Consider the following 576,716-nt stretch of genomic DNA (forward strand, 5'->3'; position numbering starts at 1 on the left):
ACAAGAAACATGAATAAGATAGGTAGACACACACAGATTAAAGAAGAAAGGCTGGAGCAAAATCTATTGGGCTTCAAATGAGAAAAATAAGGCAGGAGTTGCAATCATGATATTTGACAAAGCCAAAGAAAAAATAGATTTGATTAAAAAAGATAGGGAAGGTAATCACATCGTGATAAAAGGGAGTATAGACAATGAGGAAATATCAGTACCCAACATGTATGCATCAAATGGTATTGCATTCAAATTTCTAAAGAAGAAATTAGAGGAGTTAAAGGAGGAAATAGATAGTAAAACTATACTAGTTGGAGACCTGAATCTTCCTCTATCAGATCTAGATAAATCAAACCAAAATGTAAATATGAAAGAGGTAAGAGATGTAAATAAAATCATAGAAAAATTAGAGTTAATAGATATATGGAGAAATAAATAGGGACAAAAAGGAATACGCCTTCTTTTCAGCAGCACATAGTTCATTCACAAAGACTGACCATGTACTAGGGCATAAAAACACGACAAACAAGTACAAAAGAGCAGAACTAATAAATGCAAACTTTTCAGATCATAATGGAATAAAAAATAATTAGTAAGGATACATGGAGAGGCAAATAAAAAATTAATTGGAAATTAAATAATATGATTCTCTAAAATTGGTTAAAGAACAAACCACAGAAAGAATTAGTAATTTCATTGAGGAAAATGACAATAATGAAACATCCTTTCAAAATCTATGGTATGCAGTCATAGGAGTACTGAGGGGGGAATTAATATCCTGGAGTTCATATATTAACAAATTAGGAAGGGCAAAAGTCAAAGAATTGGGCATGCAAATTAAAACATTAGAAAGTGAACAAATTAAAAATTCCCAGATGAAAACTAAATTAGGGATCATAAAAATTAATAAAATTGGAAGCAAAATAACTATTGAATTAATAAGCAAGACTAGAAGTTGGTACTTTAAAAAAATAAAAAATAGACAAAGTACTAATCAACCTAATTAAAAAAGGAAAGAAGTAAACCAAATTGACAGTACCCAAGATGAAAAAGGACACCTCAACTCTAATGAAGTGGAAATTAAGGCAATCATTAAAAACTATTTTGTCCAATTATAGAGCAATAAATATAGCAATTGAGGTGATATGGATGAATATTTACAAAAATATAAATTGCCTAGATTAACAGAGGAAAAAATAAAATACTTACATAACCCCATATCAGAAAAAAGAAATTGAACAAGCCATCAAAGAAATCCCTAAGAAAAAATTCCCAGGGCCTGAAGGATTCACAATTGAATTCTATCAAACATTCAAAGAACAACTAATCCCAATATTATACAAACTATTTGATGGAACAAGCAAAGAAGGAGTTCTACCAAACTCCTTTTATGACACAATTATGTTACTGATTTTAAATTCAGGCAAGTCAAAAATAGAGAAAGAAAACTATAGACCAATCTCCTTAATGAACATAGATGCAAAAATCTTAAGTAGAATACTAGAAAAAAGACTCCAGCAAGTGATCACGAGGGACATTCATTATGATCAGGTAGGATTTATAACAGAGTGCAAGGATGGTTCAATATTAGGAAAACCATTCATATAATTGATCATATCAACAAGCAAACCAATAAAAATCACATGATCATCTCAATAGATGAAAAAAAGCCTTTGACAAAATATAACACTCATTCCTATTGAAAGCACTAGAAAGTATAGTAATAGATGGGCCTTTTCTAAAAATAATAAACAGTATATAATTAAAACCATCAGCAAGCATAATCTGGAATGTGGATAAATTTGAAGCATTTCCAATAATATCAAGAGTGAAACAAGTATACCCATTATCACCTTTATTATTTAATATTGTACTAGAAATACTAGCAGTAGCAATTAGAGAAGAAAAAGAAATTGAAGGTATTAAAATAGGTTATGAGGAGACCAAGCTTTTACTCTCTGAAGACGAGAAGATGATCTACTTAAAGAATCCTAGAGAATTAGCTAAAAAGCTAGTGGAAATAATCAACAACTTTAGCAAAGTTACAGGATACAAAAATAAACCCACATAAATTATCAGCATTTCTATATACTTCCAACTCATGACAACAGCAATAGTTATAAAGAGAAATATCCTTTAAAATCAACCTTGACAATATAAAATACTTAGGAATCTATCTGCCAAGACAAACCCAGGACTATATGAACACAACTACAAAACATGCTCCATACAATTAAAACTAAATCTAAATAATTAGAAAAACATTAATTGTTCATCAGTACGATGAGCTAACATAATAAAAATGACAATCCTACCCAAACTAATTTACTTATTTAGTGCCATACACATCAAACTACCAAAAAAAATTTTTTTTTTGCTGAATTAGAAAAAAAATAACAGAGTTTATTTGGAAAAAAAAGATCAAGAATATCAAGGGATATAATGAAAAAAAATGTGAAGGAAGGTCTAGCAGTACCAGATCTTAAAATGTACTATAAAGCAGTGGTCATCAAAACAGTATGTTACTGGCTAAGAGAATAAAGGGTCGGTCAGTGGAATAGACTTGAGGTAAGTGACCTACGCAAGACAGTCTATGATACAACCAAAGTTTCCAGCTTTTGGGACAAAAATCTACTATTTGACAAAAACTGTTGGGAAAATTGGAAGACAATATGGGAGAGATTAGGTCTAGATCAACACCTCACATCCTGCACCAAGGTAAACTCAGAATGGGTGAATGACTTGAACATAAAGAGGGAAAGTCTAAGCAAATTAGGTGAACCCAGGATAGTATACTTGTCAGATTTTTGGGAAAGATTTTAAGACCAAGCAAGAGTTAGAAAAAATTACAAAAGTTAAGATAAACAATTTTGATTATGTTAAATTAAAAAGGTTTTGTACAAACAAAACCAATGCAATCAAAATTAGAAGGGAAGCAACAAATTGGGAAACAATCTTTATAACAAAAACCTCTGACAAGGGTGTAACCACTCTAATTTATAAGGGACTAAATCAATTGTACAAAAAAATCAAGTCATTCCCCAACTGATAAATGGGCAAGGGACATGAATAGGCAATTTTCAGATAAAGAAATCAAAATTATTAATAAGCACATGAGAAAAATGTTTTAAATAGCTTGTAATCAGAGAAATGCAAATCAAAACAACTCTGAGGTATCACTTCACACCTAGTAGATTAGCTAATATGACAGCAAAGGAAAGTAATAAATGTTGGAGGAGATTTGGCAAATTCGGGACATTAATGCATTGCTGGTAGAGTTGTGAATTGATCCAACCATTCTGGAAGGCAATTTGGAACTATGCCCAAAGGGCGACAAAAGAATATCTACCCTTTGATCCAGCCATAGCACTGCTGGGTTTGTATCCCAAAGAGAAAATAAAGAAAAGTTTTGTACAAGAATATTCATAGCCACACTGTTTGTGATGGCAAAAAAAAATAGAAAATGAGGGGATGCCCTCCAAATGGGGAAAGGTTGAACAAACTGTGGTATATGCTGGTGATGGAAAACTATTGTGCTCAAAGGAATAATAAAGTGGAGGAATTCCATGGAGACTGGAACAACCTCCAGGAAGTGATACAGAGCGAAAGGAGCAGAGCCAGGAGAACATTGTACACAGAGACTGCTACACTGTTGTAAAATTGAATGTAATGGACTTCTCTACTAGTAGCAATACAATGATCCAGAACTTTTTGGAGGGACATATGAGAAAGAATGCTATCCAAATCCAGAGGAAAAACTGTGGGAGTAGAAACACAGAAGAAAAACAATTGCTTGATCCCATGGATCAATGGGAATATGACTGGGGATGTAGACTCTAAAAGATGACCTTAGTGCAAATATTAATAATATGGAAATAGGTTTTGATCAATGACACATGTTAAAACCAGTGGAATTGCATGGCAGATAAGGGAGGGGGTGGGGAAGGGGAGAGAAAGAACATGAAACTTGTAACCATTGAAAAATATCCTAAATCATCTAATTATATAAAATCTTCAAAATAAAAGGAGATGAAGCAAATAAAAATGGCCTTTTCTAAGAGTTTTATATATGAAAGGAAATTTATAGGATGATAGCTAGAGGGGATGATGGGATCTAGACTTTGTACTTTGTTTCTAACATGTCATTGCATCATGGTAGGTCTGAACTTTCAGAATAGCACGATAAACCCAGAAGATAATAGAGATTTATGTGGTGACAGAATCACCAGAATGTCACAGGATGATAGTTTGAGGGGATGATGAGGTTCAATCCTAGATTTTGTTCTTTGCTACTAATATGTCATATCATCATATCAGATTTGAGCCTTCAAAATAGCACCAAAACCCCAGAAGCTTATAGAAATTCTTGGGGTGACAGAATCACCAGAATTTTTCAAGGGATTGCTCTCTGACAGTCTCAAATCCATTCGTCTTTTAGGGGAATTCCAGTCTCTCAGAATAGTAACAAAAACCTTGCTTCCTTGATGAATATATTCAGCAAAAGATAGGATTGAGCAGAGAAAAATTACTTGTCTTAGATGTTTATAAGTTACTTTGAGTTTTTTATGTGTTCCAAATTTTCTATATTTTTGGAAAGAGGGCAAAAAAAAAGCTTCTCCATACCCTATGTGAATTGGTCCTTAAAAGCTTTAGAGGCCATTTTACCAAATCTCTCTCTCTCTCTCTCTCTCTCTCTCTCTCTCTCTCTCTCTCTCTCTCTCTCTCTCTCTCTCTCTCTCTCTCTCCCCCCTCTCTCTGTATATATATATATATATATATACATACATATATATACATACATATATATACATATATATATATAAATTTTATCTGTATTTGGACATTTTAACAAAATAAGTACTAGATTGAGGCAAAATACCCAAAGAGAAATTTATTTAGTTAACTCCCCCCCAATATTTGATTAAATTCATGTAATCCAATTACTTGAGACAGTAGATTATTAATTAACAATAAGCAAAATTTCTATCAATGTATAAAAGTAATTAATAAATAATATGAAATAGGATAATTATATGAACAAAATTCTATAGTATTACAGTAGAGAGGTCCGTTGAGGTTAACATTGATCTTTTAATAAATTTTTGTGAATAAGCACTTAGAAATAAATCAGTGATCAATAGTAATCAGCATGGAATTTTGAAAACAAATCATAAGGAACTAATTCTATTTCTTTCCTTCTTTCCTTCTTTCCTTCTTTCTTTCTTTCTTTCTTTCTTTCTTTCTTTCTTTCTTTCTTTCTTTCTTTCTTTCTTTCTTTCTTTCTTTCTTTCTTTCTTTCTTTCTTTCTTTCTTTCCTTCCTTCCTTCCTTCCTTCCTTCCTTCCTTCCTTCCTTCCTTCCTTCCTTCCTTCCTTCCTTCCTTCCTTCAAATCATGGACATTCAGAGTTGTTTTTGTTGTTCTTCAGTTGTCTCCAACTCTTCCTGATCCCTCAGACTATATATTATGCCAAGTTGTCCATGGGGTTTTCTTGGCAAAGATAACTAGAGTGGTTTGTCATTCCTTCTCCAGTGGAGTAAGGCAAATGGAGGTTAGGTGATTTGTCCCAGGTCACAAATCTCATATGTATCTGAGGCCAGATTTGAACTCAGATTTTCCTGACTCTGGGCAGGATGCTCTATTTCCTGAGCCACCTGACTACCTCATTAACCAAGAACTTTACATTCAGCATACAAATAGCTAAATTAATGTTCATAGATTGCCTAAACCCTATCAGATTCTTAGAACCTTTGTTCTATCACTCTGCAATAGTAGAAAGGATCTGCAAGATCTAAGAACCATTTCTGATTGTTTTTTTTTTGTTTGTTTGTTTCATGGATTGACTTCACCAAGTCACTAGTCTATTGTTGATTTTCCTTTCTCTACACAGATAGGTTGGTCTTAAAAAAAAAAGAAGAAGAAATGAAGCCTAGTAATCACACAATGTCTTTTCAGCAAGATAGAATTTAAATAGCTTATACTCAGTTGGTATAACCTGGAGGACATGGGTTTATCTCCATATATATGCCATTATAAGGTGTGTGTGGATAGTGTGTGTGTGTGTGTGTGTGTGTGTGTGTGTGTAAGTGTAAGACTAAACAAAGACTGACCGTGAGTGATTGTGGCACATCCCTTTATTCTTTGCTACAAGAGATATTGTGGCTGATATGGCTTTTGCCTCAGAGTCCTAAGCTGAAGTAGAGGTGAAAAAAGAGCTGGTTAAATGTATACACTAAATTTAGCATCAATATGGTGCATAACCCCAGATGTGGAGGTCCATCAAGCTACCTAAAGAGGGGTAGACTTCTTTGGGTTAGAAATGGAGGGGATCAAAGATTCCATGACATTCAGCATTGGCGCTAGGTCTATGAATAGAATACATAATTTCAAAATATAATAATGACAATAAATGAAAAATATAATTTGGATAGAAGAACAAGTAAAAGAAAGTCCATGTTTTAGATGGATAAAATATATAGCTATTGGGTGGATAGCAAATCCAAGGGATCTTTTAGTTGTCTGAGTTGATTGACCCTACCAAAGTTAGGGTAGATGATAAGGGCCAGAGGATCTTAGGATGCTGTGATAGGGCTTATGGTAAACTCTGTTGGTCTCTCATCTCACTGGAAGGACTAAAGCAGTTTATTCCCATATGTACAGGTGGCATTCATTAAATTCTGAGGAAAGATATTTATTTGTACATCTCAAAAACTGTAAAATCATGTTAACTAATTATAAATAAACCTAAACATAGATCATCTTTGCATGTCATTATCCATTATATATGTATATATATATATATATTTAATAAGTACAGAATTTTTACCAATTCAGTTATTTATGAGTAGATATAGTTTAAGCCAAGGGCAGCAAAGATAATCACCAAATTGTTATAGAAAAAAAAAGAATGTGATTTAAAGTAAAGGCAGATTCACATTTTTTAATCATGAGCAATATTTGAGAGATAGTATATGATGATCTAATCGTATTTGTCAAGCAACATTTTTAGATGGTAATTTTATGTGATGAGATATGTTTTGTTCAACTGATAAGTTTATTTCTCTGAGTTTCAATTAACTGCAGTGAAAGAGAGATTTTCGAAAGTCTTAGAATCACCACATGTAATTAAAATCATCAGCTTTCTATTAAGAGAATGATAGAGATCATTAATTTTACAATAGCTAAAGAGGTTGGAATTCTTTAAAGCCATCTAACAGTGCTAATGAACCAAACCAAACAAGCCATGGTGAATAGAAAACAGAGATAAATTATCAGCCACATCTGCAATGCATAGTCTGTAATAGTCTATTCTTAATGGTTTAAGTTTAATATGGTTACAGAATGAAATTTTCCTATATTGAATGGAAACCATCTTATATTTGCCTAGGAAACAAATAATCATCAACTGTACGTAATATTGTACAGGTACCCTTACCTTAGAAGTGAATGCCGTGATGTCGTAACAAATAAGCAGACAGTCCCTATCCTTTCAAGAATAAACGCATCAAAGACAGGTACACAAATTTGTAGATGCCTCAGTCATACAAATATTAAAAGATAAATAGTAAACAGATGTTGCTACTGTTTTTGCTGGGTTTTTTATTCTTTTCTGTGACTTGTCATTTACAGTATTTAGTAAACATGATGTGCAAAATGAAGAGTATCTTTTTTAGCCACAAACTTCTCCTAACTCCAAAATCACAAAGTGAATATATACAAAGTCAAAATAGAAAAACCAAAGCTGGTTTTCTAAAAGAGAAGATACAAATACCTCAAACCAATCATTCATTATGTTTGTATCAATTTGTTACTTTAAGGCACAAAGCTAAAAAAAATGAAATAAAAACATAGACCATAATAACTTAGCATCTTCAGCATTGAAAATATATTACAATCCACACATAATTTTATGCTTCCCTATGTACCTACATACATTTAATACAAAGTCTTTAAGAGATATACACACTGAGGGTATCTGACATATAGAATATTGGAGGGAAGATATGGAGTTTTCCAAGTTATTTTTCACAATTAACTGCATCTTTGTCATTGTTCAGTCTTTCAATGATGTCTGATACTGAATGAGCCTGTTTGGAGTTTACTTGGCAAAGATACTGGAAGTGTTTATCATTTCCTTCTCCAGCTCATTTGACAGAAAAAGAAACTGAGGCAAGCAGGGTAAAGTGACTTGCTTGAGGGTCACAACAATTAATGTTTCTGAGGCCAATTAGAACTCAGGATGAGGAGTCTTCCTTACTCTAGATCTGACATCCTATACCCTGTACTGTTTAGCTGCCCTCAGCTGCTTCTTTACCTCTTCCAACTGACTGAAACATGCAGAGCATACAAGATCCCACTATACTTTTTCCTTCATGCAAAAAACATTTCGTCAATATAATAAACTATCTACTTAAAAGTGATCTTCCAACAAGATTTCTCCTGTCCATGTATAAAAATAATTTAATATCCCCTGAATGATATAACAAGAGAAATAATCATGTTCCCTGAGCATCTGGTAAACATAAACATTGGGTGATACATAAAAAAGGGGAGAGCGTGTTTACTTCATTTGTTTGACACTGTTTTAAGAGACAAAATAAAAAGTCAAAATCAAAGGGGATTCTTTGTGGATTGTCCATTTTTCAGAAAGTATTTTACTATTTGTATTAAATTTTTACCACACAGCATGACTTCTTAGGAAAGATCTATTTCCACTCAAGAGTTTAGCCTGACTATCCATACAAAGAAGAAAAAATAAAAAATAAATAAAAATAAAGAGTTATTTTATCCACATTATAACATTGGAGACATTATAACATTGTCCTTAAATGGAGAAATTATAGAGCTTTCCTTGATTGGACATATTTGCAACAAATAGAACAAATATCCAACAAGATAAGTGCAGAATTGAACAGAAGAAAAAGAATGGGCTGGATTTCCATAAAAAAAAAAAACATCTCCCAGAAATAAAGCCTTATCTTTTTGTGAAAAGTGTTACTTTATCTATAGTCTGGATATGGAAGAAAATTGTTCCCAAAGAATTGAAAATGAATGGAGATGCACATAGTTGGTGTGATAGGACTGTAGCACATAACCAGCAAAGAACTTGGAAAAACAGGCATAAAAGGTGTCACTTTGAAAACAAAGAAGACTGGATGGTCACAAGACGAAGATAATGGTATCCTCACTACTCCACTGGTGTTCTTGTATTGTCAAGAAAAAGTGAGGAAGGTCTCCAATCTGTTGAATGACTTCTTCTGGTGCACTTATGTGAGGCTCTAGATACATAAGATGGCCAAGTGTTATTGAGCTGTGACATGAATTATAAGAGAAAATAGCCATTGTTAGATCACAGATCCATGAGTATTTAAGTCTGTAGTGTTTATGGTTTTTGTTGTTCCTGTCAGAAAAGTAAAATACTCTGAATACTAGTCAAGTATGTCTGTTTGTTAATTTGAGAAATTGACTTCATTAGCTAAGGTTAGTTATGATGTGCAGTGGAGAGAGCTCCTGGCCTGCAGACAAGAAGATGCGAGTTCAAATCCAGCCTCAAACACCACTATCTCTAGGCCCCTAAGCAAGTCACTGAACCCTGTTCACATCAGTCTCCTCATTTGTAAAATGAGATGGAGAAGGAAATGGCAAACCACTCCAATATCTTTAATAAGATAACACCAAATAGGATCATGAGGAGTTAGACATGACTAAAATACATGAATAACCAAAACAAAATGATATGGAAATATGACTAGTAAAATATGGTGATTTCAGGAATGTAGCAGGATTTTGATAGTTGGACAGAAGTTCAACAACTCACTATAATATAATAAATTAACACAGAAAACATGTCCCAATCAGTGGGCTGGTAAAAACCCAACTATATAGCTGGTAGTCTGGAATCCTATCATTCTGAGGACAGTGGAGAACTTCACACTTGCTCAGAGCTCCTCAATTAATGGAGCAAAGTGTCATAACCACCTGGGAGAGCATTAGAACTTAAAGCTTTTTCACTTTTCTTTTGAATATTATCAATAGCTAGCAGTAGAAAAAATGGTTAAGTTTGTAAATGGTTAGTCTCTACACAACAAGGGATCTTAAATAACTAGAAAAGTTTGTCCTTCTTTAACAGAGTTATTGATGTATGGTATATAACAATGTTTACCTTGCTCTAAGGCTGTTGATTAATAAAAAACCCCAATTTCCTCTAATGGCTGATGACCAATTGTCAAACAAACCCATTGGAGCCCCTCATCTTTCACAGTAGTTTTCTTTTGCACCATTGTTTCCACCTGCCTATTCAAGTTCCTTAGTACTCATTTTATGCCACACTTTCTTTATTTAACTTTCATTAGTTGAACACAGTTCTCATTTGCAGATTCATGATTTTAATTTTTTTCTTTCTCTCTCAAGAAAATTCTGCTTCTGAAATATGTTTAAGAAGTAAAAGGAGATCAAGAAACTCAGACCTGTGAATTCTAATCCCCAGGTGATTATTTTTCTTGCTTTTACATATCCTCTTGCTTATTTTATTCCCCTGGGATGACCTGGATTCTAGCAAGAATATAGGCTAGAACAAAAGGCTATTTTATTTTTTTTCTAAAACCACGTGAGAAAACCCATAAAGCTAAAATTTGCTGCATTCCTATAACCTGTGAATCAAAACCCAAAGCCAGGTTCCCTATCAGGAACAAAACAGGACATTTTTATCAATGACTGCCAAATACTTGTCACGTCTGCCAGCTCTTCGCCACCTCTCCCTGTTTCACCATCATTTATAAAAGAAAAAAAAAACAGGATATGTGCTATTTCCTTGAATATATATGAAAACACTTTGTTGCTTGAGGGACAGTATTTTTTTACATGCTGACATTTATTTCTTTTTTGCCATTTTGTATTTATAACTTGTCTCCTCTTATTTTTATTGCCTCACTAATCTTCCCCCTTAGCAGATCCTTTACATTTTATTAGAAGTCTTTGAATTTTTTTCCTGAAAGCTACTTTTTTATATCCCTGTTAAACTAAATTGGCCCTCAGTTGTCCTTTTAGCACATCAGCCTTTTTTTGGATGAATTTCATTTGGAGGTCTTCCAATTATTTCTTAAGAAAAGGCTGATGTGTCATAGAAATCTCTCGAAAATGTTCTATTTGGAAACAACAGTATTTAAATATTCACATTCTTCCTTTTTCTTGTCCTTTATTATTGAGGTTTATATCGAAACAGGATTTTTATTTCTTTGTAGCTAATTTGGTCCTGTTGCTTTGTTTTTCATTAAAATCACAATGAAATATTCTGTACATACCAATCAAGGCACAGTGTGGAACATTTAGAAACAATGGGACTTAAGTAATACTGATTAAAAGGTCGAGATTGCTAAGGGTATCTGCTCTCCAATCTCCAGTTTAAATCAAGCAGTTATGGAAAGCCTTTAATTAAGAAGCATTAATGATCAATTCAGTTTAAAACATTTATTGATACCTTGGTAATGCAGAACAGTGCACTGTCAGTGGCATGTGAATTTTGTCTCATCCTACAACTACTGTAGCAGCATTACTCTGAAAGCTCTAGCCAGTCTGCTTCTGCATTGGTAATAACTACTTTAGGTTTTCTTTTCAGCAAAGACTTAGTCTTCTCTAGTTTCAGTAGATTCTCATTACACGATGCCAATGTACACTGGTTAAACTCCATAAATATTGGTTGAAGGCAATGGATTCATTGTAAAATAAAATCTTAAATCCCATTAGAATTTACAATACATGCATGTATTTTTAATATATTCTTTTTAGAGGTTTTATAATTCTTCAGTAATTTAACTTCAGTAAAATAGAATATGTGCCTTAAAACAAGCATCAGAGTACATACTTCTATAGACTAAACCCCATACAAAATTCAAGAATAAAATCAATAAGAAAATGTCACCGTGTGTGTGTGTGTGTGTGTGTGTGTGTGTGTGTGTGTGCATGTCTGCATGACAGGTAATACAAAAATGTCTTGTATTTGAGATCTTTTACAGAAGGGTATTGTTCTTGAATTTGTATCACACATGCAATATCCTCAGATCCATCATCATCATCACCATCATTGCGACTGGTTTCCTATCTGTGACTTTGGGTAAGTTACTTCTCTGTGCCTCAGTTCCCTACTCTGTAAAGTGAGAGTATTGATGACTATTATGGTCTCTACCAGGTTAAAATTCAGTTTCTTACTGTCTTTGAAGGTAAATAGAAGTCTAATTCCTTTGAGTTCTATTTACTCTTCATTCTGTCCCTTTTGCTTTTTTTTTCTATTTCTGACCCAGCTTCTTTTCAATAACCCTGATAAAATATCCATCTATCCAATGGCTTCCTTCTTTTCTCACGGTCTGTGAACAAAATTGTTAAAGCAGGGAATTTCCCTGAAAACATCTTCCTAGAGCTCAGCTGTGTACACTAGGTGAAAACTGCTGCGACGGTATGGTTGTAGACCCCATGATACCAAAATTTAAATGGCCCTCAAAACCAAGCATTATCCCGCTCTCCAGCTATATGTTTGCTGTGGCGAAGTAATAAAGAAGTTTCCTAAATTCCTCACTCATTATTGGGCAATTTTAAAAACGCCATCCTTTTAGTGGGTTCCATAACTAAATTGCCCCACTGGTGATGAAGCAATTTCCAACATCAGCTCTTTATCTAAAGCTCTATCTAAATCTGAGCCCTGGGTGGTTTTTTGGGGGGGTGACATAATCCTTGGGTCAGTGGGGATCTTGATGCTTGTCTAAGTCATATAGAGCCAGAGGTAGTAAAGATCACACATAGGCTCTTCCCCATTGGCATCTCCTCTCCTACCCTAAATGCCATCCCAGCATGGTAATACCAGTCTAGAAACAGTGAGTTCCTCTTTTGCTCTGCAGCTTGATTCTTCTAAAGGGTTTCAATCTAAAGAATGACCCAACTCTTTTCCAAATGAATTATGATTATTGCTCTTGATGGAAATTCTGTTTGAGTTGCCTTAATCTATTCCCCATTTGAATACATCAGTTTCCCCATTTTTAAAATCCCTCCTATGTGGGCCAAACCTCATGGAGCCAAAGCACTGGTCAAAATGTTTCAAAAGGCAAATTTAACTATGGTCATCATAATCTCTACACCCATTCTGTTAGCAGTGCCTCTGAAATATGGTCTAACTGGCTCCTAGGCAGAGCTGATTTCTATAATTCTTGGCTAATTGAAATTGATATATCAAGGTGCCATTGGTGCGAGTGATTCTTTCCTGTGAGAAGCTGAAACAATCAGGTTTGAAACATGTTGCCTCCTGCTGGTCCATAACTGTTCCTGCTGTTTCTGTTGCCTCAGCAACAGATGAATAGGCTGATTTTTCTGAGGCTTCCTCTGGAGGCTCATGGCTATTGGTACTCATAGGCTTCTGCAGTCATGAGAGTTGCTGATGCTTTTCTCCCTCCAATTAGAGGTTTAGATTTTGAATAAGAGGTGCATTCTGATGAGCAACTCTCCCAACTTTCAATTGCTAAAATCGACCAAGTAAGCATTTTTCCCAGATGCTTTATAAGGCATCTTATACTGTATTAGTGTCACAATTAGTGTCACAACTGTATTAGTGTCACAATTCAGAAACCACTGGATGAATGAATCACCCATTAGTTTAGTGTAATGCAAAATACCAAGTGAGGTTAAGAATACTGAAGCAAAGGGTTATCTTTCTGTAGAGCCATTTCAGACCTTTGGAAGATAATTTATAAGTACTAATATTTTAGAGTTGATTTCATAATCATTTTTGCAGTATGATCACACATTGATTAGAACCAAAGGAAAAATTTAATATCAAATTAAAAGTAAAAATAAAGATAGAAAGCCCTGCATATAAAAGCAACAACTCTGATGTCATGTAGTTCAACAATCTGTTGACAATTGAAAGTATAAAATGGATAAAGGAAAAATTAGTAACTCTAAGTATCACCATTTCTTAATTAATGCCCAAAATGGTAACAAGGAATGCATAAGTAATTAATGAACCATATTTCTATTTCTTATCTATATAAATTTTATGAGAATTATATTTGTACAAATCAAAGAAAGGTGTCCTTGATGAAAATCTGAGAAGAAAATGGGTGGATATGATGATTTGTTATAACACATTTCCAGAGTCCACTAAGTGTCCCAAGTGTATAGAGAATGAAAAATCATGTTCTTTTTCTTGATTAAAATTATTTTAAAAAACTAAACACTGGGAAACAGCAGGGTGAAACAAAAAGGTATCTTTCCTTGGAGTCAGGAAGACTTAGTTCAAAGTCCTTCCTCTGACAAACACTGGCTATGTGACCCTAAACTAGTAACTTAATGTCTTAGTGCCCTTAGACAACTATAAATTGCAGAAATGTATCTGCTTCGGTGGATCGGATTACCCCACTGAGAATTCCCTCCAACAAAGAAATCAAAAGATTGGACCTCTGCACATCACCTAAATAGAGCAGACCACAACCTTAGAGGCTCCATTTTAATAAGGTATTTCCCACACGTTAAAACAGAGCATTCCTTCATACCTATGGCAGCAGAATAAATGTTATTTAATAAACCTTTTTCAATATACAATAAGACATAAATTTTAAAACAATATATGCTCAGCAAAGGTTTTCATCTCTATCAGAGATAATGTTCTGTCTGAATCAGAGGGTAAAGTTCTCCAAAATGCTGCTGTTTACTGATGGCTTGTAATAATAGTGTTGAGTCTTCGAAAATTACAGGGCTTCTTGAGTGAAAGGATAATGGATAAAGGTAAAGACATTGACTCTGAATATTTCTCTTTATTAGAGAAATTTAAATAATGTTTCTTATAAAAAAGAATCCATGAACCATCTTAGCCACCATAAAAATATGATGTATGCTTTAAAAAGAGGTACAAAAATATCACCAAAAGTATGAGTTATAAGAAAAGACAGTGGACTTTTCATGTAATGAGATGAAGAATGAAAGGACATCCTACGTATTGATACCACATGAGTAACATATTATAAGTCCTGGGGAGAGTTATGAAGAAATTTTAGTAGATACCATATGAATGATTTATGGAAGGATATGTGCAAGAATTACACAGGGTAAAAAGATTTCTTCATTCTGTTTTTTTCATTTCTTCTCATTCTGTAATTGTAGGTTGTAATGTGTACCAGTGAAATAAGAACAGTGGTAAAATCATACATTTATAGAACTATCAAAGACACAATCTGTGATAATCAAACTACTGGCAAGAAGATTCATTAGTGACTCTAATTCAAGAAGAATATTCAATTTATTTTGAATAACTTCACCTGCCTTCTTATTTTTATTACTCATTGTGGAGACTATAGAGACATTCAATAAAAGTTCAGTGTTAGACACAATTATTATAAATAAGTCTAAGTCAATATTCTTTTCTGAACTCTGTTCTTTTTTTTTTCTCAAACAGGGTAGGTTTTCATTCAGCCCGTTTGAATTTAGAATGAGTCCTCTTCCTATCATCAGAAGATTCATAAAGCTATTTTCTCCTTCAACAAATAACTTAGAAATATTGAAATGGAAACTGCCTTACTCCCCAGTAATGAAAGTTATGTTTTCTCTAAGGGATTTCTTCCTGCATCCTGAATCCCAGATATTTCAAAAGTGCTTCAATTGTTCCTCAAAGTCTTATGGCATGCAATATGTCAAATAAAGTTAAAGTTCAAAAAAGGAAGGTGAGTCAAGGTCAAGTTTGAATTTCCAAACACTAGCTAAGGTTTATTAAGTTTATTTTTGGTTGAGATGAAAAATAGGTAGCTATAATTCAGAAAGATTCTGACTTTTCTTTATTAAATATGTGAAGGTATAAAATACAACCCTCCTTATAAAAATTTTATACTTTCTATATTTAGATAGCCTAGTTATTCAATTTTATATACCAATATCAACTGGCATTTATAGAGTTTTCACAAACACAAACATAAAATGTTTAAAAATTGTTTTGATATCTATTAGTTCAATTCTAGGGGCAAAAAAAGTCTGAAAAAATGGTCAAGTATAATGATCTCCATTTTAAATATGAGTAGGCCAAGTTCTCAAAAGGTTATTTTATGTTTTAGGAAGTGATTTTAAATACATTATTTCACAATAAAACGAAATGATAGGTAATATCAGAGTTTTAATGAGGGAGTGTTAAAAGGGGAAGAAACTAAATTTTTCTGCAGGGTATCAAAGTTTAAATAAGAAGCTGCCAGATGGCCAACTTTGATGAACTCTTCCTTCATTTATCTTTTTCCCCCTTGTATCCTTCCTTTCAGTGACTCTGTGTCATTGTTTTGTTTTATTTTTTTTTAAGAATTTCTGTATCTTTCTCTTCACTCCCATATATACATGCTTAACTAAGGACATACTTTGCACAAATTTTTCTTCCTGCTTTTTGTAGTACAAAAATAGGCACAAAAATAAATAGTCACAATTAATCCATCCCTTCTGGATGCAATTTGGAATGATGCCCAAAGGACTTTAAAAGATGCCCTTTGATCCAGGCACACCACTGCTGAGTTTGTACCCTAAAGAGATCATAAGGAAAAATCCTTGTACAGAAATATTTATATCTGTGCTCTTTGTGGTGGCAAAAAAAATGGAAAATGAAGGGCTATCAATTTATTGGGGAATGGCTGAATACATTCTGGTATCTGATGGTGATGGAATACTATTGTGCTCAAAGGAATAATGAACTGGAGGAATTCTGTGTGAACTGGAATGCCCTCCTGGAATTGATGTAGAGTGAAAGGAGCAGAACCAGGGGAACATTGTACATAGAGACGGATACACTGTGGCTTCTCTACTAGCAGCAATGCATTGATCCAGGACGATTCTGAGGGAGTCATGAGAAAGAACACTATCCACATCCAGAGAACTGTGACAGTAGAAACACAGAAGAAAAGCATATGATCGATCACATGGTTCAATGGGGAAATGGGTTTTGAACAATGATACATGTATAGCTCTGTGGAATTACATGTCGACTATGGGAGGGGAAAGAGAAGTGGGGGAGGATCACAAATCATATAACCATTGTGTAAAGGGATTTCCCATCCCTTCCTAATCCTGGATTGTCTACCTAGATCCCATTTTGCCTGCCTATTGGATATTACTGCACAGGTGATGCATACGGGATGATAATGGGTGTTCAGGGCCATGCCAGCTCTCTCTATTCCCTGGATGGCAGGGGAGCACCATGGCTGAGAGAGACAGCCATGTGGAGAAACATGTGGTCAGGGTTAGTTAGATCTGGCTTAAATCTCTATATATCTGCTTTCTCTATTTCAAGTGATTATTAATAAACTCTATGGAAAATAACCTGGAGTTGTTAATTTAAACCTAACACCATTGAAAAATAGTCTAAATAAATTAAAGTACTTCTGGGGAAAGGGGGAGATTAACCAGGAGATAGAGAACATTGTAAAAGTAAAATAATAATAATAATAATAATAACTAGTCACAACTGTGGGCATGCTCATTATCCCAATTTTACAAATGAGGAACCTGAGGCTCAAAGAGGTTGTGACTTGTCCATGATCACAAAGTCTGTACGTGTTAGACATGATCAAGCCCAGGTATTTCTACATCTCCACTTTACCTCTTCTCTATAAATATAATCATATTCTGTTGGTAAGGAAGGTACCTTAGAAACCATTTTGCCTCTCATTTCATAAGTGAGTAAACCTAGACCCAGAGAGGAAAGGACATACTTTGTCCAAGATCACAAGGTCATTGGTGATTCAGGATGGAGCAAGAACCCAGATATCTTGACTTCCAATCCTGTGTTCTTTCCCTTATATCAAACTACCATAACAAGATGCCTTTTATAATGGCCACATAAACTACATTTTCAAGCTAACTCATACCTGTCTTCTTTAGGAAACACTGACAATTTGTTCATTTTGCTCAAAAGAAAAGGATTGTAGTTTAATGAAAAAAGTGAGAGTTTCACATTTAAAATTAATAAATATATATGTAAAAATTATAAAAATATATATAAACAAAAATATCAATAAAATCTGAGCATTTAAAATGTACCAATTACTAAGGGATAACACTGCTATAATAATTCATATAAGCATATAAAGTTAGCTGGATCATTCTAATTTGAATACTTATTTTGTTCCTCTCTCCCCCTTCCATTTTTTTAACCTTTGAACAGAGGAGGATTACAGAAAATATTAAGAAGCAGGAAAAAAATAGAGTGTAACACTTATTTAGCAAAAATACATTAAAATTGGAAGCTATTGTTTGGCCTACTCTCTTTCCCTCTCCTCTGCCCCAACCTCACCACAAAATTTATTTAATCAGTAATTCCTAGTTGCCAAACTTAAAAAAAGTTGAGTTGGGGGAATATTACTAATCGATTTCTTTAGGCATGTTGATCCTATGTTCAAATAGTGCTAGTTATGGCTCTGGTGACAGCACCACTACATATGTTGGAAGAATGGGGTTGACTATGTTATTAAGAATAACATTATCTTTCAGAGCTTTGTTAATACTCTCAAAATTATAACTGTTTTGGCTCAGTCTAAAGATAAATCAACAGCCAAAAATAAAATGACTCTATACCATTTTTCCACAGGATTATGCCTTTGTAATCATTGTTTGTTCCCACTAAGCCAATAACCAAAGCTAATTCAGCTCTTTGGCTTTCCAAATAATACAAAGATGGGTTCGACTAATTAAGTTCATTTGAAAATGTAATTGTCATTAAAAAAAATGTGCACCTTGGGGCAAACGTCTCTATATTTACTGCCCTACAATTTGTGGTTTTTAGGCCACCTGCAAAGTAACTATAAATCTTCAGCACAATAGGATTTGAGATAATAAAAACATTAGTGTTAAGAAAATGTCATCCAGTGCCTATAGCCCATTTGAGCAAAAATCATGAATTATTCACAATACAATACATGGAATTAGACTTTGCTGCCTTGTTTCCATTAAAATTTTGTAGGCTCATGAGTCATCAATTTTTCCCCTTTATTTGTAAGTGGTATCCTTTTACTTAGTATCTGGAGAACTGAAATTTGGGTTTAGAATGAAATAAGGGATAAAATATTAAGTGTTTAATAATAAATATAAATGATATATGCAAAATGAGAGTCAGTTTGGTATAGTGGGTAGAAAACCAGCTTCAGACTGGAGAATGTAAATTTAAATCCTGCCTCTGACATAACCAGCTATGTAAGGATACATGAATGAGTTACTAAATCTGTTATTGACCCATGAATAATTCTTTAATTAAAGGATAATCACCAATTGCCATCAGTGGAGAGACTTTGCACACTAAGAGTTCCAGACACTGATGCAATCACAGGCTAAGACCTATTGGATAGATAAATAAATATGCAGAGAGATGGATGGATAGCAATAAACATTTATTAAATACCTACTATGTGCCAGGCACTATGCTAAACTCTGGAGATACAAAAAGACAACATGTAAAGAAAGGTATACAAAGTAGGCTATATAGAATATAAAAAGGAAATAATGAACAAAGGAAGGCACTAGAATTAAGAAGGGGTGAGGAAGGCTTCCACAAAAAGAAAAGATTTTATTTGGAACTTAAAGGAAGTCAGGCAGGTCAGTTGGCCAAGGAGAGGAGGGAAAACATTCCAAACATGGAAGCCAGCCAGAGAAAATGCTGAAGACCAAAAGATGAAGTGTCTGCTTCTTGGAACAGCCAGGAGTCCAGTGTCACTGGCTTGAAAAATGAGTATAAGGTACTAGAGTATAAGAAGACAAGAAAAGTAGAAGGGGGTTGGGCCATATATGCATAGGTATAAAAAGAAAAAGAAAGAGAGAGATAGAATGAGATAAAAAACAATTTTGTATAGTCATTTGGAAACTGTATAATCACAAAATATGGATATTTTCTTTGCCACTCACTTCATTTCAGTTTACAGTAATTTTTTTCCTAGAAAACATGTATTAATTTAGAAAGAGAGACAATACGTCTGTTCCTCTATGTTACCTGCAGGCTGGATATCAGCAGCTCTTCTTTCCTCATTTGATCTTCAATTCCTTCATCTCACCCAGGCAGCTCCTAGCAAAAAAAAAAAATGTTTCCATAGAATCTGGAAATGAAGAAGTTGAAAGGAGAAGCAGGGATATGCCCCCAAGAAGCTCATTATGAGACAGATGTCACAATTACTTATTCAGATCAGAAAATAAAGGCAAGGAATCTGCTGCCTTCCCTAGTCAATTGTGTTCTGCTCTGAGCACTGGACTGTGAACCTAGAGACCAAGTCTTAGTCTATGCTGTGACTTAGCCTATATTTAGGATCTTTGGAAAGTCTTGGTCCCTCTCTGTCCCTCAGTTCTCTGCTCTGTAAAATGAAATGGTCAATCTTGTCATTCTCCAAGTTCCCTTCCAATCTGAAATTTCATCATTCTTTCAACCTATTACTCTTGCCTTTTTTTTTTAATTTCCCTGAGAATACTGTCTTACTCCTTTACAGATATGCCATTATCTCTGAAGTTCTGTCCCCAACATGCCCTAGATACTGTCTACATTTTGCATCATCTGGGGATCTAATTTTTCACAAAATTCTTCTACCTCTTTAATAAAAACAGGCTCCTCCAAATACCTCCCAAACGTTACCCTTTCAGCCTTGTTTCATAATATTCCCCTGTATGTAGTCTGTGCTTCAGCTACAATGGAAAAAAACAAAACTCTCTACAGAGATCTCCAGGCTGTTCCCTAGAGCTAGGATCCCCCTCCTCATCACTAATGAAATTTCAACCTATTCTTCAAAACTATATCCCCCCTGATTGCTTCATTGGTATTGGCCTTACACAGCATTCGTAATATTTTTTTTTAGGTCAGCTACGGTTCGTGTTTTATTCTTTCATTATAGTGTAAGCTCCAGGGGAATCATGTCTTATCTAAACTTTGTATTTCTCCAGTGCTAAGTGCTGTGCTTTGCACACATTTTGGTGCTTACTAGACATCATTTTACAATTTGTATTTGTTGCCTCCTCTCTAAAAATAATAAATAATTATGATAGCTATAACAATAATAACTAATATTGATATAGAACATTAGGGTTTCCAAAATCCCATTTGATCCTCACAACAATCCAGTGCTAATACAAGATGTCCCCAAATAAGCCTTAAAACTAAACCAATACTTCTAAGATTCTCTATCTAATCATCATTACTATTTTAGAGATGAGAAAATTAAGGTAGAAAAAAGGTTGGTTGATTAATCAAAGGTACAGTCCTTATTCCTAAACCCAACTTGTTATTGAGGCCAGTTAATGGGTGAATAATTTATTGTTTTATGTCATATGAGAAAAAGCCCGGGGTAAGGGAAAGTAATCACGCTTCAGTGTTAGGAAGCTCTAGGTTCAAGTTCCAACTCTGACACATAATGACTATATGACTGAGCAAATAATTTAGTCTGCTATTGCCTAGAATAGTTACCATGTATTCCACAATCAAAGATGAAATTAAATAATTCCAAGGGAAGTGGCATGTTGACATACATAATAAGGTAAATGATGAAGTAAAGATCCTTTCTTAGAGCATGTTTTGAAAGGGAAAGTACAAGAAACGAGTATGAGAAAAGTAATCAACTTCCAATGGGGGAAGGGTGATCATAAATGGTAAGAAAAAGCCATTGAAATGGGATGAGATTGGTAAAGTAAAAAGACTAATTTCACAACCTAATCTTAAATCTGCCTTAATTCTATGGTTCTAGCTTGAAGCTAATATGAGCTCCTATATATCATATTGTAATATCCAATCATATTCATATTAATTCATTCCCGTACTGATTACATAATGTCATTTAACAGAGATTATAGCTTCCCACCAAGAAGCAACCCAATTGTTGCATCACTGTAAAGAGGTTGACCAAAAAAAAAAATTAAAGTCAAATCTCAGAAATAATTTCAATAAGAGAATCTGAACATTCTTGTTTTTAAAACAAAACTTCCTATGAAAAAACACAATATTAGTGGAGGAGAGGTAGGCTGGTATAGTGGATAAAAAGCAGACCTCATAATGAAGAAAATCTGGATTCAAGTCCTGCCTCTGCCACATGGTAGTTTTTTAATTGAGTAAACCCTTCCAATTTAAGTCCCTGAGGCAATACTTTAAAATTATAAATTGCAAATAATGTGCTAATTTGCCTTTGTAGAGGAAGTTCCTTCCTGAAATTCTTTCTGCTAGTGAAATTAAAGATTTGGTTAATCATCATCATTGCAGAAATTTATACAGCATTTAAGATCTGAAAAAATATTTTACAAACTATCTCATCTGATCTTCAACACCACTGTTTGGTAGGTGCTATTATCCCTGCATTGTATATTTAAAAACAGAAAGAACTTAAGAAGCCGGAAAATACAATTTTATATTTTTAGAGGAAGAAACAAAGGCTCATAACTATGCAATGACATCATTTGGCTCACACATACTGAGCATCTACTACAGAATTAAAACCCTGACTTCAAGACTAACTCTTTCCTGTACATTGCCACTTCTTAGCTATCATAACATTTATAGGTAATATACTTAAACATTTGCCATTTAAGTTGAATTTTCCTTTGTTCCTCAAATTAGAGATTTGTGGCTTTCTTAGGACAGAGGCTATACTATGTATAGTAAATATGATATGTAGAATATGTAAGTAGGACGTAATATCTTCATTGATCTCCCCATAGCATAATCCCTAATGGATAAATTAATTTCATTTGCTGATACGTTGACTCAGTAAGCAAAAGGTCCTACCCATAGAAGGGGTTGATTTAATACTCTGGTAAACACTGGGAGAAAGTCAAGCATGCACTTCTTAGCCAGGTTCATTATCTCCTGGGAGAAAATCAACAATAGCTATACTCTGATGTGCTCCATGATTCAGGTTTACTAAAACTTTCCCAGCATGTGTACTCACAATTATTGTAATTATTACTGTCATGTCCATGAATAGCACCACTAACCTCTATTTTAGAAAATATACAGCATTCAGTAGATTCTCTGACAAAAATGGATGTGATAGAAATTATTCATGGAAATATCCACCTGCTCCCAGGCATTTCATAGCAAAAGACTGGCAAACAATGCCAAAAACTAATGGTGGCTGACTAGTGGTTTCAACTGCCAATTGTAGGCAACTGCAACCATCTGCTCAGAATAATTGCATTTTGTGGGAAAGGGAAATTACCAAGAATATATTCTATAGACCAAGTTATGAAGAACTAGCCCACTTCAACTTGGTGCGAACAAACCTCATGCTAGATTGAAATAAACAATCATATTTTTTCTTGCAGTATTCATGTAGAATGAGTAATATTTTATAGTTAGATTTCTCAGAGCTTCTTAGGAGAATAACTTTCACTTCAGACATAAGCTGGGATGAGAAAGAAAAAAATGAGAAAAAGTCTCTGTGTCTGTGTTAACTGCAAAGGTTTGGGGGACCAAAATATAATGCCACAGCAAGTAAGAAATAATAGAAAGATAAAGCCAAAAATGTACGTGAAAGAGATGTTGACTAGGAAATCGATTACTTAGATTTGAATTTTAAACTTCACAGTTTCATTTAGTCATTCAGTTCATTTTTATTATGCACTTACTAAGTGCAGAGTACTATGTTAGGAGCCAGGTAAAATGTAAGCCTAAATGAGATATGCTCCCTGTTCTTGAAAGGCTTATAGCAAATTTGGGGAGGGGGTTGACAGACAATATTAAGTGATGAAGATATGGCCATTCTCTTTACCAAGACAAAACTCTCTAAAGGCAGTCTTGATCCTATCCTCTCCCATCTATCCAAACAGTTTGTCCACAATTACATACACATGGATCCACTTCTTTCCAAACTTGATTAATCCTCACATGGTCTGCACTTCCTCTTGAGCCACTGTGTGCTATCTCTAGCCTCCATTTCACAACTAAACTACAAGGGGGGGGGGGAGTGAGGACAACTGCATACTTTCATTACCTCTACTTCTTCTCACTCTCCTCTCAAACCTTTAAAACTAGATTTCTGTTTTCATCTCTCAAGTGAAGTTTGATTTCTCCAAAGTCATCAATGATCACTTAATTGCCAAATATTAATTGAATCATGCCTGTTCTCAATCTAATTCTTTTACACTTCCCTAGCATTTGACATCAGGGACCACATGGAGACTGAGTTTTCATGACACACAACTCTCCTGAAATAGCTGTCCACTCCTTAATCTCCTTTGCTGGATAATCATCAATATCCCCTAAGCTAACTATTTGGTGTACCTCAAGGCTCTTTCCTGAGCCCTCTTCTATTAGGTCTCTGTAATCTTCCTTTGCAAACTCATCATCTCCAATAGGTTTAAATGTCAACTCTATGTAGACAATTCCCAGATATATGCAATCGACCCTTGTCTCCTGTGTACTCCAGTCACGCATGACCAACTGCTTGTTACATATTTCAAAATGTATGCCATTTAGTTGTTTTCTCTTCCATTGGATTCTGAGCTCCTTGAAGGCAGAGACTGCCAGTTGCCTGTTTTTGTATCTCCAGCATTTAGCAAAAACACTTGGAAAATAGTAACTAACTTAATAAAAGTCTATTGATTATCTAGTGATTGATATGGGTATCTTAAATTCAATGTGTGATAATAACAGATGCCTTTCTACATTCTTTAAATGTTTGCACAGAGCTAGTGAATTTCTGAGGCTAGATTCTAACTAAGATCTTTCTGACTTCAAATCTGTCACTCTATCCAATCTGCCTCCTAGCTATAGAAAATATAACTCATCATCCTCCCCTCTCCAGCCCAATCTTTTCCTCTCCTGAACTTCCCTGTTTCTATCAAGGTCACCACCATTCTTCAATATATATTCTTCCAGACACGTTTGCAGCTTTGGAGCCTTGCTCATCTCCTCATTCTCTCTCTCCACACTATATCTAAACAGTTTCCAAGGCTTATTGTTTCTACCTCTGCAGTGGCTCTCATATTTATCCTCTTCTCTACCTGTACAGGGACCACTAGCACTCAGACACAATTGTGCTATCACAATACCTTTCTAATTGGCTTCCCAGTCCTTCACCTTACCCATCATCCATATAGATGGCAAAAAGATGTTCCTAAAGGCCACGTCTGACTTTGCCATACTACTCCTTAATCAACTTCAGTAGCTCCCTATAATATCTGGAGTGAAATTCAAGCTCCACTGTTTGACATTTGAATCCCTTCCCACCAGAGCTCTAACCTTATTATACATTCTTCCTACTGATACTCTGCACTACAGGCAAACAAGCTCTCTTGCTATTCCTCACACAATGACACAGCATCTCCTATCTCTGCCTTTCCAAGGCTATCTCCTGGGAATTGATTACACTGTCTCTTCTCCGATGTCTTTTCAAACCTTTACTTTCCTTCAAAACTCAATTGTTACTTTCTACATAAGACCTTTCCTAATCTCCCAGTTGCTAGTGACTTTCAAAATTATCGTGTATTTATTTTATATATTGTATCCATAGCTATAGATGTGCAAGTCACTGCCCTGATACAATGTAAGCTCTTAGAGGGCAGGGACGGTTTGTTGTTGGTTTTTTTTTTGTATGTTTGGTTTTTTGTTGTTTTTTCCTCCTTTTTCCAGCACCTAGCACATTACCTGGCAAGTGATAGGAAAGGGGATCTAAATAGGGACAGGGAGAGAAACTGGACCTATAATTGCATTGATATAGGTAATTTCCACATGAGAAAACTTCCTCTACCTGTGCAGGTTGAGGCAACTTATAGTCTTAAAGAACTGACAAGAACAAGCAGAAGCTAAATGACTTGTCTAACTCTACAAAGCCAGTATGTGTCAGATGTCAATCTTGAGCCTAGATTTTCCTGTTTTCAGGGTCAGCTAGCTGAATATTATGGCTTCTTTGGCAAATTAAAAGGGCTAATAAATATTTGTTCAGTAACTGAATTTCAATTCTTTTGCATTGACATCTTGTAAAAGACTCAATCATCTCAAATGGGTTTTTAATCTATTATTTCTTGAATGACTAAAGTAAATTCATATTAGGTTATCATTGTAATTGTTATGTCACACTATAGATTCATATTGAGATTTTAGTTCATCAAAAAGCTAAAACTTTTTTAAGAATCCAAAACACATAAGATTTATTGAAAACTATGACATATAGACAGACCAGGTTTTCATTAAAAAAAAAAAAAACAGCCAACAACTTCCATTATTTCCATGGTAGTAGATAATTCTTGTTACCAGTTATTAACAAATCCATTAGTTCCAGAACCAAGTGAATAAATGAAGCTTTTGAATTATATGTGTTTATTCATATAAACTTTCTTATCATATCTCTTCTCAGAATTAATCTCCTCTCAACCAGATAATGGCATTTCTTATAGATTTTTATGTGTATACATATATATTCAATTTCATTTCTTCAATCCCTTGTTTCAATTTATTGAGGTCTTTTCAAGACCTTGATTATATCATTTAATTCATTCACTTTGTCTCTCTGGTTGGGGGTCATCTCTGATTTGATATGCATAGTACTTATTCCTTTAGCAATGCTACTGATAAACTCTTAACCATGGGGCAGAAACTAGCAGTCTTCCACTAGAGAGCTTCTTTCTTTTACTTATATCCATTAAGCATGACTTTCCAAAATAATCTCAGTCAACTAATTAAAAACTTACATAATTTTACTATCATTCATTGTAAATCTTTCCATTTGACTCCAAGGTATTTTAAGACATTTATCTGGACCTTGCTTAAATCTATGTATATACTATATTTATAGAATTCCTTTGATCTTCCAGGTTGGTAATCTTATTAGCAAGAGAAATAAAATTTGTCTGATGTCTTATACATATGCACAAAGATCTATATTTAATAATAAATTTCTTCTTTACCTTTTAGAATATAGGACCAGTATTTGCTTAGCACTTCTCTCATTTACCCTAAAGAATTCCTGAATATCATTGAAAGTGATTTAAAATGAATTTTTTTCAGCATTCTAGGCTATAGTTGGTTTCCAAAAGATAACTTGAAACCATCAAGGGAATCTTAATGCTCTTTTCATTCATTTGGATTTTTGAATAATTTCTTCTGATTTTTCATAACTTGAAAATCATTTTTCTTGGTAGAAAATGTAAAAGCAAAATACACGAGTAAATCTACCTTCCCTGTCATCCATTATTATTTCTTTTCACTTCAGATCTATCCCTTCATCAATATTATTTTTGCTTATCACATAAAAAGCCTTATTTTTATTTTAAGCATGCATCACAAGGCTCACTTCACATTAGGTATTTCTGGCTTAATTCTACAAACATTATCTGATGCATCTCAATTGTTAGTTAGCCATTTGGCTGCCAACTTAATTCTGAGAAATCTTAAGAGTACTAAAGAGTTTTCATTACCTCTTTTGTTTCCTTACTGGTTTTGCACTGAGAATCCCTTCTTCATAACTAAAGAACACAGCTTATCTCTGACTGAATTTCTCAATATTTCAGGCTCAGTAACTTTTTATGATGCTATGAGAAGAAATGGCTGATCAGTTGATATGCTCTCTCAAATAAAAGAAATGAATTCTTGCTTTATGTTTAGAAAAAATAAGAATTTTAGTCAGTACCAGTAGGAAATTCTGTTATAGAAAAAAGTATAAAATGCACATTTTAATCAAATATCCTTTTAAAAGTGGATATAGTTGAGCCATGTTATAATTTTAGATAAGACACAAAAATTGTTTTTAAAAAGTTTGTACTCTTGAAATAAATAAGTCATTTTGCATGAATCCAAGGAAAAGGTACAAAATTATTTTAAGGGTTTAAAACAAAGCTAAGGAGGAAAGGTCTTAAGAATAGAGGTTATCCAGTTTGAGGGAAAGAAAGAAGATTTAGGAGTGATTAAAGGAAAATCTCTGCTTTCTCACAGAACAAGAAGAAAAGTTGTTCCCTATCTCCAGAGGGGACTCCAAAAGGAGTCATGCTTAAATAACATCATGAAAGATTTAAGTAGGTAGAAGATTTCCTTTCCTGGAACTAATTATAGTGAACCTCCAAAAAGGTCTTATGAATGCTTCATTGAAGCATCTCTGGATTCTTTAGAGTCTATGCCAGCACAGTTTAAACCCTGGCAGGCCCTACTAAAACAGACAGGTATAGTCTTGGCAACCGACTAATTTAGAGGCAGCACTAATTCTGAAATCCATTACTAGAAGGCTGCCCTTGGGTGATCATAGGAATCCATGGGGACTCTATTAAGTAAACTTATTGTGCCCTGTATCATAGACAGTTAGTAAACTAAGTGCTGAGCCTATAATCTGGAAGACCTCAATTCAAATCTGGCCTCAAACACATACTAGCTGTAGGACTCTGGACAATTCATCTAACATGTCTGCCTCAGTTTCCTCAACTATAAAATGGGAATAATTGTAGCACCTTGCTTGTAGGATTGTTGTAAGGGTCAAATGAGATAGTATTCATTAAAAATGTTTAACATAGCAACCAACACATACTAAGTGCTTTATAAATGTTCATTTTCTTCATTTTCTTCCCCTCTCCACCCCCATCAATGAAGAGAACACTGAAGAAGGCTCTGAGTCTCTTGAAAGATAAGAGAGATTTTTATCTCTCTTGCCTTTCCTTGGTACAAAAAAGAGACCACAGAATGCTTCACATAATTTAAGATGTGATTTCCTTGCCTGAGTCTGCCTGAAAGGGCTTCCTATCCTCCCAAGCATCGGATAATGTTGCAAGTGCCCCAAAACACTAACTACAATTCCATAATAGTCACCTACTTGGTCATGGCTTCTGTCCCTATCTGCCAACTTCCCCACCCCTTTCTCTGCTTCCCAGCTAACACCACTTCACCTCATCAGGACCTTGCCTTCAAGCTAAACCTATGAAGACCATGATAATCTACTTGAACTCAGTCCTCAAACTTTACCATACTCCCACTCAATCATTACTTCTCCATACCAGTGATTCCAAACCTGCCATTCTTCAAAACCCATTCCTTTTCCACACTAACAGTTCCTTTATTCTCATCCCTCTAAGCCTAGCACCTGCTGCCAACTTCCCACTCTGTTCCTTCCATTGAACTCTCTAGAATGTATCCTCTCTAAGGAACACACTAGGTTTCATTGTTTAGCTAAATTATTCTTTCTAAAGTAGTTGCTGAGAAATTGTCAAATCTAATGATTTTTTCCATCCTCATCCTGTTTGATCTCTGCAGCTATCAAATACCTACTTCTTGACTTTTTCTAACCTGACACAGTACACGCAATATAAATATTATTTCCTTTCTTTCTAGGATTTCATGATGTTCTTCTCTCTCAGTTGTCCTGATAGTGATTTTTCAGTTTTCTTTGTAAGACCTAGGGCATTCCCATTAATCATACATATTCCTTAAGGTTCTTTTCTCACCTTCCTTCTTTTCTCCTTGTAACTATTTTGCTTGACTATCTCATTGGCTCCCACAGATTCAGTTATCATCTCTCCATTGATGATGTTTCTTAGATTTATTTGTGCAGTCCTAATCTTTCCCTTGACCTTCAGTCTCCCATCCCCAATAGTCTATTGACCATCCCAAATCAAATGTCCAAAAGAGATCATAAACTCATAATATCCAAAACTAAACCCATTTCCTTTCCCCAAAAATGCTTCCCACTTTTCAACTTCTCTAATACTACAGTTCACTGGACTCAAAACCTCTGCTTATAAAACAGTCAATAGGGGATGTTTTTGATGAGTAATTTAACATTAATGAGAAGTAATGAGTCCCCCAAATCAAGAGGTATACATTTGAGTAGGAAGAGCTATGTGAGGTTTTATGGAAGTTAAATTGATAAGACTTGTAAACTGATTTCAGTATCTGAGGTGAGAGAAAGTGAGAGGTTGAACATGACTCCCAAGAATAAAATCCAAGGTGATTGGAAAAATCTTGACCTTTGACAGAACTTGGGATATTAAGAAAAAACAGTAGATTTGCAAAAAAAAAGAATGAGAATTTTATGATTTACATTTTGAGCTTTAGATGATTCAAATTTTCAGGTTAATATTATTAAAAATGCATTATCAGAGGGTAGCTAAGAGGCTCAGGGAATGAGAAGTAGGCTTAGAATTAGGAGGTCTTGAGTTCAGACACTTCCTACCTATGTGACCATTGTCAAGTCACTTAACCCCCATTTCTAGTCCTTCTTCTGTCTTAGAACCAATACCCAGTATCAATTCTAAGACAGAACATGAGGTTTGGGGTTTTTTTTAAGGCAAAAAGAAGAAAGAAATGCATTATGACATAGTAAACTTTTATGTCTCTCTGGTAGTCATGAAAATAGCACTGAACCATGTACATTGTACAATTTAGAGTGTATTTTTAAAAATCAATGAGTCTAGCAGGAATCAGAGAGTGAACACAGAAAAAACTTAATAGGTTCATTATTCATTTCTGTCCTTTTTTAAAAGAAAAAAATCTCATTGGACATTCTGTCCCTGGAGCTCTTTCATCTTAGTTATTCTCAGATTTTTTTTTTCAGTATTTCACTATCTATCAAACTTTTAGTAAATACTTAGAACACGCAAGGCACTGTCCTAGACTTAGTATATAGGAACAAACAGATATAACCTCCATTTCCAAAAAAATTTACAAGGTAGTAAATATATATAAACAATAACCAAGGAGTATATGGAAACAAGATAATTAATAACAGGTCCTAGTAAAAATATTATGAGATATTTTACAATGTAAAATTTTTACAATTTTGAATTAGTATAGGTTTCAAGAAATAGAACTGGAAAGAGATGTTTAAAGAATAAAGGGATTCTAAAAGATAGAGATGGGGGAGGAAGAATCATCCCTAAACATTAGGATTAGATTTATGGAATTTTGGAAAGACAGCATAAGAATGGGGACTAGAAAGCAGTTCCTTTTGATGCATAACAAGGTCCATATATTATGAACAGATAGATTATATAACAGGAATGCAGAGATGGTACAATATTAGGAAAACTATTAACATGGACTATATAAAAAAGCTTTTGACAAAATACCACACCCATTTCTATTAAAGACACTAGAGAGCATTGGAATAAATGGAGCATTACTTAATATAATAAATAACTTCTATCTATAACCATCAGCAAAGGGGGTTAAACTTGAAGCCTTCCCAATATGATCAGAAGTGAAACAATATGCTAATTATTAACACTACTATTCAATATTATACTAGAAATGCTATTCATAGCAATAAGAGGAGAAGAAGAAATAGAGGGAATGAAGTAGTGAGAAAATAAAAGGTCTTTACAGATGATATGATGGTTTACCTAGGAAAACCTAGAGAATCAGCCAAAAAACTGAAAAACCATTAATAACTTTAGCAAATTTGCAGGATATAAAATAAACCCACAAAAATCATCAGCATTCCTCTATGGTACCAATAAAGCCCACCAGCAAGAGATAGAAATAGAAATCCCACTTAAAATAACTGTAGACAATATAAAATACTTGGAAGTCTACCTGCCAAGAGAAACTCAGGAACTACATGATCAAAACAACAAAATACTTTTCATACAAATAAAGACAGATCTAAACGACTGGAAAAAATTAATTGCTCACGAGTAAGCAGAATCAATATAATAAAAATGACAGTTTTTTCCTGAATTTATTTATTCAGTTACATAAAGAATTACCAAAGAATTATCATATAGAGTGAAAAAAATAACAACATTCACATGAAAGAACAAAATAGCTAGAATATTAAGGGAATTAATGAAAAAAATGAAGGAATTTGGCTTAGCTATAACAGATCTTAAACTATCTTATAAAGTAGCAACCAACAAAACAATCTGATACTGAGTAAGACAGAAAGTGGAATAGATTAGACACTCAACACACCATGGTAAATGACCATAGTAATCCAGATTTTTGTCAAGCCAAATCCAAGTTTTTGGAAAAAACTTAGTTTTTGATAAAATCTTCCTGGAACTCTGAAAAATTGAATGGCATAAATTAGACACAGGCAAACTCTTTATACCATATGCCAAGGCATTGTCAAAATGAACACATGATTTAGAAATAATGGTGATACCAAATACAAATTAGAAAAGCACAAAATAGTCTACTGTTAGGCCAATGGATATGTGAAGACTTTAGGTCAAAACAAGATATAAAGAATATTATGGGATATAAAATTGATAATTTTGACTACATTAAATTTAAAAGTTTCTGCTCACACCAAAACAATTCAACCCAGATTAAAAGGCAAACAACAAACTGGGGAAAATCTTTATAGCCAGTCTCTTTGAAAAAGGCTTCATTTCTCATTTATATTGAGAACTGAGACAAATTTATAAGAATCCAAAATATGTCCCAATTGACAAATGTTCAAAGGATATGAACAAGCAATTCTCAGATGAAGAAATTAAAACTATATTAACACAAAAAAGGGAAATGATAAATGGAGAAGGGAATGTGGAAAAATCAGCACGACACTAATATATTACTAGTAGAGCTGCAATTGATACAACTATATCTGGAACCATGCCCAAAGAGTCATGCTTATCCTTTGACCCAGCAATACCACTCTATATCCCAAAAAAATTAAAGATAGAGGAAAAAGAACCCACCTGTTAAAATACTTTTAGGAGTTCTTTTTGGGGTGGTAAAGAACTGGAAACTGATGGTGTGTCCATCAATTAGGGAATGGCTGTACAAGTTGTGGTCTATGCTTATAATGGAATACTATTTTGCCACAAGATATGACAAACAAGATAATTGCAAAAAAATACTTGGAAAAACTCCTATAATGTGATGCAAAATTAAGTGGAAGGAGAATGTTATACATAATAACAACAATAATGTGTGATGATCAACTATGAATTACTTAACCAGTATCAATTAGGCAAAAATCTAGGCCAATTTTAAAGGATTACAACAACAACAAAAAAAGAATATGTACCACCATAAAAGTAACACAGTCTGAATACTAATTGAAATATACCACTCTTTGCTATATTTCCTCCATGTATTTTCCTCTAGTAAAATTAGGATTTGTCTTTTTTCATGACAAACAGGAAAATGTGTATTATATAATAATATATACATACATATATAATATCATATTACCTACATTCATAAAGAGGAGAAAGAAGTGTGAGGGAGAGAGGGGACATGAATTGCAAAATTTCAAAAAAATAATATTCAAAAATATATTGAAAAACAAAATTTCATTTAGAAGAAAAGAAAGTAAAAATATAATAGGAATTAATGAAAAAAAGTATAAAGGAATGTGCCCTATTGGTACCAGATTTTAAATTGTATTATAGAGCAATAATTATCCAAAACTATCTGGTACTAGCTAAGAAAAACAAATGTAGAACAGTGGAATAGAACAGACATATAGCAAAAGCAGTAAAATATAGCAGTAACTTTGTATTTGACAAAAGGAAAGGTCCAATTTTGAGGGATAAGAATTCACCATGTGGTCAAATTGCTAAGAAGAGTGGAAAGAAGTTTGGCAGAAACTAGGTATAGAACAATGCTTTGTGCCAATTACATAGATAAGATCAAAGTAGATACATGATCTAGGTAAAAGGGAGACAAAATCAAATTAAAAGAAACCAGCTCATTTAATTAGTTGTTAGTATTCAATCATTTTAGTCATATCTGACTCTTCTTGAACCACGTGGGTTTGTTTTTTTTTTTTTTTTGAAAAAATGTTAGAGTAATTTGTCATTTCCTTCTCTAGCTCATTTTACAGTAAAGGCAAGTAAAGGCAAACAGATTGAAGTGATTTTCCCAGGGTCATACAGCTAGGAAGTGTCTGAGAAGATATTTGAAATGACAAAGAGTAATCTTCTTGACTCTGTGTCTCGCACTCTATCTATTGTATCGCCTAGCTACCCTATTTTGGCTAGACTATGTAGTAGATCCATTGAACCACAGCTCTAGAGAATGAAGGATCTTTAGAGTTATCTAATCAAATTACAAAGAAAATGTCAAATTTCTTTGATCAAATTATTTTAGTAACAAATATCAAATACACTTTCAATTTTTGTTTCTAAAGATAAGATCAATAATAAGTAAATATACATTAATTTATGAGGTTTTTAAATGCTATTTCCTCTTTATCTAAGCTAATGAATAATCTCATATGGGCTTCAGTAGATATTTATTTCATAAATTTACATGGATATTATAGCAATATACTGTTGATAATAAAAGATATAAAGCTACATAATATAATAACAGTCATTGAGAGATATTACATTTAGGCCATTTCATGAAAAGATTGACTACATAGTTCTCTTTACTTATAATTAAAATCCCAAACTCAAAATAAAGGATATCAGATTTTAGTCTTTAGAGAGCACAAGAAGCATACTTTCTAAATTAGCCTCACACAACAATTGCCACAATAAAAGCAAAAAGAGTTTTTTTTTTTAATTTTTTGCAGGGTAACATTTTGTTGGTTTTCATGTTCACACAAAGCAAATAAGCATTCTTTAAAATGACCTTTTTGTGAATCTAAGAGACAGGAGAGTATCATTGTTTTTAGAGGCTGTTTTAGAGTAAAGGGAAAAAAGAATACTTCAGCCTTCCACACTATTTTTAATTCTCATAGCTATGGAGAAGTAATTTTGACAATGAGAGAGCAAGCTTTGTATGTTGGGAGCTTTTAAAAATCTCTCTTGAATAAAGAAAAAAAATTCTATATCCATGTATGAATTCCTGTGATAACTGACTAAGGGTATGCCTCAAAATAAGTATGCTGTTAGAGTTTAATAATTCCAAAGACCTAGGATTTTATTGATGTAGGTATCCCTATCACCAACAGAAACCACAACCTCTCTATACTTAAGTAAATGGTCTTCATGATTAACAGCGGTCAAAAAAATTCAGTACTTGATATCCAGTTTGCAGTAATGAGTCTATCAAAATTCAGCTAAACTGGCCTTTCCAAAAGAGTTTCTGAAAGAAGTAGTTGGAAAAGAAATAGGGCTTCTTGATCCTGTGCACACCTAATTAACATCAAATACCCAAGGTGTCTCCTTTCCACTTATTTGGCCCTTTGTATCCCTCCTGATGCATCTAAATACTCTTCTAAATTAAGCCTTCCTGATTACACTAGTCCACTTTGACCTCTTTTTTTGGAATGATCTCCTTTTGTATTTATAGTCTACAACAACCTATAATTTTACAGTTATTTATAATTGTTTTAAAGCATGCATTCATGCCCACATGTTAAAGAATTGGCTTTCTAAACTAGAATGTAAGCTCCTTGGAAGTATGAATTTTTAGCATGTACTTTTGTATTCTTCAATATGCCCAAGAATAGAGCTACATATATATATATATATGTATATATATATATGTGTGTGTGTATGTGTGTGTGTGTGTATGTATGTATGTATAGTAGGCTGAAGAGTACTTAAAAAATATCTGATGGTGTTGTTATTGTTGTCAATGATGATGATGGTGAGGGGGGAAGTGACCTTTCCCAGCTAATTTTCTTAACTTCAATAATTTGAATTCCCTTAAAATGGCATGACAAAGCAAAATGTATCATTACTTCAACAGAGCTCACTCAAGCATTTTTTATTATGTTTCAAAGTTTTTCATTAACATACGTCTATTGTACAAAATGAAAATGCAAGTTAGGTAATCACAGGGATTCTCCTAATCTACCTGAAAGCATTAGTATTCCCATTCCTCCCCTATTTTCCCTTAACATGGGAAAAAAGAACCACTAGCCTGACTGAATTTTTAATAGCAAATATCAAGCAAGATTTCAATTTTTGCTCTCAAAGATAAAATCAATATTAAGCAAATATACATTAATTTATGGGATTTTAATTGCCATTTTCTCTTTGTCTAAGCTAACAGATTATATTATATGGTCTTTCCATAATTTCAATAGTAGAATACAGGGTAGAAGAGGGCTAATCATCTGTTAAATCAAGGGGAAGAAAAAATAGATGGAAAATTCCCTCTGATCTCTACTCCTAAACATTCACCAGCACAGGTCAATGGCACCTGGATCAATAAATTCTCATTGGCTAACTATTGATGAGTAACCATGAAAAAGAAAAAAGGGAAGAAGAGACAAGTGAGAGCAAAGAGAATATAAACTTTGTCTCATGATCATCATTCAATATTTACCAGACCCCTGATCCAATTATCCCACCTCTTGTCCTTCAGAATGATCTCCTTCAATGTATTCCTCTCCTTGCTTCCTCATTGTAGGGAACCTTTCCAGTGTCTTAGCTCTGATGCTACACGTGATCTTAGCCAAAAGGCAGAGAAAGGATCTGGAGGTATATTCATACTAGCTGTCTGGCAGAAAAAGTAACAGAAGGAAGGGAAGCATCTGCTTCCTAGTAACAGAGCTATAATAGTGAATATATGCTTTCTTGGTTTTCCTGGTTGGAATTTGAAATTTATTTTCCTAGAGATATTGTGATACATATTATTCATTATGCTTATTTACTAAGTCATCTGAGGGATAGTTTGAATTAATTAGGCTGCTAATGGCTGGCTTGGACATGTAACCTTATCGCTTTATTTCTTGGCAAATAGACATGTTCTAGATTCCTAGAAAGTAACAGAACAAAATTTTCACAAAAGGCCTTTATGTATGTAACAAGCATAAAATATAGCCATCTGGATCCTGTCACCAATCAGAATCTGGTGGCATGTAGCAGCTAATCAGTGAGCATTCTTTCCCTTGTCCCTCTTCAGCCTTATTACATTGAATATTCCTAACTAAGAATATGCCTTAATCAATTTCTGATTCAGCCGCCAACTACTTGGTCAGCTTCCTTTAATAATTTTTTTCTTTCATGTGGCTTCAATTATCTAGATGCCCTCAAGTTCACAATTTAAATACATAATTTAATTAGCTTTGCAAATGTATAGCATAAGGAGAAATATTAACACATGTAATATAGATTATACATTGCAGCCAATTACTGGACCAGTCCCTCCCTAAGCAGAAACATCCTGTAGGCTGGAGTCTGACTTCACTTTTATCAGTCTTCTAAATATAGGACAGAAAGTATGTTGAAAGTTAATAAGTTCAATGAATTGTCATAGCCCTGCCATCTCCCCCTGAATTGGGAGTTGAGTATAGTCCATTAATTCACAAGAGAATTAGAAAGCACAAATAAAGTTTAAGTGATTCACAAAGCCAGAGAGAGCTACATGGAAAAAAAAAATGTGTTCTTCTCGGGTCCCAGGTTCTCAATTCTGTCATTACCCAAGACCTCCAATCCAAAGTCTCTCTCTCCAATCCCACATTGAAATCCAACACTGAAATTGCCTAAATGCCAAAGAAATTACTACCAATGTGGCATCATTTGACTATCACCAATATATGAAAAAAGGAGAGATGATCCCCAGCTGCTCTTGGGTCCAATTTTTTCAGATCTGAGGTCCATGCACATCCAGGCATTTTACAGTGACTCCCTCTGTCCTCCATGAATAGAGGATATAACATCTCTCTTCCATATCCTGCCATCTGAGAAGTTAAAAAGAATGAATGGGGGTGTCTCAAAAGTCCAAAGTGCTGAGAGGGGCTTACATGTCCCTTGCCGATGGACAAAAAAGATACCAATTTCCTGGGAATTGGGGATTAGATGGGGCAAACAAAAACATCTGCAAACATACATTGTACACATATGTAAACTATCATAAAACACAGGCACAGGTAATTATACAAACTACAAAGTACTGTCCAGTACAAATGCACATCCCCAATACATAGCAGCAAGAGCACCGGCAGCAGATCAACACAAGGGATAAGAAACGGTGATTTCTTTAGTATAAGGAAATTCTAAGGGAGGAAAATCCCTTTAATAATTAAAGTCAGCATCTTCTGGGAAGCTTTAAAAGAGTTTCCTAGAAGACTGAGAAATAAAATAATTTATCCAGAGTCATGCAGCCAGTATGTGTCAGAAGTAAGACTTGAATGCAGATTTCCTTGGCTTTGAAGGTGGCTCCCTCTCTGCTCTCTCTAGAAAGACAACTGGGTAGCTCAGGGGATAAAGTGTTGGGTCTGGAATCAAGAAGACCTGGGTTCAAATTTGACCTGACACTTGTTAACTGTGTCCCTGGGCAAATCTTTTAAATGTTATCTGCTTCTGTTTCCCCAACTGTAAAATGGGGATAATAACACCTATCTCTCAAGGTTGTTGTGAGAGTATTTAATCATTGCTTGTTTCCTTACTTGGCTAAGATTCTCATAATACATAGCATATATGTTAATATTATATTGAGTACACCAAAAAGGACTCCTGAGCAGGTAGGGCATAGAACCTGATTCATCTTTTTCAACAACCTTGAATGGATAAGCCAGAAATGCCACATTTTGAATCCACTGAGCCTTCTTTTCAGGCTTCAGGGTCCTTGGCATGTTCTGTAGTGTGCAGCCTAAGCACTTGGATAAACTTTAAATTTTCCCATACATCAGTCATAGGATAATTTGACTACCATTCATAATGCTGTTAGGTTGGCAAGCTTCATTTAGACAAATATTGCCTAGATTATCCCGAGGCCCAGTGATGGTTTCATACTAAGCTTTCTGACCCCTCCTCATCTATCATTACATGCCTATGATGCCGATTGCCAGACTCCCTAAGGATTTATTCTCCCAGCAGGAAGTTACATCTAATCATTTAGCTTCCTAAAGAGATACTGGCTTCACAAAGAAAGCCCTTGGAATCATAAAACCAATTTATGCTATAATTACTAAATTGGCAGGCCACCCAGACACATTGTCATCCCTGTAGCAAATAATGTCAGTAATTAAAATTACTGGCAAAACTGAAGTCAGGAATCCCTCAGTATCATTGGTTGTTGATTGCAATTTCACTAAATTATGCAGAAAAAACCTCTCTTCTGGTCCTTTTTAGACAGTTCAGGAAATGACGGTGTGTGAAGATTTGCCTGAAAGCCTTATAAAATGCTGTGGAAAACTCCTCCCAGACTTGCTCTGAAGTCAAATCACCTGATGAGGAATTGGAGCTGCTGCTGGCGGGGGCAGGAATAAACTGGCATTTGGGGTTGCAGGCAGCGCTTCCTTAACATGTGAACCGTTTCATCACAATATGACGACCTCATTTTCAGAAGGAAAAAGCTTGAGGGACGGATAAGTTGAAGGTTTTTCTTCCAGCCCTTGTCAATTCTTTTTCAGACAAGACTTCACCTGTTCCAAGAAAAGGGAAGATTCTGAGTGATGAGAACCTAATCTGAAAGGCAAAAGAATAGCTTTGGAGTATTGAAAACCCAGCAAGGCAAGGAGCCTGTAAGGTTTTCAGTCAGGAAATCAGGCACGTCAGGCACACATGTGGTCCCTCAGGCAGCGGCACAAAGCAATAGTGCGCTTGAGGGAACTGCTTGGGTGGCAAAGACGAGGCTGATGTTGATTTCTTCAGTCCACCTCATTACCTGATGGGCAAGCTTGAAGGTCTGTGAAGAAAAGAAAACAAATCTTGCTCCCAATAATACCGTGGCAGCAGAAAAGGCTTCCTTCGGAGGTAATATGGCTTAATTTTGTTGCTGCTTTGCTCCACAGCACTGAACTCAACTGACGTGGGATAGATATAACACATTTTCGCTAACACTCTCCTGCCTGTCAGAATTCAGCAGCTGTATGAATAATGCAGCTTTCATTAGAGGTAAAGCTGGGGAGAGATCCATACACTACAGAAGCACACTGGAAGAAATGTGCTCGGCAAAGAATACGCGAGGGGCTTGAGAATGTGTGCTTTCTGCCTCTGTGACTGCTTTTTTCCCTTCACATTTTGGTTACCTGTGAAATGTGAATATTAAAATACCAGCCCCAAACTTCCAGTAATGGCGTGACAAAATGAACATGAATTACTTTGAGATCCTTGTTTGGATTTCTTCAGCCTTGTGACTCATCTCCAGCTTGGGAGAAGCATACAAAGGAGTTGTCTAAAACAGGGACAGATGAATTGACTTATCCAGGGTCGCACAATAAATGTCAGGGGCTAGATTTCAAGCCAGCTCCTTCTGATTCCAAGCCCAGCACTCTACCCACCAGACCTAATACTGTCTCTCCTTGGAAGAAGGGCATTATATAAATTCAGTGCTTGCTGTGGTGTGGCAGAGGGTAAAGAAGCTTCCCAAACCTTCCTACATTCAAAATCTGCTGGAATCACCAATCCTAGCAGCTTTCTTCACCAGAACTGGGGCAGATCGAAATGATTAAATGAGAGCTGATAATATCAGATTCAATTCATCTGAGGAGGAAGTTTTATTTGCACACATGGTTGCCCTCTCCCAGACGGTACCCCTTTTCTGGGGTTTACAACCCTCAGAAATTCCCAAAGAACCAATGTTCAGAACACTATAAAGAAATAAAGTTTTTTTTTGTTTGTTTGTTTTTTGTGGTTTTGGTGTCTCAAGGTTGAAAGTGACTTACCTATGCAGAACTATTCTGACTTTTGGAGTTTATCCATTGTGATTGTGTTTCCTTATTTTATCACATCTGAGTGAAGAATTTACTTATATAGAGAGATATATTGTACTGTTATTTATTCTATATAAATTATATACATGACATTGTACATGTATGTATCTATGTATGAACTGAACTATATAAATGACAGTAATATATATTGAAATATCAAAAAACATTCAAATAGGAGACATACTGATTGGTTAAAAGAGACCAAGGGCTCTTAGAACAGGGAAAGGACTGATCCGGTGTACCTCAATAAGTGATTCCCAGCATTTCTCATGAGGATGTTTTATCTCTGGTCACACCTCCATGTTCAGTAAATCAGGATGGACCAAACTAAAAGCAAGAAATTTCATTAAATATTAAAACTCACACAATCGGGAATTTTTATGCACTTTTAATTACCTTACACTGAAATAGTTTTCCAGGGCTGGGTTTGTTCTTTGTCTTTTGCTCATTTGGGGCAGCTTTTTAAACAACCTTGCCTATATATTGATGTTCAGCTCCCCTCCTGGGATGGAGAAAATACTGCCTCAAGCTTGTAGGGTGATCTCTTCCAGGCCCTGGGCTCTGCTTGGATTCTTTCTTCCATCTTGGAGTCCATACTCTGCAGAGGTGGCTTAGCTGGGTAGCTATGGGCAGGCATGCTGCTTTTCTGACCTAATACAGCAGATGGTATTGATGCCACAGAAACCAAGGGAAACATCTAAATAAGAAAAAAAAACAACAGGTATATGAGGGGAGTCACCCTTTCCCTACCATGGATCCTATTGGTCTGTGCTCCTCCTACTGTCACTCAAGGCTCTGCTATGGTTGGACTATGCTGGCTCATACTACTCCTGCTGTTGGGTGCTCCATATTGATTCCCATTCATCCCTGCTGAGACTGGACTGAATCCAGTTTTTCTCCTCTCCTTGCCACTTTGCACTGGATCAAAACAAGCTCAGCCATGGACCTGGTATACTGGACTCCCTTCCTGTACCAGTCCTTGCTGTCCCTCCACTGTGTTCTTATGGGTGTTGCTTCACCCTGTCTTCAGTTGGTTCTGCCACTGCAGGATTCATTTTAAAGCATTCTTAGTTGTTTATGATTGTTTAGAGGTAGGTGTAGTGAGCTTGCAGTGTCCCCTCCTCTGCCATCTTGACTCTGTGAAGGAAAAGCTCTAATTATCTTATACTGGTATATTGTTTTGAATTTGTATATTTTCAGTTTCACTTTTCCTGATGTATAGTATAGGCATTACAGTACCAATAAGATATTCATTCTAAACAATGATGCTCTCTGTGCAATTACTAATTGCTGAGTTTAACAACAAAATTGGAGAATAAAAGTTTTCTGTCAGAGGAAAGGGGGAGGAATACACAACAAAGAGGATTTTTTCATCATTAATTGCATTAATAAATTTTTTTTGTTAAAGATTAGAATCTGAAAAAAAAGTCTTCCATTGTATAGCATGTAGGACTGTAATGTGTTTCATCTTCACCTGTTAATGTACTTTATTATGCATCTTTATTTTATTTCTTTGATGTTCCTCTTCTGTAATTCCTAAGCACTTCTCCAAAAACAATTACTTTTCTATCAACTGTGAATGCCAGAGTAGATACATGCTCATTTTAAGTGGAAGGTCTGCATCCTTTTGTTGTTGTTTATTTCAGTACTTTACTTTTCAAACTAAAAAATGAGAAAACCTATCCAAATTTCAAGTCACAAGCTAGGCCTGCACTTCAGCACATAGGACAATACAGTACACATAATGCATACTCACCAAACCTTTGTTAAAAGCAGAACCTCTTAAAGAAAAGAAGTTGAAAGAAATGCCAGGATTTCTGAATTATAACAAAGCGCACACCTAAAGTTAATTGCCACTTCAATGAGTTCAAATCAATTTTTACTTTCTGTTGTAATGCCATCAAAAAAGTGATAAATATATTTTGCTCTCTATTAATGTCCCCTTTTAATCATGTAAAGATATGTATCATGAGAATTGAAATACAATTTTTCTTTTTTGTTTTTTGTTTTCATTTTTTGTTAGAATTATTTCAATGAAATTGTATGCCAAACTTCATATATGTCTTAATTTATTCAACAACAGTTTCAACACACTTTAAAATAATTTGATATTATTAAGCAGTAATTCATATTAACATGTGTCTATATAAATCCTTGAGAAAATAGTGGCAGTTTTGCGTATATACTGTTTCATAATCACAAGACTTTCAAAAACATTATCATATTTAATTTTCACAACAAACCTTAATGCAAGTATTATTGCCCTATTTGAAAAGGAGAAAATTAAGTCTCAAAGAGCCCAAGGTCAAAATGTAAGCATGGGGTTAAACTATATTTTCTGCCTCCAAATAGTGTGTTCTTTCTGACCTCATTCACTCCAATTCAACATTTATGAAGGGCATAATAGGTGCCAAGAAATTTCTTAGCATTTTAACTGCAGTTTATCAGTCTACTCAACTCCTACGATCTACCTCCTCCTCTCTGTCTTAACTATAGAAATGGTCACACACTTCATCTTGCTATAACCAATTTGTTAACTTCAAATATCCTTTATTTGATCATAATGTTGCACCATTCTACCTATTCCCCCTTCCTTGCATCTTATAACCTTGTCCTTTCTCCTCTTCCTCATCTCCAAATTTCATACCCCTCAATTCTTTCCAAAGACAACATCATCACAATGGCTATACTTCCCTTCTTTCCCTATCTCACTCCCAGGATGAACCGGTTCACTTCCATCCTGTCCTCTACTTTTGAGTTTCTTGATCACTTATTCTATTGCTGATCATTCTGTACTGAACCAAACCCTAGATTACACCAAATACACTACTCCACAGAGCTAGAGAAAATCATAAAAACGGGTTTACTGGCGCATTATATTATCTTAACAGAGTTCTCTCTAATGCAACAAAATCCTTTTATAACATTCAAATCTCTCTGCTACCTCACACACCAAAGAAGCTTTTCCAAACTTTTTCATCTTACCTTAAAGTTCCATGGCACCTCTCCTCCCTTCCATCTTATTTGAGAGCTTAGTCTTATATTTCACGTAAAAGTTGAGGCCCTTTGAAAACAACTCTCTCTTATCCCATCTGCTTCATTTCACCATTTGGATATCTTCCTCCACTCTCTGCTTCATCCCTATCTCACATTAAGACCAGGTGATCCTTCTCTTTTTCAAGGTACATAAATCCTTTATTTCATTCTATCATGTCTTCTTCAGGAGATTGGCCCCTCTACCAACCCCATTCTCCTACTATGATAAATTATATCATATATATATATATATGTATATATATATGAACTATATGCATTTTCCCCAATGCCTACAAATATACACATGTCCTCCTCGAAAGAGAGAGAGAAAGAAACAGAGAGAGAAAGGAAGGAAGGAAGGAAGGAAGGAAGGAAGGAAGGAAGGAAGGAAGGAAGGAAGGAAGGAAGGAAGGAAGGAAGGAAGGGACAGAAAGAAGGGGCTTTGCTTGATTCAACCATTCCAACCAGCTATATTTCTTCTTTCTTTATTGCTTAACTCCTAAAGAATGTATCTATAATCAGTGTCTCCACTTCCTCTTCTTTCATTCTCTTCTTAACTTTTTGAAGCATGACTTCCTGTCTCACAATTCAGCTGAAAATGCTCTCTCTAAAGTTAGTAATGCCCTTTTATTACAAAATGTAATGCCTTTTTTTCTCAATCCTCATTCTCTTTGAGCTCAGGGCTTCCCTTAACACTTTAACATCCTGTTATGGATACTCTCTCCTCCCTGGGTTTTTGTGATAGCTCTCCCAGTTTTTATTCTACCTAACCTCTCATTCTCATTCTCCTTTACTGGTTTTTCTTTCTAGCAGTGACAACTAAGTATAGGTGTTTCCCAGAGTCTTTCTAGGGCCCTCTTCTTCTCTTCCTCCAAACTCACTTTATACTATTTTATCCACTGCAGTGAATTCAGTTATGATTTCTGTGAATATGATTCTCAGACATATTATTCTAGCCCTAAAATCTCTCCTAAAATCTAGTCCCATGTCTCCAATTTCCTTTTAGATATATACAATTGGATGACCTACAAGCATTTGAAAGCCGAGTTCAAAAAAAGAACCCATTATTTCCCAATATTTTCTGACCAACTTCTTTATTACTAATAAGGATAACAACCCTACCAATCTCCTAGGATATCACTTTAGGTATTATCATTGTTCTTTACTTGCACTCACCCCAACTATTCAATATGTTGTTGTCTTGTCATTTCCACCTTCACAAAATCTGTCAAATAGATATCCTTCTCTGGTCTCACACAATCAACACCCTATTGTAGATCCTTATCATATCTTGCCTGGATAAGAGATGAATGACAAAAGTCTTCTAATTAGTCTTCCTGACTCAAATCTACCACACTCCTGTTGATCTTCCATTCAGTTATCATAGTGATCTTCCTTAAATGTAGGTCTGAATGTAACCCCCATTATTTCAAAGATTTAATATAAATCTCCCTATTTGTATTTTGAATTCCTTTACAACATTACTTATTCCCACTTTTTCAGTCCTTTCAAAATTCTCTACAACCCAGTGTCACTGGTGTTCTTGCTATTTTTTCCCAAGATATTCCATGATTAGACTCTCTCTTCTTTTACTGTCTACTCTCACTATTTATATTGCTATCCCTCCTCACATCTACCTTCCCTCTTACTTGTTTTCATTCAAGACTGAAATCAAATCCTACCTTCTGCTACAGGCATGTCCTTATCCCTTTCATCAGTCATAACTTCACTCTGAGACTATTTCCCATCTACACCATATATCCTTATATATTATATGTACATAATTCACATACACACGTTGTTTGCATGTTGTCTTCTCCATTAGAATGTGAGTTCTCTGAGGGCAGGGACCTTTTTTTGTCTTTCTTTATATCTATATAATTTAACATAGTTCCTGACACAGAATACTTAATAAATGCTTACTTACTGTCTGATTAGGAATTTGTCAGTGGATAGGATGTTATAAATAATTTTCATAATGCAGCTAACCCTTATTGAACTGATGTACAACATAAGCATTCCTTTTTAATGTTTATTTGCTAAAATTAATTCTGAGTTCCAGCTTCGACCCCAATGCATCTCTGGTACATGAACACACACGCACACACATAACACACACACACACACACACACACACACACACACACCTTTATTCTTGTACTGTGCCAAGCCGTGGTCATGAATTTTTTTATATTCCAGTAGGAATAAAGAGGTCAGTAGACAAGTAAATGTAGAAGCCAATAAACCTCATCAATACAGAGAGGTGACAGGCACCCTGGGTAGTTGCAGAAGCATTACCCTTTGGACATGAATCCTTGGGATATACCAGAATGGCAAGGAAGATGAGAGAGATACTACAGGAAGACTAAACTTTAATATAGATGGTTATGTAAGGGAATTCTTTAGTAAGTCTTTGACTGTAAATTTAGATTGTTTGCCCACTAGTTCTTTCACCTTCCTTTCATTCTTCTCATATTTTTATCCCTTGCCAGCTCACCACATTAGAAACATAAATGTACAACAGAAAACAAGGATGTGGACAGAGGATGATCAAAGCCTAGAAGTCTTGTTGTCAGCCAAAAATACATAATAAAAGCAGAAATGTGGGCCAGGATGCGGTGCAGTCAATTATTATCCTTCTTTCCCTTAGCCTTTATTCCAGATCAGATTCATTTATGTGATAGCCTGGAAAAATACATCAGAAGTAAAGTGAGCTTTGTTCCCTGGGCCTCCACAGAGCTCCCTTGGAGCTTCTTAGTACACAGGATTCTGATCAATTCCAAAGAAATGATGAATTTCTAGTGTTATTAGACAGAAAACTGAGACAAGGGATACAACCTTCTTAGAGGAAGAAGCAGGTCCAAAAGAGATTACGAGCTGATAGGTTCTTCTTAGCTCTTCAAGTAGTGGATTGCCCTCTTTTCAAAAAAAGTTTGGTCCCCAAGAGATGAAAACTCTGATGGAAAGAAAAGGCCATGACTCTTGGAATTGACAAATGTCCCTTTTTATAAGGAAAAAAGAAGGGTCTTTCCATACTTTAATGCTGGGTTTATGACAAACCATCTTCCCTAAAGTAGCTAAAATTTAATCCTCTGGAAATAGGTAGCATATCAGCTGATGAATGCAGCAAGAATGAATATCTGGAGGCAGAGAGATTTCCTCCTCATATGTACCCCATATGTGCCCATTCTCTCTATTTTAAATATGTATATATGTGGCAAAATGTGACCCCCTTAGGAGAAAACTATTCTCTGGCTACTTTTTAGCAGCTGCTAGTGGGTATAAGTGGATAAAAGTACTAGTAATGATATCACAAGACCTCAGTTCAAATCCTGCCTCAGACACTTACACCTCTGTGACTACAGCTAAATCATTTATCCACTCTTGGCTGCAATTGTCTGATCTGTCAAGTGAGAATAATTGTAGCTACTTTGCAAAGTTCTTGTGAAGATCAAATGAGATTAAAAAATATGAAACTTTATTTAAACTTATAAAGTTATATAAACTTGAAACCACCACATAAATGCCATTTTTATTGCAACTACTATGTTATTTCACTAAATGTCTTGACTTCATGTACATATTTGGGGATTTCTTTTGCAAAGGGACTGGAAACAAACATTCTTTCCTTTTTCAGCTCATTTTACATATGAGAGAATGGAGGTAAATAGGGTTAAGTGACTTGCCCAATTTCACACAAATAGTAAGCATCTGAGACCAGATTTGAACTCAGAAATATAAGTATTCTTTACTCCAGACCCAGCACTCTGTCCACTATGCTACTAGCTCCCCCAAATATAAGTTAATTCCTTCTAATTCAATAGATGTGTAAATGCTTATGTTGCTCTAAGGGTTGAGGATACCAAAAGGAAAATAAAAAGATATAATCCTTGCTTTCAAGTAGTTGACAATTGTATGAGCTATGACATGTTTATAAGTAACCGTAAGTAAAGAAAAGTATAATGTAATAAGTTCTGTGGCATGCTATTGGAAATCATTCCAGCTGTGGAGACAGAATGTACAAAGTCATAGAAGAGTAAGAAAGGAGAGATCAAAATTAGGAGGAGCAATAAATAGTGTCTGATGAGCAACAGTGAGTGACTCAGCTGTTATCAACAAGCCAAAGATCCAGGACAACTTCCAGCATCCCATGATGAAAAGGGATATTTATTATGAAAGAAGGAACCAAAGAAGTCCAAATGCAGATTGAAACATAACCATTCTTCACTTTATTTCCTCCATGAATTTTTTTCTGTAGTGTAAGGAATATGGGTCTTGTTTCACAACATGATAACCATGGAAATATGTATTATATGTTAACATATGTACAACAAATGCCATATTCTCTGCCTCCATGGGGATGTGGGAGGCATGAGAGGAAGGGTGAGATCATAACCTGCAAAATATGAGAAAACAATAAAAATTGTATCAACATGTGATCTAGAAAAAAAAGAAATTGTAAGAGAGGGGTCAAATTAGTCAAGTTCACTGGAATGTAGAATGTGTGAAGGAAAAGAACAATTAAAAAATCTGAAATTTAAGAGAGTGACAGATTGATATGTTGAATATTAGGTAAATAATTTGCATTTTGTTTGTGAGCAATAGGGAGCCACTGATTTGGAAGCCAAATTAAAGCCAAGTTAATAGAACCACAGATTTAGATTTCAAAAGAAGATTAGAAATCATTCAAGCACAACTCACCCAATTTCAAAATGTGGAACCTGGGATCCAGAGAAATGTCAAAAATAAAATATAATTTACTTCTCTTCAGTTCAATAGACATTTAAGTGTCCATACTGTCTTCAGTGTGGAGGATAAGATATAGTTCCTGACTTCAAGGAGATTACTGTATAATCATATTCATTAGGAATTATTCTCACAGTGACAGCTCGAATAAAGAGAAGAGAGACTGCTATGCAAGAAAAGCAATTAAAAAGTTATTGAAGCAGTTTAGCAAAGCTTTTGAATGCATGAACTTGGATGGTAGTGGGAGGAATGAAAAGGAGGTGATGACAGAATCTTCAGTGTGAAGGAATTCAGAATTCAAGATGAGTGATAAGGAAGAGTAAAAGCAAAGTAAGTCCAATATTTTAAGACAGCAATTGGAAGCATGGTGAGAGTATCAACAGTTTTGTGGAAGCTTGATGGAAGGACCATTTAGTGGAAAGGGAGGGAAAGTTCAATTTTAGAATCCTTAGATATGTGTCAAGGCTTTATGATATTGTTCATGCGGAAATTCCCTCAACCAATGTAAATAAAAGCATATGTCAAATTTAGAAGGTAACTCTTAAAACTTTATCTGCAATTGAAACGGGTTAAGTGGTTTGTCTGTTGTCACAGTTATTAGCATGGCAGATTTTTCTTATCCAGATTCTTTCCATTAGACCCCACTGCTTCTCTTAAGATCACACTCAGCCATAAGACTGGGTCTACATTTCTCAATTATCTGGACTGTACAAACTTATCTGCATTACAAAAACAACAGGTCCATTCCCCAAATATAGTTAAAGAACACAAAGAGGTGCTAGCAAATGCTTAGGTGAGAACACATGTATTTTCTACCATCACAATACCTCGTCTTGCTAAGGTTTGTAAAAATGATCCATCCTAGATGTCTGTCCCCTTGAAATAACATTTTGTCATAAGAGAATCGGGGTAACTTCCCAGAACAAAGCCGCTGCAATGATTTTATTTATCTCGAGGTGTTTATGAAATCTGTTAAAAGTTAGTTTTGTGTAACTTGGTTCAATATAACTTTGTCATCATTGCCTAAGAAAATGGCATTAGGTAAACAAAGTTTGTTCGCTAAAGAAAATGAGATGCCATAGAAAGCATTGAGACTGCACTCCTTTCTTTCAGGTTAATGTGACCCATTAATATTTCTCAGCATTTCCACTGCATTTAAAAATTGGTTTATTAAAATCTTATACAAAGAAAAACAATTTTCAAGTGTCATAATGTTTTTAAGAGCAAGAAAACTAGAAAATTAAAGCAAGAGAGACCCCTTGTGGTCTGATTCTGATGCCATATACAATAAATTATAAGTTAAAAAATCAATGATTTTACAAATGTCTATGAGAATGTTACATCCCAAAATTGACTGAAATGTCACTGTTTCCCATGTAGAAAAATGCCACAGGGTCTAGAGTACATCTTATCCCACCCACAAACATGCCTTTAATAAAATTTAAATTAATTTGAAATGGCAAAGCTTAGCCATATTTGAATAGGTACTGAACCTGGCGAAACAAGCTCTCCTATCCCTAAGTGCTTTCTTCATCAAAACTGCCACAGAGGGATTGGCTCCAGAATCGATGGCTCATTCATGAACTCCAGAGTACTTGGCTTTGGGAGGAAGGTTTATTCAATAATACATGGTGACTTAATAAAGGTGAGTGAGGGCTCAAGATGTTTTTGCTTTCTATTTCACAGTCAGGGAGATTTTATTTGAAAACATCAATTCTTAATATTCCTATAAGCAAATAACTCTTAAAGGATGGATAGCAAGACTAAGCTCCATTATCGCAGCATTACTATAGCCCCATGTTTGGCAGAAGAACCATTTTTTTTCCTAGTGCTTGAGATGGAATACATCAAGGTTTTTAGACAACTAGGTGAAAGAGTAAGAGTAAGAGTAAGACCTGGAGAGTCAAGAAGGAATTCAAATCCTGCCTCAGACACTTCCTATTTATGAGACCTGGTCAAGTCACTTTGTCTCTGTTTCCTCATCTGTTAAATGAGGATAATTTTAGCACGACTTCACAATCTTATAGGGAGGATCAAATAACATGTACAGCACATGAAAATCCTTAACGTGTCATATAAATGCAAGTTATTATTATTACATATATACTTCTAGATTGATCCTGCTTGATCAAACTTTAAGTTGATGTCCTATATCTTTAATTATTTAGATAAAGATGACTAAGGTTAAGCTTATTTTTCATCTCTTTTTATGTTTTTCTTCTATTCCCTTCTCTTCTCTACCCTTTTCAAAGGACATAATTTATTGCAAAAAAAATGAGCAAAATTCATTACCTGGAGGGAGATTCTTTCTTAGAAACATAGATTATAATAATACCTGATATTTGAATAGCATTTTAAATTTCTTTGCATGCATTACTTTATTTAGGTCTCCCAATATTCCTGTGAGAGAAGTATTTTCCAGGGGAGGAAATTGAGGCTCAGAAAGCTTTAACAATTTGCAAGCAGTTGTACAGCTAGTAACTGTATGATCAGGATCAAGTCACTTAACACTTGTGGATGTCTCATCTGTTCTCATCCGTAAACTGCAGGGATAGGACTCAATGACCTCTAAGGTGAGTTTCAGTTATGAATCTATGATCCTATAAAATGTAGAATTTGAACTGGTCCCTGACTGTAAATCCTTTATTTTACCATACCATGGCACCTATTCTCATCTATCTTCTTCTCTTATAAGTGTATCTATAAAAGTAGGATATGTGCATTCTTTTATTAAGTTGTATGAAAGTCTACATATGTACATTGTTCCATTCATTCAGCATAAATTTACTGACTACCCATTATGCATAACATTCTTTATTAGGCTCTCTGAGAGAGTCAAATTGTAATAAGAGATAGACCCTAGACTCAGGCAATTAATAATAATAAATAGTTAATAATAAACATTTATAGTCTTGAAGTACATGAAAAGATAAAATCTACATTGTTTTCAGAATATTGATACAGAAAATATTGATATGTATAAAATTTTATTGCCTTTATTTTAGACTTTGGTTTCTTATGATAGGATCAAAGATTCAGCAGTGTAAGATGGGAAATTTAAAGGAACATCTATCTAGCCCAATACCCTTATTTTCTAAATGAAAAAACTGCAATCAAAAGAGGTAAAAAAGTTATAGGTTACATAATTTCAACCCAAGCCCTCTGACTCCAAACCTACCAATTTTTCCACCATGTTTATCTTCAACTTTGTTCTTCTAGTAGACAATCATAGCAACACTCAATTTTGGATGAATCTCATTTCATTAAGCATCAGAGTATTATAGTTGATAAAGAGCTAGCCTTGGATCCAGGAAGACTTAAATTCATGTTCTGTCTCTGACAGATTCTGAGATAATCTCAGTCTGGTCACATAGCCTTTGGGTATTCTGGGTAACTCTCAAAGAAAATAATTTGCAGAAAAAGGTATTGATCTATATTGAAAGAAGGAATTTCCTATATTAAAGAAATCTTAGGTCCAGCTCTCATTATCTACTCTTCCACTATTGCTCAGTATATCCTCTTTTCATATTGAAAAAGCCAGGAGAACCCCAAATATATAAACTGAAAGTAATAAAGACTATTTCCATTGTTGTCCAGAATCCTGCTTACTAGATATAAAATGTTTTGCTGTTGTTCGGTCATGTCTGACTCTTCATGACCTCACTTGAGGTTTACTTGGCAGACATACTGGAATAGTTGTCATTTCCTTCTCTAGCTCATTTTATATATGAGGAAACTGAGGAAAATAGGGTTAAGTGACTTGCCCAGGGTCACACAGCTAGTGTCTGAGGTTGGATTTGAACTCAGTTTTTTTGTAATTCCAGAAGAAGTGCTCTATATTCACCACACCACAAGCCAAATTAGGCCTGTTTATATATAATTTAACACTCACTATAAAAGGTATTAAATGATCCAGAAGTCACTCGAGTTTATGCAATATACCTGAATCTTCATACACTGAAACTGAATAGCCATAGTATTGTAAGGGAGAAAGGAGTTGTTTTTAAAAAGGTTGGATTGGATTATTTAAGAGTGCGGTTAATATTAATTCCAAATAGATTTATTTACCATTTACTTACAAAATGTAGAATAAGTGAAGTAAGGAAAATCAGAGAGAGGATAGGGTAAGATATCTAGCCTAAACACTACCTAATTTACTTCTGACCCCTAGCCCAAATGGGGGGCAGAGAGAGTTGGTTCTTAGCTGTCCTCAGCAAAGTCGAAGACCTGGGGGAAAACTCTCTCAAGAGGCTAGTCTCTCCTGAGGCTAGTTTCTTCAGAAAATATCCAGGAAAGGAGTCAGTTCTTTCACTCACCACGTGTGAGTCCAACAGTCTCATCAGGAACAGGGTCTCAGGTCCAGTCAGCAGATTTCTCCTTCAGCCTCTACTCCAAAGAATGAAGAAATCTTTCTCACAGGAAGTGACTGCTCCTTTTAAAGACACTTCTTTTGTGTCACTTCCTGTGTCTTCCTCCATTTCTTACATGGACAATTCATAGTCTAAAATCTTGCTTTAGGACTGCCCAGGAGGCAGTCAGTCAATTCTGATTTGTTACCCACTATTGCACACATGGGTTACAGATCATCTCCCACTAAATGATTAAGTGAGATGTTTACACTTTTGGTGATCTAAAAATGGGCAGACCTTCTCACTCAGCTTTAAGTAGGGTGTTCTAAAACTGAGCAGGGGTTACAATTTCAATCTTCACAATTAGGGGAGAATTAAATTTAATCTTTACAGTATGAACTCCATTCATATAGGAATTCCTTCTAAAACAACCCTATATCCAAAATAAAAACATATGCAGATGTGTATAAACTATAACATATAGGGATTTTCAATTCCATTTATGATGTGCCTACATAAAAAGAAGGTATAATTTTTGGTATCTTTTGCATTGCATACAATTTTATTTGGGAGGTGATAGAATAAAAAGGAAATAAAATATCCTTGAATATATTGATATCTCATATCAGCTATTTGAATGAGAATTTTAATCAATGCTTATCCTTTAAAGAAGAAATATACTCAATATTAATCATATCTTTAAAACATCAATGTTAGCTCAAATCAGAAGATTTTATGTCTCTCCTTTACCTTGAAACAAGTCATAAAATTAGACGTGTAAGAATGATTAGTATCAATGCATAATTCTCCAGACTTCCTCAGTAACTTCCAAGTTTACATTTGGCATTTGTTAACACTTTTACTACACCAAGCTAACTTTTAATAGCTCCTAATATTTATATGCTGTCAGCATTGCTTGTCTACACTGTATGTAGTAAAATGAAACAGGAAAAGAGGGAGAGAACTATCAGTGGCTGTATGAGGTAGATATAGAAAGTTAACTCATATTTTTATTCATCCTGAGCTGGTCTCTCTTACTAGTGTGCATAATAGATATTCTTTTGTCACTGTATATAATTTGGAGAATAGTGGGAAGGACACCAAGTCCTACTTATCTCACCCTGTCCTGGCACTGTTATTAGAAATCCTACCACTAATTTAGGGTTAATGATTCCTCTATTTAAAATCTATTTTGCACATAGGCATTCAAGAGCTTATTCCTTTCTCAAATGTTTGTTTGCCATTATGTAGACATGAGCAGACACAACAAGAGACACTAAGATCAAGAATAAAGGAGATTTCTATAAAATGAGCACAACTTTCAATGTAAGAGAAAGTAATAAGATGCAATAAGAAAGCAACACTTACTGTGAGAGAAAACATATTTGCATAAATTACCATCTTTGCTTTGAAGGGTGACATATAAATACAACAGAGATATTAACACTAACATGAAATGATTCAAAATCCCATCACTATAAGATTTTTCTAAGCATCTTCCTTTCTTTATAATCTCTCTAAAATTTTATCACCTAAGTATTATATCCAGCCTCCTTTGCCAAAAATCATTAAATCGGAAGGAAAGATGAAGACAATTTCAGAATACTAGTAAATAACTGTGTTCATTTTCTTCATTTTAACTAGATACACATTTTTAAAGAATTTAGACATGGATTCAAGTTATCTAAAGAAAACTATATATTTGAAAATGGCTATATACTCAAAAAAAAAGGAGTATCAACAATTCATTTAATCAACAGTTTTAAAAAGTGACCTCCCTAAGGTCCTATAACTTTGTCTTCATTTATTTAAAACCATTGTTTTCTAATTTTATAGTCACCTTTTATCTTGTGTTTCATTTAAGAAAGTTTAATGAAAACATTCACTATCTTTTCCATTTGGAGTCAATTTGTTCTGTGCATTTTATATTGAAAATTCAAAGGCAAAAATTATTGTCTTGGGAAATGAACCATTTAAATAAAATTTAATTTCTAAAGACTATGTATATAAGTATAAATTCAAATATACATAGTTATCTACATGATCAATCCAATATATGTCACTTTTAAGAGTTGCTATGGATCATGGAGAGCATCAGAAAATTTCAGTAACATTTAGCATTGGATAAAAATGCAAATGCTGAATCTCTCCATTTTCATGTCTTTTGAGTTAGTATAAAGCCCTCTTTGGTTCTTTCTATGCCCAACTAATGAATATTATCCTTAAATACACTTTGTTTTATGGAAAACAAATCATTGCAAAGCTAAAACTTACTATTTCTTTTCTTTTAATTGTGCTGCTTTTGAAAGAGATCTAAAGCTTTCTGCTTTGTAGGAAATTCTTAGGGCTGCCTCTGCTTTTTACCTTAACACTCATTCTCAATGGGTCTTTTTAAAGGTTAACATTTCCCTAGATTAATAATGCCAGCTACAACCCCAAAACTCTAGTTTCTATGTAGTAATCAAATATGTATTATGTCAAAGAATACAGATTTCCAACTGTTTATTGGCTCCATAGACTTAACTAATGGAAATGTGGCAAAATTAGGACATATGCAATGGCTGTTGATGGTGGTGCCAGTCAACCTCATCCTCCAACATCTCTCTCAGTGCCTCATTTTCTCTCCCAACTTCATGATAACCTGGTTTGAGATTTCTTCTCTTGCACACATAAATCCTCAGGACAAGCACTGATCAGCTCCTATCTCCACACATCTTCAGATAATGATGTGGGAAAGGAACATGATATCAATAGAAATATAGCTTTCCCATCATCCATAAAACATTATTCAACAGAAAATGTTCACAAAGACATGCTAGTTCCACTTACGGTGAGATTAATCATAACCATATTTGATTAACCCACAGTACTGTCAATAATATATAACATATGGAAACCTCATCTGTTCAATTTACCAAACAGATTCCCCAGAGGATAGTTATTTCAGGTCTACCTAAGGTATTTTGGGGCTCTATACCCCTAAAATTATAGTTTATAAGTCCCTCTGATGTGTTTACCTTTAATTATCAGCCAAAGTATATAATTAGTTCACAACAAAGGCACTTAATTAAATTATAAAGTCAGAAAAGTAGTAACTAACCCCTTAAACCCTTATACATATATAAACCATATCTGTATATATAGATATATACAATATAAATCCCTATAAATAGGTATAATATCAATAAAAAGATTTAAGTCACATGAAAAGGCACATGCTTCAGGACCATTTGTGGCCAAGGCACACATGTTGAGAGGCAACTGTTTGTTGGGCCACTGATGCCTTCTAATGATTCCCATCATGCTCCTCCTAATAGCACTGTTCGTATGCATCCGCTAGCAGACCTACTCACCTGCTCCCCACTGATTTTAAATCTTGGGTAACTGCAGAGCCACCTCAGACACCAGTTAGCTTGTCTACAGAGGATATTCTCCATATGGATGATGGCTTAGCTGTAGTCTTCTCTGCCTCCAGCTTCTAGCTCTGCTGAAATCCTTGGTTATTTCTTCCTTGCAAAAGCACAGATGCTGCCAAGATTTCTTAGCTTAAAGCTAATGCATAGGCATATTCCAGCTCCTTCACAAAAAAAGAAGATAGCAGCCTTGCCTGAGGACCAGCAGGAGCACCCCCACACACACCTTTTTTGCACTACCTAGGCTCCCTTTTCTCTAGCGGATTTTCAAGTCCATATGCCAGACTCTTTAAAATGAACGGAATCGGCCCAAATAACTAATGATTTTAGGTTTAGTCATTTTTTGGCTCCTCTTCCTAATCCATGACTTGGCTCCCTAGTTTGGAGACTTCCACCTATTTTATGGTAAATGTATATATATACTTCACTTGAATATCCAAATTTTCATGTTGGATAGCTCGGCCTCATAACTTCCACACATTTAGGATTCCCAAGGTTTTTCCAACTTGTTCTCTCATGGAGATGAGTAGCAAAGGAAAATCACATAGACAAACTAAGCCCTGGGTGGAAGGGGAGAGCATCTCATTTATTTCATAACCAACTCAGCCTTATTCTTGGCCCATTCACATGCAGATCTTAAGTAAATGAATTTACTATGCCCAGAAAATGCAACTAAACAGACAATTTTGTCCTGGTTCTCCAAGATCTCACATTCTAATAAGGAAAGAAAACATTTACTGGTACAGGTCAATTCTAAAGCCCCTTGGTCCTTAGAATGCAATGGCAAAGAGAAGGCAATACATCTTATTTAATGTTATTTCTACTGATGGAAATAACCTTTCTTAACATCAAACCATCTGACAGTGCCAAGGATTTGTATACAGCCAAGTAGCTGTAGCCCCTGAGAAGCAGAGGTGGAGCACCTGGCAGTTGACAAGTCAGACCTTTGCAAGGACAGAGGCTGTGATGGCGGGCCTAGAAGCACAAGCTGGTGGCCAGTGGAAGAACTGCCATTCCAATGCTCTTGTGCTCAGTCCTAAACTCTCTCTACAAAGGAGGTAGTAGCCAAGTGGGTAGCTGCACTTGAGTTGCCTGGCGGATGCTGTCTCTTGCAGCATCTTTACCTTCCTCAACATAACGCAGGAAAAACATCATTTTGTTGAAGCTAGAAGCTCTTAGTCCTGCCTACCAGAAACCATGACTTTGCACTTCTGCTGTTGTTTCACTCATCAATTATTCAATAAGCATTTATTAAAAACTTGTAGAGACAAACATTGGGCGAGGCATCAGCAAATATAAATCCAAGGAATAGAAAAATCCCTGCTTGCAAGGGACTTACATTCTTAAAGAAGAGATTCCATTGCTATCATTTATCTTTTTTACATTAAGGAACTAGAGGCTGCTAAGCCTGGTTGTCTGATTTATGTGATTATTCATGTCCTGGATACCTGTTTGGGGAATGTGTGGGTCTGCTGGGAGAGACATCAGTGATGATGGAGGTTATAATGGGGAGAAGAGATTTGGTGGAGATAGTGATCTCCTTCCAGTGGATAAAAACATTTTAGAAGTACTTCTCTAGGGCTCCTCTTGAGAGAAGACTCTCAAGCCAGTTCAAGTAAACAAACAAGAGACATTTTAAGCAGATGAAAATGAATAGCATAAAATAAAACAAAAGCCCCTAGATATAGTAAAATGAATTTGACAGTCAACGGGAATTTGTAACAGCAAGTTCCAGGGTCTCCTTTTGATTTCTTTGCTAATGTTTATAGATCCCCTCTCATCACCTCCAGCAATGGTTTCCTCTCTTCTGCCATTCTTTCATGCACTAGTATATGGGAGGATAACTACCATCAGCTATTGTATTAGAGGGTTAGTTTGTGTATAATGGAGAAAGAGTATAAGATCCCAGAAAGTAGAAGGAGGGTGAGATGGATACTGCCTTCAATCTTCTTCCAATATGTCTCTCCACTAGCCCTGCCTTTACTCCCCTCTAATAACTTAGTTAATGGGTGAACCTTTTCCGTTGGGGAAAGAGAGAGAAATCGGCTCTCTCCCCCTTCAGTATGACATGGAACTCAATTTAAGATAACTGACACTTTATTCTAACAAATGGTGGTCAGGGGTAAGATAACAAGATGTCTGCAGGTTGGAGTCTATAGAAAAGAGGGTAAGGAAGTCCCTGTCTGTCTAAAATCTCTTTTTTCCTCCCCCCAAAGTTGAGAGACTCAGGCTTGCCAGCCTGGTCTCTGAGAGGCTCAGGGTCTGGGGACCTCTGGTCTTAGCACAGCAGAGCCAATGTCCAGACCCAGGGTGTCACAGGAGCTGTGTGAGATTTTGTGATGCTGTTCCTTATTCTTCTCAGTTTCTGCCACAACTCTTGGTGTCTTGTGGGGTGGGGGGGGTGGAATGGTGGTTAGGTTCAGTGAGGGATTTTGTATGGCTCAGAAGAGAAATCTCTGATCAGCCCATCACCTTGGCTTTCTCAAGATGGAGAGATCAAGTGCCTCCCACCTGGAATCACTCTTCCCTCAAGATTCCAAGCCTCCTCAACCATCCCCTGCAGTGGATGCAAACCTTTGCATGTCTTCTAGGCTCTGTCATTCCAAGTCTCTGGATCATTCCTCTATTACACTATATATCTTCTAATAAACCTTTATTTTTTACCAGATATGATTTCTTAAGTGCAAGGAGCTCCAGATAGGAAACATCCACTGCCAATGTAGCTGATGAATACCTTTCTCCGCAATTCACAAGTTTAGACAACTGCTTGGAACACTGAGGTTAACCAATTATCCAGGGTCACACAGTCATTATGGGATTTGAACCCAGGTCTCCCTGAGTCAGAGGCCAGCTCTCTAGATCCATTATTCCACATTGTTTCTACAAAATCACCTACTATTCAAGACCCCTTGACCATCTGCCTTCAATTTATATTCCCTTTCTTATCTCATGCTACCCCCTCTCATTTGCTCAGTGCTCCATCTCAAATGAATTCTCTTCCAGATCCACTGTTTCTTCCACAGGGTTTTCTTATTTCCATACCTTTGTTCATTGTCTTTCACATGGTAAGAATGCTTCCCTGCCTATCTTCTGCTGTTGAAATCCTACTGACCCTTTTCCATTTGATCCACATCGAATGCCAGTGCTTCCAAGGCACCTTCCTTATCCCTTCAGACAAAGCAGTATGTCAGCAGGCTTTACTCACGTTTATCTTGCATTTACCACCCTTATGTGTGTGCCTTATCGGCACGTCTTCCTTGTGCATGATTTTCTCTAATATTAACCTATCCTCTTTTTGAGGTCTTAGTCCATGTCTTATTTAGCTTTATATTTCCCCTGATACATACATAGCATTATATGTTTCAAATAGAAGGTTCCTTGATGTGTTGTTATCTGTTGAAGCAGCTTCCAGGATATGCCAGATGGTCAGCATGGACTGAGCCAATTCCCTCTGCTTGGTAACAGAACCAGTGGAAATTATAAGAATAACTGATGTAAAACCACTGTCAGTTTATGAGCTGTTTTACTGCCACATTGACACTGAGCCATGAACAACAACTTTTTGGGGGGGTTGTGAAGAACCGTTGTAGCAAGGAAAGCATCCTGAATTAAAGTCAGAAGACTAGTTTTGATTCTGCCTCAGACTATCAAATGGGTAAGTGTGACACTCCTAGCCTCAGTTTCCTGTTTTGTTTTGTTTTTTATAACCTTACATTCCGTCTTAGAGTCAATACTATGCATTGGTTCCAAAGCAGAAGAGTGGTAAGGGCTAGGCAATGGGGTTCAAGTGACTTGACCAGGGTCACACAGCTGGGAGGTGTCTGAGGCCAGATTTGAACCCAGGCCTTCCCATCTCTAGGCCTGGCTCTCAATCCACTGAGCTACCCAGCTGCCCCCAGTTTCCTGATTTTAAAAATGGGATTAATAAGAATTTTAGACACAGCATAGTACAGTCAGAAAAAGAAATGAATTTAGAATAAGAAGATCTGAATACAAATTCCCAGGATGCTAGTTTTGTGCAGCCCCTATGCATGATGGAAAGCCATGCAACCTCTTCAAGACTCAATTTCCTAAACCATCAAATAAGTTGTATTGAATTATCTCTAACGTACTCTTCTAGCTCTAAATTCTACAGTCTCGATCTTACCTTGTTTCTCATCTATACAAGGTACAATGATGTATATAATCTGAGGGTGTGTGTGCTGTCTGTCTCTCTCAGCTGTTACTTCCTCTTGTACAATACTGAGTTTAGTAATACATAAGAGAAACAGTCAACAGATTTCTCATCTCCCTTAACAAAGACTCTTTACCTATTTTAATTGCTAATGAATCCTTTCCTTTTTTTCCTTGTTTTTCTACCTTATTTTTCTTTGGTGACATTTGAGATTTGTCATTATTTGGTTTCTACTTCAAATTCCTCCTTCCACACTCTGCCCCAGTTCCATTTGATTATGTAATGTCACCAGGAGCTCAGTCACAGCATGTGCAGTTGAATTACTGACATGTGATGTTTAGAACTTAGAAAAGCAGAGTAAAAAATCAAGGAAAATAACAAAATTCTATCTGAACTTTACTCTGTCTCCACTCTAGCTCCTTAATTCTGTTTAAAGAGAAGTGGCATGTTTGTTAAAAGGAAAGGAGGGGAAATAGTGCTAACAATATTGCATAGACAATAAAAATGCATCAGTCCAGAAAGACAGCTCCAATCTAGCTAATATTTAAATGCTTTCATCCACAGTGCAAAGGTATTTCCATTTGTCTATATGCATCTTTGGTCCTCTGTTAGGATGCCAATTACAAATCCAATTCTGCAGCCTGTCAGCTATAAGCACCATGGAGTTCCATTTATGAACCTGAAGTAGAGCTCTGGATTGTCATAAGAATAGTGCATTATGACACTGTTAGACAAGCTGATACCTTTTATGGAGAATGTTTTATATTTATTATTTCAAATAAAAATTAATTATAAGTCCAAGTACAAATCACAAATTGATTAATGGGGGTTTCTGGCCAGTTAAAGAGTTTTTCAAGGGCTCTGGCTATAGTTGGCTGAACACAGAATAGTTTATTCAGTTATGTCTTAGGAATTTTTGAAACAGTCATTACTTTGCATTAAAATTCTGTAGCAACATTTTGGGCGGCCCATAGGGCATAGAATTCAGTTCTCGGGTGGTGATTATATTTAGTTTACTAATTCATCTCCATATAATATTGCAATGGGATATCTCTACCGATAAATATATCCTTTTTTATTGCTGCACTGTACGTTCCCAAGATTATATCTCTGATAATGTCCTGTATTTGGTTATTTAAAAAGGAAATTAGAACAGACTGGATTTCCTACTGTCATCAGCCATTAATGGCTCCTTAAAGCACTGCAAGGCTATGAGAATTGATAAAAGAGCCCAAATGAGCCTGATGTTGGATGCAGAACTATAAACTAGAAAAGGAGAAATTTGTAAAGTCTCTATGGGGAAAGCAATTAACTAAGAGCAGTCTGATGAGTTCTCTTTAGTCATGTTTTGAAGTTATGTCCTTAGGAATTAAAAAAAATATTTGGAAATGTTTTCATGCCCATCTATCTGCCATTGTCTACACCCCTTGACACAGTGCTTCTTAACTGCTATGAAATAACATGTACACAGGAAAGGGAGCTAGACTGAGCCTTAGAAGAACCAAGGTCCAGTGCTGTTACTGCCATGAATTGGTCATGTGTGATCTTGGGAAAATCACTTAACATCTTGGCTTTTTCTTTTTTTTTTCTTTAGTGCCAGCCTCTATCACAGCCCTCAGTTTCTTCATATGTAGAATGGGGGAAATGATGCCTATCCTATCTACTTCCCAGGGTCATTTTCACAATTAAGTAAGATACTATATATAATAACAAAAATAGTTCACATTTATATAGAGTTTTATAATAAAAGTTTACACTGCCCTCTCTTCAAAACAAGCATGGGAAGATGGTAATAGAAATACTATTTTCCTAATTTTATATCTAACATGTAGAGTTAAGTGACTTGACTATGGTCATTCAGCTGATATGGCATTTTAACCCAGTACTAGGGCATTTAACCAGAGTACTAGGATTTTAACCCAGTTTCCCTGCCCACAAATCCAAGGATTTTTTCCATACATATGCAAAGATAAGATCATTTTTAGTACCATAAAGCCCAAAGTCCATACATTTGGGTGTACAGTAGGGGTATAGCAGAAAGAATACTAGCTCTGGAGACAGAAGACCAACCAAGTTTCACATTCCACCACTAATGTTTAATGACATTGTGACCTTGGGTAAGTCACTTCCTGGGGCCCCAATTTGATCATCTGAAAAATGAGGGAGTTAGATTAAATGGCTTCTAAGACTCCCAGATATCCTTGATCCTGTTTAATCAATCAACAAGCACTTATTAAATGCCTGTTTTGTCCCAGGACTTTAGGTACCAATACTCAAAGAGAAAAATGAAATAGTTCCTGACCTAAAGCACCTTATAGTAGTATACAAATGGTTTGGGACAAGTAATAATTTTGATACAGTTTTATTTTGTGACAGCAATATTTGTGTGGGTATGTATTTGATTGACACTAGGCTGACTCAAAATTATTTGTTTGCTAGATTTTGTGTCCTACCCATGTATTTCATTGTTTTAACTGTTGTCTTTAAACACTTGTGGTTTTTAAGAGTGGACATTACTCAAAGGAACATGACAGAAGTTTTATCTTTTATATAACAGGTATTAATAGCTGATAGAGATATGACAGTGGACTTCTGGCCAAGAGAGTTGCCTAAAAGGATAGAGACTGCCTAACTCCCCTATATATACATGGGCAAAAACCTAAAATTCTCACCAGATTGAAGAACAATCAAGAAATCCAATGAGAAACTACATTGACTTCTCGGTAGACCAGAACCATAAGAAAAGGAGCCATCAAATTTGCTCAGGAACAAGAAAACAGAAACCTACTGTGACCAGAGAGGAATAAAACACTTATAGCCTATAGGGTTCTCTGTCAGAAAGTAGCAAGAGTGGAGGGATACAACGAGAAAGTGCATGAGCAACTTCATTATAAGACCCTTGGATGCCCAAGTGAATAGTAAAATCCAATGATGGAGAGGCAGAGATAAAACTCACATTCCAGGGTACTTGATGTCCTGTCCTGAAAGGCCATAAAGGACCTCAGAATAAAGAACTCTGAAACTCAAAGATCTAAGTAATCTATCTTCAAGAAGAGAATGTCAACACAGAAAGTCAGAGGACTAAGAATAAAACCAAGAAAGACCAACCACCACACCCAAGCTTCTACTAAGGAACTAAAGCTGCATAGATGAATAAACAAAAGAAGACACTGGCCAATTTCAAAAAATAAGCTATAGATTATCCCCAAAGAGGAGTAATTTCCTTTTAATTTAAGCAGATTCAAGGGGGAAAATTAATTTCCCACTAGATATCTGTAAATATGTATGAGAAAATGAAGCAAGATATAAAGAAATAAAAGGCCTGGTCAAAAGAATTTAAAGGAGAAAAACATCTTAAAATAAAAAAGTGATGAATGTATAAAGTAGTGAGCCCTCATTCACTACCTGAAGACTAGATAGATGTGTTATATTTCACTCCACCCTAGTGGATCTCTAGTACACTTAGGAGGTTGAGTAATCTCTGGTCCATGTCAATGGCTAAAGCCTTCATTTATTGTGTTCTCTCCCTTTTTAGTAGTCCTAGCACTCCAGTTCTGTTTAACCTCTTAACAAACCTTAGCTTTAGACTTCCTTCATATCCCCCTACAAGACAAAACTTGGGCATAATATTTCCCTTCCCCTTCCTTAGGGGAGGAACATAAGCCGTTCTATTTCAAATAGCTCTCATTGGGGTGGAAAGAATTAGGTTTTCATCTTTGCTTAATTCTCTTATAGTATTAACCCACCAAGGTTGATATCCAAAGCTCTCTGAGCTAACTTCCCTGAACTTGCAAGTTCCCTCCCAAGCACCCTGCCTACTCAGGACTTTCTTTTTCGGTTTCTTTCATTTTCTTTCCTGGAATCATGGGCTCCCGAGGTCCCCAAGATTCAACCTCAGAGTTCAAGGACTCCAGTCTGTTCACTCAAAACTGAAAAGGACTAATGAAATAGATTCCACTGCCATACCTCTTTCTCAGGACCACAAGGTCCAAAGGGAAGAGAAAATAGTTATTTCCCACCCAGCTTACTGCATAGAACTCCAGTGAGTGAATGAGTCCCTCATTCCTGGACACCATCTGATAGATAGTGTCTATGCCTCCAGATAAGGAAATTTAAAAACATAGAGTTCCAACTAAGTAACCAGTGGAAAGAAACTGCTCCCAGCCATGAACTGTCTTCTCTCTGAAACAGGACCCTGATATTGCCCTGTGAGTATTTCTATCTTGGGTGATCTAGGTACACAGTGATATCCTGTTACAATCTTTGGCATGATTTTAGGCAAAATCTTAGACAAGATGCACATTTCTTTATTTTGAAATAGGCAGTATTCTAAAAATATTCCTGCCTTTCAGTTCTTCACTGAACCAAAGACCTATGAACGACAAATGAAAAAAGTCATTGGGCTCTTAATGCTATTATCAGCAACATTCTTATGTCCTATAACTTCAGATCCATCGTCATGTAAGGCATTCTCTGAAAGGTACATGATGTACCATAAAAAGAACAGTAAGGAATTAAGAGCTTAGATTCTGATTCTCTGAAATAATCTCTCTGAATCTTCCTTTATTTATCTGTAAAGCAGAAGCAATGGACCACACTTGCTCTACCTACCTCTCAGAGCTATGGTGGGGAAAATATTTTGTAAGCTATAAAGTAATTTATAAATGTGAAGTTTTAAAAAAATATGTCATGTTCATGTATAACCCAGTGGAATTTTTTATCAGCCCTGGGAGTGGGGGAGGTAAAAGGGAAGGGAAAGAACATAAATCATGTAACCATGGAAAATATTCTAACTAAATAAAATAATTAAAATATGTGTGTATGTATAGTGATAATAAAATTATAGAGTTTAATATTCCAAACAATCTCTACTTATCTCCTAACCTATTTTACATTTTACAGATGAGAAAACTGACCCCAAGAATAAAAATGGCATGCCCAAGTTTACCTTACTAGTAAGAAAGAGAGGTAGAGTCCAAACCCAGGCTTTCTAAATGTAAATCCAAGGTTTTGCCCCTCTATATGGAAGTAAAGAATGAAGGTCGAGTTTATCTGATTTCAAATAATGGACAGTATTCCTTCACAAAGAACAAAAAAGAATGCCTATTCCTAAGCATAAATGAATATATCAATAAATAGAGGCACCCATCCCTTACAAACTCATACATAATCTCTATAAATAACTACACCAACTACTCCTCAGGCTTTTACACTGTACTTTAATCACAGAGAAGGAGGAATAGCACATTCTGACCAGTTAGCAAATGAATCTTTTAAAGAGAATTGCATTTCCTCTGGCCTTGGCATGATTTATTATTCCCAGAATGATTGAACAGAGTTAGCCTTTCTTAGAACCATATTTATGACTGTGATGGGAACTATTCTTTGACAGAATAGTCAGCCAGGGAAGTTGTATAAGATGAGGTGTACAAAAAGGTTCTGCCAACCTCTAAACATCTCCTTTTCCCTCATGTCAAAATCCCTGAATAAAAATGAGTATTAAAAAAGCTTACACATGTATTGTGCTTTGTGAGTACTTTGTCAAACAACTCAGAGATGAAGCTAAATGATATTCCTATTTCTTTTTTGCACAATCCTATAATTTAATATGTTTAGGTTAATGGTGGGGGGGGATGGTAAGTCAGGGAAGTATTCTTTCTGCTGATGCAGATTAGTAACTACTTGGCAATTTATCAGTTTAGAGAGTTACCCAGCTCAGCCATCAAGTCCAAACCATGTATGAAAGGAATCTCTACTGTCTAATATCCAGTGAGTGGTCATCTAGCATCTACTTAAATACCTCCAAATAAGGGAAGATGCAGTCAATGGAAACTGACCTGAAATGTGTATCACATGATGCTCTGGGACTGGAAAGATTCCCTCCCCGAGGCAACATTCTCTGCTGAGTAGAAACTCACCAAAGCTGAAAAGACAAGGAAGCAAATCAAAAGAAGTCCTCTAAAGAGAAAGAGACCAGTAAAATGATTAGATAGCAGAAAATGGAGATTATCTCCTCCAGGACATCTTCCTTCTGCATGTTTCCAACACCAAATTTACAGAGATGGATATATCTACCTATCTGAACCAAATGAATGGGAACAAATGTTCTTGATCGAAGTGCAAAAGGCAGGTGTACTGAAACCAGACTGATCAAGACACAGAGGCAGCTGGGAGGAGCAATAATAGCAACCAAAGTTATAATGATCTGCATGAAAGCCAAAATATCCAAAAAGTGTAATAAGGATCTTTATTAATCTCCATACATCACTAAACTGTAATTTCTTTTTCAGCATTGGGAGGCAGAAAGGCAGTGAAATTCTCTAAGTTCTTTGAGTATACAGACACTACTTATAGCAGAATATGAAATGATTATACTTGAGCATCTAGTTGAAAGAGCTTTGGGCACTGATGGAAGGTGAAGATCATGATCCCTGATATTATCCTTGATATCATATGCTTGATATTATAATGCTTTCTTCTTATTGTAAGAAAATCACTCATTTTTGTAACATTTTGTAATGTGATGTCGGGTAGTTGTCTTCTTTTTATAAGGAGCGAACTCAGAACCCATAAATCCACTTGGACAAGAGATGGAGAACTTGAACCTGGGGAAGTTGTTGGGGAAAGTATAAATGCTGGAGATCCAGCTTTTTAATACAAATTGTCCCCTTCAGTAAAATGAATTTCCCTTTCACCTTCATACTAACATCATTTCACCAAGCATTTGGTCAATTTGCCTTGCAAAAAAAGCAATTGCTCAGAAGGAGCCTGAAAAAAGAGGTAACTTTAAGGAAAGAGTGAGAGCTATTTTCAAAGTGTTTAAATGGTTATCACATGATCAAATGATTAATCATGTTTGTTTAGGCCCTAAATGGCAGAACCAAGAGCAAAGGATAAAAGAATCAGAGACAAATGCAATATCAATGTGAGGAAAATTGAAAGAAAAAATGTTATATTAGGAATGAAGGAAACCAACATCTATTAACCATAACCATTTATGTTCCAGATTCTATGCTATGAATTTTGCAAATATTACCTCATTGAATCTTCACAATAACCCTGGGAAGCAGGTGCTTTTATGATCCCCATTTTACAGTTGAGGAAACTAAAGGAAACAAAGGTTAAATGACCTTCCCCAAGTCATACAGCTAATAAATATTTGACCAGATTTGAGTTCAAATCTTCCTGACCTTAAGGAGAGCACTCTATCCACTGATTCCCTTTGATGCTACTCAGAATAAAAGAGTGAACCTTTCTATGGAGATTACATAGAAAAAGCTACACAAAAATCAAAAGGAATAAGAAGGCATAAATTAGTCATGATAAATCACTGGTATAGGGTTTTGTTTGTTTGTTGTTGTTGTTTTTTCACAGCAACAAGGTCATAAAGTCATTGAAATTCCAAAGTATGGAAGAAAACAGTCTAATTGATTCCAGAACAACCAATATGTTGGGTATATACCATTAGTTCTGACACCATCCCCAACTCTCTAGAAAGTAAAGTTGGATCTTTCACTCTAGAGGTTTTGTTCCTGTCTTTATAGAATTTATATTAAGTAAGTTGAGGCACAAAAGTCTAAGCCATTTTTAGTAAAGAACAAATTTACTAATGAATACCTTTATCTCAGCTCCCTTGGCAAAACTAAGATCCTGAATGAGGACAGCTCTCCTAATAGTTTTGGGAAATACAGAAAATAAGAAGGCTAGCATAATTAATGGAAGGGAATATGGTTGGATGGAAACTGGGAATTAGGGCTAGCAACAACCTCCTTCTGCTCTTCTTTGACTAAGAAATGTTTACTGTTTGAGCCCAGCTGCATCTGAAAAGTCAGAGATAACAAACTAGACTTCTTTGGATGACAAACTGGACATCCTTAAAGGATAGATTGATTGTGTCAAGATACCAGACCAGACAATCTGGAGTACACCAGACTCCTTTATGGGAAACAAATTTCCTAGACACAAGAATAGTGATTAAGAGGAGACCAGGATTTCTAAACTTAATTCATTACAAGACAGCTAATTTCTGAACTACATTTAATGACAAAGAATCATGACCTCGGTGGTTATAGGACAAAACCAATTAATTGTAAATATGATCAATTAAAAATGACATTGAATCAATCTGAATCAATTCTCCCTTTTGATTAAAAAGACATTTATGTGTCATATATCACTCTTCTATAAGCTAATTCTATAAGATTTTTAACAATGTCATTATTAGCAATACATACTATGAGTTTTTCTTATTCAACCTCAGAATAGGCTTTAATAGAGCAACTAATGCAAAATCTAAGAAAGATTATAAGGCAGAGGGAAATAAATGCCCATTTACCAAGGGTGGTTCATATGCCATTTCCCCTTTATCCAAGTGAGCCAGGAGGAGTGATTCCATGAGGGGTCACCTGAAGGAAGTAGTGGCATTTCTTCTAAAACTTGTTGGATCTTATGTAGACATCACAATTTCTACTGATCAGTTTAAGTAAAAACAAGATTGATTAATTATATATAGCACATTAGTACTAAGATATCTAAAATTACAGACTAATATTAGAGGGAAGATTTTCACATTATCAAGGTTACCAAGAAAACTCAGCAGATACGGATACCATGAAACAAAAGGCCAAAGTAGCACAATAATTATAACCAATATTAACTAACATCAAGTTTCCTTGTAGTAACCCAGTCTCAATATACATTTAATCAACATTTCATTTTGGATCCCAGATATTCCATGAAATTATCTGATCCCTGGAAACATCTTCTATTTGACATTCCAGAATAGAACTCATTGTCAGGACATCTCTGAAGAAGGGCTTTGCTTCAATGGATTTTCTTCTTTGGTTCCAAGTCAATTGAAGAGATTTCTAGGTAATTCTGATAAAATCTGCCATTTATCAGACTCAATTTAATTTAATATACCCATTTGAATGTTGCTTTTCTAATAACTAGTTTATGTAATGAAAACCATCTCAAATCTTATGGTTCTAACTCTACTAGTAAAAGAAGCTATAGAAAGATAAACATAAAATTAGTTACTGATCTTCCATTTGAAACTTAATAGAATTACCACTTGCTATTTCCTCAAGTTGGAAATACCTAATGCTGTAGTTTCTGAATTCTTCCTTTCACCCCTGCCAAGTTAAACCCAGTGTGGATGGGACTTTAAACCTCAAAATCTAAGCAACCATTAGGGTATAAGGAGGGCATATTGTGGCTGTTGTGAACTATGGAATTTCTCAAAACATTTTCTCTAACCAATGCCCAATCTCTATTGTGTATGTACATTATAGATAATATATATAACAGATTATTTGACTCTCTACCTTCTTCCTACTCTCAAATGCCAATAATAGGGTAAGTTATTTTAGCATAAGAGTAAATAAATGAAGCCAGAGTTACCAATTTGTAACTTTAAAAGATTTTGTCCAGGGCTTTAGTACAGAACTACTATGAATCCTTGGAAGCCAATTCCTGAAACATAAGGAGATTATTTTTACTAGGAATCATATTCCTATAGCCAAAACAATTGACACACAGAAGAAGCAACATGGATTCAGAAAAATATGATTTACATTTTCTCCTTCACACCTTTTATACAAGAGAGAATCAAGCTTAACAATAATGATTTTTTAAATGGACAAAAACAAATCAATCATACTCCACTAATTTTCAGAGGATTGGTACACAGTACTTTGAAAATACTCATCATTAATCTTTGTAATATCTCTGTTAGATAGAAGACCTACATTATTTTTCTCATTTAAGTATTACAAAGGAAGCAGTAAGTAAAGCACTAAAATTCTTGTTTGATGATGGCACTACACATCTAATTTTACATAATAATTTCAACTTTAACTACCAAAAGAAAAAAGAAAAAATAGATAAATATGAATGATTGACTCACTCTTTTCTCTTTTACAAGGCATATGTCACTGTCATGTCAAAGCTGCCTGTTTATATGAAAGGTCTGGGAATACTTGGAAGTACTTAATACTTAAATCATTGTTGATAAAATAATTAATTGAAATCACAGTAATGACTATGCTATTTAGCAATTGTGCTAAAGAAATTAATAATGAGGTAACATGTCAAATTTTTGAATATGTAGCTAAAGCAATCCCTCATATAAAAATTATATCCTTGAAAACATATATTTATAAAGTAGCATGGGATAGGAATCTAGACTTGTTATTTTGTTATTCTTTCGGAATCTTAGAACTAATGTAAAGGCTAGCTTAGGTACTTTACCCTGAGAGTCTTGGGAATAGTCTCTTCCTCTGACAGAACAGCAAAGGACTTATACTATTTGGTCATGGGTGTTTTGTTATCTGGCAATATTTTATCTTTTGGGAGAAGCACATACAAAGTTTGTTAGACCTTAATAGTTTGAACTATTAGTTTACTGAAAAGATCTTTAGATCATTAATCAATACTCTTTCTTCCTCACATTAAGCCTACTATCATTTGATTCTGTTCTTTTTTGATTATCTGTAAGATTATTAAAAGTTTAAGACAATTCAAACTTTTGGGGAGACTTTTGATATTTACACCCTCTTCCTCTTACTTTATTAAATTCTTCCATTATGGCTATATGCATCAACTAAAGAAACCTTCTTGTATTTAACAGACTATTTATGATTATTTCATCAACCACAGAAGAAGCAATTAATGAACCAAGCATGACATTTTATTATTTTAGTTAATAATTTATAATTTAATAATATTTAATGATATAAGTGTATTTTATTTTTAATTGATAAGGAAAATCCTCACTAATCCAATAATTGTGTAATTTTTTTCAAAAAAAGAAAAATAAACTTTCAATGCATAACTACATATTCCAGCAAAATAAATCTCACATTGTACATGTTCAAAAATGTATCTCCTGATGCATTTTAGGAGTGGCCCTAGGATCAAGTAGAAAATGGGGGGGGCAAAAAAGAAAGGGAAGGGAAAGATTAGGGGAGGAAAATGTCCCCAGAAAGCATATACTTCAGAAAGAAGTCCTATGATCCTGTGAAAGGAAAAGTCACCTAGGTAACTCCAAGAAACAGAGCCTATTATAGTCCTCTGAAGGAGAGGCCCTTTCTGTCCCAGGTTACTCTTGATCAGTCAAACCTTCTCCATAACATTTAAACATGTAAGTACCTCAATAATTAAACTAAGTAAAACACTGAACAACTTAAGGAAATAACTTCCTTTGAGAGATGTCACTTTGACCCAGAAATACCTCTATTAGGCCTGTATCCCAAAGAAATCAAAGAATAAATGACAATGCCTTTTTTCTACAAAATATTATTAGCAGCCTATTTTGTGGTAGCAAAAAAATGGGAAATTGAAGGAATACCACTCAATTGAATAATGGCTGGACAAGTTGTGGTACAAAATTCTGATGTAATACTATTGTGCTATTAGAATGGATGAGAATGATGGTTGCAGAAAAACATGAGAAGACCTATATGAACTGACACAAAGTGAAATGAACAGGACCAGGAGATCATTATACATATAAAGAGCAATTTTGTAATAATGATCACCTGTCAAAAATTTAGCCACTCATTAAAATAATAATGTAAGACAATCTCAAAGGACTCATGATGAAAATTGTGATCTGCCTCCAGAGGGAGAAATAATACATTTTGAATACAACTGAAATATAGAAGTGGAGTCAAGATGGCAGCATAGAGGCAGCAAAAGTTCAGACCTCTGAAAACCCTTCATTACCAATTAAAAACTAAATACTCCTAGGGGACTGAAAATCACACCTAACAAGAAGACAGAGCCAAGGAACCCTCCTGCTAGGCTCAATTCAAAAGGTATGGCCCCCAAAAGCCAGAATTTGAGAACACTCAGGTTTAAGGGGAAGGCAGAAGGAAGGTTCCAGGACCCTCCCCCACCTAGAGCTCTAAGCCTCCAGTGGCAGCAGGAACCACTGGGCAGGGAAAGGCACTGGTCTAAAGGGAGTACCTGGCAGGCAGGGCTGTGCCAGGCTCAGAGGGTCAAACACAGGCATTAGGGAAGGAGCTGGAGAGGGAATGCAGAGCAGGCAGCCTGGTCATAGCGGCAGAGATTCTACATATTGCTCCAGCCTTCCAGGAGGTTTTGGCCTCAGGTCACATCCAGCCCAACCCAGCTGAACTTAATCCCATCAAAAGTCTTCAGAGGTCAGAGAAGCTCAAGCTCCAACACCGCTCTCACACAGACTGCTGGACTTTAATCCAATAAACACCTCCAGAGGACAGGGAAGATCAAGCTCCAACACCCCTCCCCAACAGACTGCACTGAGAGAACTGACAAAGCTCCAAGAGGGTAGACTGACAGAAACCCCCCCCAAAAAAACCAAAAATGACAGGATCAAGAGCACAGACAAATGTAGGGAGCAAAGAAGGGGTAAATATGAGCAAACAATAGAAAAAGAAAAAAGAAATTACAATTTATAGCTGCTTTACAAGCAATGAGCAAAGAGCAAATGAAACAGAGAAGGAGGAGAGAACATCAAGCAATAAAACAGAAATCCCAGCTAATTGGATACAGGCTTTGGAAGAACTCAAAATGCAATTCAAAACACAATTAAGAGAGGCTGAAGACAATTAGGGAAAAAAAAACTTAAAAACTAAGATAAGTCATCTGGAAACAGGAAATAGTGCCTTGAAAGCCAAAATCAACCAGCTTGAAACTGAGGCAAAGGAGATGAAAGATAACGCAAATAAGATAAACATGAGGCAAAGGAGAGGAAAGATAAGGGAAAGAGAATAAAAGATGACTTACAAAGAAAATCAGACCAGAAGGAGGATGACCAAAAAGCCAGGGATGAAATCCAGTCTTTAAGAACCAGAATACAACTAGAATTACATGACCTCACAAGAAAGCAGGACACTATAAAACAAAACCAAAAGAATAAAAAAAAATTGAGGAAAATATGAAGCATCTCATTCACAAAACAGAAGATATAGAAAATCATTCGAGGAGAGACAACTTAAGAATCATTTGTCTACCAGAAGACCATGACAAAAGAAAAAGCTGGGACGTCATAACTCATAAAAATTGTTATTATCACCTGAGCAGCTAGAAGAATCACACTTAGAGGAAACAGCAACAAACTGTATAGGATGAAATAACAAGACATAAATATGTATATAGATATATGTGTGCATAAATACATATACATGTATACACACACACACACACACACACGTATATCTACAATGAGAGCTAAAAAAGGAGGTTAATACTAAATGAAATGGGAAAAGAAACAAAAGGTGGTAAATTTATATTTCACAAAGAAGCTCATGGCAGGAAAGGCAAGAACATCAATACCCTGAAAGGTTAAGAGGTTGGAGATAGGAAATACTCAACTATTACATCAATTGAAATTGACCCAAAGAGGGAAGAATAATAAAATCCATTGGGGTAGAGAAGATAGTTGCTCCCTATAGGGAAGTAGAAGGGTAACAAAGAGACTGGTGGGGAGGAAAGCAGTACAAGGGAGGTAGAGGGTGGGGGTTAGTTTTAAAAAGACTGCAAAGAAAATAAGGGGGGATAAGAAGGGAGAAGGAAGAAAGTGAAGTAAAATAAGGGTGGGAACGAGGAGAACTGATTAAAAACAAACATTGGTATAGAAGGAAATAGTGAAAGAAGAAAAGGCAGAACTAGGACTGGAAATCAAAATGTTGGGAAATATACAACTGGTAATCATAACTCTGAATGTGAATGGAATAAACTCACCCATAAAATGCAAGTGAATAGCAGAGTGGATTAGAATTCAAAATCCTACCATATGCTGTCTACAAGAAACACACATGAGGCAGGTAGAAACTCACAGGGTTAGAATTAAAGGTTGGAGCAAAATCTATTGGGCCCCAACTGAGAAAAAGAAGGCAGGAGTTGTAATCATGATATCTGACAAAGCCAAAGTAAAAATAAATCTAGTTAAAAGAGATAGGGAAGGTAATTACATCCTGATAAAAGGCAGTATAGACAATAAGGAAATATCCATACTCAACATGTATGCACCAAATGGCATAACATCCAGATTTCTAAAGGAGAAACTAGTGGAACTCAAGGATGAAATAGATAGAAAAACTATACTAGTTGGAGACCTGAACCTTCCTCTATCAGAACTAGATAAATCAAACCAAATAATAAATAAGAAAGAGATAAGAGAAGTGAATGAAATCTTAGCAAAATAAGAGTTAGTTGATATGTGGAGAAAAATAAATAGGAGCAAAATGGAATTCACCTTCTTTTCAGTAGCACATGGTACATTCACAAAAACTGAGCATGTATTAGGGCATAAAAACATTGCAAACAAGAGCAAAAGAGCAGAAATAATAAATGCAACCTTCTCAGATCACAATGCAATGAAAATAATAATTAGTAAGGGTACATGGAGAGGTAAATCAAAAATTAATTGGAAATTAAAGAATATAATTCTCTAAAACTAGTTAGTTAAAGAACAAATCATAGAAAGAATTAATAATTTCATGGAAGAAAATGACAATAATGAGACATCTTTTCAAAACCTATGGGATTCAGCCAAACCAGTACTCAGGGGGAAATTTATATCCTTGAGTTTATATATTAACAAACTAGAGATGGCAGAGGTCAATGAATTGGGCATGCAAATTTAAAAAATAGAAAGTGAACAAATTAATAATCCTTAGATGAAGACTAAATTAGAGATCCTAAAAGTCAAAGGAGAAATTAATAAAATTGAAAATCAAAGAACTATTGATTTAATAAATAAGCCTAGAAGTTGGTACTTTGAAAAAACAAATAAAATGGACAAAGTAGTGGTCAATCTAATAAAAAAAAAGGAAATAAAAAAACAAATTGACAGTATCCAAGATGAAAAGGGAGACCTCACCTCTAATGAAGAGAAAATTAAGGCAATCATTAAAAACCATTATGCCCAATTATATGGCAACAATATGGCAATCTAGGTAATATGGATGAATATTTACAAAAATATAAATTGCCTACACTAACAGAGGAAAAAATAAATTACCCAAACAACCCCAAATCAGAAAAATAAATTGAACAAGCCATCAAAGAACTCCCTAAGAAAAAATCACCAACTCCTGATAAATTCACAAATGAATTCTATCAAACATTCAATGAACAACTAATCCCAATATTATACAAACTATTTGACAGAATAAGCAAAAGAGTTCTACCAAATTCATTTTAGGACACAAATATGGTACTGATTCCAAAGCTAGTCAGGTCAAAAACAGAGAAAGAAAACTAAACCAATCTCCTTAATGAATATAGATGCAAAAATATTAATTAGGATACTAGCAAAAAGATGCCAGCATGTCATCACAAGGGTTATTCACTATGACCAGGTAGGATTCATACCACAAATGCAAGTATGGTTCAATATTAGGAAAACCATCCACATAATTGACCACATCAACAAGGGAACCAATAAAAATCACATGATTATCTCAACAGATGTAGAAAAAAGCCTTTGACAAAATACAACACCCATTCCTATTGAAAACACTAGAAAGTATAGGAATAGAAGGGCCTTTCCTAAAAATAATAAACACTATATACCTAAAACCATCATCAAACATCATCTGCAATGGGGATAAACTAGAAGCCTTCCCAATATGATCAGGAGTGAAACAAGGATGCCCATTATCACCTCTATTACTTAATATTAACACAAGCTGTAGTGATTAGAGGAGAAAAATAAATTGAAGCTATTGAAATAGGCAATGAGGAGACCAACCTATCAATATTTGTGGATGGTATGATGTTCTATTCAAAGAATCCTAGAGAATTAACCAAAAAGCTAGTAGAAATAATAAAGAACTTTAGCAAAATTGCAGGATACAAAATAAACCCACATAAGTCATCAACATTTCTATATATTGCCAACACATCTCAGCAGCAAGAATTAGAAAGAGAAATTCCATTTAAAATCACCCAAGACAATTCAAAATACCTAGGAATCTATCTGTGGAGACAAACACAGGAACTATATGAACACAACTACTAAACACTCTCCACACAATTAAAACTACATCTAAACAATGGGGAATAGCTTAATCAAATTTTCTTGAAGTCTGAGTAAATTTTAAGATTCACAGGAAATAATCTTCGAAACAAAAACCTCTGTCAAAGGTCTAATTACTCAAATTTATAAAGAGCTAAACCAGTTGTACCAAAAAATCAAGACATTCCCCAATCAATAAATGGGCAAGGGACATGAATAGGCAATTTTCAGTTAAAGAAATCCAAACTATTAATAAGCACATGAAAAAAGTGTTCTAGATCGTTTATAATCAGAAAGATGCAAATCAAAAGAAATCTGAGGTATCACCTCACACCTAGCAGACTGGCTAACATGACAGCAAAGGAAAGTAATGAATGCTGGAGGGGATGTGGCAAAGTGGGGACATTAATTCATTGCTGGTGGAGTTGTGAACTGATCCAACCATTCTGGAGGGCAATTTGGGACTATGCCCAAAGGGTGATAAAAGACTGTCTGCCATTTGATCCAACCATAGCACTGCAGGGTTTGTACCCCAAAGAGATAATAAGGAAAAAGACTTGAACATTAATATTCATAGGTGAGCTCTTTGTGGTGGCAAAAACCAGGAAAATGAGGGGATGCCCATCAATTGGGGAATGACTGAACAAATTGTGGTATATGTTGGTGATGGATTAGTATTGTGCTCAAAGGAATAATAAAGTGGAGGATTTCCATGAGGACTGGAACAACTTCCAGGAAGTGATTCAGAGCAAAAGGAGCAGAACCAGGAAAACATTGTACACAGAGACTGATAAACTGTGGTACAATCGAAGGTAATGGACTTCCCCATTAGTGTCAATGCAATGTCCCTGAACAACCTGACAACCTGCAGGGATCTATGAGAAAAAACACTATCCACAAGCAGAGGACAAACGGTGGGAAGAAAAACACAAACAGTAGGGAGTGAGGGAAATAATGTGATTATTGTAACCAAGGCATAATGTTCTAAACTGACAAAATTAAAAATTTTTTAAATTAAATTAAATTAAATTGAAAAATAAAAAAAAACATTAAATATAATTTTCTTACTTTATTTTTCGTGCCTCTTTGTAGCATGGCTAATCTGGAAATATATCTGCATGATTTTACATATATAATTGATATCATATTGCTTGACTTCTCATTGATTGGAGTAGAGCCTGGAGGGAAGGAGAGAATTTGGAACATAGAAAAAAAATTTAAGAATTTTAAAAATAAATAAATAATAGATTTTTTAAATGAGTGTGATATTAATGGAAGCTATTTATAGGCTTGTAGTAGAGATTAGGAGATGATTTCTTCATCAATGAATTAAATATGATTTTACATTACTAAACTCGAAACCATAGTATGCCTTTCAAATGTCTATTATGACGGCAGGAAAGAAATAATTCCTAGCACTATGCTGCCATCTTTACAGTAAAGTAGCTGTCATTTCTTTCCTTTAACAGTTCAGTAATTTTTTTTTTACTTTGTGGATGGAATCAGCATTGAAGTTTTCTGCTGTTCACAGGAATCCACCAAAACATGGAAAATATTATCTTGATGTCGAGTTGTTTTTTTTTTCCTGTATCTTGCTATACCAAAGCAAGGCAAATCATTCTAGTGCTGACAAGAAAGTACCCTATAGTGAAAAACACCCTATATCTGGCATCAGAAGATTTGGGTTTAATTCAAGCTCTTTGCTTCTATCATCTCACATTTATGGAGTTCATTTTTTTTATTTATAAAATAACAGTATAATTAGATAACTTCTAAGTTCCCTTCTAGCTCTAAATCTATATTTTTATGTCATAGGAATAGGAGTGCATTAGACTAAGAAGTGAGTTATTGTTTCCATGGGCAAAAATAATACTACGTCGTTGGGTAGTTTGAATGAAAAAGACTAACTAGTTAGAATATTCTTTATAAGCATTTGAAAATACTTTTAGCAATTAATTATATTCCAACAGGCATATACACTTTAAATGCTTCAATGCAATTGTGAGAGTTAAGGTCCAGTGTTCAGAGAACAAAGAGAGCTAGAGAAATGCGTAGCTTTATGTGTGGTGAGGGGGAATTTTATCTTGAGGGGAGTGATACAGTGTTGAGACATGTTATGTATCTTGAAATAATTGAGTCTGTGTTGTGAAAAATTCTTTGTGGATCCAGAGATCAGGAATACAAATAAGTGGAATAAATCAAAGAGAGGAAGATTTTGATACAACCTTTTTCAAAAAATTCTTAACAATAGAGCTGTCTGAAAATGAAATGAGGAACACTGCAAGGCAGTGAGTCACCCTTGATTGGAGGTAATCAAGCAAAAGTTAGATGGCTTCTTTCAGGGAGGATGTAGAGGGAAGCATATTTTAGGTTTGGACAGGAATAGATGACCCCTATGGTCCATACCAACTGGGAAGTTTATTATATAAGTTGGTGTATGGCAAATAGATTATTTTTTATTAAAAGTGTTTATTTCCAGGTATCTCAGACCCTCTCTGCCCTCCTTACAGTATAGAAGGCATCATCCAGCAAATATATACATAGACTGAGAGAGTATATCATTCATGTTTCTACTTGTCTATTCATTCTCTGTAGGTGAATATTCACAAGTTATTCTTCAAATATTAAATCTGTAACAGTATATTATGTTTTCTTGCTTCTATTAATTTCATTCTTCATTCCTATGTAGTTCATTTAATGTTTTTTAAATTATCTGTTCATCATTTCTTATGGTGTATTAGTATTCCATCATATTCATATACCACAATTGGTTTAGCTATTCTTCAGTTGGCAATCATCACCTCAATTTCCAGTCCTTTGGCACCACAAAGAGAAGTGCTATAAATATTTTGGAACATATAGATTTTTTCCCCTTTTTTCCTAATCTCTTTGCTGGGTCTAAAGTTAATTCCAGATTGCTCTCCAAAACTGTTGGATTATTTCAGAGTTCCACTGATAGGGTATTAGGGTACTCACTTTTCAACATCCCCTCCAGCATTTGCCATTTTCCCCTTTTGTCATTTCATCCAATCTGATGGGAGTGAGATGATACCTGAAAATTCTTTTAGTTTGCATGCCCATAATTAATAGTCCTTAAGAGCATTTTTTTCACTTGCCTGTTTTGAGCCTTGATTTCTTAATCTGAAAACCATTTGTTCATATATTTTGGCCATTTATCAAATAGGTAATGGCTTTTATCCCCATAAATTTGCCAAAGTTTTCTATATATTTTATATATGAGACCTCTTTGCTAAAGACAGTCTAGAAAAATGCTTTCCCACTTTCTGCTTTCCTTCTAATGTTGGCAACCATTGTTTTATTTATAGAAAAACTGTTCAGTTAATCCATTTTTCATCTCACAATGCTCTCCATTTCTTTTTTACTCATAAATTCCTCTCCTAAACAAAAAACTTATAGGTAATATATTCCCTGTTCTTATAATTTGTTTATGATAACAACTTTTAAGTCTAAATCATGCATCATTTTTATCTTCTTTTCAACAAATGGTATAAGATATTGTTCTCTGTCCAGTTTCTGCCAAACTACTTTCCAGTGTTCCAGTAATTTTTACCAGTGATATCTTACCTTAAGACCTTGGATCTATACTTTTGTAACATATGAAGTTACCATGTACTTTTACTAATGTTTATAGTATGTTATGTCTATTCTGTTTCCCTGATTTATTTACCATTCTATTTCTTAGCCAGTACCAGATAATTTTAATAATTATGACATTATAGTTTAAAAAGCTAGCACTATTAGATCTCCTTTCTTCATATTTCTTACATTTTTCACAAATTCTTTTCAAATTCTAAATCTTTTGTTCTTCCAAATGAATTGTGTTATTAGTTTTTCTAGCAAAATAAAATAAATTTTAATAATTTTATTGGAATGACATTGAAGAAGTAAATTAGTTTAGGTAGGATTGTCATTTTAATTATATTGGCTCTACCCATTTCTGAACAAGGACTATTTCTCCAGTTATTTACATTTGACTTTATGTAAAAAAAGTTATTTATAATTAAATTCACATAGATTTTGGGTTGTTTAGGCAGGTAAACTCCCAGATAGTTCATCCTATCAGTAGCTATTTTAAATATGACAAAACAAAATTACACTATTTGGGAATTAAAATCATCTTTAATGGATCAAAGAATTTCCAAGCATTCTTACTAAAGTGGAAAAAAATGGTAGATATAACATCTACCAAACTAGAAAACAAACTGAAAATGCAAGCACTAAGAGAAAGGTACATATATCTGTTTAATTGAAATAGATATATATATATGTGAGATGAATTATTTGCATGTTATTAGGGGGATAAGAAACAAATATTTCCTGAGAATGTGAATGCCTTTAAGAAAAACAGAAATTTTAAAAGGGTTGATGGACTTTGAGTGGTTTGGGAATTTAAAAAATTATATAAGGAAAGAAAAGGAATGTGCATTTGCATAACACCTTCTATATCCCAGACATTGTGCTAAACAATTTATAAATATTAGCACATTTGATGCTTACAACAATTCTGTGAGGTAGGTATTATCACCATTTTATAATTTAGGAAACTGAGGCAAGCAGAGTTTAAATGATTTGCCCAGGATCACACAACTACAAATATCTCTGAGGCTGCCTTTGAACACTGGCTTTTTTGAGTACAGTCCTAGGATTCTACTCACTATGCCATCTATTTGTAAAAAACCAAATTCCTGAGACAGGAGATTATTTGGAGAACAAAGGAGGAAAAAGGGGAAGTAAACCTCTATGCAATGGTTCATTCTTGCATAACAGAAATACATAAGATAAAGAGTATGTAGTTGAAGGGTTGAAGAAATATGCATCCCATGAACTTTTTGCTTTCAGAGAATCAAAAGAACATTAAACATAATTACACTTTGTAATTACATATTTCACACTTACATGATTACATTTTAAAATATATTTTAGTATAGAAATGTCTTAAATGTATTAAACTCAATAGGTAAATATGAGGGATGAAATAGAAGATTTAGGAGAGAGGAAAATTATAAGTAAGAAATTCACTAAAAGCAAAACAAACTAGAATTTCGGGGAGAAAATGAAGGAATGAAGGAAAGAATGAAGGAAGGAAAGAAGGAAGGAATGAAGGGAGGAAGGGAGGAAGGAAGGAATGAAGGGAGGAAGGAAGGGAAGGAGGGATGAAGGAAGGGAAGGAGGGAGGGAGGGAGAGAGAGGAAGAGGGAGGGAGAAAGAATAGGATCAGGGCGGGGTAAGGAGAATATGATTTCTACAACAAAAAAGAAACAGACAATTTCACTGAAGTGTCATGTAAGCTCCTTGTCATCTACCAACTTCTTTTTAGTTATAAAGATAAAGGTTGGAGCAAAGAAAGAGACAAGAATGAGAGGATAAAATGAAGAGAAATAAGCAATTAACAATAATGACTGAGAATATGAATGGGATAAAATCACCCATAAAATAAAGGAAGATAAAAGAATGGATTAAAAATCAAAATCAAATCAGGCAAGATGTTATTTATGAGAAACCCATTTGAATGCAAAGATTGATGTAGTTAAAATGAGAAATTGAAGCAAATATATATTATACTCCATCTGAAATAAAAAAGGAAAGTCAGCGATTCTTATTTCCAGTAAGACTACAGTAAATATAGAAAAGATAAATGGGGAAATTATATTATACTTGAAAGCATCATAGGTAATGAATTGCTATTAATACTTAATACACATATCCACCTAATAGCTTAGCATCTAAATACTTAATTTAATTTAAAGGGAAATTCATAGTAAAAGAATAGTGTATAATATAATATTATATAGTAGTAGGATATAATATAATAATAGGAGACTTTCATATGCCCCTTTTAAAAATATAAAAATCAAACCAAAAGATAAATAAGAAAGGAAAAAAAAGGACCTGACTAGAACATTATAAAAATTAGAGATGCTTTAATAAGTTTCAATAAAAGATATGTCAGTCAGTGGCAAAAATTAAGTACAACATCATAGAGAATCAAATAAACCTTCTAATATAGTATTTATTAACCCTCCAAAAAATAGTTTCTGGTGATATGGGTGGGGACGAATGACTCACTATTTGACAAAACCTTCTAGGAAAATTCTATATCATTCTGGAAGAAATTAGTTTTAGACCAGTGGTACCAAAGTCAAAGATAACATTTTTTAGTTTAATAAAACTTAAGAGCACAAAATACTAGAAAGTCTGTATTTGACAAAATCAGGTGGCAAAACAGGAAGTCATTTTGGCAAAATTAGGGGTAGGTCAACATCTTGGGTTTAGTTCTGATATCATATTGTGAGTTCTTAGAGGGCAGACAGTCTCCTTCCTGTGAGGGCAGTCACATCTTAGCACAATGACTCAAATATAGTAGGTAATTAATGTTTATTTTCCTGACATCATATCACCATAAACTTCAAATATTGATATGCTTCCCAAATGATCATACCAATTCTAAAAAAATAAAAAGGAAGAGAAATACATTTTACTACAATGTGAAAGGTGAGAAAGTTTAGTCATTCAAGGAAGAAAGAAAATAAAAGAGAAAGCAAACAATTTTAATTATAAAAATTAAAGTTTTTACACTAATAAAATCATTGCAGTCAGAATAAGAAAAAAGTAGAAAAATATTTGTCTTAAATATTGCATATGTATATACATACATATATATATATCTGATATCCAAAACACGGTAGCCAGGAAACTAACACAAATAGATGGCCAAGAATAATTCTCTGGTAAATACATATTCAAATTATATTAATAGTATAAGAAAAGAAATGAACAAGCAAATTAAAAATTACTCCAAATCAAGTGAAATGACAATAAAAACATCTTTGAAGTCTCACTTCACATCTCTCAGATTGGCAAAAATAATTAAAAATTGAAACAGTCAATATTTGAATGTTGTGGGAAATTAAGCATAGATTAGCAAAAGTTGCTAGAGTTAAAAACAAAGTTGCTAGAGTGTAAATTAATTCACATAGTCTAGAAATAAATGTTAGAAAATTAATTAACTGTACAGATAATTCAGAGAAATCAGTGACAGAAGTAAAGATTTTTTTAAATTATTAACCCATCTATAAAATGTCTCCACATTTATTTGGAGAATTATGGCTGAATAAATTGTGTTTCATGAATGCAATGGAATGTTATTGTTTAGTAAGAAACTGTATGTATGAGGAATCCAGAGAAACATTAGAAAACTGGTAAGAGATCAAAACTGAAGAATGCTACATGAGGGAATATTATACACGACAATAAAAATACAAATGATAACACAATATGGTTATCAAATTAACTATATGTAATAATTGTCTTGGACAATTTAAAACCAAACAAAGCTTCTTCCTTTCTGAGGTGAGGTATGAATTATAATTGGGGAGTGTAGGTTATGTCATCAGATGCATTTTCTCTTTTGATTGACTTTGCTTAAACAGTTATTGCTTTTATTGCTGTTGGTGTTAGGCAGAAGACCTCCAGAGAGAGAATAATTAGCAATAAATTATTGCAGTGTGAAATCAAAAGGCTATTAAATTTCAATAACAAATAAGTAATAATTACCATATCTTAGCAACAGAGATATGTGACACGAAGTTGGATACCTAAAATTGAGATAATATAGTGTAGTAAAAGGTTCCTGAGTCTTCAAGTCAGAAGACTTGGGTTAAATTACAGGGAAAAACATTTAATAATTGTATGATCCCAATATAGCAGCTTGTCTGAAGATGTTTCATCATCTGTAAAATGGTATACGAACAAACATAATAATAAACAATATTGTATAATGTATGTATCAAAATAAAATTGTTACATTATAGGAATGAATTCATAAGCATGAAAGTAGATTTGTTTCTGGAAATAGTTGTTCAAAACAAGCTCATCACTATTTGATTAAGAAAACAAAATTCAGTGAGTATACTAAATAGATCTAATCTGGAGCCAAGCACACACGTGTGCACACAAATTGTGTGCATGTTATATAAAGAGTCATTAGAAAAGCAAGGATAGAAGATTATGTATTTCAAAATATATCAAAAGCTCCTAATTTGTAAAGTTCCTTTACAGATCATCTAATCATACCCCTGTCTGACACATAAATCACCTTTGCAATATGTCCTTAAATATAACCAGTGAGAAAGGACTCAGAAAATAGGAGGTGAATCATTGGAAAATAACATATGAGGAGATATTGCCAAAAATGTATCTTACAGCAGAAACGAGACTACTAAAGAGTGCAAAAATCATTAAGATTCAGTGCTAAGATTATTTTTTAAATAAATCTGAGGAATTCTACTTTTGTCCAGTTCTAGACGAGTAAGAAAGAAAATATATAGCTTACATTTATAGGGAGAAGGCCTGGACATGTGATGTCCACAGTAAAGGAGACTCCCTTGCAGGTAAATCCCTTCTACCTTTCAGGTCTGCATATTCTCTCTAACTTAGTCTTAGATAATTGTCCAGAAAATTGTGAAGTTATTTGACTTTCCCAAAGTCACACACTCAGCATGTGTTAGTCAGGACTTGAACTTGGAATTTCTAACCATTGTGTGGTACTGCCTTTCTACCTCAGATTCACAAGAGGGAAATCCAAAGAACTATTTATAGTTTGGTTGATTCACCTGCAGTAATCAGGATACAACTAACCTTTTTTATACAAGTGTTTTCATATGGTGAAAAAATATTTCATTTTGATCAGATTAGTAGCATATTCCTAATATTTTCCAGAAAGTTCCTCATTTCAATGTAGAAAATGATTCCCATTTGTTTTTAAAATGAAATAAAATATAGAATAATGGTCAACCATTTTATGCAATGGAAGGCTTAATGTGATCTAAAAGAATTAAATATTTGTGTGCTTTGGTGAACACATAGCATTTTTTGTTTGTTTGGGATATAAATACATATTGTATCGCTGGTGGCATTAAATACATCCTGACTGTATGTTTGGCAAAAGTAGGTGGGGAAACAAATGCAACCACTGAAGTCACTCAGGTTAAAAAAAAAAAGTTTGGGAAAAGACCCTACTAAAGAAATGATAAGGGAAAGGGTGCTTTGTCATAATGTATCTATAAGGTTTTAGCATTTAGAATGAAAGCTTTGGAGTGGAATGGAGAAAGGTAACTCATATGAAGTCTAAGGTTTAAGATATTTGAGACCAATGACAAAAAGTAAAGAAAAGCAAAAACTAAACTGATGCGTGTACCTTTTATCTGTGTACAGCTGATTTTGCTGAGTGGACTAAGCCTGAAAACCAGTGATGATGCTTTCCTTCCTGCAAATATCAAACATGCTCCAGATTAAATATTTTCCTGTGAGCTTTTAATGAAAGTCTGATTTTAATTATATTCACTTACTATGCAAATTAGGTTTAAATCAGCTAGTTCATTAATATCATATCAGGGGTTGCAAAATAAATATGCCACCTAAATTTCATTAAACATGCTTACAGTTCTGAGCTATTACAGAATGTGAATTTTTAATTATGTTACAAATTAACAGATTGTCTTATTACTTAATATAGTGTTTCTTGTTAGCTGATGTAAATAGTTGCAAATATGGTGCAGATGCAGGATTCCTTTCTCTTTGTTAATGCTAACAAGAAAAATCTCTTTATAAAAGTTCGTTTTCATTTACAAATGTATATTAGTCGTGACTATTCTCCTCTTTACATATGAATCATTAATCATAAGAATGAATACGCATCACTTTCTATTTTCTGGTGTGATGCGCTTTGTGATGAATACTTATTTTCATAAATCTTTTGAAACAGTTTTAATAGAATTCAAAGACTTTTAACCTTAGAGAACAAAATGTAGGTGCTTTCTTCCTTCTAGACTTTCGCATTGAAAGCCCAGCATCATCAATTTCTGCACTGGAGGATTTAAAATAAAAGCTTATGAATACTAACCATCATATCATTTATAATGCAAAATAAATTGTTCTCCTTCCCCCCCCCTTAGGAGAGGGGGAAATTCCCCACTGTCTCTCATTCCCTCTGCTGACTACTGAACTAACAATTTCTTCAAATATCTTCATACAGCCTCCTGAATAATCAACTCTTTATGCCTTGACAAAACAAAGGTAATTATAAAGAGGGTGTTAAATAGTTTCCAGCAACAAAAATAACAGACTTCAATTTTTTAGTTGGAGGCTTAAAAATAACACTTCTAAAAGTGTTATGTGGAAAAGTTTTATGTTCTAAAAGTGTTATGTAAAATGTATGTAATGTGGAAATGTTAGCAATGACCTGATTAATTTCAGAGAGGGATCACTTTTGTATTCCTAGCAGAAGATTCATCCCTGGGAATGATGGTACATAACTGTGTAGTCCCTTCTTTGGATAAGACTGAGACTGAAAGATCACCTAAATTACAGAACTCTGAGCTCAAGTTAAGGCTAAATATGATCAGGTATCTAATTAGATCAGACATCAATATGGTAAAACTAGGAGCAAAATCACCAGGCTGCCTGTGGAGGGCTAAACTGACCCAGGTCAGAAGAACAATGAATCAAAGCTTCCAATCAACACAAAGCTGCAGGTGCTGTACTACCAGCCTGGACAAGATTGGGAGGCCCAATACCAAAAAAAGAAATCATCATATCAAGTCCTTCAAACTGATTTAAGGGAGGGGAAGAGAATAAACATTCTGTATGGCAAGTACAGTGCCAAATGCTTTACAAATGTCATTTTATTCAAGTGGAAGGGAGAAGGGATATAATTCTTTAATTATCTTCCTAATAGCTAGCTTGTCTATTCAGGGTTTTAGTACTGGAGATCCTGGTCATTTAAAACACATTGAGAGAATCTTTCAGTCAAGATGTAAAGACTGACATGAAAGTTAATTAAATATGGAGTAAAAATATCACTATTTTAAAATAATTTATATCTATATTTTTACAAATATGTACTAAAAGTTTTATAATATTGTTCTATCAATTACATTGTACTCTTCCCACTTCTTTTATGAGACTGAATTTCTCAACTAACATCAGGAATATTGAAAGCAATAAAGAACAGAGATTTTGACATGCTAATTATTTCCCATAATATGTCCCCAGTAAATTTATAGTCACCAAAAAGTAAGAAGTATTAAAATGTCAAATCCTAAAGATTTTCATAATTGGGATCTTTAAGACCAGAATAATGATGACAGTCACCCACTGGAAAAGAATCACTATAATTCTTTAATACATAGAGAAATAATATAAATAAAGTATTAAAGTATTATAATTAATACTGAGGTAAGCCTTAGCTAAGTCTCAAATTAGGCCAAACTTTTAAGTCTTCCAGAAGTTACCAAAAACTCTTTTAACTACTTACCTAAATTCCATGGCATTTTCTAAAAAAAAAAAAATTCCTCTCTTATTTGTTAATTGACAGAAATGAGGGTACTTTGAAGTTTGCACTTTAAAAAATGTTAAATTTTTTAAAATAATTTATTAAAGTTGTTTTTGAATATAGTAGATAGAATAAATGTTCAGTCATTTCAATCCAGTCTGATGCTTTTTGACCCCATTTGGGGTTTACTTTGCAAGAAACCAGAGTAGTTTACCATTTCCTTTCTGGCTCATTCTACAAATAATGAAACTAAGGAAAATAGGGTAAAGAGACTTGTTCAGTGTTACACCCTAAGTGTCTGAGGGAAGATTTGAACTGAGGATGTCCTAAATCCTGGTCCAGTGATCTATACACTGTACCAGCTAGCTGCCCTGGTGAATAGAGTGCTAGACCTTGAATCAGGAAAACTTAGTTTTGAACTCCACATCTGTGGATGCTAGTTATATTTGAACTCCACATCTGTGGATGCTAGTTATATAGACATAGGCAAGCAATTTAAAAATGCCCAGATGTACTACTAATAATAAGTACAAACTGAAGGTCTGTAGCTGGTTACTTCAAAATTTAACCATTGTTAAAATTTTGGTTTTGTTCATATAAAAATGCTCTTTTGTCTCAGATGAGTCAATTTTTTTTCAAATAATACTTCATTATTCTTAATAAGATTTTATTTATCAAATGATTTCTCTTGAAAATGAATAAAACCACAGGCATCTATTATTTTTCTTATTTGACATATTAAGAAAAGTATCTTTCAGATTGCTCACTAGCCTTTTAAAGGACAGTGTAATATGTAATATAATTCATAAGTTCAGCAGAAAAGTTGCAAACAAAATATACTTTTAGCCCAAATCAAAACTGCATTTGATATATGAAATAAAGCATTAGTTCTCAGCATTTTGTGTCTGTGACTTATTATTTGCTTAGTTTCTCATACTTCCTTCTCTTTCTAAAAGTTTTTTATGGAATATATTATTTTCAAATAAAATTGAGTTTAAATGAGTTTTCTTTATAGAAATTTTTGAAGAATGTTCCAACTGTCAGTAGGTAATTGAATACAATAGCCAGAATGGGAAAACAAGAGGTTGAAATCATTAGCAGCAATGGCAAACATTCATTCTAATAAAGGCCCTATTGCAATTGGGACAAAAGAAATAAAAATGGTAACTGAATATTTGTTTCAGAATAATGAAGAAAAGAACACTAATTGGCATTTATACACTGCTTTAAAGATTGAAAAGCTTTATCTCATTTAAGTCTCTCAAACCGTATAAGGAAATTATTACAATTATTGTCTTATATTTTATATTTATTTTATTATATTATTATATTCATTTATATTATATTTTATACATACCATAATATTTAAATAAATTAAAATATTTATTATATTTATATCTGAGGGTCAGAGAGTTTAAGGGAGTTGTCAATGATTCTAGGCACATAGAGAATTCAAACTCAAGTCTTTTGGTTTGAAGGTCAGAATTCTGTTCTCTATATTCTAAAGCAGCCTTAGAAACCTAGTTCTATGATAGTTGAATGATATATAATCCATAGTGCAAACTAAAAGTTACCCTCATTTTCCAACATCAACAAGTAGTGACTGAGAGCTAGTACTATGCATCCAATCCTTGCACAGGGCATTAGGAGTTATTAGAAAAGAAAAAAAGTTGACCCCACCTACAGTCGACATCTCACCCTCCAGGGCTCCCAACTTCTTCCTAACCTTGGTCCAAAATGTTTATGATGTTGTTGCTTTAAGAAGCCATGTGGTTCCGGTCAAGATGGAGGCTTAGAGAGAGCTAAAGTTCAGATCTCTGGAAACCCCTTCCTTACCGATCTCAAACTGTATTCTCCTAGGACACCGAAATTCAAAACAAACAACAGGATAGATCCAGGGAACCCTCCTCCTGGACCTGGAGCAAAAGGTCAAAAATCTTAAATAGGATACTAGCAAAAAGACTCCAGCAAGTGATCAGAAGGGTCATCCATCATGATCAAGTAGGATTTATACCAGGGATGCAGGGCTGGTTCAACATTAGGAAAACCATCCACATAATTGACCACATCAACAAGCAAACTAGCAAGAACCACATGATTATCTCAATAGACACAGAAAAAGCATTTGATAAAATACAACACCCATTCCTATTAAAAACACTAGAAAGCATAGGAATAGAAGGGTCATTCCTAAAAATAATAAACAGTATATATCTAAAACCATCAGCTAATATCATCTGCAATAGGGATAAACTAGATGCATTCCCAATAAGATCAGGAGTGAAACAAGGATGCCCATTATCACCTCTACTATCTGACATTGTACTAGAAACACTAGCAGTAGCAATTAGAGAAGAAAAAGAAATTGAAGGCATCAAAATAGTCAAGGAGGAGATCAAGTTATCGCTCTTTGCAGATGACATGATGGTCTACTTAAAGAATCAGAGATTCAACCAAAAAGCTAATTGAAATAATCAACAACTTTAGCAAAGTTGCAGGATACAAAATAAACCCACATAAATCATCAGCTTTTCTATATATCTCCAACACAGCTCAGCAGCAAAAACTAGAAAGAGAAATCCCATTCAAAATCACTTTAGACAAAATAAAATACCTACGAATCTACCTCCCGAGACAAACACAGGAACTATATGAACACAACTACAAAACACTCTCCACACAACTAAAACTAGACTTGAACAATTGGAAGAACTAATGGAAAAAAAAACACAAATGATGGGGGCCTTGCAGTCCCAGACCTCAAACTATATTACAAAGCAGCAGTCATCAAAACAATTTGGTACTGGCTAAGAGACAGAAAGGAGGATCAGTGGAATAGACTCGGGGAAAGCGACCTCAGCAAGACAGTATACAATAAACCCAAAGATCCCAGCTTTGGGGACAAAAATCCACTATTCGATAAAAACTGCTGGGAAAATCAGAAGACAGTATGGGAGAGATTAGGAATAGATCAACACCTCACACCCTACACCAAGATAAATTCAAAATGGGTGAATGACTTAAACATAAAGAAGGAAACCATAAGTAAATTGGGTAAACACAGAATAGTATACATGTCAGACCTTTGGGAGGGGAAAGACTTTAAAACCAAGCAAGACATAGAAAGAATCACAAAATGTACAAACAAAACCAATGTAACTAAAATCAGAAGGGAAACAACAAATTGGGGGAAAATCTTCATAGAAACCTCTGACAGAGGTTTAATTACTCAAATTTATAAAGAGCTAAATCAATTGTACAAAAAATCAAGCCATTCTCCAATTGATAAATGGGCAAGGGACATGGATAGGCAGTTTTCAGTTAAAGAAATCAAAACTATTAATAAGCACATGAAAAAGTGCTCTAAATCTCTTATAATCAGAGAAATGCAAATCAAAACAACTCTGAAGTATCACCTCACACCTAGCAGATTGGCTAACATGACAGCAAAGGAAAGTAATGAATGCTGGAGGGGATGTGGCAAAGTAGGGACATTAATTCATTGCTGGTGGAGTTGTGAACTGGTCCAACCATTCTGGAGGGCAATTTGGAACTATGCCCAAAGGGCGATAAAAGAAAGTCTACCCTTTGATCCAGCCATAGCACTGCTGGGTCTGTACCCCAAAGATATAATGGGCAAAAAGACTTGTACAAGAATATTCATAGCTGCACTCTTTGTGGTGTCCAAAAATTGGGAAATGAGGGGATGCCCATCAATTGGGGAATGGCTGAACAAATTGTGGTATATGTTGGTGATGGAATACTATTGTGCTAAAAGGAATAATAAACTGGAGGAATTCCATGGAGACTGGAACAACATCCAGGAAGTGATGCAGAGTGAGAGGAGCAGAACCAGGAAAACATTGTATCCAGAGACTGACGCACTGTGGTACAATCGAAGGTAATGAACTTCTCCATTAGTGGCAATGCAATGACCCTGAACAATCTGCAGGGATCTATGAGAAAGAACACTATCCACATTCAGAGGAAAAACTGTGGGAGTAGAAACACCGAGGAAAAGCAACTGCCTGACTACAGTGGCTGAGGGGACATGACAGAGGAGAGACTCTAAACGAACACTCTAATGCAAATACTAACATCATGGCAATGGGTTCGAATCAAGAACACATGTGATACCCAGTGGAATCACGCATTGGCTGGGGGGGTGAGGAGGGAGGAAAAGAAAATGATCTTTAATGAATAATGCTTGGAAATGATCAAATAAAATATTATTTTAAAAAAATACAAAACAAAAACAAAAACAAAGAATAAAAGACTGGATGAAAAGAAAAAAAAAGAAGAAGCCATGCCCCAATCCCTTTCTATTTCTCAGCTTCTTTTTCCTGTATTAGAGACTGACAATGCTAGCAAAAAGGCAGTAGAGCTGTACCACTGGCCAGGAGAGAGCCCAGGGTCATTTAGCACATCCCAATTTTGCCCTGACCCTAATAAGAGGCACTGACAGAAAAAAAAAATTGTATTTGCCTCCTGGTTGGTGTCATTTCATTGCCCTGTGTGCACAATTAGAACTGAAGGCATAGCAAAGGAGCATAAATAGACAGGCAACTAGTGTTAAGCAAATCTCATTGGTGGAGTCAATTTTAACTGGAAGTGAAAAGGAGATAGTAGTCACTGAGTCATTTGTGTTGGCAAATACTGTTTCATTACTCTTCTGATCATTGTTTAGCTTTTTGGGAAAAAAAATTTTTTTTTCTGTACAAAAAAAGTCTACCATTAGGAATAAATTATTCTGCACAACTATGATGCTACAGGGGGGAAATGGGGGCAGTTAGGTGGTCAAGTGGATAGAGGGTCAGGCCTCAAATCAGGAAGACTTGAATAGAAATCCAGCCTGAGACACTGAGCATGTCATTTAACCCTGTTTTTCACTTATCTCCTTATCTGGAGAAGGAAATGGCAAACCACTCCAGGATCTTTGCCAAGAAAACCCAAAATGGGGTCGTTAAGAATGGAACATAATAAGGGTAGGGGTGGGGGCATGGATTCTTAACTAAGGAGAGAACATTTTAACAGTTCTGCTGAGAAAGCCATACCTGGGTAGAATCTTTGAAATGTAAAAATAAGATCCTAGTGAAAACTAGCCTGAGGAAATAGAGAGAGTAATCCCACTTAAAATAACTATATAATATATAAAATGTATAAAATATTAATCTACCAAGAAATCAAAATATATGATGGTTTTAACTAAAAAATAAAAAAGAATAAAGCCAAATCTAAGTATTTAGAGAATATTAATTGTTCAAAGCAAGGATAAACCAATATGAAAATTGCTTAATAAAATTAGAAAAACTGATTCTAATTGATAAAACATCAAGAGTAACAATGATATTTAAGTTCTAATTTGTTAATCAGCAAGTTTTTAAGCAATATTATATTCCAATGGGACACTCCCCCCATTAAGATCTCTGATAATCATATTTCTTTTGTCTCTTATTTTATCTTGGATTAACATAATTTTATTACAAAATGCAAAAAAGAAAACTCCTGCTCCCTAAAAATCAATTTTAAAAATAAAAAGGACAAATTGATTACTTTGCTATAATTTGAGTCTTATTGATATTTTTTTCAAATTCATATAATTCATCAGGATTTCATTGCATAAAACTAGTTTATCATGATATATGTTTTAAATCTGAATAACTTAAGTAAATTATGTTCTTAGTTTCCAATAATTAATTGACAGGTCTTTAATTTTTTTATACCCTTACCTTTTGCCTTAGAGTCAATATTTGTATTAGTTCCCAGAAAGAAGAGTAGTAAGGGTTAAGCAATGGGAGTTAAGTGACTTGCCCAGGGTCACACAGCTAGGAAGTGTTTGAGGCTAGATTTGAACCCAGGACCTTCTGTCTCTAGGCCTGGCTCTCAATCCACTGAGCCACCCAACTGCCCCATGGAAGTTTTCTTAACAAAATATAAAATGAACTTTTACAATTGCCATGTACAAAAGTTTCCGACAAATATGACTAGCATCTGAACTTCAAGTCTAATGCATTTGACTTATCTTTTCTGTTCCACATTATTCATTCATCCCTAAATGAGTTTATAGGACTAGTTGTCACAGGAAGTTAGAGGTTGTAAAAGTTAAATTTAGTCTCTTGTAATAAAAGTATTATATTTTTATGAGATTTATTAAGATTATTAGAAATCAAGGACATAAGAAAATACAAAATAAGAAAAGCACATGCCTAGGGCTGATTAGCCCATTCACAATTCACTTATGTATTGTTGCAATCTCTGAGTAGAGGAAGAGAAGAAGTAGGCATTACAGCCAGTTTAAATACAAATTGTGATCTCACCCAGGTGGGGATATCAGGTGAGATTATAGGGAATTCTGGGAAGTACCAAGGACTTCTGGGGATTGAAGTCTGGGGTAAATCTCCATTTTTACATTGATCAATAATAAGTTTACAACATAGGAATTAATTCAATGTGCTATGTGTTTCAGTTTTATCCTATCATGTCTAAAGCCATAAAAAATTTCATATTTAATCACAGTATATGATTTATGTGAGGTTTCTAAAATTTACTTAGATTGCTTATTTTGCATTTATATAGTAGATTATCCCTACAAAATTAAATTTTCTAAATTTGATAGGAAATAATATTAGAATATGCTATTAATGTTTGCATATAAATTATTTTATCAATTTAAACCATTTTCCAACTTAAATATCTATTTTGTGGCTCTAGTATTATGTTAGATTATATTATGTTAGAAAAGGTCCTTTTCAGAAAATCTGCCCATTTCTGTAGGCTGCTTTAAACTATACTGGTAAAAGGACCTGCTATATACACTACCAGCTACATCTGCTCAAATGAGTTAGGCTGTGGTTTTTATCATGAAGTAAGATTTTAGTATAACAATGTCTTTGATCCAATTTAATGTCTTCCTTTCAGCCTGCAACTTTTGTTCCTAGAGGAAAGTGATGACATTTAAGACTACCAAAACTTTTGAAATGCTAAATACTCTTTGAGAGGCTCTGGCAGCATTCTGAAGTCTCTGTGGGATAATCACTTTTTATGATTGTTTTAGGTGGGAACATGTAACTAAAAGAGATTCTAGATACCATGTAGCCTGACATTAGGCTTACCAATCATAAGCTGATTGATCTAGAACCAAAAAGAGTCTTATAGGTCATCTGTTCAACCTCTTTATTCTGTAGATGAGGAAACCGAGACCTTGAAAAGTTAAGTATTTTGTCCTTTTTAAGACAGGAAGTTAATGGCAGTCAGATTTAAATTTGGGTCCAGTTACTCAATTTTCAACACAAAACCACATAAGCAACAAAAAAACATAATATAATATGCAATTCTCTTCTGGAAAAAATCTCTTTATTGATGATACTTGTGGATTATAATGAAATTTTATTTGTAAATAATAAAAAATAGGTATCCAAATGGATACAGTTCCCTTCACGTGATCATATTGCAAATTTGCATACTCATTCCAGTGATTTAACATTGTTTAAGACTTTTTAGAAAATCAATTTCAAAATCTATGGTTCAGTATTTTAAATAGCCTCAGGGGTAATGAACCATCTTCTTCAGGTAAATGAAAGGGAAATCTCAACATCTCAAGAGTGGGAACAGAAAGAACCAAGTTCTTTTATGTAGAAAAGTACACTATGTTTGGCTACATAATCTCTAATAGAGTCTCAACTCTGCTTCATCACTCTGCCCTAGAGCAATTATAGTCAGTTCAGGTGAGAATCAGTTTTTTTTTTCCTTTGTCCTTCATGCAATATAGACCCAAGGAGTATAAAAGAAATTTTGCTTTCCCAGGTTCACAAATACAAAAGGCAATGCACACAGTATAACAGAGACAGTCTAAAAAACCTACTAGGGAAACACAAAATTCAAATGAATTGGCAAAATTTGGGAATTAGCTTTACTTTATGATGTAATTTTAATATATTTTTAATTGGAAGAAAGTACGGAGAAGAGACAGCTAAGAATAGAGTCAATCTCTACTAATCCCCCCAAAGAAAGAAAAGAACAAAAGGAATCACAAATAGGAAAGTTTGGAAATTTATCTATTGAATTTCAAACCATGCATAATAAAGACTTTCATTTTCAAGTACATTCTTCTGCTTCTGCTATATTCTACCACCACTACCCTGTTTTCCCAACTCTCATAAATCTGTTCCTCAGAACATGCTCATATGACATTGAGTCTGTTGGGATATAACCAAAAGTCATTATAGATTGAAAGTTCCTTGAGTGTAAGGATTGGTTCAATTTGTGTTTGTATCCCTAAGACCTGGCTCATAATAGAAAACTTCAAAATGCCTTTTGATTAATAAACTGGAATCAATTGCTTATAAATTCACTATAAAAGCATTTCCAAAAAAGAAAGCAAAAATTTAAAAAAAAAGATGTTTTCAGCAATAGGTTTCCAAGATGATTTATTTGTCCATATACATAAACACATTCTGTATTTAAGTCACTCTTGCTATATCAGTTTCTTATAACCCTACGTTTAAGACCCATAATTCTATAGTACATAATTCATAATTCAAAATATTTAAAAGTACAAAATAAAAATGACCTGTATTAACAGGCTTTCTTTCTCTTTAAATCTATGGTACTATGATTATAGATAAATTATATATTTCTTTTCTCAAGGCCATCTAAATGCAGAAGATCATCAACAAGCTCAAATAATCTTTAAACACAAACCTTGCACCTGTTACTCAATATATATTTTAGAATATGTCTCCATGGAGACTCAATATCAAGTCCTAGGTAAAAAATATTTTTTAGGTTCCATGAGTACAGCACTAAAGAAAAACTGAACATATATTTTGTTACTATGGCAATGAATTCTGGAACAAATATAATTAATTGTTTAACTATGTCCAGGCCCCCTGCTTTAAAGCTGCTATCTCTTCAAAATAATAATAGCTGATATTTTTATAAATCCTAAAGTGTATAATGCATTTTTTGTTCACCATCTCATTGGAGCCATACAACTCTGTGAGATAGGAATAACAGGTTCATCCCCTTTTTACTCATAAGGAAACAGGGCTCAAGATTTTGAGTTTTGCCCAAGTTCACACTTCCAGGAAGTATCAGAGGCAAGGTTTGAACTTGAATCATTCTGAATCCATATCTAAACACTCTATTTCTTTTATACATTGAAAAGACTCCATTTTGGAGCATACATATACTGCTTAACATCTCTGTTTTCCTTCTTAAGGACATTTCTTAAAAGCAAAAGTGAAAAGGGAGAGAAAATTAATGATCTGCAAAGCAATTGCAGTTGGAATGAATTAGGATGTACTGGTGATCTCAAGATGAAAGGCATGCTACAGTAGCCTAGTTGTGGCAGACTTCTCTTTGTTAGGGCTAGTCATTGACTTCATTTATCTTGTTTCATAAGTGATTTGGGAATTCCTGCTAGCAAAAGAAAAGAAATAAATGCCACTTCTAAAAGTCACATTACGTAGCAAATCCCAAGTCTAAGAAGACAGAACTTATTTTAGTCCCAAGATCCAGATTTTTATCCAGTGACTAACTCTATTGAACATGTGAGTCAAATATCAGCAGTAAATGTTGTTATAGTAGCAATACTCCTTTTTATGTTCTGTAAAAGGAGCAACCAGGGCATCTAAGGAAACTGATTGTGTATTTCTTAGAACTCTGGCTTCAGAGTGCCCTAGACACTGTCTAAAAACTCTCTGGGTTTAGATGAGGCTTTGGGAGCACAATCCCATGGACACTGTTTTATTGTGGATTATTTAAGGCTACTTAGGGCTGAAGCTCTGCACTGAATATTACTGAGTTCTCATGGCATAAGAAAACAAATAGAAGATACTCTTCACTGGCCAGAAGAATTATGCCAACTTGAAGTACCTCAATAGCATTTCCTATTTTTCAAAAATCTATGGAAAAACTGGTTAGAGATGCAAACTACCTAGAAGTGCTGCTTATGTACCCGAATGAGCTCATGACCTTTTGAAAAGACCTTGGATGGAGAATACCTCAATTTCTCAGAAAACAGAGCCTACCTGTAATTAGATAGAAAAAATGAACAAACAATAAAAAAGTTCCTAATTAAAGAATGTTTATAAAGACAAAGAGCAAGGTACAGATACAGGAGGGGAGAATGAAAGCAAAGGACACACACCCAACATCCAAAAGAAAAATATGAATTTGATATAAATTCTCTAAGAGCTCAAAATAGATTTCAAAAACCAATTAATGGAGGCACAGGAAAAGTGGGGAAAAGAAATGAAATTGATGCAAGAAGAAAAGGAAGTGATGCAAGAGGAAATGGGCCAATTGAAAAAGGAGAACCAAAACCTGTTGGAGGAAAATTGAGGCTTAAAAATCAGAACTATCCATCTAGAAACTAATGATTTCATGAGAAATTGAGAAACAATAAAGTAGAATCAAAGAAATGAAAAATTAGAGGAAAATATGAAATACCTTATTAAAAAAAAAACAACTCACCTAAAAAATAGATCTAGGAGAGACAACTTGAGAATTATCAGATGACCTGAAAGCCATAATCAAGAAAACACCTTAGACATCATATTACAAGAAATTATCAAAGATAACTGTCCAGAGACCCTCAAACAAGAAAATAAAATTGAAATTGAAAGAATTCACAGATAACCTCCAGAAAGAAATCCTCAAATGACAACTTCCAGGAATATAATAGCTAAATTCAAGAGCCACCAAGCTAAATAAAAAATTCTCCAAGCAGACAGAAAGAAACATTCAAATATTATGGAGCTACAATCAGGATCACATGGGATCCAGCAGCTTCTACATTAAAGGATTGGAAGGCATTGAAAATGATATTCAGGAAGGCACAAGATTTGGGTTTACAGCATAGAGTCACATACCCAGAAAAACTGAATATGTACTCTCTGGGAGAAAAGTGGATATTAAATAAGATAGATAGGTCTTTATGGAGCTCTTCAAAATGCTCTTTATGGAGTTCTTCATCTCATAGGGAGCTAATCAATAGACAAGAAGCCCTCATCACCGAAGAATGAAAACACCTTCTTTAGATATTTTTTTCTTTTGTTTCTCTTATATACTAACTTCCAACTTGATGGAGATGTTTCTATTTCTTAGGAAATGTTATTTGAGAGTTTTTCTGTAACTTTGTTTATTTACCTTATTTTGGAATTCCTCAAGAGCCTCATGTTCTTATTTACTCAACAAAAAGTATACTTTTGACACTTGTAGAAATCTAGCTTCAAAGTCCAAGAATCAAACAGAATACTAAAGAGAAAAGGAACCCAAATTTGAGTAATAAATTTACAAGATAGTTTATATAAATGCAAACTATCTAAAATTTGGTAACTGATTAGAAATATCTTTTATAATTTCCTCAAATTATTGTAAAAATAAAAGTATACTAAATTCCTATCAATTTCACAAACTTTAAAATAGCTCCCATTGCTTTTAAGGTAATTAGCTTGAAGAAAGGAAAAGAGGGAGATATTTCTCTTTTTTTCTAAAATTCTAGAAAAAAATATATTTTTTTATTTTGGTTTTGTTTTGTCTTGCTTTTAGGAAAAACCATGTTAAATGATTTAGTAGAGTTGTCTTACATTGTCAACTTTATTTCTTTTAAGCCTAGCATGAGGATCCTAGGTTAATCAGTAAGACCTGAGTTCAAATTTCACCCCAGATATTTTACTTGTTCTCTGGGCCAATTTCTTATTTAAATAACTTAACAGTATGTATATATAGTAGGCACTAGGGACCTGTAACCACGAAAAATGTCTCTTCTAGCTTTAGCATTTAGTTGGTTGTTTTTGTTTGTTTGTTTGTTTGTTTTTTGATAAATATATTCAAGGGTCCAATAAAGAGTCAGAGTCAGATGTTTTGCTTAAAAAAAAGAAAAGACCTTTGGATGAGCCTTAGAAATGAAAATATCTGAGTGCCTAGAAGAAGCTGATTTAAAAATGTCCATATATAAGTGCCACAACTTTTCTTAGCTATGTAGATCGCAGGGGTTTTCGATAAAGAATAAGCATTGTTCCAAAGCAGAGTTTTAAAAATAACTCATTATGTTATATTCAAGGAAGTTATGTGAACTGAAGATGTTTCTAGGATTTTGTAGCTATTGTAGAAATATTATAAGAAATTCTGCTATCTATAACTTCATTCATAGATATGTGATTGGAAAGAAATAAAAACAAAAGGACAGGAAAGTTTAATTTTGTTTAATCTTTTCAATGACCTTGGGAAATCATTGGAATAAGGAGTATGAAAGGCATTTGAAGGAAATGGTTGACTTTTTCCATGTATGCATGAAGTAAAATGCAAACCCTTTGTGCTCCACATTGATACTAGTCTGGAAGACTTTGAATAGGTATGCACCTGGAGATTTTTATCAGAATATCATTAGATATTTTAGTGATGAATTTATAAACCAAGTGGTGGATTGTTATCTTACATACAAGTCAGAATTCTTAATTTGGAAATAGCTTGCCACTAAAAAAGAATGAAGATAATGGATATGTAATTCAATTTCAAATATGAACTGAGGATAATCCATTTATTCATATTTTGGCCATCACTAAGCTGGGTTCTGGCTGTCTGAAGTGGGTAATGGCAATATTGGATAATAAGTTTAATGTGATATCCAAAACAGTGTATTTAATTAATTAATTAATATCCAATAACTCCAAGTATTATATTTTATAATATTTATTAATTTATTAATAATCACTTGAAGTAAAAGAAATTAAAGGTCAAAAGTAAAAGCTTTAGTAAAGCCAGCTTTCCCAGCCATGATCAGGTGAAAAGAGTGAGGGGCGAGATCACATAAAAACTATATCTCCAAAATAGACATAACATGAGAACAAAAGTAAGATGCTGGAAGAAAGAGTCCTGGGGTTCAAATTCTAATCATACAACAGGAAAGATTATGACAAACTAAGATTCCCCACCCTGTAGACAATATGAGTTGGAAGTAATGGGGATACTCATAGAAAGAAGATGATCTATGATACTTAGAGAGAAATGAAGATCATCAGATAAAAATTCAGTTGAGAATCTGAGATTTCCAATAAAATGTGTACCACCAGTGATTGTGAATCATTTTTTAATCATTCTTCAATTGTTGCTGGATGGCTGGCAATTGGAATAACAACTTGATGTAAGCCAAGAAGTATACAAGGACCCCGAAAAACCACTACTAGGTCTAAATCCCAAAGAGATTAAAGATGGGGGGGAGGCATACTTGAATAGAAATATTCTAGCAGCCCTTTTTGTGGTGGCAAAGAACTGGAAACTGAATGAATATCCATCAACTGGGGAATGGCTAAACAAGTGGCCTGTGATTGTAAAAGAATCCTATTATGCCATAAGAAATTATGAACAAGATGATCACAAAAAATCCTGGAAAGGGTAATATTAAGTGATCCAAAGTGAAGTGAAAAGAACCAGAAGAGCATTGTTCATATTAACAGCAATAAAATACAATGATTAACTATGAATGACAACTATTATCAACAATGCAAGAATATAAGATAACTAAAAAAAGGTTCATGACAAAGGAACTGATGGAGTCTGGATACAGATTGAAGCATACTGTTCTTCATTTTATTTTCTTTGTGAATTTTTCTTTAGTGTAAGTATATGTGTCTTTTTTCACATTATAAACATAAAATATGTATCCTATAACACATGTAGAACCTATATCATATTACCTACCATTTGGGGGAGGGGATGGAGATGAGAGGGAGGAAGGAAACATGAATAGCAAAATGTCAAAAATGATTATTGAAGATATATAATTTGGAAAAAGATTAAAAATTTAATTTAAAAAAGAACTTGGTAAGTAATCTCTTCATTCCAAAGGGTGTGCTTTACAATTAGGGCAATAGCAAAGGTTTGAGTTATTCACTGGATTGTGCTATTAGACTGATCCAAGTACCAAGAAGCAGCTAACTAAAGCACTTCACACTATTACAATGTTGGCATTAAATGAAGTCTTGGGACATCGTGATCAAGAGAGGACACTTGAGCTGGTAATAAGCAGCTTTGACTGGCAACAACTATCTATAAGACATATGAGATATGTTTAATATGTTGAAAAGGAAACACCATCAACTCCTGACTATACTAGAAAATAGAAATATCAACAGGTTCTGGGAGCTTGTGTGTTTAACTTTTTGTCTCTGGTAGGAGATAGGATTAATAGGAACAATATTTTATAAGTTAACAGACAATTTCACCCATGAATACCCAATGAGGAGCAAAAAGACTCTAAAGTCATTAGAGTTTTGTTGGAGAATTATTTCCCGGTATGTATGTATGTATATATATATATATATATATATATATATATACATATATATATATATATATATATATATTCCCCAGAAACCATTCTGACAAAATATTTGGTCTTGGCAATAACCAAGAAGTCTTTCACATATCACTACCCACAAGGAGATTGATAATCTGAATGCTTTTGTTTTATGCTGCTAGAATTCCTGAAATCTACCCAATGGAATCCTCGTGTGGCACTTCTAATATATGAATACAGTGGTACTAGGAATTACAGCAATGGTTTTACACTTTGGGGGCAATATTTAGGCAACAGTCATATTTGCCCCTCATCTTTTGCTTGAAAGTTACATGAGTTAGAATGGATTTAGTGATTCAGAATATATCTCATTGGAGAGATCAGCTGCAGGAGTCTAACCTCCTAGCAATGACCTAAGCTCACAAACTTTCCACTAGAAGCATGCAGTAGTATTGTCACCAAGTCTTCTAAATTATTCCAGTATTATCAACAATTTTCCAAATAAATGGTGATAGATTTTCCCCAAGGAATCTTCGATTATATAAAATCTATAAGATAGTAGACCATTGGAGGCAGCTGGGTATTTCAATGGATTGAGTGGTAGACTTGGAATCAGGAAGATCTAAGTTCCAATTTGACCACAGATACTTATAAGTTTCATGACCTGCAATAGTCATTTAACCTCTTTTCATACCAGTTTCTGCCTCTGTTAAATGGAGAAAACAATAATCTTCATCTCCTAGCATTGCTGTGAGATTAAATGAGATATTTGTAAAGTGCTCTTTTTAAACAAAGTATTATATAAATACTCTCTATATAAGTAGTCAAAATAATGGGCAACTCTACAGATAATAATCAAGGCCTTTCAAAAAGAATATTTTACAATCATCTGTTGCCCATTGTGAGCTAATCAAAATCTTCTCTGAGCAAAAGGGAAGGATCAATTGGACACCATCAGGAGAACTGCAAGAACTAGATCAACTTCTCAGAGATTGCTAGAGCTTGATAATAACTCAGATGACTCTACCTCATATAATGAGAACTATGGGTTTTTTATAACTTCATGGAAATCAACCAAGTCTTTTTGTATCTCAAGGGGATATCTTTTCAGTTGAAGGCAGAAGATCTGAAAATAGAGACATCACCTTTTGAACCTGATATTACCCCTGTAGAGACATCTCAAGATAAAATAATGCTGCATCAAATGGGTGCTGAAAGTCAGAAGAGATCATCCACAATCATAGGAGTTCATGGGCAAAGTGTCAGATGTGTCAGATCAATGACTGAGCTCCCATTTGAGAAAAAAATGGACAAACTGCCTACCCATTCAGCCAAGAAATGGCCATTGCAGGAGTACATATAAGAGATTCTCTGTATTTGATTCCAGAATATGCCATGATATGTTGTTATACATGACCTACATGCTTGTTATTCAATGTGCTTTTTTGATATTTTTACTATTTATTATATTACATTACGATACACCATGATATATATGTAATTTTGTAATATGTGCACATAGCATTTTTCCTCATATGATATATGTATTTGATCACCATATACATGGGTTACACAGGTGTGATACTGGCTACATACAGTAATGTTACCTGAATTAACCCTAGTATGAAAGCCATGTATTAGGTGCCTATACTTATAATGTGTCTTATAGATGGAATTCTATCCTATTCTATGCTAATTTATACTGCTTATGATGGGTGCCCAAAGATGCTTTCATGCATTTGTAGGAAGCTGCAAATATTCCCTGGGAGAAGGATTCGGTGCCCTGTTAGTTTGTCTATCCCTCCACCTGCTGCTTGGAACCCATGGCTTGGCTATCCAGAGAGCAATGAAAGAAGGAATGTGCAAGTTGTTTAGTCATTTCAATTATGTCTGAATTTCTGTGACCTAGTTTTGGGGTGTTCTTCATAGAGATACTAGAGTGGTTTGTCATTTCCTTTTCCAACTCATTTTACATATGAGAAAATAGGCAATGAGGGTTAAGTGATTTGTACAGTCACACAACTAGTAAGCATCTGAGACCAGATTTGAAATCAGATCTCACATTTTATCCACTGCACCACCCAGCTGCCCAAAAGGAAGTGCTGATGTGGCATTAGGGATAGAAATTTCATGGACTAAAGGTGTGAATCAAAATAAGACACCGAGGCAGCAGGGGCATGGTCATCTTCTCTTCCATGGGACCCAATGTTGGGTTTAGTTCTCCCTCCTCCAAAATGTTTTATTTTTTCATTGGACCTGCTATTTCATCTGTAGAGTGAATCTTAGTGATAAAACTTCCCTACTAAAGCGGATTCATACCTGTTCATTAGATTATATTTTCAAGTTGTCACTTGCTCTACAACCTATAGTATTGGAGAAACTGCTTCACAGGGACAATGAGAAGTCAAATGACTTGCCCGGAGACATTCTAAGTCCACACATGGGTCTTAAATCTAGATCCTCCTGGTGCCTCTTTCCATTTTCTATCCACTACACCAATGGCCTCCAAAGTGGGGCCCATAGCCTACCCCAAAGCAATGGGTAATCAACTACAGTGTAGGCTTATCTTCAACCCAACCACAACTAACCTGGAAACTAATACCTACCCAAAGGGTAGCTGTGCAAACTCCCAAACTCTCTGCTTCTTTCCCAGATATTAGCCCCTCAGAGCAATTGTGATCCATGATCTAAGCTTCCACAGAAGCAGGCTAAAAGTACTATTAGGAAAAACATCCCCAACTTCCACCATCATCCCCCAAAATCAATCTCATTGCCATATTTAATGGTTGGCTCTGTACTCCAGGACAGTGACCATCGAGTAAGAGCCCCAAACTCTTTTCATTTTCAGTGAGACACAATGTGCCCCAAAGGATCAGGAAGCATGGATGGGTTTCAATAGGTCACATATTTCATTACATTTTCTCTCCTCTCCAACTTACTGCTTCTCAAAATTTCCCTCTTACTATAAAGGACAGTCATCATCCTTGCAATTAATTACCCATTGTTATCCTTACCTCCTCACTCTCCTTTACCCCCCATATCCAATTGAGTTGTCAAATCTTGTTACTTCTTTCTTAATGGAACTTGTCAAAAATGGACCGTTTTCTCAATATACAAAGTCATTAGCTTAATTGAGTCAAAATCACCTTTTCTCAGTAATCTTACAATACCCCGCTATTTGTTCTCCATGCCTAAAGATTTTCCAAATGTTTTCCACATCATTGTCAAAGTAATTTTTCCTGAAATTAATATCTGTTCATCTACTTTAAAAACTCCAATGGCTCCCTACTTATTCCAGGTCAACAAGCTATTTCACACTTATCTCATGTTTTTTAAATTTTATTTTAATATTTTTGTTTTATTTTTTACAATGTGCCTAAATATTGGTAAAGTTCTAAATGTTTATAATTTATAAATAAGTAAATATGTACATATTGGAGCATCCTGAAATAATTTTCACTGATGGAGTACATGATCATAAACGTTTAGAAACAGCTGTCTTATACCATTTTATTTCTCATTCACCTATACTACCATAAAAATGTAAGAGTTAACTCCAGCTGTTATAAGCATGAGGATGCAGAACAATATAACTATATCATGTGTCAATCATCCATAACTTACATAATGGGCTATTATTCTTACTAATATTTCTTAATGAATGAGATAAATTGCATATATAGCTTCACCTTCTAAATTCAGAGTTACCTTTTAAATAATTCACCTTCACTAATAGGTTTACTTGTTAGAATAATTCAGAGCCTCACCAGCCCAAAGTAACTGAACAATTGTCATATATTCTTTTTTTCTATGAAAAACAAAGTCCTTTCTACAAAGTAGGAAGGGGTAGATTTAGTTTTTGTGCAGAGGTATTCAATAAATGCTTTAAAGAATAAACCCTTAGCTTTAATATTGGGTATTGGCTCCAAGGCAGAAGGGTGAGTTAGGTGAATTTCCCCAGGTGACAGTGCCAAAGGCCAGATTTAAACCCAGGACTACCTGTCTCTAGGTCTGGCTCTCAATCCACTGAGCCATCCAGCTGCCCTCCTCACCAAATTCTTATTGAATAAATGATGGAAGGAATAGAGCTTCAGTTTCCTGAACAGTAAAATGAGTAGATTTCACTATATAATTGCAAAGTCCCTTCTGGGTCTAAAAGAGATGATCTTATAATTAAATGAATATATAAAGACATGAATTTGGATGTAATATTTAATATTTAAATGCCAAATATACTACCATTCTGTGAACAGAGAAAGGCAAACTGGATAAATCATAGATTAGAATACCTATTTCCCTATCCCCAAAAATGGATTCATTCAGTTCTAAAATAAATTAAAATGTTATCCTCTTAGAAATCACTTCAAACTAATCTACAAACAAAATATTTTAATCATTAATATTCGTAGGGAAGTTATACCAACATGTTTTGTTCTTTTTAAATACTTTATTTTAGTTGTTCATGATATTAATCTCTCCCTGGCTAAGATCTTTAATGAAGGTTGAATAATTAAAATCTGCTAAGTCTAAAAAAGTACTAGAAAATAGTATTTCCTAGATTTTTTAATATTTGAAACTTTAAAAAATATTTCTGAACCTTTTGTTTTTTATTTTGACAACTACTATCCAAATATATAAAACCAGGGGACATCTGAATGGCTTAGTAGATTGAGAGCTAGGCCTAGAGATGGGAGGTCCTGGGTTCAAATTTGACCTCAGACACTTCCTAGCTGTTTGACTCTAGTCAAGTCACTTAACCCCAATTGTCTAGCCCTTACCACTCTTCTATCTTGGAACCAATATACAGTATTTATTCTAAGATAGAAAATAAGGGTTTAAATTATATATATATATATATATATATATATGTGTGTGTGTGTGTGTGTGTGTGTGTATACATATAATTTTATTCCATTCATTATCTTATTTGATCTTTATAGCAACCTTATGAAGTGAGACAATATTTTCATCTCTCATTTTTCAGATAAATAAATTGAGACTCCAGAGATTAAGTGACTTGCGTCACAAAGCTGGTAAGCAGTGTAGATAATGAATGGATTGTCTCATTAACTCCTACAGTCCACACAGGAAAAAACATTTTTTTTTTCAGAATAAGGAGAAAGAGTTCCTGAAAAGGGCACCGAAAGGTGCCTCACATGACTCTCTAAGCCTCACTATCCTGAGGTTTATTTGCCCCTCAAGCACAACTAGAAGCAGCAACCGAGTTTAATTTGTATGTTGCAAAAACATATTTTGTTAGGATTCTGATCCTTCCATAGTAAAGCAGAGAGGTCATTTGACTTTCTGCTTACTCTATTAATATTACTCATTTCCCCATGGCAAAATCATGGCTTAGGAAGCCAGAAAGGGACAAAATGCATTTTATTATGGACTAAATATTTTGTGAGCTGTGTGACTAAACCATACAGTGGTGTATTCTATTTGCAGTAGGAATTCATATTAATTTTCATGTATAACCAAACAAAATACCCCTTAGCAAACAAGCCATTGTCCTTGTAAGAGAATAAGTAGAAGAAAATGAAGGGTGAGGGCTTGGTTTAAGGTATTCAATAGGAAATGGTCATTTTAACAAAGAGTTCAATTTCCCTATTGTGAGCATTATTATTATTATTATTATTATTATTATTATTAACACTTTTATTCTCACACACCCTGTATATAGCCTAAAAGATGATTCTTGCTCCCGGGAGATACATATTTTCACTAAAAATAGTAACAATATTTCATTTCGGGTCAATCTACTTTTAAAAACCTTTAGGGAGGAAGAAGGGAATGATGCAAATTTTCTCTCATATTTAATATAGTATTTTGCTTGGTTGATTGTTTCCAAAAGAAGTGAGAAAAGCATTTTACATTGTTTTGTTTAAATGAGGACAAGTAAAAATGAAATATATCATAAAATAGCATGACAAAATTCTTCATTCTTAAACATAGGCAATGCAGGCCAAAAAGACAACTCTGACAAACAAACCTGTCTTGGTCTCCTTGAATAATTGAAGGAAATTTAAGCAGCTAAAATTATAATGGGTTTGGATTTTATAACACTAAGCTATACTGAAGAGAGCCACTGAGTTATTACTTTGACTAACCTTTCCAGACACATTCATCTGTTTACAGATGCTACTGGAAAGAGAATAAATCAAACCTTTCCTCCACTATGCTGTGCATAATGCATTAGTTTCATGAATCCCACCTCCTAAATTTATTACTCATGTTTTATGGTACAGAAATGTCCACTTACATACCACTTTGTCAGCCGTTAAAGGTTTGAAATGGAAACATTAGTTGTTCAAAATGCAAATAATGTTAACCATAGTGGTAAAAATAATTGACAAGTGTTTACTATGAGCATTATTTTTGAGTCTACAATATCCAGGGAACCTCAGTCACACAGAGAACTTTAGTACTTTGAGGTCTCTGGAGGTCGTTTAATATATTCCAAAGTAGTTCCAAAGAAAATTGACTTAGCCCAAATTTTCCTGGAATTCTTCTTGATCTAAACTCGTAGTGTATTCTCAGGAAAGTTATTAGGGCAAAAATATCATCAAAGTAAACCTTCATAAAAGTATAGACCAATAGACTGGGCTAGGAACTCTACAAATCCATTTTCTTTGGCCAAATGAAATAAGTATTAATAGACCTCAAAGTTCAAAGTGTGTTCCATAGATCCCTGGGGGTCTCTTAGACCATTTCAAGGGTATTTTATGAAGTCAAAACTGTTTTCATAATAATAATAATATATTACATTCTGTATAATGTAAAATTAATCTACAATAATAAAATATTATATTTTAAAGATTTATTAAGAGTCATTAGAAATAAAGGAATAAAGAGGATACAAAATAAAGACCACATGCCCATGACTACTTAGCCATTTCAAAATCCCCACTCAACACCTTCACCATGCTTGCTACAAGCCAAAGAGGCCAAGCAGGACCGCCCACTCAATATTTATCCCCTGTCTACAGGAAGTATGTAGTGACAGGAAGTCAGTGGTCTCCCAGAAAATGTAGTTCTTTTTACATATGAAACAAATGCATTCAATCCCACACAGTTCAAATCACCACATCCCAAAGTCACTCTGGATTTTCTGGTGCAGTGTGTGGTCTGTGGGTTTAATATTAAAATAAATAAGTTATTTAAATTAATTAATAAACAAATATTTTTAAAAACCTTACCTTCCTTTTTAGAATCAATACTGTGGATTCATTACAAGGTATAAAAGTGGTAAAGGCTAGCCAATGACAGTTAAGTGACTTGCCCAGGGTCACGGAGGTAGACAGTGTCTGAGGCCAGACTTAATGCTCTCAAACCACTAAGGAACCTCATTTCCCCCAATAAACAAATATTTTTTCAAATATGGCGCAGATAGATAGATATAGCCCCCTCAAAAAACTTTTGGGGGCCTTCAATAATTTTAAGGGCATAAATAGTTCCTGAATAATTTTCAAGAGTATATCCAAAGGGAAAACAGTTTGAGATTCTCTTTAACAATGACCTCTCCTCTGAGGCTGACACTTTGGGTAACTGAGGAAGGCATAGGTTTATTATGATACAACAAGCTACCCAAGCTCCAAGAAGATCAAATATGCACATAAACTAAAAACTATTCATGTTCAAATAAAATATTTAAATTACTAAGAAAATGTGAAAGCTTAATATAATACATGAACTAAGAAAAATTCAAAGTACTCTGAATCCACTTCCCTAAAAAGTATAACTTTTACTAGTTAGAAGGCATAATTAGTTGAAAACAAAACAAAAACAATTAATGAGGTAGTTTAGGAAGAAGAAGTAGGAGGAGAGAGAAGAGGAAAGGAAGAGGAAGAACAAAAATGAGAAAAAATATTCCCCCCATAAGCCTAGAATACATATTCCCATAAATATATATATACTCAATTACCCATAAATATACTCAATTATTAGTAGGCGGAAAGCAGAAAATAAGTGGCCAGAAGGCATGCATGGACAAAATGTTTACAAAGGGAACATACATCAATAAAATATACATTTGAAGAACTGTTTATGCAAATAATACATATCATTATGGCGCGCGTATGGAAGGGTGTGTAGGAATCTAAGTTAGGGATGGTCTGGTTTTCTAGGGTTAGTGGAAAGAAGGGAATTTTGAGATATGCCCTGGGAAAGGATTCTGGGTAGGAAAGAATTGTGGGAGTTTTAAACTGAAAATAACTGAACTTCACTTCCTTCTTGGATTTTAGCTGAGCTGGGAGTGAGTTTTGTCCCTCTGCCTACAATTTCAAGCTGGAGGAGTTTTGCTCTAAGAGATTCTCCCTGGAAAGTCGGGATTTTCGTGGAGAAATCTTTGGCATCCAGGTAGAGGGTTTACTTGGAGGAAACTAATTTCCCTGAGTCCAGTCTTCATCTGCCAGTGGTCCATCTACCAGAATTCCTATTGGCTAAGGTAATTCAAAGCTTTCCACCTATAACTTTGAGTTAATTAGTACAGCAGCCAAACTAAGAGGGCTTTCCCTTTCTTTCTTTATTAATTACTGGTGGGAAAATTAGGTTAAGTCAGATAGCTTGGGAAAGGGTATTAGATAGTATAAGGAGGTGTAGGTAGGGTCCAAGGAAAAACAGAAGACTCTCCTTAAGCAGGGGGCATAGTCGCTTTGTGGAGGTAGTTTGAAGAGTGTTAGGGTCATATCTACCAGTTCCCCTTATTCCTTTTGTTAAAATAAACATTGTTCCTATGCACAAAGGGCGATAAAAGAATGTCTACCCTTTGATCCAGCCATAGCACTGCTGGGTTTGTACCCCAAAGAGATAATGGACAAAAAGACTTGTACAAAAATATTCATAGCTGCGCTCTTTGTGGTGGCCAAAAATTGGAAAATGAGGGGATGCCCATCAATTGGGGAATGGCTGAACAAATTGTGGTATATGTTGGTGATGGAATACTATTGTGCTCAAAGGAATAATAAAGTGGAGGATTTCCATGTGAACTGGAACAACCTCCAGGAAGTGATGCAGAGCGAGAGGAGCAGAACCAGGAGAACATTGTACACAGAGACAAACACACTGTGGTATCATCGAACGTAATGGACTTCTCCATTAGTGGTGGTGTAATGTCCCTGCACAATCTGCAGGGATCAAAGAGAAAAAAACACTGTCCAAAAGCAGAGGACAAACTGAGGGAATAGAAACACCAAGGAAAAGCAACTGCCTGACTACAATGGCTGAGGGGACATGACAGAGGAAAGACTCGGAGTGAACACTCTGATGCAAATACTAACAACATGGCAATGGGTTCAAGTCAAGAACACATATGATACCAGTGGAATCACACGTCGGCCACGGGGGGGGGGGGGGGGGTGGGAGGGAGGAAAAGAAAATGATCTTTGTCTTTAATGAAAAATGCATGGAAATGATCAAATAAAATACTATAAAATTAAAAAAAAAAAGATAAAGAAATCCCCTTTCACAAAACTAATCCAACCATTCTAGAGGGCATTTTGGAACTATGCCCAAAAGGCTATAAAAGTGCGCCTACACTGATCCTATAATACCACTACTGGATCTATCTCCCAAAGACAGAATAAAAAAGGAGAAAGGACCAACTTTTACAAAAATATTTATAGCAGTTCTTTTTGTGGTGGCAAAGAATTGGAAATTCAGTGGATGTCCATCAATTGAGGAATGACTGGACTAATTGTGGTATATAATGGTGATAAAATACTATTGCACTATAAAAAACAATGAGTAGAATGATTACAGAAAAAGCCAGAAAGATCCACATAAACTGATGCAGAATGAAATAAGCAGGACAAGGAGAACATTGTACATAGTAACAGCAATACTGAATGATGAACTGTGAAAGACATAGCTACTCTCAGCAATAGAATGATTCAGGACAACTCTGAAGGATTTATGACAAAGAATTCTATCCACCTCCTGAAAAATAACTGTTGGAGTCAGAATGCTGATCAAATCATACTACTTTTGCACATTAGTTTATGTTCTTATTTGGGGGTTTTGGTTTTATTTGAGTATTTTCACACAACAATGACCAATATAAAAGCATGTTTTACATAATATATGTATAATGCAGATCAAATTGCTTACCATCTCTGGAAGAGGGGAGAAAAGAGAGAAAGAGGGACAATTTGGATCTTATAATTTCTGAAAACATGTTAAAAATGTTATCACATGTAATTGGGAAAATAAAATATCTTTTTTAACAAAGAAAGAAAAATGGAGTAACCACATAAATGCTTAAACTAGTACCACTTCAGAAAACCAAAATAAAAGGAGGGATTAAAATTCTAAAAAAAAAAAAACAAAAAAACCCCCAAAAAAAAACAAAAAAAAATAAACATTGTTCCCATAATCAAAGGGTTTGGTGCTTAATTGGCCCTGAGGAGTTCCTAAGTGGGTTATAATATCTTACATCCATCTAGGATACTTCCCCATTATAGGTGCAGTATACTAAGATGCAGCAGGATTAATGATCTCTGGTGCAGTCATTGTGTGGTTTGCAATTAGCTTTCTATTTTTTGGTTTCATGTGGCATGCAATATTTCAAGGGCAGTAATTTGATGGTCTCTGATCACCTCTGGAAGTTACTATGTTGGCTACAATGTTGAGGTGCATCTTCTCTCAAAAATCCCAAACCAAAGTGATACCCATTCTCCACAAGAGGAAAAATGGGTACTGTCATATCTTTTCTCTTAGCGTCAAGAGATGTTTTTAAGGGGCAAGTTCTTGATAGACGCAGTGTCAAACTACAGAAAAATCATTTCCTGCTCAACAGCCTATCCCTTTTAACATAACAATAAAAAGGAAAGAAACTCAATAAAACTAACCAGTATCAGTCAAGCAAGGCTGAACATGCAGTGTTCCATAACTATAGTCCTGCAAAGAGAGAAGCTGCATTTCTATTTCACTCTCCTGCTACTCATGTAAGTTTTTCCATGCTTCTCTGAATTTCTGGAATTCATATTCCAGATCACAGGTGGATATGAACATAAGTATTCTGACTTCAGAGCCCTATACCATTCTCCCTTCAACCTTTCTTTTAACACTATAAATTTTTTTTATTCATATGTTACATTGCGGTAAACCATTCTCTAGTTGATAGAAATCTGCTTTTTTCCAAGTCTGTTGCTATGATTTAAAAAAAAGGCATGCTTTGAATATTTTGGTGTATATTGGACTTTTCTTTCTCTGTTGACCTTCTTTGGGTTTATGCCCAGCAGTGATATCTCTCAGTCAAACAGTATGGGACATGCCTTAGCAAAATTACAAATGGCTTTCCTGAATGTGAGGGCTGATTCATAGATCCATAGTTGTTGTTCTTTTGTCTTTTTGTTGTTGTTTTTTGATGTGCTTTACTTTCTGTAGCATCTTCAGTATAGAATAATTTAATATTTTGTCTGCTTTACCAAATTTTTTGGTGTGAAGTGAAATTGCAGAGGATTTTTCTTCTTATTTTTATCTCTCTTATTGGTGATTTATGGCAGTGTTTCATTTGGTCTCTAATTCTATGTAATTTTTTTAGAACTCCATTATATCATGTGACCACTACTTATCCTTATCATATATTGCATTAATTCCTTACATATCTTGCATATCAAACTAACCTTATCAAAGATATATGATTATTTTTTCCATTGTAGTTTCCTTTCTTATGCTGCACATATTTCATTTGCTATAAAGCTTTTCAATTTCATATAACCAAGATTATTTACCAATTTTTTCTTCTGCGATTACTTCTTTTTTTTGTTTTATCTTTATTTTATTTTAATAACAAATTTCCACATGAGTTTTCCAAAGTTATTGGATTGATCTTGACTCCCTCCTTTGTTACCTCCCCCCTCCTGGAGCTGACAACCAATTCAGCTGGATTATGCATGTACTATCATGCAAAACATATTTCCATATTGTTCATTTTTGTAAGTGAATAATCTTATAAAACCAAAACCCCAAATCATACACCCACATAAGTGATAAGATAAAATGTTTTCATCTGCATTTCTTATCAACATTACTTTTTTTAGAGGTGGATAGCATTCTTTTTAATAAGTCCCTCAGAATTGTTCTCGATCAGTATATTGCTGTTAGTAGTGAAGTCTATCACATTTCATCATTCCATGATATTTCAGATAATGTGTAAAACGTTCTCCTGGTTCTGATTATTTCACTCTGCATCAGTTTACATTCTGAAATCATCCTGTTCATCATTCCTTATAGCACAATAGTATTCCATCATCATTATATATCACAATATGTTCAGCCATTCCCAATCAAGGGACATCACCTCAATTTCCAATTTTTTGCCACCAAAAAAAGTGCATCTATAAATATTTTTGTACAAACATCTTTTCCCATTTTTTCTCTCTTTTGGATACGGACCTAGCAATAGTATTGCCAGAACAAAACATACATTCTTTTATAGCTCTTTGAATATAATTCCAAATTATCCTCCAGAATAGCTAGATCAATTTTTATGATTACTTCTACCCCTGATTTGGTTAAGGGCTCTTCACCGAGTAAAGACCATGAAAAGAGCCTGATACATGATTCTATTCTACTGGTGATCTTTAGTATTCAGGTTATCTATCTACTTTGAGCTTAGTGTGACATAATATTATAAACAATTTTTGTCAACTTAAGTTCCAGTATTGCCAGCAGTTCTTGTTAAATATGTACTTGTTCTCCAAGTATTTTATATTCTTGAGTTTATTGAGCACTGCATTATCAAGTTCAGTAGTTTCTAGTTTCTACTTCTGTAGTCTTTTTTACGGGTCAATTTTTCATTGTTAATAAACTTCCCTGCACATTAAATATGAGGTCTCTTCATGAACATTCTTTTTTATATGTTATGTATTTAATTACCCATGTACAGATTCTCCTCCAAAAGACCATTAGCTCCTTGAAAGTAGAGCATATTTCATTTTGGTTTTTGACCCTCAGCATCTAGGAGAGTACTTGGGTCATTGTAGATACTTAATAAATATTTGTGGAATTTATTGTACACCTACGACCCAAGTCTTCTACTGATGATCCCTATAGGCTTTCCACTATGTTCAACTTCTATTATATCAAATTATGTGTAAGTAGAAGCACAGTTTAAATATTAAATGGAAATTTAGTGTATTTTAACCCATGTAGAAATAGTAAAAGATACTGCAAAGTAATATTTTTAAGGAAAAATAATGCACCTAAATATCCACTCACATTACATTTTCCTCTCTACTAATTTAGAGTTCATTGACTAGAAAACTTCCCTAAAGGCTTAGGGAGATTAATGAAAGCACACATTAAACTCTCAAATTTACTTGACTTGTATGTTAAAAGAGATCTTAAAGGCCAATCTACCTTGCAAAAACTTTCAAAAATATAATTCTTTTTTGATGGCTTATAGGACAGAAAAATGTACAATCAAAAATGGCATCACTGTGATTAGTCAAATCATTTCTCCACCTGATTTTTGGAATTAAGCTTCATGACACAAATAAGACTGCAATGTTTTATGAGGAGTTTAGAGTTCACTACAATTACTACTGTAGCAAAAGGTTGCCTTCCTTCTCTGTAAAAGGTCATTGGGCAATTGCTCAATTCCCACATTCTAAGGACAGTTCTATTCACATTCAAATATTTAAAGAGGGCTGAAGCATCCATCCTATATTTAGATGCTCACTCCAAAAAGGTATATCACAAGGTGTACTTTCCTGCCTATGCTATATAACTTCCGTCCATTTCCTTCTAGAGGTTGATCATAGAGGATCCACTTGAGCTGCTAGAGGCTTTCTTCACTTTCTATTAGAACTAAGTAGATTCTGATAGAATGCAAAGGCTGCCTACCTGTAACCATTTGGGTTTGCTATCCAGAGGCATGCTGGTAAGTGTTTAACAACTAGTTCTCTTAAAAAAAAAAAGTACATACAGTACACTTTTCCTTTACTCTCCTTATTATCATTTTTCTTAATCACTTCCTTAAGTCTGGGCAATCGAGAAAATGATAATTCAAGTCATGACTTGTAGCATTTGCCAAATCCCAAAGTGTTAGGAGCTGACCCTGAAAATGTAACAATTGGCTGTTGAGTTGGCGGGAATTATTTACTGCCATACTCTGTTGCTAACCCTTGAACTAGACATATTATTTTTATTTTATATTTCACTGGTGACATCCATTAGTGACACTCTTTTCCATAGTTCTTTATTGTTACATATTAAAATCTGTTCTAATCCATCGGGTGTCTTTCTATTTTTGATGGATACTTATTTTTAATTCTTTAAAGACTGTAGTCTTCTGGGGCTCACTCATACAACTTTGAGGGCATGTTTTCATTTAAGCTTAACACATTATGTGGAACTACTTTTGCGATTCCTATTGACAACAAATTTTCATTTTCTAGATCATGGCTACTTTATCCTCTCAGGGCTCTAGGAGGACCCCTGAGGGTTTGGGAGCTGACTTTTAGTAATGTAGAATATATAAAGTCCTCTGCTTTACTTGTGTCATCATCATATTTGAAAGGGGACAGAGGGAAGCCATCGACTATGTCCAGACAGGGAGGGAAAACCCTTGGAGGGATTAGCTCACCAACACAATCAAACTAACCTTAAATCATCATTCCAGGCGTTCTCATTTCTCTTTGAACATCACAAGCCACCACCCCCCTCCCATATACTTTGAGTTTAAAAATAATTTAGTTAGCTAGACAAAAGTAGCTAAAAAGGGGGATAAAATAAAAAGGGATACAAAATAGTTTTAAAAAACCCAGCAGGATATGATCGGGGTTTGGGCACTAAAATATAACTTTATTGCAAATATGAATAATATGGAAATTGTTTTTGAACAATGACACATGTATAACCTAGTGGAATTTCTTGTCAGTTCCAGGAGAGGGGAGGGAAAGAACATAAATCATGTAACCATGGGAAAATATTCTAAATAAATAGATAAATTTTAAACCCCAGTAATATTTAACACACTCTCCCCAAAATATGTAAAAATTATGGACTCAAGTTTAGAAAGCTTATATGAAAAAAGCTTTCGTAACTCATAGTTTTTTTTTTGTTTTTGTTTTTTAAGTTCTTTTTTCTCCTCTTGGAGATGGTGAAGAAGTTCTGCTTAGGCTTTGCTAGGCTCTCTGGAGAGACATTTCCTAAAATGTATAGTTATACTAAACTCTTTTGAGTGATTATCTCTTACCCATGATACTCGAAATTGTTCCCTGGCTTAAAGCAACCAGCACAAATATCATCTGCAATTAATAACATTTGTAGGACCTCACAACTATGGAATATTCCTCTTCAGTTTTTGCTTTGACAGATCACTTCCTTATCACTGGCCAAAAAGTCTTTGGCAAACACAACTCCCTGTATTTGTTCATGCCTGATATGTATCATCCAAAGATAGAAGTAATATATTTTAATAAAAAGGTTGGAAAAATTGTTTTAGTTGTTATTGTTTTATATTTTTCCACCATAACATAGTCTTATTCTCAAAATAACAACTAGTTCTTAGACCCAAGATGTAAAAGAAAAGAAAATGAGTTTAACAAGTACCAGGCAATGAGCCCAGAATTCTTACTATCTCCTGTCTTTATTTTTATTATTCCATTTATCCAAATATCTAGATATTTCAGTACTTGCTCCTCTAATTGATTTAAGATGTGGCTTTTTTTATCTCAATCATTAATCGTTTGGAGCTTATATTGTTATTTAGTGAAGAATATTGCTCTATACCTAATTTCTGCTAGACTGCTTCCCAGTTTTCTTAGTAGGGTTTTGGGTTTTGTTTTTGTATTTTTAGTGTGTCATTTACTAAGACCTTACTCCAGTAATGGGAGGTTTTGTCTTTATTAAGTAATAGGCTACTGTGTTCATTTGCTTCAGTATATTGTGATTAAGTTATTTGGGAATATGAACTCCTACAGAGCAAAGAAGTCATCTGTACTGGGTCTCTGAAAGTAGACAGAAATGTATTTCCTTTCCATTTTCTGATCAAAGTAGAGATTGAGTTGAATTTGGTGAAGGAGGGGTCATGTTTAAGATAATAGGTGGGTAGTTGTGATGACAACATTTTTGAAGGTAAACACACAGATACCAAAACTGGAAGTTCACCATGAAAGAAGGCACATGCGTTCATGTTTCAAAGGCTTTGATTAATTGAGGGATGACTTTCAAATATGTGCGAAGATTAAAAGAAAACAGAAAGTTGGGAGAAAATTTTGACAGTAAGTATCTGATAAAGGTCTCATTTCTCATTTATGTAGAGAACTAAATCTTGTTTGTGAAAATATGTCTTTCCCCAGTTAATAAATGGTCAAAGGATATGAATAGGGAGTTTTCAGATAAGAAATGAAAGCTAATTATAATAGTCAGATGAAAAAATTTTCCAAATCATTCTTGATTAGAAAAATTCAAACTAAAACAACTCTTAGATAGTACTTCATAGCTATTAGATGGTAAAATATGACATAAAAGGAAAATAATAAATATGGGAGGAGATGTGAGAAAATTAGGACACATACACTGCTGGTACAACTGTAGTCTGATGCATATATTCTAGAAAGCAATTTGGAGCTATACCCAAAGGACCCTAAAACTGTGCATACCCCTTGATTCAGCAATACCACTACTAGGTCAATATTCCAAAGACATGACAACATTCAGGAAAAGACTTACTTATGTAAAAATATTTGTTACAATTCTTTTTTGTGATAGCAGAGAATTGGAAATTGAGGGGTTGTCGATCGACTGGGTAATGCTTGAACAAGTTAATCTATGAAATTGTAATGGAATACTATTGTGCTATAAGAAATGATGAGCAGAATGATTTTAGAAAAATCCAGAAGTCTTACATGAACCGATGCAAAGTGAATCATTGTACATAGTTACAGCAATTTTTTTTTATGAACAACTTGAATGATCTAGTTATTCTCAGTAGTACAGTGATCTAAGACAATTCCAGAGACTCATGATGGAAAATGCTATCTACCTTTGAGGGGAAAAAAAAAACCCGATGGAATCTGAATGCAGACCAAAACATACTATACTTCACTTTCTTTTTCAAAATCTTCTTTTCTTATTTGAGATATTTTCCCCAAAGTGACTAATAAGAAAATAATTTTAGCATGATTTTCACATATAAAACTTATACATATTTGCTTATCGTCTCAGGAAGGGGGCAAAGATGGGAAGGATTCAGGGAGGGAGGATGGGAAGGAAGGAGAAAATCCAGATTTCAATTTTTAATAGATTTTTAAAAACTTTTTATAGGTAATTAGGGGGAAATGAGATATCATTTAAAATATGTGTCAAATGAATATAATAGAATATTACTTAATAAAAATATAAACATAATGAATTCAAATAAATATGATAATATGTATGAAATGAAACACTACAGTCAAGAGAACCAGAAAAACAATATGCACAATGACTATAACAATGTAGCTAGAAAGAACTACAGTAATAGCTGTGTTACCCTGAGCAAGTCACTTGACCCCCATTGCCTAGCCCTTACCACTCTTCTGCCTTAGAGCCAATACACAGTATTGACTCCAAGGCAGAAGGTAAGGGTTTAAAAAAAAAAAAGAACTACAGTAAGAACAACAAAAATGAAATTAAACTATTTAATTATATATAATGCAACTAGAAAATATAATTATTATCACTGAGGTAATCCCTAAGGAAGAGAAGAAAAAAATGCATCTTCCCCTGCTTTTTAGAGGTAGAGAACTAGCAGTAGGAACACTATATACATTTTTAGGGTCATTTTGAAGTTTGGGATAATTTTGCTGAATTTAAGGGGTTTTTTTCCATTTTCTTGTTATAAGAACTAACCAGCTACATAAAGGAAAGAAAAAAGAATATTCAGATAAAAAGTAAAATGAAATAAAATAAAAACAAGATATATCATTTTGGGTTTGAGTATCTGAGCTGGGTAGGAACCATAGGGAGATAAATGTGTACCACTTGGAATTCAGTCTATCTCTTCTAGAATTATTGCCATTCAGTTTGAAACACTTAGTGGTCTTCAACAACTCTAAGTCAGCATCATTCGGTTCATCTCCCAAGGTAATCTTGGGAGCTTACAAAATCACTTGAAGCTTTGCCTCAGTGCCTGGGAAACATTATAACATCTATAACAACCTATAACAAACTATGAGATAACAAGGAAACAGAGGGGTAGAGCAGCTATATTATAATGGTTTTATGAGAAAAATGACCCATGGAAATTTTTTTTATGAAATCATCTTGAATAGAATAGAGTTTTATCTGATATTTGTTGATATTTGCTTATTATTTTCTAAGTTGTGCAGGCAACCTGAAAAATTATCTAGCTAACTCTAATACTTTTCTATATGTCAATTAATTTTATCCTTGTCCGTAATTTTATTTGTATCTCAATTTGGTTTGATAGTTCACTTTGTAGTTTCCTGTATGTGGATCTAATTGAAATATATACATTTGAAGTCTCATTCAGTGTCAAATCTGGTTAGTAATCTCATTTCTCTTTCACAGTAATTGAGACCTTAGAATGCATAAATTCTCAGTACCTTAGTGGATGGTAGGAAATAAGGAAGAGCCTCATCCAATTAAAGAATGTAAAATTTAAGGGATGAACATCACCTAACTAAAAGATCAAAACATAATGTCAGCTTCATTTTTTCATCTTTACTTCATGTATTCATTATGTATGTCAATTATTTGTGAAGCCTGAAAAAATCATGACTATAAGCTCTGTGGAGCAGCATGTCTCCAGTCTAGTATATAAATGCTAGAGACATACAAAATCATTTGAAATTTAAAAGAATAAAGACTACTTTTGTAGCATGACTTGGTTACTGATTTATACATTTTTCCACTTTTCATGTCATGAAATGTAACAATTTATTTAAGAAATTCTCTCTCAAACCTATTTGAAATTGAGATTATTCCTGCTAGATTTCTGGAATGAGTAACCTAATCCAAATGCTTTCTGGCAGGCTCAGTATATGCTTGTATATGTATATTGTGTCTTTTATATGTATATTGGATAGGCAAAATAGAAAAAGAATAAGCATTTCTTCCTGCTCCTCACATAGTTCCCAGATCTGCCTGACAATAAAAAAGATATAGTTAACTTTGTGAGAGATGGAGCTAGATAGCATAGGATGCAGCCTTACAGAATAAATTGTCTTTATATATATATATATATATATATATATATATATATATATATATATATAGTGTGTGTGTGTTACATAAACATATGGAAGAAATCTAGTCTATGTAGTTGTTCAGTGGCTTGTGTAACCAAGGCTAGTAAAATAGAATCAACAGTTAAAGAAGAGGGAGGAGAACAGAATTTGGCTACTCTTCAAAGAATAATATTCATAAAGGAACATTACATGGAATTTGTGACCCAACCAGAAGGAAATAAAGATATCTCCCCCTAAATAGACTTATAAAATATCCTTATTTATGATCATTGATTAAAAGTTAAAATTAATAGCAGAGGATCATATAAGAACATAGATCTACTGTAAATTTCAGAGTGATGCTCAAATAGGGTTAGCGACTGAAAACTTCTCATTTTACAAACTGAGACCCAGAAAGATTATTTGTCAGAGGTAACAGAGAGGTGAGATATGCAAAGTATTTTGAAAACTTTAAAGCACTATATAAATATCAGCTACTAATGGTGGTGAAAGTAGTGTTGGTGGCATTGATGGCAGTAGAGGATGAGGAAGAAAAGTAAGAGGAACAAGGAAAAGGAAGAACAAGAAACAGGTTCTGAACTTGGGGCTTCTAAAACCAAACCCAGGGCTCATTTGGCTGAACTATTTTAAAGGTAATGGATTATTTTAAGGTAAGGTTAAAAAAAAAAGGCTATCAAGTATTGACTCCCATGTGCTCGTATGGAACGAAGCGTTAGCTAGAAAATGAAGGATTTCTTCACTGTGATTAACATAGGACATACAAAGTCTTTGACTTTCAAGAATCATTAGTTGATATTCAAATATTCTGGAAATAATTGTTGAAGACAAGCAGTTTCCCTAATCATTTTTTAACTAAATATTGTTTAAATCCTTCAAGTTAGTCATGATAGGAATTAATAACCAGACATAGAACACAGTATCTAAGCAAAAGCATATTCTCAAGAAAGTATGAATTTGCCCAAGACAGTAAGTAGTCTGCTTTGGCTAGTAATGCTTATGAGGGAAAGAAATATGACATAAGACTGGAAGGTTGAAATCCAAGCAGACTGTAAAAACTTTTAAATGCAGGAGTAAGGAGTTTATGCCTTATTTTTAAAAATCAGTTGTTCAGTGTTTTAGATCTATAAAATGGCTCTATCAGATTAAAGATTCAGAAAGACTAACCTAACACCAATAAAAACTAAAAGTGTGGTTTGTAGTTAGAAAGGTCTTGCAATACTTAATTAAATTAAACAATCATCAAGCAATTATTAAGCATTTATTATATATCAAATATTATCCTAGGCTTTAGGGGTGCAAAGAAAAAAGTGCCTAGAAAAGCAAAGAAAAATAATATCTGTCAACAAAGAAGAGTTTACATTTTATCAGGGAATACAACATGTATATAGATATGAGAATTTGCAAAAGAAATATAAGATAATTTTAGGGAATATCCATTATTTGAGAATAAAGGCTATATATAAAGAGTTGATATAAGTTGAGATTTGGAGGAAATCAGAAGGTCTAAGTGGCAGACAAAAGGACAGTTGGAATCTAGGTATGGGGGATAGATAGCCTGTGCAAAGGTGCAGAGATAGGAGATGGTATATATAGTGTATAAAAATCATAGATAAGGCCAATTTGGCTGAAATATATACATATATATATATATACATATATATATATAATATCCTCTAATATGTCCTTCATGTACTTTGTAATATATAATAAAATATAATAAACATGGAAAATTGGATCAAAACCATGATGTGAAGAACATTAAATTACAAAGAGAGGAGTTTGCTTTTGATCTTAGAGGTAATAAATTGCCACTAACTTTTATTGAACAAGAGTGGTCAAGATTTGAATTTTAGGAGTGTCACAATGGAAAACAAAGTCATGATAAATTGGGCTGGGGAGAGATCTGAGGCAGAATGACCACTGGGGAGGCTCTTGCTATAATCCAATCAAGAGGTAAAGAGATTTGAACTATAATGGTGGTTCTGTGAGTAAAAAAAAGGGGGGTGGGGACAAATTCCAAAGATACTGTGGAGGGAAGGTCTGCCAGACATGATAGCTATTAATATATAGGTAGAAAATATAAGTGTATGTATAGCAAGTAAAAAGTTGAGAAAGACTCAAGGATACAAATCTATATGACTAAAGGTACATTGATTTACTCAACAGGAATGAGGGACAGGTAATAATTTCTGTTTGAGATATATTGAGTTTGATATTCCAATTGGCCATCTTGAAAATGAAAAGTTCAGTAGGTATGTGGGGGTGCAGGATTATAGCTTAAAAGAGAAACTAGAGTTACATATTTAGGCTCTTTAGTCAACTGCAAAAAGATTACAAAGGTCCAGAGATGGAAGGGAATTTTTATATTCCACATGCCTCATTTTATAAATGACAACACTGAAGACCATTAATTAATTTGTCTAAGGTTATGGAAGTTTCAAAAGTGAGATTAGACCCACAGGGCTCTGAATTGGAGCTGGTGTTTTTTCTATTTTATCATACTCACTTTCAAGATAATTGAACCCAGATGAGATCAACAAGTGAAAGAATACAGGGAAAAAAAAGGAACCAGAATAGTGTTGGGACACACCCATGCTTAAGAAGAAGAGTATAAATGATTATTCAGCAAAAGTGACTGAAGAGGAATAATTACATACAGATAAGTAAAGAGCCAAGAAAGTATAGTCAGAAAAAAATATGAATAAAGGGGTATATCCAGGAGATAATAGAGGTTAAAATTTTCAAATGCCACAGAAAGGTCAAAGAAAATAATTTTTAAAAGACTTTGGATGTTGAAATTAATAGATAAAGGATAACCTCAGAGAAATCAATTTCAGTTGAATGATGAGGTCATAATCTATTTCAAATACTAGCCATTGTTATTAAGAAGTAATTGAGAGTGGAGGAATTAGAAGTAAGGAATATATGTGTGTATATCTTTTTTTCTGGAGTTTTATAACATAAGGAAGCAGAGATATGGAAAGATAAGTCAAGAGACTGGTAAGGCCAAGAGAAAGTTGTTCCTTTGTTTGCTTTTTAAGAACTAGGGAGTCCTAGGCATGTTTCTGCTAGGGAGATTCAGGATTAGTGGGGATAAGTAATTAGTGACAGTATGCCAGAGGAGAGAGGAAAGGATGATATCATGGATAAATAAGGTTTGCCCGTGGTGAAGAGACCTACTTCTTCATCAGAATAAAGCAGAAGAGAATAGTGAATGATGATAAGAGATGAAGATCAGTTGAGAAAAGTGAGCTCATGGCTAATATCTTCTATATCTTCTCAGTGAAGGATGAGGTGAAGTCTTCTGCTGAGTAGATGAGGGGGAGAAAATATATAGTTACAATACAAAGAGGTGGCTGTGGGGATCATAAATAGGGGACAAATGAAATGGAAAATTTACCAATAGAGAAATGTGAATTAGGCACTAATTAGAAGTATAGGAAAAAGAAATGGACTAATGGTAAAGTTATGAATATCGGAAAGGAAAAATAGAGCTTTAAAGGGCAGAAAAAATGAATGCAGAAGATTTATTATGTTTAGCAGGAAAGTTCAGTTTTTATACATGTTGAGCCTAAGATGTCAATGAGTCTGGAGTCAAGAGAAAGTAGATGACTAGAGATATGGATTTGAGAATTGTCTATATAAAAAGACACTCAAGGTCAGCTACCTATTAAATATAATTGATAGTTCATGGACTAGAAATAATCATTAAAAAAAACAGTGAATAGAGAGTGATGATGACCAAGAACAGAACCTTGGAGTATAACTCTGAAAAGAGAACATAAGGAAAATATGCTGCAGCAATAAACAGAGAAATAACAATGGAAAGCAGAAACCTAGGGAAACTATCTTCCCTGGAATCCAAGGCAGTAGAGAGGCTTATGGAGAAAAGAGTCGATGATTATGTCAATGTCATTGAGAGGTCATAAGCTGAGGAAAATCTGAGGGAACACCATTGCATCTGGCAAAAAAGAAGTCATAGTTGACATGCAAGAGGGCAATTTCAGTGAAATGATGAACCATAATGAAATGGAAGATATCAAGGAGTGAATATGAGATCTGGAAGTAAATGAAAATCTAGACTTTTTTTTTTTTTTTTAGAAATTTGGCAGTGACAGAAAAATTGGAGATGGGTTAGTAGATTAAGATTTAGACTGAAAGAAAATTCATTTTTGTTGATTTGGGGTTTTTTTGGCTTATTGATTTAAAGTTGGGAGGTGTAGCTAAGTGACTCCGTGGATTGAGAGCCAGGGCTAGAGATAGGAGGTCCTGGGTTCAAATTTGGCCTCAGACACTTATTACTAGCTTTGTGACCCTGGGAAAGCCTAGCTAGTACTTCTTTTCTGCCTTGGAACCAATACACAGCATTGATTCTTAGATAGAAATTAAGGATTTTATAAATAAATAAAGACCTGGAAATGTCAGAAGTTAGAAGGTAAGAGAATGGGGAAAGTGAACATTTGAGATATATGGAAATAGTTTTCCTCTCATTTTTTTTCTATAAGAATCCCTTTAACTTTATCAGGAAGAACTGATAGCAAGATTTCCCAAGAAATGAAGGCTCAGCTGAGCTATAAACACATTAGATGACAAGCACAAAGATGAGAGTTTCGACTGACAGACCATCTTAGTTGCCTTCAGAAGGCACTAATTAACTTTTATTTGTCTAGAAACTTCCCCTCAGTGCCAGAGATTAAGCTGCTTTGAATGAAATGTTAAAGGAAATGTCATATTCTGTCTTTGACTTCTTGAGTTGACTTTGTGTATGATTATTTAACTTTTAATCCAGCTATGTCTTTTCCTACAGTGTCTAGCATAGTATTATACACACAGTATGCTCCCAATGAATAGCTGTTGAATAAATGAATGAAAGAAAAAAAAACGAATAAAGAGGATTTAATAAAATACTGTCACCAATTCCTATATGGAAATTTGCCCCTGGGTAGACAGAGATTAAATGAGATATAGGAAATATTCCTCTTTAACAGAGAAAGGATGAGGGAGAGAGAGAGAGACAGAGAGACACAGACAGATACAGAGACAGAGAGACAGAGACAGACAGAGACAGACAGAGATAGAGAGAGAGAGAGAGAGAGAGAGAGAGAGAGAGAGAGAGAGAGAAACTACCCGACTGAACCTAAATAGCATGATAATGTGACCTTAGCCCTTCAGAGTAGAAGAATAGTGGACCAGATGAACTACCTTCAGGAAAAGCTACAATTAAACCTCAGATGAGACATCAAAGACTAAGGGGACCTGATCATAGGCTTCTCTGGAGCTGTGTTGAGGGAGAGACATATTATAAGCTATTCTGATGCAAGTATATGGGTCTGCAAGGAAAGACTTTAATTCATAGAGACAGAACTCAGAAAGAAAACAAGGAGATATTCGTTACTGATGGCCTTAGGAATTATGACCTATTCCAGTGTCCTGGACTGGTTAAATTGATGTTCCAACCAGTGGAAGAGTGTCACTTAACTTAGTACCCCTCTGGTCATCACCTATGCAATGCTTCCTCCCACATGAGCTCTATTTATCTGTCAGAATGCACCCAAATAGACTTAATACCCCTACATGGTAGTCTTAGGAAGGTACATTAACTCTTCCATGTCATTTGGGTACTTATTAATACATTACTTCCACAAGGACATAAATGCCATCCAATTAGCAAATTTAATCTGTAATTTACATTCTGATTCCCTAAATCTCACCTTCTCGTAGACTATTGTCTCTTCTGCTGAGAGATGTTAAGCCTTTTTCCAGAGTCAGAGTATAAAAAGGAAGCCAACAGATAGAAGCAGTGTACTGTTTGTATATTGTTATGGAATCCTTTGGAATGAAGGTCACAGTATCAACATAAGATATCACTTATTACTGAATTTTGCACTTTAGTAAATTAAGATGTTCACTGCATTATAACCTAAGCCCTAAACCAATTGAACTGATTATAAAGAGGCATTGATAAATGAAGCATTTTAATAAGCATTTGTTTATGCATTTGTTATCACCGTTTCTTCCATTAAAGTAAAATAATTTGGATGCTTAATCAGATCAAGATTGTGGGGCTGCTAAGCAACTCTCTTTCCTTTCAGAAGAGGAAAATAGCATATTTTTGAAAGAGGTGAGATATTATTCATTTCAGAAATAATGAATACAAATTCTTTTAAATAATTTCATTACCCAAAGACAACTGCTTAATAATCCTTAGCTATGAACATCGCTCACATTATCATCCCTATTACTATAAAAGGAACATAGGAACAGAATCATACTGTACATTTTCTATTTTTGTTTTGATTAGCAATTTTCTTCTCAACTACTAGGCTATATTATAGTCAGTTATTCACAGTCACTATGGTACTTTGAAAAGAGGACTGGGCATAATACCCAGAAAGCCTTGGGTTTGAATCCTTGCTATACCAATTCTAAAAATGTGCATGAAATGAGATTATTAAATCTCTCTAATTTTCAATTTCTTCATCATTAAAATGGGGACACTAGAGATTATACCTATAGAATTATCCTCATGGGATTATCATAAGTAAAATGATATCATGTATATAAAGTGGTTTTCAAATCCTCAAGGCTATATAAATAAATGTCAGTTATATTACTTTGGCAGGCACCCAGCTGAAAAGCATGATTTTATGGCTCTTTATTAATGAGTTACTTTAGTAACCAGGTGGGAGGGGTGGGTAAACGCTGAAGAAAGAAAACATCCAACTCCACAAAGTCTTCAGATCATTGAGGTCAACAAGACTCTGCGTGATGCTCAGGGCGGCCTTATTCAAGCACACATGCGAATTTCACTGTCACGCCCAGGTGCCACCATGACAGATGCTCTAGAAACACACAGATGGTGTTTCAAGTTCAGCTTGATCTCCAGTTATCCTTCATCTATTTTCCTCCTCTAATTCATGATCCGGAACTTAGATCAACATGCATTACATCTCATGAATGTTTTCCAAAATGTACAAACAATTTGCCACTTGACTGGTTGGGGGCTCATTGTGAAACTGATCTTTGCCCTGTTTTGGATGTTTATGAAAGAAGCCTAAATATTTCAATACTAAACATGGCAAAGTAGTTTGAGCATTTATTTCAGATAACAATAAACTTCTCTGGTTCCCCTGGATTTGTGAACTTTTCACATGTTGGTAATGGCACATGAGGCACAGTAGACAAAGGCAGCACAGGATGTCAAATTAATCATTTATTTTTAAAGCCCAGAAGACATGGGTACTAGTCTGGCTACTGATGTATATTGACTGTGTTACTTTGGACAAGTCAGGTAACCTCTGAGTGCTCCAGAGAATTCTATTTGACTAGCCGATAAGCTGTAAAAAAAGCATTGACCTACACCAGAAGAAAGAGTTTCTTCTCCTGGGAGTTTATTGTACCAATGAAATAATAAGTTTAGTTCATCTATTTGACTAGACGATAAGCTGTAAAAAAAGCATCGACCTACACCAGAAGAAAGAGTTTCTTCTCCTGGGAATTTATTGTACCAGTGAAATAATAAGTCTAGTTCATGCATCTATCTCTGTCTAAGGTACAACTGTAAATTAAAGATACCACAGAGTCTCATTACTTTGTAACCATAGTTATCAATGCAAAAATAAGTAGAAAAATTCAAGAAGCTGACACCCAATTGATGGGAACTTTTTGTTGCATAGGTAGAAAATGAGGGAGTTAGGACCAAAGACTGCAAGGAAAAGATAAAGCTACCAAGAAGATACAAGGACGTAAGTGTCTGTGTTTAAAAGCTGCCAGTCAGAATAATTCAGAAAAGAAGGGGAAGGAAAACAACCCTTCGATGTCACTGTGAGGGGCAGCTAGCTAGGATAGAGTGCCAGGTCGGGATCAGGAGGACCTGGGCTCAAACCTAGCCTCAGATACTTTCTATTTGTGTGATGCCAAGTCCCTCACCCCTATTGTCTATCTCATGCCACTCTTCTGTCTCAGAACTGATACTAAGAAGGGAAGCTTCTTTTATGTTTGTTTTTTAAAGTCACTGTAGAAGACATCACATGGATTTATTATGGCCATAATAAAGGCTACATCATTATGGAGCTTTATGGTGTGGAAGAAAGAGTACTAGATGAAAATTCAACCCAGCATATACACTGAGGTCCTATTTATAAGTCAATAATATTAGGCACTTACTACTAGATAGTAGAATACATAGAGGGTAGGAATCAGGAAGATGAGTTCGAATCTGCCCATTGACACAGTCTAACTGGGAAATTATTTATAAGCCACGGAAACCTCAGAAAATCTGTGAAACTCCATTTTTCAGGTGAGTTCTCATCCACATTAGTAGGATAGTGTTCCATACTGAGTTCCCCATCCCACATCATTGATTCTGGTCTAAACCAAGCTCCTACATTCCCTCCCCATCCCCCTCCTCAAAAAAGATTGAGGCACTCTACTAGGAGATGGAGATGCAACAATGCAGACGCAAACCAACTTCTTACCTTCACAGACCTGACATTCTGCTAGGAAGGGTGCGTAGCTACAATACCCATGTGGATAAGTATTGATTACACGGATAATTTCTTTAGGTAACTCAGGCGTAGGAACATCTTCTCTATCAATGCCTTCTCCATTCGTAGACAGTTTGACCTGGAGCATCGAGAAGTTAAATGATTCCCCCAAGCTGCGTATCCAGGAGAAGTCAGAATCTAGGCTTGGAAGCCAACTTTCTGTCCACTCCACTGGGCTGCATGGCCCAGGTAGATCTATGGAGAAGGCAGCAAGAACAAGAAAAGGTTTTCCAAAGGAGCCTGTAACTGAAGCGAGCCTTGAATAAAAATACAATTCTGACAGAAATGAGGAAGGAGTACATTACAGGCACGGGAATCCACGCCTAAAGGCACAGATAGAGAAGATTGAGTGCTGAGTTCACATAACAGCCAGTAGTCCAATTAAACTGGAACACAGAGTATATGAAGAGGAGTCATATGAAATAAATCGGGTGTAATGACCCTGCGGGGAAGGGGGAGAAGGAAGAGAATGTCTAACTCCTCTGCAGGTGGGAAGGGTAGCCTAGACTACACAAACTACAGGGATTTTGAGTTTGTAATCATTGCCCCAAAATAGAAATATCCCAAGATTTTTTTTTGAGAAATTTGGCAGTGACAGAAAAATTAGAGATGAGTTAGTAGATTGAGTAGTATTAGACTGAAAGAAAATTCATTTTTGTTGGTTTTGGGGGTTTTTTTTGGCTTGCTGATTTAAAGTTGGGAGGTGTAGCTAAGTGACTCCATGGATTGAGAATCAGGGCTAGAGATAGGAGGTCCTGGGTTCAAATTTGACCTCAGACACTTATTACTAGCTTTGTGACCCTGGGCAAGCCTAGCTAGTACTTCTTGTTGCCCAGAAGTGACATGGAGCTGGAAGAAATCTAGGTGCAATTTTAATGGCGGAAGTTGAGGTCTTGAGAAGAGGTTCCCCTTCCCCTCTCATGGGGAAACGTGTAAAGATGATTTGTGGAATCTTGACAAGTGCCAGGCTCAGCAGGTGCATTATAGTTGTGAAGAATAAGGAACAGAACTGTCTGGACAGAGCCTATGCTGAACAAGCTTCCTTCAGCTCGAGAGCCCATTGTTAAATTTTCAGTTTGAGCTTTTACATCTCCTAAATTAGCAAACACTACAAATGAGGGCTTGGTTTATAGTTTGGTTGGTTGTCAAGATTTGAGAAAGTGACGAGGACAATCTTAATAATGTAGGTTGAACTTTAAACTGTGCTCTGCTGATATTTTTCCCAGAAAACTTTCTTGAATGTTTACCAGCACATTCTGCCCTCACCTCTGTGTCCAGCAGTTGTTAGTTCATTAAGAAGCATTGGTTTGCACTTTGCTTTTGTGTTGTGTGTTCAGTGGTTTCTTTTATACTGATATCCACTGTCTTTCTATAAACATAATATATTTAGGTAAGTGTATTTGGAGTAAGACAGAACCAGGTTGTGGAAGTATTTAAATGTCTTCAACCTGGTAGCAATGGGGAGCTACAGAAGGATTGTGTGCAAGGGTCACAGTCGAATCTGTGGATTAGGATGAAGTTTATTTTGGCTACTGAATTAGAAAATGAATTGAAGATCAAGTGCGATAATACAGTGGAAACCTTTGGAAATTACAGAGTGCTAGATAAATACACAATTCAACATCTTTGCAAGGCACCAACTATGTACAGAACCCTTTGTTGCATTCCAGAGGAAATTAGAGGCACATATAAAATATTGCCCTTAACAAGCTAAAATGTCATAAACGCTAAAATTTTCTGTCTTGTCAGACCTGGCAGGTGTTGAACTACCTACAGTAAAAGGATTGGGGAAATTATTGTACTCAATGTTCAACTAAGAATGAAAATAACTCCTAGATTAAGAGTCGGAGGAGTGGGTGGCTCTGGTGAGATTTGTGGAATCTTGGTTTGCCTCCTAATGGACCCACTTCATGGGGCAATATCTCCACCTAGTGGCCTTTTCGGATAGTGCCACTAAAACCATTCTTGCCAAGTTACACTTTTTTAATGGTAGGCTTAAGTGCTCAGTCATTAGGCAATTAGAAAATCCAATTAACTAAGACCACCTGATTTCCCAACCATCGCAGTTATTGAATACTTTATATTATCTATGAGTTACAACTTAGTCATACAAGTAACATATGTAAAAAATAAAAAAAAGTGGGAAACGTATTCTGTGCTCTATTATTTTGGAGAAAAAGGTCTGATCTCGACTCAAGGGAAGCGATCTGTAATCAACCTTTGCTAGTTATGATGAGTTAACTGCACCAGGCCACATGTTCCACACACATATTCTGAATACAAGTAGCAACAATAATATGATCATCATTGAGTTACATGATGAAATCAGAGACAGTCTTCCATAATGGATAGAATCAGCCAATGGATTCAGAAGACCTGAGTTAAAATCAAGTATTTGATCTGTGCTGATTGTATGGCCGGGGATGAATCACTTAAACTCTTGGTGATTCCTCCATTTCTCTAATTCTCTAAATACACACATTTCCGAAGAGTTGCTTAACTACAAACAAGAATTTGCAGCACAGATGAATCATTAGTATAAGGGTAATAGTTATAAAATGGTCAGTTTCTGGAGGAATATAATCCCCCATGTTTAAATGATATTTTATGTAGAAAACTTACATTCCAAAAGTAAATCATGGAATTTGAACATAATTTCGAGAAAGAGGATCCAAATTTTCCATGTAGGTGATTCTTGCATTATCTTCTTACAAGAAGGCATGATGTCCTTACCAGGTTGCTACCACCACAATCAGGAGGAATCTCGGACCCAGCACTTTGTTGGGGGGCAATAAATTTCTAAATACACTTAGTTGCAAGGACAACAAGAAAATTTTCTCTGACCAAAAGCCCTGTATTACTACTTAGCATCCTGATCTATTTCTAAAAGGCAAATGTAGGATACTATATTTTCTATAACTGTAAATGCAACTAAGATTTCTTTGCCATGCAGGTAAAACCCAGACATCTTTCTCTTTCATGTTGGGTCTTAGAATATCAATCTCTTTGAAGACTGGTTGCCTGAGATTCTCTCTTGCATGGCCACTCAGGCTTAACCATAATCCAGCTAAAGCTGAGTCATTGATTGACACTAGGCACTGGGGCAGACAGATGAATTTTTCTGGTTTAAAGATTAATAGGACAGATCTTTTGATCTCTGATTCTGTAAGGTATCTGAAGTTCATCTTCTCCCCCAGGTTTCTTTGGTTCAAGTATATGGTCACATACAGATTACAGTACCATAGGTAGAACATAATAGAGAAAGCTTAACCAAATCTGGAGATTCATATTCATTCCTCCACTGAACATTAATTTGATTATCATCATTTTCTCTAGGCCTGTATTTTGTCCAGTGCAAATATGGCAAAATTAAATTGTACTCAGTTAACAGATCACATAAAATCTCTTAAACAAATGAATTGTAGATAATAATCAAATCTTGAAGTTTGAATATTGGTGAACTATTTGACCATATTTTTTCAGGCTAAATATCAGAGATTTCCATAAACTAAAATGATAAATATTATTATAGTCTCACGTACTAACTGATCTCTAAATATTATTTTCCATGACCAAGGATCTTTATTAATTATGGAATGGAACTGGAGAGCAACTTTCTATATCTGGTCCAGCCTACCATCAATCCCAATTAATGGAATGTGGGAAGACTAAGAAGTCTCTTCCAAGTCAAGTCCAAAAGTTCAGTTTTAATCAACATGCTGGGGAACAAATGAGCTTAGAAATGGACCAGACTCCAAGGGCAAAAAGGAGATGATCATTACCAGACTTTGGGGAAAACCTTTATGTTGCATTCATCCCTATTTTCTTCAGTGGTGGGAGAAAAATGAAGGTGAGGTTCTTACGATCATGCATGATTAGAATGGTAGATTGATCAGGACTCACATTTAGTAACTTGTTTTTTATCTAGACATTATTTCTTTGAGGGAGAGGACTCTATTCAGCAATGTAGTTGATCAATTTATAGTCATAAACAGTAAACTGCATTACCCTGTAAGTGACTTGTCCAGGGTCACACAGTTTCGATTCAGAACTAGAAACTTGCTTTCCTTGATTTATAGGTTCACTCTCTCTCTGTACATTAACCAGTGGTCTCAAACTCAAATTGAAGTGGTATAAAACTCAAAAAGAAACTGGGCCACATATGGACTTATAAAGCCAGAAATGAACATCATCAATGTTATATTATAATTTGATTATTTTCTTAAACATTTCCTAAAATATTGTAATCTGGTCTGAGCAAACAGTTTGAGTTGGACATCTGGGGTACAGTGACTATTCAGCTAGTGATAAACCTCGAAAAATTTACAAGATCATCAGTTTTCCTCTTTAAAAAGAAAAAAAAAACCCAGAAACTGTTATAACAATGTTTCTTTTACAGAAAAGCATTGGCCAGGGTTGGGGATGGGAGAATAGGGCTGACTCTCCTTACTCCTTATCTACTTTGATTTAATCCCAGAAATATGGAGCAGGTAACCAAGGGTATAAAGCATTGATATGTTAATGAAGTACAAATGTTTCTACAATCTGTCACTTCTTCATAAAATGTGAAGAATTTTGGTTTGGTTTGGTTTTCCAGTTAGAAGGGGAACTGGCTATCAACAAGGTGAAGACTGGACACAGTCCTGAAGGCATTAAGACCAAAGCCTGCCAACCCGTAGAGATGGTCAAGGAGTTCAAGGGAATGGGCAGCTGTGTGGAGTGTGACCTCTACCCTCTATCAAAGGGCATAGATAAGGGTAGGAAGTTTTCTCTCCTTCATTCTTGAAGGTTCATTCAATGTAGGTAATACTCTTTTGACTCTCAGAGTGGCTGTATTAGTGGAAGCATCCCCATTTTGCAAATGAGGAAATTGAGGTTTAGAGAGGCAAGGTAAACTTTCCTAGGCTACACAGTAAGCGGAAGAAGCATGAGGTTTCTGATTATAGGTTCAATATTCTTTTCCCACATTGCCCTGCTGCTCAATAACATTTTTCTCTTATTTCACTTTCTCTTTCTCCCTAAATTCAGTCACTATTGCTATTCCTGAAGGAAAACTATTCTCTCTAAATAAAGAAATGGAAAGGATACCATCAATCCATTTTTAGGGACTGCAAATACCTAAGTGCATAGAAACACTAGGTCATATCTTCAGTGATTATTCTGATGAAAACAATTTTCTTCCAGGAAAAATTACTTAAAATTTATAACATAAGAAAATGGTGGCATAACTTTTTCAATAGAAGCACATTTCCACAGGAGCATTTCACCAAAGTAGCATCCTCCAATACTTCTTCTTAGATAACTTCCCCAGTTTTTAATAATTACTCTAGTACTTATACTAACAAAGTATGTGTGGTGGAATGCAAACTGCTGATAGTGACAATACAGCTGGGCTTTAAACCTTTTTTGCATTTCAATTATATTACCAAAAACTATGATTGCACATCACAGGCTTGGGAAAAATCCTAGGAGCCCACTCAGAAGATGAAAATTCAATTTAAAAGCCTCTCTATTTCATGTAGCATATTAGGTCCCTTCTCTTGCCCTATATGAAAGGATAGGACATAAAACAGGAAACAAGAGGAAATAATATAGCTGGGGGGTGGGGTGGAGGGAAGGCAAAATCCAGTGAGAATAGAAAGAATTTCATACTGAAATAGGACACTGAGCAACTCCAATTAGCTTATTTGCTCTATAAAATGAAAACAAAATCACTTAAAAATATCAAGAGGCAGAATGCCAGCTGGGATAGTGGCATATATTGAGTAACTGAAAATCACTTAGGAAGTTGTGGGTAAAAGTCTTCCATGGACCACATTTTCCATAAATTACCAGCCATCATAAAAGTCATTATCATATTACTTTTCAGGGAAACAACATTTCATTTCAATAGTGGGTTTTTTTTTTCCTTTACAAATGCTGAGTATCCTCCCTCCTCATGTACTAAACATAAGCAGAGGAAATGTTTAATTACATTGTTTGGGGTAGGGGGAAGGAGGATAGCATTAGAATTTCCTGTGCTAGTTTTCTTTTTAATAAAACTAGGACGGTGATAACAGCCAGTGAAAGAAGGACTTTATCTTATTCTTATTCTTCTTGTTCATTTAAAAAAAAAAAAAGCTTAAGTAGCAAGACATTCAGAGCTTCTCTGTTTCTTATATAGAGTGCTGGGTGCTATCTTTCAAAAAAATTAATGCATTTAGATAGTAGATGCCTTATTTCCTTCTGTTCCTTCCAGCTATGCAGTCCACAGTGCCCAGGAAAAGTATTCAGTTCCTATTAAAGTAAGGCTGCAATGTCACAGTGTTTCTTACAAAAGATCTTTTCTCAGTAGTGTTGTGGACTTTCTAGGTGACCAGCAGGCTGAAGCTATGCAAACAAGACATACTCTAAAATCCACACACCCCCTGGCAAGCACCAGAGCTGTGAGACTCTGGGAAACACTCAGTATCTCCAAAAACAGCCTGTAGAGGATCAGCATCAACTAGAAACAAGGAGAATCAACTTCACAATTGCCAGATAGAAACAGCAATACTCCAACAACAACAAAACAAAGTGTGATTGAACAATACTTTTTAAGGACATTTTATTTCCTTGGAAATAGAACTTGGCTATTTGCAAGCACTTTTGCCTCAAGGCTTTTATACTGAAAATATGAAGGTTGTATGATTTCCTTAGGATATGTAACTGCTTTGAATCAGATTGCAATCCTTGATCATTCAGAATACTAGACCTAATCTATGGCATGAGGTACATAAAAATGAAATGACTAGTTCAGAGTCTTCCACTGCAGTCAATTCAATTCAATATGCATCAAATTGTGAGCCAAGTAAATAGCCAAACGTTGAAGGTGCAAAAACAAAACAAGCCATTTCCAGATCTCAAGTGTACTTTCTATTTCTAATGTGGGGAAACAAAAAGTACATAGATAAGTGAATTAAAAATAGACATAATACATAATAAAGTAGAAGGGAGACTGACACCTGAATAGGGGCAGGAACCAGGGCAGATCTGCATTCAGTGCCACTCAAGTTGAGCTCCAAAAGATCAAGATAAGGGGAGTATGCAAAATCTAGGCAGCCACACAGGTGGAGACCAGACTGGTATAGAAAAGGAGCTACAAGAAAGCTCTTCTAGCTGGACTGCAGGGTGTAGGAAGAGGAATAATCTAGAATCATTCAGAAAGTCAAATTAGTTGGAGGTAGATTTATTTTTTTGAAAATTTTATTTAATTAGTCAATTTAGAACATTTTCCTTGGTTATAAGAATCATATTCTTCCCCACCCCTTCCCGTAGCCGACGTGCAATTCCACTGGATTATACATGTGTCCTTGAACAAAATCTATTTTGGAGGTAGATTATGAAGGGCTTTACAAGACAAAAAGGAAGCCTCTGAAGCCCCTTAAAAGTGAATAGCATAGAAAAGAACCTGTATTCTTATTTCATCAGTTAGGTAGTTGTGTAGAAGATGGGGGTTTTAAACAAACAAGTCCAGCCCTGCCTAGTACCACATACAGCTTCTATTTAAGTCCATTAATTGCCCATGTTAGGCAGGCATACCGTGATATGCATTCTATTCTGTTTGCTATGTTCTATGAAATTGGACCTTCCAAGGACAGTCAGTTTATTCTATTTGGTAGCCTTTGTACATGAAAATCTGGCATGAACTTTAAGACCAACCTCCATCTGGGGACAGATTTTACACTAAACCTGTGCAGTGATACTTCTGATCTTATTTTGTCTGTGGCTTTTTCTGTCCCAAGTGAAGTGCTAAACATACTTTAGATCTTCTGTTCTAATTAACTTGGTATTATGTAAGTAAACGGTTTGGGGTAAAATACTAGAATTTTAAATCTCTCATTGTTAACACAAAGGACTTTCTTAAAATTTAGTTGGTATTTTGACAAGGCTGACAAAAAAAATCCAAATTGTAGCTCAACAAATAATTATTTGTAAAAGCAATCATGCAATGTTATTCAGAATTATTTATTTCATTTATTACATCTTGCAATAATTAGTTTTTTATCCCATCTTGATATTTCTCCCCACATGTGGAGTATTATACTGTTAAAATGTCATAATGGAGAGACTGTTAGACTTGGAGTCAAAAAGATTCCAATTCAAATTCTGCCTCTGCCAGTAAATAACTATGTGACTACAGACAACATAGACTTGTACCTATAAATTGTCTGCTAAATCCTGAATTGTATGAACAACCCCCCCCCAGAATTTATCCGCTAAATATAAATTGATTGTGATACAGTTGGCATACAGACTCTACTGAAGAAAACAAAAATCATTTGTTGGGGAGAAGATACAAGAGTCATTGTTTTATTTGGCTTAAGGCTTTTGAAAAAGTAATCAATATAATTTTTTATTAAATCCATTTTTCCTTGACATATCTATATTCAATTTATTAAAGTTATGTTAGGACCAATTTGAACTAGATTTATTGGAGTTTCATATCCTAGAGCTGTGTTGGTGAACCTATGGCATGTGTGTCAGAGGTGGCTCCCCCTTCCCCCTCTCCATGCACATCTGAGTATATTTCTTACATCATCTCTGCCCAGCAGCCCAATGGGAGCACTTCCTCCCTTCCCTGTTTGGGATAAGGTATAGTAAAGGGGGGGGGGGGGAGACACAGGGTTCACATGTGGCCTGAGGATTGCAGTTTGGGCACTCAGTCTCTAAAAGGTTTGCCATCACCATCCTAGAGTGTGACTTTTGAGATACCATGCTCACCACCTAACTTTATGTGAGTTAAGCAATGAGAGGTACGTATAGTTATAGATTTTTATTTTTAACTATTTTTTTAATTTTTTTAAACTATTTTTAACATGTCTTTCCATGGTGGTGGGTACTTCATGACAAGCTTTCTTGTCAGTATAGGAGTAAACTTGTCTACATATTGTAATTTGATTTTTTTAGATCTAACCATCTGAAGTCCCTGGGTAACGGAGAAAGTGGTAAATTCTAACACAGGATGGATGTCATCATCTATCAGTATTACCACCCATAGCTATATGTATTAATAGCAAGTAGGGTTATTAATATACTTACAGAAAGATGCATGAGATGTACAAATAAAATCACTTGAAGTAAATTATTAAACTGAATGTAATTTTATAACTATTATGCTAATAAATATTAAAAATGACTAAAATAGCATTTCATTCAACATTATTAGGAAATGAAATGTTCAGATAACTTTCTAAAAACTTTAAATGTATAAAAATTTGAGGAAAGGGTTTTCAATTTTAAGACACCTTTCTAAAAATGTATCCATATATTTCCTTGTCTTATCAAATACAATTTAACATTTTTGATAATCCCTAATACAAACTTTATTCTTATACTAAAGACAGGGAAGGATAATGTTATAAATACTTACTCCTACTTAAGGTGGCCACAGGCTGTTGTTCATTTTGGGGTTTTGTGATTATTTTTAATAGTGTACCTCTCTTCCCTCCTTATCAGCCTGATAGCTGTCACTTCTGAGATTCCTTCCCTCTACCGATGACTTTATTCATTTTTAGGCTAGATTTTTTTTTTATTGACTTTCTGGTTCTTGGCTAAGTTATGGATCTTCTAGGTCAGAGGTAACTAGGTGTTATATTGAATGGAGCACTTGACTTAAGAGTCAGGAAGCCTGTAAGCCATGAGTTCACTATACTGCCCTGAGATAGACACTTACAAACTGTTTAACCCTGGGGAAATCTATAAACCTCTGCCTGCCTCAAGTTTTCTTATTTAAAAAATGCAGGAAATAAATATTGCCATCTTCACAGGGTTGTTATGAGGATTAAAGGAGATGATATAAGTAAAAAAGCATGTGAAAATGATTAATAATATTATTTTAATAATGATAACATTAATATTATTCAGATACGTGGTACATATGTTACGCAGGAACATATATTCCAACCATGGCCTCCCACAGAAGGTCAGAGCTGCTGGGCAACACAAATAACCAAAACTTAACTATACCTTTGGATCTTCTATAACACTTTACTGCCCACATTGGCCTAAAGAGCTGAAAAAATAGATTACCTAACACTACATAAAATTACTTCCCTAAACAGAAGTATGGAAAGACTTTTTGTAAATGTATGTTAGGCCCCATCTCCCTGTGATGGTTCTTTGAGATTTTCCCACTTCTCCTATTCCCATATAACCAGGAATCCACGATAATGATTTTTGAGCTCTTTTTATCTTTCTGCACACATAAACTATCTTGTGTTACCTAAAGGGACAGTTGTCCCAATTACCCTAAGAAGAAGCTCTGTTGGATCTGTACTCTGCCTTAAGATTCAGGAAGACAGTCAAAAGCTTGAATTTAGAGACTTTAATGGTCAAGCTTGGTAATCATCAAGTCATCATTTTGTTGATGAAGATCACCTCCTCTCTTCCTGCTAGATAACTGACATTGTCACAATAGAAAATGTGTCCTGTCAGTCTCATTCCCTGTAGCAATTCCTTTCAGATAAGAATAAACATCATATGATACACTCCACATTATAAATCTCCCTACTCCAACATTTGGGAGAAGTCAGTTATAATTGTGCTTTTTATAAAAATTTTAAAAGTTCCAATATTTTACCTGAAATGATCAGTTCTACAAAATCTTTTATAAAATCTCTCTGTCTCAAATAAGAATTTCTCCACTAATGTAAAAGGGTCCAAAATTGCCAGTTCTGTTACGGAGTAGCCACTGATCCATAACCCATGACTTTTGAGTCTTAGAAACACACAGAGGACAGTCTTCTGACTCTGATTTATAGCAGGTAATTCCTTCATAATCACTCAGTCACTTCATTTATAGCCCCTAGCTAAATATCAGCCTTACAGGAAAAAAGAAATTCTGTAGAGATTCTAAAAAACTTCACTCAGTCTAGATGCCTGATTCATAGTACAGAAACTATGCTTCATAAAACCGTAACGGCTTATCATTTATGGTTTACAATGGGTCAGAGGTATAACTTCAGATCCACACTCTCCCCCACCTTCCACCCCAAGGCCAGGAATCTTCAAGGTTCACAAGCTTGTAGTCATCCTTGACTCATTAGATTGTAACCTCCTTTATGGCAAGAAATTTCCTCTTGCCTATTTCTGTCTAGCACAATGCCTGGCACACTGTAGGCACTTAATAATTATTGATCAACAATATTATTTACTATTTCTCTAATCCCCCTGAGGTATAATTGACAAGTCCTGGTTCCCTCTCCTGCTCCCCACTCATATAGCCTTCTCCTCACTTCCCCCCACTCATATAGCCTTCTCCCCACTTTCCCCACTCATATAGCCTTCTCCGCACTTTTCCCACTCATATAGCCTTCTCTCCACTTCCCCCCACTCATATAGCATTCTCCTCACTTTCCCCACTCATCTAGCCGCCTCTGCACTTTCCCCACTCATATAGCCTTCTCCCCACTTTCCCCCACTCATATAGCCTTCTCCGCACTTTCCCCACTCATATAGCCTTCTCCCCACTTCTCCCCACTCATATAGCCACTACCCTAATTCAGTGAATTTCAATTCAGAGGTACCAACAACAACTAAACACTATTCCAAATACTAGTGACACAAAGACAAAAATAAAGCTACTCTTACTTTTGAGGTACACATATCTTATTAAAGAAAACAGTATGATGTTTACTACCTACATAACTTTAATGGCATCCCTTAATTTCCATAAGCTCCAGTTTCCTCATCTATAAAAACGAGAATGTTAAATTAGATGGCCCCTGACATCCTTTCTAACTCTAGGTACATGATTTTATATATGTATACATATGTATTACATCTATAAATATATAATACAAAATATGTGTCATTTCTGATGGAAGAAGAAAAATCTGGCTACTTTGTGAATTAGAATAGTCTTCTAGAATATATTCTACAACCTATACTTTGAAAGAAACTTTAGACTATGTCGTGACATGGTAGAAATAAGAAGCCTTTGGGGACCAGCCTGCTCAGGAATGTACTGTATGAGAAACAGAAAAGCAAGTAGTCCAGTTTGACTACAATAGAGAAGGAGGAATAATGTATAAATAGAAATGCTGGCTGGGGGCAGATTATGAAAGATTTAAAGCGAGAGGAACAGCAGAAATTCAGGTCTGGTTCATTAATACGACATAATCAGCCACATAAATAACAAAGCCAACAAAAGGCACATGATTTTATCAATAGAGGAAGAAAAATCTTAAGACAAATTACAATATTCATTAATATCAAAAATACTAGAAAACTTAGGGAGAAGCAGGACTTTCTTTAAAATGATGAATAGTACTTATCTAAACCATCAGCAAATATTAGGTATAATGGAGATAATTTTTCCTTTCCAATAAGATCAGAGGGGGAAAAATGTCCATTATCACCATTCTTATTCAATATTGTACTAAAAATGCACTCTAGCAATAGTATTATAGGTACTATAGCACTGAGAAGAAAAAGACAGGGAAGGAAGTAGAATAGGCTGCTGTTGAATATGATGCTGCAGACTCAACTAAAAAACTAGCTTAAAGTATTAATTTCAGCAGTTACAAGGTATAAAATTTGTTGTTCAATCATTTTAATCATATCTGACTCTTGAAGATACCATTTGTGGTTTTCTTGGCAAAGATAGGTGATTTTCCATTCCCTTCTTCAGCCTCATTTTACAGATGAGGAACTGAGGCACACATGGTTAAGTGATTTATCCAAGGTCACACAGGTAGTAAGTGTCTGAGGCTGGATTTGAATGCACAATGACCAATCTGCCTTACTCCAGGCTTGGCACTCTATCCACTGAATCACATAGATACCCCTAATAATTAATCCCCTTAAATCATCAGCATTCCTATATATCCCTAATATATATATTTTAGAGGAGCATGGAAAATTTTATCCACATAACCTTAATAACATCCTTTAATTTCCATAGGTTTCAGTTTCCTCATCTATAAAAATGAAAGTGTTAAATTAGATGGCCCCTGATATCCATTCTAACTCTAGGTATATGATTTTATATATGTATACATATGTATGTTTTATTATCTATATTCATAAATTAAAATAATATATAAGAATTTATGACCAAACAAGAAATAAAGTCTATTATGGGATATAAAGTGGATAATTTTGATTATATTAAAAAGGGTTTTGAACAAACAAAATCAATGCAGCCAAGATTCAAAGAAAAGCAGAAAACTGAGAGGCAGCAAGGTTATAGTATATTTCCCTGATAAATGCCTCATTTGTTAGATATATAGGGATCTGAGTCAAATTCATAAGAATTCAAATTATTTTCCAGTTCAAAGGATATGAACAAGCAGTTTTGAGATGAAGAAATCAAAGCTCCCTATAGTTACATGAAAAATGCTCTTGATCACCACTGTTTTGGAAAATTTAAATTTGATAAAACATAACCACCTCTTGTGGCTCTCTTATCATCTTACTGAATTCTGTTTTTTTCCCCCAAGCATAAAAAAAAATCAAAAGGTAGTAACTATGCAAAAACATGTCTTTAGAAAAGGGTGGACATGGATGGGATCATAACTATCTCAAGGAATAAAGTTCTTAATGTAACCATTATGAAATATCAAGGAAATGAGGCAAACAACCTAAGAGCCTTTTGGTCATAACTAAATAGAGGAAAACTATATAATATCAGAACTGGATCTAAGAACTCTGATCAACACATGCCTTTCAATGATTCCAGAGAACCAATAATAAAACAAACTATCTACCAGCTGACACAAATTTTCTGGGACATGGGATTTGCTTTGCTTAATTGTGCATTATTGTTTCAGAGATTTCCCCTGCCCCTCCCAATAACCCTTCACTTGAGTGGGGGGAGATGATTTCTATTAACTTATTAACTAATGGATTTATGTCTGTTAATTAAAATTAAAATTAAATTTCAAATGAATCAGAGCTATATCAAAGAAGATTCATACTAAAACTTACAGCATAAGTTGTAGGTTAAGCCATCTCTGCTTTTAAATGTGCCCAGCCACATTAGGAGGCATCACATGGAAACCTTTGTGATGTTTACTAGACATGCTGGATATGTGAGTGGGGAAAGTTTATCTCATATTTGTAGTTGTGGAATATTCTCTGACAAAGAGGAAACAACTTGCCATCAGCAGAATAGTTTAAAATAACTGAGAATTACACTAATAACTCTATTTCCTTCTGAATGCTATTGAAACTCCTCTCTCAAAGACTACTAATGACTTCCTGAATCACCAAACCCAATGACCTTTTCTCAGTTCTCATCCTCCTTAATCACTCTGTCATTCTGCCACTATCTTTCTTACCAACTCTTCTCTGTGTCTTCACAGTCCATATCCTTCTACCTCATAATTCTACCTTCTCACAATTATAATCTGGTGTTAATAGTTTGTTCTTTTTTCATGTTTTACTCAACATCCTTCCTAATCTCATGGTTTCAACTATCAAAAAGGAAAAAATACTCATAAATTTATAACACTTGTTCAATCTCCATTTCATGTGATAATGCTGAATTTTCCTAAACATGTTAGATTTTTTTTTTTTAATTTTTAAGCCTTGGAATCATCTGAGGTTCAAAATATCTAAAACTGAAATTCTCATCTTTAACTAAGAGGATAAGTACCTGAATGATGGGTTCTATAATCAGGAGAAAAACTAAAACTACTTTTATACTTTTTAACCTCTGAACCCAATTGGGTATTATTCCAATAGGGAAAATATTTTCCTCCAGTTGGAGATTTAGAAAAAGCTTCACAGAAAATCTTATTTATGTTCTCTTTTTATATTTTCCAATTGCCTTATACCAATAGCATCATAATGATTAATAAATTGTTTGTGTACATGGGTGCTTTCTTTGATTTCACTTTATTTTTATTTCCCAGGATGGTTTAATGATGCGTGTGACTGTTTTAATAGTGTACTTGGTCAAATTCTTCCTTTATTCAAGTTTCTCTCAAGAAATGAAATAGGACATAGTGTGAACTTATAAGAGAACAGGAAATAAAAATAGTTCCAGGAAGAAATACAAATGATAACCAACTCTATAAAGTATGTTCCAAATCACTAGTAATCAGAGAAATCAAAATGATTTTTGTCTGTCCCACTGGTCCACGGCATGCGCTAGGCATGCTTCACTTCACTACTTGGCCATATTATCTCCAGCCTCCTTGATACTTTAATGCATCACCTCTCATTCATCAGCTAATCAAAAGATTCAGAAATATCCAAAATTGAAAGGACAATAAGGAAAATGACATTAATTACTGCTAAGGGAGATGTGAACCAGTTTCACTCTTCTAGAAAATAACTTAGAAATATCCAAGAAAAATTACTAAAATTTTTATGCACTTTAACTCCAATTATTGTAATTATGCCCACCCTTCAGTTTCCTAAGACAGTTACTGATAGAAGGAAAAGATTCATATACATAAAAGCATTTATCACAACAATATATGGGATCACATACATAAATGCATACATACATAAGCACAAATGAGCCTATTCATTAGGAATTAGTTGAATAGTGTCTTAATGGTATATGAATGTGATGGAATAAAACTAGTTCAGAAAGAATGATGAATATTATTTAACATTGAAGAAACATATGAAATACTGTATAGTGAAGAAAGAGGGGACAAAAGAATATACGAGAAGTACAACTATGACACTAAAAGGGAAAAAACCTAAATAGATTATTTTAACAATCCTTAAAATCCAAATATGGAAATTGACATGTTCAGTTGGAATCCTGATATCATTTAACTCATTTTGATTCACTGCTGGGGTAGAGGGAGATATTGTTGAGGTGTCTTTAGAAGTTTCTATTTCAAGGGAAAAAATTATTAGTAGATTTTTTTTAAAGAGGTTATGGCTCCAGTTTTTACCTTAATCTCAAAGGATCAATTTATATAGTTATAAAGAGTAACATAGACTGCCCCAAAGTTCTAAAATTTCTAACCTACATGACAATATTTTCAATATGTTTTACTGTTCTCGTTTTTCCCCACAATAGCTTTAGAAATCTAACAAGCCTGGTTTCCCAGGCTTGTGAACCAGAGCTTATTAGCTATGTACCTAGATGAAGGAGAGAACACTGAAGTAGTAAATTATTTCCCACCCTGCTCATTCACATCTGTGTGAATTTGAAACGACTGTGGGAAAACCAGGGAAGTCTTTTTACTACAAGACAAGGATCTATAAATAGAATTAGTTGAGGTTTGTAGACATAAGACAGGATCTACCAATATATAATAGATCTATTTGGCCACTTACACAAAGAATTCATCCTGCCTCAAGCTACTAGATTGGCCATTAATATCTATGACCCATATCTCAGAACACTTCCTAGATTTCCCTTCCATCCCCTTGCCATATTTCATCTGCAGCATCTTATCCACAGCATCAGTTATCTTATTACTTAGAAAATCTCTTTCCTGGATTCTGTTACTCCCAAAATGTGCCTCGCCTTTCTTGAACAGTGTTGAAATAACCACAGTGATGAGCCACATGTTTGCTCAATTCATCAACTTGTCTCCCGGGCCATAATAAGCCAAAGTACTAGCATTTTATGCATTACCATATGGTGTCAAAAGGTATTGAGTCCAAAGGGAGAGCTTGTCTACTAACAGAGAAGTAAAATATCACCATATTCAAAGCCAATTAATCAGTTTTATAGGGCAAGCTCTAGGCTTACTGGACCTTTGATTCTTGGGGAAACTATGCAACATCTAAAGAGGTCAGTTAATCTGAAGTGTGGTGAATTTTTAAAGCACACTTAAACCAGAGTACAGTACCCATCAAAAGATACTTTTAATTTATTCTGTAGAATGTTATGGTTAATAAAAAACAAATTATTTTTTAATATTGTTCAGCTTTGAGTTGTGCCCAACTCCTCAGCAGAGATGCTTGTTTGATAATATAAAGTTCATGGTTTATTCAACCACAGCAGCTGTTGCAAACCCTAGGTTGTCATTATTTTGTAGCTCTTGAAAGAGATTTATAATCAGATTTTCAATGCTGCACATATTTAGCCCTCAGATCTGTTCCTAAAGCAGTCATACTGATATTTTATTAGGCATCAACAAGGAGGGCAAGGATGATTTTATATTCATAACAAAACAAAATATAAATAAGAAGATTATATAATATTTAGGCAAAATAGAGTTCCCTAATACTTTTTCTCCCCTACTGATTCTGGTTTGTTTTTTAGTTCTAAGGAGGAAAATCACAGGACCTTATACATTAATCCAAAGAGAATTTGAAATAAATTTAATATACATTTTGAGATAATAATTTTAATAAACTCCTTTATGCCAAATAAACCAAATGAAACATTTCACAATTGTTAATAGTTCAATTTTCAAATTCCTTCTCGCCTCCAATTTCACATTATTGAATCAAATCATTGAAATTCCTAAACCACATTCACTAAAATTAGTCATTTTTCTGAATTTTCTCTAATTCACTGAAATTGTCCAAGCTATGGATTAAAATATTCATTTCACATCATAAAACTTTAGAGATATAAAAAACCTCAGGAATCATCTTGTTAAGTTCCTATCCAAATCATGATTCTCTTCTATAACATGCTGGGCAATTGTTCATTGAGACTCTGCTCAAACACTGCCAGTTATGTAGAAATTCACCACCCTTTCTGTTAGTCCTTTCTACTTTGGCCTAATACCTAATTGTTAGAAAGTTGTTGGTTTTTTTCCTCCTATTGAGTGAAAATCTACTTTCATATAACCTCCACTCCCATTGGTGGTCAATTGTAACAAATATGATATCAATTCCATGTAACAATTCTTTAAATATTTTAACAATGCTTTATCTCAACTGTCTTAACTTCTTCAAGATAAACATTCTGAAACTTTTCATGGGGCATGGTTTCTAGTTACTTTAACATTTCAGATACCCTCTTTTTGATATGTTCTATCTTGTCAATGTCCCTTCTGAAAATATGGTGCCCAGATCTGCACATAATACTCCAGCTGGAAGAGACAGTAGTCATGATCCAAAAAGATTTATACTGGCTATTATATTGAGATGAATATAAAAATTGAGATTTACTAGAAATAATCATGAAGTCTTGCACTTGTGTACAAAAATCAGTCTCCTAAGTATGATGTTGCATAGGATACAGTTAAGATAGAAATTTGAATGAAAAAAAAATGTTTGCTGGCTTTAATAGAAAACAATTTCAATATGAGTAAATAAAGTCATATGACGCTCAGAAAATCTAGTGCTGACTTGAACTGAATTTCAGCCTCCAACAATTAGGAGGGGATAGTCCTACTATTCTAGACAATATCTGAAGTGTCATATGCAGATTTCATAACACATTTAAGGAGGGACAGTGATAAACTGGAAGATGTCTAGAGGAAGGTATGATGAAAGGCTTTATGGGTGGGGAAACATAGGTTGTTTAACCTGGAGAAGAGAAGAGAAGATTTAGGTGGGACATAATAACTAACCACACTTTTTAAGGACTGTCATGTGAAACAAGGATTAGATTTGTTCTATTTAGCCCCAGTGGCCAAAGCCATTAATAACTGTGGAAAATGGAAAACATAAATTTGAGTTTGATGTCAGGAAAAGCTTCTTAATCATTAGAGCTATCCAAGGTGGTATGCACCTCACCATGTAGTAGAGAGTTTCTCCTCAAGGGGAATTTTCAAGAATAAGCTAAATAAACACTCAAAGGGTATAATGTAGCAGTGATTCTTTTTCAGACGTCAGTTTAACTGGAAGGTCTCTGAAGTACTTTCCAGCTCTAAAATATGATGATTCTGTGGCCAGAAAGAGTACAACGAAGCTCTCTAATTCTTGATAGTAAGTACTTAATAAATGCTTGTTGTTGGCACTGCTCTTCCATTAGTATATCCTATGAATTATTCTTTTACCTGTCATATGGCAATGCTGGCTCATGCTGACCACGCATTCTTTTAGGACACCTAAGATTTCTTCACATGAGTTATTTTGAATATCTCTTTCCAAGAATTTCTGAAACTCAAATGTGAGATTCGATATGTATCTCTATTAAATTCTACCTTGTTGGGGTCAACCACTGTCCCACAATCTTTTTACAGCCTGAATCTGTCATGCAACATATTGGTTGTCCTTCTCCTCATCACCTAGGACAATGGTAAAAATGTGGAACAGAACAAGCCATAAGGCAGGAAGCCAAAGTACTCTGTTTTAAACATCATTCATGGTTGACATCAATCCATTAATCAACACTTTTTCTTTGGTCTGTCAAAATTTTCTGAAACTCCCTAATTGTACATTTATTCAGTACACATTGCTCAGGCTTGTCCAGAAATGTGAAATGTTTTTGTCAAAGTCAGTCTCTTCATATATTCATCTAGAAATTCTTTAAAAAAAAAAGAAATGAAGTTAACTATATGATAACAGTGGTGTGTTCTTAATGAAACATGATGATTTATGATGGCCAATTTTTGCCTTTGTAAGAGATCACAAATCATCTCTTTTTTTAAATAATTCACTCTAGAAATTTAGAAAAAATGGAGTTAAGCCTATAATTTCATTTGTCTACCTTCTCAATTGAAAATTAGTGCAATATCTTTCTATTTACAGGTCAGTGTCTATTTAGAGATCAGTGACAATTGGAAAGGTTTTTACACCCCAGTAACAAAGGAAGACAATTGTCTGGGTCGAATAGATCACACTAATTCAGAGCAGTCAAGTTCTATCCTAGTTGTTATTGTCATTTAGTCATTCAGTCATGTCCGACTCTATATGACTCCATAGACTTTTGTCTAAGCAATTTTCTTGGCAAAAAATATTGAAAAGGTTTGCCTTTTCTTTTTCCAGCGTGTCCCCATTTTTCCAGATGACAAACTGAAGCAAATAGGTTTTAAGTGACTTGACCAGGACCACACATCTAATAAGTTTCTGAGACTAAATTTGACCTCACATATTTCTGGCTCAAAGCCTAAAACTGTGTCCACTAGAACACGTAGCTGTTGTTCTAATATAGCATCATTTATTTTGGCTTCAAATTCTTGTTAACTATCTTATCCTACCATTTTTAGCTGAAAATTATTCCTCTTTAAAGCTATTCTTTTCCTTTCCTCATTCCTCCCTTTCTTCCTAATATAGTTTAAAGTACTTTTTTTAAAAAGTATCTAATATTTACTTGAAACCCCTTCTAATCTTTCATATAACTACCATCTACTCTTTCAAGTAAGAAAGCGTTCATAAAACCTAAGCAGAGGGCACATGGAACAAAAGAAGAAATTGACAAGATATTCAAGAAAAAGATCTAAAGCCTGAATGGGGAATACAATAAAATGATGCTGGATAACTTCAGTACTATGGAAATTCTAGAACTCTGGCAAATTCAAAGCAACTAATTATTTCTAGGCTTGCTTTAATGATGATTGTGGAGGAACCATCAAAGGTAAATATAGCTCTGGATATGAATCTGAACAAGATGGAGCAACTAATTAGAAAAGAAACAATGGGCACCTTTTAGATACAGTAATAATCATAAAAGGTCATAAATTAGATGCCATGAGATTATTCAATTAAGAAACCATGATATAATAATACAATATAATTCCCCTTCAACGAAAGAGAAACAGTATCCCTATTTTGACATAATATAAAAATAAATAAAAAAGGGAAGTAGACCAAAAGACAGCGTATAAAAAGCATTGTGTGTCTTTCATTAAAAAAATGGTTCAGTTTTACATAGAAAAGTAACTTATGCAATAAGAAATAGGACATATAAGGGATAAGAAAAAGATAAGGAAATGATAAAAGGGAGAGCAGCTTTAGGGAGACAATGGTGGTTAATAGCTAAATAGACTTGAAAAATATTTTTCAATATTTTTTCCAGATTACATGGAGATTCAATTTTGATAATAATTATCTGACATTCTGCAATCCATGTTCACTCCTTCTTTTCCACCCTTCTTCACTCCACAAGTGGCAGTTAATAAGATACAAGATACACAGGTGAAATCATGCAATACATATTTTATGCCCATCATGTGAAAGAAGACACATGTCTTATATTAGATAAAAATTCATGAGAAAATATAGTAAATAATGATATATTTCAATCTGTATTTAGACTCCATCAGTTCATTCGGTGGTGGATAATAACCTTTTTAATTGTGGGTCTCTTGGAGTGGGATGGAGGGAAATAAACAGTAATCTTAACTCTGAATGTGAATGGGATGAATTAACTCCAAAAATAGAAACATTAGAATAGATTAGAAACTAGAATAAAACAATATGCTGTTTATCAGACACATGCTTAAAACAGAACTGGGAGATTATTGTGTACAGTAATAGTAATGTTGTAATGATGATAAACTATGATAGACTTGACTTTTCTAATCAGCACAAAGATCCAAGATGATTCCAAAGACTCATGAAGGGGGAAAAAACACTATTCACTGCTAGTACTGATGAACTCTGAGTGCAAATTGAAGTATACTTTTCTCACTTTATTTTTCTTGTTTTTTTGGAACTTGGCTATTATGGAAATGTCTTGCATGATTTCATATGTGTAATTTATATATTACTTACCTTCTCAAAATGTTGGGAGGAGTTGAGGAGAGAGAGAATTTGGGACTCAAAAGAAAAAAGAAGAAAATGTTTAAAATAAATATTTTTTTAAGAACTAAATGTTGTGTCAAATGCAGTTCCCCCAGAGTGGAGGTCTTACCAGATATCCATCTCAAACAAAAGCAGGAATTAGAAAAGAAAACTGATATTTTAACATTAAATGTTTTTAGAATTTCATATTATAGGACACAAAACCTTTGAAAGAGTTCTGTAAGTGTAGTGTCGTATACACATTTTTATAATGTCTGTATTAAGTGATTTATGTCAGCCCAAATTTCAGAAGATAAAATTCTAAGCATTTAATTTTCATTTAGGGTTTTTTTTTTCATTTTTTTGTTCAATAACCACTCAAACACAAAATAACATGATATACAAAGTCCTTAAGAATAGGTTATATCCCAATGCTCATTCACTAATTTTTTGTTTAAAATGTTGTATGGGGTACACAGAGTGATTCATATTCCCATACCAGACCCCTCAAAACCTATTTAAGCAATGATTGGTTATCATGATTCAATTCAGTTCAATACAACATTTATTAAGTGACTTATTTGTGAAGCACTGTGCTGAGCATTGAGACCAAAAAGATGAAAAATAACAGTTTCTGCATTTTTATGTCCTAAAGAAGGGAAGAGATAAAACAACATACACAAAAAGACACAATGACTGTGTTCAGGTATTTGAAGAGCTATTACATGGACAATTCAGGTACCTGGGTGGCACAGTGGATAGAGCACCAGGCCTAGAATATGGAAGACTCGTCTTCTTGAGTTCAAATCTGGCCTCAGACACTTAGTATCTGTGTAATTCTGGGCAAGTCACTTAACCCTGTTGGCTGCAGTTTCCTTACTATAAAATAAACCGGAGAAAGAAATGGCAGATCTTTCCAGTGTCTTTGATAAGAAAACCCCAAATGGGATCAAAAAGAGTTGGACTTAACTAAAACAACCAAATAAACAACAATGTAGATGACTGAGTAGATTTGCTCCAAAACAAGAAGGGGAAGATCTAGAGACAATGAAAAGGAGTTACAAAGAGACAAAATTATATTTGATAGAAGGGGGGAAAAATCAAAATAATGAGTGCTACCCCAAACTGGAAGGGGATAGGGGAGAAAAGTTTCTGCTCACTTGCAGCCCTTAAGCAAAAGCTGGCATGAGTCCTGGAATTGCTGCAGATAGATTCTCTTTTCCCATTTGAGTTGAGCTCAGTTTCGTTCTGAGGTCCCTTCCAACTCTAAAATTCTATGATGCTGTAACATTTGACACTAGCTAGATTGTGTTAAGAGAAAAGAAGAAATCTAGACAAAGTACTCAAAGAGAATTTGAGGAGGGAGAGATTACTTTGAGCTGAGGCAAACAAGGAAAAGTTTCATAGAGAACATGATATCCAATGTGGGTCTCAAAGGATGAAAAGAATTTCAACAGCTGGAAATGAGATGGAAGTTCATTCTAAGCATGGGGTCAGCCTGCATTAGCCAATGCCCAGAGGCAGGAATGGACAAAATGATTTCACCATTGTTTGACTATAACGTAGAGTTTGTGAAAGGGAATGGAAGGAAGCAGAACTAGAAAGACAGGTGGGATTTTTAAATTTTTTTTATCTTATAAAGCATAAGAACCCACAGGACCCTTATAAGTAGGAAAGTTTTATGGTTGGACCATTTCCTGAGAAACAGTGTCTGGACAACTAGATGAAGAATTGATTACCAAGTTGATTTCAGAAGCAGTTAAAATGGTTAAGAGTAGCAGAAACGATGAGCACTAGGGATGGTAATGAGAGCAGAGAGAAGGGAATTGATGTTTGATGTACTGTGGATGGAGGACACCAGGTTTTGACAAGTGATTAGATGTTGTGGAATGAGGGGAGGGGAAGAGTCGGTGACATGAAAGGTTTTTCTTAGTTCCCTAGCTGGTAGTGCCTACTCCTACCTCAGCCCCAGGTTAGCTTGTATTATGTTTTATAAATGTATGTGTATGTTTGTGTGAGCCTAGTATTTCCCCAATTAGAATATATGTTCATTGAGAGAAAGGAGTCTTTCACTTTTGCCTTTTTAGCTCCAGAGTCAAGCTCTGTGCCTAGAATATAGCCAACACTTAAATGTTTGTTGATTGATCCATTCCAATTCCTCTCTCATATAAAGTATTTGGGTAACATCTACACAAAATGGCTATTAGAACAAGAGGCTGGCTGCCTACCTCCCACTACCTGCTCCAGTAAAACCCTGAAGTTCACATCAGATTGAATAATGACCCATAAACGCAATGAGAAATAACATTAAATCACTTCTTCCAACCCTAGACACAAAACATCAGCCCGAAACTCATGAGGAATAAAAAATCAAGGACCCTCCAGCAAAGCCATAAATGGGGCACATATATCCTGAGAAACTGTTTTCAGAGGTAGCAAGAGAAGATGATTCTCTGGAGAAAGTCCCTGCATGGTAAGAAAACCCCAGAATGGGGAACTTGAAAGCTTTGAGGCGCCACAGTAGATACTGCCCTACAGTGATGACCAGATTGGTTCTACAGTGCTCAGATCTGTATAGACCAGGCTGAGGGGGCTTGAGATCATGATCATTCTTTACTGAGATACAAAAGAGATCCTGGTGGAATAAGTGCTCTGAGCCTCCAAAGATCCATTGGCAGGGAACCTCAGCAGGTGAAAGTCAACACAGCAACCCAGGTGGTCCAGAGAGGGAGCAAATAGGGCAGACTGTCTACCCCAAGAGCACAACAGTGGATAGAGCTGGGCTCTAGCACAAAGCTCAAATTCAGGAACTAAAGCTGAAGAGAGAAAAAAATGAAGAGACCTTGATTAGTACCAAAACTTATTGCAAATCTAACTCTATAACTCCAAGCAAAGAATCAAAGGCAAAATAAGGTCTGCATGAATACAGAGAAGCATGGAGCAAGAATCTTTTTTTTTTTCAAATGAAATAAAGGCCCTTCAGGAAAGAATTGGAAAGCAAACAAATACATTAGAAAAGAAAGTAGGACACTTTCAAAACTTTGCCTTTGTTTATTTTGTGATACCAAACTATATCTTCCAATGTATTTTATTTATTTTTAATTTATTTAATTTGGAAGTGGAGCTGTGTTCCCCATGACAATCTTTATACTTAAGATACCACCTGCCAAGATATGCTGACTCAATTTAGAGACTCATAAAATCGTTTTAAGAAATTTGCCCTCTTTTTCATCCTTTTTAAATAGATGTCGCCTGATTAATTGCAATTACCTTTATGATGCTCTCCTGCCTTATGTTCATTTTATGTACTTCAGAGTACAATGACCAAGGGTCCTATGAAATGCTGTTTCTTGTTGCCTCTGATTCAAATCCTTGTTCTGCTGCTTACTACCAGTTTGACCTTGGTCAAGGCATTTAATTTCTTGGGCTTCATTTTCCTTCATCTATATAACTGAGGTAGTTGGACCAGATATACACTAAGGTCCATTCTGGACCTGGATCTTGGGATTACCTCCAAGCACACTGCCTCCAAGATAAATGAATGAATGAATGAATGAATGAATGAATGAATGAATGAATGAATGAATGAAATCTGGGTGAATTCTTCACCATGTCCATCAAGAAGCATACACTTATAGATAAACTAAACATAGATTTTTATTATAGTTTATTGGAACAAATATTACATATTTGCTCTCATTACTAGGTGCTTGGAATGGGAAAGAGGGACCATATAATTCAGATAAAATACTTTTCTTGTCTTCAAAGAACTTAATGTCTAATTGGCAAGACATTAGGGTAAGACAAATGTAGATTATAGTGAACACAATGTTACATAATTAGATAATGGAAAATTACAAAAAAAAAAACTATAAAAGACCTTATAGGGAAAGTTGTTAACAAATGGAGGAATTAGAAAAGTCTCCCTAGAAGAGGCATCATTTCATATGATCTATAAAGGAAAGATGAGAATGTAACAGACAGAAATGAAGAAGGGAAACTCTTCTGGTGACATGGACCGTGCTCACGGGACAGAGATCCACCTAATTTGGCTGTTACTTTGTTTGAACTGCCATTCTCCAAACAAAGCAGATGTGGATACTGTCCACATCCCCAAAGCCCAAAGTGCTTTACAGTGTTTACCATTTTTTTTATAGTTTTGACCTCTGAGGAAAGAATTACTGGGTATTAAGAAACCCAGCCACTTAGAACCATTCAAATAGTCAAAATTGGAGGCAGCCAAGTTTTCCCAGTAACAGCCATCCAATAAACATTTTTACCACCTACAATGTACTAAATGACTCAGTGGATAAGTGTTGAGCAGAGTCAAGCAGACATCTTTCTGAGTTCAAATCTGGCCTCGGGCATTTCACAGCTATGTAACCCTGGGAAAGTCACTTAACCCTGATTGTCTAAGGTCTTTAGATCCTGACTGAAATGACTCAAAAATAAAAGGTACTAGGTGCTGTACTGAGTTCTGTGTATACCAAGACAGATAAAGGACAGTCCTTGCTCTCAAGGAATTCACAGTGACTTCCCTAAAGCCAATATTCTATCCCAACTGAACTGCTTGAAAGTCAGATGGAAAAAAGAAGAGTGATTTTCTCTCATTTCCCATTCTGCCTGCCCTCTGTCTTTGTCTATGTATAGTATGGAAATATGATCTCTAGAGTCTGAAGACCATGGGTCTTCTGCAGTCATGGTGACTGTGTTGGGGAATAATAAATTCTCTAAAGCCCCCACAATCCTTCTCACATGAAGCACCACTTTAAAAACGTACAAAGAGACTATCTCATGTTTCCCTTCATTTCAGAAGAGTTCATCCTCGCTGAAACAGCTGGGAGGTCAGGGACTGAGAGACTGAATGTACCAACAAGGATGGAAAGTAAGAGCATAGAGAGCAACTATCACTTCCTTCTTAGCTTTTCCCTAGGGTCACCTCTTCAAAACAAAGCCAACAATTTGCAAACAGTTATAAAGAGACAAATTGGCAGAGAAAAAATTTTAAAAAGACATAGTCTTCTCTTTTGAGCAGCAAGAAAATGACAGACTAGCTGACCTGAACCAACCTTGCAGCACAAAATGAGATGTCCTTCCTGGTTACTGGAGCTGAAAGGAGTACCCAGAATCAGCCTGAGATTTCTCTAAATAGAAGGAAGAAAACCTCCAATTTTAGAAAGATAAGAGCACTAAAGTAACATAGGAAATAATTCCCCATCTTCTAAGAAAAAAAAATCATCACTTCATCTCAGAAATAAAGCTACAGAAGTATATTCAGTTATCACTATGAAAAGGAGAGTCTCTCCTCTTATCCTTCAACTCAAGGCATGGCATTTGAGAGAGACCTTTTTGGTTCACAATAAGTTGCTGAACACAACCTCAGAGTGTATCTCACTCATCACTTGGAGTACAATAACATTCTGCACATTCACAAGTGGAATTGAATGACATTTTTCTTCTCCCTTGTAAATAGGGATGAGTCACAATTCCATATATTAAAGCTATTTATTTCAGAGAGAGAAGGCAAACTCTGATGGAGTAGTGATCTGTTCCAGCTTTTTTCTTTGAAGGTCCCTCTTTCTGACTGACCACAAACATGTGACTTGAATCCTTTCAGCAATAATGAAAATAATAACAGCTCACATTTAGGATTTGAAAAGTGTTTTCCCCAAAAAGCATCTGTATAAAGTGCCAAAAGTATTATTTTCAGTCTTTTTGGATTGAGAAACCTGAGGCTTAGCGAACTTTAAGGTTTAAAGAATTCACAGTGTCTCCTGCCCAGAATTTCAGCTCAAGGAAAAGTTGTATTCCAAAGCAGGTAGGATCAAACCAGGTCCTTTCTGATTCTAAATCCAATGGTCTTTCCATTGTACCATGCCACCTGACCAGTCATCCAAATTGAAACCTAGGTCTTTTAACTCCAGTTCACTAGTAATAAGACTTTGGTATAATTATATAGATTCACAGCAGATAACACTGGAGAGAAGAATATTGTTGATATTGTTTATTCCTGAAAAAATGATTAGAAAATTAACCAGAAAGAATTAGTCAAGGGATATGGAGAAAAGTTCTGAGGGAATGTACAGTCTTTTGAAGAGAAATATGTGAGAAGTTGACTAAAAACATAAATGATCTAAATAGCATCTAATTTGAATGGTAGACAAAGAAAACAATTTCTTTGAGAGATGAACAACTTGGGTAACTTAAAGTTGAACAAAGGGCTTTTTAAAACTGTTGAAATTATTCTTTTTAAGAGCATTATGAACTTTATCATAAAGATTACCATGAGACTTCCAGGTAATCATGGCTGCAATGTAGACACCACACACTTCCTCTCCCCGGCACTGAATGAAATACACTACATCAAAGGAGCATAAAAATCACCTTTGGAGGAACAGAAGGACTCCCCAGTACTCCCCAGTACCCAGCAGAGGCAAAGGTACGTGGGGTTTGAACATTTCCACACTATAATAAGAAGGAGGAAAGCTTGCACAGAAACATGAACTGAGCCTCCCTTTCCCCCCACCCACTTCCCCCACCAAACCAGAGTGAGCTATCAGAGCGCTCACTGGGACAGCGAGTGAGTGGGGAACATCTCTGTATGGGGGGGCACTCCAGGGTCCTTGGGATCTGGGGACTGCCAGGAAAAAACATCTCAGGGCGGTTTCATGGGAGAACACTCCACTGAGCACAGGGGGCCCAAGGAGCCATACTCAGGGAGGTTGCGCTGATTATCTGGGCGGAGCTGAACACCTGGGCAGTTTGGCTGTGATTAAGGGCCCAGTACTCTAAGAAACCTTGGAGGCTGGGAAGAACTAGTCTGAGGCAACCTAAATTCACAGAAAACCCACCCATATCACCCAGACCCCAGACCAAAAAGGAAAGGGGAATAAAACCACCAAAGGGATGGCTCACATGGCCCAAAATCAAGCCTCCAGGAAGAAAGGGAAAAAGGTGACTATTGAAAACTTTTATGGTGGAAGTACCCAAGGAAAAGAAGAGAATGAGGATGAAATCCCAAAAAAAAAAATCAGAACATGCCTCCCAAAATGGAAACTATCAACAAGCTATGGAAGATCTCAAACTGGAACTTACCCAAAAGATGGAAACCTGGAAAGAAAAATGGGAGAAAGAGATCAGAAGTCTGACAGATAAGACTGCTCAATTGGAAAAAGAGCTGGAAGCATCCAATAGAAAGGCAGACAAAGCCAAAAAGCAAAACCAGTCCCTAATGACAAGAATTAAGCAACTCGAAGAAAGTAAGATCATAAAAGAGCACAAATCAATAAAGCAAAGCCAAAAAATTAATGAATTAGAAGAAAACATAAAATATCTCACTGAAAAGGTCACAGACTTGGAAAACAGAGGAAGAAGAGACAACGTGAGAATTATTGGTCTCCTAGAAAAACCAGAGATAAACAATAAACTCGATGTTATTCTACATGAGATTATAAAAGAAAATTGCCCACACGTTCTGGAGCAAGGGGGCAAAATAGAAATAGAAAGGGTTCATAGAACACCCTCTATGCTAAATCCCCAAAAGACAACCCCTAGGAATGTAATTGCCAAATTCAAGAGCTTCCAAGAAAAGGAGAAAATCCTACAAGAAGCCAAGAAGAGGAGCTTCAGATATAGGGGGGCTCCCATAAGGATCACACATGATTTAGCGGCTAACACACTAAGAGACTGCAAAGCATGGAACACAATATTTAGAAAGGCAAGAGACCTGGGTCTCCAACCAAGAATCAACTACCCAGCAAAACTGACTATATATATACATCCAGGGGAAAGTATGGGCATTCAAAAAAATAGATTTACAAGCATCTGCTAAGAAAAGACCAGAACTTAGTGGAAAATTTGATATCTAAGCACAGAAAGCAGGAGAAACATGAAAAGGTAAATATGAAAGAAAGGGAAAAGGAGATAAATCTTATCTTTTTCTTTAAGTCAAACTCTCTTCTATAAGGACTACATTTACATCAAATTATATATATTAATATGTGGGGAAAATGTTTTGTGTAACTCTCAAAAATTGTATGCATCATAAGAGTAGTTAGAAGAAACATTCATAGGGAAAGATTGGGGCATTAAGAAGATTTGGGGAAAGTGGGGGCAAAGAAAGGAAAAGGGAGGGGGGAACCATCGATAACACTAAGATTTACTTCAAGAAATGGGGGGGGACTTAATAGAATAATATTTCCCATATAAAGATACATATGGGAAGGGGAGGGGAAGAACTCTCATATGAGAAGGAGAGGAAGAGAGCGTGAAGTGGAATTACTTAAACCTTACTCTCAGTGAAATCAAATCTGAGAGGAAAGAACATCTAGATCCAGTGGGATCCTGAATTCTATCTTATCTAACAGGGCAAGAAAGAAAGGAAAATTAAGGAGGGGGAGGGGAAAGGGAGAGGGAGGGAGTATAAAAAGGGAGGGAAGGAGAGGGGGAGGGGAAGGGAGCATAAAAAGGGAGGGGCTAAAAAGGGAAGCATATCAAGGGCGGGGACTAGGGGGACTGACCTAAAGTAAATCACTGTTCAAAAGGAGATAGCTAAAGAAGAAAGGTCAGAACTAGGGGAAGATATCAAAATGCCAGCGAATCCACAAATGACAATCATAACTTTAAACGTGAATGGGATGAACTCACCCATAAAATGTGGAAAAATAGCAGATTGGATTAGAACCCAAAACCCTACAATTTGTTGTCTTCAAGAAACACATATGAGACGGGTTGACACTCACAAGGTTAGAATTAAAAGTTGGAGTAAGACCTTTTGGGCCTCAACTGATAGAAAGAAGGCAGGAGTTGCAATCATGATATCTGACAAAGCCAAAGCAAAAATAGACCTGATCAAAAGGGATAGGGAATGTAAATATATTCTGTTAAAAGGGAGTATAGACAATGAGGAAATATCACTAATCAACATGTAGGCACCAAATGGTATAGCATCCAAATTTTTAATAGAGAAACTAGGAGAATTGAAGGAAGAAATAGACAGTAAAACCATATTAGTGGGAGACTTGAACCAACCACTATCAAATTTAGATAAATCAAACCAAAAAATAAACAAGAAAGAGGTAAAAGAGGTGAATGAAATCTTAGAAAAATTAGAATTAATAGACATATGGAGAAAAATAAATAGGGACAAAAAGGAATACACCTTCTTTTCAGCACCACATGGCACATTCACAAAAATAGATCATACACTAGGTCACAGAAACATGGCACTCAAATGCAGAAAAGCAGAAATAACAAATGCAGCCTTTTCAGATCACAAGGCAATAAAAATATTGATCGGTAAGGGTACATGGAGAGCCAAATCAAAGATTAATTGGAAATTAAATAATATGATACTCCAAAATCGGTTAGTTAGAGAAGAAATCATAGAAACAATAATTTCGTTGAGGAAAATGACAATGGCAAGACATCCTTTCAAACCTTATGGGATACAGCCAAGGCAGTACTTAGAGGAAAATTCATATCCCTGAGTGCATATATTAACAAATTAAGGAGGACGGAGATCAAGGAATTGGAAATGCCAATCAAAAAACTTGAGAACGAACAAATTATAAACCCCCAGAAGAAAACCAAACTAGAGATCCTAAAAATTAAGGGAGAAATTAATAAAATCAAAAGTGACAGAACTATTAAGCTAATAAACAAGACTAGAAGCTGGTACTTTGTAAAAACAGACAAAATAGACAAAGTACTGGCCAATCTAATTTAAAAAAAGGAAAGAAGAAAGGCAAATTAACAGCATCAAGGATGAAAAGGGGGACCTCACCTCCAATGAAGAGGAAATTAAGGCAATCATTAAAAACTACTTTGCCCAACTATATGGCAATAAATATACCAACCTAGGTGATATGGATGAATATGTAAAAAAATATAAATTGCCTAGACTAACAGAAGAAGAAACAGATTTCTTAAATAATCCCATATCAGAAAAAGAAATCCAACAGGCCATCAAAGAACTTCCTAAGAAAAATCCCCAGGGCCTGATGGATTCACCTGTGAATTCTATCAGACATTCAAAGAACCACTAACTCCAATACTATACAAACTATTTGACATAATAAGCAAAGTGGGAGTTCTACCAAACTCCTTTTATGACACAAACATGGTACTAATTCCAAAGCCAGGCAGGCCAAAAACAGAGAAAGAAAACTATAGACCAATCTCGCTAATGAATATAGATGCAAAAATCTTAAATAGGATACTAGCAAAAAGACTCCAGCAAGTCATCACAAGGGTCATCCACCATGATCAAGTAGGATTTATACCAGGGATGCAGGGCTGGTTCAATATTAGGAAAACTATCCACATAATTGACCACATCAACAAGCAAACCAACAAGAACCACATGATTATCTCAATAGATGCAGAAAAAGCCTTTGATAAAATACAACACCCATTCCTATTAAAAACACTAGAAAGCATAGGAATAGAAGGGTCATTCCTGAAAATAATAAACAGTATATATCTAAGACCATCTACTAACATCATCTGCAATGGGGATAAACCAGATCCATTCCCATTAAGATCAGGAGTGAAACAAGGATGCCCATTATCACCTCTATTATTTGACATTGTACTAGAAACACTAGCAGTAGCAATTAGAGAAGAAAAAGGAATTGAAGGCATTAAAATAGGCAATGAGGAGACCAAATTATTGCTCTTTGCAGATGACATGATGGTCTACTTAAAGAAAAAGCTAATTTAAATAATCAACAACTTTGCAGGATACAAAATAAACCCACATAAGTCATCAGCATTTCTATATAATTCCAACACAGCTCAGCAGCAAAAACTAGAAAGAGAAATCCCATTCAAAATCACCGTAGACAAAATAAAATACTTAGGAATCTATCTCCTGAGACAAACACAGGAACTATATGAACACAACTACAAAACACTTTCCACACAACTAAAACTAGACTTGAACAATTGGAAGAACATTAACTGCTCATGGGTAGGACGAGCCAATATAATAAAAATGACCATCCTACCCAAACTCATCTATTTAGTTCCAGACCCATGGAACTTCCAAAAAAATTTTTTACTGAATTAGAAAAGACCATAACAAAGTTCATTTGGAAGAACAAAAGATCAAGGATATCCAGGGAAATATTGGAAAAAAATACAAAGGAAGGTGGCCTTGCAGTCCCAGATCTCAGACTATATTATAAAGCAGCGGTCACCAAAACAATCGGGTACTGGCTAAGAGACAGAAAGGAGGATCAGTGGAATAGACTGGGGGCAAGCGACATCAGCAAGACAGTATACGACAAACCCAAAGACCCCAGCTTTTGGGACAAAAATTCACTATTTCATAAAAACTGCTGGGAAAATTGGAGGACCGTGTGGGAAAGATTAGGTTTAGATCAACACCTCACACCCTACACCAAGATAAATTCAAAATGGGTGAATGACTTGAACATAAAGAAGGAAACTATAAGAAAACTAGGCGAACACAGAATAGCATACATGTCAGACCTTTGGGAAGGGAAAGACTTCAAAACCAAGCAAGACTTAGAAAGAGTTACAAAATGCAAAATAAATAATCTGGAATACATCAAATTAAAAAGTTTTTGTACAAACAAAACCAATGTAACCAAAATCAGAAGGGTAGCAACAAATTGGGAAACAATCTTCATAAAAACCGCTGACAAAGGTTTAATTCCTCAAATTTGCAAAGAACTAAATCAATTTTACAAAAAATTGATTTACAAAAAATCAAGCCATTCTCCAATTGACAAATGGGCAAGGGACATGAACAGGCAGTTCGCAGCCAAAGAAATCAAAACTATTAATAAGCACATGAAAAAGTGCTCTACATCTCTTATAATCAGAGAGATGCAAATCAAAACAACTCTGAGGTATCACCTCACACCAAGCAGACTGGCTAGCATGATAGCAAAGGAAAGTAATGAATGCTGGAGGGGATGTGGCAAAGTGGGGACACCAATTCATTGCTGGTGGAGTTGTGAATTGATCCAACCATTCTGGAGGGCAATTTGGAACTATGCCCAAAGGGTGATAAAAGACTGTCTGCCTTTTGATCCAGCCATAGCACTGCTGGATTTGTACCCCAAAGAGATAATAAGGAAATAGACTTGTACAAGAATATTCATAGCTGCACTCTTTGTGGTGGCCAAAAATTGGAAAAAGAGGGGATGCCCATCAAGTGGGGAATGGCTGAGCAAATTGTGGTATATGTTGGTGATGGAGTACTATTGTGCTAAAAGAAATAATAAAGTGGAGGAATTCCATGGAGACTGGAACAACCTCCAGGAAGTGATGCAGAGCGAAAGGAGCAGAACCAGGAAAACATTGTACACAGAGACTGATACACTGTGGTACAATCGAAGGTAATGGACTTCTCCATTAGTGTCAATGCCATGTCCCTGAACAATCGGCAGGGATCTAAAAAACACTATCCACAAGCAAAGGATAAACTGTGGGAGTAAAAACACTGATGAAAAGCAACTGCTTGACTACAGGGGTGAAGGGGATATGACTGAGGAGAGACTCTAAATGAACACTCTAATGCAAATACCAATAACGGGGAAATGGGTTCGAGTCAAGAACACATGTGATAACCAGTGGAATCGTGCATCGGCTATGGGAGAGGGAAAGGTGGTGGGAGGGGGAGAAGGGAGGAAAAGAAAATGATCTTTGTTTCCAGTGAATAATGTTTGGAAATGACCAAATAAAATAATGTTTAAAATTAAAAAAAAAAAGATTACCATGAACCTACATCACAGTGTTGTAGTGAGGATGAAATGAAATTATTTTCACTGAGCTTAGCATAGTACTTGGCACATGGTAGATCCCACATAAATAGTTATTTCCTTATTCTCCCCATTCCAATAATCAAAGAATATATTGTAGATGAAACTTTCATATTGTATAAAAAAGAATATATTATATATGAACTTCTCATATCTAATGTTTGCATCTTAAAATCTATTTTTGTTACTCTTCTACTCCATTTACTCCCACTTACTTCTAGGATCAATAAAAACTCCTTTGTCACTTTAAAATCATTAAGTCTAACTCCAGTCTACCATTTCCACCTTTATTACTTCATGAACTCTACACTCCAACCACACTGTTCTTTTTGCTGTTCCTTAGATGACAACATTCTCCTGTCCATCTGCACAGGCTGTCTTCGGTTCCTTCCTCACCTACATTTCTCCATATTCTTAGAACAGCAGTGTCAAACTCAAATAAAACCAGGGGGAGGGGTACTGACCCATACATAAGGGTGCATGTCGGTACCAGCAATTAAGAGCATTGTGGACCATATGCATGTATAGCACTTCTGCCTTAAAGTCTATAGTTTGCTTCAAGGTTCAGCTGATTATATCCACTACTCTGTGAGGCATTTCCAGCCTCTGATTGCTAGTGACTCCCCTTGAAAAATTACCTTGTAGTTTGTTCCTTAAAGACAGATATTGCTTCATTTTTGTCTTGGTATTCCCAGTATCTAGTACCATAGACTTAGCTTAAAATGGGCATTAATAAATGTTTGCTTGTTTAATTGTTTGATTGAATTAGAAGTGGTTCTTGTAACCAATCAATGGAGCTTATAGAAGCTTTTTCAATGTCAATTATGTAATCCATATGTTATCAAGACTCACAAGAAAAAAACAAATTCTCGCTCTCCATTTTTTAAAAATTCCCTACAAAATGAAAACTCTCACCATATTATATGTGATATATGACATATTTAATGGCCCATGACAATGTTTTAGCTCTCTCAATATGAAGTACAAAAAAACATCGTCAGAAAGACAATTTCCAGGTCCCTCACTGTGTTTCAGTTTATGTATATTTTGTTTTATGAGGGAAAATATGAAAAAAAAAAGTTATAAAGAACATCTAGAAGTTAAGGCTTGTCAAATATTGGCACAATTGTTCAATTAAGTTATTATAATCTTTGATAATATTAAATAAAATAATATGTAGAAATATGTATAAATCAAATACTACTCTACTAAAAGATAGTGAACTAATATAAGATCTTGAGATCTTTAGTGAAACAGCCACATATGTGCAAAGGAATGAGCACAAAGATTCAGATTCTAGCTATATTTTTGGTTACAATTTCACTTATGGGAATCACTTAAATATCTCTACTTTCCATTTCTTTATGTATAAAATGGGAGTGACAATACCTTCGTTGTTATAATATCCACATCACAGTGTTGCTAAGTGAAATGATAAATGAAAAGCCCTTTAAACTATAATCTCTGATCTAAAATGGCTCATTATTATAATTCTATGTTTTGCAAAGTTTATCTTGTTTTGCTAGGTGGGTCCTTTAAAAATGCAAACAAGCTTCCTTTTAAAATACGATTTACACTTTTCTCATTAATTCTTCAGTTATCAACCACTTAAACATTATATAGGATTTTTTTTTAAATCCACTGCTTCAGGAAGAAAATACTTTGTTAAGCAAAATCTTACCTGTCTATCAGCACTTAGTGGAAACACAGAAAGCGCTATTTAGCTTAATGGATGATTCCTGAAGTAAGGCACATAGCAATGAATGAACAGCAGGAAAAGCATGAAGTGGGTGGTTTGGGAAGAGGCAGGGGAATCAGTGTTATATATAAATGCTATCTTCCCTGAAGTCGCAAAATGCATTCATTAAATCTGATTGGTTTGGGATCTTAACACATATAACCACCACTAGGGTTTCCCACCAATAGGCATGAGAATGTTTTCATGAAGATAATGATGCCAATCTGTGTAAACATCAGGATAGCTTCTAACTTTCTTGTAATTATGTATAATGGGTACCCAAGGATGCTAGCTATCTCATTCCATTATAGAGTTCAAGAATCAATTCCTCACTAAAATCCTCCTCTTGTGTTTCTCCCTTATATGTATGGATGTTATCCGATTTCATAAAATTTACACTACAAGCAGAGCTTTTCCAGCTGAAGAAGCTTGTCCAAGGGCCAGCCTACTTAGTTTAAGTGGCATGATTCCCAAGTAATCTTTTTTTTTCCTTGGGGGGGGGAGAGGTCAAACACTCAAGAAGATCATCCATCAAGGTATAAGTGAGTTGCAGTCTGCATCAGTGAAAAGTACTTTGTAAAGAAAAGAATTAAAGAATGACATGCAATTACAAAGGAACAGCCCTTTTGGAAACAATGGTGAAAATGGAAAAAATAACTCTCTGAAAGCTATCAGTTTTCTCTCCTACTATATATGTCATAAAATTCATTCATAGCATAAAAGTGCATAAAGTTACCCTGGTTATTCTCACATATTTCTTTTGAGTGGAGAGGATGTGGAGGGGGAGGAGAAGACCTTTCAAAATTCATGCATGGGTGCAAAGGGATTGTTCTTCCTTGATACATGTCTCAAAGTATAGAGTCATTGGGTAATGTGGGAAAAGCTCATTGGAGGCAGAAGTATCAGTAACAAGACACATCTTATAGATAAGCAGAAGAGTAAATTATTGCATTTATATTGTGATTTGGGAAGCACCTTCCTGCTTCCAAATGACTACTTATCTAACTTACTTCAATACTCTAAAATCCACCATTAGAGAAATATTCCTTTCAATCCCTAAAAATCTTCTTTTATAAAGCATACCCCAAGCTAGTCTCCTTCTGGAAACCCATTTAATCACTAGTGTGAATTATATTTGTTTACCACAAGGGCTTCTCCATTATATTCCTCTGTAACATTTAGCCAAAGAGAGGGCATGAAAATTTTAGCAGATTATGAGAAAAGATAGAAAGCTTTGGATAATAGTTACTACTAAAGAAAACTAGATTAGTTATAATGCTATCCTAGGCAGCATGCAGGCATCAGGCACCAGGAGAGTGTACAACAATCTATGGAAAATCATGGAGAAAGAGGAAGTGGGAGGGCACCAAAGGTGAACTTCACCATTTCACAATTTTGTCAAGGAGAAGCCTTAGCACACAGTATATAAATGACAGTTCTACTAAGTACCATCTTATCTGCAATTTGGCCATACAATAATAGTTACCTTCTTTCTATTCATCCCATTTCGTATAGAAGCTTTTTGATTCATAGTCCTCATTCTTTTCCTATATTGCTATAAGATTACTCAGAGGTAAAACAACAGAGGAGTTCCCTTATTCTCCTTCATAAATTCAAGTTCATATATAGTAGCAGCTAATTTCAAAGGAGAAAAAGTTATAAATTTACTTGAGCTATATGTTATACACACACACACACACACATATATATACACACACACACCAAGTAAATTTACACACACACACACACACACACACACACACACACACACACACACACGACATCAACATGTTCCAGACAGAACTGATCTTTGTCCCATCCCCCAAATCCATCCCTCTTTCTAGCTTCCCTATTTAGGTTGACAGATCAACCATCTGTCGATTCACCCAGATTTGTAACTAAAAATCATTCCTCACTGCATTCTCCCTCCCACTATCTCCATTTAGTTGCAAGTTTTATTGATTCTACCTCCACAATATTTCTAGTGTGCATCACCTCTCGACTCACATCCCAGTTCAGATCCTTGCCCCCTTTCATCTGGACTTCTGTGAAAGCCTTTTAGTTGGTCTTCCTACCTCAAGTCTCGTCTTTCTCTAATCCATTCTCTGCACAGATGCAGCTCCACCCAAATTTCCTGGCTTATTATATTTTCTCTTCTTCACATACACTATCATCTAGTCATTTGTCCTTCTTGCTGTCCCAACATACATAAATCCTTCTCCCCTTTCTATATTTTGTGCAAGCTATCCATCCCCCATGTGTGCCATGCTTTCTTCTCACCTCCAGCTCTTGGAATCTCTCATTGATTTCCAAGCACTCTGTCCTATATAATAACTTTCTTGACCCTCCAAAGGAGTTTTTCCTGCCCACCCAAACCCTTACAATTACTTGGCATATATTTATATTTGCTGCCTATTATATATATATATATATATATATATATATATATATATATATATATATATATATATATATAGTCACTGCCTACAACTAGAATATAAGCACAGTATATAAGTACCAACTAACAGGGCATAAAGTTTTGGGTCTGGAGTTAGGAAGACCTGAGTTCAAGTATGACCTTAGACTCTTAAAAGTTATGTGATTTTTGGTCAATTTACTTAATTTCTGCCTTCATCAGTTTCATCAACTATAAAATGGGGATAATTATACTATCTGGCAGAACTATTATAATATTTGTAACATACCTGGCACATAGTAAACACTCTAAAATTGCTTGTTCTCCTCCCCTCCCCATTAGACTGTGAGCTCCTCAAAGGCAGGGACTTTATTTTGTCTTTCTTTATCTTCCTAAAATTTAGGAGATTGCATGACACATAGGAGACACTTACTGACCCACTTGAGGATTGGGACTGAGTGATTTTGATTTCTGTGTCCCCATCACCTAGCACAATTACCTGGATTTAATCAACGCTTGATTATTCTATTTCTTATAGAGAATATTCTTTGGTTTGAACCCACGTTCCTCAATAAAGATTAGGCTAAGTGAAGGACAGAAGTTAGAATTTGTAATTTCATGGTATCTGATACTTTGCTACACTATTTTCTAGTTACTTTAAATTGAGGCTCATTTTCTCATTTCTGTCCATAGGTCACTTTGCCTCCTGGTGCAGCGATGGTGGCCACATAAAGCTTCCTTTGAAGGTGACTGGAGTCTTGAGCTTGAATCAGTACCACAGGGATACAGGGAAAGGCAAGACTCCACTCCCCTGTCAAACTCTGACAATGTGTGATAGCGCAGGTGTTTATGCTCTGTACTACTGTTTGACAAGGCTAATGTAGAACTGAATTAAATATTAATTTGTCTAATATGTTAGACATATAGAAGTAGACAGGGAACACAGCTGGCAAAATTGCATTTCTGACTGTTAAGACTACTGTTATAGTCTTCTTTGTACCTCATGCTGTTTTCATACCACTAGACTGATGTTTATTTTTACAGGATCACGCCTGCTGTCATCCATATCATTACCACCTCATCTCCTTCTAGGATATAGTAAAAAGTAATCAATAATGTATACTATAAGAAGGTCTTCAGACGTTAAGTTCTCCCTGTTATCTCCTGATAATAAATGACTAAAAAATTCCTTCTAAAATTCAGGAAATTAATCCATTCATTTCCATAGACTGTCTATTCTGTACAAGGCAATTGGCAAGTCCTTGCCAGGGATACAGAGATTTATAAGACACAATTTGAACCCTCTAAAATACTAAGAAATTATCAGAGTTTACACATAAGCTAATGGAATTACAGATCCTTGATATATTGACTTATATACAAATAAGAAAAACTATTTGTTTCAACAGATATGTATTGAGCCCTTACAATATATATATATATTCCGGGCACTCCTAGTTGATGAACAGACAATGACAAACCCTGACTTCAAGGACCTTACATTTTTACAAGGGAAATAAAACATCCGCACAGATCAGAATAATATTAAGCAAGGAGTCAAGGGAAAAGGGAGAGAGCAACAGTCCATAAATATTTAATTTCGCAGTCAATGAATACTTATAAGTGCCCACTATGTGTCATGCACTGGGCCAAAGACTGAGAATAAAATATGAAAAATGGTTAGTTTCTGTCTACAAGGAGCTTATAATCCAATTAGGAGAAACACACCCAAAAAAGAAGCTGTAAAGGATGATGGCAGGAGACAGAGATTGTGGAGAATTCAGAGTACTACAACCAGGTGAGAAATGAAGAAGAATTCCTAAAATGAGCTCTTCCTTAAGAAGGGGTTTTGAATTTCATGTTTCCACCCTTCAATATCAGGGGCAGAGGGTAGTGACGAGGTCGAGGACCATGGCTGATGGAATCTTGCAAGATGATAAAGTTCTCCTTTAGGAACATTCCTTGGGACATTTTCAAGAAGTCAAAAATACCCTACTGTAGTGTACCGGGTTAGAAATAAAATCAGACAAAGTGCTCTAAGGATATTTGAAGGGGAGAACACAAATAGTTGGAAGGACTCAGTTCATTCATAATAATAACAAAAGCAATAATAAATAAATAGCATTTAAATAGTGCTTTACAAATATTATCTCATTTTATACTCACAACAACTTGGAGGTAAGTATTCTATTATCTTCATTTTACAGATAAGGAAATTGTGGTAAACAGAGGTTTAAGAACTTTACTAGGGTCATATATCTAGTAAATATCTAAATGGCTCCAGATCCGGGGCACAACGCAATGCATCACGTAGCTATTTCATGTGGCACTTCAGCTGAACCTCAAGCTATCCACAAGGCCAACCTGAAGAGGAAGTACATTTGGGGTATGAAGTGGAAATATTCGAACAATCCAAGAACTGTTCAAAAGTCTACTTGGAGAGCCAAAAGTAGTAGGTAGCCCACACTGGGTGGAATGTATGAAGGAAATAATAATAAGATTGGAAAGAAATTTGGGGGCCAAACTGCAGGGGATCTTAAATGTCAGGCAAAGGGGGTTTTATTTTATCCTACAGGCAATAGGGAAAGCTTCTAAGCATGGCAAGTACAGGGTCAGACATGTGCCTAAGAAAGGTTATTTTGGCAGCTATGCAGGACAAAGTAGAGAGAAATAAACTAAAAGCAGGCAATAACAGTTCTCTAAGAAAGAGATAAAAATCAATCAATAAACATTTATTAAGCACATCCTATGTGCCAGGCACTGTGCTAATCACTTAGGATGCAAAAGAGACAAAAAAAAAATCCCTTCCCTTAAAGAGCTTACAATTTACTAGGGGGAAGAAGGAGCAAACAAATATATACAAAGCAAGATATATTATGCAGGATAAATACCAAGTAATTAGCAAAGAGAAAGCATTCAAATTAAAAGAGGTTTTGAATGGCTTCCAAAAGAAGAGATTCTGGCTTGGATTAAAAGGATGCTAGGGGAGTTAGTAAGCAGAGCAGAGGAGGGAGAATGTTCCAGGCAGGGGAACCCAGAGCCTGGAGATGGAACATCTAGGCTGTAGAACAGCAAGGAAGCCAGTGTCACTGGATTGAAGAGTAAGTAAAGGCAAGTAAAGTGTAAGAAGATGGAAAGGTAAAAAGGCACTAGATTTTTAAGGGCTTCAAATGCCAAAAAAGAACATTTTGCATTTGATTCTAAACAAAATTGGGAAACACTAGAATTTATTGAGTAAGGGGGAGCCATGGTCCAGACTGTGCTTTGGGAAAAATCATATTAGTAACTGAATGAAGGATGGATTGAAATTGGGAAAGACTTGCAACGAGTGAACTGATTAACAGGATTAGTTGAGTGTCGGCAAGGAAGGTAGATTTGAATGTAATCAGCATCTAGATGGTAATTAAAACCATGGGGATGAGATCACCAGGCAAAATAGTATAGATGGAAAAAAAGAACCCAGGAGAGAACCCTGAGGGAAACTTACAGTTAGAAGTTCCAGAAAAGGAAACAAAGAAGGAGAGAACAGAAAAGAAAGATGGGTAAAAGTAGTGAGTGGTGTTCCAAAAACCTAGAGAGGAAAGAGTATCAAGATAGGTCAATTGTGTCAAAGGCTAAAGAGGAATCTAGAAGAATGAGGATAGAAAAAAAGCCATTACATTTGGCATCCTGAATTAGTGTAGCAGCCATGGGAATGAAGGGAAGGGGATGACTATACACCAAGCCCAGCCTTAATGATCAAAGCTGTAAGAGGTTTAAACAATTAGCTAGCTGAGGTTAGAAAAGGGGGAAATCACATTTGGCTAGAAAACTCAAGGACATTTTCATAAAATACATAGCATTTGAGCTGTCTTGAAAGATGAATAGGATTTTGAAAGGTGGTTCTACAGGAAGAAACATTCCAGATGAAGAAAACAGTATAGATAGGCTTAGGGCCAGCTAGGTGGCTCAACTGATAGAGAACCCAGCCTCAAGATGAAAGATCTTAGGTTCAAATCTGGCCTCAGATACTTCCTACCAATGTCACCCTGGGCAAATCACTTAACCTAATCCTTACTGTTCTTCTGCCTTGACCTTCAGGAAGAAATGAAGGAACTTGTTTGCAAAGGGTTTTGAATGCTAAACTATGAAAATTGGGTTTAACTCAAATGGGAGCCATTATAGTTTTTAACAAGGAAAATGACATGAACAAAAAATTCTGCTCCTAGAAAATGAATCTGGCAGCAGTATATAGAATGGATTGGAATTGGGACAGATTAGATTGTAATTTCCAGGTTAGGACACTGTTTCAATTGCCTAAGTAGAAAGGAGTATAGACTTTAAAGAGGGTTGTGACAGTAGAGATGAAAATGAGATGAATTCAGGACACATTGTGAAAGTAATATTATTGTAGTTTTGTGACTAATTGAAAGTTAAATGGAACCAAAGAACTGATGAAAAATAATACTCCCTCCTGATCACACCCCTTTTTAGTCTTTTTTTTTAATGAGATATTTGTTAGGTAACAGATGGGATAGGGAATAATAGGAAACTAATGTGAAATAAAAAACTCAAAAGACATCCATAAAAAATATTTTAGAAGGAAGTAGAGTGGGGGGAAAGAGGTGAAAAAGTAAAAGATGATTCCACAGTTTTGAGTTTGGGGACCTGAGATGATGTTGATGCTATTGATGAAAAATAGACAAGCCAAAATCAACATCTTGGTTTTGGAGGAAAATTGAAGAATTCAATTTTAAATCTTCTTGAGATGCCTTCAGGGCATCTTGGAAGACATGGCAGCAGGCATATTTGGAAATTTAGAACTGGACTTTGTAAGTTGGAGAGGTTAAAACTCAATACACTCATTTGAAAGCATACACACACACACATACATATGTCATGGGAGTAAAAAAAGATTGCAAAGGGAGAGTGCATATAGATAAAATTGAAAGGAGATGAGTTCCAAATCTTGGAGCATGAATCTTTTTAGAGGGCAGAGCAAGAGAGAAAAGCCAGTGAAGGAACTAGAGAAGGAGTGGCCAGATGTGTCCAAGGAGAATCCAGGGGAATAGAAACAAAAGGGGGAAGTTTGGAAAAGGATATGAGCTTCCTCCTAATGAATTTGTTTTATGTTAAATAACCAATTTCACTATTTAAATATAAAAGTAACCCATTCTATGTAAAGGAATGATTAATGAAGATCACAAATGTAACTACTCATAAATAGATTTTTCTTCTTGCCTTTCCCATCTGCAGTTAATAGAAATCCTCCATCTTTTTCCTGTCAGCATAGGCAAAGGCTTCCCTTTCATGGAGTCTGGGGTTTCTAATGATTTCTACCCAGAAAATTCATTCTGAAGAGCAAAATACACCCACAGGTTACCCCATATTTATTTCTTAGACTACTTGCTCTTCTCCTGATCTCCTTGAGGGCAGCTGTATATCTGAAATTTCTACTGAATCTTTATACAACACCCTAATTCCAAACGTGTCTTTTCAGCCTCATCATCTATTATTCCCCTTCATGAACCCTATGGTTCAATCAGACTGACCCTCTTGTAGTTCCTTACAGATAACACTGCATTTCCTATCTCTGTGCTATTGACATGGGCATTGTACCCCCAGAAACTCAGGCAAACTATTATCAGGGAAATTCCCTTGCTCCCTTACATCCTCATGACTCTGAGCCTAAAACATCCAATAACCCCTCTAGAGTCCTGAGATGATCATCCTCCTTTGACTGTCCTCTAGATTTGAGATGGGCAGAGAGATGCACCTCCAGGCTATACCTCGATCCTATCAGGCTACATCTCAGACATCTGTTTATTCCCTAAAACTAAGGAATCTTTATGTCTCCAGGCAGATGATCACCCCACCTCACCAAATGCCTGGGTGACTAACACTCTGTTGTAAAAAGTATAAAATCCCCAGAACTGATGTCATCTGGGGGAACAGCTTTTCCATGCATGCTGTCCTCCCAAGGAACTGCTCCCCATCTTGCTGTTCCACCTTGCTGTCCTCCTGGCCATTCTCAACATTACTTTCCTAAATTAATAAATTTCTCTTTTTGTTTTTAAGCTAAGTTTTGGAGTCTTGCATTCTTGCAAAAGGTACCTTTCCCAAATCCCAGGGGTACACATCTGCACCCCACAACACTATCCTACCTCCTTGGAGTGTATTTTTCCTCACCACTGCCCCTAGAACCTAATTTCCTTCAAAGTTCATATCTAATGCTAAATCCCACATAAGATCTTTCTTAATTCTTTCAGTTGCTAATCAATATCAAAATAATAATAACTAGAGACTAGAGTCTAAGGGAAGGGGCTGCTTACAATGGATACTAAATAATGGTCCCTGCCCAGGAGTGGATCTTCTTGGAAAAGTGTCTCTGATACAATAGGGAGACTACCAAAAATAAAGAGGTTCTTTAGCATATGCGTAGTCCCATCCTACTAGAATTGTCATTCACCTGAGGGTCCATTATTGTTTGAAACTGCTAGCCTGAGATTCCCTTCCAGGTGGATTCTTATTGTAACAGGGAAGGAGTACAAACTTTGGGTCTTCAACTTAGAAACTAGTCCAAAAACTTGGGGTTCATCAGATTTTACTATGCTACAAGTTTGGGGTTTCTAGATTCCATGTTGATAATACATATAAACAAATATTTGTTGGTTGATTACCTAGATAGTTTTCTCTAGAAAAGTAGTAGGTATTATTACAAGTGTCATTCATTTCAGAATAATCTCTTGACTTTTGACCCTTAACTTTTTATTTCAATTAATTCTCTTCCCTCCCTTGGTATAACCTTCACATATCTTTCCGGGGAATTCATCTTTAAACCATCAGATAAAGAAAGGCATTAAGAACTCATTTTTCCAATACTATTCTTCCCTACTTTTTACTCTTCTCTCAGAAAGTCATCAATACTAATGGCATGGGCCAAACTATTATCAGGGAAATTTCTCTGCTCCCTTAGGCCCTCATGACTCCCAACCCAAAACACCTGACCTTAGATATTACCCTCCTTTGATTGCCCCATTCAATCAAGATGGACAAAGAGGTCCACCTCATACATTCATCCTCCAAACCAGGAGAACCACCCCCATGCCCTCAGGCCTCCCCTCCCCACCCCAGACCCCTTGCTCCACAATCACATCCCAACTGCTGTAGAAGAATATAAAAAACCAGAATGGAGGCATTCTGGGAGCAACCTCCAAGGTTGCTCTACTCATGCTGTCTTGCTCCCTGAAAATTCAACATTACTAATAAATCTCTCTCTTTACTTTTAAGCTAAGTTTTGGAGTCTTGCATTCTTGCGAAAAGTATCCTTCCCAAACCCCAGGAGTACACCCATACACCCCACAACATTTAGCACCCAATGTTTTTTGGCTACCCCCAGATTCTCCATGAGGACACTGCTTCTCAGGTAGGAAAGAGCCTTTCTTGGACTCCTGAAACCCCATCTTTTGGGTGACATCTTTGTGGGACCTCTTTCATGCTCTCTCCCATTGACTCCAGAAGTCAGTCTAGTATGGCTGCTGGATCTGGGGTCTATTCAGCTCCCCTTTTTCATACTAGAAGATGTTCTGGTGAAAGGGAGACTCTCACCTCACTAATGTGAGTGCTATAGGTCAGGCAACCTCTGTGGACTCACATTTGTTGACCCTTGATGTGGAATTGGCCATTCTGCATCAAAATGGGACAGAGACAGAGCATACCCAGAGATTCCCCTTTGGGGTGTATACTTGAAAATTGGGAAAAATTGGACCTACACAACTTGAAAAAAGAGAAACCAATTTCTTTTCGTAATGTTAAATGGGTGAATCTTAAAACTGCTCAAACTCTACCTTAAAACATTTGGTTAAGGCTATTCCCATTTAAACAATGGAGGTACTTGATCAGGAATGTATTGAGAACTTTACATTACTCCACCCATACTTAGGCATACCTTAGGGGAAGATAAATTTATAAAACTCCTTACTGAACAATGAAAAGTACTCAACCCATACTTAAAGTGAAGCAAGAACCCTTAAGCTAGGTCTATTTTTAGATCTAATACAAAGGGGTGCTAAGTACCTATGAAGATCAAATTAATCAGGCAATTTACAAAGGACAAGATTAGTCTACTCAGGTGTGAATTACTCAAAAGTTTTAGTCTACTCAGGTGTGAATTAAGAATGGTCAGTCCTTTGGAAAATGTCTGCTGTGATTGGTAGATGTAAAAACTTAGGGGAGGTGACATAGGAGAAAATTCTCTTTAAAAGGAGGTCAGAAGGCCTCTGAAAGTTAATTCAGCTTTGGTAGCTGAGTTGGAGCTCTGACTAGTTGGAGTAGCTGGATCTCTCTGAACACTAGAACATTGCTTGGGACAAATCTTGTGGTGAGTGGATTAAAGACTGACTGGTCTCTCTCTTAAGGCTCAGGCCTAGGTCATGTTGACCTAGGCCCATCATACTATATTTCTCTTATTCTCTCTCCTTTTCCTTAATTCCTTAATTTGTATTAATTAAAATCTCCATAAAACCCAGCTGACTTGGGTAATTCATATTTGGAAATTTTTCCCATGGCGACCACTTTATTTTTCATATAAAATTCAAGACACTAAAAATTATCTTTACAGCTTTGGAAATCCAAAGTCTTGAAACCCACATTTTCATGGTCACAATTTAAGGCAACCACTCTTTTATCTGTAACAATGGTCATATTACACTCTTGATAAGCAAGAAGCATGGACTATCCATGGCACCCTAAATTATAATACCATCCAACAATTGAACTTGTTTTGCATGAGGAAAGGGAAAAAGACAGCACAACCCTATATTTCAGCATTTATTAAATTTGGTCTGAATCATGAGTTTAGGAGAGCTTGTCTTATGTACCTTACTGCACCCTTGCTGGCCCCTACTGGGAGAAGCCCTAAAGAGGACATTTTGGATGATTCAGCATTCACTGGCAATTTTACCTCCCAGAGGGGAAGGGGGAAAACGGCTCCCCCACCACCTGAGGTTTGACCACAGCCTCCCTCTCCCCCAACCTCCTCAGAAGTAACATTCACTTCAGGACCCCCTCCTCCAGGTTCAACTGTTTCTTCTTCTCAACCCTCTGCTCCAAAACCCCCACCTTACTCTCCAGGCTCAGAGTCTGAGACCATTCCTGTCTCCCAAACCACTCCGAACCATAATATCCTTTTGTACCCTCCAAGGCCTGATAATGTTACCTCAGCCATCCCCCAATCAAGCCCACTCCACACTCGGAATAGACTGAGTTATGGTGACAGGGTCCACCTCCTCCCTATGAGAGAGGTATCCTCCCCAGAGGGGCTGTCTCTGGTACATGTCCCTTTTTCTATGACAGATTTAACCCAAATTAAGGAGAAATTAGGTCACTACTCAGAGAATCACTCTAAATTCATTGACGGGTTTAAATCCCTTACCCTGCAGTTTGTCAGAGAATCACTCCAAATTCATTGACTGGTTTAAATCCCTTACCCTGCAGTTTGACCTGTCCTGGACAGATTTGCACATTATTATCTCCACCTGTTTCACCCCAAATGAGAAAAGGCAGATCTGGGGTTTGGCCATAGAAATAGGAGATAAGAGGACCCTAGGTCACACATGGACAGGAGTCTCTGGTGCTATCTCTGTCCCAGGGCAAGATCCCACATGGGACTATATGAATGAAAGACATAGACAACATAGAGACCACATGATTGACTGTCTCCTTGAGGCCATGCAGAAAGGGATTAATGTATAATTATTTTAAATTGCAAAGTTTAAAATTCTTTTTGAGAGTAATTTTAGGATAAGAAACACGCTACCTCTCTGAATTCAGAAAGTGAACTGTTTGGAGAAGGCACCATTAAGATGCCTGCACAGACCACATGCTGCACCAGAAGATCCAGAGTGAACTTTGGGATGTGGTGACTTGAACTGTGTGGGGTTGAATGCATTTGTTTTGTATATATACTCTTATGCCGAGAGGGACTGCCCCCAACTGACTTTTTGTCAATGTGCCTAGCAATCATTGTTTTTTGTTCTCTTTTCTTTTTATCCCCAAATTATTGTAATTTCAAAGTCGGTTAGGTTTACAAGATCCTTTGGAGCAACCAGTCTTCCATGGATCTCATCGGGGGGATGTATAATTTAAAATCTGTTACCCTAAAAATGAACTACATTTCCCAGAGGCCCACTGACTTCCTGTCATTATGTCCTTCCTGTAGATAGGGGATATTAGACAGGGATGTGGAAGGCCCCACTCCCAAGCTTGGTGGTGGTATGTTATTGGGTCCCAATTATTGTTGGGTTGAGTGTTTGAACTGGCTAATCAGCCATGGACACGTGGTCTTTATTTTGTATCTTCTTTATTCCTTGATTTTGAATGATCATTAATAAAACTCCTAAACTATAATATTTTTATTATTAGAAATTAATTTTTTAAATTTTACATTAAGAAAGTAAGTAAATTATAACAAGATTAAATAGGTTTACTCAAGGAAATGAAGAGAATCCAACTCTCTTCTTGTCCTGATTACTAGAGGCCATGAAACAGTATACAAATGTCCACCCAGAGAGTGATGAGGGGGGCAATTATCTTATGCCTCCATTTTATAGAACATTCAGCTCCAGATATCAGGCAAAAACTGCAAAAGCTGGATCTGGGACCCCAAACTCCAACAAACCAATTAGTAGATGCTACCTTTAAGGTTTTTCACAACAGGGACCAGGGGAAAATGGAAGGATAAACCCCTGAGAAACTGCTCGCAGCAGTTCTCACCTCCCTGACCCATGGGCAGAAGCCAATGGGCTCTTGCTACACCTGTGGAAAGAATGGGCATTGGTTGCAGGAGTGTCCTTCGAAGGGAAGCTTGCCTTTGATTCCACGCCTGGCCTAACAACTTGGAAGAGGTGTGCCCTGGGACTAGTGTGCTACAGGTTCCATCACTATGGCCAAACCCAGGGTTACTCTCAAGGTAGAAGGTAAGATGATTGAATTTCTCACAGATAAGGGGGCAACTCAGTCTGTCCTTACCTCACATGATGGTCCTACAATACCGGCCCAGCACCAGGTAATTGGAGTTGGGGGTATGATACTTAGATGTAGGGAAACAGCACCCCTAGCCTGTGTCCAATTTTCCTTTATCTCAGCTCTAACTTCCCTAGCCACTCTCCTGCAAAAGCTTCCAACAATTTCATCAGAAATCTGGGAGAAAGTACCTCCCATTGCCTGGGATCAAGGCATACTGGGACAAGCCATTTATGCAAATCATGGAATGAAAATCCACAAGCCTGATTCTCCTTATTCTCACAGGAAGCAATATCCCATTTCCCCAGAGGCCAGAAAAGGATTACAACCTCCCATTGATAAATTTCTAGCCCATGGTCTCTCACCTTGCAATTCTCCCCTCCTGCAAGTGAAAAAGCCAAATGGGACTTAGCATGTGGTCCAAGACCTCTGACACATTAACAAATCAATAATTTATTTCCACCCCATTGTCCCTAACCCATATACAATTCTAACTCAGATTCCAGGGAATTCTCAGTGTTTTTTTTGTCATTGCCTTGAAAGATGCTTTCTTTTGCATATTTCTGCACCCAAAATTTAGATTCCTTTTTGCATTTGAATGGGTTTTCCCCTCAGACCCCCACACACACAATTTCACAGGGTGTGTACTCCCACAAGGCCTAAGAGACAGCCCTCACTACTTTGGGGCTGCCCTCAAGAAAGATCTCAGAGCCCTAACCAGAATCAGGATGGCTCCTTGGGCAAATATAGGGCTGACCATTGTATGGGAGACCTTTTCTAACCTCTGATGTTCTTTCCTTGTTAGGTTTTCTAAGCAACTTGGCCTGATTCACCAAGTTCTGAGAGAATAAGCTAATCATATCCTTCCCAAACCCTCAAGAGAAGATCAAAAACAACTGACAGAGCCCCTGGGATGTCCTAAATCAAGCTTAAGCTACCATTGGTACATGTGAGATGTAGGAAGTGATGTAAAGAATGGTCTATATATTTCACACCACTTCCTCTCTCCAGGCTCTCGCTTTCTTTCTCAGAGATGTTGTTGGGGGTTTTTTGTTTGTTTGTTTTTTTGTTTTTTTCTGTGTTGGGAGCTCATGGGAGTGTGCTTGCCATCTTGGCAGTGAGATGACTAATTCCTCCTTTCCTCCTTTCCTTGACCTCAGACTCCTATATGGCTTGCCAGAGTAGTCCAATTCCCTTTTCTCTCTTCTTCTTCTTCTTAATTTCTTCCCTCTATTATAATTAAACCACCATAAAAATCCCAAGCTGACTTGAGTATTTTATTGGGATTTAATTTCAATCCCTGGCAACCACTAGTATAATATATTCAGTCAACAGCTCTAAACTTCTAGATCCTAGTGATCTAAGACTGCCAGACCCAAGGAAAAGACTTCTCTCCTTGGCAGTGGAATAGTCATAAGGTCCTGAAGGGGACAGACAGATGATATCCATTGGGATAACAGAGGCATAAGAGTTCATCTTGCCTCTCAAAGATAGATTGGACCTCAAGGGGGGCATCTTGTCATTTTACTAAGGCTTTCCCCTCTAGTCTCCTGTCCTCCATCTCCCAGAAAACATTCTTTGGGGAGGTATACTTCCTTTTCAAGGAGACAGGACTTGGTTATCTCTCCCCAGAAGGAAGGGAGAGGAAGGACACTCTTCACCCTCTCAACCCCATTCCCTCTTTTTTCTCCATTTATCCTTATCTCTCCCAATCCCCTATATTACAAAGGGCTTGAGAGATGATTACCCTCTCCAACTAATCCCCACCGTTCATCTGAAAATGGTTTTAAATCAACAGTCAGGGGTTGCTCAGCACCAAGAAAGTTAAGAGATAGCTGCAAATTAAAATCTATTCTAGTAATGTTTATGAAGAGTGTATTAGGCACAACCAACAAGTCTCAGACTGAAACTTCCTGATGTAGGGTTTGTGCTTATCCTGGCCTCTAGAGTGAAGCCTGAGTGACTTTAAAATCTAACTAGGAGGTGGCTCAGTGGATTGAGAGTCAGGATATGGGAGGTCCTGGATTCAAGTCTGTCTTCAAACACTTCCTAACTGAACTTCTGGATGAGTCACTTAACTCCAATTGCCTAGCCCTTACTGGACTCCTGTCTTAGAAATTATATGGTATCAATTCTAAGACAGAAGATAATTTTTGTTTGTTGGTTGTCTATTTTAAATAACTGGGAAATACAAAAATACCATACAGCATAAATAATGGTAATTCATGGTTTTCAAAGTCATTATGTGCTCCACAGGGATCCATTTCTACTTGGAGTTGACACCACTGCCTTGTACCAATACTGCAGCATGGCCATATAAGTTCTAAGGATCATGAATCAGTTTTGGAGGGCACAGTAACACAAGCTGAGTGGTTCAGTTCATTTGATTACATTCAACTATTCTTCCAACTCCCCCATATACACATGTGATTCAAGACATAGTGGTCTTGAGGCAGCTAAAACAGGAATCTCCCATTCTCAGACTGTCAGCTCGCTCTCGCTCTCTCTCGCTCTCTCTCTCTCTCTCTCTCTCTCTCTCTCTCTCTCTCTCTCTCTCTCTTCTTCTTCTTCTCCCTCTCTCTCTCTCTTCCTCTCCCTCTCCCTCTCCCCCCCTTTCTCTCATTAACCCCCCTCCACCTGGTAGTTGGAAAGGTGAAATAGTGAAAGCATCTCCAACCGCAGTAATATAGGATAGTATATGGTAGGTATATTATTGGGATCAAATACTGCCCTCTCTCAAAGGCTGTAATAGAATAGAAAGGATTTGGGATTTTGGAGATAGGAGTAGCATCAAAGGTCAATCCAGTCCAGCTTCAGTCTTCAGACCCTGTTACAGAAATCTTGTCCATCTTCCTCTCTTCAGGACCTTTTGAAGATATTTAGTTCATCCCCATGCCTTTAGGCAAGTCTAACAATACCAAAGGGATATAAATCCATCTTATTTTCAATTTTCTTGGAGTCAAAATTCTGTCTTATTTCTAACTGAGCATAAAATTCTTGCCTGGTCCCTGGCATTGATTAAGGTGAGAAGATTCATTATTCTTGGTTAGCCTTTATGCGCAAATTTCTTATCACTACAGAGAAGGGTTTTATTATATGGTAGTTACCTTGTCATCCAGGTCCAGGAATATGAAACTATATTAAAATGTGGCTGCCTTTAATGTTCTTTTTATTGTGTTCTTTACACATTACAAAATGCCAAGTCTGAAATAAAAAGCCTTTTTAAGGTGACCCTCTATTTTTTTTTTTGCTAAATATAACCATCAAAAAGCATTGTGCCTTGAAAATAATAGCATGCTACCAACCCCCTTATCAAGCAAACCATGTTCTTCCTATCCTTATAACAGGAATTTTCTTCTCATCTTAGCCATGAAGCAAGATTTGGCTATGGAGGAGACTAACTGATATGTTACTGACAGCCTTCATGATGATAATCCATAAAATATGTGACTTTGATAATATTAATCCTATGGGTTCCCTCTGATTTAAGTGAGTGCTGATGTTTTAGTCGATTGTGTGCAAGTTCTATATGACTATAGTATATATCTTTCCCTAAATTCTGTCAATGATAAAACCCAATATTCTCAATATTATTTTCCTTTCTTGCCATATAAGTTATACATTTCACATTTTAGTTATCACTGAAATTCTTGCTTCTCCAAATCTTAAGATTCCAGCAGTGGAGAGCCAAGAGGGAAGAGACTACCCAAGAAAAGATGTAAAAAGGATGTAAAAGATGTAAAAGAGGAGTGTAAAAAGATGCAGAGATGTCAAGAGGTATAGAGTGAGAAAAAAATAAATTGTTACAGTTAGCAATTAAGGAACCATTGGCATAGCTTATATGCTAAATAAATAACTTGAATGACTACTATTACAATTGTATGTATAGAAACTAATTAAACAAATAAAATGAAGTGGTTATGTTAAAAGCACCACAAAGAAGAAAGATCAGAGATTTAGAAATAGGTTAAGTAAGTAATAGTAAGACACAAAAGATTAAAAGACAACTTGTTTTAAGAGAAAGAAAAAGCAGTGAAACACAAAAGTAATAGTTAACTCCAAAAGAAAAAGTGTAGGAATCAGAGGAGAAAGAAAAAGTATTCGAAAACTAGTCTTCAAAATTCCCTGAGTAAGGAATTAAAAGTTATGAGTTTTAATTGAAAAAATTGTTAAGACTTAAGAAAAAATTGTAATGAGTATTCACTTCACCAAAGGAAATTATAGAGAATCTTTCATTAAAAAACAAAAAGACTTTAAGGATAGGTTTATTAATCATCAAAAGATAAATAGCTTATTTGAACCTTTCTATGCTACTGTAAGGTATTGAACAAGATGATCTTTATAGTCCTAATATGATTGGCAAAATAGTTTCTGAAACTGACTAAACTAGTAGTGTGTGGGAGGGGAAACAAAAAGAAAATATGTGATATATAGCTTCAAAGAAATAATAAAACTTTTATTTTCACTTCTACTTCACCATAGATTCTTCATTAAGTAGCATTCCAGGGTAGAGTTGGCATTATGGATGACAATATATTTTCTGAGACATCTAATTTAATACTTTTTCCCACAATAAATGAAATGCCAACACTTAGATAATGTCAATCATTCACTCTTCATTGTTCAAATGTATGTTGTCAAGGGAATGGTTTCCATCCACCCTGACACTACCCACAAGAAGAATGAGATATGTCACTACATGTCTAATAAAAAAAAACAAAAAACCAATGCACAAAATCAAACAGAATAGGCAATATATTCCTCAGGAGGTAGAAGTTGAACCCCAAAATGAGTTAAGCCTCCAGACATTATTCACAGAAGAAATGAAATTTCTATCCAAAAGAAAAAGGCATTATTTTAAGAAAATGAAAATCATTTTAAGAACAAGGGTTTTAGCAATTGTCAGCAAACAGAAAAGTAAAGGTCCAAAGTTTGGTAATTACTGATCTTACTAGCAAATAAAAGACAAGGCAGCTTTATTGACCTTTGTTATCATTTTAATTTTATTTCAGATGATTTTGATGGTTTTTATAATTCAGTAAAATTATCAATGAAAAGAAAAAACGCTATTTGAATGAGGATACCGTCTTCTTTAAATGTATTAGTGGTGAACCTTGGAGCTAAATGAAATTGGCTCTATGTGAAAGATATCTCAAAATAGTTATAGCTTCTTGAAAAAAAGAAAGACAAAAAGAAATGGAGGAAGGAAGGAAGGAAAGAAATATTAAATAAATGTGGGTTTGATAGCAGAATAATCAACAAAGTTACTCTTGGATTCCTGGATTTTAGGAAACAGTTGTGTTAAGGAACACCTGCCTATGAAAGTTATAGAGATAGCAATTATTGAAAAGTTGAGTTCATTACAGTAATCTAAGTTTTCAAGGAACTGATCTCAAAATCAGATCTCAAATTCCTCTCATGCCCACTTGTACACCTCAAAATTTTCTGTTATATCTCATTCTCTTATCATATCTTCTTGCCAAGAATATTCCCTTTACATGTGTTCCTCTGTCTCTGTCTCTTTCTGTCTCTCTCTGTCTCTGTCTCTGTCTCTGTCTCTGTCTCTCTCTCTCTCTCTCTCTCTCTCTCTCTCTCTCTCTCTCTCTCTCTCTCTCTCTCTCTCGTCCTCTCTACCTCTTTCTCCCCCCTTCTTCTGTCCCTCTCTCTCTCTCCCCCTCTCCTTCTCCTCCTCTCCCTGACCTATTCTCTGTCTATCTGTCTGTCTCTCCCCCTCCCTCCTTCCCTTTCCCATTCCCTCTCCCTCTCTTCTGTTCTCTCCCTCTTTCCTTCTCTTCCCCTCCCTACTTCCTCTCTCCTATTTTACCCTTATCCACAGGCTCCTTCTCTGGTATCTACAAAAATATCCATGTTTCTGCGTTTAAAATGTTACAATTCTGCCTCTCCTTCAGGTTATCATTTTCTCTCTCCTAGAAAAGTCATCAACAATTTTTGCTTCAACTTTGAAACCTCCAAGTTACTTTTCAACTCCTTACACTTTGGCTTCCAACCCCAGCACTCAGCTGAAACTGCTGATCCTATCAATCCTTTGCTTTCCTCAATCCTGTCTGTAGCTTTTGATACTTTCAACAACTCTTCTGTTCAACTCTCCGTTTTCATGATACTTCTGTCTTTGATAGATACATGATACTTCCTTCTAGCTAACTGACCTTTCCTAAGTCTCTTTTGTTGATTTATATAACTCCTGCTCTCTAACCATGAGTGTCCTGGGGCCTCTTCCTTTTCCTTTCCCTACAAACACTTTCTTGATGATCTCTTCAAGTCCCATGTGTTCCATTATCCTCTTTGTTCCCATGATCTGTTGATTTTACCTGCATAACATCTCTTGCATACACTCCCTTCTCTTCTCTGACACTGCCAGCACACTGGTCACCACAGGGACTGTTTTAGAGCAATCTGCCAGCCTGCCACAAGTCTCTCTCCACTCCAATCTATTCCTCACAGACATCAAAGTGTTTTTCCTAAAGTGCAAATCTGGCCACACAAACTCAATGAACTCCACTGCCTCTCCATCACACCTAGAATCAAACAGAAAAATTCTTTGGTGTTTAAAGCCCGTTATAACCTGCCCCCTATCCTTGCCTTTGCAGACTTCTTACACCATAAACCATCCCTTCCACATATTCTTCAGTCCAGTGACGAGCTACCTTGCTGTACCTTAAAAAAAAGACTTTCCATCTCTCAAATGTAGGGATTTTCACAGTGTCCCATGTCCAGCAAATTCTTTCCTCATCTCTGCCTCTTAGCTTCCCTGGATTGTTTCCTGGCCAGATAAAATTTCACAACCTATAGGAATCCTTCCCCAATCTTCTTTAATTCCAATGCCTTCTCTCAATTGATTTTCCAATTTATCCTTCATAAGGCTTATCTGTACATAGTTATTTTCATTCCTGCCTCCCCCATTAGACTGGGAGCTCCTTGAGAACAGGAACTATTATTGACTTTCCTTGTATGCAAAGCACTTAACACAGAACCTGGAATATAATATGCATGTAATAAATGATTATTGATGAACTGATCTTTATGCAAATAGTTTTCAAATCAATATATCAAGTCCTATTCTCTCTCCTAAACTATATTTTCATATTAACTACTATGTACAGTACATTTATACTTTCATACAATCTGTGTGTCTAAAATTTCAGTCCTTAGTTAACCTCTCAGTCTCTTACTCCTCTAAACTTGCTTATTTTTGTTTTTTAATTAAATTTGTTTGTTACATTAATGTTCCCAAGTATCCCTCCGACTTGTTCCAGTCCTCATTTGACAAAAAGATGTATGTAAAACCATGTCTTGCTAGTTTCTATTTATCAGTTCTTTCTCTGTATGTAGATATAGACAATATGTCTGTTGCTGTATTTAATGTTCTTTTGGTTCTACTCATTTTACTCTTCATAATTTTACATAGGTCTTTCCATTTTTTTAAATTAACCTGCTTGTCATTTCTTATGGTGCAGTGGTATTCCATAATAACCATATGCCATGATTTGTTTTGTCATTCCCCAGTTGGTGGGCATCCCCTTAATTTCCAGTTCTTTGCCACTGCAAACAGAGCTGCTATGTTTTCCCCCGATCATCTTAGGAAACAGACCTAATAGGGGTATTTCTAGGTTAAAGATGATACTATCCTATTCACCCAGGGGTACAACCTCAGAGATGCTCTCCTCAATGAGCCTTCTTACTCCCTGTTCCCCAATCTACCTTCAATGCCTCTCATTTCCATTATTTCTCATTTTATTGATTATTTTGAGAATATTATTAGGAAAAATCATCTCATTTAATCATTATCTCATTTCATCACCTCTCAACACATTAAAGTAGGACCCTCTTTTTGGCTCTAACCATGCTGCCTATGAACTATCTCACTATCTTTCCAACTGGACTTCCGTCTTCAAATCTTCCTTATAATTGTAACCTTATATCAGATTTATCCAAATCATTCTCTTACTATGGAATCTTCATCAATTCCTTATGCTTCCAGGATAAAGCAAAGTTCTCAATCTGGCTTTAAAAGATTTTCATAGTCTAAATACAACCCATCTTTTCAGTTGTGTGTGTGTATGTAATTTCTAGTCATGTCAGACCCCTTTGTGACCCTATGTGACCTCTTGACAAAGATCCTAGAGAGTTTGTCATTTCCTTCTTTAGTTCACTTTATAGATGAGGAAACTGAGGCAGAGTTAAGTGATTTACCCAGAGTCACACAGCTAGTAAGAGTCTGAGGTTGTATTTGAATCCAGGAAGATGAGTCTTCCTGACTCCAGGCTCAGTACTCTATTCACTATACTCTCTTTTCAGTCATACTCCATTTTATTCATCTTCATAAACTTTTATCTTTTAGCCAAAATTAGCTGTTACCTATGTAACATTATATTTTATCTCCTGCCTCTGTTTCTTTGCCTAACCTGGATAGAAATATATATTTCATCCTCATGTCTACATCCTAGAATTTTAGCTTCTTTCAAAGCACAGCTTAGGTACCACCTGCTACATTGGGCCACTCTGATCCACCCAGTTTTTCATGTTCCCCATTTTGAAATTAGGAATTACATGAGCACAGTGAATTGATTTCTGGACTTAAGGAAAATCTGAGTTCAAATTTGGCCTCAGAAACTAGCTACATGACTCTGGGAAAATCATCCCTCAAAAATCCTCAGTTTTCTCAATTATAAAATTGGAAAAATAATAGCATATTCTTAATAGGTGTGAAAAAAGGAATTCTTTGTTCTCTATTCAGACTTTATACTTGTGAAAGGGAATCCTTTATTCCCTTTGTCTATTTTGATTTGATACTTGGTTAGCAATAATTTAAGTACCCCTCCTTAGTACCTCACCAGATTGTGAAGACAGGATTAACTGTCCTTTGTCTGCTTTTGAATTGAATCAACAAAAACTTGCATACCTTACATAGCACTAGGAGGAGGAGCTCACAAGCCACTTAGAGCTCTACCCTTTCAACTCAATCATCCAGGAATCTGTGAATCCTTTTGATAAGAATTTACATCTCCAGAGGGCAAGAAGTGGATCTCACAGACACTACCCCATAGACAGTGCTAGACAATTTGGAAACTGGGATTGGATCCTGTGAAGAAGGGATGGGACAAGAGGTCACCATAAAAGCCATGGAATGCTTTTGCTGGTCTTGTGGAGGCAGTCTAGTGAAGACAGTCTTGGGGAGATTGTCTTCTAGAGAGTATCTTCTGAAGATAGTCTTCTAGGGAACTTCTCTAGAGACTTCAGCTTGAATCTCAACTTCACCTTGGTTCAGGTTCCTGGACTGCTTCATGGGTGATTGAAAAGGGATGACTCCTTTCCTAGTTTCTGGAGAGACTAGTTTCCATCTTGGAGGAGGCCTAGGTGATTACTCACCACTGGCCGTCCTAGCTAAAGACCAGTACAGGTATTTTCTCTAATCTTGTTCACATTTCTCTACTTTAATGTTTCCCCTCTATTTTGGTAAATAAACTTCTGACTTGAGATATAATAATTTTGGCAACCACATTATTTCATATAATTATAAGTCCATTCAATAAATTTAACCTTTACATTTCATTGTCATTAGGATTAAATGAGATATTTATAAAGAATTTAGCACAGTGTTTGGTACACCGTATTTGCTTAATAAATGTTTGGTCCCTTCCCTTCGCTTTTTCTTTTATTTACATGTATTTGTGACATTCCCTCTGTAAAATATTAGCTCCTTGAGGGCAGAATACTGTTTTATTTTTGTCTCTGTAGCCTCAGTGCCTAGCATTTAAAGAGAAATCTCAGACTGATTTGAAAAAGAATGAAAATTGAGAAAATGTCATCAGACTTTTCAGTAAAAAAGATTATTCTCTCTATACGGTTCCCTGTGACCTTCCCTAGTTTATTTCAGCATTCTGAGAACTCTATCAGGACCAGGCCTTCATTTTCTTACAACCTCTCACTTTTAACCACTAGGTGGCAGAAATCTTTCATTTTGCCCATTAGGCCACATTCAGTCAATGTCTTTCCAGATGTTGTTTACTCAACTAGGACTTTAACTATTAACTTTTCAACACAGGCAGATATTCCATCTTTATGTAAAAAATTAAAAATATTAAATGACTTGGATACAACAAATCAACAAACATTATTAAACAATTCCTAGGAGGTCAAAGACATAGTCTAATGTAACCCAAGTTCAACTCCAGGCTTAGTTAGTTATTCCTTGGGTCACTTTGGGCACTTTACCTCAGAAACTTCAATTTCCTTAGCTGTGTAATTAAGTGATATTAGGTGATCTTTTGTGAATCAATCCATCTCCAAACCTGTTAAGGTCCTATGGTAGATAGTAGGGATATAAAATTAAAAACTAGGGTCAATGTTATTGGGTCCCAATTATTGTTGGGTTGATTGTGGAATGAAATTGTCAGGGGATTCATACCCCCCAAATCTCTCTAATGAGCAGGCAGGAGACTTGATGCTGGCCTAGTTCACATGGCTTTATTCAGAGGTTTGGGAGTGGGGGGCATCAGGTGAGGTCAGTTTCTTTAGACACTGGGTTTAAACAGTGTCCTCAGAAGCGGGGCAGGCTAAGGGTAAGAGGAATACTTTACCAGACATAGTCAGTATCCCTCAAAAGGGGTGGGAATTGGACTGAGAGACAGAGAGACAGACAGAGACACAGAGACAGGGGGACAAAAACAGACAGAGAGAGAGGAGAGGAGAGAGAGACAGAGAGAGACAGAGGGACAGAGACAGAGACAGAGAGAGAAAAGAGGGGGGGAGAGAGAGAGAGAAAGAGAGAGAGAGAGAGAGAGAGAGAGAGAGAGAGAGAGAGAGAGAGAGAGAGAGAGAGAGAGAGAGAGAGAGAGAGAGAGAGAGAGGATAGGCTCCACAGTTTGAAGTCTCAGAAACAGAGGGCCTTGATGCCTGGATTTACTCAGATATTAAAGGGATCCAACACAATGCTATCTCTACTTTCCCCCTGAATCTTATTCTATCCTCCTTCTTCCACCCTCCTCAATCTTTTCTCAGTGCTTCTGATATTTCTGAGCATATGGAAATATTCCTTAGGTTTGTCATTTTTAAGTTGTTAGGGTTTTAGGTTTGTCCAAAGCTGAAACACTGAAATATTTCTTCGGGCAATAGTATCGCAATTTTTCTTGGGACATGTATTCAAGATTATAATTTGTAAATTTTGAGATTACTCTCATAGAAATTAGGTCACCCCTAAACTTCTTCCCATGGGAATAGAAGAAAAGGGGAGGCAGTTTCTTAGCCACATTTGAAAAAGAGTATTTGTTTTTCCAATTTGAATTAGTTTATTTAGTCAATTTAGAACATTATGCCTTGGTTACAATAATATATTTCCCTCCCTCCCCTCCCCCCACCCTTCCTTCAGCCTACGCAATTTCATTGGGTATTACATGTGTCCTTGATCAAAACCTATTTCCGTGTTGTTGATGTTTGCATTAGTATGTTCATTTACGGTCTACATCCCCAACCATATCCCTTCGACCCATGTATTCAAGCAGTTGTTTTTCTTCAGTGTTTCTACTCCCACTGTGTTTCCTCTGGATGTGGATAGTGGTTTTTCTCATAGATTCCTCCAGGTTGTTCAGGATCACTGCATTGCCACTACTGGGGAAGTCCATTACATTCGATTGTACCACAGTGTATCAGTCTCTGTGTATAAGGTTCTCCTGATTCTGCTCCTCTCACTCTGCATCACTTCCTGGAGGTTGTTCCAGTCTCCATGGAATTCCTCCACGTTATTATTCCTTTGAGCACAATAATATTCCATCACCAACATGTACCATAATTTGTTCAGTCATTCCTCAATCGCAGGGCATCCCCCCAATTTCCAATTTTTGAAAAAGAGTATGTTAAAGGCCTATATTCATATATATGTATAAAGCTGCTTGGGGAGAGGGTTTCTTCTACTCTTCAAAAGGAGAGATTGATATTTCCTAGTGGAAGGCACCTAACTTGACTATTTTCTATAGGAAGTTGCCAATCTATAAATACTAATATTAATCAATGTATATTGGAGAATAATGAACAAATTTCATCCCATACAGTTGTATTTATAATTATTTATAATTTATAATCTGAAGCGACTCATAATGTTAAAATGGAAAAGAAAAAGTCTATTAAAATGGAATGGAAAGAAAGAATATTTTCAGCTGAAGGCATCAGAATATATTTCAGGAAAAGCATGACACTTGACCTAGGGCTTAAAATATTTCTATGGGGAGGTTATGCTAAAGAAATTGGGATTCACCAACTTGAAAGAATTCATGAAGGTAAGAGAGGACATAAAGGAAATTAGAAAATAGCTAGTAGTTCATTTTGGTTGGAAGGTAGAATGTATGAATCAGAGATAAAGTCAGAAAGTTGGTTGGAGCAAGATTGAGAAGAGCCTTACACTTTATATTAAGGAGTTCATATGTTATTCTATAAGCAAATGGGAACCACTGAAGATGTTTGAGGGGAATGACTTGGTCTTCCTGGTTATTAGGATGATACTAGAGTCAAAGGAAGATACGTTTAAGACAAGGAGATCTGAAGATGTTTGGAAGAGCTAATAAATGGAGATGAGTGAAAGAGGGAATGACCAGCAAATTAAGGGGCCCCTAGCTTTAGGAAAGGGTGGCACTAATGGCATAATCTCAACAGTTAGACTCAGAAAGGAGAAAAATGTCATGTTCTAAGAAGATAAGGAAGAAAGAATGAGTGCATACAAAGAAAAGTCCAAGTTTAGAAAAAGACACATGAAAAGTTCGTGTGCGGTAGTCTTAATACCCTTTAAAAGAAAATTATATCCTAAGAAAAAGAACAATGAAATTGAATCCTTGAGGGAAAAGAGGCTTGGAACAGCCACTTAAATGAATGTGATGGGGAGTTAATAAAGAGATGAATTAAAAGACAGCACTACCTATAAAGGTGAGGAGGAAATTTTGTCAACAGTACTCTTTAACTCAGAAGTAGAAGCAAGGAAAGCTAGTGGTTGTTTTGTTTGTTTGTTTATTTGTTTTGTTTTGTTGTATTTTGTTTCTCCCCCAAGGGTAGAGAAGAACAAAAATAAAACAGTGAGAGAAAAAGATAGATGAGGCATTATTCAAGGGTGAAGGAGGGTATTTTGTTAAAATATCTAATTATAGAGTCAAAGTTGTGTGAGGGATGGGGTGTATGGAAATGGATCCAGAATAGAGAGAATAAATCCAAACAGGGAACAAAGCATCAAACACAACAATAAAGACTAAAACAACCTAAGAATTTAAACAATGAATAAACCAGGTACTTTGGAGATAACTTTTAAATCTTCTAACCACCCTTGTGTTCTATATAAATAAATATATAAATATAAATTGTGTTCTATATAAAAAATATAAATAAATGTTTTTAACATTCAACATAATTTAAATATGATGCTATTTTCACTTGTGCCTTTGGAATCTGCTACACTCAGCTATGCTTTCTAGGGTTTCCTCTTCTACTTGGTTCTGGCCCTGTGTTAATATTGTCTGCTTTAGCACAGGGAGCTAAATGCAGAGAGAGAATTCTCAATTAATTAGCTTCTGTACCTAAGCTAATTTCTTTCTAATCAACTGCTATTCATTTCCCCAGTGCTCTAAAAAGCAGGACTGTTCTCCTTGCTTGCAATCTGCACTCAATCTCCTATGAACTGAGCAAGGAAAGGAAGAACATTTGATGACTGCCAGGCTCCTTCAATTCCTGAGACATTATCTCCTTAGTCATTTGGTCAACAATTATTGATTAAGCCCTAGACCCTGGGCTGAGGGCTAAGCCTGGGAAGAGAGGCAATAGCCCTGATTCCTGCCCTTTGGGAGCTCATGTTCTATTAGGGGAGATGATGGGCAAATAACCTCACACAAACAAGCTACAGAGAGTATCATTGGATGGTGATCTCTGGGGGAAGAGGCTAGAGCTGACCATTGGATGGAGAGAGACTTAAGGCAGAGAACCAATTAGAATGCTAATGCAGTAGCCCAGGTGAGAGATGATGAGATTCTCTGCAAGCATAGTGGTGAGGTGAGTGGAAGGAGAAACAACAAAATTTGACAAGAGATGAATGCTAATGACCCTGAGGTTGCAAAGGGGGTGACTGAGACCAGGGTGGAACCTGCAACAGCAACAAGAAAGTTGGGGTGAAAGGGTTTGAAGAGAAATATGTTCTGTTTTAGGCACATTAAATTGGGGATGCTTATGGGATTTCTGATTCTAGATGCCCCCAAATCAATTGGTGATGAGGAACTGGAGCTCCAGAAAGAGGTAAAGATTGCATAGTTAAGTCTAGGATTCAGCTGCATAGAGATGATAGCCCTTCCATGGGAGAAAGCAAAGAAATGGGCTTCTCACTGAGAGCCAGTAGAATGATGTAATGAAAAACCACTGGTGTTAAAGAATCCAGTCCATTGCATTTGAATCATAGCTCTAATACCTCTTAGCCAAATGATCTTGGCTGAGCATTTCTGAGGCCTCACCTTTAAAATGGGAATAATAATCCTTGACCTTTCCCTCTGACAGTGTGGTTCTCGGGATTCAATCAAGTGAGGGACTATGCCCAAAATGTTTTATAAACTACAAAGCACTCTGCAAACTTTAAAGGTAAATCTAAAACTCGATGCTCAAACTCTAAATTAATGATCCTAAATGCAAAATACTAGACATGATCTTTACACCTACTTGGAGTATATAGCCTAAGACATCAATGATATAAACAGACACAAAGAATTCTAGTTGTCTTTTTTTCATGAGAAATGACCACCTCCTGTCCCCCTCCCCCCCCCCCCCCGTGCCCCAAAAGCATGCCAAGGATAGCAAGTAAACTCCCAACATGTCTCATTTTCTAGACTTCTCTATCCTTCCCCAAAGCCTTCCACCCCTCTGAACAGGATCCTTCCCATTCTGAAAATGAATACCTCTGCTTTAATGCCCAATTTGAAGATTAGTGACTTCAGTGCTTCATGAGAGACTTCAAATTTGATCACTGTTTCACTATCTTTATGGAATTCTTAGTACCCTCTCCTACCACCCTATATTCCTTCTCCCCTTTATATATTTCCTCTCCCACTAGAATATAAACTTCTTGAGAGTAGAGACTGTCTTCCTTGTGTTTGTATCTCCAGGATATAAGATAGAGCCTGGAACATTGTAAGTGCTTAATAAATGCTCTATCTTTCTATCTATCTACTTTGACTGAAGTTCTAATAGGATGTTTCATTGCAGCATTAATTTTATAGAGGCTTGTTTAGGGGAATTCAAGTTTAACAAATTTTACCAACCTAAAAAGATGTAAATCCATTAGATTCTTGAAGGGTTAAAATCAGAATTGGGAGCCACACATTACTAGAAGCTTTGCTACCAAGTAATGGTTTTTTTTTCTTTTTTAGTCATAACCCATGAAAATGGCCTTCAAAAGCATTAGTCTTTTTTCTCTTTCCCTCATTTGTAAAAGGGGAAAGTAACAGCACTTACCAACCAGAGTTTTGTGAGGATAAAATAAAATAATATTTACAAGGTGGAGGAAACAGCAGATCCCTGAAGTAAAAGAAATAATATATTATTTTAATCAGTTGGGCAAAAATGTTCATTTTCATTAATATCATCTTTGATTAAATACAAATAGTACAAAAATAATAGTAATCCATTAAAATATTTATGTCAAATTCTTAAGAATTGTGGCAACAAGAGAACATAATTCATAAAATTCAAATTCTTGCAATTTTTGTTTCATTTAACCTTTTTCCCTCTTCTCAATCATTTGTTTGCTTTGTTGTTTTCTTTTTTTTTCCAATTGAAGATGAGACAACTCTTTGCTATTTGGAAGTTGAAAGGTCGCTAAAGCTTTTGCAACCTATTTTTAAAAGCTAAGTACATGAAAAAATGTGTAAAATTATAATAATTTTCCTAATCTAGTTGTTATTCACAGGGGAAGAGAGCTTGACAAGAATAGAACATTTCCTTGGTAGATGAGCAGAGCATTAAACAACATTTAATTCACATTTCTGCATTAGGAGATAAGAGTTATTAACTTTTATGCCCTCCAGTGCACTTAATACTCTGTAGAAATATCCTTCAGCCTCAGAGGCTATTTACCTTTCTCTGCAATGTACACGTGTCAATCTTTAAAGACCTGGATAAGTTGAACAGTGGATCTTGTGAAGCAAATGGCATAGTAGTCGTAAGTGTATTAGCTTGCTAACATGCATATAATCTGCCTCATTACCATCACTGTTAGTGTACAAACAAAATGTCAATTGGTAAATGAGCTTTTAACATTTTTTTTAATAGGGCAACAGAAAAGCCAACACTGTCAACAGGTTAAATAGCAAATTCTGATAAAATCCAAATACATGAATGAAATCTGAAATCATTTCCCATTCAACTTCTATTCTGAGATCAAATAAAAGGATGTATACAATTTGCCTTAAATTGTTATATAAAGGGGGCAGCTAGGTGGATTGAGAGCCAGGCCTAGAGACTGGAGGTCCTGGGTTCAAATCTGACCTCAGATACTTCCTAGATGTGTGACCCGTAGCATGTCATAATACACACAATACACCGTATTGATTCTAAGATTGGAGGTAAGGTTTTTTGTGTTATATAAATATAAGCAATTCTTAGTGATATTTTGCTATTTTTGTTTTTTTATTATCTTAACCCCCAAGATTTAGCTCATGTTATTATCCCAGACATAGCCATTTGTCAGCAAGTGCCATCCCAATACAAGTATTACAAAATATCAGATTTAGACTTTTATGTTAAATATAGAGACTGAGAGCAAATAAATGAACCTGCCATGCTTATGCATGTATCAGTTTCCTTCCAATGATAAAATGGCACTTCAGACTTCCTTAAAGTAGTTATACAAAAACACACTGAAGATGAAATAAGTCAAGGTTGGGTCCTTAGAACATGAGAATGAAAGTTTTGGTACTCTGAAGCTGGGTAGCTCAGTGGATTGAGAGTCAGACCTAGAGATGGGAGGTCCTAGGTTCAAATCTGGCCTCAGACACTTCCCAGCTGTGTGACCCTGGGCAAGTCACTTGACCCCCATTGCCTAGCCCATACCACTCTTCTGCCTTGGAACCAATACACAGTATTGACTCCAAGTCGGAAGGTGAGGGTTAAAAAAAAATCCCAAAGAACTTGATTTGGATTGCATTAGACCCTCTAGAAATTACAAGAGGTTTGGTAATTCATGAAAAGTTGTGGAGAAAAGTCATTAAATGGCTAGGAAAAATGTTTCCAGACATGTTGGGGGTTTTTTTGTAATATTTTATTCATTTTATTATTAATATTAACAACATTAATCATTTATCAATATATGCAACAATAATAATAGCTAGCATTTGCATAGACCCTTAAAGTTTGCAAAATTCATTACAAATATTATCTCATTCTATCTTCACAAAAGACCTTAGAAGGTAGGTGTTATTACATCCCCCCCCTCCCCCCCCCCCGTTTAGAGAAGAGGAAAATGAGGCAGAGAGGTTAAGTGACTTGCCCAGAATTACACAGGCAGCAAATGCCAGAGGTGATATTTTAAACTGGGTTTTCCTGATTCCAAGTTCAGCACTCCATCCATTCACTGGTCCACCTAGTTGCCATTTTTAACACAATTAGAACTAATAATAATAACTTTAAAAATTTTAGCCTTGTTCCATTTTCTTGTGGTATATTCAGGATAAATAGAACCACACCTAAGAAAAATATTTAAATACTAACATAAAATATAGACATTACAACAACACTAGTGTATAATAGAGACTGATACTTAATTTTAAAAAAAACTCACTCAAAGCATAGGAGGAAAGCAAGAATGAAAAAAGAAAAGAAAAAAGAAGAAATGGTTTTGCCAAATAGGAAGACTATATATATTTTTTTTAGTTTGATTATCAGACCACTAATATAACACTTCAGACTGATATACTGTAAAAATCCCCAAGTTATTAATATACCATATAGCTTATGTATGGATATATATATGTAGAGTTTATATATAAAACATATAAACTATATTTATGTACATGCTAGTTATATCAATTTGGCTTATATAGAATATATAAGCTTATATATATATATATATATTTATATATATATATATATATATCAGTAGCTTGTTCTACACCAATAACAGTTTCATATCAAACCCACTCCATGGGGGAAAAAAAACAGAATTCCTTGAAAATAGAAGCATTTTCAACTATATTACAGAGCCCAATTCAGTTACTTCAACAAGGATTCTGACCTAAGACCCTCATCGAGTGATTCCTTACTTAATTCTCTTGACTTTCTATCCTTTTCTCTCTATAGTTAAACTTGTGAAAAGATAAGGAAAATAAAGCTTTGTAGGTGATGGAAAATATTAAGCAGTTGATCTGCCAAATCTTAAAAATGAAAAGAATACATGAAGAAAATACTGACTGAAAGAAAAAAATATTGTCATGCTTTAAAAAGATTAAAATAATTATTGTGGGAATTTCAACATTAGTTTTTGAAGCTAAAAAAAAGGTTATGTAAACACATAACCTGAAGTTAAGAAATTTACCAAATTCTATCAAAATAATATTTGTTTTCAGAATTTAGTGATTCTTTGCAAATTTTTGCAAAAAAAAATTTGCAAAGAATTGTAATTGGCCTTGGGAACAACAGAGTAATATAAGCATAATAATTCAGTTTTTCAAATTCAGTAAACATAGTTTGGACCTTCTGGGAGCCCTGAAAGAGTAGGCAGTTAAACAAACCAAGCAGAGGCCCAACCTGACTTGTAAATACTTTTCAATGTAAAATCCCTGAACCCATCAATATCTAACAAAGTGCTCATTATTAATCAGATCTTTAGTTTGAATCAATAGCTATTATAAGTTGAAATACTTTCAGGACAATCTATTACAGCACTTTATATAATTTCAAAAGTGTACTTTTTTATAATGTTGCTGCCCCTATACTATTGTTCACGAATAAATGATTCCAAGGGATAAGAATATGCCACATTATTAAATGTCTAGAAACACTGACCCTTTTTTCCATAGGCATTTGTATTCATATCATTAATACTTGCTTTAGAAAAGCCTACCTTCAAGTTGCCTTCAATTTAAAAAAAATTAATTTAATAATCCTTCTACTACAGCAAATTATGCCATGAAAATTTCCTTTAAAGCTTGAAAAAGAAAATAACTCTCTGGATTTTATCTACCAACTTCTTGATCTCCCTTATCTCATAATTCAATTATGGAACCCCTAAATTTTTCGACACAAAACTTTTTTATTCAAACCAATCTCTTTGTGTTAAATCCTGAGATCTGTCAAAGGGAACCCCTGGGTAATTATCAAAGAATTTAAATATGTCAGTAAAGGAGTATGTGCTACCATAGATAGGTATATGCATGTAGATAAATACATAAAATATATGAAAAAATCAAGACTAGTTATTTATTCTAAGGAAAAAGTCACCATTATAGTACCTAACACATGGACCCTCCCCAAAAAAGACTAATCGAGATTCAAGACTTTCTGACTTTGTTATTGTTCTTCAGTCATTTCAGGAATGTCTGACTTTATGCTCTTATTTAGGATTTAGTTGACGAAGATATTGGAGTGGTTTGCATTTCCTTCTCTGGCTCATTTTATGGATGAAGAGTTGAGACAAAGAGGGCTAAGTGATTTGCCCAGGAACACACAGTGAGTAAATATTTGGGGCCAGATTTGAATTTGGGAAGATAAGTCTTCCTGACTCTAAGCCCAGCATTATCCACTGTGCCACCTCCTCAGAACCAAAGCTCGGTAAGCTCCCATTAAAATAGGAGCTTTTATCATCCAGCAGGAGCAGGTACATTATTACAAAGACTATAACAAAGTAACCACAAGCTATCTCACCTTTAATAGAGAAAGACAAGCACACAAGAGACAAAATGCCAGCAAGCATATATAAAGAAGCATGCGTCAAAAATTCTTGTAATCAGAACAAGTGTGGAAAATACATCACACACATGAACAGAAAAACACACAGCCCCTCTATTGGAGAGCTGCTCATATCATCTAAAGATATCATCACAATGCTTTCTGCAACTCTTTGCTAGGAATATCATCTTGGAGTCCTAGAGTCATAGCTCCATTCTATCCCATTGTCTCTTGAGCATTTTCATGAGTCCAAGAGTTGGTGGGCTACTGGATCCTGGACTTTATCTATTCTAGTCATATCTGAGAAAGTCTCTCCTTGAGAGTAATAGTTATTTCATTATTTAACCAAAAGTTATATCATCCAAATGAGCTAGATTGCCAATAGAAACCAAGAGGACAACCCCAGGATAAGAGGAAGTCCATTCCTCTAGTGAAATGTGTCAGAATTACAATAATTTCATTTCTGCTATATTTAACATCTTTTAATCATTTCTCATCCTTCTTTGATATTATTTATTCACTCTCTCATTCTAAAATTTCTCTCTTGCTTGCATAAACTGAGTTGTTCTCCTCCTTAAATTGCTCCCTCCTTGTGTATATCCCCCAAATTCTGTCCTAAACCCTAATTTCTCTTATCACTCTATTATTTCACTTGTTAATCATATTATACTTTATAGTTGTAATATCTCTACAAACAACCCCTAGAGCTATATATCCAGCCTAGTTTCCTTCTTAAGCTCCAGTTCTATAACATGATCTATTGGACATTTTGAGCTGGATTCTCAAGGGGTTTCTTAAATTGAATATATCCTAAATAGACATAATAGCACCACCATCCCCCATAAACCTCCTCTTATTCCAAATGCCCTTGTTATCACAGATACAACAATATGTCCAGGCACTGAGATTCACAACCTCATCCTCCATTCCTTATTCTCATTCACCCCATATACCTCATTTATTACCAGATCCTCTTGTTGCTACCAAGTCATCATCTCTCCATTTATCTCTTCCCTAGTCACTCAGTCATCGCCCTGGTCCAGGCCCTCATCATCTCTTGTCTGAACAATTGAGATACCATCCAAATTGTTCTCCTTGCTTAAGTCCCTCCCCCAAGCTATCCATCATCCACAAAACACCAGGAAGAGTTATAAACCTGGGTCTGGTCATGCCACCCTCCCCTGGCCCCATTCAATAAATTCTGCTAGCTCCCTATTACCTCTAAGATCTAATATTAACTCCTTTGTTTGTCTTTTAAAGCTCTTCACAACTGGGTGTCTTCCTGTGTTTCCACCATTTTTATATATTCTTATTCCTCTTTGAGTACTCTATTGTCTTGCCATAGTGCTCTACTGCTCATCTCCCATGTTTTTGCAATGGCTACATCCCACTGCTGAGGGCACTGCTGATTAAACTGTATATCCTGGAATCTCTTGTTTCCATCACAACTCAGATTAAACACCACCTTCTTCAAGAAATCTCCCCTGAACTGCCCAATCTCAAATGCCCTAAGTCAAAAAACTAGCTTGGGTTTATTTTGAATATTTTATATATGTATTTGGATATGGAAATGTTAATTCTATCATTAGAATGTAACCTTCCTGAAGGCTTGTACTGTTTCACTTAGGTATTTATCCACAGAGCTTAGCAAAGTCCCTGGCACATATGTGAACTTAATAAAAGCTTGTTGATTGATTGATGCTTATCTGAAGTTTATGATACCAAGCAGCTCTCTGTCTGAGGGTTGGGAAGTTCCTTTAAACTGATCGTATAATCCTGATTGAGATCCTGAGTCCCTTAAACGCATTAAGGGGACTCAGACCAAAAAAAATAAATAAATAAGGAAAAGAAACCCAAAGAAGATATAAGAAGCCTGGTGTGATATAGTGTCCAACTCACTTTAAGAGATCCTCTTTTGCATGGTAATGAAATAAAGGAAAGGGGAAAAAGGCAAGATCATCACCCCCAAATCTCCTGGTCCACAGTCCAATCTTTACTATGCATATCTTTTTAGCAATGACAAAACAAAAATTTTGTTTTTTTCATTTTATCCTAACACAAAATCTGTTCTACTTCCCCCAAAACTAGTTGTCTTTTCTTGGGCCTCAGTTTACCTGGAATGCATAGGCTTACTCACCTCCTTCAAAAGACACAAATACAAAGAGATGAAATGAGTATAAAAACTGATTCTGAATTTTCTATTTCTATAATTTGAATCACATTTTTTCTAGAATCTATGTAATGGAAATAACTACATACCCTATTCCATGATTTGCTTATCTTTTTTTCAATGCTCCTGTTTTGTGAACTGGAATATTAACACAATGATGCAGAAAATAAAATCTGAAGCCAGTTAGATGGTTTAAGGGTTTACTTAAATTGATTGCCTTGGAAATTGCTTTTTGATAACTGCAAAAACAATTAATCTTCCATGTCTCCAGAAATTGAAACTAATTGTGAGATTCAATACATAAAATCAAGTTGGTGGAACAAAAATAAAAATAAATAAAACTAACAAAAACAGTAGCCAGATTCTCATCACAGGAAATTCTAGAGTAATTATCCTGAAGAGCTGCATAGAATATTAATGTTCTCAGTGAATTAGAGGTAATATTGAGTATATTTGACCTACATATGTCCATATATTAAGCTCTTTACTAGCTACTTAACACTCACTCCATTTATTCAGTGTGTCTGAATTAGTGCCAGGTGAGATATAACTGAATTTAATTCTCTTTAGCTGGTTTAAAAAGTAAATAATGAATCAGCAGTAAAAGATTGGGCTTTTCTCCTAATATGTTGTTTGATCAGTAAGCATATTTGGAGATGTGGCAGAAAAAGCTAGAGTAGCATTGGAAAACAGAAGAGTTTAACCAACTAACCAGTTTAACAAAGTAGTGATTGCTGTCCATTCATTTCAATCCTGTCAGACTCTTCAAGATCCTCTTTGGGGTTTACTTGGCAATAACACCAGAATTGTTTGCCATTTCCTTCTCCAGCTCATTTTATAGATAAGAAAACTAAGGCAAACAGGGTTAAGTGACTTACCCAGCTAGTAAGTCTCTGAGGCTAGATTTGAATCCAGGATGATGAGTCTTCCTGACTCCAGGCTCTGTATTCTATTCTCTGTACTATCCTCCTGACTCTAGGGCTGACACTCTATCTACTGAGCCACCTAGTTGTCCCCCAACTTATGGTAGTTGGTTATATAAGAAGAAAACACTGAAAAGCCAAGTTAGACTGGTTTCTTTTGTTATTATCCCTCCACAATTATGACATTTTTTTTATTAGAAGAATGAACCAGGTGTGGAGGTGCCCATGTTTAAACCCTCCTACAAGGGAGACTGAGGCTGGTAGATCCCTTGAGTATGGGAATGTTGATCTGCAATGAGTAACTGCACTGTTTCCAACACCAGAGCAAACAGTTTCATTTGGAAATGGAACAGAAGTTCTTGTAGTGATCGGCAACCGGATCACGCCTGATAGAGGCTGATAGAACATGTTAAGTCTTAGAGAAATACAGAGATCCAGTTTTTTAAAAGTTCTAAAATGACACAATAAATGACTCAATCTGGAGTCAGGAAGATCTGAATGCAAATCCAGATTCAGACATGGAGTAGTTGTTTGACCCTGAGAAAGTCATTTAACATCTGTTTGCCTTGATTTCCTCAGTGATAAGCTGAAGATAATAATAGCACCTACCTCAAAGGGTTGCATGGAGTAAATAAAAATATTTGTAAAGCACATAGTACCTGGGACACAGTAAGTACTATAAAAATGTTTATTCCCTTCCCCAGTCTTTCTTCTCTTTCATTTTTCTTTATTTAATTCAACTGCCAGTTCTGTCAATGTCTACTTCAATCTGTAAGGAAATTGGACAGTCAGCAAAGACTCTCATTTTTGGAACTTGTTTTAGGGGATGAGTTGCCAAATTTGATCATGAATTTTCATCAAGCAGGATCCAACTATTCAGCATGTTATATCTCTAGGTGTCACAAACATGAAGTTTCCATGATGTTAGGAGTTGAAATTATTAAATTCTAAGATTTCTTAAAAATGAATCCAAATGGTGGGATGGAAAGAGCATTAACCTAGAACGAGGAGATTTAGGTTCTATCTCTAGGCTCAAAAACTTCCTAACTGCTTGGGCTTGGTATTTTTTCTTGTTATATTAGCCTCCAAAATAAGCCTGCAAAATCTTATTGAGTGGAAAATGTTATTTCCTTATTGGTCAGATAAAATCAAGGCAGCTAGGTGGCACAGTGGATAGAGTATTCGGTTTAAAGTCAGGAAGATTCATCTTTCTGAGTCAAACTGGGGCTCAGATACTAGCTGTGTGACCCTGAACAAGTCACTTAATCCAGTATGCCTCAGTTTCCTCATCTATCTGTAAAATGAGCTGGAAAGGAAATGGCAAACCACTCTAGTACCCTTGCCAATAAAACTCCAAATAGAATCATGAAGAGTCAGACATAAAAAAAATTATTCCAAATCACTTTACTTTTTTGGACTTGAGCTTCCTCATCCATAAAATTGGGAACAGGTCTAAATGATCATTATTATTCCTTCTATTTCTAGCTTCTATGTTCAGAGCTTCTCTGAGCCCTTGGAAGTATCCCACTATAGTAGTTCCCAAATAGATTTATTCAATCATTCAACTAAGATCTCTTAAGGAGTTTTTACATTCCTTGCATTGTGGTTTTTTTTTTTCTGTAGAGCAAGAGATGTCAAACATTCAGCCCATAATTCTCCTGAGTGCTGCCTGAACCAGATTAAAATGAAACTGGAAAATGATTATCAAAATAAATAAAATACAGTTGAACACAGTTAATATTCAGTAGGGATCCTTATGTATAGTTTAGTGACTATATTTCCATTTGAATTTGACACCATTATTGCAGAGGATTCAAAGAAATAGTTGTGATAAATGTTCCCTGCCTTAATAAAAGTCATGTTCTACTTGAGGAGATGGTACATGGGAAGTGAATAACAAGAAAAGAATGTGACTAAGTGATATAGGAAGTTAAGTATTTAAAAGATCTAAAGGACTGGAAATATGTGTCAGAGGAGATGGGGAAGAAATCATAGAAGTAGTACTTCATGATACTTCATTAGAGGAAACACCCCCATACTCCATTAGATCCAAAAAAATTAGAGATAGAAGGGAGCTCAAACATTAGCCTTTTCCTATTCCAAATAAGAAAAATCAAACAAGATGATAAATGATGTGTCTTTGGTCTCAATATAATAAATAAAAGAAGCAGAAATTAAATCCAGGTCATCAAGTGTTCTTCCCATTACTTCACACTACTTTTTTCAACTTTGCACTTAGTATATTACCCCTAGTGACTTTCAGCTCTTTACTCTTCTGAATGTTGCTGTCTATTATTCCGAATATTTCCCACCAATTCTTACCTTTAGTTCTAATAACATTACTAATCTAACAGCTAGCACCTGTCATATATTTTCCCCATTTGGTTTCATTTCTCATGCTTTCATTTTTCCTGTATTTTTCTTACCTTTTCAAATATTAATGGATTACTGCTTTTCCTCTCTCTTTTCTGATCCATCCTGCACTTAAACGTGAAGGTGAATTTTTTAAGACATTTGCTCTTCTGTCATCAGTTGTGTACAGCTCTTTAGGGCTTTAATTGGTGTTTCTGGAACAAAGATACTGGAGGGGTTTGTCATTTCCTTTTATAGCTCATTTTACAAATAAGGAAACTGAGGCAAACAAGTTTGAGTGACATATTGAGGGTCATATAGTTAATAAGTGTCAGAGGCTAGATTTCAGATCAGGAAGATGAGTTTTTCTGACTCCAGGCTGAGGCACTCTCTCCATTGTGTCACCTAGCTATATCACTCTTCCCCTTCCCCCCAATAAAGGACCTCCAGTGGAATCTCATTACCTCCAAGATCAAATCAAACTTCCTCAGCCTTTTAAAACTTAAAAATCTAGGCCCTATATGTCAAGCTTTCTGACATTGCATTCCATACATTTAATGCACTCAGTGATCATATGCTTGCCTATTTGTAGTTCACCAAATACAACATTCCATTGCTCATCTCTGTCTCATTGACTCTTCCTCGATTGCTCTGACCTCTCACCCCTGCCTCTCAATTTCCATGGCTTCTTTAAAAACTCAGTGTAAAGATACCTTCTATCGGAGGCCCTTCAGTTCTCCTTTTCAGAAAGAAGGTTATCCCACACATGGAAAGGCAACCACCTTGGGAGAATAAACTATGAATTTGGCTTGTTTGTTTGAGTGTTTATTTCTGCTTAGTGCTTAACACAATGATTCCATCTTCCACTTTCCTATTACAAAATTGGGTCATGTGAATATATGCAGAGAAAATATTCCTTTTTATAAAACTGGGAAAAGATTTCACTCTCCATGATGTAACATCTAATCAATTTGTTTTGTACATAAAGCAGGACTTGTTCTGTGACCAACATTATGAATAGCTGAGATATATTAAATCTGAAAAGGAGGCAGAGCCTGAGGGGTGGGGGAAGAAAGATTCCATTTGGCACAATCTCAGAAACATCAGTTCAAGAAGAAAAATCTGATGCAATTTTCAGAATGACTACTTAAACCAATCCATGACAGGACTATATAATCAATATCTGCTGCTGCCACTTACCTTGGCTATATTCCTTGAGAAATCTTTTTTTTTTTCAAAATTGTCCTCTCCTTGGGTACTTTCTATAATGCTTTATGTAAATTATTTTGGCTTGCCTACTGCATCCCATCTCATTTCTTCCCACATACTAACCTATCACACATACTGTATTAAGCTTAGGGAAGATATCTTTCTTCTTCGCTGTGAACATTTCTCTCTCTATAGAGTAGTACTGTGTGACACAGTGATTGTATCATTCCAAGGAATAGATGAGGCGTTAAGTTATTTTCCAGTTTTGAAAGTCCCTCTTAGATTTATAATTTTAGCTTACTACTAAAGCCCAATTCTACCTTCCTTTATTATCAACAAATAACATTTTTTCTAAACCTTTACCTTGTATCTTAGAATCAATATCATGTATTGGTTCCAAGGCATTAGAGTGGTAAGGGCTACGCAACTGAAAGAAAGTGACTTATCAGGGTCATACAGCTAGGAAGTATCTGAGGCCAGACTTGAATCTAGGACCTCCTATTTCTAGGCTTGGCTCTCTAATCAACAAGGCACCGAGCGAACCCCCAAATATGTCTATAAATACTTAAGGATTCTCTTAATCTTTGAAAGAACAGAAGCAACTTTGAACAAATCTTGTGGAGAAAATGTAATCTTTTCCAATCAAGAGAGTCCCCTGTAGTATGACTTCTGAATGAGACAATTGCTTCTTTCCCCAAAATTATCCAGAATGGAAGAGCAAGAAGGTAACTTATGAAGCAGAAAGTCAGATCTGGAAAGACTGTGAGAAAATGGAAAAAATTAAAACTGGAAGGAACCTGAGGAAAAATAATGTAAGAATATGGAATGTTTGCTCTAGAAGGCACCTTGGAGAGCATCTATTTCAACCCCTAATTTTAATAAAGAAGAAATTGAATGCTAAGGAATAACACTCCAACGGTTTCTTGACTTCCAATACAAAACTCTCTACTACCCAAAGCATCTAATATTGAATTTAATATCAAAGGATCATATATTTAACCAATCACCAAAGTTTTAAGGACCTACTATTTGCTGGGCATCTCATGGTCAAGCAATGCCCAAGCACGAAGTGATAGTATAACTGCTTGGGTGTCTGGAAAAGAAACCCTAAAGCAAAAATGTGATATGGCCAAATTTACTTTTAGTGATTCCTGAACTCTTAATTCCAGACCTCTCTCTTTGATATCCTAGATAATGAAGTCTTCTTGTCAGCTTTCAAAGCAGTTGCAGGTATAAGTCAAGGATAGATAGAAGACATACAACTATAAGATAGTAATAAGAGTGAATTCAAGTCCTGCCTCTAATTCCTGGAAACTGATGCTGGGCAAACATACTCTACTAAGACTGAAAGTTGCAGAAATAGAACTGGCCTGAATTGATGGGAGTTTCTGTAACCAGGAGTTCTTTATGCTAATGAAAACCTAAGAACCAACATAATAAATTTAGAGTGATACAATTTTAATACTTCTTTCAAAGAGAAGGAAGATACTTGAGGAATTCCTCACCCCTTTCAAATCACACAAGCTAGCAGCTCCCTGTTCTGTTTCCTCAGAAGGTCAGTCTTGGTGAGAGCAGCCAAAGCTTTGATGCCCACACATAGAATAAGAGAAGCTAAAGTTAATTTTAAAAATAAAGATCAAAAGGAGGGGTAAAGTGAAAGATCATTTTTTACTCATAGTATTAACTTTTCTTTTCCTGGACCAAAAAGGTCATATATATTCTCATCTCAAAGCAAGATCTTTCTTCTTTCTTTCCCTTTACATTTTGCTTTAGCTGTACTTTCCATTGCATCACCCTAATCAATAGGTTATAAATCTAGCTGTGCCCAGTAAAATATAAAGGCAACAGAGCAATAACCTTAGAATAAAATTGAGAATGAGCACATCTAACACAGAGACTCTAAGTTTAACCTACCATCATGGAAAAGAGCAATAGGAGACATTTAACTTTATTTTTAAAAAGAGAAAAATATTAACTAAACATATTTGTAATTTAGTTTGAATATGGCAAAAATAAATGAGAGATGAATAGAATTGAACCATCGTCTATCATTTTTCTCAAAAAGCTTTTTATTTACATCAGGAACTCAAAGTAAAGCAAACTAACTCCTTTTTTGCAGTTGTGTTTGTTCAAAGGCTAAATTCAGTGCATTTGACCGAAATCCCATATCATGCACGCATGCACACATGCAAAACATACTTCAGTGCTAATAAAAATGGTTTTCTCTACATGGATACTATGGATTCTCCATGAAGGCAGATTGCAACCCACTTTACACTTTAGTGGACAGCTTCCTGTCTTTCTGTGGTCAAAAGATCATAATTGTGTGATGACAAAACCTCTTATATGGAACTGTGTTCTCTCTCTATATATATACATGTATATATATATATATATATATATATACACACTATGTGTATGTGTGTGAATACATACAAGCACACTTAATTAGGATGATGTTGGAAAACAGGCACAGTGTCCTTCAACAGATCAATGCTGGAGACCTTTCCAGCTTGAGAAGACCTTCCAAAGTTTGCACAATCCTGATATAGCCTTCAAGAACTCAGGGGCACCTCCAAAATCTGTGTGACTATTAAGCAACAGGCCTAATTTGGTAAACAAATATGATAAGGTTTATCTACCCAAATAACATGGTCTTTCAGTTATAATCATTGAGGAATACACAAATATATATATATATATATATATATGTATATATATATATATATATATATATATCTCCAAATGTAGTCTTTGTTCTAAATATTTTGAAATTCTTTTGTAGATTTTTTTTAAAAATTTTTTTAATTTAAATTTTAATTTAAAAACATTTAAAAAATTGATTTGAGAATATTAGCTTCACCCTCTTGCCATTGCTCTTTGTTTTCATTTTTTTTAATTAAAATGCTATTTATTGCCCAGTTTTCTTGCCTTGTTTACCAGGCATAGCACCAAATGCCTTTTGGATAATTTGAAAAATGCAATAAAGGTTTGCCACAGTGGAGAATATACCCATGAAGATGATGTGTTCCTGAAAGCAAATTCCTAAAGAAGAGTTACAAAAATGTTTTTTAATAGTAACAATAGCATGAAAATAAGTACATAGAGACCCCCTGAAATGGCTACTTTGAGACACAACACATTTTTGGATCTCAAAATTTTGTCATGTATGTTCAAGTCAATGAAGCAAACATTTATTAATGACTTTTTATGTGGCAAACACTGTACTAGGGGCTTCAGAGACAAAGAAAGAAACAATTACAAAAGTCTCTGTTCTTAAGGAGCTTAACTTTAAAAAAGTAGTATCATCATCATTATCTCTTTATCTCTCTCTCTTGCAACACAGACACACATACATACACACACACACACACACACACAAAGTGGATATAGCTGGACTGGATATATTTGGTCAGGCTAGGACCCAAATTTATTTTTCTTTTGGCATATATATAATGCATATAATTTTTATTACCAAAAATAAAATTTACCCTCAAAAGATAATTGTATCTTGGATATATGTTGCACATGGATAATGAACAAAATGAACTTGAAAGTGAATAGGAGAATTATTGAGCCAAATTGCATTTGGGGAAATACAAGATGATTTCAGCAATTCCAAAATATCAATTGCTAGAAATATCCAGTTTTTAACACCACAAATCTTCCAGTGATGCTACATGACTGTGAAATTTGGAAGAAATATTATCTCAAAAGGTTTATAATTGCATGTAACTCAAAAAGAAATGACAGTGCCTTAACCAATCAAACTTCCCAAAAATCATCTCATAAAGGTAGAAAAAATAATAACAAAATTAATCTGTGAGAATAAAAGAACTGGAATGTCGAGGAAATTACTGAACAAATATGAAAGAATTTGGCTTAGCTGTATTGAATCTCAAACTATATAATAAAGTTGCAACCATCAAGACAATGTGGTACTAGTTAAAAAGAAAGTGGAGGACCAATGGAGTAGACTAGGCAACCAACTCACAGTGGTAAATGACCATAGTAACCTAGTATTTGATAAGCTCAAAGATCCAAGCTTCTGGAAGAAGAACCACTATTTGGCAAAAACTGGTAGAAAAACTACAAAACAGTATGGCAGAAATTAGTCATCAGCCAATACCTTACCCCACATACTAAGGTAAAGCTTAAAAGGATACATGATTTAGAAATAAAGGATGATACCATAAACAAATTATGGGAGTACAAAATAGTTTTTAGATATAGGAAATACTTAGGTCAAAACAAGATATAGAGAATATGAAATGTAAAATAGATAACTGACTACATTAAATTTAAAAGATTCTGCACAAAAACAGCAATGCAACCAAAGTTAAAAGATAAATGAAAATTGGGTGGAAAAGCCTTATAGCAAGTCTCTCGAACAACAGCTTCATTTCTCAAATATATAGAAAACTGAGTCAAATATATAAGAATTCAAAATATTTTCCAACTGATACATGGTCAAAGGATATGAACGGGCAATTTTCAGAGAAAGAAATTACAAATATATTTACTCATATGAAACAAATACTTCAAATCACTATTGATTAGAGAAATGCAAATTAAAACAACTCTGATGTACCATCTAACACTCATCAGACTGGCTATCATAAAAAGAAAGGAATATGATAAATGCTGAAGGAGATATGGAAAAATAAGATTGTTAATACACTGCTGGAGAGGCTATAAACTACTACAACCATTCTGAAGAGCAATCTGGAAATATACCCAAAGAGCCATAAAACAATAACCTTTGATCCAGCAATACCAGTACAAGGTCTATATCCCAAAGAGATTAAAGGCAGAGGAAAAGAACCTATCTTTACAAAAATATTTATAGTAGCTCTTTTTATGGTGGCAAAGAACTGGAAACTGAAAGGATATCTATCAATTGGGGAATGGTTCAACAAGTTGTGGTATATGCTTGTAATGTAATATTATTGTACCATAAGAAAAACATGATGAAGTGATGCAAAGTGAAGTGAGCAAAACCAGGAGAATATTGTACACAGTAACAACAATAATGTTTTATGATCTACTGTGAATTACTTTAACTATTATCAATAAGACAATAAGTCAACTCCAAGAGCCAGGACAAAAAAGGGGGATATCTACTACCACAGAATAAACAGACAGTCAGAATGGAAATTGAAACATCTCATTCTTTATTTTCTCCATGAATTTTTCTCTAGTGTAAGCAATACGTGTCTTCTTTTACAACATAATAAACATGGAAATAGGCATTATACAATAATATACATACAATCTATATAATTTTACATGGTTTATTAGGGAGGAGGAGAAGAGGGAAAGAGAATTTGTATTGCAAAATATCATAATACAGTTATTAAGAAATTGTATTAACGTAATCTGGAGAAAAAATAAAATATATTTTAAAAAAAGAAATGGAATTGTCCATTGTAGACACATAAATATTATAGGGTATTGAGAATCACAACTTTCATGCAAAAAAAGGTTGCAAAAGAACCTATCAAGGATGTGAATGATTTGTAAAGTAAGTGGATTAGTCAGACGGACAGAGACTAGAGACAGAGACAGAGACAGAGAGACAGAGAAATAGAGGGAGGGAGGGAGAGATAACAGATAATGTTATAATAAAGTGAATAAGTGAGGGATCATTTATTAAGCACTATTTATACATTAGGAACTATATTTAAGCACTATGGGTTCAAATATAAACAAGCAATGCAGTCCTTTTTCTCAAGGAGCTTAAATTTTAATTGGGAAGACAATACATCCCAAAAAACTGGAAGGTAAGGGGAAGGATGATATATACACCTTGTGATGTAATGGACATGGATGGGAAGTGTCAGGGAGGCATTGTTTATTGCAAGATAAGGTAAAGGCTCAACTATCAAAACAGCGGGGGATAAGAGTAGAATTCAAAGTTCATGGGGGAAATGGAAGAGACAATGAGGGTCATGGTCAGAGTGAAGTCACTTTGGTGCTTACAGGTAAGGAGATACAAATTGACTGACACTGTTGTCTATAACTGTCTGAAATTAAACAAAACCAATGCAATCAAGATTAAGGAAAACAAAAAATGAGGGAATAATTTTATAGCAAGTGTCTCTGTGAAGGCTCCCATTTCTGACTGAATTTTATAGAGAATTGAGTCAAATTATGAGAATATAAGTCATTCCCCAATTGACAAATGGTCAAAGAATATGAATAGGTAGTTCTTGGATGAAGAAACTAAAATTATCTTTAGTTTCTAAAGAAATGTTCCAAATCACTATTCATTAGAAAAAATGCCAATTACAACAACTCAGAGGTACCACCTCATATCTATCAGACTAGCTAATTTGACAAAAAAGAAAATTATATTAGAAAATTGAGACACTAATACACTGTTGGTGGGCCTATGAACTAATACAACCATTCTGTAGAGCAATTTGGAACCAGGCTACAAAATGCTCTAAATCTGTACATAGTCTTTGACCCAGAAATACCACCACTAAGTCTGCACCTCCAAAGAATTCATTAATAGGGAGAAGGGACCTATATTTACAACAAATATTTATAGCAGCTCTTTTTGTGGTAGCATAAAATTGGAAACTGAAGGTCTGTTCATCAATTAGGGAATGACTAAATTAGTTGCCATATAAGATTATAATGGAATACTATTTTGGCATAAGAAATGATGAAGATGGCAATCACACACACACACACACACACACACACACACACACACACACACAAAAACTGTCTTATCTACAGTGATGCAAAGTGAAGTGAGTAGAACCAGGAGAACATTGTGTACAATAACAGCAATAATTTACAATGATTAACTATAAATGGCTTAACTATTATCAACAAGGACCCAGAATAACCCCAAGAGATGCATGATGAAAAAGCTACCCACTACCATAGAAGGAACTGATGGAATATGAATGAAGATTGAAGCAAACTATTTTTACCTTTATTTCTGTAAGAAGAAATGATAATTTAAAAAAAATTTAGAGACGTGTTGCACCAAAGAATTACTATTCTGCTTGGATAAAAATTTCTTTCCCTATCAACCCTCCAAATACTCATAACCCTAACAAGACCAAGCCCCAATCTTCTGTTCCTTATTTATTCATCTTACATTCCCACTTTATTGTTAATGAATTCTGCTTCATAAGTTACTAAATTAAACCTAGCATTTTCTGAAGATATCAGTTCCCCCTCCACTCTCTCCTCTTCAGATTGCATCTTCTCTTGTGTTTCTTGACTTTCTTGGCCAAGAATAGGAATTAGCATGTCCCTTCCTACCAATTGCCACTTCCAGAACCTCATTACTCAGACTTCTACATCTCTGAAATCTATTACGCCCAATAAAAAAATAAAAAACAACAAGAAACAGAAACTTTGCCCCAACTATTGTTGTTGCCCTCCCAAGGTCTTCAGTATCTAACAAATGACCTTCCCTTTTTTGTTTTATTTGTTGTTGTTGTTGTAGAGGCATTTTATTTAGACAACTGAAAACAATTAGATGTTCAGAAGCAGTGTACAATGAAAGAGAAATCAAACCAAATACTTTATCATGTACTCCCTTCTTTACAACTAAAGCAAAAGTCTTTCTGCTTTTAGAAAAAAAAGTCAGTAAAATAGGCCATTACATTTTTTTTTCTCCATAATAAAGTAAAATGGCTATAAGAAATCTAATTGAAATAGGAGAAATTGAATGTTGGCTTGCACATATTCTTTCAAAAAGGCAGTAGGATAATGAACTAATTTTTTTTTCATGCTATGTAAATGTTTATTGTCCTCCCTTTATTCCCTCCACCCTTTCCACACTCAGATTTGCCCTCAGGTCTTTCTCATTCTGATGCCAATACTCTATCCATTGGACCACTCAGCCAGTTGGAGGAGTCCTTTATAATACTACAGACAAGAGAAGGAGAGACCTCAAAGTAGTAACATTTCAGTCCAATTTGGGTTGTTCTCAGAAGACTGAGCTCGCAACATGTCCTAGGAAATCTCTCCAAAGGGGCAGCCAGGGTTTTGTCATTCATGAGAACCATTTGGCTTGCCAGCACCTACCAGAGGAGACCTTAGCAAACAAGCCTGGCAAGTGGGCCAGATAGTGAACCCAACCCCAGGCTGGCAGGTGCCTTAATGGTCTTCTCTTTGTGTTCACCATCCATCACCAAGAGTCACTTGAGAGCTCCTTTACAAGGGAGAGTCAGGTTCTTTCTTTGGTAGGACGGTGGGACAAAGGTGTGTCCATCAAACTCTAGCACCCATTACCATTCCTGGGAGATTTATTGTTTCGTACAATTTGAGTGAAGTCCACCAATCACAGGATACGCAGAATCTCACTGTACCAGGGAAGTGACTGAGCTTGGGACGATTTGGAGTAGGTGGCCACATTTATGGCTCTAGGAGAAACCATCTGCCAAAAAGATGCTTGTCCACCTTCCAGAAGTGTAACTAGGGTGATGCAATGGTCCCTCGGTATGCTTTGTCTTCTCTCATTGGCTGCAGAGTATACTTTCTTTCCTAATCCAGGTCTTTCTCCTTTGCCCCACTCCAATCAAACTATAATATTTAGTTACTTTGATTTTCATTACAGATGACCTTCATTATCCCAGCTAAAGGGGTTCCTTAAGTCCCATTAAACTTTGTGTTTGCTCTACCTTAGTCATTCTCTGGGGGTAATTATGCCATATACCTCACTAGCACCCAAAACTGTAGTAAGTCTTCAGGATTTGAGTGGAGATGTTTGTATTTTTCTAGGGTTTTTTTTTAAATTAATTATTTTATTTTATTAATTAATTAATTTATAATGTCTAAAATATAATCTATCCTCTGTTAGGATGTAAAATTCATCCAAAAAATGACAAGGTTGCTTAGCAACTGATCTAGAATTTATGATTGTACAGAGTTGATTGCAGATATTTAGAAATTTAGTGATTTTCCATGTAAAAAAAAAAAAAGCTTAATCCAAAGGGTTTCAGATGCTGATGCAAATCTTCTCATTGTTCCACAATATCTTAAAATGACATTTTGATTTATATTTTGTTCCTGAAAGGATCACTTTTTTTTAAGACCATCACCTTCCATCTTAGAATCAATACTGTGTATTTGTTCAAAGGCAGAAGAGAAGTAAGGGCTGGGCAATGGGGGTTCAGTGACTTGATCAGGGTCACATGTCTAGGATCTGAGGGCATATTTAAGCCAGGACCTCTCATCTCTAGGCCTGGCTCTTGATCCCCTGAGCCACCTAGTTGCTCTCAAAGGAATTAAGTCTTTGAATAGGCCAGAAAGCTGGAATCCTAGCACATTCTGGAACTTCTAATTCAATGTTAGTGCAATTTTAAATTACACTGAGAGACAGACAGACAGAGAGAGACAGAGAGAAAGAGAGAGAGTGAGAGAGAGAAAGACAGGGAGAGAGAGACAGATAGACAGACAGAGAGACAGAGACAGAGAGACAGAGAAACAGAGAGAGAGGGTCCACGCACCTGAACAGGCTCTGTCTGCAGTACCAAATCTAGTAACCCTCTCCCTCTCACCTTATACAAAGCTAATCCTTTACTCAATATCCCTGCTACCTGTGTGACTGAATTCTCCTACTGGTTTCTAGTTGAATTAATTTGGAGATCCAGATCATTCTCTGTCTGACCCCTGATTTCTTCCTCAGTCAAAACTAATATCCAACCTAGTGTCACTGATCTTATCTATAACTAAGCTGTATAAGGTATATTAAAACTGCCAAATCATGTTGCACCCCCATAACCTCTTCATCATTGCTTGAGATCATTACTTTACCAGTACAGTATCTCCCAGACTAAAATGACTCAAAATGCCATTAATACATTCATATTTTTCAACAATGACCTCTCTATTCTGTCCCATGAAATTCTTTTGATCCCAAGAGCAAGGGTATATTATCCCTATTATTCTCCCTTTATCTAAAGATTACCAGGGACTCAGATTTACACCTTAAACAGTTTCCTAGTAGCTTTTCTCCTCCATTAGCAGTGCTGCTTAGCTAGATACAGCCCCCAACAACTTTCCTAAAAATAAATGATAACTGCACCTGATCAGTTGAAAAGGTGCAGAAATAAATCTTAAAGGCCAATTCACACTGGGATAGTCAATGTGTCTTCTTGCCAGAGGCACTAAAAGCTATAATCTAGGTAAATTTGTATCTACATCAGTGCCCTGATCTAATAGTCTATTAACCCTGTCAAAAAAGGAAATGAATTTAGTTTGTCATGACCTATTTCACTCTTCTTAACTAAGAAAGTAAAAGCAAAATAGGAATTATTTCTAATTCTTCTCCATTATATATTAACATTTAAATACGCACGCACAGACACACATACACACACACAAACCATGCCACTTTGTGTGAACTATTACCTCCTGTTATCTAGGTCAGAGTCCTCAATATTTAAGGCAAATTCATGTAGGACAAGTTCATCAGTGTCTACCTAAGCCAATTAGTAACACCAATAAAATATGGTTATCAACTAGCTAACTAAGATTCTACGACATAGACGTATAAATGGAACTCCAAGAGGAATCTTGGGAATAATGATGATATAACCCTGACACAAGTGTATGACCCAAGCTCCTTGGAATGGCAGAAAAACTAGTTCAGTTAAGCAGGATGAAGCACAGGAGCTATGATGACAAAACTAGACAACCAATCAATGCTAATGCTTCAGATATTATATTTGGCTTCTACTTCTATTTCTATTTGGCTTCTGTCCCAACTCTACTGAAATGGCTCTTTCTAAGTTGCTAATGATCTCCAAACCACTAAATCCAATGACCTTGTTTCAGTCTTTAACTTCTTGACTTTTCCACAGCTATTTAGCAATTCTTCATTCCAGTCACTTTTCCTCCGAACATTTTCATTACACTGTTCTTTTCTAGTCATCCTCCTATCTATCTGACCATTCCTTCTTAGTCTCTTGTTGGATCATTATACATGTCCCATCCTTTTTGCCAATGTGCCTTTCTCTAAACTCTTGGTAATCTCATCAGCTACCATGGGTTCAGTTGTGATTTCTTTGTAATTGATTGACAAGTATATATATCCAACTTTCATTTCTCTCCTAATTCCCAATGTTGTATCACCAACTGCCTGCTCAGAAATCTCCATTTGGATATCTCAAACTCAATAAGTCTGAGCAGTATTTTTTTTTCATTTTAGTCCAATCCAACATTTATGCACATTGTGGCACGATGCATTAACTATCTATAGCTCAGTTTATTTTTAATGAAAATGTTTATTTCATTAATTAATTTAGAGTATTTTTCCATGGTTACGTGATTCGTGTTCTTTCCCATCTCTCCTCCCCCCACTCCTGTAGCCAATGACCAATTCCACTGGGTTTTACATATATATCATTGTTTAAATTCTATTTCTGAGCAGTATTTTAAGTAAAATAGGTACCCGCCTGTAATCTTATCTAAGATTACTAATAATAGGATAATTTAGTCATATTTCTAGTCTATATGGTTGTCATGAGATGTATGGCATGTTCATGGGAAACACTTGGATGGGAGCCCTTTACAAGACTTCTTTCCTCCTTTAGTATCTCCCTGTCACCCTCGTCTCACTTGGAGCACCAAGAAGCTGTGGCATGCTAGTGGCCGTATCCTAGTAAACCACCATGGCAGGCAGGCTAAACCAGGCTGAGGATAACCAACAGGATTTAAACCCACCAGTGAGTAAAGAAGATTTCTACTGAAGAAGGGGAAGATGAGAGCAATTTGTTCCAATGGCCATTAAGGTGCCAGAAATGAGCTCTGTGGAGTACTTAGAGCTTTGTTAGGCATCAGAGAAGCCAAGGTCAGACACTGTATCCTGAGCCATCACCAGTCATCTTGAATTTGTCTTGTCACTGGACTTTAATGACTTTGGAAAAGAGCAAAGCTGATGACTTTATGTAACTGCCACACATAAATCCAATTTTTTGAGGGTCATCACCAGGGGCAGCCAGGTAGCACAGTCAAAAAAGCATCAGGATTGGAAATTAGGACCTGGCTTCAAATATGATCTCAGATACTTCCTAGCTGTGTGACCCAGGGCAAGTCACTTAAACAGAGTTGCCTCACCCTTGCCATGCTTCTGTTTTAGAATTCATACTAAGGCAGAAGGTACGAGTTTAACTTCTTTTTTACTTTAATTAAAAAAAAAAGACATCACTAGCAATGTCATTTTGGTCCACTTTTAGTATGAAGGGGAACAACCAATCACAGACAGTTGTCACTTGGTCTTACTTCAGAGTATATTTTGAAGACTGAAATAATATTTGACAATAAGGTTCTAATAACATATAAAGAGCTATGATTTATAATGATTTTTCTTTGGCATTCTGAAGGTCGTCTATTAAATTACAGACAAAGGAATGAATGGTTTTTTCACCTATCAAATAATGGTATTGGATTAGATGATCTCATTCCCTTTCTATCTAATGTTCTATGAATTTACAAATTAATGTGACCCGTGACTGTAGTTAGCCCCATGCCAGTCGATGTCATACACTAAAGAGAACATTTTTTAATTAAAATTGTAGTTAATTCAATTTTTATGTTATCTTCATTGGTACCTTAGGTACCCTCGTATACAAGATATTTTCCAGAGAACATATTTACCTTTCTCTTTATTGAGTGGGTAAAATAAGCAACAGGATACATTTGGAAATGGAGGTGGTCAACATGGCCCCCTTTCTTCCCACCACGGGAGGTGGCCCAGCTAGAGTAATAAGAGTTAGCACTATTGCTGGCCCCAGCTTGTGGACCGCTGCCATGAAAGCCAGCTCCATGAGAATAACAAACATCTTTGAAAATTGTGAAAAATTTTAACAAATCAGAAAATTCCAAATATAAACCACTCTGGGGGAAAAGTCTTTTATTTTGATTTTCCATCTATTGTGGTCTCTGAAGGACTAGAAAAGGGCCTCAAGGAACTGTGAGGGAGAGTTGAAGAATTTCTCAGCAAAAATATGTTACCTCTTTTCAGATAAAAAGGAATTAAAATATGCCCAGACTGAGCTGTCTTTCTCCCATCCCAAGTCTGGAATCAATGTATACGGAAGTAAATATTTCACCTCATTCTAGCTGTAATGGATGTTCATTCAAGACTCCATATCCAGTATCTATAAACAGAGAAAAATTATTATTTGAAAAAGCTACTAAGGAATATGAAATCATCCTTTCAAAGAGTATACTCTCAAATTCTGGGGAATGAAAATTCTTCATATTAATGATATCTAATACTATAAAAAGGAAATGTATCTGATTAAGAAATCAAGCACCCACTCCTTACCTCAAAAAGGAAAGGAAAGGAAAGGAAAGGAAAGGAAAGGAAAGGAAAGGAAAGGAAAGGAAAGGAAAGGAAAGGAAAGGAAAGGAAAGGAAAGGAAAGGAAAGGAAAGGAAAGGAAAGGAAAGGAAAAAGGAAAAAAGGAAAAAGGAAAAAGGAAAAAGGAAAAAGGAAAAAGGAAAAAGGAAAAAGGAAAAAGGAAAAAGGAAAAAGGAAAAAGGAAAAAGGAAAAAGGAAAAAGGAAAAAGGAAAAAGGAAAAAGGAAAAAGGAAAAAGGAAAAGGAAAGGAAAGGAAAGGAAAGGAAAGGAAAGGAAAGGAAAGGAAAGGAAAGGAAAGGAAAGGAAAGGAAAGGAAAGGAAAGGAAAGGAAAGGAAAGGAAAGGAAAGGAAAGGAGTATATGTAGTTTACAATATAGTCTTCAGTGGAATTGTTTCAAACCAGTGGAAAAAATTCTGAGTTTGGGGTTTTATAAGCTATTTTAAAAACCATGTAATGTGTTAGAGGTTTGGGAAGAAGAAAATGGGAATAGTTTGTTGTCCATTTTTTCAACTTCCACATTTAGTAAGAGGAGGTTTTTTGGTTTTGTTTTTAATTTGTATTTTTCACAAATGGTGAGGATTGTATACCTGAAAATATTGTTATATATATAATATGTATTTTTTGTGTCTAGTGTATGTTTTAATAAGCAAATGTAAATATGATTAATATTTTCTTAAGAATTAAATACTTTTTTCAAAGATAAATATAACCAAAGCTGAGGTGTGTCTTCCTGTAGTTTGCATATTGATTTCTCTGCATATTATATGCATATAATTTATAAATAAAACTGTTTCTGAATGAATATGATTATTCATATTAAATATGAGTTCACACTACAAGGAAGATGACTTGCACTGAAAAGGCAGTAATTAGTTCAGTAACATATAGAATTCATAAAAATTTGGTGTTTCAAATTTAGGTGTCACAATTAAACCTATTAAAATATTAGATCTGTGACAATACATGTACCCCTGAATATTATATATCATGATAAAAGGAATATGTTTACAAATTAGAGTGTTCAAATGAGTGAATGCTTCCTTAGGAGCTATGCCTGATACCTATTGAGCAATGTTCTATAGCATGTCATTGATTTAACTTTTCATTTTCTTGAAGAACTGACTATATACCAGTGCAATTAAAAAAAAAAAAAGATACCTTGATAGTTCTCTAACTATCTTGGGTCAACATAGTAGAAGGGTCAAGATAACACAATCATCTCCCTCTGATGCTTTTCTAGAAATAAAAATCACTATGAGACTTTTAACTGATGTAACTCTCTCTCTCTCTCTCTCTCTCTCTCTCTCTCTCTCTCTCCCTCTCTGTCCCTTTCCCTCTCTCTCTCCCCCCTTGCTCTTTTCCTCTCTCTCTTTCTCTCTCTCCCTTCCCCCCTCTCTCTTCTCTCTCTCTCTCTCTCTCTCTCTCTCTCTCTCTCTCTCTCTCTCTCTCTCTCTCTCTCTCTCTCTCTCTCTCTCTCTCTCTCTCTCTCTCTCTCTCTCTCTCTCTCTCTCTCTCTCTCTCTTTCTTTCTTCCCCCTCTCCTAAGAGGGATATTGAGTTATTTCACTTTCTATCCTGTCCCATGTGCTACTATTGTTGCTTTACCTTGTAAACTGAACCATTAATGGCCATGCCTAGGAGGTGATAAATCTCTCTATCTCCTGGGAACTTTCATCCTTATCTTCACCCAATCTTTCACCAAATTTTCATCCCTAAGTATGCTCGGTACTATTTCCACTTCTTACTCTGAGAATAGTTATTAAATCGCCACTATCATTGCCTCTGAAAAAATTGCATTAATGGCATGACCCAATATTCTATTGACAATCTTTGCAATTTTCTAATACATAATTCTCTTCTTTGAGGAACTCATTCTTTTTTAAATATATTTATTCCTCTAGTAGAATGCAAGGTCCTTAAGGACAGGAATTATTTCACTTTTGAATTATCATGCTCAGGCTTAGTCTGGTGCTTGACACATAGTAAACACAAGAAATATTTATTTATTCATTACATTCATTTACTTAGTGACTAATTTATTCAAGAAATATTTTCCAACCTTTGTCTAATATATATAAAGGATTATGTTGCCCCTTAAGTCTTAGAAAAAATATTCAGGGAAAAATGATTTCTCAAATTGAATTACATCGCAAATGCTTTTTTCAAAGTAGATTGATAGAGAGGTAGAAAGGAAAGTGTGCCAGGACTGAGTTCAAATCCTAAATCTGACATTCAGTGGTTGCTTGATTTGAGCAATTTAACTCTTCCAAATACAGTTTCCTCATCTCTAAAATGGGAATAATGATCCTTTCAGTACTTACTTTCAAGAGGTTTTTTTTTTTTTTGCCAAACTTTAAAATGCTACATAGTAAATTACTATTATGAATTATAATGAAGAGGATGTAATTAGAGATGGAAAAATGGCCATGGAGTTGCCTTTCTTGGGTTTTCTTGGACTGCCTACAAAGGATTTTGATTACTTAAAAGCACAGTAACTTGTTTTTATGTCCAATTACATGACCTCCAAGATTCAAGTGCAGCTATATTTTCTTACATTTGAAATTACAAAAGAGATTAGAATTTCCCTCTCAATATATCATTTTTATAAAGGGCTTTAAAACTTAAAAAGTGCTTTCCTGACTATAACATTTTAAGTCAGATAGTGTAAATAATATCTCCATTTAATAAATTGGGGCTACAGTAGGTGGTAAAGTGGATAGAACACTCTACCTGGAGTCAAAAAGATCTGGGTTCAAATTTACCTCTAGAGACTAAATAGCTGTGTGACATTGGTCGAGTCATTGAACCTCTATTTGCTCAGTTTCATCAATAGTAATATGAAGATGATAATAGTGCCTCCCTCCCAGAGTTATTTTGAGTGTCAAATGGCATAATATTTGTAAAGGGCTTAGCACAGTGTCTTTAAATAGTCCGATAGTACGTGCTTATTAATGTTTGTTTCCTTCTTTCTTAAGATACCTGTTGGTCCGAGAAATGAAGTGAATTGTCCATGGTCATAATACAAACTAGATGAGGTCAGAGCTAGAATATCTACCTCCTGACTCCAAATCAGCATCCTCTTCATTATATGGCATTGCCTCATAATTATAGCTCACCCATGGTGTACTTTAAGATGTACAATGTGCTTTCCTGATTAAACAAAATTCCATGAGACAGATCATGTTAAAATGATTCTACCCCTCTTTAAAGATAAGAAAATAGAAACTGAGGAAAAAATAACCTGGTTAACCTCTCCCAGTGGCAGATCCAGATGAGGCAGCCACTACTTAATGCCTCAAATGGTGCTTTATTTTGGGGTGGGAAATGAAAGAAGAGAAAGTTCAACCATTATGATCTAATTTCCACAGCCCAGAAAAGGCTTGCAATTTTTAGATGCCTAGACAACACCAATTGTAGAAATACCAAATTTAAAAGAATGCATCCAATTTCTGGAGAATTATATTCTTCTAGAAGAATAGATGAAGTCACACTCAGCTAGGACAATAGTGTAAGATTAAATAGTTTTCCATTTATGATATATCAGAAATATGATGAGTATAATATTCCTGACCATTTTAAGGTTTACAAAGCACTTTACCTATTATCTCTCATTTGATCCTCAAGAGAGCCTTGTAATCTAGATGCTATCTCATATGGTAGCTAAAGGGTGCAGGGAACAGAACACCAAATGAACACACGAGTTCAATCTGGCCTCTGACACTTACTAGCTATGTGACCCTGGGAAATTACTTAACTTCTGTCTGCCTCAAGTTCTTCATCTGTAAAATGGGGTTAATAAAAGCATCCATCTGTGAGGGTTTTTGTGAGGCTCAAATGAGATAATATTTTTAATGCACTTAAGTACTATATAAATGGAAGCTATTCTTGTCAACCCCATTTCAAAGACAGAGAAATCAAGCTGACAAATACCTTGAAGGATCTAGTAAGTATAAGTATATGCGATTGGATTTAAACACAACTCCCTGCCTGCAAATCCAACTATCAATTCAAACTGTATTACTGTCCTGTCTCAGGAATCCTGAGAATGCCCCATACCATTCTTGGAGATCTTCTAGTTATTAGAGGAAAGGAATTTCATTTCTGGGAAGTACTAAATCCTTTTTCCTCATTCTGTGTATTTGTAATGACTGAAAAAAAAATCTATTGAGCAAACTCCTGGATAGCCTCAGCCAAGCATTGGTTTCTGAGCACCAAATATTATTGGAATTACTATATTCCATCTCTGAGTGCACAGATGGATTCTGGGCCCTTTACCAACACTTGTTATTGAGTTTTAGCAGATTCAGCTGATGCTGCTACTGTGATCAAAGAATCCTAGGGAAGGAGTTTAGTTCCTCAGAGGACCCTGCAATTCCTGTCACCAAGTAAATGGTTAGTGGTGCCATATCAATAGCTTTAACATTTCTGTTTTTCTTTCTTCAGCTATGGAAAAACAAACGTGTCATCCCAAATGCTCACTCACCAGTGTATTTTATAAAGCAATAAAATATGCATTTGTACCATAAAACAAAATTTTCTAAATTCACTTTTAATTACAAGTTATATAAAACCATTTAGAATCAGCAAAGAAAGAAAATTCTAAATATTATGCTAATTGATTATGATAATTTGATAGCCCTGTGAATTGCATTTAAGCCCAATATGTTACATTTACCAAAGCAATTGGCTTGTTTGGCCCATCCTGACCTAGAAATTTCTGTAGTATTAGCATTATTTACCCCAGTTTGTTCTCAGAGGTCCCAGAGTAGTTTAATATGGATTATTTGTCTCTTTAATACTCCCTAGCCACTAAGAGATTTGTGACAACCTTTTATAACTAGCCTTTTAAACGAATTCAGATCATACTACCAACAAACAAATATATGACAAACAAAACTGAATAATCAAATGCCAAAAAATGCTATAAAAACATAGACTATGTTTTTGTATCTACTTCCAAGTAATATATTTATCAGCTAAAAATAAATAAAATTGTAATTAGCATATTGTTACCTATGAACATTAAACACACTGGTGACTAAAACTAGGCTAAAACTACAAGCATGATTAAGTGGAAAAAAAAACATTAACATACTTTTTCATTCATTTCTTTAAAAAATGAACCTCTCTATTAAAATAGCAAAAGTTAATATAATGAGCACCTGGCCTAGCAGTTCCTCTTGAGAAAACTATGTCATTCATTTTTATTTTTATCCTCAGGTCCTAGCACAGTGCCTTGCATTTAGAAGGTACTTAATAAATATATTGCAATTTGGAAAAAGAAATAATCTTATTCCCACAACCCTTTCCAGCTTCTACCTGCTTGGAAGCCAAAGAGATCCCCTAATATTCTTTTCCAAACAAATTTTATTATCAATTGCTTTCTTTAAAAAACAAATTGTAATTTCTGTAGAATATTAAATGTCAAACACTTTTAAGACAGAGTCTTCAATGATTTTTAAACAGAGAATTAAAGTAACTTCTTCATAGCTATGTGGCAGCAGTCACATTCAATGTTCAGGAGGCAGAACCAGCAAATAAAATTGAGGAGAAAGGCCACCTGGAACCAAATTCAATAAATATATGGGTAAACAAAGAAACAAATTTACTACTCTATATTACCTACTATACATCATGACTATATGTGCATTGGTGTGTGTGTGTGTGTGTGTGTGTGTGTGTGTGTGTGTATCTCAATCACCATTATATATCAATCAATCATTGTAAAATAACTCATGAGGGAGACATGGAAACCATGAGAACAGAGAGCAAATGGAAGAGTGTCAAGCAATACTGAGATGATTGGGTATACGATGTTGCTACTCAAAGTCTACAGCAGTGTAACATCATCTAGAGTAAAAACCAAGATGGGAATGCCTTCTTCATAAGGCAACATATAACATCAGGGCTCCTTGTTTGTGCAGTATCATCTTCAACTAATGCAAAGAGGTTTTACCTTAAAAATAGCGCATTGCATTCCATGCTATCCCATTTGGCAAAACTGCTATTAATCCTACAATCAATCAAGCAATAAGAATTTATTGTGCCCCTACCATGTACCAGACACTTTGCTAGGTGTTGGAAATGCAAAGATAAAGAATTATCTAGCCCTTTCCTTCAAGGAGCTTACAATCTAAGAAGGGCGAGATCCTGTGTATATACTTGCAACTCCATTGGTATAGCAGAACCCTGGGTGAAGAAGCTCCTTCTACAAAAGCCTGTTCTTGACATTTTCATTCTTAAAGAAACACTTGGAACACTGAGACCAAGTGACTTTCCCAGGTTCACACAGTACATATATAAACATATATAAATAAATTCAAAACAATTGGTGGGTGGGCTGGGTAGTATCAACAGGATGTTAGGGTAGGGGATGTTGGAATCAGGAAGAGTTTTATGTAGAAAGTGACACCTGAACTGAATTTTGAAGGGAAAAGAGGATTCTAAAAGGCACAGGTGAGAAAAAAATTCATTCTTAGCATGAAAGACCACCAGAACAAAGGAATAGGATCCTCTAAAAGGAACAACAGTGTTGGTTTGGCTGGATGAAAGCATGTGGGAAAGAGAATAAAGTTTAATAAGACTGGAATTTTGGTTGGAGTTAGGATGTGAATGCCAAAAAAAAGTATTCTCATTTCAAATATTCAGCAAGTAATTAAGGTACTTGAAACTTTTCTGTAAGTTGATTTTAGAAGCCAACAGAGCAAACTAAATTAGGAGGCATTATTTTCTAACCAAGGAACCCAAATATCAGACTTGAAACCATAAGTTGTATGTTTTTAACCTCACAGAAGTTAAAGCTACTTTGTATTTTAGCAAGTTTTTAAAAAGCACACTTATTTGTTCTGGAGTATATATAGAAATATAATACAATAATTTATATTTTATTGAAATGAATAGAAATGACATTTCTTTTTTTTCATTTTCTTATCATAGCTTCAGAAAAACATAACTCATTCTTATGGCATTATGATGATTTCTATGGATAGTAGGTTTTTTTCTTAAAGAAATGTGTCAAGAAAATATTGTCTTAACAATTATCATGACATAAAGAGAATTCAGGGAAGAGAAATTAACATGCTAAAAGAATTGAAGAGATTGACTTATAAGGGAAAATTAAAGACTCTCCTAGCTTGACAAAATGATAAGCAGAGAAAATTATGATAAATCTAAAGAAAGTCATATTTCCAAGTACAGGCAATAAAGAGCAGAGGTCCAAGAAATTAAACCAATAAACTAAAAAAAATTTAAAAGCTCTCACTGCATTGAAAAAATATTATTAAATCATTAAATATATTCAGTACCATGTATTTATTTACTATATAGTTGAAATAGGAAGTGATCCAATCCACCTGACCATGGTTCCCCTTTCAAAGAGTCTTCATAATGTTCATAACAAAAATCTTGAATTCATTCTCTTCATTACAGAAGGTATTTACTCATCCTACCTTACTTCTTAAAAAATCATGATGGATAAGATTAGATGAAAAATTATCCTAAAACCCAGCAGTTGCCCATGAAGATAAAAGCCCTTTTTTTACATCTTCAGATAAGTCACAAATAGGAACAAACACCAAGTGATCAATTAGACAATCCTTATGCACCAAGAGGAATATTCTCTGTCTATCCTAGCAGGTAGAGAGAAATGCCATAGTCAGGCCTGAATTTTAAGATGTTCAATTAGATAACTCAGAGGAGGCTGGACTGAAGCAGGAAGATACTTGATTCAAGGGAAACTAACAGGCTATTGTAATAATCTAGGCATGAGGTGATAGAGACATGCACCAGAGTTGAGGCAATGTCAGAAAAGTAAAGAAAGTATACATCAGACTTTATGCAAAGACACAATTGATGAGATTTGGCAAGAGATAGGAGAGGTAAGAGAATGAAGAGTCAAAGATAACACCTATATTGCAAGCTTGAGTAACTCAAAAATAGTAATAACTGCCATAGTAATAAGGAAGATAGGAAGAGGGGAGCCTTTTGGGGAAAAGGTTATGATTTCTGTTTTGGAAATGAATTCAAGATGTCTATAGGATATCCAGTTTGTGACAGGTAATAGGCATTAGATGATCTAAGGCTGGAGATTAGGAGAGAGGTAAGGACTGGATAAGTAGATCTGAAATCACCAACACAGAGTTCTTAATTGAGCTAATGCTGTCAGCAAGTGAAATGGTATACAAAGAGAGAAGAGGATCCACTAAAGAGCCTTTGTGGATCCTCATGGTTAGCAGATATGACCTATATGAAGATTCAATAAAGGAGATTAATATAAAAAGGTCTGATAAGTAAAAGAATTATCATGATATAGTAGCATCACAAAAATCTCTCTAAAGAGAAGAAAGTATCAAGGACAAATGGGTGATGAATAGTGGCAAGTGCTGCAGAAAGGTCAAAAAGGATGAAGATTGAGAAAAGATCATTAGTTTTCACAATTAGGTGAATATTGGTCACTTTGGAAACACTTGTTCCAATCAAACTATGATGTTGGAAGTCAGACTGAAGAGTTATGAAGTGAGTGAGAAGAAAGGAAGTGGGGACATTATCATTGACACCTTTCTCAAGTGCATTAGCCACAAAAGGGAAGATAAGTATAGGAAGATATCTAGCAAGGGATGAATGGATCAAATGAGGGTTGTTTTATTTTGTTTTTTTGTTTGTTTGTTTATGGGAAAGGAGACATGGACACGTTTATAAGCAGTAGGAATATATCTGGTGGATTAAAGATTAAAGAGAAGTGAAAAAGTGGGATGACAGAGGGAGCAGTCTTTTGGAAAAGACAGGATGGTATGGAATCATGTGTATGTGGAGAGGGTTGTATTGGCAAGAAGAAGAGCTACCTCCTTATGCAAGACTAGAGTTGAAGGAGTTAGTGACGCATGTTAGTAATGTGAGATGAGATAGAGGGAAGAAGAGGAAGCTCTTGGTAAATAATCTTAATTTTTCAGCAAAATATGAGGCAAATTTCTCAGTTGAAATAGTGAAGGGAGAGAAATCTAGGGGAGGTATGAGGAGAGATGAAAAAGTTTGAAAAAGCAGCTATAGTGAGTGGGACAGTGAGTCAATTAGGGAGGTATAAAAGAATTGGCTTGTTGCCATGAAAGTACATCTAACATTATGTAACATAAATTTGTGGTAAAACTAGTTGGCATGATTTCTTGATTTGCACAATCTTTATTCAGCACTATCTGAGTAAAAGGGGAGTCAGAGGATTGTGGGAGGACTACAAGGCTGAGGCTTAGCAGACCAAGATCAGTGATCAAATAAGGATGCAAAGGACTTGAGAGAAAAGGAAGTGTGTAGATTTGAACTGATTCATTAAGAAGACAAGCTGGGGAAGGAAGGAGAAGGTACCCAGGACAAAGGTGATGAAATGTTGGGGGGCAGAAACCTGAGGTATCAAGGATGATGGTCATGGTCAGGACAAAAATAGGGCACAAGACAGGGGGAAGAGACTAAATATTCAATAAATCATTAGAAGGAAGAGAGAAGAGTATAGCCAATCAGGATGATGGCCTGGGAAAGAACTGAATGGTAAAGAATTAAGAGATTATAATAAGGATGAACAGATTTGGGGGTGCGGAAAGGGTGGAATGGTAAAGATCATTATCAGGTAAGGGAGTTTCATAGTTCATGAATATGGAAGTAACACATTTGCAAATGAGAGTAAAATCAAGTGTATGACAATTTCTGTATTAGGATGGAGTAGAATGTCATATGTAATTAGTAAACTGAGAAACTTGCTAAAATGTTAAGGGAGTATTATTATGTATTTTGATGATTCTATTATGAAGATTGGAAATGAGGAGGGAGGAAAGACTGAACTCATTGAGAAAAGTAGTGTCCCTGAGGTCTTTAGATAACAGCTACTAGAATTCTCATTTTTTGTGGTAATATGGATTTATGAAAGCCTCAAATAAGAAGTTACTGAGTGATGATGGTAGAGAGAGAAATGAGAAGTAGCCATGAGAAGAGAGGAATATTCCCAACCCCATATTGACCAGTGAGTATGAGTGAATGTACAATGAGTGCTGGATAGGATGGCTGGAGAGTCTGTCATTGGGAAGGGGCCTGAAGGTGGAAGGAATGGGAAAGTAAAAGATTTAAGGAGAAAGACAGTTTGTTATCTATGGATCAGTCATGCCAGAGAGCACAGTGGACGTTGTTGGCAGCTTTAGAATTGGGAGATTGTTAAGAAAAAGTGGGGGAGAGGGAAGTAAATTAATAGGAATTAGACTGTGGGCAGGTAGGACAGAAGCTGGAATTTGAATAATGACATCTGGGGCAAGGGAAGTATGACCAATGGATAGTTTATTATTCATTAAGGAATGAGTTCAGTAATGATTAACTAATTAATAGTTATTAATAATTAAGGAGTGCTTTTTATAGATGTTTGAATTCATGGCAGAATCCTCTCCTTACCTTAGGAAGCAATGTGCAACTAGAAAGGTTAGGAGAAGCAGAGAGGTGAGGTGTTCAATTTCCAAATGGAGGCAAGCTCTAGCAAGGAGAATTAACACTGCAGAGAGAATAATGGAATTCTCCTTTCCCACCAAGCAGGTCAGACCAAGAAACTATTGAGGGTATGTGATGGAATGACATTTCTTAGAAGTAAAGGATTTAATCCCTGTTAAAATGCAAATACTCCTTGGAGAACCATCTCTTAAACTAAAGTATTTAAGACTTTCTCCTTTTTTTTTCATTTTATCCTCAGAACCTAGCATAGTTTCTTACACATGATAAACCTTAATAAATGTTTGCTGAATTGAATTAACAAGTCATTTATACTTTAGCAGATAAGTTTAGCAAATGCTTTCCTGAAAAGTATTAATATTCAGGGAGGGAAGGTCAAGTGTGAGAATATTAGACACTGAGGAGAAGGAGCATGAAGCTGGAAAATGAGCAGAATTGAACACCAGAACATAGATTTCACATTCAGCACAATTTAGAAGATAGCCTAACACTTATAAAAGGAAGATTTTATTTCTTAAAACAAACTCAAGTTTTTAAGGATAAGAGATTATTATTATTTAGTCATTTTCTATCATATCTGATACCATTTGGGGTTTTCTTGGCAAAGATGTGAGAGTGATCAGCCATTCTCCAGTTTACTTTACAGATGAAGAAAATGAGGCAAACAGGGTTAAATGTCTTGCCTGGGGTCACACAGCTGGTATCTGAAGTCACATTTGAACTTGGGTCTTCCTGACTCCCTGTCTGGCACTCTATTGATTTCACTATCAACCTGGGCAGGGCAAGAAACTAGGAGAGCTCATCTAATTCCAATTCTTCCACTAACTAGCTGCTGACTGATCTTGAACAAAGTCACAATCATTTTGTGTCTTATTTTTCTCATCTATAAAATGAATCTTTTGACTAAGGATCCTCTCTACTCTAAAATTCTATGATTCATGGCTCCTTCACACTTTCATAAATAACAATGATTTCAATAGGCTTCATAAATGCCTTCTTCCTGCCCCCCAACCTCAAAAAATACTAACAAAACTAACAGGCAGCTATAAAATTTATTTATAATAAATTAATCATATATCACTTGTGTGCTATTATAAAAATCACATTTATCTTCCATTGAAGAACATGGTTATTAGGTAATAATGAAACTATGCTAAAGAATATAGAAGGTATTTTAAAGTAAGCATTGGAAGAAAAAAGTCAAAATGTTTATTTGAAAATATTAGCAATACTCAAAATGTTATACTGTATCTCTCCCAGAAATAAGGGCAGTATTTGAAGTTCTTCAAACAAAATCTACATTGTCATTTGTGATCAGAAGCACCATTAAGAAGGTCTCTTCAGATTTTGCATTAGACATCTTTCACAGCAGTATCAAATACATTAGTTAAGGAGGTCTTCTTTTATGCCTTGTTTTTTGGTAATGATTGGTCATCTAATGAAACTTACTCTGACATCTGCAGATTACAATGTAATGACTCAGTCTTTGGAACACAACATAGCCTCAAAAATGAGATAAACAATTTCCTAAAAAGAGTTTGGCTTAATCAAACTAAAAAATAATAAGCATAATAATATAATAGGTAGTATGGATATAACACTTTAATCTTTGAGAAACACTTTTCTCATGGTATTTCCTCATTTGCTTTGTTGTCCACACTATAATAAGTAGTTGAATGGATAACCAATAGTTACTTTCTTAGTATATTCATCTTAGATAACAACGAACAGGACCCAGAACTGGACAGAAAGAAAAAAGCAGGCTTGATTTTGGGGAGGATTTTGTTTAATGTGTTTAATAGTCCTAAGTTTCTTCCTGAAACAAAGGTTCATCTTTTTAATAACAATGATTTATAGTGATGGTATATGGTTCTAAGTCCTATAAAAATATAGTCCCCCCAAATTCTAAATTGAGCATCAACCTAAAGGCCACTGGAGAAACATATAGTGGTTGTAAGTAGACTGTAGCACCTTTCCAATCAATAAATACATTAGAGAAGCCACAGAAAGGATATTATCATAGAGATGTATATCCAGAAAAAGGAGGTAGACTGGTCATATGACAAAATATAGCAATAACTAATGGAGAGACAATGTGCTCCACTGGTATCCATGGAATATCAAGTGTCAAAGTCTCCTAGAATATTTATTGGACACCATATGGAAAATGTATGGGGGTATCAAGGTGGCACAATGGCTATAACACCAGTCCTAAAGTCTGGAAGACTCATCTTTCTGGGTTCAAATCCATGTATTCATAGGGGGATGTGGACAAGTATTATTCAGAGAGAGAGGGCATGGATGAATATGATTATCTGAAACATTGGCGGGAATAACTTTATCAATGAGGTCATAGATCCCTGAAAAAATCAAATTATTCTCCCACCAAAACGAAAATTAGAAAAAGAAATTAGGAAAACTAGCAGTCAGTCCAATACAAGGGCTTTTCTAAAGCCAAAATTTTCTTCCCTCAGAGCCAAAGAATGACACTTTTAAATAGGTAAAACAATTTCTGTGGAGTCAATAGATCATTAACTAAGTGACCTAGTGAAATTTGGCTGACATATATGTTCCTCTCTCTCTGTCTCTCTGTCTCTGTCTCTCTTTGTCTCTCTCTTGTCTCTCTGTCTCTCTCTGTCTCTGTCTTTCTCTCTTTCTCTCTCTCTCTCTTTCTCTCTCTCTCTCTCTCTCTCTCTCTCTCTCTCTCTCTCTCTCTCTCTCTCTCTCACACACACACACACACACACACACACACACACACCTATAGAGCCAGATAAGTTTGTGCCCAATTGGACATCCTAACAAAATGTGCCTTTTTCTATGAAAATCATCCTATTATAAGAGAGTCCCTAAGAACTTGTAGCCTCACCAGAACTCCCCATTATTGCTGAAATTGAAACTAAAATATTTCTTTCTCAACCTTCATTTGAGCCTCTACTGCTAATTCCCTTTGGCCAGATGGGACTTTACATACACATGCACACAAGCACACACACACACATGTCTTTTTGCACCTCTGGCTGGAATGTTTTAGATGCTTCCACAGAAAAAGCTTTGATCTGAAACACTATACTCATAAAAGTTAAAGCAGAAGTGAGTGGAGAGCACAGTAGCAGTTACTGGAAAAACTTTTGATCTTTTCTAGTGAACATAACCTTTCTTCATGGCCTAGAGCATTTCAATAATCTCCAGGAAAACTGGCAACCAATGGGGACAAGATGGAAGCACAGAACACCTTCCCCCATCCACAACTCTAAAGGTTCAAAGATTTTATTCCTCAGAGTGCATTTATAATTTAAATCATGAATTACTTAAGTTTAGAATTCTCTTGACCGAGAGGTCAGTAAATCCAAAATATCCAAGAATATAATTTAAATTCACTTTTCATTCTTTCCAGGAACTAATCAGTCATTCATATTGTGTCATTCACTACTGCAGCAGCATAGACAGAAACAGTACTCCAGATAACCTCCTAACCAGACCTGAAAAAGTTGCAAGTGTCAACACTATTACTTATCAAGGAATATAAAAGAAAAAAACGTTGCTTTGGAATTCTCCAACATGATCCTGACCAAGGAAACAAAGCAAAGTGATTGCATTCATCAAATTGATTTTAAGATCTTATTAAGGATGGAAGTTAAATTATTAGACCTAGCAAAGAGGAAGTTTTATCCATTGTCTTATTAGGTCGAGCAGAAGAACACCATCAAAATCCTAATTTTAAAAATTCCAGAGTTTTCCATGACCCAATCTTTATTTGGCTCAATGTGTTGATACAGACTTGTGTCACCTCCCTTAGGAAGCTTTGTCCAATCCCCTTACTTGTGAGCCATCTCTCTCTCTCTTTAAATTATTCTGAATATACCCTTTAACAAGTTGTATCCTGCCAATAGTACATAAACAACTTGAGTGTAGTGCTTTTCTTTGGTTTGTATTTATATCTCTATCACCAAGAACACTGCTATGTGTGTAGTAGGGACTTAATAAGTACATGTTGAATTGGATGAACGTGCAAAAGCACTCGGACATGATCTCCGCCAAAATAAGTGCTCAATCTCTTTGCCAAATGGAAAGGCACAATAGTAAAGGGCAACATCACTCTAACATACAAGTTTACTTACAATACATAACAGAGGAGGATGGACAACATTGCTTCTCCAAATGGGGGAAAAAGCAACTAAAGAAACTACAAAACTTCAGACAGTTTTGCATTAGCTTCAGCTAACTCAGATCATCCCCAGAGCTTTTATGGATTAAACCATAAAAGGAACAACTAACAAACAAAAAATTAAATAACCTTACCAGAATTTTTATAGAGAACTATTCATACTGGTGATGGCCATGGAATCTTCCCATTTTGACTCTATTACCTTAATATTTGATCAATGTGCATAAGGGGCAATGGCAGCTAATAAGGTGAATTGAGAAGAGTGCCTAGATACATGCACAATAGTCCATGATGCAGTAGGAATCTTTTTAATATTAGGAATCAATAGAAATGATATTTCATTGAGGTGAGATCTCAGAATAATGAAAACAGTAATAATGATATATCTTGTTGGAGTGCTAATGTTATTGCTCCAGTGGACATTATCTACACAGCTGTTCCATAGTTAAGAGGATATTTTCTTGAGAGATGGCATGAGAGTAAGTGGGGGAAATGACTAGAACCAAGAAGAAGAAATAACAAACAAAAATAAGAAGTTTTAATAAAAACAGAAATGACAAGTGTTCATGGCCACTTTTTAGCTAAAAATGAGATTTTTTTTGTATACACTTTCAATTCCAGCTCAATTAAAATATTTTTCTGCTCCATATATTAAACTTACAGGAAAATAATCACAGAATACTTGTACATGCTCTTAATCATGGGGAAAGTCCCTCTACTAAATATCATCAAACATTTCTAAAAGCAGGCTAATCAAACCCTCCACAAAGGCTGACAACAGAAGGCAGACTGTGTGCATTCTCTAAGGACTGGACCTCATTAGCTAGTTAGTCATCCACACACACACAAATAAACCTCATAAAATCATGGGAAAGTCATTTAACCTTTCAACTCAATTTTTCTACCAAAAATATCAGTATTTTAGACTTAATTCCTTCTCATCTCCTATCATTCTATTTCTATTGTACTTTGGTCTTAAACACATGTACATGACACTAGAACTGTACAATTTTCCTCTATCTACTCTCACTTTCTTTTTCTGTGAACCATGTCCTTCTATGTCTTTACCACTACTCAGCAACTGAAAGTCAACTTTAGTAATATTCTGCAGCTTACTTTCCACTGCCCTTGAGTCATCTGCCATTTTGTTTTTTTCTAAAATTATGTTATTCTACTATATCTCACTATGTAATATTGCTGGGAAAATGTTGGCCTTAACTACATAGGCTTTGCAAAAAAAAGTAACCTAGGATTTAGGAAAGCATTATTCAATTTCTCAAATGTGACCTGACCCAAATTCTTCTCACTCTTGATTTGAGACTATTAGTAGCACTTGTCATAATTCACACATGTGCATATGTGTATAAGCACGTGTGTATATGTGTTACATATAATATCTCATGTGTATAAAAATAATTTTAGAGGAATAAAAATTACAAGTGACTATGAGCCAAGGGCTATAAGAAGGAATCTATAGAATAATTTTACTAGTGTGGATTTTCACAAGAAAAGTGGCACAAAAGATATCATTAAGGACAAGAATCACTGGAAAAGGAAGTAAGATAGTTAAGTAGAGTGAAAAACAGAAAAAAATGGATAGATCTAGTGCAATGTTAGCATGTTCATGCTCAAAGAATCACACATTTAAAGGTGAAAAATCCAAATTGACACAATGAGGAAATTGAAGGAAGAGAGGCTGAATTATTTTACCCATGATTATAGTTATAGTAGTAGTCTCTCAGTAACCGAGGATGACTATTGTCTTTGTGTGTTTTTGTGCACAAAGACACTTGTGCATGAAGATTTAAGTGGAAAAGTCTATGCACAGAGACAGTCCCACTCTCTTGGCATTGGAAGCCTGGGTCCAGTGGCACGAAAAATCGTTACACCTGGAGACTTCCTCAGCTGCATTGGATGGCTGTGTTGTCTTTTGTGCTCCAACACGCCCTAAGCACTCCACAGTGCCTTGCCATCTCAGCCGTTGAACCTTCTTATTGGGTTCTTCCATCTGTTCAGCCGAAGCAATTCCAGTAGCAAATGCCAAAGCTAAGACATCATCTATGCTATTTCTCCTATGCAATTCGTGAAACCAATTTGTACCTATAAGGCAGGTACTTCTTCTTTGTCCTGTGATAAAACTTTAACTCGACACATATTGGGTGTTCCTTGATTCAAAACTACATAGCATACAGGGAAGAATACCAATGTTAAAAAAAAAAAAGATGGGCCTTTTTTCAAGGAAGAGGAGTTGGGTTAGCTATAATGAGAAATACTTTCACCTGGGGCAAAATCTATTCAGTGGAAATCTGGATTAGACAGCTTGTCCATGAGTCACCTGTGCTAATATCTGGCATCACTGGGGAATCTAGAGATTTACATCCAATTCCTTTGACTCCAAACTCAACAATTTGGCTAGTATTGCACATTGGTTTTTTTAGAGATGTAGAACCCGAAGCTTATGAAGACCCAACTAATAAGTGACAGGACCAGGATGATATCTATCTTTTACTCTCCAGGGAAAAGCAGAACAAGAGATAAGACTTGTTCTTCTTGTCCCCAAAGGGTAGAGCATTTTTTGAAAGACAAATCTACATTGGAGGTAAAGATCTTTCAAACAATCAGTACTACCTCCAGAAAGAATTGGTTGTCTCATAAGGTATTGTGCTCTCCATTCTGAAGCTCTTCAAGCAAAGACAATATGAGCATTTTTCAGCATTGTAGGAGAAGGGAGTCTTGTTTAAGTTTGAGTTGAACCAGATGGCTTTCGAAATCTATTCCAACTCTAATCCTCTGTTAACTTCCACAATATGAAGAGACAGACATCATAGGTAGGGCCATTTCATTGAAATACTTTTAAAGGAATAAACAGGGCTTTTAAAGATGCCTGGGGATTAAGTAACAAGAAAGTAGAGTCAGAGGTACAGAAATAGGGACAAGAAACAATCAGACTGTGGGTAGAACCACATTAGAAGAGAGAGGTTTTCTAATCCTAAATCTGATGGGGTTTGAGTGTCAGACCATTCTTTGAGACACCATAAAGTCCTTGGAGAGATGTAGAAAAGAGAGCAATCACCATGAGGGAAACTCATCTCAGGGAGGAATCATCACCTCCACTAATGAAAGTAGCTGGAAGTTAAGTCCCACTACCACCTTGTATTTTGTGGATTAAGCCTTGGTCATTTAAACGCATAGAACAATTCCCCCAATAAAATGAAATCACAGGAAAAGCTGGCTCACAATGCTCGTTCCAAAATACTTATCAATAGAAAGTGATTTCCTACAAGTGACTGAATACAAAAATCTATTACGTGTCCTGTACTCTGTAATGAATGGGGGAAAAAATTCATGTAGTATCCAATTTATTTCAGGATATAGAGAAATCAAGGTGTAATGAAAAGAATACCCAATGTGGATTCAGAAGACCTGACTCAGTTACTTACTATATGTGTGATTTTGGGGAAGTCACTTAACTTCAGTAGACCTCAGTTTTCTCATCAATAAAATTTTAAAAAATTGAATAATTTTATCTTGGATGTCTACCTTTATGAACTGTGATTTATGATCTACAATTGTCTGATTCTATACGGTAGAAATAATTTGATAACTTGGGAGATCTAAAATTAACAATAATAATAATATAGAAAATATATTAACTCTAAAGTCTAGCAATTCATTGAATATGTTCACATAAGACAAAATTAATGGGATTTTGACTTATTTAATTGTTCATAAATATTAAGGCACTAATAGGATTTATTTTTCCTTTGGGAAAAGGAAAGATATATTTGTTTCAATTAATATATATATATATATATATCAGGCATGTATGTATATATGACACTAGATGACTCATGAGCAAGAAATATTATTCAATAATAATTATGCAAAATGATATTGTAAATTTTAAGGAACACATTATATTAAAGGAATGAATGATTTATAGTCTTTCTCACCATAATGACTAGCCTGGACAAAAACAAGGAGTACATGCTATGTGTATACATATATATTCATTTATATGTATATGTAAATACACATAAATGTGTGTGAATATCTGTATTTATATAAAAGATGTGTGTATGTGAAGATAAGTAACATTCATTTTAACTGGTTTTCTAAATAGTTGAGAAATAAAATCATTATATAAAATTATATAGTATATATAAAATATGAAAATAGTATATATAAAATTATAATACAATTGCAGACCAGAATAAGCATGATCCCTAAATTGCAAAGTACATTTCCTCATGCACTGAATTACTTTGGAAGTCACTAGGACTTTCCTTGGATCTTTGCATTGTTCAGAAAGGTTTCATTTTAAAAAAGAAAAAAAATTAAAAGAGAACCCTGCAGAGTAGCAAGTTGAGCTCTGTTCCCAGGCCAGTCAGGAAACAAAAGTGAGATGGCAAATGAAACTTGAACATCAATATTAACAGTATCACATGTTTCTGCCTTGAGATCACATTATTAACTAGTGATGCCAACCTAATCGCTAGAGAACATAAAACAAGAGTCATCAAAGCTTTTTTTTTTTTTCCTAGTTCCCCAGAATGTGAAACATTTCCTGAAACAGGCCACTCAAAAAGGAAACCTTATCAACTGAAAGTCACCTAAACATACATATGACTGAAAACAATTTTTGGACCTATTTTCAAAGCAGACTGTAACATAATTGAAGTAGTAATTACTTCTGCCTAACTTCAGGATGAACAGTTGGAGGCATTGATTTTTCAGTGGATCCCATAGTTTCTACCTGAAAAAATAAATACTCCCCTTGCTTTTTGACAAGTAGTTTTGATGGATGGAACAAGAGTCCTGTGCACTGTAATTTTTCACTGCATTATAATAAAGTGAATGTTTTCTAAATGTCATAGTTTAAATTTCATGGGGCGTGAAATCTACTTTTGAAATGAAATTTAAAGCCCCTTTTCAAATAAGAAGTCTAATCTTATAGTCAAAAACACTTTATATTCCTAGACATTATTAACCTTGGAGTGCTGCCTGAAAGATGATAACACTATCTGACACATTAAGACTGAATTTGCTTTTATATAATTATGTTAAAGAATATTTAAAAATAGATAAGATTGCACAAGAAATGTTAAGTGTGTGCATTAATAGCATTTCCATTTACTAATAATAAACCTAGTCACTCATCTTTTTTACATGTTAATGTTAACACAGATACTAAGATCACTTCTAAAAGAAAACTATTTTGGGACTAATCATAGTGCTTAATGTCAAAAATGATAACACTTCACAGTAATCTTTTTTTTAAAGCTTGAAATTAAATGTTCTCTTGCCCCTTTTTAAGTCTGAAGAAAGTACAGAATTATTTCCTATTGATTAAATATAGAGTTCAAATGCATTTTTATTATATTGAGGACTATTATGGTGAATCTTGAAGGATTTTGAGAATAGCAGCTAAAAAATATATCAACTATTTTTTAATATTTTATTTTTAATTAGAATAAAATGGGGATAAAGCTCTGCAAGGAGCATGTAAATTGATTTCCTCTTTCAGCTCAGACTTCAGTTGTCAATGTCAAAGACCATTTTCAAAGTAGTAGGTGATGATGCCATTAAATTTGTTATCTCTTTCAAGGCCATCAAATCTTAATGACAATAGAAGCTATTTTTCTAGCTCCCACAATTTTCCTTTTCTTTTTAATTTTCATGTCACTACCATTTCCATCTCCATAATCCTAGTATAAATATAACCCCAAAAAATAAAGATCATTCTTCCTTTTAATATTAAATTCACCTTTACATATTCCTGATCCAAGTTCCTCCCTACAAATACTTGATTACACATTGCCCCTCTACTCAACTCAAGGTCAGACACTCTACCACCACCAAACTTCCCTCCCCTCCCCTAACCTAAGATATACTGGATCAGAAGATATATTGTCTCTTAGTAAACTCAGGAAATTTCTAACCTAAAATGTCTTCAGGGTAGTTTAGCCCTGGTTCCTGAGCTACTAGACCAGAGAATACTGTTATGGCAATTAAAGACTCAGACTAACACCACCTAGAATACACCAGTTGGTGACAGATTTTAAACTCAACTTCATGGGACTGTTTGAGAGAATTATAGGGAGAGAGTTTAGTTAATTCTCCGTCTTACATCATGGATTAGGGCAGAGTGGGGCAGTCTGCCATTCTTCATATGGAGATAGTCCTCCTCCACTTGTCCTCTTCTGAAACTTTGTTGGACTGCTATTGTTACATGGAGCATTCAGAGACATGGCAGGAAAGCTGTCAAGAGCCAAGAGTGATGATTGGTCGCATAATGGAAATTCCTTTCTGGGACATCTGCTCAATGCTTATTAAATGACTGATAACTCCATATCCCTAACAGCATTCAAGGAAACAGGAACTCAACTCATTAACTTCCAAACTCTTGAGTAACATCTTTCCTTCCTGCCCCTGAGGGGAAGGAGATAAACAAAGAAAGTCATTAAAAGAGGCAGTAAAGTGGCTCAGTGGACTGAGAGCCATGCCTAGAGACAGGGGACCCTGGGCTCAAATCTGAGCTCAGATACTTCCTAGCTATGGGACTCTGGGCAAGTCTTTTAACTCCTATAGCCTAGTCTTTACTGCTCTTCTGCCTCAGAACCAATACAAGCATTGGTGGAAGGTAAAAGGGTTTTTTGTTTGTTTTTTAAAGGAAGTGATTTACAGTCTGCATCCAACAGTGTGAGCTAACTGAGTCTTCTGATTCAATCTAATTCCTCCCCAACCTCCATCCTCACTGCCCACTATCACTTGATTGCCACCATTTTGTTCCTCTTTCTATAAAAGAATATCCATTGGCTGGTAAATCTTAGGTATAATTAATGCAGGAAAGATTAGAGATTGGAAGAGAGATTTGAATCTCCATAGAAGTATGAATGGCATTTCTACTTCAGTAAAGTTGAGTATAGGAGAAGAAGGTTTACAAAACACTTTCCATGTGTTATCTCGTTTGATACTCACAAGAACCCAGTTGAAGTAGGTGCTATTTTTATCCTCATTTTATAGATAAGGAAATTAAGGTTGAAAGAAGCCAAGTGGATGGTCCAGGGACATGTAGCTGGGGTCTGATACAGAATTTTAGCTCTAACCTTCCTGATTTCAGGCCCAACACTCTCCACTATCTACTGTATTGACATTGTTCTCATTGACATTGTTCTTGGCAAGGCCACCACCCCCAGTGGAACAGTCATCTGTGCTATGCCATATATGCACTCTATCTACTCCCTTTGAATTCTTTTCAAAGAGTAAAGACTCCTTATTGAGCCTCACATTAACAAACATTTATTGTTAGGGTTCCATTGTCTCTACATGACCCTATGGACTTTGACCAGGGGTTTTCTTGGCAAAGATACTGAACTGGTTTTCCATTTCCCTCTCCAATGTGTCCCTATTTACACATAAGTAATTGAGGCAAATAAGGGTTAAATGACTCAAATAATGGAAGTAGAAAGTAAAAATGACTCAAGCTAGCTAAAGTCTGAGGCTGGGGTTGAACTCAGATCTCCCTGACTCCAGGCCCTGTGGTCTACCCACTGCACTTACTTTCTAACTATGGACAAGGAATTATGTTGGCCAATGGATACACAAAGGCAAATATAAAATAGTCCCTGCCTTCAAGGGACTTAAAGTCTCCTGGGGGCATAGAATATGTACAAAAATAAGTTAATACAAAGAATGAGAAAAGTAAAGTATTTAAGACAAAGTTATTGGCAAGTTAGCGAAGTGGTTCTTTTCCCAAGTAGTTCTTCAACCTCCAAAAATGAAAAGAACATATGAACCAGATCTAGAGAAATTATAGCTAAATGCCCAAAATAAGAAGCCAGAAGTACCAACACAAGATAAAAAGCTCATGAAATAACAACAGAGAACTTACATTAAGGTCTCAGTCTACATAGCCAATATAAACAACCACACAAGCTGTATGCATCACTAAAGGATTAGTAGCCTTTTCCTAGATACCCCCATGACATCAATTATAATCACAGAAAGGAGGGTCAGAATGTGCAAAATAAGGCATGATACAGATCCAGCTGGAGGTGAAATACCTTCCAAGCCAGAGAAAAGCAACTAGTCTCAATCCTCTCCCCATAAAATTCAGTCTGGAGAGGAAACTCACTGGGATCTCATATACCCCTGAACACTTGGGAAGGCTAAAGATGCACACTCTCCATGTGGGCAGAATGGCCACCACAATAGCAAAAGAAGTTAGGTGGGACCAGGAGTGAGATGGAAGTCTCTGGAAAGCTATTGAGAATATAAGAAAAGGGATAAAAACCAAAAGATCAAGAAATAAAAATAGAAAAATTAGCCTATATTACATGAAGAAAAATCAATGATGAGATACATAAAGTGAAAAGGATAAAAAGAATTTTAAAACATTGAAGATTCTAATGTATTAAAAATATCATAAAGAAAATTAAATTTAAAAAGCCACAAGAGAAAATTCTGAATGTTCCCAAGAAATTCTGGAACACCATAAAAAAATTCAAAATGGTTCAAAGAAGAAATGAAATATTTTAAAAGGTCAGACAATAGAAATTAATTTGAAAAATCAAAGCAAAATTTATGAAAATAGCAGAAGAGCTATGTAAAAATACAAGATGGATTATCTCGCCAAAGTAGGAAAGGATCTGGGCAAAATTCTACATAAGTAGAAGAAATTTTTACAGAGGATAAACAAATCAATAACATGGCAAGAACATATGAAGTTTGTACAATTCAAAGTAACTAATATTGAAGACAAAATGTACAGAGATCACGTAAAGAACATCAAAGAATTGAAACTTAAAGAATACATATGTCCCAAAAGAAGATAATAATTTTAAAAATCTGAACACTATTGTTCAGGAAATAATAAATGAGAACCTTCCCAAACCTATGACTACAAACAATAAAGTACTGATGCATCGAATCCATAGAGCATTGCCAGAGAAAACTCCATGTTTAAAACTTGAACATACTTAGTGGTTAAAATATGGGATTTAAACAACAAATTTTACAACTAACAAAAGAAAGATTTTCAGGTATATCAAAACATCAATTTAAATAAATCCAGATTACTAATGAGAAATAAGAGCAAAGAAGGGAATAGAATATGCCAAAAAGCATAGGTGCTCAAGTTGCAGACCAAAAAAAAAAATTTCTCCTGAAAATCTGAGCACTGAAAAATAACTAGCTTTCAACAAAAGAAATAGTTGATGCATTCATGAATCAAAGAAGTAAACAGACTATTCATCTTGGGTATATTTCACACAGTAGAAACACCAAAAAATAATAAGTATAATCATTAAGAAAAGACTAAGCAATTAAATAATTTTATCATGTTAAATGTTTTAAATTTGTTTGTGGGATAAAAGAAGAATAAAGAGAGAGAATCAAGTTTTAAACACAGATTAAGGGGGCAATTAGGTAGCTTAGTGGGTAGAGTTCATCCAGGAGACAAGAGGTCCTGTATTATTATCTGACCTCAGATACTTCCTAACTGTGTGATCCTGAACAAGTCACTTAACCCCATTTGCCTAGCCCTTACTGCTCTTCTACCTTAGGACCAACACTGAGTATTGATTTTAAGACAGAAAGTAAGGGGTTAAAAAAATAAGGGGTTAAAGATTTCAAGAAAACTTAAATAATCAACATAAGGGAAACAGTAGGAGATGAATACTTCATGAATTCAAGCTCCCATTTCCTTATTATCATATCTTTTTCAGAGGGATAGCACAGTGGCATGTTTGTCAATTGGGAAGAGATAAGGCAAGAAACAAAGGAAATTAGGCAATATTCCCCTAACCTCAAGGTAAGAAGAAAAGAGACAATAATAATTTCATTAGCCCCTCTATGGAAGAATAAACTAAAAGCCATAAGTAGGAGAGCTTGAGATAAAGGGTTTGAAAGTTGACTCTTCACTTAGAAGAAGGGGGAAAGGAGGGGTTAATTAAAGAATATTCCCATGAGAAAGGTAGGGGTCTGTTGAGAGAGAGGGGGGGGGGGATATTATAATGAATTTTTGTCTGAAGGGAATAAGCATGATAAGAAGTCACTTTTGATAATTTATATTTTCCAGAACTACATCCCACCTTAGGAAAAAAGGATATTTAGTCTCTAAGAATGTCCAGAACCCAAAGTCATAAAAATGACCTAGATAAAGGAACAGGTAACCTGGCTTAGAAGCAGTGAGCGATCATAAGAGCAAAAGGTAAGATCAGGACTCGGGATTGGAAATAACATGACTCCAGCACACAACACTGAACTGATATTTAATGAATTAGCATCTCTAAGAGTTAGACAATAAAACAACAAGAGAAGGTAAAAAATTTAGACAAAAAATAGACAATAAAAATGTCAATATTGAAGGCATATACATAAAATGCCCTAGAAAGCCAATCCATAAAAGAATAACTCAGCTGCAAACAAAAAGCCTAGTTACACAATTATATTAGGAGACTTTTATGTTTCTCTCTCAAAGCCAGATAAATCTATCAGCATGATAAAAAGGGAAATGGAACACTGGAAAGCAGCATGGTACAGAGAGAAAAGTATTAGATGGGATTCAGAAGAGAAGAGTCCAAATCCTAGTTAATCTATTTACTACCTATGATCAAAATACTTATCTTCTCTGGGTTCCAGTTCCTTATTTGTAAAATGAGCACCTTGTTGTAGATAGTCTCTAAGAATCTTTCCAGATTCAAATATGAAATCTGTATATTTTCTTCTCAATGGGAAAAATCAAGAATATACATGTTTCTTTACATCAAATATTTTCAAAAGTAAGCTTTTCATATAAACACATAAGTAAATAAAAAAAAGAATAACTAGTTGTATTCGCCCTGCTGGGTACAGAGTGCCATCCTTAGTCCTCCTGACTTCTGTCTTGCCACTAGACTCTGGAAGAAAGCAAGGCTGCTAACTTTGTGCCACTCAGCCTCACTTAAATCCAATTCACAGCATGTCAAGACATTATCCCATTATGTCATTGGCTCTCTTTGAATGAAAGACAAACAATACCAAAGTATATAGTTCCCTACTAAGCATATTTCCCTGCGAGGTCAAAGAGAGAAAGAAATATGCCAGGAAATGGAAGTGAGTGAAGAGAATAAGAGCAAGTACAAGCACAAGAAGAAAAAGGAAGAAAAAAAGAAGGAAAATAAGAACCATGTTCAGACAGATATATAAATCCTATCAAACATTTGCAGAACAATTAATACTTCTTCTACAAAAACTAGTCTCAAAAACTGAGAATAAAAATATTGAAGAAGGGATCAGGGGGACAACTAGGTAGCTCAGTGAATTGAGAACCAGATCTGAGATGGGAGGTCCTGGGTTCTGGAGATGGAACCCCAGACACTTTCTAGCTGAATGACCCTGGGCAAATCACTTAACCCCCATTACCTAGCCCTTACCACTCTACTGCATTGGAAATACTACACAGTATTGATCCCAAGATAGTAGGTAAGGGTTAAAAAAAGTGATGGGGAAGAGTTTTTTTTAAAAAAAGGAAGAATAAGTTTTATTCCCAGAAAATAAAATGGTGATGTGTGAGAAAAAAATCAGGCAGAGATGAGTAGCAGGCTCCAGATAAGTGGTATTAAAGTTCAAGAAAGAGATTAGAGCTAGACATATAAATGTGGGAATCATTTATATAGAAATTACAGTTGAACTCTGGGAACCTTGTTAGATCACTGAGAGGAGAAAAGAATCTAGTAGAGAAATCGGGGGCTCAAAATAAAAAGAAAGATGATGAATTCATCAGCAAAAGAAACTGAGATAGAGCAGTCATTCAGGTAGGAAGAGAATAAAAAGGGACCAGTGTCACAGAAATAATGGGTGTATAGAGTTTTGAGGTGGAGGGATGGTTGATAGTATCAAAAACTACAGAGAAGTAAAATAAAGACTGAGAAATGGTCACTGGCTTTTGTAGGTAAAATCATAGATAGCCTTGTCAAGATTGGTTTTCACAGAGTGATGACCTTTGGAAACTATATTGTAAAGGATTGAGAGGTAGTAGGAAAAGACAGAGATAATGAATATAGTTGATGTTCCTAGTCATTTGGTTCTGAAAGGGAGAAAAGATACCAGATTGCAATTTAAGGAGATATCAGGGTCAAATAAAAAATTTTTTTAAAGCAAATTAATTGAAGTGTGTTTTGGGAGACACAGAAGGAGTCAATGGATGAAGCATGATGTAAGAGAAATCATGCTGATTTCTCCTTCACCCTCAGAGGAATTTTATACTTGCTGTCTTTCCCACTTTTCTTCCATCTTCTTGTTAGTTATGGCTCAGCTAATATACTTTAAGTAATCTATTTGACACACACATTTGAATCTTCGTTAATTCCGTTTCTTCTTTCCTGCCCTCTTCAAAGTTTCCTACTTTTTCAACCACACAAATGAACCTCTGTTTTCATTTATATGGATGTCCCTTGTAGTGATATCTATTATTACTCATCTGTGGGTATCCAACTAATATGACTTTTGTTCATGTTCTCATATAAGTGCACCAGATGGTCCAACGAATATGCTGACATTAAGAAGGTATGACTTGAAAAAGAGAGCACAAGACTCTCCACTAGCTTGAAGGGTGGCAGTGTGGGAAGATGGAAAGGTTATTGAATTTGGAGTCAGAAGGCCTGTGTTTATATCCTAATTCTGCTACTTAGAGCTACCATGTGAGCTTGGGCTGTTTCATCTGCAAAATGAGTGGGTTGAATTATATGATCTCTAAGATCTGTTCAGCTCCAAAACTTTTTGTCATGTTTCCTTTTTCTTTCAGAGCATGACCAGTCCATCATTTTTAATCACATATTTCTCTGATAGTCTTTACTTAAGAAGCAGCCTGTGAATTTTTCCATTTGTTCCAAGAAAATCCTCTCTCTCTCTCTCTCTCTCTCTCTCTCTCTCTCTCTCTCTCTCTCTCTCTCTCTCTCTCTCTCTCTGTCTACACATACACACACACACACACTCATTTTCCCTCTATTTCCCTTCACTTCTATTTCCGTCTTCCCTCACCCCTGCACCCTCTTTCCTTTCCTCTTCCATTTGTGAACACAGAAAATAGCTCTAATGACACCTGATAACCATAAGGCTATTTCTAGTAATTCCATTTCAAGGAAAAGGAAAGCTTCCGCTTTGATTTGACATAATAAAAAAACAGAACCATCCACCTTTAGAGACTTTAGACATGCCCAGGAGGTTCCTTAGGATAATTCCACAAATGTCCAGTTTCTTCCTCATACTTTTAATTAAAAAGGCCTTTCCTCATGCTTTAATTCCCAAGACACCATACATAAAACAAATTCTTATTCAATGTTATTAGGGTTTTTTTTCCTATTTGGTGTAACTACTTACAGGGCAACAATGTTTTAGTTCCTTGCTTTTGAAAAGATGGTGATTATTCATTAAATAGCTTGTTGTGGGCTCTGCCTAGGAACCTAACTTTAACTTGCAAAAAAATAGGTCCATGATAAAAAGTTGTGCCATTCAAACAACTAATTTACACACAAACTTCTGAAGCATAATCTATTTTCAAGTAGGGCAAAGCTCGTATTCACAACTTTTATCCCCAAACACAGTTTAATTTCTCTCAAATACTTAAGTATTCTGTTTGATACTCCAAGCTCAAGGACATTGACTCAAGGACACAGAAAATCAAACTATGTTCCATCTTCTTTTCTATCTATCACCACTTCAACATTGTTTAATATTATGAGATGTTTGAAATGTATGTCCTTCCCTAGAAAAATAATATATTTCAGAAGTAAAGATAAGCCAAAATTATGCTATGTAAAACCATAATGCAAAGATATTCTTTATCCTTTAAAAAAACTTGCCATTTGCAACTAAATTCATAGCTGCCATTCCTTCAGCAACATTCGCATTTTAAAGCACTTGAAATAGGAAACTTTCAATCCATCTAAAACGTTTAGATTAAAAATAAAGCTTCCTTCTATAGTCATTGAGGTTTAAAAGATTACCTCCGATTTCTGCTTCTCTGCTGAAGCAGGGTTCACAATGTGACTTGTAAGGAATCCAGATCAGGCTTCTCAGATGATCATTTGAACTCCAAATTATCCTAAGAAGTAAAACAGTCAGAGTGAGGTGCCAGGACAAATCCACTCATCTGTAAAATGCATATGGCCTATAATACAAGCAATTATGTGAATTACAAATATATGCATATATATAAATGGCAAACTTTAGAAGTTCTATTAAGATGAAATGGCATTTGATTCTACAAAGGGAAGAAACTCATTGATTCTGTTGAGTATTACAGAGACTGAATTGTGCTTCACAAACAACCTTTTGGCAACTGGATGGAGGATGGATAAGTGTTGGAAAGGATGAGGCACAGCAGACTTTGGTAAGAGGTCCAAGGGAGAAGGGAGAAGAACCTGAAGTATGATAGTGGCTTTGTGAACAAAGAATGGGAAAATGTGAGAGATATTTTGAAGGTAGAAAAGATAAGATCTGGCAACTAACTGGAGACAGGGGGACTTTGGTGATAATGCCAAGGCTATCAATCTGAATCCCTGAAATGCATCTGAATAGGGATGGACCTGAGGGGAAGCTCCATGATGCACATCACATCCTATTTGTTACCTGCTGGTGCTAGGTCTTATTTACTGTGTCCCACCAAAAACAGCCATGGCAAGGAGCAGAATTGAAGGTGTCACACTGGAGACAAGCACCTAAGGACAGACCAAAAAGAGCAGGATGTGACCCAACTTCCCACCCTCTGATTAGATGATTATCTCTTGGGTTATGCCATGGGAGCCCTACTTCAGAAAACACTTCTAGAGTTCATAATTTGTCCAACTCACCACAGTGGTAACAAAACTTGATTTATAATAGTTTCTACTACCAAAAAAGTTAATGTACATTTATCCATCACCTACTGTGTGCCAGCTACAATATCAGGTGCTGAGAACTAATCCATGGCCCTTTGTGGTGATCCCCTGATACAGTTTTCCACAGAATCATCCCATTTTCAGAACTTTTCCTGATCTAAATTGCTCCCATAAAACTTTGGTTTTCTATGCTCTACTCCCTCAAAGCTTTCTTGAGGAGAAAACTATATCATTTGATAAGCAATGCTATGCTAATATGTTAGTCTTTCGCAGTAACACAGGTATTATAATATGGTCCTTAACAAACGTTATCAATTGTATTCAATTAATATTAGTTGGATTAATCTAGGAATGAAGCCATTTTATGTTCAAGCATCTAGAAGTAAAATCTTGAAAATATCTATATTCCTTAACCCTAAAATGCAATTATGAATCAAGGAAGTAGAGATTTATTTTTAATTTTAAAAATATTCTACTCTACCAACACATGTAACAAGTTCCCACTTCTACTACCTGCTTCTCTTGGCAATGTTAAAAAAGGTGTAGGAATATTGGAAACTAGTATTTTTTTAAAATTATGAATCTTGACAATTGGTTTAAATTTTTGAACAAATATAAAAAAAATACCTGTACAATGCCAATGTAGACAGTTGTCACCACTATCAAATATTATAATACTTGACTATTTATTCCACATATAAGACCTAAGGATTTTGATTCTAAATACTTAATTAGCAATATATGAACAGATCCATTGTTTAGTAAGCTAAATAAGGGTATAAAGTACAAAATTAATAGCTTGCCTAATTTAAATTGCATTGAAAAATTCACATGTGTGCTTTTTAAAAAATAAACACAGGAGACAGGCAAAGTAAAAGCTAACTTTCAAACCTGAAATATTATTGCAAATTCAAAGACAGAATGTTATAGGAGTTATTATAGTCACAAAAATGTTTTAGAAATCAACAGTACTATATTGTATTTGTTAGTTGTTGAATATTTTTTGAGATCATCTACTCTGATATGAATTTCCTATACATATTTGCCACTTACTTCTTTTATAGTCTCTCAGGTAAGTGAAACATGTCAATAGAATATAAAGATTTGGAGTAAGATTTCAAAAGTGTGGGCTTCCACAAGGAGAATATATTTTAGTTTTTTAGTTTATGTTACCTAAGAAATTAAAGAAATTAACACGGATTAGACATCATGCCAACAACTGCCTTTTTAGCTATCACAATGAAAAATGCCCATTATTTCTTTTTTTTTTTTAAACCCTTACCTTCTGTCTTGGAGCCAATACTATGTATTGTCTCCAAGGCAGAAGAGTGGTAAGGGCTAGGCAATGGGGGTCAAGTGACTTGCCCAGGGTCACACAGCTGGGAAGTGTCTGAGGCCAGATTTGAACCTAGGACCTCCCATCTCTAGGCCTGGTTCTCAATCCACTGAGCTACCCAGCTGCCCCCCCCCCATTATTTCTAATGTAGAAAATGAAGTGTTCTATTAAGTCTGATGTCATCTAGGCAAATTGTCAGTACACAAAGGAAATTAGCCAAAGAGAAAAAAAAAGAATCTCAAGGATGAAATTCTGGCAAATGAGCAAAGGTATAGCAGAAGAGGGAAAATCCCTAAAAAGAAAGCTGTTGGTACAACATCAATTCATTAAACAGCTTGGATTTTATAAAGATGGACATCTAGAAAAGATGGAAGCAAAAACATGTAGAACCCCTGTGGATTAATACGAAAGTCTGGCCTGTTTCCATAAGAATATGAGGAGACCCAAAGCTTAGTATGAATAAAGGCTGGTTATGAATTCTAAAGACAATGGAAGATTTCAGCTGTACTGGAGAAAAGGAGAGGCTAAAATCAGGGAGAAGTTCAGCCCTGTATAAATAAGTTGATTCTTTGCTTCTCTTTTCTCTTCCAAAGAGAATGATCATTGGACTGGGAAAGACAATAAAAGTGGTCTGCAGGAACTGGAAGGGAATAGGGAATGGACCTGTAATTTCATTGGTATAGGGAATATTCAGATGAGAAAATTCTCTCCACAAATACAGATCAGCACTTTCTCTGCAATTATAGTCTTGATAGTAAGAGATTAAGTGACTTAATCAAGGTCACAATCTATGTGTAATAGGCAGAATTTGAACCCAAATTTGTCTAACTTCTGGATATCTATCCATCAATATTTAGTATGCTACCCTCTCCAGGGATGGAGGGAAAATCCATGCCAAATTAAGAAAGACAGCTTCTAGGTGCCATCAGTGATCATGTAACTACATTCTAGGGGGCACCTAGCAGATAAGATTGATAAGCCACTGTAAATTCTACATTAATTAAATTAAATTCTACATCTAATTAAAAGTTCTGTAGAATGACAAGTGCCACAGAACTGGACGAGAACAAATGTACTGTTTTTTTTATTATCTGAAATCAGAATTTGAAAATTGTATACTCAAAAGTTTCAGTCCTTTATCTACCAAAATTCTAGAACTTATAAGAATAAATGGTTTGAGAACACATAAAAAGAAAAACATTAATTTAAAAAAGCCAACATATCTTCATCAAGAACAGTTCATTTCAAAATGAAATAATTTCTCTTTTTTATATATTTAATAGCTTAGTATATTAGGGAAATGCTATAGATTTTATACAACCATTGACAAACTCTTTCATGCTATCCTTATGGAAATATTGAAAAACACAGATTAGGTGACTATAAATTTGAATGGATTTGAAAATGAATGGTAAAATCTATGAAATACTGTGGGCAGAGTGTGAGGCCTGAATTGGGAGAACCTGGGTTCAAGTCTTAGACACTTAATAACTGTGTGACCCTAGGAAAGACACTTAATACCAATTGCCTAGTCTTTACAACATTTCTACCTTAGAATCCATACTTAGAATCCATATTGATTCTGAGAGAATATAAGGGTGGTTATTTTTTAATTTTAAAATAAAGTATGCTTTGTCATTTTTGCAAATGATATGTATCTGGAAGAAATAATTAACATGTTGAATGATAATGTCAAAATCTAGAAATATTTTTGAAAGCTAAAGCAATGAAATGAATGATATAAAATGGAATTTAATATAGAAAAAGTATAAAATTTCATATTTCCTTTCAAAAAATCAAATTCCCTAATACAGGATAGAAGAAATATAATTAGTAGTGTGTTGATAGTTTCTATAAAAGATTTAAAGATTCTACAGGACTCAATATGAGTCACTATTATAACATAACAACCAAAAAACTAAAGCCATCCTGCATTGCATTTGAAGACAAGGGAAATCTAGCCAGGCTTCACCTTACTCTGTTCTGGTCAGACCAAATCTGGATTTTTTTCAGCTTGGAATACCACATTCTAAAAAAGTCAGAATTAAATTCATGTAGGACTATAAAAGGAAAACTAGGATAGTGAGAGAACTAAAGATCACGTTATTGGGGATGTATAACCTGGAAACTCCAGGAGGACATAACACCTCTGTTAGAAGATTCAGCATTTCAAGGAAAATAGAAATAACTGCATCCCCCCATTTACAGAGGTGAGCAAATATATGATGTGTGTATCTATACATTGTATGGATAATACATATTATACATCTATACTTTGTTTGATAAACAAAAGTTGTATATGTATTCTAAAAAGGATACATTAAAACTTCAGCTTCATTAACAACTGCTACCTCCCTACTTCCATTTGCTCCAGGGAAAAGAAGATATACACAAATGTAGCCATTCTCAGAAATTTGACTTTGCTTGACTCAGAAATACTAGGAATTTTATAGTACTGTACTAAGGTAGACATGAGAAGCAGGTGTCTTATAAATCACCATTTAGTGAAAGAGTTCTCAACCTAAAACACATGAATTTGGTTTTGTTTATATTTAAAGGACTATATTTTAATATAATTAGATTTCTTCATAATTCTTTGCATTTTATTATATGAATTTAAAAACATTATTCTACAAACAAGTCTATAGGCTTCATCAAACTATCATGGACCAAAGGGGTCCATGACACATAAAAATGGTTAAGAACCCCTGCTCTAGAGTAAGCAGACAAAATTAAACAGAAAGGTTCCTTCCAAGCTGAGGTCTGCACTCATGGATATTCACGATAGCTCTATCTGTATGCTCCCCCTCTCCTTCTGAGAAAGGGGGCTGATCTAACAGTCCTGCATCAAGTATTTGAAGGGCTGTCATCTGGAAAACAGATTAAATTGCTTTTGCTAGGCCCCAAAAGGCAGTACTGGCAGAATAGGATGGAAGTTGCAGACAGGCTGATTTAGGCTGGATAGAAGGAAAAACTTCCTAAGAATCAAAGCTGTCTAAAAGAGGAATGAACTGGCTCAGGAGAGAGTGGATTATCTTTCACTGTAAGTCTTCAAGGGGAGAATGGATAATCACTTGTTAGAGTTGTATAAGGGATTCTTGGTCAGGTATAGATTTTTGTAAATGGCCACTGAGGCCCCTTCCAACTCATAATCTGTAATTCTGTACAACATCAGCCTTGTGAAGAGTTGTAGAATCAAAGAATTCCAGAGCCAAAAAAGGTTATTATATCTATTTCCTTCATTGTGCAAATATGAAAACTGCAATTCAGAGAAATTAATTGTCTTGTCCAAGGTCACAGAACTAGTTAGGGGAATATCTATTTACCAAATTCTAGAACAGAAGGCTTTTTACTCCCTAAACCATCATCCATTACTCCTTCAAAGACATTTTAAATTAATTCAAGAAATGAACTATATTTTTAACTATACACAGTTATGATCTTGATATAATTTTAGACCTTCTATGAATCCCTAATTAATTTCCTTTATCCCATTCAAAATAGGGCCAAATGAACAATTGTCCCTAACAGGTGTCTGCAATTTATATTTCTCATAAGGTAAGTAAAAAAAAAAAATTAATGGTTTGCAAAGTTTGTCCTATTGTGACATAATATCAGGAGTTTTCCTCTCTCACCAGAATAGACAAAGGATAGTGAAAAGTCTGTGCTGTTTTATGGCTTTCTACCAAATGCACAGAGAGCAAACTAAGTAGAATGTCATGTACAGGTCTTGAAATCCCTGAATAAGGTGATGTCTATTTTTGGCTCTTGAAGCTATCCATACTAATTAATGGAACCAGAGAAGCAGGCCTAGGAGATGTTTAAAAGACTATGACAGCCAAAGGTGATTGGGGCTTCATTAAGATGAACATTATGCATTTATGACTGCAAGGAGTGTTCTCAATGGCATTGGCATGCAATTTTAGTCCAAATGGAAGTGGTATACACTCCTCAGGAATTACTTAGGTAAGATCTCTTTCCCAAAAGTAATTATCTCTTTATGTTTTGACATAGGTGACATTTGTTAATAGTCTCCATAATAAAGCACTGGCTATCATCTGAAAATTTTACAAATGAATAAACCACCAAGAAAAAAGTCCCTGCTACATGATACGGGATATTTTTAGGTCAATATCATCAATGTCAAAAAAAAGTGTTTGTAAATACTTAGATCCACTGCACTAAGGTATTTCCATAAATATCATCTCTACATCTTTGGAGTTTACCACTGAAGAAAGCCAACACAGTTCTGAATAAACATTTAAATTAGAGACAGAAAAACAAAAACTGTAAACCAATAGAGTCTGACATCAAACCATATAAATTTCAGAGGTAAGTGCATTTTGATGGCTCACAAGTACATCATTATGGTACTGTGTAGAAAAATGGATGATATAAACAAAAAAGCTATATCCTTTTGCTGGAACAAGCCAACAGATGGTCTTAAACAGCTATAAAGTGTGCTGAACCTTTGGGAACATACTATCATAACTAACTGGCTTGCCTATATGTCACAAATATACATTCAAATGATATACATTAGACCACACCCATACAATCGATAGAATTGTTAAGTCTAATGTAAAGGAACAAAGGTTCATCTAATTTGAAATAAACAGATAATCCAAAAATCATTTAATAGAGTTTGGGAAAGCAATATTTAGGCTGTGGTTACCTCAAAGAACAAAGGGTAGCAACAATTACAGCTTCCCAACTGAAGGAAATTTAGAGGATTATGGAAGCTAGTTGCATATGGCACAAAAACATATATGTATGTACCCACAGAGCATTTGAGTAATTAGATAATTTTTTGTCCAAATCAACACAGTTATTTATTTCAATAGCAAATTACTGCAGCTCATCACAGAGCTAATCTCTCACTAGACCCCTCTCTTTGGTATGATTATTGGTTTTTACTCTGGTTTTTACACTTCAGATATTGCTTCTTGCCTCTGATTCTTCTCCTTTATGACAAGTATTTATAGTTGTTGATTTGAGAACTATGGCACCTAAGAGTGAGGAAGAGATATGGTACAGTGGGAAAATTTTGAAAAGGGGAGCCAGAAGACCTGTATTAATGTCCTACTTATGGTCCAGACTATCTTTGTGATCTAAATCAAGTCACATCACCCTCTCTAGATTCCAATTATTTCATCTTTTAAATATGTCAGGTGATCTAGATGACCTCTGAAGATTCATCTATAATCTCTGATCTAAAAGATCAAAGAAATAACAACCCAAATTTGAATAGAAAAATTTTCTACAGTAGTTTAGTTAGTAGTCATCCAGGATTCACTTAAAGTTTTTCAGTGATGAGAAACACAGCACCATTTCATTTCTGAATAGTTACAATTATTCAGAAGTTGTTGTTGTTGCTTTTTGTCAAATCCAAATGAAGTTGATTGATGGGGCAATTTTTCCAGGGTTTTTTTGTTTTGTTTTACCATCCAGGCTATATTCTCAATATTTACCAGCTTATCAATGCCTTCCTTAAAATGAGGTACCCAGCACTAAACACATTATGTATTGACTTAAGCAATTATATATTACCAACATCATTCTAGACGCCATTTTTCTGTTAACATAGCATAAGATGGCTAGACTTGGTATTGATGAGTTAAAATCTTGACTTTTACAGATATTATAACTTTGTGGCAATGAGCAATCTTCTTAACCATTCAGTAGCCCAAGAACTTATCCAGGAGTTTTCATTTAAGATTGATTAAGAGCTTTGTTAGCTGCCAGATAATTTAATAATACCTCAAAATGGCTAATAAACATTTTCATAGTCTTAACTTCTGAATTTTAAAAATTAACTTTCAGTGAAATTTAGCATATAGTCAAATATGATTGGCACCAGAGTTTTTATAGTTTTTAGAGCTACTATAGCATTTGGTGATTGTGTGTTGTTTGAAGTAGAAAGGAAAATTTCTTTTTAAATTATTCCAGAAAAGTATATAAAATCAATGTACATATCATATATTATCCCGATGATTTCCATTAAAAGCTTCCTACAAGAGAAATCCTAGTAGCAACATTTAAAACATTATACACAATTTTCAATTATTTTTAAATAAACAATATGTTGACACATTAATTTTGTAATTCTCTAAAATTCTGGATCCTTTTTCTTCCAATTGGTGTCTAGACACAAGTACCTCCTCATATGCTATGATTCATTCTTTTAATCTCAAATCAAAGACTGCATTTATCTCTATTCATCTTAATCTTCTTATATTTTGTCCATCACCTCAGATCATCTTCATATTTGGGAATCTTGGCTTTGTCACCTAATGTATTAACTATCTCTCCCAGCTTTATATCATCAATAATGTATTAACTATCTCTCCCAGCTTTATATCATCAAAAAATCTGTTAATAATTTTTTAATAATTTAAATAAAGGCCCACTATGCCTTTATTTAAAGTCAGTAATAAAACGTTCTGAATAAAATAGAGCAAGGACAAATCCCTACAGTGCACCACCTCCTTCAGGCTGATGTAAATCCATTAATCATTACTTTGGTTTATTTAGAAAGTAATTTTGCTCCTCAATCTATGCAAGATTGTCTCTGTTTCAGCCTTTTCTCCTCCCTCTCCCATACCTCCTGACCCTAGGAGGAGCAGTACCATCATTATTGGAAAGATTAGATTTGTTTTCACAATGATACCCCATGCATTATCACTGCACCAAAGGCTAAAGCCTAGAGAAACAGATATTGGTCAGAATGCTTTCCAACAAAATCAGTAGTCATATTGGGGCGCAGTTCTTCCACTCACCTAATAACATATAGCCCGTTTCCCAGCCTAAGCTGCTTCTAAAATAGGACATTTCTGGGTTTTTTTGTTTGTTTGTTTGTTTCGGGTTTTTTTGCAGGTCATCTTGTGTCCTGGGAAAAATTGTCCTCTTTGCCCACAGAAAAACAAAAGATCAAGTTCAAGTTTGATCGGGTAAGTCTGGGTGGGTTAGGTGTAGCCTTCAGCATCAAAAGTAACAGCTAGGATCAAGGGTCAATCAAGGTTATCCAAAGACAAAGGCATGGAGTCAGTGCTACATGCCTGACCTTCATGTACCTTAAACATCATTCAAGGTTTCTCCATGCCCAATCCTGGCCTAAAAATCCAGATTTGTCTTGTATTTAAACCTAACCCTCAGCCTTGGTGACTCATAATTTTTCTCTGTCTGTGAGAGGAGCCTTTTGATTCTAAAATGCACATGGGAGCTCAAGACATCAGCTTTAATCAGACAGCAGTTGCGATGGGTGTTTCTCTCTTGATCTCTTCTGGTCATAGTTTATAATCATCTCTTTGTTGTTCCATGAGCCCTTCAAATCTGGTTTATGCAAAAGAACCCAACAGAAACCTTTTCTCTCCTTTATGGAGGATCTAAATTGGATTTCTGTATGACATAACTAAATGGGTTCTAGACATGGATCCAAAAGAACTAGGTTCAAATTCCATATCTAAGACAGTTGGGGCCTAAGAAACAAACAAAAAAACAGGATAAAAAGAAATAAATGGGGGAAAGCTTTATAAAACAAAATAAAGAGGAAAAGAAATAGAAAGTATATAGTTCAAATATTCTAAATTATTGTTGATAGAATAAAAACCTACATGGGCCCCAAAATAGAGTCAGTGTAATCTAAAAAGGCCTACTGCATGAAATAATTCAACATTTATATTATTCCTTATGAATTAAGGCATAGCTATTTAAGAGGAGAGATACCTCAATCATTGTGCAGTAGCAAGCATTAATTCACATTATAAATCCATTACTACCCATTGGAATATAGGAGTCCTAAGGAAATGGGTCTCAGCATATTCAATTCCACATTAACTACTATTTATAGGGCATTTTACTAGGATCTGGATATATAAAAATGAAAAATAATGATCTCTACCTCCATGGAACTTTGCTAATCCAGAGTTGAAGAGTGTATAAAAATAACTAATAAAAAAATTTAACTGACTAAATGCATAGGAAAACTCAGAGTGATCAGAAGGGATAGCTAGGTGGCTCATGGAATTAATATCCAGGCCTAGAGATGGAAAGAACTGGGTTCAAATCTGATTTTAGTCACTTCCCAGCTGTGGGACCCTGGGAAAGTCACTTAATCCTCATTACCTAGCTCTCACCACTCTTATGCTTTGAAACCAATACACGGTATTGATTCTGAGACTGAAGATAAGTTTTGGTTTTGTTTTTTTATTTGGTTTGGTTTTTGAAGAAGGGGGAAAAATGCTTAAAGAGGTTCAAGGAACAAAGAACCAAATCTAGCTAGCTAAGGTGATCAAAAATGGTATCATGAAAGAGGTAAAAGCTAATCTAGCCTTAAAATAGAGAGAAAGACTTCATAAATATGGGAAGAATGTATTGCAGGTCTGCTAAATACTATGTATAGAAGCAAATGAATGGACAAGAGAAGAATGAGATAAAATTTAATGTAAGTTATTGGTTGATAGCACAGAGAACTATCTGATGACACTGGAAGAACACAGTATATAAGGACAAAAGCATGATGGAAACCATGAAGGCTACAGAATTGAAGGAATAATAAATGGGGTGACAATAAAACCAGGGTCAAAAGAGAGTAGAGAACAAATTTCATTTACTTAGACGAAGAACTGGTGTTGCTTATTTCTTCCATTTTCAACACCAAAGCATTTTCTTTCCCATGGGACATAGATATTTAGGCAGTAAGATAAAGAAAATATAGATTACAGAATAAATATAGAAGGCAAATGTGTTTCATGACCCAGTCAACAATTTGGACAAAGAACTATATTTCTAACTTGAAAATATCAAGGAAAGAGTGGCTCAAGTAGAAAAAAAGACCTCTGGTATACCCCAAACTCAGATATTGCCTTTAAAGATTATAGTACTGAATATGAATGAGAAAGGCTTCCCCTAGAGTAAGAGGCTATGAAAATGTCAAGTAATTTAATTTGTTATTTTTTCTAACATAAATGAGTAAAATTGAGCAATTCAATAAGGATTTAACAAATTTTGTGAATTAGCATTATTTGGTGATCATATACATAATGAAGCATATAAAAAATTAGCCATAGAGCATCCTATATTGTGTCCCCCATTGATTTTCAAAAATTCAGTCAGTTTTAAATATTTAGTACTATCTTTCACAATGTGGTACTTGTAATTGCCTCTGCTTCACTTTGCAGAAGCAATGCCATCCTTAGCAGTATGAGACCTGGTCTCAGCAACATAACAGTAAATCCTTTCTAAAAATAAACTAAAATAGTCTTATTCAAAAGAAAATCATAGGTTTTGCAAATTACTAAAGGAAAGGACAGAGAGGGGTCCAGCAAAAGACACTTTGCTTCACATAAAGACTCCTTATCAGATTAGAAGGAGATTTAATATCTATGAATTGAGGGATAGATTATAGTGTTTCAAATAAAGAATGATACAGGAAGCTGCTGCACCAGCTTCTTTTCCCTCAGCTTTATAAAAAGCCATGTGTGTATACAATCCACTGCCAAGTCAGTTCAATCATTAAACAAATATTTGCTGAAAACCTATTATGTGCACAATCCTGCTCTGGGCACTATGAAGTTACCAGAAAATCAGATGACAGATGGCATCTTTCTGCTGTATACATGGCTTCTACCCTCAAAAAGCCTCCAGTCTCACTAGGGATATTAAATATAATCACAGGTAAAATCAGATGATATAGGGAAAAATGTCAAAAGGACTACTCTAGGCAATAAGCAGAAGTGACGCATAATGACGTACACAGCTAGTGACTAGACACCCAATGAATGTTGAATGATTGAATGAATAAACAAACAAACAGAAATGAATGGATGAAATTTGATGTCAGAATCTGGGTTTGTATCCCAGTTCTGACACTTAGAATCTTTGTGACTGTCTCTGAGCCCCTGTTTCTTCGTCTATAAAATAAAAAGGTTGAATGAGAAGTTTTTTCTGTCCCTTGAAACTCTAAATCTATATGCTGATCTTATGAATTCAGAGGAGAAAATGTCTATGCACTGGAATTATGTAGTAAAGTTAAAGAAGGCAGAAGATTTAAGCTGGGCCATGAGGAATTGGTTAACTTTGGATAAGTGAAGAGGAAAGAAAAACCTAATCTGCCTTTGCAAATTCATTTATTTCTCAAGAATAGATTTTCAAAAGGACAGTTATGTAGTTCAGTGGATGGAGAGTCTAGAGATGGGATGTCCTAGGTTCAAATATGGCCCCAGACACTTCCTAGCTAGGTGACCCTGGGAAAAGTCACTGAACTCCCATTGCCTAGCCCTTATCACTCTTCTGCCTTGGGGCCAATATGCAATATTGATTCCAAAACGGAAGATAAGGATTTAAAAAATAGGTTGCCAATAATACATGATCAAGTAGGTGGCAACTTTTGCTAGGCACAAAGACAAACCTAAGATGATAATCCTATTTCATATAAATGGCTTGGACATTTGACTCTCACTGAGACTGAGAAGTGGCCACAGCAAGCATGTTTAATACCCAGGCTCAAGTTCAAGATCACTTCAGATATCTTTGAATTTTCTAACGCCAATTCTTCAAAGATAAGATAAGAAAGTCCTCCTGTTTATTTCATAGGATGTCGTCCCTTTATACTTTTTCTTCAGAAAATTTCTGAAGGGACTTATTAATGTATTCTAGGAGTGAAGTAAGAAATGGGAATTCTAATCCACCACGAGATACATACTGCAAATCCCACATCTTTCTTTGAACCAAAGGAGAATGCTATAAACTTTCAGAACCCAGAAGATAGTAGAAAAGCCTGTCATTTGTGAAGTTGAAAGGTCACCCTGTAGTATGACATGAGAACATTACCAACCCCAACGTCCACTAAAATATCTGAACAGCCTCAATTTCTATCCTTTCAGTCACTCTTTTTAGCTAAAGCTTAATTTATTAATTTATTGTTAAAATTCATAGGCATCTGTAGGAGAACGATCTCTTTTAGTTCCATTAATAATGTGTTATCTGAGTTTGGGACCTTTCTTATTTTGTTGTGTTGCAGGGAGCTTCACATTATTGCAAAGGCCATTGGGTAGTCATGGTACTGTTTCAGTCCGGAAACTATTGATTAAAAGGTTTTTTTGTTTTGTTTTGTTTTTTTTCATGGAGGAAAACATGCTATTTCCAAGCAAAACAATGGAGAAATCTGGGTCAGCTTGTAGGGCTTGCGATGACCTGCCAAAAATATATCTAACTCCTAACTCTTTATTATATTTGCCCTCTTCCACTTATCTTTCAACTTCTAAATACACTTATAAGATTATACATCGTTGAGGAATGTTCCTTTTTAAAGAACATGATCATGACATTTGTTTGTGTGTCCATGTACAAGGCAGAAGAAAGGGAAAGGCAAGGCAATGGAGGTCAAGTGACTTGCCCAGGGTCACACCACTAGGAAGTGTCTGAGGCCATATTTGAACCCAGGACTTCCCATCTCAAGGCCTGGCTCTCCATCCACTGAGCCACCCAACTGCCCCCATGGACAGACCTGTTTTGATGGAGAAGGTTTGGACTCCAGAAGGATCTAGAGGAGTCATCTGAGCAGGTGGCCATGTATGCATGCAGCAAATAATTGTTCTAGGTTGTAGCTTTGTTAGGTAATGACAGAGAAACACAAAATAGCACTGTGATAGGAGGAATTTCAATATCTTTATCCTCTTTTTTTACATTTTATTTTCGGGTTAGCATTCACAAACTCTTATGTTATTCTATAGAAAGCAAGAACATATCGCCTAAATGTTGTATTCACTACATTGAATTCTAAGTCACTTGGTGATCCAGGATCGAAGAGATGTTATGGGGAGCCAAGAAAGTATAATGGCACCCTGTATTTACATGATACTTTGAAGTTCTCAAGGCATTTTCCTTAAAACTATCCTAAGGAGTAGGTGATAAAAACATTAGGGTATCCCTTTTACAGATTAGAAAACTAAAAGTGTAACTAATCAATAATAAATTGACTAGTACGTTCTAGAGCTAGGACTACCTTTCTGAACTTTGTAGACCAGGACATTTTTAGAATTTAATTATACTCTGTGGTATTTTACATTTTACCTAGGTTGGCTTCTATTTTGGCTCTCCAATTCAACATATGCTCATGAAAGTTCTACTGTATAAAGATCATTGTATTAAGCATGAGAAGTCATACAAAGTTTAGATAAGGCATCCTCTAGCATCATGGGCCTTATAGTCTAGGAGAAATAGAACAATATGCAAAACTCAAAATAGCCTATAGAGTTCAAGGAAATTATCTTATGCAATACTTGTTTGTTTCCAGTGAGGAAATTGATGGTACAAAGATTTTTTTAAATGGTAGCTACTACCTATGGAGTATGCAATAGAGCTCAGCTTTTCACCCAACTTCTCTGTCTGCAAAGCCAATGTTCTTGCCCCTGTATCATGACATACTTCTCCACATGCGAAAATTGATTAAGAGACATATGAACAAATTGTTACCTGGGGTCTGAAAGGGAAAGGGATATTACCAGCTAGAGGAAACAAGGAAATATTTTGCAGAAGAGGTAGCAGTTGATACTTTGAGGATAGTTAAGATATAAACAAGCAAGGAAGATGAGGAGAGTGAGAATATTCCAAACAGAGCTAACAATATAAACAAAGGCAAGGAAGTGGAAAAGTTCTGTATGAGAAACAGTGAAGAATCTAATCTGGCTAGGGCATAAAATAGAGAAAGAGGAGTAACTTGGAATGATGACAGAAAAGTTTGGTAATATTAGAATTTGTTAGGTCTCAAATGTCAAAGATAGGGATTTAAACTTTAGAGTCAAGATAAAACCACTGCATTTTTTTTGAGAAGAAAGAAGCCTAAGGTGCCCAAATCCGAGATAGAAAATAGGAGTTTGAAAGATGGTGATTAGAGAGAGAAAGCCTTTTCAGAGCTTTACTGCAATAGCCCACTTCAGTGAACATAAGAACTTGTTAAGGTGGTATCAGTGGGAATAGAGACAATGGAACAAATCCAAGAAACATCATGGAGTTAGAATTGCCTGGATCTGGTAACTAATGGGATATTAATGATGAAATAATGGAATAGGAAAGATGAAAAAGAGTAAAAGTTAGCACCAGGGTTTTGAACACAGAAGATTAGATGGATTTAATGCTACTAAAAGAAATAGCTAGATTAGGGAGAACATGTTGGAGGGCAAGGGGAGACATGGAAATGTTCCTTTTATGGTTCTGACAGGGCATTCACATAGAAATGGATTGCTTGTACAATTCAGACAGTTGGAGATATGAGTTTTTACATTAGGAGAAGGGACAAATCTTCAGATATAGATTTGGGAGCATCCTGTGTAGAACTAAAGAGTTGAAGCATTGGGAATAAATGAGATTCCCACAGGAGAAGAGAGAAAAGAGAACAGGGCAAAGAATAGAACCGTAGGCAATAAATGTCTGTTGAATTAAATGCTCTCCTTAAGTGGTCATGAAGAGGATGAATAGTTGTTGAAGAAGGCATATAAGGAGTGATTAGGGAGAGAGAAAGAAAACCAGGAGAGTGTAGAGTATAAGAAGCTAAGTAAAAATAGAATGTCCAGAGGGAGATGGTGTTTAACAGTGTTAAGGAATGGTCAAGAAGGTTAGAATGCTAAGGAAAAAAAAGAGTAATTAGTGATTAGAAGGGAACTGATGAGCTTTGATAAAACAATTTCAGCAGTGATAGGGGCAGAAACCAGATTAAAATAATGGTGGACAAGATTTTTTACAAACTTGATTGAGTAGTACTTGAATGGATGATTTAGAAGAGATGAAAAATGCTCTTTTTTTAAACAAATATAAATGTATTCTAGGCAAATGGGAAGAAACTAGAGAGAAACTGAAGATGCCTGAGAGCAAGGTGATAATTACTAGAGCGAACAAATGGATGATGAAATGTATATTAAATAAAACACAAGGGAACTGAAGGTGAAATTTGAAAATAACTAAGAATATTTTTCAAACAACACAAAATTATGGTTAAAAATCCTTTAAAGGTAAATACTACATTTTTTTTTGTTTCTCCTAGAGGCTACTGATCACAAATAATGACAACATTGGTAGGCTAGTATCCTTGATATACTTAGGTAACTGTCACTACTTATTGAAGAATACATATAATATGTAACATTATTTATAAGAACTCAAATTTAAGGTCAAAATACTCAATACTTAAATACAAATAGATCCGTGCCCCCAAAATGGAGCTATTTATCTCCACAGCTCACCTTCCCCAACAATGAAGAATAGTCCATCCATGCCTGCCAATCCCAAGCAACTTGACCATATTGTCCCTTTAATTAATCATTATGGTTCATCCAAGGCAAATTTCTTGATTTCTCTTGATGATGTAAGAATATAAATGGAGTGTGCAGAGGGTTCAGTTCATTCTCATAGTTCCTTTTTTTTTACATCCTTCACTCTGCTTCTCCTTCACAATCTCTTGTTTGTAGATAATGAATCTAACTTGAATCTACTATGTCTCTCTCCATTACCTTTTAGGTGATTTTTAGTATCAATTCTTTGAAGATGTAAGTATTCATGAAAAACTGAAAACAGTGTTATTAAAAAGATGGGCAGTTTTTTAAAAAGAGAAAAAGAAAAGCTTATTTATGTTCATTAAATAATTCAATAATTCCAAAAGATAGATCATCTTTTGGAATCAAAAGATCATAGCCAATTCCTCCTATTCCATTCTAGTCCCAAATCATTTTTCCTTTTCAGTATCTATCCAAGATATATTTTAGTCTGTTTGATACTAAGTAACAAACTGATTTTTTTTTCAGTTTTCTACTGTAATATGTTCTATGAGAAAAAGAGATTACAATTTCAAAGCAGGTTTCAATGTAACTGATTTTTGTCCTATCCTAGATAAATTTTCTGGAAGTCAATCTATCTCTTTCTACCCAAATCTATTCACATAAAATTAGATAATAAGTAGTCATAAGAATATCTCCATTTTTATATCTTTAGGTTTTATGATAATAAATGTTTATTGAATTATCCATATTTCATAAACTACATACTTCTTTGGACTCAAATTGACACTTTGGGAATCCATGTTAACCATTTCAGTTTTCTAAAGACCCTTGACTCCAGAAGAAAAGAAAACATGGATTATGATTTAAGAAAATGAATCTATGCAACTAACTTTCTGTAAGTAGGATAATATACAATACCAGGATGAAAAATGAAATAAATTAAAATAAATTCACAAAGGTAAGACTAAGCCTGCATTTTGGTTTAGTTTTCCAAAAATGTCTTTTTGAAATAATTTTTCTCTACAATTGAGTTACAGACTTGTACTAACTTTATAAAGACACTGACATTTAGCTAAAACCTCTAAATTGTAGTTAATGACCACAGTAACCTAGTATTTGATAAACTCAAAGATCCAGTCTCTAGTCTTTCACTCAGCACTGTGAAATCCTCAAAGAAATATATTTCCCCTCTGAAAATTCAATATTAATGCTTAAAGGATATTCAGATAATCACTTTGTTGTAATAATATCTATATTTTAAAAAAACTTGGAAACTACATAAGCTATTTAGAAAAATAAGGAAGAAGGAATTCTTCCAAAAACCTTTTTTGAGACAAATATAGTATTGATACCTAAACCAGAAAGAACTAAAACAAAGAAAAAACTATAGAACCAATCTCTTTAATAAATATTGATAAAAAAAACCTTAAAATAAAATACTAGCAAGGAAATTACAACATGATATCACAAGACGTATATGTGATTAGGTGGATTTTATACTAGGAATGCAGGGATGGTTGATTAGGAAAAGGATCAGAATAATTGATCATATAAATATAACAAAATCAATACAAATCATATGATTATTTCAATTGATATGAGAAAAGCCTTTGACAAATGACACCATTTGTTCATTAGAAAAAAAATTAGAAAACACTGGAACAAAGGGAGAATTCCTTAAAGTGATAAAGAACATATATCTAAAACAATAAGCAAACTTTATTTGTAATGGAGATGAACTAGAATACTTCTTAATAAGATCAGGGTGAAGCAAGGATGCCCATTATCAACACTGCTATTTAATATTATACTAGAAATACTAGCAAGAGCAATAAGAGTGGAAAAGTTGAAGGAATTAGAATAGGCAATGAGGAAACAGAAGTGTCACTCTTTGCAAATGATTTATTAAAATATGTAGAGAAACCCAGAAAATGAACAAAAAAAAACCCAAAAAATAATAATGATAAGCAACTTTGCCAAGGTTGCAGGATACAAAATAAAACCACATAAGTCATCAGCATTTCTATTTACCATAAAGTTCAACAATGTAAAATTATTCCTAGGCGTATACTTACCAAAAATAAAACTATTGATTAAATTAGCACAATTACAAAACAATTTTCACATGAATAAAGTCAGATCTAAACAACTGGAAAAATGTTAGTTGTTCATGGTGTAATATTTATTGGGAAAGGAAATGGGTTTTGGAGGAGGGAGGAGCTGTTCAGCCAGTCTGGAGTGCCTTGCTCTTTCTTGGTTCAGCCTGAAGATTCAAGCCAAATCTCTTCTGAAGGTTAGACCTGTTCTTGTTTGTTTTCTGTCTACTGCTAAGATTCTAAAAAAGACAAAACTGGACTGCTATAGAGTAGACGGGAGTGGGAGAACCCTCCGTCAGCCTCTAGGGCCTGGCCTCAGATCTGAAGCTGAAAAATAACTCCAATCCCAACTAGTTATTAAACTTTATATTATTTGAATACATTGTCAGATACGTGGACTATCATTTCTGGTCATAGAGGGAGCTGAACTTCAGTTTCAGTCATTCAAAGACAAACAGACCTCATTGGACCCCTGCTGTTTCTCTCAGCAGGGGGCATCTCCCTTCCTTGCCTCACCAAGCTATATTTCCTCTCTTCCCTTAACTCCTCCATACCCCATACAAACCTCCCATTAAATCCTCATTTTTTCCAATCCTATTTCCTTTCCCAATAAATATTACAGTTTTTGGCAGAGCCAGCTAGGTTTTCCAACCTATTTTGTCAAGAATTTGAAAAAATCAGGCCTGCATACATTTCAAAAGCCTGTGTGACTGTGAAAAGTAATCATTTTGAGAGCAGTGCTGAGTGCAACTAATCTGTCTAGTGATACCACACCCAAAAGAAACCACTCCTCCTGAAGGGAGGAGGCAACTCTTAAAGGGCCAGACTTAAAAACATTTTTTTTTCTTTTGCAAAAAGCTTTTCAAGATACAAGACAGCAAAGAAACTATTACTTGCCATGGGTTATCTAGCCTGGATTGGATATTTCTTGTATATGTTTTACAACTTATTTTTGTCACAATTCCAGATTATAATTTATTTTCTGTTTAGCATCTATGAAAGTTTGCAATGGCTGAATTATAAGTATGTATCACCTGATTTCATTCATTCCCACATATGCTGGAGCATTATTCTCCGTAACCAAATTATACTATGCCCTAAAAAAAGGTGTGCATCTAACTTTTGGAAAAAAAGCAAAAGATAATGAAATGGCTGTGACTATTTTAGCCATAAAAGAGATGATGCAACTAAAGGAAATGATGAAGCAACTGAGTGAAGTGATACAATGTGGCAAAGGTATTAACACACAACAAGACATACCTGAAAATAACAATGTAGTTTAGCAAGAAAATACAGATGGGGCTGAAAGTGGAATACCGATATTGCCACTAAGAGATCAAACAAGCCTACAACCAGATAGCGGCATAATTCATATTAAAACACATAAACCATTTACAACAGCTGACCTTGAAAGTCTGAAAAAATGGACGCCTTCCTGGTTTTCAGAACCAATGAGATGTTTAAAAGAATTTAAAAGAGCAATTAGGCTTTATGATCCAGATTTCCAAGACACTAAAATTCTTCTCTCAGAATTATTTTCAAAAAGGGGAAAACAACAATTCCTTGATGAAACTAGAAAAAATCCAAATTTAACATCATGGCCAGAGGAAGGAACAGAGTTAGAGTTATCTAATAATGAAAATCTATGTTACCTAAGAAAGGCCAGAGAAGATCTATTAGAGGCAATGAAAAGTTTTTCAAAGACCAGATACTTGGGGAAAATTTGAGAAATTGAGACAGGAAAGTGGGGAACATACATCAAAGTTCTACAATAGAGTGATTGAAGTAGCAGAGGATGTGCTTGGATTTGAAAATTTAACTGAACAAAATCTCCAACACATAAGAAGACAATTTGTGAGAGGCAGTAACATACCTATTAGATCGTATTTTAAACTTCAATGCCCAGATTGGGAAACACTAAGTCTGGAAGATTTAAGAAAAACTGCAACTTACATATTTTCAGGTCATAAAGAAGTGCTAGAGGAAAAGAATGAAATAATAAAAGAGCTTAAAGCCAAGCTCAAGGAGGCAAATAACTCAAGTAAATATAAAGAAATTGAAGAAATAAAAAATCTAGCCACTCTGCAATCGTACAAACCCACAAGAAATTACACCCCAAGCAATCAAAGGAGAAATTTACCCAGATGTTTCCTCTGTGGGAAAATGGGACACATGGTTCAAGACTGTTATTTAAAGGCACAATTATTCCAAGCTAATAACAAACAAAGGTCTTAGAAGAGCAATGTAAGTATAGCAGCAATAATACACAAACAAATACAAAATGTTGTGATTGTAATTGCAAAAAATCATTGCAAGCACCAAATTTAGAAACCATGGAGAGGTACATCCAACAAGGAGCAAAACCATGTTCTTCGCAAGTTGTCTCAGGTACTGCCAAACAAAGTCAGTTATGAAGCCAGGTGCATGGGGTAACATCAAAAGGGAAAAATGGGAAAGGAAAAAGGAAAAAGGAAATGGAAGGAGACTGCATGCAAATAGAACTTGAGGTTGCAAAAGCACAAAATAAAACTAAAGAACAGATAGAAGAAGAAATCCAATTAGATAATGATGTAACAGAGATTAAAGAGAAAATTTTTGGAACAGTGGAACAAGCTACAAAGAAAGAGGGAGAAACAGAACTGGCAACAGTCTGTAATACACAAACTGTAAATGAATTAATTGAAGCACAGGAGCAAACAAAAAAAGGGTCCAATGGGGAGGAAGATGCAATAACAGAAAACATTCAAATTAGCAGACTTCCTGGAGACAATGACATGGAAAGCAGGGATGATATTACAAAAGAAAATACTAATGACATAATAGAAAAGTCAACTTTAAATCCTTATGCAGAAGAATTCCAACCAATAGTAACTGCCCAAGAAAAAGCAAACACAAACATTGTTATGCCATCCTTAAGTCTCCATAATAATGCAATTCTATTGCAAACTGATGATGAATTGCAAAATGAATGTTCAAAGCAACAAGAAAAGTCTGTAGATGACGAACAAAACTGGGATTTGAACAAAATAGAAATAGAGGCACCTATGGTCCAAGTGTGCCAACAAAATGAGAACACAGAACCAAGGGTCATGATAAATGTGGGTAATGAGATCTACCCAGCTCTAATTGATACAGGAGCAACTAAATCTGTTTTAAAAACATCTCCCGAAGACAGCCAAATCACAAGTTACGTACAAATAATGGGGGCTACAGGGAAAAAACAGAGAGTACCAAAACTGTAATATTTTTTGGGAAAGGAAATGGGATTGAAAAATGGGGGATAATGGGAGGTTTGTATGGGGTAATGAGGAGTTAAGGGAAGAGAGGAAATATAGCTTGGTGAGGCAAGGGAGGGAGATGCCCTCTGCTGAGAGGAAACAGCAGGGGTCCAATGAGGTCTGTTTGTCTTTGAATGACTGAAACTGAAGTTCAGCTCCCTCTATGACCAGAAATGATAGTCCACGTATCTGACAATGTATTCAAATAATATAAAGTTTAATAACTAGTTGGGATTGGAGTTTTTTTTCAGCTTCAGATCTGAGGCCAGGCCCCAGAGGCTGACGGAGGGTTCTCCCACTCCCGTCTACTCTATAGCAGTCCAGTTTTGTCTTTTTTAGAATCTTAGCAGTAGACAGAAAACAAACAAGAACAGGTCTAACCTTCAGAAGAGATTGGACTTGAATCTTCAGGCTGAACCAAGAAAGAGCAAAGCACTCCAGACTGGCTGAACAGCTCCTCCCTCCTCCAACACCTGGAAGCAAATCCCACAGGGCAGGAAAGAAGTACTAGTCACAAGACCACACTGCCACTCCCAGTTGGCCCCTTCTCCCACAAACTGTCAGTCTAATTTCCTTTCCACAATGGATAGGTTTGGCTGAAATAATATAAATGAATAGCCTATCTAAATTATTTTACCTTTTCAGTGTCATACCAAACAAAATACTCAAAAATTATTTCCTAGAGGCCTAGCCATATCAGATCTCAAACTATACTATAAAGCAGTAATCATCAAAACAATCTGATATTGGCTAAGTAGTGGATCAAAGAATAGGTTAGGAAATCAACACACAGTAGTTAATGAACATAGTAACCTAGTGTTTGATAAGCCCAAAGATCCAAACTATTCAGAGAATTTTACTTATTTGACTCCTTATTTGACCAAAACTGCTAGAAAAACTGAAAAAAAATATGGCAGAAACTGGACATAAAACAATATCTCACACAATATATCAAGAAAAAATCAAAATGCATACTTGAACTATTAATAAAGAGAGATGCTACAAACTAATTAGGGGAACATGGAGAAGTTTACCAGTCAGACTTTATGGATAAGAGACCAAAAAGACATAAAGAACATTATGAAAAATGAAACAACTTTACTTACACTAAATTAAACCATTTCTGTACAAACAAAATCAATGCAATCACGATTAGAAGGAAAATTTAAAAATTGGCAGGGGGAATTTATAGCAAATGTCTCTTAAAAAGGTCTCATTTCTCAAATAAATATAGAACTGAGCCGAATTTATAGGAATTCAAAGCATTGCCCAATTTACAAATGGTCAAAGGATAGGAACAGGCCAATTCTCAGATGAGGAAATTAAGGGTTTATATTTATTTGAAAGAATGTTTCAGATTTCAATTGATTAGAGAAATGCACATTTAAAAAACTCTGAGATACAATCTCACACCTATCAGAGTGGCTAATATGACTAAAAGGATAATGATAAATGTTGAAGGGGATGTGGGAAAACTGAAACATTTAGGTACTGTTGGTAGAAAAGTGAACTAATACCACTGTTGTGGAAAACAATATGGAACCAAGCCCAGAAGGCCATAAAATTAAGTATACCTTTGACCTAGCAATGCCAATAATGGGTCTGTATCCCAAAGAGATCATAGAAAGGGGGAAAGGACCTATTTATAACTGTAAAGATTAAAATTTAGAGGAGACTGAGGCAGGTAGAAATTAGTTTCTCTCTGCAAGGAGTATTATATTTTTATGAGGTTTATTAAAGATTAAGGATTTAAGAATATACAAGTAAGAAAAAACACATGCCTAGGCCAGAGGCCTAGACAAGATAACCTCACAACATGGAAGAGACGCCTCTGCTCCAAAACGGAAGTCCAAAAAGAGACACAAAAGCCTTTGCAATCAGCTTAAATCCCTTCTATATCTTGGCCCATGTGAGAATTCAAAGCATTCTGGGGAAGTGGAGCAAGGGCTTCTGGGGATTGAAGTCCAGAGTTCAAGTCTATTTTTACATACAAAAATATTTCAGCAGTTTTTTTATACTGGCAAACAATTGGAAACTGAAGGAATGTTTATCAACTGAGAGATAGCTGAACATGCTGTGGTATACAGTTATGATGAAAAACTACTGCTTTATGAGAAATGATGAACAGGATGCATTCAGAAAAACCTGGAAAGACTTATATGATCATATGCAAAGTGAATTGGATATAATCATAACTATATACAGTAAAAGAAATATTGTACAGTGATCAACAAGCTAACTCCAAGGTACTCATGATTTAAAAAAAAGAAAATCCACTATCCACAGCCAAAAAAGGAATTGTTGGAATCTGATTACAGATCAAAGCATGTCATCCTTCACTTTATTTCTTTCATGAGTTTTTTCTTGTATATGTGACATGAATCTTCAGTTATAACAAGTAAATTATAGAAATACGATGAAAACACTGAAATAACCTATACCTATCACCTCAGAGAGATGATGGGAGAGAACCTGAATCACAAAATGTCAGAAAACAAAATTGTCTGAAATTGTTTCTATGTGTAATTGAAAAAAATAAAATTCAATTAAAATAGCTTATGGCTCCCCCCACTTCATTCTAGAAAATAATCACACAGTGGACACTGCTAAAAGTAGGTCAGAAAATTAGTCTTTCAAAATGAAAGGCTTTCCATTCACTCAACCATAATTTGCAAATATGAATAAAAAAGGTACAGGTCAACTTGAAAACTGTGTATACATTTTTAAGAGCATACTAAAAAGGACAAGTTTAAAGTGCTAAAACCACAGTTTACCAACAGCAGTAGGAAGAAAAAAACCAGGTGTTGATCTGGTAAATATGGTCAATATAGGAAAGCAGTATGGATTACTGCACAAAATCTAATCTCTCTTACCTCAGTATAGGGTTTAAGGATTAGGGGAACAAATCAAACCAATAGTTATTCAAATCTTTCATTTATTTTGTCTGTCCACGCAATTAAAATGTGAATTTTTTGGTTGTGTTGACACAGGTAGACAACCAAAACACTTAAGTCTGACCAAATCTCTACTTCTTCATATATTCTACTGACACATCCTCAGAATCTCCAAAGAGAAAAGGAACATGGGCCTCTACTACATAGAGTCAAGGCACAATTGGGAATTGAAGTTTCTTTTTGTTACTGTTTGCTTTCCGAACTTTCTTTCCTTCAACCATTTAGCCTCTTTTCCCATGATCCTTTGTTTTCAATAAAGTATTTTTTAGAATAAAGTATTTTAGAAGATCCTTTTGTGGTGTCAAACAATTGGAAATTGAGGCGATGGCCATCAATTGGAGAATGGCTAAGCAAGTTGTGGTATATGATTGTAATAAAAAACTATTGTTCTATAAGAAATGATGAACAGGATGAGTTCAGAAAATATGGAATGACTTGTATGATCCAGTGTAAAGTGAAGTGAGCAGAACTAGAACAATGTAAGAGAAATATATAAAGATCAACACAATAAATCCAAGGGACTCATGATTAAAAAAAACAACAAAACACTATCAGAGCCAAAGAAGGAACTGTTGGAATCTGATTACAGATCAAAGCATGTCATCTTTCATTTTCTTTCTTCATGAGTTTTAGGCATTAATTACTGAAGTTCTTTCTTGAACACTTACTGTCTATCCCTAGCCACGTAGGAATATTTTCAGTTTAAAAAAAAACACATGGAAAAAGTAAAAATGCAAGGGAATGAATGCCTAATGGTATGATTTTAGGCAATTTAAGTAGGCATGAGAAATTTTTATTTAGAAGTCCTAGTATCCTTCATTTAAAACAAAATATGTCTGTGATGACTTAAGTCTGAAGCCAGAATAAGTAAGAAGATATAAGATGTGAGAAATTCTAAGAACAACTCTGTTTTATTGATACATAGGAAAATGTTACTTTATCTATAGTCTGTCCCTTTTACCAAGACCTGCAGAATTGGGAATATTTTTCAATGAGGAAAAATTTAAGAATCATCTTTATTCTAATTATAAGATAATCTGCATTGTTCTAAATTTATTACCTTAGCCTGCTGGTCAAAAATATGCACTTGGAAAGTGATTTTTTTAGGATCATGAGAAAAAGTAAAGTAAAAACATTCTGGTCTATAGCTTTGTTATCTATAACATCCTGGAATTTTAAAGGAATAAGAATATTCAGAGACCAAGTAATCCAACTCCCTTATTTTATAAATGAAGAACATGAAGTCCTCATAAGTTTCAATAACTTGTCCATCATCAAACAGCTAGTTACTGAGAGAGTTAGTGACAGAGTAGGACTTTTTAGGCCATTGTTCTTTCTTCTCTACCATATTAATCCAAACAAGGTTGGCTGTGATATTCCTAGGAATTTTCATTTAAGGATTTATTTCACAAAATGATTGGTGGATTTTTTATTTTTTCATTTTCATGTCTGGTTATTATAAATCTGGCACTTTTCATTCATGATTTCTTAGACTATCATATCCAAGTTCTGGTTTTGTTTTGATTAGATTTTCTCTCTTTACTTTTTCAGATGAAGCATTTTTGAACAGAAGAAAAAGTAAAGATTTTTAAGAAAATACTTTTTTCTTTTTTCCTTTTCAGTCTCCTGATTTTGTTTTAATATTCATTGTTATCTCATAGAGTCACTGAGTTCTTTTTGGTCCATTCTGATTTTCTGAGAATCCTTTATTTAGGTCAGATTCTGCACATATAGTAGTACTAAGCCATTAAATTGTTCTTCCAAATATTTTTCTAAAATTCCTCTTCCCTTTTTCAATTCTTTTCTATTCTTTCTTACAGAAATTCCAGTTGATTTTATGGTCAAGTCATGTTTTTGTTTTAGGCTTTATTTCTAATTAGTGAGAAAATTGTGGGAAATATATAAATCCGACTGACTCCATTTTGAGCATTTTCCCTTAAATCACAACTACTTGCTAATTGTGGATGCTGAGAGACATCCTGTTTCACATTTGGAAAAGTACACTTCCTTGATCTTTACCCCTCCCATCTTTTGTAGCTCACTCATCACCCTCCCAACTCAAAAAGCTCCTAATCTTTCCTCCAATTAGAAATCAAATTACCTAATGTAGTATCCCAGTTAACATCCTATTGTTTTCTTTTAATGCCTAAAATCAGTTTTCTGTGTTTGGGGTCCAATGCCAAGCCATGATTTCCTGGCCCTTATTTCTTGGAAATTAGAATGCATTGTTTAAGATAAATCTGTATTCTCAGAAGCTTGAACCTTTGTTTCCTCAGTTATTTCATATTTTACCCATCAGAGGTTTTGGCAAGTCGGTCAGTAGTAATTAGTAAAGTAGGATTAGCACTCATCTCCCAGGAGTATTGTGAGCATTAGAACGACATAATGATTGTGAAGTATTTGACACAGCCTCTTGTATTTGGTAAGCACTACAAATATATTAACTGTTGTTATTGCTTCTTTGAATGTGTAATGGGATGACACTGTCCTGCATGAAGTAATTTATTATGGAGAAATTACATTTCTTTTAGTTAAATGTGGTTTATTTATCATAATTATTATTGTTTTTGTTGCCCCATGATTCATCTTAATTGACATAATTTGACTGGAAAGTTTTATTTCAATTTTAAATACATGATATTATATGTTATTGTTTCTAATTTTTTCTTATATTGTAAAATCTGAAAAACTATTGTATTACAAATGCTTTTAGAAAAATAACTTTTTAAAAAATCTAGAAACTGTTAGATTATAATTAAATTGTTAAAAGAATATTGTAAAATAGATATTTAAAAACTAATATTTAATGGGGTATATTTTGTTTTAAAACAGATAATAATAATTTATTGTTTGGGGGGCAGTTGAGAACATCTTTTAAGATATCCTTATCTGTTAAATCCCATGAGGCTTTGTATCCAGGAAGGCTCATCAGATCTCAATAGCCCTACTTACCTCACAATGAAAAATCTAAAATACTAATATTGGAGGATCTATGAGAAAACAGGATTCCCTTTCCTACTACTATTATAATAAATTATATTATAATAAAAAGAGTAACTTTTCATTTGAAAAATAATTGGTTATTACATGTAAAAATATCAAAATGTATAGGGTGATTTAAAAATGTAATTTCAATACATTAATATGAGTCAACTATCATGTAATCACTTTATGTCTGAAACTCCTTAACGTGGTTAGTTTTAATTTATAAGTGAAGGATAAGCGAAATGTAACTGTTAGAGAAACATAAGGAAATGAATAATAATGAGATCCTAAGCTATGATTAGTGACTTTTTTTCCATTTGAAGCAAAAACTCATGGAGCTATAATTTAATATTGTTTTGAGTTTTGATTATAAGAATAATTGTCTGAATCGTCACAAAGCTAATAGAAGAAAATGATCTTTGCTAGTCCCTGGGAAAAGTTGAGGAGATGACCTTGGCATATCCTAATGGATCCTCATGACTCAGTTTCTCCATTGTACTTTTTTCCTTAACAGGAAATTTCCCCACCTGGTTAATGCAAAGGTTGAATTTTGATACCATATGAACAGTGTGGAGGTTTAATATATGTGTGGTTATTAAATATGATTTGTGCCTGGAATCAAACAGGCATGGTAGGTCATGATATATATATATATATATATACTAAAGGAACAGTCTTGACATGTTAACAGTGCCTTTTATTTTTCCTTCGATAATAAATTTCTTTAAACTGTCATGAACTGTAGAAATTTTGAAAATGCAGTACTAAATCTATTCATTAATAGATTGATAATAGGACATCTCTGAGTTACTATAACAGTAGACAAATATGAGAAATCTTACAATTTTAATTTGTATTTGTGGTAAAATTATAATATATAATATAAAGATGATATACTCCTAAGAAAGAATTAAGCAAAGTAATGACAAATATGTATTAAAATTATGTAAATTTTTTTCTAATTAAATGAAAGAGTAAATTTTGAGAAAGCAACAGGTTTAGACTTTTATCTAAGAACTATATACTATGATTGTCTTCCACATCTATTTAGTATGGAAATGCAGGCTTTGGTTAAGTTTTAGTAATAAGTTCTCAAAATTAGATTTAAAATGTTATGTATAAAATTGCATTGATAATTATAAAGAAAATAAATTTATTTTCTGATTTTTAAAGTATATGACTGATAATTTTAAAAGATAGAAGGATTAATTTTATAAGACCTAAAATAAATTGTTTTATTATTAATGATTCTTGAATCAGGAAAAGGGTTAAAGTAAAGAAATAAATAGCAAATGGTATTTAAAAACTGAAATTCACTGAAGTTTCAGGTGAAGCATGGGTTCCTAATTTGATATTCTCCTTACACCTCTGTTGTTAATAATAGTAGAACCATAAAACTTAATTTTTTATTTTTTTATTTTTTAATTAATTTATTTAGTCAGTTTAGAACATTATTCCTTGGTTACAAGAATCATATTATTTCCCTCCCTCCCTTCCCCACACCCTTCCCATAGCCAACATGCAATTCCACTGGGTATTACATGTGTCCTTGATCAGAACCTATTTCCATGTTGTTGGTGTTTGCATTAGGATGTTCATTTAGAGTCTATGTCCCCAACCATATCCCCTCGACCCATGTAATCAAGCAATTGTTTTTCTTCTGTGTTTCCATTCCCACAGTTTTTCCTCTGAATGTGGATAATGTTTGTTTGTTTGTTTGCTTGTTTGTTTTCCTCATAGATTCCCCCAAGTTGTTCAGGATCATTGCATTGTCACTAACAGAGAAGTCCATTATGTTCAATTGTACCACAGTGTATCAATCTCTGTGTACAATGTTCTCCTGGTTCTGCTCCTCTCACTCTGCATCACTTCGTGGAGGTTATTCCAGTCCCCATGGAATTCCTTCACTTTATTATTCTTTTGAGCACAAAAGTATTCCATCACTAACATATACCACTATTTGTTCAGCCATTCCCCAATTGAAGGGCATCCCCTCATTTTCCAATTTTTTGCCACCACAAAGTACAGCTATAAATATTCTTGTACAAATCTTTTTCCTTATTATCTCTTTGGGGTACAAATCCAGCAGTGCTATAGCTGGATCAAAGGGCAGACAGTCTTTTAGTGCCCTTTAGGCATAGTTCCAAATTGCCCTCCAGAATGAGAACCATAAAACTTAAGGTATTTTTCATCACATGAACTAGCTAACAGAAAACAAAATTTAGTATGTTGTACTAAATTATATTAAGTCTTGTTACTGGCAGATTTTAGCACAATTACATAGAAATCTCTATTAATGATTTGGAATTAGAGAATAAAAACCCTCTTCATAACTGTCCTGAGAATGTGTCCTATTCCATTATTTCTAAGAGAATGTATTTCCAAGGATCAGATGGCTACTTAGGACATCTGGTACTCAAGACAAAATATGGCAATTAAATAGATATTAGGAGTGGGTTACTAGGGTACAAGGAGAATTGACATTTAATATTAAGATCATTCTCTTTTTTTTTTTGCTTTGGCTTTTTATTTCATGGTGTCTACATTTGCTGACTATAGATGAAAGATAAGGGTTGAAGTCCTGACTGAAACACATACTAGCTATATGGCCCTGAGCTAATTACTTGGATTATAAATGATCCCAGGTAATTATCTAAGTCTATAAATTATAGAGCTGGTATTTGTTAAATTGACCATCATGTAAAAGAAAAATGAAATTCGTTTATGATGGACCAAAAGGACAGTAAAGGAAAATAATAAATGTTGGAGGGGATGTGGCAAAATTAGGACACTAATGCATCGCTGAAGGAGTTGTAAATTGATCCAACCATTCTGGAAGACAGTTTGGAACTATACTCAAAGGGCTTTAAAAGAATACATACCCTTTGGTCCACCAATACTTCTGTTTGTACCCTAAAGAGATAATGAAAAATGTTTGTACAAAAATATTCATAGCTGCGCTCTTTGTGGTGGCAAAAAATTGGAAAGTGAGGGGATGCCCTTCAGTTGGGGAATGGCTGAACAAATTGTGGTATATGTTGGTGATGGAATACTATTGTGCTGAATGGAATGATGAATTGGAGGATTTCTATATGAACTGAAAGAACCTTCAGGAATTGATAAAGAGTAAAATGAGAAGAAGCAAGAGAACATTATACACAGAAAGTAAAACATTATGGAACAACACAATGTAATGGATTTTGCTAAAAGAAGATAATACCAAAAGACTTGTGAGAAAAAATACTATCCATATTGACAGAACTTTGGGGATAGAAAAACAGAAGAAAAACAAATGACTTATAATTTGTTTAAATGGATATATGATTTGGGGTTTTGGTTTTAAAAGATTGCTCTATAGCAAAAATGAATAATATAGAAATAGGTATAAGTGATAACATTTGTATAACCCAGAGGAAGTGCTTATTGGATCCAGGAGCAGGGAGAGTCGAGGAGAGAGAAAGAAAATAAAGTATGTAAACATGGAAAAATATTTTTTAAATAAAAAAAAATTTAAATAAAATAAAGAGCTTATTTGTCCCTAAAAACATGGAATGTTCAGGGAATTCAGAGCTAAGAGGGACCTTAGAGATTACTTAATCCCTTTTTTCAGATGAGGAAAATGGGATCAGGAAAGGAAGTGATTTATTCGAGGTTCTAGGTAGTAAGGAACAGAGTCAAGATTTGGCATAAGTATATATCTAGTACTCATTCTACTGTATCGTGAGATCTCAAAATTCAAAATTCTAAATGTATTTTTCAGTGGTAAGTTCAATTAGAACTACAGATAAGTTATTCAAATTATAAGAAATTATAATAAAAATTTAATTTTATTTAATTCACTATTTATTATTATTTATTTAATATTAAATATTAGCAATCATAATAGCTAACATTTATTTCTAACTTACTATGTGCCAGTCATTGCACTAAGCACTTTCAGTTGTTATCTCATTTGATCTACCTTATACAGTTAGCTAGAGAATTAACTTACAAATAAATGAACACATCTCAATAGAAAAATAAGAAATAGGAACATCCTCTAGAAATATTTGTTATTAATAACCAATTAGTATTTTATACATAATCTGGAGAGAAAGAAACAAAATGAAATCCCTATATCTGCAGATCACTAAATTCAATTATTGGAATTATTTATTAAACACCCACTATGTATAGATGGCCTTGAGCACTTCTAAATAATGATGCCAAATTAATAGGGTAAAACTGCGAGGAAAATCTGGGGGTAGGGGAATGTGAGAATAGTCATAAATATGACCAATAGCTTTTCCTATAAGGAAATGAGAGGCAATACATTAAAAAATATAATGCAAGCCATACAAATACAATGACAAACTCAGAACTATCAAGAAAAATTGGGAACTGGATCAGAGAGTAATACTGTTCCAGTAAAAATGAACTATATGAGCAGATATGGCTAAAGACACTAATAAAATGCTAAGTATTATAAACAGAACAGAATTTTTTTTACTTTTTTTCTTCAGCTAAAAGCAATGTACATCTGCCCTTGGAATAGTGTAGAGTGTTCTGGTCCCTTACTAGCAAAAGAAGAAAAAATAAAAAATAATAATAATAGAACTGGAGAATGCCCAGTCAGGAAATGTAGCTAAAATAATCAAGGAGATGGATGAAACAAGTTGGGTATGAGGACAAACTGAACAAATGAGCCCACTGTTCTGGAGAAATGAGAGCTGAGAGGCCATATGGTGAAGACTACAAAATGATGAAGGGTATTAATGGGGGCCCCATGAACTTTATAAAAATCTAAAATACTATACACTAGCCTGAAAACTTGGACAAAGGTAGTGTTCTACTACCACCAAGCAAAGTACTCCATTAGATAACACACAGTGAAAATATGAACATTCTTATGAAAAGAGGTTAAACTAGGAATAGTTTCAAGTAGGGTTTCAGGTGAGACAACTACAAATAAGGTCTAATCTTTTAAATTGATGCCATATAGGACAATCAGATACCTGCCTAAGTGAGATAGAACACTGGGCTGGATGGATCACTGGTCTGACCCAGCTTGTATTTTCTTATGTCCTCCATCACCCGGAGTCTCCAATGGAAGAAAACTTTAGGGGAACATTTCCTGTGTCTGATTTTAGAAAGCAATACTTGCATTGAATTACAACATTTCTGCCTACATCTAGTTACTTTCATATATCTACAAAAGGAGACAATGGGAAACAGTATTCTGGCCACTATGCCTGCAGAGTTAAGAGAGAACCCCACGCATGTAAAAAAGATTTTATGGTCTAGGCAAGGTGGCTAATGAAGAAAAGGTGCTGGAGTCATCAAAAGGTTGCTTATACTCTTGGCATATTACACCATGCTGGTGTTTTATAACACTCAACATTCCAAGGGTCCAGACCAAACATTCCTTTAATCCATTTCTAATCCAAACTGTGAAATTATTCTCTCAAAAAATCTCCTATTTTATAATGGAAAGAAAAGGGAAATTAGTCTCTATTTTGCACAAATTTGACCAGTGGGTCATTCTGCAAAGATACCTGCACAATTATCTAGCTTCTGTCAAAATATGAGCACCCTTTCATGAATACTGATTTCATTATCCTTGATTCTCAGCAGTTACAATCGTATTATTGCCCAATGTCCTTGGTGAGTTCCACAGGATTAGCAAGGACACAATCGGTCAAGAATGAGGAAGGGACTTTCAAGGTAATGGACTTTCTGGGTTACAGTAGGTGCCATAGAATTTACGTTCTTTGAAAAACACTGGTACAGCAAAACTGAAAAACAGCACTGAATATAAATTGCTTTTAGTGTAGCATCTTTTGGTTGTTTTTAACTCTCATTGCTGAGCTCTGCTGTCTAAATTACCGATCTTCATGAGTATAATTACAAAATGCCATATGTCTTTCGTTTAATTAAAATATATTTCCATATTATGTTTTGCATGATTTATTTAAAAAGAAAAAAAAAGATTTACTTGACTCCCAGGTTGGCACAGTAGGCATGACTCAATCCTGCATCTTGTTCCTTCTTTTTATGTACTATTTTTCCCTCTTTTGCATTGTAGCAGTGAAAGCTGCTTGAATTGGAACTCTTTCTGATGGAATGCTACAATTTACTTTACATTCACAGTGTCCCAAACACAAGAAAGGCAGATTTTAAAAATAGGTTAATATCATTTGCTCAGACTTAAAATATATTTTCCCCATATCCAGCATACATAGTATCATTCTGCCATCTACTGGACGAATAGTATAGTAGAGCTTTAATACTTTTTTGCTGCATCAAAAAGCAAAATAACAATTAGCCCTATGGGAATCAATCCTGTTTTTAAAAATGTATTTCTAGTTCAAGCCCAGCCAGAGGTAGGCTGTCACCTAGGTGGCATTGTTTTAAGAAGGTTCTCCACCCCCTCCCCAGGAGAAAGATTCTGGATGCCTGAAATGCCATCATTAATGATTCACTCCCTTTTTTTTGTTCTCTCCCTGCAGGCCCCTTTTAAAAATGCAAAAATTCCCTGTTAAATCTTAACATCCTAAGCTGAATGAATTTTCATATAAGGTGAAGAAACATGCTATCGAGGAACTCAGGCACATCACCTAAGAAATGGAAGAGGAAAAGGTTGAACAAGAGTAAACAGAAATAGACTGAGAATGCTAAAGATAAGTTTCATTTCTTTCTTCATCTTCATTATCAACAAGCCAGTCCTTTGGTCTCCAGAGTGTTGCTAGTACCCTCACTGAATTCTCCTCCTGAACTCTGAACTTGAACAGAGATCAGTTTCATGACCTATTACATTGAAATCAATACTGAATATAGAAACACATCTGTGACTGATGTCCTTTGCTACATTGGGCAGGCCACTTCATGGCCCTATGCCTCAGTTTCCCCATTTTACAAATGGGGAGGACAGACTAAATCAACCCTAAAGTCCCCACCTGATCCCTATCTAGATCTCTATCTAGAACTAGTAATCTGAATATTCTAAAATTAACATTTTCAGGTTCTTCCTCTTTCTGTTGTGTTTGTCTTTGTCTTAGGGAGGTAAATTGATTTCTCCAAAATCTAGGTCTGGTATTCTTACAACATCATCCAGCCCACTTTTTGTTAGCATCACCCCATTATATTTTTACAGAGTTTTTAGCATTTAAAAATACTTCCACATATTTTATCTTCACGGGTAGGCAACTACTATTATACCTATTTTACAGATCAAAGAAACTGAAGTATAGGGATAAGTGACTTATCCAAGGTTGAGATCCTACTCTGTTTGTTTGTTGAATGGTTTTCAACTTATTCAATTCCTTCTTAAGAAAACCAGCAGCTGCTCTGCCTGGTTTCCAAATCCAAGAACATCATTCCTCAGAGCTAAGTGCCCTCTCCCCACACATACTTCAGCTTCTTTTTGTATTTTGTCTTCCCCCATTAGCGTGTAAGTTCTTTATTTATATCTTCTCTTAGTAGGTGTCTGATAAAAGTCTACTGACAAAATAATAAAAACAAGGGGAAAGTGAGTATAAAATGAGGAAAAGTCAAATCCAAGACAGAATGTCTGATCTTGAAACAGTTAAACTTCATGCCAAAACAATGTTCCAATTTAAAAAACGAAGAAATGCCCACAAACTGTTTTAGCCAGCAGAGAGAAAGAGGATCTTGAGAGAGCTACTTTAATCTAAGCAGATGCTATAGTTTGGAAAAGAGACTGCTAGACTGCCAGGGAGAGAAAATAACAAAAGAATTCAAAGTGCCATTTTAGAAATAGTTAAGTCCGAGGATTAGATACTGGAGAAGGAACAGTGATATCTCCATTTAATTCCCATCACACATTCATCATGAAACTTTGACGATTTATCTAATCTGCCTGTACTTCTAACTATACAGGTCTAACTTTTCTCTAGTCCTCAAAGGGAGCTTCTACAGATTTATCACTGTATTTGGAGCCCAATGGGTCACTTGTCTATCATTCTTATAGCCAGATTATGGAAAATATCGTAAAGAATTCACTCCATAAAATTACATCTGAATTTGACCTACCACCAAACGCCAATGTTACAATCTCACCGGGGCTTCCTTCAACCCCTGCTTAATATACCTCAGTAAGATCTGCTTAAGGCTACAAAGGCTTCTATTAGTGTAAAGTGATGTCAGGATGGATACATAATATTTTATCTTCCTGGCCCAATTTGCTCAGACATACTGTATCTTGTTAGGATGGAGTTGATATTGAATATACTCTAAGCAGACATAGGAATAGGATCTGAGACTCTTGCTATCAAGTTCAAGTCCATTATGCTTAATACTTAAACACCAGGCTTTTCTTTTTTTCCCTTTTTTTTTTACATTGCAGCTATAGCAAGACACAATATCCTTATTCCTAGAAGTTCTACTCTTGCTGTCAAGAGTCTTGCTGTACTTGATGTTTCAAGCCACCTGGCCAATTTGCTGTTCCCTTAGATGGCATTTTGTTTTGTGTACTCCCCTTTGCACTGGTTGTCTCTCCAAACATGTGGGATGCTCTTCCTTCTGAATTCAGTCTCTTGAAATCTCTAATTCCATTCAAGCCTCACTGTAAATGCTACCTCCTGTACAGGGGCCTTTCAGATCCCCCAAATGTCAATATTCTACCACCCCCTGGAAATTAGTTTGTATTTATTCTGTAGTATGTGCAATGTATAAGCACCAATCAGGAAGCCAGGAAGACCTGGGTTAAAGACGTGCCTTTGACATATACAGGCTAAGTGACCCTAGGCAAGTCCCTAATACCCCAAGGCACCCCATTCCATTATTTGATCATTCTAATTATTCGGAAGAAGGCTTTCCCTATGTTAAATTGAAATCTACTGCTTTGTAAATTTTCATTACAACAGAGGTCACGACTATAAATCCATGCTCTTTAGCCGGCATGCCTGTAGCCAATTTACTTGCTGGCTATTAAGGCTACTTCTTTCCTTCAGGTGAAGTGAAGCAGTGCATCATTGCTGCTCTAGATTGGCAGTTAGACCTAATTCTGCCCTAGAGACCATTTAGTTAGAAATGGCTCTCACCATAATTTTCTTGAGCCTTTGCCCTCCAGAAGAACTGACTTTCCCTTTCAAAACCCATGTCCTTTATCGGTCCTTCCATATAATTTTGGTTTCTGGACTGAGAGAATTATCTCGCTCCCAGCTGATGTGCACAGCTAAGATTATTGACAGGTCCCGAGCCTAACAAATTATCATTCCAATTCACTAAACATTCATTAATCTTGTACTATGTCCAAGGCACAGTGTTAAGGACTAAGGCTATAAAAATTAAAAATGACAGTCAAGAAGTTAGCATTTTGCTGAGGTAAAGGGAGTAATACAGCATATACACAATTAAACAGAATGTGACAGAGGGAAAGGAGAACTACAATGGGCACTAAGAAGAGAATTGTCTTAACTGGTAAGATGTTCATAAAAAGAAGGAATGCCTGAAAAGAGCCTGAAATGAAAAACAAAGGTTCCCAAAGACAAAGGTAAGAATCAATATGCATCCCACCCAAAGAAGTCATTTCCCTTCTCAGAACTAATGTGCCTCTCTTCCCCATCTTTCCCTTTTGAAATCTGGATCTACAATGTCAAAAAGTTCTTCCATTATTCCATCATTTTGAATTCTTCATGATATTATTTGGGGTTTTCCTGGCAAATATCAGAATGGTTTGCCATGTTCTTCTTCATATCATTTTACAAATGAGGAAATTGAGTCAGAGTTTTAAGTAACTTATCCAGGATACACAGCAAGTGAAGGTCTGAGGTTGTATTTGAACCCAGGTCTTCCTGACTCCAGGCACAGCACTCTATCCATCAAGGCACCTCTCTGGTACATGGTTATATTTTGAAGTAGTATATTGTACACTAGATTTGGAATCAGAAAGATATGAGTTCAAATCCTATCTAAAACACATAATAGATATGTGACCTTGCATAAGTCATAATGTCTCTCAATCTCAATTTCCTTGTCTGTAAAGTGGGCATAAAAATAGCACCTACTTCACATAGTCATTGTGAAGATCAAATTGGGTACTATGTGTAAAGTATTTCATTAACACTAAAACTCTGACATTATGGCACAATCGAATGGAATGGACTTCTCCAGTGGCAACAATGCAATAATCCAGGACAATTAGGAGGGATTTATGAGAAAGAACACTTTCCATATCCAGAGGAAGAACTGTGGGAATAGAAACAGAGAAGAAAAACAACTGCTTGATCACATGGGTCAATGGGGATATGATTGGGGATAGAGACTCTAAATGATAACCATAGTGCAAATATCAGTAATATGGAAGTAGGTCTTGATCAATGATACATGTAAAACCCAATGGAATTGCTTGTTGGCCACTGGGGTGGAGAGGGCATGGGGGGGGAGGAAGGAGAGGATGGAAAGAACATGAATCTTGTAACTATGGAGAAATAGTCTAAATTAATTAATTAAATAAAAATTTTCAATTAAAAAATACTAAAACTCTGCAAACCTTAAAGCACTGTGTAGAGTTAGCTATTAGTTAATGTAAGGGTAGCATTTGTGTTATTATTATGGGATTTTTCTACTGATAAAAAGATAGATAATATATAAAAAGATAAGAGTTTTTGGTTTTGTTTTGTTTAAGTCCTTACTATGTGCTGTGCACTGTGTTAAAACGTTGGATATACAAATTCAAGCAAACAAGATAGTCTTTCTTCTAAAGGAACTTTACATTCTTCAGGAGAGCTAGAAAAACAGTAAGGGTCAGAAGGCAGAGGCAGCTTAAGGGGAAGCAAGGATGTAGAGAAGTCTGGAGAGAGACTAGAGCCAGGAGAGAAGTGAGAGGACTGAGACACCTCATGAAGTGGGGGTAGGAGTGGGGATGAGAGACTCACTAAACAGAAGAGCTGGTCCCATGTCAGGTCATCTGTGGTCATAGCAACAAGCAAAACAGTAGAAGTCCACAAAGTGAATTCTGCCTTCAAAGGAACACAGATATTTTCACATTCTACTTCTGAAAAAATACAAATCAGATTTCTAACTTAGATGGATAATTAGACTAGATGCCCTAAAAAGTACCTTATGCCAATGGTAGTCTATGATCAAGGCTTCTTTTTAAGCTGCATGTACACAAGAACCAATATGTCGAGGAAGAAATTAACTGCTTCATGAGGTGCAGGGTGTTCGCTTTTTTAATGAGGGGAAATAAAATCCTTTCCAAAGAAAAGTTTTGGTTAAAAATGCAAGGAAAAGCAACTCATTAGGGATCCATTCTAAATTTGCTTTTCTCACTTTGCATCCATGCCAAGAAAACATTTTAAGTTTTAAGGATTCATTATGAATTCTCTCAAGGATGTTTCATAGTATTAATTAAAAATTAAGAGTAGCTTTCCAAGAAAGAAAGCATATGCCATTTAAAATTATATTTTGAGTGTTCTGTTAATTGTGTGCTCACTCCCTACAATTTAAATATCTTTCCACAAGAAAAGCTCTGCTCCTTTGAATGCAAAACTTGACTAACCACTTTATACTTAGTTACACAGGTCATTGCCTTTTGCCTTTCTAGACAGCAAACCCTTTATTAACCATACTATTTTTTTAGCATACTTTATTGCCCCAAGAAAACTAGTTATGCTTCAGAGGCACACCCTTACTCTAAATACAGTTTATCCTAGCATAATGAGTGTATTTATAAACTGCCATAATGGATATGGGATTTAACTTATCTGTGTTAGTTTCTGTTTAATATATTCTGAATATTAAAGGAGGTCTTTCTGATTTGTTTTTGCCTTAAAGCCTTTTTTGTTATGAGGATAGATAACAAGTGTTGCCTCTTTTTCCTGGTATTTTGCTGTTCAGTGGAGTTCTCTTTAATGCTACATTTGCATAAGAAGAAAAAAATATTGGAAAAGCCTTAGCTGCAACATAGGGTTTTTTAAATGTCAAGGGAGGTAATTCAGTACAAGACAATGTTTCTTCTCTTAGGATGGGGTTTTTCAGGCCCCTACCCAAATATTCTAGGTTCCTAAGGGTTGAGGAGATGTTCAATAGGAGAGAGAATATCAAATAAAATGGTGCTAGCTTTTTTTTTTCCTCCCACAGTTTTGCCTAGAATAAGTACTAGAATCATGTAAATTTGAACCAGTTGCCTTGCAATGAATTCTACTGGTGGTTATGGGGAGCAGAATGTGAGATCAAGGGTAACAGTTTGGAAAACAATCCAAAAATGGGGCAGTGGATAGAGCACCAGGTCTGGTGTTGGGAGGACCTGGGTTCAAATTTGACCTCAGACATTTCTTAGTTGTGTAACCCTAGGCAAGTTATTTAACCTTGATTGTCCAGCTCTTGCCACTCTTCTGTCTTAGCAGACACTAAGCAGAAGATAAAGAGGAAGGAAGGAAGGAAGGAAGGAAGGAAGGAAGGAAGGAAGGAAGGAAGGAAGGAAGGAAGGAAGGAAGGAAGGAAGGAAGGAAGGAAGGAAGGAAGGAAGGAAGGAAGGAAGGAAGGAAGGAAGGAAGGAAGGAAGGAAGGAAGGAAGGAAGGAAGGAAGGAAGGAAGGAAGGAAGGAAGGAAGGAAGGAAGGAAGGAAGGAAGGAAGGAAGCAAAGAAGGAAAGAAAAACCAATCCAGTGTCCATACTGCTAACAATGAGTCAATGGGATCATCTTAGCATAGAAGAGACATTACATAGCAATCTTAGACTATCACAACATAATATAGTCTACTGAAAACTAGGATTAAATTATTTTGTTGCAGACAGTACAGTACTAGGGAGAAGAAAAGGCCCTAATTTTGGAGTCAGAAGGCCAGTGCAGATGACCTTAGGCAAAGCTCTCAACATATCCTGGTATTAGTTTCTTCGTCTGCAAATAGAGAAGCTTGAACTAGATGATCTCTAAATATGGTTTCCCCTTTAAATCCTATGATTTCCTAGTTATTCTAAGTTGAAATAATAACTAACAGATAAAGGAAGCTAGATGGTATAATGGATAGAGTGCTGGACCTGGAGTTAGGAAGACTCATGTTCCCAAGTTCAAATTTAGTCTCAAATACTTACTAGTTGTCTGACTCTAGACAAGTCATTTTATCCTGTTTACCACAGTTTCCTCAGCTATAAAATGATCTGGAGAAGGAAATGGCAAACTACTCATATCTTTTCCAAGAAAACCCCACAGGGGTCAAAAAGAATCAGACAAAACTCAAATAGCAATAACAATAAAATATGGCACACTGAGATTAACAAAGCCAATTATTTTATACACAACTGACAGATTAGAAAACTGATGTTCAGAAACAAAAATTTACTTGCTCAAGTTTCTACGTTAAACAAGTATTAGAGAAAGGGTACAAAATTTGATTTCCTAGATCCAAGTCCAGCACACTTTCCATTATATCATGCATATACAACAAAAGCTCCTTCAGGAAATTATCATGATTTGTTATTTGATTATAAAGTATATTTCTTCCATTTTTTTCATTTATCATAACACAAATAACTGGATGTTTTTGCATCTATAATGCAAATAAAGAAGATGTATGCATTTTTTCTCTTAATAATTTAAATTATGACAAGCTTCATGGAGGAAACACTCTACACAAATAAAATAACTGATATGAGGCAAAACAAAATAAAAATAGCTCATACTTATTTAATACATTAAAGTTTACAAAATGTTATCTATCCTCACAATAACCCCATGGTTAATGGATTTACCCAGGGTCACACTGCAGTTAAGGGTCTGAAGTTGAATTTGAATTCAGGTCTACCTGATTCCAGACCTCGTATTTTATCTACTGTGCCATTTAGCTGCCATATATTATATATCTACAGATATATTATATATCATTTTATAAAATATATATCATATATTATAAATTTTATATCTTAGAATATATAATATATACTATACTCCAATAATATATTCCAATATAATATATTACATGTTACACTACAAACATATATTGAGCTTGGAATTCAAAATCTTGACTTTACACTTAAACTATTATCTAGCTGGGCAGGAGAAAGTTTTAAGTACCAGTGTAGAGTTTCATATTTTTTTTTCTTTTTGAACTTTCCATTCTTAGGTTCATCAGATCTGCCTAGCCTATTAAGTTGCTTTTGATTGCATAGTGTGATTGAAGAAATTTGGGCACAGACAGAAGAGATGACATGCAAAGCAGAGAGCAAAGACACATGGAACACAGATCATCAGGGGAGGAGAGAGGGGAGGGTGAGAATTCCATGGAAGTTTGAAGAAGGGACAGTTGGACCCCCCAGCTGGTTGGACTTCACTTTTGCTTGAAGGTGGTTTGAAGACAGACCACTTTATTTTCTCTCTTGTCATTACCTTTTCTACCTCTAATTGGAGCTGAAAAAGATAGAAAAGACTTCTAGCAGTGTTGCTACTACCTTCCCTTAAGGGAAGATATTTTATCCTTTTGAAGAGACTTATTTCAAAGCCTTCAACCAATATTACAATTTGGAATTAAGGAAATCCTTTCCCTCTTTCCCAAACTCATCCTTAAATGCTTCTCCCCAGAAGAATAAAAGATCCTTTAACTAAAGAAATTAGTTTGAAAGAATTTGTTATTAGAGGGAGGGATTTGAAGAAAACCTCCATTAGGTTGATTGGAGAGAAAGAATAGGAAGGGGGCGGGGAGGGGGGGGTGGCTCAGGATTCAGCTTCTTTTGTTCAACTACTTCCAGGTGTGACACCTTTTGATTTCCCCAATTATATCTCACCAATTCCCCTCTCTAGTACAACAATCCACAATATTAAATTTCCTACTCAACTTTGTCTCATCGGTAAATTTGATTATCGGCCAGCTAACAACAATACCCTTATCCAAGTCAGTGACAGAAATTATGAATAGCACAGGACCAAGGATCCATCCTTATGACCCCCCACTAGACAGCTTCCTCCATATTGACACTGATCATTCAGATAGATGTGTAGTACACCTTGGATTCATTCATTCAACTAGTGACAAATCTAATTAATGATGCTATCAACAAACCTACATATCGCTCTATTTTGACTATGAGGGTAGCATGAAATGCTTCACAAAAATCTCCTAGTTTGGTAACCATATAAAAAAAATGAAATGTGGTTGGTCTGGCCAACCCTATTCTCGATAAAGTTAGGCTGACACTTGATAATTCCCCTTTCTTAAAGCAAGAAAACTGAAGGGTACCATCAAGGTCATATAGTCGAGCCATCTTATTTTACAGATGAAAATGGAGGAAGAGAGGGTAAATAACTCATTCAGCATTTTATTGCTAGTAAGTATCTGAGGTAGAATCCAAAACCATCTTCTTATTACCAGGTCTATCTATAATGCAATCCTACCTCTAAAATGCTCACAAATCCCTCATTTCCTTCAATAACATATTCTAGAGCTTAGTCAACTCTATCTAGCTCACTGGCCTATGGTTTGTATATACTAATGTCTTTCCTGTACTCTTTTAACTATTAGATTTGTCTTGCTGCCTCACTTTGGATATTTTCTTTTTCTACATTGTCTTTCAAAAATCACTAGCACCAATTCAATATTAAAATCTGTAAACAGATCTTTCACTAGCCTGGAATGTAATTTGTTCATGTCTTGCTAGTTGAATTTAAATCGCCACAAAATGCAAAAGGGAAAGGGAACACAAAAGATAAAATGGGAGAAAGGGGTCAGAAAATGAAATCTGGAAGATTTTTATAGTTTATTCCAAGTCCTTAGCCTCAACTATAAGAGATTCAGCTTGCTTTGCCAGGACTCCCTCCTGGTTCATTTCCTTCTGTCTGACTTGGACTTCCATAATAACTTACTTTTACTCTTTTATGAACTTGACTACTCTCAGCTGTATTAAAGCTCTGGAATTTATTTTCCCAGGCTTCAATTATATGGTGCCGCAGTTCAGTAGCCTGGGCAAAGCATTTTTCCCTACTGACCTCCAAATAACTCATCATTATAAATGCCTTTTCTTGACCTCTGGCTATGAACTGGGAACCTGCTTTCTGCCTCCAAAAGTCTCAGGAGGGAAGGCTTCCTCCTTACCTGAGTGCAAAAGGTAATTCCCTTCCCACTTTTGAGTTTGACAATTTTCAGGCCATAGTGCTTCCCTGACAGCTATTCTTGAAATATTTATTTCCTGGATTTTAGAAAATGCCTGCTGCCATTCTCTGTCTTTCTGTCTCTGTCTTACTCTCTCGATACTGTCTTTTTCTTTCTGCTTCTTTCTATCTCTGTGTTTCTGTCTTCATCTCCATTTGTCTGTTTGTCCATTTGTCTCTGTGTCTCTCCCACATTCCTTCTTTTCTTTTCTCTTTTGACTATTATCTGCTCCCCTGAAGTGAATCTACTACCAGATTCTGGCCTGTACAGCCCTGTATAATCAACTTACTTCTTCTGTCTTTATTATGTGGAACAATTGCTATGTAGGCAAAGCCACACCAGACTCCTGTGAACCTGAGATCTCTTCTCCAATACTTGGCCATCCCTTTTGGACTAATTTCCTGCCTATTTCTCAAACTGAGTCTCTTATAGATCTGTACCCTAACTCTTCACTACTGATGAAGCTATCTGAGAGTAAAAAGAATGGCTACATTCTGTACTTTCCTTCCTCAGAGCGATAAATCATTGACCCTCCTTGGATCTCTGTTGCTGAAGGTGAATTTGAAGACTACATATCATTACAATCTTTAGAGTAACTCTATTGGTCCATCTTTGGGACCCTGCACAAAAATAGTCACAGATTGGGGCAAGAGATAAAGTTTTGTCAGTCACATTTTCAAGTCATACTTAATCATACTTTCAAGATCTCCCAATCTCTGGCAATTTTGGATTATAATTGGACATCTTGCCCTGGACCTAAAACTAGAAGAAGGAGAGGTCTTAGCAATAAGGATGCCAGAAGAACCATAGTGAAATGATTGCAATAGCAACTGGAATTGCCCAAAGTTCTTCCAATGTGAACCATATGCTAATCCACAGCCAAAAAAGAGAGGGATGGTCTAAGGAAGAATCATAGACTGAGTAATTTCTGCACTGCTGACCAAAAATACACAAGGAGGTGAAATGGTTAGGACCTTTTCTTCTCATCTTCCCTCTCTCCAAGGGACAGCCGAGAGTCTTGTATGTGATCTACACACATTTATCACCATCCTTTTTCTGCTTCAAGTCATCCTTTCTAAGCTATGTACAATGCAGCCTAGTCTCTTGGATTTTAGTCATTCCCAAAAAATTTACATTCCTTTCTTAGCTTCAAGGGTATATTCCACTTGGAAATTCTTGTAACAACAACACAAAGGTATTTCATGCTGGACAATATCTGAGTCAAACTGATATATGAACCAAAAGACCACCTTATCAGCAATAAGAGAGTACAAAGGAGATTTAAAAAACAACAAACACTGTATTAAAACTGTGATACTCTAAATAAATAAAACTGAAGAATGTCTTCCAATGTCTATCCAATTTTAAAAAAATGGGAAAGGATATGTTTGTACAAAAATATTTATCGCTGCACTTTTTGTGGTGGAAAAAAAATTGGAAAATGAGGGGATGTCCCTCAATTGGAAAATGGTTGAACATATTGTTGTATATGATGATGGTGGAATATTATTGTGCTATCAGGAATATGAATCAATAGATTTCTATAAGAACTGGAACAACCTTAATGAACATATGTGGAGTGAAGTAAGCAGAACCAGGAGAACATTATACACATTAACTAAAACATTGTGGGATCATCAAATGTGGGACTTTGCTACTTAAAAACAATGCAATGATCCAGTAAAATTCTGAGGGACTTATGAGAAAGAATGCTATCCATAACAATAGAAAGAACTGTGGGAGTAGAAATCCAGAAGAAAAGACATCATTTATCACTTGTCTATATGGGTATATGATTTGGGGTTTTGGTTTAAATGAAATTTTTAAATGAATAATTACAAAATTGAATTATAAAAATGAATAATGTGGAAATAGGTTTTGAGTAATAATATATGTATAACCTAGTGAAATTTCTTGTTCGCTCTGGGAGTGGGCAGGAAAGAGGAGAGGGAGACAACAAGAATCATGTAACCACGGGGGGAAAAATGAATTAAATCAAATATTTATAAAAGAATAGGCTAAATGAGTTTAGTTTTATTAATTACTAATCAGGAAAACCAGGAGATAAATAAAGAGATTATATTTTTTTCTTTTAGGAACATTGTCAGAAGAAAAAAGAAACCTTTATTACATTCCTTAATGTTTATTCTTAAGAGGCAAATACCCTAAAGGGAAGACCATATTAAAGGGTGTCTTGTGTTTATTCTTGGTATCAACCTTAGAAAAAATGGAGAAAAATGACAGTTGTCTTCTTTGAATGCCCCTTTTAAGGGTGCCTTGGTTTTGCATACTATCCTCAATTCATAGGGTTTCCCCTGATTGTACCACAAATTCTTCCAATTTCTTCCCTTCACACAATTGATTTATATATGACCTAATCTTTCAGGGTTTTGTCATTAGGACAATGGATAATGATGAGTGAATCCCTTAATCTCTGCTAAAATGTTAATTGCCTAATAATAGATCACTTCAATCAAGTTTTTTTTTTTTAAATCCTAACCCTGATTAAAACATATATAGACATCTCTGAATACACGTATTGCAGAAAGCCCTTTAGAATTAATGCATTTGTTGGGAATTTTAAATGGGTGCAATATTTATTATCAAGTTAGATTTTCTGTCTTTAAAATCACACTAAAAAGAAAAGACTAAAATGAAACAGTATACAAACTCACTGATATTCATTCAAGCATGATGAATTTCTAGAGATAATTATCTTTTAAAAAATAACTGTTGATAATTTCACTTCATTCCACCTCCCACCTTTTCCCAACTTTAAGTACTAGAGACTAATGCAGTTTAGGCACTTGGTAGAAATAATAATTGATGAGTTTTCTCTCCTTGTTGGAAGGGGAATGATTACATAGCAGGCTCTTTATCACATTGCAGAAAATGTGCCGATAACATTTAGAGGCTTCATTTTCTACACTAGGTTGTTAAAAACAAGCTTCAAGGATATATTCCACTTGGAAATACTTGTCATTCTGTCTTCCTTTTCTCCTCCTTGACTGAAATTTGAGAAATGAGACATTTTTCCTTGTTAAAAGTCTGAAGTCAATACATTTTTCTATAAATGACAGAATTAGCAATTGTTTTAGGTATCTAAACATCCAAGTTTGTACAAACAGATATTATTAGATGCATCAAAATTAAAATGTGCTTTTGATAATGAGTTTTTAATATTTTCAGGTATGTAGCTATAGCTTGGGGAAATTTTTGTCAGCATTAGTAAAAGCTGTCAATTAAATTAAATAGTAAAGCATAATATATTCTGATTTTCAAAATGTTATAATTAGATGGGGTATTTCTTATTTCCCACTTTTCAGTTAAATTAAGCAACTTAAGAAATATTTACTCATTACTTTCCAAGTACAAGAAGCAATGCTGGATTAGGTTCCAAAAACAAAAAAGAAAAAGAAAAACAGGTTTGGCTTTAGAAAGCTCACATTCCTCTCCAATATTGGCATGTCTTCAATTTAGAAGTTAATTCCATTTAGATTAACAGGAATTCGTACATAGGTAATCAGCATGAAAGAACAATATTTAAACTTTTGTCCCCAAGAATGTATGTAAGAACTAGCATTGGGCACTCAAGATGACACTGAGAAGAGGAATGGGGTCTCACAAAATATACCCAGAAAAATATGTTGATGATGACACAATTTGACATTATCAATTACTGACCTACATTCTCATCTCTCTAAAATCCACTTGAGATTAAACAATCTTCAGAAAGATGAAAGAATCAGAGACAGAGACACTATTGAGAGAAAGAAACTGAAGCTTTTACAAATAAGTTTTTACAGTGGAACAAACTCCTACAGTCATACAAGTGACGAAGAAGTAGAGGGAATATAAGATCCCACTGTGATGATTGATTTTTAAGGAACTATTGAACTCAAGAGAATAAAATGCAACCTTAAAGAATTTCCTCCGATAAGATTTTTCTCATGTATATATCAAAATCATATTATAAGACTCTTTGACAAACACTGCAAGAATTACTTTATTCAAGGATCCACTGAGTACTGAAATCAAGGAAAATATTAAATTCATATTTATCTTTCTAACACCTGTGTTCATAAATATTATCAACAGCGTCATGCATCAGGCATATTTTTCTCAAGAAAATACTTATTTCCTATCAATGGAGAACCCAGAAATACTCAGATCTATTCACTGAAATCTACATTAATGAGGAAATGGCTATTCTGACCATGCACACTTTTAAAAAACCTAAATGGATAAAAACCATATACTGTTCAGATTGTAACATGTTGATGCACAGTCAGGCTGTGAAATGAATACTGATCAATATAAATACCTTAGTGAAATCTTGCAAATGGATAGTTTAAGAAGAAACTTAATTAAGTAGCTTTTAATCACTTACACAGAGTCCTCTCCAATAGTCTGATAAGTTGTGACTGTGGTTTATAGTAAAAGCTAGACCTGATAATGTTAATAACCATGTATAGGATATATTAATCAGAAGAGTAGATAGAAATAGATATAGTATGGTGTGTTAGGAATAAGATATAATAGAAATGGGAATACAATTAGAGGCCTCTGGAATGCTGAAAAGTGCCTGTAAACTTCCCCTTACCTTGCCACCAGTTTCATAACTGTGGCACCTGAGAAAGGGAGGGGTTAAAAAAAAGGTATGTTCTTGAACCATTGTTCAATTTGACCCAGCAATACTATTACTGGATCTGTATCTCAAAGAGATTAAAGATAGGGGAAAAGAACCTTCCTCTCCAAACATATTTATAGCAGCTCTTTCTGTAGTGGCAAAGAATTGGAAATTGAAGGCATATCCATCAATTGTGGAACGGCTCAACATGTGGTATAAGCTTGTAATGGAATACTATTGTGCTATAAGAAATGCCAAGGGACTTCCGGGTAAACATGGCTGCAATCTAGACACCACATGCTTCCTCTCCCCGGCACCAAACGAAATAGACTACATCAAAGGAGCATAAAAATCACCTTTGGAGGAACAGAAGGACTCCCCAATACCCCACAGAGGCGAAGGTATGTGGGGTTTGAACATTTTCACACTATAATAAGAAGGAGGAAAAGCTTGCACAGAAACGTGAACTGAGCTGCCCTTCCCCCCCCCCCCCACCTCCCCCTCCAAACCAGAGTGAGCTACCCGAGCGCTCACTGGGACAGCGAGTGAGTGGGGAACGTCTCTGTCTGGGGGGACACTCCAGGGTCCTTGGGATCTGGGGACTGCCAGGAAACAACGTCTCAGGGCGGTTTCAAGGGAGAATCCTGCGCTGAGCACAGGGGGCCCGCAGAGCTGTACTCAGGGCAGTTGCACTGAGCATCTGGGTGGAGCTAAACACCAGGGGCGGACCACGCACTGAATATCTGGGCGGAGCTGAACACCTGGGCAGTTGGGCTGTGATCAGAGGCCCTACGCTCTAAGAAACCTTGGAGGCTGGGAAGAACTAGTCTGAGGCAACCTAAATTCACAGAAAACCCACCCATATCACCCAGACCCCAGACCAAAAAGGAAAGGGGAATAAAGCCACCAAAGGGATGGCTCACATGGCCCAAAATCAAGCCTCCAGGAAGAAAGGGAAAAAGGTGACTATTGAAAACTTTTATGGTGGAAGTACCCAAGGAAAACAGGAGAATGAGGAGGAAATCCAAAAAAAATTAAAACATGCCTCCCAAAATGGAAACTATCAACAAGCTCTGGAAGATCTCGAACTAGAGCTTACCCAAGAGATGGAAACCTTCTGAAAAGAAAAATGGGAGAAAGAGATCAGCAGTCTGATAGATAAGACTGCACAATTGGAGAAAGAGCTGGAAGCATCCAATAGAAGGGCAGACAAAGCTGAAAAGCAAAACCAGTCCCTAATGACCAGAATTAAGCAACTCGAAGAAAGTAAGATCATAAAACAGCAAGAATCAATAAAGCAAAGCCAAAAAATTAATGGATTAGAAGAAAACATAAAATATCTCACTGAAAAGGTCACAGACTTAGAAAACAGAGGAAGAAGAGATAACCTCCGAATTATAGGTCTCCCAGAAAAACCAGAGATAAACAATAACCTCAATCTTATTCTACAGGAGATTGTAGAAGAAATGCCAATCAAGATTATCACAAACAAACAAAAAACACAAGAAACCTGGAAATACTTCTATGAAGTGATGCAAAATGTAGTGAAGAAAACAAGAAAAACTTTGTACATAGTAACAGCAATAATGATTATCAACTGTGATTGAATTAACTATTTTCAAAAAGGCAAGTGATCCATGATAACTACAAAAAGACTTATGACAAAAAAAAATAAAGATTCGCCATCACAGAAGGCACAGATGGAGTCAGAATGCAAATTGAAACCTGTCATTTTTCACTTTATTTCCTACATGATTTTTTCTCTAGTGTAAGCAATATGTCTTTTTTCATAACATGATGAATATGGAAATACATGCTGTATGATAATACATGTACAATCCATGCCATATCACCTGCCTTTTGGGAGGGCAAAGTGGAGGAAGAAAGAGAAAAAGAACTGAATTGCAAAATATCAGAAAACAAATATTTTTAAATTGTATTGAAATGTAATCTGAAAAAATTATTATTAATAAAATAAATATATAAGATTATAGGCATGTATACTTAGTCCAAGTAGTTCACAAAATTTTTTTTCATATCATAATAAATCTCCTAATTTCCTCCTAAAAATCATGGACACTTAGAGTGAAAGTTTCTGCATTACTCAAACTGACTCAACTGTTTAGATTTTTACACTAGAAGAAACTGGAAAACAGAAATAATATGTAGATAATTTAATCCAATTAAATCCAATCACCATTTGTTAAGTACCTAATATGTCAAAGATATTGTGCAAAGCACTGAAGATAAAAAGGGAAAGCAAAAAAAAAAAGGGAGGAGGTTCCTTGGGAGAGTCATGAAGTTCAGCTGTAAGTAATTGTGAGAGGGATGTCCTTAATAAGAAGGAACTCTCCAATATCTACCTTTCACCTTTTCCATTCAAAAGAAGGGAGATCACCTAGAAGCAATGGGTACTGAAGAATTATGAGTTTCATTGTTTACAAGATCTTTCTGGAAGATGAGATTATGAAGACAATGATGAAATCCAAGAAACAGATTTTGTTTTGAACATCCTAAATTTGAAAGGCCAATTGGATTTTTCATTGCAGATATCTAGCTGGAAGTTTATACCAGAGAAATGGAGCTCAGAAGAATGACTGGAGCTAGAAATAAAATCTAGGTGTCATCTGCATAGAAATGATAACCGACCAATGGAAGCTGATGAAATCACCCAACAGAAAAAGCTGTACTAAGAGGAAAGGAAATGACCCAAGACAAAAACCAGAAGGAATAGACAAAAATTAGAGCAGGGGACTTAAATTACACAGAAACATAACATAAGTAACACAGAAAGGACAAATGAGGAAAAATCAGCCAAGTAGGAGACCGAGTGAGAACACTTATGAAACCCTGGACATTTGCTAACCAAGAATTTCAGCTTTATATTTAATTATCACTTTAATGTTTAAGTTTAATGATCACTTTAGGTGCTCTTTATTTCATTTTAAAGGATTTTCTTTTTTTTTCTATTTTGAGACCTTAAATCTAGCTCATTATCTTTCTCCACCTGCTTGCTATTTCTTATTGAATACATTTATCATATATTAGTTATGTCTAAATTATCTTCTTTCCATATAATTTTGTTTAGGGAATTTTGTTTTTGGTTTTGCCCATTGGGTTTGTACCACTTCTACTCCTTACCTTTGGGAGACAAGGTTTTATGTACCAAATATAGTATTTCAATAAGCAAAATTTGTTCCTCTATAAATTTACTTCTCAAGGAAACAAATGCCACAGTTTAGCATGAAGGCCAAAGTTATTTGTAGAATTGATGAATTTAAGAAAGATTTTTGAAAAGAGAAAGTGAAAATTCCAGTCCATTGATTATTCAAACTAATGGAATATCCCCAGGAATCAAGAGGATTAGAGGCCTAAATGGAGAGAAAAAAAATAAAGTATGCTAAGAAAAAAAGGATATCTACAGGATGTCAACTTTTGTTTGAAGTGCAAATCATTTTACCTACCCAACTAACTTACTCTTTCAAATTTAGGATTAATTAAATTTGTACCCAGGCCCAATTATTTCCAAGCTATTATAGAAATGTAAACTTTTGCTTAAGATAATGTCTTTGTCATCTAATTCTTTGATTAATGAAATTTTAAGGTTAAGAGACATTAGATATTATACAGTCACCTACTTCCACAGATGAGGAAGTTGCTGCCCACAACTTGTCCACAGTCTCACAGCTAGTTCAAGGTTGAATTGATTCTAGATCCTAGTCTCTTCAGTCCTTGTCCACTGACACTTTTCTGACAAGTTTACAACTGGAACCTAAATACAGGTAGTTGAAATATTCCCTTTTTTTTTTTAAGTGTACCTTATCTCCTTAGAGTTTGTTGGAGACACATTTCTCAAATGAGATGATAAAGTAGGCAGCTAACAATCAGTTGGTTAACCAAGTGATTTGTCAGGGCTGAACTGTCTAGAGAAGCTAAAATGAAGCAAAGAATTTTAGAATATCTTGACTACCTACCACAAAGACACAATTCAATCCTACACAATCCACACTGATGAAATCTCAATTAGTGCTAGTCACTGAGGATACAAGATAAAAAAGGACAGTGAGTGAGGGTCTTCTCTGAGTCTGATTTATTTCATCATCCCAGACCAGCAATCAGATTGTTGTATAGTTAATCCTATCATCTAGGAGGAATCAATAGTTAAGGTAACTAATTGGCAATACCTAATTGAATAAGAGACAGTTTATTCAGTGATCAGAAATAAAAAGAATCTCAACTTCACTACTTCTTCAGTAAACCACAGAGGCATACACTTTATTTAAATTTGTTAGAAAATCAGCATGGAATATATTCAATAGCGTTTTACAGTCCTAATTTGTTTCTTGATGTGGAATATTTAAACATATCTTTAGCTGTTGTAAAAGGGTTTTACAAGTAATTTCCAAATGTATTCATATTTGTGAATTACAAATGCAGAGCTCCAGCTCAGGTACAAATGGTGGCTAATTGGTTCTATGACTATGTATTTAAAAGAACTTTGCTCAAAAGTTTTAAAGCTCAGGACAGTGTACAGATATTCTCCAATTCATTCTAAGGACTTTCTGTAGCAAAGCAGATATTACCTCCAATAAATATAATTAACAAGCATTTCTTAAGTCTGCTAAGTGCCGGGCACTGTTCTCAGCCTTCGGGATACATAGAAAGGAAGAAGATGAATTATGCTCTAAAGGACTTCACACTCTAAAGAGAAACATGCAAACTGTGTACAAATTAGCTACATACCGGACAAATTGGAGATAATCAATAGAGGTAAGAAAATTGCATTAAGGACTATAATGCAGGAATTCTTGTAGAATATGTGGTTTTAGCTGGTATGTGAAGGAAGCTTGGGAAGCCAGATCAGAGATGAAGAAGGAAAACATTCCAGGCATGGAAGACAACCAATAAAAATGCCCAGAGATGAACTGTCTTATTATAGGGAATAGTAAAAATACTTACAGAATACTTCCAAGTGACTAAGGTATAAGAAGACTAAAAATGTAGAAGGGGCCAGGTTATAAAAGGCTTTAAATGCCAAACAAAGGATTTTATATTTGATCCTGCTGATGATAGGCTTATTGAATAAGGAGTAGGAGGTGATATGATCAGACCTGTACTTCAGGAAAATTTGTTTGACCCCTGACTAAAAGATGAAATGGAGTAGAGAGAGAGACTTGAGTCAGGCACACTAAGTAGAAGGCTTTTGCAATAGTCCAAACATACAATGATGAGGGTTGGGATCAGTGAGGTGGCAGTGTCAGAGGACAGAAGGGAACATATATGAGCAATGTTATAATAGTAAAATCAACAGGATTTCCCAGTAGATTGGATATGACTGGTGAGAGAGAGGATGGAATCATGGATGACACAGAGGTTGTAAGCCTAGGTAGTATCTTCTATAATAAGAGGGAAGTCAGAAATAAGGAAAAGTTTAGGAATCAGGAGAAAATACCAGTTCAGTTTTGGGACTATTGAGTTTAAGACATCTATAGAGTATTCAATTATAGGTATCTAATAGGCAATTGGTCATATGAGATTAAAAATTATGAGAGAAATCAGGAAAAGATAAGTACATTTGAAAATCATCAGTATAGAGATGATAACTGAATTCTTGGAAAGTGATGAGATCACCAAGTCAAAAGGCATAAAAGGAAAAGAGGAGAAGGCCCAGGATAGAGCCCTGGGGACACATACCATTAACAAACATGTCTGTCCTGCACAAAAATCAGCAAAGGAGACCAAGAAGTTATCAGTAAGATAGGTTGAAGTAGTTTAGAGTATTGTTAAATAAACCTACAGAGAAGAGAGTATCAAGGTGATTGACAATGTTAAAGGTTTCAAGAAAGGTCAAGAGGATGAGATTTTTTTAAATCTGGCAAACAAACAGTCACTGGTAACATTGGAGACAGCCGTTTCAATTGAATGATAAAGTCAGAAGTCAAACAGTAGAGAGAGGAGAAGAGAATGAGAGAATGGGAAGACACCCATTATAGACAGCCTCCTCAAACAGTTTAGCCATATAAAAGAGTAAATGTATGGGATGCTAGACACTAAGGATGGACAATTGAAGCAGGGGATTTTTGAGAATTTGGAAGACGTGGACATGTTTGTAGGCAGTAAGAAAGCACCCAATAGTCAGGGAGAGATAAGAGAGAAGGGAATGATAAATAGGGGCAATCAACTGGAAAGGACTAAATGGATGAGGATCACATCTGTCAAGAAGGGTCACTGTTGGAGTCAAGATGGCGGCATAGAGGCAGCAAAAATTCAGACCTCTGAAAACCCTTCCTTACCAATTACAAACTAAATGCTCATAGGGGACGTAAAATCAAACCTAACAACAGAACAGAGCCAAGGAACCCTCCTGTTGGACTCAACTTAAAAAATATGCTCCCCAAAAGCTGGAATTTGAGAACACTCAGGTTTTAGGGGAAGGAAGAAAGAAGGTCCCAGGACCCCTCACCTACCTAGAGCTCTGAGCTTCCAGCGGTAGCTGGAACCTCTGGGCAGGCAAGGGTGCTAGTCTGGAGGGAGTCCCTTGCAGGCAAAACTGTGCCAGGCTCAGAGCATCGGACACAGGTGGTAGAGAAGCAATTGGAGAAGAAGTGCAGAGTGGGCAGCCTAGTTGCAGCAGTGGAGACATTCCATATTCCTCCCCTTCCCAAGGTTTTGGCATATCCAGCTCTGCAACTCAGCTGGGCTTAATCTCATCAAAGCCTTCAGAGGGCAGGGAAGCTGAAGCTCCAACACCCTTCCCCCACAGACTGTACTGAGAAATTTGTTGACTAAGTTCCAAGGGGAAAGGCTGACAAAAAATCCCCAAAACAGAGATCCAACACAAAATGAGAGGAGCAAAAGCTCAGGCAACTACAGGAGGTAAAGAAGGGGTAAATATGAATAGAGAACAGAAAAAGAAAAGAGAAATTACAATCGCCAGCTTCTATCTAGGCAATGAACAAAGAGCAAATGGAACAGAGAAGGATGAAGGAACAGCAAGCAAATAAAAAGAAACTCCAGCAAATTGAATACAGGCTTTGGAACGGTTAAAAATGCAATTCAAAACACAATTAAGAGAGGCTGAAGACAACTGGGAAAAGAACTTAAAAAGCAAGTTAAGTCATCTGGAAACAAAAAACAGTGACTTAAAAGCCAAAATTAATCAGCTTGAAAATGAGGCAAAAGAGATGAAAGATCAGAAGGAGAAGGATGACAAAAAACCCAGGGATGAAATACAGTCTTTAAAAAATAGAATACAACAATTAGAAGGAAGTGATTTCACAAAGCAGCAGGACACTATAAAACAAAATCAAAAAAATGAAAAAATTGAGGAAAATATGAAGCACAAAACAGAAGATTTAGAAAATCATTCCAGGAGAGACAACTTAAAAATAATTTGGTCTACCAAAAGATGATGACAAAAGAAAAAGCCTGGACATCATACTACAGGAAATTATCCAAGAAAACTGCCCTGATATTCTAGAACAAGAAGGAAAAGTGGAGTTTGAAAGAATCCACAGATCACCTCCTGTACTTAATCCCCAATTGACAACACCCAGTAATGTTAAAGTTAATAAAAGAACTATAAGACCAAGGGGAAAATATTACAAGCTGCTAAGAAGGGGTCATTCAGATACCATGGAACTACAGTGAGGATAACACAGGATCTGGCTGCTTCTACACTAAAGGACCAAAAGGCATGGAATACGACATTCCGGAAAGCAAGGGAACTAGGTCTACAGCCAAGAATAAAATACCCACCAAAACTGACTATATTCTTACAGGGGAAAGTATGGTCATTTAACACAACAGAAGACTTCCAAGCATTCATAAATAAAAGACCAGACCTGAACAGAAAATCTGAAGTCCAACCACAGAACTCAAGAGAAGCATCAAAAGGTAATTAAAAAAGAGGGGGAAACAACAACAACAACAACAAAATTTTTTTTTTTTAACAACAAAATTTTTAAGAGACTCAATAATTAAAAATGATATGTATCCCTATAAGAAAAGAGGTCATTGGCAACTCTTAAAAACTCTTGCTATCACCTGAGCAGCTAGAAGAACTACAGACTCAGAGGGAACAGTGACAAACTGTATAGGATGAAAGGACAAGACATAAATAGGTATATAGATATATGCATGCATAAATACATATACATGTATATATATATATATATATACATGACTAAAGCTAAAAAAGAAAAGAGGTTATGACCAAAAGAAATGGGAAAAGAAACAAATGGGGGTAAATTTATATGTCACAAAGAAGCTCATGGCAGGAGGGGGGAGAACATCGATACACTGGAAGGGTAAAGAGGTTGGAGATAGGAAATTCTCAACTCTTACGTACTTTGAAACTGACGCAAAGAGGGAAGAACAATCCAATCCATTGGGGAAGAGAATAGATTTGCGCCCTATAGGGGAGTAGAAGGGTAAAAAACAGACTGGTGGGGAGGGAAGTAGTTCAAGTGAGGGAGAGGGTGGGGGAGAAATTTTAAAAAGACTACAGGGGAAAATAAGGGAGGGAATAAGAAGGGAGAGGGGTAGAAAGGGAAGTACAAGGGGGACTGATTTAAAGTAAATCACTGGACTAAAAGGTAGAGCCGAAGAAGAAAAGCTTAGAATTAGGGAAGGATATCAAAATGCCAGGGAGTCCACAAGTGACAGTCATAACTTTGAAAGTGAATGGGATGAACTCACTCATAAAATGTAGAAGAATAGCAGAATGTATTAGAATCCAAAACCCTACCATATGTTGTCTTCAAGAAACACACATGAGGTGGGTAGACACCCACAAGGTCAGACTTAAAGGATAGAGTAAGATCTTTTGGGCCTCAACTGACAGAAAGAAGGCAGGAGTGGCAATCATGATATCTGATAAAGCCAAAGTACAAATAGACCTGATCAAAAGGGATAGGGAAGGTAATTTTATTTTGTTAAAAGGGACTTTAGATAATGAGGAAATATCACTAATCAACCTGTATGCACCAAATAATATAGCACCCAAATTTCTAATGGAGAAACTAGGAGAATTGAAGGAAGAAATAGACAGTAAAACCATATTAGTGGGAGACTTGAACCAACCATTATCAAATTTAGATAAATCAAATAAAAAAATAAATAAGAAAGAGGTAAAAGAAGTGAATGAAATCGTAGAAAAATTAGAATGAATAGACATATGGAGAAAAATAAATAGTGATAAAAAGGAATACACCTTCTTCTCAACACCACTTGGCACATTCACAAAGACTGACCATACATTAGGTCACAGAAACATGGCACACAAATGCAGAAAAGCAGAAATAATAAATGCAGCCTTTTCAGATCACAAGGCAATAAAAATAATGATCAGTAATGGTACATGGAAAACCAAATAAAAAAACTAATTGGAAATTAAACAATATGATTCTCCAAAATCGTTTAGTTAGAGAAGAAATCATAGAAACAATTAATAATTTCATCGAGGAAAATGACAATGGCGAGACATCCTTTCAAACCTTTTGGGATGCAGCCAAAGCGGTAATCAGAGGTAAATTCATATCCCTGAGTGCATATATTAACAAACTAGGGAGAGCAGAGATCAATCAATTGGAAATGCAAATAAAAAAACCCAAAAGCGATCAAATTAATAACCCCCAGCAGAAAACCAAACTAGAAATCCTAAAAATTAAGGGAGAAATTAATAAAATCAAAAGTGATAGAACTATTGATTTAATAAATAAGACAAGAAGCTGGTACTTTGAAAAAACAAACAAAATAGACAATGTACTGGTCAATCTAATTTAAAAAAGGAAGGAAGGAAAGCAAATTAACAGCATCAAAGATGAAAAGGGGGACATCACCTCTGATGAAGAGGAAATTAAGGTAATCATTAAAAATTACTTTGCCCAATTATATGGCAAAAAATCACCAATTTAGGTGATATGGATGAATATATACAAAAATACAAACTGCCTAGACTAACAGAAGAAGAAATAGAATTCTTAAATAATCTCATATCAGAAAATGAAATCCAACAAGCCATCAAAGAACTTCCTAAGAAAAAATCCCCAGGGCCTGATGGATTCACCTGTGAATTCTATCAAACATTCAGAGAACAGTTAATCCCAATACTATACAAACTATTTGACATAATAAGCAAAGAGGGAGTTCTACCAAACTTCTTTTATGACACAAACATGGTACTGATTCCAAAACCAGGCAGGTCAAAAACAGAGAAAGTAAACTATAGACCAATCTCCCTAATGAATATAGATGCAAAAATCTTAAATAGGATACTAGCAAAAAGACTCCAGCAAGTCATCACAAGGGTCATCCACCATGATCAAGTAGGATTTATACCAGGGATGCAGGGCTGGTTCAACATTAGGAAAACCATCTACATAATTGACCACATCAACAAGCAAACCAACAAGAATCACATGATTATCTCAATAGATGCAGAAAAAACCTTTGATATAATATAACACCCATTCCTATTAAAAACACTAGAAAGCATAGGAATAGAAGGGTCTTTCCTCAAAATAATAAACACTATATATCTAAAACCATCAGCTAATATCATCTGCAATGGGGATAAACTAGATACATTCCCAATAAGATCAGGAGTGAAACAAGGATGCCCATTATCACCTCTACTATTTGACATTGTACTAGAAACACTAGCAGTAGCGATTAGAGAAGAAAAAGAAATTGAAGGCATCAAAATAGGCAAGGAGGACACCAAGTTATCACTCTTTGCAGATGACATGATGGTCTACTTAAAGAATCCTAGAGATTCAACCAAAAAGCTAATTGAAATAATCAACAACTTTAGCAAAGTTGCAGGATACAAAATAAACCCACATAAGTCAAGAGCTTTTCTATATATCTCCAACACAGCTCAGTAGCAAAAACTAGAAAGAGAAATCCCATTCAAAATCAACTTAGACAAAATAAAATACCTAGGAATCTATCTCCCGAGACAAACACAGGAACTATATGAACACAACTACAAAACACTTGCCACACAACTAAAACTAGACTTGAGCAATTGGAAAAACATTAACTGCTCATGGATAGGATGAGCCAATATAATAAAAATGAACATTTTACCCAAACTTATTTATCTATTTAGTGCCATACCCATGGAACTCCCAAAAAATGTCTTTCCTGATTTAGAAAAAAACATAACAAAGTTCATTTGGAATAACAAAAGATCAAGGATATCCAGGGAAATAATTTAAAAAAAAAACACAAATGAGGGGGGCCTTGCAGTCCCAGACCTCAAACTATATTACAAAGCAGCAGTCATCAAAACAATTTGGTACTGGCTAAGAGACAGAAAGGAGGATCAGTGGAATAGACTGGGGGCAAGTGACCTCAGCAAGACAGTATACAATAAACCCAAAGATGCTAGCTTTTGGAACAAAAATCCACTATTCGATAAAAACTGCTGGGAAAATTGGAAGAGTGTGGGAGAGATTAGAAATTGATCAACACCTCACACCCTACACCAAGATAAATTCAAAATGGGTGAATGACTTAATCATAAAGAAGGAGACCATAAGTAAATTGGGTAAACACAGAATAATATATATGTCAGACCTTTAGGAGGGGAAAGACTTTAAAACCAAGCAAGACATAGAAAGAATCACAAAATGTAAAATAAATAATTTCGACTACATCAAATTAAAAAGCTTTTGTACAAACAAAACCAATATAACTAAAATCAGAAGGAAAACAACAAATTGGGAAAAAATCTTCATAGAAACCTCTGACAAAGGTTTAATTACTCAAATTTATAAAGAGTTAAATCAATTGTACAAAAAACCAAGCCATTCTCCAATTGATAAATGGGCAAGGGACATGAATAGGCAGTTTTCAGATAAAGAAATCAAAACTATTAATAAGCACATGAAGAAGTGTTCTACATCTCTTATAATCAGAGAGATGCAAATCAAAACAATTCTGAGGTATCACCTCACACCTAGCAGATTGGCTAACATGGTAGCAAAGGAAAGTAATGAATGCTGGAAGGGATGTGGCAAAGTGGGGACATTAATTCATTGCTGGTGGAGTTGTGAACTGATCCAACCATTCTGGAGGGCAATTTGGAACTATGCCCAAAGGGCGATAAAAGATTGTCTACCCTTTGATCCAGCCATAGCACTGCTGGGTCTGTACCCCAAAGAGATAATGGACAAAAAGACATGTACAAAAATATTCATAGCTGCACTCTTTGTGGTGGCCAAACATTGGAAAACGAGGGGATGCCCATCAATTGGGGAATGGCTGAACAAATTGTGGTATATGTTGGTGATGGAATACTATTGTGCAAAAAGGAATAATAAAGTGGAGGAATTCCATGGAGACTGGAACAACCTCCAGGAAGTGATGCAGAGCGAGAGGAGCAGAACCAGGAGAACATTGTACACAGAGGCTAATACACTGTGATATAATCGAACGTAATGGACTTCTCCATTAGTGGCGGTGTAATGTCCCTGAACAATCTGCAGGGATCTAGGAGAAAGAACACAATTCATAAGCAGAGGACAAACTGTGGGAGTAGAAACACCGAGGAAAAGCAACTGCCTGACCACAGCGGTTGAGGGGACATGACAGAGGAGAGACTCTAAATGAACACTCTAATGCAAATACTTACAACATGGCAATGGGTTCGAATCAAGAACACATGTGATACCCAGTGGAATCACGCGTCAGCTATGGGGGGTGGGGGAGAGGAAAAGAAAATGACCTTTGTCTTTAATGAATAATGCATGGAAATGATCAAATAAAATATTATAAAATTAAAAATAAATAAATAAATAAATAAATGAAAATAAAAAAAAAAATAAAGAAAATCACCTAGACTATATAAATTACTTAGGAATCTATCTGCCGAGACAAACACAGGAACTATATGAAAACAACTACAAAACACTCTCCACACAATTAAAATTAGATCTAAACAATTGCTCATGGATAGGAAGAGCTAACATAATAAAAATGACTATGCTACCCAAATCAATTTACTTTTCAGTTCCATGCCCATTGAACTACCAAAAACCTTTTTTACTGAATTAGAAAAAAACATAACAAAGTTTATTTGGAACAAAAAAAAGAGAAAAGATATCCAAGGAAATCATGAAAAATAAAAAATGCAAAGGAAGGAGGACTTGAAGTCCCATATCTCAAACTATATTATAAAGCAGTGGTCATCAAAACAATTTGGTAGTGGTTAAGAGACAGAAAGGAGGATCAGTGGAATAGAATTGGGGTATGTGACCCCAGCTAGACAGTCTATGATAAGCCCAAAGTTCCCAGTTTTGGGGACAAAAATGCAGTATTTGATAAAAACTGCTGGAAAAATTGGAAGACACTATGGGAGAGATTAGGTTTAGATCAACATCTCACACCCTACACCAAGATAAACTCAGGATGGGTGAATGACCTGAATATAAAGAAGGAAACTATAAGCAAATTAGGTGAACACAGAATTGCATACATGTCAGATCTATGGAAAGATATTAAAACCAAGCAAGAGCTAGAAAAAGTCACAAAAATATAAAAGAAATAATTTTGATTACATCAAATTTAAAATTTTTGTACAAACAAAATTAATGCAACCAAAATTAGAAGAGAACCAACCAATTGGGAAACAATCTTCACAACAAAAACCTATGACAAAGGTCTAATTACTCAAATTTATAAAGAACCAAACCAATTGTACAAAAAATCAAGGCATTCTCTAATTGATAAATGGGCAAGGGACATGAATAGGCAATTTTCAGTTAAAGAAATCAAAACTATTAGTAAGCACATGAAAAGGTGTTCTAAATCTCTAAATGAGAAATGCAAATCAAAACAACTCTGAGGTATCAATCACCTCACACCTAGCAGATTGGTTAACATGACAGCAATGGAAAGTAATGAATGCTGGAGGGGATGTGGCAAAGTAGGGACATTAATTCATTGCTGGTGGAGTTGTGAATTGATCCAACCATTCTGGAGGGCAATTTGGAACTATGCCCAAAGGGCACTAAAAGACTGTCTGCCCTTTGATCCAGCTATAGCACTGCTGGGTTTGTACCCCAAAGAGATAATAAGGAAAAAGACTTGTACAAGAATATTCATAGCTGCACTCTTTGTGGTGGCAAAAAAATGGAAAATGAGGGGATGCCCTCCAATTGGGGAATAGATGAACAAATTGTGGTATATGTTGGTGATGGAATACTATTGTGCTCAAAGGAATAACAATATGGAGGAATCCCATATGAACTGGAATGACCTCCAGGAAGTGATGCAGAGCGAGAGGAGCAGAACCAGGAGAACATTGTACACAGAGACAGATACACTGTGGTACAATCAAATGTAATGGACCTCTCCATTGGTGGCAATGCAGTGATCCTGAACAATTTGGAGGCATCCACAAGAAAGAACACTATCCACATTCAGAGGAAAAACTGTGGGAGTAGGAACACAGAAGAAAAACAACTGCTTGATCACATGGGTCAAAGGGATATGGTTGGGGATGTAGATTCTAAATGAACATCCTAGTGCAAACATCAACAACATGGAAATAGGTTTTGATCAAGGGCACACGTAATACCCAGTGGAATTGTGTATTAACTATGGGAAGGATGGAGGGAGTGAAAGGAGGGAAAGAATATGATTCTTGTAACCAAGGAATAATGTTCTAAATTGACTAAATAAATAACTTACAATGAAAAAAAAGAATGATCACTGTTTTATGTGCAACAGAAATGAAAGAAGAGAACTGAAGAGTGATATGAGATGGATAAGTAATTCTCAGTGAATGGACTCAAATTTTTCAATGAAATAGAAGAGGAGGTTCTCAGATGAAATTGTTGGTAGAGGGAAAACAATGGGAAGCTTTAGGAGGAATGAAAAACTCTGGAAAAGATACTGTGGCAAGTGAGATAGTGAGTCTATTAGGGAGATAAAAAAGGACTACTTTGAGGGTCCAGTTGAGATGAAATAACATAAATTTGTAGAGCACACAGTCAACATAGTTTTATGATTTTCTCCAGCTTTGTTCAGATGCATGTAAGTAGGAGTTAAGGCAGCAGATGCTGGGATTAATGAAAGAATGAGAACTGGGAGATACTACTAAAAAAACTAAATCCCTTTGATATTAGCTCGTACAAGAAAGTGAGCTACAAGATCAGCCCTTAAACTCTAGTTTCCTAAACTCCAAATTTTGTGTTCGAGGGTTTCATTTGGTAGTTGAATGTTCTATACTACACCATAATGAATGACCTAAAAATGTCTCTTAAAAGTCAGGAGAGACTAGGAATAGATCAACACAGAGACTAGGAATAGATCAACACAGAGACTAGGAATAGATCAACACCTCACACACTACACCAAGATAAATTCAAAATGGGTGAGTGACTTAAACATAAAGAAGGAAACCATAAGCAAATTGGGTAAACACAGAATAGTATACATGTCAGACCTTTGGGAGGGGAAAGGCTTTAAAACCAAGCAAGATATAGAAAGAATCACAAAATGTAAAATAAATAATTTTGACTACATCAAACTAAAAAGCTTTTGTACAAACAAAACCAATATAACTAAAATCAGAAGGGAAACAACAAATTGGGAAAAAATCTTCATAGAAACCTCTGACAAAGGTTTAATTACTCATATTTATAATGAGCTAAATCAATTGTACAAAAAATCAAGCCATTCTCCAATTGATAAATGGGCAAGGGAAATGGATAGGCAGTTCTCAGATAAAGAAATCAAAACTATTAACAAGCACATGAAGAAGTGTTCTACATCTCTTATAATCAGAGAGATGCAAATCAAAACAACCTCACACCTAGCAGATTGGCTAACATTACAGCAAAGGAAAGTAGTGAATGCTGGAGGGGATGCGGCAAAGTAGGGACATTAATTCATTGCTGGTGGAGTTGTGAACTGATCCAACCATTCTGGAGGGCAATTTGGAACTATGCCCAAAGGGCGACAAAAGAATATCTACCCTTTGACCCAGCCATAGCACTGCTGGGTCTGTACCCCAAAGAGATAATGGACACAAAGACTTGTACAAAAATATTCATAGCTGCGCTCTTTGTGGTGGCCCAAAACTGGAAAACGAGGGGATGCCCATCAATTGGGGAATGGCTGAACAAACTGTGGTATATGTTGGTGATGGAGTACTATTGTGCTAAAAGGAATAATAAAGTGGAGAAGTTCCATGGAGACTGGAACAACCTCCAGGAAGTGATGCAGAGCGAGAGGAGCAGAACCAGGAGAACATTGTACACATTATACACTGTGGTATAATCGAACGTAATGGACTTCTCCATTAGTGGCGGTGTAATGTCCCTGAACAACTTGCAGGGATCCAGGAGAAAAAAACACCATTCATAAGCAAAGGATAAACTATGGGAGTGGAAACACCGAGAAAAAGCAACTGCCTGAATACAGAGGTTGAGGGGACATGACAGAGGACAGACTCTAAATGAACACTCTAGTGCAAATACTATCAACAAAGCAATGGGTTCAAATCAAGAAAACATCTAATGCCCAGTGGACTTACGCGTCGGCTATGGGGGGTGGGGGGGGGTGGAGGAAAAGAAAATGATCTATGTCTTTAACGAATAATGCTTGGAAATGATCAAATAAAATATATTTTAAAAAAAAAAGAAAAAAAAAGTCAGGGAACTAAAATGCCTCATAATTGGTCTGGATTGTTGGGGAGAACATAGCATCAATTCATTCTAGATACAGAAAATAATAATTGGTACAACTGAACTATCTCTACTGTTTCCATCAACCTAATAGGCTTAAAAAGCTGATAATGTGTTCTCACCAACTTGTATCAGGATTAACTGTTAAGAGGCAATAATAACTTAACTCTGCCTACATTCTGGCAGGCCTAACAAAGCTGGAAAGGTTTACAATATCGAGCCAAACACAGACTCTCTGACACATTTGAAGACAAGTCTAGATAAAAGCTCAAAGAGTCTTGTCATCAGAATATTGACTAAGTGACTTTTTTCCCCATCAGTTCAACTTATCTATTTCTTAAGGCATAAAGAAGTTGCAATCAGAATTCACCCTAGAATAATCATAAATTTATAAAGTATTTAGTATTTGTCTTAATCTGACCTATATAACTTAAAAGCATATGTCTTTGATAAGAATATTAATAAAATAAAAATATTTTAAGTAGGTTACCAGATTTGAACTCGGGGAAAAAAGAGTCTTCCTGACTCTAGGACTATCCACTGTGCCACAAAACTTCTCAAATTTCAAGTTCATAGACTATATCAGAGAATAAGTTTATAAAGGAAAAAGTTTTAAAAAACCTCACAAAAGTATGAAAATGCTAAAAAAAATTCACATATAGCCACATTTACAAATCCACTGTTATCTCTTATTTTCCTTTATTTCATTTTTATCAAGACCTCTAACCCCTTCCTTTTACATATAAGGAAAGAGATTTAAAAAGCTCAGATTGTAAATAAAAGACAAGAGATAGAATTCAAAAACAGATCTTCTGACTCCAAATATAGTTCTACAAAGTTTATGAATGTTGATAAAGAAAAATATTACATATAAGCTTTAAATATATAAATGTGAATTAATTTTCACCTATAATAAAGCCCTTTTGTTATAATTATTGTATTTTAATTATTTACCTCCTATTAGCACTAATGAAACTGTAACATTCCAAAGCAAAGCAAATTATAGAAGGACTTATCAGAATTTCAATATAGCCAGAGTCCTTGAAAGGAAACCATGTTTTCTTTACATTTTTTGGAGTGGGGGGAGGAAGACAGTTGTTCCTTTATTTTTCTCCAATAATTTCCATTGTCACTTGCCTACTTATCCAGTTCATAGATCATAGAGCTTAGAAGGGATTTCAGAGGCAATGTGATAGGCAAGGCAATCTTTGAATACAATAATTGTTTGAGAGGAAGGAGCTTATGAGGTTTAAAACATTTCCTGACCTAAAAAGGAAGATGTGGTTGGTCTTATCTATAATGTCAATTTCTATGGCACTGTGTCATCCCAGATGGGCCCTTTAACTTGAAGATGTTATTATGAAAAGAAGGAACACTTCAGGTAGTTTTAAATGTGAAAACAAAAGAAAACAAGAAACAATTGCCACTTAAAAGGCAATAGTGCTCGCTTTGGCAGCACATATAATAAAATTGGAACAATACAGAGAAGATAAGCATGGCCCCTGCTCAAGGATGACATGCAAATTCGTGAAGCATTTCATATTTTTACTGGAAGGGTAAAGAGGTTGGAGATAGGAAATACTCAACTCTTGTATTATAATTATTTACCTCCCGTTAGCATAAGTGAAACTGTAACATTCCAAAGCAATTAACCCATTGAAATTAACCCAAAGAGGGAAGAACAATCCAATCCATTGGGGCAGAGAATATATTTGTGCCCTATAGGGGAGTAGAAGGGTAATAAACGGACTGGTGGGGAGGGAAGCAGTACAAGGGAGGAGAGGGTGGGGAGGTAGTTTTAAAAAGATTGCAAAGGAAATAAGGGGGGATTAGAAAGGAGAGGGGTAGAAAGGGAAGAAAATAAGGCTGGGAATTAGAGGGACTGATTAAAAAAAACATTGGTGTAGAAGGAAATAGTGAAAGAAGAAAAGGTAGGACTAGGAATAGAAATCAAAATGCTGGGAAATACACAGCTGGTAATCATAACTCTGAATGTGAACAGAATGAACTCACCCAAAAAATGTAAGAGAATAACAGAGTGGATTAGAGTCCAAAACCCAACATAAGAAACACACATGAGGAAGGTAGATACGCTTAGGGTAAAATTAAGAGGATGGAGTCAAATCTATTGGGCATCAACTGATAAAAAGAAGGCAGGAGTCACAATTATGATATGTGACAAAGCCAAAGTAAAAATAAATCTAGTTAAAAGAGATAGAGAAGGTAATTAAATCCTGATGAAAGGCAGTATTGACAATGAGGAAATATCAGTACTCAACATGTATGCACATAATGGCATAGCATCCAAATTTCTAAAGGAGAAACTAGTGGAGCTCAAGGATGAAATAAATAGAAAAACTATACTAGTGGAAGAACCTTCCTCTATCTGAACTAGATAAATCAAACCAAAAAATAAATATGAGGCAAGAGAATTGAATGAAATCTTAGAAAAAATAGTTAGTAGATATGTGGAGAAAAATAAATAGGGACAAAAAGGAATACATCTTCTTTTCAGCAGCACATGGTACATTCACAAAAATTGACCATGTATTAGGGCATAAAAACATTGCAAACAAGTGCAAAAGAGCAGAAATAATAAATGCAACCTTCTCAGATCACAATGCAATGAAAATAATAATTAGGAAGGGTACATAGAGATGTAAATCAAAAATTAATTGGAAATTAAACAATATGATTCTCCAAAACCAGTTAGTTAAAGATCAAATCATAGAAACAATAATTTCATTGAATAAAATGACAATGCTGAGACATCCTTTCAAAACCTATGGGATGTAGCCAAAGCAGTACTCAGGGAGAAATTTATATCCTTGAGTTCATATATTAGCAAATTAGGGAGGGCATAGGTCAATGAATTAGGCATGCAAATTAAAAAACTAGAAAGTGAACAAATGAAAAATCCTCAGATGAAGACTAAATTAGAGATCCTAAAAGTCAAAGAAGAAATTAATAAAATTGAAAGTCAAAGAACTATGGATTTAATAAATAAGTCTAGAAGCCGATACTTTGACAAAACAAATAAAATAGAAAAAGTACTGGTCAGTCTAATTAAAAAAAGGAAAGAAGAAAACCAAATTGACAGTATCTAAGATGAAAAGGGAAACCTCACCTCTAACGAAGAGGAAATTAAGGCCATCATTAAAAACTATTCTACCCAATTATATGGCAACAAATATGGTGATCTAGGTGATATGGATGAATATTTACAAAAAATATAAATTGCCTAGACTAAAGGAGGAAGAAATAGATTACCTAAACAACCCTATATCAGAAAAGGAAATTGAGCAAACCATCAAAGAACTCCCTAAGAAAAATCCCCAGGTCCAGATGGATTCACAAATGAATTCTATCAAACATTCAAAGAACAACTAATCCCAATATTATACAAATTATTTGACAGAATATGCAAAGAAGGAGTTCTACCAAATTCCTTTTATGACACAAAGATAGTACTGATTCCAAAGCCTGGCAGATCAAAAACAGAGAAAGAAAACAATAGACCAATATCCTTAATGAATATAGATGCAAAAATCTTAAATAGAATACTAGCAAAAAGACTCCAGCAAGTCATCACAAAGGTTATTCACTATCACAAGGTAGGATTAGTACCAGAAACTGTAAAGGATAATTTTAGTGTTGTGACCTAAACTATATTAATTATTTGGTTGCCATGCATATCCCAAATTAAAAAAAAATACCCAAGTCAGCTGGAAATTTATGGTGATTTAATTAATATAGTGGAAAGAAATTAAGAAGAAGGAAGAAGGAAAGGCTATAGGATTTCTCCCATCTGGCTAGTCTCAGGGGGAAGATCAGAGGCTCTAGGAAGGTAAGGTTTTGGAGAATAAAGGAAGAAAGAATCAACCTGAACTCCAAGAGGGCTCAGCCAAGATGCCTGAACCTGAATTAACCCAAGGGCAAACTCACCGCCAAAACCCAGACAAATAGCTGCCCCATGCCAAGATGTCTGAACACTTAGCACACTGCCAGCCAGAGCCGCCTCTCCGGGGAAAGAGCCAAAAAGAGGGAGTGATGTGCCCTATATAGAAGACTTTACATCACTTTCCTGTGTCTCATCTGTACTAATGTTAGCTTAGCTTGACTTAGGACAGCCCAGGAGTCTGTCAGCTGTTTCTGTATATGTCTGTTGAAGGCCATCTTCTTAGATACTTAATCTTTGAATATGGGTGCAGACATTCCTGACCTCATTAAACTAAGAAGGATGGAGCAGAGTTCCCAACACCTGATTCTGTTAGATGAAATATCTCCATTGTTACAAATAAGGAAATAGCTAAATCAAATCTTTTAAAGTAAGGTCTGAGTAGGGTGGAGTAGTTTTAAAATTCACAGAATGCAAGGATGGTTCAATATTAGGAAAACCATCCACATAATTGACCATATTAAAAAGCAAATTGACAAAAATCTCATGATTATCTCAATAGATGCAGAAAAAGCCTTTGACAAAATACAACACTCATTCCTACTGAAAACACGAGAAAGTATAGGAATAGAAGGGCCTTTCCTAAAAATAATAAACAGTATATATATAAAACCATCAGCAAACATCATCTGCAATGGAGATAAACAAGAAGCCTTCCCAATAAGATCAGGAATGAAACAAGGATGCCCATTATCACCTCTATTATTTTACATTTTACTAGAAACACTAGCAGTAGCAAGTAGAGAAGAAAAAGAAAATGAAGGTATTAAAATTTGCAATGAGGAGACCAAGCTACTGGTCTACTTAAAGAATCCGAGAAAATCAACCAAAAAGCTACTCGAAATAATCCACAACTTTACCAGTGGTCATCAAAACAATTTGGAACTGACTAAGAGACAGAAAGTAGGATCAATGGAATAGACTTGGGGTAAATGACCTCAGTAAGACAGTCTATGATAAGCCCAAAGATCCCAGTTTTGGGGACCAAAACCTACTATTTGATTAAAAACTGCTGGGAAAATTGGAAGACAGTATGGGAGAGATTAGGTTTGGATCAACATCTCACACCCTATACCAAGATAAACTCAGAATGGGTGAATGACCTGAATATAAAGAAGGAAACTATAAGCAAATTAGGTGAACATAGAATAGCATACATGTCAGATCTATGGGAAAGGAAAGACTTTAAATCCAATGAAGAGCTAGAAAAAAAATCACAAAATGTGAAATCAATAATTTTGATTACATCAAATTTAAAAGTTTTTGTACAAACAACACTAATGCATCCAAAATTAGAAGGGAAGCAACAAATTGGGAAACAATCTTCATTATAAAAACCTCTGACAAAGGTCTAATTACTCAAATTTATAAAGAACTAAACCAATTGTACAAAAATATCAAGCCATTCTCCAATTGATAAATGGGCAAGGGACATGAATAGGCAATTTTCAGTTAATGAAATCAAAACTATTAATAAGCACATGGAAAAATGTTCTAAATCTCTTATAAACAGAGAAATGCAAATCAAAACAACTCTGAGGTATCACCTCATACCTAGCAGATTGGCTAACATGACAGCAAAGGAAAGTAATGAATGCTGGAGGGGGTGTGGCAAAGTTGGAACATTAATAATGCATTGCTGGTGGAGTTGTGAATTGATCCAACCATTCTGGAGGGCAATTTGGAACTATGCCCAAAGAGCACTAAAAGACTGTCTGCCCTTCAATCCAGCCATAGCACTGCTGGGTTTGTACCCCAAAGAGATAATAAGGAAAAAGACATGTACAAAAATATTCATAGCTGTGCTCTTTGTGGTGGCAAAAAAAAATTGGAAAATGAGGGGATGCCCTCCAATTGGGGAATGGCTGAACAAATTGTGGTATATGTTGGTGATGGAATACTATTGTGCTCAAAGGAATAATAAACTGGAGGAATTCCATGGGAACTGGAATGACTTCCAGGAATTGATGCAGAGCAAAAGGAGTAGAACCAGGAGAACATTGTACACAGAGACAGATACACTGTGGTATAATCAAATGTAATGAACTTCTCCATTAGTGGCAATGCAGTGATCCTGAACAACTTGGAGGAATCTACAAGAAAAACCACTAGCCACATTTAGAGGAAAGACTGAAGAAAAACAACTGTTTGAATACATGGGTCAAAGGGATATGGTTGGGGATGTAGACTCTAAATGAACATCCTAGTGCAAATATCAACAACATGGAAATAGGTTCTGATCAAGGACACATGTAATCCCCAGTGGAATTGTGTATTAACTACAGGAAGGGTGGAGGGAGTGAAGGGAGAGAAAAAATGTGATTATTGTAACCAAGAAATAATGTTCTAAATTGACTAAATAAACTAATTCAAACAAGAAAAAAGGCAATAGTTAAATGATATGCAATGACCCAGGACAATTCTGAGGGCCTTATGAGAAAGAACACTATCCATATCCACAGATATTTCTAGAGAATTCTACTAGTTCCAGAAAAATGTTCTTGAGTTGTTCTTTCGTAACTGAAAATCAAAAATTGTATTAAAATAATGATGGCTTTTTTCCCACCTTAGTTTTCTACATATTAATGCTAATATATTCCACAGAGGAAGGAAACAGCCGTCAGATACACAAAGAGCCTAGTAAGTGAACAAAAGCCTTCATTACTAATAAGTGGACATGTATATTTTCTAGCAAGTATTATCAATTTCCAGTGACTGGGACATTTTTTGGAACATCATGTCATGTCCTCTTCCTTTTGTATGTTATATACTTAATTGGTTACCTGATTGACCAAATGATTTTTTTTTAGTAGAATATTTTTCCATGGTTATGTGATTCATGATTTTTTCCACTCCTTTTCCTTCTCCTCTCCTGGAACTGACAAGCAATTTCACTAGGTTATATGTGTATCATGGTTCAAAACTTATTTCCATGTTATTCATATTTGCATTAGAGTGATCTTTTAACATCAAAACCCCAATAATATCCCTACAAACTACTTGATCGATCATGTTTGTCTTCTGTGTGTCTACTTCCACAGTTCTATCTCTAGATATGGATAGTGTTCTTTCTCATAAGGCCCTCAGAATTGTCCTGGGTCATTGCATTGCTGCTAGTAGAAAAGTCTATTATGTTCGCTTGTGGCACAGTGTATCAGTCTCTGTATACAATGTTCTCCTGATTCTGCTCCTTTCACTATGCATCAATTCTTGGAACTCATTCCTGTTCACATGGAATTTCTCCAGTTTATCATTCCTTTCAGCACAACAGTATTCCAAGACCATCATAAACCACAATTTGTTCAGTTATTCCTCAGTTGCTGGATACCCGTTCATTTTCCAAATTTTGTCACCACAGAGAGCACAGCTATGAATATTTTTGTACAAGTACTTTTTCTCATTATCTCTTTGGGGTGATTGACCTAATTTTTAACCAGTCCCAAATCATTTTAATGTTACTCATTTATAATAGAGGTTGAAATCTGCTACTGCTAGATCTCCTTCCTTCCTACTTTTTCTCATTATTACCCTTATGTTTCTTAAGTTTTGATTCCTCCATGTCAATTTTGTTATTATTTCTTCAAGGTCTATAAAATATTCGATTAGTAATTTCTTCCTTTTTACTATACTATATTGAATAAAAAATTAAAGCATGTCAATAAGTCCATAGGGACATCCCAAGCCCATTGAGGCAAAAGCAGCCAGAAAAACAAAATTGCAGACAAAACAACATTGCAAGGACTGGTCATGAACTTGTATGTCCAATAAATCATGTCGCAAGAACATCTGGCTTTCCTAAATAGATTTCTTAATTGGCTCAGAACATTCCTGACTAGGTTATCGCAACTTTGGGCTCTATCTCATGACAGAAGGAACTACTACTTATCTATACATCTTGGCATCATAATACTACCCCCAAGACATTCTTTTGTCAAAAGGTAACACACCGAAGAAAAGCATTGCAGATTAGTATTGATTAATGTATTTACTCCCTTATGTACCTGAGTACTTTTAATTGACCTTCATATTTTAATTAGGCCAGTATACTCTGAATTGACATTTAAAGAATGTATGTTTCTGACATGTTATCCTTTCTTTGACATATGATGTTCTTTGTTCTTAGTATGTAAAATACTATTAATATTTGACTCAAATGCACAATAAATGAAACTGTGTGATTCAGTCAAGAGTTTCCCCTAGGTTTCCATGAATCTTTAATTCAAATGTGCCTGATAATCTTTGTGTGTGCATCTCTCTCTCTTTCTCTCTCTTTTGCTTTCTCACTCTCTGACTCTGTCTTTCTGTTTCCTTTAAGCTCTGCCTGACTCACACACACACACACACACACACACACACACACACACACACACACACACACACACACACACACACACACACACACACACCTGAGCTGCAGAGCCTCAGGGATGGCTACTCCTGCCAGTCAGGAGAAGCTATTGTAATTTGATCCTTAATTAGCCAAACCCCAGTAGCTACCTGGGGATGGGAATCTTCCCAGGCTCACAAGCAGTTTCTCCTAAGAACCTAATCAAGGAGCTTCTACTTCAGTCCCTTACAGGCATGATTGTCATTTTACTATATTAGCTCAATCTATCTCTGAACAATTAGTTGTTTTTTTTTCTAATTATTTAGGCTTATTTTCATTGCTGCAGGCTTTTGTCATTATAGAGTTACTGGATATAGCATGATAGATATACTACTATTTTATAACTTCTACAATTTTTGAATGGAATTCATATTTTTAATTCTTTTTGCTGGATTTTGTTATTCAGATTACAAATGTATTTGCAGGAATACTTATGATTTATGTGGATGTATTTTATATTCTAAAACTTGTTGAATTTATTAATTGCTAAAAAAAACTAGGCAACATCCAACTAAGATGAAACTGGAAGGTTAACAAACAAATGAATGATGGGAAAGACCTAAAAAGATTTTTATAAAAATTTTTTTTCATCATCAGGATCAGGAAAGTCACCACATTCAGACTGTGAAAATAGAGTCCCTGATTTACTCCTATCAAAAGTGGAAATGACATGGAAGATAACAAGGATGAAAAAAATCAGTGGGATGAGACCAAATTTGCAAATAGAGGTTACTACATGACACAACTTTGTGGGCATTAAGGATTCAATAGTCAGGATATTTAAAGGAAGCTAAAATACTAAAAACATTAAAATAAACAAACAAACAAAAAACCTCAGTCTTGATTATTTCCAGAAAAAGTCCACTGAAATTATATCAGTAACTATAGAACCAGAAGCTTACTTTCCCATCCACATAAAATGTTAATGAGAATAACCTAAATTTTATTCAAAGGTATTTTGATGAGGGTATTTATTAAAAAAAATTTTGGCAAGACTTCACCAGTGGTATTCCATAGCTGACTACATATTAACATCACAGAATTGACTGAAAGATGTAGAAAAAAGATCTCACTCCACTTATTGGCTGTTGACCATTGTGAAGAACTTATTACTACAACAGAAAGACTAGCAAGCAAGTGCAAGCAATGAAAGCTTGAAGATCTGTAAGCCAGGAAGATTCCAAAGGAGAATGTGGCCAGGAGGAAGGCAGTTTGAATAAGCTGTCACAAACTGTTTTACTCACCTTTTCTTCCTTGGACTTTGAGGAAGGAACTATCAGAGAGATTTATTCCACCTTTCTGGCTATTGACTTCTCCTTGAAAGATTTGTGGCACAGCTCTGAAGATCTTTTCAAGTTACTAACAATATCCCTTAAAGACTATTCAACCTTACTTATTTATATTGAATTTATTCATAGATTAGGGAAACCATAAATTCCCTCTCTCCTGTCCCAACTCCCTTACCCTTCCTTCATTTAAAATAAATCCCTGTTTTAAGTATTATAGAGTGATATTAGTTTGTTAAAAGCCAAAGCAAATTTACCAACTCTGAATCATGGTTGAAACCAACAGAAGGAAGCACAAAGTGGGGGGGGGGGGGGGAGAAGTGAGATTCAGTCTCTCCTTAACCTTATTTCTTAGAGTAATTGTTCCAGCCTTTCTCTTTACCTTAAATACCTTAGTAACTGAGCCTCTAACACACCATTAAAAAGGTATTTGACTCAGTAGACCAAAAAGGTTTAAAGATTCTCCTTCTTCAAGGTATCTCCCATGCTTATGTTCAACAGGCTGAAAATAGAAATATGTACATTTTCCAAAGAAATACACTGAGGTCATGTGGTTTACAGTTGTTGAATAGAGCTGGACCTGAAAGCAAGCACCCACAGAATGGTAGAGCTGGTCCAAACTGATCCAAAAACAAGCAAACAAAGTACAAAGGATTGCACAAGGACTCCTAGTCTCCCCAGCCTTTGCCAATTTTGTAAAACAACTTAATGTTCCCTAAAACTGCCTCTCCAGAGAACTCTTCTCTGTATTTACAGTATATTTACATCACATTTCATTAAATAAAGTATATTTAAACCCTTCCTCTGCTGATCTAGAATGGCAATTCCCTTATTTCAATTAAAGACCCTTATTATTGCAATTCTGATAGTATTTGTTATTTGGTAGTCTCTTTTATTTCAGTTTGACACAATCCAAATCAAGGAAGAAATCCCTATATATGGGAAATATAGGACACTTTTATTTATAGTTAATATTTGCTGCTCCTTGAGTCCTGGTCTGAGACCACTTTCCCTTGGAAGCTGTATATATATGGTGAATAATTAAATCAGAATGCCATGCCAATTTGTTGATATTTTGCCACCTTAGTAATATAACTTCCTTCTAAAACCAAATATGACTGACCAATTGGTAACACTAGAAATTAATAGTGAGTGGAAAATATAGACTCGTGAAGGCTCACAAATGATCACAAAATCTCCTCCAACCTCACCCCTGAGGGATATTCCCATGCATTGAGTAGACAAAGAGTAACCAAAGTCTGGGGGCCTGACTTCCCAGTGCCAATAGAGATTGGGAAGAATTATATCCAAAATAGGTGCTACACACATAATTTAAAGAAAGTTGAGCAAGAATACTTAATAAGATAAAAATATCCCAAAGGCATTTTAAGGATAAAACTGGAATGATATCAACAAAGAGATGAAAAATAAAAAAAGCCATAATGTGTCACAGACCACTTATGCTTACGATGGACTTCTCCAATATCCTCACTTCTAAATCTTCAAAGACTGTCCTATGACATACAACCATCCAAGAACATTGGAGGAATATTGGCATTAAAAAGATGGGTCTTCATTTAATAAGAAGCTAGAGGTTATTAAAAGAACATTTAATTTCCTCAAAGACAATCCAGCCCCCTCTTCTCTCGTTTAATTTTGGGACCACCTTATTATCCATTTGCAGTATCTGTACAAGGTAGTTAGATGAATCCACAGAACTCAGCAGCAGTATATAATTATTATATGTCATTTATGATGTAATTATATGTAAAATATAATTAATTTTTCATTATTATCGTGTATGTTAGCATGTTCATATATTTGTATTTGTATTCTTCATCTACAGTATTTGCACAAGATATGTAGGCACTGAATAAGGAGAAAGTATGGTACTGTGGAGAGGTCACTGACACAGCAGATTGGGGTTCAAATCCTCTAGAATAAATGTTCTGTTAAGCTTTTTAAAGCCTTTTAAACTCCCCCAAGCTTTTTCCAAACTCATTGTACTCCCTTCTTGCATTCTCCTATTCAACCAAAATGATGCTCTGTTTTCTCACACAAGAAATTCCTTTCCCAATTCTACATCTGGTTGTCACCCATGCTTAGAATGCACTCCCCCTTACTACTACCTCATTAAATTCCACTTTTCCTTTAAAATGCATCTCAAATACTACCTTCTAAATTGTGATAGAACAAGTTTTTCCCAGCCTCACCTTCTTTCATTCCACCTACAGTATAGGTTGGCTTTACCTAAAAGAAGATAAAAATTCTCTGGGATCTCATAAACCTAATTTGATTGACTCCAACGTCCCTTGCTGTGTTCCCACCTCCAATCCTGCTGCCCTCCAAACTCTTCTCATCTCCAGGCAATATATTGTAATCTCAAAACAAAGCTGGCTTTGGGATCCAAGGGGCCCCATATTTTCCCTGTCACAGATTCCTGGACTAAGGATATATTTTTTTTTTAATTGGCCAGGATTGGGTGAATTTCTAAAGCTTCATACAAGTATCCTCACTCTGGCCTGCTGAATAGACTCATTTTCAAATGAAGTTGAATCAGATGCTGAGTGTACTCTGGTTAAATGCCCTTGCTGCATTAGGGCAAAATAATACTCCTGTTAAATGTTCAGTGTCTCAAAATGCCTCATTTCTTCCCAACATCCCACCTGAGAACAGAGGGATCTATCTTTTGAGCCAAATCCCAGATGAAGGTGAAGCTTTTCTCAATTCTCTTAGCTACTAGGACTTTCCCTCTCAAATTAACATATATTTAACTAGTTTGTATTTATTTGCTTTATTTTTATTCTGGAATATCTATATATGCCTATGTTGTTAACTACCCAACTCCTTCCTGTCCCAATTAGAAATATAAACTTCTAAGTAAGGATTGTTTCATTTATTGTATTTACATTCCCAAAGTCTAGCATTGTCTTTGGCACATCATCTACTCTTAATAATTTCTTCTTGATTGATTGATTAGTCTTGCCTCTGATGTTTATTACTTGTAACTTTTGGCAATTAATTTAAATTCCTCCTTCTTAGGCTTCCTCATGTATAAAATGAGGGGATGGTTTAAAGGGTTTCTGAAGTACCATCCAGATCTTAGGTCTATGGTCCATGATCTCTAATATATACTAATACTCTTCTCATCAGTCTCCATGACTTTAGCTTCTCCTTGCTCCAATCTATTCTGCAAACAGCAGCAAATCATTAAAAATTCTTTGAATATTTACCACTCCCAATATCCCCAAAATAATTTAAAGCTCTTAATCAGAGTTCTGACAAACATTGATTAATTTATCAACTTCCCTTCTTCCATTATACCCAGGCTCTTTTCCAGCCACAGAAATTTGTCATTCCTTCCCTATCTTACTTCCAGTTTCTCAGAAAGTCTTTTCTCATTGCGTATTCTTATCTCCAACTTTCTTCCAAAATAATTTTAAGGCCTACTTTTTTCACAAAGTCTTCCTAGATGTCATAATTATAACCCTTATTTTTTTCTTCTAGATTACTGATTACTCAGAATTTTTATTTGCATCTCTATAGTTAGTTGAATATATTTGTTTCTGCAATGGCTAACACTCATATATAATGTGTTATACCTGATCCTTGAGGCTCATGCTGGGAAAGCAAGTAATAAATGAAATCAGTCAACCAACCAAACAGATTAATTATATAACACATACAAACAGTTGGCAAGAAACAAACAAAATAACCCCTGTCCTCAATGACCTTATAATCTAGTTAGGGAAACAAGACGCATACACATTTTTTAAAAGTTAGGCTACAATTTGATAAAAACTGCTGGAAAAATTGGAATACAGTGTGGGAGAGATTAGGTTTGGATCAACACCTCACACCTTACACCAAGATAAACTCAGAATGGGGGAATGACTTGAATATAAGAAGGACACTATAAGCAAATTATATGAACACAGAATAATATTCATGTCAAACCTTTGGGAAAGGAAAGATTTTAAAGCCAAGCAAGACTTAGAAAGAGTCACAAAATGTAAAATAAATAATTTTGACTACATCAAATTAAAAAGTTTTTGTACAAACAAAACCAATGTAACTAAAATCAGAAGGGTAGCAACAAATTGGGAAACAATCTTCATAAAAACCTCTGACAAAGGTTTAATTCCTCAAATTTACAAAGAGCTAAATCAATTGTACAAAAAATCAAGCCATTCTCCAATTGATAAATGGGCAAGGGACATGAACAGGCAGTTCTCAGACAAAGAAATCAAAACTATTAATAAGCACATGAAAAAGTGTTCTACATCTCCTATAATCAGAGAGATGCAAATCAAAACAACTCTGAGGTATCACCTCACACCTAGCAGATTGGCTAACATGACAGCAAAGGAAAGTAATGAATGCTGGAGGGGATGTGGCAAAGTAGGGACACTAATTCATTGCTGGTGGAGTTGTGAATTGATCCAACCATTCTGGAGGGCAATTTGGAACTATGCCCAAAGGGTGATAAAAGACTGTCTGCCCTTTGATCCAGCCATAGCACTGCTGGGTTTGTACCCCAAAGAGATAATAAGGAAAAAGACTTGTACAAGAATATTCATAGCTGCACTCTTTGTGGTGGCCCAAAACTGGAAAACGAGGGGATGCCCATCAATTGGGGAATGGCTGAGCAAATTGTGATATATGTTGGTGATGGAATACTATTGTGCTAAAAGGAATAATAAAGTGGAGGAATTCCATAGGAACAGGAATGACCTCCAGGAAGTGATGCAGAGTGAGAGGAGCAAAACCAGGAGAACATTATACACAGAGACTGATACATTGTGGTACAATCGAAGGTAATGTACTTCTCCATTAATGGCGATGCAATGTCCCTGAACAATCTACAGGGATCTAAAAAACACTATCCATGAGCAGAGGATAAACTGTGGGAGTAAAAACACCAATGAAAAGCAACTGCTTGAATACAGGGGTGGAGGGGATATGACTGAGGAGAGACTCTAAATGAACACTCTAATGCAAATACCAACAACATGGAAATGGATTTGAATCAAGAACACATGTGATACCCAGTGGAATTGCGCATTGGCTATGGGAGAGGTGATGGGAGGGGGGGAGGGAAGAAAAGAAAATGATATTTGTTTCCAATGATTAATGTTTGGAAATGACCAAATAAAAATTTTAAAAAAATTAAAAAAAAGTTAGGCAACAATATCTAGTTGTAGATATTATATGTGCCTTGGGAAATTATAAAAATTCATAGAAAGTTCACTTATGTGTTGTTGCAGTCAGAAAAGTTCCATGGAAACTAGAACTTGAATGATAAGAATTCAGCTACATGGGGAGAAAGAGACACGATCCAGATAACATTCCAGGAGAATGGCATGAATAGATGTAAGTTAGTAAGGCAAGAATGGGCAAGTCATGTTTTAGGGATATAAAGGCATCAGCAAAAATGGAGAACATCAGAGAATAAGAAGAGAAAAAGAGAAAAACCATCACAAATTTGTTTTTACATTTGTATTTCTGGTACCTAAATACATTGGATGGACCTCTGTTATACTAAATTTAGACTAGAGCAGGTTATTTTTCATTATCTTCATTATACTGACATTTTAAAACATCCCTTCTTATTAGATGATTAATAGTTTGGGGATAGCTAGATGGCTTTGACTTAATAAACACAACTGACATAAAAATGCAATTTCCTTACTTTTGCAAATTTAATTCATGTTCTCATTATTTAAACATTCATTTTCATCTTTCCATTACTATAACTAATACTAACAGCAAGTTGTTCCTGTCACAAATCTCAATCTACTAATGAGCTAAATTAAAGTTTTCCCTTTTATTTGAAGAATCATTCACAAAAGAGACTAAGTTGCTTTGATCTTGGCAGAAGAATTTTGATTTCTCCTCTCTGAGGTTCTTTCTCTAAGAATTATAAAGATACATAAATAAATTGATTGTCTTGATGCCATTTTAACAAGCTGGCTTTAATTCATTATCATGGGGGAGTTGCAAAAGAAATTCTAGAGTATTTAAGGGTCACTTAATTATGCTAAATGGATTACAGTAATTAAGGCTTTTTTTAAGACTATATGTTTGCCACCAGAGTTTAGACATGTTTTATTAAATAGACATCCCTGGGAGATGCTCCTTCCATTTAGTCCTGATGGGTTTCTGTGCACATACTGAGGATATTAGGGAATTTCCTGTCCCATTAATGGACTATTTCAGTTTTCCTTGTTTCAGAAATGAAACAGGGTGGATCCCACTCTAAATGGCTATTTAAAGAATACTAACTAGTGCAGTGATTAACAACAGGAAGTAATGTGAATGTAATTGATATAATTTGTGCCAGAGGAGATAGTTCAGAGTGAGAGGAGACAATAGAAAGTCTGGTTGTTTCTTAGCTGTTAATGATTGTAAGAGTCTGAGGTTTAGGGGGAAAGAAAGCATAAACTAACTTAGACTTTAAGTCACTGCTACTTGCTTCATGGAAACTGTATTTTCATTTCAATTTTCAGTATTTCTATCAATCAATATTAGTTTATTAAGCACCTAATATATACTAGGATTTGAAGATACAAATAGAAAAGCTAGTTTTTGTCACCATTTAGCTTCCATGTTACAGAGGCATACTCTGTTCACAAATAACAAACATATGAGATTTACAAATAGATACAAAGTGATTACAAATAGATACAAAGAATGAACTAAAAACTAGGGAAATTAGGAAAGGCTTCTTGTAGAAAAAGAGACTTATGTGGAGCCTTGAATGAAGCTAGGAATTATCAGAGATAAAGGTAAAAAGAACATTCCAAAAACAAGAGGCAGACAAGCTATGCAAAGTTATGGAGGAGGAAAATGGAACAATGTGTACAAATATTAATTGGTGGACCAATTAAACTGGAATGGAGAGTGTTTAGAGAGCCGGCCTCAGAGCCAGGAAGACCTGGGTCTAAGTCCCACCTCTTGACACACACTGGCTTCAGGACTTTAGTTTTGAGGAAGATATATAGGGAATCACCCCCTGGAAAAATAACTTAGAGAGAAACTGTGAAGGCTTTAAATGCCCAATGGAGGAGTTTCCTAGAGGCCATAGGCAGCTGCAGAGGCTTCTAGAGCAGAGTTTATTTCACTTAACTTTGACAAAATAATTAACAAATATGATTATGCTGAATCCTAGTGAAATTCCTCAAATACTATGACAAGGTCTCATTTATGTCATTTTCCTAGACCTGTGATTTTATTTATGTGAAGTTAATTCTCACTGAGGAGACTTCTAGCAGTCCTGTTTTCTGGGGTAGTGAGAGGTGATTTAAGTAACTTGCCCCAAGTCAGAAATAATAATTACAATGTAAAAAACATTTATATAGCACTTACTATGTCCTGAGCATTATGCTAAGGACCTTGTAATTATTATCTCATTTGATCCTTACAACCATGAGAAGTAGGGGCTATTATTATCCCCTTTTTATAGATAAGGAGACTAAGGCAAACAGAGGTTAAGTGACTTACTCAAGGTCACACAACTAGTAATTTGTCAGAGGCAGGATTTGAACTCAGGTCTTTCCAACTCAGACCACAGCACTCTCTCCCCTGCGCCATATAATTGTCTTTATGTGTCAAAGGTTCCAAGTCCTTATGACTTTGAGGACAATTCACTAAAAGCTATCACATTCACAGCTGTAGACCCTTAAGAATGGAAGTAGTTCAATAGTCAAGTAATAAGCATTTATTAAATACCTACCATACACCAAGTACTGAAGATGGAAGAAAAAAAAAGACCATCCCTGCCCTCAAGGAGCTCATAATCTAATGGAGGACACAATAAGCAAACAAATAAGTACAAATGATCCCCTTACAGAAAAAATAATAAAAATATTCAAACAAGGAAGACACGAGAATGAAGGCTTCCTGTAGGAGGTAGGATTTTAAGTGGGACCAGAAGGAAGAGAGATAGATAGATACATGATGACAATACCTAGAACTGGGAGATGGGGAGTCTTGTCTGAGGGATAGCCAAGAGTCCAGAAGAGGTATAGAGAGTGAGTGGGGAGGGCATGGCAGAAAGGGAGACTAGGAGAAGCAAACACAAGAGGCAGGAAATTTTTGGACCTATCCAAGGAATAAATGGTGACTGATCCCGTTTATTTGGTGCATAGAATATTTCAGGAAAAATAGTGCAACATAACACGGATCTGGGAGCTAAGAGGGAGGTTTTAAAAGACCTTGACTGCTTCTTGACTCAGTAAATACAAGGATATCACTGAAGATTTTTATCTTCAATGGAGTTATTATACTCATTAGGTCCATGCATTAATCTGGCAAAAATTCTCAGGATGGATTATAGCTGGGAAATACTGGAGGGAGGGAGCTTGGTTACTTGTGGGGGATGGAAGAAAAGGAAGAATTCTGAAGAGTTCTGGTACCTTTTGGAATGAAGGAAAGGGACACTGTTTACTCTAATGTCCTAGGGCCACAATAGACCTTTTGCTTTATTTTAAATTCTGAATTCTGAATTATTTTAATTCAGAATTCCAAATATCTAATCACTGGCATTCAATTTTTTCTCATGAATTTTACTTCCTTGATAAGTAGGCTAGATTTTATTGAAAAGAAAATCATTTAAACTATAATTTAAATCATCACTTATCCATTTAATCATTCTTCTCACAAAAATGCATTATATTTTATTTAACTTGAATAAATACATTCTTCAGAACTCAAAGATTCTATTTTAATTTTTCATAACTATTTGAATATTTAAGATTATTTCTGTCTATAGTAGAAAATACTGATGGTATGCTTACTTCATTTATCAAAATTAACTGAGAAAGCTGGACATTTTGGATATCATTGAATAAGCATCCCCTCTAATTCTTAACATGGGAAATATTTAATCAATCTGCAGTAAACAATGACCAATAGTAGTAGACATGTAAAGTTTGTTGGGTTTTGTTTTTGCTTTTTTAATTTGATGACTACATATTTTGGATGTTTTTGCTCCACAGAGAAGTATTTTGAACAATACATGTACATTCCTTTTTTTTTTACTTAAAACAATTCACACTAATAAGGAAAACATATTGATATAGGATTTTAGTAAGGCCAAGACATAAAATGTTGTGCTATTCTATTGCCTTCCCTTTCCTGTTTGCATAGTCTAGAAAAGAAAGATGAACTTTACTGCTTTTAATTCACAAACAATTTCTTGATTTAGAGTGAACTAGGAAAGGAAATATTCTTCCTGTCAAATAAAAAAATTATTGTTATAAGCTTGCTTTTTTTTAAATCTCCCTTTCCATCTTTGAATAGATACTTGGTACTAGTTCCAAGGCAGAAGAGTGGTAAGAGCTACGCAATTGGGTATAAGAGATTTGTCCAGGGTCACACTTCTAGGAAATCTCTGAGGCCAAATTGAACCCATGACTTCTCCAGGTGTGACTTTCTAATCACTCACTGAGCTGTCTTGCTTTTATTTTAATGTCTTACTCAACAAGCAATTATTAAGTGACTACCTATGTGCCAAATATTAAATACATTTTCCTCAATACTTAAAATCTCATAAGCATGTGTCTGTTTCTGGAATGCTCCATCCTTAGATCCAAAGTCTAATTTGGTTCCTATCATGACCCAACTATAATAAATCTGAATTAATTATATTGGTAAGACATAAAAATATTAGCAAGAAAACGATTGGAAACAGTACATTGCTTATGTATTGTGTACTATCATAGAGTGTTTTCTTTAAAAGTTAATACTCAAATGCTGTAAATGAGAAGGAAAAGTACTTATTCCATGGTGATAACTTTGAGCCATGTTGCTGATCTTAAGTTAAAGCTATCTGTTATTGTTATTTTTACAAAGAACATTTTTAAAGCATCCTTTTTTTTTGTCTATCCAATTGTCTAAATAATTGTACCTTGAAATATGGCATATTCTGATTGAAGTTTTCTAGTGACTATTGAAAAACAATCTCTTTAGTAGAGTTAGATATGAACCCCTAAAATGTCAAAGATAAACTTTTAATTAATTATAAGTAAATGAGCAGAATTTTGCTTTTTCTCTTATGTGTTATGGTTGGTCCACCAATAGGGAAATATGTTTTAAGTTTTAAAAATCAGAAACACAATATTTTGAAGGAAAATAGGGACTATTCTCTTATAGCTGTCAAATATGTACTGAAAATATTTTTCCTTTGAAAATTATGCAATATTTCCTTATGTCAATATGCAATCAGATGTCTGGTAACATCTGAAGAAAATGTGTAAATCTCAAGCACTATTCTAATTCAAAACAAAATATTACTCTTCTGATACTTTACTAACCCATCACTCTCACTCTTTATCATTTGTATACAGCATTAGTATGCTTATATATTTTTTATTTTTATTCTATACAACGTAGGTTTGAAATGATACCTTAACTTCCTTCCCAATAGCCTCAACATCAATAAACCAAGTAGCTTAAAAAAGAATACCAAAATACTCTCAAAGTATAAGGATGCACAGGTGCCAAAACAATAAGGAAATACATAGCTTTATAACACACTCCACACAGCTCTCTTCCTATTGAAATAAGTGAATTCCTCCAAGGCCTAGGTCAACTGCAGCCATGTCTTTCACGATGTCTTCATTGATTCCACCAGACCACCCATTCTCATTTTAAAGTGTTCTTTCTCTATTAGAAAATTCTTATATGTTTGTCCCTGGATCATTCCTTTTCCTAATCACATTCTACTTCATGGAATATATATTTGTTAGCATATGATATTCTATCTTAAACAATAAATTCATTAATCCAAGAGATGTGCCATTTCATCTGTGCCTAACATAATGCCTTACATGTAGTAAATATTTAATAAATGTTTATTGAGTTGAAATAAATTCAATTTGAGGAGGTCTGGAAAAGTTCTTGCCTGCCAAAACATATCTCCTTGCTTAGTCCTGACATTGTGCTTTAAATTACCACCCACTTATTTCCCTGAAGGCACTGACAGTTCTGTTAGAACCAAATGTTGCCCAAGAGAGAGTGAATCTTCTATTATATAAGCCATTAAAATCTTAGTTAGAATTAATTCACCAGATTAACTAGGCAAGATTTCTAGGGAAGTCCTGAGGAAATGGGACATTGAATAGAAAAGTCATGATGATGAGAAGAGACCCCTTTTTTTTTTGAATGGCATTATAAAACTGGATACTATAGAGGGATCTCTTAGTACTAGAACAGTGGTGGTGAACCTTTTAGAGAAGGAATGCCAGGGCCCCATCCCAAGTGTCGAATCCCACTCAGATCTAGTCCAGGGGTACCCTGCCCCCCCCACCTACCCCACACGGGACAGGGAGAAATCACTCCCATTGGACTGCTGAGCAGAGGGGTGGGTGAAGTGAGTAATGTCCTCAGCAACTGTAGAGAGGTGGAGGGGAGTGGCTTGATCTCTCTGCTCCCTCCAGCTCTGCCTCCGGAGCCACCCATCTTACTTCCTGTGCACTTCCATTGGCTGCTGGACAAAGGGTGGTGAGGTGAAAAAATGTCATCAGGCATAGTGGAGACAGGGAGGGGAGCAGCTCCACCTGAGTCCCTCTGACTTTCTAGTAACAAATTCCGGGGAGTAGTGCCCACAAAGAGCACTCTGAATGCCATCTTTGGCAACCATGCCATAGGTTTGCCACCACCAGAAGGTCTGAGATGAAGAAGGTAGAAGATGCAGTAACAGAAATAATTCACTTAAATTTTGAGTTTCTTTTTAAATAACTAGCATTTACAAAACACTTTAAGAATTGTATAAACTACAAATATTATCTCATTTTATCCTCATGACAACCTAGTAGGAAGGTTCTATTATTATTCCCATTTTGCAGATGAAGAAATGGAGACTAAGAGGTTAAATGACTTTTTCTGGATCACACAGCTAGGATGAATTTGAACTCAGCTCTTCCTAATTCCAAGTACCTCTCTTATCCAAAAGATATTGATATTATTTGAAAGTATTCACTTTCATCTTCAAGATGTATAAGATATTGTGTGTGGCTTTTTATAGAACTGAGGTCTACTACATAAAAAAAATAATAATCATATCACTCTCCATGTTGTAATTCAGAAAAGCATAAAAATATACTATTTCTGCAGAGTGAAAGCTCAGTATCTGGCTTTGTATGCTACATATTTATAGTTTTTAATGGTTAGAGTCTGCAGAGTACCTCTATATACCAACAAGTTGATAAAGTTCAGATGAGCAGAGGCAACTCTCAAGCTCCAAGGTATGGCACTAAAACAAAGTATTCTATTTTGGGACTTCTCTGACATGTACCCCCATTCCCCTTGAGGGATATTCTTCCCCCCCCAGCCCAACATTCTTTTCCCCAGTTAGGCTGTAAGCTCTTTAGGGCAGAGGCTTTCTTCTGTCATATTAGCACTGTGCCACTTAGCTCAGTGCCTGGCACACAGATGTTGCTTTATAAATATTTATTGAATGATTAAACAGCCCCTTTTTCCTGGGTAGTATCCTTGTTCATGCCTTTTCTCTGGAATCTTCCATGCCTGAAAGCTTGTATACCCCATAAAGTGCTCAACTTTGCTCATTCATGGTTCCCTACCTGAAATATCATGGCATCCAGGTACAGTGGATGGAGTAGACTTGGGGCCAGGAGCTTCTGAGTTCAAATCTGGCCTCAGATACTTCCTAGGTGGGTGACCCTGGACAAGTTGCTTAACCCTGTTTGCCTCAGTTTCCTCATCTGTAAATTTATCTGAAGAAGGAAATCCTAAAACACTCTGGTATCTCTATCCAGAAATGACCCAATGGGGTCACAAAGAGTCAGGCATGATGGAACAACAGCCTGGGACAGCAAAGGCAGGATCTAGTAGCTATTCTATACTAACATAGCTATAAAGGTGTCCTTGTTTTCCCTGTGCCAAAGGACTGGGGAAAGGTGAAGGAAAAGCTACAGGCAAGAATACTGAGGCTCAGGACAGTTTCTTTACCTGGTCATTGCTGAACACTCTTCTTCCCCTGCTATAGCTGCTACTCACAAGTACAAGGAATGTCCTTCCTTGGATGCTCCTTCCCACTCCCCCCACCTACTTTTTACCCAGTCCCTGGTATCTCTTAGGCCACAAGTCTTCTGGACTTTTGTAAACCCTTCACAAACATTATCTCATTTGTCATTATTTTTGTTGCTTTTTTAAACTCTCATATCCTAGTAACAACTCTTAAGTCAGAAGGGCAAAGGGATTAAATGACTAGTCCAAAAAGGTAAGAAGTGTCTGAGGCTAGATTTGAACTCAAGTCCTCATGTTTCCAGATCTGGCACTCTACCCATAATGCTATCTGACTGCTCTATTTTATTTTCATTTTTAATTTTGTGAAGAGTGAATCAAACTTCCATCTATCAATGAGAAACTTTTAAATTAATCAATCTAAAACTTAAACAACTCTACTTAACACTAAGTAAGAGAGTTCACAAGTCACTTGCTAAAGTGGGTGACAACTCCAGAGGTCACTGCCCTGTCCTTGGGCAATTCTAGGCAAATTGAAATACTGCAATTGGTTCCTGTAAAGTGGAGGAAGGGACAAGAAGAGATGTGGAAAAAGGACTATAAAAAGTCCCCAACTTTCTGTCTAGGGACCGTGGACCTTGGACCTTGGCTCTTGGACTGCTTCTTGGAGGACTGCTCCTAGATCTTCTCCTTTGGACTCTGGTGCTGGAGGACTTTGCCTTAGGTCTTGGCCTTCAGCCTTCTCCTTTGGAGTTCATCTTGGGTGGGTGAGTAGCTGGCCTTCCTTTTCTGGCTTCTGGAGAGACTGGTTCCAGAGATCTCTGTTTTTGGTTTTGGAGGGGGATGCATTGGTGGAACTCTAGCTGAAGACACCACCAGATGTGGGGAAGCCCCTGTGGGGATGAGCCTCACTTCACTGGAGAAGGGTTAGTAGGCTTGTTAAAACCTTTCTCTTTAGCTACCTTTTCCTATTTTCACTCTTTCCATCTCTTTGTACATAAAGCTACTAAGGCATTTTTTACTTAAGTTATAAAATCTTTAAATCAGTGACCACAATATTACTATAGAATTCTCATATTTAGCATAAAACCTAAATTTAATTTCTTAAAATTTCTTCCTTGAGTGAAGAACCCTCCAACAATGCAAACTGGCACATTCTCTGCAGTTTGTAATGATAGAGAGTTGTTTAAGGTAATGTAGTCAAATAAAGATCCCTGCATGCTGCAAATTGACTTAATTTTCAAGTCATGTAATATATTTTTGTATTTATTATCATATAATTTATTGTTTGTATTTATCTTGTTAAATATTCCCAGTTATAGTTAATCTGGTTCAGACTGTACTAAGTAGTGTTGTAGAAAGTGTTTTGATGCTTCCCCAGGATACTGTGAGGTTGAGCAAGTTGCTCAAGGAATTGGAATCCTCCTTGCTCCCCATTACCACTTCTAGGTTCTCCCTCTCCCACTATCACTCAATAAGCTCTCCTCCACTGAGGTTATTCATCACCCAGTCAAGAATCAGTTTGGCTGTTGTCTGCTCACTTCCAGGACACTATCCTTCCTACCTTCATGAGTTCAGTTGGTGGTTTACAGTCTCTCCTCACCTGCACCTACCCTCATAGTAAAGGAATTCAGCATACCTATTTTATAATTTGTCTAACATTCTCAAACTTGCAATCCCTCAATTTATTGACTTTCCATGAACCATTCTTCTACTCTGCTGAAGTTGCAAACAAGATGGTCCTACCCTTGATCTTACCAAGTATTTCACTCTCAAGTATTTCACATTCATGTTTATAAATTCTGAAATTCCTTTCCCTGACCATAATCTGTTTTTATTCCACTTCACCTTCTGCCTTACAAAGCCAGCCTCTGTTCTTCATCCTCACAAAGACCTCCAATCTCCAATGCTTAATTCTTTCCCAGGGCATCACTGGCTATACTCAACTCTTTCCTCTATTGCAGACCCTTTAATGAACCAGTTAAGCTCTAAACTATTCTCTTTCTCTTGTGTCTCTTGCCCTTATCTTAACTAAAATTTTGCTGTCACACTCTGACCTTGATTTACTCCTATCATTTACTGCCTCCTACTCAAATGCAGCTGAACAAAGCTTGAGAAAATCAAGAAACCAGCAGCAGCTAGGTGGCTCAGTAGATAGAGATCCAAGCCTGCAGACCAGAGGTTCTGGGTTCAAATTTGGTCTCAGATACTTCCTTGCTGTGTGGTCCTAAGCAAATCACTTAACCCCAATTGCCTGGACCATGCTGCTCTTCTGCTTTAGGAATGTTAGTATTAATTCTAAGACAGAAGCAAAGGGTTTTCAAACAAGAAAATCATGAAACCATGCTCACAATGACAACCACAAATTTATGATCCGTAATCTCAACAAAACCTCCAAAGTGGAAAGACAATCCTTTAACGAGTTCCTAATCCACCTATCCTACTCACCAAACCAGCTTTTTCCAACTATTTTATCCTTCCTTAAGTCTCTGATGAATTTCTCCTCTTACCCTCTCAACTAAGAACATTGCCTCATACCTTTTTTTAATTAGATGATTCATGAAGAATTGTCTTCCACTCTTCTCCCAACCTCTTCATCTCATATCACTGGGATGCCTTTTGACATTATCTCCTCCTTTACTCTGGTCTCACATGAAGAGAAAGCCCTTCTTCGCATGATAGCAAACTTCTCTGTATTCACAAGTGATCATTTTCCATTCTGTGTTTTCCAGTAGATTTTCCCCTCTATCATCTCTACTTTCTCATTTATTTTCAACCTCTACCTGTATATTCATTGATTCCCTACTGCCTGTAAACATGTCTATGTTTCCTCCATCCTCAAGAAGTGCTTACTCGATCCATCGTTCCCTGCTAGCTACCATCCCATATGTTTCCTCCCTTTTATTGCTAAATTCCTTGAAAAGGTGATCAACAATAGTTGTCTCCACTTCCTTTTTTCTTCACTTTGCAATCTGCCTCTTGACCTCATCATTCAACTGAAACTACTCCCTCTAGAGATATCAATGACCTAATTGCCAAATCGAATGCCTTTTTCTCAATCTCAGCCCTTGAAACTTTGAAGGAAGTTTAATCACCCTCTTCTCCCTGATACTCTCTTCCCTATAGTTTGTGTGTGTGTGTGTGTGTGTTATTCATTACTTTCTCCTATTCTTCTCCTTTTTGACTGCTCCTCATTCACCTTTCTTGGATATTCATCCAAGATATGCCTGCTCTTTGTGGATGTCCCCAATGCCCTGTCCTGAGCATTCCTCTCTTCTCCTTCTATACTATTTCCCTTGAAGTTCTCCTTGGTTCCCATAGATTCAATTATCATTCCTACACAGGTAATGTCCATATCTGCATGTCCAGCCCTAACCTTGCTCTTGATGTTTAGTCTCTCATCTCCATTTCAGGAAGAGGGAAGGAAATCAGCATTTATTTGGCTTCTACTATGGGCCGGGCATTGTGCTAAGTCCTTTACAAATATTAGCTCATTTGGTCCTCACAATTATCCTCATTTTATAGTTAAGGAAACCAAGAGATAAAGAAGTTAAGTGTCTTGCTCAGGGTCACACAGCTAATAAGTACGAGAGGTCAGTTTTGAACTCGGGGCTTCTTTTTCTAGACCCCGAAGTCTATCCACTATGCCACCTATCTGCCTATTGTATGGCTTGTGCTAGATGTCCTGTAGTCATTTAAAACCCAACATGTCAAAAAAGGAACTTATGTTTCCTCATCCCATCTCTAACCCTTAGCAAATTCTCTAGGACTGTTGAGGATACCATCATCCTTCCAGTCAGCCAAGTTTACAACCTAGTTGTTCCCTTCTACATCTGTCTCCTTCACCTGGCCAGATCCTTTCAGTTACTTTCAGAACATGTCATATAAGTTCTCTTCTTTCCTCATACATGCCACTACTTGTATAAGTTCTCATCACCTCAGACTGTTCTTCTCTGATAGTCAGCATAGAAATGATCGTTGAATCCAGGGGAACTGATGAGCTCTCCAAAGGAAATGGTATAGAAGGAGAAAAGAGCACATGGGACAGCGCCATGGGGATATCCCAAACAGGCTTTCCCCACTCCAGTCCATCTCTCTCTCAGCTGTTAAACTGATCTTCCTGAAATGAAAAACTGATCATCTCATTGAACTATTCATTAAATTTCAAAGGTTCATTATTATCTCTAGCAATAAATGTAAAATTATCTGACTGATGGGTTAAAATCAGGCCTCAGACACTTCCCAGCTGTGTGACCCTGGGCGAGTCACTTAACCCCCATTGCCTAGCCCTTACTGCTCTTCTGCCTTGGAACCAATACACAGTATTGGTTCTAAGACAGAAGGTAAAGGTTTTTAGAAAAAAAAATTTTTTTTAATTCTCTGACTGGCATTTAAAACCCTTTATAACCTGGCTTGGCTATCTTCCTCCCTGTCCAGGCTTCTTACATTTTATACCCATGTAATCTGGGGATGCAGTGACACTAACCTTCTTGCTATTCCTGGAAAAAGATATTTGATTTCCTAACTGAGCATTTTTTCTGGTTGTCCCCTATGACACTGACTCCTGGCTTCCATGGATTCCTTCAGGTCTCCGCTAAATTTTCACCTTCCTCAGGAGGCCTTTCTTGATCTCCTTTAATGTTAGTGACTTCCCTTCATCAGTTGTCTCCAGTTTATCCTGTATATAGCTTGTTTGTACATAGGTGTTTACATGTTTCTCCCCATCAGAATGGGAATTCCTTGAGATCAAGGACTGTTTGGTTGGGGGGCTGGGGAAGTCTTTGAACTATACATAGTACCTTACATAAAGGAGATGGTAAAACATAATTTGGGTCCTCAAGTAGAAGACTATATTTTAAAAAACAGAAAAGGAAAGAAGGGGAGCACTTTAACCCTCTTTTATCTAAATTGCTCAAATAAAGAAAGAATACAGTACACAAATCTGTTTCACTATAAGAGCTATATGATCACAACTACAAAACACTTTTTACACAAATAAAGTGGGATCTAAACAATTGGAAAAACATTAACTGGTCATGGGTAGGTCAAGCTAACATAATTACATGACAATTCTACTTATATTGATTAACTTACTCAGTATCATACCAGTCAAATTACTAAAAAATTACTTCATAGAACTAGAAAAAACAACAACAAAATACATCTGGGAAAACAAAAGACCTATAAAACAAATTAATTTTATTTAAATATTAAATTAAAATAATGAAATTAATGGAAAAATACAAAGGAAGGTGGCTTAGTTATCCCAGATCTCAAACTATATTATAAAGTAGCAAACATCAAAACAATCTGGTTCTGGCTAAGAAATAGAGCAGTACACCAATGGATTAGATTAGGCACTCAACACACAATGGTAAATGACTATAGTAACCTAGTTTTTGATAAATGTAAAGACCCAAACTTTTGGAATAAGAATTCACCATTTGATGAAATCTGCTGAGAAAACTAGAAAACAGTATGGCAGAAATTAGGCATAGATCAACACCTCAAAGCCAGAAACCAATATAAAGTCAAACTGGATACATGATTTAGAAATAAAGGATGATACTGTAAACAAATTAGGGGAGCACAAAATGGTTTACCAGCCAGACCTATGAATAATGAAAGAATTTAGGTCAAAATAAGAGAGAGAAAACATTATGAGATGTAAAATAGATAACTTTGGCTACATTAAAATAAAAAGTTTCCATACAAGCAAAAGGAATACATCCAAGTTTAAAAAGACAAACAACAAACTAGGGGGGAAAATTTTTATAGCAAGTCTCTGACAAAGGTCCCATTCTTCAAATATATAGAGAACTGAATCAGATTTATAAAACTACAAAGCATTACCCAATTGCCAAATGGTCACAGGGTATTAACAGGCAATTCTCAAATGAAGAATGTAAAACTATCTTTTAGTCATATGAAAAAAATGCTCCAAACTACTATTAATTAGAGAAGTGCAAATTAAAACAACTAGAGGTATTATCTCATACCCACCAGACTAGCTAACATGACAAAGAAGAAATATAATAAATATTGAAGTAGATGTAGAAAAATTAAGACACTAATATACTGTTGGTGAAGTTGTGAACTGATACAACCATTCTGGAGAGTCATCTGTCACCATGAAAAAGGGGCCACAAAACCTTGGATATTCTGTATCTGTATCCATCTGTATCCCAAAGACATGAAAGATAAGGGAAAAGAACCTCCCTTTACAAAAATATTTATAATAGCAGTTCTTTTTCTGGTAGCAAAGAAGGAATGTTTATCAATTGAAGAATGGCTGAACAAGTCATAGTATAGGATGGTAATGGAATACTATTGTGCCATAAGAAATGACAAATAGAATCAGAAAACAAAAACTTGGTAAGACTTATATGAAGTGATCCAAAGTGAAGTGAGCAGAACAAAGAGAAGGTTGTCCACAATAACAACAATAATGTATAATGATCAGCAGTGACTTAATCGATGACTTAACAACAAGGCAAGGATCCAGGACGATGCCAAAGGACTCATGATGAAAAAGGATATCCACCACCACAGAACGGAGTCTGAATGCAGATTATAACATGCCATTCTTCACTTTATTTTCTCCATGAATTTTTCTCTAGTATAAGAGATATGTATGTGTCTTCTTTCACACATGAGGAACATGGAAGTATGTATTTCCTGATAATATAGGTACAACCTATATCATACTGCCTGCCTTCCTGGGGGGAAGGAGGGAGAAAAATATGAATTGCAAAATGTCAGAAAACAAATATTTAAAATTGTATCAACATGTGCTCTGGAAAAGATAAAAATTGAAAATTCTAAAGAAATTAAAAAACAAATTGATGTCACTCAATGAGAAAATAGGATTGAACCAGGAGAAGGAAAAAGGAAGGAAGACAAAACAAACTCTAAAACAAAACAAACTCTAGCCACAGATCTCAAAGAGAAACTAATAGGGAAAGAAATAAAGAAAAAGAACCTTTGTTTGGATTCAGGACAAGTGAAAAAGAGGGACTGGAGAGGAGAAAGATAATACATTCAAACCTAGAACAATAGTGCTAAGTATATTCCTCAGTTATATTCCAGTGCCAGGAAGATCTGAGTTTGAATCCAGCTTCATATACTTACTGGCTATGTGACTCTGGGCAAGTCACTTAGCCTCTATTTGTCCAGTACATGGGGATAATAACTGCACCTACTTCATAAGATTCTTGAGATGGTCAAATGAGATAACATTTTCTAAAGCACTTAGCACAATGCCTGGCACAGAGTAGGGACTATATTAAGGCTATATTCTTTATCACAAAGGGGATAGAAGGGGAATCAAGGAACCCTGAACAATGCAATGGATACAGTCCCAGAGAGCTGATAATGGCACATGTTGCCCACTTCCTAGTATAGGGGTGATGGTCTCAAGATGCAGAATGAGACATTTTTTACATAGAAAATGTGAGAATTTGTTTTGCTTGGTGATATATAGTTCTTACAAAGGTTTTTTTTTTCTTTTTTCAGTAGAAGGTGTGGGGAAAGGAAATAAGTGCTTATTAATTTTAAAAAATTGAAACAAATTTAAAAAGCATAGAGAGGAATAGCCAGGTAAATCAGTCTGCTAACTGCCTGGAAATCTTTCTCCTGGCAACCTCTGTTCCTTCCCTGGTACTAGAAATGATTGAACCAGGGATAAATCTGGCATTTTCCCTTAGGGTTCCTGTTATAAGCATCTGACTCTTACTAGCAACATGGATTGGTATCAGTGCTTTCTTGTCTTGAAGTCTTGTGAAATAAGACTAATTGCACTGGAACTCCTCGTGGTTTATCTTGCATGATTGAAATTGTTATCTTTCATTGATTTGATCTGAATGCAAAGAAAAATGAATTCATTTATTTAACCTCCATTTCTTAAATATCCACTGTATGCAAAACATTGTATGAGGCACTACAGAAGATACAAAAATAATATGGTCTCTGCTTTCATGAAATATAAGGGATTAAAAAAAACATACTAGATTCTCTATATCCAAATAAGTACTTCCTTCAGGATAAATCCCCCTGGGCTAGGGGAAATTAGGGAGACAATGCATTTATTTGAACAATCACACCATTGCCCATTGTAGTTTTTAACTCTTTTAGAATGAGGGAAGGCATGTATATAATATTTTGGACATTTTAAAGCACTATATGTATTGTTATTTTGTTAGTGTTAATAGTAATGGAATGGACTTCAGTGCCAATTTGCCAGAACATGAACCCAGACTCAATGCTTTAAAGCTAACACTTTAGTTTTTAGAACAGGAAAAATATTATATTTTTTCAGCTTAATCACCCATCTTAATTTACTAGGCTTTACTCCAAATGACTTTTGGTTATTTCAAAGAATCAAATCCATCCTCAAAATATGCCAGTACTGAGAATATTCTAATAGCCTCAGGCCCTGAAGGTAAGATCCCAAGAAGTTTTGAGCAATAGGAAGCAGAATATCCTCTTAAAATCGTTGTGCTGAAGGGAGCACAACTGACTTGAACGCAGAAGTTCAAGAGTATTTGTTATTTTAAACAAAAATAAATCCTGTTCATTTACAACTATACTTTCTGTAAGACCTAAGCAAATAACTATAATTCAATAATGTAATTAAGTGCCTACTGTGTACAGATCATTGCATTAGCTGCTAGAAGCCAAGGGCCACAGAAGAATAAAGAAACAGGACCCTTTACTGCCCTTAGCCATTTAGAAGTACCTATGATAAAACCCCCAAACCAATAATTATAGCACAAAATAGATCACCTTTTATCTGAGATGATAAAACATGAAAAAAAAACATTATACAAGATCTAAAAAGGGAAAGATATTTACTGAAAAGGGAGAATCAACAATGTTTCATGGAAAAGGTAACTCTTAAGCTAGGTCTGTAAGGATGACGATAACAGTAAGCAGATGAGGAATAGGAGAGGAAATGTAGATCTAGAATGTGAGAAATGATCTAGATCTAGTGTGAGAAAAGCTATAGAAACAGCAAGACTTGAAACATGGATGAAAGATGAGGAATAATGGGTCCAGTCTGCATAGAGCATGGAGCACAAAGAGAGAAGTATAAAAAGAAAGCCAGAAAGGTTGGATGGTACCCCATACTGTCATGAAAAACATTGAATGCTAGGCTGTGAGTTCTGAATGATATTGAATGAACTCGTGATATGATCAGAATGAGGCATAAAGATAATTGATCTGCTACTGTTATGAAGTAGGCATTGTTAGTGGAAGATAAAGTTTCTATGGGATTGCTTTGGATTTGTTGTTGCTGTGATTTGTTTGTTTTGCTATGTCTGGAATCTTTCATGCTTCAAAAAAAAAATATTATGGGAAATTTCGGCACCATGTTCTTCACCAGTCTTTGTCATCTAACTACTTGTAACCTCTACTCAAAAGTAAGTACTCAAAAGCTCCTATAAGAGATCCTACTACTCCCTGTAAAACTCTTGTCTCTCTCCATTTAATTAAAAAAAAAACCTATGTCAAACAACATGACTATCATCCTGTCAGTGAACCATGAAGACTTTGGTCTAACATGGGAAAGCCAAGTCTCAAGGACATCCTCTTATAGAAGCATCAAACTTCTTCCTCCTTATTCGAAAATCACTTCTCTTGATTCCTCCCCATCACACACACAGGGTGCAGTGATTCCAACCCACTCTGGCTTCTCAGACCGAGTTATTGTTCCTCTCATGACTAGGATGCGCATATATATATATATATATATTTATATATATATATATACATATACATATATAATTTTAACTATTTCTTTTGCCTCTTTAAAAAGTCCTAAAGGCCTCATGTTCCCCTATATTAATTTAAATGTGTCTATGGTAAAGATCATATTTCTTTTATTATTATTACTGTCATATACACCTCTCTTCAAAACCCACCATACCTCAAATGTAACATCAAAGGAACAAGATAGTATTGAAAAGGACTGCTTTAAATATTTTTGTATATTTAGGGGGCAGTTGGGTGGCTCAGTGGATTGAGAGTCAGGTCTAAAGACAGAAGGTCCTAGGTTCAAATCTGGCCTCAGACACTTCCTAGCTTTTGACACTGGACAAGTCACTGAATCCCCATTGCCTAGCCCTTACCACTCTTCTGCCTTGGAGCCAATATGAAATATTGATTCTAAGATGGAAGATAAGGGTTTAGAAAATATATTTTGTACATTTCTTTCTTTTTTAAAAATCTCTTTGGAATATGTATAGCCATGCTCTTTGTGGTGGCAAAAAAAATGGAAAATGAGGGGATGCCATTAGATTGGGGAATGGCTGAACAAATTGTGGAATTTCCCAACAATTTCCCAAATTTCCCAACAAATTGTTGGTGATGGAATACTATTGTGCCAAAAGGAATAATGAACTAACTGGAGGAATTCCATGTGAACTGGAATGACATCTAGGAATTGATGTAGAGTGAGAGGAGGAGAACCAGGAGAACATTATACAGAGAGACTGATACCATGTGGCACAGTTGAACATAATGGACTTCTCTACTAGCAGCAATGCAATCAAGCAATCATCCAGGACAATTCTGAGGGATTAGGAGAAAGAACTCTTTCCACATTCCAGAGAAAGAAGTGTGGGAGTAGAAACACAGAAGAAAAACAACTGCTTGGTCACATGGATCAATGGGGATATGATTGCGGATGTAGATTCTAAACCATTGCCCTAGTACAAATATCAATAATATAGTAACAGGTCTTGATCAGTGATACAAGTAAAACCCTGTGGAATTATTCACTGGCTATGGGAGGGGGGGTGGGAGGAAGGAGGGAAAGAACATGAATCATGTAAGCATGGAAGCATGGAAAAAATTCTCTTAATCAATTAAATAAAATTAAAAAAATAAAATAAAATCTCTTTTGAGATATAGACCTAGCAGTGGTATTGGTGTGTCTAACAGTATGCACAATTTATAGCCCTTTGAGTGTAGTTCCAAATTACTCTCCAGAATGGTTCAATCAGTTCACAACTATGCCAACAATGAATTAATGTCTCAGTTTTCCCACATCTCCTCCAACATTTGTCATTTTCCTTTTCTGTCTTATTAGTCAAACTAATAGCTATGAAATGGTGCCTCATGGTTTTTTTAATCTGCATTTCTCCTAATCCAATAGTGATTTAGAACATTTTTTGTTCTAGAACATTTTTTTCATGTATAGATAGTTTTGATTTCTTCTTCTGAAAAATGTCCATTCATATCCTTTGACCATTTATCAACTGGGGAATGACAATTCTTATAAATTTGATTCCATTTATATATATATATATATATATATATATATTTAAGAAATGAGTGCTTTATCAAAGAAACCTGCCATAACATTTCTCCAGTTTTCTGCTTTCCTTCTAATCTTGGTTGCACTGGTTTTGTTTTTGCAAAAACTTTTAAATTTAATGTAATTAAATTTATCAATTTTACATTTTATAACACTTTCTTTTATTTGGTCATAAATTCTAACATATCTGGCATATCTAACAGGTAAACTATTCTACGCACCTTTAATTTCCTTATGGAATCACACTTAATTCCTAAATTGTGTGCCCATTTGACCTTATCTTGATATATAGTATAAGATGCTGTTCTACACATAGTTATTGCTGAACAGTTTTCCAGTTTCCCCAGCAGTTTTTGTCATGTAGTGAGTTCTTATTCCCAAAACTTAGATTTGGGAGTTTATCAAACACTAGATTACTATGTTCATTTGCGTGTGTTTATTATATGCCTAATCTAGCCTATTAATCCACCATTCTGTCTTTATTCAGTACTAGAATCCTTTGGCGATTGCCACTTTTGAATACAGTTTAATATTTAGTATAGCCAGACCAACTTCCTTCACATTTTTTAAATTGATTCCCTTGACACTCTTGACCTTTTGTTCTTTCAGATGAATTTATTGGAGTGCTTCTTCAATTCACCAGACTAAATCTTTTCTAACTAATTATGATGCTCTTCTCACATTCTGACTATCTCTTGGAAACATTAGCTCTTCAAATGATATATTTGTTTTAACATTTCACATCTACTTTTCTATATAAGACTCTTAGGAGTGCTAAAGTGGCAGTCAACAAATGTATAGATGTTAAATGAAAAAGAAAAGATTAGCACAAAAAATGGAAGTTCTCATCTAAGATATATATATACATATATAATTAAAGAGTTCACCAAATCAGCTAACTGATGGAAAAGTAGAATCCTGAGATGGATTTTATTTCTCTTAGCCTGCTCATGAAATGATAAAAATTTGTAACAAAAGAGTTGACATCCTAAAAACGATCTCCATATAAAACATCAAAGCTGTTCAAAACCAACTAAAGATAGTTGAGAAATAAGGGTTTTCTGAAGGACATCAATAGTGGAACATCTTAAAATTCTATTTTCTGTCAAAAACCAATTCATAATTTGTTTAGCAATTCATCAGTCTACTGTTCTCAACTTTTCTAATTGTCTGTCTCCGTCTCTCTTTATGTCTCTCTTCTCCCTCACTCTCACCCATTCAGATATATAAAGCAAAAGGAACTTTCTTGTAGAAAGTCGTCATTTTATGTCCTATCTGTGGAGTTACATTCCTGTATTCCTTTTGTATTTATCTGGTTCCTTAATAACCAATTCTTCATCTCTGATAAGCATTTTCAGGAATTATGTATAACATTTCTGGGAATTAGTTTCTTAGAATTCCAACTGGGCCATTTTGCCAGTTTCTAAAGAATAATTCAAACACCAACGATATACACAACAGTGTGCCTGGCTTTTAAGCCAGCCGATATTTATGAGCATTGTCTGATTCTCAGAAACCGTAGCCGGTGCCAATCTCTGTAGAGTGAGTACAAAGCAGTTCTGAAATGATCTATACAAACTTTTCCATTGCCTTTGCAGTACCAATTGAAACTGTTAGGAAAACTTCTTACAATGATGAGGAAGTCGTGAAATGTGTAAAAATGGATGGAGACTTTTGCCTAGGTTTCCACTACTTAATAAATGTCAAGTGGAGTCAGCACAAAGTGATTATAGGGAAAATAGGTTGAGAAAACCTGCCGACTCTCAAAACGTGAAATTCACAATGTCTCTTGGACTGAAGTCCCTCTGTGAATTCAGCTCCACTCTGAAAAGCGAGATCCCCTTGCTTGGGAGTTCAGCCTCCACTTTCCCTATGGAGTCTCTGCTTTCCATTTCGATTTCTCAGCCACAAGCTAATCAGTCTTAATTGCTCCCAGCTGTGATTCCTGCTCCCAGGGGCTGCTCCCTGCTGTTGCCTGCATTGTGTAGGGACTAAGTACAGAATCACAAAATTTTCCAAACCATGATAAATGCAGAGGAGCTGTATAGATTCTAATTCATTATAGGGTATTTTAAGCTCTGTAAATCTAAGATTAACCCAACTTTTAAAGGCTTTCTAACTTAAAGCAAAGTTGTTGATAAAATGAGATTATATCTGCAAAGCACTTAGCACAGTGCCTGGTACATAGCAGGTGCTTAATAAATGCATTTTTTAAAAGTTGTACCAAACGTGGTCCCAAGAACAACCAAGGGTTCACAAAGACCGGACCTGCAGCATCAATATGGTAGAAAAATAGCTACTAGTGAGCTATTTTATATTTATATTTTATATTTTATAATACCAAATCAGCTGGTATTTATTTTGTATATACCTCTTTGTGCATATTGCCTAACTCAGCTAGATTGTCAATTCCTTAAGACCAATGGCTATTTTCTTTTTATCTTTGTATTACCAGGGCCTTGTCATCATATTGACAGAATTCATTATGACTGAGTAGAAATCATTTATATATTAATTATATCATCCACTGAATCTCACCAAGAACACTGTCATTGTCTCATTCTTCCTACTGATTCTGATTTAATTGGCTACTCTTCTTTTTCTTTTTCCTTCTCTTCTTTCTTCTTTTCTTGCTCTTCCTCCTCCCCAATGGGAACAGATCAAATAAGTGGCAGGAGGAATCTTTTTACGTACCTGAAGTGGTACATTAATAAAACATTTAAAAACAATAGACCTGGTGCATTAAAGAAGTAAAAGTGCATAAATCTGGCTATTCTGAAGGGAAGTTAAAATAAAAGGTTATTTTCTTATTATTTATTCACCAAGAAATAACAAGATAAGTTTTGAGATTCTAGGAACTAATGATTCAAATCTGTTTCTACATAAGACAATTCTAAATGCAAATTCCTGGAAGAAGAATCTCTGTCAAAGTTACCCACAAGCTAAAATATAACAATTTGTCATTATATACCTTAGTAATGATGCAAACTTGACTTGCCAGCCATACCAGCGTGAGAATTTTACAATTTCTTGGTTGCTAATAAAAAACCCTTCATTAATATCATGAATAGAAAGAAAGGGAGAAAATAACAAATATATTTTTAAAGAAATTAACTCTAACTGAAGGTGATTAAAGAAGCCAATATGAACCTCTTTATTAAAGCCTTTGAGATTCAATTAATGAACTACAATTCACGGTTATTAGTTTGACTAATAAAGTCTGTAACTGAACAAAAACCTGGTGATAATGAAGACAAAATTGTAGAGCTTGAGAACAGGTTGCCTTTGGCAGAAAAGGAGCAAGTTCAACATATCTGAAAAAGGAAGTTTAAGAAATGGAACCTCAATAGAGTCTTTTTTTTCTCTAAACTCACATTTTCCTAAGAATAATAATAAGGGACCATATTGTATCAGATTCTTTGAACTAGAAAATATCTTAAAGATCATCACCCTCATTTTACTGTTGATAAAACGGAGTCCTGGGCACTGTTGTGATAAGGGTTTTATTTAGTTTCACTAAGAGCAGGTTTTAGGTCAGGGAAAGGTTTTTTTTCCACTTTTACGCTGTCCCCTTTAAGAGGAGGAAACAGAAAGAGCTGGCTGCTGGCCCTTTAAGGGAAACGCATAAATTCCAGGAAAGAAATAATTCTTGGCTCCATGTTCTCTGGCAGTCAAAGGGAACAGGAGTGACTGGTTTGAGCTCTCAGCTTGACAGTTGATGGCGGTTGGAGTTACAGAAGATAATTAAGGAGGCTGGAGACCAAAACTTACCATTTTGTAATCAAGAGGCAGACTGAGGGGCTTCCCTTCTCAGCTCCCTGAGAAGAGTTCTAGCTTTGACGCCTAGTTCTCAACAGGAACTGGAGGGGGAGCCAGAGAGCTGTCTGTGGGAACTGACACAGACAGCTGGATCTTTGGAGTTGTGAGAAAGTGGAGCTGTCTTCAGTATTCTCTGTGAAGAGAAACTGATATTTTGAGTTTTATAAATTATTGTAAGAATAAGAAATTCCATTTTAGCTTAGGATAAGATAATAAGAGAAATTATCTTTTGTTTAGTAGGTAAGTGTAGTTCAGTGCAGGTCCACCTCGGTGGACAAGAAGAAGCTCCTTGAGGAGCAGTTTGGAAGGGTTTATTTAAATATTTAGAATAAAATTAATAGATTTCATACACTATCCCTAACTCCTAGTTTCTATCTTCCTTCTTTCTTTTCCTACCTTGACCAGTAATAAATTATAGTTGGATAGTTGGATTAAACTGGTGCCCCACCAGAACCTTTATGCCCTTGATCTTGGATCTGCTGGATGAGTTGGAATATACGAAGAAAGTCATAAAACGAGACTGAAGAAGAAATTTGAACCATATCCTGATTTATAGAAATGAATATAAAGTCTCAGATCTAGGGGAAGCAGTGTGAGGTCCTAGTTAGCTCATTTTGTTTTTCACCACCTGCTCTGCACAAGTTTTAGAAACATAATTCTTCAGAACTTCCACCAAGAGATAGCAGCGCCTCCAGACAGTAGCTTGATCTACTCTGCTGATTCTTGGTCATGCTAGTGGGAACAGTAAGTACTGTCATGACTGAAAATACCCAGGCTTTGATAAGTAGTCTGCCCAGCACAGGTGGCCTTAAAGTTCATTTAGGGTCAATCAGGGATGAAGATAGGGATTCAGAAGGGAGATGCACTTACTACTGTGGAAGGATCCACACAATGTGAAGCATCTGTGATCTTTTTTTTTTTTTTGTGGTTTTCTGGATTCTATCACTGATTTATCTTTCTCCTTCCTGCTTTCTTTCCTGATCTACTTTTAAAAAAGAATTTTAAAGGGTGAAAAAGTAGGAATTTCTCATACACAATGTCTACAGAGAAGGAAAAACAACTTCTAATAATATTAGTGATGATCCCTAAATCACACTACCCATTTCTGTTCTATTTCTGTTCTACTGCTACTGGTACATCCTTTTCAAAGTTTAACTACAAATTTCTCACATTGTCCCCTTTCCACTAATCACAGAACCATGATCTTTATTCAGGCCAGTTTGACTACCACATTTCTCACATTGTCTCTTTCTCACTCTTCACACAACCATAACCTTAATTCAAGTTCTTATCATCCCCACTTAAGATAACGGGAAGCTAGTCTTCCTATCCTGAATCTTTTCCCACACCAATTTATCTTCAACGAAATTGCCAAAATTATTTCTCATAAGCACAGGGCTGAACATGTCAATCCTCTATTTAATAAATTCTAGTGACTCCCTATTGACTGTAAAATAAAACACAAACTCCTTAATTTGGCATTTAAAATCATTTACAGCCTGGCCCCAGGGTCTATTTCTGGCCTCATTATATATTATGCTCCTTCCTGCACTCTATGGCCTAGTCAAACTATTTTCTTTCTTTTCCTTATGTAGAAAAATCCACAAAAGTTCTTTTTTGCACCAGACATTACCCATCTTCACCCCTACCTCACAGAATCCCTTACTTCCTTCGAATCCTACTTCAAACACTTTTTTTTCCTGATCTACTTGCATTTATTCTATATATACTTACATATATTATATTGTCTCCCTCACTACAGTTTAAGGTACTTGAGAACTATGACTATTTCAGTTTTATGTTAGTTGCTTAATAATATCTAATTGATTAATTAACCCTTTCATCACTTTGTGTCTTTTTTTCACTATAATCTTTATATATTCTATAGATAGATAGATAGATAGATAGATAGATAGATAGATAGATAGATAGATAGATAGGCAGACTATAGATACAAACCACACTTCTGGCTGAGATGGTAGAGGAAGTAAAATGGTGCAATGCCTTTACATTTCCTCCAGAAAAAAAAAGAAAGCAAAATGATTAGGAAATAAAGAGAGAAAACATTGGCCCTTCATAAAAGAGGACTCCCAGGATGCCTGTAAGAACTGAAAAAGGAAGAACCTAGGCAGAGAGGCAAAAGTGAGGCAAAAGCAACCCTCAGAGACCTTCCTCCTGGTTTCAGAGTGTACCAGCTAGGAATCCATTACACCATCATAACTCCTATAAGTATCATGCTTTATTATTGATTTTCTAGAGGCAGTGTTGGTCAGTCAGTATTCTGTTTCAAAGTTGTTTTTTTATTTACTTTTAGCTATCTCCAAATGCTGTTGTTGAATAAACTGTTCGAGTTTTGCTTATTTCACTATGACTGTTTATACTATCCAGGATTCACTATAATAATCTCTTTTGAGATTTCTTAGGATACAATAATTTTCCATTATATTAATATACAATTTATTCAGACATACCTCAGTTGTCAAAGAGGCGATCTAAAGTACCCCCTTGTGATTCCAGTTCTTTCTTTTTTTTTTCTCCTGCTCCTCTGAATCTCTCCTTCAGAATCAGGAAGTTTGTTTTGCTGGTGATAAATTCTTTCTATATATTCTTCCATAACCAACATCTTCTTATCCCTGCTTGTTTCCCTATTAAATTTAATGTATCTGTACTCCAGACATGTGTGTGCATGTGTTCAACTCTCCTCTGTGTATTTTATGAGTGAGGTTCAGCTCATGCTCACTCCCCATACTCCCATTTCTATGCTGACATATTCTCACTAACCCCAAATAAGAAATGTAGTAGATTCTTATTCCTCCTTCTTGTTTTCCACACCAGTATATTCTTTTTTTTTTTTTGCCTTCTCTTCATTTTCCCTTCTCAAAACTCCCAGAACAGGTTCAGTTTTTCTTCTGTTTCCTCAATATCATTTGAAGATATTAAGATCCTGAAGAGATAAGTAATTTATCCCTCTCCCCCTCCTGGCCCCATTAGAATGCTAATATTACATTATTATGTAGCTCCTTCTAGTTCATCAAACAAATTTATCTTTCTAGGTTTTTCTGTACCCCTGCATTTAAATTTCAAATTTTCTACTTGGCTCTGAATTTCCATTAGAAATGATTGAAAGTCCTCTATTCCATGGTCTGTTTTGCCAGATCATACAACTGGCAAGATGGAGAATTAGACATTTCCTTCAATTATCCTAAACTGTCAAAATTCCCCCAAAAAGGAATCATGCACAAGAGGTTAAGTAGTTGCAACTATCTCCATATGCAAAGACACTAAGAAGTATAATGAAGTAACTACCTAATAAATTAATAGCAAAGAAGGATAATCCCTTTTCTGGGACCCACTTAATACTCCCTCCTGCATCAGTCTTTGGGTTTGGGGACTTATGATCTGGGATCCACTCCACAATTTTGCTTCCTGTGACTCAGGCTAACTCTGGTCATGCACTCACCCTATCATTCTAAGGAAACTAGCAACAGAATTCAGCTCCTCTCACCCCTCCTCAGAGGGTGAAAATATAAGTATGTTCTTTGCCCAAGGCAATGGCCTACATTGTGATCATCAGTCTCAGCTAGAGAATTTATAATAAAAAGAAATGGGGGAAGAGGGGTATCTACAAAAAGCAAATGCCATCTAGACAGTCCTGTCCCCTCTAAAGTCAGGCCAGGGACCGTGGCTTATTTCCCAATTCATTCCTTGACAAAGAAGTCTGAGACAGCTCTAAGGTTGAGACCACCGAGGATCTACTATCAAAGGGGAAGGAGTCAGAAAGTGGGTGATCAAGGAATATAAGGGGAAAAGGAACTTGGAAGGAATAAAAGTTAAAATCCCTGAACATCATTTTCTAATTAGTAAATGGTCAAAGGATATGAAGAGGAAGTTTGCAAAGTAATTAAAGTTCTCTATAGTCATGTGGAAAATGCTCTAAATCACTATTAATTTAGAAAAGCAAATTTTAAAAACTCTGAATATATATATTTTAATACTATATATAACATGTAATATAATAATAAACTCTGAATATAAAAAATTTTAAAACATATCAAATTGGCTATTATGACAGAAGGAAAATGGCAAAATTCAGAGGGAATGTGGGAAAATTGAAATGCACTAATTCACTGTCAGCAGAATTGTGAACTGATTTAACCATCCTGGAGAGCAAGTAGGACCTCTGCCCTCTTTCCAAAAGGCTATAATATATATATATATATATATATATATACATACATATATATAATTTGACCCAGGAAATACCATTACTAGATTTGCATCCAAAAAAGATAAAAACAGAAAGGGAAAGGAACCATATGTACAAAAATATTTAAAGCAGCTTTTTTTTGTAGGGGACAAAGAATTGGAATGTGTGGGGATGCCCAATGATTGGGGAATGGCTAAATAAGTTATATGATTGTAATGTAATACTATTGTGCTATAAGAAATGAAAAGCAAGAAGAACTCAGAAAAGCAGGGAAAGACACAAATTGAAGCAGAGTGAAGTAAGTAGAACCAAGAGAACATTGTACACAATGACAACAATACTGTAGCATGAACAACGGTGAATAACAGTTATTCTTAACTAAAAAAAAAAAAAGCAGTCTGCTCCCAGAACTGATAAAGTCTAAATCTAACCTCCGAAGCAAACTTTTTTCACTTTATTTCTTAATATTTTTGTTTGAGTATCCTTCAACAAAAGGATTAATGTGGAAAAATATTTTACATGATTTAATATGCAAAATCTATATCAGATTGCTTACCATCTCAACGGAGAGTTGGTGGGGGAAGAAGGGAGGGAAAGAATTCAAGATTCTTTTGATTCTTTTTAAAGAACTCAAAATTCTTTTTAAAGTATAAAACTGTTTTTTACATGTAATTAGTGAAAACACAAAATAAAGTTTAAAGAGGAAATATAAAAAATAAAATCGCTGAGTATAGCCACATAAATCAATGGGGAAAATAGAAAAGATAAGTTCCAGAATATAAAGTCAAATATCTCTTAATAAAAATTTTAAGAAAAAGGAAAGCAAGTCAGCGTGTGTGGAAAGGAAAACTAAAGCAAGTTCTGGACTTTCTGCCACTGAGTTGGAACCAATAGCAGGTGGAATGTTAGAGAGAAGATATTGACAAGACTGACAGTTGGTGGGGGAAGGGGCAACTGAGAGTGGCAGTAGGTCTTGTGATTAGCACTTCCTTCCTGGCCCTGGAACTGGTAGGACGTCTTGCTCCCTGTCTCTGGATAGAAGTGGCTCCCAACTGTGTGCTCTCCATGGATTCCTGTGATTGTGTCATCAACAAAAGGACTTAAGGGAAGCAGTTTGAACTGTAAGGCCATTCTTTAGGGCGTCAGTCCAAAGAGACAGGACCAACCAGCTCTGAAAGTCAGGACTTTCCTCCTCTTGCTGTCTACTGCTAAGACTTCAAACTTAAGAAAACTAACACAGATTAGCATAGACAGGAATAACAGAAACCCTCCACCAGCCTGTGAGGCCTGGCCTCACCTGAAAAGCTGGGAGAGACTCAAACCTCATCTAGGGAAATCCCTCTTCCCTCTTCCCTAATATCCTCTCAATCCAAACTTGTTATTAAAATTTATCTTTATTGGATATCACAGTCAGATAAGAGGACTAACACTTCAGGGGACATAGAGGGAGCTGAACCTCAGGACAGCCATGCAACAATAAACAGTCCTTATTGGACCGCTGCTGGGCAACCTTGATCTGGGCCGAGGCTTGTCCCTCAGGAGGGTCCGTGCTTACCTGCTCTGGGATATCTGCAACATCAATCTATAAAGAAGACGTCCCCTCAGGCTATCATAAGTGGCCCATTTCTCAGGAACCCCATTTTTCAAAAATAGCCTTGTGGCAGGGGGCATCTCTCTCCTTTTACCTCACCAGCAGCCATATTCCCTCTGTCCCTTCAAGTCCTCCATTCCCTGCTATCCCTGAAAACTGTATCCCCTGTTCTTCAATCCCACCCATTTTTTCCCTATAAATATTACACATGAAATGAAGTAGAGGACCTAATAGATTCCTAAGAGGGGAATCAAATCACAGCAGGAGGTTCCCAAAATGGTTCAAGAGAGAAATAAGGATCACAAAAACAAAATTTATGGCCTCCACAGCATAAATAATTGGCAGAATAAGAAAACTTAAATCCACTGTGGCAAATCTTTCCAAAGAAACAAAAGAGAACAACTCATAGTGAATACAATTGTACAAAAGTAAAGGACAATCTAGAAGAACTGAAGGAAAAAGCTTTTTTTATTTTTTCATTTCTTCATTAAAAACAACATATGATTTATATAAAAGCAAAATACATTGGTCTGAAACATTGGATGCAACTTAAGAATTATAGGTTTTCCAAAGAATATGAAAAGTAACAAAAACCTGAACACTGTAATCTGCCCAACAAAATTTTGCAAGTAACTAGGAGAATGGTCTATTTTTTTTCAACTTTAATTGGTGATTTACTCTTGGTTATAAAATTTATCTTTTTTCCCTTTGGAATACTATATTCCATGATTTTCTCTGGATTGTAATAGTAGCTGCCAAATCTTGTGTGATTCTTGGTCCTTGAACTGTTTCTTTCTTGATACTTGCACTATTTTTCATATAATGTGTAAATTCTGTTTTGGAATATGATATTCCTGTAACTTTTCCTTTGGACAGTCATTTCAAAATGTGATTGGTAGGTTCTTTCTATCTTTATTTCACCATCCAGTTCTAATAAATCCAGGAAATTTTCACTTACAATTTCATGAAATATAGTTTGTAGAATTTTTAAAATCATATTATTTTTAACTTATATTGGGAGCCCAATGATTCTTAAATTCTCTCTTTTATATCAAATATCTCATCATTTCTTCAATATCTTTTATTTTGTTCAATTTCCTGTTATCTCCTACGTTAGTTATCAGCATCTGGATTAGTACTGGTAGCCCAATTCTAGTTTTCGGGGATTTCATTTCTTGTGTAAAGTTTGCTACTTTTTCTTTTCAATTATTTATTTGTCTTTCAAATCTTTACTCAAGAACTTTTATTTCATTTTTAAGTTCTTGCTTCATTTCTCTTTGGTATTTATTTAGTTCTGTGGGGAATGTTCTTTTCTTTCTTTTAAATCTCCCCTGAGTTTTTCCACCTATTGTTTCATGAGTTTAGTCCCCTTACATCTTTGAGATTTGCAGCACTATATCATTAGAGATCTCTAGTGTCTGAATAAGGATCTAGAGCAGCAGTTCTCAACCTCTCAATTTGTAGCAATAAGAATACATAATGCATACCAGGTATTTACATTCTGAATCATAACTGTAGCAAAATTACAGTTTTGAAGTAGCGAGCAAAATAAGTTTTTGGTTTGGGGTCACTGCAACATGAGGAACTGTATTGCGGGGTCACGGCATTAGAAAGGTTGAGAACCACTGATCTAGAAGAACATGTTAAGAACCATAGAGTCCCAGGGCTGCTACAATACCAATGGATGGGTCTTGCTACGGCTATCTAGGGCTTTCAATGTGCCCTCCCTAAATCTTTTTTACCTTTATGGGAGTTTCTCAGGAAAAAAAAAATAAACTTTCATTTTTACTGCCTCAGGACAAAAAAATTGCAGGCTGCATGAGATTCTTGCTATCCCTCAGTGAGCAGAGAGGCAACCTTGCTTTAGTGCTCCCTGTGCAAGCAAGATGCCTAACTGGATTTTTTATGGTTCTAGCCTAGATGAAATGATATATATATATATATTATATATCATAGTTTTTCATTCAATTTCTTGATAACTTATTGGTCTGGTAAGAATGTCAGGTTTTTGATGGAGCTCCCATTCTGTTGGTCAACTTAGCAGTAAAGCCATTATCCCTCTCTTAATACAGTCTAAGATGGCATTCACTTTTTTTAGTTGCCATATCATGCTTTCATAGTCCGCCAAAATCCCCAAATCTTTTTTAAACATACTACTGCATCCCCCACCTTTTTTCAAATCCAAAAGTAAGGTTTTATCTATATTCCTAGTAAATTTTATCTTCTTAGTCTCAGCTCCATGTTCTAACCTATCAAGAGAACGTTTTGAATCCTGACCATCATCCAATGTGTTAGCTTTCCCTCCTAGATTTGTGTCACCTGAAAATTTGATAAGCACTCCATCTGTGACTGTATTCAAGTCATTGATAAAAAAGGAAACATTAAATGGCACAAAGCCCAGCACAGATCCCTGGTGCATTCCACTCAAGATCTCCTTCCAAGTTGACATTGAACAATTAATGTCTATGTTTTCATTATAGTCATTCAAACAGTTCTGGATCAACTTAACTATATTTTCATTTAGTTCAAATCTATCATTTAAAAAATGAGACTTTTATAATATGTTTTCATAAAATCTAACTAAATTCCACCTAGAGTATCTTAATGATCCTCCACTTTAATAGTCTTGTCACAAAAGGAAATAAAGGTTGGTACAGTACAGCTTTTTGGTGATGAAGCCATGTGAGCTTCCTGTGATCAACATTTTGTTTCCTGGATATTAAGCAAATTTCTAAATGTTCATTAGTTAATTCTTTATCTTTCTTCTCCTCACTTCCAACTATTCATATAGCTCAAATATTCTACCACTGAACTATCACTTTATCATGCTGACAAGGTATACTTATATGAAGAATGGCTTTTTACAAATTTGCCAACATGTATATTGGCCCAATTTGACTAAAAAGTTATCTATTAGAAATGTTTTTCATGAATTTTGCTTCTGAGCAATGTTAACTAAATGAAATGCTATGTTTCTAGTCTTCTATATTTTCTTTTCTACTTTATGGATTAGCAAGTACCATTCTTGGGAAGCAAATAAGTTTGATAAGAAAGGTGCTCATTATTATCATCAGTTTGAGTGTTAGGGACCATTATTCTGTGCTGTTAAATTTTTATTTCTTTGAAAACTAATATTCTTTTGGGTCCAGGGAATAACTCCCACCATTTTAACTGTATTATTTAATTTGATTAAACTTGGTATCATAAATCATATTGGGAGAAGAGAATTAAAGAAATGAACTGAGTATGTGAGATTAGATCCATTGTGGGAAAAACACTGTACAGATCTTTGCTGCATTCTGATCTAAATAATTGGCAAGACTATTTCAAGATCATAGTACAGAAGGATTAAATAGAGATATTGGAGAGTCTCAGAGGATTGAGTCTTCAAAAAACCAGGAATTTGAGACTCAAGGAGGTTAAGTGATTTGCCCAAAGGCACAAATCTAATAAATATAGAAGCTGGTGCAGTGGAAACAGTCAGATTCAGAAAATGATGTCTCTAATCCCAGGACTAATGATTTATCACTGGTAAATTATTTGCCTTTATTGATCCTCAGTTTCTCATTTGTAAAATTAGCACTTTAAACTAAATAATTTTTAGGTCCTCTTGCATGTCTAAGAAAATTTTATGCATTTATAAGACTGATTTTTATAAATGGGTCCCATAATCAGTTACTACTTGATAGTCACATCCTAACACGAGTACTTCACCTCTGGAATTTCGAGTTTATTAAAGAGATTTTCTTAGTTTGTTTTTGTATCCTCCTTATCAGCTAGGGAAAGTCTGTTCCTTCTAACTTTTTTTTTATCCTTTTACTTGAAGAAAAGACAGAGGAAGCCTCACAGTGGTCCTAGAATGGCCCTGGTCAGAATGAAGTTGCTTTTCACTCACTCTTAAGAGAGAAACTTTCCTTCTCAATGAAATTTACAGGAATAGATATGGGATTTTGTTGTTTGGAATTCAAGTATAATAGTCATCTCAATACTTAAAGTTGCTCCTCACTATTATAACTTTAAAATTGCCCAATTTAAAGACCACTTTAATAAGGTTTTTCAGAACTAATTTTTAAAGGATCACAAATCTAGATGGGATTTCAGAGACCATCTAGTTCCACCCTCTTATATAACAAGGAAGTAAACTGAAGCCAAAATAGGTTAAGTGCTTCAGCAGGATTTTCCCCCAGTTTATTTGATTCCAGAACCAAAGTTCTTTTTTTTCACCGATCACATTGCTAATAATAATAGCTAGTATTTATTGAGTGCTTTAAAGTTTGTAAAGTGTTTCACATATTTTATCTCATTTGTTACTCACAACCACCCAGGGAGGTAGGTGCTATTTTAATTCCTATTTTACAAATAAAGAAAATGAGATACAAAAGCAGTTAAGTGAATTGCCTAGGGCCACACAGCTACTAAGTATTTGAGGTAGGATTTGAACTCAGATTTCCCTGACTCCACTCTATCTACTATGCCACTCTGTGGTGTCTGGCATGAGGACTTGCCCATCTTTGGTTTCCATCTTTCACTCAACTCTCACCTGTAGCTATAAGAGTTTGTAGCACAAGCAGGCTTCAAAACCATCAGAGCCTCTAGGAGAAGCCTGCTGCAAGTATATGAAAACTTTCTGGAGAGAATATGCCTGGGAGAACAACTTGTTACAATGGCCATGAAGAGAGAGAAAGTAGTGTGAACTTTAGATTACTCCACCCTCCTTAGTCTAACGAAAACAGGAATGTCTACACCCATAATTAAGGAGTAAGTATTAAGCCTATGACAGACATATGCTAGCAAATGACAAATAAGAAACAATTGACAGACCCCTGGGCTGTCCTAAGTCAAGCTGAAGCTATAATTGGTACATGTGAGACACAGGAAAGTGATGTAAAAACCGTCTATATATTTCACATCACTTCCTCTCTCAGGCTTCTTTGGTGGTGGAGAAGTGGCTGGCAGAGTGTGCTGAGTGTTTTTGCATCTTGTGTGTGTAATAAAAATGTTAATCTGTGTGGAAACTATGCCTGGTTGTAATAACTGGATATTCTGGCTTGTGACTAGAGAGAGCTACTAGTAGGGGGACACTTGAGGGATGCCTAGTTAAAATGGGGATAGATGAGAGATACTGTTAGGGGGTACTCTCTGCCTAATGGCTAATGGATCCATATTTTCCCTAACCTCCTCCTCCCTTCACTCCCTCCCTTCTTCCACCCTCTCCCTCCCAGTTTCTTCAAAATCCTGTAGCTTCGCCCCTCCCCCCCCAGTGGACTATGATATTTATGATGAAAAACTTCTTCCTTTCTTTTCTCAGGTAAGAGGTTTATTGGGATAACAGGACAAGGAAACTGAGGTGAGAGGGATGAGGGTTTCCCTAATCTAAAATAAAGATTATGAGTGTTTGGGAAGTCACAGTTGTTATAGGGGGACAGTCAGTGAGATGGAGGATAACTGTTAAGTCTTCTTTTCTTCTTTCAATTCAAAAAACCACCAAGGTCTCTCAGCCTAACTCCAGAATCCCCCCCCCAAGGGTCCTTCAGCCTGGGACAGAAGCTAATAGGATCAGTTCAGCTTCTTTCCCTTTCAACCAGGCTTGCCTCCATTGGTCAGTAAAAACACAGAGCCCAATGGTTTTTCAGTCACACCCAGAGAGAGACAGAATCCGATCCTCCCCCTGGCCAGCTTCAATTGCCTCCTCCTGGGAACATTGCATTTGGAACCTTCTCATTGATTTTGCAGATCAGGTTCCCAGTTTTGTTTGCATGACTGGCTTGTCCTGAAAAATCCTCTCTTTCTTCATACCTCTTTCACAAGTGGCAGCTGCTATTGTCCAGGTTTAGCAGTGAGTTTTCCTTGATACCACACTGGAGGAAGCTGAGTAGCCTAGTTCAGGTGAGGCATCTTTACTGAGCCCTCTAGAAGTTTAGGCTGATTCTTTCTCCTTTACCTTCCAAACACTATCCTCTTAGAAAGACACTAATCTTCTTCAGAGACCTCGTGGCGGAGGACTTTGAACTCCCCCTGACATAGGTCAGGCAGGAGAAATCCTACACCTTTTCCCTCTCCCTTCTTCTTAATTCCTTCCCTCTATATTAATTAAACCACCATAAATTTGCAAACTGACTTGGGTATTTTATTTGGGATATTCCCTGGCAACCAAAATTAATTTAGATTAGGTCACAGCCCTAAAATTATCCTTACAGCCGATGCCATGGATCCCTGAGCTTGGTCAGATATCTACAATGCCAAAATCATCATCTTGACTTTCATCAGAGCACTGGACTTCTATGATTCTGGAAGAGAGAATGAAGCTGATAACTTTATACAACTCTTCCTCACTTAAATCCAGTTTACCAGAAAGTCAAGATGTCATTGATCCTCTTAGAAACAAAAGAAGTTCAACAGCAATACCTACTCTGCCACCTAGCTAGCTCCTACTAAGAACAAAAAATTAAAAATTCTAAAATAGAAACAAAATATTCTAAATTTCAAAATTATATTATACAACAGAAATCTAAAGAAAATTTATTCTGTTTTAACTAACTTCAGGTCTTTTCCTGACAGGATATTTTGAAGGGAAGAGAAAATGAGGAAATTGAATAGCTAAAAAGTTTGAGGGTGGGAGTTTCACTTAAGGTGGAAAAAAGAGAGGTTTTCTGTTGTTTTAGAAAGTTAAGGGTGACAATGACAACCAAAATGTACAATTTTACCTGAGTTCAGCTTTGTTTCTAATTGGATATTTTGCATTTTTAGGCTAAGCAATCTTAAAGATTATCTATTTCAAATGCTTTATTTTATAAATGAGTAAAATGATGGTCAAATTATCTTGTCACATCAATCCCAGCTTCTCTGCCATAGGCAGGGAAGAGATCCAGCATCTTCCAAAACTGTAATGAGGTTCAAAGGGATCAGTTTTAAAAAAGAAACAAGAACAAAAGAAAATGTGACTTTACAGATCACATACTAGATAGAGGTAGCCAGATGGCTCAGTGGATAGAGTGCAAAATCTGGAGTTAAGAGGACCTAAATTCAAATCTGGCTTCAGACACTTCCTAGCTGTGTTACTCTGGACAAATGACAAACAGGCAGAGTACTTATATCAGGATTCTAACACAGACTCTTTGACTCAAAATCCAATGCTTTTTCCAACAAAGAACTCTGTTTCAGTCAAGAAGCCAAAAAAGATGTTTACTTTGAAGCAAAGTTTCTAAAGTATAATGACAAAAGAACTATAAGTATAGCAAGGTAAAAAACCAAGTTGGTAAATAAAAATGTCCAAGGAGTAATGATGAGGCTAGTAAAAGAAAGTTTTTTTAAAAATTGCAATATATAGACAAAAGACCAAGGAATTGAATATAACAAAGACCTATACCAAAATAAAACAAAGTACTCATAAGCCCAGAAGACAAGGGCTATAAAAAATTGTAAAAGTCAGGAGGTAGAAAAGTGGCTCAGTGAAAAGGGAGCTAGGTCTGGAGATCAGAGATCCTGGGTTTAAATCTTATCTCAGACATTTCCTAGCTGTGTGAACCTGGGCAAGTCACTTAAACCTAGTTTCCTAACTCTTTCGCCTTGGAACCAATACTTAGTATTGATTCTAAAACAGAAAGTTTTTTTTTAATAATTTTTTTTAAAAGTGTTTAAGATCAGACAAGAATAGAGAGCCAAGACATCCCATGTAGAGACAATTTGAGCCCCTAAGCAGAAGCAGTTTGAGTTGTATTTTAAGACAGAAGTAAGATCTGCCTCTGGCTCCATTTTCTGTCCCCCTTGATGCAGCTGGGTTTGCACCACAGTCATAGAAAGATTAAGTCATTCTGCTAGGCAGTCTCTTTATTCACTTGGGAAACTATTACAGTCAGAAGTCTGACTATTTCCAAATATTTGCTTTTATATTCTAATGGCACTTAAACAGAAGTTTTAGATATTAAAAGCTAATTATTTGTCAGTGAGTTATTTTCACACCTTTACTTATCTGTAACACCAGGTTTGTAAAACTGACAGTTCTGAAAGCAGAGAAGGATGCTTGAAAACAAACATCCTAAATTACCAGTCTAATGTGGATGCAACCTTAACTTTGACTTTAGAAGGAAGAACGGGTAAAGAATACAAAATGTTATTAAGAAAGGGGATGTAGGAGGGCTTAGAGAGTAGGGTGAGAATAAGGGATAGGGGGCTGTCAGATGAGAATAGGTGAAACCTGCAGCGTGGAGATATGGTCAAAACATGTGCTAGGGTGGGAAAAGCTTACAGTGAGGGGATGGGTTGAAATGCCATCTCTTACACTTACTTGCCCTTCTTACTATTCTTCTCACAAACCACATAGTGTTTTCTTTTTTAAAAAATATGTTTCCAGAATATGTCCATGCAACTTTTAATAATCAATTCCTGAAATTCTCCTGTTTTCTCTCTCCCACACTTCCCCCTCTTCCCAAAACTGAACTTTATATATATAATCTATACATATTTACTTTCATATTGTCTTCCTCATTAAACTGTGAGCTCCTGAAGAGCAGGAACTATCTGCTCTAATTATTGGATTATATATATATATATATTCCCTTCTTTATATTCTCAGCACTTAGGACAGAGCCTGACATGTACTTAATATGTGCTACTTGACGGAATGACTCTTTATCCTTGAGCCTCAACTTCCTATCTGTGAAATGGATGTAATAATATTTGGACTAGCTATGTCATATGATAATGAGGAAGAAAGCACTTGGTAAATTTTAAAGTGCTATATGACTGTGAGTTATTGGTAACAGATCTAACTAGCCTATATAATCACAAATGCATTTATAGAAGAAGCTGGCAAGAGGACAACAAATAAAGAAAAAATGGGATAGATCTAGAAACACTTTATTTATTGATTTTGATCATCAATGTTGAAAAATCCAATACATTTGGACCCAATTATTCAAGTGTTACAAGGAAATAGAAATAGCCCTTAAGAAAATCAAATAAGAAAAGGTGACTACACCAAGCCAAGTTCAAATCAAGAGTATCTATGCAGAAAGCAATGTATTGTTGAAAGTATTAATAAATCATTTTCAAGCTATCTTGAGGCGGAAATACCTCGATGGAAAGAAAAAGGCATAAACCACATCACAGCTTAATAGGGCATTCAAAAGGATATCTACCTACTTTCTTATCTTTATAAACTTTAATTAAAATGAACATATTTCAAGAGCAAATTTGATGAAAATATGAGCTGAGAACTAGCAAAAACATGTCACAAATGATTTCAGACAGCAGACCACACTCTTACAAAAACAATAAGTTTCAATGAATATTAGATCCTGCTGTATTTGTTGATAACTTTTAAAAAAATCATTTGGCTCTGAAGAACAAAATGCTACCTTAAAGGCTCTACCTCAAAAAGGAGTTGCTCATACACATATTAAAGTCATTTAAGATCCTTTGGTAAATGCAACTATAATGATAACTATTCAGAGACCCTCTCATTATTAGCATTGTAAGGTATATAGCAGGTAGCTAGGTGGCTCAGTCAATAGAGCACTGGCCCTGGAGTCAGGAAGACCTGAGTTCAAATCCAATCTCAGACACTTACTAGATGTGTGACTGTGGGCAAATCTCTGTTTGCCTCAATCCACTGGAAAAAGAAATGGAAAACCACTCCAGTATCCTTGCCAGGGGAAATTCATGGGGTCACCAAGAATGGGACAAGACTGATCAACAAAGGCATAGAGGAGAGAGATATATGTTCACCAAAGATATTTACTACCTTCATGGAAAATTTCTTGTGCTGAGTTCAAATGAAAGAGGAATTCCCTGTAGATGGTGAAAGCTTTCATATGCTCCTATTTATGGATGGTATTTTGTTGCCTGAATCATGCCCCCAAGACAATACAGGGACTTTTCCATGACTAATTAGCCCAACAACCCATATAAACACAAATATAAATAGATGAAAAATGCCTGTTATTCAGACTATGACATGATGTTGGCAAGCCAGTCCACAGAGTTAGTTAATCAATATGGCAATGGATAATAAATTAGGCCAAAAATGAATGGGAAGATTGTGATTTGGGAAACTACAATGTCATTTAAAAAAACTCCAAACTATTCCCTGACAAGAAAAAAAAATAACCTCCTTTTTAAAGCAAAGAGTTCACCTTGTAATGATTTATGGTTGTAATTTTTGGAATACCAATGTCCAAATAGTCAAAATTACAGGTGAACTCACTCAAATATAACAGAAGATTTCCCTAATCCCACCTGGAGAGATGACACTGCTTCCTCTCATCAATCACAGCACATAGCCTATGCCTCACTTAACACAGTAAATATGGTTTGCCATATTATAGTCAGTCGTGCACTTTTCATACCATAGACTATAAGCTCCTTAAATACCAAGATAATGTTGTCATAGATTTCCCAAAACATAGAACAGTGATATGTATGCAATATATGCTTAAATTTGCTTATATTATATTACACCTATATTTTCCCCCAAAAGGACCTACTAAAGTACTTTGTTCATAATAAATATATTTTTCACATAAAGTATCTGTGTTCATACATATGGGCATATGTGTATATTATAAACCTATACCCATATATACAAATATTTATATTCATTAGAGCTGAAAGGTATCTTAGAGAACATCTAGTATAGTCCCAGAATTTAACAGCTGAGGAACTAATGCTTATTGAGATACACAAATTCCCAAAGTGCACACCCCTACACCCCTAATAAATAACAGAACTAGTATTCAAACTTTGGACAATTTTATTATAATTCTAGTCTATAATTTCATTAGGGACATCTAATCTTGGCTCACTTAGAGCAGAAAATGATGCTGATGCTGATGATGATAATGATGATGCTGATGATGATGCTGATGATGATGATGCTGCTGATGATGATGATAGTAATCCCAGCAGGAGTAGCCCTAGCATTTAGATAGTGCTTTTAAGGTTTGGAAAATCTTTTTTATTTTTTATTATTATTATTCTCAGAAGAACCCTAATTCTCACAGGGAAATTCCCTTAGAGGAAAAGTCAATTGTTATTCTCATCCCAAGGTTGGAAGGTCTTCCAAGCCAACCATGGTCATCCAGCTAGTATATATCAGGGCTTGGATTAGGACCCATAAATGCCTTCTGAACTTCAAACCCAGACTTTTAACCCCTACACCAGGTTGCTTTCTCTCTACTCCAGGAAAAAAAAAGTAATTACTGAACATGACAACAGTCAACAACTCTACTGTACTTTATGATGCTGGCATTTATATACTACTTCAAAAGTTTTAAAGGGCAATTTTGAGTAGAGGTTGGGCAGCCTAACTCAAAGCAAGAAGGTTGTTTTGTTGCTAACAGTACTTTTTTAGTTCTGTTGGACTCTTCATGACCCTATTTGGAGTTTTCTTGGCAAAGATACTTGGGGTGGTTTGACATTTCCTTCTCCAATTCATTTTACAGGTGGGGAAACTGAGGCAAACAAGGGTAAGTGATTAGTCCAGGGTCACATAGCTAGGAAGTGTCTGAGGCCAGATTTCAAGTCAGGAAGTTGTCTAAATCTAGCCCTGGCACTATATCCACTGTCCCACCTAGCTGCCAAGCAGGAAAGATTTGGGATCAAGTCCTACTTCTGATATTTTTAGGCTATAACAAAGCTTGGACAAAGCACTTAACCTTTCAGTGCCCTGGATAACTCTTTATTACTAGCAGCTGAAAAGGTGCCAACTTGGAAAGGTAGAGAAATTTTCCTCACTTAACTATTCTAAAGAAATCTCAGGTCTAGTCTCTCTAATAGGCAGCATTTGTACGGAGCTTTCGGGTTTGCAAAGAGCTTTACATGCTATCTCATTATCTCTGTCCTACAATGGTTACAAAGACTTTTCTTGCAGCAGACCTCAGAAATGAGTAATACAAATATTATTATCCCCATGTTACAGGTGATGAAATGGAACCTCAGAGAGGTAAATGAGTTTGCATTGGATCACAGAGCTGATAAATAACAGTTATGATTTGAACTTGACTCCTCTGAAGGAGACCATTGTATTTTCCACTACACCATGCATTGAACAGAAACCTTAAATTTAACACTATAGAAAGCCTGGCCTATGCATATGATATTTTTTATGCTAACAAGACTTCAAAACCAGGTAAGGGGCAGATAAAAAGGTCAGTAACTTTGGGAAGGGAATTTCCTACTGAGAATCAGTCATTTCCAAAAGAGGTCATAGTCCTACCTCCCCTAGTGAGATTAGAGGCTGAGATAAAAATACAGATTCTATTTTTTTAATTCAAACCCTAGCTATTAAAAATATTAACTTAAATGCCAAGGAAAGAAGCCTAGGACCAAGCATGCTATCATAAAATAGAACTACTTCTGTAGTACAAAAAAGCAGTTATGTAATAAAAAGCACATGATATTCATAAGCATCATCTCCATGAATGTGGATGGCATTGTTATGAAAGACAAGATCACCCTTTCTGAAAAAAATTCAAAAGTAATTCATGGGAAGAGGAAATTCAGTAATAAAAGAAAAGTTCAAAAGTCAGAAGAGGTAACAAGTATATTACAAAAAATAAAGTGCATTTTATATACAAGTAAGACAAAATAGCAGCTATTGACTTTTTGACCCTTAAGCTCTTGACTGGTAAAGCCTTTTTAATTCAACTTAGTGGTGGACTTAGCTCTGGCACTGAAGTAACCATTTTCCTGCCATGAAATAAACACAATAAATATTCTTTCAGATGCCAATCCTTCTTCAAAAACCCAAAGGTAACGGAATGTTTAAGGGAAAATGGAATACGGTATATTTTTAGCATTCTAAGTCTATCAGATGTTGAATAGTGTCTTTTTGGTCAGATTTTCTGTTTGAAAATTACACATTCACTGTATATATAAAAGAGACAAGAATGGAACTTAATGGAGGAAAATGGGCTACAAAGTACAGAATACAAAACAAACGTGGTGTTCTACTTTATTAACAGATTCATAGTGTCAAATAAAAGGACATATCTGAAGAATTGCATCTGGCTCTGGGCACCATATTTCATAAGGTAAATTAACCAATTAGAACAAATCCTGAGCAGAATGGTTAGGATAATTAAAATGATGTCATAGAAAGATTGCTTAATCAGTCAGTAAACATCAAGCCACTATAGTCTAGGAATAGCAGTGAAAAGATTAGAGATGGTTAGCTTGACGAGGAGAAGACGGGAGAAGAGGATGATTGTTGCCTTATTTTAAGGGTTATCATATGAAAGAAGTAATGTTCTTATTTTTTCCTTAACCCCAAAGGTTAGAACTCAGATCGATAGAGAGGAGTTATAGAAAGGCCAATTTTAGCTAATTATCAGAAAGAACACTTCCTGACAATGAACATTTTCAAAACTAGAACAGGCTTCCTTGGAAATTAATGAGATTTCTGTCCCTGAAGGCTATCCCATGAAAGCTGCATGAATACTTGTCAGGAATTTGTAAAAGGGATTCAGACCTCAGGTACAGTTTGAAGTAGCTGATTCATAGCCTTCTGTCAAATCATCAGTGTCCTAAAGTTATTGTAATTCTCCTAAATATACTAGATCAAACGGAAGAATGCATTAGGACAAAGCAGTGGTCAAAGAATATGGGTTTCCATAGATGTATTAGCTAAAGAGAGTGTATTAAGAAAATACATTAATCAATTTTGTGAAATAAACTTGACTAATTCTAATATCAAAAATAATAAACAAGGTAAGATCTCACATTCTCTTCGCATTTCAGTGAATCTTTTGTGTGGGTTATAAAGAATATATTTTCTGAAAGTCTGTTTTCTTCTTCAAGGACATTCTTGATACCTATATAAATCATTCCCATAGATATTCTATGAAGATGAGACAGTTGGTATACGAGTTAGTAGTTATTGATATCCTCTGAAGCACCTTTATAAAAAACACTCCACACCTTTTGCCTTAGAATTAAAACCAAATATCAGTTCCAAGGTAGAAGAATAGTAAGAACTGGGTAACTAGGATTAAGTGACTTGTCAGGAGTCACACAGCTTCAAATGTCTTGACATTTTTTTAAATTTTTTTAAATTTAAAATTAAATTTTGTTTTTTATTTTTATATTTTGTATTATTTATATTATTTTATTAATAATTAATCAATGATTTATATTAATTATAAATATATAATTTATATGATTATTAAAATTAAATTAAAATTAAAAATTAAATTAAAAAATTAAAAAAACATTTTTAAAAATTGTTTATTTATTTGTTTTTAAGTATTTCCCCATGGTTACATGATTCATGTTCTTTCCCTCCCCTTTTCCCTCCATGCTCCCAGAGCCAACAAGCAATTCCACTGGGTTATACATGTATTATCACTCAATACCTGTTTCCATAATATTCATTTTTGTAATAATCTTTTAAAAACCAAAAACTCACATCCTATGCCCATATAAACAAGTGATAAATCAAATGTTTTCCTTCTGCATTTCTATTCCCACAGTTCTTTCTCTCAGTGTGGATAGGATTCTTTCTCATAAGTTCCACAAGAGTGTCCTGGATCACTGCTTATTATTGCTATTATTGTTATTTGTAGCAAAATTGATTACATATGATTGTCCCACAATGTTTCAGTCTCTGTGTACAATGTTCTCCTGGTTCTGTTCATTGCATTCTACGTCAGTTTGTGGAGGTCTTTCCAGCTCGCATGGAAACCAAGCAGTTCGTCATTTCTTATTATATAATAGTATTCTATTACCATCCCATACCAACATTTATTTCACCAATTAAAGGACATCCCATCATTTTCCAATTTTTTTGCCACCCCAAGTGTGTGGCTATGAATGATTTTGTAAAAACATTTTTTATTATTATCTGTTTGGGTTACAAACACAGCAGTGTTATAGCTGGATCAAAGGGTATGCATTCCTTTAAAGCCTTTTGGGCATAATTTCAAATTGCCTTCCAGAATGGTTGGATCAATTCACCACTCCACCAACAATGCATTAGTATCCCAATTTTGCCACACACCCCTCCAACATTTCTTATTTTCCTTTATTGTTATATTGGCTAATCTGCTAGGTGTGAGGTGGTACCTCAGAGTTGTTTGGATTTGCATTTCTCTAATCAGGAGGGATTTAGAGCCCTTTTTCATGTGACTATTGATAGTTTTGATTTCTTCATCTGAAAACTGCCCATTCATACCCCTTGACCATTTCTCAATTGGGAAATGGCTTCATTTCTTGTACATTTGACTTAGTTCCTTACATATTTGGGAAACTAGACCTTTGTCAGAGAATTTTGTTATTAAAATTTTTTCCCAGTTTATTGTTTCCCTCCTAATTTTGGTTGAATTGGCTTTGTTTGTATAAAACTTTTAAATTTAACATAATAAAAATTCTTCATTTTTATCTTGTAATATTCCCTATCTCTTGCTTGGTCTTAAATTCTTTCCTTTCCCATAGATCTGACAGATATACTGTTCTGTGTTCACCTAATTTATTTATGTTTTCACTCTTTATATTTAAGTCATTTACCCATTTTGAATTTGTCTTGGCATAGGGTGTGAAATGTTCATCTAAACCTAATTTTTCCCATACTCTTTTCCAATTTTCCCAGCAGTTTTTGTCAAATGGTGAGTTCTTGTCCCAAAATCTGGGATCTTTGGGTTTATTGAACACTAGCTTGCTGAGGTTATTTACCCTTAGTCTATTCCAATGATCCATCCTTCTATCTCTTAGACAGTACCATATTGTTTTCATGATCAGCGCATTATAGAACAGTTTAAGATCTGGTACTATTAGGCCCTAATCCTTCACATTTGTTTTACATTAATTCCCTTGACATTCTTGATCTTTTATTCTTCTATATGAACTTTGTTATAATTTTTCTAATTATATAAAAAGTTTTTTGGTAGTTTGATAGTATGGCACTGAATGAATAAATTAATTTGGGTAGGATTATCATTTCTATTGTATAAACTCATCCTACCAATGAACAAGTAATGTTTTTACTATTGTTTAGATCTTATTTTGTTTTTCTGAAAAGTGTTTTGTATTTGTATTCATATAATTTCTGACTTTTTCTTGGCAGATAAATTCCCAAATATTTTATATTCTCTAGAGTGATTTTAAATGGAGTTTTCTCTTTCTAAATCTTGTTGCTGATTTTTGTTGGAAATATATAGAAGTGCTGATGATTAAGTGGGTTTATTTTGTACTTGCAACTTTGCTAAAGTTGTTGATCATTTCTACTAGCTTTTTAGTTGATTTTCTAGGATTGCTACTTCTAGCATTTCTAATACAATATTAAGTAATAGAAGTGATAATAGGCATTCTTGCTTCACTCCTGATCTTATTGAGATGGCTTTTAACTTATCTCCATTATAGATGACACTTGCTAATGGTTTTAAATAAATATTGTTTATTATTTTGAGGAAAAGCCCTTTTATTAATTTCCTTTCTAGGGTTTTCATTAGGAATGGGTGTTGTATTTTATTTTTTCAAAGGCTTTTTCTGTATCTATTTAGATAATCTATCATGATTTCTGTTGGTTTGATTATAGGTATGGTCAATATGTGGATGATTTTCCTAATTTTAAACTAGACTTGCATTCCTGATATAAATCCCATTTGATCATAGCAAATAATCTTTGTGATAACCTGCTGTAGTCTCTTTGCTGTTATTTTATTTAAGACTTTTGCATATGTGTTCATTGAAGAGATTGGTCTGTAGTTTTCTTTTTTTCCGTTTTTGGCCTTCCTGGCTGAAAATCAGTAGCATATTTGCATCATAAAAATAATTTGGTATGATTACTTCTGTGCTTATTTTGTCAAATAGTTTGTTTAGCATTGGGATTAGTTGTTCTTTAAATGTTTGATAGAATTCACTTGTGAATGTATCTGGACCTGGGGATTTTTTTCTTAGAGAGTTCTTTTATGGCTTATTCAATTTCTTTTTCTGAAATGAGATTATTTAAATATTCTGTTTCCTCTTTTATTAAACTGGGCATTTTATATTTTATAAATATTAGCCCATTTCATCTAGATTGTCATATTTATTGCCATATAATTGGGCAAAACAACTTTTTTTTTAAAACCCTTACCTTCTGTCTTAGAGTCAATACTGTGTATTGGCTCCAAGGCAAAAGAGTGGTAAGGGCTAGGCAATGGGGTCAAGTGACTTGCCCAGGGTCACACAACTGGGAAGTGTCTAAGGCCAGATTTGAACCTAGAACCTCCTGTCTCTAGGCCTAGCTCTCAATCCACTGAGCTACCCAACTGCCCCCGGGCAAAATAGCTTTTAATAATTGCCTTAATTTCCTCTTCACTGGAGGTAGGATCATCCTTTTCATTTTTATACTGTTAATTCGATTCTCTTTTTTCTATTAGATTTACCAGTACTTTATTTTATTTGTTTTTTCAAAGTACCAGCTCCTAGTCTTATTCATTAGTTCAGTAGTTATTTTACTTTCAATTTTATTAATTTCTCCTTTAATTTTAGGATTTCCCATTTAGTTTTTATCTGGGGATTTTAAATTTGTTCCCTTTCCAATTTTTTAAGTTACTAGCCCAATTCATTGATGTCCTCCCTCTCTATTTTGCTGATATAGGCACACAGAGATATAAATTTTCCCTTGAGGACTACTTTGACTGTATCCCATAGATTTTGATGTGTTGTATCCTCGTTGTCATTCTCTTCAAAGAAATTCTGTTCCAGCCTTTTAACTTGAATCTGTGTCTGTCACCCTGCCTAAAATCTACTCTGCCATCCACTTCAATTTTATGGGTGAGTTCATCCCATTCACATTCAGTGTTATGATTACTAATTGTGAATTACCCTCCATCATATTATTCCCTTTAAATCCTCCTCTATTCCCTCTGTCCCTATTTCCTCTTTTGTTTTTTATCACCCCACCCACTTCCTCCTCCTCCAGTTACCTTCCCTTTCCCTTGTCTTATTCTTCTTTTACTTCTCTGTAGGGTAAGATAGAATTCTATACCCCAATGAATATATTTGTCTTTTCCCTCTCTGGCCAGTTATGGTAAAAGCAAAGTTTAAGCATTACTGGTCACCACCCTCATCCTTCCCTCCCTGTAATAATTTTTCATGTCTCTTTATGTTATATAATTAAGCCCATTTTTATCTCTCTTCCCTTTTCTCTCAGAGCCATCCTCTTTTTCACCCTTTGACATTTTTTTTACATATCATCATCATCAACTTACTTCTTCACCCTCTTTTTAAGTATATTCCTTCTATATGCTCTACTACTAAAAGTAATGTTTGAGAATTACAGATATCCTCTTTCCATGTAGAAATACAAACATTTTAACCATAATTGGTCTCATAAATTTTTCTTTCTTATTTACCTTTTTTAGGCTTCTCTTGGTCTCATGTTTAGATTTAAATTTTTTTGTTTAGGTCTGGCTTATTCCTCAAGATTCCTTGGAAAACTTCTATCTTACTTAATATCCATTTTTTCTGCAGAAAGAATATACTTACTTTTGCTGGCTAGGTGACTCTGGGTAGTAAATATAGATCTTATGCCTCCCTGAATATCATATTCCATGCCTTCCAGTCCTTTAATATAGAAGCTGTTAAGTCCTTGTGTGATCCTGATTGCAGCTCCATAGTATTTGAATTTCTTATTTCTGGCTGCTTGCAGTATGTTCTCCTTGATTTGGGGGGGGGGGGTCTTGAATTTAGCTATTATATTCCTGGAGGGATTTCTATTGGGAAATGAGCTGTGAATTCTTTCAATTTCTATTTTATTTTCTTATTTGAGAATATCTGGGCAGTTTTCTTTGATAATTTTTTGTATTATGATATCCAAGAATTTTCTTTATCATAACTTTCAGGTAGTCCAATAATTCTGAAATTGTCTTCCCTGTATCTATTTTCTTGATTAGTTGTTTTTTCAATAAAATACTTCATGTTTTCTTCTGTTTTTTTTTTCATTATTTTGATATGAATCTTCCTGACTTCAGGCCTGGTCAACTTGTATCACCTCACTGCCTATTAGACTTATACCACAAAGAGTTCAGGGATAGACTAAATGTACCAGATCAGTTGATGGATACAGCCATTCCTTAATTGAAAAATGGTCAAAAGATAAGAACATGAGTTCATCAAGGGATGAAATTCAAACTATTTATGGCCATATAAAAATAGTCCAAATCACTAAAAATTTAGAGGAATGCAAATTAAAGCAACTTGGGTTTTCTTCATGTTCATCAGATAGGCAAAGTTAATTTTAAAATATGAAAATGACAGTTACCGAAGGGTCATAATGATGCACAGCTCTGGGACTGTGAATTGGTCCAGGAAATCTGGAAAGGAAGTTAGAACAATACCCCAAAAGTCACTAAATTGTTCATATCTTTAGACCAGCAGTTCTCAAACCTCTCAATTTGAAGCAATGAGAATACATAATGCATATCAGATATTTACATTCCGAATCATAACTGTAGCAAAATTACAGTTTTGAAGTAGCCACCAAAATAATTTTTTGGTTTGGAGTCACTGCAACATGAGGAACTGTATTGAGGGGTCACGGCATTAGAAAGGTTGAGAACCACTGCTTTAGACCTAGTACTAATACCTCTAGTTCTATATTCCAGAAAGATCAAAGATAGAGAGAAAGGACAAATATGTATAGTAATATTGATAATAGTTCCTTCTCTAAGATTTAAATGGAGGGTTTTTACTAAATATAAGAATTATAAAGTAATATTGTGGATGCCAATTTTAAAATATTATAGCTTAAGTCAAAATTACTTTTAACAGCTTTTATTTACAAAGAGGTGGAACGAGTAAAAGTTGTAAAATGCAGATAAAGAAACAGATTCCTAACAAGCTTACCAGCCCTTCTCTGGTGAAGTCTGGTAGGGGCTTCCCCAAATCCCTATCTCCACATGGATTTCCCAGTAATCCTCAGCCAGAAGTCCTGGTGTCTTCAGTCAGAGTTCTACCAATGTAGCCTCCTCCAAAGCCAGAGCAGGAATTTCAGGCAATCTCTTGAAAGGCCAGAAAAGAAATGGATCCCTAGATCATGCTGGTCTCTTCTTTTATGCTCCTTTTCCCACATCACTTCCTGTCACTCCTCTTCACAGAAACCAATTACAGTCTTTCAATTTGCCTAGCACTGCCCAAGGGTGGGTTGAGGGAAGGGGCAGTGGTCTTTGGAGGTGTGGAGCTTACTTTTAGTAAGTGACTTGTGAACTCTCATACTTAATGGTAAGTAGGAGAGCTTTAAGTTCTTGATTTGATTAGCTCAAAATAGATAGTAGGGAGTTAATCCTATCTTCACACATTTTTAGTAGAAAAGAACTGGGAAATAAAGGAGTACACTTCTATTAGAGAATGACTAAATAATCATGATATTTGAATATAATGAAATTATTATCGAGCCACAAGAAATGATGAATGGATCATTTAGAGAAACCTGGGGAGACCTGTATGATCTGAGGCAGAGTAAAGTGAACTGGGCCAGGAGACAATTTAAACAAAAACAACAACATTATGAAGAAAAACGGCTTTGAAGGACTTTAAATTATCCAAGAATACAATGACCAACCACACAGGACAGATGAGAATCCTGAAAAAATTTTAAACACAGCCAATGTGGCATTTGTTTTGATTGACTATGAATATATGTTATGAGGGTTCATATTTTGCCCCCAGTTGGTGGAAGAGGCGAGAGAGAGAAAAAATATTTGTTAATTGGAGGATTATGGGAGTGGGGGTGGAGAGTAACTCGAAATTTAAAGCAATTGTTTTTGTGTAGTAACAAAGAACTAGAAAGAAAATGAGTGTTTATTGATTGAGGAATGTTTGAACAAATGTATTATAAAAGTACAAAGTAAAGGAATATTATTGTGCCATAAGAAATGATAACTATGAAGAATTCACAAGACTTAAATGAGATGATGTAGATCAAAATCAGCAGAAAAAGAACAGTTTGCACAGTGACTATAATAAAATAATGCAAGGATAAACAGCACTGGAAAACTTCAGAACTCTGATCAACTCAATGGTCAATTGTCACCTCAGAGGTCACATCATAAAACATGCTTCTTGCCTCTCATCAGACAGATGAGAGATTCCAGATGTAAAATGGGTCATGCTTATCATTTCATTTTATTGTACGTTGGATCAAGGAAGGATTCTTGGGAGTAGGAAGGTGTCTTTGGGTAGTGGCTGCCTATTAAAAAGATCAATAAAGCATTTTTTAAAAATCATTCTTTAAAAAGTTAGCTACCAATTTTCACATATTACCTTCATCGAAGAAGTAATTATGCTTTTGTCTCTAGAAACATATGCAAAAAAACTGCAAAAGATTTCTGCCTGAAACCAAGAAAAATCCATCACATGTCAATTCTGAGAAAATCATCTCAGGGAACACAAAGTTATGGAATATAGTTCATTATTGGTAACAAGTAATAAAGTTAATAAAGGACATAGTCAAGTAAATCCAATTACTTAATTCTTCGGTTATTACCTGCATGCTACATTGGGCATTGGTGTCAAGAGCTTGTAATGCCTCTGTTACTACTGCTGTGTGTGTTGGGCAATGGTTTGAGGATGCAGGTTTCATGTCTCTTCTGTAATGATAGATGATTAGCACTGTGAAAGTAATTGAACTCTTCATTCTAGAGAATCCCTTGTATTTTCTCTTGTGTCAGCAAGAAGCCAAGGCAAACTGTTTCATTTAACTAAGTTATACTGTAATGGAGAAAAATCCTCCCATTCCCATGCAATTAGCTTCCTAATAATTTGGGGGGTTCTTAAGATTAAATGAAAGAATTAATGTAATAGACCAAGTAAATGGGCATCAGAGAAATAAAGTGGTGTAAATGATAGAGAAGGGATTGGGAATTAAAGGAAGCTAACAATTTCTCTCACATAGAATAAGAGACAGGTGTTAGACTGTTAAAAGAATGATTGTTGTAATTGGAGCAGCTGAGTATGGCAAATGCACAGATGTTCCTAAGCAATATTTCTGTATTAACAGAGAATACTTGTTTCTCCATTTGCTTTCTGTAAACTTTATTACATTACATCTAACTCATAAAGCAAATTGGTGGGTTGGGATAATGTTGTAATTAATGCATAAAAAATATGATAAAAATATGACAATACAAATAACTTACCAAGACAGTAATGCCTAAGCTTGAAAATCTCTATGGGTAAACCAGGAGCTATAATATTGTCAGCAGTTAGCCTGCATTTAGAAATTACTTCTTAGCTTTTTCCAAAAAAGAGATATGTATTAGAAGTGGATGGAAGGATAGCCCTAAAGCATACTGGGAGTAAAGTCAGGAAAGATCTAGGTGTGAAACTTGCTCTAGTGCTTATTAGTTTTGTGATCTTGAGTTTTATGACCATTTAATTTCTTAAGTTTCTACGGGTATAATAACAACTGTTAACTCTTACCTAACATGGTAGTTGTGAGGTTGAAATAAGATGATGTATATACATTTTTTAAGTCTTTAAAGTACTTTATAAATGTCATTAAGTTTTAGAAAACATTAAATCATGATCATCTTTATCTGCAGTAGGAATAAAAAATTATTAAGCAGAATGGCCTTACAGAAACAGATAGAAATATTTTACCTGACTTTTCCTATCCAGGAAACTCATTAATTGACTCAAAGCAAACTCTCCCAAATTAACTATTTTTAAAAGATATGTTTCTTGCTGAAAGACCTTAGATTTTCATATAATTCTCAATGCCTTTTATCATTATATGTCATTTCAACCTTCACCAAATTCCAGAACTCTCCAATAAGAGAGAATTTAAAAAAAAAAACAAGCAAAATATTGAAATGGTCATCATATATGATAATGGATATAATGTTCTGTTCAAGTAGTCACCTGCTTCTCTGCTACAAGAAAGGAGATAATTTCATTATCTGTTCTCTGGAACCTAATTGGATTTTCACTTACTCGAGATCCACTTATTTTAATGATACTTTCATTGACATTGTTACAGTTATGGTGCATATTGTTCTCATGGTTGTTCTTGCTGATCTTTGCATCAGTTCTTCCATCATGTTCCATATCTTCCCATGTTTCTCTGAATTCCTCTCATTTGTTTTAGAAACAAATCATAAGCTCCACATAGAAGAATGACATATGAATGTTAGGGGACTCAAATTTTCCACAACCTCCAAAAATTCTCTCTGCCAAGGACAGAGCAGTGAATATTTCTTTATGAAAAGAGTATATACAAGCAAAAATTAAAAAAAAAACCCACTTACTGGGATAATTCGCATCCATTATAACTCTTAGAGAAGTCTTAACACTCAGGACTGATCCTAAGCAAAATTGGGATGAAGGCAAAACTTGTCTTTGGTATGGCAGTGCTTTTTCATCTGTTTATGCAACTCCATCCCTTCACCCTTCGTATATTTTATATTTCTATCCCCAAAACAGAGTCTAGTGTCTGATACCCGATAGACCTTAATAGGAACTTATTCTTGAACCGAATTAGTGAATAGTAAGCAGAAAATATGGTTGGAAGATACAGACTCTGTCAGGGTCCTATGCCCAGGGACACTCAGGATCAGAGGGCACAGGTGTTCTGGGACAACAGTGAAGACCACAAAAGACAATGTGCAAGACTTCCACCAGAACACACACAACCCAGAGTAATACAAAATGCAGACCTTCAGGGAAAACCACCCAAGTAGGCCAGCTCCCCAGAGCTGTATGCTCTGCCACAAAGAGCTCATCTGGCTTTCCTGCTTTACATTTTCTTCCAAACTCTCACAATTTAACCTCTTGTTTCACTGACCAACCAAGAAGCCTATTTTTATCTACAGAATACAAGCAGCCTGTGAAAGAGAAAGTGGCTAATGCCCCCTTAGGGCTATTGACAACAGCTGTGGCCTTCCTTTCCAGTCCCCTAAGATAAATTGTCTTTCCTTCCTGAATTGTGGTAACAGCTCAGAGAGAAATAATACAAGATAAGGGCAGAAAGAATCTGAATTTTTTTCATTATAAAGTATTGGTGACTGATAAAATCTTAGTTTCACTTCTTCTAAAAAATGGTTTTTAAAATATACATCAAATTTTAAAGCATTATCTTAAATCTGTGATAGCTAAGCTTTTTTTTCCATTGGAAAATATGTAATGAAAATTAATAGAAGATAATGCAATTTATAAATATTCAACTTTCTGTCCTTTCAAAAACGCTGAATTTATTACATTAGCACAACCTAATAAATCATTTTGAAGAAGATTTTCAAGAAGATTGGGCATGGGTTCTTCTCTACATATAAAAAAGTAGCTCAGCTAAAAAATGAAATATTAATGGTGGAATTTCAGATGCCTTTAGAGAGTCAGGGAGGTAATCTGGTTATTTAATAACCCACTGTTATTAACTAACTACAAGACTGGCTCTTTTGATACTGCAATAAGTACTAAGATATGGAAGGACCAAACCTAGAATTTATTGAACTAAAAATCCTACTCCATATTTCTCCTGGATCCATTGTAGAGCCATTAGAGAGTAATACAACTTAATTCACATCAATGCAGAGATGAGATAATTTGTGCAACTTACTCTTGACAAATTCACTAGCTATCTGTTTCAAGGTGTCTCAGTGAAGATGAATCAGCCTTCAATAATAGTCTTCTCTAGAACAAAAGTTAAGACACTAGATGGCACTAGATCAAAGAAATGTCAGGAAAAAAAGGGGGAAAAAAGTGATTCCTGAGCCACAATTTGGGGCAGTTTTGTCAATAAAGTCATTTGTTGGAATAGACTTTTAAATGACCCTTCAAAGATAGAGAGGAAGCCTGAGCAAAATGTTTCCTTCCTATCAGAGTCCCAGACTGAAGAGGTCTAAAAATAAAATACACGAAGTAATTCTTGCCAGGGGAATACTTGATAAAAAATCCCCAAAATAGTTTTGATACAAAAAAATAATTTTTTAATGGGACCTATGATATTTCATTGATATTGGGAACTCTTAATACATGGATTCCTTTGAACACATCAGACATACATCTGCTGTGCAATAAAGTCTTGGAAATTTTCCTGTGAAATTAAGAGGCAATTTATATTACAAGTAAGGCTTCAACCTAGCTAGCTAGTCTGCATTTTATTCAGGCGGCGTATATTTCCAGGATTTCTAATATTCTTACTCAATAGTGTCAAGTCCTACTAACAGGTCTCATGGCCTAAAAAAATAGTCCTGAGTTCTTAAAGGCTGTGCCAGCAAGGATCAGACAGGTTCTCCTAAGCTGGAAAAAGCCAAGCTTGGAGACAGACTGAATTTATCAGCCAAAGACCTGTCTAGCTAAGTATAGAGAGGCTTATGTCCAGTAAGATTGACCCATAGGAATTTTTTTCAGCCAAAGAATTCATAAAAACAAACTTTTAAAGTCCTTAACCTCTCTGGTGCCAGGGAACTTAGGGACCCCTACTCAAATAATGTTTTTAAGTGCATAAAATGAAATACATGAGATTATAAAGAAATCATTTATATTGAAATATACTCAACTAACACAGTTCTAAGGAATCAAGTTCAGGGACCTCAGGACTTTAAACCTCTGTTTAAAGAATAAAGAGAGATGGTAGTCTAGTGAGGGGCTACATAGTTAATTTTGTGTACCCTTGAAATATTAAAGCAATTAACATCAATGGAAGTTAGTTTTGTATGGCCTAAAAGGATTTATTTTCAACTCTAAACAATAGAGCTAGGGGGTAGGAATGTTGGCAATCAACCAAAAAGGCTCTGTAAGCTGTAAAATGAATAGTGAGTGGATGTGTTCTCTCCTTCCCCTGGTAGGAGATGGATTCTCTAGGAGTTTTAGAGGAGTCCTGCTCCCACCAGTGAATTATAATTCCAATGCTCTGCTTTGTTTTCTAGGCCCCAGAATTCTTTAACATTAAGCACCACAGGTGTATAGCAGCTACAGTGCTGGATACATTACAATCAATATGTCTTTGCAATGATTCCGAAAGGTGAAACGGGTACCAAAAAAAAGGCAGAACAGAAAAAACAATTCTCATTTGTTTCTGTTGCATCTGGCTCACAGTAAAGCCTGGGCAGTGCACAAATCCCTCCAAAACACATCTTAATAGAATTCATAATTCTGATTTTCCCCCAATTTTGGAAATGCTATAGGAGAGGCCACACAGCTAACTCAACTCTATTATTCATTTGACATTTGAGTAGAATCTAATAGTTTAGCATTTATTGTGTAAACTCAATGAACCTTTAAACTTATAGAATCTGTAAACTCATAGAACCTACAATTCCTTGAATTCTATAATAACCAAAAGGAATAAAAAAATCAGAGGGTATGGCATATACTGTTTTTTATCTCTGAAAATCATTTTTTCCAAAATACCTAGCTCAGGTTTGTTAAGATTTATATATATATATATATATATATATATATATATATGGTACAAATTTTCCTAAAAGTTGTGTTTGCCTTATCAAAATGAAGTCAAGTTGGAATGCATTTTCCAAGTTATGTTAAAGGGAGAGAAGAGGGAGACAAAAGTAATGGTTTTACCAAAAATCAGAATCAAAACAACAGGGTTTGGAGCTTTGTTCACTCCTATAATTATTTGGATATCATCTCAATTCTCCACTTTGAAAAGATAGACCTGCCTAGTTTAATTATTTTATTACTGCCTTTTCCGATTTTCTAAAAATCTCTTAGAAGTGCTGTGCATGTCTATAAGCCAATGGACCTGCTGTATGAACTTAAAAACAAAGAACAACAGTAGTTTTAGATTAGGCATCTAAATACAGTAAAAGTAGATAATTAAAACCTTCTTGAATTTCTCCATATTAGAGAGGGATTTACAGGACTGTTATCCATGAAGAAGAAATTGAAAGAAAAAAAAGAGTATTTATTTGCCAATCAATTGAAATTTGGGGCTTTAGCATACAACCCAATCATAAACACTTCATAGCTTTCTCAATGATTTTTTTTATAAGTCTACCAATGAGGTTTTTGGTGGCTTGATTTCCCTGACAAGGAAATAAAAACAAATGGGCTGATAGATGCTCACAGAATGTATAGATACAGGCAGGTGAAAGTCAAGAAATCTGTTCCTTTGGCTAATTTCTCTTTTCTACTGATAGTACTGGTTTCCTCTATTCCTGTGGCTCAAAATCCCAGAACCGTCTTTGACTGCTTCCTCATTGTCCCCTGTTTCCAATCTATGAACTCTATCATCAAAATCCTTCTCATTCATAATATCGTCTACCTACTTTAGGATATAATTATCTATCCCTATGAATATCATAAGAGTCTCCTAATGAATGTTGCTGGTTTCAGTTTCTCCCATCTCCAATTCTTCCTAAACACAGCCACCTAAATCCTCTTCCCAATTGATTGACCTGAATAGAGCTGTCCCTTGCTCAAAAAAACTGTAGCTCACTCTTGCCTCTAGGATAAAATACCAAACCCTTATGCTTTCCCATACATATTTCATACACTTTATTTCCCAACCAACCTGGACTAATGGCAGTTTTTCTTTCATCCTTCCCTCCACATCTCTGTGAATTCACAGAGTCTGTCCCTCATACCTGGAACCCATTCCTTTCTCACTTTTGCCTGTCAACATCACTAACTTCATTTACAAACCTTCTCAGATTCTATTTTCTCCATGAAACATCTTCCATCTATAAGTAGTGTTTCCCTCCTTAATTAGTCTAAATAACAGTGGATTTCTCCTTTGCTCCTCATATTATTTAGTGTATAATATTTACTTTTCCTTATTATTTAACCTTTTACTATTTTGCAAGCTTCTTAAGCATAAAGTCTGTCTTTTTGTCTTGGCATTTTGTCAGAGTGTCTTGCACATAGTAGGTAGGCACTTAGTCAAAAATGTAACTGAATAGATCAGATTTATAGTATATGCTACTAATAAAGACAGAGAGCTGAAGTCATGGAAAAATCATTGTTTTGGAAATGAGAAAATGTGGAATTTAGAATTACCATTAACAATCTAAATTATTTTGGTCAAATCAGTACATTTCCTGAGTTTAGTTTCCTCATCTCTAAACTGAAGGAATTATATCAGATGATCATTAAGTTCCCTTTTGTGTCTAGATTTCTTTGAATATATGACAATAACTTCACATGAGGAATTTATTAGTTTTACTTTTTAAAAACAGAGTTCAGTCAAAAAATACTTGGTTTGATATAATTCATGTTTGTATATTTTTAAAGATATGCAAAGGCAATAAGAATATTGAATTTTCTTCAGTATTCACCCACCACATTCTTTAGACTATATGTACATACATATATATATATATATATATAGAGAGAGAGAGAGAGAGAGAGAGAGAGAGAGAGAGAGACAGAGAGAGAAAGAACAACTGTTCAGATCTCTCTTTTCATTACTTTGTCTTAACTGTAAGACTCAAAAGCTTTTCAACACACAGAGAGAGTCTTTGTTCCAAGGGAGTCGGGAAAGACAGGGTTTGAATTTTCTTTCTTGTAACAACTGTTACACTCTCACTATACATGACAAAGTAAAGAAAAATTGTTAGCATATTTTTAAATCATTTCACTATGTCTACATGATGCCAAAGCAAAGCAGCTGTTGGATATCACATAAACATACACACACGCACAGTTCAATCAACTTAACTCAACTTTTTTTTTTCTCACTCAGAACTTAGAAAAACAATTTTCTGTGTGGGAAGACAGACTGGGTCTACATAGACCACAACATATAAGTTATAGAAAGTCATTATATAAGGAAAATTCAAGGAAGAGAAAATTCAGAGAGTAAAGTATCTAATATTAAGGTTTAATATGCAATGACCATCTAAAAGGGAGGAAAGTATTATTCTTCATTTCACTTGATGTTTTGAAGATGAAGTTTTTGGAATGATATATATGAAAGCTATGGGGAGAGCACTAGACGTGGAGTCAAGACATGGAATCAAATCCAGATTCTGTCATTTACTAGTTAGATTACAGTAAACAAGTTAAAGGAACAAAGATTTAGAGAATGGAGATACCTGCTTGATCATCTATTCTAACCCCCTTAGGTTATAGAGGAGGAAAATAAGGTTCAAGGAATAACATAAGTGCACAAAGCTGGCAAATTTAGGATTTGAAGCCAGTCTTTTGATTGCAAAAGGAGCACTTGGTTTAAAATGGATTGATAATAATACTTACATTAAGTTACTTCACATGCATGTTGTAAAGAAGTACTTTGTGTTGAATAAAATCATATTAACAAACTACTGTGTTCTCTGTTTTTAGGCTCAATTGCAAAAAAAAAATATTTAACAATCTATATTCAAGCCATTTCTAGCTTGTAATGAAACATGTCCAAACTAGCGTATCTCTCCCCTTGGCCCCACCCCATGCCCTCTGACATGACTGACTGCCTCCTAGAAGATTCCATAAAACATCTATAGGATTCTTGAAAAAGAAAAAAACACACTAAATAAAAATTCAGTTTGAGTTAACATTGCAGAATTGTTGAGTAAATTACCAAGTTGCCTAGATCACTTCCCTTTCTCCAAGAGTAAACAAAAGGACCTCCCTTCCAGTTATCAATATCTAAATCCATTCTCTATGAAGAAGGATGAGTACAATCAATTCAGGTGAAAAGGCTATAATCAGAACAGAAAACAAGAGTAAAATTTGATTATCATCCTCAATCCATGTCAATGAGAAAAGTCTTTTTTTTTTGTCCTAGACAATACTCTCCTTTCCAAATGGCTTTTCCAAGAATTTTGGAAAGAGCTTTTTAGATCAGAGAAATAGAATCTTTAAAAAAATATTTCTAAAAGGGAAGTTTTTCATATTCTTCCATACTTGTGAATTTTTAAATGCTATACTTAGAGGCTGATATTATTGTATCTCTTGGTTAGTAGTGTTTCAAAGAGTATAGCATTGAACAAAGGTTCCACCTATAGAATACTAAAAATGAAATTATTGTTTGCAGATTGTCCAAAAAACCTTATGATTGAATCTCTCAAACCTGAGTGCCTGACCCCCACCACCTATTCACATTTTCCAATCCCTATTCCCTTCCTTCTTTATTGAGGAATAAAGTGCTATCTGTCCCCACCCTCAATCTCTCTATATACCTTAATCCTCTCATCTCTCCCTGGTATTAAGACATCTATATCTCATTCCACTAGGTACTTTGAAAACAATCTTCCAATACCCCAATGAAATCAGATCTATATATTTCCCCCGATTGTCCCATCCCTACTGGCTCTGCTTTTTCTAGGGGGAAGGGGGAGTCTGACACAATGCCAGAGGTCAGTTTTGTCCAGAAGAATTCTCATGAGACCCATAGGAAGCAGCAAGAACAGTGGAGGTAGGAAGTAGGTAAAGCAAATTTATTTATGCAGAACATACTGACCACCTGACTCAAAACAAAGCAGGCAGGGGAAGGAAGGTCACTTTGGATGTATTGTCTTCCCAGAATAAGGGGCACAGGAGTTTTAACCACAGAAGAGGACTTTATAGGGTCCAAGCAGTCCACCAAAAGTCAAAAGGGCTAGGCACTGCCAGAGCCTGAGACCAATCAGCCCCATGGATGCAGGGGTGAAGGGTACCATTTGGGGATGATAAGGGGACTTGGAAACTCAAGTGCTGATGTGCTAATTAGACAGCCTAAAGATAAGAATTCCAATAGTGAAGAGTCCAGTGCTTTAAGACCACCTGAAAGGGCCTGCCTAGGGCCCAAGTAAATAGGTGAAACATAACTATAATCATTATTAGAGATGAGGAAAGACAAAGTTAAGGATAATCTATAAAATTCAAGTACTGAGCAAGTAGGAAAAAAAAGAAAATAAGCCTTGACTTCAAGTCATAGAAGGACATTTTAATTGCATTCCTTTCATTTAAATATATACATATCTACACATAAACACCTTTGAGCATATTTTTTCATTCAGAATAAAGGTATAAATGACCTAATGTTTCTGCCTCAAATGTAATCAATTCTGTTAACATTAATAGATCAAAAAGGAGAATTGTAAACACCTCAAAAAGAAAAGCCCCACCAACACACACACACACACACACACACACACACACACACACAGGCACTTGTAAAACGGAAAGCTTATGAAAACCCAAGGGATGGTCTGTGTGACATTCAAAAGAAATTAAATACAAAAGGAAATTGCTACTTAATGTGCTGTGGCTAAGAACTGAGCATACTAAGAAGATTCTTTTGCAATTTGCAGTTTCTTGAAATTTATAGGTATACAATTTTGCACATCAAAAACCTCTACCAATTATGACAGTAATGGTCTTACACTCTTCTTTTAATAGCAGTCGTTAGCAGGAAAACTCATAAACTAGATAAGTCTCAGGAATTATAAATTAGACGTATAAGTTCACATTAGGTAATGACTGTCAGACTTTAGGAAAAGAAAATCTTACCTTTATAAGGATTCATGGAAAAAGGCACCACACCTATTCCACTCATGCTAAGAGTCCATAATCCTAGTCCTAAACGGAGAGGCTCATCTTCTTCCTGAAACAAGTACTGCATGTTAATGAGATGTAGGCTTGTGTGCAGAGTTTGGGGAAAATCTAACAGCACTATCTGAGACACCTAGAAGAAAGGCAAAGTTGGGAAATGAATCAGGAACTAGATTGAGAAAAAGACTAGTCTAAAAAGTAAGAAATTGAGATCAGGCTTTTTGCACCTGGCAAATTCAATATGCCACTCCTGTAGGTTAGCACCAGCAGATAAAGATTTGGGGTAATTCAATCAACCACTTTGGCTTAACAAAGCAATTAATTTAGTGATAGGACCAGTTATCTGAGTTAATCAATGAATTTGACTCTTTTTTTTTCTTTTCACCAGATGAATTATACCTATCCTTGCAGTGTCCCACAAATTCTATAGACTAAAATCTATGTTACAGGGCAAGTACTTAACAAAACTGTATATGAGACACCTCTTTTGGAGTAATCTCCCTACTTTGGAAGAATGTTCCCCATTTACTACTTCAGGTGCTCCCTGTCCTCCTAAGTTCTCCTGAATCCTTATCCATTAGCAAAACATGTCTTCAAGAAAGCATCTTTCCTGATTTATTTCACAGTACTTTCTGTCATGACCTTTGGTCAACTACTCTGGGGAACCAGGAGGGTAAGGAGGGGTATAAGGAGGAAAGAGGGTTAATTTTTAAAGGGTTGGACTTAATTATTTAAGAGTGTGGTTGCCAGGAATTTAATTAATTCCAAAGAGATTTTATTTACAATTTATTTACAAAATGTAGAAAGAGTGAAGCAAGAAATCAGAGAGAGGTTAAGGTAAGATATCTAGCCTGAGCACTAAGTAATTACTCCCGCCCCCTCCAGGCAGGGATAATTAGTTTCAGCCAGCCTCAGCAAAGCCAAGGACTTTTTTTTAAAACCCTTACCTTCAGTCTTGGAGTCAATACTGTGCATTGGCTCCAAGGCAGAAGAGTGGTAAGGGCTAGGCAATGGGGGTCAAGTGACTTGCCCAGGTCACACAACTGGGAAGTGTCTGAGGTCAGATTTGGACCTAGGACCTTCCATCCTAGGTTGAGAGAGAAGACTCTCTCAAAAGTAGGTCTTTACTGAGGCCAGTCTATTCAGAGAAAACCCAGCAGTTAAGAGTCAGTCTTTCACTCACCACGTGTCAGTCCAGTCAGCAGATTCTTTATCAGCCTCACCAGGAAAACAGGGTCTCAGGTCCAGTCAGGAGATCCTTCTTCCCCCCTTCACCAACCTCAACTCTAAAGCATGAAGAATTCCTCCATTCTCCACTTCCAAAAATTGAAGAACTCCTTTCACAGGAGGTTCCACTCCAAGTCTATCCCAGTTCTAAGTCAAACTCCACTTTTAAAGACATTTTCTCTTGCATCGCTTCCCCTAATTCCATGTCTACTAATCACAGCTGATGCTCTACTCTAGGACTGCCCAGAAGTCAGTTAGTTGATTCTGATTCGTTACCCACTACCACACATGTGGATCACAGATGTCCCACTTCATGATTAAGTGGGATAGTTGCACTTTGGTGATTAGATCTAACTGGACAGATCTTCGTACTTAACTTTTAAGTACCTTATTTGCATTTTTTGTGATTGAATCTAAAAATAGGCAGGGTTCCAAACTTAACTTTTAAGTAGGGTGTTTACACTCATAGGGATTAAAATCTAAAAATAGAGGTTAGTTATAATTTAAATCTTCACAATCAGGGAAGAGCTAGGTACCTTCATTGTTACAATCAGGGGAGAGCCAAATCCAATCTTCACAGGTGTCATAATAGAGCACAATAATCAGAAACGAGAACACCTACTTTCAAATCAAAACACTGCTGATTATTATCTTGTAGATCTTAGACAACCTCTCTGTGCCTCAATTTTCTGATGATTAAAATGAAGGGATCTCTCTATATCTCTAAAAAGACTTCAAAGGTGTCTTTCAACACTAAAGGTATGATCCTTTGACTAAGCTAAAAGAACAGCTTTCTCATATTCTATTTGGCCACTTAAAAACCCAATCAGTGTAAATATACTAACAAAATTCATGCTCAGCCTATTTTCCAAGTGGTTTTGCAATGTTGTAGTAAGGTTAAACCCCATCAAATATAATGACTTCCATTAACAAGAAAGGAAATATGTTTTAAAATTATCTTGAAATTTTGCTTTCAACCATTTTGTCAATATCTCCTTTTAAATACTAATTATACTCACTTTTATATGGATTTTAAAGGTCCTATCAACCTTAACTGTCTCTGTTAAATAAGATGCTAAAAGTCTGCATTATCATTGCATTACAGTTTTGTATGCCAAAAACATTTTCATTTTTCTTCTAGTTCTAAGAATCTTAAATTCTTCTTAAATTATGTAAGTTTTAAAGGAGTCTTTCTGAGAAGATGAAACGACATTTTCTTCATCGGAAAAATCTGCATGACTCCATTTTCACTTTTCTTTTAATTCGGTAAAAGACATCTCTCAAAGGAATGGATCCTAATTTCCTAGAAGTTATGCTTTAAAGGAGTGATCTAAAAAACTCATATATAGCACACTCTGGATATGATTATTATAGCAAAAATGGCTACATGGATAGCAATGAGCATGAAATCAAAAAATAAGAGTTATGCTTTAAGAGTTTCCAACATATTTCCTGTCAGTCCTATGTGAAAATTGTATTACTTATCCTTCAGCATTATGATATGTACTTGTAGGGAATTTTCTAGGACTGGTTAATAGAATTAGATGAATCAATTAAATGCTAACCCAGGCTTTTTCTTCCAAGACCAAGACCTCATCTCCCTCCTCATCTTCATCTGCCTCTTCTTTCTTCTCCTCTTTTTCTTGCCCATCTTAAATTTGACATCTCTTCCCTTTTTACTAACCATCAGGTTTTCCTGTAGTTCTATGTACAATAATAGCCTTTTCATATTTTTCCTTCAGTTTAGCAGCCTTTTTTTCATACAGGTTGCTTTTCATCTGCAATAGTGTTATTCCACAACTCCCATTTTTTTTGGCCACATCTCCAATAGAAAGACTAGGATGTTCTCTTTCAATTTTTGGTTAATACAACAGAAGAAGAAAAATGCAAAGATGGCTCCTTTGTTGCACTGGAATCTTTGAAATTTTTTGTTTCCTTTTCTCTTTTAGGTGATATGCACATTTTCATTTCTCTTTTATAACCAACCTCATCATCTTTTCCACATTTTCTCCCCAATTTTCCAATTTTTCTTTCTTTCTAAAGTCTTCCATTTTCTGAATACTTTTAGAAAATTCTGAGAAGCTTGCAAAAGCATCTAGGTACTTTTTGTGTATCTCCTCAAAAGTTCACACAAGGAAGACAAATAAAGATATTTTATCTCTCCTCTTCTTAGAACCACCTTTGTCCATTTTTAATTGTGGTGGTGGTGTTCAGTCATGTCTGGCTCTCTGTAACCCCATTTGTCATCTTCTGGTGGCAAACCAGAATGATTTTCCATTTCCTTCTCTACCTCTTTTTACCTATAAGGAAACTAAGGCAGAGAGGGTAAAGTGTCTTAACCAGGGTTACAAGTGTCTGAGACCAAATTTGAATTCAGGAAGTTGTCTTCCTTTTCCAGGCCCTGTGCCCTATCCATTATGCCCACTTAGCTGCCTGTTTTTGAATTATAAGCCCTCAACTCTACATTGAATTACTTATTGCCTCTCTATCCTTTACTCTACCAGGTGCTATCTCTATGGAACTCTAAATACTTCAATGGCTGTGGGTCATTGGATTTAGAGGTAGAATAGACTTTATCCCTACTCAGGAGGCAAGTAAATGTCTTGGTAGATAGAGCACTAGACCTAGAGTCAGAAGGGGTAGGCAATATATAAATATTTGATATTATTATTTGTTTCTTTACCACATTTTACAGAGAAGAAAACAGATGAGGCCACCAGTCTAGTATAAGGTAGCCTAGGAGCTCCTGGTGCCAAATGCAGAGCTCTCCCCACTATGCTGTGAAATCAGAAGAGATGCCAATTTGTGTTCAATACACTAAAAAACTCCTTAATAATTAGAGCTCATGAGGATAGCTGGGAAGCTCAGTGGATTGAGAGTCAGGCCCAGATATAGGAGGTCCAGGGTTCAAACCTAGTCTCAGACACTTCCTAGCTATGTGATCCTGGACAAGTCACTTAACCATCATTGCCTAGCTCTTACACGAGTCTTCTACCTTAGAACCAATGCACAGTATTAATTCTAAGATGCAAGATAAGGATTATTAAAAAAGAAAAAAAAATTAGAGCTGACTATCAATGGATCGGATTGTCTATGGAGCTATTGAGGTGAATAGGGGAGCAGAGGCCAAATAGGTATTTGTTCAGATAGTTCTGGAGAGAACTGAGGATTTAGACCTTGTTCATCTACTCCAGTCTCCTCTGAGGAAAACTAAAGGGAGAGGAGGTGAGTTCACTTGTCCAAGGTCACGTAGTACATAGGAGAACTGGAACAAACTCAAGTCCAGGTCTTCCTACTATAGTTTCTTTCTCTTCAAATTGTTTACCATATCCAAGAGTAGGGAGGTAAGGGAGAGAGGGAGGTGATTTGGATCTTATAATTTTGAAAAATGAGTTGACAATTGTTATTATATCGAGGGGAAAATATATTAGAATAAAGGGGAGGAAAGAAGTTATTGTTCTATTCTGTAATAAAAAAGAACTAGATTCTCTCTATGTTTGCTTCTAGTTGTATGCTCCTGAAAACTTCCTCATCGTTGTTGCTTTCATTGTTGTGTTCAATGTTTATATTTTCATTGTTGGTTTATCATTGTTTTCATAGTTGTTCTCATTGTCATCACTGTTTTCATTGTTTGCTGTTGTTTTCATTGTTTTCAGTCATTGTCATTTCTATTATTTTCAGTGTTATTTTCATCCTTGTTCTCATTGTTGTTTTCATCATAGTTTTCATTGTCATTAATATTATTATTTTCATTTTATTGTTTTCATTGTTCTTTTTCTACTCATAGATGTTTTTGTTATTGTTTTCATTATTGTACTTTTCATTGTTGTTGTTTCTGTTGTTTTTCATCATTGTCTTTTAGTAGTTCTCATTATTTTCATTGCTATTATTGTTTTCATTGCCAATGTTGTTTTCAATGTTATTTACATTGTTCTTGTTCTTGTTATTTTTGTGGTTCCTATATTTTTGTTGTTGTTTTCATCATTGTTTCCTTTGTCATTAATATTGTTGTTTTTCAATGTTGTTATTACAACATATTTCATAATTTTCATAATTGTTATCATTGTTTTTCTCCTTATAATTTTCATTTTTATCATTCTTTTCATTGTTATTTTTCAGTGTTGTTTTATCATTGTTTCCACTATTGTTGTTTTTATCATTGTTTTTATCATCATTGTTATTTTGTTATTGTTTCATTGTTATTATTTTGGTCATTGTTACTTTTACTGTTTTCAATGTTGTTTTCATCATGGTTGTTCTTATTGTTTTCAGCACTGTTTTCATTTTCTTCATTGTTTTTGTTTTCATCATTTTTGCTAGTTGTGTTTTTATAATTGATATTTTGATCTTTGCTGTTTTCATTGTTGCTATTATTTTTGTCATTGTTATTGTCTTCTTTGTTATTTTTATTATTTAAGTTTTTATTGTTTTCATTACTGTTACCATTATTGTTGTTATTATTATTCTCATTGTTATTTTTGTCCTTGTTCTCATTGTGGTTTTCATCACTGTTGTTTTTGTCTTTTTTATGTTTTAGTCTTCATTGTTTTTATCATTTGTCATTGTTTTTGCTGTTTTATCATTGTTGTCATTTTCATTGTTTTTATTGTTTTTATCATTGTGTTAAGTAACCTGTCCATGATCACACAGGAAATATATGAGACCATATTTGAACCTAGGACCTCTGGTCTCCAGGTCTGGTGTGGTATCCACTGAACCACCTAGGTGCCTTACATAATTTGCTCTTGACGTGTACTTTTACTTAATACTTACTGCTTTATATGAACTTCCCATCCAGATGATCCCTCTCCAAATATGTTCCTGTTCTTATTGTTCTGTTTGACTTTTTGTGATCCAATTTGGGGTTTTCTTGTAGAAGATATGGAGTAGTTTGCCATTTACTTTTCCAACTCATTTTACAGATGAGTCAACTGAGGCTACAGGATTAAGTGATTTGCCCAGGATCACAAAGCTAGTGTGTGGGAATTTAAACTCAGGTAGATGTCTTCCTGACTCCAAGCCTGGAACTCTATGTACTGTGCTACCTAATTTCCCTAAAGGTTCTATGACCTTAAGTTTCTAGGGGAAGTTAATAATCCATTTATTTCTGGAACTCTTTGCCCTTGATTGATGATGAAATACAAACTAGCCCATGTAGCTTGAGGAGGTGCATCTCTTTCACATCCTAATTACTCAGGTCACTTTATCTTCCATTCCCCCTTACTTGTTTCTGTCATTTTCCTAGTGGCTCCTCCAATTTTCTTTCTTGGTTACTACTTCCCCATTTGTGTAGTGTTCCTCAATTGTAATATAAGCTCTTAAAGGCAGGGATTTTTTTTCTCTTAATTTTTTTTAGGGGAAGCATTTAGCACTGTGCCAGGGACAAAGTAAGCACACAATGAAGCTTAATAAATTCTCCTTCCTTCTACCCTCCCTCCCTCTCTCCCTTTTTTTCTATTCTTCCTTACTTTCTATCCAACTTTCCTTCCTCCTTTCTTTCCCTAATTCTCAGGCACCGCCTTCAGGAAAACATCAGTTTCCTAAGCTCTACTGTTTAGATTAAATCCTTTCTGTGGCTTGCTTGTCTCCTGGTTCTATTCTTAGGCTCATAGATAAACAGATCTAGATTGGAAAGGGTCTTAGTGGTCCTCAAGATCAGCCCCTCATTTATATCTTCAAGTTCTTTCTATTGAATTGATTAATTTAATTTTTAGACCTTCCCCTGGGAAGGGTGGGGAACAGAACAAAATACTAACTAAATATAAAAGCAATCTCTGTAGCCAACAGGCCTCTAGAGGGCTTTAGGTAACCGCTGAAGCAATCACTAAATCAAACAAACATTTAGGGAGCAAATGGACTCTGATTCAGGAAAGAACTGGATGAGATGACCTCTGAGCTCCCTCCTTATTCAGAGATCCTACAATTCTATGAATGAATGAGATAAACATTAACTTCTGGACTCCCTTGGCTCTTTATCACCTTCACTGGATTCTTGACCAGAATAGGGCCTTTTACCATAGATGTCTCTCAGGGGTCTGTCCTGGGACCTCTTTTTCTTTTCCCTCTAAACTACTTCACTACTGACCTCATCATTGCCATGGATTTAATTATGATCTCCATGCTAAGGATACTCTGCTGACCTCCAATCTGTAAAGATTAAAATTTGGGGAAACTGAGGCATCTAGAAATTAGTTTCTCTCTGCAAAGAGTATTATTTTTATGAGGTTTATTAAAGGTCAAGGGCTAAAGAAAATACAAGCAAGACAAGCACGTGCTAGGTGGGCCATGGGGCCCACCCAAATTTCACTCACATCATGAGACGTGTCTGTTTGCCAGCAGAGATAGGAAGAGAAGAGAGCTAATAGTCTTTACAGCCAGGTTAAATACCCCATCTAGCTCTCGGCCCAGGAGAGGTTACAAGGCATTCTGGGAAGTGAGCAAGGACTCCTGGGGATTGAAGTCCTGGATTCAAGTCTCCATTTTTTACAAATCCAACACTCCCACCTGTCTTTCAGACATCTCCAACTGGGTTGAGGAGACCTCTTCAACATGACCAAAACAGAACTCATTATCTTTTCCCCTAAAACCTCCTCCCTCTTCCTTTCCCAATGACTGTAGAAAGAAATTACGATCTCCCAGTCCCTGAGGATTGAAATCCAAGGGTCGTCCTTAATTCTTCAGTATCCCTTACCCCCCTATGTCAAAGCTACTGGCAAGGCCTGTTGATTTTACCTTTATAACGTCCCTTGAACATCCCTGGCCTACAACTCCCAATTTTCTACTGACACTGCCGCCACTCTGATACAGGCCCTCATCAGCTCATGCCTGAACTATTGTAATAGTTTGCTGATGGACTGCCTCTCTCAAGTATCTTCCCCATGCCATTCTGTTGTGGGAAAAGACACCCAAGTTTGTAGCAGGGTCTTACCTCAAGAAAGGAAGGCTCAAAACTTCTGAAGTAAGAAGGATTTAATTAAAAAAGAAGAGGTGTTTAAGGTCATATAACAGTCTAGGCTGGTGAAATGCTCTAGGGCCATGTTGGCTTCTCCCCTCCCCCTCTCCACACACACCTGATCACTTTTCTCACATGACCCGCCCCTCTGCCTAGCAGACCAATGAGAGCACCTCCTCCCTCCCCTGTCTGGGGTAAGGGAGCAGCTCACATGTGGCATGAGGGTACAGTTTGGGTACTCAATCTCTAAAAGTTTCACCATCAGTACTATAGAGTGAATGACTCAGAGGAGGGGGTGGTAATGAGAGAAAATATAATGATTTTTTCAGTGCTCAAATAAGTGATAAAGATTTCCACAGATAACATGAAATCTTGAAAGTGCTTAACATAATAGACTATTTGTCAGGCTACTAAGATGAAAAATGTAAAAGAAACCAGTAACATTTAAACACAAAGATTTAAAAGAATAAGGAGGAATATTACACTTACCACCCTGAACCTCATTCCCCACCCAAAACAGCCTTTTTATTATTATAAACTGCTTCCTACAATTAATTTCTAAGTATTTAAATTCTCTTAATTTTACAATTAGAATTATTTTCTTTCAATTACAATTTAATTTACTCTTCAAATTGGCTAGTTTACTATATTATAAACTCACCATACTTCTGTTCTATATACATAAAGATTCTCATCAAAGAGACCTCATTTTATGCACCCAGTTGACAACAGATCATTAAAATATATGTAATTAGATAGTCAATAATAATAAGCAAGGTTATTGCACTTTCATATGCTGCAGGTAAAGATCTTGCTACCTTTGGATAGCATAACTTCGAAATGCCATTAACCTGTTAGGCTATGGTTGTGCATGTTTGCAAAACCAATATTGTGGTACATTAAGTATAATTAAGCAAATTTATTTTTATCATATGAAATTAGATAAAATTGTTTTTAAAGAAACCATGCAGATAACTCCTAGTGAATTACATACCAAAATACTTTTGAAATATCTTGATTAGTCTTTTTGGAAGTATCAGATTAGCATATTTTCCAAAAGAAAAAGATTCAGATATAAAATCAATGAATCTTTTTTTTCCTTATAGAAACAAAACAAAATCAACAAAAACAAACACATGCTCAATTTTATCATAAAGTATAGTAATTTAAGGAATCTGGGGATAATATCTACCCTACAGGCTACATTATGGGACAAAATTTTCTTGTAACTCTGATTTATCTAGTTTTTTTTGGAAGTAGTTGGGTTTTCATAGAGGAGGGGGGTGGGGGGGCGGAGGGGTCAGTCAAGGATGAAATAACTAAGTTAATTTCTCAGCAAATCAAGGGTTAAGAGTGGATTGTCAGCTAGCAGAGGTCCCCAGGCAGCAGCCAGCAATTAGCAATTAAGAGTTCCTCAAAGGAATCTCTGACTGCTTATATATAACTCCTGCTGTTAATTGCCAGAAAGTGACTGATTCCATCAGTTAGTCAGGAATGAAAAGCTATAAAGCGAGAATAAAAGAGCCCTGAAGATGCTGCTAGGTACTTGAGGAGTCTGAGGGGGGAGAGGGAAGAGAGCTATGTTTGCCATCATTTGCTCCATTAATCTTATTTTACATAAAATTAAAACTTCTTAGTCTTTGTCATGGGGTGGGTTGAGTTGAGGTATTTTTTTTTTCATTTAATACCTAATTAATGAGATCTTTTATTTCTTATAGCTTTCCCTAAAGGAAGCTTTTGTTTTTCTTAATTAGGCAGTCAAGTCTTTATGAGTCTTTGCTTGGTTTTTGAAGCCATTTTGTAGAAGACAGCACACAAACATGACTTCTGATAGAGGCACTTAAGTGTGGGAGAGGGGCAATAGGTTAAGACCATCCAGGTAGAAGAAGAATCTTTGTAATTTGTTTTAGTGAAGAAGAAAATGTGAACAAAGTGGGAAAGATACGAGTGGCATTTGAAGTCCAGATTCACTTATCTTGCTATTTGATGTTGGGTCAATCCCTCTTTTCTCTTCTTCACTTCAAATTTTCCCAATATCATTCATTATCTCTTCTTTATCTCCACTCTTTGGGGAGATGCCCCTTCTGCTTCCAAGAGATTCCATCTCCTGTCCATCTAATACAACAGATTTCCCCCACTGTCTTTCCTCCACTCTTTCATCTTTATTCTCTCCCTATTGATTGGTTCCTTCCCTGATGCCAATAAAAATGCCCAACCCTCTACTGCTTTAAAAAAAATACTCTCACTTGATCTCCATTTTAGCTATTATCCTACATCTCTCTCACCTCACCTCAACCAAACTCATTGAAAAAGCTTTCTATAATCAGTGCCTCCACTCCCTCTTCAAACTGACTTTCAACTTCATCACTCCATTGAAATCATTCTCTCCAAAAGTACCAATGATCTTATTAACCAAATCCAGTGTCCTCCGTCCTCATCCTCCAGACCTCTGCAGAATTATTCATCTTTGTCATTTATTTTCAGTATCACTTTAATTTTTATTTGGAATTTTCTGGGTAAACTGGAGTGGTTTGTCATTTCCTTTTATGGTTCATTTCTTTAAACCCTTACCTTCTATCTTGGAATCAGTACTCTGTATTGGTTCCAAGGCAAAAGAGCAGTAATGTCTAGGCAATGGGGAAAAGGGGATGAGGTGGGCGGATAAGTGACTTGCCCAGGGTCACACAGCTAGTAAGCTATCTGAGGCCAGATTTGAACTTGGGAAGATGAGTCTTCTTGACTTCTTTGACATTGCAAACTCTTTATACTCTGACTTCTTCCTACCTTCCAAGTTTTCTTAAACATTCTGCTCCTCTTCATATGCTACTTACTCTTTAATTAAGCAATATTTATGTACCTGAAATTTCACAATCATGACATTCCATCTGACCCTTTGCCATCTTTGTTTTTAGACCCTTTGGGGTTTTCTAGGATACTTTTTCAAGAGCCCTTTCCTAGTTCTCACAGATGCTAGTGCCATCCCTGCCAAGACTGCTTTCCATCTATGCTGTATTGTATGGATACTGATTTATATATGTTGCATCCACTATTAGAACGGAAACTGTTTGAAGGTGGGAACTTTTTCACTGGCTTTTTCTTTGTATCTTGCATGATCATCATGACTGGCACATGGTAAAAGCTAAATAAATGTTTTCTGATTGATTTTGTCTGGGTTGAGATCTCCTAACTTAAAGTGCCAAAGTTGGATTATGATCTCTTCAGTCCCTTCCAGCTCTAAAATTCTACCGTTCAAGGTGCCTGATCAAAGCGCAGAGTTAAAGAGAAGTAGGTATAATCTTCCAGGATTCACGTTATGGTATGTAATTGATAGTAAGTTATGAAGTTAAAACCAACGAAGTTTGATGAACACCCATCATTCTCAATTGAAAGTGTAGTTATTTAGATGTAAGAAAATAAAAATAAAACTAATGACCTCAATATCTTACCCACTTTCTCCTGTTGAAGAGATTAATCACTCTTCCTCTTGGCTCACACCATAAGGCTTGAAGATGACCATAATACTATCCACATATTGCCCTTTCTGACCCCTTTCTCTTCTTCCCTTCTTCCCTTATCTTTTCTCACCTGATTAATAATGGGAAACAGTTAAGTTGGATCAGGTGTCAATAAAGTTGTAAAATAGTGATAGTTAATAATGAATTTTATTACCAAATAAGCAAAACCTTTATTTCAATACAACTGCTATAGTGTAATTAAATTGTTAATTTACATTGTCATTTTTATAGTCCTTTAGATAAAAGTATACTTGATGGTGAGGAAAAAGATTTAATTTTTATTCTGCTAAGTAGCTGTGTAACCCAAGGTGAATGCTTTCACATCTGTGGGCCTCAGGTTCCTCCTCTTTAGAAACTTGAGGATGGGGAGCAACTGGGGTAGCTAAGTGGATAGAAAACCAGGGAGGGGGGTAGAGTTGTCAAATCCTGGGTTCAAATATGGCCTCTGGCACTCCTTGCTGTATCACTCTGGGTAAGTCACTAAGCCACAAGTTTCTAGTCCTCACTGCTCTTCTGCTTTGGAACTGATGCCTAATATCTATTCTAAGAGAGATGGTAAGGGTTTAAAAAAAACAGAGTGTGGCTCATTCTTGAATTAATATTCTTTGATTCCTTTGGGGGATTTGCTAGATACTCTGATTCAAGTAGCAAGCCCCTCCAATCTCAAAATTCTTAGACTAAGTGAAGAATAGATTAATTAGGTACTAGAAGGAGAAAAACCAGTATTGGGGCATTTAATGTTTATGGGATCTCATTTTGCATATCTGAGTCCTCCAGAATTTAGCAATTCTAGCCTTCGGGAAGAAGTTCTTCCTAATAATTGCTTCCTACAATGGGCTGCAATTAGTGGGAGAAGGAATAGTCTTAGTTGATAGTTCTGAAGTGAGAATTTGAATGGAGACTTGGCAGAAGTATGGCATGACTTTATATCACCACCTAAAATTTTGAATGAAGAAAAGAATTGTAAGTAAGGAACAAGGACAATCCAATTAATCCTACATTTGTACTTGCCTCTTAGATGGAGAACAAATCAACAGAATTTTCAGTCCATTGCATGTCCTTTTGAATATCCCTATTTCCTCAAAGGCACTACCATATTCCAGTCTCCTAAATTCATATAAACTCAACTCTTCACTCTCCCTCCCTCACATTCAATCAGTTGCTATGTCTTCCCAGGAACCTCCTAAAAGGTCTCCCATTTGAAGTCTCTCACCATTCCAATATCCATTCAACATGATGCTAATAAAATAGTTTTCCTAAGGGCAGATATAATATATAATTCCCCCACTCAACCAAATCCAGTGGGTTACTATTGCCTTTAGGATAAAATAGAAACTGTTTGGTTTCCAAAATCTTACAGAACTTGGCCACAATTTATCTGTAATTCTCACTGAATAGTACCTCCATTTTATAATCCAAACTGACTTTCTCTTACACAAAGTACTCCACCTTTTTTCTCCATTCCTTTACACTGACCACTCCACATTCCTAGAATGCCTTACCTCTGCCTCAGATCCTTCTTTTCCTCTAAAGATGTAGCTCAGGTTCCACTTGTGTGAGAAGTTTTTTCCTGATCCTACTAAATTCAGATCACCCTTAAGCTACTTTATATTCAACTACTTTGTATAGATTTGCATTTATTCACTGTTTATATTATGTAAGTTTATTATATGTACTTTTTTTCAGATTATATGTAGATCCAATTTTAATGTTGTCTAACAGTTTGCAATCTATATTCTCCCCCATCCCTCCTTCCTCCCCAAGACAGCAAGTAGTGGGATAGAGATTGTACATGTGTTCTCATGCAATACATAATTCCATGTTTATGAAATAAGATACATAGTAAGGATAATTTTATTACAATTTTATCTTCACAATAAAGAAAGAACTAAGTATCGTCATTGTTACAATCAGGAAATAGCTAAATCTAATCTTCACTATATATATCACTTATACTAGAGGTAAAAATATGCTAGGAAATAATGTGAAGAATTTTCAATCAGTATTCATACTCCACCATTCCTTCTATGCTGGTGGAAAGGCTTTTTCATCATGAGTCCTTTGGAGTTATCCTGAATCCTGGCATTGCTGATAATGGCTGTCATGTAGACAGTTGATCATCATAAAATATTGCTTTTATGTGTACAGGGTTTTCCTGGTTCTGTTCACTTCTCTTTGCATCATTTTGTATTTCTTTCCAGGTTTTTGTGATCATCTTCTGCATCATTTTTTGTGGCACAAAAGTATTCCATTACAATTATATGCCACAACTTGTTTGTCCATTTCCCAGTTGATTGACATTCCTTCGGTTTCCAGTTCTTTGCCACCACAAAAGAGCTGCTATAAATATTTTGTACAAGTAGGTCCTTTCCCCTAACTTTGATCTCTTTGGGACCCAGACCTGGTAATGGTATTGCTGGGTTTATATGTATTTGTTATTGCCTTTATTAGAATGTGGACACATTGCAGGTAGATGTTGTTCCATTAAGTTAGAACTTAATGAATGCTTGTTGATTGAAATCTCCTCATTTATTGTTTCAAATATTTCAAATACCCAACTATGCAAATTGTACTAGACTGTAGAACATACAAAATAAATATGAAAATGGCTATGATCAAAAATTAAGCTGTCATAGTTATCAGAACCATGGTGAGAAAAAAGGCCATGGGTTAATTGCCATTTTGCTTTTTATTTTTCCTCTTACAAGGCAAGGGCATTTAGGAGGGGCATTACAATGCCACTCCAGGATGTTCCATAATCAAAAAGATATGATACGAAGTGGATGTAGTAAGAAAGGAAGAGATGTGGTTTGCTGGGTGGCCTATTTTTGCTCCATAGATGCTAAAAAAATTCACACCAACTTTTCATTGATTTTTTTTCTGGGCTAATTACTTTTCATGTTGATTTTTTTTTTGGTCCACTTGGCCCTTCTCCAAAGACATCTGGAAGGGGAGGGAATTCTGTGTTAATCACAATTTCCAGCTTGACTGAATGTGACCGTTCCGGTGAAGAGTTTTTTTGGGATTCTGCCCATGTGGTTACAAGATAAGGTCTTAGAGAACTTTTGTGGACCAACATTAAAAAAAAAACAAAGAGGCTGCAGAAAATCCTAACACAGCTGGAAGCTGAGACAGAGGGAATTCTGTTGGCACTGAAGACTTAAAATGAAGGAGTAACTGTATCTAATCCACATGATGGGAAGGATTTCCAGGTGGCCTGTTAAATTACTCAGACATTTAAGTAAAAGGAGAGGGGGAGAGAGAACAATCTAGAGGCACCTTATTACCTAAACCCTGGATAGAAATCTGAGAGCCAAGCAATTGCTGTCTTCCGTCTTTTCTCAAATGCCTGTTGATGGCAGTGGACTAGTTTACACTCTGGATAATATTCAGTATTTAATCAAACCTTTTGTTCTTACTCTATGCCTGTGTTCATTTTAAATATGGGCTTTTTATGTCTGGGAGAAGTGATGTCCTCTAATATTTTATATGCTGAAAAAATAAGTCAGTCTTGGTCCCTTATATGCAAAGTGAAATAGCATCCATAAATCCTACCACTCCATTTTTTTCCACTTGGAGTCTCCAGAAGACAAATCACAGTTGACCCAAAATTCAGGTAAATGGCATTGTTCCCTAAATATGCCCAAAGTGAAATGTAAGTATTTGTAAGGAGAGAGAAAATGACATAAAGGCAATATTATATGGGAAGTGCCATAATTTCCTGACTTCCTCTTGACTCAGGGAGGGGGAATAGAGGAAAGAGAGAACAGAGAAAGGGACAGGGAAAGGAGGGAAGGAAGAAAAAGGGAAGAAAAGCCAGAAGCCAGACATTTGCCCAGTACTTAATTGTATTTACTCACATTTTGCTGTTTTTGTTTTGTATTTTAAAACATGCCTCAGAACAGTGAAGCCAATGGAACTGACAGACCTGGATTTCTTAGAATATGAATAATAAATGTCTTAGACTAATTAACTGAAAAAAGTTTAATTTAGTCTGTCTCATCTTAAGTACTTGAACCTACCCACACACTATTCTACTAATTATGAACTTTTTAGGTGTTTTGCTAAAAAGTGGAAAGTAATTAGGTTTGACAAGACTATCGACACCCTTTTCTCAGCTAAACTTTTTCATAGTTTTAAAAGGGACTTCTCTCTTCAGTCTCTTCTTGGGCTTTTGTGTATCTTTATTTTAGTTGTTTAAAGTAGCTTAACATCCCCTATATTTCAGCAGGAAAGGTAAATATGTTTATAATGTTTATTATATATATATATATATATATATATGTACATGTATATATACTTGCTTCTATGAAACCTCATGGGAATATAGTTTCAAATATCTGGAGAACCGGTGTTCTTTGCAGGGGAATTTTTTTTTGTTTTTAAAGAAAGTTGTCCTTTAACATAATGTTAAGCTTCACAATTTATGACTGTATTCTTCATTGTGGTGTTTTCCAATACACTTTTATTACAGGCTCTAAATTATACTTCCACAGGAAAGGTCTGTCTTTAAACTTTTAGGTCAGAATTGTTCAGATCTTTTCACACTGAATCAGTCAGTTTTAAAGCTGGCAAAATCCTTGGCAGCCTTGTAAATCTTTCAAAAGATGTTATCCAATTACCCTTCATGGGCCACAGGATTCTACAGCGTGACTCTTTCCTTCTCTGTGAGGAATTAAGTGCTCATGAAAGGTTAGAAACCAATGGAGTTGAAAAGTAAGGCTCTGCATTTTTGTTAGTTCACATGACATAGATAGATCTCTAGCTACTCGTGTATTGTAGGAGCTCCCACAGATATTCAGACCTGAACACGGGCCATCTTCCAGCGAAAGCCTCAAGAAAACCTGCAAGCCTGTGTTGTTCCAAATTAACCAAAACTCATAATCAGCATAAATCTGCTTCCTGTTACCAATCTGCCCCCACCCCCATCTGAACTGTGCCTGTGGGATTTCCTAAGGTGATTTAGTCCACATGGTCAAGAGGAAGGATCACAATTGCTCCTAGTCATTTTTATAATTAAACAAATAAATTTCTAGACCTGTAAAAGCTCAATAAATACTTGTTGACTTGGAAAAGAAAATGGCAATAAAGGGAAACATTCTTAGGTGGTTTCAATCTTTTTTTTTTTTAAGTGCTCATTTTCTATTAATAAAACATTTATGGCTCTCTGTTCCTTCTTGTTCCTTCAGGTTTGTTATATAGAATATAAATAAAAGAGCTAGGGAATGTTTTAAATCAACTTAAATGAAGTTCTCTTTTATGTCGCCTGGTAACTAGGATGAGGAAGAGAAAAAACAATTATGTGCAAAAGGGTGTTGGGGTGTTTCAAGAAATAAATGTGAGATTGTGTCCTGATTCTTCAGGATAATTTAGAAAAGAAGCATTCTCCTTTTGTAATGTAAAGTAAAGACCTGTGACTCTGAGATTGAAGTTGTCCCTTTGACCTTAGGGGCCTTTTAGTGATTCATTCTCTTATGACCTCTGACATTTGGCCTATCATGACCCTGACTATTATTTCGCTGGATTTTTACTACAGGCAAAAAAAGGCCTGTTTCATTCTCTCCTAGTGGAAGTCAGACAGCAGCCTTGTTGTACTTGCAATGGGTCAAGAAAAAACTGGCAAGATGGGTTTCATCAGCCTCCTGTGATGTATAATACAAATTTCCATAAAAGTGAGAGCATCCTGTGCCTTACATACTTTAGAAAATATTCTACGTTCAGTTTTGTGTGTGCTTCTCATTTTAATCTTGATAAGGCAGAACACAATATGGGAGGCTCAAAGTTGTTAGTCAGTTTTTGCAGTTTTGACATTCTTTGTGCTGACGCCATTTTTCAGGTTGTGTATTTAAGGATTCCTCTGAAACTTCCCACCTACATTTCTCCCCGCCTTTAGGGAAACACCATTTTTCTCAACAAGACTGAGCCAAGGGTGAATGTATATGTGTACATTAGCAAGCACGGGGAACTGGAACCAATATTTCCTGCTTTTGTGTCATGCTAAGAATTAAAGTGGTCCTCAAGCACAAAGTCAAGTGGAGTGGAGTGACATTCTTGGTAACTTAGCATGAAGGAAGAGAAAAACCAAAACATTCTTTGACACAGAGACTCTTCTGGATTCAGTAGCTAAAATTCCCAGGGTTAAGGAGACAGAGCGGGTCACAGACAATCCATAATTTCACTAAGACCAGACAAAAGCATCTAACAAAATCAAATGATTTAAATTGAGGAAGAGAAAAGAAATGGGGAAAAGGCAGGCTGGAGAAAATAAGCAAAAGGACATGGAGGAATAAACAAAAATCAGCATAATATTTCATAAAGAAGTAGTCTAATATTTCTTCTTGGTGAAGAAGCCTCTTGAACTATCATATCATAGATCATTAGTCTACCCCTGCAGGGAGTATTTTCTTGAATGTTTCACAACCAGCACTTATCTGCTTCCTTTTCTTGGGTCAAGTTAGGAGCTCAAAACCCAGAGTTGTGACTTTTTTTCCTCCTCTATTTTCTCCGATTTCTTGGAAATATCATTTCATATCCATGTATATTTTCTTATTTTTCATGTTTCACTCCCTCTAAGGTTCCCAATTAAATTGCCAATAACTTTGAAGCCTCATTATGGAACTGGCAGATCAATAAAGTTATCTCGAGATAGATTAATATACTTAGCTATCTATATGTAGAGTATCTATGTGTAGAGTATCCTACACTGAAAACAATGTGTCCTAATTTCACCTGAACTCACTGAGATAGTTATGCTACCGGCTATATCAAAAAGATTAGATTGACCATTTGGGAACTGCCAAGTCCTTGAGGAGATTTGAGAATCTTTGTGGCAGGGATTTTAGAGATTTGCAATAAGGAAAATAATCTAAAAAGGGACAGTGGACAAAACTGGAGGGAAAAAATTAAGTCTGTATGTGTACTGAAAATATCCATGGCACTTATACAATATTACTAGTTGAAACTATTATTAAATACCAAACATTATAGATAATATGCAAGGAAATCTAAATATGATTTAAATATTGTATGCTTAAAATCTAAATTCTTCAGGATGAGCAAAATATATGGATGCTAAAAGGTTTAACAGTGTAAATATATTTTGGTTATTGGATTTTAAAAAATTGAAATAAATCAAACTTTTTTTCAGATTTTTCTCCTATTTGGCTTCAGCTCTGAAAGAAATGAAAATATTCCTTGCTCCAAACAACATATATAATATTGCCTATAAGGTTAAAAACTATTTAAGAAAAAAACATTTCCCTATGACAATATTATGAGTATTTTTTTTTATTTTGATGAGGAAATAAGAGGGTAACTATCCCTATTATATAACATGTGACACTTAGCTCTTCTAGCCCATATTTTTCATTTATAATACTTTTTAAAATCATAAATAAAAGAACTAGGAGCTAAAAGGAATTTGAGAAATCTAGTCCACACTCTTCACTTTGCAAATGGGAAACTGAGGCCCAGAAAGGGTAAGTGGCTTATCCAAAGTCACAGAAGTTAGTGACAAATCTGGAATTATCCCCTTAGTAGTCATGTTCCTTCCTACGTCAGATCATAAGTGAATTGGGTCTGAATTTTTTCACTGACTCTTGACTAGGAATTCCAAATAGTTCATTCTTTTTATATTATATGTGCTATAATCTCATGCTAGTGGCATATAAGGAAGAAGAGGGAATAAGCATTTATTTAGCACTTACTATATGCCAGGTGTAAAAATGAATTTACAAAGTCCTTTACAAAAATCATCTCATTTGATCCTTGAAATAATCCTGAGAGAAAAGTGCTGTTATTATCTCCCACTTTACAACCAAGGAAACTGAGGCAAAAAGAGATTAAGTGACTTGCCCAGGGTCATTCAGCTAATAAGAGTATTAACCTGTTTTGATCTTGAGTCTTCCTGACTTCAGACCCAGTTTTAGCTGCCTCATTTGGACATTTGTTGTGCTCCAATCTGAAAATTCTAAGATAGATGCTTTCCCTTATTTTATTTGTTGTGAAATTTTGTTCATAAAATTCCTTTAGATCCTTAACATGCTTTGAAATTATCTCAGTGATTTAATTTAGTTTTTATATAAATTATTATAGTAATCTCATCCCCTCTACCCTTCTATTTTTCCCTGTAACAGAATGCAAGTTTTCCAGTGTGAAAAACAGGATCACCAAAATATTTTAACTTTAAGCCTTTGAGAGCATGAGAGTAACAGGAAATTGAGGCTCTCTTGAGGAGTCGATATCAGTGTGTTTTAATTTGACATTATTAGTCTAGTAATGATAGGGGAACTGTGGGTTAGTGCAGCCATCTCCAAAGTGAAAGTCTGGATCAGTTCCAGGGCATGAGTGATCAAGGACTCAGAAATGAGAGAGACAGACTGATAGACAGACAGATAGAGACAGAGAGAGAGAAGAGAGACAGAGACAGAGAGAGACAGAGAAGAGAGACAGGGAGACAGACAGACAGACAGAGAGACAGAGACAGACAGAGACAGACAGAGACAGAGAGACAGAGAGAGAGACACACACACACACACACACACACAGAGACAGAGACAGAGACAGAGACAGAAAGAGAGACTCCAAGCCTCCTTGCCTTGAACAACTCTTCCTAGGGCTTTGCTCCAGCACTCTCCTACAGTGTAAGCCCCAAGCTTCACCCTTTGAGCTTGGCTATAGCCTTTCAGGGCAGTTATAACCTAACTGTGACCTGAACACCCACAGGAGTTGTGCAGGTTCCACTGAGAAAATGCCCTTCTCCCCTTAATCCCAGACACACAGTTTATCATCCTCCTATTCCCCAGATCACCTGATAGTTATAGTTTGTCACCTTTGAAAAGCAGGCTCTGTTGCAGGGAGGTTCCAGTGATTAAAAAGAACCTGTTTTTTCTCCATTTTTGTCTTGGGTGAGACAGTGAACAAACATGGCTAGGTAGTGATATTCATCACAGATCTCATTATATTATTTTTCTCCAAATTTACTCTTTGTCCAAACCTCTATTACTATAAGGAGTTTAATGGAAAGCTAGACGGAAATGAGTATCCAGGAGAAAGTGGATAATGTGATTGACTGTGTCAAAGGCTGCAGAGAGATCAAGAAGGATGAAGCTTGAGAAAAGGACATTAGATTTTGCAATTAAAAGATCATTAATAACTCTAGAGAAAGCCCTTTTGGTTCTATGATGAGGTTATAAGGCAAATTGTATAATGAGTTGAGAAAATGAGAGGAAAAAAAGTGGAGACACCCTATCATACCTGCTTTTTTCCAAGGAGTTTAGCCTGAAAATGAAGGAGAGATAAGGGACAATGGCTAGCTGGGATGAGGATAAATGAGAGTGAGGCAATAGATGGGGCAATCTATTGAAGAAGATAGGACAGAATGGGGTCACTTGCATGTGCAGAGAGGTTTGTCTTGGAAAGGAGAAAGGTCAACTCAATATGTGAGACAAGAGTAGAAGAAATAGAGGCAAAAGGCATCTGGGTGATGAAAGATGAAAATAAGGAAACCTTAGAAAAAATTTTTTTCAGTAAAGTATGAGGCATGATTTTCAGCTGAGAGGGGCAGCAGAGGGAGACCCATGGAAAGATTAAGGAGGAATGAAATGCTGTGGAATAATTGCTGAGGGAAGAGGAATAGTAAATTAATAAAGGATGTATAAACAAATTGACTTGCAGTAATCAGAGTCTAGTTGAGATTATACACCATAAATTTGCGGTGGATTCAGTTGCCATGGTTTCATAATTTTCTCCAGCTTTGTTCAGCAACATGTATGTAGGGGTGAAGGCAGTGGATGGTAAGAGTGACCTGAGGTTTGGCAGAGCAAGATCAGTAATATAATTAGGGAGCAAATGACTCAAAAGAAGAGGACAATGTAGAATTCAACTGGTTCAAAAAGGACAAAAATGGGGATGGGAGGAGAGTATAGTGAGATGACGTGGGGGAAAAGTGAGGGGTCCAGGCCATGATGATGATGAAGAACAAGGTTTGGGGTTACAACACAGAAGGAAAGGTGAAATGACACTAGGTTATAATTAGATGAGGAAATTTCAGAGTTCATGACCATGAATGTGGTATGTGGGTGGGTTATGTCAAGATCAAGGGTCTGACCTTTCCTGTATGAGTCTGAGGTGGAGTAGAAGAATACCTTTTATGAAATGGGTGAGCCTAGAAAATATGAAGTTCAGGTACTTGAAGAGATCAGTATATATGTTGAGGCCCCCCAAGGGCTGACGAGGGGAGAGATTGTGAGCCAGGGACTGAACTCGTTGAGGAAAGATGGAGTATGTCCTGAAGGTCGGATACCAGGATTTTGATTGGGTTGTAAATACGGATTGAATGAATGAACCTCAAAGGAAAAGACATTGCAAAGTGATAATGACAAAGGAGGGAAAGCCTAGAGGTGTCAGTAAAGATCAAGGAGTATTCCAATTAGTCCACCCCAACTAATATATAAGTAAAAAACAAAAAAAAAACAAAAAAAAAACAAAAAAAAAACTAAAGAATGAGTGAAAATCAAGCCAATGCAGAAAAAGCTGCCAGAGAGGCTATTTATGAGGAGTAAGGTCTCAGTGAGAGGCAGAAGATGAAAAGAATGGAAAAGGAAAGAGTTAAGATGTATACAGGTTTGTTGACTATAGAACAGACATTCCAGAGAGCACAGTGGAAAGAGTGAATAGTTTTAAAGTGGGATATAGAAGTGATTGGGGTGAGAGAGATTTGAGGTCAATGGGAATAAGGAATAAGAAGAGATTAGATGATAGAAGACAGAGAAAGAGGTTTAAATGAGGTTATCTGAGAGGTTCAAAATCATTGGGTTTGGGTGGATCTGACCAGATTATTAATCATTGAGGAAGACTCCAGGATATTCATCTTTACCTCATCCTCTTGTAATCATGATTTTTGTAGAAATTTCATGATGTACATAATTGTTGATTATATATTCATATAATATGATGGATGCATGCTCAATTTTTTTAATGATGGGATACAGAATCAAAAACATTTAGAAAATACCAGTATGTATAATGGATAGAGAGCATGTCTCAATCAGAGAGAAATCAAGTCCCATTTCTGACACATATTGGCTGTGTAATCTTAGGCAATTTATTTAAAATCTCAGTGCCCCAAGAAACTAGAACTATAAGGTTGATCTGAACTAGAAGTGTGCCCCATTCCCTACTTCCTATACTGACAAAATCACAAGTGCCAATAAAAATCCTAGTAAAAGACCTTGAAATTTCCCCCAAATTAAACTCTACCAAGATTAGCCTAATTTTTGATACTGACAACAAATATACATTAATCATCTGTTTTGTGAATAAATATTCTAACAATAATAACTAGAATTTATATAGTGCTTTAAAGTTTGCAAAGTACTTTACATATGTGATCTCATTTGATCCTCACAACAAACCTAGAAAGAGGCACTATTATCATCCCCATTTTAGAGACAAGAAATTGAAGTCAAGAGATGTTAACTGACTTGCCCTTAGATAAAGCTTATAAGTTCCCAAGGATGGATTCAAACTCAGATTTTCTCTGTCCACAAGTCTAACACTCCAACCACTACAAATACCTAGCTGGCAATCTGGTAAGCAGTCCTCTCCCTCAATGGCACCACAGGAGTTAAAAAGAACCATTTGGGAAATGTTAAAAAAAATGCCCTTGCTGTTGTCTTGCGTTGTGATTCAGTGTTATAAGACATAAGCCTTTCTTGTGACAGTCTCTTATTTAACCTTGGATGTGGTTCATAGACCACTGGGTCAACCTACTTCTAACAGAGTCAGCTTTTCAATCTATTTCAGAAAATATAAGATCCATTTTCCATATAATTCACTTGGGTTATTGGGTTATTGCCCTTCATGCCTTCGAATATATTTGTATGCCTATTTCTATTATCTAAGTCTTTGATCTTGAAAGATAAAGTTTGGGTCCGTCTCCTATAGCCTCTTCAGGATGAATAGAACAAGTGCATCAGTGAAGACTCAATCTTTTTCTTTAAAAACTGGAAAATCCAGATCTATTTGAACTACTTGAAACCTCTTCATAGCCTGAAGAATTAGGAAAAGTAGTTTTCTAGACCTCATCTACTATTGTCTGATTATTGTGGAGGCTGAATAGTCAAATCAAAATGAATTTTGTTAGGATTCACTATATGCCAAGCTCTGTACAAAGCACTGAGGATACAAATAAATAAAAATTGCAAAAACAATCTCTTCCTTTAAAGTCTACATTCTAATAAAGAAGGCAACATTTATAAATGTATTTTGCAAGAAACTAGTGTTACCTTCATCATTTAGTTCAATTTGACCTCTAGATTCAGCTCCAAAATGTTAAGATTTTATTATTCTTTGACCTACGGCAAGAATTTTACATTTATTGAGTCAAAATTACATTTTGAAATTAATGGAAGATTCCATAAGATACAAGAGCTGTCTGATGTGTCTTTTGGGGTAAGCATATGGCTTGATATCATTGATGTCTATTGAGTAATTTATAAGCTATTTTGGTTTGATTTGTTTTTAATTTAAATGTCATCTATTTTTTCTATTTAGAAAAAATAAAATATTATTTGGCATAACTCTAATTAGAGGCAGTTGATGGTAAAGAAGAGAGAGAGCTGGACCTGGAGCCAGGAAGACCAGAATTCAAATCTAACCTCAGGGACTTATTAGCTGCATGACACTTAGCGAGTCATTTAATTTCTGGTTTGCCTTAGTTTCTTCTACTATAAAATTAGGATAATAATAGTACCTGCTTCACAGTGTTATTGTGAGGATCAAACGAGATGGTATTTGAAAAAGCACTTAGCACAGTGCCTGGCACATAGGCAGTGATATATAAATGCTTATTCCACCCATCACCCCAATAAGGAACTTATACTGCAACCCTGAAAATTATATATATATATATAAACCATTACATCAATTGTTCTTGACATTGTTGTGTCATTGACATGTATCTTTTCTGGGTTTATACATGTATTACCAAGCAAAACATATTTCCATAGTGTTCATTTTTGTGGCTGACTAATCTTATAAAACCAAACCCCCAAAATATGTACTCAAGTAAAAAAATGAAAAATTGTATGATTTCCTTGGCATATTTTAAATAGAAAATTTTAATGTGGTCATCAAAAACCCTAGCATTTTCACCACACTTGGATGTTATATATGTTTAGAATTTGAATAAGGTATGAGTGTAGCATTAAGTCAAAAGCTTTGGGGTAATCAATAAGGGTAGTATATATTTTACGACCCTTCTGCTCAGTTTGTTCAATAATTAACAAATTGGGAATATGTTCTCAATACCCTGGGACTTTTTTGCCAACCTTTTTTTTCTTATATAACCCATATATTATTTTATCCTGCTTTTACATTCTTAATGATACAGACTGTAAATTATTTGCTCAAAATATATATTGCATGAATAAGAAGTGAAAAAGTATTTATTAAGCCCTTATGAGATGACAAGGACCATGCCAAACAGTAGAAATGCAAACAGAAAATGTAGATGTTTCATACTTCAGTGGAAGAAACAACACATTTTTCAGAGGATTCAAGTACACAGTAGATGGAAAAACAGACCCAGCAATTCTTAGGGTTCAGTGGCAGTTCAGATGACAAAGTCCAAGTGTACTTAGAATGGAGTGCCGGGGGATCTGGAAGGTAGTAAGATCTAGGAATCTATAGGGTATGATGGCAAAGCAAAGGGCAAATCCCAGTGGTCTTTATAGACTTTATTGTCTTCTTGTCAGCACTATCTGTAAAACTACTCATGACAGCTTATTCTGCTGACATCCACTGGAGATCACTGTAATTCAGTTTAGATTATTACATGACATACTGATCTATGGATTTTTTTTTTTGCTTTGAGATAATTGCATTTCATTTTAACTCTGCTTCCATAAGTTTTCACAGATTCAACTACTTTTGTTTCAAGTCTTCTAGTCTGTTTCCCTTATAATCCTAGAGCTTGGCAAACTCATCAGCAAAGCTCTTCAAGTTATGCTTTAAATTTAGAGTTTCAGTCAGTGCATAGGTGCTGATTTGATTTCATTCACAAGGAAATCTGCTTTTTCTCATACTCTGGCAATTTTCTGCCCACAAGTAGAAAAAATTTGACAAAGCTTCAAAGAGCTTTCCATTGGTGACAGCACCCTGCATTTGTCTACTTTTAGCATCTCAGCTTGACCTTAACATGTCATTTGTCCCTGAATAGGGATGAAAGCCCATATGCTGGTTCAAAAGGGAGCATCACCCCATCCCATCCTATACTGTATTATTTAAGCATGTAGTTTGCATATATTTGAAATAACTATTGGTGTTACCATCTTTGGAAGTAGACATGTGATGCTCAATCATTTTTCAGTTTTTTTCTAAGAAGATAGAGTTTTAATTACCTCCCTCATTATAATTATTTCATAATTTATAATATTAATGGTGTGTAATAAGTATTATTTGATATAAACTGAATGTTTAGTGCATGGAGCTTCTTGTGACCCTAGAGATGACCAGAAATTTTGTAGATCCTTTTTCTTTGGATCTTATTTTCCTCTAATTTCTTTGCTTTTCAACCATCTATATTAAAATATTTTATTGTGGAATTATTTATTTTGTCCCTTTAGCTGCTTTGACTCCTTATTATGGTCTTTATTTTTTAAAATTTTGTCTTGAACTAACATAATCTAGAATTTCTAGTATGTTATTTTCTGGATTTCATTCTGTCTTTCATCTGTGTTGCCTTTAAATGAATGATAACAGTATTTGTTTTCCAACTTATCTCCTAGCTAGATATTGATATAATCTTCAGTTACTTTCCACAGATATTCAGTAACTCATGTCAATTTTACCACAGTGGTATCAGAGGCTTGTTAATGTGGTACTATGGCTATTCTGCACATTTCTTCAGTAGGGAATATTCATGCCTTTTGTTGGTGCATGCCTTTGATGATAGACTTAATATACTTCTACATTATTAATTGTTTTTATGTGTCATAAACACATCACAGTCTTTATATCTCCCTATGTACTTCCCTTTCATGTCATTTCTTCAGAGATTCTAGACTTACATACTAAAACATATAACATCATTCAAAGGCTATTTGTGTAAGAAAGAAAATCCTTTGTATGTGATGTTGTAAATTATTAAATAAATTTTGCAAGTCCTAAAAGACAATTCATCCCATCTTCCTCCTATTAAATTCTAAATTCAACTCATTGAGTATTTTTATTAGCTACCCCTCCCCAAAATATGTAGGGAGGAGGGTGATGTATATACATAGATATATAGATATAGATATAGATACACACACATATTTATACATTTATTACAGTATAGTTGTCCATCTAACTGTATAACAGTCACCCATGAATCCTCACTCATACCCTACACATTCTATCACTTAACTAAGTTTTGTTATTTCTCCCAATTGTTCCTTTTCTCTGCTACATAGCCACCACCATATTTCGGTCCCCCCTCATTCCAATGTATCCTCTACATATTTACCAAAGTAATTTTCCTGAAGGAAAGATTTATGTCACACTCTTTATTGAAATTCCAGTGACTCCCATTTTACTTCTGGGCTAAAATATAAACTTCTCTGTTTAGCATTTAAAGTCCTTCATAACTTGTCCCACCTACCTTTATAGCCTAATCATATGACTCCTTGTCACCTCCCCTGCCATCCAAATTGATCTTTTAACTCTTCCTTATACATAGCGTTCCATGGAACATCCTCTTGTCTTTGCAATGATTGGTTTTTCTCATATCTAACCAGTCCTCAGTCTCTTTTGCTGGCTCACTATTTATATCATACCCCCTGACTACAGATGTTTCCCCAAGGCTCTGTGCTAATCTTTCATCTCTTTTCTTTCTATATTTTCTCACTTCATGATATAATCAGGTTCCCATGGATTTAATTATTATCCCCACCCCAGATGACTCAAAGATCTAGATATCCATTTTGAGTCCTGCATCACAAGTTTTAGATATTTATAGCTGAAAATACCAAATATATTCAAATCCAACATGTACAAAACAGAATCCATTATTTTTCTCTCCCTCCCAACCCTTATGCTTTCTTAATTTTCCCTTTTTTGTTAAAGGCATCACCATTTTGTTAGATTACCTGGTTTATAGCCTTGTTGTTATCCTCAACTCATCAATTATCCAACATATCTAATCTGTTGACAATTCTTTCCTGTTTCTGCTTTCTATTACACCTCTCACATCAGAACCCTTCTCTTTACTCACATAGCTATCACCTTGGGTCAGCCCCTTATCACCTCTCTCCCAGATTATTGCAAAGGCCTCCTAAATGGGGCTACATGCTTCAAGTCTCTGTCCACTCTAATCCATCCTTCACACAGCTAACAAAGTACTTTTTCTTAAGGGTAGTTCTGACTGTGTCATCTCTCTAATCAATAAACTCTAGTGGTCTTCATTGCATCTATGATTAAATATAAATTCCTCTGCTTAGATTTTTAAGTTTTTTCATTCTGAAGTTACACACTAAAAAAAGAAAATTTTCAGAAACAGAACAAAAAAGAGGGGTTCTTCATGAAACTCTAATTTCATTTTTTGCCACTTGCTTTTTAAAAAGTATATAATAAATTCAGTACATTACTTTTTTAAAATTGTTTTTGTCTGTGCTTTCTTCTGAAATTTATGCTATATAGGCTTTAAATATATATTATAATGGCTTTCTCTCTCTTTTTTGTAGGCATCACAATTAATAACTGCACTCTAGCCCATTCCTTCCCTTAATTCACTATGAGAAAGAAGAAAAAAACCTTGTAACAAACAAACATTCTCAAGTAAATAGAATCCACACAGTGATTGTGTACAATACATACCCATACCCATGTATGAGGCTTCTGAGTAGTCTATCACTTACTTTCTTTCATTTGCCAAAATAATTTTAAATACCATTGCCTTTACACTATGAAGAATTCATCAAGAATCAAGGCATATATAGACTTAATTTGGTGGATCATTTCAAGCTCTTCAAGGAATATGTCTATTTCCTATTCATGTTGCCCTTGAGATAGAAATATCCTCTAGCAGGAGCTGTCCAAAGAAATTTGGCTAGTGGAAATATCCTATTTATTTTAGGCTAAGCCCCTGAAAAAAATTCTCTTAAGTGAATGTAATAATACTTATACTAATCCTACACTTGCTAGTATTGGCCATTATATGTCAAAGGCATATTTCATTGATAGGAAGAAAGAATCATACATCATATATCCCTTCAAGTGATTTATATTCCCCTTCCCCAAGTTCTGCAAGGTTGTACAATGAAAACTCTACATTGTTTCTTAGAACCTCAGTTCTTTTTGTTCTTCTATAGTAGATGATTTTTCCTTTCTCTCTGATGACCTCAGCTATTTTCCCCAAAGGGAATGATTCCTCATGTTAATTTCCAATATTTCCTTCCAGGTATCCCTTGATGTCTGCTACAGGGTCCACTACCTTTTATGTCCTATAGATTGACTATAAGGGGTTCATCTATTGATATAGTTGAGTTTATAGCTCTTCCCAGAAAATCTCATGCTTCTAGCAATAAAGCACCAAACCATGGAATCCCCTTCCTGTAACTTCACTAAGAGGAAATTCTTAATGCCACATTTGGAGAATGATATAGACTTCCTCACTAAAGCTCTTTCTTTGAATGCCTTTCCCTTCCATACCACTGCAGGAAAAAAAGTAGACCAAAGAGTCTTAAATAGGTTAGGCAGAAATTGTAATGTCTTTTCCCACTCTGTAGTGAGATTTAGCTGACCTTCACTACAGAAATATATTTCTCCTGGGATAAGGAAAGATCCAAGACTTTTTTCTAATGTGCTTAAGCATGCTTAAAGCGATCCAAATCATTCAAGATCATCTGAAATCTGTTCCTGATATATACATGCTCTCTAGATGCTACCATTTTCCTAAACTAATTTAAGGGAAAAGGGTTCCCCTATTTCTCCATAATAGAGATAATTTTCCCTAAAAGGCAACAAAGGTTCCCTGAGCCTTGATTATCCTCTGCCTTCTATCCTACTGACCAAATATGTTTCCATATAAAACCAAGGAAGGCTTCATCTATAGGAGTTAAGTGCCACCATATTCCTATTTAATATCCTTATTATGTTAAGGCAAAGTGAACCTTTTTGTTAACTATTCAACAATTTTCACTGCTGTGTCTTTTCATCCCAACAATAAATCAGAACTAATAGGATGTTGATGTTAGCATCACCTCCAATGGGAAATGACAAAGACAATTCCTGCACAAAACTATTTTTACATTGTAACTGTGGTCAAAATGCTTAAACTGACTAAAGGACAGTGTGGATAAGATAAGGTCTTGGTAATAAATGCCTGAAATTGAAGAATATAAATCCTTGTGATCAGTGAGGTGGAAATAGCTGATGGCTAGGTAAAGGTCTAAATGGAAGACGTTATATTTTATCCAGGAGTCCAAAAGGAGCCAGAGGAATTTGAGTAGGGTATTGACCTAGATGAGAACTGTGCTTAATGAAAATTATTTTGCCAACTGTGTAGAAGCTAGACTAGAACTGGAAGAGACTTGAGGCAGCAAGACCATTTCAGTATTCTATGGAAGAAGTGATGGGGGCCTGAGCTAAGGCAGTAGCTATGGATATAATGAGATGTTTCCATGCAAAGTTGTGAATGTAAAATGGCAATACTTGGCAATTAAATGAATATGTGAGGTGAGAGAAAATGGAATGTGTTATCAGGAGAGGCAAGAATTTAATAGTGTGGACAGAGAATGTGAGCGGGGGGATATGTTGAGATAAGATAGAAATATATCTGTGCCCTCTGAGCTGGGTTGTGAGTGCTCCCTGCTGCCATTAAAAAAGCTGGGTCATGGAAATAAGTATTCCTCTTGATAAGAGTTTGAAAGCCTTGATCTCCAAACATTAGCATCATCTCTTTTTTAAATAGTAACTTGGTATTTTTCCCCAAGTTCCTTTATTTGAAGAGTTGATACAAATTTATGGGGGTAAAAAGATAGTATATACCACAAATAGCAAACCAAAGCTTCAGAGTAAAGCATGAGAGTGATAGTTTCAATCTTGAATTGCTTATGAGAGAAAAATAATGTTTTCCCAATCTCTTGTTAATTTTTATAATTGTAGATAAAATAAGTACTCAAGTCTATCCTTTTAAAAATATAGGTATAATGCTGAGTTAATACAAAAGGACTCAAGTTTTCATATTTCATGATTTTTCTTCATATTCCAAACACTTGTTGGGTTTTTATTTCAAACATGTAAAGAAAATGTTCTTTTTGTAAATTGTCCTCCAGAGGCAAATACTGTAGTTTAAAAAATGTTGAGTATTTTGGGGCCAGACATTTGTTGAAAATGTATAATGAATTTTTTGCAAAACTAGTTCAATATCAATCAAGAAGCATTTATTAAGTACTTGTCAGGAACAGCTGGGAGACTCAGCAGATACATTGCGAGGTCTGGAGTCATGAGGGGATGGGTTCAAAACTGGCCTCAGAAACTTCTAAGCTGTGTAACTCAACTTAACCTCCTGTTTGACTAGCCCTTACTCTTCTGTTTTAACTAAGACAGAAAGGAAGGGCTTAAAAAAAGAATAACATTATATATAATTTGTTAATTTAATATGCAATGTTTGAAAGAAAACAAGCATATGATAGCATTAACAATTTTAATACCGGTTTATACTTTTTGTATATTTTTGTTGGTTTTGAAATGTAGGCCACATAGAACATGAACTCTACATGAAAATTATTTTTCCCTTAAATCACATTTTTCAATATGGGAAAAGATTCAAAATGACATTATCATGACTATTATAAAAAGGAAATTTTGTACTGTGAAAGTGAAAATAGATTAGATGCCCTGTGAAAGAAATCTATAGAGTTGTTGCCTTTTAAACTGGACTGCATTGCATTTGACTGTCATAACTGTATGTTACAGAGGATATATTCTTATATATACATATAAAATGATGAAACTAAATAAAGCCTATAATAAAGCAGTAAAAATTCATATCAAGTTTACTGAGAAAATCCAAGCTATGAAAAACTGCTCTTTTTGACCCACTCTACACTTTCAAAGACTTTTAATTTATATGTTCTATGACTTTGAAGTAAAAGGAACAATCTGACTTTTCATCAAAACAATTGGCTCAAGGTTACAAAGATAGTTTGATTTAAATCAATAATTTATGCAGCATAAAAGATGTCCAAAACCCTCTAAAATTCATCTATCATCAAAAATAAATTGGCTGCCTTAAACTCCAATTTTAAATAGTATATTTCTTTCAAGGTTGATTAAATGGTTTTTAACAAAATGTAGAATGATATTTTATCATCCTTTCTCTATGAAATAATAATACTTCCTCAATAATTCAATGCATCTGTGATGGCATAAATTATAATCTAGCCAAATCTTGCCATATGGTTACTTGCCTTTCTCCTCAAGAAAAACCTTGACAAGGGGTCTACTCACTGTGTTGAGGAACTTTTTCTAGATCTCTTGACATTTATTAAAAGCCTAGTAGGAGGGCAGCTGGGCGGCTTGGTAGACTGAGAGTCTAACCTTAGATAGAAGTTCCTGGGTTCATATCTGGCCTCAGACACATCTTAGCTATGTGAATCTGGACAGGTCACTTATGCCATTCTTCTGCTTTGGAACCAATACATAGTACTGATTCCAATGCAGAAATTAAAGGTTTCTTTATTTTTTTAAACTATTATGTGCTAGGTTCTGAGTGTGTAAATAAGAAAATTAGATAGCCCCTGCCCTCAAGGCACTTACATTCTACTAGGGGAATGTAATTTATAGACAAGAAAATTCAAGATAATCTAAAATCAATATAAATAGATGTTTATAAGAGGTCATTAACAATTAGGAGAAGTAGGAAAATTAGGAAAGGCCTCTTAAAGGAAGTATTTCTGGTCCTGAGCCTCAGAGAGAAGTAAAGCTTTAAAAAGTTTGAGTTGACAAGGGAGGTCAATCCAGGCATGCTAAATTACTTGCACAAAAAGCTTGTATAAATAGTACAGAGATATGCAGTGGAATGTCATGTACAAGAAACAGCAAGTAGGTCACTTTAACTAGAACACAGAAAGTTCAAGGAAGATCTATGTGCAGTCAACATGGAAAGTTAGGTTTTGGCATCCCATCTCTTAAGACACCTTGAAACCCGCCATTTTGTACCTCTGGCAGTACTGACTTCTCTGTTTTAGTACAATTGTTCTTCCCATCTTTATTTTCTTCAATACAATTTCTGTTTTCTTTTGTATTATATCAAGGAGGAGGATGATAAGAGTATAAATGTAGTTGTCTCCTCTTTCATTAGTGGCAAAAAGTGTTTGATGGATCTTTTCCAAAAGTGGCATGAGGAAATCTACCCCAATATATCAATAAACCAGAGGCTTTTTAATCTTCCTACTAGCTGGCAGCTGGGATTGAGGGAATAGAGAGATGTGTATTGGGCTGTGTTTACTACATTCATTGGTTTCTTACTTCTGATGCCAGCTCAATACTCTCAACAGTGGGAAAGAACTGACCCCTTGATGGATATGAGGAAATATCTGAGCACAGGTAGGAAGGTACTCTGTTTCTTTGTTCAATTTGCTGCTGAGTGCCAGAAGTCACTCCTATAGTACATGTTTTCTCTTGGCCATCATACCTTACTAACTCTGACTAGTAGCAGTCCTTTTAGTAGCATAGGACCATTGCTGTTCCCTTGAATGATCTGCAAATGACCCCTCCGGTGATCTATAAAAGTACAAATGACTCATTTTGGCAGGGATAATGGGCTGTTGAGGGTCCCTCTGCTAAAGGACTTGCTGGTATATCGAGGCAGCCATACATCCATAAAACCAAAACTACCTTACTCTCCAAGGACTCTTCTGATGCCTATACCTGCTTGGGAGATTGTGAGATTTGAATCATGGAGCTTGCCTAGGCAATGCTAATTTTGATTAGTGCTTTCTGCCCTTACCATTTTAATTGTAGAAATCTAGAAATTCACAAAGGAGAACCTGTGCAAAAGGAAATTTAGTCAAATAGGAACTTGTGTCTTACTGGAACAAAAACAACCCAAATTGTCCTGATTCAGTTGAAACAATCTGTTGTTATTCAAAGAGAATAGACTAGGAGACTAAAAACCTGGCTTTGAATCTTGGCTTTAGTTGGTTATAACACTTACCCATGATATGTCCCAGGACATACTAAAATTTTCAAAGGTTTCCCATCTGTAGAATTGGAAGAATACTTATATCACCTCTTTGGTGTTAATTCTAAAGTTCAAATGAGCTAACCAATTTAAAAGTGCTTTAAAGTCATAAAATGTTTTAAAAAGGCAATATTTTATTATTATTATTAAGGCTGAAATTACCTGATCCATTCAACATAGTCACTGAGACAACAAATTATTCAAATCATGGTGTTTTTCCCGTCCTATTTTAATGTTAGCAAAGTCATTGTTCCTTGTTAAAAGAGTGAAAAAGGGACTGCATATGATGTTGGACTTGGTTAAAGTAATTATTAATTTTTCTTATTGTTAGCTGATTTTTTTTCTCCCTTTGTTATAATTAATGGTTCCCACATTGGGGGAGGTATTTTGTCCCTGTGAAACTGGAGGTTAAAAAAGTGAGAATGAATAAAGAAATCTGAGGATCATTTGTGTAGAGATATAATTGAATATATGGAAGTTTACACAATCCTAAAGCAAAACCATATAGAGGAAGACAAAAAAGTCAAGGATAGATCGTTCTTTAGAGGACACACATGGTTAGTGTGTGTGTGTGGGGGGGGCAATCTGGATGAAGGGCCACCAAAGGAGAATGAGAAGGATTGGTCAGACAAGTAGGAGGAGAGAGTAGGGTCCTAGAAACCTAAAGAAGAGTGACCGTCCAGAAAAAGGTGAAAGGATAGCATCAAAGGGTTCAAAGCGACCAAAGATGAAAACTGTGACAAGTTCATTAGATTGGCAATTTGGAGATCATTGGTACCTTTGGAGAGAATAGTGTTGAGTGAGATTGCAAGCCAGACTGCAGAAAATGTATGAGATTAAGAGGAGAGAAAATATGGGTGCCAATTGTAGAAGTGGAGGCAGCAGTTGTAAAAACAAACAAACAACAACAAAAACCCACAAAAATATAAGGCATTTTGGGATGTAGGGAGTGAGAAAAGGCTTTTACTTCCCCCCTCCCCCTCACCATGATGCTTTTTGGATTTCTCTAACATGCTTAAGAAACCTTTTTGTAATAGAAAAATCACTCCAGGCATAGATTTCACCCTTTGGAAATACCCTTACCTCTTTGACACTTTCCTCTGAAATATGTCTCTTCTCAGAACCTCCATTCAAGGAAGGAGCACAGGACAGCCAGGTCTTTGTTTCTTCCCAGGCAGTACTTTGGAGTGCTCTATTAAATCTCATGCCAACAATCTTCATCCTCTACCCTCTCCCTACCTTTTCAGTTTCCCAGTTAGAAAGCAAACCCCTTGAAGGCAGAGACTGTCTTTCCTTTTGTTTTTTGATGACTTTCTATTGGTTAAGAGGCACAGGAATATGTTTCTTAGTTTAATTCATGTGGAATTAATGTTGAAACATACTTCCAAGGATCAGAAGGCTCCAGAGCTAGTGTATAAGAAGGAAAATGTAGACCATTCATCCATTTATAGAAAAGGAAAAAAAAATGAACATTTCCCTCATTAAACTACATTTCTGAATGGTAAAAATGTCCACAATGCAAAGGTATGTTTTTGTTTGCTTTTTTTGGGAGGTGTGGGTGGGGAGACTCCTTGATGCAGACTTTAAGGAAACTTTCCTTACCTTACTTAAGCTACAAAATGATATTTGTCACCTCTTTCATGTATCATGCATTTTATTCTAACCACCATTTAAGAATTTAAGCTGGTTTGGATAGAGGAAACTACTTCCACTGGATCTTAAGAAATATGTTTTTTTTTTTTTAAGTTAAGGATAAAAGATTAGAAAAAAGTCTAAAGGACCAAAATCATGAAGATCAAAAGAGGGATATAATATTATTCATGTTGGGGCAAATCTAAGGAAAGCATTTTAAATATGGCAATAACCTTTCATTTTAAAAAATTACATAATTCAGAGATTATCTATATAGAAAAAGGCACCAGGACAATGCTAAGTAACAACAACCCATTTTGTGCCTGGTAGTCACACATAACAAAGTCAGTAAAATAGAACAAAGGCCAAGTGACTTCACCAATGCCTCATCTTTGATTTTTGCTCTTATGTTAATTTGCAGGAAAATAAAAGAACCTGGTGAAGTCTCATTACCTCAGCCCAGGTTCTGTTGAAAAGAGTTGACAAAATAGGTTTGAAAGCTATAGTCTAACAATCAATACTTGGGGAAAGGGTGAAAAAAAAAGAATTAAATCTTCATCTGAAGATTCTGCTTTCTTTTGCTCTCAGGAGGATGGGTATGGGTATGATGCCCTAACTAAAATATATTTCCTTTAACAAGGAGAGGCTTACTAGTTATTACTCAATAGTAGATGGTAGCAGAGGGTAACAGATGGCCCTAAAGAGGACAAATATCTAATCTTTAGCAAATGGTAAATAGAGAGATTATCAATGACCACCAATAGAGCTACCCTGCAGGAGTGACAAAATTCCCAATGCCCAATACTATGTCTAATAAAGCACAGCAGAAAATGGCATGGGTATAGTGTTAACTCAACATCAGCAGTGTAAAGGTCATGGATTTCCATATGCCTTGGCCATACATATATTTTATTCATGACCTTCATATATGTACCTTGGTAACAAATGTTCTTTACATGTTTATGGTCTCCACTGATGGTATGCTAATATACAGAAGAATGTCTTATGTATAGATAGGGACACACTCTCTCTGTCACTTTCTTTGCTACTCTTTTTGATTTACCATAGACACTGTCCTCTTGTAAAGAAAACATTTTGGGTCTTCTGAGCTATGGTTTTGAATAAAAGATAAATAATGAGTTACCTCAATTCTCTGAGGGCTGAGGTATGAAGAAAACTCCTATGTTCCACACATAATTTTCTTAATAATCAAAAAACTCTATACTTTTTGGTTAAACTCTGAAAACCTCAGATCTGTTAAAAACCTCTTTTGGCTCTATCTTGGATAATTTCACATACCTGAAATCCACATTAATTAGAACAATCTCCTAGTCTCATATCTCGTTGCATAAATGCTATTACTGAAAAGAGTCTAAAAAGATATAGGACAAGATTATAGGTCACAAGATATCCTTTGGCTATAACATTCTTATAAAACAGTTTTTCTCTTTGTTTCCATCTAAAGTCACAAAGGGAATTCAGCAAAAATGGGAATACTCTAGTCAGAGCTGTATAAAAGCTACAATGAAGGAATTTATAGGCTTGTACAATAAAAAATTACTGCAGTGAATACCTTGCTAAACTCATGTGAACACTGCCATCTAATGCTTTTCTGAAAATCTACAAGCAAGAGCTCCTAGAAATCATTTTGAAACTAAAACTCTAAGAAATATTATTGAACCATTTTCTAATAAATGAAAATAAAGGTATCAATGTCTTCTATATCATATAATTCTAGCACAGTTTAAATTACAAATAACTTTATCATTTTTCAGCAGTAGAAAGTATTTTTAAATATTAAAATCCACCATATCTGTCATCTTCCACATTTTTTAAATATCTTTTTATTTGGTCAATTTCAAACATTATTCCTTGGTTACAAAAATCATATTCTATTCCTCCCTTCCCTCTCCCCACCCCTCCCATAGCCGATGCACAATTCCACTGGATATTGCATGTGTCCTTAATCAGAACCTATTTCCATGTCGTTGGTGTTTGTACTAGGATGTTCATTTAGAGTTCACATCCCCAACCATATCCCTTTGACCCATGTATTCAAGCAGTTGTTTTTTCTTCTGTATTTCTACTCCCACAGTGTTCCCTCTGGATGTGGATAGTGGTTTTTCTCGTATATCCCTCTTAGTTGTTCAGGATCACTGTATTGCCACTAATGGAGAAGTCCATTTCATTACATTGTACCACAGTGTATCAGTCTCTGTGTACAATGTTTTCCTGGTTCTGCTCCTTTCGCTCTGCATCACTTCCTGGAGGTTGTTCCAGTCTCCATGGATTTCCTCCACTTTATTATGCCTTTGAGCACAATAGTATTCCATCACCAACATATACCATAATTTGTTCAGCCATTCCCTAATTGAAGGGCATCCCCTCATTTTCCAATTTTTTGCCACCACAAAGAGCGAAGCTATGAATATTTTTGTACAGGACTTTTCCCTTATTATCTCTTTGGGGTACAAACCCAGCAGTGCTATGGATGGATCAAAGGGCAGACAGTCTTTTATCACCCTTTGGGCATAGTTCCAGGTTGCCCTCCAGAATGGTTGGATCAGTTCACAACTTCACCAACAATGTATTAATGTCCCAATTTTGCCACTACCCTCCAGCATTCATTACTTTCCTTTGCTGTCATGTTAGCCAATCTGCTAGGTGTGAGGTGATACCTCAGAGTTGTTTTGATTTGCATTTCTCTGATTATAAGACTTTTAGAACATTTTTCCACTTGCTTTTTAATAGTTTTGATTTCTTTGACTGACAATTACCTATTCATGTCCTTTGCCCATATATCAATTGGAGAATGGCTTGATTTTTTGTACAATTGGTTTAGCTCTTTGTAAATTTGAGTAATAAGAACGTTGTCAGAGTATTTGGTTATGAAAATTGTTTCCCAGTTTGTTATTTCCCTTCTGATTTTAGTTACATTGGTTTTGTTTGTACAAAACCTTTTTAATTTGATGTAGTCAAAATTATTTGTTTTACATTTTGTGACTCTTTATAAGTCTTGCTTGGTTTTAAAATCTTTCCCTTCCCAAAGATCTGGCATGTATACTATTCTGTGTTCATATAATTTTCTTATAGTTTCCTTCTTTATGTTCAAGTCATTCACCCATTCTGAGTTTATCTTGGTGTAGGGGGTAAGGTGTTGATTCAAGCTTAATCCCAATTTTCCCAGCAATTTTTGTCAAATAGTGGATTTTTGTCCCAAAAGCTAGAATCTTTGGGCTTGTCATGGACTGTTTTGCTGAGGTCACTTACCCCAAGTCTATTCCACTGATTCTCCTTTCTGTCTCTTATCCAGTACCAAATTGTTTTGATGACCACTGCTTTATAGTATAGTTTGAGATCTGGGACTGCAAGGCCACCTTTTTTTTGTATTTTTTTTTCATTATTTTCCTAAGTATCCTTGATTTTTTGTTCTTCCAAATGAACTCTTTTATATTTTTTTCTTATTCAATAAAAAATTTTTTTTGGAAGTTTGATTGGTATGGCACTAAATAAATAGATAAGTTTGGGTAGGATTGTCATTTTTATTATGTTGGCTCGTCCTACCCATGAGCAGTTAATGTTTTTCTTTCTTTTTTTTTAGAGACATTTATTTTATTTTATTTTTTTTTATTTTTTAATTTTTATTTGGTCATTTCCAAACACTATTCATTGGAAACAAAGATCATTTTCTTTTCTTCCCTCCCCCATCCCACCACCTCTCCCATAGCCCATGCGCGATTCCATTGGGTATCACATGTGTTCTTGATTCAAACCCATTTCCATGTTGTTGGTATTTGCATTAGAGTGTTCATTTAGAGTCTCTCCTCAGTCATATCCGCTCCACCCCTGTATTCAAGCAGTTGCTTTTCATCGGTGTTTTTACTCCCACAGTTTATCCTCTGCTTGTGGATAGTGTTTTTTAGATCCCTGCAGATTGTTCAGGGACATTGCATCGCCACTAATGGAGAAGTCCATTACCTTCGATTTTACCACAATGTATCAGTCTCTGGGTACAATGTTTTCCTGGTTCTGCTCCTTTCTCTCTGCATCACTTCTTGGAGGTTGTTCCAGTCTCTACGGAATTCCTCCACTTTATTATTCCTTTGAGCACAATAGTATTCCATCACCAACATATACCACAATTAGTTCAACCATTCCCCAATTGAAGGGCATCCCCTCATTTTCCAATTTTTGGCCACCACAAAGAGTGCAGCTATGAATATTCTTGTACAAGTCTTTTTCCTTATTATCTCTTTGGGGTACAAGCCCAGCAGTGCTATGGCTGGATCAAAGGGCAGACAGTCTTTTATCACCCTTTGGGCATAGCTCCAAATTGCCCTCCAGAATGGTTGGATCAATTCACAACTCCACCAGCAATGAATTAGTGTCCCAACTTTGCCACATCCCCTCCAGCATTCACTACTTTCCATAGCTGTTATGTTAGCCAATCTGATAGGTGTGAGGTGATACCTCAGAGTTGTTTTGATTTGTATTTCTTTGATTATAAGAGATTTAGAACACTTTTTCATGTGCTTATTAATAGTTTTGATTTCTTTGGCTGAGAACTGCCTGTTCATGTCTCTTGCCCATTTATGAATTGGAGAATGGCTTGATTTTTTGTACAATTGATTTAGCTCTTTGTAAATTTGAGTAATTAAACCTTTGTCAGAGGTTTTTATGAAGATTGTTTCCCAATTTGTTGCTACCCTTCTGATTTTAGTTACATTGGTTTCATTTGTACAAAAACTTTTTAATTTGATGTAGTCAAAATTATTTATTTTACATTTTGTGACTCTTTCTAAGTCTTGTTTGGTTTTAAAATCTTTCCTTTCCCAAAGGTCTGACATGTATACTATTCTGTGCTCATCTAATTTACTTATAGTTTCCATCTTTATGTTCAAGTCATTCACCCATTCTGAATTTATCTTGGTGTAGGGTGTGAGGTGTTGATCCAAACCTAATCTCTCCCTCACTGTCTTCCAATTTCCCCAGCAGTTTTTATCAAATAATGGATTTTTGTCCCAAAAGCTGGAGTCTTTGGGTTTGTCATAAACTGTCTTGCTGAGATCATTTACGCCAAGTCTATTCCACTGATCCTCCTTTCTGTCTCTTAGCCAGTACCAAATTGTTTTGATAACCACCGCTTTATAGTATAGTTTGAGATCTGGGACTGCAAGTCCTCCTTACTTTGCATTTTTTTTTCATGATTTCCCTGGATATCCTTGATCTTTTGTTCTTCCAAATGAACTTAGTTATTTTTTTTTCTAATTCAGTAAAGAAGTTTTTTGGTAGTTCAATGGGTATGGCACTAAATAAGTAAATTAATTTGGGTAGGATTGTCATTTTTATTATGTTAGCTCGACCCACAAATGAGCAATCAATGTTTTTCCAATTGTTTAGATCTAGTTTTAGCTGTGTGGAAAGTGTTTTGTAGTTGTGTTCATATAGTTCCTGTGTTTGTCTCCGCAGATAGATTCCTAAGTATTTTATATTGTCTAGGGTGATTTTCAATGGAATTTCTCTCTCTATTTCTTGCTGCTGAGATGTGTTGGAAATATAGAGAAATGCTGATGACTTATGAGATTTTATTTTGTATCCTGCAACTTTGCTAAAGTTGTTGATTATTTCGAGTAACTTTTTGGTTGATTCTCTAGGATTCCTTAAGTAAACCATCATATCGTCTGCAAAGAGTGATAGGTTGGTCTCCTCATTGCCAATTTTAATACCTTTAATTTCTTTTTCTTCTCTAATTGCTACTGCTAGTGTTTCTAGTACAATATTAAATAATAGAGGTGATAATGGGCATCCTTGTTTTACTCCTCATCTTATTGGAAAGGCTTCTAGTTTATCCCCATTGCAGATGATGTTTGCTGATGGTTTTAGATATATACTGCTTATTATTTTTAGGAAAGACCCTTCTATTCCTATACTTTATAGTGTTTTCAATAGGAATGGATGTTGTATTTTATCAAAGGCTTTTTCTGCATCTATTGAGATAATTATGTGATTTTTGTCAGTTTGCTTGTTAATATGGTCAATTATGTGGATGATTTTCCTAATATTGAACCATCCTTGCATTCCTGGTATGAATCCTGCCTGGTCATAGTGGATGACCCTTGTGATGACTTGCTGGAGTCTTTTTGCTAGTATCCTATTTAAGATGTTTGCGTCTATATTCATTAGGGAGATTGGTCTATAGTTTTCTTTCTCTGTTTTTGACCTGCCTGGCTTTGGGATCATTACCATGTTTGTGTCATAGAATGAATTTGGTAGAACTCTTTCTTGGCCTATTCTATCAAATAGTTTGTTTAATATTGGGATTAGTTGTTCTTTGAATGTTTGATAGAATTCATTTGTGAATCCATCTGGACCTGGGGATTTTTTCTTAGGGAGTTCTTAGATGGCTTGTTCAATTTCTTTTTCTGAAATGGGGTTGTTAAGGTAATTTATTTCTTCCTCTTTTAGTCTAGGTAATTTGTATTTTTGTAAGTATTCATCCATATCACCTAGATTGCCATATAATTGGGCATAGTAGTTTTTAATGATTGCCTTAATTTCCTCTTCATTAGAGGTGAGGTTTCCTTTTTCATCTTGGATACTGTCAATTTGGTTTATTTCTTTCCATTTTTTAATTAGACTGACTAGTACTTTGTCTATTTTATTTGTTTTTTCAACGTACCAGCTTCTAGTCTTATTTATTAAATCAATAGTTCTTTGACTTTCAGTTTTTTAAATTTCTCCTTTGAGTTTTAGGATCTCTAATTTAGTCTTCATCTAAGGATTTTTAATTTGTTCACTTTCTAATTTTTTAATTTGTATGCCCAATTCATTGATCTCTGCCCTTCTTAAATTGTTAATATATGAACTCAAAGATATACATTTCCCCCTGAGTACTGCTTTGGCTGCATCCCATAGATTTTGAAAGGATGTCTCATCATTGTCATTTTCTTCAATGAAGTTATTAATTGTTTCTATGATTTGTTCTTTAACTAACTGGTTTTGGAGAATTGTATTGTTTAATTTCCAATTAATTTTCAATTTACCTCTCCATGTTCCCTTACTAATTATTATTTTCATTGCATTGTGATCTGAGAAAGTTGCATTTATTATTTCTGCTCTTTTGCACTTGTTTGCAATGTTTTCATGCCCTAATACATGGTCAATTTTTGTGAATGTACCATGTGCTGCAGAAAAGAAGGTATATTCCTTTTTGTCCCTATTTATTTTTCTCCACATGTCTACTAACTCTAATTTTTCTAAGATTTCATTCACTTCTCTTACTTTTTTCATATTTATTTTTTGGTTTGATTTATCTAGTTCAGATACAGGAAGGTTCAGATTTCCCACTAGTATAGTTTTTCTATCTATTTCGTCCTTGAGTTCCTCTAGTTTCTCCTTTAGAAATTTGGATGCTATGCCATTTGGTGCATACATGTTGAGTACAGAGATTTCCTCACTGTCTATACTGCCTTTTACAGGATGTAATTACCTTCCCTATCTCTTTTAACTAGATTTATTTTTACTTTGGCTTTGTCGGATATCATGATTGCGACTCCTGACTTCTTTTTGTCAGTTGATGCCCAATAGATTTGGCTCCACCCTCTTACTTTCACCCTATGTGTGTCTACCTTTCTCATATGTGTTTCTTGTAGACAGCATATGGTAGGGTTTTGGACTCTAATCCACTCTGCTATTCGCTTGCGTTTTATGGGTGAGTTCATTCCATTCACATTCAGAGTTATGATAACTAGCTGTGTATTTCCCAGCATTTTGATTTCTGCTCCTTTTCCTGCCTTTTCTTCTTTCACTATTTCCTTCTACACCAGTGTTTACTTTTAAACAGTCCCCCTTGTTCCCACCCTTATTTTACTTCCCTTTCTACCCCCTCCCTATTTATCCCCCCCTATTTTCCCTGTAGTCTTTCTAAAATTAACCCCCCACTCCCTCCCTCTCTTGTACTGCTTCCCTCCCCACCAGACCATTTGTTACCCTTCTACTCCCCTATAGGGTGCAAATCTATTCTCTGCCCCCAATGGATTGGATTGTTTTTCCCTCTTTGAGTCACTTTCAAAGCACGTAAAAGTTGAGTATTTCCTGTCTCCGACCTCTTTACCCTTCCAGTGTATTGATGTTCTCCCCCCTCCCACCATGAGCTTCTTTGTGACATATAAATTTACCCTCATTTGTTTCTTTTCCTATTTCTTTTAATATTAACCTATTTTTATGTTCTAGTTATATATATGCATTCTTATGCGTATATATTTTTTCATGCATATATCTATATACCTATTTATGTCTTGTCCTTTCATCCTATACAGTTTGTTGCTGTTCCCTCTAAGTATACTTCTTTTTGCTGCCCAGGTAATAACAACAGTTTTTAAGAGTTACCAATGACCTCTTTTCTTATAGGGATACATATCATTTTAACTTATTGAGTCTCTTAAAAATTTTTTTTTGTTTTTCTTTTTTCCCCTCTTTTTTAATTACCTTTTGATGATTCTCTTGAGTTCTGTGCTTGGACATCAAATTTTCTGTTCAGGTCTGGTCTTTTCTTTACAAATTCTTGGAATTCTTCTATTTTGTTGAATGACCATACTTTCCCCTGTAAGAATATAGTCAGTTTTCCTGGGTAGTTGATTCTTGGTTGTAGACCTAGTTCCCTTGCTTTCCGGAATATCGTATTCCATGCCTTTCTTTTTTTCAGTGTGGATGCAGCCAGATCCTGAGTTATACTCACTGTGGTTCCTTGGTATCTGAATGACTTCTTCTTGGCAGCTTGTAATATCTTTTCTTTGGTCTGATAGTTCTTGAATTTGGCTATAACATTCCTGGGTGTTGTCAGTTGGGGATTAAGTACAGGAGGTGATCTGTGGATTCTTTCAATCTCCACTTTCCCCTCTTGTTCAAGGATTTCGGGGCAGTTTTCTTTAATAATTTCCTGTAATATAATGTCCAGGCTTTTTCTTTTGTCATGGTCTTCTGGTAGGCCAATAATTCTTAAATTGTCTCTCCTTGAACGATTTTCTAAATCCTCTGTTTTGTGAATGAGATGCTTCATATTTTCCTCAATTTTTTCATTCTTTTGGTTTTGTTTTATAGTGTCCTGCTGCCTTGTGAGGTCGCTCCATTCTAATTGTTGTATTCTGGTTCTTAAAGACTGGATTTCATCCTTAGTTTTTTGGTCGTCCTTTTCCTTTTGGTCTGATTTTCTTTGGTGGTCATCTTTCATCTTCTTCACCTCATCTTTCATCTCCTTTGCCTCATTTTCCAGCTGGTTGATTTTGGCTTTCAAGACACTATTTTCTGTTTCTAGATGACTTATCTTAGTTTTTAAGTTCTTTTCCCAATTGTCTTCAGCCTCTCTTAATTGTGTTTTGAATTGCATTTTGAGTTCTTCCAAAGCCTGTATCCAATTCGCTGGGGTTTCTGATTTTTCCTTTGCTGATCCCCCTCTGTTTCGTTCCCTCTTTGCTCATTACCTGTGCAGAAGCTGTCTATTGTAATTTCTTTCTTCTTTTTCTGTTGTTTGCTTGAGTTTATCCCTTCTTTGCTCCCCGTATTTGGCTGTGCTCTTGCTCCTCTCATTTTGTTTTGGTTTTGGGGCTGTCAGTCTCCCCTCTTGGAGCTTTGTCAGATCTCTTGGCACAGTCTCTAGGGGAGGAATGTTAGCTTCCCTATCCTCTGGAGGCTTTTGATTGGATTGAGTTTAAGTGGGTCGGGCTGTATGTGGTATGAAGCTCTGAGGCTCTGGGGACTCCTGGAAGGCTGGGCCTCCCAGGCTCTCTCCAGTTCTCTCCAGCTGCTTCTCTGCTGTCCTCAAGTGCCTTTGCCCGCCTCCCTAAACTCTGAGGAGTTCTGATTGAATTAGGTTCAACTGGATTGATCTGGTTGTGCCCCGAGGCAAAGGTGAGGCTGGAGCCCGATGGAGAGACCCAGCTGTGGCCCCCTCTCTCCCTGGCTTCCTCCCTGCTGTCCAAGCTGGATGCTCCAAGCCCGGTGCCCCGCTGCTCCCAAGGCAGACCCTGCAAACCAGCACCTTTGCCTGCTCAGAGGTTCCTGCTGCTGCCTTGGGCTCAGCGCTCTGGGTTGTGGGGGAGGGGTCCTGGGACTACCCTCTGCCTTCCCCTTAGCCCTGAGTATTCTCGGATTCCGTCTTTTGGGGGGCATACCTTTTGATTTGAGTCCAGAAGGAGAGTTCCCCGCTTCTGTCCTGTTGTTCAGCTTGGAATTCGGTGCCCTAGGAGCATTCAGTCTGTATCGGTAAGGAAGGGTCTTCCACGAGGTCTGAACTTTTGCAGGTTGCTAAGCCGCCATCTTGACTCCCCAGTTAATGTTTTTCAAATTGCTCAGATCTAGTTTTAGTTGTGTGGAGAGTGTTTTGTAGTTGTGTTCATAAAGTTCCTGTGTTTGTCTCCACAGACAGATTCCTAGGTATTTTATATTGTCTAAGATGATTTTGAATGGAATTTCTCTTTCTAGTTCCTGCTGCTGAGATATGTTGGAGATGTATAGAAATGATGATGACTTATGTGGGTTTATTTTGTATCCTGCAACTTTGCTAAAGTTGTTGATTATTTTGATTAGCTTTTTGGTTGATTCTCTAAGATTCTTTAAGTAGACAATCATATCAACTGTAAAGAGTGATAGCTTGGTCTCTTCATTGCCAGTTTTACTACCTTCAATTTCTTTTTCTTCTCTAATTGATACTGCTAGTGTTTCTAGTACAATGTTAAATAATAGAGGTGATAATGGGCATCCTTGTCATTTTCCACATTTTTAAAGCACAGGTCTTCTCTGTAATTTATATCTTACATTTAAACTCAAAAATTTGCAAAAAAAAAAAATTATCTGAAGATCACTCGGTGGCATGTATAAAATGAATATCCAAAAAAATCCCATTAATTCCCAAACTCAAACTATAAGGAGTAGTTCTGAATTGTGTCTTTAGCAAGTCTGATGTATGAATGTCCAACTCTATGGAAAGGATTCATCTTTCTATACAGCTATTTATATTGCTTCGTATTTAAACTATTTAACTTGAATAAAGTAAGTTAAAATATCTTAGCCAATGGAAATGTAACAGACAAAAGCATGGAATAGTAGAAAAAGAACTTAATTTGGAGTCAAGAATATGGGCTCAGAGCTTGCTTATGATACTTAACTATCTGTGTTATCTTTGGGTAAGTCACTTAACATCCCTGTGGCTCTAAGTTTCCTCTGCTATAAAATAAAGAGATTCAACTAGCTGTCTTCTAAGATTTCTGCTATCTCTGGCTATTCTATAATACTTCAGTCAAAGACATTAGGACTTCCAATATGATTTTTTTGAAATAATTTTTTCAGTAAACAAAAAATCTGCTTTTTCCCTGTCTCACTTCCCTTTCCTCAAATGAGAAAGAAAGAAAGAAAGAAAAAACACCCAAGGATAATAAATGTCTACACTGGCCATGCTGGGGGAGACGAGGGGGGGGGAAGGGGGGGGAGTCTCATTTTTCACTCTGAGACTTTCACTGTTCTATCAGGAGGCAGGTGGCATATTTCATTGTTAGTCCTATGGAATCATGGCTGGTCATTATGCAGATCAGGGTTCAAAGTTGTTTGTATTTAAAATATTATTTGTCATCGTATAAATGATTCTGGCTCTGTTCACTTCATTCTAAGAGTTCACTAAAGTCTTCTCAGGTTTTTCTGAAACTACCCTTTATCATTTTTTTTACAGCTCGATATTCTAGACCATTTATATGCCACAACTTGTTCAGCCATTCCCCAAAAGTGAGATACCTCCTCAGTTTCTAATTTTTTGCCACTACCATAAGAATTATAAATATTTTGGAGTACATCGTTCATTAAGGTTTGTTTTATTTTTTATTTTATTTATTCCTCATTTAATTTAGTCATCTTTTTATTCTCCCTTCTCCCATTTCCCCTTAGTTTCTATGTTTAAGGAAACCTACCTTTGTTCTTCCCTCCTTTGACTGGTCATTAGCTTATGCTACATTTTCCTACTTCTTTTTAGAGATTTCTACTTCTGCAACCCAATTACAATAATTTCCCCTCAACCTCTCCCCTTTTCCTTCAGTATATTCCTCTTCCTCTTGCTTTCCATTTTTTAAAAAGATCATCACCCTACACTAAGATAAACTTAGAATGGGTGAAGGACTTGAATATAAAGATGGAAACTTTAAGTAAATTAGGTGAACACAGAATAGTATACTTGTCAGATCTCTGGGAAAGGAAAGATTTTAAGACCAAGCAAGAGTTAGCAAAAATTACAAAATATAAAATGAATAATTTTGATTACATTAAATTAAAAAGATTTTGTACAATCAAAACTAATGCAACCAAAATTAGAAGGGAAGCAACAAATTGGGAAAAAACATTCAGGACAGAAAACTCTGAAAAAGGTCTAATTACTCAAATGTATAAAGAGCTAAATCAATTATACAAAAAAATCAAGCCATTCCCCACTTGATAAATGGGCAAGGGACATAAATAGGCAATTTTCAGGCAAGGAAATCAAAACCATTAATAAGCACATGAAAAAGTGTTCTAAATCTCTTATAATCAAAGAAATGCAAATCAAAACAACTCTGAGGTATCACCTCACACCTAGCAGATTGGCTAACATGACAGCAAAGGAAAGTAATGAATGTTGGAGGGGATGTGGCAAAATTGGGACATTAATACATTGTTGGTGGAGTTGTGAATTGATCCAACCATTCTGAAAGGCAATTTGGAACTATGCCCAAAGAGTGCTAAAAGACTACCTGACCTTTGATCCAACCATAGCACTGCTGGGTTTGTACCCTAAAAATATCATAAGGAAAAAGACTTGTACAAGAATATTCATAGCTGCACTCTTTGTGGTGGCAAAAAATTGGAAAATGAGAGGATGCCCTTCAATTGGGGAAAGGCTGAACAAATTGTGATATGTTAGTGATTGTGCTAAAAGGAATAACAAAGTGAAGAAATTCCATGTGAACTAGAACAACCTCCATGAATTGATGCAGAGAGAGAGGATCAGAACCAGGAAAACATTATACACAGAGACTGATATACTGTGGTACAATTAAATGTAATGGACTTCTCTACTAGCAGCAATGCAATGATCAAGGACAATTTGGAGGGACCTATGAGAACAAAAGCTATCTACAGTCAGAGGAAGAACTGTGTGAATAGAAACACAGAAGAAAAACAACTGCTCAATCACAAGGGTCAATGGGGATAGGATTGAGGATATAGACTCTAAATGATCACCCTAGTGCAAATATTAATGGTATAGAAATAGGTCTTGATCAATGACACATGTAAAACCCAGAGGAATTGTGTGCTGGGTATGGGAGGGGGTTTGGGGCAGGGTAGGAAAAGAACATGAATCTTGTAACCATGGAAAAATATTCTAAATTAATTAAATTTTCCCAAAAAAATAAGTAAAAAGATTATCAAAACATAACAAAACCACTGCTAGACTTTCTCTTATTCCTATAATAATGATAGGGTTCTGAGGAGACTCATATATCATCATCCCATATTAAAATATAAACAGTTTATCCTTATTTGTATGCTTATAATTTTTCATTCATGTTTTTCCTTTATATTTCCCTCAACTCCTTTGTTTGCATATCAAGGTTTCTATGCAGCTCTGGTCTTTTCATCAGGAATACTTGGAGGTTCTCTTTTTCATTAAAGGTTCACTCTTCCACTCTATAGAATTATACTAAGTTGACTGAATATTCTTAGTTGTAAACCTATATCCTTTGCCTTCTAAAATAACACATTTCAAGCTCTCTATTTATGATGGTAGCTACTAAACTGCTTGTGATCCCAATTATCTTCATACTTGAATTATTTTCCTTCTGGCTGATTATAGTGTTTTCTTTGCAATTCATGAATCTGGGTTAAATAATGTTCCTTTGAGTTTTTGTTTTGAGGTTTCCTTCAGAAAGAAAGTGGTAAATTCTATTGATTTCTACTCTATTCTCTAATTCTGAGAGATCTGGAAAGTTTTCTTGTAAGATTTCTTGAAATATGATTTTGAGGCTCATGTATTTTTTTAAACTTTCAGATAATCCAATGATTTTTTTAAGTATATGTCTCTCCTTGATCTGTTTTCCAAGTCAATTATTTTAACTATTAAATGTCATACATTTTCTTTTTTTTCCAGTTTTTTTATTTGGTTTTAACATTACTTATTATCTCATGAAACTATTACCTTCTCTTTGGCCCATTCCAATTGTTAGAGTATTTGTTATTGGGGCAAGTTTGTCACTAATTTCCTTTCTGATTATTTCTGCTGTAGTTCTCTTTTTTCTCTCTCTAGAATTCTAATTTCATTTTTAATAAAACATTTTAAAATTCTTCAACTTTTTTATCTCTTCCAGAAAATTCTAGTTGAATTTAAGCCCAAGCTGTGTATTTCTTTTAAAGTTTGTTTATAGATGTTTTGGCATCATTTTCTTCTGGGTTTGTGACTTGAGCATCTCTGCCAACATAATAGCTAATTATAGTGGAATTCTTTTTTTTTAATTTGCTCATTCTTAGAGCTTATTTCCTAACTTTGGAATTTATCTTAGGCTGGCCTCTACACACTTTTGAAGAAAATGCCTGGGTAGCTCCTGATTTTTTGAGGTTAGAAGTGATGTGTTAGTCTGAGATCAAGTTGAAGACTTTAGACTAGGATAGAAAATGTAGCTCAGTCCCCACTCTGTTCCTGATGTCTAAACCACACAGCAGTAATTAACTGGCTTCTTAATTTTTTTCTTGTCCTCTACTCAGTCTACATCCCCATAACTGCTTATTCTGGGATGTCACCCCTAGGACCTCTCTTCCGTTCACACTTTAACTTGGACCCAGGATTTGGGTGCCATAGTTACTCATTTCTACACAAGTTTAGTTCCTATGCACTGGATCTGGGACCTCTTCTGGCCCTGGTGCATATCCTTGCCCTTGCCAGGAATGCTCTGTATGTTACACTTCTGGCTAGACCTTGTTAGTCAGTATCTGTAGGTCTTTGCCTCTCTATACTGACCTGGCCTAGAAAAATAACTAGCTGACTTTTTTTCCTTAGATTTCACAAATATAATTTAGTCTTATATGTTTTCTAGATCCAGTTGAAGGATTTAGGGAAATGCACTGTACTTCTTCCTGTTATTCTGCCATCTATGATTTAAATATCAAATGTATATTTAAGAAATATTCATGACATTTGAAGCTGTCCTTGTGCTAGCATTTTGCTAAATGGTTATACTGAATTTTCAAATGAATCTGAGCCATAAGACACAGTGAAATTAGTGATCCTCCAGTCTTCCAGTTCCATTGCCAGGAAAATAACTGATGACTATCTTGCAGGAACAACTTCAGTTCTAAAAAAACTGCAGATCCCATTCTCAAAAACATGATAATTATGTAAGAGAAGAGAAGAGACATACTACATCAAGGAGAGGACAATCTCTGACAGAGACTAGCTGAAGAGAGAGTGGGGGTAGAGCAAGAAGAAAAAATGAGGATTCTAGGAGAGAATCAGAAGCTTGAAGGTTCAACTGGCAACTCACTTCTGGCTGGGAACCTGAGGAGAGAGCTGGATTCCCTGAAGTCAGGAAGGAGCCTATTTCTTTGTAAATCTACTTCCCTTCTGAACTCCTGAATACCTCCAATCAAACTCTCTGTGACAGCAGTCCAAAGTCCTTCAGTGGGATTGTGGATTGGGACTTTTGAAGGGAGCCATCCATAGATCCCTTCCAAGGATTCTTCTCTCTGTCTCTCTCTCCCTTATCCAGTCCCTGGACTCCTAAATTCAAGATTTAGTTAGCTTGAGAGTAGGGACTTGGAGGCAGTTGGCAAGGAAGAGGGGTCAAGGCTGAGAAGCCTTGAACCCCCAGACTCTGGAGGGACAATCTGCTACTGGGAACAATCTGTAGGGCTTCCCTGTTTACCCACTTTCCTACCTGATAACCTTGCCACCCCTTCCCTACTTGAACCCCAAAAAATTACCTGACATTTAAGATTCAGTTCTGGACCAGTCTCTAAACATCTTGCCTCTCAAGGACAGATTGGACCTCAGGAGTCCTGGGATCCTCTGAGGGAGGCATCTCACCACCTCATTGAGACACTCCCTCTCTAGTCTCCTGTCTTCCATCTCCCAGAAAACATTCTCTGGGGAGACATTCTCCCCTTTCAAGGAGACAGGATTTGGCTTATCTCCCCCCAGAAGGAAGGGAGGAGAAGAACAATCTCTTCACTCTCTCAGTCCCATTCCCTCTGTCTCCCCTTCATTACCATCTCTTCTCCAATCCTTCCATTACATCTAGTTGAAGGATTTAGGGAAATACACTGTACTTCTTCCTGTTATTCTGTCATCTATGATTTACATATCAAATGTATATTTAAGAAATATTCATGACATTTGAAGCTGTCCTTGTGCTAGCATTTTGCTAAATGGTTATACTGAATTTTCAAATGAATCTGAGCCATAAGACACAGTGAAATTAGTGATCCTCTAGTCTTCCAGTTCCATTGCCAGGAAAATAACTGATGACTATCTTGCAGGAACAACTTCAGCTCTAGAAAAACTGCAGATCCCATTCTCAAAAAGATGAATAGAAAGTCCTAGAGACAGTTGATGTAGAACACCTGATAAACTGGTAAAAAAAAAATTAAGCCCTTCAGTAAACTTCCACAGCTGACATCAGCCCTTTTCATTACTGCAAACAGTTATAGATGTCTGTGGAACTATTGATTTAGACTGGGTCTATACACTTAACAGCAAAATGGTTTCCAAACTTAGCTATAATTACCTGACAGGCAGCTGGGTATAATAGAGTACTGGACTCTAAGCCAAGAAAACTTAGATTCAAATCTTTCTTCTCATAAACCCTAGCTATGCAATCATAAGCAAGTCATTTAGTTTATCTGGGTCTCAGTTTCCTCATCTGTAAAATGGGAATAAGAGTGTCTTTAGTATTAACTTTGTATGGTTGCCATATGAGACTTAGAAGTCAGGAGACCACTGTTAATATGTCCATGTGAGACCCTGTCCCTCAATTTACTGCTGGCTCTCAACCACTGTTGCTCCATAAGGGAGACAGATTCTAGGAGATTCCATGCTCAATGGGAAGGCTTGGCCTAATGTGGATATGCCAAGTGCAGAGGGCAGCCTTTCAAAGGCTCATTGATCCTCCTCCACCCAGAGATTGGTATCTGACAACCAATATTGTAGACATATCAAAGTCTCTCTGATAACTGAGATGTTTTGCCATGAAATCCTCTTTTCTTGCCCTTCCCCATTTCCTAGTCTCAAATTAGGTCTTAAATCATCCATTATATGAGTTTAAATGATCCAATAATAAATTCCTGCCCCTTTAGCGTTACTGGTCAGTCCAGATCTTTGGGAATACCCAAAATGGCTACAATAGACTGAAACACCCATATGAAACAAAAGCAAAAATCATAATGAAGGTGAGCAAACATTTTCACTTGCTACAAGTTGACCACTTGTACTAGACTTCACACTCATTAAAATGTTTTGTGTTTCTGGGTTATTGCTGGTAGTGTTTTGTTTTTTAAACTTCACAATTATACATAAGAATCTGGGCTTAGAGGCCAATTTCCAGCTTTAACAATATCTAACTACTTTCTTTTGAAAAACATTTTAATGAGCTGTTGCTGAATAAAAGATCTGAGCGACTATCCAAAGCTTACACATTTCCAATGTTATATAAGAATGCTTCAATTCAGAGAGAAGCTTTCTAGTGCTGAATAAACTCCACTCATGGCATAATGACCTGTTCTATTTTCAGTACAGCCCAGGAATTTGGGAAGGCCATACAATAAAAATGACTAAAGATAGTTCCCATTCTGTTTGGCAAATATTCCCTCCATTCTTTAATTGAGCACAATTATAACATCAGTTTGTTAATAGGAATTATTCCCTAATCAATTGCCATCCAAACTCACTTTAATAAACATGGGCACAGCTAATGGTAGAATTTCTGTGGTGAGACTAGTATACCTGAAGATTTTTTCCATGTAATTGATTCTAATATTAATTATTAATATTAATCTAATATTGTATAATGACAAAATGTATTACCTTGTCTCTCATCAAAACTCAACAATCAGCAAAGAACAAAAACGATACATTTAACCTCACCAAGTTCAGCTCCAAGTATTTCCTTGCACATAGTTGATAAATTATAGCATGGACTCCTGTTGTATGGAATGGACAGATGGTTCAGAAGTCCTAAAAATATATGTATAGGTAAGCCCCATGGTAATTCCATCTGAAAGTAGCAAGTGTCTTCTAATGTAGGAAGTGACTCTCCACTCATTCCAATGGTGTGAGCAGCCATGTATTCCTTTGTGAAGAGTGGAAGGGCCTGGCTTATCCCATTTGGGAAGTGGGTGGTAGGCTCAAGAACTGACTTGGAAAGAAGACTCAGGGTTCTCTCTAGAAGGAGGAGATCAGAATCCACCCAAAAGGAGGAAGGTAGAAGGGTTTCCATTTTATGACCTGTGGATGGGATCTGGACCAATGGAAGAGGCAGCACAATAACCAAACCTATGGGCATTAATAAGGTCACCAATGGTATAAAGAAAGAGTGGGGAGTAAAGGAGGCTCAGGACAGGACCTTGATTTACATCTGCTGTTAGAGTGTATAAGATGGATGATGATACAGCAAAGTAGACTGAGAAGGAGGTATCAGACCCAGAAAGAGAACCAAAAAAACATGGTGTCATTAAAATCCAGAGAAGAAAAACAATCCAGGAGAAGAGGATGATGGGTAAATCAACATCTCCTTACTCAGCACTTATTCCCGTCAGGCACCATACTAGGTATTAGGCGTATAAAAGCAGAAATAAAAGGATTCCTGCCATCAAGGTATTTGCAATCTAGTGAAGGGAGCCATCATACACCTACATAGTCATGTGTATATAGGCAACATGCATGCATACATGTAAGTATATTTTTAAATACAAATAATTTTGAGGGGACTACTGGTAGCTAGTGGCCCAGCATCATGCTACAGAGCTCAGGAAGGAAGAGGATTAAAAATGGTCTTTGAATCTGGCAATTAAGAGATCACTTATAAATATGGAGAGAGCAATTTCAATTAAGGACATAAGACTTATTGCAAGAGGTTGAAAAGTGAGTGAGAGAGGAAAAAAGTAGAGGCAAGAAATATGTACAATGTTTTATAGGAGTTTGTGAAAGGGGGGTGAAAGATAGGAAAATAGCTTGGGGGAAAAAAGAATGGTGAAGACATTTGTGTATTATAAGACAGCAGGAAATGGGCCGATGAATTAAGAAAAGCTGAAGATTAAAGGGAAAGAGGAGAAGATTATGAGCGTACAATCTACAGGCAGTCATCTCCAGTTAGGGTTAGATATGAGTAATGATTGGTCACTGGGACAATGGATCTAGGAGTAGAAGACAGGGTAACATTTGAATTTAACTAGAGGGTCGAGATTGGGAATTATATAAAATGAAAATAAGCAGGGTATTGGTCTGGGAGAATACTGAGGTGAGAAGACAAGCTTTAGCAGGTCCTAACAAGCTGGAATGGTGTCAGTTACAAACTAAGCAACAGACTGTGTGTGTTTGTCTGTGTGTGTTTTATTGGTGGAATGTCTACATTTTAAGAGACGTAACCAAGCTGGCCAGGGTGAGATGTGGATTTTTTTTTCTTTTAGCCAGTGTACACAGACTATGTAAGGCATAGAGGAATTAAAATATGCCTTAGCAAAAAAAAGTAAACAAAAAACCCCATTGATACCAAAAAGAATCCCAGAGTGCATTGTGGTTCCCAAGATTTTTTCCATGGTTATACAGGCAGTAGGAGGAAGATTGCAGACTCAAGTTTAAATCACAGTTCTACCACTTACTATCCATATGACACTGGGCAATTTATTTAGATTCTCTAATCCTCAGTTTCCTCCTCTGTAAAGTAAGGAAGTCGCACTAAGTGACCTCTAAGTAAGTGTAGGGGTTTGCTAGAGCCAGCTCAAACTAGCTTGGAGCCTTTGTTCATTTTTCTGTGTGAGCATTTACTCTTCAGAAATCTATAGCTACAAAGAAGGGCTTGATGGATCCTTTTGTTCATTGTCTGGGGGATGGATAAAATGTTAATAATGTAAATTGAACTTAAAAGGGTGTCTGGGGCACTTAAAATTTTTTTTGTAGATTTTCTGTTATCCATTTACCAGCATACAGCTGCCTGTAAGGTATCTCCCAGCTTTAAGTCTGTGATCCTACAAGGTCACAACGGCATTCCCATCACTCTCTTCTTGTCTTCTCAGAGCTAGGATACCATGAAAGAAACTCCATCTCCCCTTTGTTCTCCTGTCTTTCTCTCTCTAAAATGTATACAGCCATTCATGTACATATACATCCATAGAGTAAATAAACAAACACATTTTTATATGGCAAATTTTCTCTTTGGCTATATGTAAAAATAAATGTCATGCATATATATATATATATATATATATGTATATGTCCCCCACACACGTACATATAGATATATAAACTCTATCCCTCCCCCCAAACTTCTCTCTTTCTATTTCTCATACTATTCATCCCTAACCCTCTCAGGGGAATACTTTAAATCATAATAAGAAAATAGAGGCCATTTCTATGAGCACCCTTTCTTCCTCTGCTCTGTATCCATATATATAATATATAAAACCAATATGTGTAGACAGTGTACAGTTCCGGGGTGGGTTAACCCTAGGAAGTCCTCTGAGACCCTCCTGGCTGAAAAAGAAGCCTGCAGAAGCAAGGGAGATGTCTCCCTGGGGGCTGTAATAGATCATATTTGGAGGGTATATTTGACGGTAGACTTTTACAGGGCTAAAATAGGAAGTCTAAGACCTGATTATCATAAAAGCCTGGAAGACAGAAGAGGAAAGCAGAAAACTGGCCAAATGGAGAGGATTTGAGACCTATTTAAATTGTAGTGAGTTTAATGAGAAAAGCAATTTTTTTTTTTTGCTAAAGTTATCATTTAAAGTAGCAGAAGGATGAGATTAGAAACAATTAAAGGGGGAAACTGCCTATATGGGAAGGAAAACTGGATTTGTAGTATAAGATGTATGCAAGAGGGATTAAGATATGGAAAGATATTTGGAGTTCAAATCCAGCCTCAAACACCTTCTAGCTGTGTGACTCTGATCAATTCACTTAACCCATTTATCTCTGTTTCCTGGTCTATAAAATGGGAACAATGATAGTAAAGACCTTTTAGAGTTGTTGTTGTTTTGTTTTTGTTTTTGTTTTTTTTTGCAGTTCAAATGAGAGAATAATTGTAAAGTTGTTATAAATAAAAATTAATCTGGAGGCTTATTATCAGATTTATAAGCATTTATTAGTAAAGAGAAAGAAAGAGAGAAATAGGGTGCTGCCTTTCTTAGTTAAAATCCGATCCTCCATTGCAGTCAGTACTTCAAGCTGGGGCTTGTCAAAGATCGCCATATAAGAGGGTTCAAGGAGAGAGAGTCAGCCCAGAGAGAATTAGTCCGGTCCAGAAAAAGACAGTTCCTCTGCTTTCTGAGCTGGCCACACTGAGATCCTGATGCTGGTTGTGCCAGGGTGCAGCGTTTGGGTGTCAGTTACCTGACTCTGATTCCTATGTTGAGTCCCTGGGGTGCACAGGATCAAAGCTGGGATGGAGGTTCCCTAAACAGTGCCTGGCACATTGTAAGCTCTTTAGAAATATCAGCAATTATTATTATTCCAGACTCCTCATTTTGCAGATGAGGAAGTTGAGGCTCAGAAAGTTAATGGCACAAATTTAATTAATTCTGTCAATTATTATTTGAAAACACGGATTTGTATTACTATTTGCACCCAAGCCCTCTGGTACTAGATCCAGTTTTCTTTCTAGAAAAAGAAAGAGTTCTGGCTCTGGGGCCAAGATACCAAGGTTTATATCTTGCTGGTAATATCTACCACCTGTGTGACCCTGGGCAAGTCATCCAACTTCTCTGGACCTCAATTTACTCATTTGCAAAATGAAGATTGGACTATATAACTCCTAACATCCTTTAACTTTAGATTTATGGTCCTGTCTCTGATACCAACTAGTGGTGGGGTGGTTCAGTCATGTCCAACTCTTTTTGACTTCATTTGGTGTTTTCTTGGCAAGGATATGAGATCGGTTCGTCATTTCCTTCTCCAGCTTATTTTACAAACGAGGAAACTGAGGCAAACAGAATTAAGTGACTTGCTGAAGATCACAGCTAATAAGTATCTGAGGCCAGATCTGAACTTGGGAAGATGAGTCTTTCTGACTCCAGGGCCAGCACTCTATCCAGTGCATCACCTAGCTGCCCTTACTAATTGTATAATCTTTTCCAAACTAAAAACTGGAACCTGGTGCCTGTGTCTTCATCTGTAAAATGGGGATAATCATTTGTGCTGCCTACCTCACAGGACTATTATAAGCAAAGCTCTGTTGCATTACAAACACCGAGGTGCTATGCAAAGGTGAGTTATGCTTATTTTATTAGTGCTCACAAGTGTTTCCAAAGTTCTGTGTCTAACTATCTTTTTTTTTTGGCTTTAATAACAAAGAGAATTCTTGACAAGTCCTAGCTGTGTGTTTGCAAGCAAATTGCTTAATCTCAGAAACTGTTTCCTCCTCTATAAAACAGCACTAATATTTACACTACCTCCTACTGTTCATGGCTGTAAAGAGGATAACACTTTGTAAATCTTAATGCACTATATAAATATAAGGCTGTCATTGGGAACAGAATTAGAAAATACTAGACTTAGGACGTACTTCACAGACCATCTAGTCTAATTCTTACCTTGAGCAAGAATCCTTTCTTTGGCAGTCGCAAGAGGTGTTGCTACTCCTTCCACATGAAGGTGGTGGCCCCCTCCATTCCACACTTGGAAAGAGTCAAGAAAGAGGAAGGGTTTGTTTTTCCCCCAAGAGTGCTGAAATTTGCTTGGCTGCAATTTTTATCCATTGCTTCTACAAAACCAAGTAGAACAAATTTAAGCCATTTCCCATGTAATAAAAAATAATAATGATGACAGTTAGTATTTATATAGTACTTTTGAAGATTTATAAAGCACTTTACAAATATAAACTTATTTTATGTTCACAACAACCCTGGAAGGGTAGGTGCTATTATTAACCCCATTTTACAGTTTAGAAAACTAAGAGATAGCAGTTAAGAGACCTGCCCAATGTTACATAGCTAGCAAATATCTGAGTTCAAATTTGAACTCAGGTCTTCCAATCTCTGAGTCTAGTTCCTTATCCAGTATACCACCCAGTTGTCTTGATGTGAGCCCTTCAATACTTGAAGGCAATATATTGTGAAGATGGGATTAACTCTCCCCTTTCTTGGCAATAATACTAGATTGGTTCATCATTTCCTTCTCAAGCTTATTTTACAAATAAGCTGGAAAATGAGCCAATCTAGTATCATTGCCCATTTTTAGATTTAATCACCAGAAGCGTATGCACCCCATTTACATCTGTGACACACATGCGCAAAAGTGGGTGATAAATCAGAAACCACCGACTGCCCCCAGGGCAGTCCTAAACAAAACTATAGATTATAATTTGTCCACGTAAAAGTAGAGGAAGGCACAGGAAGTGAGGCAAAGAAGCATCTTTAAAAGGAGTTACAACTTTCTGTGAGAGGTGAGTTCTTTGTCCTTTGACATTCCAAGTTGGAGCTGAAAGCTGGTGAAGAATCTGATTCATGCACCTGAGACTCTGGACTTGGTGAGACTGTTCTTAAATCTCTCCCTTTTTCACTCCCATGGGTGAGTGAAAAAAAGCTGACCCCTTTCCTGGATTTTCTGGAGGGACTAACCTCAGGAGAGGCCTCCCTCTTGAGAGAGACTTCCTGGATGAAGCCCTTGCTTTATTCATCCCTGGGCCCTCAGCTCAAGGCTGAGGACAAATTAGCCCTGACTGGGTTGAGCCAGGGGCCAAGCAAAATACTTAGTGTGTTGGGTTAGATATCTTACCCTATCCTTTCTCTTTTTCTTACTTTTTTCTTACTTTTTTTCTTACTTTTTTTTCTTACTTTTGCGCTTTTTCCTTTTGTAAATAAATGATCAAAAAAATTCATTTCGGAATTGAGTAATTCCTGGCAACCATACTCTTAAATAATTTAGTCCAAACCCTTTAATTTTAACTCCTTACATTCTGACCCTTATGTTTTGGCGACCACGAAGAAACTCCTTACATCCTGGCCCTTAAAATATATTTATAAAAAAAAATGCCCATTTTTAGATGGCATAAAATATATATATACACACTCCCTTGCCCCTAAGCTTACTTACATGATGTCTCTTCTCTGGTATGATTTTTGAGGCTTTCAATGCTGTAGTCATCCTCTAGATATTCTCTGATCTCTTCATGCTGTAGTACCCACATACACTTTTACTCAAGGAATGGCTACTAGGTCTATAACCCCAAAGAGAACAAAACAAGAAGAAAAGTACCCATCTATACGTAAATATTTATTTATATGCTCTTTTTGTGGTGGCAAAGAATTCGAAACTGAGGGGCTGCCCATCAGTTAGGAAATGGCTGAGTAAGCTGTGATATTCAGATGCAATGGAATATTATTGTGCTATAAGATATAATGAAGGGGATGGTTTTAGAAAAACCTAAGAAAACTTGTAGGTACAGATGCAAGGGGAACAGAACTCAAATAGTTTGATATGGTAACCACAATATTGTAAAGACAATTAACTTTGAAAGACTCAGTAAATCTGAGTAACCACAATTCCAAAGAACTCAAGATGAAACAATGAAAAAGGGATATATACCTCCTGAAAGAGAAGTGACAGACTCATTGCAGATTAAAGCATTCTATCTGTCTGTCTGTCTGTCTCTCTCATTTGCTGGCAGGGATACATGGCTTATGTGAAAATTAGCTTTGTATAACTATAAATATTTGGAGTAGGTTGTGTTACTCTTGCCTTCTAGAAGGGGGAAGGGAAGAAGAAAATTTGGAACTAGGAATAAGATAGAATTAAAAATAAAATAAAAGGTGGCACCTGGGACTAAACAAAGTATTCTATAAACCTGAATTGACTGGTCAGAAAGGAACAAAACTATCACTTTGTGTATCCTGAACACAATTTTTCTTAATTTAACCTTAGGACTGCATTAGCAGCCTTGGCTGCCAGTACCCTATCATTCTGAGGGAACAGTGCACTCAAATCTCTTTCATAGGAACAACTTGGAGCAACTAGCCATGAATTCCCCATCCTGTACTTAGGCAGTTGATTTTTTTTAACCCAAGTATAGGATTTTACATTTATGTCTATAAAATTCAGCCCAATTTCTAGCCTGATCTTTTCAGATCCTGACTTGGTCATTCATAGTGATCTCTCCCAGCCTTATGTCTTCTGCAAATCTGGTTAAGTGTTTCATCAATACCTTTATCTATGTAATTAATAAACATATTAATAGCTCTAGGCTAAGGACTTTGCACAATCTTTGCCTGTAAAGCTGCTAAGTGGTACAGTGATAAAGCACTGACCTGGAATAAGGAAGAACTGAATTCAAATCCAGCTTCTGACACTGTGTGATCTTGGGCAAGACTTAACCTTTATCTTGTCTCCACAGTTTCCTCATCTGTAAAATGGGGATAAAACCATCTATTTCACAGTGTTGTGGTAAAGATCAAATAAGATATTTATAAAGTGTTCAAGTACAATTCCTCACACATGTAGTAGATGCTTAATAAGTGTTTGTTCCCTTCCCTCTTCATACTCCTATGAAAAGATATGAAGGAGAACATGGGAATATTTTCCTAGACAGGCTGGAGTAAGTTATCAGGTAACAACCTGAATTAAAGTGGACTACCAATGTAGCAAGAATACACAATAGAGGCAAGAGTAGTGCAATCCAGGCTACCACCTAGCACAAAAGTAAAGGAATGCCCACAAAGGGCAAAAGGGAAAGGTTTTAAACATGCTTCAATGGGGAGTAATGCTCAGGAGGAGCAACAGCCAGAAGGGTCAAGTTGGCTTGCAAAATAACCAAAGCCTGGGGACATCTGGTCAGAGCAGTGGCTCCAAGGGCTTCAGGGGCAGCAACAGGGAATTTCCCAGAGATATCAAAAGGTCTTCTCCAACTGAGGGGTCAATGAAGTGAGGTAGCCCATTCCAAAGAGTACATTCAACACAGGAGCTTATGAACAATAGTATTAGCTACTCCAGCTCCCCAGAGTTATTCATAGAAAGTGGAAAGTGGGAAGCCATGTTCTGGGGACTCAACCTACTAAATACCCAAGCAAGGGCTGAGAAAGTATGAGTAGAGCCTGTGCTATATCTATAAGATACTCATGTTGATACATGGGAAAGTGCCTGATAATTCTTTTAGGGGAGTAAAATCTCTGGGTTTTTTGTGACCTTTTTTGTAAAAACATTCATAAAATGGAAATCTTTCACTAAGCTTTGGCATCATTTCTGCTTTACATTTATGATTAAGGACTGAAAATGTCAATTGTACAAAAAATCAAGCCATTCTCCAGTTGATAAATGGGCAAGGGACATGAACAGGCAGTTCTCAGCCAAAGAAATCAAAACTATTAACAAGCACATGAAGAAGTGTTCTAAATCTCTTATAATCAGAGAGATGCAAATCAAAACATCTCTGAGGTACCACCTCACACCTAGCAGATTGGCTAACAAGATAGCAGAGGAAAGCTGGAGGGGATGTGGCAAAGTAGGGACATTAATGCATTGCTGGTGGAGTTGTGAATTGATCCAACCATTCTGGAGGACAATTTGGAACTATCCCCAAAGGGCGATAAAAGACTGTCTGCCTTTTGATCCAGCCATAGCACTGCTGGGTCTGTACCCCAAAGAGATAATAAGGAAAAATATTTGTACAAAAATATTCATAGCTGCGCTCTTTGTGTTGGCCAAAAATTGTAAAACGAGGGGTTGTCCTCCAATTGGGGAATGGCTGAACAAACTGTGGTATATGTTGGTGATGGAATACTATTGTGCTCAAAGGAATAACAAAGTGGAGGAATTCCATAGAGACTGGAACAACCTCCAGGAAGTGATGCAGAGTGAAAGGAGCAGAACCAGGAGAACATTGTACACAGAGACAAACACACTGTGGTACAATCGAATGTAATAGACTTCTCCATTAGTGGCGATGCAATGTCCCTGAACAATCTGCAGGGATCTAAAAAACACTATCCACAAGCAGAGGATAAACTGTGGGAGTAAAAACACGGATGAAAAGCAACTACTTGACTACAGGGGTGGAGGGGATATGACTGAGGAGAGACTCTAAATGAACACTCTAGTGCAAATACCAACAACATGGAAATGGGTTCAAATCAAGAACACATGTGATACCCAGTGGAATTGTGTGTGGGCTATGGGAGACGTGGTGGGAGGGGGGCGGGGGGAGGAAAAGAAAATGATCATTTTTTCCAATGAATAATGTTTGGAAATGACCAAATAAAATAATGTTTAAAAAAAAAAGAAAGAAAGAATGCTAGCATGGTATAGTAGAGAGAGCTTTGAAATTAGAGGCAAGAATTTTGGGTCAGATAGTAGACTCCAATACTTATTAGCTGTCACTTAACTCTTTAGGCTTCTGTTTACTTCTCTAAAATGTGGGGATAATAATTATATTACTTACCTCTCATGGCATTTGTGAGGGAAAGCACTTTCTAAATCTTAAGAAACTATATAAATGTGAGATATTATTACATATACATGATGACTGATTAAAATTCGTCTTTAAAAAAAACTGAAAATGAAAAATTCCAGGAAAAAATTAGGAATTTAAACACATTCAACACTTTTAGAGCTTCTAAGACATTTTTCTAATTTAGAAATATAAAAATGCATTTTGAATATAAATTGGTTTCCTCTGAAAATAACTGTTGTTATATTTAGAGATTTCAAGGCCATGGAAAATGGGAAATTTTAGAATTAAAAAATTCTCTCCTCCTTTAGTTTTTGAAATTTTATGTCCAATCTAAAAAGTCTCTAGCCAAAAAAAAAAAAAACTTTTATATTTTCCAATTTTTTTTCTGAATATCCTTAGTTAGAACATGGTATATAGCCTTAATAATCTGATTAATCCACTAGATTTGTCAAATAGTTATAAGGAAATACTCAATGATCAACTTGTTCATTTTAATGCAAATATCTCCACCTTTTAGAGATTAGATAGAGATTCTTTAAAACATTCACTTAGTTTGCCATGTTTTTACTTTATCATAAATCTAATAGCACTTATTAAATACCTGCAACATGCCAGCATTATTTTTATGAAACTTTAGCTTAAACAAATGGGGCATGTATTTTAGCAACTTAACCAGAGAATACTTGATTAATATTGTTATTTTTGTCCTATAGGCTATAGAAAGTAGGTAGGTCTAGTGATAGTCATCTGTCTCATAAAACAATTTTATGCTAGAAGTGAACTCATTCATAATATTTCATTCTTCAGGCCAATTGGAGCTGATAATTCAGAAAGGATGCAGTCCCAATTACATATACTCAAATTCTCTGTAATGACAATAAGTTATTTCACTTATTTTGGTTAAATATTAAAAATGGGTAAGTTCTTTTAAAAGCCAATGCCTTAATGAGAAAATAAACTGTTTCAGGACATTAGGGTGTTCTGAACAAATGAATGATGCACTATAGGTTATCCTAGTGTTTAAATTCATTTAAATTGTCGATAGTCTCATAGTCTCTCAGTAAATATTCTCTGCTCAAATTTAGTAAGTCAAGAAGATGTATAAGCAAAACAAAATTTGACAAAAATCTTAAATGTAAAGGAGAGCCATTTTTCATAAGGAAAAAGGAAAAATGATTAGATCTTAATCATTGGGTTGGGCTAGGGAAAAGCTTTTAGCAAATCCATTTATTACTTCTAGTTGGGGCTGTTTTTAAATCATGACAGAGTACTTGAAATTGTTGCCTCTATTGTTATTGCATTGTGTTTCAAAATCCTTTCAGTACTAAAATAATTCCTACTGAAAGATAAATTCAGATTACTCTTGTCTTTTGAGTTTAGGGGAAATAGGAAGGCTGCACACCACTGCTCCAAACTGATTCATATTCTTAAAATCCCATTGTAATGTAAATAAACACGAGTCCTTTAGCATTTAATGAAATCAATTCCCCTTGACTATTTGACAACAAGGTAAATTAGCTTGCCAGCCACTCTCCTCTCCAATAACTTGTTGATTTGAGAGAACACGTTTTTCAGCCTTGAGCTGCATTATTAGGATGTCAATAGGAATCATCTTGACCTCGACTTGAAGCTAACTGCCATACTACTCATTCAGGAGTGGAATCCCTACCACTGGATTCTGCAGGAGATTGATTTTCTCACGCATGATTCCATCTGCCCTGAGCAATGAAGAAAGACATTTTTATGAGTTTGTGCAAAGAACAAAAGCAGGAATCGAGGGCACAAGTTAACAGAAAATTAGTAAGAACAAGAAATAGTAAGAAAGAAAGAAAGAAATCTAAGGCTGGGTGCATCTTTCCCCTGCTTCTCTGAAGTGGAATTTGAATAGTGGTCCTAGCTTGGATAAACATTTCACAAGACAGTAGGGGAATACCTTGTAGCTAGACTGAGTGGAAGATATCAACTCTGCTGTGGGGACTGGCACAAGGACCCAGTTAGGGATGAGAGAACAGAACATTTGCTCAATGTCTTAAAAGAATTCTTGTCTACATCAGGCAGGAAAGGATAATGTTTAATGTCTCAAAGCTATGTCCTCTGGGGAAGCTAATTCAGACTCTACCTACCCAAGGGAATTGGAGTTAGAAGGGCATGTGTCTGAATTGAGTCAAGGAGAAGGAGCTTTCAAGCTGTACTTGTGCAGAATCATACTCTTCCTCGTTGTTTCTCAAAGCTTTGAGAACTATATAAAGTATTTAGATAGGTCCAGGCTTCCTCTGTGTTTCTCCTGACTACATATGGCAATGGGAAAGGTCAGGAATGAATGGGTACAATGGCATTTATTGATTGTTTAATGGATTTGGGACAACTAGGGGAGGCTTGGTGAGTTGCCCAAATCTCTGCTTATAAAAATGCTATTAAAATATTTATTACATTAATCCTCCAAAGGTAAGGATCAAAGTTTTGTATAGGGTGGGGTAAGGAATGATAGAAGGTGGAAGGAAGGACAGGAAGGTAGAGAGAATGGAGAATCATGATCTACTTTGAAACAAGTAATATATAGGGCACTAGGTCCTTATCTTCAAAGAAAAAGAGATTGACCCTTCTGAGGTGAATAAAAGGAAATTAGTAAGTTTATTTGATAAACATACCAGTTTTTATAATGTTAATACGGAAAAGGCAGTTGCAAGAGAGTTGCTCTATGAAGTTATGAGGAAGAATTTGCATATAACTAAAAAAGAGGAACAACTGATAGAGATCAGTAACCTCCTCCTAGCTTAAACAAGAAAATAATGCAAGACAAATTAATGCACAAAAAAACAGTATTAAGTAATTAGAGACAAATTCATTAGAGTAGACTGAGCTAATCTAGTTCATGTGCAATTGTGATGTCGCTGGTCCTCTTTGAAAACAAAGGACATACAACAACACTACAAAAAATCAATTTGCTCCTTCAGTGCAATACAAATGATTACTTAGAGAACAAGAAAAAATAATGAAAATTCATCCAGATGAACAAAAGGTCAAAATTCTCAAGGGAAATTAAAAAAAAAACTGATGGCAAGGAAAGTAGTCTAGCAGTAAAAGTTCTCAAATGATTTTACAAAGCAATAATCACTAAAATAATTTTGACACTAGTTAAGAAACAGAAAGATCAATTAGTAAAATCGATATGGCACACAATATACAAAAGTGAATACAGTAACCCAGTGTTTTATAAACCAAACTGGAATTATAAATTACCTATATAAGTGAAGTGCACCACAGGTAAGGAAATTAAATTTAGATTTGTGCCACAAACCTGTTTCCAGGAGTTGCTAAGAGATGCTATGTTGAATAAATTGAGTATTTAAATAAATCAAGGTTTGTTTTGTTTTGTTTTTTCTAACTTTGGAAAGTCACTAATAAGAAAGGGAGAAAGGCCTAGGAAGCAAGAAAGGAACAACCAATATAGTTTAGACTTACCAATGAAGGTAGGACTCAAGATGGGCTCTGAAAAACAAGTGAGATTTATACAAATGAGGGGAAAAATGTGAAAGGACATATTTGATTATAATTTTGAGTCTATTATGATACAGATTTTTTTTTTCTGACTGTGGGTTTGACTACATGACTGCTGAAGCCCCTTCAACTCAAATTTGTTTTTGATTCTGTGATTTTGAAGACATTCCAAGTATGGAAATAAGTTTGGAAAGCTTTGAATCACAATGCATGAAATTGACTCCTTGGGTAATGGGGAGCCATTTTAGGCTCTTGAACAGAAATGTGGCATGCTTAAAGTGGTGTTCTAGTGGTCTTGCAGCAATGTGCAGTATAACTTGGAGGAGGAAACTCCAGATGTGGTAAGATCAGATTAAATGTCACTGTATTCGCTAGCTTTATCCTTCTAGTGATGGAATGCATAAAGGCCAGAATGTATACTAAAATATAAATGAAACTTGTATATATAAAAGTACTGCCAAGAATTTATTTACTTGAGAGGGTATTGAAAGATTTGGCCATTAAAGCTCCAATGTAAATAATATGCGGGAATAGAGTATAGGCAAACTCAAAGGCAAAGTCACAGTTAATAATCTATAACTGGGATTTTTTAGTTGAAGATCAGATAGCAGTAGACTGCTGGGAAATACTCCCTGATGACTGGTTTTGTGCTGTAACCTGCTTATATCCACCTTACCAATGCCCTGCCTAGTAGATTACATGTAATTTTTCTTTTTCTCAGATCATGGTATTTTATAAGTTCTATTCAAGTAGAATCATTCAGAATAGTGTTGTTAAACACTTTTCCAAATGAAATCCTGCCCTATCTTCTCTTCCTATTTAGTTCTGGGCCCAGTATACTATCCACGGGTAATGCCTGTCCAAGATGAATTGAGTGGAAGAAATATTGGATTTGGAATCAATCACGAGGAGTCAAAGGACTTTGATTTCAAATTCTGGTGCTGCTCTTTTCTTTTGTGACATTCAACCTTTTTTAGATCTTGGCTCTTCATCGGTTAAAGAAAGGTATTGTACTAGATGACCCCTAAAGTCTCTTCCAGTTCTAAATCAATAATCCTTCAAAATGGCAAGTATCACAGTGAGCTGTTTACCTAACTAGAAAATCTCCAGTCGTCTCCAAATATGGGCTTGAGACCCCTTGAGAGGCTGAAGGACCAGCCCTGGAACCTATTTTCTCCCTTCCCTGACCCCCTACCCATAGAAACTCTGCAGGCAAGTCATCACATCCTGCTATATGCCAGGAGCCAATAAACCCCAACCCAGAAGGTTCACTCCCCCTACCACTCCAGGATAAAAAGCCTGCAAGCCCCAGACTCGGGGCTCCAGCCATTTTTAGAGTGCTGAGCCCAAACTGCAGTTTATTTAATCAACTCCCTCCCCTGTGTTACATTGTTGGTCATTGTTTCATCCTTGGGATCCATTAACTGGACACTTCAAGGCCATGACTCCAAAGGGTATATGCTCAACCAGTAGGAGGATAGGAAAGTGGGAAATATCCCATCCTCACTAAGAGAGCTAACTGGGAGCCATATCTGCAATAAAACCACACCTACTCTTATTACCCAACTTAATCAACACTTTTCTACTTTAGCCCCCTAATCCACGGTGCCAGCTCACGAGCCCCTTCTTCTGAGCTCTACACAATCCCACTGAGGCAATTATGACCTAACCAGCTGTGCAGATTATCACTGGGGAAATTTCTATCCTGATCTCTGCTCAACATATTCCTCCTCTAATAGCCAAGTCACTCCCTCATTTGGAGATATTCAGACAGGATAAGAAAGTCCCCTTAAATTGTGGCCACATTACAAAGCTCACTACAATATCTTCCTCCCCAAAACGGACTCCTCTTTTGAACTTCCCTATCATGATTGATGGTGCCACCATCTAGAATGTTAGTATCTTTGACTTTTCACTCTTCTCTATCCTGCAAAGGCAATGAGTTGCCAAACATTTTCATTTCTGCTTCCATGACACCTCTACATCTCTCCCCCATTTCACAACTCATATAACTATCATTCCAATTCAAGCCCTTCCCATTTCTTCCCCAGACTATGGCAAAAGCCTCTTAATTGGCATGCTATGCTGCCTTAAGTCTTTCCTCTTTCCAATCTTCACAAAACTATCAAAGTGCTTTTCCTGAAGCAGAGGTCTAGTCATGTCCCTCTCCTACTCAATAATTCCAGTGGCTCCCTATGTGACTCTAAGATAATTGCTATTTCATATTTACCTCATCCCTTTAAAATATCTACTTTTATGTATTTATACAGTATATAATTATTATTACAGTAGCACATTATAAAATTTATAAATAAGCAAATATGTATATAATGGGAGCCCATGCTCAAAAAATTGTTGCTGATGGAATACATGATCAAAAAAGTTTGGAGGCCCTCTGCTCTTCATAATGGATGTTTATAGTCTACTTTTGCTTTTTTCAAAAGTAGATGTTTAGGCTTTAGGCGTATCTCTTTCAAATGACTATGGATCTCATCAAAGAAGCTTTTTAAAATATATTCCACAGTTCAATGTAATGCATATTATATAAGGAGGAAATAGAAACACTTAGAAAATCTTGCTAATGTGGAAGACTTCTTCTGTTTGGACTTTCCACAAGATATCCTTTATGACTTTAATGAGCTTTTGTCTTCTGTTTTATGCCTCAGTATTGGTACTCAGCCAAATTACTGAATTAAGTTATGTCAGTAGTTATATCTATGAATAAATAAATAAACATTTTTAAACACCTAGTATGTATAAGTGCTGGAAATTTAAAGACAATCTTGACTTTTAAGATGCTTGGGAGAAACATGTTTGTGATGTATAAAAATAACAAAAATAAATAAACCTATATTGTATATATCTTAAGCAACTACCTAGTATTTTCTTACAAAGATATATAATAATGGAAGGACTTCACTATATTAATGCAATCACAGATGTATTTGTGTATGCATATATGTACATATGTGTATAAAGACATAAAAAAAGAAATTTATACAAATATATGATTACCAACAAGTAACTAGACTAAGTACAGTGATTATAGTTCCATAGGATGTCAGGAAAAGTTGTGTGAAGAAGGTGATTTCTGAGCAATGTGCAGAAAGAAATGAAAAAATGTGAATGTTCCAAAGAGAATTGTTTCTGAATGGGAAAATGGTAACTTTGCAAGTTTTAAGATAGAAACAAAAAGTTTATGCACCTGGGAGTGTGGCTGGAATGATGAACTATAATAGAAGGAGAAATGAAAACAATTAGAAAACACATTATGGAGGCAAATCATTTCAGTTAGTGTTTTGTTTTGTTTTGTTTTGTTTTTAAACATAGAAAGTAATTGATTGTCTAGACATGGCTGGTATTCTCCTATACATGTATAGGAGAAAAGTTCACCTGAATGTCCATAAATGGTTCCTTTACAAAAACATGCAAAAGACATTTTACTAATCTCTGTGAAATTACACTTTAATGAGAACACAAGAATCAGAGTGACCCTAGATCATCATTGGTGAAACTTTTAGAGATCATGTGTCCAAACTGCACCTTCCAGCTGTCTATGAGCCCCCACATTACCCCATACAGCGGAGGGGCTGCTGGACAGAGGGGCAGGACATGTGAACATTGTCCTCAAGCATAGTGGAGAGGAGGAACAAAGCAGCCACCTCAGGCATGCCACGCCTTCTCCAACATGGCCCTAGATCATTCAGTGGTAGACAAGAAGAGAATTCATGGTGCATGAACCATCTCTTATCCCCACCATATAGCTACAGTGTGAGATCTCAGGGTGAGGTCACCCTATCTGATAAGATACCCTTCTTAATTCCCACACTCTAAGAGATGCTGTATAGCCATATTGGTCCAAAGTATCTATAAGTGCAATTTCCTTTATAAAATTGGGTCATTCTCAGAACCTATTTGTGACAATGTCAGATTACCCAAAATAAGTTATGGTCTCCAAGCATCAAGGGCATCTGGGCAACCTACAGTCTATACCTAATTTATGTGCTTCACAACAATATGAAATATTCAATCATCTAATACTTGTTTACTTTATTAAGAAAAACAGTGTCAGTTCTGTTTACTTAAGGAATAAAAAAAATGTTTCCTACCCACCTAAAACTGCTCCCTAATGAACTTTTAAGTAGTTTATTTGTCTTTAGCAACGAATCACTAATAACTTGTTATATTCAATCACGGCTTCACTGTTATTAAAAATCTAAGTTTAAACACAGAAAAAAATTCTTTCATCATTTCACACCTAAATTTATTTCATAAAATTGTTTTTGCCCTTGATTTATCTCTAAAGTAATTAAATAAGGTAAATAATTCATATTTTTCCAAGAAGATATCTCCAAAGATCTTGGATTGGCTATCATGGGAAGAGTGAGTTGTAAATCACCCTCCCACTCTCTAGGTGATCACCCACACCATAACCCTCACTTTGGAGGCCACTGTATGTATCAAAAAAGTACTTATTAAATGCATACCATATTTTAGATAATATAATAGGCCTTGAAGATACAAAGGTAAAAAGGAAATAATCCTTGCCCTCAGAGTTTATTTTTGATGGAAGTCAACATGAACAAAAATCATTATAGCAATGTTTAGAATCTACGATTCTTGTATATAGACTGTGGAAGGTAGGCTTGGCTTTGTGGGGCACTACACTGATAAAATAATCAGACCAAATCAAACCCTTCTCTGCTTCCTGGTTTCCTTATGACCTCATTTTTCATTACAGAGCTCTTAGGTCATCAAGGGATATATTTTGATATTTCATTAATAAAACTGTAGCTTCTCTGATCAATCTGAGAACTTGCCCTACTTAATTAAACCTTACATACCAAATATTCTGGAGGAACTTCTTTTCCTATAAACTATTGCTTATTTCTCATCATATATAAAATTCACTAATTACTTAGGTTTGGAAAATATTACGGTTTTGGTTACAAAATTTATTAGCAGCATAATAAATAATAAAATAAAGACAAAAATATTTACAATGTATTGGTGGTGGCACTCCTAAATATTACTGTCACTGCTAACTTGAATTCTGGGAACATAATCCTATCATTCAGAATTTTAAAGGTAGCAACCAAAGTCTTCCAAGAATATTCAGCAAAAACTCCTTATAATGTTTTTAACAAAAGAAGAGCTAAATTAGTCTCTCAGGAAAGAAGTTCTATTCTACCTTCCCATAGCGCAGTCTGGCTCCAGGCATGACAAGTAAGTGTGCCTACTTCTCAAGATTTGATTCCCTCTTAAAGATGCAGTAACAGCATTGATATTTTCATTGCAAGAGGCTATTGAAGCTGGTATTACATAACTCTATAAAGAGCTTCAAGTGATTGAGGAGGGAGGCAGGATGTCCCAAAAGACAGTGCAGCATCGCCTATCTTATACAAACATTTCTATCCTAGCATCTCCTCATACAAAGGGTGTACTTGGGATGTCAACCAACAAACACCTTACAATATGGCCATCAATACTGGAATTCTGAGCCTCAATTGAAAGCTTAGTTTTGTAGAGATCCATCATCACTTTTGCATTCTTAAGCTTGGCATGGCTGAAAGAAGTTACAAATGTCCATGTTTCAGCAAAGGCAAATGAAGGAAAAGTAGAGCCCTGGGAACTATTGGATGAAAAAATTAAGTGTTATTTTTTCCATTTGGAAATTTCTAGGTTTAGTGTTTAGTTTTACTCTAGACTGAAAAAGGGATATCTTATGTTAAAGTATTTTAGATTGTGAAGTGAATTATTTGTTCACACAGCAAACATATACACAATTGCTAGAGCAGGATTCTATTTGGCAAAACACAAAAGGTCTGGCATCTCCTAGTTTTACAGGCAAAGATTTTCTACATTAAATAAAAGCAATGTTAATTTTTATATTCATGAAGTAGGTGACATGTGAAATTACACTTACCAAATTATAAGCATGTTTTGATTTCTATCACGGGATAATCATAAACTAGTGGGCAAATAAGACCTCCTTCAACAATAGTTAATAAATGACTGAAATGTTTTATTGCACTACATAGGAAATCATGCCAGAAGTGACCCAACCGTGATTTTGCTATTGTTTCTTGGCCTCTAAACCAATTCCACTTCTAAAACTTTACTTTTAAAGGGTTTGGGACCATTTTCTGGTTGAGGAATCAGAGATCAAAGTCCTAAGGTTAACACTGATTGATTTGACGGAAATGAAGTCCTTGGAGTAACATATAAGGATCTGGGAAGCATTTTTTTCTGTTGTTATCCAGTCAGTCTGGAATTTTCTCACCCATCCTCTCCTGTTATACAAATACAAGCCTTGCCCCGGAAGTCCAGCTCACATCCCAAGTACCCCATGAACCCTTCTGCAACTTTCTCAGCCTAAATGAACCTCTGTCGCCTATGAGTTCAACAGCATTTATGCAGGGGCACCAAATTGTATATTTCTATGTTCTGTTCCAAGAGGAGAAATCTCCCAATTACTACATAAGCACTTTGAAGGCAGAAACCATGCCTTATGTTTCTTTGTGTCTTTGTGCCATTTCCTAACAATCTTCTCTAGGAATCATAGAATGCCAGAGTTGGGAGAGACCTCAAAAATCATCTAATCCAGCCCAACAATACTACAGATGAGAACTGTGAGGTTCATAGCGGTTAAATGATGTATCTAAGGTCACCTGGATAGTAAATAGTAGGGGGAAGACCAGGATGTTAAAACAAGTCAAGTAACCTATCTGGGTAGAGAAAGTAGGGCAGCCAAGTGGTACAGTGGATAGAATGCCTGACCTGGAGTCAAAAAAGATTCATTTTCTCTAGTTAAAATCTGGTCTCAGACATGTACTAGCTGGACCTTGGACTAGTCAGGAAGTCAAGAGAGGTAAGAGATATTGTATTAAATGAAACACAAAGAGACACTGCTTTCAGTTTTCCCTTATGTGAAAAAAAAATTCCCTGATGGAACTGAAAAGGGCAGCTTACCAGTGGCTGGTTCAGGACTGGCCACATCCCTGGTGGCTTTTAAAAATCAAAGCTTGCTGGCCCTAGGCATAGGGAATGGAGTCAGAAAGCGTAAACTGTGATCTTTAAGCTACCAGAGGGCAACAATCAGGAGAGGGAAATATATACGCTATGGAGAGGAGTAGGTCCAGAAAGCCAAGATGAGCAAAATGCTCAGGTGAGCACTGGGTGGGGATAGCATGAGCAGAGAAAGGACATCAAGGACCAAAATGAGCGGCAGCATCAGGTGCCTTTGCACCACATAATGCTTCAGTCTCAGTATATTCTAAGTTATTTCCATTCTGCCTACTTAAACCATGTACATTTTTGAAGGAGTGTGCACCAGATTTTTAGAAGCATCGTTTGGTAGCTGCTGTTCTTCCTATAGACGTGGCTCAGTGAATATAACGCTGGTCCTGGAGCCTGGAAGACCTGATTTCAAATCCAGCTTCAGATACTTACTAGCTGTGTGATCCAGGACAAGAAATTCAACCTCTATTTGTCTTAATCCATTAGAGAAGGAAATGGATAACCACTCCAGAAGTTTTGTCAAGAAATCCCCATAAAAATTATTGGTGTGCTATGAAGTTCATGGGATCAAGAAGATTCTGATCATACAGAAAAACAACAATAACAAAAAAAATCTTCCTATGCCAGCTTAATAAATGCTTTTGCTTTACCTAGCTGTATCTGCTAAATCACTATTAAAATAAGCATAGTGAAAGGGTGGAGTCAAAATGCTGGAAGAAGGCAGGAACAACTTGAACTCACCAAAAATTCACCTCCAAAAAATTATTAAAAAATGACTCAAAGTGAATTCTGGAGTGGCAGAATCAACAAAAAGGCAGGATGAAATAATCTTCAATTCCAAGAAAATCTAGAAGGTTGATGGGAAATGTCTATCTCACTTGAGTATGACAGAAGTACAGTCCACACAGAAAGTGTCCAGCAAGCCAGCAGCAGGCTTCCTCCCAGCAAAACCAAGTCAGGTGCTGGTACATACACATAAACACACACACACACACACACACACACACACACACACACACACACACACACACACACCTGAGTATCTAGTGCAGGGGAATAGCCAAGCCCCTCACACCCCCAATACAAGAAGCTTAGAACAATGCCCCTTCCACCGCTGGAGCAGAGCCCAACTCCGGCATAAACTAACAGTCACAAAAAGATTAGAAAAATGAGCAAAACAAAGCAAAACCCTAAACACAGAAAGTTACTATGGTGACAAAGAAGATCAAAACACAAACTCAAAAAGAGCGCAACAATGTCAAAATGGCTACATACAAAGTCTTAAAGGATCTCAAAAATAACTACCTCTCAAGTATGAAAGGTAAAAGAAAAATTGGGGGGAAAGGTGAGAGTGAGGGAAGAGAAGAATGAAAAAAACTCAGCAGCTTGATAAAGCACAAGAAAAAAATTGGAAAAGATGTACAAAAATTCACTGAAAAAACAACTTCTTAAAAAGTAAAATTGGCCACATGGAAAAGAAAGTAGAAAAACTCTATGGATATAATAATTTTTTTAAAAAATGAGAAATGGGCAATTGGAAATTGCTCATGAGACAACAATAAATAAATAATAAAAAATCAAAAGAACAAAAAAATAGAACAAAGTTTGAAATATCTTATTGAAAAAAACAATTGCCCAGGAAAATAGATCCAAAAGAGATAATTTAAGAATTATACTTGAAATCCACAATCAAAAAGATGGTCTAGACATTGTATTTAAAGAAATTATCAAGACAACTGCCCTGATATTCTTGATCAAGAATGTAAAACAGAAATCAGAAGAATCCACTGACCATTTCCTGAAAGAGATCCCAAAATGAAAACTTCTAGGAATGTTATCACCAAAGTCTGGGTTTCCCAGGCCAAGGAGGAACTACTCCAAGTAGCTAGAAAGAAAAAAATAAACTATCATTGGAAAGAATTACACAGGACCTAGTAGCTTCTATATTAAATGATCAAAGGTCTTGGAATATGATATTCTGGCAGCCAAAAGAGCTAGGACTACAATCAAGACAAAATTGAGTATAATCTCTCAGGAGAAAAAAACTTAATGAAATAGAAAATTTTGAAACCTGATCTGGTCTGAAAAGACCAGAACTGAACAGAAAATATGATTTTCAAATACAAAATTCAAGAGAAGAATCAAAAAGATAAATAGGAAAGAGAAAACATAAGGGATCAATAAGGTTAAATTGTTTATATTCCTACCCAGGAAGGTAATACTTATAACCTTAAAAACTTCATCACATGGCATAAGAAGGAATATACATAGACAGAAGGAGCAAGAGTAAGTTGAATATGTTGTTTACAAGAAGCATATTTGAAGCAGAAAGAGACATACATAGTAAAGGTAAAGAACTGGAGCAGGATCTATTATGTTTCAGCTAAAGTTAAAAAAAAAAAAGCAGGAACAACAACCAGAATCTCAGACAAAGCAAAAGCAAAAATAAATTTAACTACCTGCACAATAATTTATCTGTCTCTCACAACTAAATGCAGAAACATCAAATGCATATTTTTCAGATCATAATGCAAAAAAAATTATATTCAATAAAGGGTTATGAAAAGACATAAAAATTTAATTGGAAACTAATCTAGTCTTAAAGAATGAGTCAAAGAATAAATCATAGAAAAAATTTCATGAAAGAGAATGACAGCAATGAGACAACATATAAAAATTTATGAGAAGCATTCAAAGTAGCACTTAAAGATAATTTTATATCTCTAAACACCTACATCAATAAAATAGAAAAGGAGCAGATTAATGAATTGGGCAACCAACTAAAAAAAACTAGGAAAAGAAAAATTAAAAATCCTTAATTAAGCACAAAATTGGAAATCTTGAAAATCAAAGGAGAGATAAATAAAACTGAAAGTAAGAAACCCGTTGAACTAATGAGGTTAGGAGCTTTTTTATGGGGGGAGGAGAAATAGATAAATCATTGGTTAATTTTATTTTAAAAGGAATGATGAAAACCAAATTACCAATAACAAAAATGAAAAGGATAAATTCACCACTAATGAAAAGGCAACTAAAACAATTATTAGGATCTATTTTGCCCAATTATATAAAATTTCTGAGTACAGTATCAGATTAAAATGTAAAGAGAATGTTTAACAAAATAAATTATAATACAACAGAGATAATGTTAATTTGTGGCCTTCTAAGCCAATATGAAGAAAGGAAGAATCCATTTCTATTACTATAGTCAACAGTTACACTATTAATAAAGCCAGCTCTGGGGAGTTTCAGGAAGTCTTAAAATACAATGAAAAGAGAAGAGAAAATGAGTGCTGATATATCATAAGCTTGGCCAGGTACTCCTTTCTGGGTGCTCCTCTTTCTCTCTTATTCATCCCCAACCTATACTCATACCATAGGCTGAAGATTTTCCCAGAAAGGTTTGCTAGAACTCACTTTCTTGGTCTTATGGTAATACTGGTATGAAAAGACTATACCTCTGTTGTTCATAACCATATCTCTGGAAGCTCCACCAGTGTGTTCCCCATTTAAACCAATTGACCAAGATGATACAATTAATTCAATCAAGAATGATTTCCTAAAAAAGGAAGTTATAAGGAAGAATAATCATAACATAATGGTACACCCATAAACATAGGCCACACTCTTCCAAAAATGCACATAGTACCCATGGACAAGAGTGGGTACAAAAACAGAAACCCAATAAGGAGGCATGTGACTAGGGGAACACATGTTCTGGGGCAACTTTAAATTCCAGAAAACTGACCTTGATGCTCCTGATCTCTTTAAGGAATAGACTGCATCAGCTATTACCTGCTAAAAGAGTACACTCCTTTTCTGAGCCTCTCTACTTTCCTCCTGAGGAGTCACTTCTCTGCTGGCTTCTACTTTCAGCAACTGAAGCAGCACTAAGAAAAGACTCTAAGCTTTGTATCTGAAGAGCTTTTGGGATTGGCTTCCTTGCTTAGCTCTATGAAAGTAGCTGTGAGGTCTCTCAGTAAAACATTTCCCTTAAGTGTAGAATCTGCAGAACTCTTCAGGTCTTTGCCTTGTCATTGCTCAGTACAAACAAAGAAGCAGTTTCATATTTCAAGAGTTAAGTGGCAGTACAAAGCAACTCAACCTAGCCTTTCCTTTCCCAACTGGGTCTTCAACTAGCAGAGAACTCTTTTCTGAAATCAGCTCTCTAGAACAGCAGAGTTTTCCTCCAATCAGATTTGATCCCAGCAACAGCTGTATTGGGAAGCCTTCCTTCCTCTGCTCAGCTGTAGGAGGCAAGGTTTGAATGGAAGTAGCTGCTCTTATATTCTTTATTCTCAGTTCTGTTTCCCTCAGCTCTGATTCTGTTTCTCCTATACTCTTCTTTTGCCTTCTGCTTCTGACTCTGGCCTGATTCCTGCTTCAAAGCAGTGTCTACTGACACAAACTGATTCATCTCTATCTAATGGTACCAAGGCAAAAATTCACGTCTGCCATACATGCTGTAGATAGACAATGTGCAATTGTCCTCTAATTACCAAAAACGTTCGAGAAATAGGGTTTTTCTGCATAATCGCTATATGTAAATAAGGTGTCAGGAAACAAAACACTTTGTCATCATCATTATAACAATAATAATTCGAATTTACATGGATCTTTGTAGTTTTTAAAGCCATTTAAATGTTATCTCATTAAATTTTCACAATAACTCTGTGAGGTAGGTACATTTATTATCCCCATTTTACACATGAGGAAACGGAGGCAAGACGAAATGAAACCATTTGCCTAGAATCTCATAGCTTATGTGTCCATAGCAGAATTCAGACTCGTGTCTTTATGACTTCAAGTATTATGCTCTATCCACTGCTCCACCAAGTTGTTTTAAATATTTTTTTTTTTATCTGAGGAGCTGTTTTCTTGAAGACTCTCTCAGAACTGTTTTTGGACAAGCCTTGAAAGGTTACTTTTTCTCCGTGTTTCTTATGAAAATGTGTGTGAGTGTGAGAAAGGGGCAAGCACTTTCTTTCTCTTTCTTCCCTGGACAATACAGAAAGAAATGGGCTTAGGTTAAAAGTTAGATCTCAGAACCTCCTAACAGGAAAGGGTTTTGAAAATCTGGAGGTTGTAAAGGACCTTTCTCTGAAGGTTTTCAGAAAAGGATGTATGTGGCTTTTGGAAGTCTAGCTGTATTATAACACTCTCTTAAGGTCCCTTTCATTCCCCTGATGGCACATAATTCTTATTCCTTGTTCCCCCACCCTGACTCCAAGAACAAAGCAAGCAAAAGTAACTGGACCCCACTGGACACAGAGCCAGTTGTGTTTGTTCTCCCACGTCTATGAAGTGCAGAGAAACTAAGAAAATTCAGTCTTTCTATTCTGTCATTTTCCTGCATACTCTTTTGGGAGCCCCTTGCTTTTGTCCAAAGAGTCCCTGGAATATCTCTTTTTCATCTGAAGTCTTAGGGAAGCGGTGACATTTAGGGGCTAACCAGAGCCTGCCACACGCTCCCACGTGGCCTGCTCTCCCAATCTTCCCGCACTACAACCCCTCCTGGGATCCAGGGTGGCCTGATCCCAGTCTGGGAAAACCAGCCCATCAAGTTGTAACCATATGCAGAGAAGGCAGGTGGAGGGTGGGGCAGCTTGGGAAAGTCCCTCCGTTCTGCCCATTTTCTCTGGAATTCGTCTCCAGTTTCTCCTACTACAATCATTCCTCCTCGCGCTTAATTCGCCTTTCCCTCCTTCAGTCCCAGCCCCTCCCTCTTCCTGGCAGACGTGGAGACCAGAGTCCAGCTGGGAAACTATGGACAAAGTGGACAGATCTCGCTGCTGCTGCTGCTGCAGGGAGCTTTGCCTCTGCCTTCTGATGAATGATGAGTGTGTGTGTGTGTGTGTGTGTGTGTGTGTGTGCGCGGGCGCGGGCGTGTGTGCGTGCGTTTGTGCATGTGTGTGTGTGTGTGTGTGAGTGTGTGTGTGTGTGTGTGTGTGTCCAGAGGAAGAATACACCCTCGTGGCCCCACACTCACCTATAAAGCACAAAGTCCGGAGTTTGGCAGCCTCTGGGAGATTGTCTACCAGCAGAAGGAAGGTGGAAAGAGCGATGGGAAGCTGGCCAACACCTGGGTCCCGAACTATTGGATCTGAGCTAAACCAAGCCCAGAGTGCTCTGACCCGACCCCAAGAGAGCTAAGGGCGAGGGGGCCAGCGCAGACTGGCACCAGCTTCTGACTTAAGGGAGAAATGAGAGAGTGGGTGGCGCTTCTCCACCGTCACCCACCTCCAGCATCTTCCTTATTTCAGGGGGTGGGAAAGACTATGTTCACGGACCCTTGACACCCTCCACTCCCCACTCTACCTCCCCACACATACAGACTTCACATTCCTTTCCTTGGCATTCATTACCTTACAGCCACTTCTGGGAAAAATTGAGTTTGGAAGAGACTTTGAGAAATAATTTTAGCAATCCTCTGTTATGAAATAGATGTGCAAAGAAATCCATTTTCCCAGGCCAGACATAAGGCAAAGTTATATAGTAGCCAGTTTATTTTCAGTGTCTTTTCTATATTCCTTCCTGACTGCCTAATGTAGCCAGTCACCTACTCTACCCCTCAGGCCAAGGGGAGATAAGCATCTTTCTTTTGCCAGAAGCATGTACTGCTCTCATCTTTTTGCATTTCCAGCACTGTACCCAAAGGATTGCAAATAGGAAACTGTTTAAAAAAGACTTTTTATTTGTTTATTTATTTTCTTTCATTTTAGATTTTTAAAATAAGTATTTTCTAAAAAAAAATTATCACAAACATACAAATTTACTCCCCTAACAAGTGAGAGACAATCCAAAATCTTCCCACCTTGTACCCCCTCAGTCTTTCAGGAAGGAAAGAAGATTAGGTTCACAGTTATGCCACTTCCTATAGAGCAAAGCCCCAGTTCCCAGAACCAAACACCCTTTGGGCTTGATTCCCAGGTAATCTGGTTTCTTCAGATTCCCCACCACAGCTTGCTCGCTACAATATTATTGAATTCTAAAAATCACAACCTGCTTAGGGTTTTTCCTTTCCCCATAAAAACGTATTGTAGTGAATCTCCTTCCTTCATTCCTTCATGTCTTACAGCAGAAAGAAGACTATTTTGAAGATAAAATAAAATTATTTTACAGTGTGATTCCAGACAATGTAATAACCCTTGACAAATTAATTCCAAAGTCTGAAAGGGGGAAGAAAAAAATTGCTTTGACACAGCTCTGCCTTTGTCTTCATAGGTTTACAAATTTGGAGCTAGAAAGGATTTTATTGGTTATCTGGACCAAACCATTCATTTTACAGAAAGGGAACTGAGACCCAAAGAGGTTAAGTGATTTGTCCAAGGTCACAAACATAATAAATAAAAGGGCTTTCTCATTCAAAATTAGTATACTTTCAACATTACCATGATACCTTTTTCTCCTAATAAGTTGTTCTTCACCTAACCCTTTCAACTTTCTATCTTCTATTGTTTCTCACTACTTCTCCCTCCCCATTTATATTTTCCTTTTTCCTGTTACTGACTTAATCTTATCATCCCCACCCTGAACCCCCTGTTCAAACCATATATAAATGTAACCTTGGGTGCCTTGTTATGCTCAGGATGTTTATCTTCAGCTCCTTTCACCCTGTCTTAATAACAATATCTGTGTTGTACCATCTAACTCTGGTATTGGTAGATGAGGCAGTGGCATGATTAGAAGGGAACCACTAGACCATAGTTGGCCTCCAAATTTCTTTCTGATTGACCTGCAGAGGAACCTGAATTTCCTGTAATATAATCCGTCTATTGGGCTAAAGCACTGCCTCCAGAAGGACCTTTTTAATATGCAGGTGTGTTATTTGGAAGAAAGTAATATATTTTGGCATTAGCATCTATTAAACATTAGCACACACTAGTTAATAGGATTAGTTGTTACCTAAGAGCTAGGAGGACCCCAAGGGAAAGGTGCACAGGATGGGTAAATGGGTAAATTTTGGTGGCTAGGACTGGATTTGGAAAGTTCTGAAACATAGTATATGTCCATGAAAGGTCGGCTCTTGTAGACCCACAGTTTATAGCCCTGAGAAGAGTGTGGCATTACAATGTCTAGTGCCTTTGGTCCTGTCAAGAGCAACAAGGCAACAAGCCAGCTACTTTATCATTTTTCCCTGTTCCAGCCTTGTTCAGCTCGACAAAGTTAAATTCTTAATGATATGACTAATAAATGTTTGTAGCTTGATTGGTCCATCCATATCTCTTACATAGACTGGAAATAATAGTAAGTAAAGCGACAATACTGCCTAGCTATCCAACCCCCTTGGATAAAGAGGTAAAATGAAATTCTGATAAGAAAGCAAATGGAAGAAGAAGAGCAAACATGGTAAAGTAGGAAGTATTTTACTGTCTTTTTCACTTACTACCTGTGTGACCTTTGGCAAATCATTTAACTTTACAGAGCAGATTTCCCTCAAATTCAAATTGAAGTGGTTGGACTAGATTGGTTGCTGAGGTTCCTTCTAGCTCTATCTGAACAAAAAGAATCTGTGGAACACAGTTTGACAACATTAGGGGATCCTAAAGATTATTTGAAGGTAGGCAAGCGGTACAGTAGACAGAGCACTGGGCTTGGAGTCAGGAAGACCTGAATTCAAATCTGACCTCAAACACTTATTATCTGGGTTACCATGGGCAAGTCAGTTAACCTCTCTTGCCTCTGTTTACCTATGTATAAAACGACCTGAAAAAAGAAATAGCAAATCACTCTAGTATCTTTGCCAAGGAAACCCTGAATGGGATCATGAAAAGTCAGACATGATTAAAACAACACAACAGCAGCAACAACAATGACTATTCAAACAATATTCTTATAGCGGGGAAGTAATCTACATGCACTATGTGTTTGCCAGTGTGAATACAAAGACAACAATGAAACTGACTCAAGTTTACATCCCACAAAGGGAACCAACATGGATTCATATAAGTAAATGTAAAATATATTCACAGTAAATAAAAATCAATTGTTGAGAAGGCATCAGTCAGTCTTTAAGTATCTTTAAAGTTCCTTTAAGTATCTTTAAACACAGAAACTGTATTATATGTAGGGGATACAAAGTATAGTATTTAGGGAACTTTTTATGACTGGGTAGATAGTATGTCAATAAGAGGTACATGAAAGAGCTGAGCACTGAAGCAAGATAAGAATTCCAAGAGGCAACGAGAAGGGCACAGTTCACTGCTTGCAGAAGGTGAAGGCATAGAACAGGAAATGGAATTGTGTATTTGAGGAACAAAATGGGCCGATGTATAATAAACCTGGATAAGTAGGTAGGAGCTAAGTGGTAAAAGTCTTTAAATGTCAAACAGGAATTTGCATTTGATTCATTGGGGCAATATGAAGCCACTGGAGATTACTGAGCAGACTGGAAACATGGTCATGAATGTATTTTAGGAATATCGTGTCACCATCTATGGGAATGTTTGATGGGAAAGCACAGAGTTGAGGTAGAGAAACCAAGTAAGAGGATATTATAATGATAGAAGTAAGAGGTGATTAGCGTCTTGCCTAGGATGGTGGCCATGTTAGTGAAGAAAATTAAATAAGGAAGTAAAATCAATAAGACTTGGTAACTGATTAATTGTGGTGCTTAAGGAAGTGTCCATACATTGTCTGTACATAGTTTAATATTCTGTATGGTACTCGTATTTTTTAAAAGTGCAATGATAAGAAACCAAGCTGATATGAGCAATGATGTCAGGCAGCAAACTTAAGAATTCATGTGATGTAGTAGAAACATGGCCAATTAGAAGATCTGCATTCAGATCTTGTCCACGTTAAAATTTGGATGTTTAGGAGGAGTATTTACAAACGATATTATTACACGGAAACACCAAAATGCACATACTTCTCTTTTAATTTTAGAAAACATTTACACATCTCTTATTACATTTGATCTTCAAAACAGCTCCATGAGGGAGGTAGGCCATTTACCAAAAATTTCATGAAAATGGGTTTTATGCCTGTTTAGCAAAGCTTTCTGTTGCCCTGAGAATCCCCTCACAACACTTTGCACACAGAAAGCTCTTAAAAATGTTTGTTAAATTTAATTAATCCACAGATAAATTAATACCTTACTCTGTGCAATCACTTAGAAAATGGAATATTGGACCAGTAGTCGCAAGCTCTTTCCCCTCCACCTTGACTGTTATTGCTGTCCTAAGAACAAGAGAATAATTCTTTTCCTTCGTGGCAAGGGCAGCAATGAGCCATGTTCACTACTCCTCGTTAATAGGCTGCTTATTAATTCCCTCTGGGGAACATTGTCCCTTGCTTAATAATGGAAAAGGAAGAAGAGTTTGTCTGACTTCTAGTCAGGTAACTAGAAGGAAGACAAGTACAGTAGAGATGTTCTTTATGGTAACATAGTCTTATTAAAAAAGAATGAGTTTAATAAAATGTTATGGGAAATTTTTGTATCTCCTTTTATTAATTTTTATTATGAGAGAGGTCAGGGCTGTTTCTTCCAGTTAGGAGGTTATTGAGCTAGCTAAAAGCTGTCTCATGGGATATGAAACTTTGCTTAAGGCCTGGCCTCAAAATTCTCAGATAAGAAGTCCAAAAGGGAATCAAGGTTTCCAAAGGAATTTGATTTGAGGAAGGAATTGTACTAATGCTGACTCTGGGCACTTAAATCTCCCTCCTCAGCCAGCCCATTGTGACCCTCTCAATGTAATTTAATCCATCTGGAACCTGGTTTAGTTTCCCAGCAGTTTGTTTAACCAGGTTTGTTTCCCTGGGGGATATATGAGATTATGAATCTGTTAAACTAAGTTTGTTCAACTTTCATGATGATGAAAGAAACTCTGGATTGTGGATCTGTCTTTTTAGCCCACTTTAATGGCCGAAGAGAACATAGGAGATTGAGATACATGGAAGAATTAGTTCTTTGTATCTCTGATAATTTTCTTTATAAAAACTTGTCAGGAAAGCTTCATTTTTGTTCAGGAATATTTTTCTAGCTCCTGAACCTGTGCTTAAACTCTTTTTAAACCTTTATAATTCCTATGTTGCAACAGATTTATTTCAACAGCAGTAACCTACGGGCTGTGGTAGATGCTGGAGAACGTTCAGCAGCTGCTCTATGGTAACCATTTCAGACTAACCAGGCAGACAAGCTAAATCGGGTTGAGGGTCACTGACAGGCCTCATCTCTATCAGTGGCTTAAGGTCAAGCACGTGAAGACTTCTCTCAGGAAAATGGGCAGATGAGGAAAGTTTTGTTCCAACAGCCTTGAAAGTGGCTGAAGCAGGAGCTGAGGAGAGCCAAGAGCTTGAATCAAAGATGCCAAAGCCATCCACAGTACCCTGGGCCATCACTGGCCATTGTGACTTTTTTCTTGCCAATGGACTTCAATGACTCTAAAGAAGAGAATGAAGATGATGACTTTATGCAACTCTGCCTCACTTAAATCCAACTCATGCTCAAGTTAAGATAACTCCCTTTGATGTCATTGGGCCTTTTTGAAAACGAAGAAAGAACATCTACCTGAACTCCAAAAGGAGACTTTACCATCCAGAGGTTAGAAGGAATTGGTCATGGACACCACCAAGGCCATCTGAGATCACAGGACAGGATTTCCCTTGAATTATGGTTAAGCATAGAGGATAGTGTCCTGACCCGGCTGGGACTTTACTACATAAGTAGGACATATCATAGATGACACGAGTTAAGGAGGGATCCATGCAGGGGGAATTGGTTGCTGGGAAAAAATAACTCGATCTAAACTAAAATGCTTTGCAGACCATGAAGGAAATGGGCAGAGCTGTAAACACTAATGGGCCATGTAAACAATAGATTTAGTCATTATCCAAAAGACAGACATTATACTCATCCACTGTGTCAGACAAGTCATATTTCTTTCCCTTCAGTGTCAGAGGCAAGCACAGGAAAGAACATCACCTATTATTGAAAACTAATGATATATTTTATGGAATATCAGAGTAGAGGGAGGTGGGGAAGTGGTAAGATGACACCTCCATTCAGGTCACTTAAAGTTTGAACAAAACTTCACTCCTGGCTGAACTACTTGACTCTCCATAAAGTAAGGTTAATGTGAGAACACTTAGATGGAGCCTGATTTTCCATTAATAGAAACTAAAATTAGAATCTATTGGAGTTGCTCCAAATGAAAGGTTATATGACAGGAGGAATTAGCGGGGAGAGGGTCAAACCTATACACCCAAATGAGTGACATTCCTTGGATAATTGAAAGGCATGTGTTACAAAACTTCAAAGGAATATTCCAAATAATATTAACCACTCTTCTGTTCAATTCAGGGGACATTTACTAAGTACCTTTCATGTACGAGGCATTTATATTCTATTAGAGGGAGGAAGGAGGTTTAACTTGTGCTCAGAAAAATAAGCACATGATAAATGAAAGAACACCCTTTAAGCTAGAGGAATCAGAGCAGGCTTCTTGGAGGAGGTGGCAACAGAACTGAACCTTGTGGGAAAATGCATATTTTAAGATCATAGACAAAATGTATTCAGTTAGCAGAGGATAGTTTATGGTGTTGTACAGAGGATGGATATCAGACTTTCAAGTATTAGGGACCTATGATAAAAAATGCTTTCCACCTCTGATGAAAGAACTAATTGAATCTGAATGCAGATCAAAGAATACTTTTTTTTAACTTTCTTTTTCTTTCTTTTCTTTTTTTATTTGTATTTTCTTTCACAACATAACTAATATGGAAATAAGTTTACAAGACTGTACATGTATAACATATTAAATTCTTTGCCTTCTCAAGGAGGGGAAGAGGAAGAAGGGAGTGAATTTGGAACTCAAAAGTTTTTTAAAAGAATATTTTTCAAGTAATTGGAAAAATATTTTTTAAAGAATAATAAAAATCACATAAAATAGATGGTAAAAAAACTTGACAAAACATACCCATTTCTGTTACAAATGCTAAAAAAGATAGTAAATAACTAGTCATAAAATGTAACATCATAAAAATATTGATCTAAAGTCAAGAACTAGATTATATTTTTTATCTAAAGCCAAAAGCTAGGTTATATGTAATGAGGATAAACCATCCAATAAAGACAGGGAAAGGATGTTTATTATCTCCAGAATTATTTGAAATAGTATTAGAAATGCTAACTATAGCAATAAGACAAGAAAAAGAAACTGAGAGAATAAGCATATGCAAAAAAAGAAGCAATTATTGTTTTTTAAAGAACTATAAAAATTAACTGAAACAACTTCAGTAAATTTGCATGATACAAAATAAATTCAAATAAATTATCAGCATTTTTATGAATTGCTAACAAAATCACAAAGGAAATAGAAAGAAATTCTATTCAAAATAACTACAAAATAGATAAAATAATTTATATTATAACCATAAGAAAACATATAATGAAACAATATGTAGAACAGTTATAAGATAGTCTTTAGAGGAATGAAGTCCTAAATGTACACATGTAAATTGATGAAGGTTAGGCCAAGCCAATATGATATAAAAGTAACAATATTGTCTAAATTAACCCACTTATATGTTATTATACCATCAAGTTGCCAGAAGATTACTTTATAGTTAGAAAAAAAGATAAAATTGATCTAGAGGACTAAAAAACCTAAGGAAATGATGGAGGGAAATGGGAAAAAAAAAGAGTCCCTAAGCAGAATAAGATCTCAAACTGTATTACAGATATCTTTAAAACTATTTGCTGTGTTGTTCTACAGTCATGTCTGACTCTTTCTGACACAATTTAGGGCTTTCTTGGCAGATACTGGAGTAGTTTGCCATTTCTTTCTAGGAATTGAGGCAAACAAGGTTAAGTGACTCATCCGAGGTCACAGAACTAGTAAATGTCTACAGTCTGATATGAACTCACAAAAATAATTCTTCCTGATTCCAGACCCAGCACTCCATTGACTATGCCGCCTAGCTATTTTGTGTAAATTAAAACAAAGAGAGATTGATTAACAAATTAAATATACAACAGGCAGAAGCAAATAAACATAGTTGCTTAAAATTTCATAATCTCAAAGATGGCAACAAGAGGCAAGAAAAGGGAGTAATCATTTATATAGTGCCTAATATTATCTCATTTGAATGATAATGGCTTAAGGACCAACCACTTAATGAAAGCTTTTGAGAAAACTGGAAAGCAATCTACATGAATTAGACTTACCTAAATATTTCATACCAGTTGCCAAGAAAAAAATTCCAAAGACCAAATGTTGAAATATATCCATATTAGAAGAATAAATTATCTTTCTGATCTAGGGATATGGAAAGAGTTCATGACAAACTAGGTGAGAGTGAGGATCACAGAATGTAAAATTATAGGCAATTATTATATTAAGTTTTGAGTTGTTTGATAGTTTGGACACAAACAAAACCAATGCAGCTAAAATTAGAAAGGAAAAAGTTCACTGGGGATAAATCTTTGTAATAAGTTTCTTTTGATGAAGGTTATCCAAGATTTATAATTTCAAAATCATTTCCATAATAAATATAAGGTGAAAGGATAGAAATGGATAGTTCTAAAAGGAAGAAATCCAAGAGATCAACAGTCCAATGAAAAGATGTTACACAGATCATAGAAATGCAATAAATATTACTAAGAGAATCCAGGGATATAGGTCTCAAGGCAGGTTATTATTGCCATTTCTTATTAATTAAAATGTGGTAGAGAACTTCCAGTCTAAGTCATAATTATATTTATGTGGCATATTGAAAATGATTACTAAGATACAGCCATCAGTATCAAATTTCTTCCAAATCCAATATCTAATGACATCCAGTCCAGAAGCTCTTTTTCCCCCAACATTTGTAATGGGCCTATATTACAGTAGGAGTGAATAGGTTCAGTAATGGATTTCCTACATCATCAGAGATGTTGTGTTTTGATACTAGTTCATATATAAATGTAGGAAAGTGGCATTGGTTCCAAATACTTTGTGAGAATATTCATATAAAATCATTGTTAGTATCTGACAAACCAACAAGAATCATGAGTTATTCCTTTATTAGATTAACTAGTATTTTATCTATTTTTTTAAGTACCAGCTCCTAGTCTTATTTACTAGTTCAAAAGTTCTCCTTCAATTTTATTAATTTCTCCTTTAGTTTTTAGGATTTCCAGTTTAGTTTTTATCTGGGGATTTTTAATTTGTTCTTTTTCTAATTTTTTAACTTGCAAGCCCAATTCATGGATATCCTCCCTCTCTATTTTGTTGACATAGGCACTCAGATATGTAAAATTTCCCCTGAGTACTACTTTGACTGTATCCCATAGGTTTTGATATGTTGTGGCCTCATTGTCATTCTCTTTAATAAAGTCCATAATTGTTTCTATGATTTCTTTTTTGACATACCAGTTCTGAAGAATTAGGTTATTTAGTTCCCAAATAATTTTAAATTTGCCTTTCCATGGACCCTTCTTACATATAATTTTTATCACATTATGATCTGGAAAAGTTGCAATTGTTATATCTGCTTTTCTGTATTTGTTTGTAATATTTCTATACCCTATTACATAGTTAGTCTTTGTATATGTACCATGTGCTGCTGAAAAGATGATATATTCCTTTTTATTCCTATTCCATTTTTTCTAGATATCTATTAACTCTTTTTACCAGTTTCATTTCTTGGAGGATGATGTGATGATCTGAAGGCTGAGAGCTCTGACAGCCCCTCCTCCTACTGATTCAATTGACCCTTGAAATGCTAATAGATTAAGGGCTTGCCTCAGGCCTGGGTATAAGCTTTTGATCTCACTCTGAATTTGATCAGATCAGGGGCTACTCAAATTCTAGCACCAGGCTTAGGCTCATGTTTTTGGTCTCATGGTATACTTGATCCAGTCAGGCTTACCCTTCATTGACCTGTCCTGGGGGTCCACCCTTTGTTTTGGTAAAAAAAGATAGGGGGAGGGAAGCCTATGGACTATGTCCTCACCCCAAAGTGTGAACTATATTCTCATCCCAAACCCAGACTGGGATTCCTGGTTTTAGTCTAGGCCTACTGGGATCAAACCACTTCAGCCCAAATTGTCCTGGTCTGGGACTCCAGACTTTTCCTTGAAATTTCAAGGGGTGTGAGTTGACTTGTACCACTATTTGCCCCAACAGGATCTGAGGGTCTGACTGTTGTCTTGAGATTAGGTTCCAAACCTATGACAGCAGAGGGAGGTGGGGGGGGGTGGGGAGTGACTTTCTGTTGGTTTGCCTGTCCCTCCTTACTACAGCCTCTTGCTGGCTCTGCTCTCTTTTCACTTCAGTGCCCAAGAAGTTCTCTGCCTACTTTATGGATTTTTCTTTTTTTTGATAGTTATTTCACTCTGTCTCCTTGTTGGTTCTTTCACTACTTCATTTGTTTTGTGGCAATATTTTAATCTTGGTTGGAGAGAATTCTTATGGTGACATGGAACTACTCTGGTTTACTTCTCTATCTTGGCTCCATCCCAGGTAGTCAGTTATTTCTCTAAAAACATGAAAGTAGGAAGTGGGGCCTAGAAGGCAGAGTAAAGGCTAGGACTTGCCTAAATTTTCCCAAATTCCTCTCCAAATAACTTTAAAATAATACCTCAAAACATTCTGGAGAAGAAGAAACAGCAAAAGGATGGAATGAAACAATTTTCCTACCAAAGTAACTTAGAATGTCATCAGGAAAGGTCAGTCTCAATGGATTGAAAGTAGAGCACAATCTATTAGCAAGCCAGCAGCAAGTTTCTGGGGTAACTGAATTATCAGCAGTGGCTTCTGGAATCTCAGCCCAAAAAGAGCAAAGGGGTCAGAAAAGGAGATAAAAGTGGACCCTGTGCTGGCTCTATGTGCAGGACTCTGTTGCATCAACAACACATGGTTCAATGTCATAGTCCTAGGGCAAGAAGGAGCACTAGCACTTTAGAGCATGTAGCATAGGGTAGTGGGAACTCTTTTCATAGTTTCAGGGCAGAAAAGTTTGCTCATAATTTCTCACAGATCAGGGCACAAACTAGGAGAGCAGTGAAAATATCCTCACTTATATCATATCTCACTGGAACAACAGAAAACTTTCAAATCTCCAGAACTAACTCTGAAAACAGTAGTAGAAAGAAAAACCAAAACAGAAATCTGAGGTAGTATCTTCACCCTGGGATCAGAGGCCAATTTTACGATAAATTAAAAAGTTAAAGTAAATTGGAAAAAAAATTGAGCAAATAACAAAAAGCAGAACATAAACCATAACTATGGTGACAGGGAAGCTCAAAACACAAACTTAGTAGAAGATAACAAAGCCAGAAATAAGCCAAAATAGCTACAATAAAAGCCTCAAATAAAAATATGAATTCATCTGAGCCCCCAAAGAAAAGAAATTCTAGAAGAGTAAAAAAAGGTTGATTCAGTTCATAATTCCAAAAGTGCTTTAGTGTCACAATTTTCTCAAATCCCCTCTAACATTTGTCATTTTCCTTTTCTGTCATGTTAACCAGTCTAATAGATATGAGATGATACCTCAGAATTGTTTTAATTTCCAATTCTCAAATCAATAATCATTTAAAGCATTTTTCTTATGACTATAGCTAGCTTTTGATTTCTTCATCTGAAAATGGCTAATTGATATCCTGAACTGAATCAACCTTATTCTAGAGAGCAATTTGGAACTATCCCCAATAGGCTATAAAACGTTCCCTTTCACCCAGCAATACCACTATGATGCTTTATCCCAAAGAGATTTTTGTTAAAGAGGAATAGGACCTATATGTACAAAAATATTTATAGATGCAGTTTTTGTTACAAAAAATTGAAAATTGAAAGGATACCCATTAATTGGCAAATGGCTATACAAATTGTGGTGTCTAATTATGATGGAATACTATTATGTTATAAGAAATGATGAGCAGGATGTTTTCAGAAAAACATGGGATTGAGATGGGGTCAGTGAATTGAGAACCCAGCGATGGGAAATCTTGGGTTCAAATTTGGCCTCAGATGCTTCCTAGCTCTGTGATCCTGAGCACATCACTTGAATCCCATTGCCTAGCTCTTATGGCCCTTTTGCCTTGGAAATACTACACACTATTGATTCTAAGATGAAAGGTAAGGGTTAAAAAAAAGAAGAAAAGAAAAATCTGGAAAGGCTTACCAGAACAAGAAAACAGTGTACCTAGTAAGAACTATATTAGAAAATGATTAACTGTGAATGATTTAATTATTCTTACCAATACAATGATCCAAGACAATTCTAAAGGACTTTGGGTGAAAAATGCTATCAACCTCCAGAGAAAGAACTGATGGAGTATGAATGCAGAATAAAGCATAATTTTTAAAAAATCTTTATTTTTCTTGTGTTTTTTATCTATGCTTTTTTTGAAAAATGACTAATATAGAATATGTTTTCCCTGACTGCACATGTGCCATCTACATTAAATTGTTTGCCTCATCAATGAGTAAGGAGGGGAAGGAGAGAGAAAGAAAATTTGGAAATAAAGAAATTTTAAATGGATGTTAAGGGGGCAACTAGATGGCTCAGTGGATTAAGAGCTAGGCCTAGAGACTGGGGCTTCTGGGTTCAGATTTGACCTCAAAGATGTCCTAGCTATGTGGCTCTGGGCAGATCACTTAACCCCATTGTCTAGCCTTTGCCACTCTTCTGTCTTAAAACTAATACTTACTATTGATTCTAAGACAGAGGGTAAGGATTTTAAAGAAAACAAATGTTAAAAATTGTTTTTACATATAGATGGAAAAATATTTAAAAGCACAAAAGTGATTAATCCCTTATAATCCTTGAAACCACATTGTATTTTACACAGGATTTAGTGTTTTAATCTAAAATTTCTCTGAACATCATTGCATTTAAAACCTCTCTGTTCTCTTGTTTAATGTTTTTTTTTCCAGATTATATATCGCCTCTGCTCTCGCTTAATAAAAATCCAATGATATATTTTAAAAATCTTGTCTATTTCTACAGTTCTTAAAAATTTCAATCCATTCTTTTTGGAAATTATGCAGATGTGATGAGTTAATAGAACTTCTAGGTAGTACTAAAGTATTATCATTAATAGACACTACTGGGAGGCATCTAATTTGGTGTTTTTACAACTTCCCTTTTATTCTTATTTATAGTGCTCAGTTCAGCTCTATCATCACTGAGAATTGCTTCTTTGGATTTCTACCATATTCTTAGGAGGTAGTGTTAAAGCACTAGCTCCTGACTAACAGATCTCCATGACTGAAGCTCCTCCTATAAACAGACATGAAGGGAGGCAGAATTTCCCTTATTGACATGAACATGTGACCTTTCTATAAGATGACTCTCCTCCGTGGGTGCTGGCATAGTTGGGATCATCAGCTCCATTAATAGTGGTTATAGATACTTCATCCTTTAATAATGCAAAATACTGCTTAGCAACTGCTGCATCTAAAAGCACAGTCCTCTCTAATATTTTCTCAGGTATTTTATTAAGTTGCAATTCCTTTTCCAAACATTTACTACAGGATTATATATTTGATATATCATTTGATGGCCAATGGAAAGTCTACTATATAATTTTCTAGGTTAGTATTTTCCTCATTAGATACCATTAATTAGGAGCTGATCACAGTTGTATGATAAATAATTATAAATTCAATTTAATTATGTGGCTGTAAGGTAGGGACAGTGTAACGATTGCTTATTCCTTGTGGTGATTTTCTTCTTAATTACTGCTGAGTGAGCACAAAAGAGGAAAAAGTGTCTTTCTATTTGTACAGTTAGAAGTTGTCTTTTAAGATACTAAAAAAATAGATCTGTAAATATAGCAGACACCAACTGCCATAGTTGAGCTACTAACATGGGGCAACTACCACTTTTTCCTTTTTCTACTCAGTCTTCCTGAGAATCCCAAAATTCCTGTTCTCCCATACCCTTTTTCTTAAAAAAACAAAACAAAACAAAACCAAAAAAAAAAAAAACCTCTGCCCTCTCTTCTGAGGGAAGCTCACCAGTTAATCTCTTCTCTCAAAAATCAGGAAAAATTACAAGTCCCAGGGTTTTGTGGCCAATCAAACTCTGGCCAATTTCTTTACAAGTGCATCTACAGGAGCAGAGTCAAGATGGTATCATAGAGGCTGCAAAAGTTCAGACCTCTGAATACACTTCCTTACAGATCACAAACTAAATGCTCCTAGGGGACTGAAAATCAAACCTAACAAGACAGGGCCAAGGAACCCTCCTACTGGATTCAACATAAAAAAAATCAAACCTAACAACAAGACAGAGCCAAGGAACCCTCCAACTGGACTCAAAAAAAAAACATAAAAAATGCCCCCAAAAGCCAGAATTTGAGAGCACTCCCATTTAAGGGGAAGGAAGAAGGAAGGTCCTGGGACCCCTCCCCCATCTAGAGCACTAAGCCTCCAGGGCAGCTGGAACCTCTGGGTGGGCAAAGGTGCTGGCATGGAGGGAGTACCTTGTGGGCAAAGCTGTGCCAGGCTCAGAGCATTGAACACAGGCAGTGGGGAAGCAGTTAGAGAAGAAGCACAGAGGGGGCAGCCTAGGTGCAGCAGCAGAGACACTCCATATTGCCCCCCCCTTCCCAAGGTTTTGGCCTCAGGGCACATCTTGCTCAACCCAACTGGACTTAGTCCCAGCAAATCCTTCAGAGGGCAGGGAAGTTCAAGTTCCAACACCCCTCCCCTACAGACTGTGCTAAGAGATTTGCTGACAAAGGCCCAAGGGTGAAGGTGGAAAGAAAAGCCCAAAACCAGAAAAAAAAATGTGAGGAGCAAGAGCACAGGCAACTGCAGAGAGTAAATAAGGAGTAAATATAAGCAAACAACAGAAAAAGAAAAAATAACTTACAATCAATCACCTCTAAACAGGCAATAAAAAAGAGCAAATGGAACACAGAAGGATGAGGGAACCCCAAGCAAAAAAAAAAAACAGAAACCCCAGCAAATTGTATACAGGCTCTGGAAGAACTCAAAATACAATTCAAAACACAATTAAGAGAGGCTGAAGACAACTGGGAAAAGAACTTAAAAACTAAGAAAAGTCATCTGGAAACAGAGGCACTTGAACTAAAACAAGAAAATAGTGTCTTGAGAGCCAAAATTAACCAGCTTGAAAATGAGGCAAAGGAGATAAAAGACAAAGAAAATGAAAGATGAGACAAAGAAAATAAAAGATGACTGCCAAAGAAAATCAGACCAGAAGGAGAAGGCTGACCAAAAAGCCAGGGATGAAATCCAGTCTTTAAAATCCAGAATACAACTAAAAACAAGCAACTTCACAAGGCAGCAGGACAGTATAAAACAAAATCAAAAGAATGAAAAAATTGAGGAAAATATGAAGCACCTCATTCACAGAACAGAAGATTTAGAAAATCATTCCAGGAGAGACAACTTAAGAATCATTGGTCTACCAGAAGCCCATGACAAAAGAAAAAGCCTGGACATCATACTACAGGAAATTATCTAAGAAAACTGCCCCAATATTCTAGAACAAGAGAGAAAAGTGGAGATTGAAAGAATCCACAGATCACCTCCTGTACTTAATCTCCAACTGACAATACCCAGGAATGTTATAGTCAAATACAAGAACTATCAGACCAAGTTAAAAATATTGCCTAGCAGAAGTCATTCAGATACCATGGAACCACAGTGAGGATAACACAGGACCTAGCTGCATCTACACTGAAGAACTGAAAGGCATGTAATATGATATTCTGTAAGGAAGCAAGGGAAATAGGTCTACAACCAAGAATCAATTACCCAGAAAAACTGATTATATTCTTACAGGAAAAAGTATGGTCATTTGACAAAATACAAGAATTCCAAGCATTTGTAAAGAAAAGACTAGATCTGAACAAAAAATTTGATGCCAAAGCACAGAACTCAAGAGAATCATCAAAAGGTAATTGAGAAAGAGGGAATAAAAGAAAAACAAACAAAAAATTAAGAGTCCCAATAAGTTAAAATGATATGTATCCCTATAAGAAAAGAGGTCATTTGTAACTCTTTAAAATTGTTATTATCACCTGGGCAACTAGAAGAATAACACTTAGAGCAGTGGTTCTCAACCTTTTTAATGCCGTGACCCCACAATACAGTTCCTCATGTTGCGGTGATCCCAAACCAAAAAATAATTGTGGGGGCTACTTCAAAACTATAATTTTGCTACAGTTATGATTCGGAATGTAAATACCTGATATGCATTATGTATTCTCATTGCTACAAATTGAGAGGTTGAGAACTGCTGATTTAGAGAGAGTAGTGACAAACTGTATAGGATGAAATGCCAAGACATATGAAATTGACTAAAAGAGGGAAGAACAATCAAATCCATTGGGGCAGAGAATTGATTTGTGACCTATAGGGAAGTAGAACAGTAACAAATGGATTTGTGGGGAGGGAAACAGTACAAGAGAAGGAGAGGGTGGTGGGGTAGTTTAAAAAAGACTGTAAAGAAAATAAGGGGATGGGGATAAGAAGGAAGGGGGTAGAAAGGGAAGTAAAATAAGGGTAGGAATTAGGGGGACTGATTAAAAACAAGATATTGGTTTAGAAGGAAATAGTGAAGGAAGAAAAGGCAGGACTAGGAGCAGAAATCAAAATGCTGAGAAATACACAGTGAGTAATCATAACTCTGAATGTGAATGGAATGAACTCACCCATAAAACATAAGAGAATAGCAGAGTGGATTAGAATCCAAAACCCTACCATATGCTGTCTATAAGAAACACACATGAGGAAGGTAGACACACATAGGGTAAAAGTAAGAAGATGGAGCCAAATCTATTGGACATCAACTGATAAAAAGAAGGCAGGAGTCACAATCATGATATCTGACAAAGCCAAAAACAATAAATTTAAAAATAGATCTAGTCAAAAGAGATAGGGAAGGTAATTACATCCTAATAAAAGGTATAGACAATGAGGAAATATCAGTACTCAACATGTATGCACCTAATGGCATAGCATCCAAATTTCTAAAGGAGAAACTAGTGGAGCTCAAGGATGAAATAGATAGAAAAACTATACTAGTAGAAGACCCCCGAACCTTCCTCTATCAGAACTAGATAAATCAAACCAAAAAATAAATAAGAAAGATGTAAGAGAAGTGAATGAAATTTTAGAAAAATTAAAGTTAGTAGATATGTGGAGAAAAATAAATAGGGACAAAAATAATATACCTTCTTTTCAGAAGCACATGGTATATTCACAAAGATTGACCATGTACTAGGACATAAAAACATTGTAAACAAGTGCAAAATAGCAGAAATAATAAATGCAACCTTATCAGATCACAATGCAATGAAAATAATTAGTAAGGGTACATGGAGAGACAAATCAAAAATTAATTGGAAATTAAACAATAAGATTCTCCAAAATTGGTTATTTTAAGAACAAATAATAGACACAATAATTTCATTGAAGAAAATGACAATGATGAGACATTCTTTCAAAATCTATGGGATGCAGCCAAAGCAGTACTGGGGGTGTGTGAAATTCATATACTTGAGTTCATATATTAACAAATTAGAGAGGGCAGAGGTCAATGAATTGGACATGAAAATTAAAAAACTAGAATGTAAACAAATTAAAAATCCTCAGATGAAAACTAAATTAGAGATTCTAAAAATCAAAAGAGAAATTTAAAAAATTGAAAGTCAAAGAACTATTGATTTAATAAATAAGACTAGAAGCTGGTACTTTGAAAAAATAGACAAAGTACTGATTAATCTAACGTAAAAATGGAAAGAAGAAAACCAAATTAACAGTGTCCAAGCTGAAAAGGAAGACCTCACTTCTAATGAAGAGGAAATTTAAAAAATCATTAAAAATTATTATGCCCAGCTATATGGCAATAAATATGGCGATCTAGGTGATATAGATGAATATTTACAGCAATATAAATTGCCTAGACTAATAGAGGAAGAAATAGATTACCTAAACAACCTTATATCAGAAAAAGAAACTGAACAAGTCATCAAAGAACTTCCTAAGAAAAAATCCCCAAGTCCAGATGGATTTACAAATGAATTCTATCAAACATTCAAAGAACAACTAATCCCAATATTATACAAACTACTTGACAAAATAAGCAAAGAGGGAGTTCTAACAAATTCCTTTCATGACACAAATAATGATACTGATTCCAAAGCCAGGCAGGTCAAAAACAAAGGAAGAAAACTATAAACCAATCTCCTTAATGAATATAGATGCAAAAACCTTAAATAGGATACTAGCAAAAAGACTCCAGCAAGTCATCACAAGGGTTATTCACTATGACCAGGTAGGATTCATACCAGGAATGCAAGAATGGTTCAATAATAGGAAAACCATCTGCATAATTGACCATATTAAAAAGCAAACCAACAAAAAACACATGATTATTTCAATAGATGCAGAAAAAGCCTTTGACAAACTAAAGCACTCATTCCTATTGAAAACACTAGAAAGCATAGCAATAGAAGTGCCTTTCCTAAAAATAATAAACAATATATATCTAAAACCATCAGCAAACATCATCTGCAATGGGGATAAACTAGAAGCCTTCCCAATAAGATCAGGAGTGAAACAAGGATGCCCATTATCACCTCTATTATTTAAACATTGTACTAGAAACACTAGCAGTAGCAATTAGAGAAGAAAAAGAAATTGAAGGTATTAAAACTGGAGACCAAGCTATCACTCTTTGTGGATGATATGATGGTCTAATTAAAGAACCCCAGAGAATCAACCAAAAAGCTAATTGAAATAATCAACAACTTTAGCAAAATTGCAGGATACAAAATAAACCCACATAAGTCATCAGCATTTCTATATATCTCCAACCGATCTCAGCAGCAAGAATTAAAAAGAGAAATTCCATTTAAAATCACCCTAGACAATATAAAATACTTAGGAATCTATCTGCTGAGACAAGCACAAGGACTATATGAACACAACTACAAAACACTTTCCACACAATTAAAACTAAATCTAAATAACTGGAAAAACTTCCACTGATCATGGGTAGGACAAGCTAGCATAATTAAAATGACCATCTTACCCAAATTAATTTACTTATTTAGTGCCATACCCATTGAACTACCAAAAAACTTTTTTACTGAATTAGAAAAAACCATAACAAAGTTCATTTGGAAGAACAAAAGATCGAGGATATCCAAGGAAATCATGAAAAAAATGTGAAGGAACTATTCTATAAACTATATACATATATATAAACTATACTATAAAGCAGTGGTCATCAAAGCAATATAGTACTGGCTAAGAGACAGAAAGGAGGATCAGTGGAATAGACTGGGGTAAGTGACCTCAGCAAGACAGTCTATGATAAGCCCAAAGATCCCAGCTTTTGGGACCAAAATCTACTATTTGATAAAATAAAAAATTAAAAAAAAATAAAAAAAAAACCTCCTGGGAAAATTGGAAGACAGTATGGGAGAGATTAGGTTTGGATCAACATCTCACACCCTACACCAAGATAAACTCAGAATGAGTGGATGACTTAAATATAAAGAAGGAAACTATAAGAAAATTAGGTCAACACAGAATAGTATACTTGTCAAATCTTTGGGAAAGGAAAGACTTTAAAACCAAGCAAGAGCTAGAAAAAAAATCACAAAATAGAAAGCTAATAATTTTGATTAAATCAAATTAAAAAGGTTTTGTACAAACAAAATCAATGCTACCAAAATTAGAAAGGAAGCAACAAATTGAGAAACAATCTTCATATCAAAGGTCTAATTAATTACTCAAATTTATAAAGAGCTAAATAAATTGTACAAAAAACCAAGCCATTCTCCAACTGTTAAATGGGCAAGGGATATGAATAGGCAATTTTCACTTAAAGAAATCAAAACTATTAATAAGCACATAAAAAAGTGCTCTAAATCTCTTATAATCAGAGAGATGTAAATCAAAACATTTCTGAGGTATCACCTCACACCTAGCAGATTGGCTAACATGACAGCAAAAGAAAGTAATGCTGGAGGGGATGTGGCAAAGTCTGGACACTAATTCATTGCTGGTGGAGTTGTGAATTAATCCAACCATTCATTCTGGATGGCAATTTGGAACTATGCCCAAAGGGTGATAAAAGACTATCTGCCCTTTGATCCAGCCAAAGCACTGCTGGGTTTGTACCCCAAAGAGATAATAAGGAAAAAAAAACTTGTACAAGAATATTCATAGCTGCGCTCTTTGTGGTGGCAAAAAAATGGAAAATGAAAGGATGCCCTTCAATTGGGAAATGGCTGAACAAATTGTGGTATCTGTTGGTGATGGAATACTATTGTGCTCAAAGCAATAATAACGTGGAGGAATCCCATGTGAACTGGAATGACCTCCAGGAAGTGATGCAGAGTGAAAGGAGCAGAACCAGGAGAACATTGTACACAGAGATGGAACTGAATGTAACAGACTTCACTAGTGGGAATGCAGTGATCCTGAACAACTTGGAGGGATCGATGAGAAAGACCACTATCCACATCCAGAGGAAACACTGCGGGAGTAGAAACACATAAGAAAAACAACTGATTGAATACATGGGTCAAGAGGATATGGTTGGGGATGTAGACTCCAAATGAACATCCTAGTGCAAACACCAACAACATGGAAATAAGTTCTGATTAAGGACACAAGTAATAGCCAATGGAATTGTGTGTTGGCTGCGGGGAAGGGTGGGGAGAGGGAAGGAGAGGAAAAGAATATGGTTCTTGTAACCAAGGAATAATGTTCTAAATTGACTAAATAAATTAATTTAAATTAAAAAAAACAAGAGCATCTACAAAAATGCAGACATCATATTTTAAAATATAGGCCTGAACTCTATAATTTTCACTTATTTACATTAAGCAACTTTAATCAATATTTGTAACTTTGCAGCTTTTGCCATTAACCTTTCGGTCACTTTATGAAGTTACTGAATGTATTTTTCAATTGAAAAGAAGGCTGTAACTAGGTTATGTTGCTTAACCAGCACATATTGGAAGCAGGAACATAATTTTAACAGAAATAAGCAACTGAAAACAAACCTACTTGTTCTGAAGCAAGTTGCCTAAAAGAAAAACAAAAACATGATGAGAATGAATACAAGTCAGACTTGACAGCATGCCTCCACCCTTTATAAGTGTAAAATGCAAGAGATAAATAACAACCCTTGTGAGACTGATGCTTTTCTTTTGAAGGAGCAGCATGTCAGCCCAGATGTCTTGATTAATACTGCCATCTAATGCCCAAAGGAGAAATCCAGAGAGTTCACATTCTGAATATACAGCATTGCTCTATTCAACATTATCACAGAAACAGTAGCACAAATTATAGCACAAAATTGGATTTTTTTAAGTAGCACAAACCACTAACAAATTTCAAAAAACAAACAAGTCTGGGAATTTTTCTTCAGAGTACAAATTAGTTTCTGATGCATTTAGTTTTAAGCCATGGTAGCGAAATTAATTCCAAGGACCATTTGTATGTAACATTCCACAATGTACAGGGGAAAAAAGTACAGAAATAGTTAAAGTCATGTTAAAATAATTGATTATTCATTCTGGTGTCCTTAACGTGGAAGTAGGAAGTTAATTCCCAGGCCATTCCTTTTCCTATTTGTTCTGGAGGATATCAGAAACAATAAAGCTCAATAGGTATTGAGTTCCCCAACACCAGAGATGGTCAGGCAATAACCAAATAACCATCAGTAAAGAATATTATAAAGGAAATTCATATTGCAGATAGATCAAATAATTTTTGCCTAAAACAAGATGGAAATAGGAAATAATCAAAAAAGTTAAAATTAAGTGTACCTACTTATTCCACATAAAGCGATGCCTTTTGAACTAATTTGGCTTGGTGTTCAATAGCCACAGATCTTATAGCCCTTGCTTCTGATTGGATGGCTACCCCAGAAGCTCCATTTAAGGAAAGCATTCAGGTTAGGAATCTCATCATTTCTTACTAATTCTTATAGACTCCTCTATATTGGCACTCCCCTCTATATCTTCCATTCTATCCCTATACTGTTAAGCTTCCTTTTTTGTGTCTTCCCCCAATACAATGCAAACTCTTTAAGGCAAGAATGTCTTTCTGCACTGTGAGAATAGAAATGCAGAAGAAAAACATGATTGATCACATGGTTCGATTGGTGTATGAATGGGGATTTTGACTTGAAATGATCACTCTATTTCAAATATTAATAATATGGAAATGGGTTTTGCACAATGATACATGTATAACCCAGTAGAATTGCTCATCAGCTCCGGGATGGGGGAAGGAAGAAAGAAGGGAAAAAACATGAATCATGTAACCATGTAAAAATATTCTAAATAGATAAATTAATTTAATTTTTCAGAAAAAGAATGTGTCTTTCTTTTTTGCTTGTATTTGTAGTCCTTGAACTTAGTACACTACCTGGCACACAGTAAACACTTAATAAATGTTTGTTGACTAGCTTCTACTTTACATAACTCATTTTAAATTACATGCTTCATATCTGTTATTTTTACAAATTAGAACATACTTTGTATATTTCAGTTTGGGCCCATAAATGATGAGGTGATAGATTATGTCATTATGAAGTAACCCTGAAATAAAGGGAGGGTAGGAAAATTTTGGAACAAAGTAAAAGAGCATTGGATCATAGATTTTGAACTCAAAAGAATCTCAAAGGATATCTAGTCCAACCACATCATTTTATAGTCAAATGTAATGAAGCCCAGTCAGGTTAAATGACCCAAAATCACATAAATAGAATGAAGCAGAGCCAGAATTCAGACATAGAACCTATGACTCCATATCTGGCATTCTTTCTACTCCTCCCAGATGTTATTAAGCCTGTTTTCAAAATGAGTAATTTTTACATCTATTGTCATAGCTACATAATTTCATATTTAGTTTTGCAAATAGGATAATACCATTAGCATTAAAACATTTCATGGAACTCCTGTTCTCATCCTGTGGACAATCAGATTTCTTCAGAACAGTTTGGGAAATGAAACTATAAAGAAAGGGTATAGTCAGTTAACCATTCACATTAGAATTCATAGACAGGGGAAGCTCTGTTACTTAGTGGATTGAGGGCCAAACCCAGAGAAGGGAGGTCCTGAGTTCAAATTCAACCTCAGGCACTTCCTAGTTTTGTGACACTGGGCAAACCATTTAACCCTCTTTGCCTAGCCCTTATTGATCTTCTGCCTTAGAACCTATACACACCGTATTGTTTCTAAGATGGGAGGGAAGGGTTAAAAATAATTCATAGAATCATAGATCTAGAACTGGAAGAAACCTTTAGAGGCCATTTAGTCCAACCTGTCTCTCTTCATTTTATAGATGAGGAAACTGAGGTCCAAAAATTCTAAATGACTTCTCACTGCCTCCCCCCACTGCCCTGGTCTTTTGGGCAGTGGCAGAGCTTGGGGTTCGCACCTATTCTAGTGCTCCTTTGCTGACAGATTTATGTACAAATTGTAAACTTTTCAGAAAGTCCAATTTTGAATTGAGCAAGTTTTCTTACCAACAATTAGAAATTACTTTCTGGTCTAAATATGTTTTCTTTTTTCCCTTTTTTAAAAATTAATTTATTTAGTCAACTTAGAACATTATTCCTTGGTTACAAGAATCACATTATTTCCCTCCCTCCCCTCCATCCACCCTCCTTGCAGTCGACACACAATTTCATTGGATATTACATGTGTCCTTGATCAGAACCTATTTCCATGTTGTTGTTTGCATTAGGATGTTCATTTAGAGTCTGCATCCCCAGCCATGTCCCCTTGACCCATGTATTCAAGCAGTTGTTTTTCTTCTGTGTTTCTACTCCCCCAGTTTTTCCTCTGAATGTGGATAGTGGTTGTTCTCATAGATCCCTCCCCTCCAAGTTGTTCAGGATCACTGTGAAGTCCATTACATTCGATTGTACCACAGTGCATCAGTCTCTGTGTACAATGTTCTGGTTCTGCTCCTCTCACTCTAAGTATGTTTTCTAATGAGCAGCTTAAAGTTTAAATTTTCAAGAACAAGGAGAGCCCAGTGAACCTAGATTTAATAACCTTCAATTTAAAATATATTCTAATATAACAAAGATTAAATAAAGATCTATTCTGTCTGCCCTTCATCTGTCTTCAGGGTAAAAAAGGATTCTTGATTCTTCAAAGATCTCATGGGCAATTTTCAAAGCATTTTTAACTTTATTAAACCTGCGTTTTAAATTGTTTCTATGATTTTAAAGTTATATAACTTAAATGCTGTGAGTGTTCTCTTATGATGGCCTCCAGAATTCCATCTTAAACCTTAGTAATATTGTTAACAATTTACACTGCAAACAAATATGAGTATCAAACCAGCAACCTTACTAATGGGAAGATACAAGGCAAAAGCTTTGCTTGATTCTGTAGCATTTCAAGGACAAGAGATGTTGAGATTAAATTAATAATCCTCTCCCAAGACCTGACTATTTGTTATACACACTAACAAAGAGAATGGGTAATTTTCTAGCTGGACTAGAGCCATGATCCACACAATTTATAGGGAATCTGAGACCTTAGCATAGTACAGCAATTTCTGGGACCAACAAAAATGAAATCCCGGAGTGGCTGATGTTTAACATCATATGTGTGCATAGTATTTTGTTTTGCCTCTGTCTCACTTTACCCCACTACTATGACTCTCCTAATATCATGGGAGCCTATGCAAAAGACAAGTATAAGTTTTGTCAGTACTTGAAAAAGATAACAATCTCATAGCTGTTGAATCCAATGGTGTCAAACTCAAACAGAAATGGAGGTCACTAAGCAATAAATGATGATCAGTGAGGGAGTGGTGTGGACCACATACAGCCTGTGAGCCAGTGTGTTTTATATTGAATAAATGTTTCCTATGATATTTGAGTCATGATTATTATAGACAGAAAAGAGCACACGAGTCAAACTTTGGGGATGACACTTGAAAGGTAGAGGAATAAATAATAAGGGGAGAGCCTAAATTACAGTTCTAAAAATAAAAAAGGTCTCATTGATGCAAAAAAATTATAATGCAACTAAGTACAATGCATTGTAATGAGTAGTTCTATAAAACAACTACATGAATGCAGTGGAACTGGTTACTGATTACTTTGAATATAACTGCTAATAAATGTTTTTCAAAAAATTAACCAATTTGTGTGTGCATACGTAGCTTAAAATATTGATTGGACAGTTTGAACCCTACCTAAAGGAAAGAAAATCCTCAATCTCATACTAATTGATATAATAATAGACCAATTGTTTAACTAGCAAGAGATCCAATACAAAATATCTATGACAGCATCATGGAATGAAGTATTTCTATGTACTTTTCAGCAACTCCTTGTGGAATTCTTAAAATGAAAAATTAATGTTATTAGAATAATGACTATAAACCATGGAGGGAGAAGACAGAAATTTATCTAGACAAAAAGCTAAATAACTAGGATGAATAAATTATTAGCTGGTTGCTTCGATGTGCAAATTAAACCATCTTATATTTATACCAAAAGAAAATTAAAAAAAAAACTATAGTGGAATTCAGTCAAATGAACAGAATAGTAGTAATAGGGTTTGAGGATGTGTTATCATATCATTAAATTTAAAGTATTCATTTTAAGCTTTGAATGCAGCCTTTTAGTGGGCTTTTCATCATCAGCCTAAAATGAAGAACATGGGCAGAGAAAAATCCCTGTAAGCTAATATCTTCCACTTCTAGATTCTTCTCATATTGCAATTGAAATATTGCACATAATAAAATGCACATTCCAAAGCAAGTCAGCCTCAAACTCTCCAAAACAACTTTGAAAAGGCTGTGAAAAACATAAGTATAGAGTAAAGAAATGGATTTCTCCAAATTTCTGATGGGCTCTGTCTTCTGGCTGTGAGATCTCAATGACTCTGAGCTATAGCTAAAGATTGACCATTATTCCGTATGTAGGAATTGTAAGAACTGGGAAAATGGGTAACTTGAAATGGGCTTGTTACACTAAATAATTTATTTCTGAGAACCAAGCTGAAATTCATTGAACTTTTATGAGGATGGCAAATAAATAAGATATCTAAGAATTTAATCTTTTTCTGGAATTCTTTTTTTTCCCTCCTAACTCACAGAGATGCAGTCAATTCTTGTGAAAATGTGCTTTTCTAATGACCAAATTGCAGGTATATCTGAAGAATCAATTACATCCTATTATGAATAGTTCCAAATCTCTATTTCCATCCCGGAACCTGCTCTACTGAGATCGTGTCCCATATTAAAACCATCTATAGATATTTGTAAATGAATATTTATTGAAACTTCAGACAATGTCTATAACTGAATTCACTGTACCAGGCCTTGCCTCACCTCATCTCCCCCCAAAATGAACTACTCTTGAATATCATAATCTTTGGAATAGTATCACCCAAGCACAAAAACTAAGTCATTTTCATGAGTCATGTTCCTTTGGAACAGGAACCTATTTGCAGAGCAATGATCAAGCCCTTTCCTTGCTTAAAAATTGGCATTCAAATCCCAACCTACCTTTTGAGGTTCTTATTACATATACTATGAATATTCAAATTGGACCACTTACTGTACTCCAAATATGGCTTGTCATTTTTTAATTTTCATTCTTTGGCTCATATTCTGCCTTATCCCTCAAGATATAACTCAAATGCCAGCTCTTCTAAGAAACCTTTCCTAATCTTATGTGTTAGAACTGATACCCTTTACAGAAGAATTTTATACCACTCTTACGGTATTTATCCCATATCATCAGGCATTGCAGTTATAAGAATGTTCTTACTCTCAATGAACTTATAATATTTGCAGGAAATATATCTGACAAAGATTTCATATCTAAGATATAACTCCTCTCAGAATACCTCACATTCCCCATTATATATCTATAGTATATTCAGAATAAATATGAAGTGAATTAATACAAATAAATACAGAGTAGTTAAACGCCAGGTAATTTTGAAGGGAAGGACCTACTCGTTCAGGAGATCAGGAAAGACTTCAAGCAGAAAATGGTGCTTAAGCTCCATCTTGAAGGGAAAAAAGGAAATTGATATGAACATATAAACATAAGAACCATTCTTTAATAAATGGTCAAAGAATATAAGGAGATAGTTCTTAAAAGAAGAAATACAAACTATCAACCATTGGAAAAAGATGCTCCAAATCACTAGTAATTAGAAAAAAATAAATTAAATTAAAGATTAATTTAAAGGATCTGTGAGGTTCTACCTCATAGCTATCAGATTAACAAAGATAGCAGAAAATGGAAAAAGTTGATGGAGCAGTGTTAGGGCAGGAATGATGGTGGTGGAGATGTGAAATGGCCAGCCATTTTTGAAAGTAATTTGTAAAACAAACCCATTTCTATGAGTGCATGTAGGAATTTATGTGTATCTATCTGTGTTTATGTGTATTTATGCATAAATATATATTATCTGCTTACTAAATGCATGTATGTTGGTAGTCTTAGTCCTTTTTCAAAGTGGACCAATGATATCATGGAGTGATAGCTTGGCTTGAATTACATTTGGTGAAGCAAAGTTGCAGTCATCAGTCTTACTCTCTCTTCCAGAGTCACTGAAGTCCGGTGGCAATAAAAAGTCTGGACACGGGGCACTGGCCGGGAGTGCTGAGGATAACCTTGGCATCTTTGAGGTCTGACCAAGCTCTAAGTGCTCCACAACACCTACTCCAGCTGCTTTTATGGACACTGGAACAAATTGTTCCCGTTTTCTCATTCCACCAGGAGAAGCATTCCCATGCTTTGTGTAGACATCCCCCCTGACTCTCTGATGGGTCTGTGCCAAGATAGTTTTATGTGGTACGTGGGGCCACTGAGCATGCTGCAGCTTCTGAGGCGCCGAGGAGAGTTAGGTGAAAGGTGGAAGAACAGCCTTTAAAAGAACTCAGTGACCCTGAAAATCTCATATACCCCATGTTTATATGTAGCATATTCAGAACAAATAAGAAGTGAGTTGATACGAATAAATACAAAGTTAAAAACAAGGTAATTTTGAATGGAAGGTCCTTGTAGTTAAGGATATCAGGAAAGCCTCCTAGCAGAAGATGGTGCTGAAGCTGTGTATTGAAGGAAGAGAGGAACTCTGTGAGACAGAGGTGAGGAGGGAATACCTTCCAAGGAGAGGGGGCATACAATCCAATGCCACTAGAATAAGATGGACTTCTGTGTGGGGTAACAGAAAGAATGTAAGCTTATTTTGTTTATGGGAATGACTATAAAATCTAGTGATACTGAGGTGTCGGTAGATATGAATAAATAATTCTTAAAAACAATGGAAAACTATGAGTGACCATTTGAAAAACTGTTCAAAATCACTATTAATAAGAGAAATGTGAATCAAAATAACTCTGACTTAACTTTACATATAAAGAAAAAGCTTCACAATTTCAAAGCTTAAGCCCGCATCAAAAACTTGGCAAAGGGGGGCAGCTAGGTAGCTCAGTGGATTGAGAGTCAGGCCTAGAAACAGGAGGTCCTGGGTTCAAATTTGACCTCAGGCACTTCCCAGCTGTGTGACCCTGGGGAAGTCACTTAATCCCCATTGCCTAGCTCTTACCACGCTTCTGCCTTGGAACCGATACATAGAATTGACTCTAAGCCAGAAGGTAAGGGTTTAAAAAGAAAAACTTGGCAAAGATGACTAAAAACAAAACAAAAGAGAAAATCAATGATGGAGAGGCTGAGAGAAGATAGACTCCCTAATATACTGTGGATCACAAGTGTCAAATACAGTCACAGGTCATGGACTATAACACTTCTGTATGTAGGTAGAACAGATTAAAATGTAAATGGGAAATATTTAATAAAATAAATTAAAATATAATAAAACATAGGTAAAATTACATTTCAAAACTACACCAATCCTGCAGGGATGTTTATGTATAGCTAATGGCCCCTTTTTCTATTTGTTTGATACCACTACAGTTGTGAATTAATAGAATTATTTTGGACACAATTTGAATTATATTAGGCTTATTTGCTTATACTCTTTGACATAATATATAAAATAATAGAATATATTGCTGAGAAAACTGGAAGACAGTCATAGAAATTAAGCTTAGACCAAAACCTGATGTAACACTCTACAAAACATGCCAAATGAATAGGTGACCTAAACATAATATACTATGATCATAATCATACTTTTTAAAAAATCAGAGGAAAAATAGGTCACATACCTCTCATTGCTATAGGCAGGAGATACATCTTAACTAAATAAAAATGGAGGCAATTTCAAAAGATAAAACTGATAACTTTTGATTTGAAGCTGAAAAGCTTTGGCACAGGCAACATGACTGCATCTAAGTTAAGAAAGGAACTGATTGAATTAGGGAAAAAATCGTTTTATCTAATTTCTCTGATAAGGGTTGATACCCAAAATATAAAAACAACTAATAAATATATACCAAGATAAATTGATATTCCACAATAGGTAAATGCTCAAAGGGAATGAACAAATATCTGAAAAGAAGTGTAAAGTGTTCACAATCACAGAAAAATACTATAAATCCCTAATAATAATTGAAATACAAACCAAAGCAACCCTGAGGTTTTACCTCATACTGTATAAATTGGCAAAATGACCAAAAAACATAGCAATAGTCAGTGTTGGAGGGGCAATGAAAGAATAGGAGTCATAATATATATATATATATATATATATATATATATATATAGGCATACTGATATATCTTGTATCAGTGAATACATTTGTAGAGCTGTAAAATGATACAATTATTGTGAAAAGACATGTGAAATTATGTAAATACAGTAAGTAAAATATCCATGCTTTTTTAATCATAGATTCCATTTTACTTGGGCTTATGTTCCAAGAAAGCTATCAATAAGAAAAAATTGCCAATGGGCTTTAAAATATTGTCATTTTTGTTATCATTTATTTATTGTGTTATCGTATATTTTTGTTATCGTTTAAACAACTGGAAACAAAGTAGATGCACGTTGCGGGGGAATGACTAAACTGATTTTGGTACATACATGTAATGGAAGATTACTGTGTTATAAGAAATGATGTGCATTGGAGGCAGCTAAGTGGCTCAGTGGATTGAGAGCCATACCTTGCTAGAGAGGGGAGGTCCTGGATTCAAATTTGACTTCAGACATTTCCTATCCATGACCCTGGGCAATTTATTTAACCTGCATTTCCTAACCCTTACCTCTCTTCTGCCTTAGAACCAATTCACAGTATTGATTCTAAGATGGAAGGTGAGGATTTGTTTTGTTTTGTTGTTGTTTTTTTTTTTTAAGAGAGAAATGATATGCATAACACATACAGAGAAGCATGGAACTATCTATATGAATTGAATTGAAAAGAACAATATAGGCAGAACCAAGAAAACAACATACAGGGTGACTACAATTCTGTAAACAGAAGAAATATACATCCAAAATTGAAAATATAAAATAAAGATCAAGCTGGACCCCAATTAATAGACGAGAAGTTTCCCCCCAAAACTACCCCTCTGTAGAGGTGGGAGGTCCACTGATGTTAAACATTGCACGTTTTCAGATCTTTTCAATGTATCGACCATGCTTTGATTTTTGTTTTCTCTATAAGAAATACTATTTGTCACTTGGGATGACCGTCTCAGAGTGGGATGGTAAGGGACACTTGAAATAACTATGGTCAAAAGAAAGTAACAAATAAAAACTTTTTTTTAAGATCTTTGTTGGGGACTATTAGGAAAACAGAGATTTGTTGATGGTAATTTCTATAGAATGGTTAGGGACAGTGACAAGGATGTTGTGGGGCTCTAATGATATAATAGATTTAAAGTAGTTTGCAAACTTTAAAGTACCAGCTTAATAAGTGCCAGTTATTTTTATATTAGCCTCCAATCTGGTGATAACTCATTCCAGGAGCCTTCTACCTTCCTGCTCAGCTCAAATAATGTTTATAGAGCAATACATCACACTACAGGGTGTGCTAAAATGTATGAACACACAATTTTAAGCTTAATCTGCCTTATTAAGTCTTTCTTAAGTCCATACAATTAACAAAACAATAAATCAAGCTTTGATTTGTAACTTGCCAATATCTAAGGCACAAAATGCTCACACTGAAAATTTTACAGCTTCTTTGGAAGTTAATTAGAAATGAATTCAACATAACCCTGGGCAGTGGTCTGACAAACACCACTTCTCAGAAGAGAAAAGTCAATTCACATAGAAATTATTTCATTTCTATGGATTTTCAAGAGTCTAAATTGATTGATAAGTTGGTCTATGAGATTTACAAAACTAAAGATTTCTCCCAATATTTGTCAAAGGTATGTAGAGTTTTATTTCAGAATTAGAATCACCTTCCTATGAGAACACCGAATGCATTTTTGCTTAAAGTACTTACATGAGGCTCAGACACTTAGTAGCTTTTTGCCTCAGATCCTCATCTAGAAAATGAGCTGGAGAAGGAAATGGCAAATAACTCCAGCTTCTTTGCCAAGAAATCTCCAAATGGGATCATGAAGAGTTAGACACGACTGAAATGATTAGACCACAACAAAAACTTATAGGAGCACTTTGAAATAAAAAGAGATAGTCTTTGAAAATGAATAGTAAACATGAAAAATATCATATTTATATTACTAGGGCAAGAATGTTAGTAGAAATGCTATCTAATATCTTCTGATCTTTTTATCTTCAACATTTTAAAAATACTGAATGTATAAGTATGCTATACCAGGTCAATACATGGTTTTATGTCAGAGGTATAAACTGAAATGAAATATAACCTGTAAAATATAAAATGAAAAGATTTTAAAATGTGATGTTTATAGTAAGTCAAACTACACAAAAATGGGGAAAGTGAAATTGTTCTGGCATTTACATATATTTTCTCTTTATGGTATTTACATCTATTATTTAGTAAATCTGACTTTGTTTCTTATTTTTAAGTCCCAATAAATAGCTTACATACATGATCTGAATACACTTGGGACTCAAATCTTCTACTTAGAGTGAAAGCTTTAATTAGCATGCTAGGATCAAAGGCCCCCAAAATGTAAATCATCCTCCCAAAGATTATTAATGTTATAACCAGAATGGAAATCCAGTTGAGCTATGACAATAGGATGACAGAATCCCAAACAGGGATTTTATGCTCTCTCCCAATACAACAACATGGATTAAAACCAAAAGAGCCAGAACCTCTGGGCTATTATTTGTTATAGCTACATTATATAAATATATTGTGTATTATACTTATAGCTCACCATAAAACAGTAGTAGAATTGATTATCTTGAAGAGTGAGATACTTAGTACATAATCTCCATGAGATGGCATAGCTTGGAGCCAGGGTTTCAGTATTCTGGGTTACTTTACCAATTTGTCTTTGGGTTATCATGTGTTTTATTTGTCCCTGAAGAAGGCTTCTATGCCACGCTATATTGTAAGCTATCTAATGTCTTCAACATAGAAAACACAGAAGGATTTGAGCTAAGATGACTGACTCTTTAATATATAATTGCATTCTTAATCATATCTTTTAATCTTATTCATTTGGGCATGTCTGTCAGAGGTCATGGGACCTCTGCAGTCAGAGATAGCAAGACTCTATCATTTAGAATAAACTTAGAAGTAATTATGGGTAGGGAAAATTAAAAGCAACACAAAGTCTTGGTTTTAATTTTAACTCATGTAATGTTACTCTCTGCATATTAATGAAATGAGAACTTTGGAATTCATTTCTCGGTCTTTCAAATAATTCCTATTGGTTAATCTGAATCCAATTATCCCTCTTCTAGTTTTCCTACCTAAAAAGAGAAGATATCACTTATCAACCATTTCATAAGAATATTGTAGCAGTTAATAAATTTATTCACATCAAGTACTTAGATATTGCCAGATAAAACATACTTTGTAGAAAGTTTCTAGCATTATTATTATTCAAACAGCATTCAGAATGTTTTGAATCTGAAAAATAGGGGAAGAAATAGAAATATTGCCATCAGCAGGATCCCTACAGACTAGAAATTGGGTAGTTGGCAAAGGGAGAGATCTAAGGGAAATCTCAAGAAAAAGTAATGACAGCAGCAGGGTTTCCCTTTCAAAGGGAGAGAAATAAGGAATTTTCAGGGAGAAAAAAGTTAATAACTAGCAGAATGGATTGTGTGAGAAGAATAGTATAGGATATGTGAGAGACAGAAAGAATGAAGCATAAATCAAGAATCTGAAAATAAAAAGTAATGGAAGAAAGTTTCATGGGAACAGATCTACCCTTACTCTGGGTTGTGCAACCCTTCAGGCATAAAAATATTAGGAATAAGGAATAAGAACAGTAACACAAAGTTAGGAAGCCCCTAACTGACATACAAAGATATGCATGCCTATCTTTGAATGAACATCCGCATTGTTTTAAAAAAATTCAAGAAGAGAAATGGAGACTTAAAGTGTTGTTTCTATAAAATAAGCCATTAAACCATTTATTTAAATCTTGTATTGAATATCTCTAGGAAAATGGATTCTGATGAACCTGGTTTGCCTTATTTTATCTAGAGCCATTGCCTGTTTTTCAAAACATTTTTCTATAATGGGGAGGAAGAGTAAAATCTAGAATAATCTTAAAATTCTATATCTATATGACCTTGTGTGTGCTTCCTAACACCTCTGGGGCACAGTTTCCTAATTTATAAAATGAAGGGGTTGGACTAGATGATTTCTAAAGTCTCTGTGAGCTCTAGAAATTACAATGATCCCTCACCTGTCCTGGGAGTTATGGGTCAGAGACCCCTGTGATAGGTGAAAATCCACAAAGTAGCAGGAGAGCAAACAGACTGATGCTACAGTCACTGAGCCAATTAGCACTCAGGATACAGAACACAGCACTGTGATTGGTTGTCTGTCATTCCATAAGCCAATAGTATACCATGTACAATCTCATGTTGGCAAACTAGTGCAAATGATAGTGGTGTACTTCATTTTCATTGTGTACAGTATGGTATTTATCCACGTGATATAGCAAAAACTCCATGATACAGAATTAGATTTTTTAAAAATCCACAATACAGTGAAGTCACAATAAGTGAACCATGATATAGCGAGGGACAACTGTATATGAATGTATGATCGTAAATCATAAAATTACAGTTAGAATGGACTCTGAGAAAGTATCTATTAATTTATGAAGGACTGATTGTATATAAACCTCTGGTATCCTATCCTTGTTCGTTAGGATGGAGGACACTTAAATCATCCCATGAAGATGGAAATCCATCTTAACTTACTTGGGATTTTTGTAGATTCCTAAAGAAAGAAATGCACTTTTTCAAATTCACTTAACTAAGTATCTCTTTTCAAGGTATGAAACATGATTATGTAAACCTTAAAATTTCTTAGACTTATGAATGTTGGAAATTTCCCCATTGGGAAATTTCATACTTGAAAAATTTCCTACTGATAGTAAGAACTCTATTGGAATGTGAAACTCCTTGGCATGGGAGGATCCTTCTCCTCCCTACTTAAGACTACTTTAGGACAGAAACCTTTTGCTAAACAATGGAAAGGGCTTTGACCTATGCTTAAGCATAGAACAGGAAGTTCTTTGAGTCATGATTGATTTTAGAATTGATACAATAGAGATACTTGGAATGACAGAACCAGGTCTTGGAATTTACAATCTCCACCCTACCCAGAGTAACAGGATTTAGGAAGGGCTGCAGCAAAGATCAAGATTTAATTATTTGAGAATATAACCTTCAACAGACATATGCAAAGGAAACAGACCTCTGGGCAGTCCTGGGTTAAGCTAGAGCCACCATTGGCACAGGGGAGACATCGACAGTGATTGGTGGATGTCAGAACTGAGGGGAGAGGACTTAGATGGTTTCCTTAAAGATAGCAGGGTCTGAGGACAGGGGGAGGAGGTTTTTGCTCTGAGAGGTTTTGCTCTGGAGGAGTCTGAGAGGAGAGAGGTCCTGGAGGGAGAGCTCCTGGAGAGGTCTGAGAGGAGGGCTTGCTCTGAAGGAGGCTGGAGGTGGAGGCCCCTGAGACTGTTTCTCCATTTTGGTCACGTGAGTGATAGGGACTGATCTCTTTTCTTTGCCTCAGCTATCTAAGGGCTTGAGCCTTTGGCCCAGCCTAAGCAGAGGGTGTATTTAAGCCCTATTCTCTTCTCTCCCCTTTCTCTCTCTTCTCTCTCTCTCTCTCTCTCTCTCTCTCTCTCTCTCTCTCTCTCTCTCTCTCTCTCTCTCTCTAATACCTTTCTTCCTCCTGTTTGTAATTAAAAACTCCATATAAGGTTGACTGCTGACTTGAGTTTTCATTTAGGAATTACATAGCTGAATTCCTTGGCGACCTTAAATTAATATATATCAGTCTTTTAAAGTGATTTCCATATCACAATTACTAATTAAAACAAAAATCCAAGTGCTATTTTAATGTCAATTTGTTGTCTAGAACTTTGAAGTACAAAATAGAACAGTAAAAATTTCAGTTTTGCATCAAATTATGAAACCAAAACTATCAAGGAAGCTGATTTGAGACAGCTGTGATGAGATTTGAAGATGTATGTTAATCTAATCACTATTTAGTTTAGGAAATTATAGCTTAAATAATTTATATGATAGTGAATATTCATTAAAAATTTACAGAAATTCAAAATGAATGATTTTAGCCATGCAACTAAAAAGCCTACTATTTTCTTATCTGGGACCATAAATAAACAAATGGTAAAACAAAATGAATATTGCTATTTTTTCTAAGAATTTCTTCAGCCAATAGTCACTAGGAGAAATGAAACATTTCGAAGTAAATGCGCACGTGTACTTTTGCAGAGAAATTAATTTCTTTCCAGGGCTACAAAAGGAATTAGCCAGAACCGGGGTCATATTCCCTTACCTCCCTCATTCTGGTAGCTTCCTGAAGAAATGTGAAACCAACACAAATTCAGGAAGTCTACTAAACTATAATTTTTAGCTTAATATAAGCTGCTAGCCAATACAAAAATGCAACACTTTCTAAATAATCTAAGGTTTGTCAATGCTTCCTAGGTTTTGAGAGTAGAAAAGAAGATTTACCTAGCAAGAGAGCAATTAGCAAAGAAGAAGCTCCATGTGGTACAGATGTTCCTCAATGAGCCAATGACACCAAGGCTTGAAATCTAGAGTTATAGTTACCCTGAGGACAAAGGTATTCTTCACTCTTGCCTCTATTCCAAAGTCATGTGTTTCCACTTTTCTTCACAGTTACTTTGTACTGACAGTAGAATGTGACCCAATCTTATGCATCATTCTCATATTTGCTTTATATTTGGTGCTTGTAATATACTGATTACTAGTGCTTATTGTTAACTCTTTTTAAAAAATATTTATGTATAAGATCTAATAGTGTCATCGTCTTGAGTGGCTGGTTTAATGTAAATGGAAGCACATAGGTAAGGACTCAAAAGCTATAGTGGTGACTAGAGATCATATTCCTTCCCAGTTCAGCATATTCTAGAACACTGAAAGAATATGAGTGAAAGTTCTTCATTTGGAACCCAGACTTTACTGCATAAAGACAGGTTAGGATGAATGAACCAGCTCAGAGAGAAAGTCATGTCATCCCTGAAGGGCTATAGGGTAGGTGTTCTTGGCGGGTGTGTCATCTAACCATCATGCTTAAATAAAACAAATATGCTTCCTGAACACATACATCAACAAAGTGTTTCTATTCTGCCCATTGCGATCACACAAGACAAGTCTAATTACTTTTCAATATGACAGCCATACAGGTACTTTAAGATAGCTATCATACTCCCAAAAACCTTCTCTCTTTTTAGGATAAAGATCCACAGTTCTTTTACCTGATCTTTCCATGGCATTATCTCAAGGTCATCCATTATGCTGTCTGGCTATTCCGGATATTCTTCTTTTGAAGAATGTTTTTCTTAAATTATTTTACCTTTATATTCTAAGCAGTGAACATAATGTAGCCTTTCATACTGCAAGGATTATATTAGAGGTTTGGCAAAAATAAAAGAGCAACTTTTAATAACTTGTTTTAATGAGAATATAGTAAAGTTGTAAATTAATATTATTTCTTTAAGCCAGAGAAAAGAAAACTTCTAGCAGCTTTAACAATTAACAATTTAGTTTAATTAAAATAGAGATAGTAAAAAATATAGTAAAATGAATATGGTAAAGGAGGGAAATGTAAGAAAGAGGTAGAGAAAGAAATTTTCCTAATTTCTATACTAGTTATCCTATAACCTATAACTGCCTATAACTACTGTCTAAAACTTCCTATATTTACCTATAACTGATTATAACTACCTCTAATAACAACCACCCCACAAAGTTCCAACCCAATCCACCCAATCAAAACCAACCCAATCAGTGCTTAATCCAACCAAAGACCAGCCACCTTCCAAAAAGTTCAAGAAAGGGAAAAAAAACCTATCAGCCCACATCAAAAGCCCAAAACCAAAAAGTCAAAAGGCCCTCTAAAGGCTAAATCCCTCTCAGTAAGATAAGGCTTGCCTTTTATATTCAAGTAACTAAACACCAACCACCAACCCAACAGACCAACGCACACCACTAGCAACCAACTCCAACAACCAACTCACGCCCAGCAGCCAACTTCCCTACAATTGCCAGCCAATCCTAGCTATCAGCAACTAACTGACTGCCCCCCCTCCCCAGCTGTCAGCAACTGACAGGCTGACCAACTGATGCTTGGCCCCTTTTATAACCTTCTCCTCCCTCACTTCCCATTTCTATGGTTCCTCCTTCCTGTCTCTATATTTTCTCTTTCCCATCTCTATGATTTCTACTTCCTGTCACTGTGGGCTGATTAATTCCTATACATCTCTATGAGAGGACCTCCAGATCCCCCATTTAATTTAAAAAGGAATAAAGAATTCCTTTTTACAATATCCCAACACATGAACTCAATGTTTCACTGCATATTATATTTTTTCTCTTTTTTGTCTATTATATTAAATTGTCAACTAATCTTTAATTTGTAGCTTCACTTAAATATCTATTTTGATTTTGGACAAGCTATCCCCCAGTCACCTGACACACACATACCCATCTTGTATTTACGAAGTTGATATATTTTTTCAAAATAGAAGACTTTAAACCTATTAAATACGATTTTGGTAGAGTTAGCCCAAAATTCACAGAAACATAGAATTTGAGAATTTTAAGGCACCTTACAACTACCTTGTTCAATCAATATTCTAAAGGAATCCCCACTATAACATTCCTGGTGAGTAATTATCCATTTCTCTATGATGCTGAAAACTTCTAGAAAGGAAGCTAAGTTCCATCTTGTCATAATCTTTTTAGCTGCTTATCCTTCCATTCAGCATATAAGGAACCATCTCAGCTTGTCATCTATACATCTGATTGATAAAAATGTTAAATAATAGCACAGGGCCAAGCACAGATTCTTGGGGCACTTGACCAAACTAAGCATAATCCTATTAGTGACTCCTTTTTTGCATCAGGCCATTGAACCAAATCTCTCCAACTTGCCCACACATAGAATGACAGACTTTTTCAAATGTTCTTCTTAATATAACATTCTACTAGTCAAGTAACTGCATCAAAAAAAGGAAACAAGATTTATCTGGTATGAGTTATTCATAAAAACATTATGTAAGGCTAGTGTGATCAACTCCTACTTTTCTAGATGTTAATTAACCATCCCTTTCATAATAAATTATAGAATTTTGCCAGGAATTGGAGTCAATCTCCCTGTTCAACAGTTTGCAAATTTCTTTCTCTTCCCTTTTTAAAAAAATCACGATATTTACTCTTCTCCATCCTTAAAGCATTTCTCCGACAATTACATCTGCTAATATTGCTTTGGGGTTTTTTTCCTGATACCTCAGTATACATAATTCATCTGAGAATAGTGAGATGAACCCATCAAGAACACAAGGTGTTTTTTTACTATCTCCCTATTTATCTCTGTTTTTATCAACTTGAAAACCATCTTTGTTGTGATCTTGTCAGTTCAAAGGTCATTCTTTTTGACAGATCAAAAAGAAGCAAATTAAGAGATGAGTAGGTCTTCTTTGTCTCTGTCATCCGTAATTAGCATCCTATTTATCCTGAGCAGAGGTCTTATTCTTTCTTTGATTTCTTCTTTTCCCCAATAAAACTAAAGAAACACTAACACAATTCTTTTGTCCTTAACTTTCCTCACAAATCTCCCTGGATTTTGACTTTTTATCCTGCTTATCTTTACAGAACTATGCTACACAACTGTATTCATCCTCCACTTTGATTGATATGCCTTTGCTTATCTTTTATATATTTTTTTTACACATTAGTCTCTTAAGATAGCTCCTTTTCTTTTCTTTCTCCTCTTAACTACATCTCTTTATGTGTTCAAAATTTCATTCCTTTTCCTCCTTGGTTCCCCTCCCTTGTAAAATTTTAAAATATGGGACAGTATTATCCTTTCCCTGAATGCTTTGAAATCTGATTTACCCAAATCTAGGTCATAACTTTCTTCCATTTCTCAATTACAAATTCTGGGATGAAGTAGTCATTTCACCCTCAAAGTTATCACCTCCACCCTAGAAACAAGCTCTCCCTTTGGGGGGAGAATTAGCTCCAAAATTGAAGTTCTACTCATTAGTTTTATCAGTTTGGGAAGGATGAAAATGACATTAAAACAAGTTCATAAGTTATTAGTTTCTCTTCCTTCATAAGAAAGAGAAGTTCAAAAGACATTCAGATAATTAAAGTTCCCCTTTACCACAATAACAGACTTCCCTACCAGGTTTTTTATTGGTGTCCAGAACTCTTCCACTGTTTCCTCTCTAATGTCCATATCAATCAAAATGCCAGCAATCACAAAGTATAATACATACCTTCTCAAAAAGCAATAGCATTGACCAGTTCCTTTATTAATTTAAGCAACAAATGAAATCACTGTGGTGTGTGTGTGTGTGGGGGGGGGAAACAATGAATCAGGACTCAGCAGAGTCTTGGCGCTTCTAATGTGAAATCTTAGAGAAGTCACCTAACTTCTCTGCCTCTGTTAGATTAGATTATCCCTAAGGTCCCGGCTAGCATAAATGTGTGATCATATAAATAATTACCTCTTTTAATAGAAAAATAATCAACATTTTTCTCACTAATGAATTGAGATCATTTTTGTTAGACAGTTTCATTAAAATCTGTGTCATAAGGAATTTGAAGGAAAAGTAGAAGAAATTGAGGTAATTCAATGAATTTAGTTATTTTGAGCAGGTAGCTTTCTCTTCATAATTCCCTGTTTATATTACATTGAAAATGATATTCTAAAGAAGTGGACATTACAGAGATTTTTTCTCTTTTCCTTAAGGGTATCCCTTACTTATTAACTGAATGAACTAATAATAGCAGGAGGGTTAACTAATGATAGAGTAGTACCAATAGTCATACATCTTCCCTTAAATATCTATGGATGCTTTCACATGAAGAATAAATGTATTAATTAAACTCAACATGTTTTCTTTCTAAATTTACTTGGGATCTCAAAATGAATTGCGATATTTAGACCAAAAACAAAAACAAAAACAAAACAAACAAACAAAAAAGGCTATTTCACTGATTTTCGCTTGCTCAAGGATAGTTTTATGGACATTTAAGTGGAAAATATATATATATATATTAAACCCTATGGGTGTCCCTTTTTATACAAGCCCTTTCTTTTGTTTCTTAAATATACTTACATTTGTAGATATCAAATCAAGAAGCTAAAATTCTAAAATATCTATTATCTACTAGTCAATCAGTCATATCTTCTTTAGCTGTTGAGAAATATCTTCAAATATCAAGTAAATGACCTGCCTCCTCACCCCTGTCTGATTATGACAATAAGTCCAGCGCTGCTATAATGTTCCCATTCCTCCAGCTCCAGAAGTGATTCCTCTCTGTAAACTGAAGAGATTGGACTTTATCATCACTGCAATTCTTTTCATCTCTAGTACATTGTTTAATAGTCAAATCTCACTGCAACCTAGAGTACAAAAATGCATTTGGCTGGAGTTAGATTGTGGAGAACCTTAAAAGTTAGGCTCAGAAGTTTGGAAAAATGCAAGTCATTGAAGTCTTATGACCAAACCAGGGACATAGATTATTTAGTAATTAAATGGGGTATAGACTAAAAGAAAAGGAGGTGATAGTGGAGTCAGGGAAATCAATTAGAAAGTTCTGCTATGAGGGCTCTTGCTAAGATAGCTGCCTGAATTGATAAAGGTTACTCAGCTCTCACATTCAAGTAAAATCCTCAGGTCCCCGCCGGACCAAATAATGATCAAGAAATCCAATGAGAAGCTACAGGGACGTCTTTTTTCTTATTTTTATTTTTTTTCATTTTTTCCAGATTACATGTCAATACAATTTTGAACATTTGTTTTCTGATATTTTGCAGTCTGCATTCTCCACCTCTCTCCCCTTTCCCCCACCTCAAGAAGGCAGGTGATATGATATAGGTTGTACATATATTACCACGTAATGAATATTTTCATGTTTGTCATGTTGTGAAACAAGGCATATATTTGCTTACATTAGGAAAAAATTAATGGAAAGAATAAAGTAAATAATGGCATGCTTCAATCTGCATTCGGACTCTATCTGTTCCTTCTATAGTGGTGGATATCCTTTTTTCATCATGAGTCACTTGGAGTTGTCCTGGATATAGTGACTTCTTATACCCAAATCTATCCCCAAAAAGTTAGTGGAAGCCCAAGGATAATAGAAAGAGACACCCTAATAGAGCACCAGCACATGCAAAAACAGGATAATATTGTCTGCAAGATCAGGTCCAGAGGCAGCATGAGTGAAGGGATACCTAGAGTAGTGGCCAGAAGCTCTGGGCAGCATCAGCAGAAGAGAGCAACAACTGGCAGTGTTGCCCAGCATGAAGCCAGAGCATTCAAACAAGAAGAGCACGGGCCCATGGACTCAGAGGTCTCTGATCTCTTATCTTGAGGTGCCAAGGAAGGCAAAGATCCAGAGTTCTAGACCTCAAAAATCGAGCTGGTGCCTAAGACCTGGAGGTGGAGACCAAGGGAGACCAAGCAAGGGCATTTGCTAAACTCTAAAGGGCATCATGGAGTGGGACTTGCCCTTAGACAGAGTCCCACTTCAGGAATGAGAAATGGCAATATGAGTAAATCAAAGATAACTTTGACCAGTAGCAAAAACTATTGCAAATCTAGAGGTTCCTCAAAAGAAGGAAGCAATAAAAATTGTGAGTACACACTGAGGAAGAAATGGATTTTTCACAAGGATTATGTGAATGCCCAGAAGAAATGAACTAAGAGCTAAGAAATGAAATAAATGCTTTTGAGGAAAGGTGTGAAATAATTTTTAATGGTAAATCATATTCGGTTAGTGAACTTCCTAAAAATTACAATGGATCCAATAGAAATCAATAATTCTACAAAACAGCAAGAATATTAGAATCAAATCAAAAGATTGTTTAAATAGACAAAATGTACCCTATATTAAAAAAAAAACCTGGATAATAGAGCAAGAAGAGATAATCTAAGAATAAATTATATCCATGTAAATTATTATTTAAAATCCTGAACATTACATTCTAAGACATCATCAGTGAAAACTACCCAAATCTATTATAATCAGAAGTGAAGTCAGAAGTCTTCAAAGTGACAACAGAATGTATCACTCATCTGGTGGGGGAAAGGAAAAGCCCCTGGAGTAGATTAACTAAATTCAAGAATTCTGAATCTAAAGAAAAAAATACTGCCGATTTTCTAAAAGTAGTAACTCATGTACTGAGAAACCAAAATTAGGATCACACAATATAGCAGTTTCAACTTAAAATGAGAGGAAATTTTAGCATACAATGTTCAAAAAAGTAAAAAAAGTTGGGCTTATAACCAAGAATAACTTATACTTCGGAAACTCCAAATGATTTATGAAGATGGAGTAGGGAGGGAGGATGGACATTTAATGTAAGATCCATTGCAATAAGACGTCTAACATTTCTGATAAAAAGAATCACAATTGAGTAGAAACATAAGAATGAAGAGAAATCTAGAAAAGCAAATTATTTAACTATTGGAATTATTGTGATATGAAGTACTAATATTTTATTTTATTAATCCAAACTATTTTATTTTTTACTTTCTTTTACTATTTTACTTTCCCAACTACATGTAATAACAATTTTCAATATGCTTTCTGAAATTATAAGATCAAAACTGTTTACTTCCTCCCTTCCCTCCTCTCCCTCTTGGAGATGGTAAGCAATTTGATCTGGGTTATACAAATATTATCATGTAAAATATACTTCCTTATTGGCCATTATTGTAAGAGAATACTCATATAAAACAAAACCCCAAAATAAAATCATAAATAAACTGTGAAAAAAAGTATAACTTGATCTACATCTGTCTCTAATAATTCTTCCTCTGGAGGTGGATAAGTGCTAACGTTTTAATGGGGGGGGGGGGAGAAAAGAAATGTGTCCCTTCAAAACATTAATGTCCTAAAAGAGTATTGCAGAATTTAAATAAGAAAAAAAAAAGTTCTAGGAAAGGATTGGTTCTGTGCTGAAGATTTGAAGCAGAGAAAGAAAAAGGAGAGCAAAGAGAATATATTATTACAGAAAGGAGGGAAAAGAGCATAGAACTTATTTCTCATCATTAAAGTACTTAAGAAGAAGATTTTAAAATCATAAAGGAAGGAGTAGAGGAATAAGCATTAAAAAGATTTTAAATTATATACTCTATGGAAAATAAGAACCTGGAGATATCAATTTAAATCTAATGGATACTACATAAAAAGTATACAATCAATTAAAGAATTCCTTTTTACAGATAAAAGTGAAAAATGAAATAACAAAAGTGAAAGGACAGAAGATAATTAGGGAGAAGAAAATGCTGCAAGCAAAACAAACTTCCTATTCATGAAAGGATGATAAAAAGGGGAAGGAAAAGAAATCCATTTTCAAATCAATTGTGGAACAGATGAATAAATTGTAGTCCATGAAATAGAATATTCTTGTTCCAAAAGAAATAAAAAAGAGATGATTTCAGAAACTCCTGAGTAGTGTACATAGCATATAGTTATTATATACAGTGGACTGAGTAGAATCAAGAGAACATTTTAAACAGGACAACAAAAAAGAAAAAAAAACCACCTTTGAAAAATTTAAGAACTCTGATCAACTAATGATTAAATCACAGTTTCCAAAGAACTTTTGCTGAAGCACATTACCCATATGCAGTCAAAGAAGTGATGCTTACATGAGACATACATTTTTAGATATGACCACTGAGTGAAAGTATTTTTTTTGGCTGTCCGTATTTGTCAACCAGAATTTTTGTGTTCTTTCTTTAGGTAAATTTAAACAAAAAGACTTCAGAAGGATACAACATAATCAATAGTAATATATATATTTTTTATAAACCCTTACCTTCCAACTTGGAGTCAATACTGTGTATTGGCTCCAAGGCAGAAGAGTGGTAAGGACTAGGCAATGAGGGTCCAGTGACTTGCCCAGGGTCACACAACTGGGAAGTGTCTGAGGCCAGATTTGAACCTAGGACCTCCCATCTCTAGGCCTGGCTCTCAATCAACTGAGCTACCCAGCTTCCCTCAGTAAGATTTTTTTTAAGGCTATTAAAACCTTCTTAAAAGCAAAGAAAAGAATAATGGAAATTCTGAAAGAAATGCAAACAAGCAAGTTTTGAAAGTAATGTGCAAAAGTTATTCTATATTTAAGGGGGAGCTGGATGGTGCAGTGAAAAAAGCTCTGGGCCTGAAATCAGGAAGACCTGAGTTCAAATCCAGGACTGGACACTTACTGGCTGTATAATCCTGAACAAGGTATTTAATCTTTGTTTTACTACAAATTATTCATCTGCAAAATGGAGAAAATAATAGTACATATTAAGTTGTTGTGATGGTCAAATTAGATAATATTCATGGGGCATAAGAAGTGCTAGGTAAATGTTATTGCTATTATCATTATTATTACTTTTAAAGAGTTTTATGAAATGCAGCTTCGTCTCTTTTCACACAACAATCCTTTCTTCAAATTCTATGTGTCTGGTATGGACATGGTCTTTATTTTGGTGTTGAAGTTAAAAAAATTGAGAAAACTTAACAAGTTATCATAAAAATTGATGGAAGTGTAGAGAATGAATACAGAGATATCACTAAGGTAGAATTGACAGGATTTGGCCACTGATAGAGTATGAGAAGTCAGGGAGAAGAAACAACCAAAGACGACACGGAAGTCTGGGTAGCGGTGTCCTCCACAGATTTTTAGGGAGTACTAATGTTATCAAACATGATTTGGGAAGGGTAGATTTGGCAAAGATGAGAGATTTCATTTTCTACATGTTGAATTTGGGGTGTTGGTAGAAATATCTATGAAGCAATGATGTAGAACTGGATTTCTTTTTTTTTTTTTATTTAAAACCCTTACCTTCCATCTTGGAGTCAATACTGTGTATTGGCTCCAAGGCAGAAGAGTGGTAAGGACTAGGCAATGGGGGTCAAGTGACTTGCCCAGGGTCACACAGCTAGGAAGTGGCTGAGGCCAGATTTGAACCTAGGACCTCCCATCTCTAGGGCTGACTCTTAATCCACTGAGCTACCCAGCTGCCCCCTAGAACTGGATTTCTTAACAGATACTGTGAGTGGATAGAGAGATGTGTAGGTCTTTGGAAAATAGATTTGGGCTCCTGTATCTGCTGATTCACTTACCCATGGTTAACCACAGGGGAAAAAAATGGGAAAATTTGGAAAATTCCAGAATTTTTTTTAATGGTTCATCAATTTCAAAGTGCCTATCAAGTAAGTAAGATGGCAAAGTCTGCGAGTCCAATTTATGACTCATCTCCCTTTGTTCTCCTATCCATGTTTCCATGTGAAACTTTCCTCCAGTTTGCCTCTAGTGTTCTCTTGGATCACATTTCTTGCAGTGTTATCACAGTGCCTTTGTTTTTTAAAGTCTTTACTTACTGTAATAATGGCACCACAGTTCAAGAGTAGTGGTGCTAATAATTCAGTGATGCCCCTGTATCTGTTGAGTTGGTTCCCATGGTGAACAGTATGTGCTCCTTTATATCTAAGGTTTCAGTCTTCCACGGGAGGTCTTGGAACATCTCCCCCATGGATACAGGGACCTACCGTAGTTGATAATTAGAGACATGCAGGGCAGTAGATCACCAATGGGGAGAGTAAAGAGAAAGAAGAGAACTGGTCTTAGGTTAGAGACTTGTACTGTATTCACCATTAGGGAGAGATGAAAAGAGGATGAAAAAAATTGAAGAAGAATGCGAAGAAAAGTGGAAAGAAAATTATAACAGAGGAGCAAGTAGTAGATAAAGTCACATGCTGCAGAAAGGTCAAAGAAGATGAGGACTGAGAAAAGGTCTTTGGATCTGGCAATAAAAAAAATCATTAGTGGACTCCAGAGTCATTCAGTAAACTAGTGGGATCAGAAGTCAGATTTCAAGAAGTGGAAGAGTGGGTGAGGTGAGAGGAAATGAAGGCAAGGAGAGGGACATGGGACCAGATTAGACATTTGCAGTTCAGAGGATCCAAGTTAAAGAAGGAAAGCTAAAGAGGGGAGCAGGGTTACAGGATCATAGAATTCAAAATTTGCAGCAGGAAAAGACCTCAATGGCCCTCCAGTCCAACTCCCTCACTGGGCTGAGTCCAGAGAGGCTAAGTGATTCGCCCAGGGTTATATTAACAGTATGTGTTCAGAGATAGTACTTGAATGCAAATTTTACTGAATGAAGAATGCTTTCCATGCTGCTTTGGTAGTAATGTTATATAAAAATGTGAGTAGTGTTTTTACACATGAAAAACACTTTATAAATTCACCCTCCTCCATTATTACCCCCAAACAGTCTCATTTTTACATAAAGGAAATTTGAAAATCAAAGTTTGAGCTTCAGGACAAACTCTTAGCTAGTCCCTAAGGAAGGACTTGGAACTCCCTCCATGAACCCTATTTTTCTAGTCACTGCCTAACTGTGAAATGCTCTTTGGGGAACTTTAATATTACTGTGGAAGGAGTTTTGGAGATCTTTTAAAAGACTTTGTATCTTTGAATACTTGTCCGGATTCATCCTGTTTTAGTCCAATCAACATCTTATGGTCAATGTAATGTAATGCACTTGGGTTTTTCTTTTTACTCAGATTACATTAAAATAATTGGAAAAGAATTTCACAGTTGCCTCAGTAATGCTCATATAGCTAACCACACTAAACAAAAGATAGACTAATGAAACTTTATCTCTTCCAACATTTTTTTCACAAGGTAGATATAAAAATTTATGAAACAACAAAAATAGTATTAAGGCATGTGAGTTTTGGCATCAGTTAAATCAAGGTGATTAATGATAAAAAAGGGTCTGCAGAAAGCACAAAATTGAAGCATTTTGTTTATATTGAGTTAAGTGCACATAAACTTCCATGAAAGCTGATGAAAGTTACCAGCATGCATTCTTTTCCATAGCAACCAGAGAACAGTACATACTCGTCAAAAGCACCCCTTTAACCTTGAAAAAAAGAATGAAGTGATTAGAGCAGCATACTCAAACATAATGAGAGCAATAATAAGATGCTTGCTTTATCAAGCTGGACGCTAAGAAATCATCTTCCAAATTTGTCCATATCATTGGGGAGTAGACATAAGGTATTCTCTTTTTGATACTTTCCCCCAGGCTCAAGGTTCTTTAAAGGAAAAAATCCTCTATTCCATTGGCATTCTCCAAAAAACAACCATAAATCTTCCTCTGGTGCTCCATTACTATGGAGAGTTCTCAATGATTTCATACATACTCTCATGGAATACAATCTCTGGCAAATTCTAAAAAAAAGAAAAGAAAAATTCCTTGTAACAGATACAGAGAATCAAGCCAAATAGACACTATCATTTTGGGGTCCAACTTTTGACTATCTAAGGTATCTATCCCAGACATAATTGCTAATGTACTAACTTCATGAATCAGTCTTCTATGTGTCTGGACAACAGGCATTTTTTCAATCATTTTTGTTCCCAGGATGGAATGTTAAACCAATGTCTTTTGAATAATCATGGATTACTCTTAGGGAGTTGTCAAATAGTGTTCTCGGACTTGATTTATCCAGCATCATGTCATCTACAGGTGGGAGCATCTGGAGGACTTCATCATCTATAGGTATCCCTCTAGATTCAATACACAAATAAGATCTTTTATGTGATAAACATCCTTAGCAAGGACACTTTTCTTTGTCTTAACAACAATAATAATCAGAGTTTGAAAAAGCATTTTATCTGTTATTATTATAAATTATCTCATCTATTGAGGAATCTTATAAACATAAGGGAACCCTCATAAAAAGAAAATATTTAACATTATATTTTGCTCTTCTGCATCATTTTCTCCAATGTCACTTTTGACCTGATGTCACCAAATATTGAAATGTGTTGACTGAGTTTTGAGGGATCTTCATAGAATTTCTTTACCTTTCTAACCTTTAAAATGGATTTTGGCACAACCTGTGTGTTCCTCTTTCACTTTCACAATTACATGTTAATAATGAAATAATTTTCAGATCATCAATAAATATTAAATGCTAGCTTTCAAAAAGTGAGAGCTTAGGATGGTCAGGGACAAATTAGCCATCTGTTGGAACCGGACTATGCCCACATTAGCATTCTCAAAATAATTGCAACATAAAGATAAGAAAGCAAAAAAGCTAAATGGAAGGTGACTCTCTCATTATCCTGGGAAAATCAAAAAAGTCTCCAGAGTTTGGTTTCATTGTGTGCTCAAATTTCAATAACAAATATTTCATTGGGTACAGTTGAATGACAAAAATCATACCTCCTATTTCAATGGTAAGAAAAATGAGATAAAGGCAGTAAAGGAAGTTCTCAAGTTTATTCATGATTATGAGAAGAAATACAGGAAGAGAATTAGCATAGATGAATGGATCAAGTAAGGCGTTTTCGATGACTAAGGGGACTTGGGTATGTTTATGGTCAGCTGAGAAGTAGCCAGTAGAGAGGGAGAAATTGAAGATTATTGAAACAATGGGGATAATGGAGGGGAACTATGAGAAAACATGGAATGGAATGGAATGGGGTCATTTGTGGAAGCAGAAGGGTTTGCCATGAGATGAAGGAAGGAGATGAAGAAGGAGAGCTGAGTGACGTGAGATAAGGAGAGGATAATAGAAACTTTTGGCAAATGGCCTCATTTTTTTTCAATAAAAAATGAGATAAAATTCCCCACTAAGAGGATGGGAGGAGGGGAACTTGTGGGAAATTTGAAGAGGGATGGAAAATTTTAGAAAATCCACTGTGGTGAGTGGGATACTGAATCAATTAGGGAAAGGAAAAAGCATGGCTTTGCTACAAAAAAAGACCTGGCTGAGAATATGTAACCTAAATAAGTAGAAGACCCAATGAGCAGTTTCATGATTTTTCCCAGATCATTTCAGAGCATCTGAGCAGGAGCAAAGCTGGAAGAGGGTGGAAGTAATACCAGGCTCTGGCTTGGCAGGGTAGATAGGATCATCAAAAAGATAAGGGGGCAAGAGAAAAGAATGGCATTAGGTTGAACTGATTTACCATGGACCAAGATAGAGAAAGTGTTATGGTAAAGATTATAGGATAGAAGCTGGGTTAAGTAGAGTGAGAGGCTGGTCTGACCCAATGCTAGGATGCTAAGAACTCTGAGACAGGAGATTCTAGAGTCTGGAAGGAGGATTTGAAGGAGCACTAACCAACTAAAGCTACCTCCTGTATTGGAGCTCTGCTAATCCTGGTCCAGCAGTGAGAGAAAGGAAGCCTTTGGACTTTTCTTGGGAGTACCTTTCCTCACAAGAAGAGAGCTATCTAAGAAGATCTTGTGTAATATTAACCTGATGCAAGAGTTAGTGTTGGTGTGAGGTCCAAGCTGGGTTGAACTCCATCATCTAGAGTTCCTTCCTATTTCATCTGGGAGAGCTGTTACCTCTTGAGAAACCAACCAGGAAGGATTTATAGTCAGGTAGACGTAGAAAGGCATTGGGAAAATTATCCAGAGACAGGAAGGGTTTAGGGAGCATCAAGCAAACAAAGGGTTCCCCATGCAGGGAATGTAGAAGGAGAGGGAAGTGAGAAACCACAGTGGTTGTTCCTAAATCCTCCCTTCCTATCCTTTTGTTTTATTACTCCGTCTTTTCCCTTTTATACCAACGACTGCTTAGAGGCGTGGTTTGTCTACTGGCTCCAGTAGGTAAGACCCATCCCCTTACTTCACTGAGGGGAACTGAGGTATCCCATACACCTCACTGGATCCTATATTTCAAAAGGAAAAACTGTAAATGATACAAATTGATGACGGGAGAGAACTGAAGGACAGAGGAACTAAAGTTAGAGTGAAGATGAAGAACAATTGTGTAAAAATTAAATTCGTCTCTAGTAATAGAAATATTGTATTTTGTGAGGTTTATTAAGGATTATTAGATAATCAGGGAATAAAGAAAATAACACCATGTGCCCATGGCTAATTAGCCAATTCAGAATGCCCGCACTTAGCTGACTCACTACTTTACTTACTACTTACTACATTGCAATGGCTGAGTAGAGAGAGAAGCATGTGAGGCAGAGCCAGTTAAATGCTCATTGTGATCTCACCCAGGTGGAGACTCAGGTGAGATTATAGGGAATTCTGGGAAATACCAAGGATTTCTGGGGATTGAAGTCTAGGGTTCAAAAGTCCATTTTACAATTGTAGGTTAGAGGCTGCAAGGCAAAGGAAGAGATGTGTAATGTAGGGTGGTTTGGGGGGAATGTATTAGATGTTTTAATTATGGGTCAGTATCAGAAGAATAAGTTTGAGAAGGCCAACTGTGGGCTGACAGGCCGAGTGCAGGCAAAGCCTGCCCTGAGGCAACAAACACAGCTCAGATTATATCAAGAATAGATGGTGGGGGGCAGCTGGGTAGCTCAGTGGATTGAGAGTCAGGCCTAGAGTTGGGAGGTCCTGGGTTCAAATCTGGTCTCAAACACGTCCCAGTTGTGTGACCCTGGGCAAGTCACTTGACCCCCATTGCCTAGCCCTCACCACTCTTCTGCCTTGGAGCCAATACACAGTACTGATTCCAAGATGGAAGGTAAGGGTCTAGGAAAAAAAAAGAATAGATGATGAATTGATTAAATAAGGGAAGGTGAAAAGGGGATCTGGGATGATCCTAAACTAAAGTAAACTACCTAAAGCCCTCCAGACCTTCATGTCCTGTAACCAGGAGTCTTTTTGGATTCAAACTACACTGAACTACGCAACTGTCTAAACACTCAGACCCCAATATAAACAGACCTTCACTAACCAAAACCAACTCCCCTTTTGGTGTGATTAGAGGTAATGGGTTTGACAGTTGGGCAGGACAAAGCCCAGGAAGAGGTCCTGGATCCAAAGGGATCCCAGACCAAATCTTACAGGCAGATGCCCAGACGGTTCAGGATCACACCAGGAAACTTTGTAGTTATCAACCAGCCAGCAGAGAAGCCGGTAGGATGGAGAAGACCAGATAGAAAACAGCCAGCAAGGGAAGGCAGCCAGTCCCCTCCAGATAAACCAGAGAGATGGAGCCAGAACCAGACCCAACTGTCTCTTAGCAACAGCTTGAGTCTCCCTTGCAGAATCCCAGAATTCCTTACTCTGCTGTCCTTTGCCTCCGTCCTCTGCAAGCACACACTTTCCTCCTTAACTTAACTTTTCTTTATAACAGATGGAATGACAATAGAGTATCATCAGATAAAGATTATTTCAGTTCATGAATATAAAAATAGAACATTTGTGGGTGATTGCAAAATCAAGGATATGACCCTCTCTAGGTGGAGCTGAGGTGGGTAAATTAAGCAGGTGGACAAGCTGGGAGAGTAGGATGTTTGAGCAAATGTCAATATTTATTTGAACTTCCCCAGTATAATGCCGAAAGGCAAAGGAGAATGAACTAGACATTGAACTTGTTGAAGAAGTACAAAGAATGTTTGGGTGGAAGTAGTTCATAGCCACCAGAATCTTTATTCTTGATATCTGTGAATAAAATAGCAGGAAAGATTACTAATTGATGATGCCAAAGCAGTCTATGATGCAAAAAAGATCAAGAACTTCTGAGTAAGAGCCTCCACAAATCTCCTGGACCTTTTGACTCACACAATATGAGGTGTAAATGAGGTTATGAAGGCAGAGTCATAAATGGAAGGAGCACTTTTCATGAGGACAAGAGGGATGTCATGGTAGAAAAAATAGTATGACAATTGATAAAAATATAAAATTTAATTTTAAAAAAGGAAACCACTGGATACCAATACTAGATTTATACACAAGGAAGGCAATGACAACAAATAGAGAGCCACATGTACCAAAGTCTCCAGAGCAGCACTATTTGTTATAGAAAAAAATCTAGAAATATGCCATGTACCCCGCAATGGGGAAATAGCTATTCAAATGGTGGGATATAATCATATTAGAATAATATTGAAATGCAAGAAAAATTCAGTCATGTAGTAAAATTTGTATGGAGTGAAGCAAAGGGGGAATGCAGAACCCCCCAAAATGACTCTAACAATGTAAATCAGGAGTACTAAATCTTGAGTCTATAAATTTCATGGGGTTGGTAATCTTTGTGTGGGAAACTGAAATTTAGTATTTCCTTCAACAGAGCAACAAACATTATTATGGAGAGCCCATATACTTTACCATTTTACCAAAAGGGGATTATAGTTATACATGTATAACCTATATCAAATAGCTTGCCTTTTCAAAGAGGAGAGAGAGGAAGGATGGCAAGAAGGGGAAGAGACACAGACAGAAAGAGATAGAGACAGAAGAATTTGTTTTGTTTTTATAAGTAATTAGAAAAATAATTTTATAATAAATGTGATAATAATAAAATAAAATAAATTCAAGTGAGGATCTATGACAGAAAAAGTTAAGAACCTTTGATATAAATGGAAGTCAACACAAAAAGGCAATGAATCTCAGGCCAAAGACAATGGATAACACTACCAAACCATGACAGTTTTAACTTTATAACACTTTATAATGACTTTTAATATTTATCTTCTCTTTTTGGCAGTAGAAGAGAAACTACAAAAGTGGGAAATTAAGTATATATTATCAGTTGCAATCCTTCTGAGAAATTTTGCCTAAATGTTCTTTAGGAAAATATTTTGGTGAGAGATGTTATTTGTGTTTCTTGAGATGTTTTTGCTGTGTCAAAATAAAATAAATATATCAACAAAAGAAAAAAATTAAGGTGTGGGAGTGGGGAAATCTTCCTAACATTTAGAGCAATTCAAGAGTATAATGGAATCCTTTGATCAATAGTGAGTTCTCTTTCCCTAGAGGTCTTCAAAATAATAACAATAATCACAACAAAAATAACTCATAGTATAAAGGTTCACAAATTACTTTCCTTACAATCAAGTCTGCAAGGTATATAATCCAAATATTATTATCTATCATCTCCACTGAGGGAAAGATTACATGATTCACTCAACTAGTAAGGTCACAGCTGGATAAAAATCTGGACTCTCTTCATTTCAAATAGAGCTTTTTATCCACTATATCTTATTGTATCTCTGGATACTACTTGTTGAAAGTATTGTGGTAGTGAATCTTAATCTAATCCAATGATTTGGACTAGATGACTTGTGAGGTCCCTCCAAACTCAAAGATTCTAGAATTCTTTTATCTCATGTGGGAACAATGGGGTATATGAAAGGTGATGAAATCCAAATACCTTTGATCAGAATAAAATTTCACATTCTAATTAGAAAGGGATGAGGGATAAGTCTAAAGGGAGGGAGAAAATCCTGACTGATCACAATTGATGTGTTAAAGAATATAATAGAACACAGCTCATTTCTAGGTCTCTTCTCATTTAGCTAAAATGTGCAGAGATCTTCAGGGGTCTTCCTCCAAGGGCCTGTGAAGTCTTTCAGACTTATAGCACCTCTCTGGGATTTGTACTGCTCTTGGAAAGAAAACAAATTTGAGATTGCTAGAAAAGTAAACTTCTAACATTCTGATGAGTCCTACCCACATCCTGGGGGCATTAGAATTAGAATACTAGAATTGGGCTCCACTCCAAAGCAAAACAAATTTTAAGTTGCTAGAAAATCAGCTTCCTAACCTTCCACATTCCAATTAACTCCACTTTTACTCCAAAGACCCATAGGGTCCTGAAGCTTGTTGTTATGTCAAGGATTCTCCCTAGATAGAAAATGAAGTCCTCAGATAGATGCAGAACAAATGGTATGATTTATTCCACAATGGCCCAAGTTCATCAATCCATTCCTGATCACTGATTTGCACTCATTTTTTTCAATGAGGGATTATTGGTCATGTTCTGACCTTCAATAGAGAAATCAAATCAAAGTATCCTGAAAAGCCACTCTACTGTACATCTCTCGTACCTTTTCAATGTCCTCTTTTTATTCATAATGTCACCATCATAGTTTAGTCCTTTATCACCTTTTGTCTTTATTTCATGCCCTTAAATTATTATTGTAGTAACTTTATTATTGATTTTCCTGATCCCAGTCTCTGCACTCACCAAATCATTTTTATAATTACTAATATAACCTTCCTAAAGCACTAGTCAGATCATGCTGTTTCTCTCCTCAAAAATAACTTCAATGATTCCCTCTTCTAGGATAAAATATAGGCTCATTATGCTGACATGTAATGGTCTCTGTAGTCTTAACTTCCGCCTGCTTTTCCAGTCTTGTTTCATATTAATTCCTGCAAAGACTAAACTTCTATCAAACTGAATTACTCTCCATTCCCAAGTGCATTACTAACTTTCTACTTCTATGCATTTGTCTAGGGCTCCCTCTGTTCCTAGAATGAACTGCATCATCTCTAGATTTCAGAATCCTTCTGTTTGAGACTTAAGTCAGTTCATACTCTTAATTACTGCAGCCAAGAAGCCTTCCCCGATTCTCCCAGTAATGTTCTCTCCTTCCTCAAATTTTCCTAGATCACTTTGTGATTCCTGAAACCATCACTCCCTACCCTATATTATACCTATATTACTGTATCCTTCATATTCCCACCATTGGGATACTGTAAGCTCCATGAAGGAAGGTGCTAGATCTTGCTCTTAAACTCTAATTCACTTGTGTCTTCAACATTGCCTTGTACTTAGTAGGTACTTCATAAATGCTTGCTGAATGAATGAATGAATGAATGAATGAATATTAAAGTCCACAAGCAGAAAATGGACAAAACACAGATGAAATAAAGTTTAGGTATTAAAGAGATTCAAGATTTATTAAAGAATTATTCTTTTTAAAAAATGAATCACTGAACCTGTGATTTCACTGAAGTAGGCAGTTCCTAGTGAGAAAGTCCATCTATCATTGAAGATCAGCACCTTCTCTGTTAAGTTATACAGTGTAAAAGAGTTTCTTAGAATCGCTGCGGTGTAAGTGACTTTCCCAGGATCACCTAAACAGTATGTCTCTGATAGGGGCTTGAACTCATTTCCTTATGCCTGAGCTCTCTTTTGCTGCTGCCTCCATGTTACAAAAAAAAAGAAAAAACAGACAGTTGAAGAATCAGTCAAAACTCTTTTATGAAGAATAGTTTGGTAATGAATGCTATGAATGCTGGAGGGGATGTGGCAAAGTTGAGACATTAATGCATTGCTGGTGGAGTTGTGAATGGATCCAACCATTCTGGAGAGCAATTTGGAACTATGCCCAAAGGGCGATAAAAGACTGTCTGCCCTTTGATCCAGACATAGCACTGCTGGGTTTGTACCCCAAAGAGATAAGGAAAAAGACTTGTACAAAAATATTCATAGCTGCACTCTTTGTGGTGGCAAAAAATTAGAAAATGAGGGGATGCCCTTCAGTTGGGGAATGGCTGAACAAATTGTGGTATATGTTGGTGATGGGATACTATTGTGCTGAAAGGAATAATGAACTGGAGGAATTCCATGTGAACTGGGACAACCTCGAGGAACTGATGCAGAGTGAAAGGAACAGAACCAGGAGAACATTGTACACAGAGACTGATACACTGTGGTACAATCAAATGTAACAGACTTCTCCATTAGTGGCAATGCAATGATCCTGAACAACACAGAGGGATCTATGAGAAAGAACAGTATCCACATTTGGAGGAAAAACCATGGGAGTAAAAGCACAGAAGAAAAACAACTGCTTTGATATATCAAAAGGATATGGCTGGGAATATAGACTCTAAATGATCACCCTAGTGCAAACACCAACAACATGGAAAAGGGTTTTGATCAAGGACACATGTAATAATACCCAGTGAAATTGCTCATCAGCTATGGGAAGGGTGGGGAGGGGAGGGAGGGAAATAATATGATTCTTGAACTAAGGAATAATGTTCTAAGTTGACTCAACAAATAAAAATTTAAAAAAAGAATAGTTTGCTGGATATGAATGGGAGGAGACATATTCAGAAATATATAAAAATACCAGATATTAATAAAATGAGAAATTTTTAAAAATAATTTAAAGCAGGTTCCTTTTAAAAAAAAAACAAATCAATCTTCAAATAATTTATTTTGTTTTGGATTAAAAAAAGAAAATTAATTTCTTCCCCCAAAACAAAGAAAAAGCAAACACAAAGGCCATTTCAAAAAGACAAGTCATGGAGAAAAGAGATTTTTTTTGAAGACAATAGTGAAGATAGTTTTAAAAGCAAAAGAAGTATATACAATTACCAAATGGAACTAGCTGTAGACACAAGTGATGAACTATAAAGAATTAGTGTTTATTTTCTGATACTTAAAATAGAAATTCATGTTAAACTTTGATGCCTCAATTTCTCAAATAAAGTCAGCACATTTTTAGTTTGTGTTTAGTTTCAATAAGGCCAAGACTGAGGTCATTTCATGTTTTATCACTCATATAGCTCTCTAGGAAGTACCTGAGCTTAGATTTGAAGCCAGGTCCTCTGACTCCAAATCTGGTACTTTCAATTATGCCACTCTAACTCCCAGGCTCTATACTGGCCTGCTTTAAAAAATCTAGGAATGAAAGGCTTGAAGATTAAAATGTGATTCACACTGATAAGGTACTTTTTAAACAAAGGATTCATAGATATTGCACATTAGAGTCATATCTAACTACTATGAGGTAGATGCTATTATTGTCCCCATTTGAAAGAAGAAACTGAGAAGTCAAGTAATCTATCCCATATCATATGGATAAAAAAAATAAATCTGTGATGGAATTTGATTGACTTTAGGTTCAGTACTCCAGCCACTTATATCAAATTTGTTTTTAAAAGGAAAAAGAAACATTTGTATTAAACAATTACAGATAAGAAATTGAAGCAGAGTCGGGTATAAGCTTTAACCTTGATGTTTGAGTTTTTTACAGAGTTTTAAATGTTCATCAAATGAATTTGCAAATCAATACATGTTTTGTTTAGAACCCTGAAGTGTGCCTAAAATGAACAAGCATATTGGACTCAGATAAATTATGATATATCTTTAAGTTTTGACTAATATATATATATATATATACATATTAAAGATTTGTTCACATGCCAATGTTTAAAAATGTTTTAAGTATTATTCACATTTAGTTATTTAGCTTTTGCAAACTAAAGTGTATGTAACTAACACCAAAACATTTATAGTAGGACTTCTTGTGGTTGCAAAGAACTAGAAACAATGTTTTTTGGGGAATGGCTAGATAAAGGGCTACATGAAAGTAATGAAATAAAACTGTGCTATAAGAAAGGGAGAACAAGAATTCAGAGAAGGATGGGAAGACATATGAAATGATATATTAAAGTAAAAGGAATCAGGATAAGAATAGATATAGGTATGCTCACAACAATGTAAATGGGAACAACAATAAAGAACAAAGAAATTGGATTTGCAATTGCAATAATTATCATGACCAAGCTGGTCTCTGAAAAAGAGATGAGAAAATGTAACGCCTTCCCTTCTGTGGAGAGGTGGGGGATTATGGGTGCAGAACATTGCACATATTGTCTGATTTGACTAATGTGTTGGTTAGTTTTACTGAAATGCCTTTTTGTTTCCTCTTTTTATGCTTTGTTAAAAAAGAATGGCTACTGGGTAGGAAAAGATGCAGAAGCATATTCATAAATGAAGTTTATATTAAAAACAAAAGATAGCAATAAAATTTTTGAAAGAAAAAAAAACAACTGGATTATACTCATCTTGAGAAAATATACAATGTCCCATCTCTGCTGAATGACTTATAAGTAAATGTTTCTTTTTTTCATTTTTTTTTTTGCCAGAGAAGAGGAAGAATACATTGACAGCTAACAGTATTAGAGCCAAGGTTTGAGTTGGGCAACCCAAATTTCATTCCTTTGTTTCTCAACTTTCCCAGATTTCTTATGTTGAATAGATGATAAATGGTTCACTGTCTGTCATGATGATCTGTGAGATTTACCCACACCTAAAGAAACACTTTTAGATAGAGTTGGACCCATCTAGATATGATGTTGCTGATGGAAGGAAGGGTGTCTCTACCTCCTGCTTCCTCATAGATTTCTAGAAACCCCCAGGACCACAAGGGTCAAGTCATGTTCCCAGCTGGGAAAAGACTGGGGAGACACACAGGAAACACCCCCTCCTGCTTGACTACTAGCCTTCTAGACCTCCAAGTCCTGCTTTAGTCTGGCATTCTGTGATGTGTGATGGAAACATGTAATCTTCATCCTTTTTCTTTATAGGTGTCTGAACCAGATATAGCATTTCCCACCTCTGGACACTCCATATCGAGATAAGCCCATTTAGGGCCATGGTGACTACACCTGCAGTTGGCTGCTAGATAGTTCAGTTGGTAGAGTGATAGACTTGTGGAGTCTGGAAGATGACTTAGAATAATGTCTCAATCACTTACTTAGCTGTACAACCCTGGGCAAGACAGCCTTTCTCAGGGTATTTCCTCATCTATAAAATGGGGATAATAATAGCATATAATTCAATGGGTTACTGCGAGGATCAAATGAGATAATAAATGTAAAGAGGTTTGTAAATCTTAAAGCTCTATATAAATACTGGCTATTATTATGTGTGTTTAAATATGTAAGTATACTAAGATATATGTATATTTATCATCACATGTTTATTTCATACTATGGATAGTTTATTAATTATTATAATTTTACCTAGTGCTTTAAGGTTTACAAAGCATTTTGCATATTTTTTTATTTTTTTAATTTATTTTGTTCTTATCCTATTCTTATCATCCCTTTTCTCATATATTCAAGTATCTTCTTTATAAGTACAAAGCTTTTTTTAAAAAAGCTAGTTCAGAATTCTGCACTTCCACAAATTGAGTACATGTGATATATTGGACAAAAAGATGGACAATTCCCTTGGCAATGAAAATTTCTCATTTGGGGTATAAAAATATCCTGGTATCGCTTTTCCTCTGAGCAGTTATCATTAGTGTGCTATCTAGCTGAAGTGCCACCATCTGCCCTTCAATAGATAATGGCTGGTAAGAGTAGGATGTGGTGACCACAGTGGTTCTCTGATTATGACTGTGATTGACAAGTTTCCTAAACCACTTCCTTTTCATATCCTCAGGTAATGATAGGCCCTTGGTTTTGTGACTTCCTCATTTCACACAGCACTTTAAAAAATGATTCCCTTTCCAAATCTAACCTCTTCCCATAATGAAAATAAAGGCAAAATTCCAATGGGATTTTTTAAAAAGACAAAATATTAGGATGAAAAATCCCAAGAGTACAATTTAAGACACTTTGATAATTATAGTAGACCTCAAGTTTATTCTAAATGCTGATATTAAAATCAATTTCCTTTTTCCTCCACTCAGGCTTCATTCCTCCAACCCTTTCTGTGATTCTCCTCAGGCTTCCATATCTAACTCCTGGGAATTGGCAGTTATTGAAAATCACACTTATAACAACATCTCTTTCCACAGTCTTCCAGGACCTTTAATGACTTTTATAAATGGTCCCACATAACCATTGGCTGCCCAGAGGAAGACTGATCTCTTTTTAAATGATTTAAAAGCCATACAATTCATGTTCCAAGTGGCTCATATATGCCACAATGCAATTGTATTTGAAAATTGTATTTGACAAGAAACTGTAGGGGCTCCATCTCAATATTTTTTACAAAAACCCAAGTCTTCATAATTACAAACCTTCTAGAACTTAATCAGGATAGTATCATGTGCTGCTTGTTTTTAAAAAATTAAGTCAGCCGATTCATTTAGCCATAGCAGGGGAAGGATATTCAAAAGAGATATTCAGCAGAGATACCATTTTGATTCAGCTAAGTATGGCTCTATTTCCTCTTAAGTCTCCTTTTTAGTCTGCTGGTCTACTAAAGGCTCTCACAACTTTTTTTTTCACTAATTCTCAACAGAATATTAAATAAATTTCTGCTTTCAATACAAAACAGAAGGAATAGGAAATACACATTTATATTGTCCTTACAACAACCCTGTGAAGAAGGTGCTGTTATGGGTCCCCATTTTGTGGGTAAGAAAACTGAAGCAAACAGAAATGAAGTGACTTGTCCAGGTCACACAGCTGGTAAGTGTCTGAAGTCAGAATTGAAATCATATTACTAATTGTAGACTCATCACTCTGTTCATTTGGCCACCTAACTGCCTAAGTAGAGGATTATACCCAAAAATGCAAATCTAAGGCACCTTCTGCCTCTACTTAGGCTGTAGCATTTAGTATTTTATATCCATTCTAAGCCATTCTAAGAGCGTTAAGGGCTAGGCAATGGAGATTAAGTGACTGGCCCAAAGTCATAAAGCTAGGAAATATCTGAGACCAAAATTGAATCCAGGATCTCCCATCTCTAGGACTGGTTATTTATCTACTGAGCCACCTAACTGCTGCTATGGCATGGCTCTTATATTGCACCATTCCAACAGATCTGAGATCTCCTCAATGTGAGCACTGTCTTCAGTAAGGCAACTCATGATAATGTCCCTGATCATCTTACATAGCCATCATCTGAATACCATGAGTTCCAAAGTTCAAAGTGACTCCTCTACTACCTTGATAATAATAGTAACTTAGTTGAAAATGGCACAAATTTAGAAGCAGTTACATAAAGTTCAGTTTTCCATCTACATTGCATTTGTAAAGTTTATTTAATTTTTACCATCTTTACCAATTATCTTAAATGCAAATTTGGAATCTTAAAGCCAAGTTCCATCTTTTGAAGACATATATTTATTCCCCCTTTTTAAAAATCATTTGGATGTTATGATATTAACAGAGGAACAGATGGCAGTTACTGTGCTACAGAAACCTCACATTAAGGCATCATAAGTAATTGCAATAAATAAAATAAGAGGAACTAGATAGGACACTTCAGGAATAAAGGTTAGCCTCAAATGGAAATTCATCTAAAAAAATGATTGCATGCAAAACAGAAATTTTATAAAATGTCACATATGATTATCTATTCACATTCTGCTTTAAGAAATAGATATTGCAAAAGAAATGGGGTTTGCTTAGTATATCCAAATAGCAAACAGAAATGTCCTTTAGCAACAGAACTTCCTGACCTAAAATAGAATTTAAAGAATTTGAACAAGATCCCTCCCTTTTTCAAAAGCATCAAGTCATTTCCTCTTTTAAACCTTGTTTCAAAACCTGAACCTCAAAAGGTTTGGACTTTAGGTTCACCAAAATATCCAGGACTGTGATATTTATGCATTACTGATCTGAACCTTAGAAGAATTGTTCATCTTCTTCCTATCTCTTCTCCTAATCTGAAACAATAGCCTTATTTCTTCATGTATTCTCACATCCTTTAACATAGCAGTCTATTACAGGTCTTGTTCTCTGCACTCTGGTCACAGGAAATAAGGACCAGAAAAAAAAAAGTTCATTGTCTTGGGGTGGCCTACTCAGGCTATCTGATAACAAAACAACAAATTAAAGGGTTAAATATTTCTGTCAAACCTGTTATATATCTTTACATAGGCAAAATAATTTTTATTTTTGCTGGATTAAACTTTTTGATAACTAAATATAGCCCACAGATTATATACCTTGACATATAAATTCATTTACTGTTTATCTCACTTCATACTTTGCCAAAAAATTATTGTGGTCATTTACCATGAGAGCCTTCTTTTCTTCTCACTTTGCATCCTATTGATGCCATTCCCCACTATATCTTTAAACTCTAAAGCAGAGGTAGCCTTTTCCCTAAAGCCAATCTCTTAACAAGTACATTTTTTCTTATCCAACTCTTACCTTCCATCTTACAATCAATATTGTGAAGGGGTTCCAAGGTAGAAAAGCAGTAAGAGCTAGGCAATGGGGGTTAAGTGACTTGCCCAGGGTCACCCAGCTAGGAAATGTTTGAGGCCTGAACCCAGGACCTCCCACCTCCAGGTGTGGTTCTCAATCTACTGAGCCACCTAGCTTCTATCAACAAGTGCATCTAATTAATTTCTTCCTATTGTCTTCAGCAAATTGCTCCAACTAAAATCCTTCCCATCCTACACCATTCCAATGACCATCCTTTCTTTATCTCTCTTCTCTCTGATTTTTCATGACATTCTTCTCTTTGATTCTTATCCCACCTGTGCCCATTATCAGTTTTCTTTTCTGGATCATCCGTTACACCCACAAACTGTGAGTATATTCAAGTATATTCAAGTATATTCCCCTAAGGCTCCTCCTCTTTCCTCTTTTGACTCCATGAGAGAGCATCTGATCAGCCAGGTAATCTTCAAAGGGTTCCATTAAAGATCTCTGCTGAATATTATAAATATATATAACTTTCAAACTGGGTATCCTAAAAGGCATCTCAAACTCCACATTTCCAAAACAAAACTCTGTTTCTTCTCTTTCTCCCAAACTCACCCCATTTCTAAACTTCTCCATTACTGTCGAGGGAACAACCATCCTACTAATCACCCAGATGTGAAACCTCACTGTCATCTTTAGCTCCTTATTCCCATTCATTCCACTTGTCCAAGAAATTGCCAAATCTTGTCATTTTTTTCCTGCACTATTCCTTTTATACTTCTTTCTCTGCTCACACAGATCACATCATAGTTCAGGCCCTCTTCTCTTCTCATCTAACCTATTTCAATAGCCTCCCATTTAGTCTCAAGTCTCTCACCCACTCCATTCCATCCTCTACACAGTTTCCAAAATGATTTTAAAATATAGATCTAACCATACCATACCTCCATCCCCTCCAAATAAAGAGCAGTGACTCCCTATTATATAGTCCCTAGAGGATTAAATCCAAATCTTTTTTTTTTTAATAATGTGGTCTCTTTCTTATGTTTCCAGTCTTCTTTCTTTCCTCAACAAACTCTCAAAATCCAGCCATAATGGAATTCTTGGTCTTCTTTAGATGAAATATCACATCTCCAATCTCTGTGCTTTTGCACTGGTTGCCCACCATGCTTAGAATACCCTCCCTCCTAACATTCACATCTTGGATTCCTGGGTTTCTTTTAAGTCAGCTGGAGGAAGGCTTCAGCACCAGGCTTTTCCTGATTCCCCCAACAGCTAATATCTTCCCTTCCAAGTTTAACTTAAATGTACTTTACATGAGTTTTATAAATATTTACATTACGTATGTATTGTTTCCTCCTTTAAAATGAAAACCTATGGAATCCAGGAACTGTTTTGTCATTGTTTTTCTTTGCATCTCCAGAACAAAGCACAGTATCCAGTATATAACAAGCACTTCATAAATATTTGCTTGCTTATCTCATCTTAGTCTCCCATAGTCCTATCAATTAGGTACTATCATGACCATTTTGTTGTTTTTGTTTAGTTGATTAGGTGTGATTCTATGTGGAATTTTCTTCACAAGAATATTGGAATGGCTTGCCATTTCCTTCTCCAGGTCATTTTACAGATAATGAAACAGAGGCAAACAAGGTTAAATGACTTGCATACAATCACACAGCTAATAAGTATGTGAGGTTGTGTTTGAACTCAGATCTTCTTGACTCCAGGACTCAAACTCTATTCACTGTGCCAACTAGCTGCCACTGAACATTTTACCAAGGAAGAAATTAAGACTCAGAAAAGATAAGCTCTCTTTGTAGTGGCAAAGACCTAGAAACTGAGGATATACTCATGGATTGGAAAATGGCTTAAACACATTGTAGTATATGATTGTGGTAGAATATTACTATGTTGTAAGAAATTAAAAACAGGTTAATTTTTAAAACATGGAAAGATCTATATGATGTTATGAAGACTGAAATAAATGTAACCAAGAGAATATTATATAAGGATGAGAAAAATTGTTTGGAGATTAATTTGTATATGTCCACCTGCAAAGAAAGATGTGATAAATAGAAATAAGCAAGATGTAGTTTTATATGTACATATATCTTTTTGTCAAATGATGTCTTCTTTAGTATAGGGAGGGGAGAGATGAAGGAAGATAACTGGGGATTTTAATGTAACAAATAAATAAATAAAGTTACAAATAAAAAAGATAAGTGACTTCCTTAGAATCATCAAGGTATGAAATATGTAAGGCAGAATTCAGAATTATATATTTCTGACTCACTCTAGCAGTCTTCAAAAGACATAATATTATATATATGCATATATATATATATATATATATATGAAAGCGAGATGTTTCGTACTCTAGTTCAATAACTGCAGAGGGTCTGGATTTGGGGATTAAATCAATCAGAAATATGAACAAGACTCATAATATTCTACTGAATAAATCAATCAAAAGCATTAAACTGGATTCAAACAGTTTAGTTGATAAAGTTGGGAAGGAGTGGTACACTTTTATTTAGAAATAAAATTATGCTAGAAAAAAACTAAATTAGGATTGGTTGAAAAGACTGAGTTAATTGAGCCCTGTTGGCTTTGCGTAAAGTAACAAGCCAGTCTGAGTCCAACATTCCAGTGGAGAAACCCCCTAAATGAAATAATTTTAACTAAACCCCTAATTGGGACAATACCAGGATGTCCATTAGAAATCCAAAATCTCTGACTTTTCTAAGTTCACAAAGACTTCCATTGGTTTGTGGAGGGGAGAGGGAAAAGACAGAGAGGTTCATTCCTCTCCCCAAGCTACTCCCTTTTGGGGGCTTGGCTGAAGCTCCTATCACCATCTGGCTGACCCAACACTCAAATCCTGGGTTCCACAATAGCTTGCTATTTTATCATGAACTCATATTTTTAGCCAATTTCAGTATACTATTTTTAGCATTTTAAGTTCATTTCATCCGGTGCTTCTCCTTCCTTCTGAATAGGTTAAGGGACTTTTTGAAGCAAGTTTAATACATTCAATTCATCGATTTAGTGAAGATATTTTTTGCCAGATAAATAAAACCTATTACATGATTACTATGTGCTAGGTATTGTGCTAAGCATGGTGAATACAAATCCCATCAAAAAGAAAATTGGACCCTGTATTCAAAAGTTTGCATTCTACTAAGGAAGGACACCACATAAAAGAGATCAGAAAAATCAGGGCAGAGGTAAGCTGGGGGGGGGGGGGGTGAGAGGGGGCATGGGAAAGATGTCTAAAGAGTCAATAGTTCAGCCAGTGGAGGAGTGAAGGAATATGCATGGTTCATCTGAGCATTTCCTTAAAGCGAAGAATTTAGCAATAAGATGAGTGAAACATGGGAATGGAGGAATCTTCCAGGGGGAGAATGCTACAGAGGCATGGTAAAGAAGTCAAGAGTAGAACCAAGAAAGGAATGAAGAAGTGAACATGCCTGATCTAAGCAACTCCTTAAAATGGAGGCTCTGTGAGAACTTCCCAAGCAAAAGAGGAGGGATTAAAGGGAGGGAGGATTTTTCCGGGTGATATCGCTGCATGTACAGGCGCATCTTCCAGGATGAGAAGGCTACTGGAAAATGTTGAAGCCTGGAAAATCAAGAGTAGAGTAGGGGAGAGGAGTTGAAAGACTGATAAAGTTATCAGGACTAGAGGAATTTGTTAGTTTACTCAAGCGGAGTGTGGTGATTGATTTAATAGTGATGATTAGACCTTGTTCACACCTAGTTTTGATCTTTAATAATTTCAATCTGGAAGCAGAAGAGTCTCTATAGTTTCTAAGATTGGAGTAGGAAACATTTCTCTTATACATTCAACCACTTCACAAAATAAACTGGCAGGAAGATCTTAAATGATAAACATTTTGAATTGTTTTTTATGTCGCTAGTTCATGTGAGTTTTTGAAGTTTATGGAAGTCAAACCTTCTAGTCACCCATTGAAGAGAAACTGAATAAATCTTCTCTGTTGTAATAAGAAGTCATTCTTTCAAATGTGAAGAGAAAAGTTTTGGAATAAACTTAATTTCACCTGGAATGGAAAGATTAAGAGGATAGGATCTTATTAAATATTTTTGTATATTTAATTCAAGTTGAATTCTGAGAAACTTGGATTCAGAATAAGGATTCAGGATATATGCAAAATTAATACAGTAAATTTAGCAAATGAAAAAAATGAGTGAATATTAAAAGAAATTATGTCACTTGGAAGTAGAAATATAAAAACTAATTATGGGTGAGGAAATACAGAAAAAATGTCAAGTTCAAAATTTTACTGATAATCTGTGCATCTGTTATAAATAATCAAAAAAACACCTGTGATCATAATATCATTTAACATGGTATATTTTTTCTGTTTTTTTTTCAGGAGGAATAATTTTCATAAGAACAACTATTTAAATATTATTTTTAATTAATTAATTTAGAATATTTTCCATGGTTACATAATTCATGTTCTTTCCTTACCCTCTTCCCCCCCACACACCCAGAGGTGACAAGTAATTCCACTGGGTTATATATGCATAATTACTCAAAACTTATTTCTGTATTACTATTTGCAATAGGGTGGTTATTTAAAGCCAAAATCCCCAATCATGGTACCTATCGAATTATATGATCAATCATGTTTTTCTTTTGTGTTTCTACTCCCACACTTCTTCCTTCTAGGTCCCTCTGGATTGTCCTGGGTCAGTGAATTACTGCTAGTAGCAAAGTCCAGTGTACAATGTTCTCCTGGCTCTGCTCCTCTCACTCTGCATCAATTCCTGGAAGGTCTTTCAAATTCACATGGATTTCCTCCAGTTCATCTTTCCTTTCATCACAATGGTATTCCATCACCATCAGATACCACTATTTGTGCAGCCATCCCCCAATTGATAGGCACCCCTTCATTTCCCAATTTTTGCCACTATAAAGAGCGCAGCTATAAATATTTTTGTACACATATTTTTCCTTATTATCTCTTTGGGGTACAAACCCAGCAGTGGTCTTGCTGGATCAAAGGGCAGGCAATCTTTTAAAGCCCTTTAGGCATAGTACAAAATTGCCCTCCAGAATGGTTGGATCAGTTCACAACTCCACCAACAATACATTAGTGTCCCAATTTTGCCACAACCCCTCCAGCATTTATTATTTTCCTTTATTGTCATATTGGCCAATCTTCTAGGTATGAGGGGGTACCTCAGAGTTGTTTTGATTGGCATCTCTCTAATTATGAGAGGTTTAGAGCATTTTTTCATATGCTTATTGATAGTTTTGATTTCTTTATCTGAAAACTGCCTTTTCATGTCCCTTGTCCAATTATCAGTTGGAGAACGGCTTGATTTTTTGTACAATTGACTTAGCTCCTTATAAATTTGAGAAATTAGACCTTTGTCAGAGGTTTTTGTTATAAAATTTTTTCCCAATTGGTTGCTTCCCTTCTAATTTTGGTTGCATTGGTTTTGTTTGTACAAAACCTTTTAAATTTAATATAATCAACATCATTGATTTTACATTTTATATTATTCTGTATCTCTTGCTTTTTCTTAAATTATTTCCTTTCCCATAGATCTGACAGGTATGCTATTCTATGTTCACCTAATTTACTTACAGTTTCCTTCTTTATATTTAAGTCATTTATCCTTTCTGAATTCATCTTGGTGTCGGGTGTAAGATGTTAATCTAAACCTAATCTCTCCCATACCATTTTCCAATTTTCCCAGCAGTTTTTGTCAAATGGTGAGTTCTTGTCCCAAAAGACCTTCCAGTTTATCATACACTATCTTGCTGAAGTCATTTACCACGTCTATTCCATTGATCCACCCTTCTGTCTCTTAGCCAATACCATGTTGTTTTGATGATCAGCACTTTATAGTACAGTTTAAGACCTGGTACAGCTAGGTCTCCATCCTTCACATTTTTTTCATTAGTTCCTTCGATATTCTTGGCCATTTATTCTTCCAAATGAACTTTGTTGTACATATTTCTTATTCTATAAAAAAATTATTGGTTGTTTGAGAGATTTGGCACTGAATAAGTAAATTAATTTGAGTAGGATTGTCATTTTTATTATATTAGCTCATCATACCCATGAGTAATGAATGTTTTTCCATGTACTTAGATCTAGTTTTAATTGTATAGAAAGTGTTTTTTAGTTGTGTTCATATAATTCCTGTGTTTGTCTTGGCAAATAAATTCCTAAATATTTTATATTGAATTTATATGGAATTTCTCTAACTGAAGCTTTTGCTCAGTCTTCATGCTATTTTAACTCTCTGAATTCTTTGACATCAAATGACCAGTGAAGCTCAGCTTTCATGGCACAAACCATTCTCAGTTTTTCTTCCATCGATCTGACCACTCTTCATGAGGCTATTTTGTTGGATAATTATCCATCTTCTTCTCTCTTAGTGTGGATGCTTAATAGGACTCTGTGCTGAATATCTTCTTTTCCCTCTTTGATCTGCCCTGATGTTTTTAATTATTATCTCTATCAACAACAAGCTTTTACTAAGTACTTAGAGTATGCCAGGCATTGTGTGAAACACTTGACTTTCCAATGGTAAAGACAATATATGCACAAATATGAATTAAAAGTGGATATAATGTAAGGGGGAGGAGAATGAAGACATTAACAATGAGAGGAATCAAGAAATACCTTTTGAAGAACATAGTACTTAAGCTGAATCTTAAAGGAAACTAGGGATTCTAAGAGGTATAGATAATGAAGGAGAGGATTCTACTTAAAATGGACAGGTAATTCAAAGGCACAGATAGGCAATCTGGAGTGTTGTATGTGAAGAATAACAAATAGACCAGTACTGGCTGAACCTTAGAGTATATATAGGTTATAATGTATAATATAAGAAGGGAATTAGATAGTGGAGGTTTTTAAATGTCAAAGGTATTTATATTAAGGCAATAGCCACTGAGGTGTACTGAGTAGGGAAAGACTTAGTCCTGTACTTCATGAAAATCACTTTGGAATCTAGGTCAAGGACTAATTGGAATGAGGAAAGACTTAGGGTAGAAAATTTAATTATGAGACTGTTGAAATAATCCAGGTAAGAGGTATTGAGGATCTTACCTGAGATAGTAGGTATGTAAGGGGATCAAAATGGATATATCCAAGAGATATCATGGATTAAGAAATTATGAAATCTTGTATTTTTTGGCTACTGGAGTTACTGTCTGAAAGAAGTCAGAATGAAGAAGTCTGGAAGAGAAGTAGGTCTGTGGAAAAGAGTTTGGGACATGTTTAGTTTGAATACTATTTTGAAGTATTTTGAAATAGCCAATAAGTAGCTGGTGATGCAGAGCTTGAACTCATGATGAGAGACAGGGGACTTATATAAAGATCTGAGAATCATCTGCATAGAAATGATAACTGTACTTAAGGAACTGATTAACTCACCAAGCAACAGAGTATAGAGAGAAATGAGAAGGTAGCCCAAGACAGAACCTTGAAGTATTCTTCGTTATTTAGGGTGACTTCCAAATACCCATTTAATGTTTTTTTTGATGTCTACTTTTGACTTCCAACTGTTTGTTGGACATATCTACTTGCATGCTCCATTGGTACCTTAAAATATAACCAAATGAATGCATTGCATTTTCCTTATTTCCTTTTCAAAATATCCTCCAAACTTGCCTTTTTCTATTGAGGGCTGAATCAACACACCTCTACCAAGAGACATCTTCAACTCTTTCCCTTACATCATTCCCACTCTCCATATGCAATCAGTTGACAAGTATTATTAATTTTTTCTCAATGACATCTCTCCTATCTATCCTTTTCTCTCTACTCATACTACCATCTCACTTGTTAAGAACTCATTAGCTCTTGCCTGGACTATTGTCTCCTAGTTTCCCTTCTATTTTCTCTTCTCTCCAATACATCTTCAACACAGTCGGAGTCATCAGACAAATATCTGACCATGTAATTCTCTGGTTCAAAAGTCTTCTCTACCTTGCTATTTCTCTATAAATATACAAATATACAAATACAGCCTGTCATTTAAAGCCCTCCACCCTATGGATCCTCTCTACCTTTTCAGCTGTATTTCAAATAATTCCCCTTAACTCATTCTATGCTCCAACCAGGTAAACTACTACTTTCTTCTTGAACCTGTTTTTGTTTGTTTCAAGACTGAATCTCTCCATCTTACCCAAATTGGAAGTGCCAAGGCTACTCATGGCCCTAATCCCACTCTAATTGGGATGGAACCTTTGACCTGATCCATTTCTTAGCTGGGCTGGTTCATATGTCCTTAGGTAACTTGAGGTTATCTCCTCACCTACCCTGCCCACAGGCATCAGTACCAGATTTAATGCCAGAACCCAACTGACTTAGCCTAAATACCACAGGTGAGAAAATGTGAGCTCAAGAGATCTGTCCACCTGAGCCTCCCATGCATTAGGAATTACAAGCATGTACCTCTGTTCAAATCCAGCCTTAAACATTTGAAAGCTGTGTGATCATAACACAAGCCACTTAACCCACAGTCTGCCTCCGTTTCTTCAACTGTAAAATGGAGATAATAAAAGCACTACTTCCCAGAGTAGTTGTTAGGATCAAATGAGAGAATTTTTGTAAAGTACTTAGCATAGTGCCTGGCACATAGTAGGAGCTTCAAAAATGTTTTTTTTTTCCTTTATCCCCTCCCATAAACTGTTTCTTTTAAAACAGGCAGGGAGAACATATTATTCTACAATTCTTGTCTTTCTTCAAGATTTAACTCAGGTGTGACATCTACTTTAATGACCTGCCCTGATGTCTATAGTTATTAGTACTCTACCAATTAAACAGCATTATACTTGTATATATATTAAGTTCCTTGAGGGAGACATAATACATAATTATATATTATATATACCTTACATAGTAATAATCACTAACATTTATATAGTGCTTTCAATCATCTGATTCATTCTTTATACAACCTTGTGTAGTAGGTGCTATTGATTTCCCTATTTTACAAATGAGGAAGCCAAAGTAGAAAAATATTAAATGTTTGCCCAGGGTCACAAAAGTAATAGGCATTTGAGGTAGAATTTGAATTCAAGTCTTCCTAATTCTAGACCCAGTTCTTTCTCCACTGTACCACCTAACTGCCTCACAATAAGTAATTAATCAGTGTTCGTTAAAATTAAAATATACTTTAACAATTATATAAATTTTGTGAATTTATATCATTAGCTAATGTTATTGAGAGAAGCACAAAAAGAAGCTAAGAATACATAATGACACCAAAAAAGTATAGTAAGAACTAGAGGTTTGTGATTTGATCCCTCTTCCTGAACAGCTAAGCTTTAAGCAGAGAGGTAACCTCCAAGGTAATTGAATTCTGCATATGTGCTGGCACAACAATAAAAGCCTCTTTTTCATTTTCACAAAAGTAAATAAATGACAGAAATAGACTGCTTATTGGAGGACATCTGCACTGACAACAGCAGGGTATTAGATTGATGATCCAACAATTCTCTTCCTATTTCTAGCCACCATGATGGATGGAATATCCAAAATACGAACAAAATATATATAATTCAATTTGTAGCATATACAAATTTATCTATTCCCTTACTAAATTCGGGGGGGGGGGGGATTTGTTTTTTTGAAGTTACTTTCCCGAAGTTAGAAAATAAGGATCTTCTGATGTAGTTTGGTACAGCGGGAAAGGACATATGAATTGGCATTTTGTATAGGCTCTAATACTATTTGCCACACTTGCTAGTTATGTGACCAAGTACAAATCATTCAACCTTTCTAAGCCTTAATTTCCTCAGTTGTAAAATGGATATAATAATATTCTTTGCACTTCCCTTACAGGATTCTTGTGAGAATCATATGTGATACAATATGCAAAGGACTTTGCAAACTTTAAATAGCTATTTGAGTTAAATGTAACTGCTATTATTTGGGGGGAGGAATGAAACTGTGAGAAGAGAGGAGGGAAATATGTTTCTAAAAATATATTTTGGTTAAATCTATCACATAGTCTTTTTTGTAAGTCTGGGGTTTTTTCTGTAAAATATTAGAGAGAATAAGTAAACAGTCTTCCTGGAGTTTAGAAGCCACACCAATACTGGTACAGAAGCTCATCTAGTGAAAGCTTGGGTAGTTGTTGAAAAATGTACTTTTAACTGAGACTCATGGAGGATATATATATGTGTGTGTGTGTGTGTGTGTGTGTGTGTGTGTGTGTGTGTGTGTGTGTGTGTATAAAGAGAGAGAGAGAGAGAGAGAGAGAGAGAGAGCAAGAGACAGAGAGAGAGAGAGAGCAAGAGAGAGAGAGAGAGTGAGAGAGAGAGAGAGCAAGAGAGAGAGAGAGCTAGAGAGAGAGTAAGAGAGAGAGAGAGAGAGCGAGAGAGAGAGAGAGAGAGAGAGAGAGAGAGAGAGAGAGAGAGAGAGAGAGAGAGAGAGAGAGAGAGAGAACTGGGAGCTATAGAATAAGAAATAAATACCATGACTATAGCATGAACTTATTATTTCTTGTGCTGAACTCTGTTTCTTCATGTATAATGAAACCTTAAATATCACTATCACCCATACTTTGCTCTACCACCAAAATGACAGTGAACTCTAAAATTCTTTTCAGGCATAAGCTCCCATCTTCCCATCCCTCCCTTTGCCTCACTTCTGAACCTATGCTTTGTCTTCATGGTGACCTTTAGTCTTTCCACTTCTTCCTGTTTTTCACTCATGTTCATCACCCAGCTCTTCCTCCCTTCACTGTCTTAATCAAATTAGTTGGCCCAGTAAAATATGTACTACCCTCCATCCTTGAATCCTAAGAAAATAGTGATAGAATCTCCAAAAGATTCTCCAAAGGATGTGGCTACTGTATTTTTCTCTGGAGCTTAATGTACAAAAAATTCCTGCATAAAAATAGATAGGTCCGTGGTAACATCCAGCCATGATAATTCATTTTGATAAGCATGGTCATGACCTCCAAAATTTGATGCACCAGAACATGGGTGTTAAATGCAAAGTCTTGATTTAGAGCCTGGAAAAGACTGGCATATCCCATGTTAGTATCTTGTCTCTTCTAAAGCAATGAGTGAATCTACTGGTGAATAATCTTGGCCCTAAAGGAGGGATATCAAATGTTTCCTGAATCCCCTTCACTCTGTAATAAAGGGCAATTAAAGTAGGTAAAATATTAAAGTAGATCAGGTAAGCAGAATAATATTATTAGCTTTGTCTTGTTTCTTTTCTTCATCATTTACCCATTCTCTAATCTTGTCACTTCACTTCCTGGCCATCTCAGTTTCAATTTTCAACCCTTCTTTCTTCCCTCTGGAAGCTCAGTCTCATCTCCAGAGCCAGCCTGGCCTCTGGGCTTTTTCTTTATCTTGCTTGGATATAGGCTTTTACCTCACTTTTCATTCACTGTACCAAAAATAGCCTCCCCTTTTCTAGCATCCCTTTATCTATTGTGTTTCCCCATTGGTGAATAAACTTCTTGAGAGCAGGAATGTCTTGCTTGATTACATTTGTATTTATAGTGCTTAACACAGGTCCCTGGCACATAGTAAGCACTTTATACATTATCTATCAATCAACCAATTTATCTAACTGTCCATCTATCTAGCCATCTATCCATCCACCTGTCCATCTATCAACCTATCTTGGTCAATCATTTCTCCCACCTTTTCCTTTGAAGAACTAGAATCCTTTTGAACTATTTTTCTTTTTATTATTTCTAACCATTAGGTAGAGCCAAAGTGTCAAACATGTAGCCCACAACTTTCCTGACTACTTGAAGGGGATTTTTTTCTGAATTTAATGCATTAATATATCAATAAAGAGAAATGCACAAACATATGGTTTTCTAAGCCATTATGTGGCCCACAAGGATTTTTATTATGGTTTAGTGGCTCTTATTTCTGAGTTGGACATACTGATAAAATGGAAGCCAAGCTGGAATGAAAATCAGAAACCTGGATTTGAATGCTAGCTCTGCTACTTCTGATGTGACTTGGGTAAAGTATATGAGCTCTTTAGGGCTCAGTTTCTTCACTATAAAATGGGAATATGGAGAGGGAAATCATTCAGAGAACTCTAAATATATGACTTGACTTTTGCTCCATATTTCATATGTGATCTGATTTTCTTCTAATGTATATCAGCTCCAGATCCAACTAGTCATCTCTCATGATGTTCTCTGCATTTGTAATAATTTGGCAGCTTTCTCTACATGATAGTGATTATAGAGAGAGGCCATGAACACATCTCTTCCATCAGAAAATTACTTTACCTTTAGAAGTTCTGAGGTTTATATCACAAAAGACGAGAGAAGCAGCCTAAGAAAAATGAGCACAATTTAAAAAAATAACCTCTGGCATAGAGTTGTCCTTCAATCTTTCTTTTGTCACTCGTTTCTTCTAATCTGTCCTCAATTATGCTGCTGTCTCTCCAATACTAACAAAAGTTCTTCTTTTGAATTTTCTACCCTCTATAGCTGCTTTACCATTACTTGTGTTCCCTTTTATATACAAACTTCTTGAAAAAGATGCCTACATTTACTGTTCACTCCCTCACTTTCCACTTAATATTTTGTCATCTGTTCACACCACTCTAAACTGCTAATCACCAAATCCCATGACCTTTATGTAAATACCAACCCACCATAATTTAACATTCCCTCTTGCTAGATATGCTCTTCTTTCTCCAATTTTAAGACATCATATCTTTTTAAAAAGAAACAATATTTGCCTCTCTCCAAGCCTATGACATCTTTCTCATTCTCCATGTTTTTTTAAAGACTGCTAACAATAGCTCAGCAATCACATATCAGTTCTTTCAGGATGATTTACACTCATGACAGTTAGGTGGCCTTTTACAATCTCCTTGATTAGTTTGGTTTTCTGTTGCATTTTTAAAACTTGATTTTTGGTTGTTTTTTTTAAACCATTTTTGTTGTATTTGTCCTAGTCCTAAAATAGCTCTTCTTTGATAATGAAAAAAAAAAGGAAGCAAAATAAGAGTTTGTACTATTCTTCATTTGCTATCGTTATTAATAACTAACATTAGTTTTTAAAGTTTTTTTTTACTTTTTTTAATAGCTAGCATTTATATAGCTCTTTATGGTGTGCAAAGCACTATACATTTTTTTATCTCATTTGATATTTATTTTACCTCTCCTGAGAAGTCAGCAGTATTACAATCGCCATTTTACAGATGAGAAAATTGAGGCAGAGATGTGTTAAGTGACTTGTCCTGGATCACTTGAGTAGTATCTAAGGCAGGATTTGAACTCTTTTTTTCCCCCCTAACCCCAAGAGCTGAAAGGTTAGTTACTGTGATTTGCATAAGGTCAAATAACCAGTATGAGCCAGAGGAGGGTTTTAAACTAGAATATTCCCCGAGGCTAGCTCTCTAGTCACTAGACAATTCTACTTTATGTCTCCTAAATAACCTCATAGAACTGTGGGATTGATTTTTATAGACTATTATTATAAATATGTCAGCCCCAATTCCAGGCCTCCATCATTCTGCCCTTCTACTCAGGCATTCCCAGATTCTATCACATCTAATCATAGGTGCACCAAGAGCTTGGACTGGGCTGTACTCCTAACCCCAGCCCACACTCTCTGCATGCCTAGGTACATACATAATAGATTTTATTGCAGAAAAAAAATTGGCTTCACATTGTATTTTTATAATTGCTTGTCATATTCACAATATCTTCCAAATTAAATAAGTCCCAAAAAACTCCTTTCAATTTGCATCGGCTCATTCAAAGCAACAGATGGTCAAAGTCTCTGTTCTTCTCTCAGGCTTCTTCTTTTGTAACATTTCTGTGCTGTTCAAAACATTTCTTGATTTTACCCAGATCACTGAGAGAAGGAAAGTTCAAGGTGCCAACTAAAAAAGATAAGCCCACTGTTCGGCGGAATAGGAAAGACGGGGAATGTAGTACCACCGCTCTGGGAAATAAATTCCTAAAAATCAAACAAGCCTGGATTAAGCGCTTACTGTGGCACTGTGCCAGTAATGGCTGTGATATCCAAGGGGACACGTCAGACAGCACTCTGATATTAGGATCAGGGCTGGTCTTCTAGAGGATTCTAAAGCAAGCAAAATGAACTTCGGTAGATTTTCCTCCTGCCCTCTCCCACCTTCTTATCCTGCAAAAACAACCAAAACCCTTCCGTTTTCTCCCTGGGCATTGTACAGGGGTTTGGGTCTCCCTCATTTACTGGGTGGTTTTCATATTTAAATGTTTCCCTTGGTTTCTGTTTTTTGTTTGTTTGTTTGTTTGTTTTTTGTTGTTGAGTTTTTTGTTTGTTTGTTTGTTTGTTTTTAACCCTTGAGTGGTATTAATTGATTTAGAAGCTGTTAGTCCTTCAAGGTATCTCTGCATCTTAAATGAAAACTCGGGGAAGCCTCGAGTGAGTATTAAAGGAATAAAGTTCTGATGCTAGAATGTCGGGCCATGTGGCACCTGGGTGGGGAAACTATTTTTAAGCAAGGGGCCTGCCTGTCCAGCATTCTTCAGGCTATGCCATGTCAGGATGTCAGCATGCGGGTGTTTTCCCAGTCCTTTTCAAGAGCTCTTTGAACATGGACCAGCTTCCAACCTCTGTCCTACTTAGAAGGGAAAAGTGGGTAACTAAACAGAAGGGGCTCCCTGGGCCAGGGACTTCTAATAATTCTAGAGACTGTAACAGAACCATCTCCAGGAGGCCAAAGGCATAGAGACATAGAAATTCAGCGGGCATGCATTACTTATTTAATGTTAGAAGGTGCAAAAAGACCAAAGTAGTTCAAAAAAGAATAGGAAAAAAAGCCTGAGGGCCCATTACAGGGAAACTCCGAGGTCAGGATTGCCAAGAGAGAAAATCACTAAAAAGAGGGACAGAACTTCTGGGGTAAAGGCAATGTCCAAGGCAACAGCTGTCATGTTGAATGCCAAGGAATGTCTGGAGCAAGCTGGGGGCTATGGGCCCCCGACAACTGTGGGACAGAGCTGGGAGATGACAGCAGCCTGGCAAAGAGTAAATGGTGGTGGAGACCAGGAGCCTGGATAAAAGCCCAGATGCCACAGTGGGGGGAGAAAATAGACCCTCAAGAAGAAGAGGGCAGCTGACACGGAACTGGCTCCCACACTTACAATAACAGCTCACGAGACAGGGCTGGACTACTCTGCTATGTGAGTTCATGGGACTGTGGTGTGGGGAGGGGGGGGGGGGGAGAAAGAAGAATGGAATGAGGAGGAAACAAGCCCGAGCAGAAAGTAGGATATCCTTATTCCTCTGCCAACCAGATACTTAGATGATCTCCCACGGGAGCTCCTCTGTTTTTTGGTGGTTTGTTTTGTTTTTAATGCCTTTAAGGAAAAAAGTAATAATAAAATAAAACACAACTTTTTCGAAGTCTCTGGATATTTATTGTTAACAGGGATTTTTTTTTTTAAGCCAGGAGCTACGGCTTTGAAATCCCGTTATTTAGAAGTGGGATGGATCCGATAGATCATCCGCTCAGGCTTCGACATTTTACAGCATCTTCCATTAGTGCCACACGTTGGAAGGGAAGCAGTTGGCTTACTGGACTTTGTTGGGGTTAACACGACACTAAAGCATGGCAGAGCTCCCCGGTGGCTTCTGAAGGACTTCAAGTTCTGGGTCCATATGAAGATCCGATTTAGCTTGTGCCTCTGACACACATCCCTGTGGATGAAACCAAGCAGTCAGGGAAGCGGCGTGATCGTCATCAGAGACCTTTCTGCTGTTTTTAGGCACATCCCAACTTCCCCCTTGAAACTACCTGTCGATCCAAAGCGATTCAGAAGCTAGTTTGCTAGTTCTCGAAAGGGTGAGGATATTGAACTGGAGTTTAAACTTGACGGGAAGGACTGAGCTCCGATGGTCCATTTCAGTCCCATTTAAAGAGGGTTGCAATGACGCAAGGACACCACCAGGGGTCATCCGGAAGCTGTTTCTTTGTGCTGCATTCTACACCGCGGAGTACAAACAGAATCAGAGTCCCCGGCCAAAAGATGGTCAGTCTTTATGGTGTTTAAGCAAATAAACAAAAAGAGGAAACAGCCTCTATTTAGGCTCATCAGCCATACTCACAAACCGAGTTACGCCAGTTAACAGCAGTGTCATTATCAAATGTGAGCAGATGATCTGATTTATTCTGTCATTTAGGGAATTAAAAATGTTTGCAAACAAGCCCACATACTGAGCCTGAGAGTGACTGCCGTGGAATACCACTTTCACCATCCCTGAAAATCCACAGAGTTTGATTTCTCGGCACTCTAGGTTAATTAGGACCCATGCCACAGCTACAAAGCCTTCATCCTGTTCTTCTGGTTCTTGAAGTTCAGTATTCCCTGTGACAGAACCAAAATCCCTACCAGTTAAACCAAAGAGAAAGCCAAGCCGGTTAAAAATGCCAGGAGGTTCTAGACTGGTCGGAAAGAATTTATGCTTCCAAAAAATCATTGTCCAACAAGTCCTCTTGTTGGAATTGTTTGAAAACTGATCTATGTTTGAACTCAGACCTTTTTCATTTCCCCCCAAATTCTAGACCTTTGACAACTGATACGCCAACAACGGTGTCCACCGTGGACATATTACTATGATGACTTTTAAAAAATCTTCATAAAGTCATCTCCAGGAATAGATTAAATTATTTTTGCTGATAAGAAATTTGTGTCTCGGAATCATTTAATATATTCTGGTTACTTGTACATTTTTCTATGCAACTGATAATGGCAAGAGCAGGCGTTCTGAAATCCAGAGATGGTAAGACTAGTGGTTCCCATTTGGGGAATAGATTGGTAGTTTATTTCTTAGTATTATCTAGAGGATTATTTCTCAATCTTTTATACTACAGACCAGTAAATGGTCTGAATTCTCTACTAGAGACTACTCTACCCTTCCTAGTCCCCAGTGTAAGGGATCTTGGCTGTAGTGGATGAGGTCAGAAGCCTGACAGAAAAAGGGAGCTGGGAAGTGGCAAAAGCAGAAGTCTGGTTTGTTGTTATTATCTTTTAAATTTGTGAGTTTTACTATTGAAAGTTCTTACTTCTTAAAAGTTATTTCAAATGATCAGAATTTGCTTCAGATCCATGCTGGTCTACAGACTAGTAATTGAGACTGATCCAGAGGAATAATCTCAAATACAAAGGCAATGGAGGTCCCCAAGTGCTGATGAATGTGTAATTGCATTAACAAATCTTTTATTCTCTTTAAAAAAAAAACCCTCAATATTAGTGCAGATAGACTGATAAAAATCTCCAAATTATTCATATTTTATTGAAGGGACACTGTAATCCCAATCACTCAACTTTATTGCATCAAATTTATCCTCAACTCTTCCTTCTTTGCCTCACTATCCACATTTAGTCTTTCACCAAGTATTGTCAATTCTCTCTCCACATCTCTGGCACAGATCTTTTCTCCATTCACGAGCCAACTTAAGGACCTCATCAATTTTGACCTGGATTACTATAAAAGTCCTCAATTTGTCTCTGTCATCAATTCCTTTCCCCACCTCTAGATCCATTTTCCACATAGCTATCAAAATAATCTTCCTAAAGCACAGATCTGACCATACTGTATCATTTCCCTGCTCAGGAGTTTTCAGGGGCTCCTTTTTGCCACTAAAAATAAAATATAAATGCCTTCAGCTTTGCATTTAAAATTTTTCAGAGCCTGGTCTCAGCCTACCTTTCTCAGCTTAATTTAAATTACTTCCATTCATACATTCCAGACAAAGCCGCATATAAACTAGTTCCCAGATTTCAACATTTTATCTGCCATAACTTTCCCTTTTCACAGGCTCTCTGCTACACCTGCAATATATACTTCCTCCTTACCTTTTCATTTTATAATTCTATTTTCCTTTAAAACTCAATTGTGTGCCATTTTATACCAAAAAAAAAAAAAACTTTTCCTGATTCTATTGTTAAGTACTCTGTCCTTCCTCAAATTATCTCATTTTTACTTACCTATATACATTGTTCTGATTTCTTCCATCTCAACTTTGAAAACATAAGCTCTTTTTTTCCTTTTCTTCCTAATTCCAATGCTTAGCAAATGCCTTACAATATTACTGTTGTTTGGTTGTTCAGTCATATCCAACTCTTCTCCCAACCTAAAAATAAATGTTTAACTTTTTTTTTGTTTGTTTTAAAAAACCTTAGGGTTTTTTTTGTTTTTTTTTTTTTGCAATTCATAATATGAGATGCTTAACAAATGCTTGATAATTTTAAAAGAGCATACATGAAAGAACATGCAACCTCAAAGTAATTTCATTGAATAAAATTTACTTTTATACAAATATAATATTGTGCATTATGTAGACACAACAATAGAATTTTTTCCCTAGGAAGAAAAAATAGGATTTTTCCTACCTAAGATTATTTGCTAAAAACATCAATTGCCTTGGGATAAAATGGTAGAATTTTTAAGTAAACTGTGGATGCAATCAATGATCATCCCATAAAATGGTATTACAGAATGATTAAAAAATAAAATGAAAACAACCAGTATCAGATATATTTTCTTACTTTGCCCCTGCATAATATATTGAATCACTTTATGTCAAATTTTGGATAGGAACTGGACAATGGAAATGATCATTAAAACTGTAAACTTCATTCAAAGAATGGAATGGAACTAATATGAATTTGATTATTATAGGAAATGGGAAGTGAATACAACAAAATGATCTGTCCTAACAGTGCCAGGTGGCTAAGTCATGGAAATTGTCCCGATGTGATTATTTGAACTGTTAAAGAAAATAAGCATTTTGTAGCTGAGTAAAACCAATACATTAAAGACTTAAGTAATGATCTATGGATAAGAGAATTAACTTTTCTTGTCAATGTAACACAACACCTGCATTGCCTATAATAAAATATTACAAGAAAAATACTGGTCCCAGGAATGTCTGACTGCCTTTAGATTTCAAGGTTAAGTTTCAATTATCCTCAGACCATTTAGAAGTCATAACGTTTTTTACTCTTAAATTTTAAATACATTTTATGTGTTTCATTTGTGAATGCTCAAGAAAATACCCTTATTGCTTTTCAATCAAAGACTTAAGGATTTTCTAGATCTTAAACCTGAATTTTCATTTATTTTTACTACCTTTGAAATTTGATGTTGAAGGTTCCAGGCATTTTACAAATGGAGTTGGTTAATTTGCAATGCAACATTATACGCATTCAAAAATTGAGGGGCATAAAGATATTAGATTTTTTGTTCATATTTGTCAAAAATAGCCTTACTTTAGGTCCCTGTGTTGCCTTTCACATGCTAGCTATAGCTGACCGTACTTATATATGAAAACAATTTTTTTCCCCAAATGGAACACATATATAAAAAAACTGAGGGTTTATAAAAATTTGAAGGAAAAAATAAAGGTAGTGTCTAAAAACTTCTTATCACAGATAATAGATTTCCCAGAATCAAAATATTATCTCTAGCTAATTTTTATTACATAAGTTGTTAATTTTTATTTTTAAATATCTTTTCACTAAACCTGTGCTTTTTTATTCTTTTACTTATCTTTTTGAGGGGTTTTTTTCTCATTTTAAATTCAAACAAAGAATTGCTATATAATAATAGTTTGTAAACTTTACATCTATTATCTCATTTAAGTTTCACAATAACCCTGAAAGGTAAGTAATACTTAATACTGATGAGTAAACTGAGATTCCCCTGGGTTTTTTTCCCTTTATTTTACAGATAAGTAAATTGAGATTCAAAGAGATGCAGTCATTAGCCCATAGTCACACAGCTAATAAATGTCAGAGGTAGGATTTCCACCAAGGTCAAAAAAGACATTAAAATGACCGACTCAGATGCCTTATCATGTTATGGTGCTGACCCTAGGTTCTGGAAGGATAGTTCTGCAAATTGTAAGTTTTAACATTTCATTTAAACCTGGAAACACTTTTGAGTATGAGTTGAGTAACAAATTGTTTCAAATGCAGAATAGTTTACTTAAGTACAGAGGAATTCAATCCCAGAAGACTGATTTTTACAAAATGAAAATTTTGGGTCACAGTGAAGCATAAGGAGGAGTTGTAATCTATGATAGCAAAATAGCCACACCATGAAAATCACAGAGCTTTTGAAGTATTTAAAAACTGTATAAAGAATATAAATATGTACAGATTAATTTATTTAGCCCATTAGAGTGAAAGGCTGGTAACACTAGCCACAAAATTTTTATGCTTTTCTATATGTTATCAATAAAGTCAGAAAGGAAAATATAGAAAAAGAAATTCAAGTTAAAATAAGCATAGAATGTATAAATATTTGGGAGTCAGTCAACTTAAAATACTTACACATATACATATGTTATATGAGTGCAATTACAAATAATTCTTTATAGAAATAAATACATATTTTAGACAGAGATATATGAATTGCTCATCAGTGGGCTATGTTAAAAAATATCAGTTACAATACCACCTAAACTAATTTATAAATTCATTGACATCCCCAAAAACCTGCAAAAGCATTACTTTATAGAATTAGAAAATAATTTATTTGAAGAAACAGAAAGTTAAGAATTTCTAGATAAATTATTAGACAAACATTGCTGGGAAAATTGGAAAGCATTCTGGCAGAAGTTAGGTTTAGACCAACATCTCACACCACCTAATAGAATTCATTGCATATGGACTTATGACTTACATATAAATAGTCATATGATATGATAAATAAATTTTTGGAGCAGGAAATATACCTTTTACAACCAGAAAAATGGGAAGAATTCCTGAACAGATGAGGATAAAGAAGATAAAAGAGATTAAATTAACTATTGATTGAATAAAACTGAAAATTTTGCACAAGCAAATTCAACTCACTTAAAATTGGAAGAGAAATAATTAATTGATGGTAATATTTGGAAGAAGATGCACTGATCTCAATAATTATCCAGGAATTCCTGAAATGGTTAAACAGATTTTGGGTTTACCCAGATTCTAGATCCAACCAAAATATTTTTTGTTTTTTATCTTCACACCCAGGTCTTGTTTTGGGTTCAGCCAAGCTTATATTTTGCCTTTGCCCAAATTTTATTGAAAGTTTACTCACTCAAATCTACCTCAGTCTACCTTATTTTCAAGTGGCCTTGTTGGGAAAATTATTTAACTGTGTTAGTGTAGTTTGCATGTGTGTGTGTGTGTGTTTGCACATGCCTTTGTTTAAATTCTACATAATGTAAACCTTTCAAAGTCTGAATTCGTGGGATCCAAACCTCCTTTCCAGTTTGCTCTCCTTTACTAAACCAAATAAATTTCTTTCCAGAATGATATCAGATTTTGAGATTTGTTCTCACAAATAACAATCTCGCAAACTAGTTAGCTATCACAGATAGATAGACATAAATTGATATAAATAAGAACCATTTCCAATACAAAATAGTCAAAGAATAAACAGATCTTCTCAGAAGAAAAGCAAGGTATCAACCATGTGAAAAAAAATGCCCCAAATCACTTAATAAAGTGCCATGCAAATTAAAACTCTAAGATTCTACCTCCCACTCATCAGAACTCTATGTGATAGCAAATAAAGGACAATTTTGGAGAGGCTGAGAAGACAGGAGAGATATTGTATTCTTAGTGAAGCTAAAAATTGTGTAGCCATTCTGTAAAAACAATTTGTAACTGTACTCAAAAAGTTACAAAACTTTGCCTACCCTTTGATTTAGCATTATCACTTCTAGTCAAACACCAAAAGAAATCATAGAAAGAAGGAAAGCACCTATATGTCCAAAAATAATTATACTAGGATTTGTTGTCGTAGCAAAGAACTGAACCTATAGCACCTATCAGTTAAAGAATGACTAAAGAAATTATGGTACGTGAATATAGTGGAATATTATTATGCCATAAAAAATTATTAAAAGAATCAGAGGATTAAAGATTCAGAGAAGCCTAGAAAGACTTATGTGAATGGATGCAAAGTGAAGCAAGCAAATCCAGGAGAGTTGTTTATATGATGATTACAGTATTATAAGTAAAAATTGATTTTTAAAGTTAAAAATTCTGATCATCACATTGGGCATGACCCCCAAGGACTGATGATAAAGCATGTAAATAAAACATATTTCTCACCTCTTGAGAGGTGATAAACCAGAAGCAGAGAATGAGACATACATTTTAAAACCTGAACTGTGTTCAGACATTTTTTGCTTGACCATGTTTATTTTTAACAAGTCAAATTGGAGAGAGAAAGAGAAGATAGGCTAATTGACCGTGAGATTAAAAAAAAGGAAGAAAAGAATGTTAACAAAATATTTTTTAAATGCACAGAAAAGAACAGAAAGAAGTTTAGGGGAATATATTGGCAAGCAGGATAGTTTTAGAACCAAGGTGCTAAATTTATTATATATTTTTTAAAACATACAATAAAAGAGACTTGTAATTTCATATACAATATATTATTTTTCTGTTCTTCATAAATGTAAATGTCATTGTTGCTACTTATAAGTTAGTAATAATTAAAGGCATTTAAAAAATTACTATCCACACCCAACCCCCAAACCTTAACCACATTTAATGACCATTGCCTCTGACTCTGAGAACCTTTGCTCCTAGTTAACTGTTCTGACTAAACAAAATTGGCTCTAGAAAAATCTATGATGTCATTTTTATGTAAGTTATTTAAGTATGTTTTATGTGCCATTTAAGTTAAAGTAGTATTTAATGCCATTCCTGCCTTTGCAGCACCAATCTCCGCCTTTGTGGGCACCAGCATTCCATTCCTCGCCATCTGTCCCATTCTCACAGAGCTCTTTCTCCAGTAATGCTAGACAGAGCGTTAGCTGTTTCTATAGTGCTCCTCTCTACCAAGTTCTACCTTGGGACTTGGACTAAGTCTGGAACCTGCCCTGAGCGGGACCAAATGTTTTTAATAGTATAAACGAGAACCTTCTTGGCCAGGGTGCAGGGAAAGGTTGAAGCCAGAAGGGTCCTGCTTTACAGGTCAAAAGTATTGGGCAGATTGGGCAAAGCTGCAGTCGGCATAAGGACCACCTGGTCCTTATGAGCTGAGCTGATGTTCCTGAGAGGAAAGATGGTATCCGGCTCAAAGGCAAGAGTTCTAGCCAGATGAAAACAAAGTTCAAAGAGGATGTGGATTGACTCAGAGGAATAAAGTTGAAAGGCAGGACTCTGGGTTTGAGTTTCACAGATCTCACCCAATCTATTGCCCTTCATTTCTGACAGGCACACAGAGATGCTGGTTACCTTTCTTTTGGTGTAATTCCTTTCACTGCCACCAGCAACACTTTAAGGTACCTGCAATCCTTGGGGTGGGCGGATAGACAATAATTTGTGGTCTCGCCTCTTGTAATGGGAGAGAGCCTACAACATCATACCCTGAGAATTCACCATCTCATTAAAGGATAAAGAAGATGCCCCCTCTTGGAATCACTACAAGGAAAAACAGGTTAGAAAGTACCTGAAAATTGTATTTGTTTATTTAATTTGTACTCCCTGTGCTTCCAAAAAGAATTGAAGGAGGCTTATAAAATTTGAAACATGTATGAAAGAAAAAAATTAAAACTTAAGACCAACTTAAAGCAGCAAATGAATCTACCTGGCATTGGGGATGAATTAGTTGCAGCTGAGTTGTGTGAAGTTAGCGCTGGGTTTCCTGAAAGCTACAACAGAGGGAAGGAAACACATCAAGCTATATAGTTCTCATTTTCTGATTAAAAAAAAAAAGCACACAAGGTCATTTGAAGAGAATTACTTTTTTCCTGGCACTGTTCTGGGAAGAATTTACTGCCAAGTTCCTTATAGAAGGAACATTGGATAACATATTGAACAATACCTTCAACTCAAAGAACTGGATCGATGGTTTTGCAAAAGGTATAGAAACACTGCTCAAATGGATATTTCTTTTATCAAGCCTCTATAAAAGCTGAGGGCATAACATTAAATCTTAGTGAAGGTATTTCAGCAAGAAACTAAAATGGTATGATCCACACATAGAGCTTTCTGATTTTCTAACTGAATACAGAGATATAGCTTTAGATATGTGATGAGTGAGAGGCACAATAGTTTGTTTGCATTCTACTTCAAAAATTTGGAGCCTTTAAAGAAAAAGAGGAAGCATCCCACTTTTACATTAGGAAAAGATGCAGGGATGCTAGCAATAAGGGCAACGTTTTTTTCCCACAAAGAAGCAATGGATCTTCTTATAGACTTAATAACTTATTTTTTAAGACCCCAGAGTTCTACACTATAAACCACATTAACATCTCCTTGAAGCTGTCCTTAAATCCACACAGAAATTGTGACCACCATGGGACAGCGACCTAACATACCAAATTCAGGATACTCTCTGTGCCCCAAATCCAAAATCTATAGTTCATTAGTCCTTACTGGTGCATTTACCTTTTATGATCAGAAGAAGCAATTCATTTGAATCAAAGGCTTTTACTATATGGCATCATAAGAATTGCATCCCCAGAATGTGCCCCCCATAAATCCAGAGAACATTACCCCACAAATATATACAGCATGAATGGGCATACACACAGAGTACGCCAGAAGAGAGGCATGCAATTAGGGAACATGTTTAATCAAGAAAACTTATATCACCAGTGTTGCAGACCTTCCTACCCTTCCAGTTCTTGGGGTGTCCTCATGCTAATCCCTGCTAAGCAAGCATATCTACTGCAAGAAACCATAGAACCTGGCTGATGGGGAGAAGGAATTAGGCACAAATCCCTTCCCTTCCCCAAAAAAGGTAGGAAGTAATTCCATCTTAAGAGAAATCTTTTTCCAAAGCTGATTCTCTCCTGGCTTTCCAAATTGCACATCACTCCAAGCTCTCTCCTACTCAGACTGACTCTCTAGAAGAGAAAATGGCACTTGTCAAAGGACAAACCAAGTTCACTCAACATCCAGCCAGTGGTGCATTGCTCTTGTCATTGTTCTCCAATTCCATCAAGCTTTATTGAAGAACCTTTCGTGCCTCATAAAGGGAAAACAAAGTATAGGCATTCCTTTTTGCTCTAAAATTTTAACACCTTTTTATGACCACTTTGAAACATCTAATAGTGACACTATCCTGGTGAGTTCCTAGTATGAGTTAACTCTTAAATATACCTCAAATAGATAAGTAATTACAGTAAATAGAGGAGTAAAACAAGTATGCCCCCCTCTTTCCCTGCTAATATTATTTAGAGTTTTAGAAATGCTAACAAAAGTAACAATGCAAGAATGAAACTAAAAGAATGAAGATAACAGGCAAAATTATTCCTATTTGTTCAAGTAGATGAGTGAATTAGCTCATTGGACAGAGTTATCTTTCAGCCCCTCACAAGTATGGAGCATTACTTTATTTTTTAAATTAAAGGTTTTATTAAAATGAAAAGAAATATTAATTAAATAGTATTGAACTGTGACATACTGTGTTTAGTAACTTTATATTTGTTCACTATCACTCATTTTCCCTCCTGTTCTAGCTAGCATATACTTCGATTTTCAGATTCCAGTCTTTTGATTTTGCATAATTTCAAAAAAGCCTTACAAGATTTATTTGTATTCCTCATACTTGGCCTGAATTCCATGATAGCATCCAACTCTATTAATATATCACTATTTCACCTTTTCCCTTTTGTGATACTGGTTGCTTTCAGGTTGGTGTGTGTGTTTTCTTTTGTAATGTCACTATAAAAATTTTTCAACAGAAAGATTTCTAAAATTGTTTTGATGACACTTTCTGAGTAGAATCCCCAAAACAATTACTGGGTGGATGGAATTATTTTGTATTACCTAATTTTTTATTATTAGTGTAAGAGATACATTATATTAGTGATAACCTATCAATCTATCAGTTTTAGTATCATCACTAATCTTCGGTTTTCAAAAATAATTTACCAATAGAAGTAGTCATTTCTTCACTCCACTCCTACCTAGTTTAAGATAACAAATTCATGGTATCAGTATAGGTGAGGGCTTGCTTTCTCATTTAAATATAAGATGCATCTAATCTACCTAATTGCTATTATATTAATTTTTAATGGAAGGTGAAAAAAAGAGCTTTGTGACAACCCAGTTTTGTAGTACTTAGAATTTCATCTGTCCATTCTTATTCTGATAGTAGTGGTATGATATGGGCATTAAGGAAGCATAATAATTTAAGATAAATATGAGGGTTGCATAATGATCTGTAGATTGGTCCAATATATAGAATCAAAGGCAGAAATAAAAATCTAATATTATTCTAAGTCCAAACTATTTCCTGATTATATACAACAGGTATAGTAATCAATTATTCAGTCAACAAGTACATATTAAGCACCTACAATTTGCCAATTGCTACATATACAGAGAAAGGCAAATACATTCCCTGCCCTTCAGGAGCTCCTAATCCAGTGATGGAAGACAACATACAAAAACTATTTACAAATAAGATGATATGTACAGAATAAAATATAGATAATCATAGAAAGAAGGCACTTAAGTTATAGAGGAATGGGAAAGGCTTCTTTCAGAAGGTAGAATTTTAGCTGAGATATAAAAGAATTCAGAGAAACGAGGAGGCAGAGATGAGAAGGAAGAGAATTTCAGGCATGGGCAAAACCAGGACAAATGCCTGGGAGGTGGAGTGTGTGGCTTGAGGATTAGCGGGGAGGTTGCTGTCATTGGATCACAGAGTACCTCTAGGAGAGTAAGTCATAAGAATACTAGAAAGATCAAAAAGAGCCAAATTATAAAGGACTTCATTAAAGTCAAACAGGTTTTTTTTTATTTGATTCCGAAGGTAATAGGGAGATATTGAAGTTTAGAGAAGAGGGAGTGATAGAGTCAAACTTGCCTGTCAAGCAGGAAACTTTGATAGCAGAGTGGAAAATGGTTGGGACCAAAAAGACCAAGCATCAGGCTATAAAAATAGTTCAGGGATGAAGCCTGTACCAGGGCAGTGTCAGGGTTCGAGGAGAGAATGGTTTGTAATGAAAGGTCCTAGCAACTAAATTAATTATTTATAAATTATATATAAAATAAATTAATAAAGATTAAATATGGGGGAGTGAGATGGTAAGGAGTCAAGGATGACTGTGCTACTAGAAGAATGATGGTAGCCTCAACAGTAACAGAACAATTAGGAAGAGGGGAGAATTTGGTAAAAGATAATGAGTTTCTTTTTTGACATGTTGAGTTAAATATGCCTTTGGGAAATCCAATTTGATTAAGCAACTAAAGATGTAAGTTGAGAGGTCAGGAGAGAGGGTAGAAATTTAAGAATCCTCAACATGGAAATGATAATTTACTCCAGGGGAGCTGATAAGATCATCTTTGGAAATAGAGAGAAAAGAAAAGGACCCAGGCTAGAACCTTGGGGTCCACCCACTGTGAGCAGGCACAACCAGCATGAAGATCCAGCAAAGGGGACTGGGAAGGAATAGTCAGACAAGTAGGAAGAGAACCAGGAAAGAAATCTAGAGAGAAGAGAGAGAATCAAGAAGAGGAGGAAGGAGACTATCGATGACCGATGGGAAGTCAAGAAGGATGAAGATTTAGGAAAGATCTTTAGATTCAGCAAATAAGGGATTGTTAGCATCTTTAGGGAGAAAAGTTTCTGTTGAATGATAAGGTTGGAAGCGAGAGGGTAGGCAGTGGGAGTAGCCATGAAAGAGAAGGGAGAAAAAGGACATTAGTTAATGGGGATTCATGAATCAAGGGAGGCTTTTTTGAGAATAGGGGAGAAGAATGGGAGAGATTGAAGAATACTAAGAGAACAGGAATTATAGATTAGGAAACGTGCTGGGGCAAGTAGAATTAAACAGTAGCACTTGGAGGGTTTGCCCTGACCAGAAGAAGGACTACCTCTTTGTGACTGGGATGAAGAGAATGATGGGATGTGAAGAGAATGAATGAAGAGGGAACTCAATGAATGGAGTAAATTTTTTTCAGTGAAATGAGAGCCAGGATTATAGCAAAGATCTACTAGGAAGAGCAAGTCAACCTCCAACCTATGTATTTTCCCTTAATAACATCATTAATTTCTATTGCTTTCACTATATATCTATACTGATTCCCAAACCTTCATATTGAGCTCTCATATTTTTTCCTGAGTTTCCGTTAAACATTTCCAACTCCTTGCTGGACATGTCCATCTCCCAAAGGTCTCTCAATCTCAACACACTTTAGACAGAACATGTCTTTCCCCTTAAAACCCAACCATTCTCTCTTAGACATCTTTCACATTGGTTCCAAATACTTACCTGTCAATAAACTGTATCCCCTGCTAGAATGTAAGTTTGGGGACAGAAACAGTCTGACTTTGTTTTTATATTCCCTAGTGCATAGCACAGTCTGAAATCCAGGAGCTACTCAAGAAATACTTGTTGAAGCATAGTCCCAAAGAGATGAGAAGACAGCCCTGCCTTCCTCTTTTGCTAAACAGGGAAGTTTACAGATGTGGAACAGTATATTTTCAGTTTCTTAAAGTATTGATAGGTTTTGTGAATTCTTATCTTTTCTTCCCTGTTCTTGATTTTAAAAATATTCTTTATTTTTAACATTTAAAAAAATGAGTTCCAAATTCTCTCCCTTCCTCTAGTTCCCTTAAAAAAATCCTTGTGATGTGGGATGGATCTTTGAGGAAGGAAAAGGGAACTATCACTGGGAGAAACTTCTGCCATGTCAAAACAAAAATATCAATAAAAGTCTATTTTAAAATAATATTGAATATTTGAAGTCATTATTTTTAAAATAGTCAAATTATTTAAAATATTATTGATTCAATCCAACAAAAATTTATTAAGTTCCTATTTCCTTTTTTTATTTTAAACCCTTTCCTTACGTCTTAGAATCAATACTGTGTATTGGTTCCAAGGCAAAAGAGTGGAATGGACTAGGCAAAGGGGATTAAGTGACTTGCCCAGGCTCACCCAGCTAAATAATATCTTGGGTCACATTTGAACTCAGAACCTCCCAACTCTGGGTCTGTTTCTCAATCCACTAAGCCACCTAACTTCCCCCTTAAGCTCCTATTTTCAAAGCAATGGGTCCGTACTAAGCTAAAAAGTTTCTCAAAAATCTCTTTAATAGTGTTCATTAAATACCTCTCTCTTTTTTTAAACCCTTACCTTCCACCTTAGAATCAATACTGTATATTGGTTCCAAGGCAGAACAATGGTAAGGGCTAGACAATGGGGGTTAAGTGACTTGCCCAGGGTCACACAATTAGGAAGGGTCTGAGGCCAAATTGAACCCAGGACCTCCCATCTCTGGGTCTGGCTCTCAATCCACTGAGCCACCCAGCTGCTACCTCTTTATTTCTTAAGGAAACATTCCTATTGATTCATTAGGATTCAAACTGTCAAGTGATCTAGTATCCTATAGGTCATTTTCAGAAAGATCCCATTAGAAAAAAGGATCCTGAACAAAGTGAAGAAAATGTCACTTTGAATCCATCTCAAAAGAATACCTGTGGAATCTGGAGTCATTATTTTGACAAGGATTGTGTCCTATGACTCAAATATGGATCTAAATTCCTGGTTCCCAGTTAGGGAAAACTCTGGAATCTATTAAATGTAAAGAGACCATTAAATGACTACAAAGTTGAATGAAATAACTTTTATCCAATCAAGACTGGCTGGCTCTTCTATTACACTTACAAAAAAAAAGTGGAAATACGCCAATTTTTTGTTGTTTTTCAGTCTTGTCCAATTCTTTGTGACCCCATTTGGGATTTTCTTGGCAAAGATAATTGAGTGGTTTGCCATTAGGTAACTTTCAATTTTAGCTAATAATTCTTGCTAAGCTCCATTGGTTTTATACTGCTAAAGAACTGCAAATGCTGCCAGCATCCTCTAGATCAGCACCCTCAAAAGTATATGACTTGGGACACAACTCTGGTTACCCCTCTCCATTGCAATTCCCCAGGGGTTTGTTTCTTAGATCTGGCCTCTGTATTTTCTTTTCTGTGACCTCCTGAATTTGATACCTTGTGCCAGATTTCTTACTCCCTTTCTGTGAGGGCATTTACACATTCTAGGTCTGGGTTTCCTGGTTCAATTACTAGCTTGAGTTCTCTGGATCTTCCTTTTTACTAGACTCTGACCCAACACTCTCCTACAGTGATAAAAATAAAAGGAGCATTAAAACCGTTGAATGCTAAATAATTCCAAAGAAAGAGATGAAGTCCTTTCCTTTTTTGCAAAAAGGGAGCAGGGAGATCCTAAGCTCAAAATGTGGTATATACATTGTCAGACACAACGACTGGAGGGTGTTCATTTGGTTGGTGAGTTGGAAATACATACTTATCTAGAAATGACTGGTATAAAGACAAAAAGGCATTAATAAAACTAGAAATCAAGCCCATGCATGACTCTTGAACTCTCTTTGAAATAGCTCAATTATTTTGGCAACGTTTTTGTATCTCCTGAAAGTTTTAGAGAATAAATTAAATAATACAGCAAGGGTTCTAATTTCTAGGCCCTGCCTAGGCAGGTATCTCAAGTTTCATTCAGTTTTCAATCCCAGGAGAGTATACGAATGGTGTTGCAATTTTATTTTTATATTGGCCTGTGATTTCATCATTGTAAGGAATTCCTAGTGACAAACTCCCATTTACCAATGAGATCTTCATTCCATATCAGGCCTTTAATCCTTATCATCTCACAGTTCTAGTTATTTATATAAGCAGTCTTGGGACCAGTGATATTTAAAGTGAGAATAAGTTTAAGGGAGCAATGATCACTTTAAAATTGGGATCTAGAATTTCAATATCCATGAAGAAGATTCTAGTTCTTTTTTGGAACTAAAAATTCAATTAGTCTCAGATTTATCCCATCACCTTCTATGAGGCAGTGTTACCTTGTGAGGATAAATTAATTTAGCCAGGTTTTTTCCTCTTTGTAATAGAAAACAGTCCCTAGAGAAGTCATTCATGGGGAAAAAGAATCTCCCTCAATCCAAATTTCTTACAGATGAAGCTCTGTCAGAATCCTTGCCAATCCCGACATTAATATCTACTGCAATTATTTTGTCAGCTAATGGATAGAGAATATATAATTCAAAAGATCATCAGAAATAGTTCCAGACCTCTGAAGGATCTATATGTTCATTATAAGAGGAATATATATATATATATGTGTGTGTATATATATAGTATGTATAGATATTAGCTATATAAATATACATTAGAACACATTAGGTCAGCTTTGTCAAGAAGTTGAATGAGGATTAGGAGAAGTGAATTTCCATAAAAACCTTGAATAAGTAGATCAAGAGCTGACACTTAGATGTTATTAAAGTCAGTGTCCAGCCTATCCTAGCCTCTACCAGGATAACTTTGCCAGAAAGTTCCCTAAAACCAAAGAGCCCCAAATTTGAAAATGAGGGCAATTAATTTCCTAAAGCCAGTGCTATTATAAACAGATAGTAAAGCCCAAGAGGAATGATGTAGGGTCAGGGAGTCTATGTTGCTTCCCATCCTGCCCCATTGGGAAATGAGTACTTCCCAAAGTCTCAGGGTCAAAAAAATGAGCAGTCATTTGTCTTTCAGGGATGTTGTTGTGTGATTTCAAAGCCCACCTGAACTGGGCAGACCTGACTGCTCTGGAATGAGATGTAGCAGATTCACTCAACAAGCATTTGGACAACTGCTATGTGAAGGCTATTGTGATAGTCCTAGATGAAATACAAAGAGGAATAAGACAGTTCTTTCTCTCATGGAGTTTCCATTCCTTTGCATGGCAAACTTAGAGGTTACAAAATCTAATCCATCCTAGAAGAAAGACTCTTTCCATTTCAAAGAATGATATTTTTTTTGTTGGTAGAACTGTAGTAGGCAATATTTTCTGTAAGCATAAAGAGCTGGATTATCAGCACAGGGAAAATTCCAAAGAAAAATAGCATTAAAAACAGAGTAGCATCAGGAAATGAAATTATCATTACATCAAGCTCCACAGACCAGACAAGGTTCAGGACTCACTTTGGTGAACACTCAAGGAAGCCTTGGGCAAAAAGTCATTTGGCTTATTAAAACATTATCAACTATTTCCAACTTAGAAAAATGAAATTGAAACCTAGGCCTTATATGTTGGCCACCAAGATGGAGTATAATTTTCTTTACATCTGTTTAACTCCTTTTGGAGTCCTTCCCCTTCTCATATCAGCTGAACTTAGCATAGACTAAGTTTCCATATTGCAAGGAGATCAAGTGATGCAAGACTGAAAGTAATTACGTGCCTGGCACATAACAGATGCTTAATACATGTTTAAACTACTCAAATGGATTTGAAATCTCATCACTTTGGATATTTCCTTCAATGATGCAATTGTAACATCTTTTCAGCTTTGCCCATTCTTTGCAACTCTTGTCCATGTTCCCCTGTAAATTCATCATGAGGCTGGAGTTCTTCATCTGGGGTCATGTACTTTTTTAAAAATGATACTGTAATAAATCTATCTCAATAAAATTATTTTCCTTTATAATCCTGTGTATTTCATGCCTTTTAAAATATTATTCTGAAATAGGATTCACAGATTTACCAGACTGCCAGAGATCCATAGCCTGCAAAAAAAAAGAAAAAGGGTTACCTGCCATCGTGGTATGCCCATTGCACTAAGAGACTTCCTGGACTTTTCCTAACATCCCAAGGTTATACTTGGAGCACCCAAGCTGCCCAGACAGCATTCACCCGCCCTAAAAGTTCAGCTCATCTTATTTTTCAGCTAGACATTTCCTTGCTCACATCCTTAATTCGTAACCCTCTCCAAAGCTCTTTTTGGTGTAACGCCTCCTTCACCCTCCGTATTTCTGTTGCCTTCTGAATAGTACTCTTTTTCAGTTCTTGGGAGATTATTATTCTACGTAGTATAGTCTTATGTGTTATTAAACATTGTACCTTAGTGCAGATGAAGTAGACTTCTCTTAAGAAGTGGGCCTCGCCCAAATGAGGAGTAAAGGAAGAAGCATGGAACACCCTGGTAGATGTGGGTCCTATCAAACCATTGCTTCTCATTTTGCCCCTTAGAGCAGTGACAATGCCCTCCCAAAGGGGACATTTTAACCTTTTAAATATATGCATAGAAGATCCCCAATAGGCAAATGGTCTTAAGGAAAGAAATCTAAACTAGCAATAGCCATATTTTAAGAAAATCTTCAAATCACGTGTAGTTAGAGAAATGGAAATTAAACTGTTTCCTATATTCTACCTCACAATCCGAGGACCAAAAAGAGAAAAATGGCAAGTGTTGAAGAGACTGTGGGAAAATAGGAACATTGATGCATCCAAGGTGGGGCTGTGAATTAGTTCAGCCATTCTGGAAAGCAGTTTGGGACTATGTCCCAAAGGGTACTAAACTGCTCAGACCCTTTGATCTAGGAATGCCACTACTTGTCCTATACTCCAAAGAGATTCTTTTTAAAAAGAAAAGGAATCAGATATACAAAAATAGATTAAGTGATGGTGAACTGGAAACTAAACCTGTGTCCTTCCATTTGGGAATGGCCAAATTGTATGTGAATATAAGGGAATTCTAGGGTGTGTAAGAGAGAAAATCATATCCAGCAATGCAAAGGAACAACCCAACTGGGGGAAGGGCAAGGAAGACTGAAGATTCCAGAAGGAAGAGAGGAACTGGGGTTGGGGGGGGGGGGGCGGATTGAGACTGCCACATCACTTCTTCTTGTCAGCTCTCCTGGAGTGGATGGTCTGAGAGAGGACCTCGAGATAGAGGATCCCTCTGGAAATTGACTACCTTCCAGTGAACCCCTCAATCTGTCTGTTTTCAGCTGAAGACAAAAAGTAGACTGGGACTTTGTAGAAAGACACCTACTAAAGAAGATTTCTCTCTATCCCCAAACATTGTCCTTGGACTTCATCTCATAGCTAAATCAACTTAGGAGGAAGGACATACCCAACAACTGATCTAAAGTAGGGTCAAGCAGATAGTCTGAACCCCACACACCTTGGGGGGAGGTCAGTTATCAGTCATAGGGACTTCCATCTCCCACGTTCCTCACCCAACAATCCCATTCTCCCTGCCTTGTGTGTCCCCAAGAATAAAGTGTTATTCTTTTAGATCAGGTCTGCCTGTTTTCTAACATCAAGGAAGGAGACTGAAGATTTGGGGAGGATCTTATCTTTCTCCCAAAGGAGGAGAATTAGCTTCATACCAGGGCTGGGGAGTATCTCAGGTCTCAAGGGGAAAAGGTGGCAGTTGGGAGATTGGGAAAATCCAGAGGCAGGAGAGTTACCCTGCTTCTCAGCAATAGCCAAGATCAAGAAAGGAGGCAGTGGGTCAATTCTCTAAGACCTTCTCCTCCAGTCCTTAACCTCCATATTCAACCCAGTCTCAGAGGAGACATATTCTGTCCCTTTGGAAGACAATTTGTGCTACCTTCCCTAAGGGGAAGAGAGGGGAGGATCAACTCTCCCCTCTCTCCATTTCTTTAGCTCTTTCACACCCTTCTTTCACTAGTTCCCCAGGGGGAGTGTAGGTGACCTCATTTTGGTCCTATATTACAGATGCTATAAGAAATTACAAGAAGAGAAGTTTAGAAGAAACCTGGAAAGACCTGTATGAACTAATATAGGTCAATGTGACTGAAAGAGAGGGAAAATTCCACTATACAGTATTGTGAAAACAAAGAACTTTGAAAGACTTAAGAATTGGTGAATAATGCTACTTACTTCCTGATAGAGAGATAGTGGTAAGCCATTTTTGGACATGGTAAATGTGGGATTTTCTCTTTCTTGATCATGAATATTGGTCAAAAATTGGTTTTATTCTTTGTAGAGATGGAGGTGAAAGAGAAAATAAATACTTGCTAATTGAATAAATCTTTTAAAAGGCACAAAAGCAAATAAGAAAGTTGTAGAAGAACAAATAGTATAGTTTTTCAGAATAAAATGTAGAGTTTATTATGTACTTTTCTGAAAAAGGAAAAACATATGGGAGATTTCACAGTTTCAAATAGATTTCTCTTTTGGAGTTCTGCATATATGGAAATACTAGTGTTTAGTGTTTAAGTTCAGAATGATAAAATTTTAAAAAAGGATGCAAATTTAAGTCTAAAGTTAAAGGGCTTTTAAAAAGTTCCTAGAAAGCTGAGGAGATGGTTAGGTTTCTTTATGGAAAGAGATGACTCGGTATAAGGCAGAAGTTCTGAGTTTGGAGACTCTCTAGGGAAGAATTTAACACTCAATACATCATAAGTAGAGAACCCCTGGACTCATGCCCAAGTTAGTGGTTTGTGCATTATAGAGTTAACAGCAACTTCCACTGAAACTCAGAGAAGCCATGTTAGAATCTTAGAACCATAAATTTGATACAGACCTTAGAAATCATACTATCTAATTTTATTTGATTCATGAATCAGCTATAAAATGTCCAATAATCACTTCCTGAATCCCTTAAACAGAGTGAACCCCTTCAAACTTGAAATAATAAGTTTATTTTGGGTATAGTTTGATTAAGTTTTTCCCTATATTGAGCTAAAAATCAGTGTTTCATCCCACTCAACATGGTCTAGAGGCTGGACCAAGCGAGAAACCTGTGGTTTAGAACAACCTTTTGTTCATTATGGCAAGAGTGAATCTCTGGTTGAGAAGCAAAAGCTAAGACCCAGGACAGGGGCCAAAGCAACAGAACCACAAGGTTTGAGAGACATACGTTGAGTCTTCCCCACTCCAAGATCCTTGGATCAAGAGACAGAAAAATTCCAAATGTCCACGGAACAGGTTTGTAACAAGAGATAAGGCATAAATGTAAAAATAGGTCAGCAAAGTTTTCTAAGAAGTATCAACTAACCAGAGACAATTTGCTTTACTCAAATACTTGAAGCATGTAAAGATATGCATGGGTTGGGGTGGGGGAGAAGATAAAATGCTTGGAGCATACATTGCTTTTTTAAGGCAAAAAGGATGGAAATAATTCTGTCTCCCTATCCTGCTTAATAAGTTGGCTGCTATCCTGTTTCCAGAAGAACAAGCATACCTAGAACCCTGTTTGAACCCACCATAGTGTTTCTCCCCACCCTTTGGGCTCTAAAAGCATAAAAACAATTCTATAAAATAGATTATGAGATTTCAAAGATACCTGAGTAGTTCTTCAGTTGCTTTTCAATAAAGGAAATACTTTCCATAAGGACTGACTGAATAATAACTAGAGCACTAGATTTAAAGTAATAAAGACTTGGGTTTAAATCTCACCTGAAACACTTATTAGCTGTGCCACCCTTGTAAGTGATTTAATCCCTCTGAGCCTCAGTCTCTTCATGTATAAAATGATTTGGTGGCATCTAAGGTACCTTTCAACTCTACAAACCTATGACTAGGAAATACCTTCACCAGTATTAGGAAATACAGAAATGATACACAAAACTCCCCAAATTCGTCATTCCATGGAAGTCCATAAATGTAATCAGGACTGCTTCCAATCCCTCCAGATCACCAGGAGCAGGGATTGATATAGAGGAAGCAAACAGGATTTAAGATGAGTCCATCATTACAGTAAGGACCATTGCAAGATTGACTAGATCACAGTACCAATCAGAAGACTATAGGACTTGGCACTCTCAAAATATTTATGGCCTTATTTTGCTAGATTTTCTGAGGGTCTATCCATTTGGAAGTTTCATCTGGTCAGCCAGGTCCACCTTCCATCTACAAAGGCTCCCCAGGGATCCTTGAGCAAGAAGTCTTTCTACTAGAATTGGGTCCTGGCTATTTGTAACATCTCCTCTAGAGATAACTTGGAAGGCATGGCAGGGTGTAAGCATACTGAGCTGGCCAATCAGGAGCCAAGCTGTCTTGTTGCTATGAAACTGTCAGGCCATAGCAAAGCCCAGAGGAGCATTTTGATGGCAGGGAATCCACCCGCTGGTTCTCCAGACAAGGCATTGTACCACCCTAGAACACTCACTGAAGTGAGAAATCAAAGAAGTTCAAGAAATATGTACCCTAGATTTGGTGGTTCGGGTCTGAGTTGTTTGGAGGTGTTCTGGACTTGAGAGAGAGGTCAAATTAGAAGAAAAAGAGACAAGGTGCCAAGTTCCCTTCAAACACTCAGTGATGGTTAACACTTCTCCCAGATGCATATCTGGGTCCTTATCTGGCAGAGTCTCTAGACAATACATAGCATGGCAAATTTCCCCTATTAATTTCTTGTGATCTCTAATCAACATCTAATCTGAAGTCACTTTTGCAAGTCCTAAGCATGGGTTGTATTAATTTCTACCAGCTCTCCTTACTTCTTCTGTCCCACTCACATAAAATGCTACCCTCTAAAGGGACAGCCTAGTGTTTTTGTGGTTACTATTATCTTCAGATAATGGGAGAGGAGGGGAAATGCATTATTTTTATGGCATTTTTTTCAAATCCTATTAAATGATTGTAAGATTTTCTCAAGTTCTTTTTCTTTTTTAAATGCCATATTTGTTATAGTTTTGTTCAATTTAACAGTGTTAGAAGCACCATGGCAAAGTAAAGAGAATGCTATGCTTGGGGTCAGAAAGATGTGAATTCAAATCCAGTCTTTTGATGTTTACTATGTGACCTCACTCAAATCAATTAACTTCTATGTCCCCTTAACAACACTTGAGAATTCAGCTACTAAATTACAATCTGAATAGGTTGAAAGTAGAGAAAGATTGTAAGGGTTACTGTAAAAGAACAGATTTTTAATTTTTCAATCCAGATTTTATATTTTCTACATCTAGTCTTTTCCTTTTTACATCTGAGTCCCCATTCTGCTTTTCAATTGAAACTGGAGAAATATTAATGGCTTATTTATATATTTCACTCTTAAAGAGCAGTTAAATATCAAAAAAGAATCTACAAGTTAACTAATGTCTTCCTGTTTTCCTTTTCTTAAAGTGTTGTGATTTTTTTATGGTTTGGTTTTTTGGTTTTTTTTTTTAGTATGCTACCTTAAAAAAAAAAACAAGGGAATATTACAAAGTTCAAAGAGTTTTTCCTTATGTTTGATCTCTTTTTAGTGCATTTGAAACACTTTCCTCACTTGTAACCCTTGAAACTTTAGATAAGATCAGAGGCTTCCTTTCATGTACAATTTAGTAAAGGTAATCGACTGGCGACTTCCCACTAAAGTCCTAATTTGTGGAGATGCGATTCTGGGTTCTTGAAGGTCCTACCAAGCTAGAGAAGTTTTGAGTATGGGCCCAGGGCTGGATTTTGTCTGCCTGGCATCTGAGGAACAGCCTAGATACCTAGATAAGCTTGAAGAGGTTTATCAGCTAGCTAAAGGGTTGCCACCAAGTGCAATCCATGAAGATAATTTACTGAGGGTATCGACACTGATGGAGGATGTACTTACTACTATTTTTTTTTAATTAGAACTTTTGATAAACTAAAGCTGTGGCCAGACTAGCAATTTGAAGATCCAGAGTAGAAGAAATTAAAGCCTTGCACAGTTTTACAGTAGTTGGAGGACTATATAGCAAACCCTTCTTAGCCCCCACGTTTTCAGTTTCCTTTTATGCATTGTCTCCCTAACCCATTAGAATCCAAGATCCTTAAGGACATGGATTTTCCTTTTTTTATTGTGTCTGTAACCCTAGCTTAGCCGGGCACATCATAAGCAGTTAATAAATACTGGTTGACTTATTGGCATCTGCTGGTAACTTCTATAGCTTTCTAAAATACTTCATATTCTCCCATTTTATGTTGTAGTTCTACCCATTGTCGAGGACATCTTCCCCTAAACTCATAATTACTTCTTTGAGAAAATAAGGTATTTTGTCTCAAGCCTCCAAAAGCATTTGCATTTCAGTAAGGAAATCTTTTAAAAGGCTTAACGCCTTCAAGATCTTCAAGATCTTCAAGATCTAACAGCAGCATTTTAGAGATTGGAGGGGCAATGAGGGAGACACTTTGGAGAAGGAGAAAGGGTCAAGGCAACCATCTCCTCACAGGCTTTGGCCACCCTAAACTGGCATGGTCTTTCAGCTGTTTCGCTAATGCAATATTGGATCTGTACTGATCCATCCACACTTCCTCCACCTGGAATCAAGACTTTTATAAGCTATTTGGCTAGGACTAAAGTTTAAACTATGACAGTGGAACAGAGTAGAACTAGTGAATCCATCTGATGATCAAACTCATGGTCATGGCCTCAATATCAGTGAGTGCTAACAAAATGAGCTCAATGGTCACAAAATTATTTTTACTTCTTTCATTCATTCATTTAATACACATTTATTAAGTGCCTACTAGGCTTAACTTAACTTACTTAACTTAAGTGTTCCTTGGCACTGTTCTAAGTTTTAGGGGAGGCAAAAAGACAATCTCTGCCTTCAAGTTTATAACCTAATGGGAAATAAATTTGCTTTTGGGGGGGAAGTAAAGTAATTCATATTGAACATTACAACATTTTTACAGCCGTGCCCATGTACTTGTAAATACTTGTGAAATAATAGCATTTATACAGCCCTTCAAGGCTTTACCAAGCACTTTATATACATTATTTCATTTGACGCTCATAGCTACTTCTATGAGGTGTTATCCTCATTTTAGAGTTGAGAAAACCGAAACAGAGAGATTACATCACTTACCTGCAGACAACATAGCTAATAAGTGTGGGGGGCTACTTCTAAAATCAAGTCTCCCTCACTACGGATCCAACACTTCAGTTATTATGCCATGCTAGTTCTCCATAAAGTGGAAGTTCCTTGAAGTCAGGGGCTTTTCTTTTTTGACCTTGAATCCTCAATGTCTGGCACACTTCCTGAACATAGAAGCCTCTTGATAAATGCTTATTGGAATGCATGATGATCAACTGTTAATGGCTTAACTATTATCAACAAGGCAAGGATCCAGGACAACTCCCAGGGACTCATGACCGAAAAAGGATACTCACCACCGTAGAAGGAACAGATATCATCTGAATGCAGTTTAAAGCATACCATTCTTTGTTTGTACTTCTTCTATGAATTATGGAATATGTGTTGTATGATAATATATCCACAACCTATATCATATTACTTGCCTTCTTGGGGAGGGGGAGGAGTGGGAGAGAAAGGAAAAAGAATGAGATATATGATTTTTGGACATAGCTAATGTGAGAATTTGTTTCTCTTGGGCAAGCATATTTATTATAATTTATTACATATGTAATATTTATAGGGAAAATGTGTTGGGGATTGAAGAACAGGGAATACAGAAGGTTTTGTAACAGGGAAAGGAGGAGTTGAAGGGAGAGAGGGAATATATGGCTGCTGGTGAAGTAAAAGGAGAGAGATGCCCCATGCTGAGAGGCTATTTTTGAAAAAATGGGGTTCCTGAGAAATCGGCCACTTAAGCCTCAGGGTACATCTTCTCTATGGATTGATGTGGAAGATACCCCAGAGCAGGTAAGCATGGACCCTCCTGAGGAACAAGCCTCCCCCAGACCACGGTCGTCCAGCAGGGATCCAATAGGGTCCACCTATGGTTGAATGGCTGTCCTGAGATTCAACTCTCTATGTCCCCTGAAATGATAGTCCTCTTATATGACTGTGGATATTTAAATTAAGATGAATTTTAATAACAAGTTTGAATTGGGGAGGTTTCAGGGAAGAGGGAATTGGGATTTTCCTAGATTGGGTTTGAGTCTCTCTCAGCTTTTGAGCTGAGGCCAAGCCTCACAGGCTGGTGGAGTATTTCTTTTATTCCTGTCTATGCTAATCTGTGCTAGTTTTCTTAAATTCAAAGTTTTTGCAGTAGACAGCAAGAGGAAGAAAAGTTCTGACTTTCAGAGCTGGTTGGGCCTGTCTCTTCGGGCTGATGCCCCTAAAGACTGGCATTACAGTTCAAACTGCTTCCCTTAAGTCCTTTTGTTCAATGACAAGATCACAAGAATCCAGAAAGAGCACACAGTTGGGGAAATCATGAATAGAGGCACTTCTATCCAGATAAAGGTAGAGAGGCTCCTTCCAGTCTGAGGGCCAGTAGGCCAGACAGTCACTAGACCAACTGCCATTCCCAGTTGATCCTCCCCCCACCAACTGTCATTCTTGTCAATATCTTCTCTCTAACATTCCAACTGCTGTGTATTCCACCTGATTGACAGAAAGTCCAAAACTTGCTTCAGTTTTCCTTTCCACACATATTTATAACAAATCATATGTAACATGGTTGTGTTACATGGTATCATACTCTATATAAAATTATTTTTAAAAAGCAAATAATTATTGGAATGGATTGAATTAGACACTAATAAATTTGTTTTTAATCATTCAGAAAGATCAAAAATAAAATGTCACAATAAAGTTCAGGAAATTTCTACTAGATAATAATACTCTTCTCAACAAGTGAACTGTCATATAATATCTTTTTTCATAAAAATTTCAAATTCATTTAGAAACCACAATATATATATATATATATATATATATATATATCTTCAAGTAAACTTTCTTAAAAAACTGAAGCAAAACAAGACCAGAATTAGGACTTTGATGTTCTAAGGAAAAATATCTTTTAGAGTCAGAAGGTTGTCTCAGAATTTAAGAGATGCAGAATTGTGTGAGAAAAATTATTCACAAGTAAGAGAAGGGCTTGAGGAATTGAAAATTTATCTCTTGAACAGAATTATGTAATGGAACTAATCACTGGGTAGAGAATGAATACTGATGTAGGAATTGAAAGAAATGTTCTAGGCTTATAACTTCAAGAGTATGAGGAAGGAAGAGGTAAGAGATGAATACATTCTAGGGATAACAAGAAGCATAGGGGCTAAGAATACCTTGAGTAAATACATAGTTAAATATATATTATACAGAAATGTGTATGTGTATCTATCTATATATACATATATATAACTAGAGGTAATTGTATATGTAAAAAAATTTAATTTATAACAAATTTGTACTTTGTACTCTTGCAACTGACTGAAAGGTTGTCACTGTATTTATACATTTTTGAATGTTTCTTAAGAAAGTAGTCTCCAACTAATTGTACAACCTACCATTAAATTTGTCTTTAGTCCAAATACTTAATAGCATATCCTAAGTCCAAAATTTTAATAGCATATTCCCTAGAATTTTGGTTTATAACAGCAAGGCATAATTATTTCCTTTGTGAAGTTCAGACTAAGAGTAAATGTAGTAATTTTCTTCAATATTATATTCAAGGTGTGGAATTTCAGGTTATTCTTATTTTTGCCTTCCATACTACAGGATAATAATGCAGAGACACAGTAGGAAACTCATTTAAATGGCTTTCTTCTCATACACATTCCTACCTGTGAATATTTATCCCTGCTCAGTATCCCCAGGGCTGTCACTAAGTGTGGAACTCAAAGAAATCATACCACCTGGGACTGTGCCATGAACCTCAGAGTACAAACTAAATATTAATAGAACCCAAAGACAAACAAGAAGTCTGATAGATGATGGAGAATGCGTAGTAAACCCCTGAGAGGGGTTGCTTTTACCCCTTACTTCTCTCATTCTATATTAATAGAGACAGTTAGATCATGCAGTAGATAAAATACTGGGCTTAGAATCAGAAAGTTTGGGGTTCAAATCCTGCATTAAATGTGACATGGGCAAGTAAGTCATTTAATTTCTGTGCGACTCAGTTTTCTCATCAATAAAACTGGGATAAAAATAGGACTTACCTTACAAAGTTGTGAGGATCAAATTAGGTAGTATAAGTAAAATGTTTTGCAGTCTTTGAATCATTATGGAGATATATGATATTGAAAATAGTTTTTATTCAGCTTTTTTATTCTACTACCTTGGCAAAGCTTGGAGAGGAACCTAAGGTCTCAAAAGTCATGCCATTGGAATGGAAGCTCTGGCAAATACTACCAACATGGAAAGCCTTTGAGTATGGGTCCAATGACAGATGGTCATAAGTTGTCTAAGGACCATCCTCAATAAGTTGAGAAAGAAATCTCCAGAGAAGATAAGTTACTAGAATATAAAAAACTTTGTGAGTCATTAATGCGTCCAAAAAATTCATTAAGGTATGGTAGAAATACCTACACCAACAAAATCATGAATCCTTGAAGTAGTAGGAACTATCCAATGGAGTTCAACTCAGTGGAACTTTAAGGGAAGTTTTTATTAGAGCTACCTGGCCTCCATTTTGAGTCTGAATGTTTACCATTGCTGTGAAAATAGATTAGTAACTCTTTTTAGATGATTTAGCATTTCCTAGAACTCTCATAACCACTCTTTTAGCTTAGTTTATCAGTTTTCTCAATATATTATTAAGTAAGTTTGTACTGCAACTGAGTGAAATTTCTTTAGTAGAACCAGTCACCGACAACCTACAGAGAATCTTATGTATGCAACCCTATGTTAGGTACATTTCGGGCCAATAATATATCCACAGACTTGTTAAAGCCAAAGGCAAAGGAGTAAATTAATGCATGCCCATGCATGGAAGGAACTGAATGAATACCCTTCCTGAAATATGTCAAGGTCAGACTGTAGAAACTAGAAAATACGTCCAAAATGCAAAGCCCTCTTCAATCTATTTTTAAAGAAAAAGATTGTGCAACCTAGCAGCTGAAAAATGATGAAGTTACAGGAAACAAGTAGAATTTTTCTGTTCTCTTTTCCAATTTCAGGACTCACTATAGTTTGCAACTAGTATGAACATGCATAATGACAACCTCTGAGCAATCATTATGTGATGACTTTCCCTAGTCTTGTTAGATTTATCTGATGATTTTAATGCCCTTCATTCTAAAATGCTATTATCCTGAGTGCATAAAGGCAACTCTACAGTTAGTCATAGATGATAGATGAATTCATTATCTTCAGCCAATTTTAATGGGTCATCTAGAAAGGAAATCACCAGTCAGGTTTGGCTATAGAGCGCTGCTCACTCAAGTACCTTATTAACCCAAATATAAAGAGGGCTTGTTTTTCCCCCTTCAGACAACTAAGGTCACCTAACACTAGCTTGAGGGAAAGACAGCCTTATTTTTCTTTTATCTGAAAGAAAGGCTATCGTTGAGGTTTTATTCACATGCATTGTGAGCTGAATATTTCAGGACTGTGCACCATGCAAAAAGCAATGGAGAGTCTTCACAGGAATTTGGAATGAAGAGAAGTCTTTGGGGAAAAGCCAATGGAGGCTGACAGACTGTGTTCACTGGGGGACACTGGGAATGTGGTGAATTCTAGGGTTTCAACCCCATTATTAAGAACCAGAAGCAAGCATATTAGTTTGAAGACTAAGCAGCTACAGCCAGGATCTATCACTGCCTGGTACTAGGAAATCCTGAACCTGATTTTTCTCCCCAAACTTTGCATAGAGCTAAGATAAATAAAACTTCCTTCCTTTATTTTAATGGTCTTTTAAAATTTGACTCAGCCACTTTAACTTTTGACATCTGTCCTAGAACTTCCTAGTTTTAGGTAGCTTAAGCTATTATTATATCTGAATCAAACAAGTAGGAACATTACTCACACAAAGTTGCCCTAACCAATGATGTTTCACAATCATATTATTAATACATCATTATCACACCCAATCCCGGAACAGCAAAACCCCATCATAATCCTTGATGCCTGAACCCTGAATAAGAATAGCTCCCCCACTCAAGGAATGCATCACAGTGCTGTGGACCAATCACTATTCTTGGAGTCTTAGAGACCTAGGTTCAAATCCTTCCTCAGACATTTATTAGCAGCAAAATCTCACTTTCTTCATGACATGTTCAATGCTTCACAAAGATTAAAGTACTATGTAAATGACTAGCTATTATTATTATCTATAAAAGAGACAGTTTATACAATGTAATCCCTTCCAGCTCTAAATCTATGATCCTATGATCAGTGAAAAGGAAATAACCTAAAGAGGAGCCTTTTCTATTTAAGCCAATAAAAATGGCTACTGAGTGGGATTAGAGGAATATTAAAATATCATACACATAGCTCTGCCCCTTCTCTAAGGAGGCATTAAGGACTGTCACAGTGGGGATGAGCTCTTCTCTTCTCCCACAAGAGTCCAAAATGTCCATGAAAGCTGTGAAAACTGGTACACTAAAGGTTGAGACACACTTGGGTCACTGGGGCTGGGAAAATAGATAGCATTATATTGGAGGAATTGATATTATTACGATTAATATTGCATGAGGTCAGGCTCTAATGAAAGGTTGTATCCTCTGAATTTTGCCCCCCCCCATCAGAGCTACAAATTACCACCTATTCTGTCCATGATTACCTACAACAGGTAATTCATCTTTGTTCAGAGCCTTCATTTTTCAGTTATTTTCAATCTACTAATGTTCAATCATTAGTTTTTGTCTTCTATAATGAGATCACTTACCAGAAGAATAAAAATATATATATCAGTATTTGCTAATAAAATTAACTTGGTGAAAACCCATATGATATTTGATAGCATCTTATATATGCAGATCTGCAAGTCTAGCATTTATTTGAGTTCCTGGGTATCTCGTCTGAAACTTAGATAAGCTTGATTATGTGCTTATGTTCTGAAGCAACTAAGCTTCCCAAGACATGGTTAACTTGAGTGTCTACTTTTCTACTCAATTATACCTTTAACAAAAACCTGAAGTATAGATTAAAACAGTTCAGCATAAGTTAAGGAATGAGATTTGGATAGTCCTAAAGTATTCTCTCTTTGTTTTTAAAGGAAACTGCTTTTATCCTTACCCATCATCCTACTTCCCCAAAATGATATTTTATGAACAATAGTCTCTATAGTCATATATTCATTTATTGTCCATTTCCCCTTGTAACTCATGTGATTTCTGCTTTAGAAATTTGGATGCTATGCCATTTAGCATATATGTTTAATATTTATATTACTTCATTATCTATGATCCCTTTTATCAATATGTAATTTCCGTCCATATCTCTTTTAAGTAGGTCAATTTAGCCACCAACAGTCAGATTATACCTTCAAAGGAAATATTTCTTTGTAAAAGTTAATGACAATTGCGTAAATTTACTCCCTTACACACAGAAGATAGCTCTCTCTCCTCTTGCACCACCTCATATTTGGGTGAAAGGAAAAAGATAAAATTTATAGCTTAGCTTAGTTCCTATATAGTACAGTCCCATTTCCAAGTCCAAAGTTCCTTTCAGCTCAAGTCCAAAGCATTCTGACTTCTCAGAGCTTCCTTGCTGGATTGGCTTGCTTCCAACTCCTGGCTCCAAGATCACCATAGCTTGATTCTGAATCTGGGGTTGTACCTAAAACCAAGAAGGTCCAACAACCCTGAAGAAAAACAAACCACAGACCAAGAGGGAAGTGGGAGATCAGGGGTAGGAAACCCTTCCCTTCTCAGTAATTCAATTTATGATGCCTGTACTGCAAATGAACTCTGTTTTTCAACCTTTCAAGAAAGCATGGAAGAACATGTGGGAAAGAGAGTGGCTGTCCCAATCTGGTCATTTTAAAGACACATCCTGTTCTGGCTATGCAGCCAATCAAAAGATCTTCCTCTCATCTAGGTGGTAAGAAAAAGCAGAATGGAAGTGGGAACCTCTCTTGGAGCAGAGTGCTTCCATGTTAGATCATCTGGGCATGCTACAAATCTCACTACAGAAATATAAGCACACTTCATCACAATCTTGTTAGCTACAAATATGATCAAAGGTAACTTGGGAAAAGAACTTTAATAAGTACAAATGATAGAAACAAATTTCCTGGGCTCATTAGAGGAAAAGGCAAAATCATAAAAGTAAAAATTTTATGAAATATTTATTTCAAATGGAGTTCTAAATAACTCAATTTCTTAAATATCATTTCTAATTTTTAAAGCATAATATCCAATGTGCTCTTTTTAATAAGGAATGTTGATCTTATAATCTACTAAAGCTATCCTATCATTTGACCTAGTTTAATTTTTCTTTACTTTTGATTGCTAAATTCCCAGGGAGATCTTTAATCTTTCAGACTATCAATCAATGTTCTACTTTCTCCTTTTCCTTTGCAGTGGTAAAAGGTCTGAAAGATCTGTTACCTAAGTGACTAGGTCTACCTGCATTAACTAATTTAATAATCTACACATGATTTAACAGTGGTACAGTCAGG

At 35.6% G+C, this 576,716-nt stretch overlaps 1 long non-coding RNA gene and 1 other non-coding gene across 3 annotated transcripts; one reads left to right on the forward strand and one right to left on the reverse strand.

The window, feature by feature from the left end:
• Positions 1–31,654: 31,654 nt before the first annotated feature.
• Positions 31,655–467,724, reverse strand: LOC103093234 (uncharacterized). Of its 2 annotated transcripts, XR_008914051.1 has the most exons (5): positions 467,523–467,724; positions 387,761–387,854; positions 247,628–247,725; positions 65,999–66,084; positions 31,655–41,140 (listed from the first exon to the last, which is right to left on the reverse strand). It is a non-coding gene; the product is annotated as an uncharacterized LOC103093234 (long non-coding RNA). The 2 variants fall into 2 exon arrangements; XR_008914052.1 differs by lacking the exons at positions 387,761–387,854; positions 467,523–467,724 and adding an exon at positions 248,253–248,981.
• LOC130456029 (U6 spliceosomal RNA) lies at positions 314,278–314,384 on the forward strand. Its single transcript, XR_008914306.1, has one exon. It is a non-coding gene; the product is annotated as a U6 spliceosomal RNA (small nuclear RNA).
• Positions 467,725–576,716: the final 108,992 nt, after the last annotated feature.

Source organism: Monodelphis domestica, chromosome 8 (genome assembly GCF_027887165.1).
Source record: "Monodelphis domestica isolate mMonDom1 chromosome 8, mMonDom1.pri, whole genome shotgun sequence".
NCBI lineage: Eukaryota > Metazoa > Chordata > Mammalia > Didelphimorphia > Didelphidae > Monodelphis > Monodelphis domestica.